This window comes from Anser anser, assembly GCF_964211835.1.
Source record: "Anser anser genome assembly, chromosome: 1".
NCBI lineage: Eukaryota > Metazoa > Chordata > Aves > Anseriformes > Anatidae > Anser > Anser anser.
The window spans coordinates 32,680,787-33,239,801 of record NC_139720.1 but is presented as its reverse complement, the minus strand read 5'-3'; the positions used below and the strand labels follow the sequence as shown (position 1 = coordinate 33,239,801).

General features: G+C 39.5%; 7 protein-coding genes and 3 long non-coding RNA genes across 23 annotated transcripts; 7 read left to right on the top strand and 3 right to left on the bottom strand.

Moving 5' to 3' along the window:
- Positions 1-1,197: 1,197 nt before the first annotated feature.
- Positions 1,198-5,690, bottom strand: LOC310892430 (prolactin-like). Its single transcript, XM_083820202.1, has 5 exons — positions 5,210-5,690; positions 4,946-5,121; positions 4,767-4,874; positions 3,229-3,408; positions 1,198-2,253 (listed from the first exon to the last, which is right to left on the bottom strand). Exons 1-5 carry the CDS (start codon positions 5,667-5,669, stop codon positions 2,059-2,061), a joined length of 1,119 nt encoding a protein of 372 aa, XP_083676328.1. The 5' UTR covers positions 5,670-5,690; the 3' UTR covers positions 1,198-2,058.
- A 43,353-nt stretch (positions 5,691-49,043) lies between these two features.
- Positions 49,044-196,303, top strand: NELL2 (neural EGFL like 2). Its single transcript, XM_083815095.1, has 20 exons — positions 49,044-49,523; positions 49,602-49,730; positions 71,935-72,085; positions 86,214-86,387; positions 86,492-86,588; positions 90,963-91,035; positions 91,210-91,292; positions 92,354-92,482; positions 93,762-93,864; positions 114,354-114,445; positions 117,379-117,481; positions 120,080-120,208; positions 133,933-134,058; positions 156,864-156,986; positions 159,054-159,149; positions 180,436-180,576; positions 189,058-189,251; positions 190,141-190,317; positions 192,426-192,650; positions 195,477-196,303. The coding sequence occupies exons 1-20, from the start codon at positions 49,469-49,471 to the stop codon at positions 195,525-195,527; spliced, it is 2,451 nt and encodes an 816-aa protein (XP_083671221.1). The 5' UTR covers positions 49,044-49,468; the 3' UTR covers positions 195,528-196,303.
- A 21,422-nt stretch (positions 196,304-217,725) lies between these two features.
- On the top strand, positions 217,726-227,013 carry LOC310905081. 4 transcript variants are annotated; one of them, XR_014588773.1, is made up of 5 exons: positions 217,726-222,662; positions 223,308-223,429; positions 224,475-224,513; positions 225,252-225,527; positions 226,883-226,996. It is a non-coding gene; the product is annotated as an uncharacterized lncRNA (long non-coding RNA). The 4 variants fall into 4 exon arrangements; XR_014588774.1 differs by having other exon boundaries at positions 224,274-224,513; XR_014588771.1 differs by lacking the exon at positions 225,252-225,527 and having other exon boundaries at positions 226,883-227,013.
- On the bottom strand, positions 226,480-444,817 carry TMEM117 (transmembrane protein 117). Of its 5 annotated transcripts, none has more exons than XM_083850210.1 (8): positions 444,643-444,817; positions 439,003-439,307; positions 408,008-408,140; positions 346,398-346,497; positions 303,027-303,124; positions 270,086-270,245; positions 237,811-237,940; positions 226,480-228,567 (listed from the first exon to the last, which is right to left on the bottom strand). In XM_083850210.1, exons 2-8 carry the CDS (start codon positions 439,277-439,279, stop codon positions 227,927-227,929), a joined length of 1,539 nt encoding a protein of 512 aa, XP_083706336.1. In that variant the 5' UTR covers positions 439,280-439,307; positions 444,643-444,817; the 3' UTR covers positions 226,480-227,926. The 5 variants fall into 5 exon arrangements, with proteins under 5 accessions (XP_083706336.1, XP_083706337.1, XP_083706335.1 ...); XM_083850211.1 differs by lacking the exon at positions 444,643-444,817 and adding an exon at positions 441,052-441,328; XM_083850209.1 differs by lacking the exon at positions 444,643-444,817 and adding an exon at positions 440,813-441,115.
- On the top strand, positions 361,730-387,994 carry LOC310905139. 2 transcript variants are annotated; one of them, XR_014588798.1, is made up of 3 exons: positions 374,231-374,268; positions 375,259-375,367; positions 376,588-387,994. It is a non-coding gene; the product is annotated as an uncharacterized lncRNA (long non-coding RNA). The 2 variants fall into 2 exon arrangements; XR_014588797.1 differs by having other exon boundaries at positions 361,730-375,367.
- LOC310888544 (P2Y purinoceptor 1-like) lies at positions 410,295-418,337 on the top strand. Its single transcript, XM_083815307.1, has 2 exons — positions 410,295-411,585; positions 416,163-418,337. Exons 1-2 carry the CDS (start codon positions 411,516-411,518, stop codon positions 417,182-417,184), a joined length of 1,092 nt encoding a protein of 363 aa, XP_083671433.1. The 5' UTR covers positions 410,295-411,515; the 3' UTR covers positions 417,185-418,337.
- A 12,743-nt stretch (positions 444,818-457,560) lies between the features above and the next one.
- Positions 457,561-477,583, top strand: TWF1 (twinfilin actin binding protein 1). Its single transcript, XM_083821517.1, has 9 exons — positions 457,561-457,862; positions 462,237-462,314; positions 464,360-464,538; positions 465,838-465,933; positions 467,520-467,624; positions 471,645-471,770; positions 471,963-472,113; positions 472,510-472,631; positions 474,320-477,583. Exons 1-9 carry the CDS (start codon positions 457,838-457,840, stop codon positions 474,488-474,490), a joined length of 1,053 nt encoding a protein of 350 aa, XP_083677643.1. The 5' UTR covers positions 457,561-457,837; the 3' UTR covers positions 474,491-477,583.
- Positions 477,584-479,169: 1,586 nt separating this feature from the next.
- On the bottom strand, positions 479,170-493,760 carry IRAK4 (interleukin 1 receptor associated kinase 4). Of its 5 annotated transcripts, XR_014578665.1 has the most exons (12): positions 493,451-493,760; positions 492,841-492,986; positions 492,307-492,504; positions 491,365-491,525; positions 489,896-489,960; positions 489,461-489,575; positions 487,349-487,458; positions 484,867-485,050; positions 483,949-484,011; positions 480,902-481,060; positions 479,697-480,806; positions 479,170-479,641 (listed from the first exon to the last, which is right to left on the bottom strand). XR_014578665.1 is itself a non-coding variant. In XM_083821513.1 (11 exons), the coding sequence occupies exons 1-11, from the start codon at positions 493,609-493,611 to the stop codon at positions 480,774-480,776; spliced, it is 1,425 nt and encodes a 474-aa protein (XP_083677639.1). In that variant the 5' UTR covers positions 493,612-493,760; the 3' UTR covers positions 479,170-480,773. The 5 variants fall into 5 exon arrangements, 4 of the variants coding, with proteins under 4 accessions (XP_083677639.1, XP_083677640.1, XP_083677641.1 ...); XM_083821513.1 differs by having other exon boundaries at positions 479,170-480,806; positions 492,307-492,457; positions 492,764-492,986; XM_083821514.1 differs by having other exon boundaries at positions 479,170-480,806.
- A 226-nt stretch (positions 493,761-493,986) lies between these two features.
- Positions 493,987-507,702, top strand: PUS7L (pseudouridine synthase 7 like; the record flags this gene model as incomplete). Of its 2 annotated transcripts, XM_083821511.1 has the most annotated exons (8): positions 493,987-494,695; positions 495,668-495,827; positions 497,402-497,597; positions 498,858-498,956; positions 500,443-500,524; positions 502,016-502,293; positions 503,839-503,892; positions 504,505-507,702. In XM_083821511.1, 8 exons carry the CDS (start codon positions 493,987-493,989, stop codon positions 504,826-504,828), a joined length of 1,902 nt encoding a protein of 633 aa, XP_083677637.1. In that variant the 3' UTR covers positions 504,829-507,702. The 2 variants fall into 2 exon arrangements, with proteins under 2 accessions (XP_083677637.1, XP_083677638.1); XM_083821512.1 differs by lacking the exons at positions 503,839-503,892; positions 504,505-507,702 and adding an exon at positions 502,986-503,787.
- Positions 507,703-516,618: 8,916 nt separating this feature from the next.
- LOC310892823 lies at positions 516,619-521,436 on the top strand. The gene is made up of 2 exons (XR_014578494.1): positions 516,619-516,803; positions 516,935-521,436. It is a non-coding gene; the product is annotated as an uncharacterized lncRNA (long non-coding RNA).
- Positions 521,437-559,015: the final 37,579 nt, after the last annotated feature.

Genomic DNA, 559,015 nt, shown 5'->3' with positions numbered 1-559,015 from the left:
GGACTCTCTCGAGAACCTCCATGTCCTTCTTGTAGCGAGGGGCCCAAAACTGAACACAGTACTCGAGGTGCGGCCTCACCAGAGCCGAGTACAGGGGCACAATCACTTCCCTAGACCTGCTGGCCACGCTGTTTCTTATACAAGCCAGGATGCTGTTGGCCTTCTTGGCCACCTGAGCACACTGCTGGCTCATATTCAGCCGACTATCAACCAATACTCCCAGGTCCTTCTCTGCCAGGCAGCTTTCTAACCACTCATCTCCCAGCCTGTAGCGCTGCTTGGGGTTGTTGCGCCCCAGGTGCAGGACCCGGCACTTGGCCTTGTTGAACTTCATGCAGTTGACCTCAGCACATCGGTCCAGCCTATCCAAATCCTCCTGCAGAGCCTTCCTACCCTCAAGCAGATCAACACACGCACCTAACTTGGTGTCGTCTGCAAACTTACCAGAGAAGATTGATTCTATTTTTTTTTTCTGATGTGCTATTGTCATTTTTAGGCTCTGCTTCATTTGTAAAATGTTTTCCACCTGGCAGTAAACTGCAACCACTGGCACATCTCCCAGCTATGGAAGTACCCAGTAGCATGTGCAGTTAATTTTCCTGGTCCTCACCAAATCACCTCACAACTCACACTAGAAACCAAGAAGACGCTTCTTTTTAAAGGGTGTAGTGTGCGCAGCCCTGGGGCTTGGGAATGACACCACTGCACCCCCCTCCAGGAGAGACAGAAGCACCCCATATCCAGAGATAACACTCCATCTAGGCTCCAAGGTGTGGCCATTCTCTCTGGGGGAAGCAAGGCCAGGTGCCGGGCACCACACCGCCGACCCCAGCCTCACCCTGCCCTTTGTGCTCCCTTTCCATGTCCTCCCCCAGGCTCCCCCAGGGCCTGCTGCAGGTCTTGTGGGCCTCATGAAGGTCTGTCAGGAGGACAAATGGTGCCTGGGGAGCAGGACAAGACACTGGAGTACCAGGGCCTTCAGCCTGGGCAGTGGCTTGGAGGGCAGGGAAGGGAGGCCTCGGCCTGAGGCTGCTGGAGGGGTGGGGCCGTCATCCCTCTGGCCTGTCCCTTCCACTCCTTTGGCGGTGTTGCTTCCTTACAGAGCCCTTCCTTTATTCTGGCTATTTGGAGATGTGTTTTGTTTCCAGAACTTCTTCAAGTGCTGCTCTTTTGCTATGTGTTTGTGCCATCTTCCTGCCTAAGGAATTGCAGCTAGTAACTTCTGTGGGGCAGGAACCTTGTAACCCACTGCGCTTCTAGTGTCCCTGGAACAACAGGGACCAGGAACAAATTGTAAGCACACACAGCATCTAGCTGAGAAAGTACATTGGTATCTGAGTATCAACAGTGAGTGAAATGCACCTGAAAAGGTTGTATCTCTGCTCTGCATAAATGTTCCTTTGAAATGTTTTCCTGTTCTCTGAGTTTCTCAGGACCAAATCCAGCATCAGTATGAAACAATCATCAGCATTTTAATCTCCATTCTTGGCAGCCTGAGCTCCAGCAACTGTCAACAACCATCAAGATCAGAGGAGGCCAGAAAAGAGCATTCAGGGATGAAGTAGTGAGGAATGTTAAAGATAAATCCACATTGATTATAAACGCTTATTCAAATGCCTCATTTAGGATCCAAATGCAGAGAGGTTTTGTTCTAGGAACAGCAGTAAGCAACCTCCCCACTGGTAGGAAATTGTGATGGCTGCAAAATTTCTAATGGCTTTCAGATTTTTACTCGCTGTGGAGTATCTAGATGTGGGAGTATCTAGATGTCTTTGTACCAAGGCCTAACAAGCTGACTTTCACTTGTGACCATGCATATGTCTAAACTGTGTCAAAGACATGGCTTCACCTACTGCCGGAGTACTCCGTTTTAGCTGGTGTGTTTACCGACATCACACAGGATGCTTTATTTAATATTCCAGCTGCATAGGTTAACAGACTCAAGTAGCTGCCAAAGAATTTCCAAACCACTTTCCCAGTAAAATTACTGTAAATAAATTATATTTTTCCCATCTTTGTAAACAACATGCTGAAAACTCCTTGCCAAGAGATCAAAACTCAACAACTGTTTTCTGGCATAATCCTACACTTCAGAATTTTTAAGTAGCATTGTACTTTGTTGGAGTCTCTCTTGAAACAGTGAATAAAGTCAGAGTCGCTCATCATGTTTGCTTCATTAGTACTGGAGAAGCCAGAAGCTTCAGATGATGCCATTCCATGTAAGGAATTGCTGATGATGCCCATCAACTGCATCTGTTTTGGAAACAGGAAAGGAAGTACAAGAAGTAGCTGCATATAAACAAACCTTTAAAATACTAGTGCAGAAGTCAAGCCAAGTATCAAGTACGTTGGGCTGTTCTACTCTTGTCTTTTCTTGTATATATCGAAGATAGGTATAAAGATCCTAACAGAGCAATAACCCTGCCTGTTTATTCCTAACAGTGCCCACACCAAAAGACTAGTCTGAAATGATCTGATATACCAGTAATGCAAGGACTATAAGAGTTAAAGATTCCGAATTGAAGTAGAAACCAATGCTTGGTAATGATTGTTTCCTCTTAAAGGAATGGAGCAAATCAGTCTTTAGACTGATTGAACTAATGAAAAATTACATGCAATAATTCACATCCTAGTCACCAGAATTCGGAATGGAGGTTTAAAATGGTTTTGTGACTGGCATCTAAGCTAACCCATGTCATTGTTGTCTTTAAGAACTTGTCTTGTTGTCTTGCAGAACCAGCCTTAGCAATTGTTCCCTTGGAAAGGAGCTCTCTGCAGCAGACTGCAGTGACAGTTGAACTAGTTAGAATGTGATTCAGAATAACCTGAACACAATAATCTAACTATTTGTGGCGGTCCGCCCACACCTCCTTTACTCTCCTAGAAAAGTAAAGGCACTACTGGCTCATATTTGAAGTTGTCAGTAGTTCTATTCTTTGTCCTTGTCTCTGACTTTCACATATTGCATATCAATAAAATGCTGATCTACACATTTGAACGTATACAATGTCATCTACATACCTGTCACCACATGAACCAAGTCACATCCTTTGGCTGAAATATTGCAGAATCTATATAACAAAGTCCACCTGTTTCATTAGTATGGCATTTTGTGATCACTCAAGGAACATGAGGCAATGAAGAAGGCTCATGCAATTTGAATAGAAGTCCCTTAAGTCACTTGTGCAACATGCCTGGTATGAACAAAATTTCCATTGGAAACCTTACCTTTTCTGTAACTTTCTCAATCCCAGTCTCCAGCTCATGAACCATCTTGCTGATTTGCTTAGCTTTGCTAAGGCTGTCATCAGGTAATTCTTGATGGTGCTCAATGTGCTGGTTAAAGTGGGAAAGCGGTTCTTTCCAGGCGTGCAAAAGTTTCAGTATCACATAAGTTAGTTCTTCTCTCTTACAATTTGAAACAGTAAAGAATTTCTCTTAGTTTGCAGCAGCTCACCCGAACACAGACAGGCTCACAGTGAAATCTCTGTGGGGTTAAGAGTTATATGTGCAACTCTGTGGTTTTGAAATATTCTGAACATAAGGGGCTACTCTGTCTCTGGTTATTTGCATAGATACATGAAACACAAAAATTCTGTTTGTCTTCTTTTCAGCTTTTTTAGATCCCTGTGCTCTGGAGCACAGCATTAGCAAAATGGTGGCACTCCTGCCCAGGTTACCTGGGACTGAGAACGTTTCAGGAACTCCTGGATGTCTCGAGAGCCCAAAAGGCCTCATCCAGACATTTCAGGTGGCTGGTATGGGAGTGCAGCTATTGCCTCACACCTCACAGGTCACAGCCGTGTCACTTAAAGGTTCACTGCAGACATGCTTCCAAGAAAAGGGTCTGGTGCTCTGGATGGTTGCCTCTCTAACAGGAGCTAGATGGCCGTCTGACCCTTGCAGCCTCAGCTCAGAAGTGAGGTTGAATGCTTCAGGCTTCCTAAACCAGGCAGCGCCTCATTGCCCATTACCCATTATTCAAGGTGAGCTGCTGAACGCCTTAGAGAAGCTCCTCACCTCAGCACAACCAGAGCCAGACGCTGACATTTGTCTCCCTCTGCCTCCTCCTAGAGGCAAAAGTGTCTCCTGCCGCTGTACCCTCGGCTTTCCAGACTTTTTCTGTCTAAGGAAAGTCTTCCTGACTTTCTCTGAACTAAGAATGACGCCTAAAACAGCTTGCTGCTTTCCCCATACCTACCGATTCAGAGATAACCACTGTGGCATCTTTCTCCCGATCGCTTTTTACACTTTGATTAATCTAATACATATCACTCTTAACAGTTTCCTAAGTTTCTATTTCACAGAGCCACAAATAAATCATATATATGTCAAAGGGGTGTCTGCCTGTCAGTCGCTTGTCTTAAGTTCCCCTCGTATGACCCACAAAGATGCGCTCCCGCAGGCAGCCATGTGGACACACACCGCACGGCTCACAGCCCGACCAGGCAGGGAGCGCGGTGACAGGCACCTGTTTGGGGTCAGCACGGGCCAGACCCTTCAAGACAAGGCGTCGGGGAAGCACCAGGGGTTGCAAACTTCGCTGCTGGTTCCCCACCGGCCCGGGGTGGGGGCGAGCACCCGGCCGCAGCGTGACGGGGGCTCCGACGGGGTGGGCGGGGGGTACGGGGGACCGGCGAGGACACGGGCACAGGGGACCGGGGGGACACGGGCACGGGGCATCGGGGCTGGGGCCAGGCACAGGGGACCGGGGGGCCCCCCTCGGGGCCGCCCCCTCCCGCCCCGCCGCCGCAGCCCGTCCTTACCGGGATTTTTTGGGCGTACTCTTTGCCGTTGGGGGTCAGCATCCCGGCCGTGGGGCACCTCCGTGCGGGCTTCCCCAGCTCGTTGTCACGGGGAGGAAAGCGGTTTTCCTGCGGGGGAGGAAACCCTGAAGAGAGCCCCATACCCTTCCCACCCCCCCAAAACCCGTCCCGGCACCCACCAGCTCGGCGCAGAGCGCCGTGGAGAGGCTGTGGATCCTGCCCGAGTGCCGGATCACCCGGTCGAAGAGGTCTGCCACGGTGAGCCGGAGGCAGCCGCTGTCCCCCGGGGCGCACACGGCCGGCGGGGCCGCCGCCCGGACCAGCAGCCACAGCAGCGCCAGCGCCGCGCCGGGACCTGCGGAGAGCGGGGGGCGTCGGGGTCCCGTCCCGTCCCGTCCCTGCCCCTATCCCTGCTCCTATCCCTGCCCTATCCCCGTCCTCACCTGCCTGCCCCGCCGCCCTGGCGAGGGCCATGCCGCTGCTGATCCCCGTGCCCGCCGCCTGGGCGCGGCGCTGCCCCCCGTCCCCTATATAGGGCGGGTGGGGTGTGCGCGGCGGGGGCGGGGGGCTGCTGGGGGGCTCCTCCCCTCGCACCGAGCGGCCCCGGCTGCCCACCGAGGGCTGGCACCGACAGCTGCCCGCCCCCCCGGGCTGCCCCCGGCCCTGCAGCACACGGGTGCCGTCGGAAATGGGGGGTCCCGGGCTCCTCACGGCTGACCGGGGACGTGGGGGGACGGGGTCCCGCTGGCGGGGTGGGATCCGCACCGTCAGGGCACCGAGGGGGTGAGGTGAGGGCTGAGACAGGGGGGAACTGGCTCCTGTCAGGGGTAACGGAGGGTTCATGGTGGTGCAAGCATGCCTGCTGCTGCGAGCATACTTGAGGACAGCCTCATAGTGCCTCATAGGGCTGAGAGGATGAGGGGTAAGCAAAGCACTCGGGTCAGGCTCCCCAAAGATGTGCAAGCCCTACAGACTTGTTTGGTGTCTTTTAACTTCTGGCAGTGAGATCCTGAGCAACCCCGTGAGACGTACGAGGAGAGGCAGGGTGCTCATCACCAGGCTGCTGACACCTCAAACTAAGGGCTGCTTCCAGCTGACCAGGAGGGGATCCTGAGCACAGGGGCTCACTGCGGTGTTTTCCAGGTTTCGGCACCCCACCCCTCGGGAATCCAAAGGGATCAGCTTTGGGTCTGGCAGAGCTGGACTCAGGGATTTCCTCTGCCTGCAGGTGAGGGAGGCCAGGGGATGGCCGTGACTGCTGGCTGTTAGAGAGTCTGCTCTGCCCTCCTTGCTGAAGTTTGTTCACGTCAAAGGGAATGGTCTGCTTAGAAATGAGAATACATTTGACATGTAATTATTCTTTTTTACATTTGACATGTAATTTTAGTGCTGAGAACGAAAATGTCAGCAGGCACTGTGAGTAGGGAACCCATTTGCCTGCTTAGGTTCTGTTTCCCGTGTTTCCATCTGCTTAAGGGTTTGGCTCTTTATTAACAAAACAAATTTTTAAGCAGAGTAAAAAGATACTTCCATTTGACCAATGAAAGGTTGAAAAGATGGCACATGAGAAATAATATTCAAACATTTTTCTTACACAGTCTACATTGCATTTATTCATACAGACATCTCAAAGGAAAGTTATTTCTCTCTGAGAAGCACCCACAAATCATATGTCCTTCCAGGGCAAGTCTTGCTGTGATGTGCACTGAGTTAGCATTAGTTGAAAACAATCTTCTGTCTTCTTTGCTGAATATAAACAAATATCAGAAATCTCACTACTGGGCTGGTCCACATTCTCCTCAGCCTCTACCAGCCATACAGTTTAGCCACCCATTCACACCAATATACCTCTGAACCCAACTCAAACTCATATTTCCAAAATTCCCCAAAGTCACTTCTAATGGCTGCTAGCACTGTGGATCCATAATAGACATTTTATCCCTCTTTTTCGTGATTTTCTAAAATTAGTTTTTAAAGCAGTTCATTAAAATGTACTTAACAATCAGTAGAGATTGTTCTCATTCTCTTACCTCTGCTTTATCTCTAATGAATAAAACAATGCAGTTAATTTTAGTGGTTAAAGCTGCTGGGCTAGTTCTTAATGGAAATCATTCAAAATGCATTGGCAATAGCTCTGAGCTATTTGGTAGCTGATAAAATGCTTCTGGCTTGTGGTCCAGATGAAGGCTTGCAAAGTTAGGATTGGGTAACTATCAAAAAATGAGTAATCGTGCATAAAGCAGGGTCTGAAGAACATTGGTAGTGTGCATGTGGGAAGCACATATATTGATGGTTTGTTTTTATTGGCCAATAGACATTTTCTTTTGGTTTTCATGCCTTGGAGAAATCCTGGCATATGCATATCTTATCCTAGGCAAGATTTCTTAAAATGTTAAGAAAATTTTGGAGTTCTGGAGGAGCTGTGAACTTGCGCTGTGGAAAATATTAATGACCTGCACAACAAAAAATGCAGTACAACTTAGAGGAAAGAATCCATATTAAATTATAGAGTTTCATTAAAGGTTACCGTTTCTAAAATGAATAATATTTTCTTAACCAGTGATATATCAATACTTAGAGAATTTTCATTCCTGGCTTTTCACTGGTATTTTAAGTTTGTGGATGACAACAAACTGGAAGAAGTTACTTGTATTTTGGAATTCAACGTGATATCAAAAATTAGAGAAATGGCCTGTAGAAGGTAGGGTACAGTTCAGGAAAGACAAAACACAGCTACTCCGCTTAGACAGGAACAAGTGAGTGCCCAAACAGAACAAGGCAGCAGTTGCACAGAAGAGGATCATAGCTCATAAGAAATAACAAGCTGAACCTAAGTCTGTAGTATCTTACTGTTGCCTTGTGTTTATTTATTTATTTGTTTTGCAATCTGGAGCATGTGCTTTGAAATGCTGTCTGTGAGACATGCAGAATAATTCTTCTGCCATACCTTGCATTTGTGGGGCCTCAGCTAGAATACTGTGTTCAGTCTCAGACATCACATTTCAAGAAAGATATGAGCCAGATGGAAGGAGCTCAGAAGAGAAAAACAAGAATGATCAAAGGCTGAAAAAACAAACATATCCTACAAGGCAAGACTGAAGGAACTGGGGTTGTTAGCTCTCTAGCAGGGAAAGATGAAGTGAGATATAGTTTTCAGATATACAGAAAGTAGCAGCAAAGAGGAAGACAATCAATTATTCACCACATTCATTATGGCTACAACATATAATGAGATTAAACTGCAGAAAGGGAGATTCAAATTAGAGATTATAAAGAAATTTTTAATGGTTAGGAGAGTTAAAGAGTGGAACAGATTGCTGAGGAACACTGTGGAATCTCCATCACTATTTAACCTTTCTCACAAACTTTCAAATGATTTTCAGAAAGTCAGCAGTAAGCTCCATGCTGCTGTGGACAGGAGGATCAGTGGGCAACATCTGACCTCTCCCCATTTCTAGCCTGCTGTAGATTTATACTGCAAGACCAACTGGAGCTCATTAGATACTCAAAATCACTCCCAACTTTAAGTCAGGAATGAGTAAAACATGAAATAAAAATGTTTCAACTGAATACTGTCCTCTATTGCTTTTCCCTTTTCCTATAACATAGCAACAGGCACATTTTACAGAATAAGAAGGGGCAAGTCATACTCTTGCACTCTGAAAGTTAATAATTTGAGCTCTTGAACAAAACAATATGGAAATGATGTAACCTGGATCTTAGAAGTGAAACTCAAAAAGAGCTCACTACCTACTAACTACCTACAGAAGCAGTCATCCATTTTCTGAAAGCTGGATCACACATCTATGGTTTTACTAGTTCTGTAAAGAAAAAGGTATACTTCTGCAAGTGTATCTAGAATCATGGGAATGATTTCTAAATATACCTGATGCTTTGTGTTTCCAGAAACATTTCCAGAAGATATGCAATTTGCTTAAGTGATTGTAAAAATATGCTGAAGACTATACAAATATGTACCTAAAGTATTGTGTCCATTTCATAGGTAGCACAGCCCTAACCCTCTTGGTCTTTGTCATTAACACTTGTGCTTCCCAGTCCAGGTCATAAAAAGTCACTGGCTTGTTGGATAACAGTCTGTGGAACGGGCTGTAGCATATATAATAAGTGAAGAAGAAACAATTAACTATTACTACTGATAAAAAAACAACTAGTCTTTGGGTTAGAAATAGATGAATCTTCTCATTATATAGGGTCTACAAGGGAACACTGTCTTTTTAAAGTACTGCTACTCCATTTCCCCTGCTAGCCCTCATACAGACTCCTGCCAGTTACCCTCTTCTTTGTTGTTGGACTGAAGTCTTTCCTGGGAGCCATATGCAACTGATTGAGCATGCATACATACATCTGCATAGTGTTTACAATCTCGATGAGACCAGTTGCTTTCCTTAAACTCTTCAGAGAAAGTCCACAGAGGTTTCTGTGTATTCTGCTTCAGTTCTTTGGGATGGGAAAACAGAAGCCTGGAGTCAATGTCATTACTTTGGTCATTAGTGTCCCAAGGCCTAACGATGTTACTGCAAAAGTGAATGGTTGCTACAATATTGGAGTTTGTCTTTTGGAGAACAGAGTCAATTTGCTATTAAGTTTTCCTCACTATCTGCTTTTACCAATTCATGTAGAGGTGTCTGGCTTTTCTGTTCTCACTTTTAATATCTCTTTCATTATCTCTTCACTCTCTGAGAAAATTTTTACTTTCATCAACTAGATTTCTTTCTCTTTTTTGCTCGTTTATGTCCTGTTTCTCAATTTTGATAATCACCGAGCCTGCTTTTATTTATCTCTTTGACTTTTTAAAAAGTCAAAACTCAGAACCAGCTCACCATTGTCATCTTCCTCAAACTGTCACCCTCCTGTCTTGCCTTCTCTTGACTTTCACAACTATATCCTTTACTGGTGTTCCTGCTGAGAGAGCCTTTATGGAACAGACTTCTTGATGATCTTGTCATCATTCATTTGCAAAATACTAAAGGGACTATACTAAACACTCTGTGTTCAGAGCATGCAATGAGATTCTCTTACTTTCATTCAGGATAGGGTTTCTCTCCTCTTATTTTAGGCATCTTGCGTTTAGAAGTGAACAATTTCTGATGTTCATAGGGAGGAAAGTGCCCAGCACCAATCTCTGGTGGTGCTTGTTTTTGCCTGTTGATTGTCAGGGGAGCTTAGGGTGATGACTGTAGACTAAGTCAGGGCAGAGGAATCTCATTCTGTGTTTGCAAATGCAGACGAGGAGCTGATGGAGCATGTGCTTGACATATCAAGTGGAGCAGGAGTGCTGCAAAGTAAAAAGGAATATTGCATTTTCAAAGAGATGGACTTATATTTGGAGCAACCTTTTTTGAACACAAAGGTAAAATTATATATAATATTTGTATGTGCATCAAAAAAAATACATTCTTTGGGTCATGCTCAGGAATTATTTAGAGAAAAAAAATCAGGCAAGTCATTACCCTTGGGCTGAGAATTTTACGGAAATAGAGATATCTCCATCATACATTGGAGAAAATCTCAAGGAGATGTCCTAGCACCCAATGAAATTTGTAGTTGGCTTAGGCTGAATTCTGTGACCACTGAGTTAGACCACCGTACTGTTATATCTTCATTAACTTTGATGATTTCATTTACTTTTGGTTCATACTGGTGTCACAGAGACTGGGTTCAGGTCCCGAGACTGTGTTATTTATAATCGTGCACTGTTCAAAATGAACTGTAACTGACAGGTTAGTTGTAGAATACCCATCTGGAAAAAAATACATGCTAAGTCCTTTGTTTTATAAAATCAAATTATTTAGAGAGTTTACTGAAGCAGGAAAAAAAGAGAACAGCATTATTTCATGCAGTTTTTTTTTTGCAAGACTGTCCACTGATTTGAAGTTTAAAGCCCCGTTTAAATTGTGACTTCCCGTCTGCCACCATATTGAAATTATCACTGAAGTAGAGAAGCATGTCAGAGGTACCAAAGCTCCAAGTGTTTTGTGAGTATAGTATGGATATAAGTTAACTGCTGTTCATTTTACGTCTGGCTACAGTCTTACAGCATTGGTGAATGAGGAAAGAGCAGCCTGGTCTAGTGGGAGGTGTCCCTGCCCATGGCAGGGGGATGGAACTGGGTGGTCTTTAAGGTCCCTTCCAACCCAAACCATTCTATGAGTCTATGATTCTAGTGTTGATATTGTCAGGCTGTGTCTTCCCCAATGGCATAATAATATTTTACAGTATAAAGTATGCGGCAAGATCTCAAACTTTCCTTTCTTATAGCAGTACTCACAAGGAAAATGATATAAATATATGAGCCAAATCTTGTCAACTTCATTGCAATTCCTGCTACTTCCTTTTCATGGCCTCAAATATTATAAATTTGTTACTATAAAATTCTCCTCACTGTGTTTGAAGAACCAAGCATGCTATGGGTTCTTCCTTCATATTCCTAGTACATACCAGAATAATAACCTTTGATGATGCTACTGAATGATATTTTTTTCACAGGGTTTCTGCTTGGTTCAGTATATTGTATTCAGCTGAATAAGCAGCTATTCAGTTTTGTTTTTCTTTGTTGTTCTTTGTGTGCTCCCATGCCTTATTTACTGCACACTTTTCAAACCCGTTCTGAATACATAATCCTTTTCCTCCTGGATTTTCTTTATCATTGTTGAATTTCTGTCTGTACACAAACATTCACTCATTTATTGTCACGGCTTATTCCTGTGGTGAGAGCTTGCTGTCATACCCATTTTACAGATAACTGAAGAGGCACAGTGAAATTATTTACACATTTGGATAGTCAGTTTGAAAAGCAAGCAACATAATCAGTTCTTGAGGAATAGCCTCACATCAGATTATGGTAAACTTCTTATATAAGTACTACCTTTACAGAATTCAGATATAAAAATCTTTTGTTCAGGTCCCAGCTCTGCTAATCACAAGATACATTTTCCTACTATAGGAGAAGAAATACCGAGCTGGAATCACTTAACTCTGCTTGGAAGCCTGCAATCAGTTTTCAGACTTTTTAAGCTAAGAAAGTGATGGCAGTGGTAAATTGTCACCCCATTGTGGGAAAAGGATAAAGATACTTGATGACTCTAAGGGCTTAGTAAGACCTGGGAACATTTTCTTTCATCTCAAGTTGTAAAGGGGTGTGTGCTATATCTGGATACACCTGAACTCCATTTCAACCTTGTCTTTTTGGTACTGAGACACAGACACACGGGAAATATTCCCTTCACCAGGTATACCTACTATCTGAATACATTCCCCAGTTCCCCCCTGCCTTTTTGTTTTGAGATATCTTATTTGACCTGTTGCATACTTTCTTCCTACCTCTTCTAGCAGTCTTTTACATAGATTTAAATTCTCTTGTTTGTCCCACAACCTGTTTTCATTAACCTCTAATCATCATTCCCCTTCTTGCACCAGACTTCTGCCCCATTCCTATGTCTTATAGTCAGATTTCCCCAGACTGACTGGCTTCTAACTCCAAAATAGTCAGTTTTTCCTTAGTCAGTCCCAGTTAATGGGCAGTGGCAAGCCCTCGCCACCTGCTTAGGTTTAAGCCATTTCTCTACTGCCTGTAACATGAGCACATCTACGGTGTTATCCTAGGTACCTCGAGCCTGAAGCCTCATAGGATGTACCTGAAGGACAAATTCAATCATTCTGTATGGACAAATTCCTCCATCTCACAGACTGTGCTTCCCAAGCTGCTCTGTACAGGATTGGTGCATATTCTCTCAGTATCTGAATCAGGCTAATCCCTCTTCCAGGGTTTCAGAGCATAGCATGAAAGCAGAGGCTAAGCAGATGAGATGTTTCATATTCAGAATTCAAGTGTCATGGCCAAGATCTACATGGCCCATAGTGGCTTAGAGTTACATTATGTTTGTGATAGAAGATGCAGCATACCAGTGGGATCTGTTGGAAAGTTTGCAGCTAACATCAATAAGATAAGTTGCATTAAAAAAAAAAAAAAGTGTTTTCCTTTTTCCAAAGGGTTACAACTGGGCCATGTGAGGAAGGATAAAACAAAAAACAACACCTATCCCAGGTACAAAAACATTTGTCAAATCTCTACTTCAGAAGAGGAATGTGAAAGGAGAGTCCTGCGAAAATTCTGCAAGGCAAATGTTGTCAGATATTTCTGGAACATAAACAAAATGACCTCCCCCCAACCCCCACTCCTTTCCTTTATTTGGAAACGACCACAGTGATTCAGGCTAAAGTCTTCCAGAAAATCAACAAAACTTCACTAGATCCTGGATATTAATAATTTCAATATATAAACAAACAAACGAACAAACAAGGATTTACAAATTATAAGGAATTTGGGAACAAGAAAGTATGCAGCCTCCTTGTGACTAACTAGATTACAATAAAAATGAACAGAAAAAAAGAAGAAAAGACATTTTTAATATGCAGTTGATCTTTGAAAGCTGTCTGTCCAAGACGTTCTTCAGTCATGACAACTCCTCTGCTTTTCCTTTGTTTAAGGCAGAGTGGCTGAGGATTTTCTCTCTTCCACGAGAGATATTTTCTTATTTAACACCTCTGTGATGCTAGCATGTGAGTGTGGGCAGAGCAGAAACGTGGTTTTGAAACTACTTCTTCTCCAGTTTTCCAATTCATTCATTCCAAGGAGGAGTACAAGTAAGCTAGCAGGATGCTAGTCCCATTATGCCTGCAGAATTATAACTAAGTAGGAAACAGGTTGCCCAGAGCAGCTGTGGATGCCCCATCCCTGGAGGTGCTCAAGGCCAGGCTGGATGGGGCTTTGGGCAACCTGGTCTGGTGGGAGGTGTCCCTGCCCATGGCAGGGGGTTGGAACTGAGTGGGCTTTGAGGTGCCTTCCAACCCAAACCATTCTGTGATTCTATGATTATACAAACATTTACTTTTTTTTTTTTTTTAACTATTCCTCAATGTGAGACTAGCCAGAAGTTTATACTTGCATATGCGACTGAGACAGTCTTTCCCATTTTCCCCAATACGTGTCTTTCCTGGACTGGCAATACCCCTAGTATTCCCTGTCATGAAACATACAGGACACCTGTGCTGGACAGTTTATTACTTCCAGCTGTCCTATTCATGATCTCTGCTGAAGAATTTCTGTTTTCTTTCCTCAAAGGCTTTTCTCCTCCCTGCTCACCACATTAGCAGAATACAGGGGCCAGGGGAAGGCAGAGAATTGGACCTTTTTCTTACAGAACATAATCACAGTATTCAACATCCCACATAAGTGTTAGGAGACATTTTTCAATTATTTGCTAATGGAAGAAACACTGAATGAAAAAGTGAGACTTATCCAAGGTTGTGCAAAGAGTCTTCCTGGCTAGGAATAAAATCCCTGCCTCTTGGTTCCTGTGCCCTAACCTCAGGAATCCTCCCCTGAACATACTGGTGCTTCTTACTGAAGGATTGCTGGTGCTCATCCTTCTGACGTTTCTGTTGTGATTTGTAAAAGTCCCAAATTACACTCTTGTATCTTTTTAATAAATATTGTATAAAGCAACAAATTATTCAGGAAAAATTGCTCCCTCTTGTTCTCCTAATGTTGTTTTTCTAGAGTTTTTTTTTTTTTCTTTCCAAATCACTGATTTGTATTCCATTTATATTCACATGCTTATGGGCTTGTTATCCCCTGACTGCAGCCACATGACAGCATAACGATAGTGAGAAAGCCTGCAGGTTTTCTTACCAAAGTGCTGCAAACCATTTAATAGATTGGAAGAAGTGGCTAACCTTCCACTTTCTTATGTAAGATGATGAACATAGATTATTTATAGAGGCTGCTGTCTCTAAATTTGTTTGCTGTCACATGGAATGTATGTTTGTCTTTCACGTGTCTCTGTGAAATCTCCTTGGAAAATATCAGCCTACCGCCAGATTCTAAGAACTCACTGGTCCTGTTGTGTGTTTCAGTTGACAAGGATGAAAAATGACATACTTATAATAAAAAAAATTGGAATGAGTAATTGTGTACGTATATTATATTATCATGCTCATATGTTTACATCGAACAAATGCCAAAGGAAATCATTAAATACCAAGTTACTGTAACGTAAGTTAATGCTTCATTTCAGTGTTTCCCAATTGTCCTTTTCATTCCCAGAAAAGAAGTTGTTTAAAATAGGTGGTCAGAATATCCTTCCAAAGAGGAGAAGCAGTCACACAAGGTAAAAACTGCTTTCCTCTGAATGCCTGATGTAATTGACCTTTGTGTGAAGAAGTACAAATGATTGGGTATGTGGCCCCTTTTCTTCCTTTCCATCAGGACTTGCAGCAACCACCTGAGAGAGAGACGGAGGAGAGAAGAGCTGACAGGTGGTTGTGGCTTGGTGAGGACAGGGTGCAGAGGCTAACCTGATTCTGCTAGGTTGCCCTGGACTGTGCCATGGTGCTACTGTGCCCAGTGTGTCACTTGCCAAGATCTCCACAGCCCTTGAGAGCTGCCTTTGATGCTGGTTTCTTGCTGCAGCTGAATTTAATGGGAGCAGGAAGCCAACCACTGTTTTTTCTTGAGCACTGGTCACCTTCCAGTGCTCGTCATGCCCCAACAGTGCCACAGGCCTCTGCAGATCAGTGTGCATGGTCCTGTCAGGAGCCAGTGCTAATTCGAGTGACAAGAGTGTAAATCACAGCTGATGGGAAGAGTTCTCACCTAGAAAAAGCCTGCTGATGTCTCTGATTTGTATAACACAATTCCTATTGCCTCTTAGCCCATTTCTGCTGCCAAGCACGAGTTGTTCCACCTGCAAGCAGGCGCCTTAGAGACTGCCAGAAGAAAATGGAATTGCAGCTCCCAGCATCCCACAGCCAAATGCAACACTGGCACTACGGAGAACTTTTCCTCTCCTGACTTCTGCTTCTGTTCAGGCTGATGTCCCTGATTGCAATGGGAGGACGTGAGCAGAGGCAACATGACAAGGAAATACCTGTTATGGAGCATAATAGTTGTATTTCCGATTAATGCCATGTTGTTATAAGACTCCAAGCCTAACCAATCTTGTGTCCTTGTGTGTTATAGGATCTGATCACTTGGTTCAGCTGCATCCCTTTCTGAGGGGTTCATAACTTTGTCAGAGGTCTATAGGTGTCTGGCTCTTCTATAGCATTTATCCAAGTAACATACAGCTCTTTTCTTATTGGGTGTCTGACAAAGTAGAAAATATGGTACTGAAAGAGGAAAAAAAAGTAGAAAAATGGTCTAGAATAAATTGGCATGGGCTAAGAGAAAATCTGAGAAGGTGAAAGTAAACTATTTTAAAAACTTAAGGCCAGCTGGGAGGAACTAATGGACTTTTCTGCAAAAATGCTCTAATTGCTTTTCCCTGCAATGTCAAAGGAAAATCTGAAGCCTGAAAGGAGCAGGACAAATAAGAAGGAAAAGAATTTTAGGGCTAGCTAACCTGGTGAAAGGAGAAGGATCACCAGGGTGGGGAGCAAAACTTTCATCATTTCAAGCTCACTGCACAGGCTGGTGTGTCACTCAGCAAGTGAGAAGAGTGAGCAGAGTTTTCCTGAGCTCTGAGATAGGCTGGAGAAAGTTTTGTGTTCCCATCCCTTCTGATTTACATTTCCTTGACAAGTAGACCATTAATAGTATTGATTTTGTTTAAATGTCAGTTGGAGAATACGCAGGAAGAAAAAAGAGGAAAAAAAAGGCCCAAGACTGTGCTTTTCCCATACTTGTCCAGTGGATATGTTGTCAGCGTTGTGTAGGTGTTCTTAAGTATGCAGGTATTTCAATTCATGTTTGTACAAAAATGAGCAATCCATCACAAGATCAGATGGAAAAGTGTATGTGCCATTGAGAAATAAGTTATAATTGTGTGTCACCAGCTGTCAATGGTTTTTAAGAACTGACAGCTCCTATCAGTGAAACATTGTCCTAGACTTTGTAGTGGATGAACATGTCAACCCTGGAGGAAATATTACAGGCAGACTCATTAGCAACTGCTCATTTCTTTAAGCTACAGTCAGAACATGTTGTCAGTGAGACTTAATTGCCAAGAGTATATTTGGTTTAGAATTGCTGAACCAAATACCAAGAGACTGCTACAGGGAAGTACGTTGTCACACCACCTCTTATTTAAACAGAACCATTAATCATCTTACTACAAATCCAAAGCTTAGCAAGAACAGCTCTGTTATTTTAAATGTGTATATATATTGAACTATAGCTATTTCATCATTCTTCTCTCTTAATGTGATATTAATACTTTCCTCTCTATCTCCCACTGTCAGGTCTATCTTGGAAATGTGTAAAATCAGTGTACCAGGCACTGTGTGAGACTAAAGAGCCGTACTCAGCTGTAGTAGCTATATGCTTGAATAGCGGTATAGGTAAGCCTGAAATAATGTAACTAGAACACGATGGTTGCCTGTTTTTTTGTCAGTGGCAGAGTATGTCTTTAGGAGAGAAAAATTGTCAAAAAAAAAAATAAAAAGGATAGAAAGACATCAGCTCTGTAGAATATGAAAGCACATGTGTGACTTATAAATGTATGCTAGTTGGACCGATCAGTCTGACAGCTGTAGGATTACTCAAAGTTACACATGAATACCTTTTAAAATAGAAGCCTGAAATCTTAAGGGGTAGATCAAGATAAGCCCTTCTGCAGCTGGGGAGAATCCAGGCCCAGCATGGTGTTGTGAAAGACCAGCAGGAGCAAGGAGGCTCTGCAGAAGCAGCTCTGATATTTTAGGAAATGACAGCTAAAATTAAATGCTGATGGTTGAGATTTTCCTTTGTATGTGGGATTCTCATTCCCATTCAGAGCTAATATAAAGCTAATAGCTCCAGGCAAGATTTTAAAGTTATTCATTTGAAGTAATGACTATTTCTGATACCAAAGATGTGAAATAATATTAACCTGAATGAGTATTAGTGAGGTCTATACTACCAGTGAATATGTTGATCTGCTATTTTGTCTGTACTGTGTATTGCATATTTTTTAGTGGGGGAGACCAGTGTTTTGGAATCACATTGTCAGGCACAAGTAGTCTGACATTTATTGGATTGAGATAGGGAAGTCAATGAGAGCTGGAGCTGGGATCTTTGAAAATGGTCTCTTTGTTTCTTAGGTAATGTGCAAATATTGTCTGAGAAGTTCAGACCATTGTTTAACAAGTTAATATTTTGTCTTTGCCCATTAGCAAATATTTGACTCATACAACTCAAGTCATTAAAAGTACACTTCAAGCATGAACACATGTGGAACTAATTTTTGACTGGTGTCCTTATCATGATTTTTAGTGATTAGGAGGCATCGAATGAGTCACTTCATAATGCAAGGTTAAATAAAGATGACCTTTACTAGGGTTTAATCTATCATGAGGAGAAGGAGGTCACAGCGTGGGGGGTTTCTCCAATGCTCTGTAAATTCACCTTAATTTTGACTTGCAGCAGTAGCCCCTAGTTATGCAACAGGGAATTTTAGTTTTACACTTAATTAATTTTTAGTCATCCTTTGACGTTGGATGCTGGCCTTACTGTTTTTGTTGTAATCTGTCATATTTGTCAGTTGCATGACAAAGTGAAGTTGATTTGAGTTAAAGGCTAACAAAGGCCAACAAACTCATGCCAGTTATAAACAATAAATCTGAAGACGGTATAGAATTAGTGGCTTATCTTGTTGCAGCTAGATTTTTTCCCCAAAGCAGATATGCTTCATATCTGCTGCCCATGATATGTGTTGCCTTTACTATTAGCTCACTTTTTTATCATTTATTTGATACACTCTAGCATCCTGCATACTGTGCTGATTCCACAGTAAAAACTAACTTAGCAAAGACATGGAGGGTGCCTGCATTTAGTATTTTCAAATGTCGTTCTGGGGAATATCCTTGTTTCAAATGAAAAATAATCCTCTGATGAAAATTCAGCTTTCAACACTTCCACCCCTTGGTAGAACATGCTTTGTTTGTTCTCAAAACAGTATTGTCAGCACAAGGCTCAAAATATGCATTTTTCCCTTTGGAGCTGGTGTAAGGCTGCTGTGCAGTTGGACCAGGCAGCACTTTTAACTGGTGGCAACCAGCACCACTGACCTCTGTGGGGCTGTGATTCCTTAGAGCTGCTGGTCTTTCAACAGCTCCACTTACACCCCTAAAGTTGGATAATTCTGTCTGGCAGATTAGAATTAGAACTTTCTCTGTTTTGCAGATAAATACTCCATAACACTTCTAAAAAGAGAAAATTAAGGAGATCAGTCATCCGAGCAGAGGTGGTTACAGCAGCAGTACTTTTTCCACAGAGTAATAGCTAGATGCTAGATAGCAGCTAAGTAGCAGCCTCCTATTATCCATGCCCAAGTCAGTTCTTACTTCTAGGACAAAAAGTGGTGGCACACCATTTTACACTTAATTTGAAGATCATAAGGACAAGGATGGCAAGACTGAAAGTGACGACAAGGTATTGCTGGTGAATCTGGTCTTAGTATTGAGCAACTTCATGGATGCAGTGGTGCTGAAGTTGATTAAAGGCAGTGTCAGGAAGAACAACAAGAGATACAGAAAACTGTAGTGGGAGTGAGAAGGGGGGATGAAAAAGTATGAACAGCCCTGGGGAATGGTGTGTTTTTCTGTCCTGTGGCACCATTTGGCAAAGGAGGATGCCCTGACATGGAACTGGAGCACAGTCAGTTCTCCTCAGCATGTTCTCTGGGAAGGGAACAGAGGGTACATTAATCAATGGAAGCCCAAGGCAGGAAAATGGAGCCATTCCATCAGTTTGTGAGGATATTTCTGGTCCAGGCTGGAGAAAAGAGTGTTATTAAGAGAGAGAAAATGGAGAAGAAAAGTGCAGGGCTGGTTCACTTACGAACAGTGTGGGTCACAGAGGATGGTACAACTATTAGAGATGGATAGATAACGATTTTTTTTTTTGCTTGCTGAAGCCAGTAGGCCATCCGTGTTGATGAAAGTTACACATAATACAAGTGTAAAATTAGCTGAATTTACATGGAATTCAACAGCTAAAAGAAAAATATTTTTTTCAGTCTTTCTGGGAGGAATAAATCAAAACCAAACAAATGTGGCAGCTTCCTGGTAGAAAGAAAAGAATAAAATCATAGAATCATAGAATGGTTTGGTTTGTAAGGGACCTTGAAGATCATCTAATTCCAACACACCTGCCATGGGCAGGCACACCTCCCACCAGACCAGGTTGCCCAAAGCCCCATCCAGCCTGGCCTTGAACACTTCCAGGGATGGGACATCCACAGCTTCTCTGGGAAACCTCATCTAGTACCTCACTGCTCTCTTAGTGATATTTTTTTCCCTAATATCTGATCTAAATCTACCCTCTTTTAGTTTAAAACCATTACTCCTTGCCCTATCACTACACTCCCTGACAAAGAGTCCCTCCCCAGCTTTCCTGCAGGCCCCTTTAGCTACCAGAAGGCCACTGTAAGGTCTCCCCGGAGCCTTCTCTTCTCCAGGCTGAACAACCACAACTCCCTCAGCCTGTCCTCATAGGTGAGGTGCTCCAGCCCTTTGATCATCCTTGTGGACCTCCTCTCGACTCATTCTAATACTTCCATGTCCTTATTCTGGGGATCCCAGAGATGAACACAGCATTCCAGGTGGGGTCTCATGAGAGCAGAGCAGAGGGGGAGAATCACCTCAGCCCTGCTGGCCAAGCTGCTTTTGATGCAGCCCAGGACACGGTTGGCTTTCTGGGCTGCAAGCTTACATTGCCAGCTCATGTTGAGCTTCTCATCCACTAACACCCCGAGGTCCTTCTCATCTGGGCTGCTTGCAATTCATTCTCCACCCAGCCTCTATTTGTATTTGGGATTGCTCAGGGCTAGATGCAGGAACTTGCTCTTGGCCTTGTTGAACCTCATGAGGTTCGCACAGGCCCACCTCTCAAGCTTGTAAAGGTCCTTCTGGATGGCGTCCCTTCCCTCCAGTGTGTTGACTGCACCACACAGCTTGGTGTCATTGGCAAGCATGCTGAGGGTGTACTCAATCCCACAGTCCATGTTACCAACAAAGATTTTAAACAGTGCCGGCCCCAGTATTGATGCCTGAGGACCACCACTTGTCACTGGTCTCCACCTGGACATCAAGACATTGACTGCAACTCTTTGAGTGTGACCATCCAGCCAATTCCTTACCCACCAAGTGGTCCATCCATCAAATCCACGTCTCTTCATTTTAGAGACAAGGATGTCATGTGGGACGGTGTCAAATGCTTTGCACAAGCTCAGGTAGATGACATCAATTGCTTTTTCCCTGTCTACCTATGCTGTAATCCCATAGGGACAGCCTCCAAATTTCTCAGGCACAATCTGCCCTTAGTGAAGCCATGCTGGCTGCCAACAATCATCTCCTTATTTTCTATGTGCCTTAGTATAGGGGGAGGATCTGCTCCATGATCTTGCCAGGCACAGAGGTGAGACTGACTGGCCTGTAGTTCCCTGGGTCTTCCTTTTTTCCCTTTTTAAAAATGGGGGTTGTTTCCCTTCTTCCAGTTAGTGGGAATGTCACCGGACTGCCACGACTTTTCAAATATGATGGACAGTGGTTTGGCAATGACATCCCCCAGTTCTCTCAGGACCCACAGATGTATCTCATCAGGTCATGTGGACTTGTGCACCTTTAGGTTCCTTAGTTGGTCTCAAACCTGATCTTCTCCTACAGTGGGCAGTTCATCATTCTCACAGTCCCTGTCTTTGCGTTCTGGGGCCTGGGCAATGCGGCTGGAGCTCTTGCAGGTAAAGACTGAGGTACAAAAGTCATTGAGTACCTCAGCCTTCTCCATATCCTGGGTGAGCAGGTCTTCCATTTACTTCCACAGAGGACCTAAAATTTCCCAAGTCTTCCTTTTATCACCAGTGTACCTATAGAAGCCTGTCTTGTTTCCCTTGACGTCTCTGGCCAAATTTAATTCTAATAGGGCTTTAGCTTTCCTAACCTGATCCCTGGGCACTCGGATGATTTCTCTGTATTCCTCCCAGGCTATCTGTACTTGCTTCTATGTGGTTTCTAGGCATGGATCTTAGGATTCATCTGTCCAAATCCAACAACCTTTCAGACAATGGGCCCTCAACTGAGTTTAAATATGCTGAGCTTTCCTGATATCTGGAGAAGACACTGTAGTTTAATGTTTGTATATATTTATTTCCACAGAAATGGAAAAGGCACACCTGTGAAGAATTACGTCAAAATAAACAATTTATTGACAAAAGAGTTTAGTGTTTATTCAATTAGGAAAAAATATTTAAAATTATATTTGCATTTGTAAATCAATTACTAAATAAAATATTTTGCAGCCTCTTAAAAACTTCACAAAACTGTACCGTTTCTTGACATATCAATCCTATAATATGTCATTCACTGTTGAATGGTAGGCTTTGGGGGTCTATCTTTTCTAACAGTTTGTAATAACCCAGAATGCCTTAAAATGCCTTAAAATATTAGTATAAGCTGTAAATTGTGTGAAACATTTTAGAGGAAAAATTTTGTAAATAAGTCAGTGCTCATATTTTACTTCAGCAAAATGGCAAAAGAAATAACATTTTGATATCTAGCTCTGCATTGTGGTCACAGGCAACATCTGTGTTTGCAATCAAGGAGCAAAATGTCAGCACTCTGCTTTTTATTCAGATATCAATGCAGGGGTCCTAGTCAGGGCTCTTTGGAAATGTGACCTACATGTCTAGGATGTTAGTGATAATACATTTTTAAAGACAGAAAAGTAAAGAGGAAATTGAGATTCAGGCGTAGCTATAGCAGTTAAAATGGCTATTGGGAAAGGGTCATGGCTTCATGCACTGCTTCATTGCAAATTTATGCTTCCTGCCTGGAAAGACATATGTGGATAGTTAACTGAGGATTAGTAAAAGTACAATATAACCCAAAATGAAAAAAAATACTCAACCTCCCAAGCAAACCCTTGTTTCATTAATGTTGAGACTTTTTTGTTTGCTGAGGTGAAGACTGAAGATCTTTGCATTTCATTCCTCATGTTGCTGCTTCTTCAGATGGAAAGGGAAGGGAAGGGAAGGGAAGGGAAGGGAAGGGAAGGGAAGGGAAGGGAAGGGAAGGGAAGGGAAGGGAAGGGAAGGGAAGGGAAGGGAAGGGAAGGGAAGGGAAGGGAAGGGAAGGGAAGGGAAGGGAAGGGAAGGGAAGGGAAGGGAAGGGAAGGGAAGGGAAGGGAAGGGAAGGGAAGGGAAGGGAAGGGAAGGGAAGGGAAGGGAAGGGAAGGGAAGGGAAGGGAAGGGAAGGTTTTTTTTTTTTTAATCCAGAAAAATGAGAGCAGAACTTTTTCCCCCCAAATTCCCCATCTTAAGAAGTTCTTTCACCTGTAAGCAGTTGGGAAACCCTTCGTGAAAATGTAATGGAAAGTGACAGAATTATTACCTTGTGCCTTTTTTTAGAAATCCTGCAGTATAAGATAGGTACACCTTAAATCAACTCATCTGTTTAATTCTTAAGACGTTTTATTTCAATTCCCTAATAACAAGAGGTAGCCTGCTGGCAATTTTAAGTGGACTTTCTGCCACACGATGGCACTACAAGCCTGTAGATATTAGCAAGGGATGCTGGCAAACTATTTTTCTAGTTCGAACCTTTCAGAATATCCGCATAAAACAAGGCTTTGAAGAGACTGTTTCCAACATCTGTTGGAGTCAGGAGAAAAGAGCATAAGAGTTGTTTTAACTGCTGTTCTTCACAGCTGTAGTGAAAATAATTCCCTACATACCTGAACAAGTACAATTACTTTTTAATTATTGGGCACATTAAGCCAGTTCTGTTTAATAGATTTGCACAATAAAAAGGGATTTTGAGTTGACACACTATGTATGCATCCCAGAATGCTACAATATATAAAAGTCTTATTATAGGAGATTTCTTTTGGGTGTACCTAAATGCAATCTTCCACTGCCTGGAAGAAGGCTGAATCTTATAGTGTGCCTAAGAGCTTTGTGGAAACAAGAACCACTTTCTAGCTTGAAGTCTGGCACTTCATTAGCTTCCCCAACATCCCTCCCTTAGTGTAAAATTAACTGCAAGAGCATTACTGGGTTTTATTTTTCTTTTCTCAATGGTCCAGAAGTTTCCATGTGTTTACCACCTGGGGTAAATTCAGTGAAGTAGTGAAGAATCCCAGCTCCAAGAAATTCCAGTTCAGAGGATGAATCAAAGATGACAAGGTAAGAAAGGAGGGTGAGCCAAGGACCACAGTTCATTCCTCCAAGAGCTTCTTTTATCATGTTGTGGTAACCTATATGATTTGGAAAGCTTCGTGGATGAGTTTTCTATTCTTTTTTATACATTCAGAGGCACTCAAAGATGGTTTGAAAAGGTTAACAAAAAACCAGTTATGTTGTTAAGGATTTCAAATACAATACCTGCCATCAGTATATAATCAGCACATAATAAAGGCAATTAGGGAGACAAAAATTTGTCTAATTAAGTATAATAGGATATGCCAAAATGTCTCATTTTCATATTTTGCATTGACTTGCAAAAGCTGCTTTAGGTAGGGTGTGGTTAAAGTCTGGGCTTGGCACTCAGGAGGAGCGGAGTGCAGTTGTGCTCACTGCCTTGCTTCTGCATGACCTTGGAGTCAAGGAGATGCAGAGAAGAACACGGAGAACAGATTTTCCTTCAGTGTCTCTGTCCTCATCTCTGAAAGCAGAATTATAATTCATTCCTACTTTCTCATATGGATATCCCACCTATTTTGAACATAAATGCTTTAAATGAGGGACTGCTTCTACTTCTGTACTATTACAAAATTTACTTGGTAAAAATGTTTCTTCCAGCTACTCCTGTGATACTGTTAACACTGCAATTAAATGCACTACTATTGTAACAATAAACTTGGGTGTGAGTGTGCAATCTTGTGCTAGACAAGATATTTTTTCATGGATTAATTTTACTAGTGCAGTGTTATACACTATCCTTGTTTAGGTGCTTGTTAATTTGGGCATTTTTCCCCCTTAGAAAACTTCAGCTAACCATTTTGCTCTAACAACACCACACTTCTCTGGCAATATAAAGTGTTATAAACAGTTTTTTTTGTATAGCTGAATTACTATCAACAGTTAGGACAGGTGTAATGGGGTTAATAGGAGCTGCTATGACATGCACATCAAAGACTACAGTCTAGCACATGCTCTGTAATTGATAAAGCAGCTCAGAATCCAGCGAGGGTCTGGAAGGATGAGGGTTATGGAAGGGGGACAAGCTGAGTTGGTCAGTGAGTTGTTGGCTCACCACCTCTGCCTTAAAGAAACTGCCAATTTTGGGTTTATTTGTAAGTAGAAACTAAACATTCTGACTTTTTCTTAATAGTCACCTTGTCTTCCTGGTTTGTACTGTGTGAGGAAGACCATGAATGCATGAGACCAAGTTGGAAAGAGCTGAGTTAGTGTCAAAAACACCTACACTTGTTAATGAAGCATGAAATAAAACTATATGTTGTAGCAAAAGAAAATTAGTGCTTGACCATGAAAGTTTCTATTGCATAACTTGGAATTACAGTTTTAGTTACTGTGAATCCAATATAGTATATCACTTTTATAATTACATTGCTTCAGTAATCTAACTTTTTAGTGTATCTGGTGTCATAGACAGGGCCTGTAGCACTACATACCACTAAGCCTGCCCAATTTTAAAAAGAACACTGACTAATTTTTATGATTAAGCTAAAGTCTGTTTTGTTTGAAATCCCACATACTGAAATTATAGCCTCTAAGTAAAATTATTCTAACAGTTTCAGCTAAAATAGTTCAGCCATTCTTTAAGAAAGAGAACTGCTTTGCCTAGCAGTGTAGGGAAGGAGACCGAAGGCTGAAGAGGAAGCTGGAAGTTGCTGGGTGAGGAAATAGTGAAACTTTTAGATGACTCTAATGTGAAGACTGAGACTTGGCAGGAAGAGACAGACTGGAACAGAACTGAAGGGAGGAACGGACTCTTCTGGAAAGAGAATTTGAAATGAGATAGGAAACTTGAGATGTGGAAAAACAATTCCTTCTGAAAAACAAAACAAACAAACAAACAAAAACTAAAACGATTACAGCAAATAGGAAATAGACTGTGACAAAGAATCCTAGGAGCAAATTAGAAAGTGCTATAGAAAGAGCAAAAACTTTTACATTTGGTAGTGATGGGCTGGAGAAGAAATCAAACTAGGATAAGGATAGGAAACAACCACTCAGAAGCAAGTTTGGAGGAAATGATCAATGAAGGTCACATACCCCTAACCCATACCACATACCTCTATATTTTAAAGGGAACCTTAATATTAACAGCAAACATCTCTGCAAACATCTTAAGTCTACTTGTACACGTCTCCTGAAACTTGCAACTAGTATTCTAATGTACAGACTTTTGTTGCATGATTGATATATTATTATCAATATACACTCTCCCCCCCCCCCCCCCATTTATTTTTTAATACAAGAACATAAATATTGGACTCCAAAGGAGAGGTATCTCAGGTTAGAGAGGGAATTCTTAGAGAAGGAAGAAATCCTTACACACAGATGCTGTCAAATGCCTGATTTCCTGCACACTCTAAACCTTTCTTGAACAGCAATTATTAATTTCCATCTTTGCTTTAATTATCGTATGAGAATTCATGCAAACTGATCTTCACATGCATCCTGCGAGATGGGGGGGGGGGGGCAGGGGCAATGGGTCCTCACAGCATATACAAAGTTGATAAGCATAAAAGCTTAAAGACGAAAATACCCACTGGATCTGAGATGTTTAAGAACTGGCTTTCAGAGCAGAAGCTCTTTTTATAGCACTCCTACTTACAACAATCTCCACTCCACAATCTGCCTTATGTTTTGTCTGGGGCATCAAAAGTCCCCCATGGCCCCATTTTTTTGTCTATCTCACTTCACAAAACACAGTGCAGCCCCTACCAGAACTGGAAACATTGCTCTATGGTGAGCCCACATGTCCTCATGCCTGACAGAAAAGGGAAAAATTGTTCCCAAGCCCTTGGAGTCTGACCCAAAGGTCACTCATATCATTTCCTTCCAACATCTTCATAGCTCTCTCTGCATCTTCTTCACTCTTTACGAGTTATCTAACTTCTCTATTCCTGAAGTATTAGCAGCTACAGGTCACTCCAAGACAGTGTTACCTGTGTGTTCTCCCCACCTCCTGACTGTTCCTTCTACATGGTATGTAGGATGCACAGAGCAGTGCAAGTGAGGTGTGAACAGCCTCACTATGCTTGGCAGAACCTCATGACCCCCAACCAGCGCCAAGTTCCTTGTCAAACACTTGAATCACCATCTAGGCATCCAAAAGACACCTCTCCTAAGATTACTCAATGATTTTCTCAGCAATACACAGTTATATATATTACGTGCAGAGGATTGGGTCTGAGCAGGTATAAAGAACTGTCATATCCAGAAAACTTACTGAGCTTTGAAAATATCTGCTTATTGTGCATGAAAACACCCACAGAGAAGAGCATTTGATTTAAATTATGTGCATTTGTTTTCCTTAATGACTTTTCTTCTCTTATGCTTCTAATAAATATTCACCAAGCAATAATGACAAGTTCACCAGGGCCCAGACCACCCCCATGCATGTGATGTTATTACCCTTGAAAATCAGGGGCTTTTGTCTTCTCATTTACCAGCCAGACCATGCTGTAAGCTGGTATGAACCCACGAAGCACAAACCCACTCTGGGCTCTGTGTCACCAGAGCCATGCACATTAGGGGGTGCCTGAAAACTCTTGTACCATTTTGTTTATTGTCAATCTCTGTTTTCAAAATGATAACTCCTATAGCCCTAAACCTGCATTAAACAAGATTATTATGACTGGAGGCTGAAAATTCATGCTCAGTGACCTGAGTCAGGTTGTTATTACTTCTTTCAGCTGTGAGTGCCTTCTGTGCTAGCAGAACTTTTTACCGGGGTACTATGATATAAATATGCAGAGACAGTGAGTAAATGTTTCTGAAATTACAAGAATGTTTTATTGTGTGCCCAGTCATAAAATGTCTCCAGCAATTAATGACTGTGTTTGCATTATTTGGACAGATTTTGCAGGAAATGGATAATTCTTGCTTTAATATTTCTTTGCATTGTTTTTGATTAGGTCCAGGAAGGTCATTAATTCAGCTTAGCCAATTAAATTCAGAGGAATGGCATCTTTACTCCCCGAAAGAGAGTAATTACATTGCTGCAGCACTGGCTGTGGGCTCCCCTGCTAATAAAAGTCCAGAAAATGCAGTCACAAAGTCCTTGTTGATTATACAATACTTAGGAATCTAGCAAATTATGCACACAGCTTTTTTTAAAGGAGGGGGAGTTGTAAAGAGCAGGGTGTTCACCAGCATAAAGCTAATGGAGAAACACATATTGACTTCTGTTTTGCTTTGGCTGATGTCTGTTAAGAAAGAAAGAAAGAAAGAAAGAAAGAAAGAAAGAAAGAAAGAAAGAAAGAAAGAAAGAAAGAAAGAAAGAAAGAAAGAAAGAAAGAAAGAAAGAAAGAAAGGAAGGAAGGAAGAAAGGAAGAAAGAGCAAACAAATACAACGACAAAAAAACTAAACATTAAAAATAACAAAATCTACAGACTTGCCCCTTGCATCAGTGCAGCATGAGCAAAACTAGGCTCAGGGTTAACCATCGGAATGACTTCAGGCAAAAGCTGAAAGCCAGAGAAAACACAAGTGACCATTTCATTTATTATTTCTGCACAACTTCACTGTTTCTTTTGTTTGACTGCTCTCTTTCCCCTTCTTTTCTCAGGATAAACTGGGAAATCCACCAAAAACAAACAACCAAAAAAATAGAAATGATCACAGAAAGAAAAGGCAGCTACAAGAATACAAATCAATCAATGTAAATACACCAGAAGGAAAAGAATTCAAAGAGCATATTAGAAATTATGACATGGATTCAGTGACAATGTGATTTATTATTTAGAGCTTTTCACCATTGCAGCTGAGAGTCCTTAACTGAATGAATTGCAAGTGTTTGGGTTCAGTATATATTACCAGTTCTGTGGGAAAGGAGATCATCTGAAAATCGGTTTAGTTAGTTCACAGCTGATATTTTCAGTGGTATAAAAATAACCAGTGTGGAGGAAGAGAGCACGGAGAGTGGCAAAAAGCAGGGACTCGGGGGTGTGAGCCTGAAGGGCTGGTGGAGAAGCTGCTCGCTCTGCTGCAGCAACCTCTTTCCAAGGTGAACATATGCTATGCAGCCTCCAGAAAAGCAAACAGTTTGTGGGAGGTGGTTTTTAAGTCAGATTAAAAGAAACTTTAACCAACTTCGCCCATCAGCGGTATGGTGCACAACCTTCCCATTGCATTGGTCTGTGTACTTAAAGGACCCTCAGTGAATCACTGCCTAGGGCTAAGAGAAGCTGCAGGCTCTGAATGAGGCTTTAGTAGGTTGGGTTAGATGGAAATGAAGTCTCCAGATGACCTGTCTTTAAAGTGCAACGTGGATATACCAGAGTTATACTCAGGATTCATCTTTCTTAAATTCTTTACTGGGCTATGTAGCTACTGATGCTCTGTTTAGCCAGGTTAGTGTTGCCTTGAGTTCATCTAAATGTCCTACCATCTCATCTCTGTCATAATGTGGATACACTCTTTGTCAGTTACGATTTCTGTTTTATTTCTAAGAGGATTTCTTTGGGAAAGTAGAGCTTTTGGAAATCATCACTATCTAGCAAGAGAAATCTAGTTTCACTTTATCTTCTCTCGCGCTTCAAGGGACTTTAATCCTTCAGTTTGCCTTAAAAGCTTTGGAGATTTCATGGTAAAAAGACAGAGAGAATGGTTTCAAAAAAGTAACTGGGTTGCAGAAGTGACCGTCCAGATTATGGGGCTAAACCAGAATTCAAGAGACAGAAGAGAAGTTGATACTTTGAAATGAAAAGGTATTATACTGCTTACTGATCTTAGTTTAAGGAAATAACACTTCCTGAGACAACAGCGTACTTGATAAAAGCTGCATTTAAGCCCTTTAAAATTACTAAGTCTTTGAGAATAGACCTATGTATCTTTGGCAAGTGCAGATATCACTGCATAAGGCAAAGCTGGTGGTAAAGCTTGGATCTAATTTCTAACATTTTAAATGTTGTGAAACACGTGCTCTGCCTGGTGATGAGTTGGTCCCCATCCACATCTGAGCTGGTTGTCTAGACTTCCTTTTGAGAGACAAATGATATTAATATCATATTCTATCATATTATTAATCTCACCCCAAAGATGACATCTAAAGTGGGTCAGCTGAATCAATCCCTAGAAGTGGAAGCAAGCATTTGTATTACAGGTGTCTCAAGTGAGGTGAAATGAATCTTACCTATCTGTCTTTCTTTCCTGGACTGTATGGTAGAAGACTGAGGAGATTTTTTTCAAGAAGAACTCAATTCCTACTTTATTTCTAATTTCTGTAGTTCTGTTGGACAATAGTACAGTTTCATGTACTGTCTCTTTGAGATCATTGTCTGTCTAAGCAGTAGGATCTTAATTCTTTAGAGTGTTCAGATCTCAGATGTTCTTGAAATATTTTCTTCAAGAAGCACTAAACAGTTTATCTTGAACAACTTCTCATTGAATTCTTAATGGTGGTCCATATTAACAAGTCTATTCACACTATCAGCTTTTCTGTGACAAGAGATAACTGAAGAAAATTAGATGTTCTCTTCCAAAGGAAGATAAAGTGCAGACAATCAGTCCAGTCAAGTGCAGACAGAGGGGCTATGTCTTGTCACCAGATCTTGAGTCCTGGGATGAAGGATATATGTACTCTAGTAGGTCACGCTGATGGTGAAGTAGGGTGGTTACAGCCCCTCCGAACTTTCCTTTCTCCTCATCCAATAAATCCATACCTGCTTTACTCTTATCAATAGGAATTCAAGCTGTATGAGAGCTGATATCAACATACAATATACTATTCATCAATTACGGTGGGAGAAATATTCCTTCCTTCTGGGGAAGAATAACTTCTGTCATCCACTTATCTTTATATGCAACCTATTCACCCCATATTCATACAAAAGAAGTACCAGCCAACCTATTTAAAGTTCCAAGATGTGTCATCGAGGCACTCTGCTACCTATCACCCCACTGAATGCGGTGATTACAATCTGATATGAAATATTATAAATTTACACAGGATAAGGTTGCACAAAAATACTAACATTACCCACAGATTTTTAATCAGTTTGGTGTCATTTTCCAAGGCACATATTTACTCTCTTTTCTCACATGCCACAGTTGTATGACTCAGAAATCTAAGCAGGTAGAAAGTGGACACAAACAATGGATAATTGTATAGACACTTATCTGTCAGATGGAAGATCTAAGATGCAAAACTCTGGACATTCAGGAGATAGTGATGTGGTTTTCTCAGTATTTTTAGAAACAAGTGTACAGTGTGTGTAGAATATATGGTTGAAGATGAAAAAAAACTCTGTCTTCCTGAAGAAAATAGAAATCACGTAGAATGTTAACTAAATTGTTCTTGCTTTTTTTTTTGCTTTTTTTTTTTTCTCTTTTCTTCTGTGAAGGAAAAAAGAACTTTTTTCCTGCTCTCCTAAAAATAAAAGATTGATGAAAACGATGCATGACATGCACATCAGGAAAATGCACCCTGACATTTTTGCACAGAATATGCATTGCATGTTGACAGATTTTTGCTATAAAACTGACAGTTTTGGTGCAAGCTGTTCTTACTGTGACTATAGGGAATAGATAGCAAAAGGAAAAAGTATAATTTACACTGTGCACACATGAAATGAACCTGACAGACTACAAGGTGGCTCAGTTGTTCCATGTAAAGGTGCCATAAGGTATCTAAAACTAGTTTCCTTGCCCTTTGTGGCACAACATCCATAAACGTTGTGCTTGTAATCTGGTGTACTGATTACAGAACAGTCATGGGTCTCCTTACAGATTTTCACAGGTATTTAAAAAGTACTGATGTGAATCAGTGAGTTGAAGTTCTTGTGAGATTACATTTCTTCCCCCAAACATTTATAGTGCAAGGCCAAATTTCCTTTAAAAATTTACATGAAACAAGACTGCTTATGTATGAAAGGAATAACAAAGTTGACCGTGGTGTGCCTGCACAGTTCTAAAGACTTTTTACAAGAAATAAAAATGGTAGCAGTTCTTGTAGCAAATTAAACACTTAGCTGCACAGAATGTATGTATATTAATTTTAAATGAGTACACCCCCAAAAATCTTTCTTGTTGTATAAGGGTTATCATCAAAGCTATAATGTATTCAAACTCAATACAAAATGTCATTTTACTAATAAATTCCTTATGCAATGAAATTTGAAAAAAAAAAGGAAAGATCTTTAAAAAGCAATGATTAAATATGCAAATGAAATCCTTACAGACCTTTTTTTTTTTTTTTAGAGAAATATACCTTTTAGAAACTTCTCTGTAGAGAAATCTTACTTCTTTCTCATCTTATTTTTCTTCTCCGCCTCTTCTATTTTTAATGATGGATTGCTGTACAGTAGGCTGAACACTACACAGTTTCAGTCTTCCCTATTTAGATTAATCTAGGGAGAACATTAGATTTCTAATCTTGGGCAGTATCACTGCTACTCTCCCATTGCTTGAGGGCTTACCTCCTGTCACCTCAAGCTAAATCCTTCTCATTTATTCACATGAACCATTAACTTTCCTGAGACTCCCAAAATAAATAAGACTAGCAGGATATGGCTCCATATTTATTTCAGTGACACCTTTCTTCACTGTAAGTGCTACGCAGAATGACACTAGGGTTCTGCTCTTCACACCCACTAGTTTCTAGGAGAGCAATTTGATTTTTGTCTTCTTAGAGTATGAGCTGTTTAGTAAAGTTGTAAGAAATGAGTGAGTTAGGCATAGCCTCTAAACCTGATTCAGTGTTGAGGTATTCTTGTTCTCCTTGGCATTGGATTACCAGTTCTGCTCAGTACCCACTGAGGCTCACTTTTTTTGACTTTTATGTGCCTGTTCTAGTGGTTTGGCACTTCTGTAGATGTCTCTCAATGGTTCATGTTTGGAAAGACGACACCTGTAGAGCTAGTCTGATGAAATACTGAGATCAAGGTTAAAGTTTTAAAGCTCACCATGGAGGTGAATGAATACGATCCTTCCATTGAGAAATGGCTGCACACCAGCTAGTGTCAAAGACCCAAACAACAGCTGGAGTTCACCTGCATCCTTTGCTGCTCATCTTGCCTGAGTGCAGGAAATAGGTCCTGGAACTATACAGGAGAAAGCCGGGATTAGAGTAAATAAATAAATAAGTAAATACATGCACCTGTAACAGCTTGTGATAATCAATACCTCAACATCTGGGGTCTTTTTATTGTAAGCTAACATTTCTCTGGACCCTGAACTGTATATGTCTTCTTCTAATCCAGTGGTCTTCTTGCACCTAGGTGGCCCAGCAGGCCACTGGCCCAACATGCTATTGTGACCAGCATTGCAGAAAGAAGTGATGTGCCTGTCATTACATCTGGCCATCTTTCACTTTCCAAATTTAAAGACCCTAGGTCCAAATAGGAAAGGTAGCTACTGCATGATGGAAGGCAAAAATCGGGCAGAAAGAAACTCTGGGCCAAGGAGTGGCAGAGTCCTGGCATCTCATCAGTTTGCTTTGTGTAATACCGAAGCAGTGGTTGTCCACTTTATTTCAACAGCCCATATGTTGTCTGCCTTCCCCTCCTCTATGAAAGGAACACAGTGCATACTGAGCCTCCTCGGGCTCTCTCTCCCTCCCCGTCTCACCCTGCTGGAGCCACAGTGCCAGGTCTCCCACATTGCTGCCGCCTCTGCACCTCCCTCGCCATCAGAAACAGCTTGGGCAGAGGAGGGAGGAGGTGGGGAGGGCAGCAGCTGGCCAAGTGTGTACAAGAAGAGATTTACACTGGGCAAATGCATCCCCTGACTTTTGTCTTTCCTTTACACATCTAGTCAATGTGTAGTGCTGCATCTAGTTAAAGAGGCAGAAGCAGTGCCAGAAAAGCTGCTGCTGCCTGTCCCCATCTCCACATTCAGTGTCAGGATGCCTCACTGCCAAGGAGCCCCTGTGCCAGGGAGGCTGCTTCTAGCTTCCTACAAGCAACACAGTGGGAATGCAAATCCTCTCTATCTCCGTCTATTCTCTCAGTCTATCCCTCTCCCACAGGAGATGGTACGATTTGGGGCAGCTGAATCTTCAGATCTGCCATCTGCTTCCCATAGAGCTGCAAGAAATGTATGAAAGAGACTACTGCTGGTCAAAACCACAGATGACAGATGAGTACAAGACAGAAATATGCTGAGCCATCCAAAAGAAGACAAGTTTCTCGCCTAAAAACAGAATGCAATAATGATCCCGAAGAAAGCAAGGCCATATAGTAAGCTGTTCAGAAATGATATTCTGAATGATATTGAATTGTGGGTAATTCTGAGGGGAGAGTTAGATCATTCCATGCTTTTCTGAGCTCACTCATTACAGTAATTTCACCTTGGCTACCTTCTCTAAGAGGACTAGAGGTCCTCCATGGTTGCTTTCCCATACCATGACACACGGAGAGCAGAGCTATCGTGTCTCATTGGCTAGTATCCAAAAGCATCTTCAATGTGCTACTGATTTGTTGCAGAGCAATCTATCATGAATGCAAGCCAGAAGGAGGGAGGAAGAAGTAGGAGTGGAAGGGAGGGAAAGAAGTGATGCTTATTGTCATGGAAACATTTCCCCACTGTATTGTGGGCCAGCACTTATAGGCTTGGATTACAAAACAGCAGGAAAGACCCAAAGAATCCATCAGCAGTGGTACATGTGACCCAGCGTGTAGTGGACAGGATATTTGCAGTTTAGCTACCATTGTGCAGCTACTTGTACATCGCAATCAATAAACTACTTCAGCCCAGTACTCCAAGACACTTGCAGTAACCTGGATACTCCACTACTGATGAAGACAAATGTAGGATATCTGCAGACAGCAAAATCTGCCGTGGGGCTGTTCTGCATTCTAATAGTTGATTCTAAGTAATACATTTTCTGACCTTGAGCTCTGTATTTATTTTTGAAGAAGCTTGAGAATCAGTTTCAAATTATTGGAGGGATAGTTGTAATCTCCATTTTCTTCCAAGTGCGTTGCTTTCAATTCCCATCTGTCCTTTCAGACACCTTCTCTATTAAATGGTCACAGAAGATGAATAACGGTGCGAATTCTTCAAAATTGCATTACATGTTATTCTGCTCCTTGTTAATGTCCTGTGTTGTTTTATTTACGATAACCTTGTGAACAGTAAGATGAAATGGCATCCACATGGTCTCCACATCTAGCTGAAAAACTACACAAATGTATTATTAACATCCAAGGATGGGAAAAACAGCATAAAAAAGCAAGGAAGAAAGGAGAGAAAGTACTTTCCAAAATTCAGTCAGAAATTAAATGAAGGCTGTTACTGCTATGTGTTTGGATGAGCTCCTTCTTAGTTGCCAAGGTTTTAAATTGTGTAGTTCATTTAATTGTCAGAAGTTCACATGCGCCTCTTGTAACACCTACCGTATGCTAATGTGTCTTTTTCTAATGGATTTTACACAGAGTTACTTAATATACTCAAAAATGAACACTGTGATTTTTCATTGCCTTTACTGGCTCCAAATATAGTGTATCACAGAGAGTTTTGAGATCAAGGGAGGAAAGGTTTTTTTCTTCTACTGTGCAGTTGCTTTGTGGATTGGACCATTGGAGCAGGATGACAAGGTTCTCGTCGCTTATCCAAAGTATCTTAACAGTATGGTAAACATTCCCTACTTATGGACCACATAGTAGGTGATTAAACAATTTTCTACATCATTGCATCTGTAATAAGTCTATTACAGATGAACCTATGTTCTGTACCACTTTTCTGGCTGCTAGAGAAGGAGGCTTTCAGGTTATGAAATCTGCTTCGCCTTATGGTTCCTGGTGGCCCTGGCAGCAGGACATGTGCAGTTTTAATGCAGAGTTACAGTTCTTAACTCTTCAGGTCTGTTTTGTGCGTGGGTTCCCTCTTCCTTTCCCACAGCACACAGGCATCAGGCTGGCGCAGCCTCCACTTCTCTCTCTCTGCATTTAGCACTGTATTGCCACCAGACTCAGGGCTCCAAAACCATGGCTCCAAAACTCTTGACATCCCTTACATAGGGATTAAAAAATAAAAATCATTTCAGGTATCTCTTCATTTTCTTTTAAGCTTCAGAGTGTTTAGGTGCATCTGAGTCATATTTTTCAGCTTTTATCTATGAACATGAATGACGAACATGTTTCTTTTTTCCTTTTAATTTTTCCTTAATGAAAGCCAGTAGTCTCACGCAGTTGCTTGCTGCTCGCTGTGTCCTTCAGAAAAACAGCAAACATCCCAAGACTCAAAGTAAAATACAAGTGCTGCTGAGATAGCCGTGAAAATTTCTCCGCTTTTTAGGCTTTTATGGGGAAATTGCTTAATCATGAAGGGCAAGAAAAGGTGTTAGCAAGTCATGCAGGGCTTTATGGTGGGAATAAGAGGTACAGGAACAGAAGCTTTCTGATGAACAGAAGGCATAAAGTAGAAAATATGTTTCTGTCAGAGCCATCTGTTGTGGATCTCCCCAGGCTCAGCTGTGGATACGGGTGGAGATCTTTGTGAGCTGATGGAAGAATTATGTGTTGGTAGAGTTCACAGGAGTTTTAAACTTGTATATATAGATCGGAAAGTTATGCTACCAGCAATTGCAAAATCCTGGTATTCGTGGATGTGGAGATCTGCATTTTCTGCTTTAGGGTCTCTACATCATCCAGAGATGATCCTGCTTTCCATGCAGATCCTAACAGAGTTACAGAGGAAACTGGCTGACAAAAATCATCTTAGATCAGGGGATTAAAATCAATTAAAGTGGGTCTGTAACTGAGGCTTTAGATTCATTATGGCCATTTGGGTATGTGCATGAAGCAAGGCTCGATGGAGTGAGGAGCTCAAGAAATTTAAGGTGAAGGAGGCTTGGATATAAGTCAGAATGTGTTACTTCATGGTTTGTCTATGTATTCCAGGTGCAAGAGAAAAATGGTAGGAAAGGTATCTTGACCCACTTGGCAAAAAATAAACACTCCACAGAAAGTGTTAAACACTCACAGAAAGAGTGAGAAGAAACCTGCTACTAACGGGAAAGGAACTGACCGTTAAGAGATTTGTGTCTTTAAGGTCATAAAATTCAGAGATAAACAAAATATGTTCAAAAGCCTCACTGAGCTGTACCACACGAGGAAAGCCAAAATAAATAGCAGGAGATACTGTATCTTCCGAAATAAAATGAGAATAGGAAGACATGAAGACAACTGCTGACTGACAGATGGAAATGGAAGGTTAACCCAGGTATGGACAAACGAGTCCAGTTCCCTGCATCTTAGGACTGTAGGGTAGCGAATGTAGCTCTCAAATAGCCCTTCCACCCAGCACTGCTTGGCAGCTCAAAAGGCCTCATCCAGTTTCTTGCTGTCTTTAGTGAAAACCTGCTTCATCGCCCACTCAGCAATCCGTGAAAGTGGGTCCCAGCCTGGGCAGCCAGCGAGTCACACTTCCCCGCTCCCAAACCATGAGCTAGGCCTTAAGCAAACAAAAATTTCATTGTAGGACTTAAACGTATTGAGAGGGGAGACCTGAGCAACCTGCCACCAGCAGGGCAGATGCTTCAGGTGATTTGCTGGCCGTGACCCCGACCACACCTCCCCCGCTGCTGGGTGTCCATGAGGTGAGCAGTGTTTGCTGGCTGCAGGCTGGTGCACGAAATGGGGTGATGAGGGGCCTGCCTGGGGAATTGCTGCTTTCCTGCTCTGTAGAGACCAGTGCAGCTGCAGTGGGTGCAGGAGACGGGCCCTGTGTGTTGCTCCTGTTCCTTATTTTAGAGACGAGCGTTTCTCTTTTTGCTGCTCGGCAATCCTGCCCTCTCTGCCCTCTGTCCTCACCCTGCTCCTGGCACAGGCTGGCCTTCACTCCTGCCTTTCATGGGCACCCTCCGCCAGTGGGCCAGCATTCACTTGTTTTGGAAGAGCTGCAAGGACAGCCAGGATCCGCATGGAGCCCTTGCCAGTGCAGGGAGATTTTCTGAACGCTCTTTCCCTTCATCAAGAATCTCTCAACATCTTTGAAAGAAATGCCTCCAACGCTACTGAACATGTGTGCTTGTTAAACCTATTTAAGGTGTAGCGGGAAAAAAGTAGGACTTGGTCCACCAGTGATGTCCCAAGCATTACTGCTCTCTATCCTGACACCTCACTTGCTCAGTAGCTCTTCTCCTCCCCAGAAGGTGCTAGCACAGTACTTGTCCTCTGCTGGCACCTCTCCTCCTCCATCCTCAGGGAGAAATATGCTGTCTCATACCGTGAGCAAAAGTAAAAAAAAAAAAAAAAAAAAAAAAAAGTGGAGAAGAGATATGTAGGTAATCAAAGCTCGGTTGCATTTGGTTCTATATGAACCATAGAAAAGATTTTAGGGAATAAATAAGGATGAAAAAGGAAATATGTGATTTTAAATTAGGAAAAAGCAAAAACGTGGGATGGAATCTATGCAGATTTAAGGAAAGTGTTGAGACGGGGTGTGCCTTACAGGAAATAATGTTTCAGCAAAAGATGACAGGGGATTAATTCTGATATTGTAGAGCAGAGGAGGTTGCTGGATTACACGAGCAGGGTAATAGCTGTGGTCCTGGTGTGGGCAGCCATGGGCCCAGGCTGGCTGGGTGCTTCCCTTACTGACCTTGGTGCAAGAGCTAGACGTGCGTGTACAATATCTGGGAATGACACAAAGCTGGTACATACGTACTGCTAATACAGACCAAGGAAGGCCTGATTATTATGCAGGAAAAATCAGATGACCTTGTGGAACAGCAGAATAGAAACAGCATGAAATTTAATAATCCAAAGTGCAAAATCATGCCCTTGAAGACTAATCACCGGAACTTTGGCTATAGGAAAGGAGTTCATGAACTGGAGGAAGGAGGGATGAATTAACTGACAATAGGATGGCCATGCCTCCTACCCTCCCTCCCCACCCCCTGCTGTATGTCTGAGCAAACAGTGGAGACGTTCCCACATGGACCTAGTGGGAATCTGCAGCACAGACAGGAATTCGTAGCAAGGTGAAGGGTCTGGGGCTCAGACCATATGCATATCTGCTCACCTGTGTTCAAAGGACACTTAAATCACAAATGCAGAGAAAGGCAAGCGTGTACAGTTGGGAAAGGTCGGACAGGGCAGCAGTGATTACTGTTTCCATGCCGTGTGCCCTTTGCTCCCCTCCCTCCCCGCAAGCTTCCCTGCACTCAGAGGATTTGCTGCTCTGCATTTACATTGCCCTTATTGAGGTAATCCTGTCCTCGAAGGGATATTCCAGTCACCTGAACAGGAGAGGGGTGAATTCCCTTTTCCACGGATGTATAACTTCATTATGGGGGAAGGGGAAATGTTTACCTTCCTTTGATTCATCAGAGGTTGGCTGCAATAAGACAGTAAGGACAAGCACGTAGAGCCTCTCGCAGTCCTGAGACATCAGCCTGTGCCCATCAGCTGGGTCCTTTTCACCTGCTCAGGGCTGAACTGACCCACGGGGGCTGAGCAGGAGTGCTGGAGATGCCAGCAGCAGAGCTGGAGATGCCAGCAACATCCATGTCATGGAGCTGGGTCCCCACAAGGGTACCATCCAGCTGCTGTTCTCTCACAGCCCTGTTGCTGAGGTCTCTCTCTGTTGGGCTTTGCTGAGCTAACCCTCATTTACATCCACACGAGGAAAAAAAGGCCATCCAGCTCAATGTGATCTTTTTGGTGCACCCCTGGCTTCACATGCACTCCAGGCTTGCATTTTCCTCCTCTTCCTTCTTCCTTTCATGTATTTGGGACCTGTTTGTGGTCAGAAGAAGGAAGTCAAATGCTTCAGTGGGTTGGCCAACGTGAATTTTCAGCCAAACCCCTCCCATCAGCACTGTAGTCTGTGAAAAAAAAAAAAAAATGTCTTGCAATAAGGACAGGCTGTTCATTTTCCTCTGCGCACAGTTTGGCTCGCCCCGTGTAAGCAGAGGCTATCTTTAGAGTGTTGTCGATCTTTTTTATGAAGAAATATAAAAGCTCCCGCAGCAGGAGTCCTCTGGCTCTGAGACTGGGTGAAGGAATGGGGCTGTGACAGACTGCCTAGCTGGCCCCGCTGCTCAGAGCCATCTGCTTGCCAAGATTTCTCAGATATTAGGAGAGAGGCAGACACTGCCCTTCACAGCGGTGGTATGTCACCATGTGAATCCAGCACTGCTTGGAGATTATGAAGGATTCAGATAAAATGAAGCTCTGACGATTTAAATAGATGAACAGAAGACACTTTGTGCTTTCTGCTATTTTAAAATAATACATCTCCTTGTAAATAAGCACCAAAATGTAGAAACTCTCCTCTCACAAATGCAAACCAGAAGGGTTCTTCCATAACTCGTTCAGAGCCCATTAACGAGCATAAGCAGTTTAAGCAGTTTGTTTTATAGCCTTATCTCTGCAGTTGCTTATGCCGAACATCATTTCCTTTCCTGTTGCTAGCTTTGCAACAAGTCCCAAGAGTTATTTACAGACACCTTCATTTTATCTAATTTAACAGCTTTCTGCTGTCAGCAGTTTTGCCATCTCATTGTATTCCCTCTATTCCTGGTCATTAATAAATGGATGGAGCCAGAGAAAGAGTGAAATTAATCCTAGCGGTGATCCTCCGGTACAGTCCCCAGGGCATCACACCCTTGCCACCTTTCCGTCGCAATCATCTGCCATTCATCCCCATCCTTTTCTCTCCCTTTAACCCGTAACAAATAATTTATCTCCTACCCCTGGGTTACTGAGTTTCCTTAAAAGCCTCATGTGAATGATGTTATCAAACGCCTCTGTAAACATATATAGCCTGTTTCTCTTTTATTCAATGTTTTGTTAACTCTTTGTAACATTTGAACCAGTTAGGAAAGCTTGGTTCACTCTCTCTTATATCAATTTATCTGTGCTGACTTGCAATTTATTCATCCTGATTTTTTTTCTCTCTCCCTCCTACATATCACTTGTAGATGTTTTATAACTATCTTAAAAGATTTTCTCAACTATTTTCCCCATTAATGAATTGAGATTTTCTAGTTTTCAGTTCCTGGGGTCAGCCTTAAGAGCTATTTTAAAAATTGCTACAGTGCTGGCTGTTTTCCAGCTATCCATCAGAGAGGCTGTTTTAATGATGAATTACTTATCGCTAATGATAAATTATGGTAGGCTGGAATTGTGCTTCATTCTTAGGATTTCCTCAGAATCTCTGATGAATTCCATTTGGTACCATGAATTATTGGAACATATATTTCTAGAGTTGTTACACCAGTGGTATTTTTAATATTTTTCGTCCAATAGTGCTTTAACATTGTTACATGTAATTTCAGAGTAAAGATTCACCCACATCTCCTCTTTCTGACACTCAAATAAATCATTTACCTTCACTGCAATCTTTTCTCACCCTGTGGTTTCTTCCTTTACACTTAGCAGCCTAGTAAACCCATACTACTCAGCTTCCTGTATGTATCATTTCTTATTATTTGTGGTTGTGTTTGACTGTTGTGTACTTTCTGAGCTTCCTCTTACTGTGTGAGCTGTATCTTGCCTGCCAAATGTTCCATTTGATTTGCGTTGCTTTAAATAAGTATCCATTCCTGAAAGACACTTTGAGGAACAAAATTAATTCTTGAACTTTACCATTTAATTATCCTGTGCCTTCCATTCTTTCTTTGTTCTGAACTATGGAGATCTGCTAAAGCACAGGTTATAAATAGTTTCCATCCTAAGGTTATAGATCATTTTTTTCCCTATTTTTTTTTTTCTGGAAGAAAAATTCAGCTTTAAATGCTAATATCTTGCATATACCTTGAATTACTAAGCCAGAATGTGATTCTATTTATCCGTACGTGCAATTCTACCAGCTACAAGGGAAATGCTCATGTAAATAGGGGTATCGTAATTATTCTCATCTTAATTATTGTGTTTGGAACCACCCTTTCTGAACCAAATGTTGTCACTAAGCTAGTGAACGCTATGAGACATATTATTTCTTCATGCTTAATCATTTTGATCCACAGGTATGTGGAGTGATTACAGTGCTGAATTTGTTTCTCCACGACCTAAAATTCATGTGGTAGCAGGGTTGTTCCAGTCAGTTCCTCCTACACAACTGGATTTCCTATCAGCGGTTTAAGTGGCACACTCTAACTGCTACCTTTTCCATGAAAAATAATGATCATTATTGCATGTCTCTTGGTATTTTCTTCCAAGAAAAGCTACTTATTCACAGTCACTTCATTTCTTCCCAAGTTGGTACTGTTTTCTCAACCATCACTAACCCTACCCTCCTGTATCTCTGTGCCTTTCTGTTACTTAAACACCTGTGATTTAGCATGCCTGGCTTCTGAATCCTCCTCCTCATCCAAGAAGAAACCACCAACATAATTAGATATTTAATTTATTTCTCAGTATTGCACTGTTAGAATTTAAAGTCAAGATGGTAAGGAATTCCCAGCTTCTACCTTTGTTTTTCCATCAAAGGTTAGGTACTGAAGCCATTGAGAGTCACCTGTCCCCATTAAGAGTCCCATAGCCAAGCAGGTATGTTAAAATATGGGATCTCTGGCTTCACATGTGCTTGAATAAGAAATGAATAGAACTACAAGTGACGTTCATGAGAAATGTCTAGTGCTCAGACTTTTGAAAAACAGACCACTTAGATTAGGACTAATCAAGCATTTTATGGTGAAATAATCTTCTGCTAGAAATAACTCAAGAGTTGGGTGCTCACTAGCAATAGAGATAAACCAGAACGTAACATGCTGTAATCAGATGAAGAAGGCACTCAACCCTGGTCCTCCTAGTTCTAAGTGCAGTTTTGTTATTAGGGAGACAAAGAGTGGGATTTAAAACAAGTCAGCATTTGTCTGTAAATGCTAATTTTCAAGAAATATGAGCCCAGATCTTCCTCTTCCTTTTGTTTGTTCAAAAAAAGAAAAAAGGCAATAATGAAGCTTATTTAGTATCATGTCCAGTAATAATTTAGCTGTATTAATTAATGGAGATTTTTTAATTTTGTGACTTAAAAAAAAAAAAAGCTAAAATAATACACATTTTAAAATGTATCATATACATTTACACTCTAGAATTGCTGATCAAATGTATTACCAGCCAGCTGGTTCTAGCTATTTGGATTTGGGTGCTTGGATTTTTTATCCTTTTTTTTTTTTCTTTTTTTTTTTTTCCCGTATCTGTAGGACAAACCCAAGGAAGCACGTGCATACCTTGTTTACGATGATGCAAGACAGGAGCTCTCCCTTCCTCTACAGGAAGAGCTGGTGAGACTGACGCTGGGCATATATAGACCGTAGAGTGGGCAGGGTTTGGAAATGCCCAGACTTTGCCATGCCTTGGGTCCAAATGCCATCCAGCACACCCCAACACCACAATATCTGGGCTACCAAGTCTGTACAAACCTCCCAGTAGGGAAAGCTAATACTGCTTAGGTATCTGCACCAAAGCCTAGCTGGGCCCCTCACCACCCAGACCTATCCCTTTCCTCTACATTTTTCACTCCAGGCAGTAGAAACCCAAGGTCATTTAAGAATTGGAGTTCAAGATGTGTTAGTGCTGCCACACAATGCTACACTACTTAAAGGCCTTCTTAATTATCTGATAGACTGAGAGAATCATCGAAGCTATTCCAGTTTTCCCAATAAATATGCCTTTGGGTATGAAGACTGTACAGATGAGATTTGAAAATCTATTATTTGTCAGGCAGTGTAAGAAATCCTGTGATACTTTCTCTCCTGATACTGCAGAAGTAATTAGACTATACTAGAAACTGTTACACATGTACCTTTGAGGTCGTAAGCACGTTTTAAACATTTTCCCTCTCTCTCTGCAATGCAAGAACTGGCTTTGTTCTGCTGATTTGAATGGGTATATGACAGGTATTAATATTCTGTCCCCACTCATGGCACACCAGACATTTGAAATTGTCTGTGTTGGATTTGGGGGATATGTTGATACAGCAGCTTGCATGTGTTAGGAAGGCCGAGCCCTGCACCACAGGTGTCTGCCATTCCTCCTGGGGGAGCAGGGGCTGGGGCTGGGGTCTGGGTCCTCAGCAGCATCTGCTGTCAAGTGAAGCTTTGTTTTGATTTGATGCTCAGCTATCCGATTTCATTTTCCCCTTATTTTCTACAGGAGGGAGTCTTCTACTGCCAGAAATCCTCTCTCCACTCCGGTACTTGCAGATGGATTTACCACGTTATGTTACATTGTGGAAGGAGAAAAAAAAAAACTGCACCGAGCCTCCTTTACTGACTCTCACTCCAGCCAGTGCCTGGCTCCAGCGAGGACTGTGCAGATTTTTCCTGTACTGCAAAAATGGAACATAGCAAATTAAGGTCTTTGCATGCCAGCTTTGCTATCATAAACACTTGTGGTGGATACACTGATCCATTTTTAATAGGGGGTAATATTTCAGATGGCAAGAGGATCAAAGCACAGAGTACACTTAGGTCAAAGTAATTTAACTCTAGTCTTGCCTAATTGTTATTGTGACCCAGACTGGCAGAACTGAGATAATTAAAGCCTGATCATGAACTATCCTCTTATCCTCATTACGTTGTGTGGTTCCACACACCAAATACCATGCCAGAACTCCTAGCTGACATTTTCTCTGAAAAGACATTTTTAGGCATCATAATGTGTGAAGGCTGCCAGCAGGGCAGTCTATCACTTCTACCTCAGATCAAAAGGATGTGCACCCTGTTGGAGGAAAAAAATAAAGCTAGTATAAGAAACAAAGCTCTAGCAAGGAAGGTTAATGTGTGCACCTTGCAACTCTGAAGATCAAGGTTCAAAACTTGGAAAAAGAGAATGCAGTTCGCACTTACAGCCTTTCTTTCTTGCCCCTGAATCAAACAAGAATCTTTGGGAAAACTTCTGAAAAATACTTTCATCTCTTCCCCTCATAAATGCAATTAGCCTCCGTTTCTCTTCCTGGGCTCAGATGCACACAGCCTTAGCTCTAACCTTATAATTGCCACCACTCTTTCCATGTGCTGCTTTTCCACTTCTGACTGCACCATTCGCATTGCCAATGCTGAAATGTCAGGTGCAAGGCATGAAATATCCTTGAGTGAAGATGGCATAAAAGAACGGGAAGAGATGAAACTTCAAGAGATGTAAAGTGTGTTCCTTAAATAGCGAGATCCTTTGTTTCACAGCTCTATTTTCTGATGGTAAGCAATTTTTGAAATTACAAGCAGGGCAATATCAAGTTGGTATGAAACATTCATGACTGTAACTAAAATCAGTGATGTATCTTCGGCTGATGCGTGTTTGAGAAGATTGCCAGGGCTTTTTAACGGGGCTCATGCTGTCGTGGTCGAGCATGCAGCTTACTCGGTTTGACAATCTCTTCTGGGCCTCAGCCAAGTGCTGTATTTAAATCCCAAGTTCTCCACGGCTTCCCTGGTCAGAAACACACGGTGCATTTTTGAGATGGGAAACCAGCATTGCGCAGGACGTGAACACAGACACCACTTCTGAGCTGGTGGAGGCTGCGAGACTGGCAAATTGCAAAAAGAAGATGAGCAAAGGGGTGTACGTGCATACACATTTGTGTCTGAGGAAGGGAGAAGGAGGGAGAGCGTGTGCACAAGAGAAAGCTGCTAAAGGGCAGAGAGCATTTGGGGAATTGGAAAGAAAAGACTATGCAAGGAAGGAGCTCTGAGGAGGCTGAGAAAGCAGCAGAAGTAAATTTCCTGATTTATAGGTACAAACACGTAGATGTCTGTATATGTTGGAGGGAGAGAGTGCCACAGGAGAAGTTCACAGGTCAGGAGGCTGGCAAGAAAAAAAATCAAATAAACACCTGAGGTCTATTGAAGAACAGCACCCGACGTTTGCTCCTCTCTGCTGAAGCCCCCATTTAGGAAACAAGTGCAAATGAGTTTGGTGGTCTCACCTTGGTCCCACCTGGCATTTTAGACACCACACAACAACTGCACAGATTTAACATGCAATAACTTTCATAGAAGGAAAATCTGGATCGTAATGATGTAACAGTACAAGTCCCCATTGAAGGGTGTCAAGAGGAACTGCTGCAGAGTAATTTGCCTGTTTTCCCTGTCTGTAACTAATAAAAGCCCTCATTCCCAGCAATATCAAATTTACTCCAATTTAAAAGCTGCTTCTCTATGACAACAGGCTATTTCTCCTTGTTCCACTTCAAAAAGTATTAATTATGTAACATCATGTTTTACAAATATTTTTCTGCATAAATGCTGCATTAAAGTACTATAAAAGTACTATAAAGTCAAGTAAACAACTGTGTGTTTTGCAGTATAAGGAAGTTTGTTTTCTATACTCTGAGTAAGAAGTTGCATCAGTGTTGTGTAAGTAGGTCAGTGACAATTCCTTATGTATTTCTTAAATTCACATGGACTCTCCAGGTTCCGGCATAGGAATGCAGGGCTAAAACTACTGTGAATAAAATATTCATGTTTTTCTTTAAAAATAAATAGACCCAGATAAGCTGCAATAAGAGAGGTAATGCTTTCCCAGGGCAGGATTGTCATCGGCATGCTTTAAGAGCTTTACTTCCTTCAGTTTATTAGCATATAATTAATATTAGTATAATTAATACGAGATTCCCTTTGCAATGAAATCATTCATGAATTTGGGACTTGCAACACATGCCTTAACTTTCCGTTTGTCATGAAAATTGTTGTGAATATCAGTCATTAGCCAGAAGACCTACTTGGTTTTTAGGATCTGATAGGGGTTTTGGTGGGGAGGGGTCAAGACCGTGACATCCATTTCACGCAGAAATCTTGCTGCAATTGAAACATTTATGCCCAGAAGACCATCTGTAAGCCAGCTGTATTACAGAGCATCACTTGTATTACACGGTGTGCCCCCACATGCATTGCTGAAGCACAGTAGGGAGGGAGGGAGGGAGGGAGGAAGGAAGGAAGGAAGGAAGGAAGGAAGGAAGGAAGGAAGGAAGGAAGGAAGAAGACACATCAAAGACATCTAGGTTCTGGAGAGCCTTGATACCTGCTGAGAACCTTACATGTTGATATCTGGAATGGGCTGCTTTACTCAGAGACCTGCCTTAATATAGAAAGCTCTGGATTATTGTGTTTTCACCACGACATTGTTCTTATAAATATGTATATGCTCTACCATTTTCTTAAGTCTGTTACCCTTTGCTATGCATGGGATAGATTATGGTGAGCCTCTGTGTGATGCATATTTAGATCTCTTGGCCAAAAGACATGGTTTTCATCAAAGGGAAGAGCATTCTGGCCAACTCAAGGAGTAAAAGAAATGTGTATATATATATATTTTTAGTGTTTCCATAATATCCAGATTTAGGAAGCGACAGGCCCATAAAGACTGTAAAACTGTACATTTCTAGAGTGATCAGAAAATGATTCCCTGGGTAGAAACATGCATTAGGTTTAGCAAAATATTTGAATGATCTAATAATCAATATCATGTTCCTCCTGTTGGTAGAAAGTCTCTTTCTGCTGTTAACTGAGTTCTTGGTTAGCTGAATTATGTCACTGCTGACATCCCACATAGAAACACACCTCTGTGTGTGTCTATAACGTCTGCCCTGGGCTCCATGTAGAGAACAGGGAACAGACAAAGCAGGTTGGATGGCGATTTGAGTGATTTTTCATGTATGTGACACAACGATGAGTGGCCACTCCCCGGGGATCTCTTGAGAGAGAAATGGGTTATCGCAGGGGCGGGCTCCACCTGATTTATACTCTTATGCCTCTGTAGCAGCCCCAGCTGATGGAAATTGTCAGTGGCTGCCTGAGTACACAAGAATTAAATGTAGGTGTTTGCCCCTCTTGTTTTGTTCACTTCCATGTTTGACTCAACTGCCTGTGAGGTTCATTATGCACCATTATTGCTCTCGATTTTGAATCTCTTTCTTAAATTAATTGCTTCTGGTTCAGTTATCTGTAACCAATGTGATTGAAATAGCATGGAAACAATCACTGGCATGTGGTCGTTGTCCATTAACTCCCACAGCAAAACCCCTCTTCCCTCAGCCTCCTCTGACAGCTAGGGGTTTACATGAGTTCAGGGGCATGGTGTGACTTTACCAAGGGGCCAGAGACAATGAGTTGGTGCAGCAGAGGGGTTTGCCTGGCCAGGATGGGACCAGGACATCACCACCTCCTCTACTGTCACCACCACCTGGAGGGGAAGCCTGGAGCTCTCCAAGGGTGGCACGGGAGAGAGGACACACCGGAGCTGTGCCCAATGCCTGGGCTGTGGGCTTGGCTTGAGGGATGGAGCTCATTGTTCTGCTTTCATCTCTAGATGATCCTCTATTTTATTTATTTATTTATTTATTTATTTATTTATTTATTTATTTATTTATTTATTATTCTAGGAAAGAAGGTGTTTGCTTTTTGTGTTGCTTAGGATCTGAGTTGGTTAGTCTGGCCTGGAAAGGAGATTCACCATCGCCTCCCACCGTGATGAAAAAAAAAAAAGAATATGGAGGAAAAAAACTCTCTTCCTTTTAGTCCTTGGAATTATTTTTCGGAAAGATTTTTAAGGATCATTTCTGAAGATTTTATTATTTGTAAAGACCCTAAGAGATGAGTTTGGGGGGAGGCCAACAGACGCTACAGGAAATCACATATAAATCAGGGCCTTACCGGCGTGCATGCAAAGCTGGCAAAAATTAAAAAAAAAAAAAATTCGATTCCTTGTCCTGCAGAACGCGACCAACGGGCAGCAGGGCGTTAGCATGGAGCATCAGGAGTCCTTAGGAAAGGGAAGGTAAGCCCGAGGCTGCCCTCGGCCCCCGCTACACCCAGTGAGGCGCAGAAACGCCACTTGCCGGGGGAGGGGGAGCCCTCGGCTGGCAGGGAGGTGATGCAAAGCCGTCCTTCAGGACGGGCCGGCCGGCACCCCAGCGCTCAAAGTCCCGATTTCTCCCCGTTTCGCCCCCGACTTTATTTTCCCAGGATCAGGCCCGGCTTTCTCCCGTCTCGGGATGACTCCGGCGGGAGGGGAGGGGGGCGACAACAAAGCAGGGGGTACATAGGGGAACCCAGAGGGCTGCCTGCCGCCTCCCTGCAGCCCGGGGGCTCCGGGGCCCCGGCGGCTCCCTGCGGGCGAGGCGGCGCCGCCCCCGGCCCGGCCCGGCCCGGCGGTGGGCGGTGGGCGGTGGGCGGTGGGCGGCTCCCGCGGCCTCGCCATAAACCGGCGGCCCCTCCCGCCAGCCTCCGTGCTCCCGCTGGACGGCGGGGAGCGGAGCGGTGCTCCCGGGCTGGGAGGAGGTTGCTGCAGGAGCAGCGGGGGCATCCTCAGCCGGGAGGGAAGGGGAGGCTGCCCCCCCCCTCCCCCGGCCCGGTGGTCGTAAGCCCACCGGAGGAGAGGAGAAGGGAGGGGGGCTGCGCTGCCCGGCCCGGCCCGGCCCCCCCGCCACCGCCTTTGTGTGCTCCGGCCGGCCGCCGTGATGCGCGCTGCGGGGCGGCGGGGGGTCCGCTCCTCCCGGTGAGAGGCGGGGAGGCAGCCAGCCTCTGCCCCCCTCCCCGGAGCCTTTTTTATTATTATTATTATTATTTTTTCCTTTTTGGAAAGGGGGGGTGGGCTATGGACTGAGCGCTGCGCTGTGCCATGGAGTCCGGCAGCGGCTTCGGCACGCTCTGCCTTCTGCTCTGCCTGGGGCCAGGTAAGGTGCGGGGATCCGGGGGGGGTACGAGGGGGTGCGGAAAGTTGCGGTGGGTTTAACGGCACTTTCGTGGGGCAGTTGCAGGCTTTGGCGTGGACCCCTCGCTGCAGATCGACGTGCTGGCCGAGCTGCGGCTGCCGGGCTCGGCGGCGGGCGTGCGGCAGGTGCCGGGGCTGCACAACGGGAGCAAAGCCTTCCTCTTCCCAGGTACGGCCCCGAGAGGCTCCCCCAGCACCCCCTCATCTTCCTCCTTCCCCCACATCCCGCTTTTCCTCCCTTCGATCCTTTTTTTTTTTTAAATCCTTCGTCTGGTAGACGCTTAATGAAAGTACAGCAGGACCGGGGCTGGCAGATGGCTGCTTGTGCGAGCCGTGGGGTGCGGCGATGAATAACGGCACCTCCCACTCCCCGACTCCACTTGGGAACCGCCGAACATGCCCCCGGTCCTGCCAAGGAAACGCTCGCTCAAAGTTTCCCGTGGATCCGGCAGAATGCTGCAGCCGGAGTGCCCCAGAGGAGCGAGGCAGATGGCGAAAAACACCGCTTTTTACTGGGGAAAGTGGCCTTTGTGAGCTCCGGTGCCATGCCCGCTGCGAGAAACAAAGGCTGAGTTTGGGTTTTTCAGAGTACCTGTGATATTTTTCTAATCAAAGTTAAAAAAAAAAAAGTCTTGTTCTACTTCTCAAAAAAACAGACACATTTATTTCAATATACTTAGACTTCCTAATATTGTGAGTCACACAGATCTATAAAATAATTCTGAAGGGACAGCTGAATTTCTTGGCACAGGTTACATCGCCTACACTTCCTCATCTTCAGAGTGTTTTCTGAGTTATGCTTTAATAATGTACCGATACCTTAAATGAAGTTGGAGTCCTGAATGTCTTCAGGAAAAATCTCATCTTCGTCTAAAAAAAAAAAAGCCTAAAAATAGCCTTTAAAAGCACATGGAAGATGATGAAATGCTCTTTAGAAACCTGACTAGAGAAGAGCAAGGGAATATAGCTCAACATCTGGTGGAGCAAGAGGAAATCTCTGCAGCAGCCTGTAGTTTTCAGATAGAGGGACTTGGTGGTTGAAACTCCTGGCATGACAAGAAGCTGCTCTGCTCTGAAATAATTCCTGGTGCAACAGGCACGAGGCTGATTCCCATGCAGAGGAGCTATAACTTAAGGGAGATGAGATCTGGAAAGGGAACTTTTTTCATGGTTGCTTTAATGAGATAATTTATTAGAAGCTAATAGTTGCCAGGGGCTTTTTTTGAGGTGATCTCTGTAGCGGTGTCCTTCCCTGGTACAGCCAGCGTGTGTCACTATGGACGTTAGTGTGGAGACGTGCACGTATGCGCTCAGAAGCACTGACACATGCTGCTTTTATTAAATGTCACGGGTGGGCTTGCAGCTTCAGAACAGCCTTCTGTGAGAGGGTGATCGTGGGGAACGGCAACATGTTTGTATGGCTGCGTGATTCCTAGTAAAATAGCTGGATGCTTAAGGTACGGTGGTGCTCAGAGATGAGGCCCCTCTGTGTTACAATGCAGGGTGATGGTGAGGAGTGAAACCTCTCTATGACTTCAGTCTTACAAGCATTAGAGGCTTGTAAGAGTAACTGTATTTATTGTGTATTTCCCCCAGTGTTGGGACAAAAAAATTGCTGGGTTACTAAAGAGTCTTTTTCAAGTTATCCCTTTTTTTCTTGGTAACTGTGAATATGCAGTTGCCAAGTAGGCTGCTAATTTAGTTGTAATAAAAGCAGAGAAAAGTTTTTAATTTTTTCACACCAACCTTGTATTTCATTTAAAGGAATCAGGGGAATAAAATAAGCAGGAACACTTGGGTCTATGTAGTGGCTACCTCGGCATCCTTCAGTGCCCTGAAGGATTGAATATACTTTTCCTGTTACTACACAAAACTCCTGATTTTCTTAGAGGAAATGGAGTCCTTAGTGGGCAGACAGTGTCATTTTCTAACTTGCTTTTAGAAATACAGACACTGCTCTACTCAATCAGCCACTGGTCCATGTAGTCATTTTTGTTCTACTCTTAGCGCTAACACCATGGGAGATTGCTGCAGGGCATGCCTCTTAATGTATGTATTTGCAGTGTGTGAATTTGATATACATATTCTTATTGGCTTCAGATTTGGTTTTTGCCTGTGTTTTTCCTTGCTTATATAAAACCTGTAGTCCTAAGCCCAAATAATTTTGGAGAAAGGAAACACGTGACTTTAAATCTATGAACTTACTCTCAAAGCTCTAACTTCTGTTCCTTTTCCCTTTGGTTTCTTCAGAAGATGAATAGTCTATTGCGTGACATACATTTGTCATTTTAGTGTGTTGCCTTTTTGATAGACTGGTGTAAAGTGCCTTTCTTTATATATGTTTAAAACATAAAAAGCCCAAACACTGTTCGTTATTTTAGAAAGAAATTATGAAAGTGGCAGGTTGAACTGTGAACAGGCATATGGGGATTATATGGTGGAGAAATTGTACATGTAGCTGAAGCAGAATGGTCTCTCTTCTTCTGTCTATAGGTGAAAAGACAGTGTTGACTGCTTTATTGAATGTAGCATCGATTTGCCATGCAAGGGGGTTTTATCATCTAATCGGCTATCCTGATAAATTTTCCTTTCTATGAGATTTTTAAAGGAATTTATATCTCTAGATCATATAACACAGTATACAGCTGCCATGTATTCTGTTTTATTCTGTTACTATCCATTCAAGAGCATTTAGATTCCTCCTTAACAGTTACTGATTTAGAAATAATTCAAACCATTTGCAATTTGTGTTCACTTGGACTTCCCTTCCGTGTATCAGTCTGATCTGTTGCTATACGCACCCTATAGAAAGTGTAAGACTTCTGAAACAGAACTCTTCCCACTGGCTTCATCAGGATTAAATGCATAGTCATGATTTTTAAACCTTTTTAGGTTCCTGATGTTGCTTGGTTGTAGTGCTTTGGTAGCACCTGAATGCCAATGCAATCTGTCCCTGTATAGCTGCAGGGACTTATTTTTCTGTAGGAAAGTGATTTACAAAGTAGTTGTAAAATGTTCCAGTGTAGCTCGTGGGAAGATGGAATTATGAATAGAAAACAGGAGGAAGTCTTCAGAAAAAATGTTAGTGTTGCTATATATGAACATCTGCCAGCACTTCTAGCCAACAGCAGATATTATGGTGTCAAAATATGTTGAGAGGAAAATTATTTTTTTTTGGTCAGAGCACAGAAGTCAGAGATCTACACCACAAACTTCTCTGTTGGTGCCTGTTTATGTATTACAGTGAAGTTTTCACTTTGCAAAATGGGGATGACATTTAAGGTAAAGCCCAAAGCAAATGAGTGGATTGAAGTATAATTTTTCTGAAGAAGGTTTTGAATTCCTTTTGGAGAAATCCTAATTATCATTTTTATAATCTTATTTGTAAATGACATCAATACAATTTGAGGTGATAAGTGGGGATTGAGGTAAACGTTGCCATTTTTCCTATGCAAATATGAAAATCATATGGCTGCAAGAGCACTTGAGTATGTGAACACTTGATGAGGCAGACAGAGGTATCACCAACAGAGGCTGGATAGTGTTGAGACTTTTGGATATGTCAGACATGTCTGACCTCAGTAGGTTTCCTGAGTGTAGGCTGCACTTCAGGCACATGTAAGACCCAATGAAGCCAGGCATTTCAACTAGCAATAGAAAATGATATTTTCGGATGTGAGAATCTAAAGGCTGCCAGAGTAACTTTGTCTCCTGGCAGTCCTCTAAGCAGAGACTTTGCCACCTTCCCCCCTCCCTTAGGCTCTGTATTGTTATTATATTTTATATAAAATTTTGATAGTGTTTCTGGGTCCCACCTGAACTGTTGTAATTCAGTGTTACACATCAGACTATCATTGTCCAATGCACTAATGGAGACATCTTTCAGCCACCTCCAGCAGTAGTGGAGAGTGGTGGAAGGTACATAGTAAATCAAGTGAAAAGAGGCACAAAAATGAAAATGAGAGCAAAGTGATGTGTAAGGAAAGTATATATCTATCAAAAGGTGTATGTGTTCCTCAAAGAGGAGAATAAAGGGTGGTCAGAACACTGAAGTTGGGTGGTTACAGACAGGAACGTTTATTTAAGGAAAACATAAAAAGGGCATGACTGTCAAAAATGTGGCAGCTTGTATATCTGAATACATAACTTGGAATTCCCTTGGAATGAGTTTTCTCTTTACTGGTTAGGATATGTAACTTATAATATGTTTATAAGCAATATTCAGCTACTCTTGATGAGGAGGAACAGTTCTTGATACAGTGTATTGTAGGTTGTGGGGGGTGTGGGGGGAGGAATATACTTTAAAACACCAAAGAAATGACTTTAATGTCTGTGTGATGCAATGAAAAGGACTTGGTGCTACTGTTTTCTGAACTGGGTCTTGCTGGCACAGAATATGTGTGGGGAGGAGGGGGAAAAAACCCTAAAATACATCTTGCTGTAAATAATTCATTGCTTATTGCTGTGTGATTGGATCATTAGCCCATTATTTAAAAATGCAAGCAAAACAATATAAAATAACTACATACACACATCTCATCTATCTGGAAAGTACTATGTTCTTTGGCCTGTGATATCTCTGAATGTTACTAAATAAAGCAGCTAAAACTAAAGCTTTAAAACTAGCTGTGAGTAAACTTTCTCTTGTTACAGAAATAAGATTTAGGTTAGCTATGCACTTCACACATGCTTTTTTCCTTGCCACCTGCCACTGGAACCATGGACAGATGCTCTCTTCTAGTTCCAGCTGAGCCTGCTGAAAATATTACTGTTTCCAGCTGCTTGTCACTGTCCAGGAGCTAGAGGTTACTGTCCCCACAACTCTTCCAATGCAAGAGATCATACGAGCATCCCCTAATCTGCTGATAGCAAAGTTGGCCAGTTTCAGGAGCTAACTGGGCTGACTGCAGTAACATGGATTAGAGATTCCTGTTTAAAAATAAATAAATAAAACCTTTCTCCAGCTGTCTTAGAGACCCAAATCTGATCTAAGAGGAGCAGGAACGGAGCTGGGGGAGGGAATGCTAATGTTGCCAACTGGCAGGGCTGACTGCAGAGCAAATACCTGTCTGCAGCTTTTTTGTCTTGGAGCAATCTGGTTTCTCTTTCAGTCATCAAATCCTTGAAGTGTGGGACCTTCCAGCACGAGAATCATCTCTAGATAACTAAAATTCCCAGAATGTTTCAAAGAGACAAAGAAAGCCTCTTACCCTTTAGTTTGGAGAGACTGAAATCATTTTTGTTTTAGCAAGTACTGGACTTTCTTTCAGTGATAGAAATGTCTAGTGTAAACAAGTATTCTAGGACAACTTGGTAGCCGCAGATGCGTCTGAATTTTGGCATAGCTGGAACAAATGGGTGGGCTTTCCCACCACTGTCCTCTTTCTCCTTCCACCTTTTGCATGTGACTGAGACACCTCTGCCCCTTTTTTTCTGCTGTACAAGCAGTGACTATTGCAATATGGCACTGCTACTGTGCCCCGTGTTGCTGTGGAGCTGGGATTGGTGCTTGAGGAGAGCCCTGAAGAGCAAGGCTGAAGAGTGGGGACTGCTGCTGCAAGGCACCCTCTTGCCCCAGAAGTAAGAGCAGAATGCTCAATAGCCTCCTCCTTTCAGCAGTATTAGCAAGAGGAGGTGTTTGGGAAGCATTTGCTGCTGGAAGAGCCTGCCCAAAAAAAAAGAGGCGGCAGTATGTGAAAATCTTGCATGCAATATCCATCCTAAACCATGCTGAGTTACCACGCATGGAGAATCATAGAGTCATTTAGGTTGGAAAAGACCTTCCGGATCATCAGCTCCAACCATCAACCTGATCTACCGAGTCCCATCACTAAACCATGTCTCTTAGTGCCACGCTTAGGCAGAACTGTCATGTACTTAGCCACTGCATAGCCACACGCTTTCTTTACTGCTGAGTAATCATAAATATACCCACTATCACTGTGCACTGGATACTGCTGTGCTGACTTATCTGTAAAGCAGAAGGTGGGAGAGTTATGGGAAGAGCAAAACTTCAGGGGGGTTGACTTGTGATTGGTGCTTGTAATAATAGACCCATAGAATCATAGACTATCCCGAGTTGGAAGGGACCCACAAGGATCATCGAGGCCAACTCCTGGCACCGCACAGGTCTACCCAAAATTCAGACCATGTGACTAAGTGCACAGTGCAAACGCTTCTTAAACTCTGACAGGCTTGGTGCCGTGACTACTTCCCTAGGGAGCCTGTTCCAGTGTGTGACCACCCTCTCAGTGAAGAACCTCTTCCTGATGTCTAACTTAAACCTCCCCTACCTCAGCTTGACACCATTCCCGCGGGTCCTATCACTGGTGACTGAAGAGAATAGATCGGCGCCTTCCCCTCCACTCCTCCTCATGAGGAAGCTGTAGACTGTGATGAGGTCTCCCCTCAGCCTCCTCTTTTCCAGGCCGAACAGGCCAAGTGACCTCATCCGCTCCTCATACGTCTTTGCCTCTAGGCATCTTCGTCGCCCTCCTCTGGACACTCTCTGACAGTTCAATGTCCTTTTTGGACTGTGGTGCCCAGAACTGCACACAGTACTTGAGGTGAGGCCGCGCCAACACAGAGTAGAGCGGGACGATCACTTCCCTTGACAGACTAGCAATGCCGTGCTTGATGCACCCCAGGATACAGTTGGCCCTTCTGGCTGCCAGGGCACACTGCTGGCTCATATTCAGCTTGCTATCAACCACAACCCCCAGTTCTTTCTCTGCTGGGTTGCTCTCCAGTGTCTTGTAGTCCAGTCTGTACGTATAGCCAGGGTTGCCATACGTACAGACTGGGTGATGAGACACTGAAGAGCAGCATAGACTGGAGTGGAGAAATGGGTTATGAATGGAGACCTGATATACTCCACATTCAGGTTTCTGGAGCGGAGCTTGCAATCCCTATACATAGTCAGTAGTGCATAGCTGATACAAAATTTTGTTAAGAAATGACAGAAAACAGCCTGTAGCACTCGGGCTGTAACTGTTTTAATGCTGAAAGTTTTAAGTAAATAATGTCACTGAGAATGTATACTGGGCATAAAAAGTGTTGTAAAGGTCTGAGTGTAGAGCAGTAAAGCTACTTTAACTATGGCTCTAAAAATGATGTCATTGTTCATTGCAAGAAAAGATATTCTATATAAAACTTTTTTTTTTTCCCTTTATGATTTGTTTTTCTACAGGGGGCTTTTTGGGGAGAGGGAAATGAAATAGGTGAAATTAGATATTCCTTCCACAGCCTTTTTTTTTTTTTTAATGTATTCATCTTGTGCTATGTGTCTTGGTATGGACTTTGGGCAGAATTTGGTCTGGTAACTTCTGAAGAGCATAGATTCTGGAAGAAGCTACAGCTTGGGAAGAGAAACATGTGCTGAAATAGGCACCATGTCTTGCCTGCTCAGATCCCATGAGGAGACGGTGCCAGACAGCATGATTTGCATGTGCTTAATGGGACAGCTAAAGCCTCCCACCTCTGCTACTTCAACCTTTGCAAGTAGATGAGTCCCTGCATTTATTCATCTGTGAGGGTTTGACTCCAGCTGGGGGAATGCCCTATTTTGCCATGTTTTCTGGTGCTTTTCACAGACAGGTTTCTTCTAATATCTGCAACCATTTGAGGTCTTTGGGGCTCCGATTCCTATTTGGACACTGTTGATTGTCTAAAACTTTGTATTTTCTATGACAGTCTGGTTGCTCAGGTTAATTCAAATTACCCCACTCTGTTTAGACATTCAGTATTGCTCAGAACAATTCATGCTGATCAATAACAAGTAGAACTGCACATGCATGTTCCTACATCTACGGTCAGGCCTCTTCATATAACGTAAGAACAAACCCCTTGTTGAAGCTAGTGCCATCTCAGGGCACTGAGTGTTTGAAAGCCGAAGATGAGCCTGGTGTGCAGCTCTGGGGCATATATGGAAGGAAAAAGAGGGCATCCTTGTGCTGCAGTGGGGCAGAGCCTTCTCCTCCCAGAGAAGGGGAGGATGGTCGGAGGAGTGGAGGCTGAGGGGAGCCTCCTCCGTGGCTACGTCCCCACCAGCAGTCCGTTGGGAGCAGCCAAGCCCTCAACAGGCAGCCCCTCCTGCAGTGCAGCGGGGTGCAGTGGTCTCAGCTGGTGACAGAGGTGACACTGACAGCACAATGGCATCTGTCTTGCATGTGGCAGAGAACCCAGCACCTTGAAGCACCTGTGTCATGAGAGCAGGGGCAGAGGCCTACAGGCAGCTGTCGAGGACATCTTTCCATACTGCTGGAGGAGGATTGTGTTAGCAAGGGGCAGCGATGTGGGAGAATGAGGTCTTGCTGTCCTTACGTAACTACCTTGCTGTGACAGTTCTGTTGTCATGAAATAGCTAGGTTAAAGTTATTTTAATTTTTTTTTGCCCCACTGGAGCACAGTTCATTCTCTAGTGAGGTTTTGGAGAGGAGAGCAGCATTTCCTATACACTCCATGTTGATCAATCTCATAGTCTGTTTCCTCCTCTCATTTTGACACAACCAGACTGTTCCCTTATAAGATCTGGGAATTAGGTTCCCTACAGTCCACCTATGGCTTGCGTTCACCTAGTCTGTGCTCTCCAGTGCATCCGGGTGCAGCCTTGAAAAAATACCTCTGCGAATGGTTAACTTCCCTGCTTCTAGTGCATCTTCGGGGAGGCACACAGCTGAGCTCGTAAGTTATTTAAAACCAGAGGATGAGAGCAGGAGATTATATATAGCTGTCATGGGAAGCCGTGCTTCCATGTAGTTACTCTTCACTTCCCCATATTGTGTCTTGTTTGGCTGCACGCCAAGGTGCATATCCACAAAGCAGCTATGTTCTCCCACCTTAACTTCTAAGGCAGAGCTGAGTGTGGGGGGAAAGAATTAGGGGGTGAAAAATTATTTTTCACTGCTTTTTTTTTTCTTCTCTCCATCTGTTTTGGCTGAAACTCTCTATGTTTTGTCTCGGTGTTTAAGAAATACTGATTTATCCATTTCTGTGTTACCCAAAAGATTTATTCTTGGGAAAATCCGGGAAGAAATGTGATAAGAAAGGGTACTACCGTATTTATTTATTTATTTTCCTGGTTGTGCATTGTTTAACATGATAAATACCCCTTATGAATGTTTATTCAGTTATTTCAGGTAGCTGGCACTGGACTTAAAAAAACTTATTTTTGCTGCAAAAATATTTTTATGATCCCATTCAGGGTGATTCCCCCTCCCCCCCTTTTTTTAAAGCCATGTTTAGGTGGAAAAAAGAATGCTGTAGCCATTTTCAACATGCAAGAATTTAACTGCATTTTTTTTCATTATTTATGATAAGCAATTTTTTGTTTATTTTTCTCTTCTTGGTGCATACTTTTTGTGTGTGTTATCCTGATGACTTCAGGGAGAAATAAGAGCTTAGAAAACTGACTTTTGTGTTGTGCTGTCTTGGGAGATGCCATTCACATCTCTGTGTGCCGCTGGAAGGTGCTAAAGCAGTGGGCATGGTATAAAAGGATGAGATGACTGAAAGAGAATTCTGAAGACAGTGTTCAAAAGGGTTTCAGCTGATTAACATATTTGCAGCAGCAACAACATTGCTACGATAGACTGTAATGTTTCCAAAGGAACCATTACAATCAATATTGCTAGTGATCCATAACTGAGAACTCTTTTAGTGGAATTTAAGTGGCAATTTCCTTCTCTAAAAACATAGAGGGAGTATAATAAGAAAAAGACCTCCACTTTTAGAGTTGTTCTCTTTGTTAGAGGAACATTTAGACAGTTTCATCAGCACAAATGCTTGTGTAAGGATAATTAGAGGATGGTAATGTCCATGTTGTTTATTCTTTGAAAAGAGTCACTGGGAAGAGATGCACTAGCCTTGACCCCATGGCTGGAAGTCTAGCAGTCTCTAAAGTCTAGTAGTCTATAAACACAGCTGAATAATGATCCAGAAAGGTTCCAAAGGAACTTTTGTGGTTTGGAGGTCAATAATCTGTGCTTTAATACCTCCCTAAACATGCATTCCCGTATTGGGCCATGGCTGTTCCAAAGATACTCAGAAAATTTCCTGTCACACTGGTTCATTCCCTTAAGCTTGAAACTGTCCCTAGCTTTGTTCAGCACCCATTCAAGGTGGGATAAACTTGAGGAAAATCTGTTAGCATTTCAAATGTAAGGAAAGCATGGGAGCTCACTTTTTTTTTTTTTTTTTTTAAACAGAGATTGTCTGGTGTATTGCATTCATTCTGGGTTTCTCCATTTCAGAAAAATATCAATGAATTGCAGGGAGTGAAGAGAAGAACAGCAAACCCGATTATACAGTAAAAAGGACTAGCTTAGAAAGAAAGATTTTGAAAGAACTGAAAATGTACAGCTTGTCCAAGCAATGACAGAAGTGTTTTATGATAAGTGTCTGCTATTACAAAATTCCCAGAGGTTTAGAATGAAGGACTTATTTAGTATTCAAAGAGGTCAAGGAAAGAGTAATTAGCTATGTTGTAGTAATTTTGTTACTTCCAGTTCATATGCCAAGGGCAGAGTGGATTACCCTGTAAATTTTTCCGAACTCTGGAAATCTGGGATGTTGATGGACAGATTTTAAGACACAACAGGGTATCCAATGCCTAATACTCATTAAAATCAAGCTGGTGCCTTTGATTTCTCCCTAAAACTGTATTTTGGTGCACTTGAGTATATTTTAATGTTACTTGGATGAAACAAGCCAACAAGAGTGAGGAAATCAGCATTTGGAAGCGTTTGTGATTTTAACTCATCCAAGCTTATAAACTGTGCATGTGGGTAAAACATGTACCTGATTCACTGGGGCTAGCATATCCATAGGATTCCATTAATACCTGATTTAAAAGGAAATTTATTGCAGGAGTTCAGATGAACTCTGAGCCTCCTCAGCTTCTTTGGGACCTCTGGGAACTGTAGCTTGAGTCCCTCATGTACTTTCTGTTTGCCTGCCATGCTCATAGCTGAGCTGTGTGTATGGTATTCCTTGGTATCCACAGTTCTGAATCCTTCTAAGCTTTTCTTCACCTGGCATCAAAACAGTTATTAGGTTAGAAGTGACTTTTCTGAGAATGCCAGTAAGGTTGGTGGCTTGGGTGCCTTTCTCCTCTCCTCATCTGTGTCCCCCTTGCCCCCTGGCACTTCCCCCTTATTTCTGCTGGAACCTGAATTCCCCTTATGATTCAGTCTCCTGCCTTCTCTTCCCATCTACTGCTGTTTGCTCAGGCCACTACCAGAGGCCTGGGGCTAGCAACAGTGTTGTTAGATACATCTGGCATGCTTGAGATATTTTTTTTTCCACTGGTGGCCTCCCTCCCCCTGCCTTGCATGCCTTGCTGGCTTTGTTACTGGGACGAAGGTCTGGGTTTTTGGATTTCCCCAAGTTGCTGACTGTTGACTGTTCTTCTGTGTCAGAAGTCGGTCTTTCATGTAGATCACATCATTGTGTTCATCTGGGAATAAAGATTGATATCACATTAATTCTTTCTTAAGCTTACCATTGCCTTGTATGAAAATAATTCAGCCTTGACACTTAGATGTTTGGTGAGCCAAAGGCAATGAATCCTAAAGTGACTACAAAAGCAATTACACCCCAGAAAGTCAGAGGTTAGGGAAAGCTAGGATGAGCACTCCCAGCTGTTGCAAGGAGGGAGAAACCATTAGATTCTTAATACAGAAAAAAGCTAAACCCTCCAGCGCATCTGCACATGCTTGGTGTTGGGCTAGATGATCTCAAGAGGTCCCTTCCAACCTAAAGGGCCCTGTGACATGTAGGCTGCACGTGGTGGGTCCTCAGGAGCAGCACAGAGGTCACGGAAAAGGAGCTTTTGAGAGGGAGTGAGCGGGCCAGAGGCCATGAGTAGGCCTTGCTGACACTGGCACAGCGAGAGCCAAGGGAGGAGAGCTGGGAGGTGTTGTGCAGGAAGATGTACAAGCGCCCAGCACGATCCTAATCCACAGGTGCCCTGGAAGGTGCTGGTCTCTTACAGTCTGTCAGTGCGTGACCCAGTTCCCTGCTGGGATATGATACATTTGAGGAGCCTGAATTGTGTCATAGCTTCTGGGAGGAGGGTGGGTCACGTAATCCAGCTTGAGCTACATCCAGCGTAATCTGCTTCTGCGGTTTGTTATTGCTGTTGGTTTGTACTTTATTGGTTTTAATTGATTTGACTTTGTTTACCTTCCTTCATCTGCTTTTTCATTTGGAAAAGGCTAACCAGCCTGCTTCCTCCTCCTGTCCCTTCCCCCATGATATCACCTGCATAACTTTTAAAATTCTGCCTGTGCTATATGACTAGGGAGTGGAAATAAATCCAGTCTTTTAGCAGTTTTTGTGTGTATCATGCCTTTATTACAGCACCAATAGGGCTGGAAGACGATACATTATTTTTCTTGTGCTCTTCAGTATGTGTCCCAGTGTTAACAGCATTGTGTGGTGTGATATTTTTGTTTGTTGTTGGGTCAGTTTGACACACTGTGCTCATATGACAGTATGCAGCCAAGCATAACCAGGTGCATATGCCACAGATGGCAGCAGCAAGGAAAACAAGACAGGCTTCATTTTCTCCACAGGTTTCAAGGTATTCTCAAACCTTCTAGAAAACCGCATTGTGCCTAAAGGGGCGTGAGTGTGTTCATGTATATATACATGTATATTTATAAAGCTATACTAACTGCAGTCTTTTAAATGTAGCTGGAATCTGTTTTAAATGAAGAACCAGACAGAAATCCCACTTTACACTACTTCTGTGTTCTTCAAACATAATAGGTTTTATAGTGGTATTGGACCTGAAAAATCTAAACAACATCATTAAAAGTATTACCTACAAGGGAGCAAATACAAAGAGTCTTAAAGAACTTAAAGAATAAAGACAAATTGATAATAGTGGTGGAATATAGACTAGGGAAAACTAGTAATCAAAAAGCTATTGCATCTTATAGTTGATAACCCAGAAACTGTAAGTCACCAGAAAACATTACAATAATAAACACCTGGGGCAGAACATACCGTACAACACACATTTTATTTTTCCTACGAGTAGAATTTCCATGATGAGCAGAAGTCATCTTTCATCTTTGTCACTTCGTTATCATGTAATAGGTCCCCACTGAATAGCACCTCTTGGTGATAGCACCTTGCATGATGACATAGTTACACTGAAGGAGATAGTATTGCTTGTGAGCAGGGAATAGTGGTTTTCTGTACCATATATGCATTTAAAAAATCCTGATAATGCTTTTCTATGTTGCTTCCCCCTGTGTTGATGCACACATTACTTATATTCCTTTCAGAAGTGCACATTCACATATTCTTTGGCAGTTTGATGGGAATTGTTTTAGTAACAATCTAGCATGGTAGGATCTGTATAGTTTTTTTAAGCAATTCAGTTGTTTCAGTGTACTGCTAAGAATACAGATTTATTATCTGGAGCTCTATACATTTAAATTCAGGTTGTCCTACAGTTAGGTTTCTCATCCATTGCAAAAGGTTTGAAAAATATGCTGTTGAAGATTCTGTCTAGAACTTTTACTGTATTTATTTACCTATTTATATTTTGCCTACTGAGTCTCCAAGTCATGAAACCCTCAGACATGGACCCTACATATTTCTGGAAGAGTGCACCTGACTTGCAGCTGTGCTACTTTGCCTTATAGCAAATTGCTTGGACTTGTAACCTGGGTGAAAATTCCTTTTTTTTTTCTTTTTTTTTTTTTTTTTCCAAAGGGAGGGTGAGAGACATCTAATTGTACTAGCATTGTGATCTGGTAAATTAAGCCCGAGATCAAAAGAGAACTTTGATATGTTGTCCTGCTGCTCAAATGGATTTTTGTAGTGGTGTAAATTTAGCCACTGGATCTCTCTGCATTTATTTCATTGTGTTGAAAGGATCTGCTAACCAAGCAAAGGTGCTGTGGTTGTCTGCATTGTGCTACTGGCACACAGAGACTCACTGCCATTGAAACATTTCCCTGGTTATTATCAATGTGGGGAATCATCCTTGCAGGTGCACTGTTAATGTGACAACTTCACAGAAGCAGTTGGATTTTGCTCGTGTAGTAGGTGGCTGGGTGGAAGGAAAGATCCACCTTCCCCATTCCGTGCAGTGTGATCCGGTTGTGTATGTGTGTGCCATGAAGAAATGTTTCATAGCCCAAATCCCAAGATTATGTCAGGGGTTTGGCCATGTTTGAAAGAGCTTGATTGTACTTCAGCGGGTAGCACCTGAACAACTGTTTTGTGTATGCACAAGGAGGCTGTTTTAGCAGGGGAAGTCAGTCAGGCTGTGGGAAGGTAAACTCAGCATTACAGAAAGATTCAGCTTCATTTGACTTTCCTTGTCTTCCGTGTCTGGAAGTGGCTAGTACGTAAGTTCAGAGGCTTAATTCCAAGTATAATCACTCTCAAACTAACATTGAATAATCTCTTCTACGAAATGGTCCTGGACAGAAGCTGATTTTTGGTGGTATTATTGTTAATTTACAATGAATGCATGATATATTGCAGCCATAGTTTGCCCCAGACAGTCTTGTATTTGCAAACTCTTTCCTAAAGAGTCATCCAAGTCAGTGCCTGGAGCTAGCAAGAATGATTGAGGGCTTTTGCCAGCCAGTTGTCCCATTCTATCATATCTGGTGGAGGGTTTTCTCCTATATGAAATATGTTCTGTTTTCATTGCATTTTGCAAATGCATTTGTATTTGTATTTTGTATATTGTATTTGTTGATTTTTATTGTTCTTTAGCTTAAAAAAAACAAAACCAAAACCAAACAAGCTTAACAAACCAAGCAAAAATTGCCTTGGGACTTTGACCATGGAGAACAAAACATTACAAACAAAGCTCTTTGAATGAAATCATGATTACTTATGTAAATGCACAAACAACTCCCAATTACACAAGCTCTGTAATGGTTTGGTTATTTCAGATCAGAAACATTGCAGCTGCATTCAGGCATACATGCCCAGACTCTCAGTACTTTTTTCCGCATCTTCTCCTGCAGTGGATTTATGTTCTCAGTTGTGCTGAAAGGGCTTTAAATACACAAGTATGTAGCTTGTAGGTGGGTCAGAGTTTTGACCAGAAGTAATGTGTTTAATATTTTTTGAGGCTATCAGTATGAACAGTGAGTATAATTGGGAGAAAAACAAGTGTGCTCAGAAACAGGCCCTTCTAAGTCTCTTATGTCACTCCATCGTGACTTGTGGGACTTTGCATATGTAACATAGGTCTGCTTGTGTGAAGCTGGAGGAAAGCCCTTGCTGGGTGGCTCACCAAAACTGTGGCTGACGTTCAGAATAGAAACAACTGCAAAGCAAAGGCAGTGGAAACCTCTCCAAATGCTGCAAGAACAAACTGTGACTTTTCTCCCCTTGTTTTTATTTGAAGTAATGATTTGGCTTCAAGTGAGTTTTTGTGTCAATTGTTTAGTTTAAGTGCATTTTTTGCTCCTCTGTTTCTCCTTCCCATCCATTGCAGTTCTTCCTACCTCTATCTGTGTTTAGCCATCTCTGTAATGGAGACGAGAAGGAAGACACATAGATGGTGATCAACTGTGGTGGTGCCTTAACTGCACAGGCAGATGCAGTCTGTGTGGTATCCCAAAATCATTCCCTGAAAGATCCCTGATCATTCAGCCTGGGATATTTACTGGAGTCCTTGCTCCCTCCCGGTTCATGAGTTTTTGTGCTGTTGAGAGTAGGTAGCACCAAGTTTATAGGGAGCACCAAGGTGCTTAAAGGTCTCTATATATTTACCTGGTTGGATCCTGACATACAATTAGACCGTAGTCATAGTGTTCACCCAGACCTGACAATCTGGCAGTGCCATGCACCTCCTTTGGGAATGGCCCCAGTGGGAGTCTTACGGGGTCAGCGCTCACCCCCTGTCTTTTAGTCTTTCAAAGCTGGGACAGGACTGCAGCACCTCCTCCCAAACTCCCGCAGAGCTCCTCCCTAGGGCTTGGCAGAAACCAAATCAGGTTCATGTGGTTTTGGAAGACTGCAGCTGCGCCTGTTTTGCTATTCTCTCTGAAATGCTTGGGAACCTATCAGGAGGCAGGAATGAACAAGCTTGTAGGAAAATTGTGTTGTTCTTAAGGGTCTTTTCCAATGTAAATGACTCTATGACTCTATGAAAGGTAGCTCAAAATGTTTTATCAGTTCAAATAAAGAATCAGGTATGTATTAAAAAAACAAAACAAAACAAAAAAAAACCCACAAAACTAACCCAATCAACATTCCCACTGAAGTATCTAAACCATAATATCGTATTGTGGGGTTTTGGTCTAATAAACATTGCTTTACTTCTTTCTATCTTCAGTTTTCATTACAGTCATTGTTACAGGAATGCAGCTCATGAATTTGAATGCCCTGTGCTCCACTTAAAACCTGCTGTACCCTTTCAACCTTGTAAAGATTCTGCTTTGGGACCAGCTTCACATTCTGCCTCGTTTTCTGAGAGTAACTTAGTCTGCATCGGTTACTTAAATAAAGAACTGTGTAAGGTAAACAATCTGAGATATTGTTGCCCTTTGTAGACTTTGTGAAATCCCTAGTTAAGTGAAAGATTAGCCCAAAAATGTAATAAGGAGAAGTGACACAATGTGAATTTATGCTTGTGACACTGATCCGAACTAGTGTAGGAAAATGAAACAAAATTGAGCTAGCTTTATTATATTTTGATAGTGTTTTTAGCCTTCAGCACTTCTCCATTTTCTCACAAACCACTAGAATTAAATTTGGGTAGTTCAGCAAACCTACAGTCAGATGCAGAATTGATTTATAGATGCAGCTATTAAAAGCTGATTATGTGCACATGAAGCAAACTGTGGAGCTCCATTAATTAGAAAGCCTCCTTCAAAGGCTCTTCTGCAGGAGTTTGTTTTATAATTCAGTTCATCCTGTATGTTTAGTTTTAGATGCACTTCAGAAACTGAAGAGCCCACCCTATGCTAAGACAAGTTATCCATTCCATTTAATAACTGTTTGTTTTTAATGTGGGCTGGAAAACGTCTGTAATGGATGGCTGGTCCTAAACCATATTTGAATGTAGACTTTTTACTATGCAATCTGTTACACTGCTGGAGGTCTGTGTGGAAGTCTTTCTGCTTACCTCCAGTAACTTGTTCCTGGTTGCTTCCAATACCTCTTTTAGGTAGTAGAGGGAAGTTGGTTAGTTATAGCTGGATCAGTTGCCCAGTCTGGTTCCCCATGCATTTGCATGAATGCAGTTGTCACCACAAGGGCGAAGAGAAGTAATTAAAGGCTTCCACCTCTTTCTGCTGTGTCAGTTTAGACTGGTGGTAGTGCCTTTAGGCTATGGAGTGAGTACTGTTGAAAGTTAGACTTAGTGTCTTGGATATACTGTAGTAATTAACATAGGATGGTTTGGTTTGTAAGGGACCTTGAAGATGATCTAATTCCACCCCCCCCGCCATGGGCAGGCACACCTCCCACCAGACCAGGTTGCCCAAAGCCCCATCCAGCCTGGCCTTGAACGCTTCCAGGGATGGGGCAGTCATCTCGTGAGCATGACTGAAATGACAGTGTATAAGCTTAACACCTCCAGGAGTGAATGGCTCCAGTGTTTGCAAAAGCTGTGAGTACAGATTGTCTGTGAGAGGGAAAATGTGTCCTCCTAGATGAGACTGCTGTTGCAAATGCTGAGCAGAGGCAGTCACTAAGCTTCTTTGATTGGCAGAGTTCCTTCAGGTCCTGTGGTCAGTGGTTTCCTTCACTGAGCATTCAGACTGCTTTGCAATGCTAGATCTTACAGGATTTGTTTTTCTGTGCCTGTGGCCAGCTGATCACCTCACAACTAGCTGTCCCAGATGAAGACCGACCACCTCCTACTGCTTGTCTGCATCCTTCCTAGGACTGTAAACTCTCCTCAATTACTGTGTGCAAACTTAGCCGAATTAGCTCTAATTAATTCTCAGGTGATCAGTTCTGCTGACTTTGTAAATCATTATTATTGCCTACCGTGGTATGTGCATGTTGCATATTAATTCTCCCTTCCCCCAGCCTTCTTCCCCAGTTTATTGCGTTGTTTTCAGTAGTTTTGCTAAATCACGTCTCACATCAGCTCTACATGTTACCGAATGAGCATTATTATTCCATCTAAAGGCATTTTCATGCTATAACCTTTAAATTTACCAATGAATTCAATGTGTTATGCTTTGAGATTGGATTTTTGTTTCTTTCATTTCACTCACTCTTCTAGAAATTAAAAATAGAGTGTTAATGCTATGGATTTGTGAGTTGTTGTGGTGTAGTCAAACCAAACATATGCAATATTCTAGGAATGCAAAAATGATACAAAAGTAACATGGCTAGAGACAAATTTCTCATTCAAACTAATAGTTTTCGCCATTTTTTTTTTGCAGTCTAATATCAAAAGATTTAGGATGTTGGTTTTGTGTATTAAAAGTGCTCACAGTATGAGGTTTTTATGTAACTCTTGAGAAACCACAAACTATTAACCGAGATATACCAGTTTGATTTTCCAAGCTATTATGGAAGAAGTCCAGTTCCAGTAAAGTATTTTCCTTCAGTCTTAAAATGATTTCCAGAAGCCAAATGTCAAGAACAATCCTGAATCAGTATTTATTGAGCACAGCTGGTGATCTATCAAGCAACTACTGCTAGTGTTCAAAGGTAATTGGAATGAGGGATTTGCACTGTTGTGTTAGTGTAAAAAGATGGATCAAGGACCTTTCACTGGTCTTTTTTTTAAGAAATCCACCTGGTGCTTGCACTGAGCGAAGGGTGCTGTACTTCATCAGAGTAGGAATAATTCAAAAAGCTGTGTAGCTCTTTGGTACAGTAAGTATGAACTATTTGCAATACCAAGACTGAATGGCCATGTGTTTTGGCAATTTAATACTGTATCAGGTAATGTGGCAATAATCTTAATACATAGGCTTTCAGCATGATCTAATCAAGTCCAGATGCTTTTATTTTTTTATATTTTTTTATTTTTTTGAGAAGGTAGTCTAAGGTCACGATGAAAGTATAGTGTGCCCAGATATTGTTTTATAGAAATAAAAGAATGGAAAATTCTTGTCCAGCCTAATGATAGGGTAATGATTCACAGGGGTGACATGAGTAGGCATCAAAAAAGATTCCTCTCTTGCCTGTGTAGAGGCAGCTCTGCTTTTCCCATGTCTGTCTCAGCGTAGTAATGAGGGGCGGGGAGGCTGTGGACTGCTCCACGTGGCTGCTAGGGTTTGTTTCCTTGCTATATCACAGGCTGTCTGTAGCAAAGTGTTTGCATTCCCAGTAATTCCAATTAGAATAAATTGTGTGTGTGGGAGGGAGATAATCATTTATGTGTGAATGGAACTGGCCTTGTGTAATGGTACCTCTATTATACATATACTTTCTTTCATCTGTTGCTACTGAGAATATAATTTGGATTTGGTGGAAATTAATATTTCTTTCTAATTTAAAGGTTATGGATTTTATTTTTGTTAAACAAGCATAGTCCTGTGGACCACTTCCAGCATACAGCATTCAAGACTTGCACTGGTAGGGTGTGATAGAAGTCAAAACTAGGAATGATGCATATGGATAAACCAGAGTGTAACTGGGGCGGAGAGGCACCTTAGCATCTTCTAGTATTCAGAACTGCACAGGGAAAATCCAGATTCTGCTATTTCACGCAGTTCTGATGTGACTTTGTCTTGACTTTTTTCCTCTAGCCTTCTTCCTCTTCCCTCCTCTTCCTTTGTCCCTGTCTTCCCATCAAACTCATATACCTCCTACTGCAATGGAAAACCATAAACGTTGTGTGTCCAACTCCAATACACAAGCATGGAAACTGATTGTATCTAATCAGTACTGTATTGTCTCTATAGATTCCTGTGTGCTGACTTTCTAAATCTGAGTACGACTTATATGACCTGACACAAAAGCTGCTGAATGAAGGCCCTGTGCAGCTTCTTCACTGTCACGTGCATATGGCTGGGTACTTTATCAGCTCTAACTGATAGGGAGGTGATGATGTAGAAATCATCTTCATAACCCTTTTCCTCCACCCTTCCCGTTCCTCTTAGTAATGCTTGCAATGTTGTAGGTGAAGGGGAATCAGCCTGAATTAATGTGGCTGAAAAAATACTGGGTTTTCATGGGGTATACTCTATAGGCTTGGTTTCAGTCATCTTCTGAAATTGAGCAAAATATCTCCAGCAAGGAACTTTAAAAGAAATATGAGGCTGTTAGAGGGACAAGAGCATTGTTACAGTGCAGTAAGAGTGATTAAGATGTAAGCAAGAAGGTTTCACACATTCCAGTGGTCCCAGCTTTGGGTTTTGTTCTGCCGCTGTTATTTACTTTAAATTGCACTGCTCATCCTGACAGAGACTTCTGAGACTACAAGCCCTTCAGGCAGGTGAGCTCTGCTCCTCAGGGCAGAGCCTCTTGCTTATGCGCACAAACACATAAATATAGTTTTATTATACCTGGTCACATCTTCTGTCATTAGTCAAAATGAGATTATTCTAGTTCGAGTGTAAACATGTAACATGTTTGTGGGCCCCAAACCAGACTGTGTAAATGCTCTAATGATAATGAACCTGCAAAAGAAAAGGATATTGTCTGAGCTTTTGAAGATGAGAAACCCAGATCCCCCGGTTGCCAACTTGGATAGAGGATGTGCTTTATACCGAAGAATTTGGCTCTGTAGGCTTCTATGTGGGTTTAATATTTTCATTTTCATGTATTCTTCTGTATCTTGATAGGAAAGCTGCTGATAAGAGCTGCAGTGCACGAGGAGCTTGTGATCGTGATTAGAGAATATGTTCGTTCTGTGTCCTTCCTCTGCTCTGCCTGCTGGGAATAGATTGTTTATATTGCTGGAAATAGTTAATGCAGTTAAACTATCTTCCAGCATGCAAACCTATGTCATTCCACTCTGTTAGTGTCCCTTGGCTAAAAATGAATGCTTTGATGTAATTCTATTTGAGTTGCTTTATGATTTATTAAGAGTTCCATTAAAATACCATGGATGTCTGCTTCAGTGAGAGAGTTATGCAATCCGCAGTAGAAAAGATAGGAAGTTTCAAAGATCTTTTTTTTTTTTTTTTTTTAATTCCCCTTTGTGAAGAAAAATGAGTCAAATTCAGCTCACTGTACAGGAGTCTGGTTAGGACTTTTGGGTCGTGCAGATTGTTATATTTCTTAAACACATTAAAATATTTTTGTTTCACAAAGCACATTAAAATGTTTGCTGTTAATACACAGTAGTATTTTTGTAGTTACCCCTTGCAATGTAAACCACTTTCTTGGAACAGCAGTGTAAACTGGAGCTCATCTTCAGTGCTGCCAACAGAAAATCAGCATTTCTGCTGCAGTTAGCTCTTCTGCTGTTTCTGTCCCTGAATTAGTGCCCCTGACTTAGAGCAGGATGTTTAAATTGTAATGACAAGAAGCTTGTGAATTGATTTAGTTTTTGCACAGTTGATTACACACTCTAATGAATTGATTTTATGCATTAAAAACATATATTAAGGGTTTTTTTCCTAGTATAATATATTATGAAAAACCTTGGGAATTGTTTTTCTAGCATTTTAACATCTTATTTTGTAAATTATCTCTCCAGGGGGCTTAAGGTTGAGCCTTTTTATTTTCTATGTGTGTGTTCGCATAGAATTATGTGAATTCAACAGAAGCATTGCTTCAGTCTTCAGATCATGTGTGGGCTTTTAAAAGAAAATCTTTTTTGTGTATGTGCAATTACTCTAACAACTGTTCTTGACATCCTGTACAAGAAGCAGCAGCAACGTGCTGCACAACTGGAGTATATAATGATTAATTAGAAAGACTATATTTTGAAAAATGGTGAGGTTTTAAGTTCATTTGTAACTATTACTTAAAACTGAGTAGATTGTCCCTAATGAGAAACTTTTTTTTTTAAATTAAAAAAATAATACTTGTGCATAGCTATTAAGCATAACATTTTTGTAGAAGTCATAAAAAAGAAGCTCAGGTCACGCTTCACAGATTAGCCTCATATCCAGTGTTATCTGTATGTGCTTGTTTCCTAATGAGTCCATATTTTGGATGAGATATTAAGGTACCATCTGGCCATCCATACAGAGAGTAAATGTCATGACCCTCACTTAAAAAAAACAAACAAACAAACAAAATGAATCCCCCCACCCAGAACAGAATGAGTGTCCTAGAAAACGTGTTTCTTTTGTTGCAATGGCTCTCACTTCATGTAACAGTGTTTTAAACACTTTTATCCCCGTTTTTGCCTCTCTGTTCATTGTGCTACTCAGATGTAGTTCGTTATTTTGTAAACTCTTTGATTTGAATTTGTAAAGTAAAGTAATATTTTATACTGAGTGTTTTTCTGCATTTTCTTTTAGATACTTCAAGAACTGTAAAGGCGTCTCCAGAAACAGCTGAAATCTTTTTTCAGAAGTTGAGAAATAAATATGAATTCACAATCCTGGTGACCTTAAAACAAGCCCATTTAAATTCAGGGGTTATTCTCTCTATTCATCATTTAGATCACAGGTAAGTACCACTACCTGTATGCCATCTAATTAAAGTATATGTATTCATGCAGTCAAAAATTGAACATAAATTATGGCAATACTGTTGTGTAACAGGTCATCTGCAAATATATATGTGGTGTATGGGTAGGCATATTGTGAGGATGCGTAAAATTTCACAAGTCCAAATCTGTCAAGGGATAGTGAAGCAGCTGTCACTCTTCAAATGTCTCTTGCCACTAAGGGCATGAAAAGCCATTTCTCTCTTGCTGGTCACAGCTGAGCATCTGGTCCTTACAGTTGGTGTGAAGCTGTCACATCTGTAGAGCCACACTGATTTGCAAAACCTGGCCTTATACATTTGCTTCTTCACCAGTTAGTTTTTAACACTGTGGGCAGTTAAAAAAAAATAGAGAAAAAGATCCTCCAGTTATTGGCTTACACCTACAACGAATGGCAGAGCACTTAACTCAGAACGCTGTCAGCCTTAAATAACTAAAGTAAATGACACTGAGCATTTGAGGATTGTTTCTTTGAGAGGATAACAACTGCTAGAGGAATAAGATATTCTTTATATTTCTGAGTAATGGCTAATAAAAATAACCTCCCTATGATTCTGTGACAGAGTAAAAAGGAGTTTTAAAATGTGTGCTTTCTAAGCAGTCATCAGTACCAACAACAGACATCTGCTTTAGGTTCAGAGTTCTTATTTTTTTTTCCTGTGTATAATCCCACTAATTCTTTCTTGTCAGTCTCACTGCAATGTACAAAAAAATAAGGTAAAGATGGAGGTTCAAGCAAAGCAAAATACCTGTTGCTTTTACAAAAGTGTGCAAGTTTTCATTATCAGGTGTGGCATCAATTATTTTGTGCTGGAAGGTGGTCCAGTTGTATTTTATTTCCCAGAGGCCCCACTTTCTGCAATTCACCTGTTTAAAAAAAGAGGGGGAGGGAGAGTGGAAGAAATAAAAAGGAAAATATTCCTAAGGGTCATTATGCCAAGCTTATAAAAGCATCTTTACCATTGCAAGGGGGTGTTTGAATGCCTCTTGCATGACGTTTTTTGAAGTTATATCAAAGCGCCAAATGGCTTCTCTGTTGTTACCTATGTCTCATCTGCAAGAGTGAGCAATGGGCAGAACTGGGCAGCTGTGAATATTGAGTTTCTAATTCAGATTGTACCACCATAGGTGGAAATCATCCCAGATGGACAAGTTTATTCTGGCACAAATGAGGAAACCAGTCTGCAGGGCCAGCTGTGCCCTAACTAAGCTTGTTTCTACATTTGTAGGAAGTGCGTGGGCTGGTTGTGCTGCTGATAGGACCAACACAACTAGAGTTGAAATTTCAAAATGAGAGATGAAACTTTTATGTGTCAAAACACCTGCAGAGGTGGGAAAAGATTTCGCCAATGTGAAACTCTAGATGAGTTTGGAAAAGCGAGTAACAATTGTCCTTCTGAGAGAAGGCAAGAGACTTTTAGCTGTGACTGGTACTCGGTGTTGTTGATAAGTTATGGACTCAGATTGCCACCCAGAAAATGCATGCTGCTGCAAGGAAAATTCTTGCCTTTTATTTGTTGTAGTTTATGGGCCCCAAACTGGTGACTGATGGCTCTGTGTGCCTGGACAGGGATAAAAGACAGTGCACGTGTTCCATCACTCAGATTTCTTTCTATGATATCAACAAAAGGGGACTTCTCTTCTGCCATCCTTCTTCTGTAGTGTGCTCCAGGACTAGTAAGAAATTGCTTCTGGTGTTAAACCAGATCTCAAGTGCAACAAGGGAAAGTTTCAGTTCACAGTGTACTGGATGAGTGCTTTTTGGTCTGTGTTCTGGGACAGACAAAGGCCAGTCCTCAGTGACTGCAGGCAAGCTGCCCTGCTCCTGCTAAAGGAGCTGCAGAGGTGAGCAAAGAGAAGTGAAACTCTCAGAGTTTGGGAAAGAGAATAACTATGACCTGTCGGAAAGGAAGCAATGATTGCTATAAAACCTTTCCTGCCCTCAGGAATGGCATGAAGAAAGAGAAGATTGAAAAAATGTGTAGTGTATAACTGAGCCAAACTTGACGTTCGCTTGGAGGGTGGCCAATTGGGAGAAAACTGTGCTACTTCACGAACACAAAGATTGTGATAGTTAGGTACAAAAAAATGTGTGATGAACTTTTATCAAGGGGTTGAAGAAGAATTTGAGGTATTGTTTGGGAAAATTAGTCCTTTAAGTGAGTAAGAGTGGACAAATAGACCCACCACTGGTCTTATGGGAATAAGAACACATTAAATTGCTTCTATCCATCCATAGCAAAGAAAAGGTTAAAGCTGTGCTGACATGTAGGTCATATGGCCACAAAATATAATGCTTCTTATGTGATTTGCATCTTGTTCAAACATGTCATCTACTTATACCCATATAAAATATGGTTATAAAAGGCTAACAAGCAGGACTCTGGAAATCTAATTATTTTATACTGTATCTATTATAATAATAATACGTATTATTATTTATAATTTTTATTTTATAAAAAATTTATATTTTATATATTTTTTATATTATTTTATTTATATTTTATATAAATATACATATTTTTAGGGATGGGTGATTAGATCTTTTTATGATATATTGACAACAAACTTTTTCATGAAATTTCTCTCAAACCTTCAATACTTTCCGGTTTTGTTGTTACATTTCTGTCTTCTTCTGTTTATTTGCATCTCAGGACTTCAAATGTCTAAGTGCAATGAAGGGCAAAAAGTTTGCATTTTTCAAGGTTTCTGGCTGAAATAAGGTTTGCACTATGTGTGTAGATATTTTAACTGCGTATGCATTGCTGGGCATTTTTGAGGCCCTTTTGCTCTTAACCATGCAAACGTTTAGTACCCTGATTCTGATGTTGTTACATCATCATGAAAAGTGATGATATTAGTTCATGTCTTGCTGAAAAAAATCTCTTGTCACCACTGTAGCCAGTGTGCCTTCTCTATCTTGTTGCATCTTAAGTGATACCTAGTGCTTGTATACAGAATGTCTACAGGGATGTATGCTTTATGTTTGTTTTTGGGGTCTCCTTGCAAGCCTTTGGATAAAAGCCTTTTAGATTATTTAGGCCAGTAGAATCACTCATCAGGTCAACTTTGTGTGAAGTAGATAAATAAAAAATCTATATGTGAATATTTCATCACTTTCTTTGGGAGAATATTAGGTAATCTAGTGAAAAAGAAACTTGAATTTCTTTTAAAAAATGCTAGGCCTAATCTGACCCTATTGCAATCAGGGAAAACCTTTGCATCCAGCAGATGTAATATTAGTCTCAACGAGAGTATGACCAGAAAGAACTTGTGGCTATTAAATCAGATGTGCCCTTAAGCTTTTAATAAACACTTTCCAATCTGGTCTGTATCCTACATCTATAGGATGTACAGAATATGTATTGTCTGTGTGTCATAATAGTGTTTGCTTCATTTAATTGTACTGACCTGGGGGTTGGCTTAGTTTGGTGTCAATAATACTGGAATTAGGCTAGCATCTCTGAGTCTCCTGAAGTATCTCTTATGGCTTTCATTTTATTTTATGATGAATGACAATGAAGATAGGAGAATGTAAGAGTTGAAAGAAACCACTTATATGCTTTACATTAGCTAACTGCTTCTTCAGTGCCAGATTTCCATCTCGCATATTGCCCATATCTGACCAGGGACTTGTCTGTAACAATCCTTTAATTTTTAGACAAGTTCTTCTGAGCTCTTTCTGTCACAACAGTCACTGTAGTTGCAAGGAGAAGTAGCAACACAAAACTGCTGCTCCACGCCATTGCACCAGCTTTAGCCTTGTGTAGTTCCTCTAAAGTCAGAAAAAGTTTTACTGATATTGAACTGCTGCGTTTTGGGACAGTCATATCTGGCTATGTTCTTAATTTACAAGAGTCAGTGCTAGCTCTTGCTTTTCTGCCACGAGGGAATGGTGGTGAGAAAGGTTGGAGGCAACAATAACTGGTGGATATAATCAGTTATCACACAAGTAGGTCTTCTTACATTTTATTTTGCACAGGTTTCGTAACACCTAATAGTTCTAATTTCTAGGGTAAAAGAAAATCAAAATATTTGCTTGAAACTTGGAAAAAAAGTATGTTCATTTAATATTCAGTGGCTTGGGAAATATTTTACATGCTTTTGAAAACAGAGTAAAAACTCATCGTCTGTTTGCATGGGCCTAGGCGCTTCAGTGCACATATGGTAATTTACAGTAATTGAGGACAAATTACAGTTGCAAATTAAAGTTACTTTTTAGATTCCATAATTTTCTTTAAAGTAACATGCCTGAGATAGTTTACCTGATTCAGTCTGTATTGCCTAGCTTTCTGGGTGTTTTGGTTGCTTTTTGCTGGTTCCCTTTTGAAGAACATAAAAAATGAGTGCTTCCACTGAATTACGGTCACGCAGCTACTTAAGGCTTTGAGTCTCAAGAAGTGGATAGGATCACCCTCCTGAAGCTTTCCCTCTAACTTCATGTGGTGAATGCTGCCCCTGGGGTATCAGATAGATGCAGAATTTCTCTATATAAATCTGAGGCTTGGGTGTTTGGTTGAGGCCAGACTGTTGCTGTCACCAGAAAAAGTAGTTCTCTAAAGGATTTTCTACAGATACAGTCATCTTGTTCTACTCCATTAAGTGGCCTTTTTTTTTTTCTTTTCCTAGTTGAATATCAAAGCTGTCTTTCTCCTTTTGTTATCATTATGCTCTCTCTAATATTTAATGCATTCAAATCTTTCTAAACTGGTCTCAGAGTGAAAGAATCTGAAATTTTATCTTAACTATTCGTTTTTAATTTCCTCACATTCTTCTTCAGAAATAGCTTTTTTTTTTTTTTTCTCCCACTGTTCACAGCAAGTGAAGAGTTCTGTTGGTGGTATTTTTTGGGTGCAGCTCAGAAATGATAGTTTCAAGAGAATTTGTATGGTGTTAGTGAATCCAAATGTGGTGGTTTTACCCAGCTGGGCAGCTGAGATCCACCATAACCATTCTCTCACTCAAAGGGAAAGGGGGGAGAAAATATGATGAAAAGGGCTCCTCCAAGGGCTGCAGCATGGTGATCCGCTCCGCCGTGGGACCCATGGGCTGCAGGGGGACAGCCTGCTCCACCAGGGGCCTCTCCACAGGCCGCAGGGGAACTGCTGCTGCGTGCCTGGAGCACCTCCTGCCCTCCTGCTGCACTGACCTGGAGGGCTGCAGGGCTGGTTCTGACCCCTTTCTCTCCCAGCTGCTGTTGTGCAGCAGTTTTTGTTTTCTCCCTTTCTTAAATCTGCTCTCACAGAGGCACAAACAACATCGCTTATTGGTTCAGCTCTGGCCAGCAGCAGGTCACTTTGGAGCTGGCTGAAACTGGCCCTTATCTAACATGGGGCAGCTGCTGGATTCTTCTCACAGAGGCCACCCCTGCAGCCCCCCGCTCACCAAAACCTTGCCATGTAAACCCAATATACCAAATTGCACATCTGTGGTTGTTCAGATGAGTTTCAAGCAGCTAAAGACATATTTCTGGGCACGTTTGTGTATGGCATATATCTGAAAGACAGAAGGCTTGAATGTTCACTTGACTTGAGAAGATCACCTTGAATACATAGAGTGCCCTGCCTAAATGGATTGTACTTAACAATAACAGGGTAAATATTTTGAATGCTGTTAATGAAGTGATGTCTGAAGTCTGAGTGTAAGTTCTGTTAAACACTGATTGCTGTGTGCTTGCTCTCAGCCTTCCCTTTAAGCTCTATTAGCCTCCTCACTTTGCTTCTGAATTCACCTCAGCTTCTTCTTGATGAAAGAATCAGCAGAGAGATAACTTTAATCTGTGACAGGGCTTTAATATATGTTAGACCTCCCTATTCCATCGTATATTTTCATTTAATTGGCAACAGTGGAGCAATGTAATAAGGCTTTTTCCTCCCTTCATGGTTAGATGCCTTTACACAACTGATGTTTTATCCAAATCTCTTGAGGTACTGCATATTAGGGCCCCTAAAGGATTCAGTCATTGGATTGGACTTTAATCATTATTTCCTTCAGTTAATGTTTTTGTAACCTGAAACAAAGCACCAAAATCAGTAGAATATTGTGGACAGGCATTTCCTAAACTTAATTGTATTTCTCTACTATTTTATTCAATTTCTGCCTCATATAGCATTTATTTTCACAGCTATTGGTGTCTTGTGATTATCTGCCATCAAATGTGCTGCACTGTACAGTAGTGTTAGACCTCTTTCAGTACCTAGGAGAAAATTATCTGTGACAATTTCTCTCTGTTATGGATTTACAAGGAGGTAGGTTGCCAGAGGTGAACTTCTGATACATGAATTTTGCTGCATCATTTGACCATTTTACTAGAATAGTGGAACTGTATGTTCCCTGCTTTTGATGTACGAGTGTCTGTATTTCTGGATCGCAGTATTAAGTCTCTTCTTTCTGACATCAGAAAATTTGCTGTAAACACATTACACCGAGTAAAACTTTCGATGTTTACCACTTAAACCAGTACTGTAGAGTTACATTGGTTTTGTTTAGGGGTGCTTTGCCCTTCCCCGTCAATAACTTGCAGAGTAGACATTAAGTAAGACATTAGGTAACATGAAATTCAGTTTCAAACATTAAAGCTGTGTGTGGCTATTTCTTGCACCAAAAGAAGTACTATTTTATTTCTGCTTTTTAAACTCTGTGCTGACATACTAGTTTTTGCTGGAAGCATGAAAGGTTGTAATATTCTTTTTTTTTTATTTTTTTTGGTTGTAAATCTTAGTTGCTGTTTCTTACTATTCTGATAATAATTACAAACCCTTTCAAATCTGTTAATAACAATCAATATCTTTTGAATTGACTTCTTCTAGTGATGTAAAACTTCTCTAGTGTCAGTCTTCTTTTCTTTTGATGAAGTTTTCATGTTTCGTCAAAGGTGTCAGAAAAAGGTATTTCTTTTGTTCATTCTATATCATAGTGCTCAAGAAGATTCTGAGAGATAAGCGATTCCTTATGTAGCTAGTGAGAGTTTGGCCAGGCTCTTTTCTCTACCCCAAAGAGGTAGATTCCATGTTTCTTTTTGTTTGGGAGATTAACTTCTATCCTTGAGTGGATGGCTGGATGGAAATATCTGTAAAGCAGTTGTTTTGTGTTATACTGAGTTTTAATTTCTGTACAAAATTGGGAAAGGCCTGTTTCTTTAAGTGTTGGTTTCAAGGGATGTTACTGAATTGATTGATGCCTTGTCACTATTATCTGTTTTTTTTTCTTTTTTCTTTTTTTTCTTCAGTACAGCTTATACTTTCTGTCAAAAAAAAATAATAATAAGGAAAAAGTAGTGATTAGGTTGTGAATTCTTCTAAGTAGTGAATGCACCCACCTTAAAACACACCTTCCTGTAACTTTTATCACATCAAGTGAGGTCAGCCTGTCTGCTGATGTAAATCGTTACAGTGCCAACAAATCCAGTTTGATTTGGTGAGAACTTGTTACAAAATGCTCATATGAGCCCGGATCCTGTAGTTTGAATTCAGATTAGTGACAGATCTACTTGAATAAGATACAAAAGATATGTCTCTGCCTATGACACTGAAAACACCACTGAAACAGTTGAAATGTGAGTTTTGACAGGTATCATCATACTTCTGCTGTTGTTTGAAAGAGTTTCTATTAACAAATAAATAACAAAGAAATCTGTATTCTGTCAGCGTAGGAAAGGGGAGGAGTTAGGCTGAAACTGGCTTTTTCTTTTATTAATATGTATTGGAAAGTTGTTTATTGTTTTTGCGGTCTTCTCACTGTCCATGGAGAAAGGGAGTGACAGGGATGGTTTGTTCCATTTTGATCTGAGAAAGTTTCTTCCCTCCTTGGTTTCTGGTAGGAAAGGGAGCTTCAGAAAGGCAAGGTTAACGTTAAAGAGGCTGTGATAGTGAGAACAGAATGGGAAGTAATATATTGGTAAGTGGGATAATCGAGGTAGATGGGAGGAATGAGAGCAATTACTCAAAGCCAAGAATTCTGTTTAAAAAGGTAGTTCCTATTTTGACATTTGCTTTGATTCATATTCGCAGCTCAAACTGTGACAGTACAGACAACGTGCTGTAACACCAGCTCTTAATTTTTGCAATGCCAAGCCAGCAGTTTGTGGTAGAATAGCTCCTCTCAGTCCTTTGGGGAGCTCGGTGTGACCTCAAGCCCCTGCTTCTAGCTTCTGCTTAGTTCTGCAAGTGCTGCAGGGACCCTCCTGAGGAGCCTTGGCTTGTCATCAGCATTAGAGTGTCCGTGATATTTTGCCCCTGTGATGACTTCTTGGATCATAGCACTAATCTGAGCAGAAGCTATGCAGACCTTTTAAGTGGTGAAGGCAAGATTTTGCCTCCCTTCTTTAGGGGCATAGCGAGTTTGACGTTTGGGAGTGGGCAGAAATACTTCTCAGATGAGAGACAAGTTCTTACCTTCAAAGCCAGCAAAGGCTTCCGTATCACAGTAGCCCCACTGAAGTCGGGTAAGGGGCTGCAGTGTGCTGATAGAAACAAGATCTCATTGACATGTATTTAGGTAGGTGCAGGCACTGAGGCAGCAGGGGTGAAAAGGGCTTGAGCAGCCTCACCTGCATTTATTTCCCAGCCTTCTCCTCCTCCACATCATGACACTGAAACTCACTCTTCTAGCTGCTACCTTGTGCTGTGACTTCTTTCTGTCCAGAGAAGAGCTGTCAGTAGCCAGGAGTGTTTGTGCAGATGAGAGTGCATGAATGCTGTCTCTGACCTTCCAGTCTTTGGTCTCCTGGCTGTTTTCACATGTAACCTCTCAATGTTGAGGGTGTTCCTCAATGCACATCCCAGCATGGGGCTCGGTCTCCCCTACATTTGAGGAATGCCTCTCCCTGCTACCCAGCTGTTCCCAATAGCTGTCCAGCACAGCAATGTAGTACCCAGGACCTATGCCCCCAGGGCATGGGGCTGTTATGACCCTAGTGCAGCACCCAGCACTGGCTGCTGGAACACTGGCCTGATGTTGTCCATTCTGCGTAACTGTTGGTATCCTACTTGGCATGCTTTTGTCTTCTGCAGTTACCACCTTTAGAGACAGTGCCATGGTTTGTGGAATAGTATTGGCCAGGGACTATTTCCAAATGACAAAATAGAAAAAAAAAACACTATTTCAAGCAAAAAATAGGAGAGTGCCCATCTGGATGCATGTTGTGTTAGAACACCACTGTTAATATTTGTCTTCAGGGCCAGGGAACAGGCTTTGCTGGCTCTATTTATTAGTATAGGTGTAGGGCTTGAGATCAATTTACTAAGGTTAGGTTGTTGTACCTGACTTATTCTTTTTGGCTGATGAATAGAATGAAATAGCCTTACCAGGTCAAACTGGGAGACTGGTTTTAATGTCCAGCTGTTTGTGTGCTCCATTTGGATATGGGAAATAACCTCTTCTGGTTTGGGCCTGTGTTCACTTGGGATCTCTGCTTTCAAATACGTAATAACTGTGGCATTGTAGAGCATTTCAGGAATTTTTCCAGAGAGCCTGAGATTAGCTCTCTCTTGTAACAAGGATTTAAACCTGGACCCCACAAGCCTTTCTGCTAAAACATTTGTAACAAAATATTTGGTTTTAATGGATCAAAATGTTTGAATAAAAATATCTGATAACAGAAAATTCTTGTCCAGCTGTCAAAATGTATTCAGCGAATGAAAGGTACAGAAACTACATTGGTGTCTTTCCTGCTTGCTGTGCACTTGCATTAAGTGCTGCAAAATTATCCAGAAAAGTGAAGACCAGTTTTTTACTTATTGTTCTTTGGCTAAACTGCCGGTTTTGTCTCGTGACTAGGTAGAGCTCTAGATAGGGAGAAGGGCAAAGTCAGTAAGGCCAAACAGTGATATAAGTGAGAGAAGGGGAGTATGTTTTACAGCTCTAGCGTGGGCGCCACTTGGTATTTACAGTTCATCTGAGGATATTTTGGTGCGATATTGTTCTAAGGGATGCATCAAGCAGTAAAAACTCCTAGTTAATATTTCAGAGCACTTGGAAGTATTAACTTCCAACTAGAAAAATGTGTTGCATGCTCCTAAATGCCCATTTACCACACCATGGAAAATAACAAATAATGCGTTGCTGAATGTGGTGGCTGTTTAGTACGGATTACTTTTACAGCTTCATAATCTACACCCAGCAGAATTACTTAGTGCTGTTGTAAGCATAGTTTGCAGTTTATTGGATCTACTGAGTAGGATCTTTTTTTTTGTTTGTGTAATTATACATAACTGACAAGCCAGAACATTTGTATCAAAGATCTTAAAATAATGATTTTCATAATTTTGGAAATAAGTATTTTATTTATTTTTTTATTTTATTTTATTTTATTTTATGTACATATTCCTCTTTAATTTTATTAGTTTTCCTTTTCTTCTTAGTGTAAATCAAAAAGCCATGAAAAATTTTTAACACTACACCTGTAACTGTGAATATTAAAAGTTGTAAAATAAAAACAAACCAAAAAAAACCCACAAGAAACAAAAAAAAAAAAACACAACAAAATACCCCCTAATACCTGTAATAAATTCGTAAACAACAGACATGATAGCCTTTAGCTTCCAAGATATTTGTCTACAATGCTCTGAACCGAAGTTGATTTTTATTAGTTGCCTGGAGTAAGAGTGGGCAGCTGCAGTGTGCGTGTGCTGTGTGAGCCAGGATGCCAAATGGGGGAGTGAGCCATCAAAGACCTGGAGCTACCAACATTGCCCATCAGCTGGAAGGGCCATTCCTCCCTCTTCTCAAGGACAGCTACTACGTACCCCGTACACCCCGTTGTTTCACCTCCTAAATCTCCAGGTTTTGGCTGCACAGCCTGACTTGTACTTCCTCAGTTTGCCCCGGTGCTGCTGGGCCACAGACTACAGCCCACACAGGCTCGTGCAGACCCCGTGCCCTTTACCGGGGTGGGCTGGGGCGTCTCTGTGCTCAAGAAGATCTGCTCACGAGCTGTGGTGTTGGGATCTGCACACAGCAGTTACGATAGATCAGTGCAGGGCAGCCAAGAAAGCATCACTGTTTTCTTTCTCAGCTTTCTCTGGGGTATTTGAGACAAATTTCTTCCTCTTATGAAAATAAGCTCAACCTTAGTCAGTACATAAGGGATTGCTGTCTGGCAGGTTTCCACGCAGACTGGCTGGTCCTACTCTGTTCCTGGCTGGTGCCTTTGAAATGATTGTGCATGCACAGAGCGATGTGCAGAGTTGTAACAACCTTTTTCAGGTTAGCATTTTCTTATTTGTATGTCAAACATAGTAACCCTAAGCACGTATCATCCCCCTGCTAAATTAAATCCATTTGACCTGAAGTGTGTGTGGTTTTGGGGGGGGTTAACATCAAATAGGCTGGTATTGATTAAACAACCACAGAGATCGTGGGCATTAGTGAAGGGAGAAGCATGTTCTCCTGCTGTACAGTGTTTATCACTGTGGTTTATTTTTTCACTCGAAGAGCTGTTTGCCTTTCCCAACGTGGAAGGACACCTTGGAGCTCTTGGGAGAAGCAGAAGCAACATTAGTATGGTGAAGTTTTTGGCTGATGCTCTCCCTGAGATAAGTGGGCTGGGCTGGGCTGGTGTAGGCAAGGAACCAGTGATTCAGCTGATGGGGTTCCCCTAAATCTTTTCCGTAATGAGGTTCTTAGGAAAAGCCTGCAGTATAATGCAGTTATTGTTTCCTTGGGGAGTAAGTTCTTTAGGAAACAAGGCTGCGTTCTAACTTGTGAAGTCTGCTAAACAGAGCCAGATCTGTTTAAGACCCAGCAGTTAAACAAATACAGAAAAGTGGAATATCAAGCACAATATTTTGCAAAATAAATAAATAAATAAAATAGTGAAGTGAAAATGATTAACATTCAGTTCCCTGTGTTTCTGTGTCATGGTGTTAGTTCAAGCTGAAGGGAATATTGTTTCGGCTGTCATTGCATTTGCTTTTCTAATTGTGTTTTCCTGCTGCTTCTACAGATTATTAGTAACCATAAATTATAATTCTCCTAATGGCTATTATTTTCTTTTTCATTTTGATGCACATTTTATCTAACAATCATCAAGCCTTCATAAGGTAGAGGTATTTGTTACAGTTTACCAAATGGAAGAACAAAAGAGATTGCCTGTGGATCTCAAAACAGTGAGTTGATCACAGAATTTTTGCACAGCTTTGTACAGGAAGTTTTCCTTGCTGTTGCAGTAGCATAGGAGGTCAACATCATCTCTCAGCAATTCTTTCTCAGTTCCTGAAATTTTACAGCAATTGTCTGTTTTATTGGGAAATTCGTGTTTCCTTCTCAGGGATCTCATCATCTTGCCTCTGTAAGGGGCAACACAAATGTTCATTTTATACCTTTTGTACTGAGTGTATCTCTGCTTTGTTTCCTTCCTGCCTGCATCTCTGTGTGTTGGGATCACTCAGCCATTGACTTAGAAGAGAGTAGGAGTTAGCTGTTGGCTGTACCAGGAGATAACGTTTCAACATGTTCATGCCTTTTTTGTTTCCAAATTATTATCTCCAACTGGGTGGAGACATTTAAAATTGTTTGGAGGAGTCCAGTTCCATAATGTTCCCCTTCTTTGTTAGGTTGAGATTGACCTTATTGTTATCCTTGAAGCTTGAGTCAGGAAGGAGGTTATAAAGTTGACTGATGCCCTGCCACTGTTTCCCAATTTTTTTTTTTCCATCCAGACTTTCAATTAGTTTATACTTCTTGTAAATACAAAAGTTTTGGGGGGGGGCCATGAGGGGGTAAATATTTGCAGATTATCAAATTTGCTGCTGACTTTAGTTAAGTGCTATGCTAATATTGGGGGAGAAGTTAAAATTGCCCTTTGCCAGTTTTGCGAAAGAATAATTGTTTTTGTGCTGTTGCTAGGCATATTTCACTGGGAAACATCCTGAAGGAAGGAGAGACGTGCAGTGAGCCCAACCTCCTGCTAGGGATGATGATTATACAAGATGGTTTTGGTTTGGTCTCCTCATATCCTCTTTTGAGAACTAAAATCATCTTGTCTGTTCTTTTACATGGATGGCCAGTTAAAAGAAACTACACTGTGATCCGTATGCACACACAGATTAACAAACCATTGCCATGCTGTCTGCAGATGTAGCAGCAAAAATATGCAAAAATTAATTGTCCATTCTCCTCGTTTTTCTGAATCTTACTACGTATGGTTATTTTTGTTACTCTTTAGCTATTGGTTGCATATACATATTAGATAATCTTCATTTCTGTTTTTCTTTTTTCCTCTTGTTTTAAAAGTATGTTAGGGGAGGACTGTAAAATGAGAAAGTTAGTACTTAGAAGAGAAATGATTTGTCAAACTTCTTCCCAGAAGAGGTCCAATATATAAGAAATAGGCCTGACTACTTAGCGAGTTTGCTTATGTAGTGCTCTTTAAATAGATCTGCAGCAGTCTCAGCAGCAAAGCAAGTGTTCACAATCTGCAAATCTGGCATATGAGGCAATTTGGGGAAACGCAATGCTGTTTTTTTTTACTCTGTGCATACATATACTTACATATATATACATACATACATAATAAAAATACATACATATTTAACAATGTGCACATATCAATTTTTAAGAGTTAGCACTTCTTGTCTCTAAATTTCTTTTGAGAAATTACATTATGAAGAATGAAGAGATGTTAACAATGTATCCAAAAGCAAACAAAGCAGTGTCCTGTCTCAGTTCTTGCTTACTTCTCTGGTTGGTAATGGCTAATAATGTCCTATCACAGAACTTGGTGTTGTTTTTTGTGTATTCATGTCTTCAGGGTATCCTTACCGTGCTTTCAGGATATAATGCAGTTACTCAGAATAGGATAATTATATTTCCAATCAGGTCATGCTATGTAAAGTAACGTTGCTAGAAGAAAAAATATTTGGCTTGGCATCTTTCTACTTACATGAAAGATGGAACCTGCTATTATGTATTATTGAGAAGGAGGATTCAGTGCGAACCCGTACAATGTCTCCTTTCATCTTTCTATCTCTTCTCTGTCTTTCTCCCTCTTTTAAATACTTTCTGCATGATAATGAGAAGTTATGTGATGTAAAATGTTGTTGTGCTGCTAAGAATGGTTCATGACACGATGATGCATTTATGGTACAGGTACCTGGAACTGGAAAGCAGTGGTCATCGAAATGAAATCAGGTTGCATTATCGCTCAGGCAGTCATCGCTCCCACACAGAAGTATTCCCATACATCCTGGCAGATGATAAGTGGCACAGGCTTTCCTTAGCAATCAGTGCTTCTCACTTGATTTTACATGTGGACTGCAATAAGTAAGTAAAGCATGTTGTTTTGTAAGTTGTCACTTCTGGAACATTCAAGCTTCAGTAAATGAAATGATAACAACTTGGGACATATATTTTTTTTTCTGTTTCAGAATTTATGAAAGAGTTGTGGAGAAGCCCTTCATGGACTTACCTTTGGGTACAACATTTTGGCTAGGACAGAGGAATAATGCACATGGTTATTTTAAGGTATGCATTCCCTGAAAGGAAAAAAAAGAGAACTTAGATAAAAATGGATGCAGTTTCCTCTTCCTTGAAGCAGATAAAATAGAGTAAATACTCTGTGATATGAATAGTATTTCAGGTGAGACTTGTGATCCAGTTCAGTTGAGGTTAATTGACTTACTGACATACAGGCATGCAGGTGGGATATGATAGTATGTTTGCCGTGCTACTTCTCTAGGAGGGCTTGAGTGGTACACAAAAAGGTATACCTTGCAGACCAGAGATGAGAAGGAGTTTTACCTGGGGGTGGTCACGTGCTGGAAAGACTCAGCAGAAATAAAACTGCATTGATCAAATTGTCATCAGGTTTGTCAGTTTGTTAGGGTAGGTTAAAAACAAGTTTCTGTACAGTATGAATTCATACTGTGCCCAGTTCTGGGTTTCCCAGTACAAGAGAGACATGGACCTACTGGAGAGAGTCCAGCGAAGGGCCAGAAAGATGATGAAGAGACTGGAGCATCTCTCCTGTGAAGAGAGGGTGAGAGAGCTGGGACTGTTCAGCCTGGAGAAGAGGAGGCTTAGGGAGGGACCTCATCAAAGTGTACAAACATCTGATGGTTAGAGGGAGGAGATGAAGATGAAGGATCCAGACATTTCTCAGTAGTGCCCAATGACAGGCCAAGAAGCAATGGACAAAAATTGAAAAACCTGAAATTCCATCTGAACATAAGAAAACACTTTTAACATGAAGGTGGTCAGAGTGAGTCCACGATGGAGATATTCAAAAGTTGCTTGCACATGTTCCTGGGCAACCTGCTATAGGTGACCCTGCGTGAGCAGGGGTGTTGGAGTAGGTTATCTCAAGACGTTCTTCCTGACCTCAGCCATTCTGTGGTTCTGCAGTCTTAACACAATTTTTAGTGCCATGGTGTGTTGTAAAACAGTTTAAGACAGTGAAAGGTAAATGGCCAAGAGAAACAGAATTCCAGGAAATAAATATTCATGTTATTGTCTGTTTCATAACTAAATGAGTATTTTTTGTCAGAGAACACTAAGGTCTAGGGAACTCCAATCTCTTTATGATTTAGGTTTCACCACAATATTCTCTAAGTTCAGAAATAAGTGCGATGACAATCATTAATGAGGAGAATGCCTTTTCCCTCAGAGGAAAAATACTTGATCATGTTTTTTTGCTTACTCTTTCTCCATTTTTCTATATACATATATATATGTACACATATTAATATATATGTATATATCAAGCACCTGGTGTATAGCAAGATTGAAGAAGTGAATGCTGTGTTTCCACTGGAGTGTAAATTTTGATTCCTCTGTGTCCATTAGGTAGCATTCATTGGTCACAGACATTTTCTGTCATTTGGCCTTAGTCCTCTTGGAAACTGCTTTAGCAAATGATGGCATCCTTGTGGAATACTGCAGTTCCATTTCCCTCCCTGTTGGCATCTTTTTACTTGAGCTGCAAAGTGGAATTGATAATGTTGGTCACAGACCTAATCACTTTGTTAAATATGGCCTGCTAAATCTTTTTTTTTTTTTTTTTTTTTTCCCCAGCATAAAACACTCTGACTACTGTTGTCACAGCAAGTTCTGTAGTTTTGTGCTAAAATCAGTTTTTGGGTGTTGTAATACCGTTTGCTGTACTTAAATGCTAAACTATGTCTTTGTTTAGTGTAAGATATGGAGATCTGATGGGGCACTCATGTTTGAAAACTGAAGCATGACTTTGTTTTTATTTTTCTATTCAATATGTGTTTCTTTTTCTTCCAAAACACAAGAAGATACCTGCTAAACAAGCAGCAAGATTATATTTCTGGTTTAAAAAAATCAGCAATAGTTGAATCCAAGAATAAAATCATAAAATATTAACACGTTGCCTAAACTGATCTCAGACACACTTCATTTATTCTATGTATTTATTATTAATATATATATATACATAAATATTCCTTTTGTTTATTTGTACCTTCTCACTTCTTGACTTGATTATATTCTTTTTGCTAACTCATTGTGACCATGAAGAAGCTCATTTGGTGTAGAAAAATAAATACTCCAGTAGTGGACTGTATTTTTTGTTTGTTCATTTGTTACTTTTCAAAAATGATAAAATGAACCAAGATACATGGAAAAATTTGTCTCAGTTACAAAGACAAACCAGTTTGGCAGAAATACAGAAACTGATAGCTGTTAAAAGAACATTGATTTAGCTAAAAATATACTGTGTGAAGTAATTTCTCCAGCACAGTAAAGTACAAATGGTTGAACTACATCTGCAAATGTGACATTGTTGTACAGAAGACACATCACTCTAGAGGATGAGTACTTTCAGTGGTTTTTAGTGTTTTGGAGAGCCTATGTTTTTAGATACTGTGTGTGACAACTTCCACTCATCTGATTTTCTGACATCCACTTGTTTAGTTGTTTCTGAAAATCAGGCTGCTTTGAATGGGTCTTAAATGAGTTGTCCAGAAGGATCAAAGTACCCAAAATTATTAGCCACTCATTGAAATTTTCTTTGGATATATCTGATTTTGGACCTAATACTGCTCCACTGAAACAATGTATCTGTAGGCATACTCACACTGGGGTATATTTGTACCCATTTAATTTTAAGGTCTTAAGTCTGAGAGCGCAATTCTGGCCATCTAATTTCTGGTATGTAAAGTCTCTGACACCTAATATCCAGAAGTACTTTAATTTGAACCAACAGCTTCTTTTGGAGCCTGTGAATAGCCTCTCATGTACAGTCAGGAACTCCTGATTTGGCAGCCCAGGCAGGTGAGGTGTCACAGCTCCTGGTTGTTACACTGGGGAGATGAGAAATAACCCGAATTCCTGTCAAGTGGCAGAGTCCAGCTCACAGCACAGCTGATGTGTGGTGAATAAAGCTCCCCAAATAGTTGGAGGGGATTTACTGTTGATTAATAGCTAAGTGATTTGAATACTTGCCCATGTGTTCAGTGAAAGATATGTTTTAAGCTCTTTACAACCTGAAAGGGTTGGACCCTGCAATTCTTCCTTCTCATGAAAATGCTGTAACTTGGGTTGACATGAATTTGAACTTGATGACGCTGAGGAAGGAAGGGAGGAGAACTGAATATTGTGAGCTTTTCAGTGTTCTCTTCAAAGAGGTCTTTGCTCCTGATTCCAGAACACTTGCTGAGGGAGGTCCTGACGTGGAGACCTGTCTCAGGCATACCCACCTATTTTTCATCTATTAACTAATCACTGCAGCTCTTTGCACAGGATGGGGGAGCATCCAATTGTCATAGATAGTAGCTTTGTTGTTAAGGGAGGAGGGTAGTCATGGCACTTACCTTCTCAGTTACTCTTCAGTGACACCTGCTCTTCTCCATAGGTCACGTAGGTTTCTAAAGCACGCTGATTCATTCACTTGAGGTCAAAATTCTCTTGCTTGGACTTTGTGACATCTGTAGTGAATGCCCTGTGTACACAGATGAAATGTGGCCTCTTGCATTTAGTTTGCATTATATTATTTGTGACTTGAAACGTTCACTTCATAAACATGCTGAAGCATGTTGAAATTATTCTGCTTTTACTTCTAAGAAGGAATTTTGGACATGCAGGGAGGGAATCATAGATGAAAGGGACATCTGGAGCGTATATGATAGGATGGCTATTTGGCCTTTGCTTTTGGAAAGCAGCAAAGTGGCTGCTAATTATATCTTAATGACTAAGGATGCGTGTAAATTCTGCCTGTAAGCATGTGATTTCTTCTGGGTAAAATGGGGCCTTTCCAGATGGCATATTTGAATTTCATACTAAGCTTCCCGTTCTCCCAAATTCCTTGCCAACATGTTACTCTGCAGCTGTGTAACAGATATGTAGATTCTTGGCACTCTGCATGTTCATGAATAGATCCACATCAAAATCATAAAAGGTTTGCATGAATGTGTTTTTCCTGACTCGTTTCTTTAAACTGCACTTCTTTTTGACAGTCATAGCTTAGTGAAAAATTTGAGTTTTATTTAAGAGAGTTTCAAAATAACCAAAAGTACAACTGTTTTTCAAGTTATTTTTAAAGGTCATTTTCAAGCTTTTCTGCAATGGCTAACTAAAAATAACAATGAATTCAAAACAACCAAACTCTTGCCACATAATTACATCTTGACATTTAATATTATGTCTTTAAAAAAAGAATCACTATGCCTGTACATGTACATCTATCTATTTTGCTTTCTCTTTATTCTTCTATCACTGCATTGGGTCCAGAAAAGAAGCTATGTATTCATAAATATTGTTTTTATCAGGCACTTTTTTCTGTGTGGGCTTTAATGTTTAACATGGTAAATGGAAAATATAATTTTGACAGGTAAAAATAATACATCCTTTCATTTTTTTCTCTCCACTTACACATAGGGCATAATGCAAGATGTGCAATTACTTGTCATGCCTCAAGGATTTATTTCTCAATGCCCAGATCTTAATCGCAGTAAGTCTCTTAATTCTTATACCATAAAATGAAAGGTGTGCTCTGTACCTACTTTCTGTCCTGCAAGCTTTCTTAAATCCTTGAGTTTCAGTATATTGGTTGTCAACTTTGACGTGATCGAACCAATTGTAAATGAATGGTTTTGTTACTAGTATACATATCTTGTTATTCTAGCATGCCCAACTTGTAATGACTTCCATGGACTTGTGCAGAAAATTATGGAACTGCAAGACATCTTAGCCAAAACATCAGCAAAGGTAATACTTACTAGAAGGCATGGCATGGGAGAACTGAGGACTCTAAAGCTTTAATTGCTGTTTTCTTTAGATTATTTGTGCATCTGTGTGGATGTGTACGTGGGTGTGTGCAGAACATCCATACATGTTATGGTTATATATGTTTGCATTTGTATATCTGTGCCTACTATCTATGCATACAAATTCACAGTTCAGAGAGCTTTCTTGGTTTTTAATATTTTTATAGAATAATATATTGTAATAGTAAACAGAATCCGAATCCCTGAACAAGGAAAAGACTCATACATATTCAGGCTCTATCTATCAGGCTAACAAGTCAATAAAACTGGTCTGAAATAGGTTACTGTGCTTATATTGCTTATTGCAGCAAGATTTATTGGTCCAAGACTTTTCTAAACCTGAACTGATGGAGTACTCAGACAAAATCTTTGCAAAATAGGAAACGGAGAACCTTAAGCAGTATTTTCTTCTTGATATTATTTATGTATTTTTTTTTTTACAGAAGATAACACTAAAAACATTCACATCTTCCAGTGAACAAAGACTAGTCTTCTGTTTTTAAATGTCAGGTCTTTAGATGTCTGCAGGAATGCTGTTACCTGGCTAATTTGATGCACAAATGATAAAAACGAGTTACTTGAAATGGAGAATCAAATACTAATGTTGGTTTTGAGCTTTACATCAAATCTGACCTCTTTACTCAGATCCGGGTCTTTTGCGCGTAGCCTACTATCTGCAGATGTATGTAGAGCAAGATTCTGGGTCACTTCACACATATAAAGATCAGGAGCCACACTCATCTATTCACTTTCTGTCATGACCTATTCACGTTGTCATGATGCCCCCGATGTTATAATCAAAAGATGAAATGCATTGTTTCTTGCTTCTTTATTTCCATCTCTGAATGACTGGTGGTTTAATCATTTAGTTTTTGACAATAGTCATTATCTTTGAATCATTTTTCATGCATGCTTGACAGTAAAGGGGACACTTTCAATCATGTTTATGCTAACATAGTGATCACTTATAAATTTCAAACTTTTTGTGAACTGTAAATACAGTTGTCCCAAGCTGAGCAGAGGATGAACAAGTTGGATCAGTGCTACTGTGAAAGGACCTGCACAATAAAAGGCATGACGTACAGAGAGTTTGAATCCTGGACGGATGGTTGTAAGAACTGCACTTGCATGGTATGGCTACAGTTTGAGCGGAGACCCAGGAACCCTGGTGTTTCCTCTGATTGTGGGTTTATTGGGGAAAAATATTAAGGGATGTTTATAAATGTGTGCTAAGTAGTAGCAACAAAGTGCGAAAAAAATAATGTTCTAAATCTAAGCGATAGTATTAATAAATGCATTTTCCTATTATTGCAGCAGTGGTAGCATGTGTAGCTCTCCTGGATTTCATGCCAGTATAGGCAGATGCTATGCAATACACTTAGCTATCACATTATTCCCCTGCACTGAGTTGCAAACAGTTTCTCTGGATAATTAATTACCTGTTTTTATCACTATAAACACAGCCTTTTTCTTAGCAAATGATTTAATAGATCCCTTGAGTCTGATTCCCTTTAGTTGCCTTTGGTTACATCTCCAAAAGCAATAAAGAGTAAAATGTCAGGGTCATATGCATGCTTTATTATATCACAAACAATAAAAAAATTTAAATGAATGGAAGATTCCCAAAGGTATCAGAACTCCAAAACTGAATGCAAGTATCCTTTCAAGCACCAAATCATTGCATCTTTGTTATTGTCCAGTCATTTAAAACTCATGAATTCCATTTGGACTCATTAAATGCCTAATCCAAAGGCCATTAGTAACTGATGGAAAGGCTGTTGTCTGTACTGCACCTTAGATTGATTTGCTGCTGTCTATAATTTGCTAAATGGTTCTACTTAAGCTTAATATGACTTTGATCTTTATATTTCTAGAGTGATATTAATTTTGTTTTTAAGATTTTGTGGTTGAAGAAAAGAAGGTTTAGTCCATACTATCAGACCTGGCTGATAGCTATCTAAAATGTTTTGAATTTATTGTTACGTGCATTACATATTTTTTTTCACAGTTTTTTCTTGCAGCTATGGCATTATTACCTTTTAGAAATGTATTGTCTCTCATATAAAAATCAGAAGGTAGAGTATTGTTCTGTGAGGTTGTTATTTCACATTATTATGTCAATTTGCTTCTGATTGGCAGAATGTTTTACATCCAAATAGATTTGCCTCTAAAAAAATTGATCATTGTCATCTCAAAGAATGCATCATACATGTCTAAAAGGTTGTATGCATTATAATCTGAAGGTATAGTTTCTGTTCTTATAGTTGTTAAAAGAACCATGCTAAAATGGCTTTTTGGGTGCTGCCAGAGAATTCATTGCATTTAAAAGTAGATTTTAAGTTCTTGTGTATGAGAACATCTCTGTTCTTGCTAAATATAACTACCAGTTAAGCACCTTTTATTCTTCTAGAATGGTACTGTGCAGTGTGAAGCTTTGATATGCCCCCTCTCTGATTGCCCGATTAATTCTGCCCTGGCATATGTGGATGGCAAGTGCTGCAAAGAATGTCAATGTAAGTTTTACTCTGGGGCTTCCTTTAATGAATATTATGAAATCTGGAAAGAAAATGAACTTTTCTGTAAACATGTCATTGAAATAACTGGTCAGGGAATGAAGTACTTGGGTAGAGGAATAGGGGAATTTAGACTTCCCTGAAGTATTTTGGGAAACTGATAACCAGAAATTTTTCATTCTTCAGTTGTGAATATTTTATTTTAGTTATGCCATTTTTTTTTTCTTCTGAAAACACAGATATTTCCTATCAATGTTTTTAAAAAAAATCTTAAAACTTTCTGCTGACTTTCTATTGTTTATCTTTTAGACCAAACTGCTAGAAATTGAAGAATTACCTCACATTTGTTTAGACCAGTGTTTCTAACGCTATCTCAAAAAGGCTGTACTTTCAACTGTATGTTGTAGTACCAGAAATGGAGATTCAGATTTACGATTCTTGTTCTTTAATTAAGGGAAGAGAAAACTTGCACTAGACTCCAGAGACCAGAAAAAAAAACAGTCACCTAGAAAGGTTCTTTTACAAAAGGTCAGACAGAATTATACAGGAAACTGGATACAGGTAATTTAATATTGTCATTTAATACAGGTGATTAGCTTTTGGTTTTATAGCATTTTGGCCTTGTTGCAAATAAGGTTAAAGAAGGGGAAATTTAGGTTAATCAGTATCTAGATGGATTGTATATATTATTTCACATTGATTATGGATTGTATCAAATATGTGATGGCTGTGGTGGAATCCATTCTTGAAATTGAGCATAATATGCATACATTTCTTTATTATATAAATGTTGAGATTTTTCTGTGTAGTTTCATCACTCTTCTGCAGTATAAAACTTCTTAGAGAGTATAGAGATACATGTAACTGCTTGAAATGCCACGTTTTAAGATAAAATTCAGGAAGATGTTTTGTAATCCACTGATCTTGCTCCCACAGGAGTTTATTAATATTTAATTGCGTTAGAAGTTACACAAACCATCCCATTTTATGAAACCTTATTAACTTACTCAAGTAGATTAATTCTAATTGAGGGGAAATGAGAATTCAAATACATTTTTTTTTTTTTAGTCAACTACACAACATTTGTGCATATTAGTTGGCTCAGGGAATTGGTAATTCAGGGATGAGAGATGAGTGGAGTTCAAACCTCTGTTTGAATCTGTGACCATGCTGGCAGAGTTTGAAAACCTGATCTTCTGAAGTATGTTTTTGTAATGCACTGCTTGCAAATTTAGTTGGGAATTCTCCATCCAAATGTTAACAGGGAAGCACTCACATCTCAAGAGTTCTTATGAATTTGTTATTTTTATTGGGAGTCTTTGCGAAGGTCAAGAAATGTGAATGGGCATGGGGACACTGAACTTGTCATACAGCATTAATGCACCTGCCTGCAGTTAAGGTACAGCTCTGGTACAGCACACTGTGAAGTTTACTCTGGTATCACCTTTTTGATGTTCTTAATGTTATCAAAGCTTTTTAGGTATCACCTTTTTGATGTTCTTAATGTTATCAAAGCTTTTTAGCTTCCAGTGCTGCTAATCTGATGCCAGTACATAATTGATAATGAACACACCACATATAACTCTTGACAAGCTACAAAAAGAATTACAAATTTATTTTGAAAACTTGTCTATTTTGTCTATTTTCATCTATTTCAAAACTATTTTCACCTAGTTTATTTAAAGCGCCTTAAAAAAACACACACAAACAACCAAAACCAAAACAAACTAATTGACAAATAAACAAAAAGAAATCAAAACCCCACAATATTTTAAGTGGACAATTCCTGAGAACCAAAGGACTGATGGTGTAGACTGGAGTCCCATTGACAAGATAGCTAAATTCCACTGAAAGTGTGAAGAGTGGAAGTTAGATGCAGTGGTGGCTGTAGGACCCTCATTTATTCTCCAGGCCCGTTTGGTGGAAATGTCAAGTACTCACTGAGTTAGTGGTGTTCCAGCTATATCCTGCCTTTTTGGTGTCTTCAGATCAAGGTCTGAGCTGATCGTGGTCAGTGTGCTCAGTGACCACAGCTCTTGCTCAGTGGTTCAAAGTTGAGTTCCTCCATTTAGGTAGTTTCTGAAAATAACTTTTTTGTTCTCTTGTTCTCAATTCTTAGAACAGTATCAGGGGATGTAGCATCTGTCTAGGTGATGACATCTGACCAAACACAGATGGCTTATAATTGGGAGAGCAGCTAATTAGGGTTTCTTGTTCAACGAGCCACTGTCCTTACTATTGGACAATCAATCATAAATGCTGAGAAAATTTGAGGCCCATACCCATGTCTTTCACTGAGTTTTAGTATTTTTTGTGAGATGCAACATGTATGGCTATTTCTTCCTGCTATTTGTGGTACATCACACCAGATGATGGACTGTTTCTGCCAGCCTCTTGGGAGGGTTAAACTGTCCAGGCAGTGGTAGCTGTGGCAGCCTTAGTGTTGCGTCTCAGGGCTGAGTTCTCTCCATCCTTCTTTCTTTCTTCTGCTGGTGTGATAACAAAGCCAGAAAAAATTAAAAGAGTGGGGTTTGATGTAATGACAGCTGGCATAAAGAGTAAAAATAGACAGTGCTTAAGACATTCACAGTGACGAGCAAGCAGGCTTCACAGCTTTTTTGTTTTGTTTTGAGTAATTCAGAATGGATTCATTCAGCATGGCTTTAGACACATAGAATTTGGGATTGTAGTCTGAAGTGGCTTTACATATGTTACTACATGAATCAGGGCACAGTCCTGTGGCCCTGGGGCTAGGTGCCACTTGTGGCTCGCAAATACATGGTCAAGCTCTCTTGCCCTTCCCCTGAAACAGTGTCTGCCTCCAGATGGCTGACTGGGAATGATTCCTGATCAGTCCTGTCCCCCAAACCATGCCTGGCATTGCATCAAAGATTGCTGGCTGGTACAGGCCAAGGGGCTGCCATGAGTTGTGCTAACACTTGAACTGTGTGGAGGATTACGCACCAGTGTTTGAGCCTGTAGGCACTTACTGTTTCATGTACCTCTCATGTTTCATTTACTACTATGGGCATCATCATCAGTTAGGCTCTCTCAATAGCCAGTGACAGGGACTGGCACATCCAGAGGGTGCTTGGTGCTCAGAGGTGGCTGGAGTAGATGAGATGAATTGCCTTGTGGAGGTGCATGTTTCTTCCCACAGGAGGCCTTATACACAGGGAGGCCAGGCAAATAGATTAGATACCAAACTTTCAGGTAGCTAGAACTGTGAGATTAATCTTTCCATGAGTTACTTCAATGAGTATCAGCTGTGTCGCATAGGAATGGAAAGTGCTGAATTTTTAAGCCTGGTGCTGACATTAAGCAGTTAAGCTAAGAGACTGGTGAGAGACAGTCACACTGCCAAGCACTAGGAAATGAATTTCAGCCCAGCTCAGCATTTAAGAATTGGGCAGTGCAGTGATGTTGTGCCTTGTTTGATGACATTTTCAACACTTCAAGAATTTCAGCACAACTGACCGCATTTTTTTTTTTCTTAAATATTTAGTTCAGGGAAGAACGGGTATTATGGAATGTGGTAGAAAAATAATTATAGCTTTGACTTTGATTCTTCTTATATGCTAAAGCATAATAAAACCAGACATGTACCTTCTGACCAAACCGCATATCTTTGCTTGAGAACACTCAGACAGCTTGTTCTGTTTTGTCCTGCATGAAGGTCAATGCTGGTACCAATAGAAATGACAGCGCGTGTGAGTTATCACATTATTTTCTGTTGTCCTTAATGGACTAAAAGCAGCTACAACCTTCCCAGGCACATGAATTGGCCAATGTGCTGGGTATATGTTTCAGCTACAGACAAGCTATTCAACAGAGAATTTGGTCAAGCTGCCAAAGCATGCCTCTTAGATCAATGGGAGCTTCCTATGGAGAATTGTTTGGAGTTGGAAAGCAGAGGCCACTTTCTTTTCTATTCCAAGTGCAATTTTAAACCTATCTGAGAAGGTATGTGCAAGAGATGATTATATTCTTTTTTTTCCTCTGCAGAGAAAAATGCATTGTGTGGTGATATGTGCTGATACAAAACAGGGAGAAATTAAGCTCCTCTACTGACTCTATGAAGTATTGCTTTAGCCCATGGACTTGGCCTAAAATGTAGAAGGACAAGTTCATTTATTTTAAGTGAATCGTGAAAGGACTGACAATGTCTTAGTAGCTGAGACAATTGGTACTTGGTCAGCAAATCTTTTTATGGTAACTTTCTTATTAGTTAGTGTATTAACACTAAGGCATCGCTTCCAATAACTGTTATATATGTATTTTTTTAATGAAGTCAGTGTATTTTTAACAAACTAGCTGACTTTCTTCTTCTTAAGCCCAGAAGTGATCTTTGTACCACTGTCTGGCACAGTAATAATTCCCATCACTGAAGACTGATCTCCAGGAAGAAAATAGGTCTATTCTTATCACCGTCCTTCTCAGGACATTGCAGACACTTATAGATCTAATCCCAAACTATTTAAATCTATCGCAACAGGTTTTAATGGGGGCTAAAGTCTAAGCCATTATATTAAATCTACAGGCTGTGATTTTCCATGTGCTTGTTTTTTTCTGAAACTGGACATTTTATGTTTTTTGGTGCATTGTAGCAAAATCTGCACTCTAGCACAAGTATTTTAAGCAGATGTAAGAAGCATAGAACTGTGTCAGATCAGCTGCCATTTCTGTTGCTAGCAAGCATGGAGAGAGCACATATGAGGTTATTGTGACTCAGAAAGGGGTTTTGAATAAAATGATTAAAATACAAATATGCAAATGTTAGTTTTTATAAAATGAATGGGTTTCTGATGCACTGATCTCTTTTGCTAGCTTACAGAAACTTTTAATTTTATAGTCACAATTAAGGGGATTTCCCCTTTTTCTCTTCATGGTGCTTTGATTTTTCTCTGCAAATCTATACGCTCTTTTGCAAGCTCCAGCATGCCTGGCCTACTAACACAGAGAAGGAACTGTAAAATTCCAGCTGGTTCTCATATGCAGAGCAATTGACCATCAGCAATGGCGAAAAATTTGTACCTAGAAAATTAAGGGATGTTGATTAAGCTTCTTTGCAAATTCATTAATATTTGTTCAGGTGGGTTGAAGTATTATGTACTTAATACTTAGCTGTGCTGCTTACTAAGTTTAATCTTTTCACAAAATTGGCTCCTTTTTTCAGGGCTGAAGGAGTGGCACCACCTTGCTTTAGCTGCCAGTGGCAGCTCAGCACACCAGTCTCAGACTCTGCCTCCCACATGCCAGAGGAGATCCTCTAGCATTTAATGTGGCACGGAGAAGAGGCTGTGGCTCGATGTGGTTGAATGACATGATTAGTGTGCACTCGTGTGCTGAATTACTTCTATGCCTATTGAACAGGTCATCTCATCCTTGCAGGAAATCAGAGGAAAGGGTAGTCTGGAAAATAAAGCCCAGCTCCAGCAGGCCAGCTGGGGCAAGGCAAGTGTGTCAGTGCTGCAGGGGACCAGGGGACCTCAGGGGGACAGAACAGGCATTTATAGAGGAGGAAACAAGAAGGAGCTTTCTTAGTTCATGCAAAACAGCCTGTGTAGGCTTAAGTCTTTTTCTTCAACAGTGAAGCAATGGTTATTCATTTACCATTTTTTTAAAATGCGTGTTTTAAAATATAAAGGTGAAGACATTCTCGCTAATGCAAAGGATTAGTTGCTCTTTGATGATAAATATTTGTGTGGCTTTTTAAAGATACAAATGCAAGTAGAGCAGAAATTCTGTTATTCCAAGATGTTTTTTTTTTTAAATATGTGAAAAATCAAATAAATTAGACTACTTTCAGAACACTACTAAAAGATGTCTGGAAGATAGCTGGCACTGGATTATTTCCTAGAACCATGGCATTTATTATAACCTCTTGTAGTCAGCATGTAGAATGTCTGAGTGTTATTTAACACTGTAGTGGAATAGTGTCTCTTCAGCCTCTGTTTTCTGGATTTTCTATGCTGAAATGGTTTCCATCAACTTTTTTTTTTTTTTTTTCCCCTCAGGTCTTTGAATACATACAAAGATAGTATCACATTATAATGACAGATAAAAAGCATCATATAGAAGCTTGTACTACAGAGATGAACCACAGTGTACTTTACTGCTTGTTTATCATTCTATTACTTTAGCAACTCCATGTCTGAAAAAGAAAGGTGTTATTATTAATTATTTAGAAAAAGCACAAACTATTTTTGAGGGGAAAAAATGTGTCCTTGCACTCATGTAGGTCAATAAAATCAGTGGAGCTGTTTTAGGTTTACAAAGGTATTATGGAAGAGCATAATTGGTGAATGTATCATCTGTGAATCCAGCATACTATCAGAGCTATAAAGCTCAGAACCTCACAGAGTGGTAGAGGTTGGAAGGGATCTTCTGAGATCACCTGGTCCATCTCCCCTCCTCAAGCCAGGTTGCCTAGAGCAGGAAATCCAGGGCCATGTTCAGTTGGGTTTGAGTACTTCCAGAGATAGACCCCACAACCTCTCCAGAAAACCTGTGTCAGTGCTCATTCACCCTCACAGTAATAATAAAAAAAAATAAAAAATAAAAAATAAAGTATTTTCTTCTGTTCAGGTGGGATTTAATGTGTTTTACTTTGTTCCCATTGCCTCCTGTCCTGTCAATGGGCACTGCTGAGTCTGACTCCTTCTTCATTCCTTCCCATCAAGCATTTACACACAGTGAGAAGATATCCTCAGAGCCTTCTCTTCTCCAGGAAGTTTAACATCTCAGGAAGTTTAACACTCCAAAAATGTTTTGGGTGCTTTTCTTGTGCTGAACTTAAAGCCAGCTGAAGAAAATGGAAACACTCCACTTGGCTTTGGTAGGCAAGACCAGTCTCTAATGGTGTGACAGGACCCTTGACTCTAGCTGCTCAGTCTCTGCTATATCTTTCATGGTTAAGCTACAGTAATTTTCAAACTACACATATACCATAGCAATATCTTTGGTTTACATCAGCTAAATTTCCAATGCTATAATTGTTATGAGCTTTTTGGGCAGAGCTTGTAAGCTGGACAATATGCCTACATCAGAAGGGAAACTCTTTCTTTTTTTTTTTCTATTTTCACTCGCAGTTCCCTTCTGAAAAGGAAGCTCACTCCCAGTGTGTTCATTGTACTGTGTAAATTAAAATACAGATTGCAGTAGTTAGACTTCTCAAAGTATTTTATGTTGACATTTCCTTTCCTCCTTCCCTATGTCCTTTGAGTTGCATTGTTCTGTGCTAGCTGAGGAGAATTAGGGGATCCAGTGCATTGTGCCTCAGTCAGACTTTTAGTGCACCAAAGTGCAGCTCCTTCCTAGGCTGGTTGCTTTTTAACTATTCTGGACCCCGTGCATTATGAAACTCAACTGGAAGACTATAGCTCTGGAGGCAAGGTGTCAATGTCTGAGGAGAATTCTAGTTAATGGTAATGTAACTCTGTTTTGGTCCTGCTGTGTGCATGAGGAAGGAATTATAAAGTGTTTAAAAAAATCCTTATACATTAAAATACATTACACTGTATGTATAGCAATCTATACTAAAGGAGAAATTGGAAACATAATATTGGTAATTTTATCAGTAGAGAATTAGTAATATTTTTTTACATTGGAAATTTTCCTGTAGGTCATCTGCTTTCTCCTACTCTGCTTACAACCTATTTTGTCTTGGCTGTCAGGGAAAGGAACCTATTCATTTCCATTTCTTTTTTATTATATTCTTACCAGGGAATTCACAAAATATAAAAACCCTTCAGTGTATTGTTACTTTATTTTACTTCCAGTGCAAATAATACATTAACATATGTTAGATATGAATATTTTGGTTTTCAGACAGCTGGAAGTGGACAGATGTTCCAGTCTTATAATATGTCACTACCCAACTTCAATAATGCTGATTTCACCAGAATTTGCTTAGTCGGGTGTTATAAAATAAATAAACACAAAATCTGGTTCTATTTATAATTAAAAAAATCACCTAAGTTATGTGGGTGTTCATGTGGCTATACACTGATTTCAGTATGTTTGTTCTTAACAGTAGTAAGCTAACGTCATTGCATCATCAGATGCATATATTTATATATGTCCCATAATCAGGAGCCCATTGCCAAATCAGAAGCTTGTAGCTGATGCTCTGGGTTCTGCCTGGAGCTTTTGCTCTACAAATGTCTGTAGTACTAGTAACAATGATCTTTAATGGGCATGTTTTCTGAATTTGGCAGAATTTGGCTTTAGTCAAAAACCTCCAAACTGCAAATTTAGGAAGAAGTCACAGAAAAGTAGCACGTAGGAGTCAGAGAGCACTTCATGGAGTCGGCTAGAGCTGACTCCTCCCCCCCCCCCCCCCCCCCCCCCCCAAACAAACAAATTAAAAAAAGATTTAGGACTTGTTGAGATGAGCATTTTTGCGAAGACCAGTTTGCACTGGGCATGCTTGTATTAATAACAAGTTTGCCATATTGTCAAGGGGCATCTAGGTGAAAATTTGGCCTAAAGACACTGCTAGGAGCCATGGGAGTGTAAAAGAAGGAGCATGTACAGTTTTCTGGCACTGCTTCGGTCACGTGAAATTAAGAAAATGGGAAGGTTGTGGAGGCTGAAAATCAATAAATAAAATTTGGAAAATAAAAACCCCCACAAAACCCTCAATAATGTGATCTTGATTCCCTGGCAGTCTAAGGAAGGGATAGTAAAATATGAATGACATTGATTCAGTGAGGTTAATATAAAATGATGTATACTGTTACCCTTTATTTTTCTCTTTATAAAGATAACAATTTAAACCAGTGGCTTTCAGTCTTTCTGACTGTAGAAATCTGAACATCTTTCAGTGGAAACGTGTAGTGAATTTATCCTTCTATTGTTTGGTTTACCTTTCTTAGCCATCACTTGCAGGTATCTGAATTGTGGTGTAGAGACCCCCAGGCTGTTATTGATCACTGTTTCTACATTTGTCAGGTCATAAAATATTTTCTGCTTCAAATAATGGCAACTTTTGCTCATGTTAGACACAACTTCAAAACTGAAATCTATGGTGTAACTGTCCTTTCTCATGCTCTCCTCATCTGTTCCTTTCAAAACAGTCTTTGCAATCCTCTTTTTTAGAAGAATTTCTGCAATTTGCTTTCTTCACTGGGCCCAGGACTGTATCTACAGTACTTGGCATGTTTTGTATCACTGTTCTTGCTAATATAGAGAGTGTTTTTACTATTTTTTTGGTAGTATATTTCCATTAAAATGAAAGCTCTTCCTGTTTGTTTAGGAAGGTAGTTGACCAGCCTAAGTCTTTCTGTGTGAAGCAGTTTTGAATTGTCATAAGGTATCATGGTAGAGAACAGAATTTTTATCTTGCTCATTTCTGATGTCCAGTTGTGTTAGAATGGTAAAGTGACGTAATTGTTTGATGTAGTAAATTGGGGCAGAAAACACTTGGTTTCAAATATCAGATTCATTTTTGGCTATCCTGAAAGCAAAGAAGACGGTGTTCTGAACTCTTCTGGAAAGTGGGCACACACCTTTTATTTCTAGTAGGTGAATTCTTCAAATACTTTGGAGGTAGGAAGGATAAACTGGCATAATTCTCCTTTATCAGTACTTTAACAAAGAGCTAAAAATTCAGGTACTGTTTCCTTACACTGTCTCATTAGTTTATATTCACATTCACTAAAATGCAGTGTCCTCTCTAGGTCAATTTTGAAGTCTTGAGAAAAGGGTGTTTGTTTTGTAGATGTTTCCATCTTACTATATCCAGAAGCTTAGTAGGTCCTCAAGGCTCCAAAATGAGAAATCACCTGTGAGTAGAGGATAGAAAAGGTAACAGTCATGCAAATGGATGTTGCAAAATTCTCAAAGATGCTGTTTAACAGTAGTAGAATATTACTTCAAAGTACTTAAATCTTTTTCAAATCTTTTGCAGCTTTGTGTGTATAGAGTTGGTGGTATGGCACAAGCACATATAACCACATACTCGTTTTGCATTTTATTGTTGCAGAGTTGCTCTGAAGAAATGTGGAAATAAATAAGTACATTTTAAAAATAGAAATTTAAAATAGACATAGAAATAAATAAAAGAATCATGTCCTCGTTTTCATGCATCAATTCAACCATCTTTCCAATTCACCCATTTCACACATTTGCATCTTCGCTCCTATATCCATTGTGACATCTTGAACTCCATGAAAACTCAATGTAAGGAACAGGTTGATTTCTTACAGTGTGAACAAACAAATTAAAAATCCTTATCTTGGCTTCTGTTGTTCTCTGAAAACTAGTCTGTATGTGCCTTGCAACACTCTTTCATCATCTGGAAACCTATTTATCAGTATATTTACCAGCTGCTGTTTAAAGCAAGTCCCAATCATTCCTTCCTTCTTGCTGACAACTGATTATAGAAAGCAAGAGTCCTGTCCTTCATTCTTTCCAATAAAATTCCATGTTTTGAAGTCTAACCACTTTTAAACATATGTGGACAAATCTTAAGTTCTGTTAAATACAATCCTAAGGAAGTCACTGAAATAAAATATTTTGTGGAACACAAGAAGCTCTCTCCCTTGGAGGATGACAGCTTGATTTTTTTTTTTCTTTTTTGTCAGAAGCTTGAAGGTCATGTTTCAAAACAAACTGGATTTGGCCTTTTAGAGGGCAGTTCTTAGCAGACCATCTACTTGTAAGTAGATGCAGTAAGCAAGTTTATTTAAGTAGTTGTACTTGATATTGTACTGAGATTGCATTGATTATTTGTATTAAAGTATCTTTAAAACCCTTCTGTATGATGAGCCATTAGTCTAGCTACTGTACACACAAAAGACAATCCACTGTTTGGCAGAATTTGAAAACTGAAGTTTAAAAGAAGAGATGAAACACTAGATATTGAAACACAGATGTGGGAAAAATAGTGGAAAAATAGAAGAAATTACTCATTCTCCTGTCAGACTTCTCTCTCAGGTGTCTCTGTGCCTTTCTCGTTAGACATTCATGAGCTCTGACATGGAGCCCTTGTGACTATGGGCAATGTCTTGTTTTCATATTTGGGATTATGTCCTTCAGGAAATGCACATACTGAGTTACTGGTTCAAGATATGAAGGCAAAATTGTTTGTTTGTTAATTTTCCCTCTCAAGATATTTGTTCCTATTGGTTTAGCTACTAGAACAATTAAAACTTAGAGGGAAGAGAATGGAGATGCTAATTTGACTTCTTGATATAATTCAATATTGTAATAAGGTTATCTTGTATCTTGAAAATACATTACCAACATTATTATATGCTCTTCACATTTTCTATGAAATACTGAAGTATTCCCCATATATTGAGCTGATGTGATCACAGACAGTGGGATGTGAAGGTAAATTCATTTTCTAAGTCTTGATAAAGTTCCCTTTGACAAAACTGTATTGTTCCATAGGAAAGATGGCACTTGTTTTTGCTAGGATACCACCCCAAATTTCTTATATGTCAAGTTTGATCATCATAATTCCACTGTTCCTGTTTAATTCAACCAGATATCTGAACTAGATCTCTGCAGCTAATAAAAATAAAAATTAATCTTTGCTAATAATCTGTTGATAACAAATTCAAGAATTATTCAATACAAACAGATATTTTTCTCTCGGGTTTTCAAGAATGTGAAAAAATGAAAAATACTGAGAAAAAAATCCATAAAGTTCATAAAGTATGTTCTCTTAATGTTATTTGACCCATTCCAGTAATTTCTGAGATTCTTGGTAATGAAAACAATGAACTTATTCATTTAAAGATTAACCTATTTATTTTCTGTGCCATTGAAGCTGCAGAACCTTTTGCAGATTTGATGATAATAGACTACAATTAAAAATGAAATATTTTCTTAAACTGTTCTTTTTGACTCTTACTTTCCATAGAAAGGTAGTGGCAGACAAAGAAAAAGGAAAAAACATAACAACATGAGTTGACATGTCATTGAGATGGAAGTATAGCGGCTCTCCTAGAAGCTGACATGCTCTGTTGCCCCATATAGACAAAAACAGGTGGTTGCACAAGCGTGTAAATTCTGAGTCTAATGTCTGGAAAGGTCCGCCTGAGGCAATAGGAGTGTTAATATACATATGTTTGTTTTTTTTCCTTTCCCCTTTCTGTTGGTGGAATCAGCCACTCTGAGGCTTTCATTGATGAACTTCTAAACTAAAAAGGAATAGTAACATTATCAGTTTCTGTGAACACCAGTTTACTGTTTTTCAGTAACTGGGTCAGAGCATCAACAGCTGCACTGTGGAGAAATTAGCTATGACACAGCAGAATCTGTAAGCATCTGCTCCAGCTGCTTTTACATTTTTAAATATTTCAAGTCATGAACTGACTTTTGATGTGAAGTACCCTATTGCTTGGGAATGCACAAGGGGAAATAGTAACTTCTAGCAGCCTTCAGAAGCAGGGGCATGAGGTGCCCCTAGGTGTACATAGGTTTATATTTAAAATTATGTTTTGAAGATTTCCAACTCTATTGGTAGCACCTGATTTTTTTTAGATTAGTTTTTGATTAAATGCTATTTGATAATGAATGTTGAGAGAGAGTATATAACAGATTTGGAAAGCTGATTTGCATAAATAAATTTAATCAAGATTTCCAAAAATGTGTTTACCTTGCTATCTTTTTAAAAAACCTTTTGCCAAACTAATGCTAAGGACTTAGCTTAGGAACATTAAGTAGAGTTCTCTGGGGTGTTTGTGATTATGCCAACTAATCCTGTAATTTCAGCTCAACTGAGGGAGGAAGGATGATGGGTCTCAGAAGAGGTCTGGGAGGATGGGCAGGTTCCTTATGCAGGAATGAAAATAGGTAAAGGAGGAGGTGGGAGTGTGAAATTCTGCTCAGTTCCTTCATGGACCTAGTTCCTTCTATACAGGTGCTTTGAAAGAACTGAGATCTAACAACAGATATAGATATGGTACTCCATCTGTGCACTAATTCACTCCTGGGAACTTATAAACACATTAGACTGGCCTGTGCAATTGTGAAAATAAGGCATACTTGTCTCTTACTGTAATATCCAACTTAACAAAGAGCTGCCATTTGGAGGGGAAGTGAAAGTGCTTGGATTTGGGAGGAAAGTAAACATAGTAAAATAGGCAAAGCTAATGGAACTAGATGAAGTCAGGTCATGGGATGTTGTGCCTTGTCCACAGAGGCATGTGCAGCAAATTCATGGTGCAGAATTGTATGGGTGAAGTGTCTGCAGAAGTTGTCTGGGCAAAGGAGAGTCTGGCTGGGAATGGGGGCATCTGTGGTGTTCCTGGTAGTCAGTCAGATATGGATGTAGTCTGTGGGTGATTGAATAACGTTGGGGCAAGCTTTTGATCCAAAACAAAAACAGAAAATCTTTGGAAGTAACTGTACATTTTTGAAGCAGAAGTTCTTTGTAACCTCAATGGCTTGAGTGCATGGAAATGTCACTTAAAGTTCTTTTCCCAGAATCACAGAATGGTTTAGGTTGGAAGGATCTTTTGAAGTTCATCTGGTCCAAACCTCACAAGATTTACAATTTCTTGGTAAACTGAGTAGTTTTGCTGTTTTCATAGGCTTTTTTTTTTTTTTTCTTTAAGTGCTTTTAAATGAAACAAATTGTAAAATCTCTGAAAGTGTTGCCCTTCAGAGAAACTTGCCTTTTACTGTGTATGCTAACATCATCTGTGGCCTTAAGGCCATCACCCCAGCAAAGATACTTAAAGAATTACATATCATTGGCACACTCTACTTTTCCATGGTAAATCTGGGAAAAAAATGTGGGTAGTATCCCAATGAATAGCATGCTTAATTCCTCCCTCTTCCCCTCTGTTTGAATTCCCTGTGAAATCAGGTAACAGTTGCCCCATATAAGCACTGTTGCAGGAGTAGCTGCCCTCCTTATGTTCATTGGTGGGCTGAACTTAAAACATGGAAATGGAGAACACAACCTGCTTTTTATAATGTTAAATTAATGCTGATGGTGGCAACTATTTACCTCTCATAGATTTATAACAGTGACTAGAACATATGGAGGCCCTCATCAGATCCTTACTGTTTTCAGAAATTCTCAACATAGTCCTAATCAATTCACCAGACTTTATCTTGCATATGGATCCTTGTGACTTGAGACTTTCTGATGGTTGTACTTGTGAGTTTAAGCATGTGATGAAGTAGAGGGTGTTTTAGGGAGGTGTCTGCTTATTTTTCTGCACTGCACCGTTTTCCTACAAGCACAGTTCTTCAGAAAAGCACCTTTTATAGTTAGCCTCTAGCAATACCCACTGAGAGAAGGTGGAACCGAAGCAGAAACTTCCCCATCATTAGTCACTGTCAGGACTTGATGCAATATCTACTTGAACCTTTAACTAAGACACAATTATGTAACTACTTTTAAGAACAGCTGACAAAAGGAGTCCATCAAAAGATGTCTAATCCCAATTTAAAGAGGATTAAGTGGGCATGCAGTGTTTGCATTGGAATTCTTTTGGTCTTGCAGACTGTTGTGCTATTTATAAACCTTTAATGTAATTGTAATACAATAGTCATATAATATAATTAATAGGAACTTTAATTGCTTTTTGTCTCTTGACACCCTCTAGCACTTTTGTCTTGGCATTTGATTTTATTGCTTGACATTTTGCTGAGAAAGTTGTTTTGAGTACTGGGTGGCCAACACAGTTAATTTGGCAAACGGATGGACATTATGATTGCATTAATCATGTCCAAGTTTTCAAAATCCTATATTTAGGGTCCAAAATATTCCAGTTCTGTTTAACAAACAGAATATGGTTCATTGATCTAAAGCCAAAGTTGTGGATGTCTGTCAGTATAAATATTTTGGCTGCCATATTTAACCAAGTTAATGTTGCTGTATCGGTAGCAATAATGCCTTTATTGAGAGAAGCTGACATCAAACACAGTGTCCAGATTCCCTGTGTATAGATACATTCTCTAAAATAGTCTAAACGAGTAAATTTTTTTCCCTGCAGATGTGAACAGAGTATCTAATTTTATATTAATTATTATTTGTTAAAATGCTAATAGCATTGTGGATGCTGAGTAGAGGAAAGAGGAAGGCAAACCTAGGGTCAGTAAATATGAGGACACTGCAGCTGGTCTCTCTGAATGTGTGATTATAACATACATTTCCAAGTATTTTGATCCCGCAGCCTAAAATTGAAGAGTGTTGCTTATAGTACCCAATGCACTTACAGTATTAGTAGTAAGTAAAGCATCTTCCCTATTGCTTTTCATTTTGTTCTCAATGCAATAGAGGCATTCAGTGTTTCTGGCTAACAAGAAATAAGATACGGATAGTAATCAATTTTTTATAATTAGGAAATTTCATATCAGATTATATTTTTTTTAGGAGGAAGCTGAAGGATATACATGTATCTTTTCAACAGTGATCGATTAAAAAAAAAGAAAAGGCAATATTTTCTCCAGCTTGAAATTTAGAATCACTTTGAATTGTTGAGGGGGATGGCATGAAATGAAACAAATCATATCACTGACTGCAGTTGCAGAGGAACTTGTGCTATCCAGGAAATAAACAACAACAACAAAAAAGTAACACCTGAATCCCTGCAAAAATAAATGAGAAAGGGGTGAGAACATGCCTCATAATGGCACAGGAGTAGAGAGAGAAAATTGTGGCAGGTGACCATTACCTCTATGTGCATTTCTAAGGATGAAACCACACAGAGGTTTGGAAAGTAGGATTAATGGTACTAAAACAATGTCTCAGCCTTGATCTCTGAACAGTGGAGAATGTAATCAAGGAGATTCCAAGGAGGATGCTGGAAAATAATTAAATGAATGAGATTTTATTTATATGCTGTTGTTTTGTTTGTTTGTTTGTTTCACAAACCAACCTATGTGAACAAAGTTGCAGAAACATAGAATTTGTTACCAGACTTAAGGTGTACATTCATAACAACTGACACATTTCACCGAACTTCAAGTCATATCTGCTACTCGATAGATGGTTATGAATACAAGAAAATAAAGTAGTTTGAGGAGTTCATCAATGTTCTAAACCTTTACTTGGTGATAAGTCTGAATCAAAATGAGATGAGCACAGGGAACCGTACGGGCATTCCTCAGAGGAAGGCATGAACAATCTAGATATCAAAGGTGATACACACATAAGTGAGAAAATGTAAAAAATTCCATGCTGTGAAATCAGTCAACAGAAGGTGAGAATTAGCTGGGTTGTGGATTTTGTGTAGACGTTTTAAGGACACATAAATGCAGAGGGAAAGTCTCATATGGAGGCCAATGGGAAGAAAAAAGGATGGTGAAAGAGAAGTGGTGGCTTGACAGAGTGCTGGTAATTCACAGAGTGAACACAACAGCCACTGGGCTCCTGAAAGATGCTTTTTGCTGGATGAATATGAAGAAGATGCTGTGTTAGCACAGTCTGTTAAATGCTACTACAGGGAATAGTTGTATTATTATTACTACATCTGCACAAATTAGTCATGGATATATAAGCAGACCTTCCTAATAATTTTTAGAGCCTGTACTGATATCTACTGTTGTAATATTTGATCACCTCATGTACACCAGTAGATCAAGAGTAGTCAGACTTCCTAGTAGGTTTTGTAGACTTCCTGTTTCAACTTCTTAGAAAATAAAGCTTTGAATAATATACATTGTTTTAGGTACGTTTTAGGAGGATGTTTTAGGGGGATATGGAAGTTTGATGGCAGGAGGAAATGGTTTATGTGATCCGACTGTAGAGAAATCCTACATAGGCAATAACTATCAAGTTGTGAAACAACTAATCATCAGGTAATTTCTTGACTGTGACTCAATCTGTTGGATGAAAGGAATTAGGAAGAAACATGTTATGTTTCCCCAGAGAGATACCAATCACAAACTAATCACAGTATCTTGGGAAGCATCTAGCCAAGCAGAAATTAAATCTTCACTGGACTTTCCAATTACACTGTTCTAGTCCAGATGTTCATGTTGTTGAAATATCTTTATTTTTGAAGGAAAATAAAGACATGGAGCACCAGCATTGCGGGATATGTACTGGCTGTGTCAATTGCTGGCAGGAGGCTGGAAAAGAAAGGTGTTCTGGATATAGGTCCTGCTGTCTTAGCAGAAAAGCAGGGGATAAGAAGATTAGTACCTTTATTTTACTAGAAATCTTTCCAAGTGTGCTCTGTGTTGACAACCTTAATATAAAGTTCCTAGAAATGTTCAAGTAGCTTGACAAAAATCTGCTCTTTGCTATCTGTCAGGATGTCTCCTCTGTGGCCAGCAGAAGAAAAGAGGACTGGGAAAGAGAAGCATTTATGGAGGGCTTGGAGAAGACAAGACAGTGTGCACTGGCAAACTTAGACCATCACTAAAACCACTGGTATTTGTCGTGTTAAACATTGAGCCAGTGCTGGTGTAGATGAACTGTCCATGTGTTTTTTGTCAGCTTATTTGATCTAGATTAGCACATGTGAAAAGAGAAGAAATAAGTGCTAGTGCTCTGAATAAGAGCTTCTGGGTTTGACCTTGTTCTTTCAGATTCTTAATGGCAGGAACTGTCTAATGGTGGTGGAATCCTTCAGGTTTTACAGAACACAAGTAGGAAATAAATAATTGAAGTAAAGTTGATTTTGATGACTTCAAGAAGAAATGTCCCTTTTGACTGTAGTCTTAAGAGAGCAGCAGTCCACAAGAAGACGTTGATTTTTTTCTCATCTTAAACATAGTTTGGTCACTGTATAGGCAGGTTGCTGATACCTGGAGGATCTATAGCCTTGCTGAAAAAGCCACAGCAAATTCCAATAGTTGGAAGTTTTGTCTAAGGAAATTCAATTAATTAGGTGTAATTTTCTAGCTACTTGGTGGTCAGGAGTTATGGTGGCATACCAAGGAGTGGGTGTGGGGACGTTAGCATTGCTTGGACTTTCTGGGACCCATACAAACATGTGCCTTGAAACATACACACTGCAATGACTTTCAAGCCTTTGAGAAACACTCTTCCACTTGTGTGTGAGACTCAAGAGAGTCTGTCTGGGCAGAGCAATCTCTCACAGCCCTAGAATTTGTGAGTCTCTCTGTTCATCATCTTTTTTTTTTGTTTGTTTGTTTTTCAAGGCTTTATGGAAAATAGTTGTTTTTCTTGCTTTCAGCATGTGTTTGTAATACTGTAGTGCTATGTTATGATAATTTGACATTCGGAGGCTCCAGAGGGCTGTTGGTGGAATGAAGAAATGACTTCCTGATGTTGCAGTAGGCTGGACGTGTTCAGGCAGTTTTTCTATGTACTTTATTTTCTAAGTTTCTCTGAAGAACCAGAGGTTTGCCCTGTTGATAAAGTGATGGGATTCAGTGGACTGTGATTTGAGGTAGTATGGATACTTCCTTTTTTTAAAAAAAAGATGCCTAGGTGGTCTCATTAATATGCTAAGAGTATTCTGGCTTCAGGAGAGAGTTTTCTTCCATGATAGAATGACTGTGTTCTTGATGTCTTTTGTCTTTACTACGAATAGGCATAGGCTGCCTGTTGGAAATGTAAGGATGTGTTATCTGTCCATTGCCATTGTCTGGTCCTCAGGCATTGCAATACTTTGTTTTTTCTTGTCACATGTAGTTGTTCTTGAAAGCCTGAAAAGTGTGGGGCAAGGGAAAGGGCTTAATATATGAGTATTTCAGCTTAGTGTCATGGCCTGTAATATATAGGAGGTCAATATATATATGACTGGATGATTGCTTTCTCCTGTCTGGATTCAAGATCTGCTAGTCCCCAGTAAAGATTTATGTGTTTTTTTTTTTCATGTATTCCTTCCTTCTAGAGGAGCTTGAGTAGTGTTTTTTTTTTTTTTTTTTTTCCCTTCTTAGTAGAGGAAAGAGGCATTGTATCATTGTATTGAGCTTTCTAAACTCTTTGTGACCTCTCTTTGTGGATGCTGTGCAAACCTTCTCATTCGGTTAGCCCTTTATTACGGACCTTTATTAAGTCTGACTGCAAACTCTGCCATTCATGAGATTTGGGGTGTTGAGCTTACTGTAATATTAATCCTTGAAAGGCTTATTTCACACAAGATACTTTATTTTATACAAGATATTAAAACTAATATTTTGAAATTTGAAAGGAAAAAAAAGCAAACACATTTTTTTTGTCGCTGTGTCTATCACTTCTTTTTCAGTATCAGTTCCAAGACTTGGCTTTTTACATGCTGACAATGTAATAAGAAACTTGCAAAATCATGGAGCCGCGAGTAATAAAATAAAATAAAGGAGAACTTAACAGCAGTAATGGTAATTAATGTAGGTTATGCAATAAAAACTCTTGTACTTTCAGAGATTTTAAAAAAGTCTACAATTTTTTTAAACAGAATAGATAAATCAGTCTGTGAATGAATTGTGGTACAATTAACTTACATCTCCAAATGAACAGTTAGCAAATTATGCTTCAAACAGGTAATCCAGAACTTTAAAGCAGTAACCTACTCCTGTTATTTCATGAGTATGCTTACCTGATGAGCCTTGACTGTGTCCTAAGCAGTAGAGACAGACATAGGATTTTCTGTACCTAGCAGTTGTATTACTTAGCCTTTACAGTTTGCATAAAGTAATTGCAGTAATAGACCCTTTTTTAAAAAACAGGGAGGTTATTTGCTTTGAGGGCATTTAGCCAACCCTTAAATACCAAATAGGAACTTTGATGAGAAGTGTGATGTGAGCTGTGTCAGCATGCTACTGCAAATCCTAGTATTGCTGGGGTGTAGGAGTAGCAGGTAGCCAGGTACAGCAAAAAACTGCCCTGGGTAGGTTTGACCACTGGAGGTTTGATCCTACTTCTACCAAAAAAAAAAATAAAAATCATTGAAGGTTTATTCCTGTGCAATAAAATTAAAATACACTAATATAGAGTAGCAGTAATGGTAAATAGCTGGAATAATCAAGTTACAAATACTTAAGTTTGAAAGATCTGTCTGGGGTGGGGATACATCAAAAAGCTGCAATAAAAAATAGTAAATACGTTGCTTCAATGATTGCCCTTTCTTACACAACGTTCCTCTTCAAGACACTGGTTATCTGTTAATGTCACTCGCACTGCTCTCACATCTCTATTCTCCTTTTCACCTCTGAGCTTTTCATAGGGCTGCTTAGCATGGCTTCCCCCTGCTGCATTGCTTCTGGTCCCAGCTGTGTTTCTGTGCTTCATTCCTGCCATGGCAGGCAGCCACATCTTCCTTGTCATGACCTGAGATGCATCTCTTCTGCCCTCTCAGCTGCTATCAGTACTCCATCATCAACTTCACCATCCTTCACCTTCTATTTATACACACTTTTTTGGTTCTTTCATCTTTTTCTCTTCTGATTTTTTTCCCCTGTTATATCCAGACTCCTGCAGGTGGGTTTAGAATATTCTTGCAGCTGACTCAATTTTTAAATTTTAAAATGCAGTTATCTCTAAAACAGTGTGTGAGTTCTATGAACAGAGTACTAATACTTTTTTAGAAAATCATTGTGGTATTTTTTTTTTTCTCCTGAAGCGGTGTGCATATTTGAAGGCAGAACCTACTTTGAAGGACAAAGAGAAACTGTGTATTCAAGCTCAGGGGACTGTGTTCTGTTTGAGTGCAAGGTAAGAATATTGTTGATGGAAAAAAAAAAATTCTTGCATGTTAGAAATATCAAAGTCCCACTGAATGAAGCTGTTGAAATAGAGATAGGTCTACGTTAGGAAATGGCAACTGAAAAGGCATCTAAGGCATCCTGTGTTTGTTTTGTCTTACTGAGTTCCACATAATATTTTGCAAATATATTTGCTTTGCATAGCTGCAGCCTTGATTACACAGCTTAACAATTGAGCTGCATTCCTTCCTCCTTACATATCCTCAGCATCATCAGTAACATACCGCACCAGGCTACATTATGTTTCTATTTACATGCATGCAGTGCTATTGTTCATATTTGTAAGCCCAGGTACAAGTGACGCACAAACATGATGAGATCATAATTTGGACTCCAGAATAATTTTTAGTGGAAAAGATGAATAAAAAAGAAGGAAAGGAGGGGGGCACATCAGATGTCTGGTTATCTTTCTAGTGTTTGAAATTGGGAAGGGTTGTTGTTTTATTTGTAAGCAGAACGTGCCCGATACTGCTGGTCTCATCCTGCTGCATGAACAGAGATGCTCTTCAGGCCACAAATGCACTTTAAGGGCAAAATGTACCCCAGGGCATGGCTGCAGATTGAGAGTTACCCAGATGGCTGCGGTGGACCCTGGTTTGCCTGCCAGGCTGAAGGGGTGGTGTGGAAATACCTTCGGTGCAGACCTGAGAAACTAAGCGTGTATTTCCAGGGCAGAGGAACAGGGGGAAATCTCCTTCTGTGAACCTGCAGCTGCAGCACAGGTTTGGGAATTTAACAGCCATGCTTAACACTGTACGAACTCTGCAGGACTGCAGGAAATCCAGGCTGCTAGACTCAGTAACTGGTATGAGATCCTTTCTGGCTATGAAGGTCAGAAGTGTATGGCAGGTTTTGCATTGGCTTCAGAACCAGTGCTCTGCTCTCATGCCTGCTTAAAATCTCCTCCTTTGGCCCCCTGGAGCCTCTTGTGCCCTGCTTGCCTCCTGGAGGGAGGGGGCTCTGAGCTCGCTATGGGACTGCTTTCTGGAAATTTCAGAACATTTTCATGCAGTTGTGAAAAAGTGTGTTTTACAAAGTAAAACTAGTGGACCTCATCTTTCTCTCGTTGTTTTTCATCTGTTTGAACTTAATTCCCTGAGTAGGTACTTTGAAATCCATTGCAAAAGGAAAGGAGAAGATAGCCCAAAATAATTTTGGAAACCGATGGTTCAGTTATATGGTTTTCAGGCCTGTGTACTTGTATTTTCAACATGGCAGCTAACTGGGACATTAATTCTGTGATTAACTCACAGCCGTCAAAACTTACCTGATGTTGCCTTGTGTTTCTTGCAGCTGTCAGGTGCTCGGGGAACAAAATGCCTCTGTTACCCATGCTAGTCTGCATTTTGTTGATGATACTTGTTTGCAAGTGGTCTGCCTGCTTGTCCTCTAGAAATATTAAGCAGCAACTTTGACTCAAATTCTCCTTTTCAAAGGTCTGAAGTACATATTGTTTCTGATGAGCAGCCTTGTGAATGATTTTTCAGAGCAGAAAGTCCCCATACTGTAAATTGTGTGAGTCAGCCAGGAATTCATAGGTTGGCCCTATTTTAATACCACCAGAGTTCTCCTAAAGGGATATAATTAATAACTCAACTCAAGAGAGACTTGATAAGAATGGCACTAACACAGATTTCATTCTTGAAGACTTATGGTGAAGTTAACAAGGCAATGCAGAAGATTTCTTCTTTCAAGTTACACATAATTTTAAACATTATAAATGACAGTTGTGTCTGCTATAGGTATGCTCTTTTCTGTTTAAATATTACAAAACAAGTGAAAGAAACATTCTCTTCCAAATTAGAGTCTGCAAAAGAATAAAATGTAATCCAGACTACTCTGATATTATTTCTATCAAAGGTTATTTTCTTCATTTTGAAGGATTGTTGTTTTTTGTTTGTTCTGGTGTACAGTATGCGTCAGTGGCTGGTTTGATTTAGTGAGTTTTCAGGTTCTGTGCCAAGAATGTTTAATGTAAAATTTGGGTGGCAATTTTGATTTCAACTTTGTATTTTGTGTCAAAGATGATATAAAATCAAATTCTAAACCTGTAATAATAATACATGTAATAGCTTATGCATGATTTTAGGCACTTTTCTTGCATGTAGAAATACTGGGTCCTGAGTTCAGTGAGTTCATATTTTAACCAGATTGCTGATTTTATGGCAGATGCCTCTGAGGAACATGTTGTTTGCTGTGATTTCTGTCTTTGCCATGAGAGGACCAGAGCACTTCAGAACACATTATTTAGGGTCTGAGGGAGCCTGAAGGTGGTATTTCTGTGGTAGCCTGATTGCCAAGGTAGGCATTTCACTGTGGTCATACTACAGTGACTGTGTGTGACCTGCACTAATGCCTGAAGAGATTCAGATACCATCCTTGTCATTAGACACTTCCAGATGCTGATCCACATCTAACTGGGAAGCGCTTTGTTCCTAATAGTGAATCAGTGCCTGTTTCCTTCTGTGTTACTACTACACTGTTGAGATCAAAGATGTTCAAGTTTGGTTTTAGTTGCTGGATAAATAGAAAGCTGCCTTAGAGTATTCACAAGGAGGACCCTTGATTCTGGAATCTGTAGTCTCAGTTTTTGAGAAATAATTGTTACTCTTGCAGGCATGGTTTTAGGAGAAACTTTTGAGGCAAGTAGCTTGACAGATAAGGTCTGTTTCCACATTTCTGGTTGCTTGGAAAGGTTTTCACATAGGGTAGTTCCTGATGCTTTTATTGTGCTGTGCTGTCCTTTCAAATAGTTTTCGAAGGTACCTGGAATTTGGCATACGCATTTTTTGTTTGTACGTTATAATGCTAGAATCCAACTAAAGTTATCGTTTATCTTTATTTCTTCTCCCACAATATTAACTGATTGCCTCAATTTGACAGGACCACAAAATGCAGCGTATTCCAAAAGACAGTTGTATGACTTTAAACTGTCCAGAATCTCAGCAGATCCCCTTGTCTCACAGTTGCTGCAAAATCTGTAAAGGTAAGATAATAGTAGGTTCTATATAAGCTCAGTGTAGTTTTGTGTTCTTATAGATTACATGATTTGTTTGTGATCTTGTTGAGTAGGGCACTCCTGCACATTATAATCACAGCAGATTTTGTGAAGCTGAATGGATAACATCTGCATCATGACATCTGAAAATTATTTGTAAAATGTCTAATATTTTAAATCCTGTGAAAGATGCTTACTGGCTCTTCTGTGTTTCATTCTAGCCAAAAGTCGGTGAAAAGTCAAAGAAACCATATGTGTAGTGACTTTCTATCCTTCACCCAATCTAGTGTCAAAACAAAATGAGATTGAAAAAATGTCTGTGTTCCCCAGCATCCTTCTGAGGTGCTTTGAGTTGTCTGTTTTGGAGAACAGTGTGTGCTGTGCAATTGTTCTGAGACTGGCATGCATTGCTTACCTGTTTGGGGTTGTAGAGAAAATAATTCTGTGCTTCTAGTGCCAAGGAGAGCTAGAAAGTTCTAATGTATGTCAGATTAGTGCTTTCTGAACATTTTCAATCCTGCCTGAAGCATGCTAGCATAGTCCCTTATGAGCTATAGATTTTATTCTTTAAGCAGGAAGCTGCTGCATGCTATTATTCAGCAGCATTATACAGCTGACACGTGAGTGTTAAGAATCTTAAGGAAAACAAACAAACAGAAAACAAACAAACAAACAAAAACCATCATCCACTTCCTTGATAAGATTTACCTTCTTAGTTATGTAATGACAAAGTCTGATACAAACCCATCCAGGCCAGGAAATCGCCAGATAAGACTATTGCTTTGTCATTAACTCAGGCTTCAACAAGGAAGGCAACAAAAGGGCAAAGAGTATATATCACCATGGCCAGAGGTTGCTCTTGACGCACACACTTTTGCTGTCATCAATGAGTACTGAAGAGCCTCTAACGCTAGTAAAAGTGTAGAGCTTTTTGCTTCTCCATGTCCTGTTAGATAACAGCATTATGGTAGTTATGATAAATTATAATTATAATATGTAAGTAAAATTAGTACAAAATTAGTAAAATTATAATATATTAGTCAAATCTCTTTATCCGTAGCAGAAAAGACAGAAGGGAAGTCATCTGCCTCTGATATCACAGTAGGTCTGTGATGTTTGCATCATGATGATCGTGTCACTGGGTTGAAGTACTAAAACCTTCTGCCATTATGTGCTCTTCTTTCTGTTGTCCTTTTTTGCTTCATTTCTGTTGATTCACACTGTTTGTGAACTGCCGAAGTGCAAAACACATCTTTGATCTGACCTCCAGGCAGATTCTGCCATTTGCATTTCTGACTTACTCATATAATTTAGGCATAGAAGCAATTCTACATCAAAATATGAAGCAGAAGCCAGATGGAGTGATGATAAAAATAATCCCTACTGCTAATAAATATGTTTGTTATATCACAGCAGGCTAGTGTTGCAGCAAAACTCCAGCTTGCTTTCTGGAGTTGTTGTTGTCACAGAAATCCTGGTCCCCTGAGCCTGAACTATGTTGTCCACTTCTCCTATGGGGGATTTTGAAACAAGAAAATAGTTATTGGCAAAGAGCAGTGAAGTATAGTTGCTTGACCAATTCAGATGTTTCAGTTACAGAGGAAAACTAATCAAATTAAATTACTGAGAAAATAATGAAGGGGACAAACTTCACACCTTAAGAGACAGATATAGAAGTCTGGAAGCTTCAAGTCAGTTACTGCAACCAGATTGGATTCCATATAATAAAGGCTGAGTTAATGATGTTCAGCAACATTCGATTTCATGAGAACATACTCAAGGTGTAAAAAAAAAAAAAAGAAAAAAAGAAAAAAGTAACTATTGAGTTGAAAGGCTCACTCTAAATCTTTTAGTTTGGAAAAGAACTTCAGAATCTGAAAAATTCATAATTAAGGTGCAATAGAAAGCAGTCACACTCAGGAAAAATGGAAAGGCAAAAATAGGAATACAAGAAAATAAGAAAGGCTAAAAGGTGAGAATTTAAAAATAAGTTTCTCTGAAATGGAAAGGCAGAGGCAATCAGGGAAGAGTGTTCAGTCAGTAGAGCTTGAAAGGAAAAGATAAGGGGAAGAAAAAAGCAAAACAAGTCAATGTTAATCAAAGACTTCTAGTTAAATGGGGAAAGATTGTAAATACACTTGGGAATAAAAAGTGGTAGAAAAAAAAGGGATCGGGCTAATCCCATTAGTTAATAAACTACCGAATGTCTAAGCTACTGAGCTCTTTTACAAATGTCTGACCAGAAAAAAAAAATATATATATATATAATTAAGAGGTATCCTGTAAAAGTACTTAACAATGACAAGGAGACTGTAAGGGGATTTAAGCAAGCCATCTACCCCCTACCCAGCTGCCTTCAGATCAATGCCACAACCTGCAATTGAATCGAAGACCTAGAGACAGTCTGTTCTTGTGGCCTTTACTACTCCTTTCATCTGCTGCATGCTTGGTGCAATTTATTTTTCTCATGAACAATAGAAAGGTATTCTTTGACCTAACTGAAAAAAAGATAGGCCTGTCTTTGACAGGGATGTTTTATAATCCCTGGATTCTTTTTAACCCTCAATCATATTTGTTTCTGAACAGGCCACGACTTTTGCACCGAAGGACACAACTGCATGGAGCATTCTGTCTGCCGAAACCTGGATGACAGAGCTGTCTGTAGCTGCCGAGATGGCTTCAGAGCCCTTCGAGAGGACAATGCCTACTGTGAAGGTAACACCTTGTAAAGATGCTTAGCTCCACTGTATTATTTACTGCGGAAGGAATGTATTAATTCATGAGTTGTCAAAGTCATGTGCCTATTAAATGGAATGAATTAGATATGCAGCATACTAATCAGCTAAAATAATTCTCTCTCCAATTAAGTTTTTTTTTTTTCTTTCTTTCTTTTTTTTTTTTTAATTCTGATCAGTGTAGAAGTTGCAGGCTGCTATGGCTGAGGTCTGGAATTAGAAGCATACTTCCATAGGAAAGTTTTCCTTTATTTTCATGATATCCAGATACTCAGGCAACCTAAAAGTCAACAATCTAAATAGCATTTCAGTATGATAGTTTCTCTTTTCACCACTGTCTGTTCCTATTCTCTCAACCCAGGAAGTAAGTAAATACAATACACTAGATACTAGTATTAATTAGATACTAGCTAATCATATTGAGTGAAGATTTATAATTTGAGTGACTCTTTTGGTATCAGGGAGCAACAAGCTACTTAATAAGAGACGCTCCTAAGATTAGTAGTTTTAAATTCTCAGGTAATCCTGTGAAAGAAAAGCCATCCCCACTGCAGCAGCAAAAGCCAAAGTCCTCTGCACAATCTGCTTTTATGCTAACTGTTGCTCTTTCTTGTGAAAGCCCTGATTCTGCAAGCACAAAACACCGGTATCACATACATAATACCGGTGTGCTATCAAGTCGTTCTTACAGTAAAGCCTAAGTGTTGCCAGAAGCATGGCCTTTGACTAATGAGCAGTTTGGTTCAGATTTAGCCAGCTGAACTGAAAATTAAGTATATGTGAGTAGAGTCTAAGGTTCTCTGTAGTCCCACCTAATACCTGGATTGCTCTCTGGTGATGTTCAATTAAGTGAGATGGATTGAGGCGTTTTAAGACAGTTTCTTTGGCTGAACTCTGCAAAAGTTAATGCCTGCAGCTTACTTGAATTAGTAGCTGCATTGACCTTGGTGGTAATGCTCATCTGTAAATTTAGATGTGAGAACTCCTGACTGTTTTCAGGAAATGAGTGTGCGATTAATTAAGCTTCACATACATCTCTGCTTAATGTTTATGGTAAGCCATTTGATGGAAATCTGTTATAAGAATTAGAACTAAGTCATACAGAAAAAAATCCCTTGCCCCTCATCCTGTCCCAGAAGGCATCTGACATCGGGACCAGTTGTATCGCTTGGTCTGTGTTGCAGCATCAGCCACTTTTTGCCACACAGTCCTTGGAGACTACGCAGAGGCTTAGACTGCAGAACTGCATTTCAGGGAGATTTCATCAGCCACTACCATTTTGAGGGAGTTGTTGAAATTGTAGAATTAGAGTGAAATCATGCGCTTTAAGAAGTTTTTTTGTTTTGTTTTGTTTTGTTTTCTCCCCTGCAGCTGTATTCTTACTCTGCTGACTGGAAAGCAGAAAAACAAGTTATGCTCTTAGTGATCTCCACATCACTCAAATTAGAGTCTGTTGCTATGAGTAGAACTTGCCAGGCATGTAATAAGTTAAAAATAGGAAGCTTCTTGATTTCACTGTTGGTGAAATGTTTAGATGAAGACAGAGTAGTTTATCATATGCAAGGTTGGTGCATCCATATTATAAGAGGATTTACCAGTCTGTGCAATACCTGAATTAAGCATGATGATTTTTTGAGATCACTTAGCTCAAGTGCTTCCATGTGGGCATATGACATTGTTTCTGTGTGGAAACTATCAATCTACTTCTGCACTCTCAAAAAAATTGCAAAAGTGAATAGAAGGTTGGGTCGTGTTATTTACATTAAAATAATCATTGTATTACTATGTATGGATGCAGACAATGACCTCCTAAAAATGTGTATGATTTAGGACCTGATCCAGTAACACTCACATTGAAGATAGTAAGTCCCATTAGGAAGATGTACCCATGTGAGCAAAGCTTATGAGACTGGGTCCCTGTCAGGTGAAGTTCTTGTAGGCAAGGATGAAGCTCAGTCAGCAGTCAGAACAGCATGGCTGTGCTGCCTGTTATGTGCCATGGCTGCAGCACCACACTTGAACTATGCACCTTTTGCACGTGGTTTGAGAACTGCTCTTGGCTGGCCATCTGTGGCTGAGTGTGGAGGTCATATGCTGACAGAGGGGAAATAAGGTCACAGATTTGAACCTTGGGATTGTTTGTGTGGAAGTGGGGAGCAGGGGATGAAGGAAACTGAAATACCTGTGTTTTATTCAGAGATGTGCTTTTACTATTGCATCCCTTTTTCCAGCCCAAATACCTCTTTGGATACTGAGTTTTTTCTTCTGCAAGGAAGCTCTGTCTTAATATTAAGCAATGTAGTAACAAAGGGCACATTAGCAATAATGTAATACCAAGTCTTTTCAGAGTCCTGTCCCTCATCCTGAATGGCTCAAATGGTCCCAAGCTTTCTTTCTCAGCACAGACCCATTCCTCACAGTGATATTATTGTGGCTTTAATTACTAACAATACAAAGTAAAGAAATGTCAAGCTAACACAAAGCTTTTCAGAGAGGGCATTTTGTAATGGCTATAGCCTATGGATATGATAGCAGTTTCTATGTTCTCACTTAACAAGCAAAATATACTGCAGAATTGGATGTCATTTATTCTGCATTAGAGCCAAACTTCACCAATCCTGATTCATTCCTGAGCACTGTAAAATTCAAAGAATAAACAGAAATAATAATGCTCCCATTGGTAGAATTTTTCCTTAAGGTAAAAGAACAGAAATAAAAATATTCAAAGCTGGTTTCAGTATGGGTCTTGAAAAGCTGCATAAATTTCATCTGAATGATGGAAGACTTTGGCTTCTGTCCTGGAAAGAACTGATGCTTTTCCAAAGCTATGTGATGTCTCTAGATACTGTTATGGTAGACACCTTTCTGTTTTATAGAAATAATATTTGTTAATATTTATGTCACATTTAACTTTCCTTTGGAGGACTGTTAAAAGCAGTACTTTTAAGACTTGGGATTTCTTCATTTACCCGCCCTAAGCCTTATTCCAAGTACTCTGAAATCTACTTTCTGCCTCAGGCTGTTAAGCAGTTTGAGATACTTTACAGATAGGTTGGGTATGGATTATGCTGTGTTGTTCAGATGTAGGCACTTTTCAATATAGCATCCTTGGCATATAGCCTGCTTAACATCAACATTTTACAAAACCAGATATTCTGATGACGTATAATTAGTTATTCCCAAAGCAACCCCTGCAGTCCTCTGAAACTGACAATCACCCTCCAGGATATATTTCAAAGAGTGTTCAGTGCCCATTACATTTGTGGTGGTGGACTTCTGATGAAGTTTTTAAGGATAAAGTTTGTGACTGTTGGCTATCAGGATACATTGATGCATCTAGAAGAGTGAAATGCACCCAGATGGCAAGACTAGGCATCTGCTGAAATAAGATGGTTTGAAAATAGTCTGCTGGTAGGCTCAAGTAAGACAGAAGAATGCAGTGGTCTTTTGTAAGCACCGTGACTGAACATGATCTGAGAAAAACAGGTTATTTTATTATTTATCCAGAGGATTTTGCCTGATGCGGAGGCCATTTTACATCACGTCTTGGGTCTGGCTGGGATGGAGTTAATTTTCTTCATTACAGCCCTTAGGGTGCTGTGTTTTAGGTTTGTTACTAAAACACTGTTGATAACACACCAATGTTTTGGCTGTTGCTGAATAGTGCCTTCTTTATATCTCACTTCCCACACAGCGAGTAGGCTGCAATGGGCAAAAGGGTGGGAGGGGACACAGCCGGGACAGCTGACCCCAACTGACCAAAGGGTTGTTCCATACCATATAATGTCATGCTTGGCAATAAAAGCTGGGGAGTAGTCTTTCTAAGGTGGCTATTGTTTGGAGATTGATTCTGCTCACGGCAAGTGGTAAGTTATTGCCTTTTCATGACTTCTTTTTTCCCTTCTTTTTTTCCTTCACTTATTAAACTTATGTTTTCTTGGTTTTGCTCTTCTGATTCTTTCCACCAGACTGCTAAAGGAGGGGAAATGAGTGGCTGGTAGATTCTTGATTGCTGACCTGGGCCAACCCTCCACACATCCCAAATCCACGATATGGTTGTGTGGGCCATAACATTTATTTTCTGATATTTGGGAATTTAGTTGTTCTAGTTGCGCAGTATGCAACATAGCTAACTTATCCTAACAGTATTTGGAAGCATTGAATATTACTAAACATAACTTTGTGAACCATTTTCCATTTTTCTTCTAATTTACCTCTTTTCCTCAATAACTCTCCTAGTTTCTCTTCTGTTGCCATGTTTGTCCCAGTTTCAAGTGCAGCAGCTGAAATGAGACCAAAGACTGAGTGACTTTGTTTACGTTTGAGCATTACATGAGTTTCACTGATGATTTTCCCTCTAGGGAAGATGGTATTCAGTGTAGAGATCTGCATTTGAATAAGCTGTCTGGATTTGAATAATCCTCGGATGAAGGAAGTAAGCAGTCTTAGAGGATGAACCCTCTCTTTCTAGAGTAGATGTCCAAAGTAGTTTGGAAGCAACACTTGGTTGGACTTCATCAGGTTTCTCTTAGTTTAGAGTTGTATGTTCTCATTCTGCTTGAAAAGATTTACTAATGGAAGCTTACATTTATCCACGTTTGTGTAAAAATGCTAGTATATTATTCAAACAAACAAACAAACCCCCAAACCACAAAGAAACACCAAAAATACATTAAAAAAAAAAAAACACAACACAACAATGTAACAACAAAAACGTTGCACTTCATCACTTACGTAATAGGCAGATTACTGTTTCTTGTTGTTTTTATCTACCGGCTAACCAGACCACAAAAATAAAGTAGTTTTCAGATTGAGCCTGATTTCTACAGATTGCAGTTAAGAGAAGAAATCTTACAAAAATGAGAAGTAATAATCAAATTACAATAAAATATACCTGGTATCATATTGGCTAACTGCAGTAATCAATGACACATTTGCTCCTTAAGGAGTGTAATATTGAGAAGAATATAAGTAAATCAGATAAAGACATCTGAAATTGAGATAAACCCCCGAGTATTTAAATATATTATTTTAAATCTTGTGATTAACTAATACTCTGCTATTTGCTAGTCTTGCTGTCTCTACAGGATGCACGATACTCTTTGGGTGAGAGTCCTACTTAGGAGCTCTGCAGTACTGTCAGTTTTGTTAAAGTGAGAAGATTTCCTGAGCTTCTCTCTTCTTACGTAAATTCTTTTTTGTAAGTGAGCTGCAGCAATAGTATCACATATAGTTAAGAAATAAAGATTCCTATCTGCATTAACTGTCTGTGTTTGAATTACTACCTTGTCATTTTGGGTTGTGTTGGAAAACTAATAAAGCAGATAGAAAAGCTTTCATTCCAGGGAAGCAGAATGTTATTTTCAAATCTCCATTAAAAAGTAATTAAACTTAATTATATTACACATTAAATATTAAATACTAATATTAAACAGTTAATATATTATTAATTATTAATATATTTTTCTTAGCAAAAGTAGAAAATGTCTTATTTCCATCATTATGCTACTGAGAAGTCTACATCTGAAGAATATTCAGGCCACTTCTAATGTGTCAGTATGGCTTAGGGTGGGCTGAGTCCTTCTTGTCTGCCATGGCTCTTATGCAGGAAGATAATAAAATATATTCCTAACTTAACATGTACCAGAAGTATGCCTGACACCAGTACATAAACTGTGGTACTTACTTGGGTACAGGTTGTACCACTGCCTGTAACAGTGGAATAGTTTGTACATTTACAGATTACAGGTTGTGATTCAGTGTTATTTGATTTTATGTACTTCTATGGGATGTTCAGACCGATTCTATCATCCACCCATAACCAGAACTGATAGTGATGTTTTTAGCATAAAAAAAATAATAAAAAAATAAATAAATCATATAAAGAGAGACTCATGGAAACTCTATTAAATTCTTTGCACTACCAGTGCTTGCTAAGGACAGGCTTTTCTCTTACTTTGGACAACCATTTTCTACCTGCAATAAAAGCATATGTTGCATTTTGTTTTTAAAAGAGAAATTAAGGTTAATGTTTTTATACAAAATGCTTAAATCTGCAATCTAAGCAAAAGAGAAAAGAAACTAAAGCCTTAATCTAGTTCTTGTTTACTTTTATCTCCAGTTTCCATTAGTATCTGGGAGATGACCACTGAAAGAGATGCTGCTTCTGTGCTGAAGACTACCCAAAGCTGTCGCTTACCTAACTTTTCAAACCTTAGTCTAAATGTGCAATATGTCTTCGAATCCATAGAGGCTGGATCCCCAAGAGCTGTAACAAATGCACAGATATGCTAGGCATTAAACCAAAGTGATTTTAAAATAGAGTCTTTCATAAAGCATGCAGAGCAATAACAGCCACAGTGATTATATGTGCCATGATACTCTAACTTATGAGGCATCATTTGAGAGAGATGAGTTTTGATATCTCCACTTATTTCCATAGAACAGGCAGTATTTTACTGAATAGCTTGTGAGAATATGTTACACACTTTAGATCCAACCCAAATCCCAAATGCAGTCTAACCCACACACATGGTCCCTTACCACAGATAGTATCCTATATGCCTGCGTCTATCTTCCGACAAGGAGTTTTAAAGTATACACGTGTGGCACAAGCTGATATATATTTGTAGTTTCTGTATAAAATTTTTATCACTTTTCTTTCTTATTCTCATTTTTAAATAGAGGAAAACAAAAACATTAACTGTGGCAAGTATTGTTAAAATCTTGAAATTCACGGTTGAAAATGATGAGATACTGTCATACTTTCAGCAAAAAAGAAAAGTTTATTTTGCAATTCAAATTTAAAACCTATTTCAAACCCAGTGTACTGCTGAAGGGGGGAATGGATCACGAACTGTAGTTTCACTAAGTTGTTCTGATTTTTGGAATTCACTAATTAATCATATACAACATCTTTTTTATTCTCAGTGTGCAGCTACATCAGACTAGTTATTTGGTGCCTAAGGAGAGCCCCCTGGGATGCTTTCATGCCTGACAGAGAGCTATATATAATTACTTGTTTTATCATGTATACACTACCATATGAATTAATTATAAGATATTAAATAGTAAGAAGATGCAGTTTGCCAAGTAAAACATTACATGATGGCAGACAGTATTTGTTTTCAAAAATTTCATGTGATTTATATTTTCAAACTGCATAATGTCTGTGGAGTCCAGCAATGTTTTCATGAGGCTGAGATAAAGATTTCATTTTCTTCCAAGAGTCTCACTTGCACCGGTAGCTCTTGAACAATATCTCCTACTGCATGTTTAGCAAGGACAGTTTTATCTCAACAGTCTGTCTTCCCTTCCAAAAACTAGGGCAAATTGAAACAAAAACAACTCTATGTACTGTTGAAAATGGTATTTCTGAAATGCTGTAATGTTGTATTTTGTCCTTCCAAAGCTATCTAGAGCTTCTGTCAAACAATCTAGACCTAGAGTGACTTTATTTTAAGCATGTTTTCTGTCCTAATAGCCCAATCAGGTTGCAGGAGATGGGCAGAGAAATCGTGAACTTAAGCAAAGATCAGAAATGTAAAATAATGTGACAGGAGAAACACCGAGATATGTACGATGTGTGGAAGTGTTATGTAAGCAGTTTAATTGTGGGCAAGGAAAGAACACAGCTTATACGAGGATCCAATAACTGGAATTTATTTTTAGACTAATTGATGTTTTAGCAGTCTAGTCAAGCTATAACAACCTCTTATTAGTTCAATTACAACAGTGCTAACACTTATAATCCAACTCACTCGATTTCTCTTAAAGTCCATTAATAATTCAATAAAAATCAATAGACACAAGTAGCTGCCCATTTCCTCTAATGTTAAGCTCTTACCCTCCCTATGCATTGTTACAGTGAGTTAGCAGCAGCCCAGGCTCTTTGCTGGGAGCACCATATGTGGAAGGTGGTTTTTTTTTTTGTAGTTTTTTTATTTTTTAATCTGTTTGAACCCAATACATGGGCTATGTTCTTGCAGTTGATTCACAAGGTTAATTATATTGTGATTCCTTAGGTTTTAGTGCTTCTCTCTTTTGGGGGGAGAAGAGATAAACAACTCTAGGGAAAAAAAAATAAGGAAAAACAAACAAGCAAATGGAAAAAGAGCCAGCAGAGGTAGACAGCATACATGTGACCACTGAATAATTTTGCTGTTGGAGCTAGTCTTCTGTTGTCTATTGGTACCACCAAAGTGATCAGGTACAGGTCTATGTCTATGAGGAGAAGAATCAAAGGTGATCTTCAGGGGGTATGAGTGATGACGACTATAGTGGTGCAGTAATCTGGTATAAATAATGTGGGAGATTGAGAGAAAATGCACGATTTAACTGAAGTGGAATATATCAGTTGGAAAATCTGCTGCACTGGATTTGCAAAGCAAAGCAAGACAGAAGCACAGCAATTGGTTTGACCCACTGGAGAAGCGGTGGTGGTTAAACCACAGGTTTGCTTGCTGATGGAGAGCCTAGGAAGAGTGGTGGAACGAGGTGGAGCAAAGGCTGTGCCAGAGCCCTGAGGTGTTTTGTCCTCTTGGACAGCAGCTGAGAAAGGGTATAACAAGAGGAGCATAGCGTTGTGAAAAGCAAAGTATGCAGGGTATATAGAAACCACATTGTAGCTGAGAGTGAAAGGAGCCTCGAGAGAATAGGAGCTTTGAAGTACAGCTGGGGAAAGTGGTAGAGACCCTACTAAGAACATTTTTATTGTAGCAATGGACTGGGGATTTTTAAACTTAAGCAAATTGGAAGGAAGTATTTGAGGATGAGTCAGTACGTTTGGTGGTGAAAGGAAGAAAAACACTTTCACAGGTGGGTGAGCTGGGGGGAGCTTGCTTTAAACCTATAGAAGAAGAGTCTATCCTTTCTCTTTTAAGCTGGTGAGGAATGGGCTGCAGATAGGGTGAGAGACAACATGAGCAAAGTCTGGAGACAGGACCATAGTTACTCAGACAGGTAGAAGATGGGTGAGGGGGGAAAGCAGCAGGGAAAGCTTGATGCCAGAGACAGAAGGTAGGAAAAGGAACACTGTCAGTGGAAGGAAGGCAAAGAGAAAGAAAAACGACAGAATTTTTTGTCCTTTGTGGCCATGAGAAGGTTGCAGGGCAGATAGTGTTGATTTTGAATCCACCTATTTTCCCTGGTAACAGTTGCTGTGATTGGTCTCTGTTCGTTCTCCTCTTTTGTCCTTCCTTAATAAGCAATGATCTTCTGATGCCCTTTTCCTAAGTCAGGGACCAGATGAGAAAGTCTTAACCTTTCCCAGCTCACTATTTCTTTGAAAGTTAGGTCAGTAGTGATAAAAATAAATAAATAAATAAGTAAAAATAATAATAATAAAAAAAGGTCTGAAGGCTCTTTGCAGTGGGTGCTGTTACTGGCATCCATCCTTGGGATTCTCAGCAGAGAGGCCTGAGACTCACAGGAATGGTGGGTGGGTAAATAATGCTCTCACACTTAGCAGTGGAGACTTCATGTTGGCATGGAATTTTGCTGATGAATTTGTGTGGGAGAGGTGGAAAAACATTGCCCTGTTCTGAAGGTAAATGTGGAGCTTCATATTTATGGGCTGTCAAAATGGAACCTTTCATTAACAAAAAAAAAGTATTGTATTCTTATTTTTCTTTTCTTAATTGTAAGTGTAATCTACTCTGCTCTTGTGTTAAGTGTACTTTTTGATGCACTTATGAAAGTTTTTTTTTTAGAAATACAACTCTTAATGCTCCTGTTTGCTCTCCTCCTAGATACTTAATATTATCCATTGCAAAAATCCTGCAAGAGCATCTCTCTGTCAACCATATGCCTCTGTAAGTGTGACCAGGGAGATCATTTATGCCAGATAACCATTGAGTTTTAAAGAAAATGGCTGGAGGCAAGACGCTATCTATAAAGTATCCTCACTTCTGGAAGCAGCCTTCTCTCTTTACTTTCCAGCCCAGATTTACTGACTTAGCACCAGCCTCATTTGTTCTGGCAGGCTTTTGTGGTGGATAAGGGCAATGATGGATAGCGAGGCCTAAGGAGAGACTTTGTTTGTTAGCTATGGTCAGCAATGATATATATATTACAGGTCAAGTTCTCTTCTTATTAACGGGGCTGTAAAACATAACCGGGAATTTCATTATGGGGAAGCAAACTCATTCGGGTACAAGTGTGAGGGAGATGCGGAAACTTTTCCTGGGTTATATATTTTTGTATAAATTTTGTTAGAGCTCTTGAAGGGATAAAGAAAGGCACTTTCTTCAGTTTTGATGTTTTTGGAACTATAAATAAATCATTGAAGTGCAGATTCCAAATACTTCTGCACTAACCAATTTTCCCAGAGATTCCTCTTTTATCTGCTCCACCGGGAATCGAGCAGATTGATGATCTCCATGACTACATTGTTGTCAGTACATCCCAGCTGGTGGCTCAGTATCACATCACAGACTTAAAGCACACAGGTCTTTATTGTTGGATGTTTAGAACCAGTGGAGTGGTGCATTCATCCTATTGAGCTGACTGACTTCAGGATCTTATTGACTAAACAGTGAGACATTAATGCGCATTAATATGCTAACAAGGCTTTTTGGCAAGGGAAAATTAAGATAAATGTTGTAGGCTTTCATAGATATGGAAATACATCAGGTTTACTGTTGTATTAGTGCATTTGTGTCTAAAGGTGAATAAAAGACTAAAGCAGCGTTTCAACCAGTAAGCAGGATGAAAAGACTTTTATTTTGGTAGTTTTAAAAGAGAACAGCTGCTGAGCTTTTTCCCTTTTTGCCCCAGTCAGTCTTTCTTGATCTGTATACCTTAACCTAATGTATACGAAGCTTGCATATGGTGGGCGAAAGGGGGTATGGAATTACATGGTATTTTTTTTTTTTTTAGTGTGGTCACTCTCTTTGCAACTAGTGATTTGGTTGACACTTTATCCCTTTTTTATCAATTATCTTAGTGTAATTTAGTGCTAAAGTTGCAAACGGTTTGTAAAAGCAACATTTATCAGATACGTGACTTGATGTGAATCAATGGAGTTAACACTTGCTTAGGGTCTTTTGGTGCCAATGTAAAATAGTAACGTAATAGCAGAAATAATAATCACATTTTGTTTGCATTCTGCATAGGCATTCTGGAGGGTTGGGTGGGAAAGAATTTTGCTTTCTGGTGAGCTTTTAAAATCAGTTTGAGAAAGAAATCAAGTTTGTTCAAATCAAACACTTCAGTCCAAAGTTAACCTGGTCATTTTGTTGTTCTTGTAACAATTGAATGAACGAGGTTTTGAAATAAAGGCAATTATAAATAAAACATTTTGCAAAACTTCAATATGTGTGATGTTGGCAAAATGAAAGCTTTCATTTACAACACTTCCAAATTAGGAGGTTTGAACCATTAGCATTTTTGGTCTCCTGTGGCTTTTTACCTGCCAAAGCAATCATTAATATAGTTCATAGAAAATCCTATTTAATGTTTTTGAGGCTTTGGATCTTTAAGTAGAATTTTCTGAGGGTGCCAAAGCTGGCTCATAGGCAGTCTGTTGACTCCAAGAACATAAGGCCCCTAATTACTCAAAGACTGATGTTATTACTTAAACATAAATCAACACCATTAATTTAATATGGAGTTGGGAACTAGGATAGGAAAGACACAAGTTGCATCTTTTGTAGGGGCAGCCAAGATGTATGTTGTAGCTGCTGCCTGGTTTTGTGCTTCTGCAGAACATCTGTACTTCCAGAGGTTTTGTCCCATTTCCCACTTTCTGTGCAAAAGAGCCGCTTTTGTGGTAGTCTTGTGATACCCTCACTTTTTTCTTTTTCTTTTTGTACTTTCTTTGGTGATTTGCATAAAATACATTGCCTTAGTACGCTCACTGCGCTCACCTTAAATATGCATTTATTTTTGTATTTATGTATGTATATATAAATGACAAGTGCTTTTCCAAAGCATTACCCATATGTATATATAGGTATGATTCTTCCATGCCTGCAGAGCTTACAGGGAAAGGAAGGGAAGGAAAACAGCTGAAGTTTATTAGCCGTGAAACTCTTGGAAACAGAATTTGTGAAAAATAGGCTGTGCTCACCCCACTGATCATTTGCAGTTGATAACTTAGTGTTTTTTAAAAACTGGTTTCTAACAAACTTGGGGGGAAAATAGATTCTTTCTTTTCCAAAACTGAATCAAACTGGAAAATGACTGCAGAATCACTAATAGTCAATGTGTCACATCATTTTGTACTGAAATTTTCTTGTGGAAATATAAAGGGGAAAACAGTCAATGAGTTGGAAAGTACCTGTTAATTTAAAGAAGCTGGAAAGAGGAGGAAGAACTGGGAGGTAGGCATATGATCTAAACTGGAGTAAAGTACAGGAGTTAATATAGTTGACATTTAAGAAGTCAACCCCAATTTGAGTTTATATATCCAATCTATTGTTTTGAACTATCATCAGACTCTGGAACACAGCACTGTTCTCCATCTGGAGATTTTATTTTCAACTCAGAAAGCTGTAAACATCATTGAAAACAGAGAACAAATCAAAATTGATGAGCAGGAAAAAAGAAAAAAAAACAGTCAACAATCCACTCCTTTGATTTGTAACATACTTTTCTAGCAAGGTTCAGTGGCACATAGCATGACAATATACTAGATGTACAGAGTGTCTCAGTAATACAGTCTTTATCATTACTATTACGGGAACAGCATGCTACTAATCGCTTCCAAATTAATATAGCCTTTCTTCTTTACCACATATTAACAGTGTGCAGAAGTTGTTTTGTTATTTGTAGTGCTTTCTTGGTCTTACCATTTAAATATAGCCTGCTACAAGAAACAGGCCTAATTTTGCAACCAAAGTGAGTACCAAAACCAATCGTTTTTTAAAGTCCATGCCTACAGTGATTTATGTCTGGAGTTTGCTCTGTGACTTAATACTGCAGTAGGTATTCCACCCCAACATGTATTTTATCAAGTTACAATTTTTTTTCTTTTAGAGCAGGTCTTTGTATAAACCGGAATCTTTCAGGTTCCTTTCAGATACAGTGTGTGTATCTGTGGATATATATATGCACAGACACACACACACACATATATATTTATATATAAAAAATGTAATGTATATATGCACACACACACGTATATATTTATATATAAAAATATACAAAAAAGTTACTGATTGGCTGCTTTGTGGTTATGACACATACTTCGAATAAGCTCTGGTGTTTTTTCAGAACTTACTGTGCTCTTTACAGCTCCTTCCCAGAGAACAGCACCTGTTAGATCAAAGGCATATGGTATGCATGCAGTAGTGTGCTCATATACTGGTGACTGCAGTGACTGTAATGATACAATGATGGATGACATTGCAATACTGAGGCAGTTGGTCTGCTGTTTGGTCCCCTGGTTATTTTGTTGTTGTTCTTTAAATAGTAGGAATAACAGCATAGGCACTTCAAAAGGATTTAGGAAAGATCTAAGCCACTGTAATCTTCTTTGTAACTCCACTAACAGCTGCTCACAGAAAGCCCATGCTGCTCCTGTTGCTTGAACACTTCAAGCAGTTGTTTGAAAGGAGAAAGCCAAAAACTTTCCAAAATGCATAGCTGTTCAAGAAACTGTTTAGTCTAATCCGCTATTGCCAGAAGTGGATAGTGGTGTATGGAGGTATTCTGAGGAACACGTCTGAATTTGACTCATCGTCCTCTTTGTCTTGTTCACAGATATTGATGAGTGTGCTGAAGGACAGCACTACTGTCGGGAGAACACCATGTGCGTAAATACACCAGGATCCTTTATGTGCATCTGCAAAACAGGATATATACGCATTGATGATTATTCTTGTACAGGTAAGAGAGGTATATTTGTGAAAGGAAATAACAGGATAATAGCATTGAGGAGCACTGACATGATTCTTCTAAAGTTAATCTTTGTTAGGTTCACAAAATGTCTACATGAAACCTAAACAGAATAAACACTAAAATAATTAGAAGGATACAGTGCAGTAAAGCTGCTATATTTTTACAGATCTTGTACAAGTTCCGTTCTTTGCCTGAAATTGTAAAGCAGAATGGATTGTCTCGTAGGTCTGCATGAGCTTGCATGCTGAAAAGGTGAGGGGAGGAGACTGAAGGGAAAAACAAGAGACCAAAAGCTGTGCTATGGGGTTCTTGGTTTCCATGTGGCATACCAGTACAACTCCACTTGGAGTCTAATGACACTTCTACAAACTTCTGATGGAGTTAAATTTGCTATTAGATGTGGGTGTTCCCTTGTTTTGAATGCTCCGGCATCAGGGAGATTCCCCAACTGAATGCCGTGTGTTCAGAGGGCAAGGGCTCAGCCGGCTTTGTGTTGCTGGACCACAGCGTCTGTCTTACCTCCGCATCCTCCCTTCCTCTTCTGCTGGCACTGGAAGCTCCAGTGGGAGTGCTGGGTTCACAGTGGCTTTCTCTTGTTCTAGCCTCCTTTTATTGCAAGGTACTTTAGGGTTATGGAATGAAAATGGAACATTTAAAATAGTCTTCCGTATCAGAACCAGTCTGACTGCAATTGTTCCTGGGAGGGATGTTTTCTTCCTACTAGACAGATAAAGCAAATATGATTCAAAGATGTGGCACGTTCTCTCAGTGAAGAAAAATGTGTGTGAACAAAATAGTACTGCTATTTTGTGTGCACAGGGGAATGCATCATCTCTTTTTATAAAAGGTTATATTTGTTCAGTAAAACTTTCTTGGAGCTCATGTTTTTTAACTAACACCAACATCATCTATAAGTGTATGAGACTATTCAGAATGATGGAGCCAGCAGTGTGAAATTCATTTTTTATTTTATTTAATACAGTCCTTTCTGTCTTGTCATTATTGGCATCAGTGATATGGCTTGGCACAGAAACAGCTTCCTCATAATCTAGTGTAATTGGCTTGCCCAAGCATGCGCAGCACTTAGGGACATATATTTGAAATCATATATGTGTTATTTTTGTGCATACGGTGCTACCTGTACTTGGCATTGCTCTTACGTACACCGGTAAGCATTATTTTTACCTCAGTAAGCCCTGTTCTTGAATGACCAAGGTATAGGCTGCTTGCAGCAGGTCTTTCGTGAAGCAGACAGTGTGTTTCTGGTCATTCTCTCATGTTTTCCACACTCTCAATTGAGTTTCACTACCTGCTGAGTGTAAACATTGAGATTATTTTAGGACTGAGTTTAACTAAATCACCATGATACTTTTTCCACTTTTTTTCCCCTAATTTGCTATTCTCATTGAACTCGACAAATGGTGAACCATCATAAACAACTTCACAGGGGCATATGGTACCTATAAATACAGTAAAGGTCTTTCTCAATGCTCTGCATGCGGCATTCCTCTTGTTTGCTGGAATGTGCTGTTGTGAAATTCAGTCTAGTCCAAAAACTCTGGACAATCCAACTGGTAAAACTTGTTAGAAATCCATTACAGATCTGCCATTCCAAAGTAGTTTGGCTCTACATTTGTAAATAATAGTTTCTGCTGGAATCAGCCTGATGGATGACAAGATGAATGATTTCTCTTTCACCTTTTCCCTGACAGTACAGGGAAAAGCTAATGCAAAAGGAAGTGAAGTAGTAGGTGAAATAGTTATCAAATCTTAAGGCTCTCTAAGCCAGATGAAGCTTAAGTTGTGCAGTGACTTTGTGTATGTCTGAGCAATGCCACTTGCTGTGACGTGGAAACTAGAGTTTTCCTGGAGTGGATTTTGGATACTGAGAGGCAATCATGAGAATGCAATGACTGCTGAGTGGCAGAATTTCCACTAATGGCAACCTAACATAGTTAAGTCTATATGTCAAAAGAAATGTGTTTTCTTCTGGTTCCACAATTATGGCGAGCACCTCCAGTGGAGGTGTTGGTCAATTAGTGAATTAGGTAGAGTTGTGACACTTGCATGGCATATCCACCAAACGACTAGAGAGTGGAAGGTCAATTGTTTTAAAAAAGTTAGTGAAAACCAGGAGACTTTTAAAGTCATTTGGCTTGATCAGTAAATGACATTCTGTGCTTGTTTGAGTCTATATGAGTGACACTGAGAGCATTTACATTACAACACTGTATTAAAGCAAATGGCAAGTGTATGTATTTGCACGAGATCTCTATAGTTTTTCCACCCCTCAGCATATTCTTTTCTCTTTAATGGTTTTGCCACCTATTACTGCTCCCGATTTATGAGACTTTCATATGCATCCATTTGCCCAGATATAAATCCGAGGTGAAGTAAACAAAAGTAATGAAGGTATTCTGCTGTGTCTTTGACGTGGAATCTGTAAAAGTCTTAAACTACTAGTTTGCTTAAAATTGTCTTTCCTGAAGACACTTTCTGTGTTATGAGAACCAGCAAAAGCTCTGTATAGCAAAAACACTGAGTGCATTTACAGGACACTGCATGGTAATAAATCAGTGCAAAATAATAATGGGAAGGAGCTTATGGTGATAATGGTAGTATTTTGCTGTCCTACAGACAAAAACTTTGGTCTGGGCAGTCATGTTTGGATATAACTGACTTTTCATAACCAGTGTTTTCTCTTGCAACATATTGTGGTATTTTAAAGCAAGTACTTTAAAGAAAAGCTCGTTATACTTTACTTTTTTTTTTCCACTTGTTTGTTTGTTTTCATTTATAATTTAAGTGGAGCCATAATATCATCCAACTAAACAAATGACATTTAGGACTTGAGAAAGAAAAGCATTTTCCAAATAGGTTTTGTTTAGAGAACCAATGTTATGGATCTCAACCTGTGTTCCAGGCAACCTCACACTTGCTCTATTTAGGTCCATCAATTTAATCTGCTTATCATGATTGTACAAAGCAGCTAGTAGAAACCTTTGCGCTTTGAGAATCCAGATACCTCCTTGTCTGTGTCCAGCACACCTCACTGTGCGTCGTGAGCTCATGTCCCATTCACTGCAGCTAGTAATTATTTTGGTTAAGCTTCATTTTTTTGACATGGTGAAGCTAGTTCTTGAAGTTAAGGGCATAAACCGAGCCTTTTTATCTGGCAGAAAATCAGAACAGTAAGGAGAAAATCATGATAGACCAAAGAGACAGAGGTCTGCAAATTAAGGGGATATTTTGCAACGTTTTGTGAAGAACACCCTATTCAGCTTGGCATATCTGTGAAAATTGGGCTGTGCACTATCCCTAAGAGATTTTTTCTAGGTTTTCCGTATTTATTTTTTATTCTAATAATCAGGTTATTGTAGAAGCTGCACTAAATAACTGATGTATTCCATAGTTGATACAAAAACCTGATGTTTACATCTGGCAAAAAAAAGTGGGAAAGATGTCTGTAAAGGAATGGTATTTCAAAACAAATTCAAACACTAATATGCAAAATATCTTCATTTTCATACCATCAGGTAGTCTCTGTTTTATATAATTCATGCAGAAGGTGGGTATTGTAGGATATAACTTCTGCATTGCTCCTTCCTCTTTTCCTTGAGATAGCTGAAAGCATCAGCTTTGATAGCATCAGCTATCAACTGCTGTGGAAGGGTATTATAAGGACGTGTGTTGTCAGCTACTTGTGAGAACCATAAAGCGGATACCTCACAGACATCTCCTGTTTGCAAAGGCAATCCTGAGTATCTTAGGGACACCTTGGTACTGCAAGCATACTACAAAAACTACCAAGAGCCCATGCTCCAGGACTGAGGTTGGTGTGGTTGGACAGTATGCAGTTCTGTTCAAACGTAACAGTGCTCGTGTACAAAGGGTCTGATACACTTCGGCTTTTGCCAATGTGTGCAACTAAATTTAGTCATTCAGACGTCTTTTGTCTTCCACAGAATTTGAAGTTTTTTGCAAGTATCTATTTGCATTATTGGAAATTCTGGGTTTAACTTCTTGACTGAAAAATTGACGAAACTGAAGAAGAGGCAGATTTTTAATCCAGTTCAGGAATAACAAGAATAAGGCAAACAAAAGGCATCTGGCTTTGTGTGTTACTAAATGTTAAAATTTTGAAATATATTTCAGGTCACACTGTTCCTTGTAATGCTGTGTAATCAAATCCAGTTGCAGAACTGTAGCTGTGCATGAAATAGCTGACTTGCTGCAAGCTGGACCAAAAAATATGCTAGCACATCCTTGGGAACGTTACTAAGTAGGAAGAAAATGTTCTGCAGCTCGGCATTAATATGTCATTGTTTGCACAGGATATCTGAAGCATAGAAAGATGTTGAAAAATTATAGATGAACCTTGATTAGGCAGGTTATGATGTGAATGATGCCCATGCAGTTTGCTAGCAGACTAACGTAGTGTCTTACTGTTTCATTCTGATACACACATGCACATATGTAATTTGCCAGTCATTGATCAAAATAGAAGAGAGACATAAAATCAGTGGCATTTAAGGATTTTTCTCCTGCATGAGACATTTGAAAAGAAATCTGCAGTATCTACCTCTGACAGAACTCTGCACAAAAGACTGATTTAGACAGCAAATAGCTATTTCCAAAGCAGCTCTAGTCTCTTTCTTCATGGCATGTTTATTGCAAGTTTTACAATAGATCTGAATTACATTTTGATTTTCACAACAAAGGATGTAATGAAGACATCAATTTCAGATTTCGTTATTTGTATTCATCTTGGAAGCAAATTTTGCAGGGTTAGATTGAGTTAGTCACAACCATATTTACACAGAAATCTGTTGTTCATGACTGATTTTATGGTCAAAAATCAATCAAAGCTATGAGAAGGGGAGATGAGTCCTAAGCTGCACCCATATGCCAAATGGGCACACAAACTGCAAATTAAAGGCATAAAGATATGCCCCAGGCTACCATGCTTTCCTTACTTTCATATTGCCTCATTCCCCATCCACTTTGCTTCACAGGAACTGAAGTGTTATGGTGTTGCACTGGGGAAAGGCAGGCAGAAAATGGCATGACTCTCTGCTGGGATAGCTTTGTATGTGTAGCAGTATGTGGCACCATCACTGTTGTAGATGATTAAATCTAAATACTTTCATATTTTTCTGGAATAGTAATACTTACATCCTTACTCTGTCTGGGATTACAAAAAGTGACAGGCTGTTTTCTTGGCTGGAAAAAAAGAAAGTTTTCTTTCTAGAAATAAGGATGTAGCCATTGTCACCAGCAGTGTTTCACATTGCAGTATAATCTGCACCTGGTAACAGTGCTCTGAGCAGCATAATATGTAACCTTCCTTGCACTTATTTATTTATTTATTTATTTATTAATAGAATAGGGAGAAGTTAAGAAATGAGAGATGAAAGCTCTCTCTTTTTCACACTTTGTTTCTAAGAGTGAGGAGTTCATGCTGTCTACATGGGATGATTAATCACATTTTGTCCCAACAGAGGTCTTTAGTTTCTTAAAGAAACTCAAGTGTCTTGGGACCACTCCCCCCAAATAACACATCAAAATGGAGCAGAAGAAAGAACACTCTGTGGGATTTAGTGCAGCATCCTCCTTAGATCATACTGAGGCAGAGAAAGATGCATGCCATGGCCCAGAGAAGGGATTTTCCAAGCCCAAGACAATTTTTAAGGCCCCATTTCTGTTCAGTTGCATGGGCCACCTACTCTCATTTTTTCTCCCTCCACTTTCCAGCCAGCATGAAAAGGGAAAGTGACTCCAGTGGAAGGGGTGCAGCTGGGGGCTGCCCTCCAAGAGAAGCCCCTCGAGGGCTGTCCTGTGCCTTGAGCTTAGAGCTACCAGTGAGGGAGGCATTAGGGCTCCCTGTGGATTTCAGGCCAGAGACATGAAGATCATAAAACTGTATCTTCAATAAATATCTCTGTTCGTGTGGTCTAGGTAAGGTGATAAATGTCAGAGGGTTTACTAGAAGCAATGGACATGTATTGGACTTACTGGACTTTAACTGGGTTGTATCCAGCTGGACCTTGCTAGCTGAGCCTCCCCCTCTGGCATATTTAAGTCATTTATGTCTCTCAGAGATTTTTCTAATATTTTTCTCAAAGTGTTGTCAATGCATTCAGCAGCATTAATATTTTTTTTCTTCATAGTAGCCTCTCTCAGTAAAATGAAATTTAATAATTGCATAAATTGCCAGGAAGCATGGTGATAGCAAGTTGAGTGACACCTGAAATGTTAATTCTTAGGAATACTGGCAGCACAAATCTGTTGCAAATTGGAAGAAATTCCAAGAACAGCATTAAAATAATTAAGGGTCTGAGGAGATTGACTTGACATATGGGAAAGATTTAAGGAGAAAGCTACACATTTAGCTGCATAATGATGTTGCATGTGCAAAAAGTAGGAATTCTGGTAACATTAATGCTAACAAATGATTACTTGAGGGATGTCAATAATGAAGGGGAAAGTGGGGGGGAAGGGCCTGCACCACTGTGCATCATTTTTCCACATTAGTTGTTACATCTCACCCACGTACTCTGCTCTTTAATGATATTGTAGGATGTCTTCGAAGCAAAGACACCAGGTCATAATGTATAGACAAGGGACTGTCGCATTTAGCCTGCTCAGTGCTCATGCATCTAATACTATCTCACCTGTCTCTGTGCTATTTTTCCCCATGCAGCCGTTACTGTTTCATCACTCCAGTTTTCTGACTGGCCACACCATTGTGATTTATTTTATACTTGCTTTGCCTGCAGTAATAAAACCTGTGCCTTCCCCTAAGCCCTCCTGTTTGGATCCCTTTTTGTAGGTAGCTGTGTCTTATAAAAACCAGCTTATTTGCCTGGCTTACAGTCAATGCCAGTGGATAGTCTTTTGAAGTTGTAGAGAAGTTAATATTTTATGTCACTATGAATGTTTTTGACGCATGGTTGTGTTTCATTAGTAAGGTTGGTAAGGAGACATAGTCTTTACTACTCCCAAAGATTAACGCTGCCTGCTTTGGAGAGGGAGAGATTTTCTGTAGGTTACACAGCAGCTCTGGTGATGTCCCCACTTAGCAAAGATACCTGTTGGTTTGGTATTTTGCTAGGCAGTGATACATGGTGGGGTTTTTGAGCGTGTGTATGTGTGTGCCAAAGAGTTTTTTCAAGAAACATCTAAGGAATTCTCCTGTCTCCATGCTCTGGATCAGGAGATGCCGAGCTAATGATGCTCTCCAGCAAGTGGGAGGTGTTTTCTTTTAGAACTGCCAAACTTCTTCCACAGCTTCTGAACACAAAGTATTAAAGATATAGTTATAGTCCTCAGCAGAAATGGGAGTTACCTTTAAAGGCTTCTCTTCTGCCCTTCTTTTGAAGTCTCTGTATTAGTTTTGTACTTCTCATACAAAATGTGTTTTATATGTGCAAATGCCCAGTTTTCAATATCCTTTCAGGCAGGAAATAAAGACTGTTTTTTTTTGGTATAGTATACAGACAAAGGTTGTGTCTTGCCTCCTTTTTTTGCATTAATGTTTTGTTTACAATGTAAGTCTTCTGAAAACGCTTATGAGAAAATGGAGACAGGGTCTTTACAATGCTAATCGTGCCCATCATTATCACTTGAGCGCAGATGAGCTCTGTTAAAACCAACAGGGACCTGTGATTTGGTTGAAATAACTCAGGTCGAACATTGTTTATCATTCAGATTCCTAAATTATTAGAGGTTTGCCTGGCTGCTCATTTTCTGCTTCTTGCAAGATACAGCTTGTTCTGAGGGGGAAATACAGTCACAAGCTATTTTTATTTATTTATTTTTTTACTTTGGTACTCTGACACACTTCAGATGAAAGATTCCTCTTGGAATCTAGAAACTGAAGCTCATGAACTTGCATCTGCCTCCATCAATTGCTTGGGACATCAACAGGGAGAGAAATCACACCTTTTCCTGTATTGTACAGCAGAAGTGATGCAGGGATACTTGAGAAAATGTTTTGTTGGACTGCCAAAACTTTTCTTCCAGATATTCAGGAAAATGTCCACAAGGGATTCTGTTGTGTGGCTGGAAATGGATTTGTAACAGTACATGTTGGTAGGAGATAGACTCCAGTTAGTTGTGAAGCGTGGGTATTTTACAATATCATGTATTTTTAGTTATTTTTGTTCTAGCTGTACATTTCCGTAACCACAAATCAGTTCTGGGAGGCTGAAAGGAATGCCTCTCCTTAGTTACAATGAAAAATAAAATCTAGTTTACATATGAGGAATGTGGGCTATGTTTTAACACCTGCAACCCCTTCTTCTAAGATTGGTATAATTGCCTGGGATGAATGCAACTATAAGACTGATGTAATCCAGACTTGAATTAAATCATCCAGCTTCTGTGTTTAAAGCTGCACACTCATCTCTCGTTAATTAACAGTATAAAATTGACCTACTTTTTCAGACACACAAGAGCATCCACAAGTCATTGCAGAGATAATGAGAGCTGATAGTGCTTATTACATTGGTAAACGAGGCCACATTTTAATAAGCAACTAAATACGGCTACAAGATGCAACTTTATTCAGCACTGCTGTGTACACTTCACCTTTCACTGCTGCAAAGAAGCTTCAGAAAAAATCTGTGATCTCAGATTAGTAATATAGCATATCAGCATTTTTATTTGGAAATATAGTAATATAAGGCATTATGAAATTAAAAGCTAATTTCTTCCTGTTTTTTCCCTTGACTCATTTTGATAAGAACAGCAATATTTCAAGTTTTCCTCAAGTTCTCCAGCACTACAGCTGAGCTTGTTGACTCTACTTAAGTCAAGGCTAAGAATAATCTTACAGTACAATGCAAGGGATAGAGCAATAATACTGACAGAGGCTTGTTATAGCATCAATGTAGTGACGTTCAGTGGCTTGAGTAAGGAAACGTTTTAGTCAGCAAACCACCAGAGAAAATGTGATTAGGAGCTCTGGATTTATAATGATGTGGGCAAGATGAACCATCTGTCTCTTCTATCTCTAATTTTGGTGATTCTCCCACCACACACACCTATCTCCCAATTGTATGAATAAAAGATGTATGAACACACATCCATTATCAAACAGGGTAATCCAAAACCCACTGCAGTGATGGTGTCTAGCTATACTGTCATGGTTGCTGTTAGTAATAAACACCCTGGCAGTTAGCTTGTAAGCACAAGGCAGTTCCAACTCAAAACCCATTTGAATCTGATTTCCTTTACTTGGCACAGTTTACATGCTGCTTTATAAGATGTCAGCCTACAATCCTCAGCCTCTCAATCCTCTTTCAGGATAAATTCACTCCTGTGTTGTACAATATCTTCTTTCTAGCTGTAAGATAACTCACAAAGCTAATAGAGGAATGATCATTCAGACAGAGCTTGTTGCTATGCTACTGCATTACTTGGATAACAACACAAGTAATTTTTATATATCTGCTGTATCATATACAAAGGAACTCACGCTTTATTTGGATTGGATCAAGTTATCGTTGACAACTTAGTTTAGAGGCTGTTTTAATCTGGAACCAAACTTTTTTTTTTAAAGAAATTTTTTTTTTTTTTTTTTAAGAGGAGAGTCCCATTTCCTCCTTGGTTACTGATCCAGTTCATAACAACTGTTAATCTGGCTGTGCAATTACAGCAGGATTGATTTCTTCGCTGATCAAAACCAAACACATTTTAAGGGGTCTTTGGTAGAATACAGTGTGGGTTAATAAAAAGCAAATGTTTTCACTTGACAAATACATGAATGTGTGATTTTCAGTATTGGATGATTAATTCTTTTACAAAAAATATCCATCTTTCTATGGATGATCACAGACTGTGAAAGATAGACTGCAAAGATAAGGGAACATGGTAGGTAGCCTTGAGGATAGTTTCCCTGAAGTTGCAAAGATCTTTCTGTCTCAGGAGATGGGAATCTGCTGCTGTCTCGTTGAGTGAGCCATAAGTCGAGGAAGTTGGATAGCTCGTATCTATCATGTCTGAGCCAGCTGGTGATCATCTCATGCTGGGAGAGCTTAGCCTGTTCTCAGAGGAACTCTAGCCAAAGTCAGTCAGAGATGGAAGCTCCTGTATGAAGCAAGACAGCTTTTAAAAAGGAACAGCGGAGTTATTTAAGGTTATGTGGTCATGCTATATTGATGTCAGCATTTTTCTACAAATTCACAATAAAAGTCAAAGACACTGTGGCCATGATATAAATTACCCCACGTTTTGAGGGTATTAGACATATCTGGCAGTATATGACTACTGCCAGACCTGGTGGTCTGTTGGCTTTCTATTGTTGAAAAGTATTTCTGATCTTAAGGTAACAGAGTTGTTAGAAAAGGCAGGGGGGTAATTGTCTGTCAAGACTTATAAAAGGAGACATAACATTTTTTAATTTTTAATATTGTATCTGAAAGTTTTTTTCTTTTGATTGAATATGGAAGCTTACTATGTGGAGAGGAAGGAATCCCTGGATTATTTCTGTTCAGATAACCTGTGAGCATGAAAACTTTTAATTCTTTATAATTTAATTTCCACTGCATGCTAAATGGCATGTCCAGTAGTCAGCAACTCCAACTTATGTGTCCTATATTATTTCATGAAATCTTTCGAAGATCAGCCTGCTGTATGCTAAATGGCAAACCATTTCCTTAACCCATGTTTTATACTATCAGTCAACACTGAAAGTCACTGTGACTTAGTATTTGTCATCATCTATTACAAATCCTGCTTAGGTTTGTCACTGGGATAATTTTTTACCAATGATACTCACTTTTATCAGTCTCTTGGACTCATGATTTTTGACTTAAAAGAACAGATCTACTTTGCTGCATCAAACTTCTTCAAATTAGAAGTTCACTGCTACAGCCAAAAGAATTCAGAAGTAGCCTTTCTGGTTCTCTCAGCTATGTGCTTGAGTAGAAGCCTACGTGGTACAAACTTCTCAACCACAGCACGAGCTGTGTACTTGCTAGTCCTTCTTTGCAATCAGAATTATGCTGAAATCAACTCTGAAATGTCTTGGTGCACAAAGTAAACATGTTGGGTTTATTCACTTCACTGACTCATCTGGTGTCAGTGTTCTTCTGTGTAATCCCAAAGAAAGGCTTATATTTTTAGTTCTGCATATTACTTTTGGTGCACACAGAAATTTGCATCCAGACGGTGGCTGTTCCTGCACGAAGGCGTACCGTGAAAGCTAATTTGGTGCTTTTTCTGCTCTTCTTTTTCTGTCTAAGCTTGTTTCAGTTCCAGAATTTGCTCTGTGTTTGCCAGTCGACCCAAATGAGCAGAGAAGAGAGGTGATGGCAGGACCTCTCCACAGCAGTCAGAAAGAGTAGGCCAACAAGAAGGAACAAATACTACCTACTAAGAAAATACATTGGGACCTATCCTCAGGGTTTTGCTCTGGCACTGCCCTGAAGAAGAATGGCCAAATCATTAAAATTAATTTGAAAAGCCATGTTAATACAAAAGGGAGCATCACTGTTTATGCTGTGCTCCTGTACAACATAATACTAAGGTTCTTGGGTGAAATTTCACTTTTGTTAATGTAGATCCATATTGTGAGGCACTGTTTTTAAAATAATGCATCTCTAAAAGGTTCTTGATATTATTTCAGAGGGCATTCTCAATATACAGAACTGTTCTTTCTTATCATGTCTTTTTTTTTTTTTTTAATACTAGTGGTTTTGAGGCATCTTTAAGTTTGAACTAGAAAACTTAAACTAGAAATTATTGAAGAAATGTTAACCGACTTTCCTGAAGTCAGTGCCCTATACAACTTATATAGTTGGATGTGCAAAAATTGTTGCCATCCCCCATCAAATCAGTAAAAAAAAATTGAAAATCTTGATGTCTCTCTTGAGAACTGAGAGCTCTGTCAACAAGCTTAGTGATAAAATAGGAATCTGTCCAACCTGGAGATTTTGTAGGTGTAGATTTTTTTTTTTTTTCTGACAAACTTCCAAACCATCTTAAAAAGCCTGCTTGTTTCCTACTGTCCTTGTATGCCATTATTTTTATACATCATCATAATATACTTTGGAAAAACAAAAGAGGAAATTGTATCTATTTTATATTTTCAAAGTTTACAGTATTCCAGGGAAACACTTGCAGTCAGCTAGTTTGATAAGCCTGTAACTCACAGTGCTTTAAGTAAAAAGTCGCCAATGTCTTCTGCAGGTATTCCTTAAAATCATGATGGGAAGGTGGGAAGGCAATGAGAATTAAGTATCTTAATATTTTATTCTTTTTTCTTTTTTTTTTTTTTAATTTAAAGTCATGTTTTGCTTTGGGAATGAGAATTTTGTGAAAATCTCAATGTACTTACTTATTGGCATTTTATTCCTTTGTTTTGTTTATTTGTTTCAGCATGTTTCCCTTCCAACATATTAATAAAAAAAATGACCATTTGATTTAAATGGGAAACAATATTTTATTATGCATGCTTATTTTCAAATGCAAAATGGTGTTAAAGTGGTGGACTGCCCAACCGTGCAATAAATGATGAATTTATAGTATCCCAAATATCTGTCTTGGCAGATATTGGAACTAATTTGTAAATACCTACTAAGTTAATGTCCAAGTCACATGGAAATGGAGATTTGGACTGGACTGACAAAGATAAGCAGCTCTGAGTCACATAGACCAATCATCAGGGAAAATATATTGTCAGCAATGGTAATTACAGCAAGTAATTGTGTCATTTACCCTGTTACAGACCACTAAATATGATGACTTTGGAACATATCAGCTGTCACACAGTGTTAACTTTGATGTTCGGGGTTTGGAAAACTATTGAATCTTTCAGTGTTGGTGCATTAAAAAAAAAAAAAAAGGTTTCACACTTTTCAGAGTGGGCATAAAATGGTCAGTTCTTTTCAGAAGAGGACTGATTTCTGAAAGGGTGCGATGTCCATCAAGAATGATACCTTTTGAATATTTTTCGGTGTTTTGCATAAGTTTGGAGTGTATACATGCTCGGTAAGAACAGTTGAGTACTTTGTTCCTAGTTCTTTGAAGGTGGAAATAGATGTAAAATTCAATTTAACTTCTGTATACATTATTTTAATGTTTGGGAAGTAAGTAGAGAATGTGGTTGATTTTTTTCTGCACATATATTCCAGTCTGCTATGAGTAGCCAAGGTGTACTATTAGCTTAGTGCACCTTTCAGGGAGTGGGTTTCACATTAGTTTGAAGTCCTCTGAAGTTGCTCACAGAATCTCAACTTTAATTCTAACTTGTTCAAATGAGAAATATGTAAAGGAGGTAAGATGACAAAGGTGAGTTCATCCTGGGATGACTGTAGTATTAGGAAAATGGAATATCATGTCAAGGCTTGCTTTTTTCCTTAACTCTGTGGTTTGATTCTTAATTCGTATTTTGGATACTTTAGACCTAAACAGCAATGAAGATTTATTGTCATCTCGTTTCTGCTTATTAGAGCAATTAATGGTTTTCTTAAATATGATAGCAGATTTGATGGCAGAATTTTTCAGATACATAAATTTTGTTAACATGTGCCTATGCAAATATTTATCAATATATAAAAAAATACAGAAATAATTATCTGTAAGGCTGGTTGGCACTAGCAACCAATTTGTTTCCAGGGAAAGCAACTTAGGTGCAGTGGTTGTGATGATGCATTTGTTATGCTGTTTTGGTGTACCTCTGTAAACTACCAAGAAGGATCTGCCTTAGGGAAAATCAGGAGCATCACTAGAGACAGTGTTAAGGCTGACCTGAGAGCAAAGCATCAGTATCATTCTGCTTTACCACTGTTATAGCACATTTTTTTCCCTGTTTTCAAGTAGAGAACCCTTTCCTCAATTAGGTGAGCAACACTGAAGGAAGGTCTACTCTCCCCATTGAGAGCCACAAACACTACAGTTACCTTATCAAAAATAGCACTGTCCTGCTTGACATCCAGTGAGTCATCCGAGTGCTTGTGCCACGGTACCTCCAGGGAAATAAGGTGAAGTATCTCATGCATTAAGAAATCTCTCTACTGTATAAGAGGAAAGGAAAACAAAAAAAAAATTTTTTTTTCCCTAATATTTATGGTTAGATAAGTTGCTCCAGATTCCTGAGGGGAAAAAAAAAAAAAAGATCAGGAGCAAAGCAACAGCAGCAATTCATCCACCACTGTAGTGTGTTCCATTTTCTTCACCTCACGAGCACTGTCCATGATAATAGCTATATTGTAACTGTAATTTACCTAGGAGCCCCCTGGAAAATCAGTTGACAAATTCTGGTAATGGTGATGTCCCAAAAAGAGTAGAAAAGAGACATCAGATGTCTCCAGAGAGTTCGTACTAAAGTTTTAGTTTATCAGACCAACTTTGGACAGTACTTGATTGGTTTTAGACACCTTTCTTCTGTCCCATGGTATATCCATCCTTCTGTTATCTCCATGCTGAAAAAAACCTGTTTTGTTCAGAGGTGTTTTTGTGGAGCCCTCTGACTGTGTAGATGGATTGTTAACCAGAGTAATCTAAGAAGAGGTAGCAAGTTATGAGTTTCAGCAGCAGTCTGAGAGCTACTTCCCGCTTTCTTTGTATAGCAGAAATATGTATAGGATGGAGGCCAAGTATCCAATACAAGTATCTGTTGCTTGTGGCAGACTTGTATAACATTCTTTACTTTTAGTAAGGAAACAGTAAATTAAAAGGGTTGGCATTAGGAGAAGTAAAATAAACATTTTTCACTTGGCTGAGTAGGATATTTACAGCTCCAATCTGGCTGTTCTACTAGCAATAAAATGGGGAGCACTCCTGTAGATGCAGAATTCGCTATCGTTGTCACTTTTGACAATATAACAGAAGATTTTGAAAGCATGTTTATCATAAGTACCTGGGAGGTTTAGTGCACAATACAAGTTGGAATTTAAACAAAACCACCTAGGACCAAATAACACATCTTGCTAGATCTAAATAAATAAATAAATGGAGAAAATCTAGATGATGAAATATCTTTTAAAACATAGAAACCTTATTTTGAATGTCAATGACAAGAGACAATATATTAAGAGATCAGTTTGAATTAAGGCAAAGAAGAAGTCTCTGACAAGGTCACAGACCTTATGTCTAGACTGAAATCTCTTCAAGTGGGATTTTCAGTTACTCTGCATTTGCATTACAGTCCTATAGTTGAAATCAGTGGGAGTAACAGATTTTCCTTTAGGGGAAACAGGCCTATGCTAAGTGCTTTAGAAAATCCTTTCCTTAAAATTTTCTGTTCAAGGAAGAATACAGAACATGGCAGACATGGAGGAAACTGGAAATAAATTAAAGCTTACTTTACTTTAGCTGTCATACTAAATATTCTTCAATATATTTCCTCTGCCTGAATGGTTGAAAAGTGTAAAAACTTATAGGATGTTATGTGAAGTAATACTGATTAATTTGTACAATAGAACCCTCCATGAGAATGTATTTTGCAAAAATATATCTCGTTCCATGAAACTGGAAATCATGATTATAATACACATTCTGAGGTCGAAGAAACATAAGTGGGTTTAAAAATGTTTAAACAATTTGTTCAAGAGCTATGGAGAAAGTAATGGTAGTCCTGCCTGAAAATATGTATTTTAGCCATCAACTTACCTATTGTGGCTGGGACTGAGAATATCCTTGTCTTCCCTGTGTTCAAGGAGATCTTTGCACTGATTTTGTGATGAACAGATATCACAGGAAGGAAGGTCAACATTCAAGCTGTGTGTCGGGCTTTTCAAGTTAAATTCTGGGGGAAATGTATACCCTTCTTAAAGCCATAAAATATATTATTGGACTTACAGAGTTTGGACTTACAGCATTTATTGTTATTGGAGTTAAAACATTTCTTCAGTCTAGGAGGAATACCCAGAACAGGAATAACCAAAAACTAAAGAAAAGAGATTTTATTCAAAGAAAAATTTCATAATATTCTGTAAAGAAGAAAGTCTTAAAGTCCAAGTGAGAGGATAAAAACAAACAAACAAAACAAAAAAAAAATATATGCCTCTTGCAGGATTTGGTATGTGAAATAGTTTTTCTAGATGAGTCTGTTGTGAAATGATATGTAAAATTGAATTTTGTCTTAAAATATGTTTTCAAAAAAACTAGTGTTTACTAGGATTAGAATGTCCCATATTTTTGGAAGTTATATTTGCATGTAAATATGTGGTATTTCTCTCTTTTTTTTTTTTTTTTTTTTTTAGAATATCAGGGTAGCTAAATATATAATAAATTATTCACACAGTCACAGGAGTGTGCAAAACAAATTCAGCAACACAGTATAGTTTAGCTAACCCTTTCAGTTGTGATAAGCCACCAGAATAATCATCAGTATTTGGGACTTTGATGCAGAACTGTTTTTAGGTAAATCAATGTCCCACAGTTCTGGTTATTAAACTGGAATAGGACAGGTCTGACTTCACTTAAACTGAATGAATTCAAGCTGCACATGTGCAACACCAAAATGCCAGCTTCATCCCTGCCTATCTCCAGTCTCCTCAGAGCCGCAGCCACCTCAGAGCTTTCTCCAAAGCACTCCTAACCTCACAGAGTGTGGAGCAAGGAGTGTGGGTCCATGTTTTTGCCTTCTCTTCTTCAAGCGTCTTGTAGCTACTTTTAATCCTTAGCCAATAACTGCCAATAATATAGTTCCCCTTTATAGTATAAATAAGTCCTGCAGCTTTCTTGTAATGGATAAGAAAAGGAATAGTGGATTTTGGCTGTATCCCCAATTGGACTTTCTTCCTAAGATTTTGTTGTAGTTTCTTTCTTTCCCTTTTTTATCATCTTAACACCAAATATAGAATAAGTGAATAAGCTAATATATAAACGAGAGAAGTAGACATCTGGATGAGATGATGGCAGCTGTTCTCCCTGAAGAACAACAATGGACTAAGTAATTACAGACAGAAACAGCATTTCAGAAAGCAGGATTGTCTCTAAACAGACCTTGAAAATAGAACATGCACATCCCAGATCTATTTTTATTATAAACATAATTGAAGGGGGAAAAATAGGAAAATTCTGGACATAGATTTATAAAAATAGTTGTTTTCTTTCTGAAGAAAGAATTAGAAAATGAGGACCAAGAACAGGATGGAAATATGGGAGTGGATGAAGGTGAAAATCAATCAATTAGCAAGATTAGCAATGAATAGACTATTGTAGGGCAACCTGGATTTTCATATCCCTAGATTCAGCTTTGAACAGAGGACAGCTGCTGGTGGTCATTAATTAATGATTAATGACTTCAGTGTTAACTAAGGGTATAGTGTTTGATGGTAACCATGAGTGATTAAAGCACGGATTCCACTTTGCATTTGAATTAGGGAGTACCTATAGAAAAATGAACTGGGGAATATTTGAATTGGGTAGTATCAATACAAAAATGTAAATTAAATATAGAGAAATGATAGCATAGTCATCAATAATTTTACAGCATTTGCTCCTTGAAAATAGTGTGCATATACTGAGACAAGTAACCCTGCTAATTAGAGTTTAAACTATCTAATACGGACTCTTTAAAGAAATTAACCATCTGTCATTTCTCTAATGATCATAATGGAATAAGTCTTCCAAACTGCCTATATAATTAATACTAATTTTTGTCTTGTACATGAACTGTATGAGGAAAAGAAGCTTGTAATTAAGATAAACTGTAAGTGGGCATTTAAATGTGTTAAGTATTGATAATTCAAGTAATGCTTATCTCTTGTCACTGTTACTGCCACATCAAATTGTCAGCTGGTCACCATGGTTCTATCTATGGATTTATACTGAATCAATAGGAGTGAGATAGGTGACAAAAAGTCATTAGAGTTCAAGAATTCAGAACTTTTATGCACTTCTGTGGCTCAAAAGTGATCTCTTACTTTCCAATATTAGTAATGAATGGTTTGGGAAAACTGACAGCATAATATTCTTTACCCATAAGTACGTGATGCAGCTCAGTCATAATTCCTTTTTGCTGTTGTGTTGGATTCTGTTTGTTCTTTTTTTTTTTTCTTAGATGTTTGCAGAATTTGGATGCACAAGATAAACATTGCAAAGTTGGCAAAGGCTTGCAGTACACAAGTGTGAAATGCTATATAGATCTTCTGTTTATTTTTAATAATGAAATACACAATAGGAAGGATAGGGGCTGATGTTGCACAACACTAGGAAAATGAGAGGAGGAGGAGGTAGGTGACACACCTCATAGACAGCATGTTAACTTTTACTGAGTTCTGCAAAAATCTCTGCACAGGTAATAAAATTAGTAAAACGGATCCCCCCAGCTGCCATTGCTGTGTTGTACATCACAAGGTCTAGTGGGTCTGTACTATCTCCTGAGAATGCTGTTATTCACCCTAGATAATCTTATAAAGTTTTTGTCCAGCAAACCACATAGTATTGTGAAATAAACCACATCACCTTTACTTTCTGTGCGTGTATGTATGTACGTGTGTGTGTGTGTAGTGTGTTTGATGCACAGTCAAATGCACATAATTGAATTAATTACATTGTTAAATAATTTTTGCAACTCTAAGTCGTCTGTGTCATAATGAACATTCTATGTTTTTTTAATGAAGCTTTCATATGCACTTACTGTTGCTATTATTATTACTGTGGAGCAATAACAAATTATGGAGCTGGAAAATATTTTGTATCTAGAAAGACCTCATTTTAGACATAATTTAGTCAATATAAATATTGCATTTAAAACTTCAGTTGGTTCTCAGAGCAGAAATTTTATGAATTTTAGCATGGTTGAGCATAGATTCCTAGCCAGTGCAAAATGGATTTTGGATATATTAGATAAAATAGCTTTATAAATAATCACTGAAACCAGTGCTTTTGGTCTTCATTGAATGTTTATGTAAATTTAGGTGTGTTGATCATTAAAATATCTCTGGAAAAGTAATTTTTATTTCCTTTCCTCTGTAATACTGTTATACTGTCCTGTCCCCATCATCATTATGGTGTGCACTGAAATAAGTATGGGACATTTGTTAAATGTGTTTCACATCATTTCCAAAGATACTTGAAATAAATGGCCTCAGTGCTTCTTCTTAGAGCATAAGAAATATATCTGGGCAATACTGGCGTTTCTAAATAATGCAAATAATGTTTCTATATATTTTTGAACTTTAAAAAGTGGAAGAATCCATATTCACAGTTCTCTTTAAATGATTATTTTAGGAATTGCTTTTTAGCTTCTTTGTAATGCACAGTTCTATCTTCTTCTACAGTTCATGGATTGGTATTTGAGATTGCTGAACTCAGTCTCCTCAATGTCCTCTCTATTTAAGATAACTTCCTGTACTAAGCATGAATTAATAAAGAGTTATCAACAGAGCACCACCCTTTTTATTACAATCAAGTATTTCTACCTTTAATAAAGCTGAAGAGTCATACTTTGTTATTAATAGAGAATTCTGGCAAAAGCTGTTTCTGATGGCCTCATCAAAATTGCTGTGGATAGTGTGCCACGTATTAGAAGAGTGAATGTCTTAAAGAGCTCTATGTGCAGGAATTTTTCCTCTGTATTTTAACCATTTGTAATCAGTCCATATCAGAGCCAATCATGCAGTGCAGCCTGATTGCTCTGTGAGGTGCCACTCAATATATATTAAGCAAATATGAAGAAGTATGGTAGGAATATGAAATACTATGTTTAAATGGTTTAAACTGTGTTATCGAACCCAAGCCAACAAATCTGGGTGGAAGGTGGAACATCCTGATTCTTTTTTGCTGATTTTTTTCTATTCCTATAATTTTAAAATGTCTGTTCCTTTAATAGAACCACAAATTTTCCTGTTACTCTGGGACATTTTCCCCCGAACTAGTAACACGTAATCTTCAATCCAAAAATCATATATCAGGGCCATGATTTTTTTTGTGTGTGTGTGTGTGTAATTTATAGTATTTTGTTTAAAAGAAAAACATACCTCAAGTTTGAACACGTAACCAAAACTGTATCAAAAGAGCCTGCACTTCTATTTCCGTGGCTGTGCTGGACCCTCCTCCTGAAATGTCAGCAGACATCCTCCACGAGCTTTCTTACGGGAGGATATGAAGCACTGGAGTTTCTTACAGCAAAAGTAGGAAACCAAGCACGTTATCTTTGAATCCAAGCTTTCTGATTTAGCTGATGGACCATTAATTTTATTGGTATTGTATGCTTTAAGCAAGTCCATCTTAAAAGACTCAGTAGGTTTTCTTAGCCCAGAGAGTAAATGTTTGGAAGGTGCATTTAAGGATGAGAGTCTTCTTTTTCCTACAAAGGCCATACATCTGTGCAAATGGTCTTTAAGCCCCCAGTACTACAAGGTGGAGTTATCCATATCTGTACTGGAACACTGACAGAAATTTCACTTGGCAGGGCAGCCACAGCACCTCCCCTGCCTGTGGGTCTCTTGTGGGCTTTCAGAAATGTGCTGGGCAGGCCCTTAGAGCCGCTCCTCTTGGTGTCAGTCTGCCCCCAGCTGCTTTTCTCTAATAAGCTCTTACCCATAGTAAAGAGCTGTTGTGCATGCTGGGGATGCTGCTGCATCCCCAAGGCATGGGGTGGATGGTAGCACTTTCTCATTGAGCATGATATTTAATTTGCCAAGCGCAGTGATTTGAGCTGAGTTTACCAGCGTGATGTATCGCTGTATGTACCCTGCCTCCTGAGATACCAAGATAATGGCTTTGCAAGATATTTTGGCCTGCTGAGTGCATAATGTTTCTCAGATTTCCATATTTTCCTGTTGTATGCTATATAAAACCTTTACAAATGAGAAAATGATATATATTTATATATATACATGTTATTAAATAGCACACCATATTTAAGTAATATCATAATATTAACACAAACTTAGAAAGCCAGACTATTATTACGGTATAGAAAACACTTTTAACCTTATTTGTATGGTCAAGACATCCCTTTCTTTTATTTTGTGGCCTGATCTAGCATACATACTGCTTCAGCCAGCATGAGAGATTTCACTGTGGTAGGAGTTTGGAGTCAAATATTGTAACTGGATTTGAGGTGCCGGATCATTTGGTGAACAATAACAGTTTTAGTTATTCATGCTGAGAGCAAAGTAATTAAATCTCATGCTTCAGGGCAGAGGCCTGCAGCCTGTGGTTGGCTGCATCCAGTAAGGGACTCGGCCTGGAGAGTGCCGGGGCCTCCATGCTGAGGGCTGATGAGAGTGTTGATGATGGTATGAGACGTGCAAGACCCTGTCTAGAAGAGGGAGAACAGGTTCGTTTAATAAAACAAAACAAACAAAGAAATGAAAACAAAACAAAACAAACAAAAAAAAACAACAAACAACAACACCAACAACGACAACAAAAACAACACAACAAACCTGTGCAGTGTTTAAAATTGTAAATTTACATTTTGGTGATTTTTCCCTCTTTTAAACAACAGGTACTCACCATTGCTAGAAGACAATTTATATCTAGTCGTAGGCTAGGGATGTGCCATTCTGCCAGTTTTATACTCCTGTGGTTTATGGCCAGTATTGAAATAGCAAGTTGAACTCTTCCATAGTGATTTGCAAATGTTAACAAATTAATTTTCTTGACAACCCTGTGGGGTGTGTGCAGACTTCAGCTTTTATTTATAAAGGGGAAGATTCAGAGCAGTGTAACAGCCAAGACTAGGGAAGAAAGAGCATCCAATTCCAGATTTAAGACCTGTGTCAGACAGCCAGAACTGCCATAAGCTGCACTAATAAAATTTGCTAAAGCCTGTACAGAATGACGGCTATGAAAACCTCACATGCAGGTTGGTCCATGTGTGCTGACTCAAGTTACGTACCTTTATGTTCCCCAAACAGCCAGTTTTCCTGAAAAGAAAATTTCAGGGAGTCTGAAGTTATTTATGCTTAGATAAATAGTATTAATTTAAAAAAAATGGAATAAATATTTTCAGAAGATGAAAACATTTCATTTTGATGCCTACAGACTAAGATACTGCATTTTGAATATACTAGAGCATTTCACATGACATATGGAAATGACATTTTAGAGCATCTCATGTTGAGATTGCATTTTCCATTTTTTTTAAATCACAAACTAAGACATTAAAACGTTCACCAGTTAAAACGCTTGCACAATACTTTTTGTTTGTTTCAGGATAAACAGTACATTTCAAGTTTACACAAAAATCATATTGTCCATAGTTTTAATTTATTCCCCCAAAGGAATATTTCCCCAGCGTGTCACCAGACTGAGGATTTCTATCTCAGAGCACACCGTGACCAAAGTGCCTTACTCTAAGGAGCAGTCAGACCTTTGTTCCCAGGTTACTTAGCTCATCCAAAATAAAGAGCTTTGTATGCACTGAAGTGAAAGAAAACAAGGGCTACATTTTGAAGTCCAGCTTTCTGCTAACCATATTTTTTACAGCTTGGAGCACGTGACTCACACCATTAGTCAGCTTTCTGCAGGAAACCGTATGATTCCTGCATAGGATAAGCCTACATGAATAAATTATACAGTAGAACTAGCATATGGATTTTCAGTATGTTAGCCACCTCTTTGGCAAATATTTACAAGAATCTTGTAGTCCACATGGAAAATGTAATGATGATTGCTCTCCATTAATGAAAGTGGAGTTATGCTCCAACACAGTCCTTGCGTAGTTGCATGTCCTAAAACTGAGTACTCTGCTTATCCCATTGTTACGTGTGCATATTGCTGTGTCATCACTAACTACTACAATGTTAATCTCTTACCAGAAAGCTTTTATTTTGTTGTGGTGTGAAGTTTCAAGAGTATCCTGTTCTTGTTTCACTTTTCAGAGCATGATGAATGTATAACAAACCAGCACAACTGCGATGAAAATGCTCTCTGTTTCAACACTGTGGGTGGGCACAACTGTGTCTGCAAGCTGGGTTACACGGGAAATGGTACTGTGTGTAAAGGTAAGCTGCTGAAAACCTGGGGGTTCAGCATGCCTTGAACTGGGTGAGGTGCTTTGTTGTGGCTAATGCATATCTGTTTGTATACCTTGAAGAAGACAGCCAAAATGGTAGGCTGGGCATTGAGACCTACATTGTCCACACTTGATATATTGCTTGGATGAAGTGAAAGTTATTTGGCATGCTGTGTCTTTTTATTGCAAATGAGAAAAGTGGTAGGCATGTTTGCACAAACCCTTTGCTGCAAATGAAGTGGTGCCCTGTTTTCTAGCATTCTCAGGCCCTGGTAAACATTAGAAGTCATATTACTGCTTTTAGGAAAATGGACCCAAATCCTTGGGAGTCCTCAGACTCCTAGCACAGGATGTAGAGGATGCCTGACAAGAAAGGTAGTGCAGTTGTAGGTGAACTGGCAAGACACGAGAGGTGGTCTAACTGCAGCAACAGCATGCCCAGCATTCCTTGAAATTGCACTCAATCCACTTGATGTGTTAGGTGTCCGACTCAAAGGGGCCTCAGTTGACGTTGATATCGATGCAGAGATACATTGTGCTGCTGCGTTATCATGGCTAAACAACCCTCTTATGATCTTAGCACTAGTTTTTCCTTCACCTGAGTCACAGCATGACTCTTCTAAATATTTTGTTTGTAAAACACCTTAGCATAGGCCACATCCAGGGAAACACATGGGCAGAGAGAGAGATGTCAGCGAATACCCCCTTTTATGCTGTGTTCCCTCCTCTGGGGAATGGGAAAAGGAAGTTGGCTGGGGAAAGTTCAAACCCACAGCCACTGCTCAGCCTGTGCAGCTCATAGGTGAAGGTGTGTCAGCTTACAAAAAGGTGGCAAAGACAAGATGGATAACCCTATTTCGGCACTGAATGCAGATCTAACATTTCAGGGGATACCTGTCCCCACTGTAGAAGTGCATCCCTCACCTCCTTTTTGATATTAAAAGTATGGTATGCAGTACTCAGAAGGCTCAGAGCCTATGTATCCCATTCTCTGCAACCCTGACTTGGATGCTAGGTTGTGTCCTTAAGAGGGAGCTGGTTGTGCTTCTTGTCTCTGGGGGTTTGGCAGCTTTTCATGTGCTGTGCTTGCTGTTCTGGGTTGTCTTGCACAAGGAGGCTTAGATGTCTCACTCAGTGCTGGGGGTCTACACCATGCGTCTGGTGCCGCAGAACTGAGACCTGGAAAGCTCAAATTCATAACACCTACAGCTGCTCTCAGATGAGGCTTAAGGCCTCATCCCATGGCTGGTCACAGATGCAAGGTGAGCAGTGTGCCCAGATTTCCACAGTTTGGAGTGCTTAATGGTAACTCTCATCCACCTACCCTCACCTCCAGTGTTCTGTAGGTTCTTGTGACCAGAGCATCGCTCATTCTGTATTGCAGATACAACCAGAGCAATTAAACAGCTGCTGTGGCTTGCATCAGAACTAGCTGCATTTCTCTGCAAGCAGAGGAGATTCTTTAATGCATGCACATATTTATAACTATATCTGGAGAAAGCTGAAATGCCTTAATACATGAGCACAGCTTCTCAGATTGCAGTGTGCCAACAAACAAATCCAGGGATTGACTTCAAACTGTAAATGGTAAATGTTTTTGAGTTCTTCAGAATCTCTTGAGAGAAATTGCTATTTTTATTGTTTCAATCTAGTCTCTGAATCAACGAAGAGGGTAGCCAGCTGATTTAGAGCTCATTTGTGCCTGTTGTGCTCAGGCATTCATTTGGGAAGCATAGAAGAACAGCACTGCCTTACGAGGTCTGTTCCAAGGGAAGATGCTGCCCTTCACTGCTTCCCAGTGCATGGGAAGAAGTACATATGTGGGCTGTTGTCTTCAGATGATTTACACTAATCTCCTTCTGTAGCTTGTCAGCCCATCTGGCCAGTGAGGCAGGGGGGCTATAAACCATCCCTTAGTGACCTCTGTCCTTAGGAGAAAGCAGCCTCTGTGCTGAGTGCTGCAGGGACTGCATTTTGTCTGTCTGCCAGAGCCCTGTGGACACCTGCATTGATACTGAGCGTAGCTTTGTTAATTTCTGTGCTTTTATTATTTCAGCATTTTGCAAAGATGGGTGCAGGAATGGAGGAGCCTGTATTGCTTCCAATGTGTGTGCCTGCCCACAAGGCTTCACTGGCCCCAGCTGTGAAACTGGTAAGATGATAATTGAATTTATGGTGAAGGTAATCCAAGAAGGATGCTTGAGGTAATCCAAGAATAAAGGAGAGTTTTAACTGTGTGCCCTAAAAGTGGAAGCTGCTGCTCAAAAGTTACTCACTTTTCCTACATGCCTCCCAAGTGAACTCATTACAGCAGTTCTAATTAGAAACACATGGACTGGAAAAATGAGAACATGAATTAAGATGTCTTGGGTTTTGATGTTTCATAATTAATAAGAATATTATAGACTTGCTTTTCACCTCAAATGATCTTTGGTATCTCTTATACATGGCAGATAATATGTCATCTAGATTTAAGTCCCAATAACTGATTACTCCTCTGCTGTAAATGTGTCCCTCATTTGCTAGCCCACCTTCCCTTGCAACCTTATTTGAAGACTTTGATTAACTCAGCATTCTTTACTCCATGTAAGGCAGATTTCCTGCTGCTTTTATCTCCTCTCGCAGGCATTCCTTTCTCTTCTTGCTGTCCCTGAGGATGGCTGTACAAATAAAGCCTTGTTTTAGAGCTTTATTTTTTAAATCTTGGATCTAGTCAAATTACAGCAGGAGGCACTTTGCCCAGCAGAGTAGTGTTAATACTTAGTATCTCGAGTCCCTGTAAATAATTTCTCAAAGTTCAAATGAATAGTTTCAGCACCTTTATTTATTGCTGCAGAATTTTAAAATGCATTCTAACAGTACGTGCCCTCAGGAGGTAAAGAGAGAAAGCTCGCTTAGATTAATTGGCTTCAGTATGCCTAATAAAAGGGCAGTCTGCCACCTATGATTGACTATTGTTGCCATTCTATATTGCCTTCAATAAATCTTCCAAGCAGAGGAAAGGAGGTCATTTGAGCAAGTATTGCTTTCATCTGACTTGTAAACATGTCCAGTTTAATGAAAAACACAGACTGATCTGAATTCTGTATTATCTGGTCCATTTGAGAGGTGAGAAATGAGATTGTTTTCGTTCTGCTGCAGCTGGACATATATTACCACAGAGCGCAAGAGGGGTGCTGCGTGAAAAGCAGTACCCTGATTGTTGATCTATTTCTAGAAAAATGTCAAAATGGCAAGATTTCAGGTATTCCTCACTCTTTCACAGACTGGAAATAATTTGGTGCAGGATGTCAAGGTCTCTTCAATGTAAATGTTGTGTTTCTTTTGGAACAGTTTATGAGCTAAGATAATGCTGAAGTATTAAAACAGTTACTTTGTTTTAGTAATATTTGTCTCACGTGCTCCTTGCAGCATTCTGCTGTTATCAGCTAAACATAATGTGTATCATTTCAAGGCCCATATTCATCTTTTCTAGCTTTTTATATCTATCTGAAATGTGTAGAATAGAAGCATCTTTGTTTTAGTCTGTATAGGCAAAATGAGCAGCCACTGTCAAAGGGTGATCTTCCTTGTCTAAATTGTCGCCTGGAAGTCCTGTCTCTGTTTTCTTCTTTCGAGGAGAGCCCAGGTACACTCTGTTCCCAAATCATAAAGTTCAGATATTGGCCTAGAGTTAGCTTCAGTGCATTCAGGCTCAATTGCCCTGCCAGGGCAGCCAGACTGCTGGCCTTCCTGCCCTTCAGAAACCTCACAGGAGGGCAGGCAGCACAGCTGAATGCCTTTGGAAGCGTCGTACTATATGTTCTGAACATCTGATCTCAGTATTTAACGTAAGATTAGTATGTTAGTCTTGACCCAATACATGAGATCTAGTGATACTGTTGCTATAATCTGGAGGCAGTTTGGCAGCGCCAAACCAGTTTTGTAGGTCAATTTTACATGGAGAAGCCCCGCTCCGCTGGTGGAGGTCCACCAGACATCATATTCGTTCTTACTGGTGAAATGAATCATGTCAGTGGTCAGCCAAAGGGTACAAGCCTGGTCACCTTATTTAGATATTAATGTCCAGGAGTGGGATTATAGTCAAATTGCACGTGGCTTTGAAACACACATAGTCTGAAATACCTTCAGTGTGACAAATGGAAGAGATGCCCTGTTCATTCTGAGACTACGTTTAGAAGCATGCAGCCATAAGGGAAAACCTGAGCTTCAGACAGCACTTACTTACTCCCAGTGAATGTGGCAGAGTTTCATGAAGGTAGTTCTTGTTAAGCTTGAAGTGATCAAGACATTCACACTACAAATAATTTATGCTGGAAGCTTCCCTTTTTGAACAGTCACTTTATCTCCAAAAGTGTTATAAATTTTTTTCAGGCAGACATCTTTAGTTGCAGTCACATACAAGTAGACTGCATAAATGATAAGATGCCATATCTATTTTTAAATCACATACTACTTATTTCTGTTTATGCCACACATATTTAAAAACTGCTTATTGAAGATTATTGGTATTTTTCACTTAAAACATGTAGTGTTATAAATATTGATATCACCTGCTGAACCTATGAAACAATTAATAGGATATCGAATCCACACCGCAGCAATAAACTAGAAAATACAATCACCAATTCTTACTTCATCCTTCTGTAAAAGATTAATTAGTAGCTGTTTAAATCATTTCTCAGAACTGTGGCGAGGATGAGGTTGGAAGGGGCCTCTGCAGATGACCATGTCCAATCCACTTGCTCAAAGCAGGGTCAAATGTGAGTTTTTCCTAGCTTTGTCCAGTTGGATATTAAGTATCTTCAGGGTTGGAGATTCCACAGCCTCTCTGGGCAACCAATTCCAGTGTTCAGTCACCCTCACAATAAATAAATAAATAAAATAAAATAAAATAAAAGTTTTATTTTCATTATGTTTAAATGTGATTTTCTGTATTACAATTTATGCCCACCCTCCCCAAGTCGTTTCCCTGCACATAACTGAGATGTGTCTGGCGCCCCTACCACCATGAGGTATTGATAAGATCTCCCTCAGACTTTTTTTCTCCAGGCTGACTATCCTAGTTCTATCAGCCTCTCCTCGTATGACAGATGCTCTGCTCCCTAAATAATCTTCAAGACCCTTCACTGGATTTTCTCCAGCATGTCCATGTCTCTTTTGTACTGGGGAGCTCAGCACTGGACCCAGCTCTCCAGATATGACCTTGACAGCATGAAATAATGGGGAAGGATCACCCCCTTGACCTGCTGGCAATGCTCTTCTTAACACAGCCTTTGGTCTTTTCCACAAGGGCATATTACTGGCTCATGTTCATCTTGGTTGGGTGCCTCACCCTTTTCCATGTCCGTTCCAAACACCAGCTCTGCACATATTGTCGCTATATTCTTCTCAAAGCCTGAGAGGGATGATGCTGTCCTTGCTCAGGTCTTGCCTATGGGGCCAGACTTGTGTGTCATAGGACAGGCCATTGACCCAGAACAGGGAGAAACCACACCTGAAATGGCTGGGATTGCTGGTATCTAGAGCATTCCCTTAAGTCTTTAATGAGGCTCTCTACCATTTATCAAAGACCTGGCCTGCTCCCTTGGTGCCCTTGTTGTTGGCTGGGGAGTTACACTATTCCACCGTTCATCTGTCAAAGCTGCAGTTGGGAACGGCTTGTAATAAGAGATCAGACCCTTTTGCACCAGTTTGGGTGAATAGCTGATGAACTGGCTATAGCTGTAGGCATGGAAGCTAAAAGGTGCAAGCTGGAAATTCAATCAGGCCCAGAGGGATGAGACTCACAGCTCCTCTGAGCCTTCCAAAGGAGTGGAGAGGAGCAGGGGCAGTGACTGGGCACCAGTGAGTAGGAAGCAGACAGCCTCCTTCTGATGGGAGAGGTCAGAAATTTTCTGATAAAATTATCCTGAAACTGAAACGTGGTCTTAGGGCAAGCCCATTCACCCGGGACACCAAGCAGCAACACTACCAGTTTGGGTAGATTAGTAACCAGAAGCTTGTTTGTCTTTAGAGGCATAGCTGTAATTCTTTTCACCTGTCAGCTGCCACAGAAAGGGTATGTCAGATTCCTAAACACAATGCAGCTTTGGCAAAGAGAAGCAAAGCTTTCTGTAACTAGGTGTTGGGCATTGAATTTCATAGAGATTTTTGCTTCTGAGCGGGTGCTTCTGGGGTGTCAGTAGTAACTGCTGTTCCCTCAGTAACGTAAGAATGAGGATCAGCTAGTACTGTTAGATATTATTTTCATGAGATGAGGTATTCACTGTGAAGTGCCTTGCAGTTAACAGAGCTGTTGCAAGGCTTTAGAATTTTCCCTGCAAGCCTTTTAGATTAATCGTGGCCTATGCCCTGTTGAAATGGATCAGTGGGACAAGGAAGCAGATGTAAGAATCATGTGCAGATACACTGACCTCCAGCACTTCTTTTTTTTAAAGTGGTAATAGAACATAAAAATGAGACCTGGGAAAACTCTTGTTTCTCTTCCCAAAGGAAATAGGTTGAGGCATAATTAATGTTAGGGGTGCATTTGTTGGCTTGTATATGTGTTAAAAGATTTTCAAGTCCTACAAGGCACAGCAGTAGTTAACCTGGTAGAGCACTGTCTTCTGCAGCTGATACCACCAAAGGAATCTGAAAATATTTGTGCCAGTTAAACGTCTTCAAAATACCTGACAACGCTGTCTTGTTTGATTGCAAAATTATGAATTCTTCAGTAGACATTTTTAAATGCTGTCTTAAACTGTGTTTGAAAACCGCTTTATTTCAGAAAGTTATAGGATAACTTTGTTAGGTTGCCTTGATGTTATGGTAACTCCCCTTTAATTTGATGATAGAGCTTTAACAGTGGGTTTGTTCTCCTACTATATATGCATATATGCTAGTCCATGTGTATAAGATTACTGCATTCTTGCTGTTTGTCAGCTTCTCGTTTGAGTTCCCACACTCATTTTGTACTTTGAGTATTCCCCTGGACCGCTTTTATTTATGCAGGAGATCTAATAGCAGAGTTTCACTACTATAGTAGTGTTTTGATGTATTTTTTGTAACAAGTTGGTTGGAAGTATATGGCTTCTTTATGGATGATTGGCTGTAACTTTCATTTCCTGATAAGAAACTTTTTCTTTGGATATCAAAGGAATCGTATCTTAGAGGTCTTTTCCAACCTAAATGATTCTATGATATCCACCTGCTATTAAACAACCATGGCAAACTGCTGAAAATAAACTGTCACACAAAGCTGTTGTGTTTAAAAGGATCTGTTGAGAAAAAGTTTAACCTACAGACTCTACATTTATTCAGCCCTATATTATTACTGATACTAACCCTGTATTTTTACTGACAGTGTAGTTAAATGTGTAAGTGGATTTATGAAAAAAATGGTCAGCATGATATGTGAGCTCACCATCTTTTTTCAGGTCTCTTACCAGAGATGGCCAGATATAAGGAAAAATATATTATTTGGCTCTTCTCTGTATTGTTTTCCCTATATGGAAAGCTCAAAAAATACAAAAAGTGTCATTAATACTTCATGGAGAAATAAAAAGACTGATGTAGTAAAAGTATTCTTGACTTTATCCTTAACATTTGTAGTTCGAAATACTAAAATACGACAGACAAGTGATTTGGCAAAACAGTTGTTACAGATCAGATCTCTCTAGAGTTTTGTGCCACTTTCTGCATAAGCTAAATAATTAGCATGTGTGACTGTTGCTCTTTTCAACAAATCCAAATGAATTTGTTCATGTGCATTGGCCATAATAATAGCAGGCTTCAGATTACTGAATACTATTATTATTCCTGTTCCAAAGGAAGCTTGAGAAATTCTTTTAATTCTGATACCCTAGTTGTTGGGAAAATAGTTTTACTGGTATTGGAATAGAAGGCATTGTCAAAGCAACCAGAAAAGTTGTTAACGTTACTGACTTTGAAAAAGAAAAAGGGGGGGGAAGGGAAGGAATAGTTTTTTAGTACTTTCAACATCATATTTGTTTCCATTTAAGCCCTTCATCAGTGGTGTCCAGCTAAACCAACTACAATAAGCTTGTGGCCAGGTAGGCTCTGAAGCTAAGACTGTGACACAAATGGCATTTGAAACCCACAGAGCATTGAACCAATTCTAAAAGAACTGGAATTACTTTTGGCACAACTCTTAAAAATTCTTAGCCCCAGTCTAACAGAAACTGACTGTAACCTCTGAAGTACCACACTCAAAACTTTCACAACTAAGGAATCTGCCTTTCACTCAGTTTTGTTTTTAAAATGAAAATTTAAATGACTGAGAGTAGGATTGGAGTTCACAACAAGAATGTTAAAAAGCTCAAATTTATAGTGCAAGTGTGCAAGGTTCTGCATAAACCTAAAGTAATAAGAGTGCCTTTAAATAGATCGTAGTCTAGCCAGAGAAAGATGATGGTTTGCAAAAGAGGGGAGCAAGGTAAAAGTGGTGAGTGAATTTGAAGACAGTGCAGAAGTGGACTGTCCAGAGTGAGAGCTGTAGCGAGAGGTGATGCCTTCCCCATTTCATTGGTTTTCACATCCCGCCTGGCTTGCTTGCCTGGTGTCCAGAGAATTTAGGCTTCCATTTTTGGGAAGGCTGCCAGGTTTAAGACCATATCTTAGAGGATACTTTCAGCGGGCAGTGCTTTAGTAACATTAAAGTGCTGACTTTGACTCACAGAAATAGGAAAATGTTGAGTTAATCTACTGAACCTGGATAAAACTTTTTTAAAGCAAATAGCAATTAAGCCTGACTTGTAATGTAAAACATTTTAAGAGATCCCACAGGGCAGTGAATGGGGAATTCATCATTTTCTGAAAGTCAGGACTTTTAGAGTCACTGAATTCTATCATTTCACGTTAAGTCATTTTCGAAGTTCATAAGCTATTTAAAATTGTTCTTTTGATGCAAGCCAAAACAATAAATAAATAAATAAATAAAAACTACCCAAGACAAAATGCAAAGAATCCAAATTGTGGCTTGCAAGCAGGTGAGATCCAGCTTGCATGCTGGGCTGCATGCTGCTATTGGTACCACAGCTGTGCTGAGGAGGTGGTGGCAGGTCCCCACGTAGCCCAGACCCTTCCCTTGCTATGGGAGGAGGTGAATGAGGAGGGATGCTCCAGCTGATGTGCCCCCCGCATCGCTGGACTTAGCAGTGTGCATTCCCTAGCCCTGGGCAGCCACTGCTATTTCTCATCCTTGAGTTACCTGTTGTGCTCCCCATTTTCTTGGTACATCTGCTGGCATCCTGCCCTATGGAAATTTGGGCATGTGGCATATTGAGTTGGGAAATTTGGTCTTTCTAGCCATAGCTCAAATGTAGCTCAAATGAGATTCTCAGTATCCTCTTTAAACTGGTTTAACTTAGGCTTGCAACAGCAAATATCTAATTGTACTTTCTATTTGCAGGAGCTGACTCTGAAGTAAAAACTCTTCTGAATTACTGTATGCACCTGCATTTAATTAATATTTTCTGTAGTTTCCATTTCAGCAGAAAGAGACAGGACCCAGCTGCTAAAAATAATGAAATGATTTTGCTGAGGATGCTGAAATATCTTCCTTTATAACTTGCATCTTTATTACATAAGGTCATTACCCAGATTACACAGGCTGGGTAATGAGTGGTCTGCCTCACAGTCTTGGTCTTCTCAAAGATGGTTTATTTGCATGTGAATTACTGATTGCACAGGCAAGAATAATGTTCTCTGAGCTATCCTTGGTTTATCAAGGTAATGCATATAACTAGTGTGTTCAGTGGTGCTAGACCTTACACTATATTATTCCATTTTAAATGCTCACTTACTGTAGGAAAAGCAGATAGTAGAATGATGGGCTAGCTTATGGGAAGCATCCTATATCATCAATTTCTGTATCATTTTTAAACATAACAGCTAATTCTACATTAAAAAAAAAAAAAGTTACAATGATGATTTCCAATACCTTGATACAGAAGCCTAATACTGAATTTTGGATACCCTTTACATTTTGAAGTCCTGTCACTGAACTACAATTATGCATTGTGAAAAAAGAATCTTCATATATAATCTTTGGTGACACGAAAATAAGTTAGCAGGAAATGGCTAAGAGTTATTTTCTTACAAAGGCATACTGGTATTTCAGTCATCTCATTTCTACTTTTCTTGTAGTTGCAATTTTTTTTTAATGTTTTCAAAATATGAGATGACCTTTGAGATTTGAACAAGCACTAGCAGGGAGTAGGGCTAAAATCGCCACAGTAAGTTGCGTGGTTAGCTTAAGGTAATTTTCCTATTGCCTAGGGTGAAAGCTATTAAACTTTATCTCCTGAACTTCTGTAGGCAAATAGTGCCTAAGGGCAATGATTCAAATACTGAGCTATGCCCCCATGAACCATGTAATCCAGTACGTTGGGGGTGACCCCAAGTCTTTTCAGTACTTGGAAAGTACATTGATTCATTTTCTTTTTTCTTTTGTCTTGCTTCAGTTTCAAATAAGCAGTTTGTGAAAACAGTAATTCTATGAATTTGAACCTCCACGTTGCTTACTTGCCAACCTTTTGCATTGTTTTGTTAACATAGTTTTCTGATGTACTGGTTAGAGCATAATATATTGACCTACTTCTGACTGGTGATTAACAGTGAGAAATATCCTCAGTAATACAGGGTGCCTGTTCCAGACAGACAGGCCTAATGTGTTCTCTGTCAAATCTGAAATTCCTAGAAAGTCTTTGAAAAATTCTCCTTTGGCTGTTCTGGAGAAGAGAATGCAAAGTTAACTTTTGGCTCCTATATTTTTTCCCTACACTCCTGTGATACCCTTTACATAACATCATGAGGGTAGGACCTATCATCTTTACAGCATCTCTTCTGGTCATGAGCTCTGTTCATATGATGCCTCTAGTGAAACAAAGACAGAAGGCAAATGATGGCCTTGATAGTTGACTGGCCAGGAGATGGAGGTGGTTCTGTGCTGACAGATTGAAGGTGTATGGGTATTACTGAAAAGCTGGTACTGAAAGTCCCCTAGAATTCTGCTGATGTAATGGTTTATTTTCCTTAGTTGTGGTTTACAGTAATGATCTGAAGGTATTTTATTAAAAGTATAGAAAGTTATATTTTTGAACCATTTTTCAGCGATTCAAAATGAATGACTATTTTGTCTTATTTTTCTGCCCTGCTCCTCATCTCTTTTGGTTTCTAGGCTAACCTAATAAAAATAACTCTTTTCTTAACCGATCTCCTTTCTCACACTTTCATCTCATAAAAACTGGGCCTTGTATTCAACTGACACAAATTGCTGTAGTTCTTTTGACATACACTGTTATGTGCTTTTAATGAACCACGTCTGGTCTTTCATCTTTGCATATGAGCCAGTTTCTCTTGTTTATTTCTATGAAATAACAACAATAGCAGGTTGTGTTGAGTCATTCTGAAATGTCTATTTGGGCTTATCCAAAACTGACTCTGTGCCATTAATGGTCAAGACCATTCAACCATGGTAGCTCTGATCAAGACTAAGAAAAAAAAGGGCTGTGAAACATGTTATTGAATTGCTTATGCTTTAATACATTTCTGAAGTCAGGCCTTGGGTTAGCAAGAACCATTAAGTTAGAGTGTAGCTGAAGGAACTATAACATAAAATATGTTCATAGCATTATTCATAAATCATCTGCCCTCCCTACAACTAATTAGTATTTTAGGTGAATAGGTGCCCAGTCCAACATGCATAAAAATAAAACAAGTTGCTACTGATGCTTGTACCTTTATGAGGCAGCGGATGTACCATGATTTAATAAAATTTGAGATAGGGATAATTTCAAAAAATAAAAAGGTTATACCCACATAAGGATCTCAAGTGTGATGCATTTTTCTAATCTAGTTAGATGTGTTCATGAAAAATATGTTGACTTTGCCTAACTTAAAGTCATGCAAAGCATTTGATATATTACATCTTAAGGAACACTGAGCACTAAAGAGGCAAATACTGCAATCTCTGCTTTTTTAATTGGGCATCAGTTGCTCTTATAAACATAGGCAGACTGACAAGAGCAAACACTGGCAGAACGAAGTAGAGGCAAAGGCATTAACTCTTTTCTAACTGTACCTTTCTTCTATTTGGCATCTTCTTTAGTACTGAAATCCAGGGGAAGTAGGAGAGAGCGCACCATGTAGAATGCATGATGCAGCAGCAGCTTTGCTCACAGGGCTTGTAGGTGGCAAAGGGCTTGTAGGTGGCAAAGGGCATGTCCCTCACTCCCTCTAAAACAAACATACTGAAATGAAGAGGTGAAGGTTGAAGGAAGGAGGTAAAATTCATCCAGGCACAAGATGAAAGCTCACAGACATTTACATCCTGTAAGAGGAAGATCCCAAATTTGTTAGGAATCTTTATCAGTTGGCAAGTCAATAAAGTGTAAACTCTATGCAAAGTCTGAGTAATAATCTGGTAGATAATAGGTTATAAATGCATGTTGTCTGGGCTACTATCACATCTCTGACCCCTTTGACTTGTCAGAGATTTCTCTAATGATTCATATAAAGAATGTAAATTGGCTAAAGTTTCCATTTTCACCCCTGACCCAGAAGAATTCAGAAGATTCCTTTTCTGAGAGAACAAGAAATGCTTGAACAGAGTTTCTGCTGAGACTCTTCTTGAAGAAACTCTGCATGCTTTTTTTTTTTTTTTTTTTTTCCCCTCAGGGAAAAAAATTAACGGATTTGCAGGATTTTATTCTTAAAAAAAGTAATAAATCTCAGGCATGTAATGTTTACAGCCTAAGAGTAACTTCAGATTCAGAAAGGACTGTCCCTCGGAAGAGAAATCATACTGCATGTTTCATAATACCAATAAAAATCTGTTAAAGGATTAATGAGCGTCAGTTTAATTATTATTATAATTAATAATTCCATCAAAATTCAGCTACCCATGTGCCAATAAAAGCCAAGTCTTCAAATTTATTGTTACAAGGAAGTTCAAAACAAAAAAAGGAAACATGATTGGCAGTCTCAGAAACTGTAGTAGAGAGGTGTTCAGCTAACCCCTGGAGAATGAGCCTTCCTGCAAGGAATGCTCTATTTTAACAATGCTCCAAGTGCTAATTCAGGCTACAGAAAAACAGACATATGCAGCCAGCAGATGGGTTACAAACAAGGGATATATGGTACTGATGAGCTGTATGTAAGAAATTCTGAAATTCAATGTGCTGGTGTAAAAAATAGCTTCCTGCTCTTCTTCCCTCTTTAAATATCTCTTCTGAACATATATAGTGATGTAAAGTTAGCTGCCATGGTACCAGTGCTGTGTTCAGTCACTCCTTCAAATATGCAGAAAAATTAAAGATCCTTAGAGTTCAGCAAAACTGTATGTGGGAATATTATATTATTACAAACAAAACAAAACAAAACAAAACAACAACAACCAAAAACAAACAAAACAAACAAACAAACAAAAACCAAGAACATTTGTGGTCTACATGGTGAGCTCTGTTTTAAAAAATTGCAAGACAAATTACCATCAGTGAGTGCTCCTGTGACTTCTATGATATGTCTATGGTACTCAGTAAAGTAGGTGAGGGAGTAAGGGCAGGGGATGCAGCTTTTGTCTCTACAGCTCAGTGCTCCTCCTCTCACCTCCCCCCAGAACAAGTTGGCCTCTTTGGTAGCTCCTGTTCCCCAAACCATGCAAGAATCATAACAGAATCAGCGCTGTTACTTAAAACTTTTCACACAGAGCTCTTTATGTACAAGAAAAAAAGTAGAGTGCTGGTATAGGCACTTTCTCCTCATTTTACAGATGTGGAAATTAAGATGTGGGGAAAACTGAGTAGGTGACAAGGTTTGTAAAAGAAGGCAGTGGCAAAAATCCAAAGACATAGCTGATTTTATTTCTGCTCCTATGCTCAGATATGTCAGTATCTGATGGAAGACATGGTGGTTTTTATATTGTATTTTTCAAAAGGGGAAGCAAAGCGAATTCGTAAAACCTGAGAAAATACTTTTCCTTTGACTTTCAACAAGGACATATTCTAAAACTGCTAGCTCATTAAATTGCAGAAGAAGGTTTAAAAGTTGCCTGTGAGAATAAACAAATGAGATCTGTAGCAAGCCAACAGGAAAGCCAAGGTTCTGCAAACGAAATGCTTTTTGCTTTGCTGCAGTGTCTGGAAGGGAGGTCACCCTAATCCCAGTTATCACCTGAATGTTTCTCACATATGAAAAATCAGCTCAGAAATGAGCAGTGAGACAATGGCTAGTGACTGTAGAAGCTTGGAAAGTTTTGCTTTGCTTCACGTTTTTCCCTAGATTTATTCACAGAGTACATCTTTGAAAGAAATTAAACAAAAATACCCAATATTGAGTTTGGTGAGTATTCTGGATTTAGGCATGAAACCTTCTTACCTCACCCTTTCTGTTTTGTAGTTTAATGTGCTTTGCTGCTTTTTCCTTCTGTCTTTTTCTTCCTTCATTTTCCTTGCCTGACATGCTTTCTTGGGTGTGTATTATTTCTTTCTTCCCTCAGAGTCCTTGTCAGTTTTAAATAGCAAAAGACAATTATTATCTGCTGAAGAGTCAGCTAGTACTTATCTTCATATTTTCTTTAGCTTCTTGAAACACTACAATCCTATATGTAGCAGCTTAAAAAAAAAAAAAAAAAAGAGAGAGAGAGAGCGAGAAACCAGGAAAGAAGAGTGCTACAAAAGAGATTTGAGGAGACAGGAAGTTTTGTTCTTTATTAAAAACATCGAAATGCATCCACTACTTAGCTATTACTTGCTACAGGAAAGAATCTCCGTTACAAAACATGAAAACTAAAATTTCAGTTAGGTTCTTAAAAGACAGTGCGCTATAAATAGAATGTGAATAGTGCAGCTGGGCAGCACTATAATAGAATTTCCTTCTGTTATACAAGGGAAATAAGGATGACCTTCATAACTCACTGTAGGGTCTCTCTTTTATGAATTATGAGACATTCAACTATTAGTGGAATTAAAATCTATAACACTGCCAATCATTGCACCATATCCCTGTGGAGCCCTTCCTCTTACTGTCAGCATGAGGGAGTGTGCAATCTCTGCAGATATATGCCAATGATATGTTTACAGCCCAAGCAAAGAATATAGTTTTTTTTTTCTTTTTTCCTTTTTTTTTCTCTCCTTCTGTGATTCAGCAGTTGTGTACAGTCACTATATGATTTGACACTTCAAGAGTGGCACTGTAAATTTGTGGTCATAGAATCCCAGAATGGTTTGGGTTGGAAGGGACCTCAAAGCCCACCCAGTTCCACCCCCCTGCCATGGGCAGGGACACCTCCCACCAGACCAGGTTGCTCAAATCCCCATCCAGCCTGACCTTGAACACTTCCGGGTCAGGGGTATGTGGTATACATAAGAGAGTCATGGTGACAAGTTCCTGGTAAGATGTAAGTAAGAATGTTTTCAAATTATGCACTCTTCTAAAGGATAGAAGACTTAAAGAGAAGACCAAGCTCAGATCAGGGTGTCAGTTCATACCCTAGCCAAAACTGAGTTGTTCTGTGAGTTGTTTTTTTTTTTTCCTGAAATAACCTCTGAACTGAATCATTGGAAATTTATTGTAATTTGTACCAGAACTGAAATGAAATAGCTTTTTGCAAAGTTGAAACCAAACGTAGCTGAGAATATGCTGGTAGAATCCGTGGTTCAAACATGTAGAAGTTTTTCTTACAACCCGCAGTTATGACTGAGTTTATTCCTCACCTGAGAAAACTCAAGATCTTCAATCAGTGCATTATGCAAGCAAAGCCTTCCTTCCCACTCATTAGGAAAAGAGATAACATCTGGACAATCTAAATCTTCTTCTTCTTCCTTTTCTTTTCTTTTCTTTTCTTTTCTTTTCTTTTCTTTTCTTTTCTTTTCTTTTCTTTTCTTTTCTTTTCTTTTCTTTTCTTTTCTTTTCTTTTCTTTCTTTTCTTTTCTTTTCTTTTCTTTTCTTTTCTTTTCTTTTCTTTTCTTTTCTTTTCTTTTCTTTTCTTTTCTTTTCTTTTCTTTTCTTTTCTTTTCTTTTCTTTTCTTCTATTTTATTTTATTTTATTTTATTTTATTTAATTTTTCAGATGTAATGAACTAGCATTTTTGTTTAGGACTCCACTGCTGTTATCCAGCAACTGACATGCTTAGGGAGTATTACTACCATGTTAGTCCTGTTCCTAACATGTGCAAATGGAGCTACATCACTTCCAAACACCAGTATGCATCTAAAGTGGTTTTGTCAGTGTATTTCAAGGTACAGAAGTGCTTCTTCTATCTTAAAGACAATAATTATTTTTTTCAAGATAGGGCTAACAGGGAAATGGAAATGTGTATTACAGTGAAGATGAGGTGCTGTCCTGAGAATTATGGGCAAAGTGAAAGCAAAACCACATCTTTGTCAGTGTCTAAGAGAAACCCAGTACCTCTCAATTAGTTTAACTTTCTAATGGGGATTGGCTCAATCAGTTTCACAGAATCTCATTGAAAAATATATTCCTCTTTTTTCTTTTTATTTATTTTTTGCTGTTCATGCGTGTACCTAGTTCATCATGGCTAATTAGGTGTTCTGAATTATCATCTTCAATTGTTACAAATGTCACATCTTTAGATGATATTGGGTGCGTAATGAAGAACTGTCATAGTTCCAGTTATCTGTGGGGTCTGTGATTGATCAATTCTTGACAACAAAGAATTGTTAACAGGGCTGCATGGTGAAGCAGTCAGTGGAAAATTCCCTTTCATAATGTTTTTATCTAATTTTGGAGCACCGCCACTGCCACACATGAAATAACAACACAATTGAATTTCTTTTTGCTGGCATTTAGCAGGACCTATGGGGGTTTGCAGAAATCAATGGGGGATCAGGAGTCTGGAAAATTACATACTTGAAGAATTAATGAACTATAATTCCATATTACATCCTCAATCACATTTTGCTTCCTTTTCATTAATGGAACTAAATTAGTTTTCTATGGACAGGGTACTTCAAAAAATGCAATCATGCTCTTGATGGGATTTAAAAAAAAAATTTAAAAACCTGTTTCAACGACAGTTATTTTTTCATGCAACATGACAGTTGGAAATTTAGAGGGAAGAACATGTATGCAGCATTGACTCAATCTGTTGAAGCAATTTTTAATGTGACAGTTATAACTCCAACTCTAGTTTTCAGCCCTTTGAGGCAGATCATGGTGTTAAGGTGACTCAGACAGAATTTCTGCAAGAGTCTGGGTGAAGTAGAGACATAAAGAAGAGTAGCGACTTCAAAGGCATCCAAAATGCATTTCTTCCTGCACTGGCCTAAATCATTATACAGAGGAGCAGGAAGAGGAAAGACCGTAGTCTTCACTGTTCTTTGACGGCTTTATCCGAGATAACTGATGTTTCTAATACTATATCAAGACCTTTTACTCATGGAATTATGCTATTCTAAGATAAAATTGTAGGTGACTCTACTCTTTGCTATGCCCCACAGGCCAGCAGTAGTCTGGCTCTTCATGATTTAAACCTGTAACTGAATAAAATATTGGGATGCTAATACAGTTAAAGTCAAGAATATTCCATAGTTTAATGGAAGCTTTGATGTGAGAGCCCGTACAATGGAAAGCATGTCCTGGTATTCATGCTATAATATCTTATCTTTAAAGAGTTGCTGGAAGTTGAAAAAAATCAGAGTGAGCTTGTAAGCAAAATCAGGCTCTAGAACATCCATTAATGAAGGAAAGAGTTCCTTTGGGAACCAGCAGTAGTATTAGAAGAAAGGGTCTGATCAGACTTTACAGAACATATTTAATAGGCATTCTAAAATAACTGCTTCTCTGACATAACTGATATCTTCTTCGACTACTTATTATAGCAGTCTAGGCTTCGTTCTCACTTTAAAAAAAAATCTTCTGTCTGATATACAGATACATGCACTGCATGCAGTGTATGGGAATGTAGCGGGATGGAAATCCCAAAAGCTGATATTTTAGCAAGATAGCTCCAGTATATTGAACTAGTTTCAAGCTCTTATATTTCTCCACTGGGACCTGGTTTTTGCATAAGATCTCAAATCAAAGATCTGATTGAACAACAGGGTCTTCTCAAGTATTATCATATTAGAAATCTGCTATAACATGAAAACCAACACAAGCACTTCTCTTCTTAAATATGGGACTCTAAAACTTGCTGTAGAGATGATGAATCCTTTCACAGCTACTGAGTTTTGACAGCAGATACATTATGCAGTACAGTGAACTTTTATTTTGTCTTACCCAGTAAGGCCTTTTCCCCATTGCATACGTATTTACTATAATCAGATATCCCAGACATCCTAATGCTACCGGGCATTCTGTTATCTGAGCATAAGTCTGAATAGCTGGGACATGCTCTTTTATACTCTTTTATACACCCTTGAAAATGCATTGACAAATGCATAGACATATCAAAGTCTGACTGTTCCAAATGTACTCAGGAAAAACAAAACAAAACAAACAACAACAATAACAAAAGAAGAAAAAAAAAACAAAAAACATTGAAGACTTCTCTTTTTAAACAGCTTAATAGTACCCTAAACAACTTATTTGGTGATCTGTTTCTGACAGGATTTTTCTTTCAGTGTATGCATTTTATTTATACTTTTTGTGGGGATAGGATGTGGGTGGCTCTGGAGGTTAGCATTAGGCTGGAAAGGCTGTTGCATTTGAAATGAGATCTCAGGTTAGCCTAAGTCAGTAGTGATTGAATATTATGAAAGTTGCTGGCTGCTCATTAATCTTTATAAATATATCCAGTGATAATAACCCAATTAGCACTGGGACAGATTACTGCAATTGGGAGTCTACCAACCGGCAGTCTTAGCTGAGTGCCATGTGCTATACTGTCCCAGAAAAACTTCCAAGATGGAAATAATTAATTTATACATATTCACAGCCTCCAATCTGTGGTGTTTCCTTCATGACAGGAAGAGGCTGCTGAGGCTTTGGTTTGCATTGACCTGTATAAAGAAGTTTATGAAAGAAAGAATTTTTGGACTAAACTGTGCTGTATGTCTCTAACTCTGTGCTTGATGGTGGCATGCAGACTGTTCTGAGCGGAGGATTTGTTGATTAATATTTCAGTCTTGAAGCAAGTAATACAAAATGGTATAGCCATACCCCACCTCCCATCACACATGGCTCTTTGTTGAGTGCAGCTTGACCACATTAGAGAGCTTGGTCCTATTGCTGGATGAAAGAGTACTGCTATCTTTCAAATTGGCAATTTTATACCACTTTCAATCTTCAAAGCTCTTATTATACAGAAATTCTCTAATAATATTCATCAGACTGCTAGCTTTTCTTTTTTTTCTTACTGTACCAGTGGATAATTTGCTAATGATCTTATTTTACTCTTCAGAGAGCAGGGTTTTCTCAGTCTCCCCAAGAGCAAGGGTGTAATAGCTGAAACTGTTGCTACAGTTCAGGAAATGAGTGATTATGAGGTATAAAGAAGGTGATTTGGAAGAGCATTTTTTTCATGTCAAGGAGAGCTAGGTATACACAGTACTTCTTTCAAAATGCCAGACACTATTTTTCAAAGTGAGGCTTCAGTTTGAAGGAAAAAAAAAAAAAAAAAAAAGAGCTGTTTTCTTTTTTTCCCCATTGAAAGTTGGGTGACAAAATATTGACAAAACCTGGCTGACTGATTTCAGTTTCAGAAAAACGTACAGGATACTGAATATTTGAAAACCAAATCATGTGCAACATAAGTGTGTAATAATCAGTTACCCTGTTTTGTGGCAGTATGGTACATACAGTATTGCTGTGAGTACATTCGTGAACTACATCAGAGAGATTCCCCATATTCCTGATGTTTTCTGGCCTCAATCAGTCTCATACGTGTGTCTTCTCCAGACAGTGTTTCAAGAGCTGAACCCACAAATCTGCTGCCTTACAAGTGCCGTGGGGTGGGAAAACGGCCAGAACAGTGCTGCCGTGTAGCTGCTCTCCGGGCTGAGGTGAAGGTTTCTTGGGAAACTGTCTTGGTGTTACTGTCTGTTCCAAATCTGGTTCATCACATGAGTGGGGTGGCAGATTTGGTATGTGCAACTGTGCAACCTGTTTGAAAAGGAAAAGAGAGAAACAGAGAAAATACTGCCTCTGTGATAGTCAGTGGGAGTTCTTCCATAAATACAGGGCTTGGATTAGACCATTTGCTCTAGATCATCACACAAATGAGACTCTATTTTATAGCTAGCTGAAGAAGGGAACTTGCAAACTCAAAATAAGATGTCTATTTTGTCTATCTGCTTACAAATGTCACCACCTGCTACTGGGAAAATGACATCCTTCCTCTCCTTGTACTTAATTTTTTTTCTTCAGAAGTGAAAATATAAAGTCCTTTCAGTAACTTCTTTCTATAGAACAGTATTTCATTTTTTATGCCTTTCTAGTACAGCATCAAACAGAACTTCATTAGTGCTGTTAATGTTCCGTATAGCCCACTGATATACCATAGCCACTGGCCAAGCAAAACTTCAATCAGATTTTTTTTCCTGTTGTCAGCTCACACCTCTGACTGAGCAGCTGCAAGATGATTCATCGGAGAACGTTTCACCATAGGACAGAGAAAAATTATTTCTGGCTGATTTTTCCATACTAATAAGATCATTTCAGTTGTAGAGACTTTTGCAGCACGTCCTGAGCCATGCTATGCCCATTTGAAAATAGAAATCCTTTTATCCAAATGTCAAGAAAATTTTCCATGAAATCATTTATTTGGCTCTGCAAAATATGTCTCTGCTGTGATTTCTTAACAGAATTGTGACTTTAACAGAGTTTTGTCCCATTACAGAGAAAGTCTGCTAGAATTAATAATGAATGTTAGTTGAGAGATTTAGCACAAAATGTTGTGCATAAGGAACATTTAATGTTCTGAAACCCACCAACACATGCTGTATAATATCATTTGCCTACAAAGGTGGTGTGAGAATTTTTTATTTATTTATTATTTACTCTATTTGCTGCAAAATCATGTAAGGAATAATGGATTTTTCACTGTCCATGCAGCAATGGTTCCAATGGAATGATTTCAGGCAAACAAGCTGTCAAGAATATGTCATTTCTTAAGGACCAACAGTGTGCTTCCATCAATGCTTTTTATGGTAGGCACTCCTATATAACTCCACTCAACTTTGCATGCCACCATAACAAATCAGAAGAGTGTATTTCTTTGTTTATTGGCATCTGTAAAAGCTTTTCATCTCAAGCACTATTTCTTGTGATACGGGTTTGTCAGCTAGTTTGCAAATAAATACAAAAAACTGCTTTTGTTGTCAGTTTACCAATACTGACATGACATTCAAGGCTTGTTTTTCCTGAATAATCAGTAAGTGAGTTCAGTAGAATGCATTCAGCCTGCGCCTGCAATACTGTGCACGTAATTATAAAACTTACAGATTCACAAATAAATTGTCCTGAAGAGAGGAACACAGGCCTTCTTTAATTAATATCTCTTCCTATGACCTATATAGCACGCTTTCCTCTACCTCATCACCAATAAATAAATTCCATTTTCCAAAAGAAGACATATGCTATCTGGTTTCTTAATGCATGTTATTAAGTAGCATTAAGAAGCAATCACATGCTTCATTGATTCTCTGGGGCCTGTGGCTCTGACCACCCCCAGCAAGTTATCTTGTACTGAGCAGATGATCCCAAACCTATAGGATGATAACATAGGTTCTGTCCAGGCAGGTAAGCTGTCTCCCAGACTGAATGTACCCCAATGGTAAGGGATCTTCTAGATTGCAGTCCTCCTTTCTTTTCCTTTCCCTTTTCTTAAGCAATCTGTGGGTATGTGAACAAATACCTGTAGATAAGGTACAGACTGCAAACCAACCTTTTCTCACTACAGCAACATAATTTCCATCAGTCTTCCTCTGATCTCTCAAACACTTCTGAAGTCCCACTGGCTCCTGGCTGCTCACAAGAAAAAGGCCAGAGTTTATACTGATTTAGAGAGAGACACACTGAGCAGCTGAAGGTTGCAAAGGTTTGGCATTTCTCAGTCCTGCAGCAGGAGTAGTTACATGATTATACTGCACGTCACAGTGGAGTTGAAAATTCTGTGTTTTAAACCAATTGAGACTTAGGACTTAATTTGTGGTACACAAAACTAAGAAGGACTGTGGGCAGTATTTTGACATATGTCACGTATAGCTCAGTGGTCACATCACATCTCTCCTCTGTAGTCACATCCCAGAGGATACTAGATCAACTGCTGAGGTACTTCTGAGGGTTTGAGTCTTAATTCAAATTGTTTTTTCAGTTCTCAGATTCCTGGCTGAATTCCTACCTTGGCCAGCATGGCAAGTACATTGAGGGTTTGTTCAGTATTCAAAGGCATGGGGTTATTTTAGAGCTTTTTGTTTCTGAAGGAAGTTTGTGTGTGTATTTTGTCTCCCTCTGTGCCTGTTTCATGGGCACCTCTCAGTCAACTTGCTGTTCCATTAGGTATGCTACCCTTCATATAAAACAATGATAACGTGATAAATCTGATAATGAAGGACCCATTTTTATCTCTGTCTGACTACATGCTCCTGAAATTCCCTACCTGTTAACAGAACTCATATTCTGGGACCTATTCATTAATATAGCCTACTGCTTAACTGAAGGCACTAGAAATGAAAATGTGGCAAAGTTCTCTACTTTGCTAAATCCGTGAGTTCAGGTATCTGCAGGACATGCCTTCGTGGATACTGGATCTAGTGAGTGTGTCAGGAAATTCATTCTACCATGGGTTGTTACTGTAATGTTTAGTTACTAGAAGTGTTTGTTTAAAGAAATGAACATCCCAAAGAAATTATCAGGAGAAGGCATTGTATTTCATCTTTAGGATCTAAGCTTTGGTTTGGGATCCCAGCTGCTCTTTTTGATAGTGAGAGAAGAGATCACAGTCAGTTATGCTGAGAGTCAGCAGCATAATGATGTAAGTCAGCAGGAACTCCACGAGACAGGGAAGTCCTACTGACCTAACATCAGTGTTACCAAGGACCACAGCAAACATTTAATGTTTTGATATGGCACCAGAAAAAAAAAAAAGAAAAAAAAAAGCTTTATCAGGCAGCTTATAACCAAAGGGTTAACATCTTATTTGAAGTGGGATCCAATTCCTTCCTTCATACTGTGGGCAATTTACACAGAAGACAGACTACCTAGCACGTACTGTGAAGAAATGAGTTGCTAATATGTAAACAGTAAACAGATCAGCAAAACTCCAGTTAGCAGGGCCAATAGTGTTAGCCAAGAACTTTTATGGAAATTATTTAAAATTTTACAATAAATAAGTAAAAATTCAAGTGGCAATAATCAGAATACTTCTGTGAAACCCAGAAATAACAGAGACATTGTTTTTCCGTCAGATGAATGCATTAATTTCTTCTGTGTGAATTTTCTCTCCTTTTTTGTTGTTCTTTTGAACCAGACATTGACGAATGCTCAGATGGCTTTGTTCAGTGCGACAGCCGAGCTAACTGCATTAACCTGCCTGGGTGGTACCACTGTGAGTGCAGAGATGGCTACCATGACAATGGGATGTTTTCACCAAGTGGGGAATCCTGTGAAGGTCAGTATCTAAGAAGGGTCGGGTAGTGTTATGGCTTGCATTACAGTGGTGTCTAGTATCTCAAGCTGTTGCAGACAAGTATTGTCTCGGGCACTGTTATCAACGAAAGTTAAACCTTGGCCAAAGAAATCATTGTCTAAATAAGCATCGTAAGCAAAAGGCAAAAGAAAATAAAGGATGAATATTTCTAATTTCTATGTGGAGCATTAGTGGCTATTTCTATGACTTGCTAAGATAATATGCAGTCAGGCACTGTGCTTAAGAGTCTCACTGGCCTGACATCTGCTTCTGTGCATTAGTGATTTCCCACAGGCTGATAGTAAGCACTGTAATCTGTCACTCCACAGTAATCTGTTTATATGTCAGATTCTTTATGTGTATAAATGAGCCTCAATCCAGACCCCAGTTTTTCCACTTCATTCCTCTTACACTGAAATAACCTGTGATGAAAATATTTCCTGTTGCAAAGAATGATTTTGCAGCCCTAACACTGTTACCCACACTCCCTGCTTTCTCCGTGCTGTCTCTGAATGCTTAAATATTCAGTGCTCACACAGTGTAAGCTTTCCCATCTTACTGTTTAAACTCACATTGGTGGGCTGCATTAGTCCCAAAGGGAAAGAATTGAATTAATTTCACTAAGGCAGACACACAGACAGTTCTCCAGGAGTGAGAATGACCTTTTCGGTATCCCCATCATCAATACTTTATTTCAACACATTTTCACCACAGCTGAAAGCCTGTATTCCCGGGAGGAATCAGTGATTTGAATCAGCCACTGCTTTCATAAGTTCAGCTTTCTTTGTCAAGAACTAACTAAATGTCAGTGTTAGCTGGCCAGGTGTTAGGACAGGAAGGTGCAAAGACTTCTGAAGAAGTTGTGATGATGACAGTGAAAAGATGTGATGCTTCTGATTGCAACGTCACCCTTCTGTCACTCATGGCACAGGTACCCTGGCCAGGCATTTATGGAAATGTTCTCAATACCCCAGGTTTTATCTTCAACATCAATACAGTATTTGTCTTGTGGGCTGAACCTTCAGGTTTGGCATGTGCCTTGTCAAGAAATCTGAGATGTAAAATGTAACTAAAGGTATGATGCATTTAACAGTACCTCTGTTGTTAAGATGTATGCAAACAAGCAATGATTAAGCAACAATTTGTAAGGAAAAGAAAAACCAAGGAAAAAGAAATATGGAGACTGCCACATGTATGCAAAAGTATCAGTTATTAGCATGCTTTGGCATTTTCTACAAAGTTTCAGCAGCACATATTAAACATAGGCAGAATATAACATAATTAGAATTAATTCACAGATGCCAGGAAAACATCTTCATTGCTGATAACTTTAGTCACAATCAGTGGGAACACTTTCCATTTGATCAATTGCAGCTCCAAATTTTGGAATATTTGGAGATAGGGAGGAAAACTGGATATTTTATTAGTCTCACTGCATCACTTTTTATAGTATTGAAGCCTGTGACATTGCCTCTCAAACAGAAAGACAGTTTGGAAAGTTGAACTTTCAGCAGCAGAGTACAGCAGTGCAAAAACAATTGGTTTCTCCCTTGTCAGATCTTTCCACTGTGAGAGTTACCCCTACTGGGTTTAAAGGCAGTCTGGCCATTTCTTATGTCACTTCTTCAGTATCCCCTGTGTTAGAGGTGATTAGATTGAGCTGTTGGTGGATGGCCTTTCAGGCACTCACTGTAACAACACCGAAGTAATGGGAAATGCAGCTGTAGGGCTTCAACCTCTTACTAGCACTTGCTGCTTTTCCCTTGGAAATAGAATTATGTTGTTCATCATCTTATTTCCAGAAAAGTGGTGAAAGATCAGCTACTTAGTCTTTGAGAATTGCATGGGTTTGGGAAGTCTTAAATTTTATATATATATATATATGTAAATAGAGAATTCAGCATAGTATATTACCTGGTACCTTCCTCTTCAACCCCTCACAGCTTTTCTTTAGAGTTTCTTTACTGAGTCATGTTGGTGCTCTGGCAGTTGTCTCAAGAACCATTTCATAAAAGAGATCTTGGCTGAGATAGTAGATACCACAGCCTCAAGCTTCATTGCATTCAAAAACTGAAACCACTGAAGACAAAATCCTCAAATAAGAACATTCAGGCCCAGTTAACATTTACTCTGCAGTTCTGTGTAAGATCCTAATTCCTTTGAATTTGTCTCCTGCAATGTCTAAAAGCTTTCAAGATCAGTTGAAGAGAGAGGCTGTATTGGTTTGTATGAGAAGTAGTGGCGGTTATATCTCATTGGCTCTTGGACATTTTGCATACTTCCATGTCAGAAGAGTAGCTCACCTAATTAATGAACTCCCATTGGACTTGCCAAGAATATCTGGCAGGTACCAGCTGTTGTTGATACAGAATATAAGAGAGAATATCTTCACTCTCCACGGGTATCAGATTCTTTAAATGAGACAGGTGCAAATGAACAGGTTGGAAAGCATCAATCCAGAATGCCCCAGCCAATTCAAAAAGCATGTCTTTGGTTGCGAGAGTTTACCTGTATATGAACTTACACTTTACAAGTTCTGTTTTGAAATGTCTTGTAACATTCTTTAGTACCACTGCTGTCCTGCTTCAAGAAGTAGAATCACTTCCTTCCCTGTGTGATAGCACAGGCTGTCTGACAACACGGAGGGCTAGGGCTCCCTGTGATTTTTTTTCCCCACTACCGAGAATAATGAGGCTACAAGGATGCTCTCTGTTCTTAACCAATGAACAAAGTCCAAACTGGTCAATTCTGTACATAAGTGTCTGAATCTGGAAGGCAGATGAATTGCTGACTGTCAAGATGTCTGAATTCATCTCACAGTACATCCAGTGTATTAACTAATACATGAGTTTTCTTGTAGTTGAAAAACCACTGTCAGTTTGGAGTGCACACTCAGGTTTTTCTACAGGGCTTGTCATGTTTAACAGAAGCTTTGTTATTGATAGCACTTAAGGAGGCAGGAAATAAAGAATCATTAATCTTCAGCAGATAATCTTACTAGCACTCACAAAGATCCATGGAAATCCTTTCATCTTTATTCATGGTCACAGAAGGTCAACAATTAAAACTATGAATTGACTTTTTATCCTTCTATCTTAAACGGAGCTATAGGCATTAAGGCTTCATTTTTAAATTTAGGAATGCAACTTAAACGACACTGGAGAGAAGGCAGATCTGGAGACACATTAGTATTTAAATATTCTGAAGTGTGGGCAGAGTAAAAAATCGGCAGAGTTTCTGATGTTTTATTAGAGGACTAATAGAAGCACAGACTGTACATTTTATGAGACAGTGACTTGAACATGTTTACTGTATCAGGTAGCAACATTTCTATGAAGCTGGTTTTACTGGCATCTGAAGTCTCGGCTCTTCATCTTCCACATCTGCTAAGCACTCTGACAGCTGGCTTGCATGAAGTCACAAATAAATTATTCATAATTCACTTGCTCTTTGAAGAATGGTTACATCAGTTAATAGATTTATTTGGGACAGACAAGAGGAGAAACCAGACTTTCTGCTCAGAAGAGCTTGGGCTCCAAATCAAATATACTCCTTCCTGTTTTGCCTTAAGCAAAAAGTATCCAGGTATCCTTGTACTGCTACCCTGCTGAGGAGGTTGTCAAAGCTAAGGTAATTGAGAATCTTCAGTTGTTTCAGAGAAAAGAAACTATCTGCCATCCCAAACCATCTTTCAACAAGATATTTATCAATAACTGAGGTGTTCATCTTTTCTTTACATGAATGACACTAACTGATACGAGAGATTCTGTTAGGAAGCCATGCCTGGGGGAGACTTTTTTTGGCTTTATGTGAATATCATGCATGTAAATCTAGATAACTCATCAGAGGAGGGAAAGTTACAGCTTTCCATCAGTTACACCAGAGCACGTCTCTTAGCCCTTTGTCACTACCTAGCAAGGATTTTTTTTTCTAATAGTGCCTTCACAAATTCATGTTCCTTGTGAGTGTATTGCAAATTTTCTCATCTGTTGTTATCAATAACATTTTTGTTGTTTTTGTTCAAAAGAGTATTGGGCTGTCACTTTTAGACTCTGACATAGTAGCTCCAAAATCACTTTCCATAATAGATCTAAAAGATGAGTTTGACTTTTGAATGTGTACTTTTCCATGTGCCTTACAATCGAATTTCATCTGCCATATTATTGCTTACTCAGTCAATATCATTAAATACTTCTATATTTCACTGTCAATTTTTGTTTTTAATACTTGGTTAACAACAACCTTTTTTGTCTTATAGTTTATCCAGTGCTCCAGATGACTTTAAAGCAGAACATGAGCAGCACATGTTCTGGCACATATTCCTGGGGAACTTTACTGGTACATCTCTCCATTGTGACAACTTGACCATTTATTGTTGCTTTTTATTACTTACTAATTAACCCACTATAAATCTGTGAGTGGATGACCCCTTTTATTCCAAGGCAGATAGTTCCTTTAATAGTGTGTGTTATGCAAAAGAGCTCATCAAAAGTTTTCAAATGAAAGTAGTGCATTATATCAACTGTATCCCACTTTGAAGTCTTTCTTAATTAGTATGGTAAATGTTTATTCTGAATCTATAATATAATGTCTTTAAACAATCTTCTTTCTATCTGAAAACATTTCATTAAGATTTAATTCATCTTCAATCATCATTTGAATATAACACACACCCTTTGAAACTAAGTACTACCACAAAGAATTTTTGCAGCCTTTTAAATTACTTTAAGCATGTTGAACTTGCATACATTGTAGTCACCATGTGTCATCAATACGGAGTAATTGTTCAGCAGTGACATCTTGAATCAGAGGCTGCACACTGCTCACGGCCAAGTCAAATGTTGCTTTCTCTCTGTGGGAGTCTTTGACTGTCTGTTCCAAGCAACAGTCAGGAAATCTGTTAAATACAATCTTGGCTCACAACCCGGTGGGGCAAATGAAATTCCTGGTTTTATAGTTTTCTGCCCTTGCATTCTCTCAAATATTATGAATGTAGTTTAGTCGTTCCAGGTGCTGCCACCACTATGTATAGCTTTAGTCCAGTATTTCTCCTGTTTAGGCATGAAATTACTTGTGATACAGTTAACTCCTAGTTCTCTTTAATGTCTGTCACTACTGCTCCATCCATGGTACTCCTTTGTCATTGCAATATTAAGTTGTACTCAGGGAAAATGAGAAAAGGAAAATCCTTAAAAGTGTGCCAGATCAAAGCTGCTGCAAATCAGATAAATAAGAACAGGTCCTCAATTGAGCATGAGATAGCTAGTTATATTTTGGTTTTGTTTTCTTTTCTGAGGCAAACCTCCAAGTCTTTCGAGATTTAATGTTCTAATGTTGTAGTAAACAAGCTGCTGGATTCCTAAGCAGTGTGTTGTAAATAGCCTGAAGTGAATTGATATGCTTTTTTGTTGTTGTTGTTGTTTTTAAAGAAAAATATAACATGGGAAAGATAATAGCATACTCTGTAGCTGGATATAGTGGAAAATAAACACCCTGCGTCCTCTCCCTACCCTGTTTCAGACACACAAGATGCAGGGGCCAGTACCCTGTCCATATGGCTGTAGAATTTTGAAAGCTAGTTATGGCTGTAAACAAGATGCCAGTAACATCATTCACCATCCATTGTCAATCCAGAGAAAAAAAGCTGAACAAAGTTTTGCTTGGTGTGGATGGTTTGTATGCAAGTCTTTTGCAGATAATGACTGAAGTTTGATGTGGATAAATAATCCAGATGAGAATTTCATGCATGCAAGCTTATGTTTCTCTTGATGTGTTGTAAACACATTGCTGTTTATGATTAGGTTAGAATCAAAACCTAAACAGCTTCTGCTTTGACTTGGGATATTTAAATTGCCTTATCCAGAACATTTATTTTCATGAATCAAACAACTGAAAAACAAGGTTGGGATTTTTTTGTAAGTGCTCAATGTTGGATAAGCTCTGCTTAATATCAGAGTCAATGACAAAAGCTCAATTATTTTCAGTAACAGTGCACTAACCATTACCGTGTCAAAAAACAAATCCCAGAAGCTTTTTCCTCATAGGCAGATTGTAAAAGGCATTTGCACTTATAGTGCCAAATGCAGACTTAGTGTTTATAGGGTTACTGTTTGTTGTTTAAAGAAAACTGTTTTTATTTACACGACAGCTGAACTTTGCCCAAGTATCTCATTAAATATGTCTGCTTTCAGTTAAGTGACCAGGTTATTGAAAAGTGATATTATTCATTTATGACACTTGCTATGACAAAGCTTTGTACATAAGAGTGTTTTAAACAAATGAACACAAGTGTCTAGGAGTCATTTATTAAAAATGGCTTCAATGATAAAGAGAATCCTGCTGTTAATCATTATATTTAAATAGGATTTGTGTTTGTTCTCTTCACTGAATAACTTAAGAACAATTAGGTTGCGTATGTGGAGTTCTTAATTTTCAGTTCCCAGATCACATTACTGCCAGTATGGATTTAAGAGAAAAGCGAGGAAGGAGAGTGCAGCTCTTCCATCCCTCTGCTCTGCCCAGATCAGTATTACTCAGACAATTCCTGTTAGCTAGTTGTCTAAAAACCTTCAAGGCTGGAGCCTGCACACCCTCTGCACAGCTGTCTGTTCCACTGATTAGGTATCCTTACTGTTGGGATGGGTTTTGCTGTCTGAGGTGCCTGTGACATTTCAACTGTTCAGGTCCATGCAAACAGCCACACTCAGGTTAGGTTCATGATCTCAGTTGCCTTCTGCCCTATTGCAACAATGGCCAACAATGCTTCAGAAGCTAGTGAGGTAGAAGATGTGGAGAACTGAGATGATTTGCCCATTCTGTATTATCTGATTCTTTTTTTTTTTTTTCCTCTTAACAACATTCTGTGGCAACGAGTGTCATAGTTTGTTTATATATTGCATGGAAAAAATATTTCCTTTTATGAGACTTGAATTTGTTGTCTTCCTGTTTCATCTACTGTCCCCTTTCTTGTTTGTTAGGCAAGTGTGGTGAACAAAAGCTCTCAATATGTCTTCTCTGGAGTATTCATTATTTTTTGGTTATGTCTTTCTTGCTGATATTCTTTCAGAGAAGAACAATCCATTACTTTTCAGTTCTTCTGAAATGAGATTTTCCTCATCTTTCTCAGAAGCCCTAGTAATTTCGCAATACATTTTTCTGAGATGGACCCACCATTATTGCACAGTGTATTTGAAGGAAACCCACAATGCTGCTTATTTATACAATGGAATTCTAATAATTTCCCTGCTGTTTTTCATACCAATTCATATTCATGTTAGCAACTTGTTTACTTTTGTTTGACTGGAGCCACACATGGAATTGAAATAATTGAGTTATTTTGCTTTAAACTGAATGTGCTTAAGGTGAATTGGAGGTTTCATTTCCATTCTTGAATCCAAAGCTGAGTGTTTTATTAAGATTTTATGCCGATATTGAGAGATATGTGCTGAATATGATCATATTGCTTATTTTATCTTGTACTGATCTGCTGGACAGTTAAATGGCACAATACTACTTTTTAATGAACTCTAATTAAGAGCTTCAGCTAGACTTGTGAATTGTATATAGACTGGAACTCACTGTATTGATATTTACAATTGCCATAAATCTAGCCTTTGATCTTGTAGTTTTTTCCACATTATATCATATCTAGCTGTTTACTTCTTTACTTTTCAAAGCTAACTTTTTTTTCAGATAACTTTTCTCCAGATGAGCAGCTGAAAAAGATAAATAAAGAATATTCAAGTATAAAGGACTTTGTGCTAGCAGTTTGCCTTTGCAAAACAATTGTGTATGTGTACATTGATGAAGTAGGCCTCTAAAAGTACTCTTGAATTCTTTGCAACATGACTATTTTTAAGTCATTTACCTTTATTCACTGAAGGCATTAATTTTTTCTTTATTTTCTGTGCTGGGTACAAAGGCTGTAGATGTTGCTGCAACTTGAATAATTAAATATTCTAGTTTGTACACTCTAAGAAATGATGCGATGCTTATTTAAATGACCTTACAGGTCAGACATCACCTTTCACATTAACTTTTTGGCAAGTGAACTCAAATGCTCTAAACAAAGCCAGCAAAAGGTTTCGAAAACAACTTTCTGCAGCTTTACTGGTTTAATTGAAAACGTCTTCTGAATGGTTCCTACAAACTATTGCCCTTCAGGGAGTCACGTATTATTTTTATTCTTATGTTTCCTGTGATTGCTTTATTCTAACTACCTTACTCAATAGTATTAGTTCAGGAAGATGTATAAGAAAACTCCAAATATGATGTTTCTAAAGCTGATGTGACTTGAAAAATATTTTTGTGAACTTGTATGTTATTTTTCCCTGTTCTGGTGAAGTGCAAATTAATTTTCAGCTGAAGGCTTTAATGGCCACGAATCATTTATATTGGCTGCCACAAGAACATTTTTGTTAATTGAATGTGGTCTAAAAGTATTACATGGCATGTTTTTTGCAGACATTGATGAATGTGGAACTGGAAGGCATAGCTGTGCCAATGACACTGTTTGCTTTAACTTGGACGGTGGGTATGACTGTCGATGTCCGCATGGCAAGAACTGCACAGGAGACTGTATCCATGAAGACAAAATCAAACACAATGGTCAGATTTGGGTGCTGGAGAATGACAGATGCTCTGTCTGCTCATGCCAGGTCAGTAGAAATAAAACTATCTGCTGCAGCAAAGATTTTGGTAGGGATGAAGGGAAGAACACTGTGATTCAAGTAAAATTCCTGTTTTGGCTGCCTTTTCATCTGTGTATGTGGTGCTACACAAAAATGGCATTTTGTAGGGTTTTGGGGAGAGCTGCTCTTTCCAACCTTTACAAGCAGAACTTCCACTTGAAGTTTATTATATACTCCTGGCAGAAAGGGAAGAGTACCACTTGGTTAGCAGAGATGCCATCTATGTTTTCTGGGTGGGAGTAATGGCATTTTCACACAAAGAAACTGCCTAGGCAGATACTGGTGTTGGTGACTAAGGCCAGTATCTCTAGCAGATGGCTATAAATAGAGGTAGATTCTGTCTCTGCAGAGTAATTCAGCTTAGCTTTCTCAAATGCTTGTTGTGGGAAGCCTGGTCCCAAGCTAAACACTGATGACAAGTAAAGAACTAATACACTACTGACAAAGTCCTGAGCATTTCAGAAGCTCAAGTTGCATTGGCATGAGTTTAATTTCATACTAGCTAACATCGTCTTTATGTGAATAGTTGCAAAAGAGAGCTGGAAGTTTAGCAGAGGACTCAAGTAGCATCCATATGAGAATGACAAAACTTAGTGCAATCCATTAAAATTTGACCCTTAGTAATGACACCATTGAGTTTCATCAACTTAGGTAAAGACAAAAATTTATGGTGGTTACTAAGTGTGTATTGTAGTTTCTGCCTCATTGAATTGCATTTTGACAAAGTTATGGTGTCATGGAAAACTCAAAAGCTGGCAGTGGCTTAGCATCATGCCAACAAATCAAATTTTGGTACAAGAACTGTAGGAGTCATGCAGATTTCTGCCATTACTCTATGTCTGTCTTCCAACAACAGAATGGATATGTGATGTGCCGGCGAATGGTCTGTGACTGTGAAAATCCCACTGTTGACCTATTTTGCTGTCCTGAATGTGACCCAAGGCTCAGCAGCCAATGTTTACATCAGAGTGGGGAGCTTTCCTACAACAGTGGTGACTCCTGGATACAGAACTGTCAGCAGTGTCGCTGTTTGGTAAGGCTCCTGATTACTGCAGAATAGACAAGAGGAAGAAAAGGATATGAGATGTTCTGATCTGTGAATAGTTCATTTTCATGTATTAGCATCCATTTAGTTCCCTCTGGAGTATGTGTATAATCAAAATCTGGTTTTCATGGATATTTGTCAGTATTATCAAGTCTCAGTCAAAAATGCATTTGGACACAATAGACATAATAGAAATTATTTAATCACAAAAATTGTTTCAGCAAAGAGTGGAGGTCATTTGGATGTGACACCTACATAGTAACACTCATGTGATCACTCATTCAGGGACCAATGAGGCTGTATAAGGATATGTATTTATGTAAATATGTATTCATTATCACAGTTGATAATTTCAAGAATGTTGATAGACTGAAATGTGTTTATTCACTCAGACATTTCCAGTAACAGAAAATTTAATAAGACTTGATGCATTCTTCAAAATAGTGAAATGAGGTCTGAACAAAAATCTTTTAAAGCTTGTTATCTTTTTCCTGGGCAGGTATTTCAGAGTCTTAGGAAACCTGTGCTGCATAAGGGTGCTCAGGAAGTTTCCATGACAGAAACAATCCCAAGATAAAAGCAACTAGCTTTTATCACAGGTTATCTCCAAATGTAAAGTGTAGTCCATCTAGCAGCTTTCCCTTGTCAGGGTGTCATGAATTACAGCCAGAAAGCAATTTCTTTAGACACTGTTTTCCGTGTTGCTACTGCTAAAATTCAATGAAATAGATTCCCAGGTGTTTCATTAAAAGTCTTAAAAACAAAACAAAGCAAAACAAACTACAGTTTAGGATCTCAATAGATGTCTCTTCTTTATTCAAGATGCTACTTCCATAACTGAAGCCTGCTTTCTTTCTGTTGTCACAGAGATTTTTTAGGTGACAACTTATTGTCTACTCCTTGTACTGTCTGTCGCTATAAAAAATAAATTGAAATATCAAGATCAGTAACTGGTTTTAAGATTGCTTTCATTGTTACCATCATGCAATTCAAAAAGAGAGGAAAATTGACCCAGATAAGAATTTTGTAGAAGTGTAACTTCACAATAATTTCTGCAACAAGAGGTGTAAAATTTGAGCTATGGCAAAACGCTGGGCATTTTTTTCAGCTTTTGCTCTGGTATTGAACTCATAATTCTCAAAACATTAAATACAGTTTTTGTGACTACACTTCTTTCCTTGGGCCACATGCCATTATCTTCACACACACACAAATACACACCCTCTGGAGCAGAGGTAGACCTGTTCCAAAGCAAATGTGCATTAGTGACTTCAGTGAACTGTTCCCTTTGACTAATAGATCTGCAACTTTGGCCTTTGACCAGAACTGAATAGCCCCAACTTCTAGGGACTGAAGCGAATAATCAGGCATCTTTAGATTTGTGTAGAGGAGTACACTAACTTCTCCTACCACTTTTCTGGCCCAAAAATAGTCTATCTTTTGGCCTTTTCATACCATGACTGTACCAAACCCATCATGTGATATGCAGAAAGAGTGGTTAAGTTTGGAAGCCAGGTAATGTGATCATAACATATAAAATAGATGGTAAGTGTTTGGAGGTCCTTGCAGTGAAAATGCTGTGATGTTCTTGCTAAATTGGGCTGACTGACACCCTTAATTAAGCTAATGCATTTGTAACCGTGGAAAAGATAAACTCTAGTCCACCCTACTGGGAGTTATACAGCAAAACAGCAATCTGAATAGAAGTAAGAACTAGAGAAACAGAGATTTCAAAACAGTTTTGTAGTGTAGACCTGTTACGGCTTCTGTCATTCACAGAAGTAGAGCTTCACAAGAACAGATCCATATTCTGTGTTTCACAAAGTTCATGGAGAAGTTTCAGCAGCAGCTTGGTGCAGAGTATATTGAAAGACATTAAATCTAACGCACTTTTTCAGTAGCAAGCAGAAGAAAGCAACCAACTTGCTGCATCTCCCACTGGCAATGAATGCTAGTGTTCTCTGCGCTGACTTCTGAGTAGGGCCAGGTGGAAAAACTTAGCCAGCTAAGAAACATAATGCTGAGTCAGAGAAATGGGCAGTGAAACAAAACAATAGCTAACAATCTTCTCTTCTTCTTGTAACGTTTTTGAACAGCAAGGTGAAGTTGACTGTTGGCCCTTGCCATGCCCAGAAGTGGACTGCGAATTCAGTGTCCTCCCCGAGAATGAGTGCTGCCCACGCTGTGTCGCTGACCCCTGCCAGGCGGACACCATTCGCAACGACATCACTAAAACCTGCCTGGATGAAACCAATGTCGTTCGCTTCACTGGGTCTTCTTGGATTAAGCATGGCACAGAGTGCACACTCTGCCAGTGCAAGGTAAAGAGCTTCAAAATTAAGAAGAGATGCCTCTTACTCAGCTTGTTTCGTGGCAAATAAATATTAATGCATTGAGCCTGGTCAGTGGCTAGGTGATGTCAGCACTTGTTTTAAAGCAGTGGAGATTACAGTATAAGTGCTCAGTTTTGGTATATTCACTTTTGCATGTGCTAGAATGATGGTTTAACGGGCTAGCAGGTCAGATGTAGGACAACAGCCCGTGCTGCAGTGTGCTGCGAACAAGTTAAGGGGCTTGGCTTTTCCACTATAACACCTCGGTCCAAGTTTGATTGCAGTTCTTATGGTATAGCTCCATGCTATCTTGGAAATATATATACAGTAACAAATAGGTATGTAAGGCTAGACTTCACACAAGAAATGTGTTCTGTGTGATACTATAGAGTTATCATAACTGATTGATTTGTTCTTTGAGAATAATAATTGCTTTGACAATAATGGGACTAGTTACCTCGTTATGTGGCTTTTTTTTGCTTTAAAATTAAACGTAGGATCAACATGGCATAGAGAACATTTTATAGTTTTTGTAGTCAAAGAAAATCATTGTCTGAGGAGAAAAACTTTATGGCTATGGGCTTATGTGAATTCTTATGTCTCTTTTTAAAGATGTGAGAGAAAAGGAGGTTAAAATAAGTTTTTCCATTCAAAATAAGCCCTGTGAGGTGAATTGTACCTATACTGAAGAAAGACAGTGATCCCACAGTAGCCAAGAAGAGAGAGACAGGAGGACTCATCCAGATATCTTTAATTTTTACTGAAATTCACAGTTGATTTTTGGTCTTTATCCTGTGTATTTCCCAAGGAAGAAACTTCCCAAACTCTAGAACATGGTACCATTAACTACTTGGAAAAGTGCACATAAAAATAAACTAACTTCAACATCTCTTCCTGGGAAAGTTGGGGAGTAACTGATTGTTGAGCAGGAGCTGACAACCGACAGCTTCTTCCACCACTTTTCTGACATAATTCTGTGTGCAACAACAGTTGCTGTTGTCGAGGCATAGTTTTTTTTACTATGGAACTGTTACGTGCCAAGTAGCCACGAGCACTTGTCTTAATGTTAGAACAGGTCAGTGGTTAGGAGGAAACACTGATCTGACAGAGTGGCTAGTGGTTTGAAAGCCAGACGCTGCTCAAATGATGCTGAAACAGGCTTATGTGCACAAACCATTATTAGTGGGGCCCGCAACTGGTGGCATACACCAACTGCAATGCTACGAGATATTTTTGGAGAAAAGAAAATAAAAAAAAAAAAAGAAAAAGAAAAGAGTAAGAGAGAGTAAGAGAGGCTATAAGGAATCACATTCCCAATACCAGCCAGCTTGGGCTTGGGCGGGTTGCTGAGGTTTCTGTGCCTCATTTTCCCAATCTGTAAAACAAATCATTTTGTGTGATTCTTCTCTAAAACACAGCTGAGATTCAGTGATGGGAAATGCTTTCTCATTGTTGTAGCACTAATCAATGGCAATGCGGAAGCGATCAGTTCTGCTGATGGCCAGCAGTGTGCTGCTTCCATCTGCCCTTTTCTCTTGAGGCTCAGCAAAGACTGGATCTTAAGCACGAACTAATTTCTATTCAGTGTAAGCAGACATATAAAGTAATAAAATCTATTGCTGTATTATGAATATATAGAAGACTTAAACAGATACTCTGCCAAACCCATAGATTTAAAACAGCTCAGGTGAGAATCTGTCTGACAATGAAGATGTAGCACTTTGACCTTCAGCAAGCAAAATCTTATTCAATTCACTTTCCAGAGCAGTTTTCTTTTTGAAATAAACTATCTGTTCATATTGGCAGCATTTTCGTATTGTAGTTCTGCGTGCAAGCAGCCTGCTCCTGCAGATCAGGTTAATGCTATGCCCAATTTGTATAGTTCTCGCATTCACCCTGTGTCACCCCACTCTTTCCTTGCAGAGCATCACATGGAAGGTCAAAGCTCGAGGCTAAGCCTCTCTAACCAAGCTATAGCAAAATAGGTTTACACAAATCCTCTAAGAATTCAGAAAGCGGGCATCAGCTGAAGCTGACTTAGCCACAAAACCATGTCAAATCACAAGTAAAGGTGAACAGTAAGATTGTCTAGCCTTCTGTAACAGAAGGAGTGAAGGACAATGTTTGAATGATTCAGACCTTGGTCTTTAATTAGTGCTGGCAGTTTAGTCAATTAAATGTATTTGGAGTAATTTGAAAATAATATAAATTTTATTTGCCTTATAAGACTCAGGCTGAAGAAAAGAAGTAGCCAAAATGTAGAAAACATTTTCTTCATAATTTAATCATGTCCAAAAGTAATCTGTTCCCTTAATTGCTAATATTTTCAGAAAAAATGTCTCAACTATCAGGAAAAACTTCATGGATTAACATTTGCTGGTGTTGCAGCCAGGATGTATTAACTTGAAGCATTCAATGCTAAATAAAACCCAGATTCTCTTCTGTGTAATCTAAATAAAACTCCCAAGTGCCCTGTCTTGTTCAACAGCTTTGTGTATTTGGGCAAATGCCCTATACCTTTATGTCAGGAGTATTCCAGTGATCCCAGCTCCTTTCAGTCTGACTGTTGTAGCTATTTGGATATAGACCAAGGAAAAACAAGCAATTAGAGGAATCATCATAGCCCATACCCTTAGGCAACTGAAGGCCACAATGACAATTTCATGAATGCTATCAAAATTTGTACATATGTATTTTACAGATCTACACCTTAAAATCTGATGTAAGTTTTTAAATGGTTCAGCTTGTTAAATTGACCGAGCTTATAAAAAAAATGCTAATTGTTTCAATTCTCTTTGTTCTTCCTTCCTTTAGAACGGCCATGTCTGTTGCTCAGTGGATCCACAGTGCCTTCAGGAACTGTGACACCAACAACCATCTCTCACAAAGCAGTTTCTGGTTAAAGAATTTTCCTTCACAAAAAAAAAAAAAGATCTTTAGACCAAAAATTGTACAAAATTTAAACTAAAATTGGATTGTTTTTGTCCATCTAAAGTGCAGAAATGTGATTCAGTTACCTGAATCAGAGTGAAATTTATGGGACTCAAGACAAGCTCAGATGTGTAAACCTTTGTATGAGGTCAGGCCCAAATGTTCTGGCTATTTGTCTGTCTGACATCATTATGCAGAATATTAGGTTAGTGTAAAGTGACACATTGTAATGCTGTACGTAGCGATGTCAAGATCCGAACACAGCTAGGAGCTCTTACAGGGTCTTCCAAAGCTTTGAGAGTCCAGCACTTGACCAGATGCAGAGATTTTTACCTAATCATTATTGGTTCTGCACAAATGTGTTTGATTGCTCACTGCAGAATATAGCAGACATAAAAGGGTGAAGCCTTCAGGAATAAAGAACATAGCAGCTAAGATGTGATATGTACAGTATATGCGCTGAAAAAAAAAAAGATACAAGCTATTGTAAAAACAAAGCAAACAAACAAACAAAAAAAAACACAAAAAAACACACAAAAAACCCTAAAAACAAAAATTGTGATGCACAGGCATGGCTTCTTAATGTTTTCTGATGGGAAAAGTCATCAATATTTTCTTGTTTTACTGCACTTACTATTATTTCTTGATTGAATTTGTTCAGTATAAGCTCGTTATTGTGCAAATTTAAATAAATATTTCTCTTACCTTAAGTTTCTGTTTGTGCCATTTTTCCTTTTCAGGGGTGTCATTTTTTCATGTGTGTTGTTATTCCTCCTCCTTTGTCGGCATGCCTGGGCAGCTGGGCAATGCAGGTAGAGAGGAGCTCCTCTCTAGTTCCTCTGCGTGTGGGAGCTTCTGCCCAGCACAACCTTTTACCTGTAATTTCTTATCTTTGTTATTAACTTCATGCATGCAAGCCATTACAAGGGATTGAACAGAGCAACTCATGTGCCCTCCTACCCTATGTGCCAGTGGGATGCTGCCACCCAGAGTGGGTACAGACCATTTGTCTGACCTGCATCTGTTCAGATTTAAGGGGATGTTCTCTAGATTCCCACTCTGCTCTGAGCTGGTTTGTCTCTCCACAAGCTCCACAGCTGTTTGAGTTGTTTGTGTAAACTGCCGTAATTCACGGGGATCGCTCCAATATGCAAGCCCTATTTTCATTACTGTACTGTTGGGACAACAAATAAAAGAGGCTGCATGACCAAAGCTGTGTTACTCTGGGAGAGAAATAAAGAATAAAGCAGTGTTTACAAATTAAGGGCTGAAATGGCTGAATATATAAGGAATGCAAATATCTTGTAGGTATTCCCATCAGTCCTGGTGTGTATCAAATAATTCATGTTTCTGGAGCAGGGAATACAAGAGATGCCAGGCCACTGAGTGCACATAATACAAAGAAACCCAAGAACCTAAAAACTTGAAAAAAAGAATATGCAAAATTTGATTGATAGTCTACATTGGACCATTAAAGCTATGAAGATTTTACAGACCAAATAAACCTTTTTCTTCACACTGTCCATAAATAACAGGTACTCAAGGGATTTACTGTTTTGTCCTATTCCTGGCAAGCTATAATCAATGCTTTTTGAGCAGAATGTTAGCTCCTTGAAAAAGAGGCTGCTTTCTCTACAGTGTTTTCTTGCCTGCTAGTAATTGTTAAGAGGTCATGTTTTGCCCTCAGCCACAAAGGCACATCTCCAGTTGATTTCAGTGGCAGCTGCATGCCTATTTCTGAGAGGAGATATAACAGAGGGTATAACTGTTTAGAAACTGCACTTCACTTTCATTAAAGAAAAGGTAGAAGATAGGTACGGGAAATACATGAAGACTTTTTTTTTTTTTTAATATACAAAAAAGGAGTGAATATTTTTCAAGCACAAAATCCTGAGGCTCTGTCAGAGGCTGTAGGTATGCAGGGCAGATATCCACAGCACAGCTGTAAGAATCCCCATTTTGGACCAGTGAATAGGTAAGTTATACGTGAGGTGAGTGCTCCTGCCCTTGTTCTGCTTTAGTGCATCCCCAGGAATCAAATTTAGACCTGTAGCAGATATGAGAACTAGAAGAAAAAAATCTCTCCAAATTTTTTCTCACTACTTGGAAGGCACAGTAATCCTAGCCTTTATTCAAAACAAAAAGGTGTGTAGATGGAAAACAAGCGTCTCTTTCCTTTTGTTGCCTACCCTGCTTTGAGTGTTGTAGGATCTTTCTGATATTGCAGGTTCATGAAGCACGGTGCAATACAAAAAGAAACAGGCTAAAAAGCCAAGAATTGAGACATAACATAATAGCTAAACCTTGAATCAAATCCTTGGAGAGACAGTCAGTGCCACATATATGTGAAGAAGTTATATTGCTGAACAAAGCTGGAATTCTCTGCTAAATAAAAAATGGGAATGGGCTGGGTGAATATTATCTAATTTATCAATGTTCAAGGTTACTAATCAGTTGGGAGTTCTTCTAAAGGTCAACTAAGTCCAATGAGACATCTCAGTGACCTTCGTTTTCATTCACATTCAACCCCCCTTCCCCATCTCCCTCCTGTTTAGTCAAGCCACTAATTAGTAGTACACGTTTTTCATTTTTCTTGAAAAGTAAATTTGAATATTATTAAAAATTGATGTCTAATTTCCAGGCCTAAATTGTCTGTCAGACAATATAGTCCATAAAAAATAATTATTATTATATTTCTGTGTTTTTGAACAAAGCAGGTACATTGTGCTCTCTTAGTGGCCTTTCATTATGGATGCACTGTTTGCAGTACTAGAATTCAATAACTTCCATAAAGGAATTGTCACCTCTCTGCAGAGTAATTGCCCTAAGTTAATAGACCTACAGATATAAACGCTGAAATGTCTTCGGTTCCAATACTGAATTCAATGCTGTGGCGAAACAAGTTGACAAAAAGCAGCGATGCTGTAAACTGTTGAAAAGGAAGCTAGCTGTGGTGCTGCATATTCGCTGCACTTTTTACAAGGACATCTAAAAGTGGGTATTTACACAGGGAGCTCTGTAAAGCTGCCCTTGTTCAGTGCCAGCATAGGTTTTCCACAAAGCGTGTTGGGTGTAGCAGAGTCACCCCAGGTACCTCAGAGAAGTACGAGGTTGTGAGCTGCAGAGCCCAGACCTCAGCTCCTGCTGTGATAGAGCAGCAATAGCAGCTGCCTTCAAATGCTGGGCTCTTCAAATGCTTCAGATACGTATGGGGCAGCCCCTGTCCCAGCCCTCTCCATGGGCATGGTGAGTCTCACCATGGGTGGGTCGCTTCTGTCCCCGCTCTGGTAATGTGCTCAGCTGCAGGGCAGGATGTGCTGGCCAGACAGCACTCGTGGGCTTCCCCCAAAGCACATGAGTCTCTGTGCATCACAGCGTAGCACCCAGCTCATGCGGCCTCCCCCGATTTCTCTGCCAAAAATAGCAGTAGCTTTAAAGTAGGGCTCAGCTAGTTATTTTTTAATGGTGAAACTAACTTACAGGCAAATGCAGTTTAACTTGTCCCCAAACCAGTTAATAATTTAAGTTAAAAATCATCGGATAACTTTTGCTTACTGTTTAAGAAAATGTTTCAGAGGAATACAAATAGGAAGACCAGAGCAGCTCTGGCGTCTCCTGAGTACACAACCCATGGTGAAGAGGCTCTGGAGCACTGGAGAGGTCCTGCAGCAGCTGCGGCTTCTGCCCAAGCCAGAGCAACAGCCACCACCGTGTTCTGCATGCTCACGGGCCCTGCTAGCTCTTCTGTTGCTATTTTAATTTCTAATTAAAAATTTAAAACTTCTTGTTGCTTTGGCACTATGGCCAAGTCTCTGCCCTGGGAGGAAAGAAAAAGAGCACAGCTGGATTTCTGACTAAGAAGAAGAGTTTAAAGGAGGGCCTGAAAGGAAAAAGACCATGTTGCTTAATTCCTGTCTTGTTCATCAGCCATCTGAATGGCCACTAGCATGGCTCTATTTCACTTTTTTTTTTCCACTGGTGTGGTTCTAATGCAAAACAGTGTGTATATATATACACACACACACACATATATTTATATATATATATATATAAATCAATTGTTAAAATCAATTACACATCTAGGTCTGCATTACTCAGTATTTTCTTATTGCCAGAGTGTATACGGTCCGTAAAATCCCAGATAGACATTGTTTAATATAACAGGAGGTTTGCACCCTTTATTCTACTAATCTGTTCATGGAATACTTCTATAACATGAAACTAACTACTACAAACCATAATAATCTATTGATCACATAATGTTTCATCCATAAAGGAGCCAAACTCAATTACTATGCTTCATCTTTAAAATCTGTTTTTATCAGTAATCTCATTTTGCTATTTTAGACTTCAAATGTAACTCCCAGGATGTCATTTATGTATCAGCAGCATCACTTGGAACTGTAAAATAAAATTGTTTAAGGACTTATTTTAGGACTGAGTCACATTTGAAAACCAAAATAACTAGAACTACATCAGCACAGCCAGAACATTCATCTAAAAACCAGCAGAAATAAAATACTGACTCAAGTGCAATTTCATGGTAGGGAGGGAGTGCAATTTCATTTGGGGGAGTGAGGAACAAAACAGAAAAACAACCAGCAATCCCACCGATGCTAACTCGGTCCTCTCCCTGCTTTTAATGACCACTGATTTAAGCAAGAAGAAGGATGCGGCTTTTTGCATGGCTACACTATTTCTTATGAGAAGCTCTGCAGCTGATGCTGCTTTTGAATATTTCATCTGGCTTAGAGTGCCACAGCCCTTTCCTGTTTATTTTTTTAGAAACATTAGTAAAAATGCAAAAAAAAATAAAATAAAATTTTTAGGACCATCACAACACCCACAGTTTAATTTTTGTTTTTTATTTTTATTTTTATTTTATTTATTTTTATTTTTATTTTCTTCCCAGGGCTGGGACTGGCCCTGGAGCTGCACTGCAGTGGGTGCCTCCTGCCCCCAGGGTGGCTGCAGGCTCTGGCCCCCAGGGCAAAGGGGAGCAGGTGGGGGAGAAGCACTCCAACCAAAAGGAGTGCAGGAATAGGACTGGAACCCCTCCAGGAGCGCCCCTATGACCCCAACACATGCAGCCCAAGGAACAGGAAGGCTGAGGTCTGCTTTCTTCACACAGTAGTTCTTATTCCCTGATTTTTTGCCTTATTTAAAATTATTGTTAATTTATTTTTTCCCCAAGGAAGAATCAAGAAACCAAGCTCTTTATTTGATTTCCAAGACAAAAATCCTTTGCTTGCCTCATCCCCCCTGGCCATGGGCAAAACATAGGTGCTCACAAACACACCTCAAAGTGCAGTCGTCCCCCAGCATTGGTGTTCTGTGGCTATACAGCTCGGTAGAAATTACCTTGGACACCTGAGAGCAAAGCCCTCCTGCATCCAGCTTTTTCTGTACAGGGTTTTTTGGGGGCTACACCTGTGGATACAACTTTATGGTCTTGGACCAGGCATCCCCTCGCCCCCTGCCTAGCCATGGCTGGGCTGGCAGCAAATGGATGTCAAAGCCCAGCTAATGGAAGCAGTGTGAAAATTTGGCCTTGCAGATATTGCCAGTGGCAATGTGAGGGGGTAATGTAGTTACTGCTTAAAAGATCCTTTTTTAATTAGCCTGTTTTGCCATTTTAAGTTTCCTCTGGGTAATAATTATTTTTGATGGTCCCCGATGCTCCTGTGGAAAACACAGCAGGAGAGGAAGAAATAATTCAGTTTCTTCCCTTGGTATACTTGGGAGGCTGCTCATCTAATGCTACCTTCAAAGGAAGGAGAGCTGTAACCCACAGAGCCTGTGATCCCACCCAAACCAGCACAACTCAGCAGAACCACAGGTCTATCCTGGACCCGTCCCCGGTGCTCTCGGCAGCTCCTGCCCTCCAGCCCAGCACAGCTTGTCGCAGCAAGTTAACTCCTTCACCACAGAGCTATGGAGTTTGCTTCCTCTGGCTGGAAACAGGGTGGGGAAAGGGCAACACACTGGGTTCTGTAACTACATTGCACCCTGCATTTTGTTTTGTTTTTTTTTTTCAGAAAATTATATACGGCTGCCTCCTCGTCTTCTTGTGGGCACGAGGACCTGGCAGATCGCTTTCAGCACTGGCCTGTCTCAACACGGCACTGGTGGCTCCCAGGACAGATCATTTTATTTTGTCATGTTTTCAAGCTTTCTTGCATTGAATTCATTAACTCTTTTGCTAGAGATCACTCATGTTGCTTTAGAGGTTTCACACAGTGATAGCCATTCCTTTACAAAACTAAAAATATATATTCCCACTGTGCATTTTATGTGTTCATATGGAGCTGTGTGATTAACATCACTGAGTTTAGATATATGTGGAATCAAATTCTTACTTTAGCCCCAATTTTGACAATTCAGACTCATCTGTATTTCCTATTGCTTTGGGACTTGAACCAGACCGAGAAAGTTGTTGTTGAAATCCTAATTATCTTTTTTTCTTTCTTTCTTTCTTTTTTCCTCCTGAATGAGGATTACAGCAAATCAAGGTTCCTTCTTTTTTTTTTTTTTTTTTTTTAACCAAAGCAACTTCTAAAATCTGCAGCCCAGAAGGCCAATTTCATCCTCTCAAGTCTAAATCCCTCAATCACCTTACACCAAAATGTGAAATGCTTCATCAATTCCCAGCAAAGCTATAGATATTCAGACTTTTATACAGCCCATTTGAGTGATTTTTTATTTCTTATATAGCAAGTTTACATCATTCATGCATCTTTAAAATTTTTTTTTTAGTATGCTTTATGTATTTGAATTGCTTCCTATGGGTAATATCCACTTGAACATAAAGCTTCTCAGCTGTTGCATTTGGCTTTTTTGAGCTGTTAGAATTTATGGTTCATACATGAAATACATCCTCATGTGCACCTGGTCAGCAGAAGCTGACCTCTCTTCCTACAGAGAGCTGAATTTGGCTCAGTGCACATAAAGGTGAAGCTGAACTTGTGTTTGATTTAGTATTTGAAATAATTTCTGTGGTTTATTGTGTTCTTGTGTTCCTGCATTTTTACATTAATCCAGTTTACAAGTATAAACTTGGTTTTCTGAGCAATCAATCAATACAAGGTCAACTGCAGCCATTTCCTACAGGGTGTGAATCAAAACTTAGACACAGGGACATTTATTGTAATATAGAGAGGCATAGATTTCACTGTAACCAAAATGCTTTTCATGTACAAAAAGAAATATACAGAATGGCTTCAAGTGAATTAGATAATAAATTTTTTCTCCAGGTGTAGCAAGAGCAAGATCAGAGGCAAACTCAGATGTGAATTTAAAGTATATTTGCTGATTGCTGGACTGCTCTAATCCAGAAAATACTGAGATGGCACCAGCTGAATAGAGCAGACATGGATCATCTGTTAGGGAAAAGCTTCAGGATGAAGAAGTGTCCTGGACTGAGAAACTGCTGCTGCTGAGTTTTAAACACATTGCATGACTGATGGAGCATACCTGAACACAGGGCCAGGTGGTGATGGAGGAGCAGTTGAGGGATGCTGTCACCTCCTCTCAGCTGTGGTGCAAATAAATCCCACGTAAGTCAGCAGAGATTTTCCCTCATCTTAGGACCCAGGCCCTGAAATATTTCTGCACATGCTAAATGAAATATTGTTATTAACCTCAGTTAAGCCCCCTCCCCCCCTTTCTTTTATTTTTTTATTTTTGGACCTTTGAGCACTTACACATCACACACATCATATCGGGCATGGTTCAGATGTGTTCTTCCTCCCAGCCCTTTCTCCTCAGGGACGATGTTCGAAGAAGCTATAAATATATATAAACTGAAAATGACACTGACTAGAAATAAAGTAATAAAGTTGGTCTATTTTGTTAGTCCAAGGCACAAAGACAAAAGTCAAATCTGTTTTGAAGCTATTTTGGTTTCTGCAAAGGAGCACGGTGTTGGTAATGTCAAGAAGGCCCTGGCTGTATCCCTTTAGGTGTTGCAAATGAAAAGATCCATTCGATACAGGGCAGCCTCTCGAAGACCGCACGATTAGGGGCAGTGATGCAAAAAATTACACACACAAAGAAACAGAATGACTTGCAGATGTGTGACTGAAACATCACGTCTGCAAAAAGAGGGGTCTGCTATGTCTTATTGTGCATGTGGTGCCCCCAATTACACGTGCAATCTAGTAACCTATCTTCAATGGCTTAGCAAGAAGATTACTTTCACAGCGGATCCCCAATAAATGTCTGCTTGCTCATTAACATAGCTGACATTTCTTAACTCTGCTCAGATATGCAGCCTGAGCTAATCCGCATCCTATTTAGTTCAGAGGCTAAAGTTCAAAGGGAACAAATTTTGATCTTATTTGTATGATTGTGTATAATTTCCTTCCCTTCTTTCTGGTCACAATAATAGTTTCAAACCCAGGGGAAAAAAAAATAATCCAACCCTGAAGCAGCAGAAAGCTCATTTATATTTATTCTGGGACAAAACTACCTTTTAACTCTGAATATATAGTTTTTTTTTTTTTCCTGTAATCACTTTCACCTTTATTTCTGCACAGTAGCAGTTCCTCAAATCTGTATTTCTTTCATAATTGGCCTATGTGATAGCTTTATATATGAACCCCATTAAACCAACAAACGTTTTTTCAATGTGCTTAGTAAAAATACACATAGAAGATCACCAGATAATGTGTATTGTTAGAACTGGCAGTGTCTTTTATTGTGGGATGGTGACATAATAAGTCAAACCAAAGACTGTCCTTAAATAATGTTATTTCTCATGCTCTGAATCCACAATGTAGATATCTTAAAATGTTTAGCCTGAAAAAGATGAACACAAGTTGAGATTTTTTTTTTTCTGAAATATTTGCTTCAGCACTGTAAATTTCCAGAGAGCAGGAATGAATCAGGTGGATGCTTTAATTCAAGGGCTCCTTGGGACAAGTTAGAATTGCTTGCCTAAATAAAAGCCATAGTCAGCTGAGCTGCATCACAGTGACACCTTTTAGTGTCCTTCTAGGTGAGCCTGGAGTGCAAATCCCTTCTCTGCTTCCCCTGGGTTTGGGACCGGTGCCTTCTCCTCACTACAGTACCATAGCTGTCATCTCCATCCCACTGCAACAGCAGCGATGGCAATTGCTGTGCACATGCAGAAGTGTCTGGCAGACCTCAGGGCAGCTCTTTCCCTTTCTGGCCATCACCTCTGCCCCATCACCAAATATCCTGTCCTCCCAGCTGAGTGCTGTAGCCTTGAGCCATGCTGTCTCTTGGTCTCTCTCTCTCTCTTTTTTCTTTTTTCTTTTTTTTTTTTTTTTCCAGAACGCATGCTTTCCTGGACATCCATTTGTGTCAAGGCATGGGGTGGGAAGTGCCCTCCTAGTCCTGCTGTTTGGAATTTCATGTGTCCCTTGGTCAGGGCCTCTTTATGAGACAGAAAGCTGAGTGCTACAGATGAAGGGCCCCACGATAAAAGGCTGTCAGCACACACAACCCACAAAGATTTAGAGTTAATCGAGCTGTAGAGTGACAGTTGATCATGAACTTATCCATTTCATTTATGGACTGCTTAATCTTTTTGAAAATATTGTTTTGCAGAAAATGACTAGCATTTAATGAATGATTTTAATAATAATAATAATAATAAACCAACAGGATCCACATGGGATGCAAACAGTGTCATTTTTAACTAAATAGCTTTTATTCACTGTCTTTTGTTAACATCCATAAGAACTCAGAAATGTCAAATTAGTCATCGGAGAGCTCCCATTTTATTCCCCATCTATAACAGAAGCAAATATAGAATTACAAGGGAAGTATTAATAAAAAATTGACTGTAAGTCTGTAAGGACCGATACAAAGTGCATTTCCTAGTATGCATCAAGATGTAAAAATATACAAAATTCCATGCAATTCATGCTTACTACACTATGTCTGAATTTTCAAAAAGAATGATGTATTTCACACCAGAGCTAAAATTGTCTCCATAAATAATAAAGCATTTGAAAGTATTAGATCAGCGCAGATGAGCAGAACCAGTGGCTTGCACTGTGGCACAGCAGATTTCTTCCCAGGCTTAGGTGATAGCAGATAGGTAAGGAACCTGACTCTCCCTTTCTGACCACAACTGGTAAGAACCTGTGTGGAAGACTTAAAGCCAGAGAACCCCACAGAGGGCATGAATTCACACACGCAGCCCAAGTGAACGAGAAGGGAGCTGTTTCTGCACCACATCTAAATCAAAGGAACTTACTCGCTCCACTTCAACAGCGCTGATCAAACAGTGCAAAGGACGCCTCTTCTTTCCTTGAGGGTCGCTAATGGGACAGAAAATGAACCAAAAGTTCAGCCTGGGCATTCTCTTCTTCTCTTTTCCTTTCCCTGCTCCTACTTTTCTTTATTCCTGGGATTTATCTACTGAGGTTCCTGGCACCATATGCACAATGATTTCACTCATTAGGCTTGCATTGTTTTCATATTTTCTGACCACTAGAACCAACCCAAATCTAACAAGACGCTGAGGAATATCCAGCATATGTGGAAAAGCCAATAGGGCTGTTAAAAGATGAATATATAGATTATGCATTGCATGAATGAGAGGCAATTTAGAACAACATCATGTCTTCATAAGCAAAATCGTCTCATTTTACATGTAGTGGCATGCTTTCGAGCATCTTTCTTGTCTCCCAATTATATGCTTCTCAAAGATAGAGCCAGAAGGTCACAACCACTTTACTCTCCTCGCTACATAAATCAGCCAACCAAAACTACCACTTCTTAGTGCATTTCAATTATTTATGACCCCAAACCTAGTTGAACAAATATCATTCTAGGCCAGAATCTAAAAGCTAAAAGAAGAGAAATAGTCAGTGTCACAAATCAGTAGAAATGGGCAACACCAGACTGGGGAATACAGGCTCCCTGAATAGTGAGAAATCTTCCTGGCATGCCTTTATTGGGCCACAAGTCATGGGGGCTGCAAGGCATTACGCTTTCTTTGCACAGTTTGAAGTGTTCATTTGAAACTGCACAGCCCTGATATGTTTTTTAATATGCTGCTTGGACATACAGCTGAGACACACACAAATATGTGCACACATTCCAGAATAACAGATATAACTTGTGTTAGATTACACAGGCTAGACAGCTCAGCACCTAGCTCCTGCTCAAGCCTCGATGGGCACCAAAACAAACATCTTGTCAGCCATGTCTGACCCGATCTGTGGGCTCAGAAAATGCCTTTGCCCCACTCTCAAAAGCAAGGGCTGGAGTCAGTCCTCCCTGTTAGGGAGCTGATGAATCCGGCAGACAGCGAGGGGGTGGCCTGCTGCACCTCCATGCCCTCAGACCAGGCTCCATGTGCCCCAGTCCCAGGAACACCCGCCATGGCGACCCCCAGGCACCTACCCCACTCTCCGACTGGTCTGGCTCAGTGCAGGTGTCCTGGTTTTAGTTAGGACAGAGTTAATTTTCCTCCTAGTAGCTGGTAGGGTGCTATGTTTTGGATTAGGATGAGAAGAGCGCTGATAACATGCTGATGTTTTAATTGTTGCAGAGCAGTGTTTACACCAGGCCAAGGACTTTTCGGCTTCTTGCTCTGTCCTGCCAGCGAGCAGGCTGGGGGTGCAGCAGGAGCTGGGAGGGGACAGACCCAGGACAGCTGACCCAAACTGGCCAAAGGGGTATTCCATACCATCTGGCGTCATGCTAAACAATATATAGGGGTGGCTGGCCGGGGTGGGGGGCCGGCTGCTCGGGGATAGGCTGGGCATTGGTCAGCGGGTGGTGAGCAATTGCATTGTGCATCACTTGTTTCGTACACATTATTATTAGTAATACTGTTATTATTATTATTGTTATTATTGTTGTTGTTGTTATTATTATTTTCCTGTCTTAATAAACTGTCTTTATCTCAACTCACCGGCTTCACTTTCCCGTTTCTCTCCCCCATCCCAGAGAGGGAGGGGGGAGGGTGAGCGAACGGCTGTGTGGTGTTTAGCTGCCGGCTGGGTTAAACCACAACAGCAGGCCAGCGTCACACACTGACAGCGCACCCTCATCCCCCTCATTCAGCTCCAACCCTGTCACACAGCCCAGAGAGCCCTGTACCCAGGGACATCACGAGAAATGGAGTTCAGTGGGAAGCTGGGGCAGGCACTGCTCATCAGGCACTGGCATGACCACGCAGATTTTAGGTTTCTTCCAGCTGTGTTGTTCTGTGTACCTGTCCTTCCCCACAGTGGAAAGAGTCAGTTCCCTCACTGTTTCTGTTCGCTTTTGGGGGGGAATACTGACCAATATGGCCTTCAACTTGGGAATCAGTCTGGCAAGCCTTCAGTCTTATTAAATACCCTTAATGCTTGCAGTTGCCCTAGCACAGGTTGAGACAGACCTTTCCTGTGAGAGACACCTCAACACACAGCCCTCAGCTTGTCCGAGGACAAGACTGATCTATGAGGGTGCCAAAGGGGCTGTTCCCACATCTGAACAGGCCTGCTTTGAAACAAGACCCAGGGAGCCGCTTGTCAGTAACACCACCACATTTTCCTCTGTTCCTAACAAAGCCGCTCACAGCCTGCAGCACTTGCGATAAACAGGGTCTGCAGGGCTCTGGTGCGCAGCTCCACCTGTGCTTGCACCCTTCCCTGAGGCCATTCCACTGTTTTTTTGGCCATCTCACCAGTAACACTATCCAAAATCAAAACAGACCTATTTATCCACTGGGTTATTTAAATGCAGCTGGGCTGAGAGGCTTTTGAAGTAGTGTCCATCAGCAGAACAGATGTTTGCAATGTGAATGCTGGTCCATCATTAAAAGACCTCCTATGGGATACTGCTGCCCTCTGGGGCTCTTTGACTTACTAAGAAAGTTTTGAACTAACCATTTCTCTCTAGCAGGGATAAAATAATGCAAACTTGCTACTGGTGCCAAATATTGTAGCCAGCAGCATGACTTTCTCATTCCTATTGATGTTCCTGAATCTTCAGACTTCTTTATTTGGACTCTTGTAGATATGTGACTTTGAGCTGAAAGAATTAAAGATCTTGTACTGTATTCTGTGATCTTCATTTCTCACACGTACTTACCCATACTCTTGACTTTACTTTGTACTTTCTCAATCACGAGTAGAAATTTTCCACCAAGATTTCCTCTTGTGTACAATTTTCTAGATAAGAGATCATTCTGGGTGCTTAGATTGATAATTTCAAGAATATTGGATGGATTTGGATGCATGCATTTTCTTGAAAAGAGTGGCAACCATGTTTCTTATTTAATGGAGTGATTCTAAAAATTAGCAGACTTAGAGCTTATTTTGAAAACAGGAATTATTTCTCTTTAGTGAACAAATCATCTGTAATATGGAAAGATTCAGCATGTAAGCTAGTTCCTAGCTGTATTTGTTCTCACCAGAAGCAAATCTAGCAGTAAGTGTTCTATATTTCTTTGGTTAATAACAGAATTAAGTTGTATTTGGTAAATAGGAAGATGTGTGATAGCAAAAGTTTTCCAACATCTCACTTAGAGTATAATAAACTGTGTTGCTTGCTAGCTTTGTGGCTCCTCTAAGTTTCTGATCGTATGCTATAAGAAAAATCAATATCTCATTTCTCACATCAGCCAGATGGATAGGCCAGGCAAGGGCTTCAGCCAAGGCTTTGTGCCATTCTGACAGGGAAAAAACATGTTTTCCCTATTTCAAGCTCTACTGTTTACAAGCAGCTATTGACAGCTTTGCAGTACTTTCTCCAGGTAAGATCTATCACAGTAGAGCTTTAAACTCTTTCTGGCTCTGCTGTATTCCACTCCTCCACATAACCCAACTTGCCAAGTACAGTTATAAATTCTTAAAGAAGTTCTTACTTTAAGTTGTGCTCACTAAATATTGAGAATAGCCAAGGAATAAAGGAGATGCTCTCAATTTACAGTCAGTCCGACTTATGCTGATGCTCACACACACACACACACACACACACAAAAAAAATAATTATGAGAACTTAGCTTACAGAAATCTGGCAACTACACTTTCATACCGTTTGATGAAATTAGTTTTCCTCTATGGCTATATGGCACAGCTCCTTCTATCTGTTGCACAACAAGTTGGTGGAAAATCAACTGGCAATAGAAATGGTATGTTTTTCAGCTCTATGGATATCATGGAACATGTTAAAATAACACAATTTTTAATGCAAGGACTAGAGAGAATACTAATGTCAGTGTAAATAAATATCTTCAAAGTTACAACAGAGTTGTAAAAAAAAGTTGTTAAAAAAAGTTACTTTTTGCAATTCACTTGCTAATAAAATTAAAAACATTACTAATGAAAGCATCAATAGTGTACTTATATGCACAATATATCATAATCACATCCAAAAAAAAGAGTATTAGAAGATAATTAAACCTTGTGATTGCCAAGCAAGTCACTCATTGTATGGGAATGCCAAATAAGAATCATCCATTTAGCTCTGGTTGGCCAGCCCACTCACAGTGTTTATTACACATTATTTTTCCCATAGAGAGATGCTGCTTGGCAAAAAGAAGCTGAATTAATTTGTCTGAATCATGCTCTCTAGTAAAACCTCTGTATTAGCAGGGGCTGAGCATATGAAGAGATGTCTTCATAGCGATGTCACTGCCTATAAGGTGTTTGTGAAGTTGGCTTCAGGAATTCTAGTGCTAACGTTTAGTGCATCCAATGCACTTGGCTATCAGTAGGGCCTAATTCCCCAGTAATAAAAGAAATTTAAAATTCAAATGCAGGTACTCCATTTTCCACATATCACCATTGGGAGAGCTACAGAGGCAGCTCAGCTCACAAAGGGAATTTGTGTGCAAATGCAAGCCCCTTCATATGCAGGTAGAAAGCAGCAGAATACTAACGAGATCTGCGTGACACTTTTGTATTAAATCCTCTTAAAGTGCAAAGCAGTTCAAATTCTATGATGAAACACAAAGATCAACCTGGGTCTTCTTTCTGCTTTGTTAAATCCATCTCCTTCAGATTCTGAGGTCTCTGGGGACCCAGGGTTACAACAGGCCACCCTGGACTGAGTTCAGTTACTCTGGGGCCTTGTTGATACAACCCTACAGTAACGTGCTTTATCACAGTATTCCAGGGCTTGGTCCTTCAAAACCAGGAGGGAAGTTCAAACCTAAGGCAATGTCTACGTGAATCTCAGAGGACCAAAACCAGGAGCAAACAATGACACAATCCTCCTTGAAGCCTGTACAAACCTAAGAAATGTGATGGAACTTTATAAAGCTTCCAAATTGAATGAGAGGAAGCTATGGTATGGAAGCCTGGTTTCAGTTTGCAAAATTAAATGTATCAAGGCATGGATCCATTTTCCTTTCATTTGTGACTTCTGAAGTGCAGCAGATTCAGACAGAAGGTTCTATTTTGGCTGATATCAATTGAAAGCTCAAAATCAATGGCAACACACATCAACATAGGCAAAGACAATATAATGTTCTTTATTGTACCTTTTGAAGTTTGCTTTTGTTAAAAGTGTACTATATTCTTCTTCTGGAAAATGAATTTAAAAACTATTTTGTCAGAGAGGTCACAAGGTGTGAAGAAACAACATTTGCACAACTCACTTTTAGGTGATCTTACCTCAAAACAGAAATTGAAGTTAAGGAAGGAGCACAAACCATGACCTAAAAACAATGCTTCCTCCTTTTCTGACTGATTGCAGGCTCAGATTGCACTTAAAATTCTCAAGGGATGTACAGACTGAGATGAAATATTGGTTTGGTGTGATGGTAGCATGGAGATCATAGCTGTAAGCTATATTTGTAAAGTATAAATCAGTGCCTGAGCACCAAACCATGGAAGTTTAGCATTCAGTTCATATATTAGCACTGATTATAATTTTTTACTTGACAATATATCATCACTCATGTAAGTAGCTATAAGCTATTTTTTCTACCCGTAACCATGCAACTTATGCACAAGGTGATGACTGCTGAAAACTGCCAAGTGTAAATAATAAAAAGAATATTTTTGTTATTGTTAGTTCTGTGCCCCATTGAGAAACTGTTCCATCTCACTACAACCCAAGGCACCGAACAGTTCCTCTCCCAAGGAGTTTCTTTTTTTTAGCTAGGCAAGACAAGCAGAAGCTCACAGAATGAGATGCAGCAGCCAAGAATTGAGACTGACGGTCCGCAGTCAGCATGTAAATTCAATGCTTTTTTTTTTTCTTTAAAAAGAAGAAGAAAAATAATAACAACAGCAACAACAACAACAAAGAAAATACTGAGGTTGAGAGCCTGTGAGGGAGAATCCTGACAGTGTTGGAGCAAGTGACTAATTGGTATGTAGGAGAAAAAGCTTAAAGTTCAAAGCGCTGCTGTGGCTTGTTTCCTAATCTGTTGGCTGTCTTCATCAGCTAATTTTCAGCATTTCTGAGTGCGTGCCCGTATCCTCAACCTGCAGCTGAGAACATTGCCCCTGGAATCAGGTTCTGCAGAGCAGGTGACAGTGCTTTCACTCTGGGCTCATAGCTTGTTGGTGGCTCACAGATGTCTGCTGGCATCAGCAGTGGGCGTGATCCCCACTGCAGCCCTGGCTGTGACAGTCTTATTCCCTGCTCCTCTGGCTGAAGAGCTCTCTCTGATCTCCCATGCTGGATCCTTCTTCTTCCTTTCCCACACATCAATGCTGGCCAGAGCATGGTGCACCCATTTGTTCTGAGTATCCAGCAATATCTGAGGACTGTCTCAAGTCAGCCTCACAATTTTGTTGTTGCTGTTGGTGGTCTTGGTTTTTTTGTTGTTGTTTGTTTGTTTGTTTGTTTTGGTTTTGGTTTTGTAAGTTTCAGCTGCCTGGAGTTTCTCTAACATGATAAGAGCTTGCTGGCCTCAGCCATACCTGGAGGACCTCACTACCTGGTGAAATGGTGTGGTGGCTTCTCACTGCCTATTGCTGTAGTCCTCTGGCCACCACTTATGTTGGCAATATCAGCCACTTCTATTACTCACCACTAGTATTTTGCTGTGGAGGAATTTGCATGGCTTCCTCTTGGTAGCATGCCTGGATAACAGCAGCTGATATGGTAGGGGGGTCATGGGACATGCTCTCACCCATGGTGGGTGGAGGAATGTGTGAGTTGGGGAACCAGCACTTCCAGGGGAGGGTTGCACATAACCATTTATGTGTGTATGTGTGTGTGAGTAGAAGCTTTGGGGCTTTGTCATGGAAGATCACTTAGAAATTTCCAGGCATTTATCAATGCTGGCAAAGAATCTTGAATTACAGTTTATCTGCCATATCGCCAATAATGATCCAAAATGTGTAGGCGACTGCCTGCCAGTTAGTGAGATGCTGCTAATAAATGGGTAAGTGCCTCCAATCTCCTTCAGGCTGGTACAGCCCAGGGAGCTGAGCCCTCTGCTGCAGAGAACCCGGTACCTTTTCCCAAGGCCAGGATCTCAAAAACCCCAACATCACAGGGGAATTTGGGTAAAATGACCTCCTGCTCCAACCTCGTGTCCCTGGCAGCACTCAACTCCTTCTCTTCCCTTATGTCTCCAGTGAAAGCAATTAGCCTGGTGCTGCCCGAGATTGACGTGTTTGTGGCTGGCTGCGGCAGAAGTGGCCAACTGGTCCTGAACCTCAGCAGTACTCCTATGGCCCCCGTTGTGAAGGTGGAGCTTGTGGGAAAGGCTACCTGAACTGGCATGAGAATCCAGAAATGGGCTATGACAAGATCGTAGCCTTCACCAACAGGGCTGCCTACATCTCCTAAACAAAGCATTTCCACATAGAGGGTAAGAAGCTGGAATAAGGTGTCACTTAACAGCAACCTAGCATTGGGCTAGAGAAGACAGATTGCTTTTCTCTATCACTATGTCATATAGCAACTGGGGCTGCACAATTAAAAGGAACATTCTAGTATTGGAAATAATATTTGAGAGTGTCAGAGTATCAGAAGTCTCCCCCCCTCAGCTGGTGGCTGTATTTGCAAAGTGAACATTTGTTGCCCAGAGAGCCATCACACCCTGCCTAGTAGCAGGTAGGAAATCTCTAGTCACAAGCACATCACTGAAGCACTCTTTGCTCATCTAGAATGCTTACTTTCAGTGTTCTTGTTGACTTCTGTGCCAGAAAGTACCTACTAGGAATACAACTCTGTTATATTTTCAGCTATAGTGAAGGTTTTTTTTAGTTACTGCTGTATTTTTACTGAGAGGGAAAAAAAAAAAAAAAAAAAGATATACACTGAAAACACCTGCAAAAGTGTGATTATTTCACTGAATTGCAAAATAGCTGAGGCTGAAAGTAGCCTCTGGAGGCCCTCTTGTCCAGCCCTCCTGCTCAAGCAAGGACACCTAGAGGTGGTTGCCTAGGACCTAGACTTTTGAAGATCTCCAGGAACGGAGACTCCACAACCTCAGTTGGCAACCTGTTCCAGTGCTCCATCACACACACAGTAAATGTTTCCTAGTGTTTAGAAAGAACCTCATGTGTCTCAGTTTGTGCCTACTGCCTCTTGTCCTGGCACTGGGCACCACTGAAAAGAGCCTGGTTCCATCTTTTTTGCATCTTCCCTTCACATATCATAGACCCCAACATGCACACACATAAATGCAGAGCTAGTTATTAAACCTGTTTATTTAAAAAAGTAAAATCAGCAGGATGTAATGACCACCAAAACCACTTCTCCTTGCAGACCAATGCACTATTCCAAGGGGCACATAAAAGACATGGAAGCCTCCTGGGAGGTGCACTCCCCATTCTCAGCCCCCCTTCCTTTGGGTCTGTTGGGAATCCTGAAGATTTGGTCTGCAGATCTTTGGCTGAAGTTCCCTGCCCTAGAATAGTTTAGTACTGAAGTTAGACTGTGCCAATACACTGAAACTGTGCATTTGAACTGTGATCTGAAGCAGTCAGGCTTTGTTTCCTCTCAGACTTAAAGGTCATTTTGCCCTTACACATTCATTTGACTCAGCCTTGACCTACTGCTACATGCTGACTCTTCCTGTGGGCTCCAGATGTTACAGCCCTGACAGGAAAGAGAAAGGCTAAGTGTTGGAAAAATCATTTTTGCTGTTATAAGAACAAGTACCTGCAAAGAATCTCAGTTTTGGATCTTCTCAGCTGAAGTTCAAATTGGTGTTGCTTAAATATACTCTTGAATCTATATTGTGACACCTGTAAGTGTGTTCCTGTTTTCAAAAGAGCTGAGCACCCACGTTCATCAAGACTTGCCAAGGCAATACCGTTTAATAGCAGATTTTTTACTACTGTAGCTCAGCCTTTTTGCTCCTTTTCCCAGCATTGATTGCATCTCTACAGAAGTGCTCTAACAAGTCCAAGAAAGCCATTTTAAAACATGAAAGAAGATACAGACCTGACCCTTCTTACCCTGAGTACTCTGTGCCCCCTGCTGATGTTGGCATATGAGGAATGCATGTTTGAACAGATTGCCGCCTCTGTCAGCTTTTGACACTCAGCTGCTAATATGCTCTTGATAGCATGTTACCACCTGGTATTTGATCTTACCACATACCCAACTCGGGTCGCAGCTGATGTCTGTGTAAGAAGCGTATGTACATGGCTCCAGGTGCCTGCTGACATATTTCTTTTTAACCCTGGTAAACCCTGCCACTGCTCCAGGAACTCAGTATTGTGTCCATGTGAGCTATAGACTGCTTAAGGAGCTGGGAGCTGACTCCTGGCAATTGTTGAATATGAGCGGTAGCAGTTCTAGGAGAATTAGATCTAGAAAAGAAAAAGATGTTTCAGTGTTACTGGGGATAACCACCCTCACCAACAATAGAAACCCCAAGTCAGAGCAAAAAAAGCTGGAGCCTAGCGATGCTACAGACGTTTTTAAGCTCTTTAAATAGTGCTGTGCATGGTCAGCCTCACCCCAGGAAATTTCTTCTCTCCTTCACAGAAAGGTCACCCCCCAAGTCATTCCTAGCAGTAACATGTTCACGCTTTCCCCACAGCCACAACCACCATCCTTCTGGCCAGTGAACACGAGATGGAGCTCTTTTTGAATTAGGTAACATGAAAAATTATCTGGAATTGTCATGCACTTCCCAGTGTGACCTCAGGTTTTGCTGAACACCAAGATGTGTTTCACCTCTGCAGCTGCCAGGAAAGTTTCTACAGTGGAATTAATTGTTACAAGATTTCAGGAGTCTTTTGGAGCCCACAGAGATGGCAGGTGCTCCTGTGCAATGGGTTTCATGTCTACCAGCCATGGGGAGCCAGTGCAGGTGAGTGCATCTTCATTTACAAGATGAAGTCAGGGACATTGCTTAAGGCCACCATCCTTTTGAGTCTGAGGGCCTGTGCAGAGAGTTCGGCTCTGCATACAAAGCCAGGCTCTCAGTCCGTACCTGCAGCAAGGATTGAGAAATGTGATCTCTTTCAGTCAATCCACACACTGTGCTGGGGCTGCAGAGCAGACTACTCACAACAGGGCCTGACTGCAGATCATTCCAAGAGGGGAACATGGATTTCTCTCAAGGTCAAATTGCAGATTTGCTCCCACTCCAAAGTCCCTCCTTCTACCAAAAAAGAACATAGCTAAAATAACTTCGAGAGAACATGGTATAAGTGAGATAAGACCCTGGGAATATCGGGTTTCTACAAACTGTTGGAATAGAGAACATGACTTTCTTATATTTCAGTTACCTAACAGACTGATGAATTTTTGTTTCCTCCATTTCAGATTGTTTTAGGCATTTTTTTTTTCCTTTGGAGTTATAACTCTGATTGATTGAAAATGCTGTTATGCCATCTGGTAGAACCTCCATGCTGTGAGGAAACAATATCCAGGCTCTTCTGCCAGCAAGAAAATCCAGTTGAGGTTATTAAAACTTGAGGCATTGTTGAATTTATCTGCAAAAGGAGGTAGTCAGCAGGACAAAATTCTAGTAGTCTTACATCCCCTGACACTGTTGTTCAAAGAGAAGTTTTGGCACAAGCTGTTAGGAGGGACAAAAGTGTAAGTCCAGACAATAAAATTGCCAGCAGATACTTGTATTTTAAAAAAAATAAGTCTTGGATAACGAAAACAGTCAAGAGCTACTCTTCTCTGACCAAGATAAGCCAAACTGATACTTGCCTATGTGGGACAGTCTTCTCTACAGTCAGTGGGACGGTACCCACACAAAGCTGAATTTGATTAAGAGGCACAGAAGCAAAGACATTGGAATGAATGGATTATAGTTTTCCTATTTCACAGCTGTGCAGGAAAGGTGCCAAATATTATTTTTGTTGTTAATGGGGTCTTTAGCACAGCTGAAACAAAGGGTTCAGATCATATGCACAGTTATTGTAGGCAACAATAAAAGAAAAATGAGTTGTGACACTATTTAACTCCCTAAAATCCTCTGCGTGCTCATTTGCAGTTAAAAGTCCATGGCAGTCTATTTTGATAAGTGGTGATCTTAAACATTTTTCCAGGAGTCGCAGGTTGGCTGCCCTTGTGTTAGGGTGGCGCAGAGTAGAAGTTCTCAAGGCCCCACCTGGGGGCTCCGTGCAGGAGCTGCTTGTAGGAGCTGCTCTCAGCTGCTGCATGGGAGGGTGGGCAGCTGGGGGGGGGGCTGCGAGACCCTTGAGGTGTGGGGGCAGCCAGGCAGCAAGGGACATGCAAGACCTGAGGCTGCTGTGGCAGAGCAAGGGCAGCACACGCTCAGTTAGGGAGCCACTTCCAAGATTTTGTGAGGCAATGGGGCTGGTCAGGAAGGAAGAACTGGGCTGAGGCTCTTATGTATGACTGGAGAATCATTTATAGGAAGGCTGTAGCTCTTTGAAGGCCATTGTCTTAGGGCTTCCTCCATGTAGTGAATGGTGAAGGAAGCTAACAGGTGTATTAGGAAGGACCGGACCTGGCAAGTATCTGTGTGACGTACTGCTCCTTCTGCATTGGTCTGCTCTGGGACCCATCACCTACCCTGGGAAAACCAGCACAAACCCACTCCATGATCACTCAGTGTGTGGCCCTGGGCATGGATGCTGACAGAAGGATGCTGGAGAGAGAGAGGAAAGTCACGGGAGCTGGCATTATGACTGCAACTATTTCAACAACTTACCCAGCACTGAGAGGCAAAGATCACCTGCCAGCTCTGCCCCTCCATCAGCTACAGGTGACACCAGGGACCAGCGATCATGCTGCCATGGAGGGGGACCTGGGCAGGCTGGAGGAACAGGCATTTCTGGGGACATGATGTGCGTGTAGCCCATGCTGCAACCACATGCACGTGGATGTGTGTGTGTGTGTAAGGAGAGGGTTTGGGGATTGGGAGCGTGCTCAGGCATTTGCTGGTGTTTGTTAGCATTTGTTTCTAATGTCTGGTACTGTGGTTTATCTGCTGTATTGCTGATATTGAGCCTGAATGTATAGTTCACTGATTACTGGTTAATTAGGTGCTGTTAATTGAATAAATCACTCCAATCCTGATGTATGTTAAGCAATGTAAGATGAGTGGTGCTTCCCTGGGGCAGGCTGGGCTGTGCCTTGCCCCAGTGGGTGCCACTCAGGGAGGGCTGTGCTGCCCGTGCACCCAGTGGGTTCCTAGCACATCCCCAGGCTCTCAGGGGGGCACACGCAGGGCTCCTGGGCTCATTTCACCCTTGGCACAACCTCAGTCCTGCAGTGAGGGTTAACATCAGGCTAATGTTTCCCCTCATCTTGTCCCTAAAAATAGTATTTGTCACAATGACAGTGGCAGGGCCCTTCCATGTCTCAGACAAGACCGTACACCAGGATGCTACATGCAGAATCCCATTACTAATATATTGTTGTTTTGCAGGTCTCCCTATTTCATTGTTCAAGCAAAAATTAATGCACTCACAACATACAACAATGTGTTAGAAGAATGGTTTTTACTGTTTGTCTTTTGAACTTCCAGCATTGCTTCTCAGTGACACTTGATACAGCTGAGGAAAAACTACAACCTGAAGATGCCATCAAATAAACACTGGCATTCCTTGAATATACTATGAAAAAGAATTTAACTACTTCCTTTTTGCAAAATATCAGTCGCAAAGAAACATTAGAATGTCAATGTTTGGAAGGATAAAAGAGCAGCTTTGTAACTTCTTTGCATGCTACTTGCTGAGATTTGAAGCACCATGGAAGTCTACTTCCCTGGCTCACAATGTCTGAAGACAGACTGAGATCAGCAAACTCAAGAAGGCAGTTGAGGAAGAAGTGAGGTATTCCTCACTCCTCATTACAGTCACCCTACAGGCATTCTGATGGCAGGAGGCAATAGGCATCTGATGCTAGCAAAACTGTCTTCTGGCTTCAAAAACTGAATTTCTGCGGATGAAGTGTATACCTGGGTGAAATACGTTTACTTCTGTTCCTGAGATGTTTTGTGCAGTTTATGTGTGTGTGTGTGTGCATGAATCTCATGAGGCAAATGAAATGGTTGACATCAACAACCCAGTGTGGCCAAAGTCTTAATAATGCAGGCATGATATTGCAGACAAGCATACATGCGGTATACTTGATTTCTGGGAACTTAGCAAGTGATCTCACAACTCCTCATTTTAGTTTTCTTTGCTACCTCTTACACATCTTCTGTATTGCAATTTCTTCAAGCAGTTCCCTTCCTGTCCTTATAGTTTCATTTCTCTAAGGCATTTTCGTGCTACTCTGTTATAAATAGCAACAAGAGCAATACGATGAGTGGGTAGTTTCAGTAAAGTACATTTTTTCCAGCACACTGCAGAAGATGGAGTAGAGAGGTCTCTAGGAAAGGTCTCTTCAAATGCCTAGTTCACTTCTGCAAAGAGTTGACAGAGATATTTGTGTAGCAATGTTGCAGCCATAAAAGCACCAGCAGTCACATTTGGGCTATCTGTGTTTATTCTTTCATGTGCCTTTTGCAAGGCACTAAAATACACCCAAATAAACTAAATGCCTTTGAGGTCTAGTCAGACCAGCACCATGCTGTGTCTTTGCTAAGACTCTTTAGAACAGCAGGGGTAACAGTTCAGGTGCAGTGACCAAAAATAGCTATATATCTCACGGGAACATCGTACCTTATGGTGACCCTGCAAGAATTTCAAGAACCTGTTAGCACAGACAGCTTACTAAAAACCCATCATCATCCTCTCTTATATGACAAAGGCTTAACTTGGGCTTGAAAACTCAAAAAACCAAAGCACTTTTTTAGGTGCAATACCACACATTTTGATGGAGGTTTCAATAAACAGTGCACACTAAGTCGGTAGGTTCAGCAAACATTGGTCTTCGTAAGACTTACTGTGAAAATGGACCAGGAGGTTACTGTTGACTTCCACCTCATACGCTCTAGCTGCATTTGTATAAATAGTGAGCTCTTTAGTCTTTTGAATCAATACTATTTTTTCTTTTGCTTTTTGAATGAACCATGCCTGGAGTCTCTCCAGAACCCCATAGGGAAGAGTTTGATCTCTGCACCCTTTGGGATTATATCTGAGGATTAGCCTTGCTGTGAAGCTGGTGGGATTTGTGCAGGTCAGAAGTGATGGAAAGGGTGGAAAGAGAATTAAAAAAATGAGGTACCTGAATGTCTACTTTGTTCGTATTTTAATTTTAACCTTGTGCAAATTTTGGAGAATGCTCCATTTTTGTATAGTTTCATGAAGCAATACCAGAAAAATTTATCTTTCCAGTAACCATAGAAACACAGAAACAATGGTTACTGGAAATTGTTACACTTTCTCTGTACTTGCAGAAGCAGGTTTGTGTTATTGCTGGATGATGCAAAAATCAAGCCACATCCACGTCCTCAGCAGTGTTACCTGGCAAGGCTGCTGTAGCCAACAGGGAATGAACCTCACAAAGGTCTTCAGGCAGCTGGAGCATCTGGAGCCCCGGCTGTTCTGGAATATATTAACTCTAGCTGCTGTTTGCTACTCCTGTTTTCAGCAAATGGGTAATTAAATAGTGAAACTGTGACCATGTCTGAGTACGTTTTACATTGACCAAAAGACTTTGTTGTCCAAAAGACTTAGTGGCCACCAGCATGTTGACTCCCTTCACGTCCTCTTACACCTCCCAAAGAAAGGCCAGCGAGATATGCGGTGTCTCAGAAACAGTCACCATCAACATTTATCTCTAAAGGGAGGAAGAGCACATCAATACCTTTTAAAAACCTCTTTTTGAATAAGAGTCTCTCATTACCCAGCTCCTTTGCCTTTGTCTTTCTATCATTTAAAATCACACTGTCTCTCACCTGCTTTAAGCTACTGCTTTAAGACACAAATGTAGATTAAATTGTACCGATTTGTTTGATCTTTGTAGAAAAGCAGAAGTTTTAAGCAGCAAACGAGAGGATGGAGATACCAAGTTGTCTGTCTCCCTTTCAGATTCCTGTAAGTAACCTGCCACCTTCCCAGACAAGAACTTGAATGGGGCCAGCTTTCTTCTGATTGCCTCTGCCCGACTTCCTGAGAGGGAAGGGCTCCTTAGTCTCACTAGACAGATCTTAATTAAAACAAACCAATCCTTTGACCTGCCTAGGCTTCACCCACCTTACATGTAAGTATTGGTTTCTAATCTGTTTTTCCTTTTAGAGACCACGTCTAAAACTCTTGTGTGTGCAGACATACACAAGGCTAGTAATGGAAAGTCAATATGAATGGAGGTCTGAAAAGAAAGAAGTCTTTTTATTCAGTTAATCCGAATGATTCTTCAGTTAATACTGATTCTAGTCTGGCTGTATAGATTAATGCCCTAGGCAATGCAAAAGTTCAGCTGTCCGATTTGTTTCCTACTGACCACTCCAAACAAGTTTTCCAAAAATGTAATAGCCCTTTCTATTAATGGAGGATATTGGTTCTTGTAGACAAAATATAATAAAAAGTGACTCTTTCATGAGCAATTTTAAACATTCAAGCAGGGTAATTGATTACATGAGCCAAGGGCTGCAAACTGAAGAGATGACTGACTTTTTCAGTATGTAAATAGAGTACCAGGCAATAAACATATACCAGTTATGAATTGTATGAAATAAAATTACAATTAAGTTCAGCATCACAAAGGAAGTGACTTGAATTTTTTTCAATGCTTGCATGCCATTTTCTACTCTCAGTTATTCCTGTGTAGTCCCTAGGGAGAGCTGGTATGGACTTGCTCCCACAGAGCAGAGGGTACCTGATCGTAAACTTGCTCAAATCTTAAAAGTTTTGGCTTTGCACAATGTCACTTGTCATGCTTTATACATAGTTTGCTCATTCTTGCTTGCTATTACTGGGAATCTCTTCTTTCTACCAGTGGCAACATTTAGGCAGCAATACTGGAGTTTGGAAGAGGCTGCCCAGGGAGGTCATGCAGTCTCCATCCTTGGATAGTTTCAAGACTTGCAAAGATAAAGCCCTGAACAACCCTACTTGAGCTCAGAGCTGACCCTGCTTTGTGCAAGAGCTTGCCTAGAGACACCTATCGACCTGAATTATCTTGTGAACCTATGAAAGTGAAGGGAAGGTAAGTAGAGAGGAAAGGAGGACCCTGAATGGAAACTGCAGGTAATTTTGAGGATACTGAGAATCAAAGAGATTTAAATAGTGGAAAATGCATGGAAAGAATCCTATGGGAAAAAGAAACAATGAAAAAAATAAGTTGACAACTGAAGAAATAAGAATGTTCAGATCCTTTTCAAACTTTCTTTGAAAGGTGGCAAAAAAGAGAGAGCAAAGAAGCAGCTAATAATGACTTTTTGGAAAAAAAATATGCATTTTGACTATTATGACTGCTTTCTGCTTGCCTTTCTCATTTCCCTGATAATAGGTAGGAGCCACAGCAGCCAGCCACAGCAACGGTACTCGTCTGTCTGAAAAGAAGAAAGGAGCCCACGCTTCCTTAGAATGCCCATCACTGAAGTTATGTCAGGCAGGGCACACACTGGGGCTTTGTTAATGAGCAGGCTGGAAGCCCTTTTTCCCTGGGAACTGACGAGCTGTAATGAAGGCAAACCTGAGGAAAACACCTGTTATGCTCATGTCGCCCATCTCCTTCAAATGTAGCTGAGAGCACGGCAACTCGCAACAGAAGAGAGGGGGCCCTGGCTGTTTTAAAGTTACATGGTTATGCATCTTCCTGAATGAATACATCCACTTGTAAAGCTGTAAGTCTGTAAGTATTCCTTGGTAATGATTCATAGAGGGACTGGTTAGATGGACCAAATACCTTTCTGTATGTAGCATACCGTATTGCAGTGAAGCATTTTCCTGCTAGTTTTGTCCCTAGGCTGGAACAGGTACCTGTTGCTTCTTTGGCAGAATTTCCTTGGCTGGGCAGAGCCTGTGTGCAGATGGTACTGTATCAATAACAGCAATTATGGGCCTTTGGTGGGTTATTTGCAGTTTAGGTCACCAACAATAAAAATTGCTTGGAAATAAAAGCCAAAGAATGGGGCTTCAGTAAAAGAAAAAAAAATGAAGAGGGGAAGGAATCGAAGGAATTCAATATGCAGGGCAGTGCTCCAGTTGTCACAAAGCAGCATGAGACCTGGGTCTATAACCTGCCTGCAGGAATCAGATAAGCTGCCCTTCTGCAGACCCCAATTGCCAGACATCAAAGGAAAAGCAGAGATTAGAGGTATCCTTGTGACTGTGCTGCAGCTGTAACATACATTTCTGAAAGGATTTGATGCTACTAGATTGCTCTTAGCAAAGCAGCTGGGTTCATACTTTTCCTCTCTCCAGCAAGGAGTTTGCCGTGGAAACTACAAGCTTCGTGGAGTTTCTCCTTCGTAAGTTTTGTTCCTGCTTCTTTCAGAAAAGTGAAAAGCTGCTGGCACCCCCCATGCAGAGGAATTGATAGAAGGGAAATAAGATGGTGTTAAAACCTAGTCACCCAGAAGAGCTGCTCACCCAGACGTCATCTGGAAGCTGAGAACTGTGAGCATTAGGGAAGAAGGACTTGCTCTTCTGTTCTGGATGGATAGTTATTGTCTCTCCATTTGTCCCCCAGTTTCCCTATGAAACAGGGATTTTACATATATTGATTTACTTCTTAAATGGTCACATAATGCATTCTTCCTCACCTCAAGGCTGTGCAGCTCACAGACCAGACTTCTGCCTTTTCGTTGTCCTTGGTTATGTATTTAGTATCCCGATGACTTGCCACATCGTGGTCAGGACAGTTTTGAATACAAACGAGGAATGAGGACGAACAACCCCTTTGTCATCTGGGGCTTAGAACGGATGGGCTGCATGGTAGAAGAGCTGGTATGTCTGGTGCATGCAGCAGCATCTTGGTCAATAAAGCAACTGGAACTGTTTGTTAATAAATGCAGTTTGAAGCTCTGCATGTCACTATCCATAGTCTTAAGCACAGGGTCACTCTAACATAAACATGCGCTGTGTCTATATCCTGCACTAGGCCATTTCAAATGAATCAGCTTTATGGTCTTATTCACAGTTTGGTATGTCTAATTTTTATGGGTCTGGCAATCTGCTCAAAGCTTAAGCTGGTTACTTTTAAATGCAACCTAAAAAGCTGGAACACTCTGCTTGCAGGACCATAACCACTTCAACTTTATGGTCTAAGATAAAAAGTTCTCTCCCACTGAGCCCCTCCTAGTAGGTCATTAAAATTAAGGGCAGTGTATTAAAAATCTGTTACATCTTTTATTAGTGAGTCATAACCTGTGCACTTGTGGGAAAACGAGCTTGCAAGTCTAGTAGGTATCTGAATTGCTGTCTTTCCAGTCTTTGAGAGGTGTCTGTTCTTTGTTTTCAGGTGGTTGTCATGATGGAAGCTATTCACTGGAGGAAAAGCAATTACTTGGCACATACTGTAATACCGTGTAGTAGCCTAGCTGGAAAGGACAGAAATCTTTAAAACAGAATAAATTTACTTTTCGCATAGAATCGACAAAACTGTAATTTGAGGAAGCAGATAGTGCAATTAAATGTTCCTTTTTGGTTTTGTATTTTATAGGCAATACAAGGGGAGGCAGAGGAGATGAAACAACCTGGAGTAAGTAACACTCATGGAGCAATGCAGAATAAAGAGGGCAGGAGTGAATTGTCTGCTTTCAGCAGTTTCACCAAGACAATCAACTAATCCTTAGACTCCAAATATACACACATGTACACATTTTATAAAATTGGACTTTAAAACATAAATGTTTTCATACACATGAAGATTGTATTTAAGGTATTTCCTACAAATATTCTATTTGCCTCGTGTCATTTCCATCTCATCAAAGGTTGAGGATGCCGAAGTAATTTATAGGCACCTGTGTGCTCACAGATCTTATGTGCTTAGCCCAGAGATGTCTCTTCTACATATGCATCACTGTACAGAGTATCTGTGGATCTGTGGGAAGGAAAAAAAAAAAAAAAAACTATTGTGCCAAATATAGTCTCTGACAAAGCATACACAGCCCTACATTGATGGTAACTGCTGACTGCTGGATGGCTTCTTATAGAGGGCAGAATGGAGATTCATGCAACGTGTGAAAACTTGACATTTCCTCAAGTTTCTTTCCTTCCATAGGTTGCTCAACTTTTTCAGGTAAAGAAAAAAAGACTAAAAAAAATTGTGTTAAACTTTCAGGAAAAGGTCAACCAACTATATTAAAGTCATAGGGGTGGGCAAAAGATAGGAGAAGATTTCAGAGTTTTTGGAGTTAAAGAAACATTTCAAAATATTAATAATGAACAACAGCTGAAGACAATGAATGTAATCATGGGAAGAATACTTCCATTTCAGGTAACCAATTTTAGGCCTCTTACCCACCCAGTCTCCCATGGGCTCTTCTACAGCCCATGGCAGAAGAGCAGAAGACAAGTTGCTTCAGGAGAATATCAAGAATGAATCTGCATCAGTAGCTCAGCACACGAGCACAGTTTAGATTGCAACCACGTACTTTCCAGTTTCAAGTTGTGTGGTCTCTGCACATGAATGAGATTTGGCTGAAACGTACTCCAGCCACTACTGGCAGTCAGTTTACAGGAGCAGATGAGCTAAACTGATGTAAGCCTCAGGGTAAGTCTAGTTACCTATCTCAGGCTTCTCAGACTAGATACTGAAAGCAGAGAGTGGAAACACTCCTCTCCTCTCTCATCTGTGTCTGTGTTTACAAATGAGGCTCCCACACAATGGAGGATTCCTTCCTCCTCTAATTAAATTGACGAGTTGACTGTGGTGAGTGGCTACACTGAGTCTTTTCATTTAAGAATTCATGTTGTAAGAAGTCTCTCTGCTTGACCATTAATTTAAATACTGCGAAATCTACATTGTTTTTCTCACTTTCATGCAGGCTTGCAAGGGCCTTAAAAGCATTTACTTGATGTGAGGTCACAGAATTATTTTAGCTGTGGATCAGTTGCTTAATAGCAGTTTTCTCAGAGTCATGTCATCATGTAAGCTGTAAGGCTCAAGTAAGTCTTTCATTTTCTGCCTACATATTAATGGATTTAACCACTCCCATGCACAAAAAGAGAAATAGATTAATGGGAGATTTTCAGTACTTGGGTTTATAGTAACCAAAACATACAAAGAAGCACGTTTCTGCAAAATCAACCAGCTATTTCTGTAACTACTTAACAAATGCTCTGACTTTTAAATCAAATTCTGCTTGAAAGTCAAGCATCAATATAGTCACCTCTTACATAATACAGGTGGGATCTCACAGTGTTTTACCGTTAGTAATTAATGGTTTGTCTTTGGTTATATATTGTCAATTAAACAAATTTATAGGCTGTAATAGGCAAAAGCTAATAGATTTATTCTTAGCCATATTTTAATGGATAAATATTTAGTCTGATTATAAAGTAAACTTTTGCCTGATGAAATACTAAATGGTCTATAAACAAAATATTTGATTTTGACTTTACTGCGATACTGTCTATCTTTTCTAGTGCCAGAAATATTTGTGATTTTAAATAGGACAATGCGTGTGTATTTTTTTTAAATGAACTTCAAAACTAATAGAATATGTTCCTGCCTGATAATAAACAATTGTCGAATGATGTTTATTAAAATTGACTCTCAACTGACAGTTAATAAATGCATAGTTCTATTATGCATGCTAAATCCAGCATTCCAAAAACTTAAAAGCAGATAGATCAAAACAATGGAGATAAAAAAGTCACGAAGACAAAATACAGCAACACCAGTAAATGACAGGGAAATAATTCAGGCTTAGAAATGACTTATTATTTAGTAACTTGTAACAACAATTTATAGAACTAAATTAGAGGCATATCAGAGTCTTTCTGATGTTTTAGATATGCACTTTCTCTAGTGCATGTTGTTTGATCATACAGCAGAAGAATTCACATTCCAGAGTCCCCTTCAAAAAAGCAAAATAAACACTTTTGCCATGTTTCTGCTTCCAGGTTACTTTTACTTGTGGATAATGAATGAAGAAAGAAAAGGTTACAAGACATTTCAAGTATAAATCCATTTTAATTAATACCCCAAAACATTTCTTCAGCATGTTTAGACTGTCCATGTGTGGCGTGTTTCATATGTATGTTTCGTGTATACCCAGACAACATCTGCACCAAAGCATACAAATACTGGATTTAACAGGCTCTGCGTCCTTTACTGTAAGCACTCCACTGGCTCTTTGATATTACATAGGTTTGGTGGGACGGAAAAAGTTGCTTTAAGGGTGTATTTTCACCTCCGTTTCTGAAAAGTGAAGGGCAGAATTTTTAATCAAGGAGCAGTTTAATTATGAAAAATATAATTAGGCATTATCACATAATTGCTATTACTGATGGAGAAAGTCACATTTTTGTAAGTAGTGACCCATGCTGTATTATCGCTCTTGTGTTTACTGCATAATGAATCTGTATTTGTGTTTGGCAGCTAGCCAGCAAAAATTAAAAGGTAATCAACATGCTTCTCTGCAGTCCGGTCATCAAAGTCACTGGCTCTACAGATGAGTAAATAACAAAGTCAAGTTGTGATGTCCTAACAGAAACCCTTCTTAAGGAATAACTGCATTTATCTCCTCTGTTAAGACATCAAATGATACTTGAAAATAACCATATACAAAAAGCTTTGCAAAATAGATTAGAAGAACTGTGCTATACATCTGGTGTTGAGTTAAAAAACAGTTTAATGTCTCAAGGCACCACCACGGTAGAATTTTATACCTGCAAGTAATCATCTAATACACTATTGTACAGTTAAGGTAATGTATTAATAAATAGCTTGTGCAATTTTGGGAAGCAATCTATAAAGGAATGTTAGATATACAGTAGGCACGTACTATAATACAAATAAAAAAAAAAATCCTAGAAAAAGCATGCTGAGCACCTTTTGGTATAGGTTGAATTTCTTAGTCTAGACACTATGTAAATCTTATCTTACAAAAGATAAAACTGAACTCTTACAGCAACTGCTTATTTATTTTTCCTGGGTATTTGCCTCTATGCTGGAGGATTACTCTTAGGGACAGAGGACTCTGGTACTGGCTGTAAAGGGCTTTCTTGTTCATTCAATTGTGCATTCAAGTTTTCAGAAGTGAGGAGAGAAGAATTGAAAACTATTTCACTTAAGTCTGATTTTATGGATACAAGATGAGGTTCTTGAAAACTCAATGGTTCTTCTACTAACACCTGTGTATTTTCTCGCGTCATTCCCATATCTGATGGTGACTTTCGTTTCATTCTTGTGTATGATTTGTCTAAATTCTCCATGCCTTGGTCAGTTTTCTGAAATCGCCCAAAGAACCAGATGAAGAAACCAAACAGAGCAAAAGCCAACAAACTTGGAATAAAAGCCAGGCATTTGACATCAAGGCTAGAGCCTATGTATCTGCTGTGTAAGAACATGTCTCCTTCGGCATAGGTCCGGTTGGTCAAAGGGTTAGTGTTATTGGATCTCCACTCCCAAGATAACTTAGTTCTGTTAAGGTCTTTCAAGCTTTCTGAGTCCTTCACTGTGTAGATCTTCTGTCCAGGACCAATATATTGGCCATACTCATGAGGTTTGTAAAATATTTGGTTCTTCCACATATTTAGATCCAAGATTAAAACAAGAAAGATAATTCCATAGTTAAACCATTTGCCTGTTTGGAAAGAGAAACGGAGAAAGAGAAAGAGAGAGAGAAAGAGAAAAAGGAAAATGAGAAAAAGAAAAAAAGGAAAAGGAAAAAAAACAATTCAGTCATCTGATATTTTATATATCTGATGCTTCATTTTAGAAGCAGTACAAATGCATTCATATGTAAAAGCTACTGAGAGAAAAATCCCTTTTTTATTAATCAGTAAAGCAAAGTTGTAATAAGATTTCTACCACAGTCAGATTTATGCTGAATATCCCTTAGTATTTCACAGTTAGGTCTGGGCACATAATAAATAATTTTGTAATGTAAGCACAGCAGTATATCAATTGAATTCACATTGCAGTTTGTAGGTGACCTGTTGATTAGACCATTAGGCGATGTGGTACAGATCAATAAACCTAAAACGCATTAATTTCAGAGCTTCAGAAACACTCACATGGAAATTCTCCTTGAAAAGGCCATATTTAATAGAATTATTTATATGCCAGTAATGAATGAAGTGAGGCTCTTTTAGGGGTTCGTAAGTATGTACATTTTAAAAGTACATACATATATTGTTTCATACACTAACCATGGTGCCCAGATACATGCAGGTGGGGCAACTGGATAAACTGTGATTTAGAGGTATTATGCCCTTGAGAAATAGCAAGGGCTGATTTTAGTCTTGGGAGACTAGTCAATTTAGCTTTCCTATACTCTGTGTAGTGAGAAACTCCTCCAAGGAGTGACTCATAGTCTAACATTAAGCTCCTGCAATAGTGGAGGAGGAACCTTTTCTCCTTTTATTATTTAAAATTACTCTTTTGCATGTCTCCTCCAGGCATCCAAAATATATAAAAGGTAACATTATGCAACTGCAAAGTTGGCCTTGCTTTGAGCAAGGTATCAGAACAGATGACCTCCAGGTGTTCCTTCGTAGCTAAATTAATCAATGAATATACACAGACACAAAACAAAATTACACTGTTTTCATACTTAAAGAATCCCTTACATTTTAGCTGAACATGTGTTAAAATCTTACCTGTGAGGTAATTACTGGCACCAATCAAGAACCCAACAAATCTACATGTCATCAAAATTGCATCAGGATGGAGAATTTGTGACCGACACCACAGCATGATGTGAAAGGACATTCACTGTGGAATGTTCCTGCTGATGATGAATGATATCGGTCTATGCTAGAACCATATTTAAGTAGGCCTCAAGGAAAAAAAGAAAATGAATGTAACAGAGAATCTACCAAATGACTTATGTCTTTGGTTTGGTAAAGAATAAGTGGATTCCAGTTCCTCAAGGTCTGTATTTTCAAATTGTACCATGGACCAAAATGCTCCATTAGGGTAACTCCTTGTATTTTAGCAATTGTGTTTAATGGTCCTCTTCAATCAACCTAGATTATACTTGGACTGGAAATGGATGAGAATGCTCTTTCTATTGTGTTATTGTCACTATTCAGAAATCAAACTGCACTGAAAAGACCTTGCAGTGAATCCTGTTCACATAATTCCTGAATAACTCCTTTAGCCTTTTTTTCTGGTTTTCAGCAATATTGTAGTCAACTTGTTAAAGAGGTGGGTTTAGAAAATAATGGTTTTAGAAGATTGTCACCACATTTTATATTACTTAAGTCCCTTAGGTGAACACTGAGACGCTGAAAATGATGCTAAAATATAAAATATAGTAAGAAACAATAGAATTTGAACTTAGATGTATATGTAGAACTTAGTAGCATGGTTTAGTGGTGGACTTGTCAGTACTAGGTTCAAGGTTGCACTAGATGATCTTAGAGGTCTTTTCCAATCTGAATGATTCCATGATTCTTTGATTTAGCTTGATACAGTTTCCTATGGATTTGTGCCCTATATTTTTCTCTCCCTCTGAATTACCCTATATTCAGCCAGAATATATCTTGCATAGTGTGTGTTGATGGGCTGGCTGGGACACACATTCACCAATTAGTTGGCTGCTGACAAACAGAATACATAATGGATGACTTCTACCTGCTCCTTCCTCAGCTGGGCACTGACTTGGATGATTCTCCCCTACCTAACCACCATTTCTCAGGACATGATGGGAATGTAAGCATTGTTTAGATTCCCACCCTCCAAAAATGTTCTTGAAACTGGCTGTGGGTTGAAAAGTTATTTGATGCTCTTGGATAGAGAGAGTGAGACCAATTCACACAGAGAACATGATCACATAATTCTCATTTCCTTAGGAAAATAGGCTAAACACAAATGGCAATGAAATACAAATATTAGAACTGTTATCTGTTTACCTACAGTTTGAAAGAAAATTTAATTTACCGTATTCAAAACTTCCTTTCTCTGCTATGGTTGTTCACCTGGACATTTTTTGGAACAGTAATTTGTCATCAAATATTGCTCTGTGATTCAACCAGAAAGCAACTATCCCTGCTGCACTGACCCGGAGTTAATTCCTTAAGCCATGTTCTTTTCCCAGGAAATTGTGTCATAAGACTGTCTAAAGAAAATTCCACTTCTTTGTTACCGGCTCCATCAAAAAAAACCCACACAAACAACCTTGTATTTGGTACTCTGTGTTTCTGCAAAGCTATGACAGGTGCCTTTCCAGTAAGACTGCTAGACCTTGGAGGCAGGAAACTCCTGTAGGACCAGTATTACTCTTTCTCTTCAAATAGTTATGGCAAGAATAAACTATGTGTAGGAAAACACAGATGACTGAAAGATCAAAATTCAAAGTGTAATGAAATGGGAAAATTATGAAGATGGCCTTTATAAAGACACTGATATAATCTTGATTGCTAGCTTCAGGTATGACTGACAAAGGGAACTTTGCTATTCTAATGCTGAGCTATGATCCACCTCATCTTTTGGCATAATGGCACCCAGTGGATTTCACAGTAACCATCTGTGTCCAAAGTGCAACATCTAGAACAAGCCACCTGAGCAGTAAGTCTTGAGATGCCAGTCTGTTGATGGTGAAGGAGTTGTGTTCTGCTAGCTAAGAAGCTAGCAGAAAATACTGAAAATACTGAACAGAGGTAGTTAGGTGTCTGATCTCTGGCTTCATGTAAGATCTGTCCTACACTCTGATTTCATAATTGTGAAGCTATGTTAGAACTATTTAAAAAAGGCTCTGGCCCCCTTGTATAATAAATTAGAATACTCACCTGATATAAAAAAGATGTATATTTCAATTCCTCCTGTTACATTAAAAGCATCAACTTGAAACTCCCTCGCTTAGCTTCCAGATAGGTTTAGGCAGAGAGGAGCACAGCCTGAAGCTCTCCAGATTCTATCAGTTGTGTTGGTGTGGACTATAAATGGTGCTTGGACAAACAGCTTAGATGCAGATGCTCCAGTTAACTAAGATGAGTCATGTTCTGTACATCTAAGTGGCAGCTAGTTGCCTGACAGCTGCTGATTTTCTATTAGATGTGCTTAAAACTCCTTATATTTCCCATTTCTAGACAATTTTTACAATCTCTGCATCTCTGGTGTGCTCTATGAGCTCTACAATTTTTCCTTTTCTTTTGAAAACTGTTGTGAAAAGAACTAAACACTAAATATGAGCAATATATAAGATAACTTATATGGTTATCATTATAACTATATATGAACACCATGACATCTTCCTACTCCTACTCAGTATTCCCTGTAGCCAAGGGCTGTGTTAATCTCTCGCAACACAAAATGACTGGGAGTTAGCACTGTCTTGGTTACTTACAGAAAGTATTTACCTCTTTCTAGAATACAGTGTCCTCTGCTGTTTATCCCTCTTCCAAGGCACATACTTTACTCAGTTGTATTAGCAGCATGATAGCCAAATAAACCCCGTTTACCCAGCAGTCCTTCTGGATTGGTGATATATGTATTGAAGCGATCTGACCCAAGAGGTCTGACAGTCTCCACTTACAAACATCTATCTGATGATAATTCCCCCTGATAATTCATGCTGGAGACTTATTATACTAATGAACATATATAATAAATATATATACACATATATATGTATGTATTACATATAATACATATACATATATAATGTATATAAAATATTTTTTGTTCTGTTTTTTAAATAACAGACAAAGTCATATATTATATTCATACAGGAAACGAACTTTGTAAGTTAGGAGTCACTCGACCTCTCATCTTGTGTATATATGAGCACAAGCCTAGAGTTTTGCAAAGAGTCAGGATAAATATATTATAAAGGTATAGGTATTCATCTTCTGAAAAAACAACAACAAAAAAAAAAGGACAAAAAAAACCCACAATATAATTTAATTTATGGTGCTTCAAATTTCATTACAGATGAAAAATGGGACGCAAAAATGTAGTCCCACACTATGAAGCCATTCTATTTGTCTCCTGACCAATTTCTGTAGGATTACTACCACTGTTGCTCTAGGGAGGCCAAGAATATTTGCATATACCTGGCACCATTTAGCTTTCCTTGAAGCATGTGGATTTTCCATAGACAATCTGAGATGGAAGGATACAGCTCCCAAGACTGGAAGGCCAGTCAAGCATTTCAGCAAACTGAGAATTATTATACCCAGGCTCCTCAATGGTGTTACAATGAAGAAAATCAGGTGGTGATACAGGCTATGTCATTCAGCCATACACTACCTAACATACACCTGGTTCATAACTGCCATTCACAGTGTTGAAGTCCTTATGTGTTACACATGACATTTGCAGAGTCACCTATTTCTGCCAGCTGAAGATGTTTGGGCAGTGCTCATTTTTAAAGAGGCTGATAAAGTCTACAAAGGGTAAAGCAACCAGTCCACAACCCCGCATGCAACTGATTTACTGGGCAACTGAAGCAGATCCTGCAGGTCTAAATATTCCCAAACAGCTTCTGATTCTGAAGTATTTTTATATTTGCATGTCCTCTCTGTAACAGAGTAGTCATGTCCTAAAAAAAAACCAGAGACCTCATGTAGAAACTAGTCCTCAGCAACTCTCTGGAGGTCAAGAGAATATGTGAAAATCCCACTTATTAAGGCTAGACTCAAGTGGCCTCATGCTGTGTAACCATAGCCAGAGGCTAGTGCAGGACATGTTGTCTTTAGACTCTTATCTCAATTGCAATTTGTGTCTAAAACATTCAGACACCTCTGTAAAACATTCAAGTATCTTTGAAAAATTCTTCATCTCTTCTGTCACGTTAGTGTTATTAGCTAGATACATCCATGCCGACCACTCACAGCTGAACTAAGCAGCAAATCCTCTGAGATCTTTTCATGTCTGTGTGCATAGACAAGTTTGTTTTTACCTCTAACCTTTCTATTTTTGTCCATAGGCTCCCTCAGGCATCTCTGTGTAGGTGATGCTTGGCCTGGATGGTTGTGTAGGTGATGCTTGGCACTCTTTTGGTTTAAGTGTACAAGCCAGCCACACTAGGCACTTGCCAGACACAAAGGTGACAATTTCTCCATTGGACAGAAGGGCACTCTGGATAGACCAGAACTCAGAAACACATCTATAAATGGCTAGAAAAATCTCCCATCTGTTTTGATACCTAAACCTTAACATTTCCCATTTGGAACTTATCGGAAACTCGACAGCAGATGCTCTTGGATCTCCAGTGCTGCTATTAGATGGTACCAGCCAGGCCTCCGAGTGCCTTTTAAAAATGAAAGAATCTGAAGTAACAAAATTTACTTTTAAGTATTACAAATTTCCCTGGGTATTATAGAAAATAAAGTAGACTACATATTTTCGTAAACAGCAGCCCAAGAATGAAAACACATACATACTCATTGTAGTGAACCATCTGTCAAGGGAAATCCAGATAAGTTAGGCAGATGCAGGAATTCGAGATATTTTTGATGTTTATAGATAAAAGCAGCTATCAAAACACAATAAAAATATTTAATACTGAGTAGATGCTTGCTAGGAGTTCCTAGATGCAAAGAAATTTAAGCAAACTGAGGTACTCAGTTACCGGCAAAAACAAGATGGGCTTTTGATAGTAAATTCAAAATTACACTGAAGCATATAAGCTACATATGGCTGCAGATGTTAATTCAACATTATTGCTAACTTACAACATTCAGAAATCGTAAGTCATGCCTAAGAACACACGTTTTTTAGTTCAAAGTAGCAAGATGGGTTAAAAATAATACATTTCATACTGCTTAACTTATCTGCTTTTTTAGATGTGGAGCTATGCAGAAGTAGCATTTTTTTTTTCTCTGCAATCATGAGATACTTTTTAAAAAGTATGAAAGCAGACAGTCTCACATAGTATCTGAATCCAGGCGATAAGCCTTTAAGACCAAAAAAAAAAAAAAGTGACTGTCTTAAGACATGATGAAATCGGGAGAGCTGGCAACTCAGATCAAGTAACTGTGAAATCCTTCATCTGTACGGAACATTTACGAAGCCATTAAGCACACACCAACAGAAAGGTGATTTAAAGTCCTTTACTCCTCTGCATGTGCCTACAGTTACAGAAGCTTCTTTGTGGGACTATTGCTCATTAGAGCAACCCAGCGCTGAATAGGGCTGCTCAGGGGAGTCCTGTGGCTGCTCTTATTTATATCAATCAATAGTGACCACGACAGACTGTGAAGGAATAAAATTTATGAAGAATAAAATTTGCAAGGAACAATATAGTAAATGGTATTTCAGCCATGCTTCCTTTCTCCTCACTATTTGGGAGAAAAGGGTTTTCAATTTCTGGACATTGGGGCATAGATCATATTTTCACAGCATGGTTGACACCTTATCCCAATAGAAATAAACAATACTCAGGCCGTTGTCTTTTTTTCCTGCTTATTACAAAAAAAAAAAAAAAAAGTCATATGGTTGTTTAATACTCTGGATGCTGTGTATTAAACATGGCTTAAATACAGAAGGTTTTAATGGGGCTTTACCTTCCTGCCTTTATCAATATCTTACCCCCCACATCATCTGCTGCAGTTCCATTTGTGTGCATCACTCTCTACCCTCATTTTAGATTGGATTACATGAATCTAGATTTATATATATATGTATATATATATATATAACCAGTTCCTTCTTTCTTTTATTAGCTCCTTGATTTGAGTAGAAAATTACAAGAATCTACACAACCACACTATAACTAGAGTTTGAAAGTGATCCAAGATGATAACCTAACCTAAGACAAGAACTGACGGCAAGAACAGATGGTTCAAGCAAAACTTACCCAAAGGGAGGTTCTTGTGCCATGTGTTATGGCTGTTTATTAGATCTCCTAAAGGGTGGTGTAGCACTGAGATAAAACAGGCACTCAGTAGTCAGAGTACGTGATGTGCAGTCAAATGGATTGATTTGTCTAGTGAATCTAATAAATGGATCTTGTTAATGCTGAGCAGGGAAAAATATTCCTCAGCCCCTATTCATTAGCTCATCCTCATTAAAAGAATGCCTTGCCAGAAAATCAGGAAGACCTCCAGTCCTCTCTGCACAAGACTCTACAATGCATAAATATTGGTTTCTCTCAGTTGATCTGTTTTCAAACAGCAGCACTGCTAGCAGTTGTATTTCTGATACCTAAATTATGTTCTCTGCTGTTGCTTATTCCTAGTTCTTCTCTGATTATCATCAAAATCCCTGGCTCTTCTGCAATGCAAGACTGTTCTTTGCTCTTCAGTCCCTCTTCTACTATCCATTGTTTTTTATTTTCTTTAATTATATCCTGATTTCCTATATCTGATGGCACAACCCACCCCATCATGCTTCAGTCCTTGTTCGTGCTACTGCGTGCACCCATTCCACTACTGCTTCTTATACAATGGAATAACTGAATGGCATTTGGGAACCTTGTGGGATTGAGCCCCTCCAAATTCATGCTCTAGTCTTGAGAAGAAAAAAAAAATCTTTTCCACTATCCTTGAATTTCATGCCCAGAGTTCATGTCAGATATTTGATGCTTATACTCTTTTTCTCTTCTCTCCCTTTTTACCCAAAACTTTTCTCACTTCAGAGAGAAAAATGTGTTCATCGTGTACACATCCCATCTTCTCTCACCCTACACCTTCTGTCACTGACATCATTTACCTGTTTCACTTCATCCTGGTTCCTGAGCCCAAACTGTCTCACTCAGATGTATCCCCAGCCCTTCTTTCTTGTTGCTGGTTGTCTTTCTTATCAGGACTCCAACAGGGCACCTACATCCAACTTGCAAAAACTTTCCATCTCTCCATCTGTACTTCCTACTGGCCCATCTGCCTCCTGTCACTCAATAGCAAACAGGTAACTTCTGTGTTCATTTTCTCTTCTTTTCTGTTTTCCAATCTGATCGCCCAGATTTCCATCTTCTCTGCTGCAAATGACTTCTCTGAGGCTTCATTCAGCCTATGTGAGTCCTGATTCCTCATTCTTTCTTCCTTTGCATGTTTTCTTTCTTTGGCTTTTGATGCCTGTTAAGCTTCGGGCTCACCTGCTAGCTCTTGGTTGTATCTTTGTATGATCTCTGAATGCTCCTTTTGTCCCTGCTCTACAGGAATTTTGTATGGCTGTGTCATTGGATGCTCTCATGTATCTTATTCCTATACACTGTTGTGTGCTCTGATTGTTTATATTAGCAGTTAAAGACCCCTGCCAATTTGCATTTGCATTCTTTTGCTATCCAGTACTATTCATCTCTCTTGCCAATGGATTCTTCGACATAGCTTGAAGGTAAAATAAAAATATTTATCCCTATTTAACCTTCCTCTCTTTTTCATTCTCTGCTGTTATTCAAATACTGTCTCACAGTATAGAAGGATTGGATACTTTCATCTATATGTGCCATCCATTCAAATAACCACAATTCTATTTTATTTGAAGTTATTTAACTGTCTGTTTCTGGTTAGATGAATGATGGAGGTATGGTTATGAGTGGCCTTTGCCAGATGAGAATGACCGAAGTTATGAAAAGATATTAGCATAAATCACAGCAAAGGCATCTGAAAGCATAAGAGATTTTAAAATGAAATAAGCTGCTAATTCCCCTGGAGAGTAATTTTAGATAAAAGATCTCTGAAGCTACACTGGATATTACTTAGTGTCACAAGAAGCTGCTGAAATCCATGACAAACAGCAGGTCTCTGATTCATAACATAGAGATTTCCTATTTCTGTGAGAGGTTTATATATGGATGATAAAGACAGTTAAACAGATAGAAAAACAGAAATCATGGGGGAGAACAAAGAAAATATGTGATTAAGAACACGTTAGCACACATTTCCTACACAGACACGGTTCAACGTGTGCCTGTATCACAATCTGTAAGGTTACATACCTGTTATATGTATATGATACTCCTCTTTGAAGATCTTTTGGAAATATGGTACTTTGAATTGCATGTGTGCAGATGGCAAGCCTGGCAGATTCACTTCAACATCACCCATAAAATGTGGAAACTCCCAGTCCTGTTAAAAAAATAAGAGTAATAGCCTAAATATAAGCTTTCACAGTATATTTTGCCCTTTAAAATGCTTAAATTATCAAAAGGGCAAAGTTCTATTTTTAAGCCTCCCATGATTGGATTTTCCCACTTTAAGTTTTACTGAACCATTTGAAATAGAATATCTTGTTTATATTAGCTATCACTGTATGATTTTTACTTCAGCTCCATATAATTATGCGTTTAAAAGTTCACTTCAGAATGACAAAAATGAACCCCCTGTACCAGCTGATATTACAAAATTGTATATAAATACCTATGTGTTGCACTGTGTAAAAATAAGTATTGGTTCATGATGTAACTAATTACAGCAACCTTGCAATACAAGTTACAACTGTGACTAATTTGGCAAACAATTTACAGGTAAGAAATTGGCAAAGAAGGCCTGACACTTCAAGTCTTTCACAAATTTGTATTCACCTTGTTCAACTTAGAGGGTGTTTTCAGCATTTGCTCATAATACATCTAAATAAACATTCCCTGCAAGTGAAGACCCTTCAACATAATCTGCCTGAATCAATCTGAGCACAGTTTTCTCCACTGCTGCATTTCAGCTGACAAAGTAATGCTGGAAATGTGGAAGCTCTTACCTACCTATTGTCATGCATATTTTGGTAGAATGGGGTAACTCAGCTGAGAAGGAGCTGTATTTAGAGGATTTTTCATTTAGTTATCTGCACCCACCACTGGTCATGGCACAACTCATTACAACCAGAACTTAAAGTCCAGCAACATTGCTGGAATTGGTGTAGTTACTACCAGAGTGGTTACTTAGTGTGCTACAGACAGTTAAAAACATACTGGCCCTGTCCCCATGCATATACCTGGATTTGTATCCCACGAACCAGACACTTGAATTTACTGAAAATAAGAAAAAGGAATCTGAAATGTGAGGAGCTCTGCAAATAACTTAGGCTTCCTCTGCATATGACTTAACATGCAAGAATTGCTAAGCAGCTCCAGCACTCTCTACAGTGGAAGGAAAATAGAAGACTGAGTTTTACCAGCAGGGAATTTAGCTCGGCACAAACGCTAACAGCAACTGATTTGTGCTAACACATTCTGATACAGAGTTAAATGGATTAACGGGAATATAAGTAAGGAGAAGCCCTGACCCTCTGCACCTGGTTCTCAGTGTCCACAGAGATACAGAAAGTGCCAATTTAGAGATGCAAAAGATAAGAGAAATAAGGTTGTTCTCCTTTTCCCTTATCACCAACACAACACATGCTCTCCTAGTCATGAGGTACGGTAATAACTGCCCAGCTGCACAATCCCTTACACTGCATCTGCAAACATCCCCTTAGACATTCAAAAAGTGCCCAAAGATAAATATTTTATGACTGTGCACTCTCCGTTCACTGTAGCTAATATACATCTCTGGACTCCTGTCTCAAGAAAACTCAGACAGACTCTCACCCAGGAAGAAATGGGAATAAATAGGAAGAAAAACATTACATATTCCTGGAGAAAAAAACAAACAGGGAGTTGTGGTCTCTGCCTACTCACACTAGAAATAAGTAAAGATAGGATCATAAATCTAGCATCCTGCTCTTGCCTTGTCCCACTGCTCCTACTATTTTAACTGCTTTTTGCTGATTTACAGACAAAATTCCATCAGACAGAATTTTGTGTTGGACTGTGTTTTTGCAACCACATTTTATAAAAAAAGTTCAGCATTTTTCTGATCAAATTAAATAATAAGTAACTAGAACGCCAACCCTACTAAATGCAGAATTTAGTGTATTATTTGTCTCAGCAAATAATTACTGAGACTGAAAAATATTTCATAAAACAAAGCAAAACAGACAGCCAACCCCAGCAGCGTGTTAATGCTTGCATTATAAAAGGCAGGTGAGAGCCCATTAGAAAACTCCGTATCTGATACTCCCAGGTACAGCTTCCTTTCACGTGGTACATTATTTCACATTTTCTATATGCATACTCCATACTGTATAAAGCACGCCTGAACTGTATTGTGACGTGTTACCCCGTAACCACAGGCATTGTAGTGAGCTTGCAAGGCCTCAGGACTGAGGCTTGCCCTGCCTGAACTGTTCTTGACCTGCCCACAGGTCTGCTTTACCCAGGTCAGCTATAACAGCAATTTTTCTAACTGATGAGGTAGCTATGGCAAATTTGTTTTATTTTGTTGTCCTTTGTATGGTATTGCTGTGGTTTTATAATGTTAATATTTTATTATTATGTTGTATAGAGGAATATGGGTTGGTAGGATAGCAGAGGTGTTGAGAACTGGAGACAGGCTGCAGTGCAAAGAAATACAGGTGTGGGGTGATAAAGATGTGCACAGGCTGGTACTGGAGAGGCCACGGCCATAAACAGCTCACCCTTGGTCTGCTGAAGAAATGCAGACCTGGAGCTGGGCAAACTGCTTTTAGGGGTAATAAGGAGAACAAAGAAATAGCATCTAACGTATGTGAAAGGCAACTGTGTATAGTAAATTTGGCCGTAATGTGGAGCTTCAGATTAGTGAAGAAAAAACAAGGTCTAAAAGTGTGTTAAAAAGTATAAAGATTACTTATAAAGAAAACATCAGCATGAACATCATATCCCTCCCAGTGAAGGACTCCAGATGCCAAGGACATGCCATGATGACCCCTCGGCCCCCACTAGACTGAAACCACAGATCTCAGGGCTCGATGGAGCAGCAGAGGGTGAACAAAGCACCAGGAGAAGTGGCAGGAACTAAGAAGTGTGTGTGTACAACTATTTTAACATTATTACTACCGCTGAAACATTTTCTGTGTAGAAATATTTTCTGTAAGAATTACAAGTCAACTAATAACAATTCTTGGATTGTATTGTTAAAATTTAAATGATACTACTTAAAAAATCTTGGCTTTATCTATAGGGTGTGTTTCTTCTTTGGCCATAAATAATGTTTTGAGTGTAACACCTCTAACAGTCTGATCATAATATCTGCTAAGAGTAGACCCAGTGGAAATAGAGAAATAAAATTTAAAAATAAAAATAACTAAAATAAAATGAAAGATGTATTTGAAAACAATATTAAAACAAACAAATGCCAAAACAAAAATAAAACAGGAGAATAAAAGAATGAGTTAAGCCTACTGAATTCCATGAAAGTCACTATAGCCACAGCACTTAGGAAAATTAAGCTTCAATTTATTTAATCAAATAGCCTTTGGAGCTTCACTTGTCTCATAGCATTGATAAGTGTGAATGCATATACTTCACCTGCAAACATATAGCTTTGTTATTATTGTCAAGGAGAAAAGCAGATGGCTATTTACTTTTCAAGCTAACGCTAATATCAGGTTGTCAAATCCAAACCTAGCAGAGTGGCTGCTATTTAGAGTCTAAGAAAATGTTGTCCAACATCTTTTGACTCTATTAAAATTGTTTTTCTTCACTAACCAACAAAAGAAAACTTAACTTCTGTAATACCCAGAAAAACATTTTTCTAAGAATTTCAAGGTGCTTGGTAGGAACTAATCCACATCATTTTTTCATATGTACACTAATAGCTTGAATGTGCAAACCCATAAATGCTTCCCTCTTTGAAACATACCTCAGCTTTGCATCATCCAGAGCTGGTATTTTTATTTTACAAAAATGATTTTGTTTTAAGAAAATACACAGGGTATTTTGTATCCATGGTCTCTGATATCAGTCTGTGCTCACCTCTGGGACATGAATGACATGTGCCATGTTCTTTCAGTTCTCAGCTCATAATTATGTGGAGTCACTTGATCAGCTTTAGTCCTCACTAATGAGGTGCCTGTACTCTGCCATTTCTGGGATCTTATTAGAAATTGTGCCCCAAATACCATATTTAGACCACATCTGCACTTGTACCATCTGAAAAATAAATTCACGCTGTCATACTGTTAACACATATTTGCCTCTCATACTGCATGACCTACATGTTTCTTCTTTAAATTCATCAGCATCAAATTACTCATGTTCATCTACTTCTGCATTTTCTAACCTGGGGGTCTGCAGAATACCTCTATGCAGTCTGTGGAGAAGAAACCAACCCAGCACCAGGAGACTTAAATCAGCTGCACAGAGGTCTCCAACCTCACTGGCAAGTTGTGTGGGATGTGCAAATCAAATGAGGTTATTACCTCATTTCACTCTGCAGTCATGAAGAAAGGGCAGCCAGGGGATAAATTTTAGATCACTGAGGGGTTCATCCTAGTGTTTCAGTGGGGGCAAAGAGAGCACCTCTGATTTTTATCAGCTACCTCATTAAGCCCAAAAGCACAGTAAAAAAAAAATAAAAAAAAAATGCGATCATGATATTTTGATTTTCTTCCCTTTGCCAAACAAATGCATGCACTCTGCCACAACACCAGGTAGTGAGGTACTGGTTTAAGACCCTACAGTGCAGCTGGAGGCACTGATTTGGTATCTCTTCAAGTAAAGTTATTTTAGTAATGGTAAATGAGCATCAAAGCCACGCTTGCTGATATGATCTGGCCCTTCTCTACCATCATCTGGGAAAAAGAAACAGCATTGCCTGGGGAAGCTCCATCTGGCCCTAGCATCCCACGCTTCATATACACACGACCCCACATCCCTCAGCCACCAGCTCCTTTCCACCCAGCGAAAACTGCCACAGAGAAGGTGGAGCTGGGATTAAAGCTGGTAATGATTAATGGCAACCAAATGTGCCATGCTTTCAGCTCTCCTCCTGCCTCTGTGTAGCTCATAGGATGTTCTGTACACAGTACATATTTGTACTAAAAATAATATAAACACTGTTCAGACACAACCGTGGAAGAGGAAAAATGCCCACTGAATATTTCTTCTTTAAGTATTGATGATATGTGCTGTATTTAATACTAGGAACAAACTTGCACTTTAAACCCAACTGAATAAATAAATGAAAAATAGAGGGAAAGAACTCAGCAAATGCATATATGAATGTACATACGTGTGTTTGTTCCAGAAACTGACAATAGCATTTTTTATTTAATTTATAAAAATCCTTTTAACTTATCAGGTAGAAGGCTTTATATTTTCAGGTGTCTTTGCATCTCTTAGATAGTGTTGTTTCAGCTCTCAGAGCATGGCAGACAGGCAGAGGAAATCTAACGAGAATCAATGCCTATATAATGTTGCAAGTGTTTGAAATAAGAAATGAGCAGCCGGAATTCCGAGACAAAGGCCCGAATCCTTTGTGTTTATCTCTAACTTCATTGCAGTACTGCAACTTGCAGTGATCTCTGTGGCCAAGATCTCTGCAACTGTGAGTTGCTAACACACAAACAGAATTTTAATTTTGTATATTCAAATATACATAACAAGGGAAGTCATCAGCCATGACCAGAACTCACTGTTATGACTGTGGAATCAAATCTACAGCTCAGTTTCTGGCCTTCTGCTCTTTGCAAATACCTTATTTTACTAGGAAGAAAGTTTGAAAGACATTATGGTTTTCATACCCTCACTAAACCAGAAATACCCATCTATAACACCAATACCCTAACCCAGCTCACCTGTATATCTGCATGGATTCAGTGAGGCTACACATCTCCCAGAGTGAAAGATATTCTTCAGAAGACCTTCTACTTCATATTGGTATTACCAGCGCTACTCTAGTCATAGTTGTCAAGGCCAGAAGGTGTTATTTGATCTGATTACCTGTTTATGCTTCACCTGTTTGGGATGTTATTAGCAATGACAATCATAAAAACCCACCAGGAACTGTGGTACAAAGTCCCTAATTGCAGACAGAGCCACAGCTTTTATCACTTAGTCCTGAAGAATTCAAAATATGGAAAATCCACTGTAACGCTTGGATGACTGCTCCAGTGTTGAAATATGCAGGAAATGTACTGGAGAAGTACTTTACTCCTGCCCTGAATTTCTCTAATTTCTGCTTCCAACCAGTGCATTCCATTATGCTGCTACAATGCGAATGCTTTCCTGGGTGATCTGCATATCGAAACTAGTTCAGTTTTTGCTTTTCTCCTGTTCAGACCACACTGTAAAACAGGGTAGAAATAGGCAAAGCCAGCCCGTGGCAGCCAGTCTACAAAAGATACCAGGAACACCATGGCTGTGTCAGCACCGGCCCATGCACCAGCTACTACTGAGCTGCTGAGCTTCAAGCTGAGACAGGAGACTGAAGACAGCTTCCAGGACCAGGCACCAATACAAAGGCTATTTCTGCACTATACTGCAATGTAAGGCATGGATTTACCTGCAACCTTGCTATTGTTCTCCATCATCTTTATGCTCCTGTCCCCCTCAGTCTTTGCCTAGCTTCCCTAAGCTCCTGGCCTTTCTCTAGAACCACCACTGCAAGCCTTGCTTATTTCTCATTTATTTGAGCAAATGATAAGAGAGCAACAACTCCCTCCTTGCCAATCAAAGCAGCAACAGAGTCTCCCTTTATTTATTTATGTTTTTGCTTGGCCCTGAATAACCCTTTCTATTAAAAGATCGTTAAGAGTCCTTTAGTCTACTATCCATTTCCACTTGTTTAAAGGAAACAATTTCCACACCACACAGACCCCAGACAAGCTCTGGGTCTCTGCACTTTGAATTTACACGTTATTGCATTTTGAGCCCAGACAAAGCCATGTATGCACATGTTCTCAAAACAGTGACCTTTGTTATTAAAATGTCAGAATTGGCGTTTGGTTTCTCCACAGCAAGCTCAAAGCAATCTCAAAATTTCAGACTGCTTGTGGTGGTTGTACCCAGCTAGGCAGCTGAACTCCACCACAACCACTCTCATTTCCCCTCCTCAAAGGGAAAGGGGGAGAAAATAAGATGGAAAGGGCTCAAGGGTTGAGGTAAGGACAGGGAGGTCACTCAACAATTACTGTCACGGGCAAAACAGACTCACCATAGGGAGATTAATGTAATTTATTACCTATTACTAACAAGCTAGAGAAGTGAGAAACTAAAAGCAAACTAAAAGCACCTTCCCCCCATTCACCCCCTTCCACCTCCTCCCCCGAATAGTGCACAGGAACAGGGAATGGGGGCCATGGTCAGTCCCTGAAGCTTCATCTCCTCCGCTCCTTCACGGTCCCTCTCTGCCCCTGCTCCCCGTGGGGTCCCTCCCACGGGATGCCGTCCTTCCCCAACTGAGCCTGCGGGGGCTGCCCACAGGCAGCAGCTCTTCAAGAACTGCTCCCACACGGCTCCGTACTACGGGGTCCATCCCCCAGGAGCAAACTGCTCCAGCACGGGTCCCCCACGGGCGGCAGCTCCCCCCAGACCCCCTGCTCCTGCGTGGGCTCCTCTCCACGGGCTGCAGCTCCGGCCCGGGGCCTGCTCCTGCGGGGGCTCTTCATGGGCCGCAGCCTCCTCCAGGCCACATCCACCTGCTCCACCGGGGGCTCCTCCACGGGCTGCAGCGTGGAGATCTGCTCCGTGTGGGAGCCGTGGGCTGCAGGGGGACAGCCTGCTCCACCAGGGGCCTCTCCACAGCCCGCAGGGGAACTGCTGCTGTGTGCCTGGAGCACCTCCTGCCCTCCTGCTGCACTGACCTTGGGGGCTGCAGGGTTATTGCTCACTACTTGCTCTCCCAGCTGCTGTTGTGCAGCAGTTTTTTTTTTTTTTTTTTTTTTCCCCCTTTCTTAAAACTGCTCTCACAGAGGTGCAAACATCACTTTTTGACGCAGCGGTGGGTCCCTTTGGAGCTGGCTCTGATCTGACATGGGGCAGCTGCTGGGCTCTGCTCGCAGAAGACATCCCTGCACCCCCCCGCTACCGAAACCTTGCCATATAAACCCAATACACTGCCCAAAATAAGAAACGTGTGCATTTTACTGAAAGACCCATATCCATGCCTATATGCACTGGCAGATGCCTGTTTTGTGAGAGACAGCACTCCCTCTCTCTTTCTCCTGTGACTTTAACTTGGGTATCATCTTCTATTCATTCCTCACAACCTGGTAATGTCTTGATACTGCAGATCTTTTCTGCATAACATATCACAGATATGACAATTCCTATCAAACCCCACAGCTAAAATCCTTATCGAGGCTCTCATCATTTGCTGTTCAGTTACATCAGCATCTTTCCCTCTGGTCTTTACGAGCGCAGTTCTCCACCAACACAGAAACGCTGCTGCAAAGACCATTCTAGTCTGTTTCTTTGACCATGTCACTCTTTTCTTTGATCAAATAAAATATAGGGCACTTCTTTTCATATTCAAATCCTTTCTGATCTTTCACCACCCTAGGTACAGACTCTCTGCATGGCAGCTGTTCCTTCTATCTGCCTATAAATTCAGGCTATGATTCTTTTAGCTAAAGACATTTTCCCCTGTGCAGTTCTTGATTAGATGCAGAGCTTTCTCCTCTATGACTTTTCTTTGCTAAGAGAAAATGTGAGGATGTCATGCATTAAGTAACCTGGATTACCTGTCATCCTCACCAATGACATCAGTATTGCTTACGCCTGCCTGTCTAACCAGACCTAAGTCTTGACTTTTCTTTGACGATCAAGTGCCCTAGGACCAGGGCACTTGTGTTTGGTTGTCTTTGAACATCATCTAGCACAATACTGCTCCGGTCCTTAATGATCATTGCTAGCTCCTTGATAGGACGAATAGTGCTAGCAGTGTGGAGTATTAATGTCTATCAATTACTTCTACTATATTAGGAATAAATCGTGCTTGATAGCAAGCCATTGCACAAGGAAGGATGGATACCAGAAGGTCTCGCATATTAATACACTCCCTGTATTGACCAGGGATAAGAGTAATCACTGTTTCCTTCTGAAGGCAAAGACTGTTCTTTCTAACAGCTTCCCTTCAAATTTTAGCTACTCATGAGTCAAAGAAGAGCAAGGCGAAGCAATTTTATCCTTGCAGCAGACATCACTACACACAACCTCTGTGCACACCCAGGATGTCCTAGGAAGATGTCCAGCAACTTTTCCATTAGGCAAATGTGAGGTCTCGTATATCTAAGTGATAGTGAGGTTCTCCTTTTTAATTCACTCTCACCTGTTGATTATCTATTCACAAATGCTGAAAATGCTGATTAAAAAAAGTTCCTCAAAAGTAAATGTTCTTTTATTTTGTCTCTCAGTTTCTCCATTTTTTTAAAGACTTTACTCTTGTGTTATTGTCTCACTCACATCTGACCTTAGTTAAGCTAAATAGCTTTCAGGTAATTCATTTGGATGAGAAACACCAGTGTGAGCTTTTCCAGTTAATTTTTGAGTTGGATAAGCTGCTAAATAAAGTAGTAATGTTACAGGATTGTGTGCATGTAAGAAACAAAGAAATCAGTTCCTGCAAAGCACCTGTGTTTTGTTCCCTACATGAAACTTCCCTAAACCACCAGCATGTTAACCATAATAGTTTCTAACGACCTCAGCGACACACTTTATGAAAGCCATTTCTGTGGTAAATAGGAGAAATGAACATTCACAGGTATATACTTATACTCACAGATTTCCTGAGTCTACAGCTTGCTGTCAAGGGCAATCACTTATGACAAAGCTGTTAATCTTTCTGGTACCCTAGAAGAATAACTATGGTTTGGAGAATAAAAATAATTTTTAAATATATTGTTGTGTAATCATCTTCATCAGCATGAGTACATATGCACTCATACACATACCCTTGCATTGTGGAATATATACCCACATCTCAGCTCAACACTGATATGAAATCTGGAGCATTTCAGGATTTGCAAAGACTGCTAATGCCGTTTGTACCTATTTGAGAACAGCAAGCTCTGTTTAGAGCTCTAAAGTAATTTTGCATTAAGGCTACTGTCTCCAGCTAATTTCAGCTGCATTAAAAAGTGTATCATCCCTGTTTCTTTCCAAATACCCACAAACATGAATTTCCTTCTTGTCTGATATCCAAATCTTAATGGTGTTTTTTAGTGTTGCCTAAACCCAGGAAGATAGATTTGCAGTAACATATCTGAGCAGATATTTTCCTCACTATGAGCTTTGCAACATAATAAAAATGGTGTTATAGAAAACTGGAGCAAGGGGATTACTATATGTTGCTCACTGTAGACGGAAAGTAAATCAGCTGCCTCAACATTAGGGATAGATAACTGAGCAGCTGTTTTGTCCTGGACAAAATTCCTTCAGATCATACATGCTCTGAAGAGTTTTAGCATCATGTTCTGATAAAATCTGGGGCTGCTTACAAACACTATAAACTTGCCCTTATGGTATTAAGCACGATCTAGGATCAAGTCTGAAGTGGCATGTTTAGACCGATGGTCTCAGTTTGAAAACCATCATCCAACTTGCTTTGCTGCATCTGTAACTGTAAATAACACATGTGCTTGTGCAGTGTTCAACTAGCAGTGATTAAGGTAGTGAAACAGCAATGTTTATTTTCCATTGAAGAAAAGAAAAAGCATTATTTGCTGCATTTGGCTGATACTGAGAAAATTAATAGAGCCTAAAATATGGCAAAGTAGGAAGACCAGATGAATACAGAATGCACAGAGAAATGTATTTAAAAGTGGGTTTTACAAAAGAGTCTGTGCAAATTCCCTTTCCTTTAAACAAACAAACAAACAAACAAACAATGTCTCTTCCAAAATTATTTTTTTTTCTCATAACTTTTGATAATTAAAAATAGCAGTTTTAATGTGTAGGGAAAGAAAAAGAAAAGTGCACACGTATTGAAAGAAGGCCTTACTTTGCAAAACCTGGTTATCTGCACTGAAGTTTTTGTTTCAGGAACAACAGTAATATGGAATAAATTTGGTTTTCTCAGCTTCTTCTTCTTGCTATTTTTTTTTTAATTAAAGCTATAATAATTTTCTGTGTCCTGTTATAGCCTGCTAATATGATTAGCAGCAGCATACTGTGCTTGCTAATGTGCTGCCTTCATCTGCTGAAGACAACACTGCGTTCCTCAACTTCTCCCCCACACCCTTCCATTTTATCTTCCAAAGCTGTGGTGTTGCCATTAAGCACATCTGTTCTAGAAGTTATTACTTGCTCGGTATCAGTTGGGGTGGCAGTACAAAATGCATACATTATGTTTGCATAGACATTATGTAAACACATCTGGGCAGCAAAAGAGGAAACACATAAAACCTTAGCAGGCATGCATATAAAAATAAAATCAGCATGATTTCTTAATCATCAGTGTTTCTGGAACGTGACTTCAAACTATCATCAACAATCTAAAATACAAGTGAAAATGGATATGTGTTTTATGGATGTTTATTTTGTCCATTCTTATTTGCATTATATGTGCAGCCAGATCTGTCTCTAACTTCTACTGACTGCGTGAGTTAGATTTCCATTCACTATGATGGGAACCAGCAGAGAGCTAGCTCTCATAGTCACCTGAATTTAACAGTCCTGATCTTCCAAACAAATCACACCTTGGGTGTTTCAGCTGAGTCCCACTCCAGAAGTCTGATGGGTCACTCTGGGCTTGTCAGTACATGCTGCAAAGCAGACGTCCTTTCTCACTCTGAAGTTTCTTTTCAGAAAACAGAAGCCCTAACTGTCAATGATAGCTGGTCTAATGACCTCTGAATACCTTTTCTGAGTTTGTAGTTATCTATCCACTTTTTTTCCATGCATCCTAATAACTTTAATGATCATATGAGACAGTTTCTCTTGTCTCCCTCACCAAATTAGAAAGACAAACAGCAGAATACTCATGGAGCTGCTCTGGTGACATGGACCCTCATTGAATGGGAACATCTGTCTTAGCCACCTGAAAATAAATCTTAGTACAAGACACTATTTCAGCAAGATGTAAATGGAATGGCCCAGCCTTCTGATACAAATGGACTGGAAAATTTAACGGAAAGTATAAATCCACAAAAACCAAAGGAAAAGAGCTTTCTTAACTGTGCTGATGTGAAATACAGAATGCCAAATTCTTTAACAGCAGGCCTAGGAAACCATGTCTGACCATAGAACTAAAATTGTCCCCCGTGCATCCTTCTGTTTTCCTCACCCATTGCTCCTGCATGAGCAGTGCAGCCATGCAGATTCCCCTGCCAATAACAGACATTTTTGATGATATTTCTTGGGGAGGAATGGGTGAAGCAAAGAGGTATTGCCCTGTGGACATGTCCTGGCCCCATTGCTCTTAGACCTGAGCAATGGTGACTGCCCATCTATCTTCTTCCTGGTGTTTTGAAGAAATGTCAATGTATCCCATTGGTGAAATTCAGATTGAAGAATCACATAAATAGAAGGGCAATGTAACACAAAAGGGATGTATACTGTTTTCCCAGAACGTTTTGCCAGGAGGCTAATTGCAGAATTAAGCTAAATTTGGATTGGACTCTATCCATGTGTGAGTCTGATGAACTGCGAGCCAGCTCAGAGTGCTCAGCAGTTTACAGTGTCAGAGGGTTTCCTACCCTACGGTGTCCTCTCAGAGACTGAGATGCTAAGCAGTAGCTGGGTCTTACTAATTAACCCCCCTAGGTAAGGAGAAAGAGATGTCCAACACCAAGGTGTTCTCAGTCTAACATGAGAGGATGTGAAAGATAAAATAGGACATTCTCAGGCTGGTAGTGATCCCATCTCAGACAACTTCTCATGAATATAGAACTCAGCATTGGATCAAGACCTCAAACTGATGTGCAATGCGTTTATAAATTCTGTTATTCTATTATGTTAGTTTCTTATTTTATGAGAGACATTCTTTAATTTCAAAACAATTTACTGAATCAGACACAAAACATACTCTCCATCAGTATGCAGAAGAAAAATTAAAGGAAAATCCATTTGCTAAGAACCACCATAAGATCCTTGTCATAAGATACCCTTATTTCATTTTATTGTACATCATTGACTAAAGAGCCTTTGAGAAAAAAAAAAAAAAAAAGACAACAATAGTCTTCCTACATAAGTACAGGCTACTAGCTCTATTATTTTCAATAATAATAAGAGGCTACATAAAACTAGTGTGCTGCTTGGATTATTATACTGTAACTCCCATACAGACCACAGTATTACATTAGTCATTCACTGCAGTTCAGTGACATGAAATATCCTCTTATTAGAGAGAGTGTATGTGACTTAATACTTGCAAAAATTATTTACTTAAGCTCTCCCCTTTCAATCTACCCTCCCCACTCCAAAAAAGAATCCATTCATTTTCTTATCCCTTGGGGAAATGCTTCTACTACTTTGTATGCTATGCATACATAAATTAGATGCCTTAAAGAATGAACAAAATCATAAACCCAAAACAATAGCCTCAAATATGAATAAAAATTAGGGAAGATCTCTTCTCTATAGTCTCCTCGCTGACCCCAATGCAAAAGCTCACTTCTGAGTGTGAGAGAGGAAAAATGCAATTTCAGCTTTTTAGACCAGAGCAATATATCTACCTCTGCCAACTGTATGCAGAAAACATGAACTTCATCCTAAAAGGTTTTCAATGTTTAGAAATCTCCTGGGAGAACTTGTCAAAAACACAGTGAACCAAGTTCTAATTGCACAAACTCACCCTAGTCTTGACAAACACAACAGTTTGGTTTGAATTTCAAAACTATTCCCATCAAAATCCTTGGGAGCAGAGAGAATACTGTTAAAGGTGTCTTTTTGAACCTTGGGGACAAAATCAGAGGTTGGTTGGTTGTGTGCCTTGAATGAATTAAAGTGTTCTCTTATTGAGATTTCCATCTAAATATAGCAAGTTTGCTGATCATGAGGAAAGGCTGAATTATAATTAAAAAAAAAAAAAAAAAAGATGAGACAGGGTGGACAACCCCAAAAGGTTTGGAAACTCAGTGTAGATAAGAAAACATATTTATAGTACTTGGCAGAAGCTTATCCAAACTAACAGGCCCTTCTGAAGGATGCCCTCCTGTGACCCTCCTAGTCAGTCTACTTTTGATCTGCAAGAAATCTCTTTTCCACCCCACTGCCAATGTTAATTTTGGAAGAAAACTTGCCTATTTCCTTTCACAGTATATTTTCTCTGGGGTCAGTTGTAAGTGTCCCATGAACCCCTCTTTGGAGGGGAAGGTGGTCTCTTCCATTATTTGTTGTTTTGGAAATTTTCCTCTATCTTGCACCCACCACATGACCTTAAATCTCTGTAATTTTTGCCATTAACAATCATACTTATGTGCTTTTCCCCTTACCATATTTTCTTCCATAACTTTCTCCTTAACATCTACAAGCAGTAGATTTAATTCAATACTTGGTATTTTTAATTTTGAGAAGTTTCTTGACAAAAGTTTTGAAAACTACACGTTGTCTGCTCTTAGAAATGCTGTTGCTAGGGCAGAACCAACTGCAGTACGCTAAGTATATATATATATATATATATACATGCGTGGCTTCCAAACTTCCAAGTGTGACTCCAAAACTTTTAATTACTGGCACCAACGAATCATGGGAGCTACAGAAAAGCAGATGAGTGATTACCCTCTTGGTGTGATTAATAGACCAGATGGGGTTTTAAAGCAAGGTTTTGCGCGTGTGTACATATGTAGAGGAGAGGTGGATGCGTGTGTTTTTTGGGGAGTGCCAGTTTAACTAATCAAAGCCATATAATACAGGTAGTTACTGAGGCTTTGTGGACGGGCAAATATAAAATTCAAGCATTACTTTCAATTGTTTAAGGAAATGCTAAATCAATTTTCTCATCAGAGTAGCTGTTTTAGAGCAATTCACCAAGTCAAGATAATGAATGAGCTGTTCTTTCACAGCATTCCTCAAGGAGGAATTATCCCAAATGATATGGTTACTTTATATGAACATTTATAAAGGGACAATCATTATGCGAATTATGTATTTTACATAATTTATTTCAACTTACAGTTTATAGCAGTACTCCTATCTTTTTTTTCATTCGGTGATAAAAAAAGGCATCAATTATAATTCTCCTAGCACGTCTACAGAACAAATGTCTGCCACTGAAGTTGCTGTGCTCATTCAAACATATAATTATACATTGGAGGGTCCTGGGCAATCTACATTTGCCAAAATAATGAACAGATTAAAAATGCACTCTTAAATGCAGCAGCTTAGGTATGAGGAATGCATTACAAAATATATTTGGGGAGGTGAGGGCATTTGTCTACAGCATTGCTAACTACCATTTGGTGGCTATTGGCCAGGAACTTTTATGTTGTTAGGTACGTAAAACACTTAGAGTCCAAAAAGCAATATTCTTGCTGTCATGTTTTTAAAAGAAAACTCTGACTATTTTTTTTAACGTTTCCTCAGGCTCAGAATACTTTTACTGACGTTTATCCAGTTTGCATGTACAAAGCATGGCTACAAAGCATGCAAGTAGGAAAGAAATATGAGAAATATGAGCAAACCTGAGTATGACAAGTATTACTGCAACTTCAAAGAATCTATAATCAGAGGTGGAGAGGTATAATGCAGGGAAGCAATTTAGAAACACATTGCAGGTTATTATTACAGCAATGTGCTATTTAGGAATTGAAGACTTCTGGGCTATTGGTCTGCAGCAGCATGCCTGACAGCAGAGGTTGGCCAAACATTCTGGCCTGGCCTAAAAGCAATTTTACTGGCTTCTACAAGCAAAAATTTAAAAGCTAAGGTATTAAAATAACATATGCTGATGTGCTTTGGCAAAGACCGTGCTAACAGTCCTTGCAGATGCTGAGAGGATCTGAGAGCTCCATCTGATAATGTTTCCACTGCAAACCACAGGTATCCACAAAAGACAGAATCCCCTGATGTGGGCTACAAAAACCACTGACCAGAACAGATTTTTTTTAATCATGGCTCACACGAGAGCTGTGGAAGATTAGAAGCTCCTATGGTAACAGTGTGGGAGATCCGAGAGGCTTGAAGACACAAAGCTCACTGTAACATTTTCCTATCTTTTTGTAATCTTGATCAATATAAAGGTTGAACAAAGTATAAACTACTTCTCAACTTTGAATGATCATGCCTCATCTAAGAAACTCAAAATAACAAATTCCATGAAATGGGTAGGAATTAACCGTTCCTTCCTAAACTGTTAATGACTTTTCCCCACTCATTTTATCTGCATTTCCCAATCCCCCCTCTGAGTTCTTCTGCAGTTGGCTGCCAAACTTTTTGCTTTAACTGCAGAGTCAAAATACAAAGATAAAGCACTTGTGCCACTCTGGTATATTTTGTAGCAACCATTTAACAAACCAGCTGCTCTATTTCTTGTTAACTAAGTATATACAGTACATACAGTCTTATGCCTAATTCTAAAGAACTAAGTGTTTTTTATGAATTCTTACTAGATATCTGGAAATCTGTTTTTTTCTTCTTCTTCTTTTAGTTAATAAAACGTACCAAAGCCACTTTTTTTTTTTTTAAAGAAAACAGTTTTTCAAAGCTTCACTACTTAATTGGCAATAATGACAAAATTCTAGGCACCTGAAAATAACACAAAATTGATTTCTGTGATGTAAACTCAATTACCAATCACACATCTGATATCTGAATCTCTATTTTTACCTTTTGAAATAGATTACTAAGGAAAACTGAACTCATGTTCTCATCCTGAGTTTAATGTTATACAAATAGTAATTTCCCTTTAAAATGCATTAATAATTTTATTTGTTTTTGACAAAGAATTTGGAGGCCAAGGTAGCCTGTATGCCAGTGTGGTTCAGCATGAATATACATACATGGTTATCCATTCCTCAAGGGAGTCTGTTGTGTAACTATTATCTTTTAAGACTCTCACTACTGTTCTGCATTTCCAATGGCAATTTGTGTCTTATAAACTAAGAATACTGGTAACAGATAGAATAAATAATTACATTTTATAGATAATATTGTCCTGGCAGGTAGCTGTTTTAGCAATACTCACTGAGGTGTTCCTTAAGGAACAAAGATCAAAATTGTGTCTATTTGTAATGGGACACACTGTGCAAATGCGGAATGAAAACATATATATATATATATATTTCAGATAATTTCAGTGTTCAAAGTTGCTTATACTTACAAGTCCTATGCCTAGGTAAAGAACTGCATTATTGCTATAATAATGAAAATGTGGTTGAGAAATGATGACATAGAAGAGGCTACCTAACAACTCAGCTGTAACTCTGAGGGTCACCAGGATGAACCAGGCATCTTGCCTTCAAACAAATATAGCCCTGTCAAGTTGGAGCCACAGCCTGAGCACAAGGGCTGAAAACAGTGCCAAGGTGCTGGAGCACAGCTCTGGAAAGCTGGGAAGAGCCTCGCCTATGCTGATCTCCTGAAACTCAGCAGGTGACAAGGGTGGAGAGTGCTCCACACACGCAGGCTGCTTTTCCTACCAGTCCCTCCCAAGCACAGGGAGAAAGAGCAAGAAAGTTTCTTGTGGCATACCCTGACCATTCTCTCCCTTCCCCATCCTTGGGGGCAATTTCTAAGTGCAAAAAGAAGAAACACAACAAAGTGCAGTAGAACAGGAGAGCTTTTTGAGTTTATATTTTACTATTGAAATGGCACTAGAGGAATTCATACAATTTATATGATAAGAGCACCCAGTTGCCACTGGGACAGGTGCCATACAGAACAGATAGAAATCACAACTCTGCTTATGTTCAAGTATGTCTGTGTACAAAATACCGATTTCATTTTCTTATATCTTTTCTAAATTTAACTGCTTGGGTTGAACATACTCCATGCCAGGTGTCTGCCTCAGGCTGTTTTTTTTTTTTTTTTTCTCTGTTTGTGTCTCTGTTTCTGTTTTAGGGTTTTGACATTTTCAGCTAACATCATTTAAACATTCCTGAGAGCCAGACCAAGAGAAAATAAACTTCTTTGCCTAACTGTAGAAAAGCCTTATACTTTGAAGCAAAGCTGTAGAGCTTAGCAAGGGAGTAATTTTGTGTCAGAGATGTACCTTCTGCTTCCCTGTGAATACGTGCCACAAACTGGAAGAGTTTGAGGTGCCTCTTCAAAGTCTAAGCTTTCACACTTGTGAGAGTTTAGTGAAAGGTTCAGGAAGAAGTATCTGTACAAACAGCGCATCACTCAGTGTGCCTAAGTGTCTCTCAGCTCCCAGAGCTTATCAAACTACGGAACTGCCACTCTTATAAGAGAGACAGAGCATCCTCTATCTCCCCTTTGCCTCCCACCCCACCACTGCTGCTTGTGGCAGGACATGGAGCTGCTCTCAAAGAGGCACTGAGCCACCCCCACTGTATCAGCTGAAAACTGGGAGACAGTTTTCCCGTAATTACCAATCCCAAACACTCTGAGTGTAGATGGAGCCAGGGAACTGGAGCTGAGTGCACAAGGGAGGATGGGGATAGGAGGGCTCTGAACGCTGGGTCTGAGCCAAGCAGGGCCGCGGTGACCCCAAGCACTCTCTTCTCCCTCCCCACCAGCTCTCCAAGAGACCAAGCACCAGGCCCGGTACATCTGTGTGACAGGGGGCTATGCGCCCCTGGGACATTCTGTGAAGGGAAATGAGAGCAAAGAGAGAGGTTTGATAGGAAAATTGGAATTTGCTGCACAAAGAGAGCAGGAGGAGGGGAATGGCTTGAATCAGGGCAGAGGGTGGCATGTTAGAAAGAATCGTGAGGAGGGGAGAGGTTTTGATTTGGGCAAACATCTCAGGGTGAAAAACTAGGATTTATTGAATAGGAAGACTAGAAATGAGAGACTCACAGACTGAAAACTGGAACTGGATAAAGGCAGTGGGAGAAGTCACAGAACCAGGGATGGGGAAGATCCAGGATGGGGGTTGACAGCGACACTGGGAGAGAAGGCTTGGAATTGCTAGGAAGGAAAAAGCCACGTTTGGGGAAATGGGCAGAAAGAGTCCATGCTCCTTTGGCTCTGGAGGTTGGTATGGTCACCATAACTACAGTTACCGTCAACCTTTGCTTTCAACAAACTGATGTGAAGCCCAGAGGCAATGTGTCTCCTCTTTTTTTGAAGGAGGCTTATAGGAAGGGAAAAAGAGATATGCTGCCATTAGTGGGTAGTTCACACAGCAAACATCTGTGCAGGGGAGCTAGCCATTTCAGTACAAAGATAAGACACGTTGCATTTGTATGGTAGACTTTTCACTTTGAGGATCCTATCTTTTTGTGAAACCTGAAGGAATTATGTGCACAGAAAGGCCTGCATTATAGGAACTGTCTGGACATTTCAATGGTAAAGACTCATGAACTAGGAAATGGCAATCTAAGGTTATCTGTACCGTGTGTGTGTGTGTGTGTGTGTGTGTGCGCGCGCGCACATGATCCTTACTTAGGTACATGGTCACACTGTTTGCTCCAGGGGACATAACCCTTTTTCATTAAAGAGGATATAACTGCTGTGATTACAAGGTGGGAACAGATATTATGGAATAGACCCCAGTAGTTTTGCACTCTGCAACCGCTACAGAAGCTGGGAAAGCAGAGTACAAATGCAAGAAACAACAGTAGATGTGAAACTTTCACCAGTTGTTATGGGAGTCACCACTGCCAGAAAGAACTGATTTTTTCTCTTAGATACTAAGTAAATTTCTAAAACCAAACTAGGCAGTTATTATTATTTTTTTCCCCAGTGTGATAGGCTCAAAAACCCACCCAAAGCTTAGTTTTCTTCAAGTGACAAGTGTCATGGCTGTTATTGACATCAATCAGAGCTGGACCTGAATATATTGCCACTGGGGAGATGAGGAAGGGTTGACAAAATATCTGTAGGGATAGTAAGAGTCCTGTAGTGCCTAGTAGAGGGCTGCCTGTACTTCTTTAAGATGAGTGTAAAAAATAACCTTTTTTTTTTCTTTTTTTATGGAGACAAAATATATGACAGAGTCATAGCCATCACTCAGAACAAGCAAAGAAACTGCTTCTACAACCATTTGATTTCTATGAGGGAAATAAGGCTGTCAGGATAATAATAAATAAGATTACACCAAATAAATATGTGGCTCTGTCTACTCCTAATGAAATAATATACTAGACTCTTCTCCCCAATTAGCTAACTGTTCAGCTAAAAGATGGGTAATAATATAAATTTTCATAATAATGTCCTCAGACATCTCAAATTAGGGACCCTTTGACTTTAATGTCTTTGTGCCTTAGTATGAAATGTGGACAATAACGGACAATAATGCTCCTGTTGTGAAGGCTATTGTGAAGATAAATACGTTAATGCCTGAAAAGCCCTTAGGAACTGCAGCGATGAGTGCCACAAAAAAAGCCCATGAGGAAATGAATGATTCCATCTTCATATCAAGGTTTCAATAGTGTGCAGCAAGTAAGGCCTGGGGCCACACACTGAACAAAAAGGATAAAACAAAACACTGAATAGCTTCTTGTTAAGTGAACACTATTCATCTAGTGCAGCCTGTGAGACAGAGGTCCTGTGGAGAAATGGGTGCGAACAGATAATTAAAGATTGTATCAAAGTGTATACGTACAATGGAGGTGAGAAGTTTATGCCAGCGACCTTAATCCTGGCATTTCATAACTTCTGCATGCATGACTCGGCAGCCTCAGTAGTGCTGTCTCATTTTTAACGTCATTTTTTAGGTACAACTGTATTTGTGTCTGCTTAAATTATCATCTGCTTGTTTCTGATGTTAGGCTTGTTTGTGTGACGCTTTCCTTTGTCTCATCCCCTGTATACGGAACACTTTGTCTAGATATGCAAATCTTTGCAGCCTGACCTTGAGGAATAGTAGAAGTTTGTATAATTTAGATTAGTGCAGTAATTGTTTGGCCCAGATGCCAGGAACATCCCCAAGGGTATTTAGCATTCATTCAGAAGATGTAGCTGTTGCTTCGCAACTTAAGGTCAGGACAAAAGTACCAGTGTGCAGCCAAGGGAACACGCTCGGAGGCAGCAGCCACCAGTGACTGATGCAGCACAAAGCTGTCGGCCACCAGAAACGCTGTGGGACAGTCTGGATGGTCAGAGCAGCCTTTTCCAACAGTCCATAGAAAACAGGCTGAAGCAAAGTCATCAAAAAGTACTCTTGTGGGCTTCAGACGGGACCACAAGCAGTCTCTTTTGCTTCCTCTAACGTGGCCTGCCTGACAAAGCAGGTCACTTCTGTTCTGCCACCCATCCCTAAGTGAGTGGTATGTTGTACATGGTAGCACTGATGTTGTTGGGGATTATTTCTCTGCTTTGGGCATACAGTTCTGAAGTGGAATGAAATTTAATCATAAACCTAATGTCTGCTGTGTATTGTATATAGGTAAACTCAAAGACCACCTGAGAGAAACTAAAAGCAAAGAGCCATCCAAGAAGGATTATAAGATTATATTCTTAAATACACACCAAGATACATTAGAAAGAGATGTACACCATTTTCTTATTTTCATCTACAGGCGATAAAATGGATTACCTAGCCACACATTTCCCTCATTTAATTCCTCGTGTATTACCTGATGTGGGAAACCACATGATAGCAGAACTCACTGAGAGCTGAGGGAGAGTGAAATCGAAGATGATTTTGTATGAAAGGAAGAGCTGGAATGTCTCTCCTAAAAGATGAAATAAAATCACATAGAATCATAGAATATCCCGAGTTGGAAGGGACCCACAAGGATCATCGAGTCCAACTCCCGGCACCACACAGGTCAACCCAAAAATTCAGACCATGTGACTACGTGCACAGTGCAAACGCTTCTTAAGCTCCAACAGGCTTGGTGCAGTGACTACTTCCCTGGGGAGACTGTTCCAGTGCGCAACAGCCCTCTCAGTGAAGAACCTCTTCCTGAGGTCTAGATCACTGTCCAAAATGACCTGTACCAGCCAGAACAGCTACAGTGCTGTGTTCTGGGTTACTGTATCATGTAACCATGCTGGCAGGTGTGCAGGCCATAAATGCACTGACAAGCACAGTGCTCTGTAAGCTTCTAAGGTCGCTGAGGAAGGGATGGAAACAGAACTGGCCAGGGCAGGATTCAAGAGTTCAAGGATTCTGGAAGGATTCAAACAGTTCAAAAGATTCAAGAAGGCACCTTCTTGAAGATGCCAGCCAAAATTGCTCCCTCCAGCTGGCAGCACTGAGTGGCACAGACACTACGGGCAGAGCCCATTCTTTGGATAGGGTGCCTACTTGGTTTCGGTGTCCCAAACCTGGCAGAGCTGCTTTTCACCTGCTATTAGGCAATTTTCAGAGAATCACAGAATCACAGAATGTCCTGAGTTGGAAGGGACCCACAAGGACCACTGAGTCTAACTCCTGGCTCCAAACAGGCCCATCACAAAATCAGACCCTATGTCTGTGAGTGTTGTCCAAACACTTCTTGAACTCCAGCAGGCTCAGTGCCATGACCACTGCCCTGGGCAGCCTGTCCCAGTGCCCGACCACCCTCTGGGTGCAGAACCTTTTCCTAACACCCAGCCTGACCCTCCCCTGTCCCAGCTCCATGCCGTTCCCTCAGGTCTGTCTTATATTGACACAGAATTATCAGAGAGTGTCCAAAGGAGGGTTACAAAGACGGTGAAGGGCCTAGAGGGCAAGATGTATGAGGAGCAGCTGAAGAGAGGGTACTGAGAGGCAAACACTGATCACTTACTTCTGGTGACCAGCAATAGGACACGAGGGAATGGCATGATCCATTAACCTCAGGATAATGAGAACATTTTGAGGGATCGAGCAGGGCTACCACCACTGTCTTTCCTCAGGACAGGGAACTGTTTGCAAACAGCTGGTTCAGGCTGGAGTTGGCTGGGCACGGAGCTGCAGCTGACTGATGAGCTCCTCCAGAAATGATGGGCACTTCAAACTGGCAACCTGCTGCTTTAGGACATGGATTACCTTCCTGACAGTGACTCTTTGACCAGGGACAAATGGATTCTGTCCTTAGTGTAAGTGAGTGCCAAGGCTCTGAAAACCATGCTGTGTTGGTTAAGGATGGATAGTGCCTACTACCAAGACAAGGTCAGCATTATCTGCTATTGCAGCAGTTGAACAAGTGTTGGGGAAGAGAAGTGAAAAATATAGCTCTTTCCCAGTTTGTTTAACATCATTTTTTTTTTTTTAATCTGTGTTTGTACCATTTCAACAATAGTGGCAATGAGTTAAGACATCTACAGCACACAGTGTCGTGCTGGGGAATCTCATCTCCCTAATGAGCAGTACAGGACAACCAGACAAGCAGTCATATTCCAGAAAATAACAAATTTTTAGTTTCTGGCCTGGAGGAGACTAGAAGCTTTATTGAATTAAGGCCACACTTGTACAATACCTATGACCCACAGGGACATGGCTCCAAACACAATACAGCTGAGTAATTAAATGTTAGTTCAAAGTCAGAAACCACAGCAACTATAACTTCAAATCATTAGAAGGGACTAGGGAGAACTTCCTCTCCTCTATACATGTGAGAGTGAAATTACCTATTGATGAGTACAATAAAGTCTGATTCAAACAGATGCAAAAATACCTAATGTACTCATTATCTCAAGACACTCGGTGATTAACTACATATGTCCCTTTTGTTATAGAAAAAAAAAGTAGCAGCTGTATTATGCATTAGAAGAACTCAAAGGCAATAAAAATAAGCATATCCTTTTGTTAATGTTTCATGTAACAGCCTTCAGACTTTCTAAGGAAGTATAAACAAATGGTATTCAATCAGCTCTGCAGAAATAATGCATTTAAGCCAAGATCAGGCATATTCTTGTCACTGCTCCCCTCTAAGGTTTGATTAAGAGCAACCAAGCTGGTTTTTCCTTCTTTGCTTTACTTGAGCTCAGTGCTGTTGCTAAGTGGACCTGCATGCCCAGCTACCACCTGTCACGGAGTCCTGTGAATTCAGTACACCGTGTCGCTAAATGTGAATTATTGATAGGCATAAAACTTGGTTTAAGGTAACTCACTAGTGGTGACTTTCTGAGATTTGTCTTTATTTTTTTTTCTTTGACTCACATGGTTGCATTTACAAATTGCATGCAGTTCTATTACTTAAAGAACAGCTGAACCGGTTCAGTCTCATCTCAGATTTTTCACTCTGAGATAAAAACCTGTGTAACACGGCTCAGTACAAAGCAGACTTCTGGTCATTCGTGAGCATTCGTGCTGTGGAGCATTGAAATTTATCTGAATGTCATCATTACTGTTATATCAACACATACTGCTGCAACATAATATTAAGCAATGCAATGCTCATTGGACATACACCCTACAACAACAAAGCCTATCACACATTCATTACAATAGAATCTGAGACAAGAGTCTTCACAACTGAAGATGGGAATACTGCTGCAAAAGAATTGCAAACAATCTACAGCTTTTCTTGTTCCTAGAATTCATCTTTTTTTTTGGTACATTTGGGCTGGATATGGCATTTTCAGGGGGCAGTGCATGAAAATGCTGTCTGCTTTTGGAGAACTGCTTCATTATGTCAGGCAAATACCTGAACTGTGAAAGAAAGGCCTCAGTGTCACATGTATGGCACATACCCATTGTCAGGGTAAAAGGGAGCGACTGTGACAAATGAGAAGCTTTTTGAGCTAATTCGTTTTCTGTGTAGTCATCTCAGAGCCAAGAGGCTCCAGCTGGGACTGGTGCCTGATTATGCTAGAAGCTGTACCAAGTCAGACAGCATCTTTCTCTGAGCACCTTAGGGGCTAAGCAGACAATCAGTCAACTAGTGAAAGAAAAGAACTATAGTTGTTCCTTTCCAGCAAATGAGGAACTGAGTCACAGAGCTAAAAAAAGGACCCAGCCCTCAGCTGCTATAGATTGGCATGATAGGATTCAGGGCAGCACAAATACAAATTACAGCAGTCGAAGTAAACTCTCAAATTGCATCTATAATTTCTGAGACAAATATAATATGTCCAAGTAAGATTTAACCATCCTCAAGCAGCCCAAAGGAGGAAATGTACTTAAAAATATTGTACTTTGCATGTCTTGTTTGACAAAATCCACAGCATAAAATGATGGTGCCGGTTATCAAACTAGACAAGCACAGAATGAAAACACTGCAGCATAAACCAGACAGCTCATTAAAAAGGCAGGGTGTGTACTGTGCAATCACGGACAAACAGACGCCCACCTTTTCTAAGAGGTGAATGATTTTACTTATCATTTTCTTAGTCCCAGAGTAACTGAAAGATCTGAAGAAATAGATTAGACTTTATAATGAGGTCTGGGAAGGGGTCAAAGGAATGTTTCAGGGATGTTCAAAGGGAATTTACACACCCGCCAGGATCTTGAAAATATTTCAATGGAAACTTCTGGGTTATAATTACACAAAACAGTGCAGCACTTTCCCCATCTCCTCATCACCCTTTTACATAAGCACTGCATACATTCACATCAAAGGTGTTTCCTCTTCAAAATAAAAGTAGTGTATTTAAAATGCAATATATTATTCTTCAGTCTACAAATACAGTACATTTCCATTAGTTTTGCTTTGTCCACAGAAAATGGTAACATAAAGAAGCGGATGGGAAGAGGTATGGAGGTTTCGTGCACAGGTAACTCTGAGACTGCTTTGGTATGTATTCATGTGCCTGCCAAGAAAGGGACAGCTTCACTCGCTGGGACTCCATTTTTAGTTGCTGTTCCTGAGCAGTCAAATAGACCATTTCTGGTCCACGAACTTGTCCCTGGCAGTACAGGATAGCCAGGAAATAAACCACTCCCTTGATACCAGTTACAGAGAGAAGATACAGGAAAGCTAAGAGGAAACAGAAGTCTGATGGGGAGAAAGAGAAGCTCAGGAGAGCTGCGTCCAAAACAAAAAGAAGCAATACTTGACCACCCCAAAAACCACTGACTCTCAGCGAAATAAAACAAAGCACTTTGGGACCAAGAAATTCAATGCAGATATAAATGTAAGACTAGCAACTGTGGAGGCATATTCAGGAACAGCATCATTTCTAGGATAAGCAAGGCCTTTGTCTGAACCAGCAGAAAGAAATGTCATGGTGCCAACGACGCCATGAGAAATGTTATCATCTCTGTTGGACGGTGCTTAGGAATGTACTCAGATCTGTCACTTGAACTTGTATTAAGTGTAAACAAAGTAAATCTGTAGATTAAGAGTTGTTCCCATCTAGTCCTAATTCACTTTCATTTTTCATGGCTATTTTTGAATATTTTATATCATTGATACTAAAGAATATTTGCACGATCCAAAGAATGATGAGGATGTAGAAAGGACATAAGAAGAGGGGGAAGTCTTTCCTATGCAGGAGACTTTGCAGGACGGAAACTGTGACTTTCTGCAGAAAGGATGCTCTCACAATTACCCCGCATCAACTTGTCCCCTTTTCTTTCCCCGCAGGCCATGAGAGGTAAAGCACTGTAGACCCAGCCCTCACCACAGGGGTCTTCAGCAAAAATTGCCCGATTAGCTCAATATAAATTGTTTAAAATACTCACCCATTTTTGTAATGCTGTTTGACAGGCATGTCTAAAATTGGCTAGTGAAAAACAGCGTACTCTGAGTGGAATGAAACACTCTACGTAATATCAGAAAAAAACAGTTCAAGGTATATGGCTATATGGCTCCTCTCTGTGAAATCCTGCTACCTGGCAATAGCTAGAGATTCCAGTAAAGGAACTTGATCTGCTGTTAGTTTTATCAAAGGTAAATTTCCATCTATCCTGGCTCCTTTGAAACACCTGCCATTGGTCACCTGCCCTTCTGTCTTGATTACTGCCTTGAAAGGGCAAGTAGTAAATGAATAGAAAACATAATGATGTACAAATTGTTTGGTAACTTCACTAACACAGAAGTTTTCTTATGGGTTTTGATTTTTATTTTATTTCTGTGTTTGCAAATGTTACAAACCCCAGCACAGGTATGAAGGAAACTACTCAGATATCCAAGTACTCACTTCAGAAGTTTTCATAATGAATGGGAGACATTTAGAGGACCCTTGCAGAAACCAGCTCCAACCAAACAGCATGTAAATTGAGAAAGAAACATATTGAAGGCAGGCTGACAAAAGGGTTAATCTTTTTTTCTGAGCTGTTCATTCAAAGTTTGTTAACTTCTGTGTGAACAAACTATTGGTCGGTAGTTTTTGCTGTTGCTTGTTAGGAAAAAAGGAAATTTATATATCACTCTTGAATCAAATGTACAGCTGGGAGGATCTATTTTGACAGGAATGACAAATTATTTTGTTCATCTTGTTTTGTCTATGAACACAAAATCATATATTGCTTAGCTGCTTCAAAGAAAGCCTACTATACCTATGTATTCTGTTTAAAGTGTAAATCAGTACTCTCCTCTCATTTGCAAAAATGTAAATTAATTCTGTCAAATTTCTGAGTGTAAAGCCAGTTAAAAGTTACAAACAAATTAGGTTTGCAAAGTTAAATAGATTTTCTAAAACCAAAACCAAAACCAAAAAATCCTCTAAAAGTCAAGTGTTACCCAGTTTGTGTAGACAAGACTATTTCTGCTTTATTTGAGGAAGTTATACCTCTTTGTATGCACTCGATGTTGTTTGTGTTTTTAAATGTACTCACATTGCACTAGATTTTAATCAAAACATCTTGTCCACCAGTGTAAAAATAGGATAACTTGAAATAAATGGATCTGTCCCTGCTTTATACATCTGTTAACAAGAACAGTGTCTGTTCCATTTTGCTGCTAAAGTTTCTGTGTTAAACAAACATATACAATACATAATTAACATTACAAAGTAGATAAATTAACGACTTCTTTTTTATGGAAATAAAGAACTAGGAGAAAAAAACAACAAAAACACCAACAACAAACAACAACAAAAAAACACAAAGAAGAGCTTAAGGACTGTTTTTCTTCTGCTAACCTTCTAATTCTCTTATTAATACTCTACCAAAGATAGAAGACCAGATGTTCTGCAGGAAAACAAAACACAATAAAACACAACAAAACTGACAGGCTACCCATGAAATATGTTGCTTTTTAAGTGCAGTAGCTAGGAGGGGTCTACAGCTACATGTTCCAGTAATTTACATACAAAAATATTATGAAAAATGCATTTGGAAATGGGTTATTATTATTATTTTTTTCCATCTGCTGATATGCTAACACCACATAAGGAGAGATCCAGCACCAATCATAAGAAATGTTATTAATTACCCAGCTCTCTTTGACCTTACTTTCTTTAAAGTCATCCAGAAGGGCAAAAATCTATTCTCCCTATTCACAACTTTATTCCCATTCAGTATTAATGGGATTACGTTGCTAGTCTGGTTTTGGATGCAGAAGTAAGAGATTTCTCAAAGAATCATAGCCATAAGAAGTGCCTGGCTTATTCTTAGGTAGATTTTAGATCACTTAGACATTGCATTTGACTGTACTGTCAGACAAAAAGTTGCAGTAAATCATAAGAATGGCAAGAATTTACACTACAGGATTTACACTACACTACAATGTGCAGCTCCACAGAGATGCTGAAAAACTCTATGATCTTTCAGAAGTCTGAAAAAAACTATAAACGCTCACAAAAGACACTATGGGAATGAAACAATCCATCACCCCTGGACCCACGAGATTTAATAATCCAGCCAGCGCAGGCTCTTACCCATTAGCAAACTCACTAAGAAAAATGGCACTAGAAAAAACAAAACAAAACAACAACAACCACAAGGTAGTACATAGGCTATTGCATGATCTGCTGTCTACTTGCTCAGATGTGGAATGTAGGATTATAGATTCATTTTTCATACTCGCTCTTTTAGTTAACAGCTTTTCCATTACATATGGATGTAAAAAATGTTTTTTTTTTCCTTAAAATAGTAAAAGTTCTAATACATGATAATAGCATTATTACATATCCAGCTTTAATATGCATGGTCTTGCACTCGGTCTGAAACTAAGGCTGAAAATATAATGATGCCCCTGTACAGCAGTGAATGCTATACGTGCCAGAAATATACAGACATTGGTGTCTCAGCATCTCAATGATCAGGGCACGCACAATTCAACACGTGAATATGCCTCTCCTTCATCACTTTCATACTGTGGAAAATAAAATTAATAAATAAAAACAAACTTGTAGGGCTATTTCTGTCTTACTACAAGCAAACACATCCCTTAAAACTGATGCTCAGCTGCACTGGACTGAATTTGATCTGTTGTTTCTCTGAGAGAAAATATGCAATCTATTTTAAAAAAGCAGTCTTTGTCTTTTCATTGGACAAAACATCCTGGCAACCAGGACTGGAATGGAGACCACAGCACTGCTTCTCAAACACCCTAGAATGTGTATTATCTCTGATATGCTGTCCTAGACCCTGTGAAACTTTCACACTGCAGCCAGCCAGCAGTGGGAGAAGTGGTGATCACCCTACCTGTGAAAGTCAGAACAGTCTGAAGGTCTCCTGAAAAAAACACTAGCAAAAAAAAAAAAAAAGGTTCCCTTTGACCAGCTGTGAAAATAGCTGAGAAGGAGCCTTGCAGATCTGCAGCTCTGGACTGAAGCCATGCCACCCTCACGACATTTCTTCTGCATCTGGCTTAAGGGATGGTTCTTCTGAGCTTGTCATGTTGGGTCTGCACGTCCTTGGTGGAGGGAAACTTGCACTTCTAGGGCCTGTGGCATCTCAGGCTACTGTAGATGTTTACAGGCACTTCAGCTATACTTCAATCTGTCCATCGACTATAAAGACACACTGATTAAAATGAGGTGAAGATGTGTACACAGCAGACATCTAAAACAGGTAGTCAAGGTCCTTTTTCTTTGTTCCAAGGAGGGTGGATATGAAGTGACGTGTCACAGCAAGATCGGCAGAAGAAATGGGAACATGGCCTGAGTCAAAAGCTAGGCACATTGTCCATGAGGTCCTGTTGTAGTCCTGCAGCCTTCTCTATGATTCATTTTCTAAGGTTGCTTTAATATCTTTATTGTCATAACTTTCACATTTACATTTCAGTCACAAGTCTCTGCCTTCTCTGTATCTCATCTGTGCTCGTCTCCCTGACTTGTCCCCTGAATATCCCATTTATCACTCAGACTGAAGGAGCCTTTCCACATTAAAAGGAGAGTGAGGCTGGGAGGCAGACAGAGTTTGTTGCAGGATGGAAACCAAAGGTAAAAAGTGCATGTACCCTTAAGCATCACTCATGTATAACTGTCTGTACAAGGTTCATCTGTCTGTGTTCTCTTCACTTGTCTGCCTGGCTTATGTCTAATTGAAAAAAAAAAAGTAGCCCTTCAGGGCAGGGACAACTTGGTCCTTTATTTTTATTTTTGTTTGTTTATGCTGTACAGGGGACCTAGATAAATATCAAATGCTAATGATACTAAGCAGGCAAAGCTGTCCCCTCTACAGTTATGTGATTATTTTTCACAGCATTGAGAATGGATTTCCAAATTCCATTGGTTTTCTCTTGCTGCTAAACTGTCACATTTACAGTATTAATGCTACCATTCAAATTGACAGAAAATGTTTGTACTCAAAAGCTAGATGAAAATTCATTTGTGATTTTGGTTAACATAGCCTCAAACAGAAATTGTACCACTTAATGCCAAGAATATATTTTTTTTGGAGGGGTGCAGGGAGAGGAGCTAATTTTACCGGTTTGCTGTTAAAGCTCAGTAAGTCTGAAAAATATCTGGAAACAGACAACACTATAAAACAGAATTTCTGGAAATGTTTAATTCTAAAGCATGCTTCTGTCAAAGGATCATGATCCTGATCATTTTCACTTGTGATTTAATACTCTGCTGTCTCAACCTGACTTTATTGCAGAACTGCAATGATGCTAGAACTACACTGTAAATAAACATGCCAACTTCGTTGCGCGTTCCAAATAAATAACTTTAAATAAATAAATAAGTCCATCCCACAATCATCAGTCAAAAATGCAATTAAAAAGAACCTCTCACTTTGTTGTTGTAAAAATATGAAATAGTACTCAGGACAGGCTGTATCAAATAAAATTCCCTATATTCAGCAACTCCAAGGTTGAAGTAGTGGAACTTCACTTTTCAAAGTCAGAAGGATGACTTAATAATTATTTGGTATCAAGACAAGTCTGTTTCTCTACATGGCATACAATATCAAATTCAGTACGGCTTGATACATCATGCATTTTCATTCACGCTTTCATTACAGCACTATGAAGTACAATCATTTATTATACATTCCCTTGAACCTTTATGAAAGAGCAAACAAAATGTAAAATACAGAGGGAGAGAAAAGAAAGCAGCAGAAAACTAGAAACTGAAACTGAATTCCATTTCCCACCCTTGCTGCCCTAACCATGAACATCAGCGAGTGCTGAACGATGGTGGACACTGGGAAATAAAACTGAACTGTAGGACTTTCTATAGCTGTAATGTCCTAGCACAGCGGTGATAAATTCTGAGTGCCACCACAGTGTCACCTCTATGATAATCACTCAAGCAATAGATATCTCATTAAAGAGAACTAAGTGTCTCAGAAACGGTCTTTACTGGCAGGGTTAGGTAATAATACACTGGAGAGAAAGGACCCATCAGTTCTCAAATTCTTTGCTAAACTTCAGTTTAACAGTCTAACGTGCGCAGAGTTTAACAGTCTAACGTGCCCAGGACTAATAGCAAAAGTCACTCAGGTCCTTGACATTCCTTTTCCTTGCTTCGGCCCAAATGACCCAATTCTTCACAAGACATCGGGTGAGTTACTCACACAAGGCTCAGACCACAGACAAATGCACGGGGTAGGGCACAGCATCGTATGAAGGAAGTTTCTGGCCACATAATTGTGACCCAGATTTCTTTTTTAACAGCTAGATTCAAAGGAGTAGACATCGTGCAGACTACAGGGAATTATCTCCCTCGCTACCCGCACTGTCAGAAGACACTACAGTACAAGTACCTGCCATCCAAGAAAATAAAGAAATGTTCTAGTGAAAGTGGAAAGTAGAATCTTAATAGCAAATATTAATATTTATCTATTAAAATGCTATAATGAATGTATACCTAATACTGTAAATACTTGAAATGTGGAAGTATTTCTTGGGCCATATTTCTCTCACCCTCCTAAAAAAAAGCTTTGAATTTACACAACAACTAACTTCTGTTTCTTTTTCTAATTTGGGAAGTTCCTATCTGGTAATCTAAGAAAAGAAAATCGACAATGTTTTCACAATAAAAGGCCAACAGGTTTTTTGAAAGTCACTAAGAATGATGCTATAAAATGCCTCCACTAACACTGATTGCTAACAAAACATTCATTTGACTTCCTGTAGTCTTAGCAAGACACCTTTTGCTCTAGTGGAAATAGAGGAGTAGGCAGCCTCAGCAGCTTGAATGGAACATTAGGAGAGCGTACCTGCATGACAATAAGAAGGTCAAACACCAAGATGAAAGAAGCCAAGAATGCTCTTGAGACCTCATCACTTGGCAGAAATCCACGATTCAGCTTGTCCCAGCTGATCCAGTCAGTAGTGATGACAAGCACAACTACAGAGGTCAGGGTAAATAGAACCGTCCTGTAAGGGAAAAAAAATAGTTCAGAGAGAATAGGATAGTAATGAAGATACATCATTCTATTTTATCTATCTTCTAGCGGTCAGCTAGTGCTTTATCAGTACTTTTGCACCGATGAAAAGAGATTGAAGAAAACTAAGTGTACAAACAAATCATGTAATTCAAAATAGGAAGGCAGTCAGCTCTTCCCTTAGTAAAAAGAAATTTAGTAGCTAGCACTAAACATGTTGCAAAATTAGGGTGGAATATATCACTCCTGTTCTTCGTTCCACATTTCTCATTTATGATGCAAACCAATTAAGTAAAATAAAATACAATTAAGCTATAATAATGTACCAAAGACCGTATAATCTATGCCAAATCCAAATGAACAATTTGAGGGAACATTTCCTGAGGCACTAAGGACATTAGCACCTAGGAAATTTTTTTCTCAGCAGTAGGAACTATAGGACACTAATTGTGACAGCTGATTATTATATAAAAACACATCTGCATGAAAGAAATTTTCATTGCACTAAATTAATCTTTAGTATGTTCTGTAGGTTGTAGAAAGATTTCACTTTGCATCTCCTAGGATGTCCTTTGCACAAGTTTTCGACACATCTTACAGCATTTCTGAGAAGTCAGTGAAGAGTGAATTACAAAAGCAATAATGCCTGCATATGAATGATATGAGAATTCCAGAAGACACATTTGACTACTTCATGCAATTCTGTGATAGGGTATTTACATAAAAATCTTTCTGAGCTATCCTCCCCAAATAGTTCTGCACCATTTCCAGCAGCACTTTGGTGGTATCTTTCAGCCAGCAGTGATAACTGATTGAATTCCTGGCTCCATGGAAGCAGGAATATTTAGCTGGTAATTTGAGGGGGAGCAAGGCTTCTCCCAGTAGCTGGAGCTGCCAGCAGACCCATGCTATAATAGAGGCATATCAACATCTGAGTGCATACACAGAGCTAAGTAATTGTGGCAGTATGGAGTTTGTTCTACAGCAATAAAGTCTCATTTTCTTCAGCTACCGAAGGCTGTAAACCAACGTGAAGAATATTTCCTATGACACTTCTAAACAGGACAAATACTCAGCAGAGTAAAAGAAAAATCTGCAAACCAGTAGTCACAGGCTACCAGTCTGCAGGCATTCAGTCTCGGCTCTGTCTGTGTAGGAAGAAAAACAAAACACAACCACAAAAACAAACAAACAAACAAAAAACTAACAAGCACATAAGCAGTAATGTACACATTTGGACTTGTAAACATCGTTCTTCTGTGGCATGATGGGCTGTCTTTCTTTACCATATGAGACACAAAAGGACCTGATTGTTGCTACCTTTACCTTTGCACATTTGTTTTTATTCTTAATAAATCAATTCAGTTATATTCAACACTGTGGTTGGCACCGTAACAGTATCCCTTGAGTGCATTACCAGCACCCAAGCCAGAAACAAAAATGAATGAGGCGTATTAGACTTAATTAGACATAAGCAATATTCAAGCCTGCTTATTCCCAAAATATATGCCTTGCTACCACCTCACCTGTCAGTACCTGAAACTGACAGACTTTTCTACAGGCTCCGCTTTGACACATGTGGAGATTAATGCTCTCGTGTGAAACAAGAAGGGACTGCTCTCCAGAAAGAGCACAGTCCTCAGAGCTTCCCTGCTGACCAGTGGAGACTGCTCTGGCTGCTGGGTGCAATGATTTTCCTTGTCCTCATTCTGCAGAACTCACGTCTCCCAGAGCACAGGTAGTTTAGAAATGTAATTGAAGGCTGCATATTTTGCCATGGGAACCATATACCCAGAAGTTATGCTCAACACTATTCTGCTTCAGTCCTCTTGAATTATGCATCTGCGTTTTGGAGCCAGAGTTCAAAGCATATAAGGTCAGGCTTTGGCATGTATGCAAGCAAAGGCAGGCAGATTTTTATGCATGCTTCATCAGCATGCATGCAAAGACCAGCGTGTGTGCTCAAGCCCTGATTTCCTTGAGGAAATGCATATGCACTTAAAAAACTGCTTTGTTATTAGTTCTGAAATGTCAAATAGGAGGGAAGGGAGCAGAAAATGGGCTGCTAATAGAATAAGAAAATGTGAGACCAATAAAAATGGACAGAAATAGATATTTGACATGGTTGCATTAAGCAGCATAATTAGCACTCGGTTGTATTTTTGACCTATGTTACTGGAACAGAGCAAAATATTCAATAAATGTTTTTGGAGTTATTATAAACCAAGTTTCTCTGGGTTAGAGTTCGCTTCACTTCTAGCACTTCCCCAGTGTCTTGGGGATTCAGAGAAGAAGCTGAGTTTAACTTGACTTGTATCAGATGACACCGACATGAAGTACTTTGCAATATTTAGGCCAGTGCAGTTTGTCCTTTACTTTGCAATGCACATCGCTGGGAGCTGCATCATCACATCAGTCACGGCACTGCTGGCAGGACATCTCTGCCTCCTGCTTACAAAAGGGCTGTGGGGGGAAAGGTAAGAGAGGACTGTCTCTTCTCCCTACCAGACATTAAGAAATGCAACTTCTTTCTCCACAGAGGAAATGCTCTCACATATTTCACTTCTATGTCCAGTTTGCTGCACTGAATGACTGTGTGCCCTGGGCACCTGTTCAGTTGTGATAACACCTGTTTTACAGCCTAGCCCATACTCTTCAGGATGCAAGGTTACTCTGAAGAATAAAAATAAACAATGTCTGCAAAAAATACTGTCCGAGCCAGTTGCATACCGAGAAGTAAAAATTATTAGGTAGATCTAGAAAAGTCAGTACTACGGTTACCACCGCTAGTGATGATCTAAAGTCCCTGGTTCTGGACTGAACTGAGGGAAAACCTGAAGACAGAAGCTTGAGCAGGTTTTTGTCACTGGCTGCAGACAGTCCCTCACAGCACACAGGTCAACCTCAAAGTCTGTCATGCAGGAATGCCATTTCTGGTTGAGAAGTGCCATGACACTGCATTTTCCTCTACAGTAGAAAATGGGGCATCTTTGACTTTGGACAGTCCAATAGGCATGTTTACTGCACTGAAGGCAGTCCTGCATATTCTCTGCTGCCTCTGGGACATATCAGTCCAGAATTATTTCTGATATGTCCGTAAATTTCATGGCATGCTCATGGAGCATTCACTGGGCTTCCTTGCTATGAGAAGATAGACTTCATGTGTTCACCTAGATAAAGGCTTCCCAAACCCTGTGCACATTAGGCTGGCATGCGGTGCACTGCACAGCTGCTGCTAAAGGAACTCTGCTAACAGGATAATCAAGGGAAGCAGCGTGCTTTGCTTCACTGTGTACATCCATACATACCTACATTGCCCAAAATGAGACCAGCTGAGGCCAGCATGCTTTCCCTAGAAAATATAATCAGAGTAGTGTGTATGTGGGTGAGCAGGGCTGTGCAGACAATAACCTAAAGTTAAAACACCAGGGCTACCTTCCTCCACTCTCCAAAATATTGAGGATAGTGTAAGATTTCCTAAAAATCTCTCCCAGGAGTCTAAGATAAATCCAAAATGTTCAGTTAAAGAAAGCAAAACACTCAACCCCCAGTGCAGTGAGTAATCCAACCACAGTGCAGCGAGGACCTAAATTTTCTTGTGGGATCCGTTGCCAGAGTCTTTCCCCAATAGATGTTTCCATTCCTGCTCTCTGGGCTACTTCGTGGGTGGCATCACCCAAGAGTGGCAAAACTAATGACTTTTCCTGTTGCCTCCAGGCAGGCATGGCTTGTTTCCACTTGGGAAACAAGGGGTGGGGACAACCTGTGATACGTAGCTTTGTGGGATACCAGGAGCAGGAGCCGTCATGTTGCACACTGGGTCTAACTGTGTTAACAAGTTACCTCCTGAAGGAGTTTTTGTAAACTCAGCCTGGCGCTGCAGATACTCAGGACCCTGCAAACTTCCTTACAAAGTTGTTTTGTACTCAGCTCTCTGCAGATATTGTCCTTGCTGTGGTAGACCGGTCCATAACTCTTCTCCTTTTGCCTTGCACCAACACCGTCCTGAGCTTATGAACTGCAAGTTCTTTGTGAATGGGATGAGCTCAGATTTGTTTGTGGGGAAAACAAACAGCCTTTTATTCCTGGGCTCTGCAATGCAGTCGTTGGTCTCCAAATGCATAACTGCATTCAGATACATCAGTAATTCTCCAAATCCAAAACTAGAAAGAAATGAAGACCTTCTCCCATCAGCATCAAGCAGTTTGGGAACTCCACTTGAAAGAGAGTGTCAGGAAACATCACAAGCTAGACCGTGTGGTTTAGCATGCTGAATGCCTGTCATACTGGGGGCTGCAGACTGGCTGCCCAGAGAACTCTCCCTGCTGCCCTCTGAAACACCCCTGGAGCCACCCCATTACTTAGCAGTCCTTGAAAGAGCACCACGTGCCAGAGCAGCAGATGGACTCAGAAACACAAAGGTGGGCTCTGGAGGAAGAGCTGTGGGAGACAGCCAGAATGGGGGAGGAAGGGAATACACACGCTTGGCAATCTACTATAGCCAATGTTCAGTGCTGATGCAAACCTAAGACTTTCTGGCTTTATGTCAGGGGGAGGGAGGGGCACATCACTTAGTTTTATTTTAATTCCAAAATAACAGTGCTGCCACCAGCATTACTGGTAAAAGGCCTCCCTGACGACATCTGTAAACTGCCCATGCAAGTGCACATTTTCTATTCACTCAGTAACACTATGAGCCATGACAAATGCAATTCAGACTGGAAGACTGGCTCGCCTGTGATGCTTCATTAGCTCAGTATGCAAAGCATGAAGATGCTGATGATCCCAGAAGTCTTCGCTGAGGGAGGACACAAAATGCCGTGGTGATCTTAGGTCTGGCTGCTTGGGGACACTCTTCCATTGTTTTGCACGTCCTGCCTACGACACCAGGAACTCTCTGCTCACAGCACATCCCCTCCAGAGCTATGTCAGAAGTGCCACTGACTCTATGCAGACACATCTTCAGGAAACAGCAACCTTTTTGTCTGGGTTATTTATCTGTACTGAGGTGAATACTGAACAAAACAGCATTTGTGCACGGGAAAATGAAGACAAGCTAAGAGATATATACAAGCTCATAAAACATTGAATGTTGGAAACAAGAACTGCTTTCACTCTGAGCCTCCTGATTCTTCATGTCAAAATCAGCAGGACAAAGGGTACCACTGAAAAAAAATTCTGGTCTATGATGGGACCTCATTTCTCAAACTGTCACATAGTGAAAGCAAAGCTTTTCAATGCTCAGGTATCAAATACAATTCTTTGCCCAGCCATACATAAGGGAAAGATAATGCTACCTTCAATTTAGCAGCACCTTTGAGCTGCTCTTTGTTAGAGCTATTTAGAATTTTCTTCTGTCTTGCATGACCCTCTGCCAAATCTTTTAGGAAGCTGCAGCTTTGATGATCAGATAGCAAGAGTTCTGCTAAGATCGACTGAAGAGATGAAAGGAAAACTTTGACTATTTTCCTCATCTTTATTTTGTCTTTTCCAAGAGGCAAAAAGCAGTATCTTGCCCTTTGACCACACCTTTTCCAGAAAAAAACAAAAGAAGCCTGTGCCGAGTCAAAAGCAGCTCTTAGATTTATATGATATACTACTGTGAGAGGTTTTCATGACATTTTGTCCCATGATTTCCACTAAGCTGGGTTACTTAGAAGTTGCTAAACATAGTTAATAGGAATTCCAGATATTGCTTAGTACTATGTACATTTGGAACAGAAAGATACATTAATAACAAAAAATAGATCTTAAATTCTATATTTGTTATTGTTCATTAAGGAAATGAGAATACATAATTAATAAAAATATATAATATACATGTGAACTTACTAAATAAAGGAAATTAGCCAGCATATATTCTGGGTATATTTAAAAGCCTAAATAAAACCACCTAGCAGTTAGTCAGCATTTATCAAAACTTTCAGCTTCAGATGGTGTGTAGGAAACAGAAAAGCAATTCTAATCAATGTTTTATAAATTGCTATTTACGTTTTCAGTTGTGGTGGTTTATAATGTCAATTTTTCATGAATCTGCCAAAATAGTTTAAAACACCTTCTGAAAATGGATATATGAAGGGAAGAACAAATTTTACTGCTCTTGATATTTAAAAGTGCTTTCCAGTCCTCAGGAAAGAAAGATCATCCATCAAGCTAAATACTTTCCATAATTTTTAATCTGAGAATCAGCGCTGGCCAAACATACTGTCCCACAGTGTACAATAACTATAAAGAACAATGCTACTGCAGATGTTCATACGCAAATGCCAACACTTTTTATTTCACTTGTTTTAATTAGGAAGGGTTCTGTTATTAAATCTGTCAAAAATAGCAACTCTAAACCCATTTAAAATAAAATATTTAGTCTGCCTGTTACTTGGTGTCAGCACCACTTCTACAAATAAGCGAGTGGAAGGGACAGATGCTCTGCTGGTGAAAAGCGTCTGGGTTCTCTGGAGCAGCATGGATTTGAGACTCCAGCTGGCTACTGCTCTCCTGCCCTGGACACAGCAATGCTTGGAATGGAGAGAGAGCAGGGACTTGAGAGCTCTGCCTGGACCAGCAACTCTTGCAGTGCACCGATGTAGTGCAATACCACGGAGTGAAACACTTGGTGCTGAGCGACTGATACTCACAGTGCACTTGTCTTGTGGGCTGAACTGAGCACTGGGTCCTCACCAGAGAGCAGGTGCCACTTCAGGGGACAAGCATGTGATAGAGACATGGAACGACAATGCTGCCAGAGTTCAGACCTCCACATACTTCGTGGTATGATTCACATAATCACAGAATCACACAACTGTAGGGGTTGGAAGGGACCTCAAGAGATCATCAGGTCCAACCCCCCTGCCAAAGCAGGTTCCCTAGAGCAGGTTGCCCAGATAGGCACAGGCATAAGTAGGAGGGACAAAGTGTATTAAAGTTGATTATCAAAAAGACCTAATTACCAAAAGTTAAATACCAATTACAATAAAACAGTGGTTAATTCAAACTTTGAATTGCATTATCTTTTTTAAAAAATCTGTAGTAGTGCCTGGAAGTGCTAACTTCCATCCTACAGCAGGGTGTAATGGATAAGTACAAGCATTTGCCAGTAACTGGCAGTTCTAAATTATCAGTTCTGAAGTTGTCAATGCTGAAGTACTTTTCATTTTGGATAGGAAACAACAAAAGGAAGACTACGTTAGGACTGGCTCATAAATGCTTATTAACAGTGGACACTATATTTTGAGAGCCTTACATTTCCGATAAAGTCTTCTAGTCTATGTTTGCAGTTGCTCTGCCTGGTGAGCTGAAGAAACTGGACAACACAGAGTATATGGGACACTTTGTATATGCCAAATATATATACTGGAATTGTTTACTCTGCATTTTTATACATTCATTATACTTAGAAAAATGAAAAAGATTTTGGTGAATACAAGCAGTGCTAGTTCATTTTTTCCAATTATATCTGTTTGTCAAAGAAAGGATATTCCTCTACTGAACACCTTGCTCTGCTTCTGTCCTTAGACTGTGACAGTTGCAAATTTATTACAGTGTATCAATGCGATTCCAGAGCTATTTGGGATGTTTGTACAAAGATTTGTATAAAGTCTGAAATTACATTTATGTTAATGCACAGAGGAAGCATTTTGCTATGTTTCATGTAATAAAGTGAATAAGATTAGGTAATGTAATCACACGGTGAAATATTAGAATTCTAGACAGCATCATTTTTTATTATAGGTAGAAGCATCTTTGAGTTTCCTTTTGCCACACCATTAATTTACTAAAATGAAAGTGTTATCTATTTCAAACACCAGCTCATTTAAATTAAATTCATCAGCCATAAGCTTTAGGTTTCAAATGCCATTTCCTATCTGTGACACAGAAAAGGAAAAACAGTTTAAGAAGGTTCATGGTCTTGCTTCTGAAAAACATTTTCAATCAACACCTATCATATGCAAGGTAGTATAGGATTCATGGGAGTTTTATCCTGGGAACTCTGTTCCATGTTCAGCTTCCCAAGTTAGAAGTTAATTGTCTAATTCCAGTAGGAAGCATTTTGAAAACAAACAGGCAAATAAACAAACAAACAAAACCACAAAACTGTTCTACATAAGGTAAGAGGAAGCCATTTTTCTGGTTTACTTTCAGATGGATACATCACAATCTATCAACAGATTGGAGTTGGAAAACTGGATCAAGAAACAACAAAGATTATTTTCAATGTGTCAAATATTCTCAGAGCATCAAACACCTTAGGAAAGACTTGTCTGGAACTTTTTCTCAGGCAAGGGCAGTTCATCAATACAGAAAATTTTCCTGTGAAAGAGCTGACTTCTGTAACGTGAGGTAAGCTATGTCAGAAAGGAGCATGACTCCTGCACCCGACTGCACTCAAGGAGCCAGGAGGTAGGGCACCATCCCAGTTCCAAGAGGTGAGGCAAGCTGGCCAGAGGCAAATACCTGTCCTGTGGGATTCAAACCAAGCATTTGAATGTCAGTATTAAAAAGCCAGCTGAATGCTATAATAACCAGGCTTTTGGATTCTACATGGTATTACTTGTTCAGTCTCTCTAGCTGGAGCTTCTTAACTTTGTATAAAAAGCTAAACAGTATAACTGTCTGGACACCAATTGCCCATACTCTAATTAAGTGTCTTAAGGATGAGTTATTACATCTTTCCTTTACGTTATTTTCAGCTCCTGGTATGAGTGAGGTAAAGACTTAATGTTCACCTTGGGGAGAAGACATAGGATCATGTTCCAAAACATGTGGAACACAGAATTTGGCTGTTTCCAGCATTCCCAGCAAATGTCATAGGTTATGAGTAATAACATTCTTGGTGACCTTTTCTCAGTTATCATAAAATACTTAGTAAAGTTTTCATTTCATTGCAATGTAAAATGGCAAAAAGCTTTTGAAATGAAAAAAAAACCAAACAAACAAATGAAAAAAACAACACAACTTTTTTAAAGTTAGAAGACAACTTCTATTTCCGATGAATTAAGATGGTAAGTCAAATGCTATTCTAAAAGCCTAAAATTATTTTTTTCTGATCTATAGCAGGATACACCCCCAAAACTCCATGGCTTTCCAGTGTTCAAACGTTATTCAATATGAGTTTTAAAAACAAACACAAGCATAAGTTTGGATTTAACTCCACATTTTCAAGCCTATCAGTGCTCTGGGGTATTTGGACTTCCAGATAGTTGATTTATGAAAAACTGATTGACTTTCAAATGGTGCTAAAGACCCAATTAACACCATGCAAATAAGAAAAGTGATAAAAATCAATGAATTAGTAGATCTATTGTTTAATAAATAAATAAGTTTATTCATTAAATTTATTATTCATCCAATTCTGGGGTTCCCAGTACAAGAAAGATATAGGTCTCTTCAAGAGCTTCTAGAGGAGGGCCACAAAAGTGATGTGAGAGCTGGAAGATTTTCCTGCGAAGAAAGGCTGACAGAGTTGGGGTTGTTCAGCCTGGAGAAGAAAATGTTCCAGGGAGACCTTTCCAGGAGAGATCTCCAGGGAGATCTTTCAATACATAGAGTAGGTTTTTAAGAAAGATGGAGGAAGACTTTTTACCAGGGTCCCTAATGACAGGAAAAGGGGTAACAGTTTTTAAACTGAAAGAGGGTAGCTTCAGATTACATATAAGGAAGAAATTTTTCATGAGGGTGGTGAGGCACTGGGACAGGTTGACCAGAGAAGCTGTGGATGCCCCATCCCTGAAAGTATTCCAAGTTGGGTGGATGGGCTTTGAGCAACCTGGTCTAGAGAAAGATGTTCCTGCTCATGGCAGAGTGTTTAAAGTAGATAATCTTTAAAGGTCTCTTCCAACCCAAACCATTCTATGATGCTATGATTACTTTGTATTATAATAACACATTACTGAATTTATGGAATTGTTTTGTTCACAATTTATTAGATAATTAACAAAAATTTAGCCTTTGTCAGAGTTTTACTACACAGAAAACACTCTGAATCTGTCTTCTACATATAATTTGGGATATTATAAACTCATATTACTTTCCTGCACTTAAATTCCTCATTTTCTTCCCCCAACTCACTAGTGAAGTCTGCTGCATTTCATTTAGTGCTACGTGAGCAAATGATTATTCTTTTTTTTAACAGAGGATATTTCTACATATCGTTTAGTTCAGTACAAATAAGACATTTTATAAGTAATTCAGATCAAGGAACTTACCCATTTGTGGGGTTTGTAGAAATCTACACATGAGCTAACATATCTGATCTGTCATAACAATCGGCAGAGATGTTGTGTGGGATTTGGTTGCCTACAACACATGTTTAGTGTGATTTGGGGTGCTGTAGAGTACCTTGCTTGAGCTTGCAGTAGAAGGTCTCCTCTGAGACCTGCATCACATCTGCCAGGCCTGTGCACCTTTTAAAATACCCTAAAACATTTCAAATTCTAGCCTGTGCCTATGTTTGTGTACCCGAATCCCACCTTTATTCAGTCACTGGAGCCCAGAAAATGATTCAGGTGACTAAAAACAATTTTTTACTTTGGTAGACCTGAATGCCCCTCACCTGCATTGGTCAGAGCTCCATAGGCTGTAGTGGGAGTTGGCACGCTGACAGCCATTATCAAGATGGACAAACCTGAATCTCAAAACTGAAGTCAGTTTTCAATGTTTTAATTTCTTTCAAGAAAATAGTGAAAAGTTTGCTTGAACTGACAAACAAATACAATGTTAAGAATTGTCAAAATGCATCTTTGAAGAAAATAATTCTATTTAGAAACTGTCATATGAAAAATGTAAGTAAAAGGTATTTTTGTGGGCTTTTTGGCTTTTTAAAAGCACATTTTAGAATACTGAAATGACTTTGCAAAATGTTTGATGTTGCAGAGTCTTAAAATGATCCCTGCAGGTTTTTGAAACAAACAAACAAAAATCCTCACAAAAATTCCCACTCTATTTGTGATCTTGAGTTGCAAAACATTAAGGATAAAAATGGAGTCAGATTTTATCTATGCAGAACATAAGGAACACATTGTCTTTCTCCTGGTGTTATGTTGCTGCTCTTAAGTGAAACTGTTGATAAGAGTTGGTGGGAGAGCTGTATAATAGAAACTCATAATCTCACCACTTTTCATGCATGTTATATCCACACCCAAAATTCAAACAAACAAACAAACAAACAAAACAGTTCAAATATAGAATAAGCCAATTATAATGGTTTAATAGCTTTCTATGTTCTGGATTAGATTAGCTGTATATTTTACCTATACAGTAATTTGACAGAATAAGAAATCTCTCATTATTTTAGGTTTCATACACCATGATATCTATGAGGTGTAACTTCTCATTCATGAAGATGTTGTATCTTTTATAATTACATTTGTGCAAAACTTATCAAAGTAAAATATAATTACAATTGTTTTAAACCCCTCTTTAATGTTTTTTTTTACAAAGCATTTTGAATAAATGTAAGCTCTTTCATCTAATGAGTTGATTACATTATGACTAAACTTATTTCCAAAACAACTAAACAAACAACAACAAAAAAACACACAACAAAAAGCTTTAATCTTGCCTCCAGAGCAATGCATTTTTAAGTAAAAAAATCTTCCAAAGAGTATACATCTTATTCAGTAGGAAAACAGACATAGTAGACAGCAAGCTGAGCAAGAGCTGGCCATGTACACCAGCAGCAGAGGTCCTAGAAGCATCTGAGACTGTACTAACAGGAGCATGGTCAGTAGATCAAGGGAAATAACTGCGTCCCTCTACTCAGCACTTGTCAGACCACATCAAGAATATTGCATCCAGTACAAGAAAGGTATCAATAAACAGAAAAAAAAATAGGGGTCCTGGTGAACACCAAGTTGGACATGAGTCAGCAATATGCCTTTGCTATCAAGAAGGCTGCATTAGGCAAAGTATCACCAGCAGGTCAATAGAGGTGATCCTTCAACTCTACTCAGCTTTGGTGAGGCCGTACTTGGAGTCCTGTAGCCAGTTCCGGGTCTCCTAGCATAAGAGAGACATGGACTTGCTGGAGAGGGTCCAGTGTAGGACCACCAAGGTGATCAAAGGACTGCAGCCTACGAGGAGCATCTGAGAGAGCTGGGGCTGTTCAGCTTGGAGAAGAGAAGGCTCAGGAAGGACCTCTTTAATGTATACAAATACCTGAAGGGAGGGTGCAAAGAAGATGGAGCCAGGCTCTTTTCAGTGGTGCCCAGTGCCACGACAAGAGGCAATGGGCACAAACTGGAACATAGGAGGTTCCAGCTGAACATCAGGAAGCACTTCTTTACCGTTCAGGTGACTAAGCAGTGGCACAAGTTACCCAGAGACACTGTGGAGTCTCTTTCTCTGAAGATCTTCAAAAGCCACCTGCACATGGTCCTGGGCAACCTGCTCTGGGTGGACTTGCTTGAGCAGGGGGTTAGACCAGATGGGCTCTAGAGGGCCGTTTAAACCTCAACCATTCTGTGATTCTGTGAAACTGAAGCAGAGGCCTCCAGGCTGGCTGGGGGCTGGAACACTTGCCTTGTGAGGGGAGGCTGAGGGACCTGGACCCTGGAGAAAGGGTGGTTTTGGAGGTACCTAACGGTGATGCCCCAGTACCTATGGGGAGGTTAGCAAGAAGATAGAGCCAAGTTCTTCACAGCAGCGAATGACAGGACAGGAGACAATGGGCACATATCAAAATGAGAGATTCAGACTGGATATGGGAAAAATTGTTTCTGATGAGGACCATCAGGCAGTGGAAGAGGCTGACCAGAGAGGCTGTGCAATGTCTAGCCCTGGAGTTTTTTGAGACCCAAAAAGACAAAGCTCTGAGTCACCTGGTTTCAGCTCAGAGTTAACCTTGCTCTGAAAAGGAGACTAGAGACATCCTGAGATCCTGAATTCCAGCTTGAATTATCCTATGATCCTATGATATTTTTTCTCCAATAAAAGAATCTTAGTAGCCAAGCATGTAAGTTATACATCGTTTACATTTATGAAGGAAACATGATCTACCTACCATCCAACAAGTAATCCTATTTGCCTGTGGGAAAAGAATGAACAGCAACAGCACTAGCCTTAGACCAAAAAAAGTGTTAGAATTTCTCCTGAAAAAAACCTATGCAACAAGACAGAAGTAATATAATTTTGTGTGCTGGTACTGTTCTTCCAACTTAAGACTTTACAAATCACTCAAAACTTTACTTGACATTTACAGTAACTGTAATAAATAATACTTTTTCCAGATGATTCAAGAATTGATACCAACTCAAAAGTGATTCAAGGAAATAAACATTGATACGCGTGTTTTTCCACAATTTGAGCCAATTCCAGTATAAGGCTGACATGTGTCTTCTTAGAAGACAAAGAAAAATCACATCCAGATTACTGTAATTTTGATCTCCTGGAGAGTTAACCTTTCTAAGAACAGAACAGGGTTAGAAAGAAGCACGAGCAAAAAGAAGCTGATGAGGCTCACCAGCACACATGCTGAAGGTCAGTGCTACTCTGATGATTATATGCCCAGTTCTGTACAATATGAATGTTCCCCCTTTCCACATAAGGAACCCATGCAATGCTACAGGCTTGGGCCAGAGTGGCTGGAAAGCTGTGCAGAAGAAAAGGACCTGCAGGTGCTGACTGATGCTCACCTGAACATGAGCCAGCAGTGTGCCCAGGTGGCCAAGAAGGCCAACAGCATCCTGGCTTGTATCAGGAATAGTGTAGCCAGCAGGACCCGGCAGGTGATTGTCCGCCTGTATTCTGTTCTGGTGAGGCCGCACCTCGAGTGCTGTGTTCAGTTTGGGTTCAGGAAGGACATTGAGGCCCTGGAACATGTCCAGAGAAGGTCTACGAAGCTGATGAAGGGCCTGGAACACAAGTCCTGTGAGGAGTGGCTGAGGGAAATGGGGTTGTGTAGTCTGGAGAAGAGGAGGCTCAGGGGAGACCTGAAAAGGTGCAATGAGGTCTCCCCTGAGCCTCCTCTTCTTCAGGCTGAACAGCCCCAGCTCTCTCAGCCTTTCTTCATAGAAGAGGTGCTCCAGCCCTCTGATCATCCTCATGGCCCTCCTCTGGACCTGCTGTAGATCCACATCCTTCTTGTGCTGGGAACCCCAAACCTGGATGCAGCACTTCAGGTGGGGCCTTGAGAACTGCTACTCACTCCACTGTATCCCTGCCACTGAAAAGTGAAGGGGCTCAGGTGAACATTTATCCCCGTGGATTTGATTACAATGCTATTGGCTATTGTGAAGAGACTGGATCTCACTAGTTTTGTTCCCTCCCACAGATGAGAAAATTTTCTTAACAAAATTTTAATAAAAGATGATGCAATTCTGAATGTTTCAGTTTTCTCAAAATTTTTTGTTGCAGGGTTCCCAACAAAGTGTAAGCAAAGGTCCCTCTCCTCCTGAAGTAATTTGTCTCCCTTTGCTTTTCAGCCTCAGTCTTTTCAACATTTGACGATCTGAATTTGCCAGCTTCATTCCATGTAATTGCTGATTAAAAACAACAACATACCACCACCCCTACCACAGCTCTCCTACCATTTTCTATTAGCTGATACCCTGCATGAATTTCAATGTGGTCTGTAATCTGTTTAGATGTCCTCCTTTAACCTTGGTCATCTAAGATGCATGCAAATGGCAACGGATGCCTTAGTAGGACCTAAAGCAGAGGCATGGTCCAATGCCAGATGACACTGCAGAGTTTAGGCAGTGAGGATTCACAAATGGAAGAATGGAAAAAGGCATCAATTTTCATTTTTTCTGGGGTATAATCTGCAACATTTGTTGATTCTCCCATGGTCTTCTGCTTGTGTGTATCTCCTTTAGGTTTATAATAACTAAAGTATTAAGAAAGGAATAGACAATCAATATCCCACCTGTCACACCAGTCTAACAAACTAGTTCTTTGACTGGTGTCAGGCTACAAGCTGGGGACAGCCCTTTTCCCTTGCCCAAGAAACAGGTGAGCTGCCAGAACAAGGGACCACATTCAGGTCAACCTGGGATCAGGATCCACCTGATCCAGCCAGGATCCACCCAGCAGGATCCACCCAGCTTACCTTCCAGAGACCCACACACTACACCAACTTTTGCTTTGCCTCCACGATCTTATCAAGCTCAAAATAGCGTAGGCAGTGCTAAAGAGACACTGAGTTTAATAGATATTTTGCTGACCTAAAGTTTGCTAAATACGCATTCTGCGTTTTACAGAATATTCTGTTAAATACTTTACTCAAAGATGATTGAGTACTCTTGAGTTTTACAGCTATACAATTCTTTTCTTCCTGCAAAATACTTCAACATATATTTAACAAGCATAAAAGCCTACATACTGCCTCCCCATCACTTGTATGATTGCTCAGTTTCCAGCATCTACAGGGAGCAGATGGAGGAAAACTCCTGGAAGGGCTATATTTTACAGTGCCTTTCACTCAAAAAAAGGAGAGATGAGACTTTGAAATAAACCAGCATTTAGAACAGATGGACAGACATGGCTTCTTTGATCAGCAGTAACTGGATAGACTAGGATCAGTCAAATTTTTAGACCTCTGCAGTGCAAATAACTACATCCATTTCACAAAGGCTATAAAATAGAGGGCAACTTTTGGGACAGGATATAGTCTCTCAGAAAGCTTTTTTTAGTCTTTTTGATTAACTTTGTTAGTGTTGACTTTGGTTTTCTCCTAGATCATTTATTCATGGTACAGAGATGATATTAAAAGAATTTGGCCAGTCCTCCACTCCATTTTTTGCCTTTATGTTCTTCCTGGAAACGTTAAAGATAGCTGTCATCTCTAGCGAGAACGCCTTGAAAGATGAATGTGATTTACAGTCATGCCTGGGTCTTTCCAGACATTGCTGTCAATCTATCACGGAGTTTTCTGAGTTGATAACCCCAACAATGCCAAGAGAGAGAGAGAGAGAAAGAGAGAGATACATTTTATCTGAGGCAGTGGTTACCTTCACTAAGTTGAAGTGCTGGATTTAGGAAGGAATGAAGTTTACCCTTAGAAATCTTCAAATATTATAAAATATTTTACGATACCTGCTACTATTTGTGTTTGAATACTGTTCACAACCTCTATGAGAGATGACTGCTTATATATGTGTATGTCATTTAACATTTAAAGGTTGCTTCAGAGATGGATTATACAGAAACAGGGTAACCACCAGCTGTGCCATGAACCATAGCTGCAAAATGCCATAGCATCTCCTCCATAGCAAGCATCTCTCAAGCAAAAAGTCCATGGCTGCATTCAGTGCAGGATTTTCTATGGCCTATAAGTTCCTGAGAAAATGCTGCGTCACAGAATAAATCTACCCAATCCTTCCACTGACTAATTCTGTTACCACTTTCTCCATCAATTAAATGATAGCTTCCCTAAATTTGCATAAATCTAATTTTGGGACAAAACATGTTTAGTTCTGGAATTACATTAGCATCAAATTTGTTTAAGAGACAGGATGCGTGGCTTTGTAATGAATAGCATGAACAAAGGCTCTGTTGATTTACTCATATGGGAAGAAATGAGCCCATAAATGGTTTTGGTGACAAGGTAGAATTCAAAGACAGTGCATGGATTATCTGTTTCTTAACAATAACAACAACAAAAACGTTTCCTTATTCACTTTGAAGCTTCACAACTATTTGCTTGCTGGACCTACCATGTGGACAAATGTCCTCAACTCTGTTTTACAAAGATGATAATAGAACAGCTCATCATGACTAGAAGACTTGAGTGAACTATTGCCTTATCAAAGGTGAAAGCTGCTTGAAAAATCAGCTCCTGCTTAACATACTGTAATGGCAGTGTGAGCCTGCTGTGTTGGCAGATTCTTCCACTGTGGACTGTGCCATCAATTTCATACAAAATAGCTCTGTCCTAGGAGCTCTTTAAAATTGAAATGTTTAAAAAACATTTCCAAGAACTTTTATTTATATTATTGCGGTTTGCATTACAAAGTAATGATTTGTTGTCTGTCCTTTTTGTAACCCAAGGCCTGATTGTTTAGTTTTAGTTCATATATTACTGAAAGATTAATAAAATGTAGCAAATTGAAATTCTTCTTTAATTTTTGTGTTGTTTTGTAATATAGGAACACCTGTTGCCAAAGTGAAGTATTATTAATGCTCACCCAGTTTGCTCATGTTGCAAAGAGAATGACAAAACTGAGTCCTAATGGGCAGTGGATGTCCTAGTGAGCACAGGTATGTCACCAAACCAAGAGGTTCCTGAAATAATCCAAAGCCCAGACTTTATATGGCATCACATATACAACGTCCATACAATTACACTTTGCAAATGGGATAATAATATTTTCTTTCTCTTTCTAATCATTTAGTGAGAGACACCAAAGTTAGATCCTGCCTCTCTAAGTTCAAAGAGATCTGGTTTTGCTCTTGTGCTAGAGCAAAGTGCTTGGAACTACCTCAATTACAAGAAACCTCCTTGAAGATATCCAAATATCAGGAATGATGTTAAAATTAAAATGAGAAAACTGAAGAGGTAAATTGAATAAAGGTGTTACAAAGCAATGGTTCATGTCTCCTCACATTTTTAACTTGTCTATTTCCAAACTGAAAAGAAAAACATAGCAATGAACATGCCAAGAGGGTTTAACAGGATGGACAGATAGTTAAAATATGTGAAATTTTCACATGGTCCAGAGAAAGACCTTACAAGGTATTTTTAATAAACTACCACTTGATCTTGTGTCTAGTTAGGATTCTAAATCTATAGCCAGGCAATTAAATGCAGGTGGCCTGATCTTCTGAAGTACTGCAAGCCTCACAGTATCATGTAAATCAAGTTCAAGGGACATTTTAAATATATTTACATGCTTAAAATATAAATGTAAATTTAGATAGTCAAAGTATGAATAGTTTGGCTATTACTCATTTTCCTGGAAGGGTAAAGCATTTTTCACATGCATCACTTTCTAAGTACACGTATCAAGATCTTGCTGTCTATCCTTTTATTAATCTGATCTTGTTATTGTAAGGCATAACCTGCTGTCACTGGACACATTACAGTTCAAAATGCCATGCTACCAGGGGGGCATGCAACTTCTTACACTCAGAAAACCAGATTATTTACTCATATATTAGAAGAAATAACTCAGCCAGGTTTCAGATATAAAAATCACAGGAATATAAATCTTAGGAATATTATTATTACTCAAAATCAGAAAATTAGCATTTAAGGGAAGACAAACAAAAAACAAGCCAACAGCAAAATTCAATAAAAGCATGGAAAAAGGAAACTGATGAAGTGGAAACAAAAAACAAAGAACACAACAACAAAGAGAAAAACATATATTAAGCATCAAAACTTTGCTTATTGAATAAGGGGGAAATATCAATGAACACAGTGAAGAAAGAAATATAGAAGCTGCGAGAGGGAAATACTGTCAAAGTTGAGGAAAGGAAGTGTTTAAGACTAAACTAGCCAAACAGCATACCTGTCAGTGTGTGTTTCAGAAATCCATCTGTATGGATGCCATGGAGCTTATTAAATACTGCAGGGAGAAATCTCCCCTAGAACTAACTGAAAAAAATTGCTGTCAATATCTAAAGGAATATTACAGCTTCATTAAAGACTACTGGGTTTTCACCACTGATTTCAAAAATATGAAGGTCAGGTCCTGATTTTAATATACTTATGGGGATGTTCTTTCTCACTAGGAAAAGTCAATCATCTTGATCGTTAAAGTGGATATGAAAAGACACTGACCACAACTTCTTACAAGCACAGACGTTTCCATAACTTTGCATCACCAAGATCATTCATCCTGCGCATGAACTGAATGTCCTAAATTGATTCTGCATCTCTAGAAACTAGTATGATTGGAGGTACTCCCATGACATATCCCTGGCATTTTCAATAACAGGGGTCATATTAGCACCACATTTTTTGTAAGTATTAGTAATATTATTAGCTGTTTTATAGCTGTTATTAATAGGTATAAACAATCACCTATGGATATAATCAGGAGCTTTGAGGCCTTACAACTCCATTACATTTATTAAAATAATTATAGTGTCACTAGATAGTAAGTTTTGTTTCAGTAACAGCCTTGAAACTAGCTAAGAAACAAAAGCACATTTCTGGCTTTAGCTCAGTGTTTACTTTACACAAATGCCTTTGCTTCACCATGCCGTTATCCATCAGTAGTGTATGCCATTACTGGAACACAAGCTCTCATTCTACTAATGTTATTGCTTAAATAACATATTAAGATGGTGTTGTTTTCATGTGGGAGTTAAACATACATCTTCCACAAGTAATTACATTACCAGTAATCCTTTTAAGAGACTGTCTTTGCTCAGTTGCTTTGCCAATAGCTCTAAGCTTAGTTATATGACAATCCCATTTATTCATAGCGTCTGAATTGATAACAGATGAACCAAGCAATATGCTGGTGCTCTCCAATCAGTGACAAAACATGGAACTGGGAGCCATCGAAAGAAACAAAATCTCTTTTAAAATTCTGAAATACTTTGGTTTCATGTTTTACTGAAAACGTCATTTGCTCTTTCATACATTTTGCAAAGAACCATAATTATCGGTAAACACTACCACTAACTTTTTAAAGAGCTCCATTATTCACTGACAATACAAAAAAAAAAAAAAAAAAAAGCAGCCTCTAGCTATAGTATAAGCATCTTTTTCATGAAGGATAAAAGCAGTGATATGAAGATATGCAGTACAGCCCATATCATGCAATACTCACTCTACTTTGAAGACCTACTAATGCCAGCACGTTCAGGCTAAGAAGTTTTGTTAAGTACTTGAACACAGTCTGAATTAATTCTGAAGACTGCTTTCCATACTGTGAATGATGTCAAATATATTAATGAATAAAAACTGCTAACCTGAATAATAACACAGCACTGTTCTACTGCAGAGCCTCCTCCTTGCTCCCAAGATGGTGATTAAAAATAGCAACTGCCACTATATCTGTCAGTCTGTGGGTACATAGACAATGCAGGAAGATGCGTGCAGAAGTGTTTTTGGACCATCAAGCAGCAGTACACAGAAAGGCTGTGAATAAATTAAACCAAAAATATAAGCCTCAGGCTGATGTGTTTGAACTTCACTGCAAACATTCTTCATACATATTTAATTGCTCCATTGAGACTGTGACTCTTCTGGAGATGTTCCAGGCATTATTTCTATTCCATTAGTATACTTGCAGGATGTGTACTCCTTAACCCAAAATGATTGATTCCATAAATGTCTTCCCACTTGCTGACCTGAACACTAATTGAGGTTGTGTATAGATTAGAAGAGAGTGTGCGCTTCTTGAAACCAGCCAAAACAGATTGCAGTTACTGAAATATCTTGTGGCATAAGAAGCAAGTGGCACTTCTGGCTGAAGATACCAAAACAGCCCTTCAAGGAAACCTTTCAGCTAGTAACAGGTGGAAATTATACAGTGCTGTTGTGGTTTAACCCAGCCGGCAGCTAAACACCACACAGCCGTTTGCTCACCCTCCCCCCTCGCTCTCTGGGATGGGGAAGAGAAACGGGAAAGTGAAGCCTGTGAGTTGAGATAAAGACAGTTTATTAAGACAGGAAAATAATAATAACAATAACAATAATAATAATGATAATAGTATTACTAATAATAATGTGTACGGAACAAGTGATGCACAATGCAATTGCTCACCACCCGCCGACCGATGCCCAGCCTATCCCCGAGCAGCCGGCCCCCCACCCCGGCCAGCCACCCCTATATATTGTTTAGCATGACGTCAGATGGTATGGAATACCCCTTTGGCCAGTTTGGGTCAGCTGTCCTGGGTCTGTCCCCTCCCAGCTCCTGCTGCACCCCCAGCCTGCTCGGTGGCAGGACAGAGCGAGAAGCCGAAAAGTCCTTGGCCTGGTGTAAGCTCTGCTCTGCAACAATTAAAACATCAGCATGTTATCAGCGCTCTTCTCATCCTAATCCAAAACATAGCACCCTACCAGCTACTAGGAGGAAAATTAACTCTGTCCTAACTGAAACCTGGACAAGTGGGCTGAAAAACTCTACTAACCAAAATTTTAAACCGAAATTTAATTCTAAGGACAAACCCCCACCTTTCTGAAACATAACATAATCTTTCTTTGAAATACTATTATTACATACCAGATGCTTTCATCTGTGCTTGGGTCGTGTAAATTAATTTGCTTTGGGAGAAAGTATAAATTTTTTACATTGCATAAAAATAAAACTAAAGAAGCTGAGATAATTTTATCAATTCAGCTGCACACAAGGGGAAAGTCTAAATGTTTTAAAGGTCTTATTCAAACAGACATAATGTTGTGAAGTGTAAATTAGTCTACCATAAACCCAAACTTTTCCTGTTCAAGTTATTAAAGACAAGTATGATTAAATTGTGGTAGTTCATATCTTAAGTATACCACCCCGAGGAAACAATCCTGAAGATCTCCCTAAGCACTGCCTGGCTTCCTGGTTAGCCTGAAAATTTTGGGCAGCCTTAAATCCTCTGTATTTAGCCATTTAAACTAAAATCCGTAGTATCACTCTCTAAATGAAAAGGCTACATTCATAATATACTTCCTTATTATAGGTGGATGTTCATGCAGCTTGGTCAAGCTTGTGTCATACATTGGAGGAAACCCTGGAAAACACTTAAATTCATATTAACCTTTAAAGTTTAGTAGCATGAGTATGTTAGACTTCATGTGACAGAATATTGCAGAGAAGCTTAGACAAGGAACTTGGGCCTGCCTTTGAGAGAAGTCTCATCCTGAACAGCAGAGCACTAAGAATGACATCGACATTGCGTGTGCAGTCTTGCTCCAGATTGACAATATGAAATTTACTCAGGGATGATTGTTTCCCACCTGAATTACAGATCTTACAATTCAATATATTATTTAAAAGTCAAATAAGATCTTTCCGGCTTGTTTACTGTCACTGTAAACACGCTTTGCTTTATTTCCTTGTCCAAGACCTATGTCTGCTGCTCTATGCCAATGGGCTTGGAATATTTCAATCAATGAAGTCAGGTCAAAACATGCAAATGACTAGAGGCTGAGTGCGTGTCAAGGGCCATTTTTTACTGACACACTACTTTTGTGAACTGCAAATTGCATTTGTAGATGAAGGGTTTAATGCATCTCTGCGTTGTTTTTCTTTTTAAAATTTGGATTCCAGACTCTAACCTCCCCAGGGTGAAGAGTTCACTTGTTCTTGGACGGCACAATGCCAGAACAATGGAGAGCCTAAATAAATGCATTTTTAATTGTTGTTTTGAAACAACGGCTATGGGAGATTGCTTATAGGAAATTAATTTACTGAAAGTTTAAAATTTATTATTTGTTTCAGTTCATAACAGTGACACCTTAGGGCACTTCATTATTTAAAGTTCCAACAATTATGTATAAATTCAGATAAAAATTTCCATCTAAATGTAAAGCTACTAAGCAGGGAGAACGAGAAAGAAAAGAAAAAGAAACTATCCTGCACATTTTACACACATCATGCAATACCCCAATGTATGAAAAAGCAGAGAGGCCCAAGCACCAGAGCTAACACAGTCCTGCACTCTCAAAGAGAACATTTATTCAGCACCTGGACAAAGCTGTATGTAGTGTCTCTAAAATAAGAAATGTTTTTTTCAGCATATCTTTGAATAAACTAAAGCTGTGATAGCAAGTAGTGAAATTAATGTGAATTCCTCTGCTCTTTTAATGTAAACTTTTGACAATTTTTTGGCTTTTGTCTTCTACCTTCCCAAGTATAAGACATCCTTTCCTTAGTGAAATTACGTTCAAGTTACTCTGTGACAAAACGAGTGGATTCTGGTAGGGTATGTAAAAAACAAACAGGGAAGCAGTGACATAGAGTATAAGAAACAAAGCTTCCAAAAATATGGACCTCTCTCAAGGCTGAATATATTTTTTCAGATGGTTGTCCTTTGGCTTTGCCTTACTCCTTCAGCCATAACGGACAAGAAACATCCCATTGAAATCCAGAAAGATTTACTCTTTGTATGAGGATCAGTGCTATGCTCACCAAGGTACCGATGCAATCAGTAATACAAAGCAAAAAACAGTAAATTGCAGTCTGGGTATTTCTTTTCCAAGGAAAATAGAGTTCATTTCAGTATATAAAGAGTCTGAAAAGACAGAAAATGTCTAGTAGTGTGTTAATGCTATTTTTGTTTCCATAACATTTACTGAAGCCATGAGTAGTCATTGTGACAAATTCATTACGTTCATCACAATAACTTCATGCTGGACAAAGTATCCCTAAGGTACAGGTTTGAAATTTAACTAGCATTTAATGGCTACCAAGACTTTTAAAGTGTTGTTAAAAAATAAAAAATAAAAAAAGTTAAATCATCAAAACATACATTATGAAACAAGGAGCCCTGCAGGCACCTTTTGTTAACAACCCTTTGTTGTGATTTTATTGACAATTTTTTCTATTCTTTGTTTTAGCTATTGTTTTTTCTACTGTCACACTTACAGACAACATGAAACTATTTGAAATAAAAATATGGCCACAATATTCTCATTCAGACTTAGAAAAAAAATAAAATTAAAGTTGCATGTCTTAATTTAGACAGCTGTCAGCAAATTCCTTTAATTTTAAAGCTTTACTGATTTTTTTTCTAAACTAGAAAAGCAAGTAAGAAAAAAAAATAAATGCTCCTCACATTTTAAATGGAGGTTTTATACAAGGACTAATTAATAGTATGTACATTCACCTTCATGGTTAAGCACAACCTGAAATACTAGTTTTAACTGAGCATACGTTTTTATTGAAACGGCTCCTATGTGCTTTCTAGTCCAGATTGTCTGAATATTCAGTATTTATGGGAAATAAGAGGATACGAGAAAGATGATGAGTCAGGAGTTGAGCTAAATATATCAGCAAATTCTAAGGCATGATATGCATTACAGAGAAATGCAATATTAAAAAATTACTCCAGGATTCCGGGAATGGAACTAATTTAATTGCTGTAATCACCACATTTATTCTACAAAACTGAATTGATTTTTGGAATCCAGCCACGACAAAGTCTGTGAACTACGGCTGTGAGCACCAGCAGCTGAAACACTCGTTTTCTGATCTCCATTGAATTCTGTGGCCTTTCAGGATGTACATCTTGCACAAAAACACTGGCTGAGGCTGAATCTTCTCCATGCAGCATGGATTTTTTAAAGCTCCTCCAAAGAGGCTTGAGTTTGAGTCAATCAGATCATGTCTGGGGCTATGATTTTACCAGGCCTTAGCTCAGCTAAGCAAGGACGCAAGACAATAAATTTCTACCTTGTGAACTCGATACATATTTTTTTGCTGTATCAATAATTGCCCACAGTGTGCATGCTGATCTAATTGCAGTACTTGGAACTTCTGTGCTGGGGTAGCTTTCACAATTAATCAATTATATACTGTTATAATCTAAATTTCAGAATTGTCTTCTGCATACATGATCACATAATACATATTTTCTGATACTCATCCTACTCTTCAGTGGATCTAGAGGGAGACTAGCTGTAAGTGCTATATTGAAGAAGATATTTTTTCTAATAACAAATGAATTTACGTTGCAGAAGATGAAAGAAGGGAAAACAACCAGGAGGAGGACACTGACAGAACAACCCACCACATCAGTGATTCTGCTTTTCTCCTGGGAGATTTTCCTTGGGCCCTGAGAGGAGGCAGATGTGTCTCCAGCTCAGGAAAAATTCTGTGGGAAGTGAAGAGATGACGCTAAAAGAGGACTATCTGCAACATCCCTTCTAAAATGGCCCTGTGCCTGAACTGAGGATTGCATTTGACTATCTCAAGGAAAAAACTTTTGAAACCTGCTAAGAAAAATTTTCATCTAAGCATTACAGATTTTCATTTTTTTTTCGGCACAGAGTGTGATTTTGTGAAAGCATTTTCATTTAGAAGAGCCATTATTACTGAAGCATTGTCGACACTGCACTTTAAGAAGTTTTATTAGAGCTACACATTGGATAAAATATTTTTAGTAACTGTTCGTGATATACCTCTTGCTCACTAACAGGGATAGAATAAAATGTACTTTTTAAGAGGTGAAGATGGGTTGCCATATCCATCCAATCATGAGGGCTATACTTAGAGATCTAGCAATCATGTAGGAATAAAAACAGTCTCGTTTTCTAACAGGTTATCAGCTATTGAAAACAGCAAGTACATACCAAATATAACTCAAAAACTTTTAAACAGGCTGAGCAACTGAAAAGATACACTATAAGATACGAATGTGGTACAACAGTTCAAAAAAATTCAAGCCAAATCAAAGGTGAAACTGAAGTTTACGGTCCCAATCCTGAACCTACTGTAGCTAATGGATGCTCTTTTTCTCTGTTCAGTGTAACTACCTTTCAGTCAGATTGGTCCATGAATCTTTTTTACCCTGCCAGTACATGAAATATTTCAACACTTGAGCTTACCAGGGTAATGGTGTTTGTACATTGGTTGTTAAGAGCTCTCTTGCTCACCTCTGTTGCTGTCTAGATTGTGGTTGCATGTGAACGTGCATGTGATTGTGGATGTGAATGTGCACGTCTGCGTCCTGCATCGTGTGAGAAGAAATTGCTATGCTATGCTCACTGTCCATCTCTGCCAACGCTTCTTTTATTCATACAAACACAAGTAAGAAAGGACAGACATTTTGTTTGGTTTGTAGGAGTCTCCCTCAGGGGAAAAAAAAAAAAAAGTGGATGCGACCACTTTACTTACTTTAACAAGATGAATTTAACAAACCTATCTTCATGCTGAAGTGATCTCACCTGACAGTATTTTTTGAATTGGAGATCTCAGAGCTCCCTAAGCTTGTTTTTGTCTCAAATGCTTTTCCTTCTGTGCAGAAAACTGCTATGAGGGATGACTTACCTCACTGTTCTTCCTATCACAGAGTGGGGCAAAATGCAGGACATAGCCCTTCCAAATACAGGCTGGCATAGGCAAGGTACAAAATTCTTCCTTGACAGGTCAGGCAGATGGGAGACTCACGTACACTCCCTCACATATGGATCCAGTCTCTCTGCTCATGCATAAGCAATGCCATGCAGAGCACCTACCTTTCACTCACATTACTAGCCCATGAATAGCACGCCCCACCTGGACACACAGGTGGCCTGTGGACTAAACTGCATTTCCCAGGATGCTTCTATCTCCTTGATTTTCCTCACAAAAGCCAGGGAAAGGTCATGATGTCAGAGCAGCAAACATTATCTTGGAAGCCAACCACCCCACAGCTGGCTTAGAGCCCCAGATTTTGTTTTGTCCTTTTCGCTTCTTGCTTCTGAGCCTGGAGCTATTGCTTATACTGGAAATCAGTGGGGAGACAGAAGCGTTTAGAGGAGGTCTGAATAACTCTTTGGGTAGAGCAGATCGATGGGAGAACGGTGAATTACTGACACTTCATTGACCAAAGAGCGGGGGGAGAGCATGAGAGAATGAGGTCCCCAGAAAGGGTTTCGCCCATGGGGTTGTCACGCTTGAACCGTTCTGGTGAGGTCTGACCACTCTTACTTTTCCACATGAGACAGCATAAAAGTACTTTGCTATCAAAATGAGAAAATATTCCTCAGGACCTGACCGGAAGAGTTTGAACTCGATCAAAATTATGTTAGAACAAAAAGCTCTGCTTGAATATTTCAGATAATTACACATTTTCAGGTAGTATGGTTAAGTGAAGAAAATTAAGAAGATACATAAACTTGAACAATTACCACTTGTATGAAAGAAAGTTGGCTGGTCTGGATTATTAGGACTTATTGTCAATGTATGTTAATTATTTTAAACTTACGGCAGAGTTTACTAATAATACCCAGCACAGAAATTAATGCTATCAAAAACATTTTAGTAATCTCAAATGGCAATCATGTGTTACTTCTTGATTGCCAGGCTACATGTAACAAATCGTGGACAATTTTATCCTCTCAGAATCCATTTAACAATGTCTGCCCAGACTAGTAGTCAGAATGTTCAACATAAATTCTCTGTGAAAGTGAAGATTTTGTATTGAGACAGAGAGTAAATGCTGAGGAACTTGTTTGTTGACTTGCTTATCCAAACTGAGGCCAAACTGAGTTACTTGCTTTGGTTATAGCATGAGAATAAAAGATTCACTGGGAGCACTAACACTGAAAAGTATTATTATGCTTTTTCTATTTACACTGTTTACTGGGAAACCTGCCTTCCCTTCTGTGTAATTCCAGGTTTCAGTCCAGTAGTGAGTATCCTATTACAAGATAAAATATTTAAGTATGAAAGAATTAATGGGTAAGCTTAAAAATTTCCAAAATAAAGAGTGAATAATGTATGTGTGCATATGTATGAATATTTTACTATATATGTATATATACATAATTATTTTGTGGTTTTGTGCAGTTGTACTTGTATGACTGCATCACAAAAGAAACCTTTACACAAACATAATGAAAGATTTGTTTTGTTTAGATTAGTGTGTAATTTTGGTTGGCAAAGCTATGTCTAATTAGTTTTTCTCAGTGCAGCTTATAATGAAAAGAATGGATATTTCAAGAAGCTGTCTTTTGAAACAAATATATGAACTACATTCATATAAGTGAAAAGAATGTAATAGTCCAGTACACATTTATCATCTTGACTGTGAATGCACAGAATACAGAAATATAAGTTATCAAACCAAACACTCAATTAGGTGCATAACAGAAAATCACTGAAAGAAGCTATATTTCATTTCTGTGTGGCAGACATGGCTATCTATCCTATAAGGAAGCTTACTCTACTTGCAGGGCACAAAATATTGTCCAATTAAAAATCCTACATGAACCCATGTTTAACACCATCTTCTATGAATATAACAGATGTACATGATGTAGTAGCCTGTAGCAATTCTGAGCAACTAATTTGAATAAAAGTTTTTAAAACTATATCACTAACTTGTTGCATCAAAGTACTATGATTACTAACCCATTTCTGAGCATGTTCAGTCTTGCTTTTCAGTAAAGAAAGCTAGACAGAGCTTATGGAAGCACACACTAAGAGAATATTATTCAGTTTCCAAAGTCAAACATAGAGAATCAGAATTTTACAGTTCCCCACATTATTTTTTTTCTTCTCCATGTCGGTATGTTCTCTTTTATTATTTCAGGCAGGAGTCCTATGTCAGGCACGTACTTGCACCAATGAAGACTGATCATTGTGTACACGTACAATGAATGTCTAGCCAGGGACACCACAGAAATGGATTCCAGTCTGCTACTTACATATTCAAACACTGAGCTGGTGCATATTGTTCTGTCACCCTGTCTGCAATCAGCATTCAGCTGCACAATCCTCTGTTATCTCTACACTCCACCATTTTGATAATCTATCTCTGCATATCATTTTTCTCTTCCCTGGTTACACAGACCTGAGCAGCACTTCTACTCTCTTCCAGTAATCTCATTTCTCTTTGTGTTCTTTTTTTCCTGTACAGCTAAAAGTTCACATGCAGAACTCTTTACATCTCCCTCATTATAATCCCCTTGTCCTTTATCAGGAAAGTTTTGAGGACAATTAATATTGGGACAGTTTGTCAAGAAAGAGTATAAGGGTCTTTCCTCTATTAACCAAACTGTGTGCACAACCCAGGGATGTCCTGGTGATATTATTGTAACTACTATGGGTGATGTTTCACAGGATTTGAAGGGGGGGGCGGGGGGGCAAGGGAAGACATTGCAGTGTGATTGTGATTTCAGGCACATAGTAGGCAGAGTTTAGCCATGGGCCTTGTTGACATCAGTGACAGTATTATAACCTGAGCAAATGCCATGGCATTAGCATGCTCTGCCTTCAACAGCACTACCCACATGTACTGCTTGTAAAAGCTCACTCTGAGGCAGATGTGTAAGAGTGCAACACTTTCAGCAAATCTCAGTGTACCATCCAGAAAGTTCAGTATTGTACATGTCGGTTCACTAAGAAGAATATTATGAAGATGTGAAGAGCAGTGAGGCTGATGAGCCTCACCATGGATGGGACCTCTGCACAGTATGCCATCATCAGCACAGGGGGCCTCACTTGATCCCACAATAGCTGAGGTTCCTAGCGTCAGAAGGGACATAAGATTGGCTATCACATTTTCTATAATTCCCAGACTTTACACAACAAACCACTTTAGCAGCCTTGAGTGTCCATGCCTTTCTTGCTGAGATTACAAAAGAATCAGAACCTGCTTCATGCAAAACAGGGGTCCCATAACTCCTTACTAAATTAGTTACAGGTAATTTTTCATAGACTGCCTTAACAATATTTTCTTCCTTCTGCAGTTCACCTTTTAATGTGTTTAGTCATCTTTCTTCTACCTTGAGAAGTGCTCTCCTTAAAAAAAAGAGTCCTTTAGCATAGGTCGGACTTATTCAATGTTCCAGAGGAATAAAAAAACTATTCACAAAAGAGCCAGTCTTCTCCCATTGTACTTCTGCTTCCTCTAATATCCAAACATTAAAAATAACTACTGTTTTAAGCTATTTATTTAACCTATCAGTAGCTACTGTTGCTGGCTTGTAGTAAGTCTTGTCCAAGACTTTTGTTTGGCTTAAATTAACAATCCTTTTTTTCTTGTTGCTTCTTTCAAATGCCAATCCTTGCATATCATATATAATTTGACAGATGGTGCAGGGATATTTAATATCCCACTGGTATTTTCCTTCCTTAGTCTACAAACATTCCCATCCTATCCTAGCGATTCCACCAGCGTCCCCGATACTTCATTGCATTCTGAAAGCTATCTGGCCAAATCCCTATACAGGGGACTTGTAACACAGACCGTAACAGCATTATACAAATGTGTCTCTGCATGGTGGAATTAGCCATGAGCAGAGCTGGAGAAGACCACAATGGAGATCTTTTTATCAATAAAACAACAGCAAAAAAGCTATAAAAAGTAGAATGTACTTCAATCAACTCCTTAGTGAGAGACTAGATAAAGGCAAATAGCAAATGGACATTTTTGAGCTAGCTGAGCTGTTTGTGGAAGAATTATATTTTGAAGATATACAAAAGGCAGCCAGAATCCTCAGGAGCAACCAAGCACCAGTTGCTGACAATGCTTCCAAGGAATGATTTAAAACAGGAGAGCATAAGCTAAATGAAAACCTTTACTAATTAGTTGCATTGGAGAGCTGAAAATGTTTCCAGATGAGAAACACAAAGCCATCACATGATCAGCTGTTACAAACAAGTGGATGGTGTCTCCATCCCCATGATAATCCATCTGTCTTTGGTATGTTTATAGACATTTTCTAATTTTACAAAGAAAAACCTGAAAGCAAAAATGAAGTTACCAGAAAAAAAACAAGTCCAGTGTGTATCCAATATTTACATTGCTTGTGTGTAGCACATACTATCAAGGATGCTTCATTGGAACATTTCAGAAATAAGGCTGTTCACATCACCCTACTTCAACAATAACAAATGAAATACCAAGACTTGTCATTATCTTGCATAACTCTATCAATATTTTAACTTCCCTCCTCCATTTTTCCTACTTACTAGAAAAAAAAGGGTCTAATTTTTACTGATATCTAATATGCACTATCTAAATAACATCTCTACAGAACGTACGCTTCTGCACAGGGTGATTTTAGTTCAGTGCTTAAAGCTAAAAATAAGAGCATTTATGCCAACTTTTAGGTTTCTAAACCCCCATTAAGCACACTCTTCAGCATGAAAATCACTCAATAAAAAAAACCAGCATTTTTTACTTTATCTCCATTTTAAACTTTTGGTAAAATTTGTTAACGTGAATATTATTTGAAAGAAAATACAGATTTTTAACTGCAAGATTTATGACTGCAAGAAGTCACAACATCTTTTGCAACAATATAAATGTACTTTTAATAGTGCTTTATTATTCTCCCTATTTGGTGTATAAATTTGAAAGGAAAAATCCCTATCGTGACACCTTGCTTTTAACCCCTTTTTCCATTTTCCAGTCTGTGAAATTAAGTGTTGTTTTTTTCTTTTTCTTTTTGTACTTGACTCTTAATTAATCTCCTTTCTAGTCTTTTAGACAAGGCGATTCTTTAGACAAAGGTAAACAAAGCTTGATTAGATTTTACTGGCTTAATGATATGACACTCTTACAATTGCTAGCCCACTTGTAACATATCCAAGCATTTTTTGATTCATCTGCTTTACATTTCTGACCACTCCAGTACACTGAGACAGAATCTTCCTCTTCATGCCTTGCACAGCAAGAAGCCGTTTGAGCCCCTCTGCGTAACTCAGTCTTTTCAATCACATTATCTTTTCACCTAGCTTTCTAATGTATACGATGTATACAAATTGTGAAGACTATTTGTAACATTAATGAACAGGTGTCCCCACCCTAATGAGCATAGCAGAAAAATATTACTTTATTTATACCTTTCATTGCACATCTCTTAGCTGATTCCTAGATGACTTCAGCAAACTCCATGGGCTTACTCTTTTTCTTAATTGCCTTCAGTGAAGAATTTTGTCAAAAGCCTTTTGAAAGTCCAAATAAATTAGATCAAGCATTTCTTCCTCATCCATTATTTTGATGACATGTTCAAAGACTTCTAACAGATCAGAGAAGGTTTTCTTTCAGCAAAGCTACCCTGGTTTCTTTTAGCAGAATTTAATCTAGAGTTCTGTTCATAATTCTATTATTAATGATGTATCCAATACATTTAACTAATACTGAGCTAAGACTTACAGGCCAGTTGGGTAATTCTTGTTTGTTGAAAAAAAGCATCAAAACCAAACCAAAAGCCAGTTTTTAACCTTCAGTTTTTCAATAGGCAATTAAGTGCTAATAAAATTTGCATCAGTTCAGCCCCTTCAGTTCCTTACGAGCCTTGGCTGCAGACAATGAGCCACCTGATTCCGTTCTCTTTTTAGTCTTCACATTTATCCTAGCATTTCCTTTAATTGCCCCAATTTAATATAGAGTCTCATCCTTACTACTTAAGAAGTATAGGTACTTCCTTGCATTTTCTATAGCAGAATCCACACAAATAAATCTTTTCACTTCTCTGTAAAAAATTCCCTCTAAATCCTTCCCTTTACTCTTTAAAAAACAGCAGGTATGTCGATATTTTCATCAGATTTTCTGCTTCTGAAGTAGTTGAAAAAAATCTTTGTAATTTCTTTCATCTTTAGCCACAAGGTTCTCTGTCTGCCTCTTAGACTATATATTTTCCGTCTTCCATTTTTTCCTGACATAATATGTGTTCTATTTCAACAGTTCCACTTGGTCTGAATTTACCTGGAAGAGGCTACAGTTAAGGTCAAACAAACGCTTAACACTCACAATTTTTTGTATTGATTTTTATATATTTTTCTTAATAATCTGAAGGTGACTTGCTATTTGCAATCCCATTCAAGTGCAAATTCAAATAATTACTCCTATTAATTTCAAGGTCACAAAAGGACATCTACATATCTACTTACCTTAATTAAAAGGATTCACAATTGGTCATCTAAGTATTTTCAGATGCAGTAAAAATTTTGCAGTAAACTCCATTATAAATGGTTTCAAGGTTACAATAAAAGAAACAGTATAAATCAATTTAAAAATTATATTTTTACATAAACATTTTTTTAGGAAGTGTTCACTTGTATACAGCTTGTAATGCTTATTTTTTGTTAGATCAAGTGTCATTTTTTCCATTTTTCTTTTCTTACCTTGTATTCCCATTATATCTCTTCCTGCCACAGAGAATTAGAAGATAGACTTTTGGATGATCTATAAAAGCTTAATTTACCAGAATTTGATTTTATTATATTCATACCAGAATAAAATGATCCTAACGTTTCCTTTCTTCCAGAAAGCTCTGGCAGACTTTCCCCAGTCTGGGTAGGGTTTGTCCTGAAGCATCATGTCAGTGACCTACAGAGAAAACAGAAATAACATATAGTTAAACTGCTGCCAGAAGAGAAAGCACTAAGAAGGACTTAAAGAATACTTTATGTATGACAAATCTGCTTCAGTTCTGATTATTTTAATTACAGACAATAAAAAAATAGTATCTCCAGCATCATTTTTAATCAACGTGAAGTATATTGTCCTACATATTCTGCCTCTAGAAGTGCAAATGATTCCTTGAGAAAAAGAAGGAAACCTGTGGAGATCCAAAGAAGAGAAGAACTAACCTAAAAGTTAGGGCAACCTATAGCATGTAGGTTGGTTTCACCTATGGCTACAGAGCTTGCATACTCGTGGCTTTTCAGCCCAACCTGGGATGGGGACCCGTTTCCACGAGAGTAGCATTGGCAGCATTTTCACTCTTGAAGCCAGAGTTGTATCAGGGAGCGTAAGCCCGTGAATTAAGCGCTGTATGCCATTTATAATCTTCTCTTGCTTCCTGGTATCAGTAACAAAAGCACACTTGGGACTAGAGACATGAAAACCCCTTAAAACTTGCATGAAATTTAAAAATATGAAATATTTATACTCATTTTCATAATTCCTATCTGAATATCCTATCTGAAAAGACCATCTGTTTCTTTGTCCAGAGACTCATATGCATGCACTACTTCTGGTTAGTACACAAAAGAATTAAAAATGACGTTCAGCTAAATGAAGGAGGTGAATACCCCTCAGGCCCTTGCACCTTTGGGAAGCTCATGTTTTCGTATTCATTTATTTCAAGATAACTGTACTACAAGTCAGTGAAAGTTACATACAGTAAACTCATCACCTCTGTTGTGCAAAAGATCAGAACAGTGGAAAAGCTATCCGTACATAAAGGTTAAGAAAGAATTGATAAAGAACAGATAAAGGAAATAGAGGAGAGAAGCTGCTACCAAATACAAGTGGAACAAATTCTTACTGTCTGTCATTGGTATCACTACACGGTGGGAAATTACTAACTGTTTTGATTAGTATGAAAATAATGAAATTTCAGTAGGAAACAAGTTCAACCTGAAGTCAAGATTTCTTGTTTTTATTTTCCACTTCATTTATTTTGGTACAGAGTTTTTAAGATCTCATTTTCCATGCGGTGTGTGAGCTACTACTTTCAAAGACATTAACAATGTTAAAAGAACACATAGCCCGTGATTACATCAAAAGCACAATAAATTCAGCTTCTAAATTTTGGCTCCTAGTCCACTGAGGGTTAAAAGTGCTTAGTGTATTAGCCTGAAGGACTGGGGTCTGAAGGATAATGAATATGTTAAATAAGTGGAAATACACATTCTAGGATTTTATGACTCCATTAAACCTAGCCTGAAGAAAGAGCAGATTATATCCTGCAATACCACCTTTATTAATAGTTTTCTGTAGGTAATTCTTTTCTCAGATAAACATGTTATGATACTTTTTTACAAGACCCCCATTAGCTAAACAAATAGTTCAATGAATATTTAATGTTGAACAAGACCTCTGTAAAGATTTAATTTACTACTTTAGTAACACTTAATCTCTTAGGAAAAATCTACACAGTAATAAATACTTGTGAAGAAGAACAGTTATTCTGAGAGGTTTTACTCAATTTTTAAAATAGTTGCTCCAGACGCTTTCTGGGAAATACTTATTATTTGCTAGAAGGATGCAATCTGCTGCTCTGTGACCAATTATTAGTGGCATGTTTCATGAGAATGACATTCAAGAAGGAGACATTTTTTGAGGAAAATGGCAAGAGGAGGCAGGAAATGTTCTTTCTGATATCAGACAGTTGGTCCCTCATCTCCCAGCTGTGGCATTTATTTAAAGTCATATCACCAGATCAATGTCAGGTCACTTGCAGCTAAATTGGCTGAAGCAGAGACAGTCATTAAAGGGATGCATTCCATAAAGAGAAATCCAATTACCTTTTGCATTAGAGAAATCAAATTCATTTTCTGGTTTGGTCAAGGACGGCTTACGGGAGAAAAGTACTCAACACTGTCACAGTGCAAATAACTTTTTGGACAGAAACACCAAAAAACATTGCTGCTGTTAGAATGCTTTTGGAAAAAGAAACAAAAATATAAACTTTAATTTTATTTGCATAACTTAATAATATGAGATGTGCGTGGTTTGGGGGTTTTAGAATCTTTCTCTTTTTGTATTTCACTGTGCAATTACTGACTAGTAAACATTTATCTTATTTTTTTAGTCTGCTGTGTTTGAAAACACTGCTGATATTCAGGAATAGAAAATAATTGTTCACTTCAGTAATTCCATGTATCCCTGCATCTTACATAATCAAGATAAACCAGAGAAAGCAACTTACAAAGTAATTAATGCATTTTTTTCCTGAAGAGCTAAGAGATGTGATATCATACTTTAAACAATTAATTACACTGACTCAATTCAAAAAGAAATGGCCCCTATTATTATGACTGTATACTCTTTCATTTTATTTAGTGTCTAATGAGAGAAATGGATAGACTGAATGGAAGTGCACAAACAAAGCTTCATAATGCACATTTACTGACTTTTTCAGTTAGAAATGCCACTGCAAAATATTTTCATTAAAAAAAATAAGTATGCCTTGCAATATATTATGCGATCTTAAATTTCACTTTGCCAAATTAAAATAATACTTTATTAACTATTCATATGGTTCATTTCACATTAACTATGAAAATAACATAATGTTTTTAAAGGAATGTTACTATCATCATATTGGTAGCAAAACGTTACAATTCACAGTTTTTGCTATAGAAAATTAAATAGTTACTTTTGATATGATATACTGCAATAATTTGAAAAATTATATCGTCATAGAAAAGAAAGAAACCGAGGTTCAAAGTCATGTTCAGAGCAAGTAACTTACACAGACAACCAGAGCAGAAAGCAAAAATCTAAAATAAAAAACAATCAACCAACCAAAAAAAAAGAGAAACAAACAAATAAACAAACAAACAAAAAATAACAGTAGGATATTGTAGGATATCTAAGGTACCTCACTAAATGGAACAGCAAGGTAGCTTAAGGATCATATATATATTCTTTCCATGCCACTGGTCTTTGAGCATGTTGCTCGGGATGCTCCGCACATACCTTACATCTCTCCTCCCTAGACAATCATGTTCAAAAATGCTGTGGTAGAAGCCACAGAATCCTTCCCAGCAATGTCTGCAGTGGGATTTTCAGGAAATTCTAAGTATCTTCTATTAATAAGCTAATTGCAAGTGACACTTTCTTAAAAAAAGAAGAAAATGACCTCATACTATCGCCATGCTTTCAAAACATCTTCCAAATTACTCATTTGTAGGAGCTACACTGTGATCTTCAGAGCATTAACTGATAATTTCTGGAAAACTAATGTGGCATGGGCTTCTAGCCAAGCTGTTTTCATCTGCCGAATTGCATTTCAGAAACCTAAAAATATAAAAATACATCAAATAGTTTCATAGTAGCACTTCTCTATAAAAGCAACTGTAGAAACTGCATCTTGGAAGAGAAATGGAAGCTGAACAAGCTCTCGAGGATGTGATGTGTTCCATGGCATAATATTCATTAAGTAGATACCAACCTGCAGTGGGAGATTTTCATTGCTTTATTCACACTTTGATAAATCATCAAAACAGGGTAAGAGCAACCCTCCAGAATTTAACCCAATTTAACAGAATGTGGAAGAAGCCAAGATCCACAAGAAAAGCTTGAAAATACAAACCATATGGTGAACTCTGAATATTTATTTATTTATTTATTTATTTTGATTCAGTAATGAGCAGCGCAAGGTATAACAACCAGCAGGACTGCAACATCTTGTATCAGTAAAGAAGATGTTCATGCGCAACTACTCAGATCAGAGGCCAAAATTCCTTGGTGCTATTGCTGGAAAATGGAGTAGCTTGAGTAACTGCATTTGGTAAAATTAATAAAAAATGAGTAAAAAAACAGGCAGAATGACCACCCTGCTTGGATGGAACAAATTCTGTGTCCCAAGCACTGTTTCAGAAGAGCAGCTTTTTTTTTTGGTGTATTACATATCCTTCTCTTTACTATATATTTCTACCACTATCAAATATATGACACAGGTATTGTGTTAATTTATTTATATTTTTAGCAGCTTCAGAATTTCAGAATCTCCTGATTTAAATCATAAGCCTTCTCATAACTAGCACTAAATTAATTTAATTTGAAACTCAGCCTTGAAACAGTTCAGGATAAGTGCTTTTCCACTCTCCCCAAACTATTTAAACAAGAAATAGATTATTTTCAGTCTTGCAATTGAGAAACATAACTGACAGGAACAAGAAGCATAAAGCACTAGTGGCAGAGGTGTGCCATGGGGCAGTCACAGCAGAGCACTGGTGGGAACCAGAGATTCACAAGCAATTTCTCACGGCTGGTGTGTGCACGTTGCTTTGTTTCGTACAGCACAACATTTCTCATCAAAATAGCCTGTTGGCACTTTTTGTAAGTACTCAGCAATGCTTATTTAACAGTAAGAGGGTTTGTTTGTTTTTCCCTTGATGGTGTGGCTAAATCAGGTTAAAGTATTAACATTTGTAGAAGCCAAAGTGGGAAGTCAACGAGAGCAAATGTGTACCACGAAGTGCGTACTACACTCCCATTCCACTTCCTTCACTTTTCAGCTATGTGCTTTTAGGTAAAAACTATATATAAGTGGTCCAGTAACTACACATCAATTCTTTATCACATCATGGTCTTCAAGTAGTATACTACATCATGGTAAGTGTACACAAAACCAGGGATACATTTAGTATTCAGTCATTAAAAGCTTCCATCCATCATTTTTGTCTTCATTCTCTTTGAGATAAAAATTGCAGAGTTGTTCACTTGAAGTACAAAAGTAACCTATATGGAAGATGCTTTTATGCTTCTATCAGCTGGACATTAGGGGAAAAAAACTGTCTGCTGTGGATCATAGCTCAACACTTTCATGGCTTACACAGCAATAATGTGAAATGTCTTCGTTAATTATGAAATTATTTTGGCAGATGAGAAGTGTCAAAAACTTTGATACACATACCTCAGAAATAACTGTTAATTTATTTCAATCCATTCTGCTGCATTTGGAAAACACAGAATGTGGAACTGTTTGAAAACTATGCAACAAATATTTATCCTTAGTTTTCTGATCTATAGGAGAGATATTTTTCAAGCTAAATATTAATTCAGATGCAAATGCATTGCCAGATTTTAAAGTAGTTTTGTCTGCTTGTCTATTTTTAAACATTCCTAATGCAGGTTCATTGCTACCCTGAAAACAACCACACTCATTAGATTATTTCTCCTTCATTTTAATTGTAAGAAATTCTTTTTATATTTGCATTTGCAAAGCAAGAGCAATCACAGAGACAAAATATGGCCCCTTCAATCTACTCTTTAATTGTTTTCTCAGTTTAATCAGAGCTAGCACATTGTTCTTGCCTTAGCAACACATTGTTTCAACAATAGGTAAATCCTAAAAACCAACATAAATTTGCCATCGCAATTCAGTGATAACTATGAGTGATAAATACTACTATGTTTCACTTTTGTTGCTTCCACAACAGCCCCCAATATTATTTTCTGCCCATTTTCCATCAGTTTTCTGTGTTGCCCTTGCAAGCTATGCTACATCAGAATTATTCTCCCGATCCACAGCATTTGCACACATGCTCTGCCTTAAACCTGCATTTCCACCAAACACAGTTAAAATACTACTTTTCTACAGATATTGAGAATGTTAATTACTGCTGTCTTTACTGATCCATGTAAATTTATTTCTTCACCCACTGAGGATGCAGAAAACCTCTCATTTAGCCAGCAGATCTTTGATTTGTTTTTTGAATATTACCACAGCAGCTTCTGGCATAGTAGCAATCTATGCAGGGATAACAGCAGCAAGACAAGAACAACTTTAAAAACAAAACAACAGAACAAAACTATACCAAAAAGCTTCCCTTAGATATCAAGAGGTGAGTCAGGGAGGAATCTGGCCTGCAATTGTTTTATGTATATTCAAATTATTCTGGAAATTATACTCTGTATTTCAATACCCACAGAAATAATTCCTGAATAAATGTTACTACCAAAAAAAAAAAAATCTAAAACACAGAAACAAAAAGCAATTTCCTTTAACTGGATTTTTTTTGATACTTCATAAATATAAATAACTGCTGTTTAGAACCAATTTTACAAATAAAGTAGGGCTTCTGCAAAAAACATCTAAGCTACACTAGCTCATCTCCTATTTCAAGTCCCTACTGTACACAAAAATCACTGAGTATTTGCAACACAGTATGCTAGTTGCCATGTGGCAATCACTTGCTATTTAAATAGACATTGACACCAAGTTTCAGGAGATATTTTTTCTTGCTTTACTACTTCTTTATTAGTGTTACAAATGCATAAGCAGAGGTCTGGGTAATACCACATATTACAGATAAAATGTAATACAGAAAACCACACCATGATTTTTATTTATGGATTTCAACTCCGTTCCATCTGAGGCTGACACGGCAGGAAAACTTGCTTTATTTATTTAGGGAGCTTGGTGGCTTTGTTAAAGGCAAGAGGTAGACATCATGACAGCTCTGGCATACATATGCCATACACATCTAGACCAATGTAGATGGTCACTGAAAAGAAAAAGGCATTTCTGGGGTGCAATTCATTTCAAAATAGATTATGTTTTAAAGGTTTACCTATTTCTCTTCACTCCAAAAAAGGTTCTGCTCAAACACAGATATTCACACTACTGATATTGAAAGGCTGGTAATATGAATCACAACCAAGTGTTCTACATTTCTTAGTGTTTCTCATTGAAGAATTCTCATTCTCATTTCTCATTCATTAGTTCAATTAATTAAACAGGTGATGGCTCATGGGGGATGAGGTTTTGTCACATGGAAAGGGTCACACTCACATATCCTAAGCCTAAAAAGGGGACTTTTGCCCTCAGTGGGCTGATTCAGGAGAACAGAGGATCCAAGTTCCTTGGACAGGTCTTGGACAGGAATAAGCACAGCTGAAGGATTCTGGAGAACAGATGAGTCCTTTCAGAGTTATATCACAGAAGGATGACGCACAAAACGGTTACCCCAGAGAAGCTGTGGATGCGCCATCCCTGGAAGTGTTCAAGGCCAGGCTGGATGGGGCTTTGGGCAACCTGGTCTGGTGGGAGGTGTCCCTGCCCATGGCAGGGGGGTGGAACTGGGTGGGCTTTGAGGTGCCTTCCAACCCAAACCATTCTGTGATTCTATGAAATCAGTAAACAGTCAACAAGTAAAACACTGACAAAGGGCTCAAAATGTGTTCACACTGCAAGGGCCTTTTTATGAAAAACACAAATAGTATTTTTTAAGTTAGGATGGGACCCATGATATCTTGGAATGCAGCAGGAATGCAAGCGTAACTCCTTTTACTTCCAAACTACAGCAATGTGCAGGTTCGGGGCTCCCAACTGTATAGTCACATCACACAAACACAGGAATCTCTGTTTTGGCATGTGTGAATCTATACATGAAATGATGGCACAATTAAGGTGTGATTCATTCTCTGGGACTAAGTCTTAAGCGTAGCAAAATTTTAATGTCTGAATATGCCTGTAAGTTACAGACAAGAAGTTTAATTGACCCATCTCATAAAGGATGCAGAGCTTAGAAAGCTCACTGTCAGCAGCAATGGAAAATTGAAAAAAGTCTGGTTTGACTTATCTTAGGTATGACATAGATGCTGAGCTGTTCTGTCTAGATTGCCAACCGTTCAGGATATATCCACAAGGAGTACTCGTGTCTCCAAAGTCAGTTCTCCCAGACTTTACCAACAGAATGCTTACCAGAGGACCAGCTGTGGAGCATGCTCCCTGGCTAGGCATGTATTTAAAGAATAAACCACCCAGTTCCTGACATGAATGGGTCCTTTTCAAGACATATTCAAAACTGAAAGGGTTTTACTGCTTGAATTTACTTCAGGTTTACTTTCTTTCAACATCTCCATCTGACAGCTTTCTCGGTAAGACTTGCCTGCCTTCATGTGCTGTAACAGATGAGCCATTAACTACTACTCTTGGGCAGTGGCATCATTTGGATTCTTATCAGGAAATCTTCAGAGACAGAAGCTCACTGTTGGACTTGTACACTGTCAGTGCAACTTTTCCTGTATAGTGTGTGTTTCAATGTGCCAAAAGTTATCATTTACTCTTCTGAGAAACTGTTAAATGCAATCACAGAATCATAGAATCGTAGAACAGTTTGGGTTGGAAGGGACCTTAAAGACCACCCAGTTCCAACCCTTGTTGAATCTCGTGAGGTTTGCACAGGCCAACCTCTCAGGCCTGCCCAGGTCCCTCTGGATGGCATCCCTTCCCTCCAGAGTGTCGACCACACCACACAGCTTGGTGGCATCGGCATATTTGCTGAGGGTGCACTTAGTCCCACTGTCCTTGTCACTGACAAAGAAATTAAACAGCGCCAGTCCCAATACCGACCCCAGAGTAACACCACTCGTTACTGATCCCCACTTGGACATGGAGCCATTGACCACAACCCTTTGAGTGCAAATTGTAGTTTTGGAGTTCTCCCTCTGCAGATAAAAGTGGATATAAATGACAACAAATGTCACTTGATGTCTTTTCACCTGCCTTTCCCTTTCCTACTGTAATTTTTAACTATATTTGATGAGCTAAAGAATAAGAATCAAACTAATTCATAGGCAGGACTTGCAGTCAGGACATAGCATTAGGGTGAGTCTATAGTAGGTGAGGGAGTAAAAGAAGAAACATTTATGATAATAGAAAATTACTTATGGAAAAGTTTGGGGGCATTTAACTCCTACATAGTGACTACTAAGGAAGTATTTTCTTGTGGAGAGGGCTGAGTGAACGTAAGATATAACAAGTATTTTACAACTTGATTCTTGGGAATTACATTTACATCAGGCAGAGTGTTCTAGATCAACAGTACGTGTTAAGTAGAGTAAAAATAAGCCGCATAAGCACATCTTTCAAAGATCTTCATTGGTACCTACATTGCACAGAATCTGGTAAACACGAATTAATCAGTTCAAAGAAAAACACAAGATCTGATTTCAAGCTCTGATGTTCACCCTCTGTCTTTCACCATTCTCTCATACCTAGGCACAAAAGCCACAGGAGAATGGTCTGCACGTAGGGAGGTCCCCAGTGACATGCAGGAGGCACAAGGCCACCTTACTAAGACATCTGCCTGCTTACTCTTGCCAGAACAGAGAGCCCAATTAAATGAAAATCCATCTCCACGCTGCTGACATCGTGCTGCCTTTCCAGTTGCTTCAGAGCTGTGATGTACTGACAGCTCAGAGTGGTTTCAATCCATTTCATTTCTGTACAGAGACAGGCATAGAGAAGTGGGAGCTTTAGAATAAGTAAATGGGAACACGAGACTTCCTTTACACGGTCTTTCTTGTTCTGCACTCGTTGATCAAACATAACTGGCATTTTTCTGCATTTTCACTCTAAACAGAGAATGAAGAAGATTCTGCACAAAACAGGCTATTCATAGTTTCTAGAAACGGTAACTCAAAAACTAAAGCTTTTAACAGAAAACAAACTGCAAAAAAAAATGTGAAGCACTGCTGAAAAATCTTCCCATGGTTCTTTAAAATATTTTCTTTATACCACTATAGGGTATTATGCAAATAAAATAATTTTCTACTCAAATCCTGGTCCTTTGCCAGATCTCCATGCAACATCATTTTTAATTATCCTTGGATACTGGAGTTACAACCACATTGAGAAAATAATCCATCAACAGTTTAGAGTTCATCTATAAAGCAATGGCGTCTCACATCTTCTGGGCAATTCTGTACTTCAGGTGCCAACATGGTCATAGTTTTAGCTGATCCCTTAAAAAAATTACTTTAATCTGACTTCTGGAATAAAGAGTGTACAGGGAGGATGCTCACTGGAAGGTGGTTAGTACTGGTTTCACTTCAACAAGGAAAAATCTCCAGACTGTTGCAAAGTCATTTGCTATTTTGTATAACAAATATTTTGCTTTTAAAAAGTGAACCAACTCTTTTTGTGTCAGAATTTGTTCTTTAGGAGCATTTCAGAAGTCATTTCTGAAAGCTCAAATCAAAAGTAAAATCAAAAAATAATTGTAAAAATGGCATAAAAGAAGAGTAGAATATTTTCAGAAATCTGAGAAATACCAATTACTCTTAAACTGTATCAAGATTGTTTAAGGATTATCAGGATTGTTCTGCTGAAAGAGAAACAAAAAATCAGGGGAGGGTGTCAAGACAACAGAGCCAGACACTTTTAGGTGGTGCCCAGCAACAGGATGAGAAGCAACAGGCATGAACTGAAACACAGCTCAGAAATGCCAAACTAAGAAAAATAATGTATTTAAGTTTCTTTTATTTGCATTCAGACTTATGTTTTCAAAGACTTCCCCCCCTTTTATTGTTCATCATGATGCCACATGATATGGAATACACCTTTGGCCAGTTTGGGTCAGCTGTCCTGTTTCTGTCGCTCCCAGCTTCCTGTGCCCCCCCAGCCTCCTCGCTGGCAGGGCAGTACGAGAAGTAGAAAAGTTCTTGGCTTACTTAGTGTGAGCACTGCTCTGCAACGACTAAACCATCAGTGTGTTCTCAGCATTACTTTCATCCTAAGTCCAAAACGTGACACCATACCAGGCTACTATGAAGAAAATTACCCCATCTTGGCCAGGACAATATGATACCTTGAAATTAAGTAGAAAATAGTTACACAAAATTCCAAGCTCAGGCTTTCAGATACAATTCCTGCTATTGAAGATTCAAGACAAAATATTACAATTTTTGGCAATAGCGAATCTTGGTATCTTTTTGTACAATAAACAGCAAAGGGGGAAAGATGGTGGGCAAACATCAACTGCATATGTTTCAGACACCTATTTTTTGGTGGGGGGGAAGAATACTGAAGACACATGAGAAAATGGTTTATGAAGAATTCTTACATATTAGTTGGGTTGCTAGAGTTTATTTTGGAAAAGGAGGCACAGCAAGATGAGAGCTGGGAGAAATTTCTGTAAATCTAGAAACAGGATTTTACACTTCCTTCTGGACTGGCACTGAAAGATGTTCTATAGCCAGTTTGACAGTAAGTAGAGAACTGATTTTGCAGGCTGGGAAGTCAAGGATGGCTAGAAATGATTGTTAGTAACATTGTTTTCTTGCTTCCCCTTGGCTATAGAAAATAGCAGTCTTTAACCAAAATGCTGTTACCTGAGCACAGGCAGAACTTTGTATTTTTGTTCTTTTAGTTCAATAATGAGTGAAAAAATGCCAGAACCTCTCAGCAAACAGAATATTCAAAGAGAGAGGAAGGAAATTTGTTCCACTATTTAAGCACATTTGAGAGCACAACCCTCAACATATGGTTGTTACTCAGCCTTCTATATCATAAAGTAAGTCTGTGTCCATGCTATACTTTCATTTGAAAATGAATTTCTCTTATATAAACAAAGAATCAAGATTTTTTTTTCTTGACTTCAAAGGCATAGCTATCCATCTGCAAATGTTCATCCCATGGGGAAGCAGGATTGATGTCATTTAGAAGAAAGCAAATAACATTAGATCATGGTTGCACAGTTACTTGCCATTTGTTTGACATGCTTATTCTTTATCCCCTCTCTACACACAAACCCATATGAAGTCAACTAATGGTCACTCATTAAAATGCACTTTTTCCTTATTCATATTCATAAGACACACTGTAGAGCAAACCAACATATTCTTTAAAAAAGAATAAAGGAGAAAAACTTCAAGGATATCAACTTTACATGAAAGGGAAAGTTGCTTTTTTAGTTCAGATGTTACAAATTTAAAAATGCTACTTTATCAACATGGTGTAAAGCAGATTTTTTTTATCAGATTTCCTTTTGAACAACAATTTTTTTTGGTCAATTATTACTTTTTATGTGGATAGTTCTCAAACCTGAACCATACTGTGTGCACAGCTGATATAGTACAATCTTTGCTCTACAGCTGGTCTTGTTTGTCATCTTAGCTTACTTGATTAAGCATTTTAATCAGTGTTTTGCATAAGATTGTGCACCTTCTGTTGGAAATTGCCTAGCTGGTATTTAATTGAAAACCAGTTGACTTCTCAACATCTTTCTTGGCTTTGTCCGTTTCTCATTCCATAACTTCTGAAAGGTTTATAATAAGTATCTCAAATTCCTTCTTTGCAAAATAATGAATGTTCTCCAAACATTTCAAAATTCTGTACTAACAATGTTGGTAAGCAGCTTCCAATGATGCTGGTAAGCTCTTTTACATTTAGCTTAATGCCTTGGAGAATAACAGAACTGCTTTCTCTTTCCATAAGCTTTGACCTTTTGCTTCTAACTAATATTAAATGTTAGTTGTAAGTATTATATTTATTCTTTCTCTTCTCACTGTTTCATTAAGTCACTCCTTTTCTTCAGCCAGATCAGGTGGTCATTTCTTTTGGATGAAGCAATTCCACTTTTTCCCTCAGAGTTCTCAGGAAATTGAATGTAGATTATATTTACATGCTTGAATTAGCCGTAAAGTATAATTTAAAATCACCTTTATTTCATTTATCCTACCTATATTTATATATGTTTCCCTTATGATATTAACATAACCCTGGAGCACTGTTATTTTGGCTTTTCTGAAGAGACCATTTGGCTGGACTCCAGCTCTTTGCCCTGCTCTGTTAGCACAAGGAGCAAAGCACTATAATCTGGGAAAATTTAAGTCTTCCCTCTGGAGCCCAAATCATAGTGTCTTAGTACATTCTAGATTTTTTTCTTTATTAAAGAAATAAAAATCTCTACACTAACTAAGCAGAAAGAGAAGAACTTATAAAAAATCTATGTCCTATAATTGTAAAGAGAAAGCAGAAATTTATTTAAATTATTAGGGTTCTCAAACAACTGTATTTTCCCAAGGGGAATAAGACAACAAACTCACTTTATCTGGGAAAAGATAAAGATTCTATATTTATAGAATATCCACTACTGTAATACTAGGTAAAGTAAATTCATGTTTACAGATCATTTACATATTTGTTATATTATCTCTATTTTAAATATAGACCTTATACTTTACTTAAGTATCTGCCTTGCCAAAGATGAGTCATCTTTAAACCAGTCCCTCAAAGACTTCAGTTTCAACACCTTGGAGTTCCCATTGTTGATCATAAGTCCTTGCTCAGAAAAAAAAAAAAAAACATTTTGAAATTACTCAGCCCGGGACTGAGTATCCTGATTATATGAGTGCACTGTGACATTGCACTTGACAACTCCATTCCACCTCTAGATTGAAAGATAGTTCATGGAAAAACTAAGCTAGTACTGATGTACTTGCACTTTAACCTATGTACATATTAACCTATGAGACATACTGCTGACTTGACTACTATCTAGCAGTTAATGTGGTAAATCTTCAAGGGCAAATGACAAATATAAGTGGCGGTGCTCTGTCTGCATATAATGCATAAAGCTGGAATATGTATTCCCTGATTTATCTTGACACATATATAGGAACTTCAAGAAAATGTCCATTTTGGTTGGTTGAGGAATGTGGAAGAGTTCTTTAGGTTCATTTATATAAACATGTAAACATAAATCTATGTATGCTTGTAAAATAGTAATATCCATAATATTTTTCTATTAAAAATGCAACTCCTTTGTGAATATCGGCAAAAATATTTTATAACAGATGAAGAATGAAGTATGATTACAATTACAAATTAGCCAAAATTGATATGACCTTAGGTCTAGCATGAAGTAGTTCTCATGAAAAAAACAGAGTATGTATGGGAATTTTTAATTTATAATTGGACCTCCTGAATTCTAGTCAAAGAAAACCAAGGTTTAATAAAAACCTTTATCAGCTTTGAAAAATATGATGATTTTTGATGGGAAAATGAAACAAGAAAATAGCCACTCAGAGATTACTGAAACAAGAAGTTCTAAAAAAAGAGTGACCTCGATGGAAGACAGGGAGAAATGTGGAAATGATATAATACTATAAAAATGATTACACGAGGTTGAAATAAGCTCTCTAAAAAAGCATACTTACATATAGTTGCAAAAGAATGGAGAACTGGTTCAGAGCTTAAAAGTATATGTTTACATTTCCTTCAATAGAAATGAAGGTTGACGCTGACAGGTAGATTATCCCTAGATTACAGGAAGCTACTGCTTTAAAAGATATATTCGAATACTACCTAGGACATCTCAGGCCCACCATTAGTTCCTGAAGCGTTCAAAAGACAATCTGAACATCTCTTCACATAATATGTGAGATCAACCCACAAAGCAAGAACCAAGTCAAGACAGACTAAAGACAGAGCTTCTGGAAGCAGAAAGTTCAGGCCTAAGACCCTGGTGTTGTCATGTGCTTGAGAAGTAGGCAGAAAATAGGTACTATCTAAGGTTCTTAATTACGCAAGCACTCATGATTAGAGTAGTCTCTAGACTTTTCACTTTCTGGATAAGTGAAGATATCTTAAAAATATACAGAATCCAGAGCTGTCATGTAAACCTCTTCTATGCTGGACAAACAATGGAATAACTGCTCAGTAATTCATAAGCTTTACAGTCTCGTTTGATAAACATACAAAGAGACTTTATACGAGTCTTTGAGCATCTTTATCCCACACAAAGGAATGCAGCAAAGCAATCTCCAAGCTGGCATCAATACAAGCCAGCATGTCTTCCTCTTATTGCACCATGGTGTTATCTGCATGTACATAGCTTTGATTCCCAGGCAGCTGTAGTGGGTTTACGTGGCAAGGTTTTGGTAGCAGTGGGCCATAGGGGTGGCTTCTGTGAGAAGGATCTAGAAGCTGCCCCATGTTTGGTAAGGGCCCCACCGCTGACCAGAGCCGAGCCAATAAGCGATGTTGTTTTGCACCTCTGCAAGAGCATTTTTAAGACAGGGGAAAAAAAAAAAAAAAAAAAAAAAAAAAAAAAAAAAAAAAAACCAAACACGCTGCGCCACACACAGCAGCTGGGAGAGTGAGAGGAGTGAGGAACAGTCTTGCAGGCGCCAAGGTCTGTGAAGAAGGAGGGGGAGAGGTGCTCCAGGTGCCAGAGCAGAAGTCCCCTGCGGCCTGTGGCGAGGACCATGGTGAAGCAGGCTGTCCCCCTGCAGCCCATGGAGTACCATGGTGGAGCAGGTTCCACGCTGCAGCCCATGGAGGAGATCATGGTGGAGCAGGTGGACCTGCACCGACGGAGGCTGCGGCCTGTGGAAGACCCCTGCCGGAGCAGATTCTGGGCCGGACCTGTAGCCTGTGGAGAGGAGCCCACGCAGGAGCAGGTGACCTGGCAGGAGCTGCTGCCCGTGGGGGACCTGTGCTGGAGCAGTTTGCTCCTGAGGGATGGACCCTATGGTACGGAGCCATGTGGGAGCAGTTCTTGAAGAGCTGCTGCCTGTGGGCAGCCCACGCCGGATCAGTTCAGCAAGAACTGCATCCCGTGGGAGGGACCCCACAGCACAGGGGACGAGAGTGACCGAGAAGGAGCGGCAGAGAAGAAGCGCTATAGACTGACCATAACCCCCATTCCCCCGTTCCCCTGCGCCGCTCGGGGGGAGGAGGTGGAAGAGGGTGGATTGGGGGGGAAGGTGCTTTTGGTTTCTTTCCTTTGTTTCTCGCTTCTCTAGCTTGTTAGTAATAGGCAATAAATCTTACTATCTCCTATGCTGAGTCTGTTTTGCCCGTCACGATAATTACTGTGCAATCTCCTCATCCTTATCTCAACCCTTGAGCCCTTTTCATCATATTTTCTCCCCATTCCTCTTTGAGGAGGGGGAGTGAGAGAGCGGTTGTGGTGGGGCTTGGCCACCCACCCAAGTAAAACCACCACAGCAGCTAACCTAAAATGTCCTGGCTTCCTGAAAGGCAGGCATATTAATTTTGATGTAGTACCACAAAGCAGCCTGTGTCAGACACAGGCCTGACATCTATCCATCACACATCCTAGTGGTTCTTATGATGATTTTAGCACATATGGGTTTAGATTTAGGCTGTACCCTGACTATCTTCTTCTCATTTACTGATGGAATGTAATAAATTTAAACTGATTCATGATGTGAATTTTCATGACTTTTTCAGTACAATAATAGGCTACAGAGTTAATTTTTGTTGTAATCCTGTATTCAGCAGATAGCAATTAAATTTAGCCTAACATGAGAAGAACCTTGAGTTTTCTGGCTTTGTTCTGATTAATGATCTATCGAATGTTGACTCACTGGGGTTTCTCCTGTATTAGGACTGTGAATGAGAAGGTGTTTAACACTGGTGACCATAGGTTCAGTGAGTCAAAAACCTCCCACATAGTATCTTTACAGTAACCATGAAACTTGTGGGTTCCAGTAATGTAGGATGTAAATTTGAACAACAGTTGAATCACGTGTTGGAAAGATGTCCCTTCACTCCCTGCTTGCCATCTGCCTCCCGACAGCATGCCTTCTTCATGCTGCTCTTGTTGGTTACCTTCCCACTCCTATCATGAAATAACATTATCTAATAAATAAAGAAATTATCCCAAGGGCCACATTTTTTTTTTTTCTTTTCACAAGTCCAGGGATTAATTTTGTCCTTCACCACTCCAGAGGGATTATATCCATTGATTCTTCTGGTTACACAAAGTGGTCCAGAAGATTGTTCTTTGGGAGTCAGCGTGAACACAAAAGACACCAACTTTCTGGTAATCTGCACTTCCTCCACATTGTCACAGCTCCACTGTAATTAGTACTAACAAAATAATTAATGCTAGGAAACATAAAGATGTGAGAAAGCACTTCTAGGAAGGAAAATGAAACAGAGGCAGAAGACACTATGTTGCTACAGGAGTGTTACAAAAGCAAAGAATGAACTATTTCAAAGGGAAGAATTAACATCAGGTTTCAGTGCATATCAAAAAGAAACAAGTAAGGCGTATTTACATACATGTTTTAAAGTTATAACACCACAAAAGTTATCATTTGAGCACTGAAAATGATATTATGAAGGATGCTATTTATGAAAGGCATTTATGTGCCAAAATTCTTATATGACATCCTAAATATACGGTAGGTACACATCCATACTATTTTACAGCCAAACACACAAGAAACACAGACAGCATATACATAGTTTCTCTTACCAAATACTTTAAAAGTGCTCCTATTGCTGTGGGAAAATATTGATATGCTGTTAAAATACATTTTGCCTCTGCTCATTTTCGGGTTTGTAACTGTTGCTTAACTATTTGAGTGTGAGTTTTTTAAATCTAAATTTTGAGTGAGAGATCCTGAACAGAAATGAATGAAATTCCACATCACCTCTTTTGGTCCTCCATCTTCTTTCACATTTTGGATTCTTTATTTTTTTTATATCAAAGAAGTTTCTGTCTAATTTTTGCAGTATTTTTCCTAGTATGTATTGTACAAATGTGTTTCACTTCAGAGAAAATCCATTACTGATAATTATTTTAAAAATTTTATAGAAGTTTTATAAATAAGTCATTTGCAAAACATTTTTCCTTTCTTGTTAGTAGCATGATAATGACAAAACTCCTGCTTCAAAATAAGTCCTGTGGCTTCTGACTACACTCCATTCTCATTAATTGCACTATAAATAAGAAATCCACCAATAAATATTATGGCACAATGATTAGGAATAGACTAAGCTGTCAATTGGAACATGAATAGCAGCAGATTCCTAGGGCTTATATTGTTTTGTGACCTTTTTCGTTTATGAGTAAAGGCAGGGAATTTAAAATCTGTAGTTAGCTTTGTCAGATCAAAATAGTGAAGCCTTTGGCAGTATTTTAAGCCAGATGACTTTGCACTAAAATGGATGGAGGGGATTCATGTGAGCCATTCTGATGACTCTGGCAATCTCCAGCTGAACGATGGTAGAAAAAGTCAGAAGGGGCCACTTCAGAAAGTTCTGCATGGCCATGGCCATGCTCATTTCCACACTTTTGTTTGACTCCAGCATCATCATGGCAATAAGTACATGCTGCTTTGTAGCTGCTGAAGGATTCAAAAAATAACTAGACAAATGGGACCAACCACACAGAAATGTTAAGTAAAGCAAATGAACAAAACCCATTTAACTCTAGCTAAGTTCAAACGAACTTGCTCAGACAGCTGTGCCTGTTTGCTATACTGGAGATTTCAGCATATTTTTGTCACAGTAAATGTCAAGTTATGGGCACATTTTGGATAAGCTTTATTTTTTCTGGAGTTGTCTTTGCAGACAGATGATGTGTCTTTTCCGTGTGAAAAACAATCAAATGTGACTTGCATTTTAAGTAAGTTTCTAAGGTAACAGTACTTCTTGGCCCAGATCCCTGGGCTGAGACTTGGTCATAAGCAGATAGTAAGAGCTTCAAACCATGTTGGTCTTTCTCTTCCTAAAGCTTTTCAGGTTCTGATTCAGAATATAAATAATATATATTTATATATTTTTAATATATATAATATATAATGTATATATTTAATATAAAAATTTATATTTTTTCCCCTTCTCCTCAAGCCATCTTCCTTATACCAATTTTCCATGGATCAGCCAGGCAAAGGGCGTGACCTGCTATAACTGCAGCTCCAGCTATAAATATCTACTTCTCACTGTAGATACTTAATTCGTCTAGAAGCAGTGGGGCTCACACATCTGGATTGGTAAAGCACAGTTATGCCCTGCCAAAGACAGTTCTTCTTTTATTCCATTGGTTGGGATGCTAATGACAAGATGCTACAAATACGGCACATAACGGAAGTATGGCTTGAAACCATCAAGGTACCTACAGGATGGTGAGCTGGTGTGAGAACACTTCCCACAGAAATCCCCTACATGAAAAACTGAATATATTTCTATTGAACTGCCCTTTGCAAAGTTAACCTTGTGATGTTTGACGTGGAAGAAAAAGCTGTTTTACACATTGCAATAGAAATGTGTTCGCCAAACCAAAACAAAGGTGTGGGGATTTATGATTCACAAGGGATCCCCAAATATCTTCTGCACACTTCTGAAGGATAACAGCAGCTCTGACTCAGGATTTTTGTCTTGCCAGAATCAGTGGAAAGTCACTGTGAAAAAGGATGAAAAGGCTAACTTCTGCTCTTCGTTACACAGCTGGACACTTAAGGACAAGCACATCAATGTGAATGTATGGCAAGGAGGATCATTGTTTTATACTCACCTAAAAAAGAACAAAGTTCATCCCAAAGACTTTGCTGTTCTTCTTGAATTCTGGTGCACCGCCAGACAGCCAGACTTTCCTGTCACAGTTTATTACACTCTCACCAGAACTGTTTGATGTAAATTATCCCATACTCCTGGTGTCTGTTACTTGTTCCTTGTGAACAATATTTTATGCGTATAGCACAGTTAGCATCAGTGTGGAAGGTATGGTCAATTTAGGAACAGGTATGCTACAAAATTGCTGGAAAGTACATGTGAAATACGGAATTCTTAAAAAGATACCAGTCCTGTATTCACTAAACACTGAACAAAATTAAGAAAATTATTCAATTCTAATTATGGTACACAGTTTAAGAAATTAAATAAACAGTTTTAGAAATTATATCAACAGCAAAATAGTTTCTAAATATTAATTAAAGGTTCTATTTAAAAATATTTCATGCATGACTTCCTTACCATCTGTATTTATAAAGCTCCAGAAGAAGAAAAATATAGCAACATCTGGTTAAAAATATTTGAAGGTACTAATGGCACACTGCTTCAATCTAAATTCAATAACAGTATTCACCCTCTCTTAGAAACATATTCTTTTACAGCTGAAAAGAATACCGATATATTCTTTGTGTAGACTTGTCATATGTCTACAAGAAGTGTCAAACTGTATTTTTAGCTATGGAGTTTACTTAATCCCACAAGACTTTATCTTGCCTTTATGTTGACAAATGAACAAGGCTGAAATATACGGGATCGGAGCTTCTGTCAAGATACACTGCGTTTCAGAAGTCATTGTTCTTGCACAGCTGTTTCCTTTAAGCTATTGGCTTAAAAACAGTTTTATTACTCTTCTGGGTTTGCTGTTGAACTCCTCAGTAGCTGCAGTTAATTGTCTCCAAGCTTTACTTTTCTAGACAAGCCAAGAGAATGCAGTAGAAATATAATATGATACCAAATGTGATGAGGTGACTTTGATAACTGCTATAACACACAGCTGTGTTCTGGCTCGACTTTATTACTTCCATGTTCCTGTTTTCCAAAAATATATTCATGGTATATTACCAGATTGAAGGAAAAAATGTTGCCTGCAACACCTTTTAGTTAGTAGTACAGGCAGTAATTAGTATTAAAATGATGTTTTGGTTCATATCTCAGACTTCATTTCTCTTTAATGCATTGATATTGAACAATGAAAAAAAGACTCTACCAGCTGCCTATTCCAGTTCAATTTCTTCTACACTGATAAACAACATATCTCATCAGTTTCTAAATAGTATTAATAAATTCTAGAAGATTAAATATAGACTTTTTAATCTAGGTTTTTTAATAGTTTGTCTTCCCAAACACATTCTTGGATTGAATTAAACCTGGGAGGAGCCCTAGAAGCTTCCCTGTCAGACAAACTATTTTACAAGCAAAATACTGTGCATTTGTCTGTTTTAACATCACCATAGACAACCTCTGCTAGACCTCACTTAACAATACTGTCTTGTGAGAAGAGTAACTGACAGATCTGTAAATTCAGTAAAATTATATGTACAGAAATTATGTTCATCTTATCAACACAAGTTGAATCTTTTACTTCTGGAGTTTCCATTTATATTAAAATAAAAAACTTATAATTGAATATAGAGAAATAGTAAATAAAAATGGCCGGTATGGCTTTGTAGCACCAGAGAACTAAGAGAAGTTGCTTTTACTTTTGGAAGACTTGTTCTGGACAACTCCACTGCCCCACCAGGATAATGGGCTTTCCTTCACCTTTTGGAAAGCACTGATCATGGGTGCAGTCTGCCAGTCTGACCAGCCCCTGTAGAACCAGGGCAATTCCCTTTACCTCTGTTTGTAGGTTGCCCATTTCAGTCCTCAGCAGAATATGGACCATTATGGGACTCTGACTTGTTTAGAGCTACAGGTGAAGGGAAAAGTAGCCAATGCAATTCCTTCTATTATCTCTGGAAAAAAAAGTGAGGGAAGGGGGGAGGAAGGTGGGCTCCTACTGCTGTAATAGACATGTATACTCTCATTCAATCATGGCTTTCCTTCAAGGCAAATTACTAAACCAGAATTGCCCTGGTATACCAAAAAAAGATTTTTATTCTAGAGGGGATGACAGCATTGTTTATACTTATTAGAAAAGATGAAGGAACTATTTGAATCAATGATATTAGATTGTATTTTTTAAGTCAGGACTGGCTAGCGTAGAAAATCAACACATGAAACTGAGCATTCTTTAATTCTTCTACTGACACTTGAAGATGTCCTTATAAACTGTAAACTCTGTACAGCACAAAGAGGATTCATGATTTTCAAATCGAATAATTTAATAGCACAAGGAAAATATGATGAAAAAAGAATAACATTTCTCGGCCATACTTATGCATTCCAATTGCTTTGCTTCTGATGGACGAATTGCAGAAGCCAAACAGAAAGAAAAGAAAGAGGTGCAAACCATCTATCTCTGTTTCGCGTTTGGACCTGTCCTGCAATACACAGCATCCCTGGTATACGGTGTGAGGGCATGTGCATGCCTATTCTCTTGGGCATGCTTAGCAGCATTATCTTCTTTCAGAAAGAAAATGACAGACTTCAGCATGTCTTGAATGTTTTCTTACTTACTAATAACGCACTTGGGAGCCTGGATTTCTCTCACATAACTTTATAAGCTTAACTGTTTTTTGACTCCTTTTTCCTGAGGAAATGCAGACACTTTCAGGGGAGATTCAACTCCTTGAAAGACTAAACTGCCCTCTGAACAGCGACTAGTAGCAGTCTCTCTCCTTTGTCTAGAGAGAGACCCAAAGGTTGTGACACTTTGCACATAAGTACTGCGGTTAAGTGCTTAAGGTAGCAAGGTGGTTTGCTGAGCACGGCAGCAGGAAACAGATTCCCTGCTTCTAATTTCCAAGCTTTTTCTGACCAGTGTTCTTACCCAAAACTTATTTTTTTCTGGTTTTTAACATGTATGATGAAAGAAGGGTTGTCAGGCTGCCTATAAATGTCATTAAGTTGCACAAATAATTAATACTAACTGATTTGCTTATTGCCCCCAACATAAGCCAGTAGAGCAACATCCTCAAAATGCTACAGTAATATTAGTGGAGGTAATACCAGGCTTTGTTCCTTTATGTCAGTGTCTGTGTGTAGCAACACATGCTCAACAGAAACACAATTTTGAATAATCCTTCAAGGTCTTGTTAGCTGCTGTATGTAAAAATATTTCAAGAGTGTAACACAAAACCTGTTTGTACAGAATAGTTAGTCTGTCAGACACGCTTGTGAACATCGAGTCTCTTCTTTTTATATTTAGAAAAGGGATATGCACATTTTTGTTCAAAGCACCAATTAGTTCAATGGAAATACTTTTTTGTTGCTATTTTCAAGCAAATTAAAGGCCAAAGAAAACACTGTATAAAGCAGGGAAAGGAATCAGACTACAGAAGGATTGCCGCTCCTTAGTTACACAGCTATGAAAAGAACTAGATTGGAATTGGAGTTCTTAACGGGATGTTCTTAATCATTTGGTCATCAACTGCCACCGTATGAGCAAACTGGGGAGCACACAAAGCTCAGTCCCTGTGCAGACTCCGCATCCTAGGGATGTACAGGATGCACAGTGTGTAAGAACTACTCCTTGATCCTGTCAAACCACTGCTGCTTCCTCTTCACTCACAATGAAGACAAAGCAGAAATGAGGAAAATCTGCCACCATGATACACATCATTTTGTTGCATGAAGTATTGAAAAACATACTGAATCTACAAACACAGATTTGGCAGCAATGATCAACACGTGCATGACCTCCAGGCTTGATTACTGCATTTCATTGTATCCAAGAATGAAAAACATATATTGCAGAAAACTCCCACTGCTCCTAAAAGCAGCTGCCAGTCTGCTTAGCAACGCCAGCCACTATGAACGCATCGCCCTGGCATGCTGGCCTCTGCGCAAACTCCCCCGTGATTTCAGAGTCCAGGTGAAGGTCATCGCCACAGTCTTCAAAACTCTCTGTGGGAATGGCCTTAGGTACTGGAGAGACTGCTGTCCCCTTTGCAGCAACGACCTTCTCTGACAGCTATGTTCCTCTGGAACAATGAAACTGTCAGCCAAGGGAAGAGGCTCAGCAATGCAGAGGACCTAACTTTATAGAAGTTAAATCTCTGTGAGAGCCCTACCACTCAGAAGACAGGGAAATGACTAAATCTGACCAGCTGCACATCTCAGACCTTTAGCCTATTTCCCCCAATAACTGTTTCATCCTCACTCAACCAAATCACGCAAAACCACAACATAAATGAGAACAAAATAAAAATCCTATATATTTAGTAAGCGTGGTTTTTTTTCATATTGGCATAGGAAGAACCATATAAGTGATTCCAGCTTAGCAGGAAGTGTAAATATACATTTAACCTGAAATGTTGCGTGCCTTTAATAGGTGGGATGCCAGCTACCCCAATGTATGATAATTGCTGGATGTAAATACAAAATAGACATAAATAGCCAGATGAGCGACATCCTTTCATAATTTCTCCTATTGTACTACTACTAGACTAGAAAACAAGTCTGGAAGTCTATCTATTTTTACCCTATCACAAAGTTATCTTGATGTTGAAATTAATGAAAGTCATTGAAAACTGAATTTCAAGACATTCCTCCCATTTTCCTGTATGTTCAATTAGAATTATTGATAATTACAATTTATGTTCTTTTCCTAGAAAGATGGTGGTCCTTACCAAAAAGAAAGATACTTCTTTCCCCTTATCCCATAAAGTGCTTTTTCCTTTTACATTGGGAACAGGTCAACAGTGGTAGGAAATTCCAAGTAGTCTGCCTGAAGTGCTGTATTTACATAGTAGAGTGCTTGAGATGGACAGAAGTATTTCCTTAAGTATTTTTTGAAAAAGGACAGGAAGATTCAGTCTCAGAAAAATTATACCTGCTTTAACAAGGGTTGTTAGCATCTGAAATAAAAAAAGCACAGATTGCCATAAACATTTAAGATTAGATGGAATGGACCTGAACTTTCTATACTCTTCTCATGCCAATATGATGTCAGTCGTTTACCCTTACCTGAGACATGGGTGCTACTGAGGCAAACTACTGCTCAGGCTTCAAAAACCTGTCAGCTGGTGGAAGCAATCTGACTGCCTGTAAACCCTCAGGTAATAAGATGACCTGGTGTGAATACAAACATATATAATTCACTCTAGGGATTACACTTCTGACATCATAAACTACAAGAACTTTGCCTGAATGCTTTATGGGCAGCGGCAGAGACCAGGAGCAAAATCCACATCGCTCTCTGAAGTCATTCAGTATTTTATACAGAACAGACTGAAGTCTTCAACATTTGAAGTTCAAAAACTTTTAAAAACATACTGAATAATTCAAATTTTCCCTCAAGTGACCTCAGTGAAATGATTCTGGGGGCTGGATTCAGTGTTTATAAGTGAACTGAAACTGGAGCAGCACCTAGGAGTGCTACAGCCTCGAAGGAGTGAGAGCTGTCTAAACTTGTACGAGGCTCCTCATTCCCTGGTGTGTAGGCTTGATCCGTACACTGCCTTTTATACTGATGCTACTGTATCAGTTAGAGGATGATCATTCTAGTGTGGTCAGTCAAACTTTGATAAGGGTGCAGGTACATCAACATGTTGATTCAGCTTTCTACTCTTTCCTTTTAAAAGTATCTTGGCTCTAACTTCATTAGTAAATTTAACCTGTGGCTCCAATAAATGTCTATTTAAAAAAACAAAACAAAACAAAACAAAACTTTATCAATACTAATTGCTGATAGCTAAGACAGTTTGTATAGATTTTTATAAGCTGTAGCCACATGGATAGCACACGGAGTGCTTCTGTAAGAGAACCACATTCTTTCTCTGCCTGGTAAAGTCATTTGTGAACACAAGCTAATGCAGTGAAGTGAGTATATTTCTTCTGTGCTACTATTATGTTTTACAGCTTGTTTTTATTTGAATACAACTGATTCACTCGTCTCCTCTTCCAAAATTATTTAATCATTTGTAGCAACTGCATACTTTATTCTGAAATGCATTTTATCTTTAGCAATTAATTTGTTTTTCATGAATCAAAATATCTAATGCCAATCTGAATTTTTTCTAAGAAGTCTACCCTACACTGGAGTATTATAATCAGTTTATTTCAGCCAGCTTCTGTGCATCATTATGAATAGCAGGTGTAAAGAAGTAGTTTAATTGCAGAGAAAGGATTATATTCACCAAGTTCTACCTCATGCAACTCTGTTAAAGACAACAGTTATAGCTAGGGTTAATTTAGCCCACTGTGTCTTCTGTAATTTCCTTTAATAGTGTTTTGAAATTATAGCTATTAGTGCATTGCTGTGGTCATGCCCCTGCTGCACTCCTGTCAATCTCCCAATTTCACTTACTTTGAAACAGTCTAGTGGACTGCTTTGATTAAAACCTCAATAAAAGGCATTCAACCGTTTATATTTTATTGATGTGTTTGACAGAGAGGTCTCTCCTGGGCTGAATAGGAACACACAGAAAACAGAGAATATGCTTCAGGACGGCACAGCAAGTGTGCTCCTTAGCATTTTAAGAGCTGTGAGCGTGCACACCATCCCCTCTGAGCATCAGAACAAACTGCACCATTGCAATGGAGACAACACCACACACATGGGTGCAGGATTTACTCAACTGCCCAAGATACAAGAGGAGAGTGAAGCAATTGAGCTAATGTTTATAATTATTATTACTCCTTACTGTTAGCCTTGTACGACTTGCAAAAAAATAAAAATAAATAAATAACAATAAAGCCAGTAAAAGAAACAGTCAGTGCCTTAAATTTTTACAGCATATAGAACACAAACCACATAAGACAGAAGTACAATAGACAAAGTCATCGTAAGTTAAGTTGGTGGATTTTTAATTCCATGTGAAAGAACTGAAGTTCAACATGTACTGTGAGGCTGTTCAGTGTAACAATACTGGACAAAAGACTTGGAATGAACAAATTACAGAAGCAGAAAGAAATCTGAAGAGTTTAAGATATCAGTAAGTGTGTGGTATACAGAAAGGAGGAAGGGAGACAGGTGGAACTTGAAATAAGAGGTATTTCAGAAACAATAGAAATACCCCAGAATATTGACACACAGACGTAAGAGTAGAGAATGACAATATTTTTTTGTGCAGCAACAGTTTGAAATGAATGACAGGGGATGAGATGCTAAAAAAGCAAACTAAGAGGAGAAAAATAATTTCTGAGGTAACAGATTATGACAGCTGAATTCAACAGCTAGATTTTAGAGCCTTTAATATAAAATCCACATTACAGCCAACTTCTCAGTACCCTTCTGGTTATACCTTCTTGTCAAATAACTGGAATTTTATAACACTTGTTAGTAATTTAGGTTTTCGTTACACAGGAGTACAAAAGCTCCATTCCACTGAGCGCTAAACAAGCCTTCAATAACCCAGCAGACCAGCAGCACTTAACCTTCAACATTAGAGTGGCATGCAGCTTTCGCTGTATCAGATCATCAGCTCCCAAATCTCTATGCCTTTCCAAAGGCAAAATAAGATGCAAAGCTGACCTGACAAGACACCAGAAGTACACCCTCACGGAGAAATAATCAGGCAGTGTTGGCATCTGTTCTGAGGTCATTCCCAAATATCCGGCTTGGAGCATCATGTGGCTGATTCAGGCCCATCATGCTACCTCAATTCATTTAAAAGCTGTTGGTCTACTAAATGGCATAAGATAACCTTGGAAATAGGTTGAATCAATATAAATTGTGGGTTAGCAAAGCACGAATAAGCATTGCAGATGGTATACGCCCAGCCTGTCTTTGGTCATGCCAACGAGAACAAGATGCCAGGAAATCACTGCCGGATGAGAGATTCAGAAGAAATCAATGAAATGAGGCTTTTTGTGGTCACAGGCCAGCTTTGCAATAAATGAACTATATTTGTTTGCCTTATACAGATTAGGGTACTGTAGGATTAATAATATCCATTTGCCTCATATAGATGAAGGCTGTTTTCCATTAGTAGAGAAATACTACAAACAGGATGTCTCTCGGTATTGAATCTGTGCACACACACAGGTTTTAATTTATACATGCCCACAGACCTTGCTGAAATCAGTCTTGAATTTTCAATAGCTTAAATAACTTTTTTTCCTAAGAGTTTTGCTAACTTTAAGGTAAAATTTCAGATTCTAGAGGATACAGTCATGCTTGTTCCCATTACTCTTCATACAGTCCTTGATTTCACGCTCCTTTTGTATGTGAATTCTTTATGTTTTATTTGCATTATGGTTTAATTTATTCATTGCTGCATGAGCTTCAGATTTTATGTGAAGTTCTTTTAATGTTTTGCCAGGAAAGCCTTGCCATTCTGGAAGTCTTCCTTTACCTTCCTTACTTCCAAAGGGATGTTTGACAGTAAACATCACTATGCTTTAACTCTGCTTTTTGTGTGGGACAATTTCTGGCATTTCTCTATCCCCTGCATCCAGATACATAACTTTAATACCACAAATGCAAACATGCAAACCTATCAACCTACAAATTATTATTTATCTGTTACCCTGCACCTTTATTGCCTGTGGAGAGAAATAAGTAGTTTTAAAATGTGGTTCGTCTGCATCGTTTCAGATGTCCACTACACTCCATGCACTCAACATGCCTTTTTCTCTCCACAGGTTATTAACATAGTCCAGAAAATTCAGCTCATATTAAAAAGTGGAATATAAACCACACCCTTTATATGACCAAACCACCATTTGGTCACACAAATCCTATGCTCAACCCCTGGGTCAAGTACTAACCCAAGTATAATGCAGGTATCTCACCTCCCACTTCTCCTGTAGTGAAGACCAGACGGCAAATGGCTAACTTTGCATGGTACTGTCAGGTGGTGGAAAGCCATACAGGTATAAAGCCTCCCTCATAATCTGCTGCGGATATTGGTGAGGCCTATGAGCAATAAAAAGAAGTCCAAGAAACCAGTGTGAAAAGTATGGGCCTGCCTATGACAACACTTAAGATGTCATAATTTGAGCTGTGCCTCGCCCTAGTGCTGGACCTTCGCCAACAATATACTGATGAAATCACACCTACATGATCTGTACTCCCCGATAATCCTTCTGACAGTACTCCATCCATTTTGTAGTAGATCCAGTTGTTAAATTACTTAAGTTGTTTCTCACCTGCTTATAGGTGAGGAAAAACCTCATAATATACTTTTATGGCTGGCTAGGATAAAAACCCAGAGCAGCTCCTCCTGTTTATGATTCCCCTGGGCACTTACGTGCCATTTTAGTTTTCTGTAGAAGTTATTCAGTGTCTCTGCAGAGACAGATACCATTTAGATACACTGGAATGCTGCCATCAGTGGAAACAGAGAAAATAATTTTACTTAGACTTGAGGAAAACAGTGATGGGACAAATACGGAGCTGAGAGCAGGGTTCTCATCTCTTCTCCATCACCAATTCCCCACATGAGCCAGACAAGCAACAAAGCATTTTCAACTGCAAGATACAAGGATTGACAAGCTGCTACCCAATATAAATCCTTTTGTCATCATTTATACTAATATAAAGGTCAGTGTAACTTTATTGGCAGGTGGGGGTAACACCTGATTAATTTGGCTTGAAAAAGCTTTATCTGTTAGCTTTTTCTTTGCTTCAGTTCTCGGTTGTAAAAAAAAGGGGGATATTTGCATACCTATCTCCACGAGTTGCTATAAAGATCCGTCCCTAATGTCTGCAAAATGCAAAGCCTTTTTTATTACTGCCAGTGTAGGAGGCAGTGATTTCTTTTGTGATTTGGAGAAGCGTAGTACTGTACGAAATTACAAAAATAGCTGTTTAATGGAGGCTTTAAAGGTACTTACAAAAGTTTAAGTGAAACTCGACAATCTTTCTAACCATTTAAAAGAGCACTTGAAGATCCCATTTCAAGTAATGTAAAATAACAATAAAAAGAAACGAAGGAAAAAGTAGAATCATCTTACTGAGAGTCTTTTATTAAAGGAAGCTTTATAATGAATTTTAATTCAAATTGATCGAATCTTTTTATTTTAATATATCAGCTTTTAAGAAGCATTTGTGTATTTTAAGTCTGTTGTAGTCAGCAGAACTGCACCAAAGTTAAACTTGGGTTTCGGCCACAAAGTTTTTAGAAGCCAATCTATCTGATTTTTTTTTTTTTTCTGTAGAAACTGTGTTTGAACATGTCAAATTTGTAGTGTTTCCTGAGCACAATCACAAGTATAGATTTCAAAAATCTGACTTTCTGGCTACAGTACCATAATTCTGACTTTGACAGGTCCTAAGATTTCTCCATGTCAGGCTTAGCTTTACTATTCACCTTCTTACATATAGGGCGCAGCCAGTGATTTCACTCACAGGTTAACAATCCTCACTTTGTGTGATGCAGGTTTCTATTATTTCTCAGCAGGTTGAATGAAGATTTCTCACACTAAAGTACAAATTCATATATTATGCAATACCACACAGGAAAATTAATTCTGTGCTGTGGTTACACAGGCATTTTCTTAATTGCTCTTCTGATGTATTGATCTTCACAATGTGTGAGTTGAATTGACCTATGGCAACAACACAAGACACCATTTTCAAGGTACTGTAGCTGTTGTGAGAATAACCTTCCTTTTCTTCTAGGCATGCCCGAACACAAAATGAATGATACCCTGGTAACATGGGCATTTAAACTTTCTTTCTGACCATACTCTAAACGTATTTTCTCAATAAAACAGCATCAGGCATGAAATCCACACAACAGGAATTTGTCACTGATTTCAGTTATGATGATTACACTCTAGCGAATGTGAAATGTGAAGCGTAAAAAGAGAAGGCAAGTCTACACAGAAGGAAACTGGACACCAGAGGCAACTACAGCTTCTTCCAACTTCATAATAAAGTTTCTCAGCTGAATATCTGTCCCTCAAAATAGTGTTGTTTAAGACTAGAAATCGTCTCTTCTTTCTTTATCAATTTCAGCTGTGCTCTCCTTTGTAAAGAAGCACAGATTTTATACATCATTTTGTTAGGCAAGAGTACTGTGATGTTTTTTCATAATAAAACAGATTTCTTTCCGCTTTTCCTTTTACAGTTACCAAGTTCATTGTACAGACCCTGAAGGAATTCAGAATTAAAAAAATGCTTTGCTGTGTACCACTGCCATCTGCTGCTAATCTCTCCCTGTGGATACCGAAGGCCTTATTTCACCATATATTTAGTCCATTAAAGATCTTCAGCTGAATTTGCACAGTCAATTCAATATTTTTTTATAATACTTATCAAGCAACCCCTTCCCATTCCTCTATAGAGCTTCTCATTACACATCTTCTCAGATTTATTGAGGTAATGGCTTCAAATACCTTTTTTCTTTTTTGCCAGTCAGTGAAAAAGGTTTGTGCTTGCAGACTCAAACACAACCAGACAACTGTTCCAGAAAGGAAGTGTCCATCTTAGAGACTCCGACAGTTTACGCATTTGCCATATGTACTCCACAATCTTCAGTAAGAACATGTTATTTCTAGAGCCCCACTTCTGCAGTACTTCTGACACCCACTCTTTCACACCCTTTCTAAGGAGTACATCATATGTCAGAATGCAAAATTGTTGTGTAGTTACTTTAATTTATATGGTACTCTGACTTCAGCTTCTAAATACATGTAATCTGGATATGTCAAGATCTGCCGCATAAATGCCATCGAGAAACAAGTACAGTTCTACATGAAAAAGAGCAAAGGAGAGTATAATAAAGAAGAAAAATGAATGTACGACATACTGATTTATAGCTGTATGGCTACCTGAAGCTACAAAACAAATCAATTGAACAATATTTGAGTTGTGGGAAAATGTATCGTCTCCCTTACACCTTGTCTTTTGAAAAAGACTTAGCCATATCTTTCACCTCCGACATTCGGAGAACAGAATAGCTCCCATTAATATTTGACACGATCCTTCATTAATTTTTTAAGCATTTCAGAATACTCAAGATTTCAGAACACAGACAATCCCTGTTCTGGAATTAAAAGAAACTTTATGATCAGAAAAAAAAATGCACGGATAAGTGAGGTTAAAAGGAAGCAAGTGTTAGGCCTCAGTTACACATTCACTGCAGTCAGAAGACAATCACTTAACTTCTAAGCACACCACTACACAATGCGTAGGTTGTCAAGTCTTAGCTTGCTACCTCGCTTTCTCCTTCTGCCTGGAATAGTTGAGTTCCTCACCCCCTACAGATGAACACGTAATGTGGAAAAAGCAGCCACAAAACTTTCAATGACCACTGAAACCAGTGAAGTAAACTGTGCCCATGCAGCCCTGGGCAACGTGTCCTGGACTTTTTGACTAGTTTTGCAGAATTCCCATTTGTCTGATGGATATACATGTTGCATAAGTTAGTTTTTAAGTTTTTTTTTAAGGGGTTTTAGAAGGTATAAGGGAGCACTAAGACGATTAAGTCAGATATAGGCTTTCTGTGCTTTAACAGTGAGATCAATTACAATGCATTTATATACACAGAATTTTATCTTACACTAAGAGTCATCCCAGCAGCCCTCACAAAAGCACTGGTTTCAATATTATAACAACAGAAAATCACACAATAGGTGTAATCAGAAAAGAAATGTGACTTCACTTTTTAAATCTGATGAAGTTCCATATTTTCAGAGGAATGCGGTGTGTGTCCAGGCATTCAATAAAAAACCTGTAGCTTCTAAACAGTAAACATCTTTTCCACTTTGCTGCACCTCCTGAGCCTCCTACAACCACAACTACGGAAGAACAGTGTGCATATTGATTACAGGTGTATGTTGTCTTTGATCTAGGCTAAATAGAGAACTAATGCTAAAAATGTATCTCTTCCTCTGTTCCAAAACCCAGAAAAACTACATCCATATCCATGTGGCTGGGTAACTACAATCATCTCTATCTACTATCATTTCTGGCCTTGCATTAAGTCCTCTTTAGAACAAGTGGATTAAGTCTTGTTTTCATACAAACACCTGCAGCTTCTAAAGAGTAAAAGCACATTAATAATCAACAAGAGGACTATTCAAAACATACAGTTCACATGCAAACTCACTTTATTGCAACTAAAGCATGAAAGCACAAAAGAGCAGCTACTTCTGAAAGATCACGGTGCTGTTCAGTATGTCTTGATTTATTCTCTTTTCACCTACAGGATAGCAATAATAGGTATTGTTTAACATCATTTACATAATCTGCGAGCAGTAGAGGAAACAGTTCTGAGGAAAGTAAGAATAAGGGTGGAAAACGAGTGCACACAAGGCCCACACATCTCAGAGAGCTCCAGTTATCAGCAAATCCCTTTTTACCTCAGGTGTTTGCTTGGACTGTGACTGAGGCTGGGTGGTAAACTAGGACATACACAAACAGTGAGACCCACCCAACTACCTACCACATCAGTTAGGACACCTGTATATGGTGTTCAGCTTCATGAAGAGAAGAAAGAGGTCTTTGTGTGTTTTGGCAATGCTAGAAGCAGAGACGCTTTCCAGAAGGAATGTAGCCTGAACTGCAATTGGAAAGTGCGCCAGCGATGGAAAGAAACTCCAAAGCAATCTTGTAAGAGGCAGCTTGCTGTCACCATGGTCAGTCTCAGCAAGCAGGGTCTAACTTTTTGCATTTGTCAGCTCTTCATAAACATTGTGGGAATTTCTGCTGTTGTCAGTTCAAAAAAGAGACATCCATCTTGACACCTCAGCCCACAGATATGGAGAGAAGGGGGGAAAAACAAGTATGTTAATTTTTCTGACTGTGACAGAAATTGGAAACTTGAAAGCACAAAGAATTTTAGATTGTATTGTAGAGGTATTGCATCCAGGAAGAATACCTAGATATGTTCCACCGCAACGCTGAGCATAGCAGGGTACCAGAAACTCTGCGCTCACTCACTGAAGACTGTTGGGTTGATTGCTACCAGGTGAACCTTGACTGACCATCAGCAGACTTTTGGTCCCAACAGAAAACTGATCAAGATTCAGATCTGAAAAGGGAGTGAAGAACCTGGCATAGGACTGAGCTGAGAATCTGGACTGCTTTTCTGATAATTAAGAGAATCTCTTTAGCCAGCTTGAAACAGCTGTGTTCTTGTGGTAAGACCATTCACCAACTGCACTGCTTGGTCTGGAAGCAGAAATCCGACATTACTTTTTGATTTCTAAGGCAAAGAGAACTACTATGAATTAAGCCTAATTTTGCAAAATCCATTCTCGGGCCACTCCTCTATGTTTTCCAGTTCTGGGTCAAAAGTAAAGTACATCAGAGTGCCTAGAACATCAAATGCAGCATTCTCACAGGATCTTTAGGTTGTATTCGTATATCGACAAAAATGACTGATAGTTTTCAGATTACTGAAAATGCTTAAGTGCTACAGGGAAAATCTTCTCAATTCATATGGTTTAAATCAACTAAAAATCAAAGTGTTTCATTGAGTTATTAATGATACATAATTAATCAGCAATCAGTGAACTATATATTTGGGATCAGTGCCAGCACTATAACTGATAAGTCTCAATGCCCGACACCAAATGTTAAACATTTTTGAGACCCTTCTATGACTAATCCCCAAATCAACAAGTCAGCTCAAATCAACACACATGACATACACATAGTCAGATGCTCCTGCTTTATGTGTGCCCATCATTCCCTAAAATTTGCTGATTTATACACTGGAGAAAGAGCATCCCACAAAATCACATACACGCACTCAAGGTGCAGGTCCCTGCTTGGTGCACGGTGTACACATGAAGCCCACTTATTGGAGGCAGGCTGTTCGTGGTATTCAAAAGGGAGGATGGTCTGCCTTCTTGAATTCTGAGGTGGAGCTGATGGTAGTCTTCAGAAGAAGAAAATGCTGAGGCTTTTATTGATAGATATACCGAGCACATGTTTTAAAGCCCAGAAAATGGTTATCTTCATGCAACAGACACCTGCTGTGAGGATGAGCTGAAAGAAGTCACTTGCTGGGAAAGTGACAGGGATGAAGTAACACCTCTGGCAATGCCTGGTCAGAATTCAAATGACAAGGTAACAGGGGAATACAAAAAAAAGATCAAGCTTGAAAAGGCAGATAATTATAATCTAGAGCACATGAACAGATGGCTACACCATCAATCAATGAATAAATAATAGTGCAATCTGACTTGATGGGATGATTGGATGAACTCAGATGACACCAGGCACACTCCACCTTATATAACTAGATACCAGCCATGAAGAAAAGCAGGATATAGCACATTTGTGCCCTACAGAATTGAAAATACAAAATTAGTAGTCTTGTATGACTGGGTGTATGAACACCAGTTGTGTTGATGACTTTACGTGTAGGTTATCAATGAGATAGAACGAGCTACAGAATGGCTCTACAACTGGCCAGTAAGAAGGGGGGGAAAGCAAAAACAGAAATGCAAAAGAACAAGAAGAGCAAATGGCATTGTGCGTGCTTCTTTGAATGGAAAGAAGCACGTTGCCACCAATGTCGCTGTTAGTCACACTCCTGTGCAGCCCTACCAAGTGATTTTAGTAATGTGTCACCCACTTTGGTCCTTCCATTTCATGCTTCGTAGTTAAATTTCATTTCCACTACTGAAGTACAGTGGAATTGTTAGCTATACAGTATTTCAGATGCCACTGCAAATTCAATTACAGTTTTATTTTGTCATTTGATATGTCAGTGGAATAGAAACAATCAAGAAGATTGACACTGATCATAATCTGAATTGTCATGCCCAGTCCTTGACAGAGGCATGAGTTAGAAAAGGTGTCAGTCATTCAAGACTCCTGACTCTCCAAAGTATCATGGAACAAGTGCCAAGATGGTGGAGTTTTCTCTCCTTGTAAATAAAAAATAAATAAAATAAAATAAAATAAAATAAAATAAAATAAAATAAAATAAAATAAAATAAAAATAATAAAATAAAATAAAATAAAAAAATAAAATATTACGCTTTGCAGAACAGTATTTTCTGGAGAGAAGGATCACTTCTAAAGACTCACTTAATTTAAGAACTAACACTTGTGGCTATGCTTTTATAAGGGAGATATGTACAGAATCTCAGAAACTTCATTATTTTTAATGATCATGTTACATTTTCTTTCAGCATTTTTTAAAGCAGTGTCCTAGCCTATTTTAAAGGAGGTTTCATCTTTTAGTCACACTAGTATTTTATTTTCTATCTATTGGCACTGCAATAGTTTGGTGTTTCTGTTATTTTCTGCAACATGCTAGTATTTGCACCATCAAGGTTGCTCACTTTGTTTGAGCATGCCCAGTTACTTCATACACATTATGAGATGAAATAAAAACAAAGAGGCAAATCAACCTAATTTCTGCATAGTGGCGATGAATCCCTTGTTCCTCTAGGATGTCAAAATAGGTAGTCACGTCTCAGAGCAAATGAGGACAAGAATAAGCTACTGTTTTAATGGACACAAGGGAAGCACTTCAAAATCATTTAATAGCTTGTTCTTCTATTCTACAAATATTTTAGAGGATTGCAAAGGCAACAGTCAAAAGTAAATATCTCCAAATACTGTTAAAATTCATGCTAATAGTTTTGCAAAGAATGATTTAATGGCAATAAGTAAACACCTATTCTTATTACAAAAATGAATACAGAATAAAGCAGAGAGAGCATAATCTACAGGTACTGGATATCTACCAGAAAATAAAATCAAATTACCAGTTTACTAAAGTATAATGTATGGGCTACATTACTTCACCCTGCACTGTATATTACTGTAAAGCATTATGCTGCAAGTTTATAAAGGACACACTAGCATTTACAAGGTCAAAATGAAGAGTTAAGCAAGTATATATTTGCTGCTGTTAAATACTTCTATCCTAAACTAAGGCAGTTATATTGTAGCCACTGCCTGTATAGCAGGGCAGCAGAGAAAAGTTATATATAAGCAAGAAGGCCAAGAGGGGCCCAAGTTAAATGACTTAAACATCCACAGGTTCTTGTGTCCAAAACGATGATTCAAAAAATAGCCACCTAACAATGGAAATAACCAAACCTTGGCAAGATCCTCCTTGTCCAGCCCTACGAGATCCAAAAGGCTGTGTGTTACACAGAAAAGAGAGGTAATTTATCAATGATTGATATTCTCTGAAACATATAATCCACACACATATTCAGAATACAGGTTTTAGCAGAGACAGAGACATTTCTGTCTTCAGAGTAACATTAACAGCCGTGTTCAGGCTCTGCTGCCCCTTCTGTTATATGCCAGAATATTTGTTTGAATATTGTCTTTGTTTCATACAAAGTATTTTCACATTAATTTTTGTTCACCTACAAAACCATGTGCAGGCAATAATATTAAAGAGTTTTGAAAGAAAGGGATAGATGAAATGAGTGAAAATGAGGGAAAATGTGTATATCAATTTTAACTGCTAGGAAATAAGCTCTCTGTCTTTCACCGAGAAGCCACACAAAGGTGGCTCCAAACTGTTCTACACATTCATAGCTCCTGAGCTGGGACCATGTCTTTCATACAAACAGCACATTCAGGGCCACTCAACATTGTCTGAGTATTTCTTTAATGGCAGCAGGGAACACTGAGGCTGTGAAAGGAGTGCTAAGTGGCTGGCTCTGTAAATATCAGGAACGGAGATATTTCAGAACAGGATTACTGAATGAGGTCAACAAAGCACGTGGATAAAGGAGATGTGGTTGAAATAGCCTAACCTGAATTTTTTAAACGGCTTTTGAAAAATCCCTTATCAAAGGCTTCTATAGAAACCCAACAGTCAGAGCTTTAGGGAAGGTCTTTATGTTGATAAATAACTGGTTAAAAGACAGGAAACAGGAGGTAAGTAGGTTAGCCAGACAGCTCTTGCAATGGAGGGAGGTCATTAGTGGAGTTCCACAGGGATTTGTGCAGGGGATGCAGTTGTTCATCATATTCCTAAGTAACCTTGTGAAATGGGTGAGCAGTGAGGTGAGAAAGCTTTATAATGATATTAAGTTATTCACAGTAATAAGGATGATGACTTGCTGACTGTGAAGAACTGAGAAAGGTCCTTATGGAAGTAAGTCCCTAGGCAATAAAACTGCAGATTAAATTCTTTGTAGATGAATGCAAAGTGATGCACAAGGGGCAAAACAATTCCAGCTTCACATATGAAACAAAAGCCCTCAGCTGACCATTATAGCCCAGCAGCAAGATCTTCAGGTTATGATAGATAGTGCCGTGAAAATGTCATCTTAGTGTCCCATACTGTTCCATAGTGCCCTCCTCCCCCATCCTTCCCCACACTAATAGGAGCTATTAGGAAACGAATAGACAATCAGAGAATATCACAATCAGCTACAGGCTACAGCTACTAGCTACACCATCACCAGCCATGTAGGACGTGTTAATCTCATAAAATGGGAAAATACAAGAGCCCCCTTCATCATGGAGTGAAGATAAAAAATGTCTAATAAAGAAAAATGAAAAGAATGGAAGAAAATACATTTTTTTCAGCACTAACAGAGCCAGAACATGTAACAGGGTGAAATTTGTCCTCTGGAATAACAAACACAGAAAACCTGGTATGTCCAAAACCAGCAGTAAAGTACATCTCCTGGAGCTTTTTCAGTTAGCACTGAAAATCTCAGAGAACAGAAAATCTTACTCACAGAAGAACAGATAAGCTTTTTCAAGGCAAGCAGCATTCCATTACAAGTTACATGTTATGATATATAGCCATGATCCTTCAGGGGAACTTAATGATGTGTCTCTGAGGCCTCAGAAGCTTCACACACCCAGGGAAATTGTGTGTTTGGGGTCAATATCCTGTTCCACTAATAACGAAAGGTAGGTGTGGATTCACCACTCAGTAATAACCTTTTGAAATTCCAATACTATGTCCTCACAAGAAGTCTTGGGTAGGTCTCTTCCTCCATATCCACCCATCCAAGTGGATAGGAAGTGTGTCTCTGTCAGTCCTGAACCAATGGGTCAGTGGAAAAAGTGGTGACCTATCATTCTTCCATCCAGACCATTGGAAGTACTACTAGTTCTTCTGCTAAGATGGTCAAAGACAGAAATGGTGCTAGGAGCATTCATGGTCCCAGGTGAGGGAAGAGTCCAACTGAAATTAAGTGAATTCATCAGAAAGAACAGCCAGAAATTCTGACAGTGATTCAGCTTACACTCTGGGACACCATAACAAGTACTGCACTAAAGCACAGTGTTGAGAGAAGTCGTAGTTTCTCCATTTAAAAAAAAAAAAATGAACAAACAAAAGCACGGGGGTACAGATTTAGTAAATACTGGTTTGATAAAAAATAAACGAAACCATCCCTTGAGTCTATCATTGCTCCTGATGATGTGACTCAGAGGAGTCTCTGTTGCTCAGTGATCTCTCAAACCTTCTTGAGTATCATCTAGCAGTTAATGAGGAAAAAAATAATTTCAGTTAAATTACTTTGCAGCAGGAAGGTAAACGGGAATAGGATGCCCTGTCAATAGGATCAGCCCCTGATAGACTCATGAAGTTCACTGTCAGTCTCTGGCTGAAGTTGACTGCTTCAGCTTCTTCAGCTTTTGATAATACTAGCAGTCAAGGTATAAGGACCTTGTTTGCACTCCTTCACACATATGTAGGGCTTGTAGGCAGGGATATGTCATTAATCTAAGCAGCAATGACAGGTGGTAAGCAAACCTCTCAATGTTGTATGAGCACCATTCATAATGCAATGCTAATCTTTGGAGAGCCCAAAGAGCCATCACCCAAAGTGGAGGACAAAGTATTGACAGTCTAAAAGCCAACACTGCCTGGAAAGAAGCAGGGAAGCAGAGTGTTCCAGCCCACTAGGAAGTTGCAAGGAACAGAGGAGGCTCTGAGTGTACTCTGCCCTCTCTGTCAATATTCAGTGCCACCCACTCCTTTAGGTAAATTTTGAGCATGCTTTACCACACATGCTCAGGACTTGGTCCTCACAAAACCACAAGTTTTTGTAGCAAGTTGCTCATTTTTACAGAGACGGTCAGGAGGCCACCTAACTGTAATCATCAGAGATTCTGCCCTGGCATGAGTTCTTTCCCCAGCCTGCTCACACTCTCCCAGATGAAAGCCCTAATTTTTAGTTTATAGGCTTGTCTGGGTGAAATCCAACCCTTTTTTTTTTTAAAGCTATCCCACTGTGCCAAATCCTGTGGCTTCTGCCTCAAAAGCACTCCCCAGGAGAATAGTATGCATTCTATTTGAGCAGGAGACTATGTCAAAGCAGGTACTTCCCTGGCTTCAAAGAAGAAAAAAGATAGGCAGTTAGTGTATTGAATCCATTCCTCTCTTTGCAGACCTATTTAGAACATCTAACACTTCCTTAGAAGTTCTTGTCTAGAGGTGCAATGGAGAAGCTCTTGTGCACCTGGAGCATGGCCCCATTCCCATTACACAATGGAAAAAATGTTTCCGATTTTATTAGAAATTGAGTCAGACTCTGTCACCAAGCTAGTCAGTGAGCAAGGAAGTGTTGAGGAGGAAGGCTTACTTCTGCCTTTTCAGTCTAAAACAAACAGCAATCCAAAACATATTTTCCCATTTCAATCACTTTCCTGATTTAACAAGCCTGCCCTAGCTGTACTAGGGCAGCATTATTGTTTATTGATTCCTCATTTTGAAAATGTAATACCATCTGTTTTGCTTTATTTACAAACTTTCCTATTAAACAGGGAATAAGATCTTAATTCCAGTATGGTTCCAATGCACTGAAGTGAAGGCAACATCTGCTTTTTCATCTTCAGTTTTGCAGTCTAAAGGGTGGGTGGCTTCCTTGCAGAATCTTCTTAAACATTAGGAAATAGAACCACTGCTGTGGATGTGAAAATGTGTAAAGGTTCCGTAACAGCCTTTCTTTTTTCCGTTTCCAAACAGGATTGGAAGACTCCATAACTGCACAACAAAAAGAGGGCCTGTGGCTGCTGGTCAACAGCCAGCTGAATGTGAGCCAGGTGGCCAAGAAGGCCAAGGGCATCCTGGCCTGCCTCAGAAATAGTGTGGCCAGCAAGTCTAGGGAAGTGATTGTCCCCTTGCATGCAGTACTGATGAGACTACACCTCAAATATTCTGCTCAGCTTTGGGCCCCTCACTACAAGAAGAGTGATGAAGCTGGTGAAGGGACTTGAAAACAAGACAAGAGGAGTCACTGAGGGAATTGGGGATGTTTAGTTTGGAGAAGAGGAAGCTCAGGGGAGACCTTATCGCTTTCTACAACTACCTGAAAGGAGGCTGCGGTGAGGAGGGTGTCGGTCTCTTTTCTCAGGTGACAAGTGACAGGATGCGAGGCAATAGCCTCAAGTTGCACCAGGGGAAGTTCAGATTGGATATCAGGAAGAATTTTTTCACAGAGGGAGTGGTCAAACACTGGAACAGGTGGCCCAAGCAAGTGGTGGAGTACCCATCCCTGGAGGTATTTAAGAGACTTGTGGATGTCGCACTAAAGGAAAAGATTTAGTGACAGGACTTGGTAGGTCAGGTTAGACTTGATGATCTTGAAGGTCTTTTCCAACTTAAATGATTCTATGATTCTATGATTTTATAACACGTAGTAATTCCAGAGAAGACTCATGTTACTTTGATATTGTTTCCATCCGGGGCTTGACATGCAGAAAGTCAAGCAAATTCAAACAGTATAAAGTATAAACAACATGGCTATTTATGTTCATATAGAACAAAATTGCTAAAGTTAGGCTGTGTGAGCAATTTTCACCAATGTACATGCTCTCCACTGTTCCTAATACCTTTACACCTGACACTGTATATTTTTGATGTTCCTAGGCTTAGCAGCCCTTAAAAATCGTCATTTCCATAGACTGATTCACACACTTTGTCTAGAGATTTGCAAAAACTGCCCACAGAATCACAGAATCATCTAGGTTGGAAGAGACCTCCAAGATCACCCAGTCCAACCTCTGACCTAACACTAACAAGTCCTGCACTAAACCATATCGCTAAGCTCTACATCTAAACGTCTTTTAAAGACCTCCAGGGATGGTGACCCCTCCAGTCTCTCCCAGTCTCTCTCTCATTCTTTAGTGACAACTCCGTCCTCCACTGGAATCTGATTTGGCACAATCCAAATTTTCCTCCACTGCTGAAAAGACTTGAGAGGGTTTTGAGTACACAGGAAAGGGAGGATCAGAAGTCTCATGACTCTTGAATCAAGCCATTTCTATGTTTTATAAAGTGCTGCATGTAACAGGGTTTTTTGTTTGTTGGATTGGTGGTGTTTTTGTTGTTGTTTTGTTTTGTTTTGTTTTGTTTTTCCTTGAAGGAAATGAAAAAAGGGGGACTTAATAAGTGTAATATTACCTAATGTAGTGTGACTTACACAGACTCTGCTGTCGGAACTCTAAGTCATGTATGTCTGATGAACATGACCCCTCTCAATTCAGCTTAGCTTATGCATCAACTTTACTTACACAGTTGTATAATGCTGTTGAAGCCCATAAAATAAAGGGTCAAGTTAAAGGCATCCAGAAGTAGCCCTGAATTTTATTACTGATTCAGAAAAAAAACACATTAATGGTCAGTATCAGTCAACTCACCAACTCTGCAATGTCCTTATTGTAAACTTGCATGTACAGATGGTTTGCTCTGCGCTTGATTTTCATGGCCGCCATTTCACAGAGCATAATTTTTCTTGGACAAACCACTGACACATACTAAACAATATGCCAAAAAAAATCCTTGATGCTGTTTTTTTTCTTTTCTTTTTTTCTGTCTGTTGTACAGTATGTTCCAAATATGTGGAGGATAGAAGATAAATTGATGTAAACTCAGACTCCTCTTCTAAGACTATTCTTATAGTTTTATAGACTATAGCCTTAGAGTCTCACAATGATTCTTATTTGAAACCATTCCTATAGTGTTTTTTCCTAACACATACCAGAGCCCTAAAATTCATACACCTTGGCTTGTTCCTTTGCTAACATCATAGGTTATTACAGTCACTGGCTACATCCAGTGCTTAGATTTTTTTTCCTTCATGTTTATATGATAAGTGATATACATTCATCATCAGGCAATGTTCCCTGTTTTAATGAACCCCCTTAGAATTATGTTGATCATTTTGAATAAACAAACTGAGTTATCAATGAATCACTAGGGAAGAAAATGATTTAGATTAATTAAAAACAAACCTGAAAGCTTAAAAATCATGAACTCCTTTCCCCAGTTTAAATGAATGTCATACAGACTTCAGTTACTAATGTAACAGTCACAATTGTTATTTCTTACCAACACTAATCATAAAATCTAATGTTACTTAAAAAAAAAAAAAAGAATTCATTTTTTATTACTTTGTGTTTAAGAAATGTTTTTCCCGAACAATAAAAACACATTTGCATATGCTTCATCTTGTTACCAGTTAACTGTCATTTTCTGGTTCTTTTTCGCTAAGTAGGTAATTGGACAGCCAACCTTTCAGGAAATAACTTTTTTAACAACTATAATCCAAGTGAAAAGCAGCCTCATAAACACATCTAATCTTTTGTAAAAGTTTATTCCTCTAAAGCTGTAAATTAAAGACAAATTTGATCTGATAGTTTCAATTCAAACAGGCTACCTTCAAATTCTGAGAAGTAACAGGTTTACTTTCTTTCCCCTACCTCCATTTCTCTTTATCACATCATTCAATTAATTGTAATTCTTTTTCATCTTTTTCATTGGACTTGTTTTTCTTAAATTATTACTCTCAGTTTCACCAGATTGCCAGTTATGATATAAGTTCAGAGCAAAGAAGGGCTAGTGACTGTGCTGTCTTTACATAAGTCAACGGCAAAATTCCCCCTCATAACAGAAGGAACAAAGTGATGCCCCAATTCATTTCAACTCAAACTCTTCAGGATTCCCAGCTAATTAAATACCCTGCCATTATGGCACTTTGTCATTCGTCTTTTTTTTTTTTTCTATTTCTGAGTTGAAACACTTGAATACTTCAAGAAATGGAATTTCTCCATTCTCCTCTCCTCTTTTGCTTGAAACACAAAAATTTACTCCTTCTTTTTCTTTTAAAACATAATATTGTATTTCTTACCATCCATGCTGTGACAAAATCTCCCATCCAAGTCCCAACTGCAGCTACCTTCATAAAATTTTCATTCCTGATGCCCATGTAGTCTGTTATAATGTATGCACTGTGGAAACAAGAACACAGACTGTAAGCTAAACACGTTGGCTTAATGCAGTTATAAAGAATTTGCTTTAGTGACAAAATTTATGATTAACTGTGAAAGATTTCCCATTTCCTGCATAATCATTTTTTCCGCTAGATCTGAGTCTTGACATAGTACTGAACTAGGATGGGTCAATTCCAATTAGAAATGGAAATGTGAATCTGATTTTACAGCCCACATCTCTTTTGAAGGTGCTGAAATAACTATAGGCAAAGGCTTTAGGATTATAAATGGCTTCTAGAAATAAAAATAATTTTACAATTTTTACCTCTTTCTCTGTACAAATGGAATTGCAACATTCGCAGTATTGGTGACTTTGCAAAATCTTTATGATGAAAAACGAAAATCTTTAACTTCTCTTCAAAAGCTAATTGAGTCACTTGACTTTTAACTCTACCAGGTATACAAATATATGTTTCTAAACACAAGAGTGCGAGCAATAGAGCATTTCAGTAAGAAGCCATTGTTTCTTGATATATATAATAATGTATTTCCGTACATAAATTTTATTTAAATCCTAAAGAACCGCTTTCATTCTGTTTAAATAGTGCAATAGATAGGATTTAAAACCTTACATGGTAATTTGACCTCTACTCTTAAATTCATCATGAAGATAAAAGGACAGTTAAGGAGATAAAATTAATTGTGCTGGATTAAAAATTCTTTAAGAGAAAGCACAGCTTTTAATGTAGTCATATCCTTGGCTAAAAGGCTTTTACAGTATTTAGGAAGACACGACTCCCCTCAGGAGCTAACGCATTGAATAATTATAGCCATTATATTTTAACTTTCCAAGTGATATCTGTGTTTTCAAGATACCTGGAAACACTGCTTATATAATGCTATGCCTATTTAAGGATATGCACAACCAACTCAGTTGCATGTAACAACTTCTTTGAACATTGCATTATTCAAACCTTACCATTATTATATACTCAGTGTTGTAATTTCTAGGAGCTAGGGGACGATATCTATGCAACTGGATCAGTGCAAGTTGACCCCTCTGTCTAGAGCAGTCTTATTAAAATCAAAACTTTTGATCAGGATACAGGCTCTTGTTCACACAACTACATGTACAGCACTGAATCACTACTTAGATGTAAGTTAGTAAGTTGTAGAGTATAAATGTTAATGTCAGTGAATGGTTTCATGACAGATGTGTAAAATGACATACTCTAATGGCTCTTTTGATTATACACATTTGGTGACCTTGTAGCTAATATGTTACTAAAAAAAAATACCAAGCATTTTTTTAATCAGTTGAACATCTAATCAGTTGGCTTAGAGTTTCTGCTGGAATGAAAATAATAATAAAATGGAAAAAAAAAAATCCGAGCTATTTTTAATCATGTTCCATGTAGCTAATAAGATCATTGATACTCTAAATTTGTCACGTTGCTAATAAAGATCTAAGAACGCAAAAGCAGCTATACTGGGGCAGTCTAAAGCCTCTCTGTTCCAACCTCCTGTCTCCAAGAGAGGGCAACAACAGATACCTAGGAAAGACTGTAAGAGCAGACAAGCATACACTTCCCAGATGCATTCTCCCAGTCTCTATAACTGGGAAACAATTGGAATTCTTTTTTTTTTTTTTTTTCCTGCATCTTGGTTGTGTCAAACTTGTAACAACTTGTTAAGCTGAAAAATAATCAGGTCTGCATTCCTTAAGGAAGTGTCTCATAAATAAAAAAGGCACAATGTGAACATCAGCTGTAAGAAGTAGACCCCAAAAGCAACCTGAGTATCTTTATCATTTTCATCAGTGTGAAACGCATGCAGAAAAACATAGTTCTCACCTTTTTTTATTCCCATTTCTCATATGCATTATACACTCTCATATGCATTATACATGATTACAGGTGTACAGAAACTGGCTGAACGCTTGCACAGCACTGATGAAAACCAGGCCACTAAGGTAACTCCTATAGCCCATTGCATATAGTGAGCTGACCACAGCCACCCACGGCAGGATGATGTATACAAGACAGGTTATCCAAAAAGGCTGAAACGCAACTGATTACTGTATATAGGTATTAAGAAGTAGAAGAGATAACAAACTAGAAATAAACCTTTTTTTTTTTTTTAACAGAAATTGAAATTCTCCATGTAGTCACTCGTTTTCACTAATGTTAAAAGTATCTCAAGGCTTACAGTAAGGTTGGACAAGGTGGATACAATACTCAAATACATAGAAAGGACTTGAAAGCATCAGATCATCCTAACAAACCTTTCTGAAATTTGAAGTATGAAGATTTGAAACATGAAAGCATCCGAGAAGCCTAGTATAAATTGTGCATCATAATCTATAATGAATGCCACAATTAAATATGCAAATTGACAGAACTTCACTTAGAGTTAAAATGACATTATTATGAAGAAACTCATAAGAATGTCAGCTGTGTATATTTTAAGTGCATTTACTGATTAAAATAAAATTACAACTTTTTATGGACCATGCAAAATATTTTCAGGACTATCCCTGCCTTGTTAGGAATAGTAATGAAATACACTTCTATTTTATTAACTATTAGGGAAACATCACTCCCATTTTTAAAAAGGGTAGAAAGGAGGACCCGGGGAACTACAGACTGGCGAGCCTCACCTCTGTGCCTGGGAAGATCATGGAAAAGATCCTCCTGGAAGCAATGTCAAGGCACATGCAAGACAAGGAGGTGATCAGAGACAACCAGCATGGCTTCACCAAGGGCAAATCATGCCTGACTTAGCTGGTGGCCTTCTACGATGTAGCGACTGCATCAGTTGACAAGGGAAGAACGACTGATGTCATCTACCTGGACTTCTGTAATGCCTTTGACACAGTCCCACATGACATCCTGGTCTCCAAATCAGATATGGATTTGATGGATGGACCATTCAGTGGATAAGGAATTGGCTGGAAGGCCACATCCAGAGAGTGGTGGTCAATGGCTCTATGTCCAGGTGGAGGCCAATGACGAGATGTGTCCCTCAGGGGTCTGTCCTGAGACTGGTACTGTTTAATATCTTTATCACTAACATAAACAGTGGGATCAAGTGCACCCTCAGCAAGTTTGCAAATGACACCAACCTGCGTGGTGCGGTTGATACAATACAAGGAAGGGATACCATACAGAGGGACCTGGGAAGGCTTAAGAAGTGGGCCCACGTGAACCTAATGAGGTTCAACAAGTCCAAGTGCAAGGTGCTTTACCTGGGTCGGGGCAATCCCAGACACGAGCACAGACTGGGAGAAGAACTCATTGAGAGCAGCCGTGCAGAGAAGGACTTGGGGCTTCTGGTGGACAAGAGGCTCAACAGGAGCCTGCAGCACGTGCCTGTAGCCCAGAAGGCCAACTGCAGCCTGGGCTGCATCAACAGAGGGGTGGCCAGCAGGGCGAGGGAGGTGATTGTGTCCCTGCCCTTGTGAGGCCCCACCTGGAATACTGCATCCAGGTCTGGGTCCCCCAGCACAAGAAGGATGTGGAGCTGTTAGACCAGGTTCAGGGGAGGGCCACTAAGATGATCAGAGGGCTGAAGCACCTCTGCTATGAAGAAAGGCTGAGAGAGCTGGGGCTGTTCAGCCTACAGAGAAGAAGCCTCCAGGGTGACCTCATTGCGGCTTTACAGTACTTAAAGGGGACTTATAAAAAAAAGATGGAGGTGACTTTTTGCTCAGTCAGATTAATGACAGGACAGGGGGAAATGGTTTTAAACTACAAGAGGGGAGATTTAGATTAGAGGTTAGGAAGAAATTCTTCACTCAGAGGGTGGTGAGGCACAGGAACAGGTTGCCCAGAGAAGCTGTGGATGCCCCATCCCTGGAGGTGTTCAAGACCAGGCTGGATGGGGCCCTGGGCAGCCTGATCTAGTGGGTGGCAACCTTGCTCATGGCCAAGGGGTTGGAATCAGATGATCCTTAAGGATCATCATGGCCCTTCCAACCTGAGCCATTCTATGATTCTATGATTAGCATTACATCCCAGTCTCTGCAGTATTATTTTCATTTAAAAACACAAAGAGGAGATGACTTGTTTTTTAAAATATGGATTTGGGGCTGCTAAAAATGAAAAAAAAAATAATCCACTTTTAATTCTCACATTTTAATTTCATGCAAATGAGAGTAACTGACATTTTTTAAAAAGCCATGCTTGCCTCATGATGTAACATGGGTATTTATTTTACCAGTAAAAAAATATATTTTACAAAGTAAAATTAGTTCTATTTTGGAAAAAATCCCCAGAGTTTTCTCTCTTTTAGCTAGTGATCAGAGCAGTTTTCTTTAACTGGTTACTCTGTTTCATGGCTAGGACCCAGGTCTGCCAGGAGGGTTAATGGCTGTTGGGTTCCAGATAGCTTTCATGGTCCACCTGGGTTTTATATAGTTTGTCAAAAGGATTCTGTTTGTTTTGCCATACTCCAATTCTGTAGCAAGGTACATTCATATTACGTGAGCAGCACAACCTAAGAAAACACTGACTGGAAAAACTCAGCAGTTAAAGCTCATAACAGAGCAAAAAGCTCTTCAGAAACAGAGAGGATAACTAAATAATTAAAGGCTGAGGAGCCCATGCTTGTGAATTCTATAGATAAAGGACAAGCTTGTAACTGGGATTTGGGACAAACCCACTATTAATCTTTGATAATAAAACTGGAAGCTGCTAAGCAATGGAAACTGCTCTTTCCAGGCCAAAGCCTGTGGAAGGCAGACCGCCTTTTTCACACAACAAGATAAAGCAAAGGAACCAAAAGACAAAATAAATAAATAAATAAATAAATAAGGAAAAAGGGGAGACAAAGTAGAAAGACATAGTTCTAAAACAGTTCCAAAAACATCATCATCAGGTGATGTCTACATCCATGTTGTTGCAAAAGGTAAGTTAATAACAGGCGATCAGAAAACAATGTACAAGCACAACGTATTTCATCACTTTTTGGAGTTCGTACCAGAGTATGCCCAGAACAGACAAAGAGGGAAACAACAGCACTACACCCAGGGAAATTTTTCAAAGAAAGGGAAATTTCAATTTTTATTTAATTTTTTTTAAAGATGGATGACACTTCAGCAGCCGCCAAAATGACTAACGGCCTGAAAGTACACAGAGCATTTTTAAGATAGATACAGATGTACAAACCACAGTGATGCTATCAACATTGTTACAGGCACTGAAAGAAAAGCCACAGATGAAGCTCAAGGCTGAAGTGGTGTCTTCCTGACCATCACATGAATTTAGACACTTACTTTTAAGCGTAAGCCAGTGATCCAAACTCTCAATGAAGCCTTAATCAAGATAGTAAGTGAAGATTAGAACATGATTCGTCCTTACCCTACTGTAGACATGCTAGGTGAAGGATTTGTATACCTTTTGTTACTGCAGGATTGCTAGCATGTCAAAACACTAAGTTCATATACCAAAAGCCATTGTTAAACCTAGGTGACTACATCATTGCAGGTGCTGTGGCATATCCTGGTCTCCAGCTGATAATCCAGATGGATCTGAACTCCAGTAAATCCCGTGACACATCAGACAATCCAGACACATCTGAACTGAACCTAGATCTAAATGGACTTCAGTGAGAGTATTGACACTTACGGGAGGTTGTAGTTGCCTCAGTGTAGGTATTTAATGCCTACAGTGCATTGGTGCATCTTAACAATCCTTCAGATGACTTTTTGCATACTCCAGAGTATCTAAGGCACAGGGCTGGCACATAGCACACAGCGTGTTTTGTACAGAGTCTACAGGAACAGCACCCATGGAGTGGTAGCTTGAGGCTCTTCCAAAAGGAGAGCAGGCCTAGGTGTCTTATCTTATGAAAAGTGATCAAAAGTCTGTACATGTTCTGCAGTCTGATACATGCTGTTCTGAGGCAGTTTTATTAGCTGGCATTCCCCCTAAATAGTCAATTATCTATTGAATTCATCTTCTTTGGTGCACCTGACAAAGTGGAACTTGCTGACGATGGCCAACAAGTGACAGCATGGGGGTTCACACAGTCTGAAAAGATGTGTATTTTGACATATCACCGCAAGCTTCTTGATTTAACAGAGGCAAAGAGTGTCAGAATAGCTGAAAACACACAAAAGACTGTAGATACAGTTCCTCATCCATATTTTGCACTCTAAAATGACAGAATGGCAAATGAGAAACATGGTAGCACTTTGCTCAGCTGAAAAACTACCCCTCTGCTGCCAGAAACTAGAACAGGATCTGGCAACAGGATCTGGAACAGGAAGATGCTAAGAGACAGGATCTGCTGACCTATAAACTGGCACATCATAATGAAAGTGGTGTTAACACATAGCTACCTGCCAACAGTACAGACAGCACAACACCTAGTCACATAGTCACCAACCCTTCCTAGTGAATACCTTGGAGGTACAGACGAAACTTTTTCTATGACACCAGAACAGAGAAAAAAGAGGCACTGAACCAGATATTTGGCTTGACAAGGCATCAATGAGGTAACTGCTACTAGAGGCTCAGCAGGCTAATCTACACAACAAAATGAGGATTCAGTAATGGCTTGACCACAGCAGGGTTCCCCTGAGACAGATCCATGGCACAGTGCAGAACACCTGAGACTAACGGACTGAGGCTGCAGCTGAACACTGCTTGTTGGTAACTTACTTATACATGTTTTCAGAAATCAGGCACCAGAACTGTAATTCTGAAAACTTCTGCTCATCAGCCTACAGGCCCAAGGGCTGCCTAACACACTCTGGGGACTTAGTCTTTCAAGCTCCCAAGCCATTTAAAGCTCCGCTGCTAGGCATGTACATGAGCATCTCACTATCCACAGGAATAGCATTTTGGCTTCTGGCTCACATCCTGTATTGATTGATATCAATAAAGTAGTTATTCCTCCACTTGGTTTGCCTGCAGAGCTCCATCTGTGAAGTGTTTTGCAAGCCTGCTTAGTAGACAAGGCCCATTGAAAAATGCAGCAAACGCTGAAAAACTCAGCAACCACATTTCTGCCCGTTAATGTAGAGAGGTGCATGTACCTAACTTAAATGGTAGGAAACACATGAGATACAATCACTCATCGAGGGAATACTGGTTCAATCCCTTTCCAAGTTAGAGAACTGCATCTCACTATCAGAACCCATAAGAAAAGAGGATGAGAAATACATGTTTCAGCCTATTCTGGTGAAGGACAACTGAAGATATATATCTCATACTACAATTGCTGGATTTGAGTGGGGTACCCCTTCACAACTTCCACATATGAAAAAGGAACCTGCTTTCTTCCAGTTTTAGAGCAGTTAATTATAATTTTTTTCATAGTAGTTGGTATGGTGCTGTGTTTTGGACTTAAGATGCGAATAATGCTGATAACACACTGATGCGTTAGCTGCTGCAGAGCAGTGCTAACACTAAGCCAAGGACTTTTAGCTTCTCATACCACCCTGCCAGCGAGGAGGCTGGGGGAGCACAAGAATCTGTGAGGGGACAGAAGCAGGCCAGCTGACTCAAACTGGCCAAAGGGGTATTCTATGAGTCATGCTGAACAATAAAACTGGGGGGAGTTAGCCAGGGGGGCTGCCACTATTTGGCAACTTGCTGGGCATCAGGTGGCAGGTGGTGAGCAATTGCATCGTGCATCATTTGTCGTGTACATTCTATTATTATTATTATTATTTATTATCATTATCCCTTCCTTTTCTGTTCAATTATCTATCTTTATCTCAACACATTAGTTGTACCTTTTTCTGATTCTTTCCCCCATCACACTGAGACAGGAGGGAGGGAGCAAATGGCTGTGTGGTTCTCAGCTGCCTGCTGGGTTAAACCAAAGCAACCTTTTCTAGCCATCATATGAGCCTCTACAGAGGCTACAGAGACTCAGGACAGGAGTCTGGATTAGATCAAAAGCATAGGGTAACTAAGGTGCTTAAAGTAAGTTACTTTAAGTTGAGTAAGTTGCTCAGGTAAATTGGCTTACTAGAGACCTGTTAAAACAGGTTTTAAAACACATTATTGTCCTTAATATAGCTCCTTGGGCTAACGGTAATCTTTGTGAGTGTTGACATACTCCCAGAGAGTTTAGATGTTAGAATTTGATACACCTACATTTCTTTTTTTTAGCCAAACTTTAAATGACACAAAATCAGAGAGCATTAGTGGCTGAATTGAGAACTGAACCCAGATTTTCCATCTCATAGATGAGCAACATTCCCCATCACTGTGCTAAGTGCTTCAATGCAGAATGCTCTACTACTCCTACAGGCTCCGCTACAAAGCCCTTCCTACAGATGAGATAGTCTGAGAAAAACACAAAAGATGACTGACAAGAGAGTTTGACAAATTGTTTGATTGTTCAAATGTATTATACCCATGGGATTTTTTTTTTCATATTTTCCAGGCTCTTTGCTGTTCTTGTGCATCGTGTATCACTACAGGTATATTCTGTTTAGTCAGACAAAACAAAAAAAGGCTGCAGAGAGCATTTAGCATGTCAGTAGCAAATAATGGTTACACTACTCAGCCAAGGACAGGTTGCCTGAAACATTTCTACTGCTGCTGTGCTAACAGATGAAGGCTCACATTAACTTACATCACACAGTCTTACGAACTTCCCTCCACACTCACACACGCACAACCACTGCAGCAGTTTATTTGTAGCCACTTATGCTTCCACTTAAACTCTATAACAACCATGTAAGTTCTTTTACTGAATGACATAAATGACATCAATGACATAAAGGGTTGCCTCTTGCCTTTTTTACAGGCCTGTTTAACGCTATGGGAGAGGATAAAGAGATTTACATGCTGCTAAATGAATTGTTTACTGAGAATTGTTTTAGTGAATAATCAAACAAGTTAAAAGAATTGTCTCATTTTTTTTAGTATCTCTTTTAATAGGCTAGAAAATTTCTGTAAATAATCGACGGGTCTGTAGTATGAGCTGGTACATGACATGTCTTATTTGATTCACTCTATTTGCCTCTACATTATGATATCAAAATAGTTTTTTAGTGAAAAGATCCCAAATGTCCATATGCCCAGGAACACAAACAGAACAACTGTCCTTGGGCATACCCATTTTGAGAGTTTAAATCAGATCTTGACTCACCACTTTGTACCACACCACAGACATACAAGTTTGCAGTCTTAGCCCTTGCTATATGCATATGGAGAAGGGCAGTTGCCTATTTTCAACAAGCTGGTAAACAGCAAGCTAGATTACACACATGAACATTGATGAAAAATGTATACCGAGTTTCTAAAATTTAGAAAAATGTAAATCTGTGGATTTTTTCTTTATATCTAACTTTTTGTTAAATGTTATAGGTTTGCTTCATCTGAAAATGCAGATAATTGTTTGGCAAGCAATATTAAAAAAAAAAGTTACTAAAATTTGAAAATAACTTTAACAGAAACTGAGGAATATAACAGGCATTTGGGAAGTTTAAGTTAGGTTAGATGGTTGAGGGAGGTGATTGTCCCGCTCTGCTCTGTGCTGGTGTGGCTTCACCTCAAGCACTGTGTGCAGTTCTGGGCACCACAGTATAAGAAGGACACAAAACTATCAGAGAGTGTCCAAAGGAGGACTGCAAAGATGGTGCAGGGTCTAGAGGGGAAGATGTATGAGTGGCTGAGGTCCCTTGGATTGTTCAGCCCAGAGCAGAGCAGGCTGAGGGGACGCCTCATGGCGGCCTGCAGCTCCCTCACGAGGGGAGCGGAGGGGCAGGCGCTGAGCTCTGCTCTCTGGGGACAGCGACAGGACCCGAGGGAACGGCATGGAGCTGGGACAGGGGAGGGTCAGGCTGGGGGTTAGGGAAAGGTTCTGCTCCCAGAGGGTGGTCGGGCACTGGGACAGGCTCCCCATGGCAGTGGTCACAGCACCAAGCCTGCTGGAGTTCAAGAAGTGTTTGGACAACACTCTCAGACAGAGGGTCTGATTTTTGGGTAGTCCTGTGTGGAGCCAAGAGCTGGACCCAGTGATGATCCTTGTGGGTCCCTTCCAACTCAAAATATGATTTTATGATTCTATAATTCTATGAACACTTTATTTTCAGGAATCTGCACTCATACCGTGCAGCTGAATGACAAGTAGCCAAAGGACTGTCCTTTCTGCATGGAGTAGGGGACTCCTCATGTTTCACTGAACAATGGAAGACGCTGCAAGAACCTCTTGTGACTTTCGTGACTGGAATGAGACAAGGTGCTTCGCTATAGTTAAGGTTGGATCAATGTTTGCTTTGAAAAGCAACCCTTTGGATGTGGTTTGAATTTGAGACTTGAAAGTCCAGATGAATGTAATCTGCATATGGATGCCCATTTGTAAAGCAATGGAGATATGACATATGACTCACCTTACACTTTGCATCAAACTTATGTTAACTTGAGGTGGAGGAGTGAAACTGCTGCTAAATAGGGTACATTTTTTTTTTTTTTGCAGTACATCAGTACTGTGTGTTAAGTTTTTGTTTTGACATTTTTGTTTCCAGAATTTTGCTGCAGAGACATCAGAGTATGTGAAGCTGCACAGACATAGACTAGAAGGCTACTTCTCTGGCACACAGACTTTAAATGACAATTCTAAATCCAGTCCCATTACCTTTTATATAAGCTATAAGGTTATTTGATTTGGCTTGTGTGCTTGTAGTGCAAGTGCTACTGGTACACGTCTCTTTCTTCAAAGTTATGAGGAAAAAAAAACAAGAGAACTTCATCATTATAAAATGCAGGTCATACATAGTGTGGAATCCCTTAAAGGAAAACATTGTTTTTAATGGACTGGGGGAAAAAATCTGAAAATATAAGCATATTTTCAAAATGTAAAGCCTTCCAGTTCTCAAAATTGAAAATTATCTCAGGGTTGGGTTCGAAATTTAAGTTATTTATTTTTAGAAATATTTAGCTAGATTTTTTTAAACCTGTTTCTATAATTATTCCAGCTTTCTTTCTAAACTTTTATATCATAAGCATTTTCAAGATTTTAATATCTTTTGCTGGTTCAGGACAGAAAATTCTTTTAATTTGCCAAAATTCTTGTGAGACTGAAAAAAGATGTCCAAATCACTTTGGAATAGTATTTGTTTTGCAAGATTTTTCTTTCAAGAAATGTATTTCTACCTCAAACTACAACACAAAATAAAGTCAGGTATTCCTTTAGAAGATTCAAAGCTTAACTACAGATAGGAAAACATTCATCCTACAGTAACAGTCAAGGGAACTTGAAGCTTAATTATATCTGTAAAGTATCAAAATCAATTTACCAGTTTTCTATTTTCCTTTTAATTATTGCTTCACAAGAAACTTCTCATGTTAACTTATGAACCAAATTCAGATCATGTAAGCAAAGTTCTCAGAAAGTGTGTAAAATAGATTGTGTAGGACTTTTAATGACTGTTTTTAATTATCTGGACCAATCTGGGATTTTGCATCATGATCATTAAAATTGTGAATAATAGTTCAAAAGTGTCAAGGTTGTAGAACAGGTGATTCTGTGCCAATATTTTAGAAGTAGTTCTTTGATTTTTTTTTCTCTGTAAAGATAACTAATATTTTAAATGAATGAGTCAGGAACAAGACAGTAAGTGATAACATCTGAAATTGAATGGATGGATAATATGGGCAGAATCCATCTACTTTGCATTGCAGAAGTGCTCTAAAAAAGGAACACTGAGTAAGTAATACCTGAAGAGGAGCTTGTGGGATGTTGGCTCTATTTGTAGAGTGGAGAATGGACTATATGAAAGTTTGGGGGTAAGATGAAAATTTCTTAAGTAGCTATTGGAATATTGAAAGATCCACCAAATAAGCAATTAGTAGTAATTAAATAGAGTAGGTAAAATCACTGAAAAAAAATTAGATTGGAATGAAATTCAAGAGATGATCTTGTCCACCCCCTCATGATAAACAGGGCTAACTGACATTAGATCAGATTGCTCAGGGCTTTATTTGCATAAATTGTTTAAGGATTGATTATTTTAAATAAAATTAATTAAAACATTTATTTAAAACTATATATTTATCTCACAAACAAAGCTTATCCAACTTAAATATCTAAACAAAATTTAAAAGGGTGCTAGAAAGAGAGTGCACTTTACAGCTCACTGCTCTGGTCTTCTAGTTCAGAAGGTCTCTTTTTGTTTTGGGAAAACCTCATCCATATAGTGCTAAAGCAACCAAGTATTTGGCACAGACTAATTCTATTCAAACAGTCAAGATTTTCCTCTCTTTATCCGTCTATTAGAGTTCAATAAAATAAAGTATATGCCAATATACATCACCCCAAACAGTATGGAGAAGGAAGAGAGCACTTCATTTTTTTTTATCACATCACTACAGAGTTAAGTATTTATTAAATATCCTCCACAAAATAAGACAAATGTAAGTATTTTAAAGTAATATGAATAATACAAAAGTTAAACATGCACATAGGCATATGTTATTAGTGCAGCATGAGGGTTTTTTTGTTGTTTTTTTTTTGACATTGAGAGACAGAACAAGTCAGAATGATAACAGTAAAGTTAACTGAAAACTCAATCAATCTTCTATAGGATCTATCTGTTGTATATGGGCAAAGCCTAAAAAGTGGAGCAGAGGCCCTTGAAGAATCTTACTAGTAACAGAAGATGCTTGTGTCTGATGCTCAGCTGATTCCTTCATGAACACTAATGGCTCTTGCACCTGTGCCAGGGATTCCTCCAGTGGGTGCTGGGATCCCTTGGCATGCAAAGATGTTACACACTGAATTTGACAAGGACCATGGAGTGATAATCAATCAGCCAAAATCAGTGAAAATGAAGTGCAATAGGAGAAGCAGAATATCAAAAAATATATATATTTAAAGGAAGGAAGAGAAAAGAGGAAACTGGACTGACTTAATTTGATGGGAGGGAGATGACAAGATGAGCATACGTAAACTCATAAATACATTTCAAGTACAAAATATTTGAAAAGGAAGAAAGGTGAGAGCCAAGAATGGAATTGACATTGTCACAATCCTCTATTGGTTTTAGAAAAGTGTTTAGATTCAGATGTATTTTGCTACTCCTCTTATAAAGACTCAATTGTCCAGAATCTCAGCATTTCAGAGTAAGTTTCACTATGAGAAGAAAAAGAGAGATGCATCCTTCCTTGAAAAGCATTCAACTAAAACCTTCATTTCAGACAAAGGAATATGTGCTTTCTATAATGTTATTTTAGTGTGTCTAGCTGCTTACAGATGCTTTGCTGCATGTGTAGATAAAAGGAGGCTGAAACTACAGTTTGTTCAAGGAATTGGAAGAATTACGTTCAAGGAATTGAAGGGATATGACAGTTTGGAACATCATTATGCAATGGTAGAGGTGAATATGCGGGGTCTTATGAAAAACAAAAATGGTATTAGCATGTCAGCCTTACTATGCTTTTGAAAGAACCAAATCAGCAGAAACAATAGTTCAGCCTAAAAGAGAGAGAGAGGGAGAGACTTTATTCACATGGAAGATGGATATTGCAATTTGATACAGCCAAAGAAGGAACTCTAAATAATGACCTTCTAAAACATTTTACCTGTAAATGTTTTGTTCCAAAATGTTGTCCAAGTTCTACAGCCTGTATACACATAGACGATACTCTCTGCCTAAATCAAGATGAATTAGGAAACTCTCAGATGAGAAAAAGTTATTCTTTAAAGTCATTTACAGGTGCAACAGAACAGGAAATATTTTTCTGTTATGTATGATTAGTTTCATATCTATGGAAGATGACTGGTGCATATCAGTTCTGCTGTAGTCCATAATACCAAACTTAAGATACAGAAACTGTTGGAATTGTTCAGAAATAAAAAATATACTATGCTTACAGGTACTTTTGAGGAAAAATGGAGCAAATAGTGTCATGAAAACTCAGAAGCCAGTCTAAGGATTTGGTTGACTTGTCTCATAATATAACAACAGCAGCAGATTGCAGAACAGATGGAAAAGAACTAGACTTCAAGCAATATACAAATTGAGGAGATTGCTTCTTTACTATATTACTTGAAATTGGTATATAAAGAACAACTGGGTCTAGGGCCAGTCAGTTGACAAGAGCTGGCATATAATCGTGGCAGAGAATTTCACATGGAAAATGAAGGGAAAAAGACAGCCTGTTCTTTCACTCATCTGCCAAAGCAAACACCTTGATTACAACTACTTGACCATCATCTGAATCATACAGAACATACAGCCCCAAAGAGTTCAACACTGGATCTGCTACAGATTTGCTCTGCATTGTGCTTACTACTATATTCTCTTGTCCTTACTCTACTCAGCATTTAAATAAAATTATCACTGAAACAAAGGGGACAAATTGTTTAAGGATGTGATCCTAAAATCAACACAGCTCTATTGCATACTATCCACTTCACAATACAGCTTTCTTTTAATAACTTCAGAATGAATTATCAGAAGATAAGCACGTCAGAACCACACACTGCAAGTGTTTGTTCAAGCACTATCATTTGTAGTACACACACATGGAGAAAAGACAGAAATTGTGGTGTGAACTTCACCCTCATAAAGAATATTCTTCTATTTTTTCCCATGTCATCAAACAATGGAGAGAGCTAGGGATATATATGTGCATATTTGATACCCCTACATTAAATCTTTGGCTATATCTTTAGGGGCAATTAGTTACAAATGCTGGGATTCATATAATGTAAATTTAGACTTTTTTAAGAAGTCTCAATTTCAGATAGTAATTCTAGAATTCCCTAAAACAGTTAATTTCTTTCCATCATCAATGGAGAGGAAATAAGCACTTTACAGATGCAATAGATGCAATTGATCTGACTTATCTTAGACATCTGTACCAGGTCGGCTGGGATGAAGTTAATTTTCCTGATAGCAGCCCATATGGTGCTGTCTTTTAGATGTGTGACCAAAACAGTGCTGATAACACACTAATGCTGCCTTCCAGAGTTAACTCACAACAACATCTCAGGATGAGATGAATCATCTTCTGGAGGTTTGAGTTCAGTTATTAGAATTACATATTATTACTAAACCAGTCTAATGCCCATAAAATGTCCTTGCAAGTCTACATACTTCCCAAACCGCAACTAAAACCAGTGACACTATGGAAAATATATAGAGAGACTTCTATTCTATTCTATTCTATTCTGTTCTATATATAATTCTAATTGAAAAACATCTTTTGTTTAGATGTAAGGTTGAAAAATATATATCCAAATAACGTAAAAGGTTACATGATAAAACATTGTCAGTAAGAAAATTTTATAGGAATTAGTAAACTGCAATTAAGATTTCATTAGAAAAATAAGTTAAATCTAAAGTTGAACAGATGGCTATCAGGACAGATATAAACAGAATTAAATAAACTACAGAGTAGATGTTCTATCTTTGTCTGATGCTTATGATGGAAAACTAATCAAAGCACTACTGTTCAATGATAATCTCATCCAGAAGTAATTTTATAGTGTGCAAAGTTATCACCCACATGTTACTGGCTGAAGTAAATAGTGTAATTAATACAAATACCTTGAGATCTTTACATTGGATGCATGTAAAGATTCAGGAACTAAATGTCTACATTTATTTTTTAAGTATTTCCTTATTGATTACGTGTTGACTTATTGATTATGTGGGAGATTTTGTAATTAAACTGATATTCTACAATGATGAACTGAAGAAATAGAAGGCTCTGCAGAGTAATTAAAATCTCTCTGCTCAGAAAGAACCACCACAAAAATTCTCTTTGCATTCTGAAACTAATTTTTTAGGATGTGAGAATGGTTGGAAGTGTCTGTTCTGAAGAAGATGAGACTGAATGTAATTATTCTGCTAAAAATGTACCTTTTAAGCCTTGTACAAGAATATTTTGTTTGTTTGTTTGTTTAAAAAATATGATATAAACATCTCCCTTCTTGCAGTAAGGGGTATACCACTGTGAAAGTAGAAGGCAGTAAAATGCTATGAGAACTAATCAATAGAAACTGCTGGCTAGAGGTGGAGTATGAATATATTATCATATTTCAGGACTGTTAAATCCCATTTGTAATCAAAATTTAAATACATCAATTTTTTAAAAAATTGATTATTTTTTCTAAATTAATATTTCACTAGCTGTATGTCAAATATAAAATGTCCCTTTGTGTTTTCTAAAATGTCTTTTCCAAATGCTCATATACAAACAGAAAAATATATCTAAAGCTGATCATTAAATGAGACATAATACCGCACACCTCCTTTTGGTATATGTACTGGGTCTGGCTGGGATGGAGGTAACTTTGCTCATAGCAGCCATACAGGGCTGCGCTTTGCATTTGTAGCTATAACTGTGTTGATAACACACCAGTTTTCTGGCATTTGCTGAGTATTGCTCCCACAGCATCAAGGCTGTGTCTCCAAATCCTCCTCAAAAGGCCAGTAGGCTGGAAGTGAGCAAGAGGCAGGGAATAAATATCCTCTTTTTGCTTTGCTTCCATGCATGGCTTTTGCTTTTTTTTATTACACCATCTTTATCTCAACCTACGAGCTTGTCCATCTTATTTTCCTCCCCCATCCTGTTGAGAAGGGGGAGTGAGAGAGTGACTAGGTTGGTGTCTGGTGAGCCAACCCGATATATTATTATCATGCTGACTTTCTAGTGTCTAGTTAATGTAGCAAAAAGAGTTCACAACTGATAAAGTATACTCTGATTTCATTTTAATAGTGCTTTAAATATTACTAAAACAATATTTTATATGAATCATAAAGCAAAACTGGTGGGATTTTCAGAGACACCCAGCACCTACATTCATCTTTTTGAATATTACCTTCATATATGTTTGGCTCTCAATGATATATTGTTAAAATAAATACGCCTAGAGATTTCAAAAATATAAGTGATCTTCTTTTGTTAACATCACTTGTTTACCAAATCAATACCAACAGATTTGTAAAACTGAATTTTCACATTTCATTCAACTGACTGTAATCTAGATAGAAGTACTGCATTCCTATGTGTAGATCAACCTTTTATCGTTCACTATTGGTTGCTATCTGGGACATCTACATTTAGGTCTTCATTTCAAAACCTATGAACCAGAAACCTTCACAACATCATATATTTATAATACATGTAGCAACCTAATGAGAAATCTCAATACTAACAGGACAATGCAGGCGATCTGCTAAAAAACAAAACAAAACAAAAAAACAAAGCAAACAAACCAACAAAAAACAAACAAACATCCACATGTTTGTGAGTTTATCTTCTGTAACGTTTAAAGATTTTTTTTTGTCTTCTTTTGAAGGCTGTTCAGTCAGTAGTCTGCCACATTTGTGAACTGAAATTCCATTTCTTGTTCCGTACTGCAATTGAAAATAAAATCCTCTGCCAGATAAGAGACAAAAGAATGCACTGTGACCCTGTCCCTTTTGATTTACTGGTTGTACGGCACACTGTGCATTACATTGAGTCATCTCTTTAATTTCCCCAAAGGTTACATTTCAGAGCAGGTAGATCTGCCCCTCGCAGAAATCCAGTTCCTCTTTTTCAAAACCAGTTTTCAAATTTCTTGTTATACTGACTGGAATTCAGCTGTTCTACAGGTGAATCTCTATTCTAAATAAAAAACACAAGCAATAATGCGAAAGAATGAATTTGAACTATTTTCTTATTTTTGTACTTCTCCTGAAAATGTACAATAATTTAGGTTGGAAGGAACCTCTGGAGATGACTTAATCCAAACTCCTGCTCAAGGCAGGGCTAACTTCAATGTGATCATGTTGCTCAGGGTCAGCTGAGTTTCAAAAGCCTCCAAACATGGGGATTGCACAACTTCTCTTGGTTGTCTGTTTCAATGCCTAAGCACCTAGAACTTCCACTCTCTCTTTTTTTTTTTATTTCTTTCTCCAAAATCTAGTCTGAATTTTCCTTCCTTCAACCAAAAACTGTCGCCTCCCTATCCTGTCACTGTTACCTCTGAGAGGAGTCTGGCCCCATCTTCTCTATACTCTTCCATTTAGGTAACTTTAAAAAACAGTCAAATACTTCATAGCCTTCTCTCCAGAGAAAATAAAATTCCCTCAGCCTCTCCTCACATCCCGTGCTCCTGCCCCTTTCCCCTCACAGTGTCACTGTAGTCAGTCAGCACCTCTCTTGCACGAGGAGCCCAAACCTTCCAGGAGGACATGCTCCACGGCCTTCCCCCAGGCTGCTCAGCCTGGAGCTTCCTGGGCCCTCCCTGCTCCTTTGGCAGATGGACATAATGTTTGCCTTTCACAAGTCATCAGGGATCTCCCCACTTGCCCTGACCTTTCCAGGATGACAGAAAGCAACCTCACGATGATATCCATCAGCAGTCTCTGTACCCTTGCATGTAGTCCCATGCACTCGGTACTTAGGACATTGTCACATCACTGGTTATTACTTGTTTTATGTTGCTTACATAGACCCTAACTTGATCCTTCTCTGGGGAAGGTTGTACCTCTTAATCCTTGAACTCTGCCACGTACAGAGACCTGGAAGCACATTTCACATCAGTGCAAAGAAGATTGAGACTTGGAAGGTTTGCAGGCAATACAAAATGAGGAGGAGGCTGATACTCCTGACGGAATTATGCTGCCCTTCACAGGGACATCAACAGGCTGGAGAAATGTGCCAACAGGAACATCATCACGTACGACAACAGGAAATGCAAAATCCTTCACCTGGAAGGAATCACCCCATGCACAAGCTAGAAAGCAGCTTTGTGACAAAGGACCTGCGGCTCCTGGCAGACACCAGGTTGAACATGAACCACGTGCCCTTTGCAGAACAGCCTCCTAAACTGGGTTACGAAAAGCATTGTCAGCAGGTTGGAGGAGGTGGTCCTTCCCTCTGCACTTGAGAGACACATCTGGAGCTCTAGATCCAGTGCTGGCCTCCCCAGAACTGAAGAGACATACTGGAGTAAGTCCAGTAAATGGCCACAAAGCTAAGGAACTGGAGCATCTTCTTCTCTTCCCTCAGCAGCCTAAGCTCTTAAATTCATGGTCAAGCCAATGGTGCCATTAACTGACCCTGACCCCTTCTGCTTTATTCACGAATAGAGGGTTCAGCAGAGTACTTCAGTCCAACTAGAACCTCTGTTAAAAAGTTGTCTCCAGTGCATTCATAGGTATCTCTGATTTTTGCAGAAGCTTTCAGTATCTATGCCATGTCTTTTTGTTCTACTGTATGATCTAAAAAAAATAAAAAATACTAGAAATATACAAAAATTATGAATCAGAAAATGTGATGTGACGTAAAATTCCATTTTGGGGTGGAACAAACATTTTAAATACCCTTTATACGTATAAATATGGAACTTAGAATAGTGCTGCCAAAATCTTGAAATGTTGTCATTGGATTTGTTGAAATTCAACATGCAGCTTTATGCTATGCCTGATCCAAATGCTTTGAAGTCATTTAAAAGATTTCGTATAACCTTCACATGGATTAAATCAAGGCCAATGAGTGCTCATGCACATTCACATGATGACTGACTAAAATGGCTGCTTTGAAACTTCTCTTGAGTTTCAGATAACTGAAGAAAGCTGAACATAGAGTTCCTTCCAGCAGGATTAACTCCAGGAATATGGTTCAAGCTAAACCACAAAATGAGTCTGAAACAGACTTCTGTATCGGATGATTTAAAATATATCGGCTTTTTTTTTTTTTTCCAGAAATCTCCATTTTGCTTGTTTTAAGTTTATTTGTGATGAGTATTCTGAGTTGTGCACTCAAATTTTGAAAATTTCAGATGAGCTACAGCCATCTTTACAGCAATCATGTTGTTACATAAAGAAAAACACAGCTCAAAGTAAAAACAAATGTGTTATTTGGCTTCAGACTGAAAAGCCCACAAAGATTTCTTGTTAAACGAGAAATTACTAACAGAATGACTAAGAAAGGGCTATACATTTGGATAGATAAGAAGCTATCTTCACTGCACTCTCCTTGGACTTCAGCTGGACTGCTGACAGTGATTAGCAACTGACTTTTTGCTATTTCTTTAAAGGGAAACAAGACTTAGGCATTAATTCATCACATTGTCAGGAAGCATTTCTAAGACTAAGACACCTCTTTGTTACAAGCAGATCACTCAGGAATGAAAGAAACCATGTCACAGATAAGAAATACAATGGTCTTCCTCCACAGGACAGTTGGGCTCTTAATATGCTGTGGCTATGATATAATTTTCCAGTTCTTTTCCAACGTAATGTTCCACCCTCTGTTCTCTCTACCCAGTTGCAACTTGACAGTCTCTGGTACAGCCTCATATCCACACTGTAACTAGTATGGCAGGCTACAGCATGTACACTGCTGCCTTGTCATGCAAAAGGACCTGTTGGAAGACAGCACTAACCATATGGCTTCTTCCAGATAGACGAATAAGTTAGGATTTGGAAAATAAGTACATGAACTATGCTGGTATCATGCCTTCGGTCTGCAAGAGAAACAGCCTCACCAAGATAAGTTGTCTTGGGGTTTTACACCCCTTTTCTTGTTGTCTTTTTTTTTTTTTTTAAACTGCAGTCCTAACAGTCGACTTATTACAAGCTTCTCTATGTCTCTCAGGTGAGATTTGGTTATCAGCACCTCCACTTGTCTCAAAGTGTGACTACCATGAGTTAAACCTGAAAGCCCAAATGAAAATTTATTTATAGAAAATGAGCTTTTTTCCCTGCAAAATAGATGTTCATTAACTTAAACTATGTAGCTATACTGCCTTTTTTTTTTCCTGTTACTTTTTAATTGCTGACACTTTTAGGTCTTTTTTATCAGCTTAACATGAGAAGGAAAACTTTTTCCACTGAAATCAGTGATTCAGTAATTACTATTAACAGGGATGACATAAAATTAGGTGAGTAAGGAACAAGATTTCATCTTGTCACAACATGGATGATTGTTCTTTGAGACAAAGTGGAAGTAAAGAAATCCAAAGTGGTTTAGCCAGACAGGCAAGATAGAAAACAGATATGCATTGGATGAACTCTCTTATCAGACATTTGTTTTCATTAAAAAGACCACGTTTCCCTTAGAAAAAAAATGTGGTAAAAGTGTCTCCTCATTAAACAAAAGCAAACAATTAACTTCAAAATAATGAAGACAGAAAAGATTGGTATGAGACTAAGTAGATCCTATTTCTCTAAATCCTTCACTGTGTTTTAAGTCCTTCAAGAGAAAAAGTAATCAAGGGCAGCATTTTCTTGATGCCACCAACAGTGCCAGTTTGGAACAAATATTAGCTTTCAATATTCTTAGACGACTTCCAGGACAGAGAGCGACCAAAAAGTGGAACAACTCTTATGTTAATAGGAGCACTTGTTCCCAGAGATAGTCTGGGGATAAATTTCCAAAAGATGGCAAAGGGAATAATGTATGAGGATACGTTTGATAGGCCACATTTGGAATGCTGACGCTTTGCATTCTTACTGCTGTAAGATCAAAACTCATTCATTTATTAAGAATTAATACTTCTTTTTTTTTCTGAGACATTTTCAAATAATTCAAAGTACTATAGTCAGCTTGAATAAAATATATACAAAGTATAAAGCAAAAGTAGGGACCATATTCAACATACTTCATCTTGAAGTTCTTCGGGCCAGAGCTGCAGTAAAGCAAAAGAACCTGCTCTGACAGAGAAGACATCAGCAATAAGAAACGAACAGTAATGAAAAGGTTTGTCATCCACCTATCTTTGCCTGGGCAATGCAGGCACTACATTTTAGTAGCTTTTAAGAGAAAAAAGGTTTTAGCCACAACAGCGGCCTTCGTTATTAGTAGGTATTTCATCTACAAGCTGATGCCCATGACCGCAGGAAGAAATTTATTTTTAAGGCAGGCTGAGTGAGGAAGCGACTGCTGTTTGCTGGAACGAGAGCTATGAAACACTAACGTGGCAAGTGCCAACAAAAGAAGTGATATTGAAAGAGAGCAATTCTTGTATAATTGCAATTTCAGACTTTGTATGGCCTCTGGTCTCACTCATCGATCTTTCCTTAATGGAGTGAAACTACCCACAGTAGGTAAGCTTGTAACTGGAGAAAAAGCAACAGCTGTTTACCTTGGGTCTTGCAGTAGGATCTTGTGGCTCTGACTGCTACTTCCCTGCAGATGCTACTTACATAGTTTTGCCCATATCTCCATGCCATCCATCTGAAGCAAATTTCTTTCACATTTCAACTTTTCAGTTATTTGTTTACCATGTTTTTACTAGAATATTTCATTAAGTGAAAAATAACGTATGTGATAGTTAGCATAGTAATTACTTGTGAATTCACAGATTTAAAGGTTGTAAAGCGTAAAACATGATAATCCATTCTGATCTGTATAATCCAGGTCATAAAATTCTACAGAGTAATTCTTAATGGAAATAGACTCTTTCCAGATGAGATTAAGCAAGTCCTTTACAAAGTCTCATTTTTAATGCTCTTAGCATACATATGGAGAATGGACACATCAAGGTTTTGCAATAGTTGCTTAATCACACTATGACATAGCTGCACTTTATTTCTACTCTTAATTTGTCCAGACTCTGCTTTCAGCTACTGCATCTTCTTACACTTTACGTATACCTTTTATAAAGCTGTAGAAAGTAAAGCACTTTCCTGTTTCTATTTTGTCTACTTTCTTCCTTCTTCAAAGTCAAAGAGGAAAAATAGATTATGTAAGCTGGCCTTGATCCCATCAAAATTGTTTCTAAGGTGTGAAAAGCTTTATGGAAATAAATAAATATAGTCATTGCAAACTTAGTCCCTGAGCAAAATCAAATCTTACAAAGGAAACAAGGAGCAAGGCCAGATCAAAGTCACGGGATGATCTGGCAACTTTTTTCCTAACACATTTACCAGTTCAATACATGCATATGCCTAAAAAAAAGTGTTATCACAGATTTTATCCTCTTTTTGCTTTATTTTATTTTAGAGGCATTTTTAAGAGAAACACAATGTAGATGTGCCTTTCCTTATTGCCACCAGAAACTCCACATATCCTCACTCAGACCAATTCTGATTTACCAGGAAAAAAATCTGCCAACTACAGTCAGGGAGTATTACACATTAAATGGGGGAGCGGGAGGGGGAGGAGGGGGAGAGAACTTGAAAAATAGTAATTGTGGGGAAAAAAGGTGACAGAACTCCTTAAAGGTGCCGGGATAACAGACTAAAACCAAACCAGGTTAGCATAACAGATTGCTAATTTTTCAGATCAAACTGCCATTTCAGCCAAGTGAAGGAATATGGTTCTGCAGCTGGGGGTGACAGTTTCCCCCCAGTAGGTCACCAATCTGCCACAGTTCCACCCCCCATCTCAGAGTATTTGAAAAACCAAGATCCTAAAAGCAAGCATGTGAGGTAGGAAAGCGAAGATGCTTCTGAGAATGCAGGTAGTGTAAGTTGGCTTGCCCTGGTTTGGCACAGCTGCTTCTTATTAATGCAGAGGAGAATTCAACCTTTGATTGGAGAGGAACTTCCTAGCATCCAGTTCTTTAGGCTGGACAAGAAACTCACACATGATAGTAAAGAAATGAATTGAAAAGGATATTTAAAGCAACATAAATCACCAGAGTGCAAACAGCAAATGCAAATACTAGTAGCAGATCATTTATCACTAGTTTTCAGAGCCTGTTTTTTACTTTGTATGCAGGTTCTAGCAACAGACATACTTAAGATCTGTTGTTCATTATCTCTCCTCCTAAGGCCTTAATTCTTTCTCTCTTAGTTAACTTTTTCAGAGTCATTAGTCATATAAAGAAGACTCTCATGGAAACCTAAAGAAAGTCCCCACTAAAGATGGATTTGTAAAGTTAAGCCAAAAACTGGGCAAGCACACTTTTAAATCTTTACAGAATATTGTTCACATCTACGTTCAAACTTCAGAGTGTGTGAGATACTGAGACTAATTTTATTTAAATTCTTTCTGAAAACAAGATTAAATCACTCGTGTTTAATACAATTGGCCCCCTTCACCCCCGCTCCCTTTCTGACTTATTTTTAACAATCTTCTTTAATGATGTTGACTATATTGCACTTGCATTCATTTTACAATTCTAAATATTAAATTACATTAATAAATAAAAAATATGGGTAGAAAATGATGCACTTTTGCACGAAGGCAGTTAAATTCATTCAAAGGCAGTTAATATAATCCAGACAGGATTTTGTAATATTCTTCACAGAAAGGCTATTATAAATCAAACTGAACATTTCTCAAAATCTCAAATCAAAGCACAAGTTTGGTTTAGCCTTTTGCAGAACTTGCAAGGTTCCTGTGCTCTCAGGGCTGCAACAGCCAAGTTTGTCAAGAGTTTTGTATTAAGTCTGCTTTTCACCAAATCAATACTACTGTTAAAATGAAAGATTGACTAACATAGTAACTGCACTGGTTATTACTTAACATCAACAACACTGAAAATGGTGTGCACAATGAGTTATTAAACAACTGTATTACAGTGCCATAAAATAAGCCTGAAATATCAATAGGCTATTCATTAATTTATTCTGACAGGATTTCATTAATGAAATTGCAAGGCATCATGTTACTGATCTACTAGGCTTCCCTAAAATAACCTGCTTGATGAGATTAGGGATTCATGTGTATACGCAGTCAGAAGGCTGATATCTTGGATTCATGCCAGCCTTGAAGTAGGTCCCATTGGGAATCATTTACTTTCAAAGTGGCAATAGTCAATAATTCCAGATGCTCAATTTAACAGCTTCAAATCAGTGTAACCAAACATGTAAGTTCAAGATGCTTTTTTAGAACTATCGGGTTACAGGATTCAATAATACTTAAGATTCATTTCCCTCCCCAGCAAAATGCAAGTTGAAGACTTAAGTGTCACTCTCTCCTACAATCACAGATTGCTTAGCAGAATATCTAAAGTTTGTAGACATGGAGCTCCAAATATCAGCCGTTTATAACATTTTCAAATTCTCAAATAGCCATATTTTTAGTTGTGTTCTAACCTTTGTGTTTCAGAAACCTGCAAAGAGCAGGACACTTAGCTTCATGCACATCAATGCTACTGATGCCAGACAGTCTGTGCTTAAATTAAGCATGTTGCTAAGTTTGCTGAAGCAGGATATCCTGGCAAAATCAAGTTCTTGGGAAACTACATAACAATTCTGGGGAAAGAGTGATCTTTTATCGGTTATTACACAGCAGTTGTTTCTAAGCTGGTTTCGATGATACAGTCTGCAGGGTGTTTTCAGCACTCACAGAGTAAAACTGAATAAAACCAAAATGGAATATATAGACAATCAGAAAGATTTTAAGATAGGATGTAAGATAGAAAACTATAGGCATTGTAGGCATAGTTCTCCACTCTTTTGTGTCATGTATGCAGCACTAACCATAAAATTAATAGGAAGTGACTAAAGAGAATAGTATATATTCACTTTGATAGATGAATAAACAACAATCAGGGAACTGGATAGTAAATCTTTATACACATAACTATCCAGTATAACCAAAATAATCTATTATTAAATAATCTATTATTAGATAAAATTAATTATAACAAAGCAAAATATAACATCACATATTTATGCTAGGATTTCCATGTAGAGACTTGTTTGAAGAAAAGACAAATTTAACTAAAAGTTACAAAAATTGGATCAGATATTCAGCAAATGAAAGCAGCATAATTCTTTGCATTCACAGTTTAACACAAATCGTGGTTTCACCTCAGCTGGCCCTCCCTCAAGTGGATTCGTTACATTTTCAGGGTCACGTAGCCTCAAATTAACCAGCAAAACCAATTCAAACAAAAAAGGCTAAGTCTGAACATGGGCTTCTAAATTCACAAATGCAATTCTAAAAGCTTTCACCACATCCATCAGATATTAAACTACCTATTTCCGAATCTCAGCAACAAGTAAAATAAAAAATTGCAAAATTCAGAATATCAGTGACAGCTTATCACGAAGTAGACCAGTAAGTAAATGCAAGCGAACAGTATGAACCAGCTCCTGGTTCCTGATTGATTCATTACTAAAATGTAGGTGTCAAATAAATTATTAAATAAATCGTTAGGTATGGCTGTAGTTCCTTTTGAAATTGCCTGTTTCAAAATAAAACTCCACATTATTCATTGATACAGAAATGTACTTCCCATTTATTAATTGAAATATGGCTACATATTAGCTGTATGAGTCAAAATTAAGAGCAAAAAGAACATTAAGCATTTAACTATAATTCTGAAGCTCTGCGCAAGGTTATGAAGAGCTGTAAATAGGTGTGAGCTGATAGAAATCAATTGGATTGCACTGATTTACATCCACAGATGAGCTGACCCTACCCTTCACATTTATCTCATTTCATTAAGGTACATTAATGATAGTGATTATCCTGAAAGGAAATAGAATAAGAATCTCGAGACGAGATAGATGATGGTCATTAACAGTGCATATTACCTTGCTGTTAAATTGTATAGAGATTGATTTCACCAAATACTAGCATTAGCATATAACAGAAAGCTCAAACAATACTTAGAAAACTGCTGGAAAATGAAGATTGAATTATCTACAAATTTGTGCCTATTGCTTTTTTGAATTTGCTCCCCTGAAACAGCAACAGCAAATTATTGAAGGGCATGTATAATTTACAGTAATTCCTCACAATTCAGAATTAAGCATATATATTTTTGTACTTATTTGACTCAGACTTAAAAGAGCAGACACATTGCTGCATTTTTATTTCCCCAGTTTTTATAGCATTTTACAGTAACTGGCACGGTGTATAAATTTCTGGACACTATTAATACTTAAGTGGAGGGGAAACTATCTGACTGCCTTACTCACAATTCCATTCATGAATCTTTTTCTACATTTTTTTTACTTACTTGCTTAGTCCTGTCAACTCAGTTTTTTGGTTTTCTATTATTTCTCCTTATGCCTACATTCATCTTGTCTGTTCAGATTGTCGATTACTGTACTAGAGCGTGAACTAGGAGACGCTGACACTGCAGATCTGCCCGGCTGAGGAGGAAATAATTCTGTTAAGAATAAATATCCCGGATATAGACTAAGGAAACCACCTGGAGCTGACAAGAGACAAATAAAATTATGCTGCCAGAATCACTTGCCTTGCTCAAGAGAATGCCAAAATCAGAAGGGCTGACATTCCCACTTACATCTCAAGGTTACAAACACAAATAGAAATAATTTACTTTAACTCCTAGTAGACAGACATTTCCTCTCACAAAAGCACTGAACAGAGTTTAGCAATTTAACAGATGGCATTTCAAATGAATCCTAAGGCTACAGAAAAACAAAAAAAAAAAAAGAAAAAAGAAGTTGGGTCCCTGCAGATTAGCACAAAGGTGCACCTCTGATCAACTTCCACATCAGAATGTGACATATTCTCTTTTTATCTTGGCACAGGTCAGGTTGTTGCTTACATTTCTATCAATTCTAAACTCACTGTGATGACAGAAAATAATTTATTTCTATTTGGGATAATACATTTTTAAAGTTCCAATAAACGACCACTCAGGATTTCTCCATCCAAAGAGAAAGAGCAAAACTAAACCAAACTTCAGACGTAACTGGGCATTTGGGGAACACTTCAGAGATCTTTCCCACGCTTGCACTTGCATAAATGTCTGGCTTTAGAGCTGCTGACAGCAAAAAGCTTAATAAAAAACAAAATACAGACAAGCCTTATATAAGCAACTGTGTTAATGAACTGTTTGCATTGCTTGCAGCTGGTTAAGAATATTAAGCCTTTGCTCCTGCTGAGTACAGCAGAGAGTTTCTATTTGTTATCTCCCTAGGAACTTGTAACATGTCTCACGGTAAGGATGTCTACACTGTAGTTAATGGTTAGTAGGTAAAAAGTATCTGCTTGAGATCACTGATAGATTATATATGTCACCTACATGGCAGATCTGACAGCACTTTAAAAGCCTGGCTTTATAATTGGTCTACAGCTTAATGAAGACTAGTCCTCCTGCTGAATTGCTTAAGGGGCTGAACTTGACCCCATTTTCCTGCTTGTGTCTACTTTTAATGAGTATGCTTTGCTGGATCTTCTCACAACAGATGTTATTTGCACCTACAAAAGGCTTTTACTCGGTATTTCAAAGGTCTGACTGTTAAAATCATATTTCTCATACTTACAAAATGAATAGTTAATGTAAGGGTATGGACCTTCAATATTATTTCACACAATCTGAATTACTAATGGCAGCTACACCAATGTTTGTTAAATCAAAAATACTTAGAATACTTAAAAAATACTCAGTATCAATCACAGCATCACACTGTATTTACGAATACATTTGAAATACTTGCTGTTAGGAGTTAAAGATTTTTCATTCATATATAATTACTCCTTATAATTATTCAACTCCATATAAATGCATGGCAAACTGAATGCATTATAACTTTTGACACACAAAGCATCCATTTTGTAACAAAAATGGTAACGACAATTGCTATATCTCATTACTGTACTATTCCTAGTCCAGATTATACAGGCCAAATATGTAAAATACTTTACACATTGTTTCAAGGTTCCCAAGGATATTACTTTTTTGTCTTCTATTTATTATTTTCTGTCTTTTAAGAATAAATAGGTGGCTGAAAAGATCCTAGATTAGTGGAAAATAATTAATTTTATATGCGTTTAAACTGACAAAAAAAAAAGACTTTCAATCTTCACATAAATTCAGTGTTTCAATACTCATTTTTCTCTGAAATTGGGACAGAAAACTGCTACAGCAAAACTTTCTGAAGAAAGATGAATTCTGAAAACTGCAATTCCAAAATGTATTTTTTTGCAGATACAACACCTGTGCCGCACTGTGGACTGTGCATCTACCAGAGAAGGTACAGTACATCAAGAGAGGAACAGGCTGGCTGTTGAGCATTGGCAGCATTAAGCATGAAGACGTGAGTTACCCAGACCATGCTTCCTGCAGTTCCATACATCACCACAATGGTTTAGATACATGCAAAGAGTAATGAAAAACTGTTTTAAAAGCTGACCTTTTATACCACCTTTCCTTAGAAGCGAATAAAGAAATAAATAACCAAGTGCAGTTTCTTGTTAAAAAATAAAAAATAAAAAATTTATTTGGAAAAAAAAAAAGTAGAAAAAAAAATCTAACTTAAAAGTTTTATCCAGTTGCAATAAAAATTTATGAGGGCCCTTTACTTATTTATTTATTTATTTTCCTCTGCTGGGTCTCCCAGTAGTGCCAGTCTTTGGTCAAGCAGCCCACTGGAAGAACCAAAGAACCAGAGCTGCTTCTACCTACAGTTAGCTTGACAGCAGATGTCAAGGAAAATGTGCTGGAGGGCAATCAGAAACATATGCAGGTCAGATCTGAGGAAAGAATGGCAGTGTGGGAGCATTTTGAATGAAATACTGCAGGAGTGCTGAAAACCAGTAGTTCAAGAGTTTCAAGCCAGCCATGAAAACACCAACTTCTGTAAACACAGACTTGTCATTTGAATTCTCTGCCTTTTTCTCCGCTAGCTTCAGTGGCTGATAGAAGATATAACTACATAATGAATGTAAATCTCCGTGTAGATTAAAGAAATTACATAAGTGCTAAAGAGCATTACTGTTATTATAACAAAGGCAGTTTATTTATTGAGGGGTTAGAAGTACTTTAAGCCACTGCGAAGCCTCATTATTAAAGTCTTGGTAAGAAGCCATTAGCAGAACTAACCTCACTCTTTTATTTCTACTGCAATGGTGAGATCGAAATGGAAGAAATTAAAGGGTAATTAAATGAGGTATTTTTAACACGGATTTCCATGTGTATACAGATGGGAGCACGAGGAATTTCTATGGCATGAGACATCATTTTGAAATGTTTATATGTGGTACTTCCATTTCACCTTTCTTTGCTCTTGGCCTTGCTAATCGATCGCTCCCTTATTTCCCAGAATCTGAACTGGCTTCTCAAGACGCTTTCTATACTTCAGATTTTCAACTGCTAATGCCAAAAATGAGTGTAAATAAAGCACTAGTAATAGTCTCAACAACGTTCAAAATCAAAATAAATGCACCTTCCCTTCTTCTGCTCTGCTGGATTTTTAGGCCCACAAACAGATACTGTCTCCTACCACAACTTCACTGTTCTGTTTCTTTTCTTTCTCAGTGGTCCACAGGCAGGGAGGCACCCTCAAAACAGCAGCATTTTCGATCAGACTCTCCCTTTCAAAGCCTTCATTACCAAGGAATAGGTAGAAAACGGCTGTTCAAGTCACACTGCAAAACTCCCGAGGAGAGGACACGCCATGCAAAATTTATGCTTTGTTATGAAACGCAGTCACCTGACATGCTCTCAGAGACCAACAACTGCTGTCAGCAGAACTCATCACCAGCCTAAGATAATAGTGTATTTTTACTCCATCACACTCAGAAATGTTTCAGTTTACTTCAGTTTCAAAACTGTAACAGCAGCACAGAGTTAACCCTGCATTTCAGTGCACTGCACTGTGGCTCAAGGCATTTATTCATCTTCCTTGTTCTTCCTTGTTGCCTGTAACATGTTTCACATGAGGACAGCAAGATACAATTATTTAAAATGAATGCTCTGTGATGATTCCAGCAAGGGGAGAAAAAGCTTTTAGTGTAGGTATCTCCACCATGCAAACCATTAAAAATGGGCCAGATTTTGAAATTTTGGTCTCACAGCCTCAGTAACATCCTTTCCATTGACAAACACAGGTAGACAAAAGGTTTTTAAAGTGCTTAAAAATGAGGAAACAACCTCAAGTGTAGGTTGGCTTTGTATAATGAGTTAGAATTGGTATTACAGTAAATAAAAAGCAGACAAAATATTCTTTGAAGCCCTGTTTTCAATAGGAACATTCCTTCCTGAGCAAGAACAGCGCTGCTGTCCAGCAGATAGAATAATTCTGTTTTAGTTATGGTGAAACAGTGGCTGAATACAAAAAGATTCATTTTCTTTGCTCCAATTCACTGCTCGCTGGGTGTTATAAAAACCCCCTTTTCAGTGGCAGCAAGCACAAAGTTACCTTTCTTCTGCAAAGTATCTGGCACCAGCTATGCTGCTGCACTGGTACTGAAGGAGCAATGAGAAACCCTAATGGAGTCACCTGCATGCAGATGTAACAGAGGGCAGGCAAAGGGAGATTTCTGTGATATTTTAGGGAGCTCATCTACCTGAACTGTATGAATTTCCCTTTAAGGATTTTTTTTGTACATCTCAGAAAAGAAATTCCATTTCATTTGTATTTTCTCATGCCAATCTTCCTTCACTGTTAACTGAAATTTCACCTAGTGATGAGCCCAGATGAACAATGGCATCAATTCAAGATAGTCTCTGCCCTCCCTTGTGTCTTTTTTTTTCCACAAAGAAGTCCCCACTGCTCTCTGTTGGCTACCATGGCTACCACCACAGATAATGCTTTTTTTTTTTTTTTTTTTAAAGCCTAAATGGGGCATTTCATATGAAAAAAAAGTAAACAGTGGTACAAGATACACGAGTCCCAAATATAAAAGGAGAAACAACATGAAAATAGAGTATTATCATTCTGTCCCCTAACACTAAACCTAGTTAATAGCCAATGAAATGAGCACAATTTTAATGAAGCAAGTACTTTCAACAGACGGTACGATGTAGGCCTGGAGCACTGCAGCCGCTAAAAGTTTAGGTAACGTGAAAAAGTGATAGTACAAATTCATTGAAGAAAGCACATTTACTGTGCTACTACTGTATAGATACATCAGCTAGCTCAGAAATCTCCTAAGCACTGCCCTGGTGGAAGCTGTGAGGGTGCACTGGTGGAAGCACCACGGCATCCTTCTATGCTCCTGTGCTCCCTTCTCAGATGCCCGACCCCTGGATACCTCTGTAAGTTAGAACCGATGATCTGGCACATCAACGCCTTTCTTACACATCTGTTTTCTGGCAACAACACTGAAAACTGAAAACTAGTTTATTCATTCCGCTCCTCCTGGTGTGACATGAATTAGTCCAAGGGGGCTTTGGAAAACCTCATGGAGCAAGTAAGCACTGTTTGTCTGTGGGCAGCTCCAAAGAAAATTTAACGCTCCGTGGTACCACGGTGCCTATTTTAACAGCGGCAAATTTCACCATCTACTCTCCCTTCTAAATAACTTTTTTTTTTTTCCCCACAAAAATACAGCAGTAAGACAGTCCCTCTCATGCTGTAATGGCTTTTGGTATACGTTACCCATTAGGCAATCGTAACTTGGGGCATCTCTTAAGCAAAAGGTACTTTGATAAAAAATACACGCGGTAAGTATACAGGAATTAAAAGTCCGTTATCTCTGTTTAGCCCACACTTCTGCTCTACTGCTTGTCACCCAGACAGTCCCTGTTTTCCTGATGCCTATTTCATTGGTGACCAGAGCTTCAGAGAAATCACATGAAAGGAAATTACAATGAACTGAGTGGCCTGGAAGCGATGTGCTTCCCTCTGTATGCTGAGACAGAACAAAAACAGAGCTTTTATTTCACCTGATCAAATGCTGCTCTCTGTCCTTCTACAAAGCATCTGTTTGTCCAAAGCACAAAGCATTTTCTGGGCTGCTTTTACGAAACAGAGTTGCTGGGGATCATGGACATCAGCTGCCTCCCAGTGGTGCAGAATACGGAAAGCAATGTGCAGGTGGATTTACCCTGAAGGAAGGCTGCACGCTACTGAGGTGCCAGCTTCTCACTCAGCTCCCACCTCACGCTCTCCTGCAGTGGCACTGGTGTCCACGTGAGGACCAGACCCAAGCCAGGCTGAGCAAATCCCTCACACACCCCAGAATGTATATAGTGAGGGCACTTGGCCCTCGGCACCAGCTGTTTGGCTTTAGAGATCTACTTTTGCTCTGCCACACAACTTGGTAATATAGATGTGGGCCGCACGGATTCATCTTGCTTAGCTGAAAGAAAGATCAGTCTGTGTTTGTCTTATCCTTTTGAGAAGGCTAGCAGTTACTTTTAGCTTAGCATAGAGCCTATTCTTGTCTCTTATATTGTATTTAACTGTGAAGGAGATTACACTCCCTCACTCCCTGCCTTTTCCCCCTTCTTTTTTTTTTTTTTTGCAAGGGCAAATTTTTACCCAGAAAATACACTGGGTAAAGCTGTATTAGACTAGCTGCAGGCTCTCAACAGAAAAAAAAATAAAAAAAAATATCCAAACATGCAAAATATATACCAAATCGTAAAGATAAATTGTCATAGTGGGTGCCACTGCAGGAGCTGTGTCTTCAGGAGCAACAAGGCTCACCCAGGCTACTTTGAGCCAAGGATGGAAATGAGGATAAGCACAGCAAAACAGGGAATCAGCCTAACAGCCAGTCTTCTGGGTGATGCAAATAGATACGGGGGAAGGAGAAAGAGAAACTCAGTGAAATAAGTACTCCCATAAGGAACAAGACCAACCAGAGTACTTGGCTGGGTCAACTAAAGCTGAACTCTGAAACCAACATGGGCCACACGAAGCTTACCACACCAATTAATTAGGACATTTGTGTGGAAGGTATGTAAATGGTAACTGATGTGTTTTTTTTTGCTGCAACATTGACAGCAAGGAGATGAGCATCTAACTGGTGGGCCAGAGGAGGCCCCAGAAAAGAACTCAGACCATGAGAAGAAAGCCCATCATTTCTGTATTTAAGAAATTAGCCAGATTCAATGCATGTGAAGTGACTCGTATGAAGTCCTGTACTACTGAAGTACATAAGAGCTTAAACCCCCTCCCCTCTTGAGGCAGTGAGCAAATTGTGAGTGACTTGCTAGTGAGTAATTGCAAATTGATCTATTTGAAGACTTTGTGCCTTGCCAGGCCCTAAGACATGCAGCTCTGCAGTCCTCCACTCAGCTTCCCTGCCTACCTGCTAGGGGGTGCTGGTGGAAGGGTCTGCTTCTCAGACTTTGCTCCTTTCCCTCTCCGAATCTCTTTTTCCATTTTCCAGGCTGGAAAACTCACCTCTAGCCAGGAATGAGAAAAACATTTCCTGAAGTGAGCAAGTTATCAAGAAACACCCAGCGGCTAGCCTGTCTCTGCTACTTCTCTGAATCTTCCCTCAAGCATTCACCTCCCCGAAGGGCAGGGCAATGTTTTTTTGCCTAAAACCAAAATTTCTAAAACAAAAATTTCTAAAAACAAAATGCAACTCATAAACAAATGAAGTTACATTCCAAGGAGGGGCTTACAAAGCAAAAAGCAGGTTTAAAACACAGCTACAAACACATCTTTTTGTAGCAAAAGGATTACTAGTACTACAGAAGAAAATCCATGGCCTGGAGACTTGAACTACACTTGTCTGTCTCCCACAGATGTTTTCACTGTCCTGCTCTCTATGCTCATTGTTCCTGAGGTACTTTCATTCCTATCTAATGAATTAATTGCTTCCAATTAATTGACAGCAGCTTCGTACTGTATTACCAAAGGATTACAAATTAAATTTTAATTATGGTTCATTGTGCAGGAGAAATCAAGTATAAACATAATCACACTCCATTATAAAGTAAGTACACTAGACATTTTCCAGAACAGATGCATAGTGTCCAAATTATAGTCAATTCTGATATATTGTAAACAAGCTAAAACTCATTTATTAAACTGAATGTATCACACCTCCCACACATAAATGCATGAGACAAATGTTTAAAGCTTCACATTTTCACAGATGGTAGCGAGAAGAAAACACTGCTATAAGACAAGTATTTTATGCCTGCGGTCTTCAGCAGCCACCGGCGTTCCACTGAAATACAGGCAAAATCCTCACTACGTTTTTTTCCTGGGCCACAGTAGCAGTAAAGCCACGTAATCGTCACCCGACATCATGCAGAGCTTGATCGCTGGGCTGCCAGGTGCCTACCTCCAAGATGTTCAAATACGTGTTTGAAAACAAGTTTAGTGGCTCTTCAGGGCAGAAAATAGTCCTTGCAGTAAGGCTATCTGAGCTTGAAAAAACAGACTGGGAGAGGAGGGGTTAGAGAGTGGAAACATACCGCTAGAATCTGAAAAAGAGTACCTCCATCAACGTGGTGTCTAGGAGAGGATGGCTCTGTTTGCTTTAAATGTTCTGTGGAACTTCATCTGCTCTGGGAGAGCAAACAGAGTATTTTTGGAGGCAGTGGGAGGAAGAAGGATAAAGCACAGACACGTATTTCCAGAGCAACTTCTTTTTCTTCTGACTTAAAAGGTTGACTTCAAAACATCTGATTGTCAACCTAGCCAGTGAATTCAAAAATTGTTACATAAACTAGGCCAGATCCTCAACTGCTGAAATTTTACATAGCTCCACTGATTTGCTAAAACAAATTCTTTGAAGCTGAGATCTAAAACAATAGGCAGTGAATTCTTCCAGATTATAAAACGTATACATGTACGCGTTTGTCCTGGGATTACAAAACCAGTTGTCCTTCACTGATCTGAAACCACCAGAAGTTGACTGCTAATAAAACTGCAGCTGACACAAGGCTATACAGCAAATCCCAGGCACAGTTATGTAATCTGGACTATTTATTATAGTGTTTTCATTTAAATAACATTTTAATATTCAGTAAAATAGTGCTAATCTGTAAAACAAGAGGGATACCATGTGAGAAAGCATAATGCCAGCATTATAGCAAGGAAAACCCAAGGTCCCAATGCAGTACTAACATACCAACATCCCTGTGAATACACACAGAGGAATACCTATCCACACTGTGAGGACAGAGTTACTCCTAGGTATGGAAGCATTTTTGGATATCGCATGTATTTTCTGAATGCTGTTTAAGGTCCTGAAGCTCTGATGAAAAACACCAGAAAGATGGACAAACACAGGAACCACTAGATAATCAGAGGAGAGTAAATCCTGCCTTGTAATGAGAGACTTAAGAGTCTCTGCCCATCTGATCAAAGTGAAGATTAAGAGGGGACTTGATTACACCATGCAAGTACCTACATGGGGGACTGTTGATAGTAGAGAGCTCTTTAATCTAGCCAAAAAGCAAGTAACAACATTAAATGGTGGAAAGATTAAGTTAAATAACACAAAGTAGAAACAAAGTACGTATGTCCAACTATTAAAATAACCTTTGAAACACCCTGACTTTAAAAGTCTATGAATTATACACAGTGTAAACCAGTAGAATTTATGACAGTAAAGAGAGATGTTTACCATATGCCTCTATTCTAAATCCTACTTTTTTTCCTTTTTTTTTTTTTCTTTTTTTTTATGAAAAGTATTATGCAAAAAGCTTCCTGACTTTTTGGTATAAGCAAACTAAAATCAGCAACATGCTCATTTCATTTCTATTGCAGTAATATTTTAGTTAATCCTCTGTGTTTGTATTATATGCGTGTAGCTAAAACTTAATCTACTGTCCTGTATCCTGGTCCTGTGCAGAAAATCCTTGAAACTCAGAAATGTGTTTCTGAATACAGAGGCACACATTGCTAGTGATACTGGAAAACTGCCTTTCAAGAGCATCAGCTTTTCTACATGTTTTACAGAACAAGCAGAACTATTTACATCCTCTCTGTGAACGAGTACTGGTTAGTTAAGTTAGAGGTTGGGCCGCTAACTGGAGCGCATGGTATTGTCAGCAACCTTCATGGAATATTTACACCAGCATGTATACAGGCATGTCAGAAAGAAATACAGATACACATCACAATCAAATGATTGCTGGCAATCTTTCCAGCTATACTGCTGCTGTAACTTTAAATGTATTCCTTGTAAGCTCTCACATGGGACCTGCGGTGTAGCACAAGATGCTGCTTTATGCACACTGCAGACGCTTCCCTGTCATTTAGCAGTCTGCTGACAAAAACAAAATGATACTTCATATACAGCGACATGCAGCAAAAATGTGTTATCGACATGATTTATAAAAAGGAAGCCATAATATGTGTACACTTGTGGTGATAAACAGTATGTAAATTGCAAATGCGAGGACAGATACTGAACTAATTCAAGGTTCTGAATGTTTCATATGTTGCGTAACACATGCGCATGTGTATGTGGGGGTGTCAGGGAGACGGAGAGGGGCTGATTTATCCTGTCAAGCTTTCAAATGTTTCCTTCTTTCGATATTTATAACAAGATGTCACTCTTTGGGGTCAGGTTACCAATGGCTTATTTAGCTAATATTTTAGGACTGTGGGGAAAACATTTGATGCACTACATTCAGTCCAGTGCCTGACAGGAGCTGTATGAAGTGAATGAATGAATTGGTGACTGGATGAATGAAATAGGCAGTTTTTCTTTAGTATACATTTGTTAACAAATAGAAGAATTTGGACAGAACTGCCACACACAGTGTACCCCAAGGAATTTACAATATTATCTCTGTTGCACTACAAAGTGCTTTCAAAATACCTTTCCATTTTCATTTTCTCATGTCCATGTTTCTCATGTTTTTTCACTTGCCATCTCTTTTAAAGGGAAGGGCAAGACTACAATAAAAGGCCAGTAAATAGTCAGACAGAAGTACGCTCATAAACTTACTGGTAGGACTCCAGTATGCTTATGCAGCATTCAACAATCTTTCATCTCTCTATTTCTCACATAACACTTTAGTAATTCATAATCTTGCTTCCTTTTTTTGTGTAACATTGTTAGATTTTGCATTATATTCTTTCCTATGGGTTTAGCAACATAGTAAGAATAAGAAAATATTCATTCACCAATGAATATTTAGTTAACAAGTTTGATATGAAGGCTCCGTTCCTACTGCAACTCTTCAATAATGTATATCAGAGTAAACACTATGCTTTTGAGTCCCACGTTGGAAAGATTTGCAAACTATGAATTAGACATAGGAGAATTTCTGATGGATAAATAAACACAGGCCAGTACTTTCAACCAATTTTCCCATTTGTAAGTCTATATACATTAGTCACCTAAGAAGAAACTTCACTTTTTTTTTCACTTTTTAATTTTTTCCCCACTTTGTTGCTAAATTTCCTTTCAGCACCGAAGCATCTCCAGATTTTTAAGGTCACCACTCATTACATTATAATCAGTTAAACTATCTGGCAGATAATTTTTATCTTTCATGAGATTTCTTAGAAGAAATGTCAAAAACCATAATTTTTCTGTTCAAAGAATAGTAGAATGGGCATGTTAGGAATGTAACCTGTAATGCTCTTCAGTATGTATTTCATATGGCTTAATACAAATATGACAGTGTTTGAAATATCTCCTTTAGTATAATCTAACATTTAAGAAACATACACAATCAGAACAATAGGAATATAATCCTACTTGTGCTTTGCCAGATCAAACATCAGTCTGTCCCAATAGCCTACCTCTGACAGATGCCCAAGGAAAGGATTAGAACAGGGAAACCCTATAGGTGATACTTCCCCATTATAGACTCCCAGATCCCAGCCACCTGAGGCTCAAGCCAGACATGATATCATCATGTTTAAAGCTCCATTTGTTTTCATCGTACCATTTGATATTATTTGATAATCCCTAAATTTTATAGTATGAGAAACATTGAAAAATTGTTCTTAGTTCACTGTGTGTCCCCCCCATGATTTTTATAGACCTTTTTATAGGCCCTAGTCTACTTAATACCTTCTGATATGGGAGGTGTTCCTTTGATCATCTTTGCTGCCCTTCCTTGTGTATTTTCAAGTTCTATATATTATTTTCTGAAGAGGAAACAGAATCATGGATGTTATTAAAGACGCAGGAGTGCTTCAGGTATGAACAGTGGCACACTGATTTGTTCCTTGTTCTAAACTCAGTTCTTTTTTCTCTGCTCTTTTCTTAATAATCCCTTACATTCTCTCCTTTGCCCTCTGCTCACCGTTGAACTGACATTTTTATACGGGTACCTATATTAACTCCAGGCCCTGTTTGCTGAGAAGCAACAGCTTGTCATCTGCAACATTGTCGTCTAGTAACTTGGCGTTGTGAAATTCTTCTGTAATTCTTCACAGTGAGCTTTCATTTTTGCAACACTGAACAACGTAGTACCATCAAAACTTTGCCTTTCCATTCCTTACCCTTCACCAGTACACTTCTGCAAATACTGAGCAGTACAGAGACCAGCACGGATCCCTCTGACACATCACTAACACATTCCCTTCTTTCTTAAAACTGACTGTATATTTCTACCCTTTGTTTAGTGTCTTTTAATAAGCAGTTCATTTCAATATAAGTTTATTCTAATCCTGACTGAGAATCTTGAAAGCCTTAGAACAGAAACTTGTTGAAAGACTTGGAAATGTGAGTATGTTATACCAATTGGATTTGTTAGTCCACATATTCAGCGATGCCCTAAGGATTCTAAAATATTTTTGTAAGGCATGACATCCCCCTGCAGAAGGATTCTTTTAGAGTCTTCTTTAATAGTGCCTATTTGTTTACAGTTCATTGATCCCACCGCTTTGCCCAGCAGGGATGCCAGACTTCTGCAGCTGGGCTTTTCCAACGGTCCCCAACTGCGTTTTAAAGAGTAACTGCAAAAGTAGCCAAAAAGTAGCCAAAAGTGTGCCTGTATTGAAATTGTTAGTTCAATTTTCAAACTGAGCACCACAAAACTTTTTCAACTATAGCAACACATTTATTCTCCAAAGCATGACTGTAAGATGGATAAAAATCCAGGACCTATATGCCTCAATTCCCCAGAACCCTCATAAGTTTTTAATATTGCATTTTAATACTATTTGCTGTTTTTTCGAAGCATACTCCATCAGTGAATTTAATTGAAAAATATTCAATATTAATATGAATATTCAATATTAATATAAAAATATTAATAATATTCAATATTAATATGAAAAAATATTGAAAATAGACCAGTCTGTCTAGCATGATGCTAGGGATGAAATTGTATATACTTCTTCTGAAGGTGTATCTTTTACTGTTTCTACTATGTCATCTAGAAATGAATGAGATACCTTTTTAAAGCCATTATCTATTTGTTAGTACCTCACCAATAGAGTTTTATTATTGGCAAACCAACTCACGCCTAAACAACACCTTTCTGAACTGGCTGCCTTGTTTCACAGCGGCAAACCATTCTATAAGATTCCAGACCAGAAAGTAAGACAACCTCACATCTTCTGAAGATACTTGAAGGAATGTCATTAAATACTGGATGTTAAAACCAATGATTCTAAACATGTTTTAGGACTCTCTGGGATCTGATAGAATATGGAATTTTCAGTGAGTTTACTAATAGCCATTTCTATTTAGTAATGCAGCAAACAGGAAAAAAATACTGTCCAAAATTAGCCATGAAAAAAAAAAAACAACTTAATTGAACAACAAATGCTCTCAGCAAGGAACAAGGTAATTTTCCATAACCATAAACAGTTTCAGAAGGCCTGAAGTAAACATCGTGATGGACAGAAACTCAAGGGATGAAGAAAGCAGAATTGTAAGTGAAACAAATCATCATTTGAGGAATTCGAGGATTACTTAATAATCCAAAAGGGACTGCCACCTCTACAGCTGCTTACTGGCATGGGCAGTGCCAGGATACGTGATTCAAACATCCTCCTGGGGCTTTGTGCTACTGGCTGCGGTTTTCCTCAGATTTTCCTCCTACACAAATCTCATTGCTATCTCCTGCCCATGCGGCACAGTGTTCCAGCAAGACAGTCAGCTGCTGGGCACCGAGGGCATTTGACTTGCAATGAACTAATGTATTTTCTCTGTCATGCCTATGGGCACTCACATATGCAGCCTGCTAGGTTCTTCCTTCTCCCTACTCCCCTCCCTCTTGCTCCTGAAGCTCGAGGAGTAGCTCGTGGCATACCACGTACTCCAGCAGTACACAGATGTACTCAGCCATTCTCCTTCAAAACACAAGCACCTCTGTTATACAGGCCTGAATATGTTTAAACTGGAAGTCCCTCTAGATATAGAAATGTGTATGCCCTAAAAGACAGGTTCTGCTGTGTAATCACAAGGTCAGTTCTGTACTCAAAAATGACTAAAGGAATAAACAGCAACGGGTGCTGGACACCATAGGGTCAATTGCCTCCGTAGGGTGAGCAGTGTAGAGATGAAACAGTAGAACATGACCAGGACTAACAATTGGTCTTTTCATTCAAAAATTCTGTGTAAAGCAGTATTTATCAGGGCCATTTTTAATGCTTTTCCAAATACTCACAGGTAGCAAGAGGAAGATCCAAGCCTATATTGGAATGGCTTAATATACTGCTTCTACCAGCAGCAAAGTCAGTCAACTGAGGAGTGGATGTGAATGACAGACTTCACTAGAGGGGGATGGAGGCCAAAAGATTTAGGGAAATGCCACGTTAATTTGCATCAGTAACAGAAGCAGCATGCAGAACAACAGGAATCATTTTACTTTTGCAAACAGCATTGGTAAGACTAATCCCAAAACGCTGCATCCAGTTCTGGAGTTCAAAGCATGTTGAAAAAAATGAGAATGTGTCAAAAAAAAAAGGCTGGAGAAAAAATGTACAGTGAGTTCTGAAACTTGCCTGTTTAGCAGAGCAGATTAAAAATAGCACTGAGAGGTGACCTGGTCACAGAATAAATGCATCTTTACAAAAAAAAAAAAAAAAAAAAGAAAAAGAAAACACAAATCACTGGATACAGAAAAATTCTTTAATCTATTACAGAAAGGTATAAAACAACCAGGAGTCAGAAGCTGAAAACTCAAACCAGAAAAGCAGCACAACAGTTCTCAGAACAGCAGCAGCTTCCCTGTCCAGTGACATACTTAGATCAAAAAGATTTTACATCTGCAGTTTTTCCTCCATGAGATGGCAGAGTGCAGAGTGTATATATCCTAGTGCATTTACCGACACAGGACAGGAGCCTCTGGGGTAGGATATCTGACCACTGTCAAACTCATTAATGTTCAAAACCAGATTTAGCGGCCCCCAATATTTAGACAGTCAGAATGGATAAAGGGTAAATAACATCTTCCCAGCCAAAGCCTGGGAAACAGAGGACTGAGAAGTAATTTCTTCCCTAAGAGCAGGCTAAAGGAGGGGTTTCACCTGAATCCCAGGCTGTAATATAGTGAGAAGGCTGTGACTGCACACTTGTAGTCACTCAAGTGCCAGGTACACAAAAAGCAGGGAACTAGATATGCACTATTCTCTTCTAACATTTCATTAGTAAAAATGTAGCCTGACACTTAATCAATCCATGTCTGTCTTCATTTACGTGGGAAATACTTTTATCAGTGTAAATCCAACTTGTATCCATCCTGCCTTTCTAACCATCTATTTGACTCTGATGCACGAACAAATAAAGAACAGGTGCAAGAGAAGATATCTCTCTATGCTTGGTCTTATAATGCCTAAATGTAAAATACATTGTCAACAACTGCAAAGAATTATTATGGGGACCAAAAGTGCTCACTGGGCTTAAAGGATTATCAAACGATCAAAACAAAAGCAGTGTTCATGTTTCATTACGTGCACATGAAATCGCAGTTTAAGTAGTCAAAAAATAATGCTGCAGAGCAATGCTTCTACTGGTTTACATTAATTTACCTGAATAATGAAGGAAAACCTATCCTCTGTGGACTTCTGGGACTACCCAAAATTGCATTTATAAACAGTTGTTTTGCAGAATGAACTGCTGGGAGGACTTCTATTTAAAACTTGCACTCTGCTGAATCCCTATAGCTTTGATCTCTATACCACCAGACAGAAGGGATTCAGACAAGTCTCCTGTTGGAGAAAGGAAAGGAAAAGAGATAAAAACAGTACACTGTATGTTTAGTTGCCTCAAACATACCTCAGAATTGGCGAAGCATTAATGTAAAGAGTTTATTTTCACATTGAGACTCTGAGTCTCAATGAGAGGAATCAATTGTCCTGTTTCTCTGTAATCTAAGGACTCTGCTAGGTCATTGTGATTCTTCTCATACCTACCCCAATAAACTTTCATTTCTATTTGGTGGTTTATTATAGTGTTTTTTCCTTGGTGAAAGTAAAGAACATCTGAACTGACAAAATTGGTTGCCTTTAATTAAAAATACCGAAGGTTAATCTGGTAACAAGTCTTATAAATCATGAATTTAATACACTTATGCAACTATTCATTAAATCAACACAGTCGGCTCCAATTAACATTTTTAAAAGTATACTTCGTGCAATATTCACAGAAACAGAATAGCTATTGGGAGTGTGACAAAAATTCAATATCTGTATTTACTGTTGGCGAGGCTACTGCAAACTCAGATGTTCTCCAGGATATACTTAGAGCTGCTGCAAAGGTGCAGGCATATTTTTCAATGACACAGGAAAATAACAAGGCCAAAAATCAGGAACAATAGGCTCAATCATCAGCAGCCTGAAAAGGAAAATTCCCACCCCCTAAGGACTGGAATCATTTCATCTTTGCCTTGAGCATGCACTCAATCCACCAATAAACCCAAGACTGATAACTGCCTCAGCTGTTACCCACCTTGTCACCTTCCCGAATGAAAGAGAGACAAAAGAGAGAGCAGTTGAGTCATGGTGCAGCTGCAACACGCAGCGTGAAGCTCATCCCAGCTGAACTGCACAACTGTGACCGCTAACCAGCACACACCAAATTAGGTGGGATAAACACACGATTCCACCAAATGGATGGTGTAATTAGGTAACAGTAGTTAATTGGTACGTGATTAATGTAGATAAAAGCACTCAGACATGTCAGATGTAAACCTCACATTAAAGAACCATATGTATAGCCGTGTTGTGTCCTGATGAAATATCAAGAACTCTCGAATCATGAAAAATAATGTAACACTTCATCCGATTCTCACCATTTTTATGCAGGAAACAAACACTAGCACTCTGAATCACTTATTTTAAATTGCACCAGAGCCCTTAATAATATCAATACACTTTCCTGTATACATTTACAGACAGATTTTGTACAGCCTAACTGTTCTTCCTTTATCTATGTACGTATCACATATCCAGCAAAGATTACCTTGTGATTTAGAGTGAGTATCTGGCACCTGACTTACTAATTCAAAGCAGTTTACTTATGGGCAGATTCAGTGTACTTCACTGACATGAGTACCAATTCACAATAGGTTGTTCTGCTTGTGCAAATGAGGTCATACAAGCGCTAATGCATTCCTTGAGGAAATCTGTGTAACAAAATCTGACCTTAAATCCAATCTTACATGTTCAGAAGCTGCTGTTCTCAGTAAAACAAAATCTGGAATCTTTCTTTGGTGAGATTTCCGTGACATTCATTTCACAGATGTAATACTGCTAGGTATATGTGAAGGGAGGGATCAGCCTACAGAAAATATTTTCTGTTTTACTCAGTTTCCTAAACATGCAGAGTAAAGACCAAACAAACTCATGAAGTAATATTTTATGCACTGCACTGAACCTCTGATCAAAAAAGCAATTTTTGACATACGTAGGAATACCTCGTCACCTATTTACATACATGAAGATCCTGGTAAAACATATGGAAAACATCTACCCTTATCAATTATGTATAAGTTAGACAACTGTGATTATTGGTTGAAGACTTCAACATCTGAAATGTACAGATGGCACTATAATTATGTATATGGTTTATAGTGAATATATTATTTTGTGGGAATTCAATAATACCTTCTGTATATTTTTGTCTCTTCACTCAAAAGCTCATCAAAGATGGAAACAGCACATCTTTCAGATGCTTTTTTAGATTATTTAGATATATTCTAGGAATGACAAAAGACATGAGGGGCAGCTTTAAAGCTATTGTTAGTTCTCAATTATAATTTATGTCTGGCAAGTAAATCAGGTCTAGTTAAAAGGCACGTTACAAATGTTTAGCTACAGTGCCCTCTAGCTGCCTTAATTTTAATTTCATAATTTTAATATAGTTTTCCATACACAAAAAAAAAAAAAGAAAAAGAAAAAAAAATGCTTGAACTACCAGCTTTATGCAGCACAAAATGAAATTGCATCTCCACTGAGGAGACTACAGGCATCACTACTGGTGATGTATCTACCTGTTTTTCCTTTATCTTGATGACCCCATGTTGTCCCCCAAAATAACATTTGTCCAATCCAGTGAACCAAATAGAGCAAAATAGAACAGTTCAGTGGGATGGGACCTTCAAAGATCATTGAGTCGAACTGTCTAAGCACATTGTGGCTAACCAAAAGTTAAAGCACATTATTGAGGGCATTATCCAGATGTCTCTTGAACAGACATGGGACATCAACCACTTCATTAGGAAGCCAGAGTTCCACAGTTTGACCACCATCATGGTAAAGAAAATTTTCCTAATATCTTGTCTGAACCTCCCCAAGTGCAGCTTTGTGCTGTTCCTCTGCATCCCGTGATCGGGTACCACGGAGCAGAGACCAGCACCTCTCTCTTCGCTTCCCCTCCTCAGGAAGTTGTAGAGCAACAAGGTCACCTCTGAGCCTCTTCTCCAGACTAGACAACTCAAGTGTCTTCAGCCTCTCTTCACTGCACAGACCTGTGTGGCAGGGACACCTCCCACCAGACCAGGTTGCCCAAAGCCCCATCCAGCCTGGCCTTGAACATCTCCAGGGATGGGGCATCCACAGCTGCTCTGGGCAACCTCTTCCAGTGCCTCACCACCCTCCGAGTGAAGAATTTCTTCCTTATATCTAATCTAAACCTACCCTCTTTTAGTTTAAAGCCATTAACCCTTGCCAGTGCCTAAAGGGGGCTACAGGAAAGTTTTCCTGTAGCCCCCTTTAGGCACTGGCAGGCTGCTGTAGGGTGTCCCCAGAGCCTTCTCTTCTGCAGGCTGAACAACCCCAACTCCCTCAGCCTGTCCTCATAGGAGAGGTGCTCCAGCCCTCTGATGATACATTTATGGAAAGGAAAGGTCATACTGAATCAGCAGGAAAACCTAGGGAAAGAATCACAAAGGCCCTAGACCCATTTTGAATTTCCTAACCCAGCTTACTGTGGTTTTTATTGTGCAAAACCTAAGCATAAGTTTGTGGTAAACAAAACAAGACCAAAAAAAAAAAGTATTTATTTGTAGCCATTTTTACTCTCTTCTCATTGTCAAGTGACAAAGCAGCTGGAACCAGATGGGCGCATGCAGTCGTACACAACATAATGTTAATCACTGGAAAATTCAAGCAATATCTCTAACACCGCATGCACTCTTCTTATTGACTGCTTATGATTCACTTCATCTATGCAACTGCAACTTAAGGCAGAGCACAACAGGGAAAACCTGGCTCTTAATATCCACCGTGTGGAAATATGCAGGGTCACATAGGAACCTTTCAGCAAAAGGAGACAAAACCAAGATTTTCCTCCTTAACTCCACCAGTATGAGAATTCAACATTTACTCTCCATTTCCTGGAGGAGGCAGGCAACCTTTATTTGGAAAAGAAAACAACACAAGATAACTAAAAAGTGGATGTTTCTGAGTCACAAGCACTGATCACGGATGGATGGTTGTAGTGTTACACTCCAGCTTATTGGTTTCAGCTTACTGGTAGGAATTTTTTTTGCTGCATGTCATTTTTTCTATCCTAACTTCTATTCATCTTCTTGCATGTATATACGAATTTCATTTCAACGTGGAATGCTTCTAGTGGATAAGTTTTGCAAGAAAGCAATTCTTTATTATCAGCAACATAACTCTGGAAAAAAGACTAAAAGATTATTTTGTGGATCCATGTTGCTACTTATGACTAGAGGCACAGAAAAGTGTATTTTAGCCCTTAAAACTTCCAGATTTTTGTGGCATGTTTCTGAAGTTTACAATGGAAGGTTTATTTTTTTTTTCTGTCCCTGAGCCAATCTTGCCAGCCTTGGTACAAGCCCAAGAAGCACAGTACCCACAGGTCACTAATAGCTGGTGTCACAGAACCAAAACTGCGAGTTTCTGTCACTGCTGACACACTGCTCAGGAGCGAAGCTGCTGCGTGAGGAGGCATCAGGGAGTCTGCAAGGTCTTGCCCTCCACTGTTCCAAGATAAGAACAAAAACCCTGTGCAAATTCTCCCATTGTGCCTTACACAGCGCAGGGTGTGATCTTCCGGATATTTCAGATGGCTAAGTGCTAAAGGAATATCCCCTCTCTTAGCTTTACGGGTACTTTAAGGCTAGGAAAAGGTTCTTTTGATAATATTATCATTTATTAATCAATGGAGAACTAATTGTAGGTGTCAAACACTGCTGTTAACTAGTATAAACTTATGTTCTCAGTTACCATTATGTGTTAGATACAATGGAAATATTACAATGGGTCATATGAAAGAACCAGACCCTATTGTGTGTCCTTACCCTTCTTTTCAGAGCCTGTGTCACTGAAAACCATTTTATCACAAATCTTTTTACAGGTTGCTTCCATTTAGATAGGCTCTAACTGTGTGATTTTCAACATTTCATTATAACTTTTACAACCAGCAGTGTTCTCCATCACAGTCATGCTGATTCTTTTACAGTAAAAACGTCTCTAAAAATAAATTTCCAACCTACACTTTGCTAGGGGAGAACAGGTAAGAGGCAAAATATTTCTAATCTATCTGCATGGCACTCAAGAATTTTCTGTAAGAAATTATTGCATGGAAAAACTTTTGCATTAGAAAATGTATGCTTACTTACATTAACCTTTCTGCAGGCATATATAAATACCATTTAATCAGGGAATTCTGGAATTTGGTGTTCAGCTGTTTTTGAATTCATTCATTCCTAGATAGGTGAATTGCATTTTAAAAATTATTTACTTTAAAAAGGGCAGGGGGTGTGGGTGTGGAAATCTTGAAATACAAGACTCTCAGTAATGCCTTAAGACAAAAGCATACATCTTTACATTATAAAAGAGCCATTTCATGTTTTTCAGAAATATACATATATCATTAATATTCCTGTCTCTACCTATGTATGAACACCCATTCCTAAACACACACAAACACAAACAAGACATTCTTAAATACACTGTCCATTCTTCCTCTCACAGAAAATCCCTACAGAATGGACAAGATAAAAATCTCAGTGAATGTAACTGCATTTTGTCTGAATAATGCTGAAAATGTCATATTAATTATAATGCTTTAACATTAAATGTAACTGAACAATGTTAACACAGAGAAAGCTGTGGGAACATGCATTATAAAAAGTTCTTTTCATTAATTTAGCAATTTTTTCTGCCATCTGGTATAGCCATAAGTAGTTGTTTGCACATTATTCAAAATGGTCTTTGAATTCTTGAAGAATTTTGGACTGATTATTAACTTTTACAGCATGTGGTCAATGTTTTATCCAAAATAATAACTGTCTCAGTTTGCAGAAACCAATGTTTGGCTACCCAGCTGTAAGAATATGTTAATCACTAAAGTTTAATTTAAAGTTTTAACTGCACAGCACTGTTCTGATCTAAAACGAATTTTATGAATTACAGAAGAATTTACATTCTTATCAGCAGGCAGATGGAAACACGAGTAAAGCTCATAAGCAAACACAGGACCACCACCATAAGACTATGTAACAAAACTTCCAGGAACTTATTCAAGTGTGAAGATGCTTTGGGTGCTGAAACTACACAATATACATTTTGAGCACAACTAACAAAAAATAAAAAATGGTAGTGAGTCCTGTCTCTAAACTTTGCAAACTAGAGTTGCACAGAAAATAAAAACACTCTCTTCAAAATCTGTAGATGAGTGCACTGGGAAGAAGGCTTAAAATGTCTGTGAAGAAGATGCTATTCTAAGACGCTATTTGTTGTTTACCAGTAAAAGCAAGGAGAGTTTTGCAGTTATTACCAAGCAAAAATCCTGGATCATCGTATGGGTATTCTGACTAAAGAACTCAAGATTTGGCACGAAGACTCACAGAGTGAGCCAAAAGCTGAACTGGAAAAAAAATATACATGAAGAAAAAAAAAACAAAACTCTTTAATCTCCTCAGTGTTTTATTGCAGACTAGATTTCCTTTATCAATTTTTGAAAATTTCTCCTCCCTCCCTAAATTTACTGTCTTTTTTCCTGTTGAAGAACTAGATATGAGGGTTGCTCCATATTCTGAGTATTGTTTAGTATGCTGTTGAGACCAACAACAAAAATACCACTAGTTTCAATTTAAGATTAACTCAAGTTAAAATCATGCAAGTAACAAGAGTGAGATGAACTATTGCTCTGCCATCTTCATTTGTTTCCTTTATTGTCTGGTAAACTGAATAGTACCTATCTCTCCATGACATCCAAGGAGATCAAAAGGCTTGTGTCAAAAAAAAAAAAAAAAAAGTAGATTTTCAGCCATTCTTCTTTTACTGGAATATATCTCATTTTTCTAAAAATTTTCACAGCTTCTGGCTGACAGCCAAAATGCGAAAACTTTCTAGCTTGGGTGACAATCAGAAATTTTTGAACAAAAATATAAAATGTCTAGGTTAGAAGAAAGTACTCAATTCCTGTTAAAATAAAGGAAACATTTAGAAGTTCGTGTATATGAGCACATCTCTTAATCTGCTGATTTGTGGAAGTATGTAAATATTAATGAACACGTGTTACCTGTGAGGCTGGTGCCCTGTTTTAAAACTCTTAACTTTAAGATAACTGCAGCAATCCTGCAGATTTACCAGATTTACCAAAGCACAGTTGTATTTACATCACAGTTACAGATTCTCTTTGAACAGGCCCAGAACATATAGAATTGCTGAAAAATGCAGGTAAATAGCTTTTTTAAAGGACATATTATTTCTGTTATGGTTGTAGTTTTAGTTTGATGGATGGTTATAACAGCAGATAAAAGTCATAGGGAGACGTGTATTACCACTAGCTAAACTCAGATGTTTCTGTAAAAAATTCTGTGCTCTGACTTTTCAGGATGACAACAAAATGTGTTTTACAAATGCATGTACTTTTGGGGGTACTGCAATCGTGAATGCTTGAATAAACTCAAATAATATTTTCTCTGAGAATAAATCTGGTCTTTCATTTTCTTCCATTCTCTCTCGCATTACTGAAAGATGAAGACAACAGATGGATTGCCCTCTCTAGCAAAAGCAGTTTAACCATAGCACTAGGGCCATAACCCAGCAAAGACTACCTTAAGTGCTCAGTTTCTTTCACACAAGTAGTCGCATTCCAATGTGAGACATTAAATGCATACAGGCCATGGGAAGGCTGCTAGCAGGGACTATTGTCCCAGGCCTTGCCCTGTAGGAACTGGAAGCAGGACATGGGCCAAATGTGTGAGTCACAGCAGCTGCTGCTACTGCTGCTGCCAGGGGAAAGCGAGCGCCTATAAATTTTCTTCCTGCATTTGCCATTTCTTTCTCTGCTCTGTCCTGGCTTTCATGTTCAGCAGTCTGAAGCACAACTGTGCCCTCCACTCCAGCAGCCTCACAAGGCCGGGGAACAGGCTGCCGACCCACCTGCTGCTACCACCTACTTAGTCACTGGCAGAGATGATGGGGACCAGTTTGCTCTCCATTCCCCTGTTTTGTCAGGACAATAAAAAAGAGAATACAGCAGCAGTACCTAGAGCATGCAAATGGCTCACTGGGGTGGCAGCCGTGCCACGTGTTTTTCCATTCCAGGTACTTCTTGCCTTGGGAGGTTCAACCAAAGTGAAGAGGGATGAAAAGTGCTAAGCAGCATTTTCCTTCTTAAAAACATGCTTTTAGTGAAAGTGCTCATTAATAACTTAATACTTATTAAAACTGTATTTGTGTTTATCTTGTATGAATTAAAGCAAATGGGAAAAAGAGAGAGACATTAATGGACCAGCTCCTCAGTTAGCAGGAACTGGCAGAAGTTCCACACAGCAGAAGAAATGGCTCAGTTCTAGTTTTTCATTCCAGGCAAAAGGAAAAACCTCCTAACAGTACAGATTACAGCTTTACACACTTCCTAGTTTATGGTGAGAAGAGATCACCTAAGGATTTGATTTACTATACAAGAAGACAGAAGAAGACACCCAGATCATCTTGAAAGGCCTACATCCTAACAGGCCTCAGAAGGTGTCTTAGGCCCTTCAGCCTCCTACATTACGATTCTCCATAGACATATGGCTCCACATCATGAGCTGCTATGTAACCCACTAACATTAAACAAGGTTATTTTCTTCCTTTGGAACCCAACAATTTGGGTTAGAGCCAAACATTTCAGTCTTCAGGAGACTCAGTGCTTGTGTGTCGCGGGCAAAGAAAACGACACATGGGCAAAAGCAACACTGTGGTTCCTCAACAGGCAAGAGGTCTGACAGAGCAGAATATTTCCCCAAATCCTAACAGACAATGCCACAGTCACAATGTGTGATTAAGGAAAAGCACTACCTGTGTCTACATGTCAATTCAATTCAGAGTGGTATGAAATAAAAAAGCAATGTTATAGCCCTTACCTGTACCTTCAAAAACAAAACCAAAAACAAACAAACAAACGTCACTGAGTGCCCACAGAATGGGCGCAGGAAAAATCTGTCATTGTATTTGTGTTGTGAACAAGAACACTTCAAAAATGGTCAAATTTACTGTATCATCAAAAAATGAATAAGCTTACATGAAGTTTGGTTCATATTCTCTTCACATTAATACAAGCACATTAACTGATCTTTTGAATATTTTAAGTTGTGGATATTTTTTTTTACTTTAAACATAATAATTTTTAAAAAATGAATCAAATAAAAAGTAAAATACGTAACAGTGGTATAAAATAAGTTAAAAATATGTAAAAAATAAAATACGTAACAGTAAACTTCTGCATAAGGTATAACTACACAGTGACATGGTCAATTTATTTAATCGGTCCTACCCAGCACAGGAAAGGGTGTTTATTGCAAAGGAAGAAAGGGGAATCATTCTACACAGCCCTAAGACATTCCCAAAGTCACATCAGTGTCACCATAGCAACACCGCAGGACAGCTCTGTCACTGCCACAGGCTCCTTGCTCCTCTGTCCAACCCAGGGCTCGACTGCGACTCCTCGGGTGCTGGACGTGCCGCTGTCTCTCACATGCTTTTCCCATGGCAGCCGCCAGCATCCTTTGTAGTCGCTATACTTAGCTAACAGGCCTGGCTGTTTTCAGCACTTACAGTTCTTCCCTCTGGCATCTCTGATCAGGGACAACCTTCAACTGGTTTAGCTTGGATTTTTTTTTTCCTCCCACTTTGATTTTCTCTACAAACTCCTTCTAATTTCAGTCATTCCACCAAAATGTTTAGCACAGCTCTCAAATTGATCAGCCTGCCTTATGGGTACTTTATGATAACACAGCTCCAACTGTGGCTTTTTTTTTTTTTGGCAGGCTTTGATCCTGCTGACCACAAGCAGGATCTCAAGAAGTCTTTATGGATTAGGGAGCTTTTTGGGAGCTTATTTACATGCTGGGTTCTATGATTATTCTCTTGTGGTTGTTCTGTGATCTGCAAGACCTACTTTGTCCTCTGTCTGCACAGAGAGCATGGTTTGGAGAATGAATTTTTTAGTATTTTAATGGTTTGGAATTTCAGAATCATCATCTTTTAATTACAGCCAAACTAAACTTTTTTTTTGCTCTGGTGTTTCCTGGCTCAGGAAGACAAGAAGCTTGCCGAAGTCTACTTTACACAAGATAGATGCAATATGGCAGATTTAGCAGATGAAACCAAGAGGTATTTTTTCACCAGATGATATGACTGAGAGTATATGTAGCTTTATAGGTGCTATATTTATAGGTGCTTTTCATATTTTTATATAAAACACCTTAACTGGTTTGAAAATTAAGCTTAAATTTTTTAAACTTTGATTTTCAAGTACTGATGTTGGCTCAAGAGATGAGGTTCTTCAATCACAGTTACTTAGAAAACACGGTTTCTTTTGCTGATGAGATCTCCCTAGACACCTGTGGCTTAGGAGCCCAGCTAGGACGACAACCTGCAATAAAAAGCCTCGCCCGAAGACCACTTCAAGACTGCTTTCTTGTGCTTTCTTGGAGCAGTATTTTACATCTGTAATTCTTACAACTCTACTAAACTTTCTGATATCTCTGTATATTTGCACAGTGTACATTTGTCACAGCCTATGTTAGACCCTAAATCTTCTAAAGGAATCCCCATTTTCTGCACACTCTTTAGGAAAGGCTCATAATGCCCACAAAGGATTAGTCTCTGGGAATGGCATAGAAGACTTATAGATCTGAAATCCTTCCTTCTGGCAGTTCACAAGAGCTTGAAATTTCTGAATTTCCAATCCTTGCCAACTGAGCAGGGACAGATATTAAGACCTTTTTTCTAGCCGAGTGCTTTAACAAGAAAGCATAACAAGAACAACAAAAAACAATTTATACTTTGCCTTATAGGACGACTATGGTATAACTATCTGACTAAAACAGATATATACAAAGGATATAGCAACATAAAGGTCATGAAACACGGTTGAGTAGATACATCTATGAAGGCAGTCTGGAAGGCTAATAGATCCATTGTGGACCTTGCAGTTCTACAGAACAGTAACAGTAAAACACGTTCCTGTTTGTTCCTAACGCTTGCCAAAAAATTAGGCTAATGATGACTAGCCTTACAATCGCTGAAAAGCAAGTATGCAAACTAGAAGACTGAATCCTGAATAAGATCTGGTGTAAAGACTTCGGTAAATACACATTTCCGGGGACACCATTATTTCTATGTAGTTGCAACAAGGGAGAAAAAAAAAAAATAAAAAGTGGAACTGTGTATCTATTCCAGACAAAGGTAAAGTATTTAATAGAAAGCTCTTGTGTGTGTGTGGTTTTTTTTTTTGTTTGTTTGTTTGTTTTAATGTATATAGCTGCTTAATTGTTTCAGGTTGTTAAATGAAACACAAACCCTCTTTATACGCACTCGTCAACTGCAGAATGTTTGGAATGGGGTCACAATTCACTTAATCACCTAAGCAGAGTCCTCTTCAAAATGAGCCTTTGTTAAAATTAATTAAAGGAATACTTTTAATTCCTAAGTAATTTCTGCTATTAATATATACTTTGCAATTTCACACTTTTTCTGTGAAAGAAATAATCTCTAAGATGCAAGTACACCAAAAAGATGTACTTTCTCCTAGTGCTTTATAAGAATAACTGAAACACAGTAACAACACATATAATAAATTCACTCCAAACCACCTCCTGACACATTCAGCACTCAAAGAAGACAACCCTGACAACCTGTATTATAGCCATAGTAATGTCACAATTAGCAACAGAAGAGAAAATGGCATGTGTCTACGATTTTAATGACACTTTACAACGTTGAATAGTGATGCATCTCAGCACCTGCTGGTCAATTGAAAACTGATTCATCTAAGACAGCTGACATTTGTGAGAAAAGCAGTTGCAACTCTGACTTTTGGATGTTACATGAAAAATACATCACTCTGTTATAATTTTAAACCTTGGGGCATTATTTACTGACACAGGCTTACATAGAATAGAACAGATTTCCTTTAGGCAATATTTTATCCATTTAAAGCAATACAACTGGAAAAAAATCAATACATCTTGGTACCAATTTAAATTATTTTAGTATGTTAAGCATACAAAAGTCATATATAAAAGGCAAAAATAGGGGACAGTTCCTACATAGTTCAAGACCCAGAATTCCTTCAAAGAAGAATACTATAATTTAGGGACTATGAATTTGTTTGTGGCACACAAAAGTGTTGGAAAAAAGTTTGACAGAAAGAATCCCCGTATACTTCCACTGGATTCAACTTTTCCAACATTAAACTATGCCCTTTGCTGCCACCGCGTGGGCCTTTTCGGGATACACTCGGAAACTGAAAAAGTTTTACAGAAGAACACTAGCAATATTCTTTTTTTTCCTTCCCTTCACTAACAAGTCATCCTTCCCATTTGATTAAAAAAAATAGTTTCAGATACAGACCTAAATAAATAATCTCTGTTTTTCATCTGTTAGATGTTTTGCTGTTTAAAATCACTGCAAAAGACTACAAGTCTGGTTAACATATAAATGAATGCACAAGACCCTCATGTTTCAAAAAAGCATTCAATGGTACTTTGATAAAAGAGACATCACACCTTCCCACCTGCACTTCAAACAGATTAATCCTACCTGTTCAGACACTACTAAGTTAATCATCGTTCCATAAGCTCACTGCACAGGGTTAGGACCTAGATGGGACTTCAAGCAGTGGCCAAAGTTATTTGCTAGCTGTTATAATAGTACTAATTAGAGTACCTATGGCCTGAAACACATGTATGTGGCTAATTCTTATGATTAAAATAGATAGGGCTCTGATATAAGATGGCTTCAGTCTGACTGGCAGGTTACATGGGCATTGAAAATTAAATACAAGATCTTGAATAGATAAGTGTTGAGAAGTACCACAACTCCAGGCCCTGGATTCAGAGGTCTGCCACACAACATAGGCAGTTTTTGTGACACCTTGAATCCACACCTGACACACTGCACAGTACATTTATACTAAGCACATTTATATTAACCTTCACTCTACAGATAAAAGCCTCCCTTCCTGTGAAACCAAGCTGGAAGTGCATACCAGCATGCCTTGTAGCACGCCATATGCCTCTGGTACTGGGAACTTACGGTACTGAAACATGGAACAGACCACAGCGATGTGATCAGTCCTCCTGCAGTGGCTGTGGGCAGGAAGAGGATTCTGTAAACGTCTAGAGGATTGGCCACTGTACAATACCTGGGATAATAACAGGTCAAGAACTACTGCCTTTCCACTGCGTTTAGCTTTTTGACTGAGTCCAAAGTCAAGGTGCAGAAATCAGATCTCTGGCAAGGTAGCACAGAGGCTCCCTGTAACAGGCAACTGGGGGAGGTCTTCAGAAGGGAGGGCACCCTGCAGCTTGCCAGCTGACTGGATCTGCACGCTGTGAGCTGGGAATCACTGGGAAAGCCCTAAGAAATCCATAGCCCAACACAGCTCCAGTTTCCCCAAGTAACAGGCAGAGTTGGACTCTGATGAGTTGGTGGGGTTTTGTGTTTTTTTTTTTTCCTTTTTTTAAATTATGTGATACAGTAAAACATTTTTTAAAGTACTTGTTATTCTCACATTGTCCTTGTTACTATTTATTATGTGAATGCATGTATTTAAAAAGTTTTTTAAAAGTCTTCAAGCTAGGTCATGCTGACCTGAACTTTCCGGAATGTCACTCTGTGAAACATTTTTATTGTTTAATCCTCTAAGGGTCTTACTTTAGCACAATGGGCTCTTCGCTTCTGCACATAATAGGTTTGGTTTTGCTGCAAATGTTCAGCAGCATTCCTGCTTTTCCAATTTTACTATTTCTAAGAGAAATGTTGGCTGGGTGTTATTAATAACGTCCAGCACAAGATATTATAAGCACTTAAAGGACCCAAATCACCTCCCAGAAGACCATGAAGGTACTTAGGAGATCAATCTCCTGCTGAGGGCTGTATGAACAGGATCACCCTGTTCAGGGCTGTGTGGGGGGACCCCAGATGTGCCTGCTGGCACACTTTGTTCCCAGAGGGACTGTGCAGTGACCACTCCTGACAGACAGACATCCAGCTTCCATGCATCTGCAAGTTCAGTGCCCCAAAGAGGCCTCCACCCTGGGAGCGTTCATTGCCCCAGGTGAGTGGCTGGGTGCTGGGGCCTGCTGAAGGTCGGATGAACTCTGTCACGACAACTCACTCAGTCACAACAAAGTGACACTAAACCATCCCTGGTGGGCCAGGAGGCACAGGTTATGTAGAGGAAACGCCCAACTCCTGCCCCACATGGGGACTGGGGTCAGAAGGGCCGTGTGGGACCCCAAGGGGCTGGTTGTTAGTAATGGCTCCTCCACCGCCACTTCCTCACAGCATGGCCAACAGTGTGCCTCCACTCCTACTCCCATGGCAATAGTCTACAAGCTCTGTGCCAGGCACCTGACGGGTTTAATAAATCATCTGGACAATTCTAAGAAATCGAGCATGGATGGTGCTCACACAACAGCCACCTCCACAACAGAGGAGGTCTCCCTATGGCAGACCAAGGTGTTTGGCCAGCAGCCCATACAGATCAGGTGCTGTGACTGCCCTCTTTGTAACAGGCATTGGGTCTCAGAACTTCTTTTTTCCTCTGATGCTGCAGCCATGGTGATGCCACATTAAAGTTGTACAGCCACTCTTCACTGGCACTTCACCTGATCACGGTGTGCTACCACCACGTCACACTCTTCAGCCTTGCTCAGCAGCATTGGCAGTGCTCCAGTTCAGCTTCCAAGCAAACTGGAACTCGCCCCTGCCCTCCATTGTCAGAGCAGTGGGTAAAGAAAACATTACAATGAAGTGACAGGAGCTGTTAGACACTTTTTAGGATGGGAGAACTGCAAAGCAGAAGCTGAGTTCCATAAAAGAGCAGTCCCTATCTCCTTATTCTCTATAACTACAAAAAAAAAAAAAAATCACCCTTCTGTTCGGTATATGCAGGCCTGTGTCAATGGAAATAACATTCAGAGTATGAACTGAGGTTTCTAAACAGGCTCCCACAGATGTTGTAAGATGGATAAAGAAGGGATTTTTTTCAGCCATGTGAGGGCAAAGACAAGTGCTGAGCAAGCAAACAGACAGCAACAGGCCACTTTAGACATCCGATAGTCTGTTTGCTAGGCCTTCTGGACTTGCTGTGCAGAGGACTGTTGTGCAGAAGCAAGATGGACTACAGCGTTCTGACCTTGCACTTCTGTTCATCTGCACAAAACCATCGCAAGATTTATAATGTGAAGAGCAGATCCTCAGGCCAACATGCATCATGTCATGGCATACCCACATCCCTCTCTCAGCGCACTATATTGCTGGCTAATGTAGACATACACCCATTGAGAAGATGTAACCGGCAATGCCCTTCTCACTACTTCAAAGCCTTAAAATCCCGATTTACAGAGGAAATGAAATGGCCTCCTTCTCACTGCACAGTGCAGCCTCTGGCATCATGTAAGATAATATTTCTTCTGATCCTCTGCAATTGGTTTTACTGTGCCTCTAGTATTAAAAGTATTCCAGAATAAATCTTCTCTCCTTATCTCAGCATAAAGCATTCCTTAAGGTTACTTTGGTTTACATAGAACAACTTTTTCTGCCTTAGTCTCAGAGCAGCTTTGACAAGGCCTGCTACTCTATTCTGTGGGAATTGTGTTGGTATGTTCCCCAGATCTCTAAATCATTAGAATAATGGCTGAACCTTCCTACCTCCAGATTTTTTTTTCACATTTAGCCTCTTTTCTACATCTTTCTTGCACAGAAGGACCAGTCAGACCAAATACCAAATACCTTGTTCCTGTGCCTCAACCCTGCTGGGCCTTCAAGATGGTTACACAAACTTGCCAGTAATTTTGTCTTGCTGTTGGCATTTCATGCCTCTTGACTATTTAGGAATTGTTTGGTAAGCAATTAAAAACACACTTAACAAAAAAAATCCCTTAACTACAATTACCTATCCTTAAATAGCACCTAAGAGACACAGACCTTGTAAAATGAGGCCTGACTGCAAATCCTTTTATTTTAACCCTTCCTTCAGCCCTGGGTTAAATTATCATGCATAAAGAAGGCATCCTTTCCTGCTTTCTGTCTCCAGTCTGGTCTTCCACAGCATCACACTAGGCTTACCACAATCCTGACAGAGAAATTCTCCGTTAAAGACCTTGTTTTTCTTGGGCCCTGTGCCCAGCTAGGCTTCTGCTTACTATTTTCAGGGATGAGAAGCAATAAGAAATAATAGCTGCAGATCATTGTCGGACAGATTTTCAAATATGTTTCCTCAACAAGATGTTGAGCTCTGACTAAAAGAGCAATAACCTAAAGTACAGTGGGTCAATGCAATAAATGGTGAAGTCCCTAAAAAGAAATGTTGCTGAATAAAAGAAGAGGCTTAAATTAAAAATGATACATTATAATCCCTCACAAAAATTTCAGTTCAAATAGTTACACTTTCACCCAGCAAACAGCTGTATAATATATATTCAAATACCAGCAACTTGTTCTGTTTCTACTTTTCCCAGCAACTTACGGTCTGTACCTTTATCCTTTAAGGGATACATTCAGACTTTTCAACTTTGCCACATTAAGACACATGTGAAGTGTCTTCAAAAATACTCATCAAAAAAAAAAATCTTGGCAATCACAAAATGTATCTTCTTAGAGACGGAAACATGATAGGACTTTAAAGCACTCCTGGCATGGGTTTATCAGGCCCTCAACAGGATATTGCTTCTGCTGAAGTCACCCAGGCTGGCATGCATATGCAAGACATATGATTCTCCTACTGGTGAGCCACCCAGGAATTTTCATTGATGACATCAAATATCTGACATACGTGAACTTTTCAGAACCACTCGTGGCAGCACACAGGGCAAGGTGAACCAGAGACAGAGCAAGGAGCAAACATATGCAAAAATAAAAATTAAAATTTAAACAAAAAAAAAACTTTTTTCCACTCAGTCTTAATAGACAGTATCTGTAAGTCTTCCACAAACTTTGTATTGGAAAGATATGTATTCTGAGTGCCTGTGTTTCATAAGATCCCACAGAAATGAGGTCTACTTATCTCTACAAAGACTGTAACCATCATACAGGTGGGCTCTGACCTTTCGCCTGGAAGCCAGTTTGTCTGATGCCAGTTATTTCGGTAAGGCACTGTGGCAAAATACGTAGACAGAGGTGTTGTTTTGTACATAAGTACAAAACATGAAACAAATGGCTTTCACAAGGATTATATTTACTCGGAAGAAACTAATCCACTCCTTAAAACATTTTATTATGACAATGTGAAGTAGTTGGCTTTAATGATGTTTGACTTTTGTTGTAGAAATCCTCTTTTCACAAGCATTACATATTGTTCTATCTTGACTTTGAAAGGACTGATCCAACAGCTCTGTTTGTTACACTGATGTTTTAGGTTGTGCAGTTTGAAACTGAAACTTTTTGTTCCTCATCTACTTGCTGCCTTTTTTGCTGGAATGCACACACAAAACAGCCTTACCAAGCCTCCACACACTTCAGAAAGTCAGGGTGATTCCTGGAGCACGGCATGGTCAGTTTCCCAAAACGATTGCAACAAACCTAGGGCTAGCATCCCTTCCAGGCAAGGAGGGACCTCACTAGTAAGTGAGAGGATAGGCTGACTAACACCAGCTATTTTAGAAATAGGCTGTGCCTATCTATTTCCATAAACGTGGACACTGATTGCCACGCAATCTCCTCAGTGCTGCTAATGAAAGTGTGCAACAGATAGGGGCAACAGGAATGTTGACAAGGACAAATGAGCTCTGGTTGCCAGTCATGAGCCAAGCTTTCAAAGCAGTTAATGTTTGTCTAATAGCCAGTTATAGCTTCTGAAGCTTTAGAAATACCAAATATAAACCTTAACATAATACCAATAAATCATATGACTATGTAAATAAGGAAGCCAGAAAGCTGCAATGCTCCCACTCTCCCCACTGCAGGGAGGATTATTCTGCCTATTATTAGGCACCTGTTCATATTTACCACATCATTACCATGATCATTTCCCGATCATTTCTTCTAAAATATTGGGTGATTCTGCTGTTTTACCCACCTTGCCTGAATCAATTTAGTCTTCATGACACATGATTAGCTCAGCTGGTCTGCACTTGGTTTCATTCTGTGACACCCTATCTGTTCTCTACTCAGGGTTTGTTTTATGTCACATTGTTAAGATGACTTTATACGCTATGTATTTTTGTTGACAGCCAAAGATTTGTAACATGCCACACCAAGGTCCATTTAATAACACTTCATCAGGTTCTGTTGATATGCCTTCGATATTTTGCTAAGAACAAGTCATTCGATTATTTGACACGGTTCTTCAACTGAAATATACATCGAGTTTCTTATTTCTTGCTAAGAACTCTTCAGATGCTACCTTGCCTTTCATAAACAACACAACCATGTATTTTTGTCCAATGATCTCATTTTGCCTGTATTAGACAAGTAATAATGTAGGTTTTCTCACAAAAAAATCAGCATGTGAAAATGGTTTTGTCCATAATAAGAGAAAGTAAGTTTTCTTAAACCATAAATTTCAGATTAAAAGCTTAATTTAAAATAAATCCCGACATAAGAAGATAGCTGTTCATCTCTCAACCAACAGTAACTTTGCCCTGTTGGAGCATTTTATGGGAAAAAAAAACTAAATAAATACAGATTTTTAAGATCTTTTTAACAAACTGGATCAGCAAGTATTACTTTGCATAACCAAAATAGCACTATACTGCACATTTAGTATTTGTGTTTTGAGCGTCTGCTTCCTCAGGTTTGGATGTTTCAATTTCTTTTAACTTTATCTCTGAATTTCCGTAGTATGGACAATAGTAATGTTTATACTTTTAAACTACTCAGTCTTAACTTCAAATCAAATTTGCTGAGCTATAACTTCAAATCAAAACAATCTGATATAATGTTTGTTAGTACCCTGAAGTAATAGTTTCTATCATTTGGCTAGGATCCCTCTTTTTGTAGCCAAGAGCATTAAAGTTTCGGTTCATTAACCAACTAAATTATTATTCTACCTAAATTCAGAAAACAGAAATAATAAAAAAGATGGTGAATATTACTATATTTACATTTTGGTAATCTCTTGTTCACTCTAAAGTAGCATAATATGAAAAGTTTCCAATTGAATATATTCTAGAGCAAAAGAGAGAATAAAACTCTGTAACCTACCTCATATTCCCTTCCATAATGAGGAACAGATTATAAATGTGAGAAAAAATGAAGAGGAAGAGGATGGTACTGAAGAACATTGTCATCCAAGACCCGTGGTCCTCTCGAAACATTTTCAGACGGAGCAACTGACCTGTGGTATGAATATTACAAGAAACCATATTTTAGTCAGTCAGTAAACATATATGTTTACATGATAACAAAAACAAAATAAAGTCCTAAACTGTGTCTTGTTACGTCCAATTATTTCACTTTGTGTGGGGAGGACAGATTTGGTGTCAAGCAACCAATCTAGTCTTTTGCAGTTCAGTATGGACAGAGATTGTTCTTACAAAATTACAAGGTTGCTTCCCACAAACTGGTGACAAACTGATTGAGGTTCTGATTCTACAATCAAAATCATTAAACTGAACCTCTGAAGGAGTTCACATCAGGTCCTGTGCTACCTGACCAAAATGTGGCTGTGGTTTCACATACACCACACATAATTCTATGTGTTGATTAAGCAGCCTTTATTGTTTCCCTGCTCCAGCTATTAACATCTGTACCCACTGTGCTCTAATGCTGGCACAGCAAGCTGAGCAGCTATGCACAAGTGAACAGGAGTGGGGAACTAACCCATCTAGAAAAAAAAAATTACCATTTTTCTTCCTATTAATTAGGTCCACCAACCTGCTGACCTTGAGACTCAGTGAACAGTAGTGCTGCACATCTGTGTAAAAGTGGGAGGGAGTGATGGACCTGAAGGACAACTGAATAAGCCATCCCATTTTCTAGAAACTGATACATCATAAAATTCTAAACCAAATACCACAGCAGGGAAAATCTCACAAAATTAGACCTCAAGGCAAGAGCCACATTTAGTGGCATTTGCACAATGTCCAGAGAAACAAGTCTATAAATTCAGAAGTACCTCAGGCTGTACAAATCCATTATTTGCTGCCAGACTCTTGAGCAGTAAAAACAGAGTCATTAGCTCTTTACGGTTGCCTGTCTCTTTCCAGTGATTATAGACAGAGTCAGATCAACTATCATATGAGGTGATCGAGATCTCCTCTTATGTGTTGGTCTAGCTTGTGAAAAACATGAACATAGAACAGAAGTGGAGATTTCAGGACATTTGGGCTAATGAGAAAAAGAGATGTGCTTTTCTGAGCAGGTGACTGCAGGACCAAAGATGATTCTTGCTTAAGCCCAAAGCACACATGTATAGATGGTAAATAAATAATCACCCTTCCTCACAACAAAACTGAGATAATACTGTGCAATCTCATTGCTCCCCGCTTTTGTGAGGTTATACAGAGCTGCCACATGTTCTTGTCTGCTACCCATTTAATGGCAGCATCTGAAACCCTGAAGAAGTCTGAGCTTCTTGAAGTACATCGGGGGGCGTAGACTCCAGGTCTACTGAAGTGTTCAGCTGGGGTCACCTCCCCAGCGATACACACCAGGCAAGTGCCATGAGATTTAGAGTCAGATTCGAATTCTACCAGAGACGTCTTGTTATGTTACACACCAATCATTTACCCTCTGCACTCAGCTCCTTGATCCACAAAATGGAAGACAATAATATTCTTTTTCTTACGGTGTTGACTTTTGCTACATTATACCACAAGACCCCAGAATGATTAAGCCCATACGTGGTAACATAAAATAAATAAATAAAACAACAACAACAACAACTAAACAAGCAACCAAACAAAAAAGTGTCACAAATCAGAATAGAGCTTATAGCCATACTTACAATGTAATTATTATTCATTTCCTAGCCAGAAATGTACACCAAATGCTATCACTGCATCACAGAGAATTAAATGTTCCCTAGAGTATCTGAGCTGATTGTTTCTTATGGTAGTGTTCTTGTCATTTCACAAATGTAATGTTACACATTTGTCAGAGCAAGACTGATTTTCTTGTCCTACCACAGAAGTCTTAATGCAGTACAACACTCTCCTCATTCTTTGTAGTTTACACGTGGTTTCAATGGTTCCTATTGAGCAAGGGCTATTTATTTTTGGTAATTAATGATTTAAACAGAAGTCAGTGAGTAGTGGTGGAAAGTTCTAGAACTATTTTTTCAGTGCTTGACTCCCAGCAAGATCAACACCTAGCATCCCAGCAGGGATTTCAAAAGGACTTTGTACCAACAGGTAATATTTAACATGTTTAGCAGCAATGTAGTTGCTATCATTTTTACTGATAAGGCAATATAAGAAAGACTGATCAACTACCAAGCAGTTTTTTAAACTAAAATTTGCCAAGTGCTGAATAATAATGCCTCACTGCAATATTGCAAAATAAGACCCTAGAGTCCTCATTTTTTCACCACTCACACACAGAGAAAAATCTCAGTTCCTTAAGCGTATTTTTTTCTGTATCCTATTTGCAAATATTACACACTGAATATGAAATCTGAAGGAAAAAAGAAGAGAGAATGCAACATCAATTTGCCAATAACAGCATTTAAGAGAAGCTGAGAAAGACCATTACAATTCAATTCCAATGTTAAAAAAAGTTACTGACTCATACATCATCTTTCTCTTCATCAGCTTAAGAAAGCCTTTCTCCTGTGAAGTATTTGAAGTAAAAGTATGTCCCCTGACATATGTGCTTCCCTGATTTCATTAAGACAGCAAAGTTGAAGCCTGTCTAAAATCTGGTACTGTTTTAAATAGTTAGATGTAGGTGCTTTAATCATGTGATGTGATATACCTCTCTTCATTCTGTAGAGGATGCATTTGTCAAAGCACACTAGTATGTCTTGTCACTTGGAAAAAAAGCTCTCCTTACTCTCATCGTAGGTAATAGGAGAAACTTTTGTCACGTTTTCTTCAGGAACGTATTTTTCCTGGGCTAGTTTTCCTTTTCTTTCTTGTCCTCTTACTTTTTTTCTCTCTGTCCTTCACTGTCCTAAACACATCAGTTTGTCACCTCCTTGTCCTGTCACCCATTAGCCTTTTCACTTCTCCAAACAGTTTCATTCTGCCCAGTTTCCAGATCTTTACATCTACCCTTATTGCTCCTTTCCTCTTCTAAACCTCTCTCAGTCTCATCCAGCCCATTCCTTTCCTAAAACAAAGATATCTGTCCAAGCTCTGCAGAGGGGCAAGAGCAGCACAGGTCCACGGCCCAGATCAGCAGAAGGGCAGCAGTGACAGGGATTCTGGAAGTGAAGGAGGGGCAAGAAAAGGAAAGTGCAAACATACACATACATGCCCCAGGCCTCTCCACTCTTCTCTTTCATGTTATCAGTGATGAAAGCCCCAGACCAAGCCAGACTGTGGATTTGTAGTAAGTCCCTTTCCCTGAAAAGCAAGTGGAGGCTGCTATGGTAATAGCAATTTGTCTCGACTGATTGAGAGGAGGGGCATAATGATGAAATGATCTCTCTCTTACAGTTTGACATTTGCTCTGTGAAGAGCTGCCATTGCATATGGAATACTACTGAAACCGTGGATTAAAACCAGTACTTGCAAAACAGAGTGGTGATTTTAGAAGATCCCGATTAATGGAGAGAAAAACCAGAGCCTGGAATCCAGACTTCTGTAAAATAGATAATTATAGCACTCCTAAAACAGGTAAGAGAAAGATTTATTACATATTCATCCCACCTGTATTCTCCACAGAAATATATATTTATTTATTTTACTTAGCTACTGCACACTGATTAGTACATACGCATATAAATTTCATATTATTTAAAGTATTTTTTTTATAAATATTGCCTCTGGTAGGAAAATTCTTAAACATTATCTAACACTCTACTGTAGTTAATGTTTGCCATATGGGATTTCACTAACCCTCAAGTAAGTACATGAGCATCATTTTTTAATGAAAGAAATAGTAGCTTAATCATAATACAGATTGAGTCATTAGGAAGAAAGGAATTGGCTATCAGTACAATGTACTTATCTCACTGCATACAAATACAGCTTTATATTACTTATTGTCCCCAGTGTATTCTTTTGATATAATGAGCTAAAAGGGTACACTTTGAGAACATATGTAACAGAAGTAGATTGGTATGTGAATAGGCAGAAGTGTGGAAAACCTATGGTAACCATATAAAATTCTTAGAATAATCCAAACAAAACAGCTGCTGTAAAATCAGGATATATACTATATGTCTTTACTATAAAGATTAGCAAGTGAAAAGGAGCAAGGGACAAAGAAAAAGTGGATAAGGAACAAAATTACATAAAATAAACTGTTAATTCAGCTTAATCTTTACTTCAGGACAAATTAATCTCTCATTACGACCTTGTTACAAATGTCAAAAAATAAAAAAAAACAGGTATGATGTGGAAGAATGGTTCCTAGGATATATTTATTCATATCGAAGTAAATACTTTAAAAATAAACAAACTCATTATACATAATGGAACTTCGGAAGTACAAGTTAAATGCCATATAAATGATTAATAGTGATAAACTGTGAGCTACAATTAGCTGTATACATAGATTAGATTCTCTTCAATGATACAATGCTTCTTAGGTCCAAAAGGAGTTTCATCAAGAATTTATTTTTTTAATCAAACATGTTCATTTATCTACTTCAAGACTTTGGAGGCCATATCACAGGTACAAGGAGAACAGAGTCAAGTAGAGACTTCATGATTTAGGACACTGCAACAAACCAGGAAAGATATCAGCTCATCAGTCACGGCCAGCATAGTGAGCCACAGTAAGTCAATTTATATTCAGATCAGGTCTTACATCTTCTATATAATCAAAAGCATTAAGAAATATGACTTCTTCTAGAAAGAGAAACTCTCTGGACTTTGTTACAACTTACAGATGCTGCTAGGGGGAAATGACAAAGGAGCTTGTAGATAGTTATTGTTAGAGAGTCACAGATCTAAGCCATATCTCTTTCAGGTCCAGGAAATGAGACAACACAATAGACAGATAGAAAAACTGAGTCTATAGGTCACTGTTCTAAAATTAAAACTTTTCTAGCAACCTTATATCCATAGCCCATAAGACGGCTGGATCCATTATACTGCTTCTTCAAGGAGCAACATACAATTCCTACCCATGACTTTAGCGTACTTCCTTGTCTTAATTATCGGTGCTGGAGTTCATAAACTTCAACTCTTTCTTGGTCATATGACTGAAATTTTATTATCAAGGCCTTCATCAAATAAAGATATTCCTTTAATTTTGGATGACCCATCATGTGATTGATCTTTCTGTCCATCTAGTGTTCCTGGCTATCTCCATCAACAGCTGAAACTGTTTAGCTGGAAAATTAACCACAAAAATGGGTATTTTTAGCTTTGAGAGCCCAAATTCTGGCAAATCTGTTCTTAGTCAGCCACTAACAACATATGCATCTCCTCACCTGTCACAGGGTAATGTCTTGGTGCTGTTGCTCATTCTGCCACTGCTAAGATGTGTGTATGCATGTTGGCTGGCTTTGCTTAAGAATACATGGACTTAACAGTGAACAAAGTAATGTTCAGGAAAATAAAGTTTTCTTAAACTACAGATGCAAAATTTTGGACTTGAACTGTGAAGATGACGTAGTCACATCTGGTAGCTTGAGTTAGTTTGTTAATGCTAAGGAAGTAGACAGAAAGCTTGCCATTGTCTGATAAAATAAAAAGTCACTGCTGAAATCATTACAGCATATATGCTGATCTACTGGACATCAGCGTAGCTCCAGTAGTCTCAAGACATGGCAGGGTATGCTGATTGTGTCTACTCAGGTGCAGTGAAACTGGGTCTTGATTGTAGAGAAGTCTTCAAATTCTGACGGAAGACCACGAGTTCTTGTTATAGCACTAAGTTGGGAGTCAAACCCCTTTCTGTTCTTCTCCTGCTCATTACATTTCCTCAGAAAAGGTTCTATTTCTTTCTGAACCTGTTTGATTGTATCCAACCTGTTTGCTAGGCTGTAAGTCATTCACACCGATTGCAATGCATAGTGTTTCAAAAATCTAGTCTTGGTTATGGCTTCTAAGCTCAACTATAATACAATGAGTAAGTAAGAGACAATGAGAACCTTTTAGAAAATCCAAATATAAACCCCAAGGTTCATGGGGTTCATGGAAAAAGCCTAAAGAGATTCACAGGAAATTCAGAGAATATGGAGAAACAACATAGGAAAATGCAAATATATTTTCTAATGTGACTCTGAGCTCCAAATGAAGCTGTGCAGTTCCAGCACCTCCAGATACATAGCTCCATATATAGCTCATCCCAGAGTGCAGTCTAATAAACTGAAGGTAACAAAGGGAACAGTGGATTTATTAGTTCCAGTCTGTAATTGCCTTAGTGCAGTCACAGGGCTACACATCCAGGCTTCATCCAGCCAGCTTAGAGCAAAGTGGAGCAGCTGGCACAGCTGCCTGCCTCCCTCCATTCAGACCTACCTACAGTCCTTTTCCAGGAACCTGATGGAATCAGGAATCCCTGACATTACAACTACCTCATGCAGCTATGCCCTTCTTGTTTGTAGCCAGTTCAGGGCTTATTTATACTGACAACACAAATGGAATTGAGTGCTTACTGCCTTCATTCATAGTTATCCAAATGGAAGGCAGAGAGGTGGGAAATACAATGAAATTCAAAGCAAAGCACACATGGTGTCTAGCCAGGATGATTTTAGGAAAAAATAACTTTTCTATACATATTAAAATTCCTTTTAACTGAACACACTGTAAAGCAAATGTTACTTAACTCTGTTGTACCTATCAGGGTGACTACATTTTAAAGAATTTACAAGGTCGTCTCATAAATTTGAAGAAAAAAATGTATACAAAGTTTGATATTCACAAACACTACAGAAAAACACACAGGTAAAGAGTACAGTTATCCCAGGTTAAAGTACAGTGTTTCAAGACTTAACAAAATACATTTAACAAAATACATTTAGAGAGCAAACATTTCCCACCTGTAAAATATACTGGGAGTTGAACATATGGCTTTCTATCTTTCTGCAAAGTCATTTCATTGCTGAGAAACAACTTTTCTTCTTAATTTTATTCAGTACAGCCTGAACTAACTTTTTGTAAGTTCACTGGGTAAATTTGCAAAGCTCAATAACGCAGTCTCTATTCAGCAGGTCATCACAGCAGCTCTTATGTGTTATATTCTGACCTATGTCTGTGAACACACCTTTGGAAAAGTTATATTGTGTTAAGGAATACCTGTCTTCCTACCAAACATTGTTGTGGATTCTGAGCTATAAATGGCTGTTTTTACGGCCATCAAATAAGTTCCAGCTTGGACAAACCTTACAGATTAACATCTCCTTCATCGTTCGGAGCAAGGTTCTAGAAACATGACAAACCGAAATTGGTGACAGCTCACTCTAGCAAAACATTCCAGCCTTTGTTTGTTTTTGTGTTGTTTTATTAAGAGTCCAAAATCTTTGGGATTAAAGGTAAGTCTTCACAAGTGTAAAAACCTTGCTTAAAAAAAAACACACTGTAGATTTATATTCCTGATTATCCATAATAGGAGTTGATACAAACTGGGCAATAAAGACTGAGACAAAATGAATTCTTTCTAAGCCTGCCAAAACCCCAGTGTTTGTGGTCTGGGACATTCGTTTGAGAAGAACCCCAGAAAAAACACCAACAAAGCAGCTTGTTCATTGCTTTGGATGGAAAGGTTGGTGTCGCCTTCAGCGCAACCAGGATTTCATCCTGATTTGGTTTGTTTCTGTCTTACGGCCCTCAGCCACCACCCACTGCACAGCTGCCCACATCACAAATGCCTCTAGGCCCCGTATTGGTACCTAAGGCAGTCAAAGCAAGGATGGAGCGAGCCTGGGCAGTTACCGCCCTTCTGTCCTCCTGTCCTCCCCTCTGCTGTCTACAAAGCTAGACACGGATACATCAGTGGGCTGTTACTACAGGTGCATGCTTTTTTTCTCTCATCTATTATGCACTACATTAAATATTAGATGGGAAAGAATATGAGGGTTTTTACAAAAGCCTGGGATGTGTTGCTGTAAAGTAAGATTGTTGCCTACATGGAATTTGCATTTTTTCAGCTAGAGAGCTTGTACATTATACCTTATTCTGAATCCTTCTGCCAGTTCAAAAATACTGAAATTAACTTCTAAATTAAGTTTTTAATTGTAAATTCAACATATTTAATTACGTTTTTATTTAAAGTCTGTTGGTCTCTTTTTCCTCTTCAGGCATACTCTGTGGACAGACGATGAACAGCACATGCATTATTTTCATTTGCAACACCAATTCTAAGCTGGAGTGGTACTGTTACTTGCTGATTCTGGTTTGCTTTTTCATTTTGTTAGTGGGATTTCTAGGCAACATACTTGCCCTACGACATTATGTGTACTGCAGGAAGACATGGACTACTAACAGCATATTTCTGTTTAATTTGGCACTGTGTGACTTCACTTGGATTCTCATGGCACCTTTTTCAGTATACTATAGCCTCCAGAGGTTAGATGACTATTCCAGTCAAACGTTTTATCACATCATAAGACTGTTTTTTAGTATTAATATCTACGGAAGTGTCTGCTTCCTGACATTCATCAGTTTTGACAGATACATAGGTGCTGTCCATCCTATCAGTTCATTAACGTGGTGGGACAAAGGAAAGGCCACGTCTTGTACTGTTGCTGTATGGATCTTCATAGTCACTGCATCGGTGCCAGAGATCTGCTTCACAATTGAAATCGGAAGACAACATGACAGCACAAATTCTCAGGATAGCACTGGAGGAATTTTACAATTTGCCGTGCCATTTGTACTCTCCAAGATTGTCTTGAGATTCCTAATTCCAGTCACGGTCATCTTTACATGCTATATGTTGACCCTCAAAGCATTGCTACAACTCAGTAAACGCCAGCAAAGAAGGAACAGAATTATTAGGCCTTTTTTACTGATCTCAGCTGCTATGATTTTATTTGTTGTTTGTTTCACACCTTATCATGTCATGATGATGGTGATACTAATCTACAGAATTACTTGTCAGGCACCCTGTGGGAGCACAAATACATTGCTTGCTGTTTATCAGATCACAGAGATCATCTGCAGCATCAGCAGTTGCCTTGACCCAATCATTTTTACAGTAGCAAATAAGACATTCTACCAAAGAATGAAAGACATAAACTGTCATCCCAAACGCCAGTGCTGCTGTTGTCTGACACAAAAGGTAAGGGACATCATTCTGTCCCCAAGAACGGTGACTTAAATGTCAATCTACAAAGACACGCATCTCTTCCTACCCGTTTGGCTTTGTACCATTAGACCGGTTTAAAATTTCATCTCCTGTATAGCACAGCAATCTCCTGAGTAAGCAAGAATAGACAGCAAGGCAGGGTAAAACTTAACATGTAAATCAACCGCAAAAGAAACACTAGCAACTCCTGGCTTTCCAGAACTGGCATTTTAAATATCATTGTTATAAATATATCTTAATTTATTGTGGCATAGCACTTCTTCCCTGTACGTACATGTGATATGGAATGAACAACGAATAAAAGCTCTAAGCAGCTACTTCATTTCTTGGCCAGAAAAATGCCAAGCACACCATGTTGAGGAGTCTTCTTATAGCTTCTATTAATTATTTTTTCATATGTTCGTAAGTGCTGTTGTGGTTGGACTGTGCAATTAATAAGAATCATGATGCTAACGGCTGAACTTCTTGAGCATTTGTAGAGAGGCTTTCTATAAGTACCTAATTTTAATTCTGTAAGTACTTATAGAGTGCACTAGAGTTCCTCTGGCACTGCCAGTGGAACCTCATTAACCCGGATAAATTCAATAGATTTCCAAAAATAAACAAACAAAATAATAAGGTAACATCCCTAGGGATAGTCAGAGCCATAGTGAGTCTGATCTGAAGCAAACAAACTCCAAGTTGTTTGCCAGTGAACTCTGAACTCATCAACAGGGAGAAGCGTGCAATGGAAAAGTTCTGAAGTACAAAGGGGGCTGAGCTGCAAGAGTAAGAGACACTGCTCTCTTATAGAGAGTTCTTTTTTTCTTGTTCATTTAGGCTCTTAGCATCAGTTTCAGGGCAGCCTGAGGTAATCAGTCAAGAGTGGACTTTGCTAATTAAAACAGTAAAATTTATAGTGATTGAAGAACATCCATCCGTCTTCAGTAGTCATTAAATATATGTTCTCCCAACATACACAGGCAAGGTCATGCTTCATATTCAACCACCTGCTTTCTTGCCACGAAATACCTTAACTATAAAAGCCTATATATTACTAAGCCTACTAACTTTATTTTCAGAAATTAGTGACAAAGTACTTTTTAATATACCTTCTCTAGTATACTATTTTTTTTATTCCCAAAGTTTGAATATGATTTTGTTCTCACATCGCTATGTAAAAATAATTCTATTCTCCATTGGTATTAAATTTCACTTGTTGAATGTTTCAGTTGCATTGAGTAAATATATATGTATATAAAATACTTAGAACATTGTTTTTTCTAATTTTTTTTAACTGTGATGTGAAATGAAGAACCAGGTCCTGATAATCTAAAACACTTCAGATAGGTTTAGATGTGTATAAATGAGGACCTCATAGCAACATTGCTTGTCTATATTCTGTTCAGTGGAGTTACACACTCACCTCATCATAAATTCTGCTTTTATTCCTTTGATGACTTCTTAATCCTTAATTTTCTTGTATTTTAAAGGAAAAATACTTTGTTTTATGCATGAGTTGTCTTTTGTAAACATGACAGGGTTATTAGCAGTGCACTAACTTCCTTAAGAGAGTTTGTTAATCTCTGAATGGGCACACATGGGCAGTTATCTGCTCTAGTATATGCTCACATCGCAAACTGATACAGAAACAATGTCAATGCCACTTAGTGGCAGCGGTGCTCTCAGCATGGGAAGGGATAGAACACGAGAGATAAGTGTGAAGCTCTGCAATAAATGAGTTTATTGCTCCCACTGGATTGCACCACTAAGTTTGTAAACAGTGAGCTATTTCCAAAATCAAACACTTGCTATTATTATCTTCTAAACTATCTTTAAAGCTACAGATACACTGTCTCCTTCTCACTTAGGTATTGCTTTTCAACAAGTTAATTTGTCTGTAAAATTCAAAGTGAAATCAAAATAAGTTTTTCCGGACACAAAGTTAAACAGAAAAGCTCAATGCAGTTCTCATTGCTTACTATCTACTATATAGATAGTAATGCTACTATTACATTATTAAGCTACTACCATTAGAAAGGTCTTCTGTTGTTAATGAGGAAATAAGCATTCAACTCAGAAGAAATTGTGAAAAACATTATTGAAGTCATTTCTTGACTTTGGAAAAAATCTATATATATATTTCCTCTTAGAATTGCAGCCTTCATAACACCTTTGAATGCAACGTGTGCTCACAAGTCCCCAAAGTTGGCAAGAATAAAATTAAAAATTTTAATTAAAGACTGGATTGAAAACCTGCATCAAGCTCAACAATTAAAAAGCATTACAGATAACCCTTCCACAACTCACATGCAATGCCTTTTGTGAGCAGCATTAACATGGATTGCTCAGATTCTCAAGCAAAGTCATGGTTTTCACTGCCTGTGTTTCAGTGTGTAAAAAAGAAAAACTTGTTTTAGGAAATGCTTTAAAGTCAGTGAGACAGTCTGACTCAAAAAGTTTTCTATAAGACAAGGAGAATTTCATTCTGGTCAGGTAATCAGAACATAAAATACATTTAACTGAAGGAGAATGACCTTTATAGTCTCTATGTGACAGAACTATGCAGAATACACATAAAAAGATGCAAAATGAGGCAAAATGAGCTGATTTCTGCTGTCTGTCAGCATCGCCCTACCAAAGGGCTGCATGGTCCAGGGCACACCTGATGGAGGGATGCCAGAAATTGCCATCATGGTCCTGGGAGAGTATTAAGGAGCGCTGTAAGTGCTGCGCCCAGTGACCAGGAAAGGACATGGGAAGCAAAGAGGCAGGGAGCTCTTTTCCCAGGCACGAACCCTGATCTCAGCCAACTCAAAAGATAAAAATTGCCATGAAATAGCATATATAAAGATGATACGGATTTCTGCTGCATATGCTTTGATCCTCCCTGATTTCCAAGGATCTGAGAAAGAGATACAGGCAGCATGGATGGTAGTCCTGCTCTATATGCTTCGCTGGGTAGAAGCAGGAGAAAACTGGAGACTCCTCTAGTTTATTGTATAAGGCAGGTGTCCCATGTCCTCAGTCCACAGTTCTGGGTTCATCTGCGGAACAAGGGACACACTGTTTGGACACTGAAACGCTAATAAAAAAACATTTTCTGCTTTTCTCTTTTTTGTATTCCACAGACAGAGAAATATGGGGAAAACTGTATTACAAAAGTAAATCCTTCTCTCCAGGTCTGTTTCTGTAGCTGGATGGAATTCTCCACAAACTTATAAAAGCTCACTATTTTTTTGTCAATAAAGCCATCAATGACACACAAGGTGCTCACAGACACAAGAACGTGGGGAAGGAAAAACAAACAAACCACCTTACACCCCTGAAAAGATTATTCCCAGACAACCCCAAATAATGAAGCACAGAAGAGGAAAAAAATGAAGACATCCTAAAAAAAATAAATATATATATATATATACATATATCTGTGTCACAGTGCCTCTGTTGCCTGTTCTCCCATCTCAAGCTTCTTCTACAACATTCCTTGTACTGGGTTGAGTCTAGAGGCACAATCTAGTCCTTAAAGATCATCTTCAGACACAAAATTCTTACGAAAAATCATTCACTCTTTTCCCTCTGCTGTTCAGATAGCAGTTCCTTATGATAATCAGCTGTGAATACTCCCTGGTAGCTGACAAGGCTTCTAGACATTGTTTGCCTGCTCATAAGAGATGCTATAATCAATTAAACACACTTTTAAAAAGTGTTTTCGTTCAACCAGGCTGAACTAATGTTAATGTTCTCCTGACTGAAATCAAAAGTTTTCTACAAAGTAAGAATTAAAAGGCACAAAGCATCTGTTCATATTTACTTGGTCATATTTTTGTTTGGAAATAAAAGCTCCTAAAATGTTTTATTATAATATTCCGCAGATAGTTTGACATACACATATAAAATCAAATAAGATTATTCCATTTTCCTACAATAAGTGAACAATAAACTGAACAGCTAAGAGCCAAAGTCAACATCTTCTATGATGACAAATATGTTGCAATACTGGTTCCTCACAGACCACTGTTTGGATTAAATCTGACGCCATGGTATCTAATTAAATGCCCAGCTGTTCTAATGAGTTTGAACACACCAGTTAACGTGGTAATAATTTATTAGCCTACAAAACTGACTGCCAGGTATGGGTAGCTTTCACGTACTGTTTCTAGATTCTGAGAAACGACAGTGAGGGACATCTTTATAAGGTACTAGATGAATACAAAATGGCCCATGGCCCAAAAGGTTTGAGTACTTACACATGTGATCAACTGAGGTCAGAGAAACAACTTTCTTATATGTTACTGTAACACTCACCTTTGTTTTGCAAGCAAAAAATGTCAAAACAGAGAGCTCTAAGTTGAAGATGTAAATAGAGCTACAGATGTCCCAAAGGTGCTTTGTAAGGTAAGCCATCTTTATGCATCCACCATTCCGCATTTGCCCATTCAATACTTGTATCTCACACACAAACCACCTGAAATTTTCATATTAAGATACAAGCCTACCTTTTTAAAATAACAGTGTTAAAACGCTCCTAAGGTTTTGGGTTTCACTTCAGTATACATAGATAAATGTACTCTGATACCAAAGTTTTTCTTTTCCACGCCTCAGAAGCATTGCACTTGGAAAGAGGCCATGACAAACAGTACAACAAGGCAGATAACATACTTCACCTTTGTACGCTGCTTTCACAAGTGGAAGTCAATGCTCTTTAGACGGAAGAAAAAAATATATCACCACACTGATTCTACTGCTGGAGGAACCAAGGCAGAGGCAAGTAATGCAACCACATCCATCCAACCACCTCAGAGGGAAACGAGGTGGTTCCCCTGTCTTAGGGAAATGTCCCAGTCTCCCAAGTCTCCCAATGCTGACCACAAACCACACACCGGGCTCGTGCTTCCCCCTTGCCTGTGGCTGGGCCTGTGCCCTGCACCTCTGCATGGGTCACGCCACCTCCTCCCCAGCCACCCCTGCTCCAGACACAGGGAGTCACAACACAGGGAGACACTGGGTCAAAGCCCAGCTGTGCCTGCAGCTGGAGAAGAGGGCACATGCCAATGGCCTGCAGAGAATTACTGCCCGGGTAAGCTCTCTCCCTTCCTTTTCACATGGTTCAGTGTGGACAGGGCTTCTCCAGCTGGGAAAGGTCAGCCTTAGTTGGGGAGGACTGCAGTTCTCAGCTTTCGCACTCTAAAGTAAAACTCAGCCTAATGCCACAAAACATGCACATTCAAGGTCTCAGCTACTGACCTGGCTAGCAGAGCGACGCCTTCACACAGTACTCCGTGTACTATGGGAACCCAGGACCTCCGGTTTCCTGCCAGTCCAGCCAACACCACTCAGAAGACCAGCGTTAGTAGCCAAGGCATCTCCATCAGGCTTCTGGTGAACTGGTTTTGGGGGTCACATGGACCTGATGCGAACTAGCCTCACATGAAGCAAATGCTGGTGAAACGCATTTTCAGGAGGTGGGGCCCAGATGAGTGGACGGTGAGGTGGACTGGTAACTGGCTGGCTGGCAGAGCTCAGAGGGCTCCGCTCAGTGGTGCAGTCTGGTCGGAGGCCTGTACCTAGCGGTGCCCTGCAGGGCTCTGCACTGGGTCCAGTGTTGTTCAACTTTTTCATCACGACCTGGATGATGAAACAGAGCGCACCCTCAGCAAGTTTGCTGAGGATACAAAGCTGGGACGGGTGGCTGATAGCCCAGAGGGCTGTGCTGCCATTCAGAGGGACCTCGACAGGCTGGAGGGTTGGGCTGAGAGGAACCTCATGAAGTTCAACAAGGGTAAGTGCAGGGTCCTGCACCTAGGGAGGAACAAGTCCAAGCACCAGTACAGGCTGGGGGATGACCTGCTGCAGAGCAGCTCTGCAGAGAGGGACCTGGGAGCCCTGGTAGACATGACGCTGACTATGAGCCAGCAATGTGCCCTTGTGGCCAAGAAGGCCAACGGTACCCTGGGCTGCATTCGGAAGAGTGTTGCCAGCAGGTGAAGGCTCTCCCCCTCTCCTCAGCCCTGGTGAGGCCACACCTGGAGCATTGTGTCCAGTTCTGGGCTTCCCAGTACAAGAGGGACATGGAGCAACTGGAGCGAGTCCAGAGGAGGGCTACAAAGATGATGAGAGGACTGGAGCAGCTGTCGTATGAGGAGAGGCTGAGAGAGCCAGGCCTGTTTAGCCTGGAAAAAGAGAAAAGTGACAGGAGACCTCATCAACGTATATAAACATCTGAGGGGAGGGTGTAAAGAGGATGGAGCCGGTCTCTTTTCAGATGTGCCCAGCAAAAGGACAAGAGGCAACGGGCACAGACTGAAGCACAGGAGGTTACGGCTGAATATGAGGGGGCGCTTCTTTACTGTGAGGGTGACAGAGCACTGGCACAGGCTGCCCAGAGAGCTTGTGGAGTCTCCTTTTCTGGAGGTATTCAAAACCTGCCTGGATGCCATCCTGCGCAACGTGCTCTGGGTGATCCTACCTGGCAGGGGGGTTGGACTAGATGAGTGTGCAGGCAGGCTTAATTCTGCATTTTTCTGCATCTGTCAATTTCCATTACACAGATTTTAAATGTAATTTACATTAGAGACTTTACTCTTCCTGATGTCATTACATCAGCCTTAAACAATTGTGCTGATGCAGTTAAAAGAAAAACTAAAAAATAGATATTGATTTCCTATCATGTTTTAGAACAATTTTCAGTAGGAAAGCAGCTGAAAATCCTGCCTTGGCAATACAAAATGCTAACATGTTTATTTGTGAGGTGCAGATTTTTTAGTTTTACTTGACTGTATCCCAGGTTATAAAATGATCATGAAAAAAAAATCTCTATTTAGATGTCCTTACTTCATAACAAAAAGTTGGTTAGAGGGCATATAAGGATGAATTATATTTTTTCACTCTTTATCCTTTATGATTTTTTAGCATTTTTAAGCACCTGCTTTTTTAACTGCCAGAACTATAAAAGTAATTCCACGATCCTCCTCCTTTTTCTTATTCCAGAGTTCCAATACATTTCATCACCTTGTTTGTAGTACCTAGTAGAAACTACAGTTTTCTTCTCTGAATTTACTAGAACTCAAATTTCACAATAAGTAAAAGAAGCATTACAGTATTTATATCCCATATAATGCTGATGCTGAACTCTGAAGGGCAGGACTGTAATCTCTGTTTCTCAATACCACTTTAGAGACACTCTGCAATGACTTGTCAAAATAATTAGTTCAATTTTTTTTAAACTGTTTGTTCTTTTCTCCTGACACTGCACTGAAAGTGATTCATAAGCTTATTTTTAACAAAAACAACAAAAACTAGATTTGCTTACAACCTATCTACCATGCAGTCCTTTCAAAAAGAAACATTTGTAAAGCATTTTTGAGTCAGAACACAAAGCAGATTCTGTCCTCACCCATCAAGGAGCAGCCATAGCTTTACAAATGGTCTTTGTGGTAAATTGTCCAAAATGCAGTATTGTGTCAAAGCAAATTACAAACCTGACTGTGGTGTTACATGTAATTTAATATGTTTATATGTAAATAGCTTAATATGTTTACATAATAGCAAGTGTGCACAATAAATATTTAGCCTGATTTGAATAAGGAACATCCCTTTCTTTCAAACACACGAAGCTGAGGTTGACAGAAGGCAACCACCCCACAACTAACTCTGAACTGGAACTCAAGAGAGCTTTGACCACAAGCTTTGCCACTAATTTTCTACAGGACTAAGGCAAGCCGTGTTGTCTCTGGGACTCACTGGCAGGAATGTAAGGTCCAGAACGAACATGCATGCTGAGTTGTCAAGGACTGGCAGAGAGCAAGAGAGAAAAGAGATTTACATTTCCTTGAGTCAAAAAGTTCAGTCAAATACAGGAGATAGCACATGTTCTAATAAAAAGAAATTGTGTCTCGAAGGTTGAGAAACAATGCTCATTTTAATTAAAAAGAAAACAACAACAACAAAAGAAGCTAGACTCTCTCCTGGCCAACAACCAGGAGAGAACAAAGTACATTATTTTTTGGCTAGACCCCCACAGCAGACTCAGGAAAGCTGAGCAGCTACAAGAGCTCCCTGCACAAAGTTCTCTCCCTCTGAGGCCTAACGTATGCAGAGAAAAAGAATAAAAAAGAAACCCTGATCAGAGACAGCTTACTGATATAATATCTGTATGAACAGATTAAGCATGTGCTTTGTTTTGTTTCTCATCTTCAATAAATATTTGCAATTATGCCGTCTGTTTTGGACACTGGGAATAAATCTCACAGTTCACAAGCAGGCACCCCAGAGGTTACAGAGTGTGTTTGCATTTCAGATGCACAAGGCAAGCAGAGAATTGATGTTGTAGGACTGAGAGGACGTATATTCCGGTGACAATCAAGAAGGCTGTCTAGCTTACCATGAAAGACTGGGGAATTCGCTTAGACTTAAGTATTTGCAGATTCAGAGAAAACTATTATTTCATAAGCTATACATTTCTCAACTAGCATCTGTATATGTGTCCAGAGAGACGCTTGTCTGAACACCAAAAGGGCATCACCAGTTAGTCAAGTCCTACCTCAATATTAGCGTGTGCTTCAAGCACAAAAACAGTGAAATGGGGTATGTTTTCACTGCTTAAAGCATTTGCAAGACCTATTTCAACTGTGGGATGAACTTTCCAAATATTGAAAAAATTGCTCAGGAAAAAAGGTCGGGTTCTTTACTTTAACAACACAGGGCTATGTTTATATAAGTAAAAAGATTAACTGTAATTATATCTTCTTTGAACAACCTGCAAATTGGACTTCCTGTATTTGACAAAGGAACCCAATGAATATCAGAGAATATGTGCTCCATGCAGATAGCTTCCATTAATGCACATAACAAAACTTCTGCAATTACATCATTGGAAGCATTGCTCATTAATCCTAGTTTGCCGTTCTAGATATAGCACATCATTTGTGTGTATTATGTGGGAACACTCTGTGATACTGTCCAAAAAGGAATATTAACAGCATAGAAACGGAAAGAGTAGAAATCTGCAATATCAGCGAAGCCACCAGATACATTTCAACTAGCAGCATCTTTGGAAAAAATGAATTTTAAATAATTTGATACTATGTTATTTGCAAAACTAAGCAACCATGGCAAATACTATATTGACAAATTTATTGAGTAAATATATCTTTCCTGGAAATAAATTGAATGGAGAAACTGTTACCATTTAGTGAAATTTTGAACAAAATAACAGCTTTGTAGCAAATTTCATCTGGAGCTCAATCAGAGCTAATGAACCCAAATTTTCATTACCAAAAGAAAGCCAAAGGGTGGGAAGGTTCCACAGCAGAACACATGAAAATACAGTTTTATGGTACGTGCATAGAAAGCTGGTGAGCCAGCTGGTTTCTTTTGGCCAGAGAGGAGTGGTTATTGAAAAATGTGATTTTTTTTCCAAATACGTTTTCCCTATTCAGGTTTGTTTTAAAATCAATTTCCAACTTAATCATTTATATATTGTACAGAACCATTCATTATTATTATTCTTCTACCATATTTAAGTTTCCTAATTTCAAGAAACTGTTTAACTGCCTGTCATATTCACCCAATACCACTAGAAGGTGCTCCTCTGTTGAAAGATAATTACTTCTGTCTGAATTGCTTCTCAAAGCCAATTTTCCTCTGATAACTGCGGTTCTGGCCAGGTGTTTACACAGGCTGTAATTGCAACAGCCGCCCCTGTTCTACAACAGCAGGAGCTCGTGTGTCATAGCCATTAACGCAGCATGGGAATAGCAGACCTGCTGTCGCTCATTTGCTTCACCGGCGAGTATCCCGGCTGAGCAGGACTCCAGGGAGTTTTGCTGGAAGGTGAGTTGGGGAAACTGTGGTGGATCTGGCACCTCGCGAAGAGCCCCAGTTTCTCTGAGGTTAGGAAAAACTCATTCCTGGAGTACCTTAGAACAGAACGCATTCATTCCTGGAGAGACACTTGGCTGAAGGCAGGAGGGTCCAACGTTTTAAAAAAGGGCAACCACACAAACAGAAGCGTGTGATCTACACCACTTCCACATCAACAGTTTCAAGACACCAAAGTGTACCTGGAAATAAGTCATATTTCATAGACAGCACTATGTGAGCCTCAGCTGAGTTAAGATTTAGTTTGCTAGGGATCTGGTAACCAGAAAGGCATTCTGACAACCCCGAGTGCATACAGACTGCCTCTGCAAGCTCTTCACAAATACAATAAAGAACTGAAATAACTGCAGTTCTTCTAATAGAAAGGTTCAGCCTGCATGCTGTTTGAAGAGTTAAATTTTCTGTCATGTGTTGTTGGGTAAGATTTTGGTGAGAAAAGGGAAAGAAAAGGGAAATAAGGAAGGACCGACTGGCTAAGGCAAGATTCTGGCTCTTTTAGTTGTGAAATTTGGAGAAGGTCTTCAAGTGACCATTATGGAATTCAAATATTTTGGTGTACTTTGAGAGCCTATATTTCATCAGCTTCTTTACCTTAGACAATATCCACTAGAAAGCCCATTTTCACTGAAAGATGGCAAAGGAAAAAAGTGTGCATAGAATTCAAGGAGTGAATCTTTAAGCCATTAAAACCTAAGGTCTGCCCCGGGGAGAAGGTTCCTGCTGGTGAGGATACGTGTACTTGGACCTTCATAAGCTTCAGTATCACAAGGGAAGCAAACACAGCACTCCTCAACTGGAGCTCTTCAGCTGGAGCACTTTACAGAGGCTGTTGCAAGAGGCAAACTAAGCTTAGAAGCTACTCAAATAGAGTTTGGTTCACCAGACAGGTCTGAGTGATCAAAACTGAAATAATTAAAGGAGAAAGATGCTGGTAAGCTGTTCGGGAAGAAAGCCTGTTCCATCCACCTCTGTATGTTAATAGGGCAAACATTCCCAGGGAACACAACCCTACTCCCTGGGAAATGTGATACTAGTACAGAAAATCACTCCACCCCTAAAGGTGCATGTGTCTATTTTCACATGGAAAATAATTTATACAGTTCTAGATCTGAGAGTTTAAATGTAAAAGAAATAATAAAACATGTAAATGACACAGCTTTCAGATCCAGCATGTTTTATGTGCAGCATGATACTGCACAGCATCTTTATCTTCAAATAGCAAAAAAAGAGCTCTCCATCTTGAGATGCCAGTGTCTTAATAAGAAATAGATCTTAGTAAGAAATAGACAGAAAAGGGTATATGGCACTTGTTTTCTTGAGGTTACAGAGCACTTTCTCAGTCCTGCTGCTAAACTTTTCCAGCTCTTTCAGAGGAAGATCCTTTCCCTTATAGAGTAAGGAATGTAAACCTCTTCGATAGAATCAAATATCTTCACTCATTTTGAAGTAGTATTTATTTCAGGAATATCTTTTTAGACTACATTCAATACATCTTGTACGGTAGTGAGGAAAAACAACCACAAATTTTGTCTTGAGGCATTTACAATGGTCACAAAATATTCACTGGGACTCCTTAAGAGGTCTATTTATAAAGGGATTAAATATAATATGAATTATTCAGCCAAAATAAATAGTGCCTTTCATACCGCCAGAAACACCTATTTGACACTGATGTACTGCGGAATACACACATTCTTCTTGGAAGAAATAATCTTTGAAGGACTTCGCCTTTCCGTTATAAATCACAGCAAGTAAATAACTAGGAGACACTTAACTTGCTTCCCTCAACAAGCCAAAATCATGCAAGATGGCTTTATGGCATATCTCTTGAAGGACAAGGTTTGTAACTGTAAAAATGAAAAAGAGAGATTAAATATAACTCAAGGTAGGTAGCATGAGAATTTCTGGTCTCAGTTTTGTTCTTCTAAAGGAATTATATCAGGCATCAATCTGACTTCCAGTGCACTACCCACAATACAAAGTAAATGAAGAACCTGTGCTCCACAGCAAATGGAATAACTTTTCCAGGAGAAGCTGAGCTATGAGGAGGCACTTGTACAGCATTACTGGAAGCAGGAGAACTAGGAATGTTTGAATTATCCCCACAGAACACAGTATCAAATGAGACACTGGCACCGAAGGTATATAGCTTTTGACACAAAAAGGATCTCAGAGCTCCAGCGTTCGTGGGTGTTGGCAGCATGCTGAGGGTAAGACTCTTTCAGGTAAGTTGTGGGCCCACCCTGTGCAGACGGCAGTGTTGCAGTGTGGTTCCATTGACTCTGAAGAGACAGCTGATGCCTGCATTTGTTTCGGTATGTGTCACTAGCACGGCAATCAGAACCAGTCTCAGGAAGTTTTTGCTTTCTCCATCAGCAGGCTAAGAAATCGAAATCTGTTCCCGGAAGAGAAATACTTCTGTTTTACCCTTTGAATTTAGATAGGTCATATAGAAGTGACCCCTAGTCTAAATAAATCTGCTCCACCTTCAGCTGCCACAGAGAGGAGGTGCTTGGGGTGTAAGCACGGCTCAAACCACTTTGAAGTAATCTACCTTGGTATGTATCAGAAAGAACATCCGTCAAAGTGGGAGACATGGAGAAAATTACTGAAAAACCTTTACATTTTCATTTGTTGTATGAAAGTGATACGAAATTGAATGCTGTGCTAAGCTCTGAATTCCTTGGGGCAGGAACTCTACAGAAACTCCATGTAAAATATTCCTTTTTGGTTTCTTCTTCACTTTCTATACATCATGAAACTCCAGCATATTACACCATCAAGTGCCAATTGAGATCCATATTTTCTGCCACTTTCATCTACGACCATATTTTCTGTCACATCTACAACCATAGATTAGCAAGACAGCTAGGACATTTGTGCTTTATTGCTAATTAAAGCCAGGATTAATCAAATTTTAGGCCTTGCTCTCTTTCCCCCCCATAAACTATAATTTAATATTGCTGCTTTGACTCTCTAGGAACTTGATCCCGCCTAATCCCCTACTGTCCCCTCTGCCATAACATATCACTTTCACTATTTGTTTAGCATGCTTGACTTTGACTGAATCTTGCACAGGTTTTGTTTCTTCTTTGTGTTAGTATTAAAGAAAAGTGTGTTTCTCAGTACCATGGCATCAGCGTGCCAGAAACAGAAAACATTGTTTAGCATGGGCATAAGCTAGCCTCAAGCAGTTGTCCTCTTTGAAAGATCACATCCCAGGGTTGCAGATTAAAGATGAATTCAAGGTAATTTAAGACAAGACGACCTCAGCGGAAGAATCTGTCTCCTTCCAACTGGCAGTTTGTTTTTAAAAACTTCAGTTTTTCTGGCCTTCGGGCAAATGGCCAAAACCAACAAGTTTCACAATATTCCACCACAAGTAGGAGGAAGAAGAACTTGATAAATCTGGGGGTTTATGTGAAAATTTGTGAAGGGTTTGCTTCTTAGCAACAGGTAGGCAGGAATAAAGACTACTGCTGACTATAGCTTTATTATTTGTCTTCAGAATTACTGTCAAAGGCACCTAAAAATAGACACATTTTTGTTTGAATCTTGAAGAAACTCTTGGAGGCTGGGAAACTATTCTGGGAGTTATCAGGACTGTCTTTCCTCAGTATCCATGGCAGGCCACTGTCAGACACCGAGCCAGAAGTGTGTCTGGCTTAACCCATAAAGTTTGTAATGTTCTGAAGTCTTATAAATCATAACAGGAAACAACTGACAATCACATCCAAATCATCTACTTTGCCATAACTTATTCTATGGCCAATTTGGATATGCAGTATATATATATTTAATAATTCCAGATAATTAATTAATAGACACATAAAACAAAGGAAAAAGCAGAATTTACTATACTAGAAGTGGAACAGGGAGGCAAGGAAATGTGCAAAAACTGAAATGATGTTTGTAGCTTGTAATTTTCAATTCATGTCTTAATAAATTACTTTTCTGCCTTTTGTTTGGATATATAATCTCAGAAATCTTCAATTCCTGCTTTGCTGAGCTTTAGAGAAGACACCACTTTCTACCTTTTAAACATTTTGGGATATTTATTTGGATATTTTGGGCCCAGAGAAGCTGTGGGTGCCCCATCCCTGGAGGTGTTCAAGGCCAGGCTGGATGGGGCTTTGGGCAACCTGGTCTGGTGGGAGGTGTCCCTGCCCATGGCAGGGGGTTGGAGCTGGGTGGTCTTTAAGGCTCCTTCCAACTCAAACCATTCCATGACTCTACGATTTATATGAAGCAGAAAAACATTCACTGTTCTTCTATTTACTGCTGTCATCTTTAAAGTATGTAACTATACCTAACTTTACTGTTATGTATGGTAATAACTGTCATAAGTATCGTTAAATCACCATCATTTTCACATGAAAATTTCAAAAGAAGAGTCTTGCTCTCGAATACTTACGTAGTCATCTGCTCCTGTGTTGTGCTGCAGAGACTGGGCTGCCCCATAACCATGCAAAGTCAGAGTCAGTTCTAATGAGGCCCTCCTAATGGCACCAAGGAACCACAACGTGCTGATGCTTGGGCAGTAATAAACGAAGGCTATTTGTGGATTAAATGTCAAAGCATTTCTAAAAGGTATGTGTTTGATATATGGCGGAAGTCACCCTGATTAGGACTAAAATGCAGCTGTCTCTGGAGTGAAACATGCTAGATATGTAAGAACATCTCACCTTACTTAGAAAACAGGGGACACCATAATGCTTTATCTGAACCAAGCCTTTCTGCTGCTCTACCCCAGGTGCCCAGTCTGCCCCACGGAGACTCTTTTGCCACTTTGCAGGCTCGTGCAGAGTTCAAATCCTTAAAGCAGAAAGGTGTCTGCTGTTCCTGCCATCCCCCTGGCACGGGCTACCAGTGCAGAAGGGGGCACTGCCCCTTCTGAAGAAAAGAGAGAAAGCAAGCAGAAAACTGTTTTCCAGCATCTGAAATGCCTCACCAGAGGAATTACTGACTCACCTGTCTCTGGAATCACATTTAGAAATACCGGGTTATTTCCCTACCTGTCTCACATAACACACATGCTGATCCCTCCTCCTCAAAAGAGAAATGTATGAAGATGTATTAAAAAGATGCATAAATCACATTTATGGTTTTCTTAATAGTTCTCAAATCCTGAAAATATATTCAGAGGTTTTTTTAAACCCTGGAATGTTGTTTTTGTTATTATTCTGGAAATTTTCAAAAAACTTTGTATGTCAGTCACACTAGCTGATTTGGAGTCCCAGCAGGATCACAGAAAGAGAAATGCTGTCTGGTATGTGAAGAACCTTCATGCCACTCTGACAGCCTAAGGGGACCTTCAAAAAGGCACAGCAAGACCACTGAGTTCATGTTCTCCTTGGGGCTCCCCATCGGGCACGCAGCAAGGTGATGTTCCACACGAACACCCCCTCCATCTCTTTGCTGTAAGGAATAAGGAAAGCAGAATTATGCCCCTGCACTAGGCTGCACCTGCACTATGCCCATCATGCTGCTTCTGCCAGGAATAAGCTCACTTCTATTTCTAGAAATCAGGGAATTGAGACATATTATTCCTGCAAGTGGCAGGCATTATTCCAAACTCACTCCCTGCCTTGAATGGAAAGAAAAATCTGAAAGTCACATCAAAGAGATCAAAACACAGAGTTGACACATCAATATTAAGTAGCAATGAGAATATTTTTAGTTTTCAGGCACTGGATGCTAAATATTCTCTAGAGCCTTCCCATTACGGATAATCTGACATGTAGCTCTTCCCGCAGTCTCATGCTGCTGCCTGGGGAAAGGAACATGTGCCTCCAGAAGAATCAAAGCCTTCACTGCAAAAATAATCTTTTTCGTAGCTACTGTTGCTATATCTCCAATTAAACTCTGTAGTTTGCAACCCATAGATAATACGGCGTCAGACAGATTCCATAACTAATGCTAAGAGCAGACAATGGCATCCTCATTGAACCTTAGGAAAGGAAGCAGTAAGATGTTACAGCTCTTCTAAAAATACAAGAGTAAAAGAAGAAATTAGGAGGTCACTTGCATGCCTTTTATTTATATTTCAAAGGTCACTTGTGGTCTCCGTGGTGAATGATGTAAAATTTATTTTAAACTGACATCTTAATTACTGGCAGTGTTGCAGAGCTGGAATCTGATGAGCCCACACTCGTTCAGTGGCTGGCTCTGAGTTTCTTGCTTTTTATGCTGGTTTTTTTTGCTGTTGTTGTTTAGGATTCTGGCTTTCAAAAATGCTTGCTCACAGTCATTTGTGTGTTATTATTAGCTATCTGTTAGATTGGCCCTTTGGCACACATTTTGTAGGACCAAAATAATCTGATTGTATTGCTTCAACATTTACTGGATACAAAAGAGGTGAATTGACTTCGAAGCAATCAAGTAGACTTTGAATGTCTTCAACAGCATAAACTTCATTGTTATTAAAATTCATATTGAACAGGCTCCTGAAGACAGTTTTTTTTTTTTAAACCAGGTATTACATCAGTAGCATTCTATTAGGCTGAAGTCATCAATGGAAAAGAAAAAGCAGGAACAAAGCTGCTGGGTATTAAGTGACAGCTCTTATTGTAATTGAAGATAAGAGCTGACAAAAGAGAAGAATATGCTCTATCCATCAGGTTAGAATTTGAGGCAAGTATTGCCATACACCCATTATTTGCTCCTACAGACGGTGGCACAACTGTTCATGTAACTGCTATCCAACCAGAACGGGAAACAACCTAGCCGAAGAACAACCATGCAAAAATCCTAGCACATCTCTTTTTTTCATGTGGTTCATTAGCCATGCGCAAGCCCCGCTAAGCGATATGCCACAGCAACGCTAGCAGCAATACCACAGCCCCGATTTTACCCTAACATGACCTCTGGTATTTCAGGATACTTAACAGTCATATATGTGCTATTGTGCAAATTTATCTGATGTCAGCTAGCTGCCTAACAGATTCACGTTTCTCATGTGCAGGATATTATCATCCTGACTAAATCCCATTCCACCTAATTTCCTCTTGCCATCTGCATACATTCATTGCTTCAGTTGTTACATACTTTTACCTCTCAGCATAAAAGCAGACATGAAGAGTCTGTTTATAAGAGGTTTGCAATATCTTTTAGAGCCTTTCAGATTAAACGTTCGACAAAAAGAGTAATGTTTTCAGACAACAGGTCCTCAGTGGGTGTTTTGTTTGAAACTGTCTCTCATGAAATTGCTCCCAGCATGGCACTACCGTCCATTAAAAAATTTGCAGCGTTAGTGTGTGCGTACAGCCCAACGCAATTCTTGTAATGACTGCTTTATTTATTCACTCCTCTGTCTACAAAGCTCAGATTATTATTTAATTCTAGACAAACTGCATACTGTGAACATTTGTAAGGGAGCAACCCACTGAATTCAACATTTATTCAACTGCTCTGATTTGCTCGCAGTAGTACGATGGTCCACCTGTTTTAAGAAATACAGCTTTCATTCTGTTTATCTTGTTTTGCATAATTTGTTACAGCACATTAAGTATTTACTTTCCATCCACAGCATTTAGAAATGAACTTACAAGCATAAATTTGAACATACTCGTTAGCAACTGAATAAAATCCAGCCTCCGTAATAGCAGACTTTTAATCAGTTTTGATCTTTATTATCACTTAGAATGAGAGAAATGAGCAGGTATATACTTGCACATTGTGTAGTAAGCATGCTTTGAAAAACTGATGCATTTAATATGCAGCATAAGCTAAGGTTTATTACACATCAAAGCAAAGATGTTGGACTGAAAAAAATAAGACTTTTTCCCAAGTATACTGCCCATTTATCTACAATGCTAAAAATCAATGTGAATCAAAAATAATTTTAAATTTATGTGATAGAATACATTTATATACTTTGATGCAAAATGCACAGCCTGAACTTAGGGTAAAAAATCCCCACTGAACGCATAATTTGGGCCTGAGGCTTGAGTACAGAGCTGCAATTGTACATACGCTGAGAAGGTGCCGATTAAAACATACACTTTCTACACACTAAAGATTGTGTTATTTTCCAGACAGTGCCCCAGAGCGATACAAAAAAATATTTGCAAGAGCTTATTCATGATTTTCTTTTAAGTCAGTATGCAAGATTTGAATGCATTTTCTGAATGCACACTGTCATCTAATGGGGTCAGTTTATAAGCTCTTTCTGTTTTTAATAAAGCACAAAATAAACCAAGAAATCTCAAAGCAAGAGCAAAGGAGATACCACTTTTCCCCTCCTCAAGTAACTCTCTCATACAGAATCAAAATTCACTGGGGTATAAATCTTTATTTCCCCAAACTTCCGATCTTCATCTATTGCCTTTCATTTTCCAGTGCAAAATACAAAGCACGTCAGAACACAAAAGCTAACCAAATGCAAGATATGCTTGGTGATGAATCAAAAGAATGTAGTGGATAACAGCCAAAAGGCAATTCTAAAATTCCATTTGTTCTGACCATATGCCATAAAAATATAAAGAATCTACTCGATGAAGACTGTTTTCCTCAGAAATCTTTATCACCGGAGATGTTTATCAAATGAAGTAAGTTATTTCTTGAGTGAATAGCAAGAAATGTAGGGCTTTTTTTCTCATCTTGTTGTAACTCATGAGCAGTGTCTTGAAGAAGGTGCCTGAAGAGGTTACTGATCAAAGGCTGCAATGAGTATTATCAACTGGAAACATTTCACCATGCCCTCTAGTCAAGATTTGTACTTCTCAACAATATCATTTACCTATTCTCTTATCTCTCTGTAGTCTCAGAGACATGAAGCCTAAATTATGTTTCTAGCACCCCTCTCCTTCTACTTTTAGGAACGTAACTTGCCTGAACTTAATTCTATTACTTTTATAGTTCACAACAGTCACGGCTATCGGATGGGGTCTGTCATAGATGGTAAACTACATTACGATGCAGTTGTAGAGGCACTATTTTTCTAGTTCACATGCACACTCAGCAGCAAGAAATACAGAAGACAAGGGACAAAAGAGCAGGAAGGGCATAGGGAAAGAAAATCCTTTTCACTCCTCTTCATCTAAAGTGAGATGTGCAGACTAATCCTTCTCAATTTCAATTTGCAGCATACGCTGTGAGCCAAGATCTGACACAGGGAGATTGACTGGTGCTATTTGGTTTCCTGACAGCAGGAAATTATGCACAGGCCATAAGAAACGACCAGTCACAATTCCTCTACAAACAGAATATAACAGAGAAATATAAGCAAATACAGAAGGACTGAAAAACTAAAATGGTTCCAAACAATTATACATGAAAAAAAGGATTAGATTGGGGAAAAAAAAAAAAAAAAGGAAGAAAAAAAAAAACACATCCACAAACTTTTTAAAATGAGATACTTTGAAATATCTATCTATATCTCTTTTGAAATAGGGAAATTAAAAACAATAATGGTCTGAATTCATAAAGTGCTTGATGCTAGAAGATCTAGAGGGCATACTCAATGAGGATCTCAATAAAATACATATTTCTTGGCAGTAAAGCTTTTGAAGTATTGACAAGTAACCAGCAGGAAAGATTTCAGTAAGGGCTGTACAAATCTTCTGGAGACCCAGAGGTACGCTCAGGCTGCAAGCCTCCTCTGAAGCCCACAACATCATGGCATCAATGCTATCGCCCTCCACCCTGGCTAGTGTACAGGTAGCGTGGCCACACCAGCCAGCAGGACAGGCAGACCGCCAGTCACCCGGACTGCCACCCGCTCTCAGCACATCACAGGCACCACATTTCCACCGACACGCTGCGTGGGTGCAGTCCCACAGCACTCCAGCCAACAACACGAGGTAGGGCTGCCATGGCCCCCGGCGAGCTTGGCTGCACCGACCTTGGCCACCGCATCGGCGCTGGCACCTAAGGGATCGCATCGGTCCAAGGAGCACGACAGCAGAAGCAACTGGTTTTCCATGGGATCGGCTGCCTGAGCTGAATCACATCGCATTTGGGAGGCACCAAAACCACGCGGCTGGGTGGGACTGTGGTAGATTCACGTTGGCTTGAGCTGCCAGGAAACTGAGCTTGCAGCAACTAGCCTCAGATCAGATTGTTATCTAAATTCATACTGCTCCATCAGACCAGAACTGGAAATATCCCTAAGCCAGGACTGGAGCAGAGATAGGACAAATCTTGCCTGTTTGTTTTCCCCCTTCATTGTGCTGCCACAAATATCTGTATGACCAGATATGATCCTCACTGAAATAACAGGTGGATACTGCAAATACGCTTAACTTCCCTAACTAAGCAGCTGCACAAGAGCATGAACAAGCAGCAGACATTGAAGGTAGGGCAGACCTTCTTTTGGCAGTAATGCTGATTCAAGCCGCTTTAAAATTCACATTCAGCTATGTCCTCTCTATGATATACACTTTCAAATCCAGGAAGAATTATCATAATAACCTACCTAGCCAGAATAGAACATAATCCCAAAAAGAAAATTCACTTGTCCTGATGACTTGGTGATGCTCCACCCTATCACTTGTTCCACTAATTATCTAGCTTTTTCAGGGGAAAAAAAAAAGGAAAAAAAAAAGTGCACCTTTGGCAATTTGCCACTTCCAAGCATTGGACCTTGCAGTGTATTTGCTGGACTGAAGGTTCTGTCCTTCAAGTCAAATTTGAGCGAGTCACCCTCTAAGCTTTCCTTTATCCTCTAAATCCTCTCATTATAGGGCTTATTTCCCAATTTTGTCACTGGTTTAATTACTTTTCCCTAACTTTCCCTAACTAATTTGGAAATTAACAAAATCTTTGCTCAGTTGTGGAAGTCAGAACTGAAAACATAATTGCAACAGTGCTCGTTCCAGAACCCACGAACTAAGGAACTAAAACATCCTCTCTGTGGGGGCATTTTCCATTTACCACTACATTATGCTAAAAAGTCCACTCAATAGGCATCAAAATGCTCAACTATTTTTCAGAATTAGGGTTTTAAGAGAAGTCTCTTAGAGTGGCTTTTCTTATTTGTTCCTTGACATAACAGCTTTCCTTTCAATTTACTGAAATAATACTGGCTCTCTTTTTATCTTAAATGAGGCAGACTAAGGAAAAGGCCAATCACTCATGAGCTTTGAGGTGGTCCAGCAACAATCCATCCACCCGGCAGTCCTACCAGCACAAGAAGGTAGCACTGGTCCATCGGGTCCAGCAGTGTCTCTCTGACATACCTAGAATCAGATGTTTCAAAACCTTGCAGGTGGCAAGGAAGAAGTAATCTTTTCTATGACTTTTACTTCTCTCTAAAACCTGACACAGCCTTGAGCCCTCAGATGTAACATTTTCTACATTTACTACATCACTCAGTTAGGACAATGATAGATATCTCTCTTCGTATCTCTATAAGTCTACACCTAAGTTCTCAGTCTCAGATTTCAGTCCAGGGTCATTCCATTCCTTCGACTCAGCACTTGCTGTCACATTTTTTCCACTTCCTACCTTTCCCTTTCATTGACTTGTTCTTGAACCGAGACAGGCATATCTTGCTTCTACAGAGCTCCCGTTTTAGTGTGGGACTTGTTTATCGCATGTCTACTAATACAAGCAACAGCCCTGCCTCCCATTTATGTGACTTTAGACAAGACATTTAGTGTCACTGCCTACTGGAACAAAACTTTTTCTGCAGATTGCTGAGAAAATTACATAAGATTTAACATTCGCTTTGAAAACAAAGTACTTTTTTAATATTGAAAATCACTGACCTCTCGATTATTTCGAACACATCAGCTTTCACTGCTTTTAGCCTTTTTTGACTGAATTTATTGTGAATTATGCTCACATAAGCAGACATGGCACTAATTTCCACAATGATGCAAGCTTTGATGTGCTGAGATCTATACAGCTCTAAAAATTTGAGGTGATTAATAGGAAAGCTTACAAAATAGTACGTAAGCAGGAAGTTTAAAGGCAAAGTCCTAAAGCTGTTATTAGAAAGTCCATAGGTGCATCTTGTAACTTACCAAACAGACGCTGATGGAAGAGGAATTTCCCAGCAATCAGTCCTATGAGAATGGCAAGCAACCACAGGAGCACCTTCAGACATCTCCAGCCTCCTCCTTCGGGGTACTTATTTGTTACAAAGGAGAAGCAGTTACCGACAACAATAACATTGGCTTCTGTCTGGCTGTGAGACACTGGATCCTCAGCGAATATTAAGAAGTTAAAGAAGATCACTAAGTAAGCCACAACTAAGCGAGACCACGGGTGCTGGAAGTAGTAGCGGAAGTCTTTATCCATCCTCAGATAGTTCAGAGCTGTTCTTTGCCTGTATGTAAAGATACAAATGTGCATTGTTACATATACCCAGAACTCTGGAAGCTGAGGAGATACCTGCACATTACAACAAACAAATCGCTGTAACCTTGTGATCGGTCATTTCTAGTACTTGGGATTGACTTGCAATGAAAGTTTCCATCAGAAGATACTGTTAGATTCAGGTGAAGAAAATCCGAAATTTCTACCCATTCCAATGTAAAAAATACAAATAAAAAAAAAAAACGACAAACACATGTATATTAAGGCACAATATTTTTAGTCTCAGCATTTCTATATCATCTCTTTAAAGGCACAGCTCTGTTATAGAGAATGAAAATACAGCATGAAAGAACACGACAGGCTACAGGAAACTCCGAGTACCCTTCCACCCACACTCCAAGAAATACAACACAAATTTCAAAATGTTGATGCTATACCTAGATTGTGTCTTTCTCTTTATAGGAGGAGGATGGAACAAGCCCATGAGTGCAATGAAGTCTTCTGCTGCCTCATCTCCAGGACACTTAGAAGCATGTCCCTCAACCACATTGGAAACTTGTGTTTATGTGAAGGAACAACTTGATGGAAAAGTTCCTAGAATTAATCCTTACAGCTCAGGCAGGTCTGCAGAGATCTTTTCATTGACTTCAGGTATTTTCAAAACCAGAAAATAAGAGTGCCTTGAGCACAGTTTTGTACGAATATGAAAACCGTATATTGAAACTTCTCTACTTACGTGGAACAGCTGTAGATAAATGCAACAGAGTATGGTTAGTATTTCTGTTGTTTGTCATTTGATTTTTCTTTTATTCACAACAAATCAGTTGTTTCATCCTGCTGAACCATGTTGTTTTCAGAAAGATATAAGGCCTTTGTGTTGTGGAACACCACAATTATTCAAGGGACTCAGAGTGTAGGAAGGAAAAGAAAAAAAAAAAAGAGTATCTAATAATATTGCTTGTTTATCACAGCGCGATCCTTGAAGGATACACTGTACTTAACTGAACAGTACAGATTTTTGCAAATGTCATCTGCCCTGCGGAAAGAAAAAAATCAAACCCAAATGCCAGCAAAAGACCTAAATAAAACAATAAATTACCCATCCCTTCTTGGACTATGGACTGAGTATTACACTGCAAACTTACAAGCAGCTTGAATTACGACGTCTCTCTTTAGGTAGTCTCTTCAAAATGACTGAACTCTATAATCAGAGTTATTTTTTTTTTAAACCATGAGGAATCCTGTATCCATTAAAAGCAAAGGAATGAGAGCTCTCAGCAGGTTCAGACAGGGCATTCAGTAAAGGTACAAAATTAATAATGTCACGTTACGCGTGAATTACCTTCGGAAAAGCCAAAACCCCACCAGCGAGTTGAAAAGTCTGCACGGGGAAGCGCCAGCCCTGTGAAAACTTTCTGACCGAAGCGAGGGGCACCGGCCCACACCTTAGTAAAACACCACTGAGGGGAGCAGAGCCCACCTTGGGGAACCCACGGACGGCCCCAAACAATTTACCTTTACAAACCTGCGAAGGGCTGGGGATAAACGGCGGTGTGAGCCGTGACAGCACCCGCAGGGTGCCCTGACACCTCCGGCGGCCCCACGGCTGCTTCGGGAGCGCTTCGGGGCTCAGGGAGCCGCTTCGGGGGGCTCCGGTTCGGGGGCTCCGGCTGCGGTTCTCGGTCGCGGGGCTGCCGCAAGGCGCTCTCCCCGCTCCCCCGGCCCCCCGGGCAGGCCGTGCCGCCCCCACTCACCGCCACGGCGATCCGGCGCTGCGGCTCGGCGCGGCTGGGTGCCCGAGGGAGGCTCGGGAGGCTCGGAGGGAGGCGAGGGAGGGAGGGAGGGAGCGAGGGAGGGAGGGAGGAACGGCTGCGGCTCTGCCCCTCCTCTGCCGGGCGGCGGGGCCGGCCGTGCCGCAGCCTCGGTGGGCAGCGCCGCTGCGGCAGGGGGGGGTCGGCGGCCCCGCCGCGGGGATGCGGCCTCGGGGAGCCCCGCCGGGGCCCAGCCGCCGCCACCGCCGCGGCCCCGCCGCAAAACGCCGGCCCGGGGGTGGGAAGGGCCGGAGGAGGGGAGAGGCGGCGGCGGGGCGGTGCTCGGGGCTCGCCGGCGGCTCCCCGCTCGGGGCTCCCCGCCCGGGCGAGGAGCGGAGAGGCTGGGGGAGACCACGCGGGGGTCAGATGTGTGCCGCGGAGCGGCCCGGGGGAGCTGCTGGCCTGGGGCTTCGGGCCGGTGGCAGAGCAAAGGCTTTCTGTGAGGGGAATCGGTCCCCAGCTGGCATTGCTGACATCCCGGGGAAACGGCTGAGGGATGCCCTTGGCACTGCACAGGATGCTCTTGGTGTTGCGCTACGGCAGGGCTTCGTGTGGTACCTACCCGGTCTGCTGGGGAGAGGTAAACCCTGCTTGAAGCTCAACATTGCCCTAAGATTGGGAAAAGTCATGTAAATCCTTGGCAGCAGGTCGCTGAAGCATGGCATTGAACTTAACACATGTATATACATGTGGTTGCTTCAGGCCAAGGTACAGAGGAATGTGGATGATGCCCACTGAGGAACGTGGATGGGCCTCTAGGTGGGTCGTGTTGGGAAAGGCCAGCACAGCCAGAACAAGCACCTGCTGAAGTCTTGTGAGCCCCTTCCGTACTTACAGCAGTATAGTTTCATATTTTTCTCAATAAACATAACCGTGTTGAAGGTATCTGACACAATTACATCATCTTGAACATCCGGAGGTGTTCAAGACCAGGTTGGATGGGTTCCTGGCCAACCTGATCTAGTGGGTGGCATGGCATCCCTGCCCATGGCAGGGGGTTGGAACTGGGTGATCTTCAAGGCCCCTTCCAACCCAAACCACCCTATGATTATGGGATCTCCCTCAGTGGAATATCCTGTGACACCCTCAATTTGAGGTAGAAAGATAGAACTTACAATATATTTAGCACCACCCCCACCACCAACATGCTATCTTTGCAGTAAACAGAAATTTAAAATATTCTGAAGCAAAAAAAAAAAAAAAATCATCATGTGCAACTAGAGAGTACTGAAATACAGCACACAGCACTGCCTCTTCATGCAGCAGCTCTGTGTGCGCTGCCACGCTTAGAGAAACCAGCCTCCTTCTGTTCCGCAAATGGGAATCCACAGAGAAGGAGGCAGCACCCACCACAAAAGAGATCACACTCTTCATGCACCTACACACTAAAAAAAGAAAAAAAGAAAAAAGAAAAACACACAAGAAATGCTGCTCAGCTGAGATGGTAACACCAAACATGCTACAACTACAGAGCATTCATCCACGTTTTTGCAGATAGTAAATCAGTGAGCAAGTTTTTGAAGCCATTGTAAAAGTCAATCACATGAAAACCATGTCCTTTTCTACTAAAGTAACCAAAAACATAAGTACATCATATACCTCCCCCAAACTTCTTGTTGCAATCGCTTCCCTAGGGAATGCTAATTTCTATTTTTCAAGTGTAATATTTCACTCATATATATAAATATTAAAAAAAAAAAAAGAGCTGGACCACTTCTATTTCATTTTTCTTAACCAAGCCATCAAAATTAATTTGATGGAACATATTCCTTAATCATAGAATGGCTCAGGTTGGAAGGGACCTTAAGGATCACCTAACTCCAACCCCCTGCCGTAGGCAGGGATGCCACTCACTAGATCGGGCTGGCCAAGGCCCCATCCAGCCTGGCCTTGAACAAAGTCATTTCTCGACGAGGATGGGATTCGAACCCACGCGTGCAGAGCACAATGGATTAGCAGTCCATCGCCTTAACCACTCGGCCACCTCGTCACAGAAATAGCAGCAATTAACATGATCTAAGAAGACAAGACTAATCAGGCCCAGTGACTAACAGCCAGGAAATGTCAACAGCTGAAGAATGTAAACCAACTCTGTCGATGGAAGTGTCGATAACCTGGAGGCCAGCAGTAAAAGCAGGTAGCTGAACCTAAAAAGCAGGTTGAATCAGGACAGTGAGACAACCTGAAATGCTAGTTTCTATATTTGTGAATGACGCTACGTTACGAGCTCTCCTACTATAAAACAGCCCTTGTTCAAAGGCTATACATTTACACTGTTTCCAGCAGAGAGCTGCAAGCATTGAACCAACCGTACAAATATCTTACTGCAGTCTCAATTTCTGTAAAGTCATTTTTACGCTCCAATATGAGGATTCAGCCCTCTGCACATAAGCCTGCAACTGCAAAGTTCTCTCCCCAGACTGCTGCCTCAGACAGCCCCGTCTGGCACAGGAACGGGCACCGAGCTGCTCTACGTTCCAAAATAATGTCACTGTAATAACAGACAGCTTTCTTTGCTTTTTTTACATAAAAACAAAAGTGATAGCTTCATCAGTGAAAAGGCTGCAGGTCCAAACTAAAACAATTGGTGTAATCGTTCTGATAAAGAAAAAAAAAATAAAAAAAGAGAAATTTGTTATAACACAGCCTGGTTTCTCCTTGTGTATCCAGGATTAGAGGGTAGCTCTACAGATGGAAAAAGTGCTACAGTTTCATCTGAGAAAGCTCTCTAGTATCCCATGTCATCTATACAGAAGACGTGCTTAGTTACCAGACCAGCAAAATTGGGGTCACTGACCACCCACAAAATTTCATAGGATCACAGCAGAGCTGAGGTTGGAAGGCACCTCCGGAGATCCATTAGTCCAGCCCTCTGTTCAGAGCAGGGTCAAACTAAGTTTTTGTGGGTTGTGTCCCATGGGGTTTTGAGCATTAACCAGGCTGGAGCCTCCACCACCTATCCGGGCAAACTGCCCCAATGTTTGACCACCCTCATGGGAAAAAGCTGTTTTCATATGTTAAATGAAGCATCCTGTGTTTCTGTTTGAGCCCACTGCCTTTGCATAGCACTGAGAGGAGTCTGGCTTCATCTTTTTACTCCTCCTATCAGGTTTTTAGACCCTTCACTAAGGTGTCCTGTCCCCCCAGTTTAGCCTCCCCTTCTCAAGGTTAATCAGCCCAAGCCCTCTCAGCGTTTCCCTCTCTCAGTGTTTTCCCACTCCTTTCATCTGTGGCTGCACAAATGCCTCCTCCCTCGCTTGCTGCTTCGAAAAAGTACTTCATTCCCTCAAATCTCAAAACCCCATTAGTCAGGGACTGTGCTCCTAATGTATTTTTCTTCCATCCTGCTGTTGTGGGTTGGCCCCTGCCAGCAGCTCAGCACCCACACAGCTGCTGGCTCGCTCACCCCACCTCCTCCCTCAAGGGACTGGGGAGAGAATAGGAAGAGCAAAAGCAAGAAAATTCATGGATCAACAAAAAGACTACGTGGAAAGTGAAGGAAAAAAAAATGGAGATGCAAAGGCAATCACTCACCACGTCCCACAAGTAGCCTGATGCCCAGGCAGCCCCTCAGCAACAGCCACCTTAGAAGAGAACCCCCGTCCTCCCACCGCAGGCTTTATTGCTTAGCATGATGTTATAGGGTATGGGGCATCCCTTTAGTCTGTTTGTGTCAGCTGTCCTGGCTGTGTCCCCTCCCTTCATCTTGCCCACCCCCAGCCTCCCCACTAGGGTGGGAGTGGGGGCAGAGTGGGAAACAGACAGCCTTGACACCCTGTGAGCGCTGCCCAGCAGTAGCCAAAACACTGGTGTGTTATCAAGGCTGTTTTAGCCACAAACCCAAAACACTCCCCTGGGATGGAGAGTTAACTCCATCCCAGCCAGACCCAGTGCACCTGCAGAAAAACATGCTTGGAATAAAAGATTTCGCCCTTTGAAATTTCACAGATGTGGTTACGGCAACCAGTCTCAGCTACACCACTGTGCATTATCTGCATCCCCAGCTTCTTCTAACTGGAGGGGAGGGGAGGGGAGGAGATTAAAATATAAATTAAAATATAACACAACAGTTAATTTACAACTAAAAAGTTAAATAATTTAAGAACTCAGAATAAAAGACAAAAAATATACATCCCGCTGAAAGTAAGAATGTTAAGTTAGAGATGGTGACACTTTAAATACTATTAGTGCTTTACTACTAGATATAAAAAGAAAAAAAAGACCAGGAAAAGAAAAAGAATTGCCTAAAAGAATGTTGAAAAGTAGAATTATTCAATAAATATTTCTATTGCACATTTGGTAAGCATAAGCTGTGCTTTCACATTATATAACATTTAAATACTTTCTATTAAATCAATAATACAACAGGATATAAAAGAGCAGCAATTTAAATTAAACTTTTTTTTTTTAATGGCAGAGTTATTAGAGTCAAAGTGTTATTAGAAAACTAAATGAAAGTAGTGATAGGCAGCAATGTTAATCATTAAAATTGATTCCTAACAACTTCTGAAATGCTAAGGAGTTTTCAGAGAAATAGAAGAAAGCTAATGTTGTAACAATATTTAAAGGATAAATAGGATGACCTACTTAATTACAGGCTCATCAGGCTGACAGCCAAGCATGGGCAAAAATATGAGAAAGGCAACTTCAGGACTCAGTTAGAGAAAGGAGTGAAAGGGAGAAGAACCGGAATAACCAAATGCTTGACAGTGGTGCCGGCTGTTCCCCCGCCCCCACTATGTGAGTCAGAGCATTCACCAGATTTAGCAAGTTTGGCCTAACTAGTACCTCTTTTTCTGCAATAACAGCCACCAAGAAAAAGAGCTGGCAGAACACACACTTTGAAAAACTGTTGTGATGTCACTTCAGGAGACATCCCATTTGTTTGGTTAGGTCAGTAGTACCTACACACGCACCAAGACCTCAGTGTATTTATGTGATTGTGTGGCAGGGCACGGGAGCTCTGCACCGACTCGCTCGGGAGACCAGCTCACCTACTGGCAAACCTACCATGGAGTCCACTCGGCAGAGAGCTCATGCCAAAATGCCTGTGGTGACGTAGATGGGGACATGTGGCTGTTCAGGCCTCTGGCTGCAGGGAGCGCCTGAGCCTGATGCTGCCGGGGGAGGGCAGCCTGTTCTCAGGGGGAAGGTCTGCTCGCCATGGTGGCAGAGCTCAAGGAGGAGGTGGAGAGACTAATGAACATCCAGGCATGTGAGCAGGAGATTGGTGGTGTAACTCCCTGGCGTGCCAGAGAGAAGGGCACTGGGGGATGCCCCCCAGAGGGTGGTGGAGCCCCTGCCCTGTTGCTGTCAGGCAGTGGGAGGGGACCAAAATGATGAGGAGGGCTGGAAGTGAGACCCAGTTCGGCATCGTGGGCAACCGCCCTTCCTACCTACCTCGCTCCCCCAGGTGCCCCTCGGTAAGTCTGAGGCTCTGGGACTTGAAGGAGAGGTAGGCGAGGGTGTGGTGGAAGGCACGCCTGTGAGGTCACACTGGAAGAGGCAGTCAACACCACGCCTCAAGACTGCCTCCAATAAGAAAGAAAGAAGGGTAAATGTAGCAGGAGATTCCCTTCGGAGAGGAACAGAGGGCCCAATATGCAGAGCAGACCCTCATCAATTACAGAGACGTGGTGGGACAGCTCACATGACTGGAATGTGGTCATGGATGGGTATGTCCTCAGAAAAGACAGGCCAGCAAGGCGAGGTGGTGGAGTTGTTCTTTATGTGAGAGGGCAACTACAATGTGTTGAGTACCGTCCAGGGGTGGATGAAGAGCGAGCTGAGGGTCTGTGGGTGAGAATTAAGGGGCAGGTTGGCATGGATGATACTGTTGTGTCTATTACAGGCCACCAGAGCAGGATGAGGAATTTGACGAGGCCTTCTACAGGCAGCTGATAGCAGCCTCACAGTTACAGGCCCTGGTTATCGTGGGGGATTTCAACTTCCCTGACAGTTGCTGGAAGCCCTGCTCAGCCAGCCATCTGCAGTCCAGGAGGTTCCTCCTGTGCATTGACGACAACTTCCTGGTGCAAATGGTGGATGAGCCAACTAGGAGAGGAGCGCTGCTGGGTCTTGTCCTCACTAACAAGGAGGGGCTGGTTGAAGCGGTGAAGGTTGAGGGCAGCCTTGGCTGCAGTGACCATGAGACGATGGAGTTCAGGATCTCACGTGGCAGGAACAGAATACCAAGCAGAATCGCAACCCTGAACTTCGGTAGGGCCAACTTTGGCCTTTTCAAGCAATTGCTAGGGGAAATCCATTGGGACAGGGTACTTCAAGGAAAAGGGGCCCAAGATAGTTGGTTAGCATTCAAGGAGTGCTTCTTCCAAGCTCAAGATGAGAGCATCCCAACAGGTAGGAAGTCAAGAAAGGGGGCCAGGAGACCTGTGTGGTTAAACAGGGAACTGCTGGGCAAACTCGAGTGGAAGAGGAGAGTCTACAGATCATGGAAGGAGGGGTTGGCCACTTGGGAAGAATATAAGATTGTTGTCAGAGGATGTAGGGAGGCGGCTAGGAAAGCTAAGGCCTCCTTAGAATTAAACCATGCGAGATGGATCAAGGACAACAGAAAGGGCTTCTTCAAATACATTGCAGATAAAACTAACACTAGAGGAAATGTAGGCCCACTGATGAATGAGGTGGGTGTCCTGGTGACAGAAGATAAAGAGAAGGCAGAGTTACTGAATGCCTTCTTTGTCTCTGTCTATACTGCCAGAAGCTGTCCTGAGGAGCCCTGAGGAGCCCTGTACTCCTGAGACCCCAGAGGAAGTCAGGATAAAGGAGGAGTTTGCCTCTGTTGATGGGGGCCAGATTAAGGACCAGTTAAGCAATCTGGACATCCGTAAATCCATGGGTCCTGATGGGATACACCTAGGGGTACTGAGAGCTGGCGGAAGTCATTGATAGGCCACTCTCCATCATCTTTGGGAAGTCATGGGGAAAGGGAGAGGTGCCTGAGGACTGGAGGAAAGCAAATGCCGCTCCAGTTTTCAAAAAGGGCAAGAACGAGGACCCGAGTAACTAGAGAGTCAAGCGCAGAGCCACAAAGATGATTAAGGGAGTGGAGCAACTCACTTACAAGGAAAGGCTGAGGGAGCTGGGTCTCTTTAGCTTGGAGAAGAGGAGACTGAGGGGTGACCTCATTAATGTTTATAAATATGTAAAGGGTAAGGGTCAGGAGGATGGAGCCAGGCTCTTCTCAGTGATATCCAATTGTAAGACAAGGGGCAGTGGATGCAAGCTAGAACATAGGAGGTTCCACTTAAATATGAGAAGAAACTTCTTCATGGTGAGGGTGACAGGACACTGGAACAAGCTGCCCAGAGAAGCTGTGGAGTCTCCTTTTCTGGAGATATTCAAAACCCTCCTGGATGCGTTCCTGTGTGATGTGATCTAGGTGTTCCTGCTCCAGCAGGGGGATTGGACTAGATGATCTTTCAAGGTCCCTTCCAATCCCTAACATTCCGCGATTCTGTGATACCCATTGGCATTTCATTGAAATGGCTTCCAGGTCATGCTAGAGGGACATATTTTTTGTTCCATTTAACATTTTCATCAATGAAACAAGAAAGAGATTGCAAATCATCTAAGATGAGGGAAACTAATAATAATGGCAAAGGGACACACACCTTTGATGCTGAGTCTCTGGACTCTGATTTGTTGGGTACAAACTAAAACATTTCAAAATAAATGTAAATGTGAATAGGAACAAGTTATACCTGTTGCTTTTATAGGGCAGGGAAAAAATAAAAATAATAAAAAAGGAGCTTAGATACAGATTATAACAAATATAAACGATGTTCTGTCTAAAAATGGTAGGGGAATCTTGGGATCTGGGTAATTAATGTGTAATTTTTGATCCTTATCAAGAAAGTTTTACTTTGCCAAAAGGAAGTTAAGGGATGATTTCATCTCTGTTGGTAGATTAAGTCACAAAACCAAAATTTGAGCAGAATTTGATACATACAGTTGCACATACAGAATAAGAGAAAACAGGAATTAAGAAAAAATGCAATCTGAGTTCAGACTTCCATGGTACTGCTTAAACACAATGTCCAAGTTTATCACAGTGTAAAAAAAGGTGCCAGAAAGGTAGGATTCAGGCAGGAAGACAAAAGTTCAGAAAAATAGGAAATTGGTAACAGAGTTGGGAAAAGAAAATATGTTCTAAAGTTGCCGAACTCTAATATGAAAAATACAGCATCACTTGTTTCGTACGATCTTTGCATTATTTTTATATGGTGAGGCCTCATCTGACAGGAAAATAATGTAAGACTTGTTGGTTTATTCAATACTAAAGAAAAAATGATTAAAAATAATGAGGAGCAATTACTTAACCTCAAGAAAAAATACAGAGTAAATAAAAACTCCCATGTTTTCAACTACTGCATCTCATGTTATGCTTTTAACATGCAATTAGCAACTGCACTTTGAATATAAACAGTATGACAATTCATTGTGTCTGTAAAAAAAAGTTTGAGGCTTTCCTGTCCCTTCAGATAAATTCCCTGTGTCTTGATCCCATTTCTATTAAAACAAAAATAGGTGTAACATGACCTTTAAAAAAATTTGCTTCTTGTCCAAAGTATTGCTTTTAAATTCGAGCACAGTGTGATAACTCAAATAATTAAACATCTTAATTTTCAAATCTATGCATACCACAAATCGGAGTAAATTATCGAGTGAGATAAGGAGTCTGTGCTGATCCGGCACTGTCATGTACACCTGACTGGAGCGAGGAAACAGAAACACAGCAGGGCAGAGAGCACTAACGAAGCGCTGGCTGTTTGGTCTGGGTGTTCCAACAGAGGTTATAGCAACCTGGTGCTGCACCAGTATAACTCAGGAGCAAATCTGTCCCCGATGAAGCAGACAGATACAGGTGTCTTGTGCAAGTACAATGTCTTGTTCATGACTTGTCCAAGCAGTGCATCAAACCTCAGCAATACAACTGAATTACACATGCTAATGACTTCAGTGACTGTCCAAATGGTAGCACGTAGTGAATCCTAACTATAATTTCACTGAAAATAATCAAATATGACAACATTAAACATGAGAGAGCTAACTATAGCGTGAAGATAAGAAAAGAATCATATATACATTGCTATGCCTAGGGAGGGGTTTCATAGCTATCAGATATTTAGCTCTGGACAAGCGATGAGAAGACCAAGCTTTGTGACCTTTCCTTAAAACTCCTTCTTATCATATACAGGAATATGCAGTATCTATTATGCAAATAGACCTTTTTTCAAGGGCCAAAGAATATCCTGTGACAAATGGCTGCTATTTTGGGCTCGCACTAATACACTGTGGAAAAAAAAAAAACAGTTATGCCAAAAAAAAATTACAATGATAAATGTAATAATTTATTTAACAGCTGAGAATCCATTGAAAATTGACAGGCACTTTGAGTAAGTGCCCAAGAGAACAAGCAATAATGTACAGTGCAGTCAAACTGTCCTTCATTTGTTTTGAATTTCTTTTCATTTATAAGAGCAGCAGTGTGTTCACCGTAGAATCTTTTGGAGCTAAAATGAACTTCTGGAGACTGTCAGCTTATGCTGAACCATAGCACACACCTGTTTTGTGTGTGTATGTGGGGGTTTTATTCTGCTTCTGCACTAACGGAGCAGGCTTAAATGCTAGACATGAATGATGCTACTACTCCAGGTTTCACTGCAGGTATTTTTCCTACCCCTCTTCTGCATTTCTGTCTATTGAAACAGTAAGCACTACAGAGTAAGGATCAATGGTACAGTTGTATTGTCACATCTCACAATGCTTTCTACAAACAAGTAGCAATAAAAACCGTAATTGGCTTAATGGAGACCTTTTGAGATAAAACCTCCACACAAAGCACATTTTCTTACTATTTTCTTAGTAGTAACTTAGAGAGAGAAACTCACTTGTGAGGGACCTGGGAGAAAGGCCTGTCTGACTGAATTCCTCTCCTACAGGTGGGACCCCATGAGGAGGAAGAATCCTCTGTCCCAGGTACCACCATTCTTCCACCTCAGTTTTGACATATCTCAGAGGGCCTTAGCTGTCCTGATGATGTCTACATCAAAAAGCAGATTTATCTAACAGCAGTTTTGAACCGTTTTGTTATTTCTTTGGAAAATCATGTAAGACCTTAACATAGGAATGAGAGGTATAATAGGAGCCAGTAAAGTGAATGAGAAATTAGATCTAATATGTCCACAGCCATTTAAGCCATGGACAATCAGACAGCAATACAGTATCTCAGAAAGGATAGGTAAAATGTCAGACAAAATACACAACAAAAGACTGAAATTTTCAAATATTAATCCCCCCCAGGCTACAATGTAAACAGTCTTAGCAGGACACAAAGACTTTGGGACTCTTCCTAATTAAGAGAGGAAGTGACTTAAGGACTTTGTGTCTTCAGCACAGAGTGCAAACAATGCCTTGGCCAGAGCTGCTTTTACTTCATCTAGCATTAGTTTGTACGAACTGTACCTCATCAGGAGAGGAACCGGTATCTCTATAGCGATGGAAAACAAGATAAGTGATTGCACGTGATCAGCGTAGTGCTGGTGTTTCAGCTGACTGTATTTCACAACATCTCAGTGCACTCACCTCAGGCAAATACTAGAAGAAAGTGGAAATAGGTATGAAAAGAATGTTGCCCAGCATCTCTCTTTGGAGTTTACCAGGAAAATGAATGGATCCATGCTAGTACAGCACCAGCATATCATCTTAGATCATATGCTTCCAAGAGACCTGCCACTAAAAACTGCTCACGTGCTCTCTACTAGTAAAGTCCTGACTGCAGCAAAGTCAGTGAGAGAATTCTTGTTGATTTCAGTAGGGTCATGATATCGTCCATGTAATAGTTGGAAAAATAAAAGTAAAATCTCTAATTTTTGTGTTATGCATTTTCACCTGATCACTGTATCTGCCTTGTTTGTTTTTACCAGTCTTGGCAGATAAAGCCTATTCTAAATCTAGATAGCATTGTGTTTGGTGGCTCTTTGCCAGCACTCACTAGCTTTCTGAAACTAGCTTCCTTCTACAGTCACCAAGTGCTGGGCTATCAGTATGAGCAGCCAACTGGAACCAAAACGGTCCCAGGAACATTTTCTTTCTCATCAAGAAATAGTTACCAAATCCAATGGAGTGGAAGGCAGAACAGCCCTAATGAACATGAAAACATGAAAGAAGAGGAGGCTACTGGAAGGCATTGCATGTACCCAGTCTCTTCAACAATAAATGGATATTGGAACAATTTTTCTAGTTTGAGACGTGGAGGAAGGTCTTACGTGAACACAATCAGCTGTTGATGTTTGCCTTGGAGTTGTGTTGTTGTTGTTGTTTTCCGTTATAAAAAGATGTTTATTTCCATAAGGATGTTTGTTTTTAATATACGTACTATTAAAGTGAGAAGTGGAGCTTCTTCTTGGTGGCAAGAAGACTTCATTCCTATTGAATGAAGACAAAATGGCTTCAGTTATTGCTTTGTTACCTTCAGTCTGAGCTAGAGCAATGTAATGTGCCTTGCTATAAATAATTAGTACGTCTCTAGCCACTCTCCCTACTGGTGCGGATCATGCCCTACCTCTGTTTTCTGTACAGTTTTCCCCCAGAATCCACTCAGATTTAAGAATCTTAATGTTTATGGCCAAGCTTATAATGGTCTGGGAAGAAGGCACCCAGGCAGAAGCTGTCCCCTGATACATTTAAGATGGAGATTGTTATTTATAAAACTATTCCAAAGGCCTAATGGAGCTGCCCAGCTCTTTACAAAGTTTTTCTTGTTTTCTTTGACCTAGGAATCACTTTGAGCCTAAGATGATTGTTAAAAATCTCTTTCTTGTGCACTCTATGCACAAGACAAATTTCTTTGACCTTGTCATCAATAATCGATAAAGTAAACATAGGTTTTAAATAATTAAAATAGTATTTCCCTTTGGAGAGAGAAGGAAAAAGAAAAACAAGAACCGCAGAGATACCAGTCGTACTGTTTAATGCACTTCTGGAATGCATTCAAACACACCATGTAGGCAGAAGACCGGGTGGCAAGAAAGGTGACTGGATCACAAATCATTTTGCACAATGATTTCGCAGTGGTATTTACATGTTAGTTAGTCACTACTATTAGGGTAAATATATTAAAAGATGAACCATGTGAAGAATTTCATGATTTCAAAATCACTGAGAGCATGAAACAATGTGACCGTCATATTGCCCCTTATGCTGTAAAGGTACCCAGAGAATGTAGATGCCATGTCTAATGTCTACCTACAGATTTACCAGATGAGAATATGAGCTAGAAATGGACAAAGATACCAGCAAACCATATTCAGAGTCAACTCTTTAATAATTTAACTCTGCACTTAACAGAACAGAACGATGGAAGAAATATGGGAATTCCCACCAATTGTGCTTTGTTTAGTTTATTTCACCAGACGTTTGCTTCTTATTGTCAAAGCATATCAAAATACAACAAGAATCAGTTGCCTGCAACTTTTAGGATAGCATCTGCAACTTTTAAATAGCATCAGTGGCTGGGAACCCCCTACTACCTCAAACTTGGCTATCAGCTATATCATAATTTAGTTTTAAAATAGTTGTCTGCCTAGCGTGTACCTATGAGCATAAACAAATGAAGAGATATATTCACAGTGCTATGAAGACTTACTGAAGTACATAAAATGAGAGATGTCCTTCGTACTGTAATAACGACATGCTTGCTATAATGTCAAAAGAGTGTGGAGTTCCTATAGCAAGATTTTTAATAACAGACTACACATAAGGTCTAGTGATTATAAAGGAATATCTTTTTATTTGACTTGCACATAGTGTGTTGGTTGATTAAAGCCATATATTCTGAGACTTACAAAAAGACAACGTCATGCTCAGAAATCACAGTCTATTTTAGTATGAACACCTTTCACACCTATATCCTTGAAATTATAAACAAATCTGGCTGAAGGAGTGGTGTGATTTATTTGTTTAGTTACCTATGGGTGTATGGGAACGGAGATTACAGGAAGCAAACAGAATAGAACAAATTAAGTTTTCACATATCTCTGAAGGAAATAGTTTATATTCATTCTTATTCTATATGGATGAAAGTTTATCTTGCTTATGGAATAGTTCTCTAATACTATAATTATTCTTTTGAAAATGTGGTTATTTTTGAAGAGCATGCTGATTGGGGAAAAAAACAATCTAAGCTTAAGCTTTGAAGGGTGTCAGGATAGAGACCTGCAGGCATTGGGGCTCTACTGCAAGAAAATTGAGTTTTACTATTGTTCAGTAAAAAAGTTATCATTCTTCACCTGGTGGAAATGTTTAGTGTTTGAAATATCACCTCTAGATAGGTATGGACTGCAGTAATAAAAACTGTATGTAAAAAAATATGTGAATTTGCGTTGTCAGGTGGACAATCATAGTCAAACTTGGAATGAGCCTTCCTGGCAACATCACAACAGGAGAAAATGTTTGCACACCATTATGAACACAATTAACTGAGGACTCCACAGAGATTATACCCACAGCATTAAATCAGCTAGCAGAAGTGAATAGTGCATTGTTAAACCAATGAAGAGATAAATGTATAGGGAAAGAAAATAAAGACAGTGGAAATAAAAACAAGACCCAGAAGTCATACAGAAACTGCTGTATCAAAGTCTACTAAAAATATTTCCTTCAAAACAAAACAAAACATCATTTATTATTTAAGTTAAAAGAATGCTATTAAAATTTGGGAAACTCTGCAATATATAGTCTCTATCAAAACAAGCACAGCCGTAATCAGATACAAAAACTAATGTACATTGGAAAAAAATAATTTAAGTACAGGGAAGAAAATATGAGTATAACTTAATGCTTATGCATATACTAATAAATAAACCTCTCTATTCCTCCCAACAGTCGTATGACTTGGATAGCAATTTAATCATCAAAAACGTTTTAGGAAGGCTCCAAAGTAAACTAAAATTCATGTGTTTAAGCATATTCAACAGATATAAAATCTTTACTTGTTTTTGCTTGTTTCTGTGCAACATGGTTTTGTTTGTTTGTTTTGTCAAACATCAAACACTGAGATTTTTAGAAACTACCTAAAACTTTCAGTTTGCCTTTTCCCCAAAAATCTCACATGAAATGCCAATGTGTACAAGGCTCGTTTCATATGAAGCAGATGGTAAGATCCCTCGTCTGTACTTTAGAGCCCTCTGACAGATTGGTGGGAGTTGATGTGATGTCACCTCAGACAGTCAAGGTGATCTCGATGTGGTGACAGACACTACAGTCTCGTACCATTCCAGTATCTCTAGTCTAAGTGTGGGTTGCCACTGAAAGCACAGTCACAGCGTGACTCCACAGTTTTGGCTGTGCATCCTCATTGCCACTCTGTGCCAACACCAGTGCTCCTGGGGACACATGACCAGCTGGATCGTGTTCTTCATGATCCTTTTCTTTGGTACATTTGGAGACAAATCAGTTCTTTATAAACACTTCTGTTGTTAGACAGAAAGGACCAGTGGCAGACTTGAGTTAAATGATTTAAATTGTGGTAGTACCACATCTTTGGTACCACTCTGAACTCTAGTACTCTAGTTGCTCTTGGAAAAGCTCTTCTCCAAGAGTTGCTTTACCATTTTACAACCTCTACGCTCCTGGAGGTGTATAATAGAGGAATTAGAGCTGGCCTCACTGTTCTCTGGGAGGTACCTCCTATCATTTTTTGATTTTCACATGAAGTATTTTCCCTTATTTTCTGCTTAGAAAATAAGCTGCAGCTTCTCTGTTTCCCCAGCCGCTGCAGTCCTCAGTTAACCCCAGCTCACTAGCTGGTGACACATCTCCATAGTGACTTCTTATTTGCTGCACTAGCACTACACAGTGCTGCTCACGTACTACAGTTACAGTGCTATTTCACATTTCCCAAATAGGACACTGAATCCCTCACACGGTGTCTTTACACCGGGGATATGACAAAGTGCAGGCACCCACGTCTATCAACACAAAGAAATCAGCTGACTTCAGAAATTCCTCTAGAGGCTGGGAAGGTGAGCCAGGCAAGTATTACCACATGCTTGCCTTACTCTTCCTTTTTTTTTACTGTGCCACGGTGGGGATAGGCCACTGGGCTAGGTAGTTGATGTGCGCTGTTACAGCATTTCTTACGTCGTGTGGTTAGTGACCATAAACACCCCACCAACTCCCTAGAACCTGAAAGAATCATGAACATTGGGACATTTTATTAAGTGCCCACAGCCCTGTTACTTCTACAATGCCTGTATGTTTCACCTGGGGAGTCTAATCCAGACCAGAGCCAAAAATGCAAATGATGGTACACGACACAAGAAAATGTTTAGAGAAGAGTTAGGATGCATCTTTTATCGTCAGAGGGTGGTGCTTTTCAACCTGTGGACAGAAGTGCCTGTGAAAGACAACTAGCAAAAGCAAACGCACCTTCAGAGGAGGCTTAAACTCATTACTCTGGACTCTCCTTTGCTGGGAGCATTGGGAAACGTTCAACAAGCTGAAAAAGTGTAAAAGCCTTTGCCTGTGTGGATCATCCACTCACTGAGAAGCAGGTGCACCCTTTCTCTGCCTGGATTCACACCCTGGCAATGCAGGCGAGCACCTCAGCGACCAGACCCATGCTGAAGTAGAGGAAATCTTCATTATTTCTTTTGAAGCTGTGTCACCAATTGGCAAATATGAGAAGCGGCTGAGGGAATTGGGGTTGTTTAGTCTGGAGGAGGCTCAGGGGAGACTTTATTGCTCTCTACAACTACCTGAAAGGAAGCTGTGGGGAGCTGGGGGTCAGCCTCTTCTCACAGGTAGGCGGTGATAGGACTAGAGGGAATGGCCTCATGTTGCACTGGGGAGGTTTATGTCAGAAATAAGGAGACATTTCTTCTCAGAAAGAGTGGTTTGGCATTGGAACGGATTGCCCAGGGAGGTGGTGGCGTCACTTTCCCTGGGGGTGTTCAAGGAAAGGTTGGACGTGGTGCTTAGGGACATGGTTCAGTGGGTGACATTGGTGGTAAAGGGATGGTTGGACCAGATGATCTTGGAGGTCTTTTCCAACCTTAATGATTTTATGAAATAATGCAAAATTAATGGAGATAGACTCCCTAGTCAGGAGCAAAGGCTCGAGTTAAAAGAGATGTGGCTCTGGGCTGTGTTCCCTGATATATTTAGCTTTTTACTGGTGACAGTTTAATGCAAAATACACGATAAATACAACACACGTAAGCACCGTATGGACCCTTCCCTCCTGCCCCGGGCAAGAGAGGGCGGTTTCGGTGCCAGGCCCCCGGAGATCCCCCATTTCCTTGTTATTTCGGTCTGCAAACCACCCTGCGGGGCACTCAGTCCCTGTCGGGGCGCGGCACAGCGCGGGGCTGACAGGACAGGACCGGGCACGGCAGTGCCGTCCGTGGCGGCTCCGCGCCCCCACACGGCCGCACCGGGCTCGGGCCGGCCCCGGGATGGCGGCGGGGCGGCCGCTGCCCGCCGGGGCCCCGCTGTAGGGGGCAGCAGCGCCTCGGGGCCGGCCGGGCCCGGCAGGCGCCGCGCTCCCTCCGACCGCTGAGTGGCGGCGGCGCCATCACGTGTGGGCGGCCGGGCCGGGCCGGGCAAAGCCGAGCCGGGCTGGGCTGGGCTGGGCTGGGCAGGACAGGGTTGTGCCGTGCCGTGCCGTGCCGGGACAGGGCAGCCCCGGGCGCAGCGGTGCGACATGTCCCACCAGACCGGCATCCAAGGTACTGCCCTCCGTCTCCTTCCCTAGGGGCGCGCTGCCCGGCGCCTTCTTTGTCCGCTCCTCTCTTGGGGCGCTGCGGGCAGGGGGAGCCCCGCTGCCGGCTTCAGGCACCGTCGTCCCGCCGCAGCCCCGGGGCAGGGGGTGGCTGGGCTGCCGGAGCTTTTCGGGAAGCCGGTGTGTGCCCGCCGGCAGCACTGCCAGTGCCCCGACTCGCTGCCGGCTCGTCCTGGGGAGAAGCTGTGAGGAGCCCCAAAGGCGGAGGAGAAGCTGGAGGGAGCCGGCAGCCCAGCGGGAGGGAAGCCCGGTGAACCCCTGTTATAGGAGGCCAAGAAAAAGGTGGAAATGTACGGGAAAGCCTTTTTTCCCCTCTTTTTCCAGGCCTCGGAGACTGTGAGGAGCAATTATGTCTCAGTATTATCCCCCCACCCCGGCGCAGAATTGCTGAAAGGGGATAACACAGCGGGATTGCGGGGGCTTTATTGTTATGATTTTTTTGCGGTCTGTTTGCTCAGTGAGTAATGCGCTGTACTTTGTCTGCTCTCCTGCATTTATTGGTGAAGGTGACTTTTGTCCTGGCCGCAGTGGCTCCTAACTGCTCCTCTAGTCCCTTTGTTGCCTCTTGGCTACGTTTGTTCTGCAGCCTTTAACCTCTCCTCAGCCCCTTCCCCTCTACGCCAGTGTTTGCTCTTCTTAAGTTCGTCACCCCTTCTCAGGCTTGAGGTGCTTCTGAAAGAGCTTTTTTTTTTTTTTTCCAGGCTGGAGAAACTGTTACAGTGGCTCTTCATTCCCTTGCTTTTTTCCTCTTGCTGTCATCAGAGGGAGGAGCAGCAGAATACCCTGTTGCTTACTGCAAGGACTGCTAATCCTCTTCTGCAGCTCACCTTCATTTCTTGGGGAGCCTTTTGTCCTCCGAGGGGATCTGCAGGGGGCTCGGCTGCGTTCCTGCGCCGATCCTGCCCCGGCAGGCCGGGATGCAGGGCAGCCCGCTAGGCAGGGGTCCTGTCTGTGGCGAGGCCTCTGCAGCCGGGAGGGGAATAGCGTTTGTCAGTGCCATTGCTGGGTAGCAACAAACAGCCTAGTGTCGCTCCTAAACAATTGCAAGGCTTGGCAGCACGGCGTGCGCTTTTCTGGGAACAGGAGTGAAGTAATGGGGACAGTGATATGTACCAGGCAAATGCTGAAGGGACTGGGCTTTCAAACAGGGCAGTAAATAAGTAGTGTAGGAAGTCAGGGTGCATCGAGCTGTGGGGAAACTTGCTAGAATATGTTCGAGTCTTCTAAATTATTTTAAAATGATATTCGTGAAATAAACGTAATTGAGTTTTAATATTCCATGTTGCAGGTAAGTCACTTTGAAAGTGCAGCAGAGTAAATCCAAGGAGTTGATAACTGTGTGTGTTCACAGGCTGTTTTACACCATCCTTTGAAGCCTTTAACTAGTTTTTGTAATGGACTATTCTAATACTGAATAGCTTATTTAACGTGAATTTGCTCATTGAAGAAAGAAGTATATGTCAGCTTGTCTATCGTAGTTGTGTATGTTGCATCTTTTTAAAAATCCTGTTGAGAATAGTACAGAGACAGCAGATAATTTCCATTGCTGAATAGGACAGGATATGTAGAACTTGTATATATCCAGAGTTTCTTCCCAAATATATGGTAAAGCATTTCTACTACTGAAATATAACTTCACTAATAGAAGCAGTAGTGCATATGGAGAAAATAGATGTGTTTATCATTATGAATGCTTTTCAGAAAATAAAGTCAAATTAAACTGTAAGCTGGTCAGTGAGATACCACAACCAAATTGTAAATGAGGTCTCAGCTATGCAGAAAATTTAAGCAGAAATGATATGATTCTGTTGTGAATTTTAAAACCTTGCATGTGTGGCGGGGGGAGGGTGTACCTCACTGATAGTGAGATTGTTCCTTGATAGCTGGTGTCTCATCTCAAAAAATTACTTCAGGAGCTGTTAGTTCTGGTATAAGTGCAAGGGACTAGTCTATCTTGTTTGGTTGTGTAGGCTTGATGTAAGAGGACAGAGAACAAAAGATCATAGGTGAGAAGAGGACAAAAAAAATCCCAGTGGAACTGGGAGGTCTAGAAAGTGGCGTAATGTTTGTGTGCTGAGTGGAAGCGTTAGGAAAGGCAGAGACGATCAGAAAAGCTGATCGCAAATCACAGTGAGGGTCTGCACTGGTGAGTGGGGAAATGCAAACTGAGATGAAGCTGGGGTTGGACTAACCCAATGCAGTTCAGTTTGTTTAAATGCTAAGGCTCCCGGTCCTTCCCCCAGCCTGTTTTGGAATTGTAGAATGGACCCAGGCATTGCATAGATGGACATGAATTTTAAATATTTTGAATATGGGCAGTAACATAGCCAGATGCCATCTGTTCCTTCGGCCTCAACGTCACTGAATAATCCTTTTTATGCTTCCTGGTTTGTTGTTTGTCGTGCTGGTGCTATCCTCTGTGCTTTGGGATTACTTAAGGGACCAGCTTGCAATGAATGTTCTTCAATAAATGCTGTACAGCCCCCTGTCTGGGGTATAATCGAACTGATTTGCACTCAGATTATTTAGTAGAGCAGTTGAGATTACAGTGATCTTCACAGGACTCGAGCACAGCTCTTCTATGTGCTTACAGAAGCAACTCTATCATGTTTGTGTTGTGTTAATGTGAATTAAAGAAATTTAGTTTTAGCTACTTCTTTGTAAAGTCATTGTAAATCTACCCTACTGTGGTAGGTCAGAATTTGAAAAAATGTTATCAAGATTCATTCAAGTTGATATGAAAGATGAGCAAAGAGCAGCAGCCTTCCCGAGTACTCTTCAGAGGGGTTGTGGTGGTTGTACCCAGCTGGGCAGCTGAGCTCCACCACTACTGCTCTCTTACTCCCCCTCCTCAAAGGAAAAGGGGGAGAAAATACAATGGAAGGGGCCCAAGGTTTGAGATAAGGATGGAGAGATCACTCAACAATTATTGTCATGGGCAAAACAGACTCAGCATAGGGAGATCAATATAATTTATTGTCAATTACTAAAGACTAGAGCAGTGAGAACTAAAAGCAAACTAAAAACACCTTCCCCCTATCCACCCTCTTCTATGTACTCCTCCCCGAGCAGTGTAGGGGACAGTGAATGGGGGCTGCGGTCAGTCCCTAACCTTCATCTCCGCCGCTCCTTCACGGTCCCTCTCTGCCCCTGCTCCCCGCGGGGTCCCTCCCACGGGATGCCGTCCTTCCCCAACTGAGCCTGCGGGGGCTGCCCACAGGCAGCAGCTCTTCAAGAACTGCTCCCACACGGCTCCGTACCACGGGGTCCATCCCCCAGGAGCAAACTGCTCCAGCACGGGTCCCCCACGGGCGGCAGCTCCCCCCAGACCCCCTGCTCCTGCGTGGGCTCCTCTCCACGGGCTGCAGCTCCGGCCCGGGGCCTGCTCCTGCGGGGGCTCTCCATGGGCCGCAGCCTCCTCCAGGCCACATCCACCTGCTCCACCGGGGGCTCCTCCACGGGCTGCAGCGTGGAGATCTGCTCCGTGTGGGACCCATGGGCTGCAGGGGGACAGCCTGCTCCACCAGGGGCCTCTCCACAGGCCGCAGGGGAACTTCTGCTCTGTGCCTGGAGCACCTCCTGCTCTCCTTCTGCACTGGCCTTGGGGGCTGCAGGGTTGGTTCTCTCATGTTTTCTCACTCTTGTTGCACAGCAGTTTTTTTTCCCCTTCCTAAGCTCTCCCAGAGGCCCACCCAGCGTCACTCACTGGCTCGGCTCTGGCCAGCAGCACGTCCCTTTTGGAGCCGTCTGGAGCTGGCTCTGATCAGACCTGGGGCAGCTGCTGGGCTCTGCTCACAAAGGCCACCCCTGCAGCCCCCTGCAACCAAACCCAGTACAGGGATGTCCTCAGGAAAGACAGGTGTTTTTTTACAGACAAGCTCTTAACTTTTTCCTGGCAGGCATAAAGTTATGTCTGAACGTTTGTACTAAGCCTGCAGACTTCATGAAGCTATAGTAATCTGAGTTGCATTGTGTTTTGTGTTGCTGTGTGAACTGTGAAACCTGAGAGCGGTGATGTGATGTCACCTTTAATTTTCACAATGTTGAAAATGATACAGTGTGTGAGTAAGCAGGTCTGTCTATAATGTCTGCAGATGTTTGTAATGTTGTCTGTCGCCCTTTTGTGGCATGCCAGTGGCTGTAACATGATTTGATAAGGAGCGTAGGGGGGAACATCACTCTTGTGTTCTTTTTCCAGTCCAACGTTTTAGTGAAGGGCCAGGTATATGCTTTTCCAATGTTGTTTTTACCTTCATGAGTATTCTTTATTCCAGGAAAGTAAAATGTGTTAATTTGGTTACTTTTATTTTCTCTTTTTCAGCTAGTGGAAGTGTCAAAGATGTCTTTGTTGGAGCCAGAAATGGAAAATACAGGCTTTTAAAAATAGTCATTGACAATGGTTAGTCAAATTTTATTATTTTTCTCTGACTTTTTTAGTTATTTTCCTAGTTGTTTTAGTGACCTACATATAGAATTGTTTAAAAAAACAGAACTCCACAAAACTTAATGTTACCAAGGTCTTTCCTGTCCTGGAGGTAGGATTTAAGTTTTGGCAACGCTGAGGTTTTCAGTATGCTGCTACTGTATTTTTGCACTAGAGTTTTTCTTCAAATTGTCATTTAATGTTTTACCAAGAACTGTTGCGTATTTTGGATGGAAGTACGTCAAGTACCCACCTTGTTACCTCGAGGTGTTTTTGGTTGTTCCGAAGTTCATTCATTTATAGTACACTGAAAAACCTGTTGGTCGGCGGAAGGAACATGTGTGCGTAAATACACATACATACTTTTATTGTTAGGTAAGTAACCTACTGCTATCTTCTTTGTGTTTGCTTTTCTTAGGAGGTTTTCTACCATTTAACACCGCTTCTCTCAAGGAAGCAGCAATAATATAATGGGCAGGTCACTGTCGTAAAAAGTCTCACCCATACAGGTTAGCAAACACTGGCATACTGTTGAATTTGGTTTTATTATTAGGCAAGGTAAAACAATGTGCTTTTGTGTATATGGTACTCCCTATTTATTACCTTCATTTTGTATTAAAAAGTATCTTCCATTTTTTGTCTTAATTTTTTCCTGTATTTGTATGTGCCTGCGTGTATGTTTGTGTGAATGTATATATATTACATATATACACATGCTATATATAATAGATGTGTGCATTTTGTCTGTATGTGGAACCAGAATTCAGTCTCTAACGCTGTTTTCCACAGTTCAAAAAGAAACTTCTGATGCTCCCAGAATGCTAGAGGAGGGACAGTTGTATCACCTGTTAGCAGGATCTTTCAGCAACTGTCCTTAGCGAATAGATAATACTCAAATTGAGTTCAGCTAATTTGAGTGAATAAGAGAATAGGCTTGCTGCTATACAACATAATTGCTGTGGGTTTTTTATTATTATTTCTTCCTATCTTAAATTCAAATGACTACAAAGGCACCTAGAGCTAAGAATTGGCAAATACATTCTGGATGTTCTGGTTGTCTACGTGTATGACTTCAGCTACTTTGCATCTAGTTCAAAGAAGTGCCAAATACTCTCTTGCTCTGAACTGTTAATGCTCTGTGCCTTGGAAAGTTACTGTGGGAGAGTGGCTTGTTCAGAGAGTTTTGCATTAGAGGCATTTGAATACTGCTGTACTTTTGTCTGAGCTATCAGAGTTGTGGTCCTGGACTCTCAAAAGATACTTTGCATACCAGCTACTGTAATAGTCCTCAAATCATTGTGGGAACCATTCAAATAAGGTGCTTCTCTTTTGGCTGCAGGGGCTAGTATTTGTTGGGAAGTTAATGTTTTGAAAGCTACTGTAGTAATATTTTTCCTGTGGAAAAACTAAGACGTGATTTATAAATGAGAGAGAAATCTTGTTGCTATAGCTGTTCACGTAATTAAATCTCATCTGAAGTATTCTATACAGACTTAAGCCAATTATACGTAATAAACAACTTCAGTCATTTCAGGACTGTAGTTATGAAGCTGTATTAGAAAGGGCTTTATCTGCTTACTGTCAAATTAGTGATTAGTGCAAGCATGTTCATTCCCAACTCTTCACTATACAACTGACTGTCTTTTCACAATAAGTACAAACACTAGTGTGTTACAGCAAGTAAGAGCATCAATAAAGCTAATTTTAAAAATTAAAAACTCTCATCTTATTTCTATTTAAGTGTTTCGATTTAAAAATAAGATAACCAGCAAAACACGGTTTTTATTTATTTCTTTTCTGTGCACATTATGCTAAAAACATCAGTCTTGTGACACGTGTTATGCATTGAGAGCTTGTGCAGGAATTCACCTGCTTTCACATTGCGTGTTCTTGATTTCCATTGTTGTGAACATGATTATAAAAGAAGCATTTGATTATCTGTTTATTACAACAGCTAATTTTGAAAAAAAACAATATTAACTATATTGTTGCTAACACGTAGTTTTGGTTATTGGTTATAGAGCAACTTGTTCTGGGATCCTCTAGACGGCCACTTGGATCATGGGAAAAGGATTACGACTCCTTTGTTCTTCCCCTTCTGGAAGACAAGCAACCATGCTATATATTATACAGATTAGATTCTCAGAATGCTCAAGGATATGAATGGATCTTCATTGCATGGTCCCCTGATCACTCTCCTGTAAGTAGTAGTCATCAGAGGCTTCATGTTGTTAATGGTTTTTCAGCGGTGCCTTTTGATCCAAATCCTAGGTGAGAAGGATTTGGAGAGTAAAGCATTCCTGAGCCTTCCCCTCACTTTCTGACAAGAGAACCACAGAAACATTTTTCTTGAACCTGATTGTGGGTCCAGATGGAGTGCAGCTGATCCAATTTATTTCTAGCTTAATTGGAGGAAACAAAACACATGTTTATGTACTGTTTGTTTGTCTGTCTTTTCGTCAGTGTTTCATGGAAATTCATCGAAGAACACAAGACAGAAATCTCAATTGGTGTCATTATAGGGAGAAAGACTATAGTTTGAGCTCAAGCTATTTGTTCTACTTGGCTTGCTGGCCGACTGGTTGGCACTTCTGGATCTGTGGCCCACCACAGAATGTACTCTTATTCGGTGAGCGGTTAGAGAACATGGGAGGAAACTGAAGTCGGAGATATGGATTTCTAGGAGAAACTAGGGTGTTATGTACAGGTTCAGGGAATGTGAAACGAGGCAGGACAAAGTAAAGCTATTACTAGATTCCTGCACTATTTCCAATAGCAGTTAGAAAGGAGTTGGAGACCAAAGGGTGAAGTGCATAGAAGAGATTGGGTGGAAGAGGTAAGGGTACTGTGATGAGGATGGCATGATGTTGAAATACGGTGGGGAAGGTGGGACTGTTGGGAGAGGAAAATGTGAGTATGTTGGACACAAATTGATAGGGAGCATCATCAGATCATCTGCCTCCAGAAAATTTCATTTTTGCATTCTGTAGTTGAACTAAGCCATTGCCACGTCAAAAGAAATAATGGGTTATTTGCAATTAGCTCTTTCTGTAACTATTGTGTCCTTTAGTACACAGACCAGCGATAAATGATCTAAATCATTATTTTTTTTTCCCCACTTAAAATCAGTAAGGATTGTGCTCAGTTTTTTGTTTAACGTTTTTATTATTGTTGCTATTTTAAATTTTATTTTTTTAAAGATCATACTCTAAAGCTACAATTTATTTTTGGAATTACTTTAATAATAATAATGCATAGTAAAATGTCTCATTGTGCACTTCAGAATTTAATAGCATATGTTAGTATCATGCTCTAGAGCTCATGCTGTGATTTTATTTGTTATTAAGAAGTACAACTTCAAATTTCATTTTCAGCTCTTAAAATAGCTGTTCAAGAAGGGTGTTTGTTAATGGACTTGGTACCCCAAAATACTAGATTCTGTGTATACTAAAGAGAAAAAAAAAATAAAAACCCCCATGTATGTTTTCTGACATACTAGGTTCGTCAAAAAATGTTGTATGCAGCAACCCGGGCAACACTTAAGAAAGAATTTGGAGGTGGTCATATTAAGGATGAAGTATTTGGAACAGTAGAGGTAAGTTCTTCTCTTTAAAGTCAGCACATTATTCTAAGGAACAGTTAGAATAGTAGCTGGTTTTACTGGTAAAAATTTGTGGTGGTTCTGTTCTTTCCTGATGAAGGAGAAGGAATATTAAAAGCTATGTGTATTGCTCCAATGTAAAAATGTAATTGCTCTCATTTGAAAAAGTAATTAATTTTATTGAACAACTTCAGGCTAAGATGTCCTTGCTTCGAACAGATATTAAAACTAAATAAACTAGGACTAACAGGAGAATCTTTTAATTTCAGTGGAGACATGTGAATCCTCAAAAAGCCATAACACCTCAAACTTTCAGGCCAATTGTTCATAAAAGCCATTATGGATGTATGGGTCCGAATCAGAGGTGGGCTACAACAGCTATCTGTAAGACTTTAACATCTGAAAACAAATATTTATGTCTTAAACCAAGGATATGAAGCTGCCAGTTCTTTAAAATTTGACTGTGAAATGTAACTTGAGTCCACGTCTGCCATCTTAATTTATGGAAAGAGAGTTTTAGTAGCTAATGATTTGTTCAATGAAAATACTAATAGTTGAACGTTCAGTTACGGTAAGATAATTGGAAGGTGCATGTATGAAGTCTGACAAACTTCCAAGGAATGTTGAAAAGCCTGCAAGTGTTGTGCATGTAAGGGAATCTGAGGCTTTTAAAGGGAATTACTGTGGTTTCCTTGGGACATATGTCTAAGCTGATTGTGATGTCTGCCAGTTTGCCAATATTAAGTGTTGACTTTTTGATCCATTGCCAGTTGTAAACAAACACAAGTTGGACTTCTCAAAGATGCAGAGTTCCTATAGCTTTTGTGAAAACTGATGATTAGCTAGAGATCAAAGTTACTGCTTCCTTTTTCCTCCTTCAGCAAAGATAGAGTGAGCGCAGCAGTTACATTCTACTGGGCTCAGAACTTGATTATAAAGTCATATCCACATGATTACATAAATCCCGCCCTCTTCTGAGTGAGATTCTTAATTATTGAAGCACAACAGTATTTGCCTCTGGTATCGGCATCTTTGGAGAGGGACAGAACTGACACAGAGAATTAATAACTTACCCAAAGTGGTTATCAGAATTTATCAGTTCTGTGAATTTGCATCCTGAACTATTGGCAGCGTTATGTCCTGAGGCAGTATTCCTGTCTCCCATTTTTTCAGGTAGAAAACTATCAATCAGCCACCAGTCTGAGCATGCAGATTTCGTAAGAAAATGTGCTTTTTTTTTTTTTTGGTAAGAATTGTGTCAGTTCTGTGATGTTTAGTCCAAGAAGGCTGAATGACTTCATACATACCCCAGTCTTCATTGACTAATTTTTGAATTAGCAAGGTAATTACGGGGTAATTGTGGAAATTCTGCCCGCTGTACAACCAGGTACAAGAGCAGCCCAGCGGATCCTGCTGTTCAGGAAGCCAAGTTCGATTTGCAAATGCAAGTACACTTGCAGTCTGTTCAAATAAAGCGAACGTAACTGTATGGGAAATAACTGCTTATTTATGCTGCATAGACTGTCTTGAAGAAAGCCTTTATTATAAAAAAATAAAGAATAGTGATATTGTGCTTTCAGGATGATGTTTCGCTGAATGGATATAAAAAATATTTGATATCACAGGCCGCCCCTGCACCTCTGACTGCAGCAGAAGAAGAACTCCGACAAATTAAGATTAATGAGGTACCTACAGTGTCTTTGAGCATGTTTGGGGCGTTGGGTTCAGAGTTCCTAACATACCGTTAGAACCATATTGTTAGGAAGAAGCCTTTCTGGGGTAAAAAGGGCAGAACAGAAAAGGGAAAGTTTAAGTGGATGAGAACACAGATTTCTCTCTCTGAGTTGAGGTTGCAGGACGATGACGGCTGGAGACAGAGCAGCGTGATCCTGCTGAGTTGACAAGGTCTGGTGTCTGGGTCAGAGGCCTCCCAGCTGAAGAGCTTACTGGTTACAACTTTGTTCCCTAGGGTGCGTTACTGTGAGGGTGCCTGAGCACTGTCACAGGTTGCCCAGAGAGGCTGTGGGGTCTCCCCCCATAGAGACCTTCAAAAGCCACCTGAACGTGGTCCTGGGCAGCCTGCGCTGGGTGTCCCTGCTTGGGTGGTGGGTGTTGGAGAAAGGGACTTTCAGAGGCCCAGCCTCAACCATTTTGTTGTTGTCCACATCCATTTCACATGGTGGCAGAAATGGTAGAGAAAATGCCAAATAGCAACTGTTGCAGTGAGTAATCCCGAAGAATGTTTCAGCCGCCTTTATCCCTAGGTGAAGCTTCCCCTTTCTGAGCTGCCAGAACCAGTTTATTTGTCTTTATTTTGACTTACTTCTTCTCAGTCTTAAAGTTCAAAAAACACCACAACCAGAAATCCAAAGCAAGTAGCTAGTCCTTTTAAAAGACTGATCTGTTTTTGCTACAAAAGCCTTATAGAAAGATTTCCAGCAAATGCCTTTAACCAAATAATTTGATGATTGTTGTTAGCTAGTGACTGATACGTTTCAGAGGATTCTTTTCTCACATTTTTCCATGACTCAATCTCTTGTTTGTGTTCAGACATGTATTAATAGGCCTTGTGCTGATCTTATTAGTTCTTTAGGCATGTATTTTACAGCCACTGGGAAATCTGGTTTGTTTTCCAGCTGGATGCCAGCAAAGCATCATGTTAAATGCAGTTCTTTATCTTCTCTAGCATTTTCACCCTCTAGCGTGCTTTTGCTGTAACTGTGTTGTTTATTAACGATTATTTTTGTGACTGGTGTCTTCTGTCATTTTCTATCTTTATTTTTGATTAATTCAGTGCAGAAATGCGCTCATCATCACTAAACACTGTATTTTACCTAATGAGCTTTAAAAAAATAAAAAGCAAAACACAACAGTTAGAGACTGTAAAACTTACGTGGTGTCAATGATCACTTACTCTTGGTGTTAGTATTGTCTTTTATGCCCTGCGTGCATCATGTTTAACAGCTGATTCATGCGGACTAATATTTTATGTGCTCTAATGAAACTTCAGCAGCAATAGCTGTACTTCTCAGAGATGAATAAACTGCAGATTGCTGCCGCTTTGGCTTTATTTGAAGCATCCTGCAGTAGGTTAACTTGTGTCATTTGTATCTTTGTTGTTTCTGCCACATGAAGCCCGTAATTAGGCTCACGGAAGCAGCATTTCATTAACTTCCCTGCTTTATCTTCAGCAAACTAAAAGCTTTCTGATATTAAAAATAAAAATAAAAAAAATAAAAAATTGTGTTTTGCGCATTTATATTCTTTTGTCATTACCCTAAGAAGTATTTCACTGAATCAGGTCAGAGGTTGCTTACCTAGCCTACTGTCAAGACCCTAAGTTAGCAACAGCAGGAATCTGAGGAGGGTGTAAGAGCAGGGTAAGAGGCTATAACAATTCCTTTGAGTACTTGCCCATTGCCTCAGCCTATGCAGGTAGGGATCTTCCTGAGCAGGACGTGATGTTTTACTATGTAATTGTTTTTAATGTGTGTTGTTTTTTTTTTTTTAATCCATTATATTGTCTTGTCATTTTTCTAAATCCATATACAGTTTTTGTTGGCCACAGATCCTGTGGCAGTGTATTCCACAGCTTGACAAAGCACTGTGTGAAGAACTGCTGCATGGTGTCTACCAGCTGATTCTGATACCCCTACAGATTGTGTAGGGAAGGCAGAGAAAAGTCATTTCTCACTCTTCCTCCCCTACTCTCCACTATATCCACAAGACCTCTGTATTTCTTATCAGTTCTCTCTTCTGGGCTGAGGAGTCCTAATCTGTGTCCTTGTTCCTCCCAAAGAAGACACTCCATAATTCTGATCCTTTTGCTTTTCTCTGCAGTTTTTCTAGTTCTTCTATAAAATTTATGAAAAGGAGGGATGGGGAAGCCAGAACTGCATGTGGTATTCAAGATGCAGGCATGTTACTGATACCTACAGTGCGTAGTGATGTGTTCTGTTCTGTTCCCTACTCTTACTAACAATTCATAACATTTTATTTGTGGGTAGGAGTTAGTGGTGTTTTCTTATTTTTATTTTTTTGTTACTGTTGATGTTTTTTTTTTTTTTTTTTGCCAAAGCTGGTCACTGTGCTGACATTTTCAGAGAAATATTTTGTGTGACCTGCATGGTATTGCTCCTGAAGGGTAGTAGCTAGTTCAACCCCATTGCTGTACAAGTAGAAGAGAGGTCATTTGTCCTTCCACATGCGTTGTTTCACATTTGTTCGCATCAAATTTCATCTGCCATTTTATCACCCTCTCAGCAGACATCACTAACAAATCTTGCAGTGTGATTTAAGTATTTTTTTAAGTGGCTTGGGTGTTTTGTTTTGTTTTAGTGGTCTGAAATATGTTGCAGTGTGGACAAGGCGATTTTAATCCTTTCCATAAATCTGGATGCTGGGTTACTCTCTTTATCTTACTGTCCCAAGACTTCCAAGATGTCTGTGATGTCTTTTATAGTTTTTTAATATGTTTTATTACATTTTGTTCTGTAATGCCAATTTTATAAGGTTTATTAGTCAGGCTTTTATGCAGATATATTTTGCAGCTATTTGTCATATAATCTTGTTAATAAATTTATTAGTTTTATATAAAAGTAAGCTCCTCCGTTTCTTTTTGTTTCCTCCTTCTTTGTTACTGATAAACTGTCATTTTAAATATGAAGTATAATTTAATATTGTCTGAAGTGTCTCTTTTTAAATTGTTTTCATTCTTGTTGCATATTTCATTATCTATTTTTAATTAAAACTGATCAGCTGGAAGATGTTAGATCTAAAACCCACACTTTCCATTTTGTGTGCTTTTCTGTCTGGCTTTTTGCTACCTCTTTACCAACGTTAACTGCATTTGTAAAATTACAAAAGGAAGTCAGGACATTCAAAAGCTAACAGTTGGACAAGTTTAGGCTTGGAAAGACTGGAAGCCAGAGCTCATTTTCTGAGAAACTGTGTATGAACGTTAAAATACATCACATAAATTCTTGAGAAGTGGCTGTAAAGCAACTGTCCTTTTATCTCAAGTAGTTTATGTGACTAACATAACCAGATTATGAGTGATTGTCTAGCTTGCAGTTACCATCAGTTTTTCTACTTTGTGTTATACGTAGAAGTCAAGGATTGAGACTTTGCTTGTTTGTTTTCTTGTTTGCTTTCTTTTTGGTGTAGGATCTTGGGGGAAGGATGATGAAGAGGGAGGGAGGGAAGATGCTTTGTTTTTTCCTTTAAGAAGATCAATTTCTCTAATAAGACACAACTTTTCTCTCTTCCTCCCAGAATGTTGAAAAATTACATGTCTATGTTTCGATCTAAAAATGTTCAAGATACAGCAAAGTTTATAAACAACACTGTCAGTTCAAAAGCACAGCATATGAAAATCATGCTCCTGGCTTACTGTGTCTTTGTACCAGAATTTAAGTTGGAGCTTCCTTAACGCTTGGGCAGTTTTTTCTCTTGTGATTCTGTGGGTTTTACAAAGCTAGTTGTTTCAGAGACATGAAATGGTTTTCAGGTAAGTAAGCAAAATGTACCATAAATTAAAAATATGCAAGTCTTTTCCAGAAGTGGATGATGGTTCAGGGTGGCTTATTCTCAGAATAGCTACTGCTAACTCTGCGTGTTGCCATATGTGATGCATCGTCAGTTACTGCATGAAACAAAACGCTTGTGGAAGTTTCTGTTTACATGTCCATTGACTTGTGTTCCAGGTACAGACAGATGTTGGCATAGATACCAAGCATCAAACACTGCAAGGAGTAGCATTCCCCATTGCTAAAGAAGCTATTCACGCTTTGGAGAAATTGAAAATTAAGCAACTCAATTACGTGCAACTGGCAAGTATAAAATACTTTAAATATTTTTAATAGTGAGTACTAATTAGATCGCCTGTGTATTGAACAATGTACATTGATGCCATATACACGTTGCCATTCTGTATTAGATTAATTAAATCTTTTTTTCCATCCTGTCATATTCTCTGGTCTGCTTTCTGTGTATTAACTACATGCATTTTTCTTTGTTAACAGCAAATTGATATGAAAAATGAAACTATTGTTCTGGCTAACACACTTCATACTGAACTGAAGGACTTGCCAAAAAGAATTCCAAAGGATGCTGCACGTTACCACTTTTTCCTCTATAAGCATGCCCATGAAGGAGACTATTTGGAATCCATAGGTATGAGAAAATTTTCCAATATTAACTTTCATTGGCTTGTTTCAAATAGTTTAGTAATCTTGAGGCAGAGAGAAAGATGCATGAATCTGACCTCTCAGTGTAATCATAAATTTCAGAGTCATTTGGTTGTGAAACTGACTTCTGAAGAGTCACTATGTTTAGAAAGTAGAGAGCTTTTCCGTCTGATTATGAACATGCATAAATCAGTTGTCATGTGAAAAAATAAAGATATCCCCTCTTTTGAAATCAAACGCTGGAGCAAAGCATCCTAAACTGTTCTGGATATTTTCCCTTTCAGACTATCCAGTTGCTTTGCAATGTCTTTCTGCTCTAAATGATTCTATGATACAGGTTTTGATAGGGTTTATTTCTGTTCTGATTTTTTTTTTCCTGCAGTTTTCATCTACTCCATGCCAGGATACACCTGTAGTATACGAGAACGAATGCTATACTCTAGTTGTAAAAGTCCACTTTTAGAAATTGTAGAAAGACAGTTGTGGATGCCAATAATTAGAAAGGTAAGTACACTGGGTATACTGGTATTTTTTCCATCCCTCAGTTCCCTTCTTAACAGTCTTAACCATAATTATCTCTGCCACTACTTTCTGTAAACAATGAAAAGTTCTGCATAGTTATTAAAGATCTGCATAAGAGCTTGTCCTGAACAAGAAATACTTGTTGATTAAGCTTCAGGGCTTTTCTCTGGTTCATAATTTCTACACTTTCGTAGATTTAGTAAACATATTCTTCTGCATCAACAGTGTCTGAGAGTACTTCGAAGGACTATTTACAAGTAACATGATTTCTTACTAAAAGGCCTGTCATTCTTTGGACCGCAGCATGTTGTTGTTGAACATTAAATTCCTTTAAGGACAAGGTTATGTAATAATTTTCAAAATAAAAAAATCAAGCAGCAGTTCTGGAACTTAAATTGCATTAGGAGTCCTTGATGGGGCAAACAAGGACGTGTGAGTAAGCTGATCTTTCCACTCTGTAAAGATTTTTACTACTATGCAGAAAAAACAAGGGTTTCTCACTTCCAGAGCAGAGGCCACAGTAATGGTCCATTTGCGAAATACATGACTGATGGCTACATTCTTAACGCTTGTGCTGTAAATTTAGGATTTTGAGGCTTGGTTTCAGTGGGGGTTTTTGTCTACCTGAAAAAAAAGTGGTAGACTTGTCACTAGCCATTTTTATTGTGTTGATGTAACTTAAGTAGATTATCAGCACATGTATTTATACATTGCTATTTCTCAGAAATGTCTTTAGATGAAACATGTACCAAAGGACTCTTGAAAGTCCTGCAGACCTCTGTGTGAAGCATGTACTTGTAACAGCAATAAAGTGGCTGACAAGTCTGTCAAGTGCTATGGTTGGCAGGCCGTGAAGTGTTGAATGCTCAGCAGGACAGGGCCAAAGCATTTGTCTGAACTCTAAATTCATGCAATTAAAAACTGGGGTTTGGCTTCAGAACAGTGTTTTCTTTCAGGTTTATATTCTTACATTTAAAACAAAACAAAACAAACCTCTGTTAATTAAATTTATTTTGGCTTTTCCCTGGCTTGAATACTTGCTGAGTTGCAGCAATCCACGAGTTGTATAAGCTGTTTATATTCCTGCTTCAGGCTTAGGAGACAGCAGTATATATACGCATTGCTTTTACAACTTTAATTTTTAAGACACTTTCTAGTGAAAAAGCTTTAATTCTTAAAATGTGAAGATTATGCTGGAACAATGAAACAAAGTTTCTACTTTTGAGGGGAAGATAAACAAAGGAAACTTTCTGAAAGATCACATGCTGCTTTATTAAGGAAGTTTCTTACGGAGGACTAATAAGCACTTGTTTCCACAAGGAGTGTGAACTCGTATACTCCTAGTTATTGCTGTGTATGCTGTGCTAAAGCTTAGGCCAGGAGGATTTTCTCGGGATATGTAGTTGTGCTTAAATATAAGGAAGAACTGATTAAATCAAAATGCACTTACATCAATACTGGTAAGAGTGTAGTTGATTCTCAGAAAGACTATCCAGGATTTCTGAGGTGATTAGGGTCAAGTTGAGAACATTTCATGTTAGACTCTGAACGTTATTGTACATATTGGTTTTAATACAGTATTTGGAGCTTCAGCAAATCCTCTAAATGTTATTAAATGTCTAAGATGAGTATGGTAAGTAACACTATAAGCTGCTTTTTTTGTTTTTCAGATTGAAATTGATAATGGTGATGAGTTAACTGCTGACTTTCTTTATGAAGAGGTTCATCCAAAACAACATGCACACAAACAAAGTTTTGCTAAACCAAAAGGTCCTGCAGGGAAGAGGGGAATACGAAGACTGATCAGAGGTCCAGCAGAGACTGAAACATCTAGTGATTAGAAACTGTCGTTTGCATTAATTATAGGGTATTACAGTTTAAAAAAAAAAATCTGACTTTTGCTAATGAACTGAAATCATTCCATCTATACATGCTAGGGGGAAAAAAAAGCTCTTTTTTACTCTCCCCTCTTCTGACCTCAGTGCTTCCCATGTTGTTACATGATTATATTTGTTGACCATATTTTATGACATGTGGAAGAGTTGGTTATTTTAAAGGTAGAGGAAGAAAAATAAGCTAGTATCCTTTTATTTTAAATTAGAATCCATTATTTAATAGCAATACATGTGATCATAAGCTTCATGGACAAGACTATTAAGCCCATATTTTCTGCGGGTAAGTAGCAGCTGTATGCCTAGATAGCAAACCTGTGTCCATATGAGTAGCCTCTTGAAACCCATAAGACTTCACTTGCGTGAAGAGCTGAAACACTATCTAACACTGTCCCAGATAAATCATTATTCCTTCTGGTAGCTCTCATGGACATTAATTTAGCAGAAGATTTTCTTACATTTTTGACGGGATGGATTGTTGGTGGTTTTGTTTTTGTTTTTTAGTCGAAAAGATTAATTAAAATCCGTTATCTATCAGTTAATGATAAGTACTTGCTCAGGAATAGTGGATTTTTTCTTTCCTGTGCATGGTCATTTCAAACTTATGACCAATTTAGTGGAATTGTCTCTCAAAGTAGTGTGACGTAAAAACCACTACAGCTTTTCCAGACTTCTATACCACTCATTAGACATATATTAAGTACTGAATAACCGAGTTAAATGTGATTAAAAGTGCATCATTCAGTATACTCAGTAGACTACAGAGCTGCTTTCAAAGTGATATGCTTAAAGTTTCTAATAAATGATTGATAATCTATCTATGCACTTAGATCTAAAACTGTGCAAGTTCATTAAAAATGGAAATAGATTTGCTTTGTTTCATAATGATGATTTATGCTTGAGAGCCTAGTGCTCTTCCATTATCAACAGCAACTTTAAAGGTATTCTGAAAATTACTTTTCCTAAATGTTTGAACTTTAACAGTAAGTTAAATCTTAAACAAAATCCAACTGAGTCTTGAAAAACTGCTGGCAGCACCTGAGTAGGATTTTGTGGGGTTTGTTTGTTTTTTTTCTGCTTCCCTTCTAAATTCTAAAATTAGCCAGAAGAGTCTTAAACTTGATTGAACCATGATTTATCTATTTAATAGGAAGAGGAAAAATAGATGATTTTAACAAGGAGATTAAAGAATAAATAGATGTGGAAATCAAGTATTGGATGAACTTAATATTTAAAATTGTGTAATGAGACAAATTCTAAAGTAAAGGATAGATTATATTCCCCAGCGGGGACTTGCTTTTTATTATCTTGTATGTGAGCTTTGTGCTTTTGATTTTTTTATTATTATTTTAAGAGCTTCATGGGAGCTTCAAGTCTTGGTTCACTGCATATTATCTTAGGTGCTGGTTGTATACATTGTATAGCTGAATCATGTGTTTACCTGGCGGAGGATAGCTCAGTTTAACGTAGTTCTGTAGGGAAATAAGGCTTAGACACTACTAGTTCCTGATAAAAGTTGTTTTATCTTATGTATTATGTCATTTGGAGATACTAGCTTGTTATTGAGATTGCACTATGTAATGTGAAGGTTGCAATAGTCGCTGGTTTTACTGTGTTGTTTCTATGCAGTAGAAATTTGACACCTCAGCTTTTTTTCATTTAATCGTATACACTACATCAATCCAATTCAATAGCTCCTGATCCTCAGATAATCTGCTTGCCCTTAGCTGCTGTGTTCTTTCTTCTGCCTCTTGCCTTCACCTTCTAGGACAATGAGCTGGTCCTCGGGACGTTTCTTGTGTGTACTACTGGTGAGACAAGTGTCATTGCTTTTAGACATGGTTAGTGTGTATGCAGCATTACACTATAACTAGTGTTTTTGTTTTTTGTTTTTGTTTTGTTTTTTATTTGAAGTCTGAATCATTTCAGCACTTTTTTTTAAACATTTGACTTGTAGCAGTTAAAAATTACTGCAAGAGGGCTTTTTGTTTGAATTTAATATTCCTGCCCATGTGTCAACCATGCCAAGAGTGCACATACATTTTTTTATACTCATTTGAGCCAGTAAAGAATTTCAGCTTTTTAATATGAACTGTTCTAAATAATGAACAGTTTGACCAGTTGTGGTTATATATGCATGTTTTGTTGTTGCTGTTGTTTTTGCTTTTTTTTTGTTTTGTTTTGTTTTTTGTTTTTTTCTCTCTCCTAATCCTGCCCTAGGTAGATGAGGATAGAAAGTAGAAAGCTTAATCTGGAGGATGGCCAGAGCTGGTTAAGTGATTATGTGAGGGAGCTTACAACGAGCTGCTGTGGAGTTCAGCCCAAACCAGACATTTAAGTTATTTTACTTTAAAATATTTTATGTGGGTGTACAAACGCTCGACCAGCCAGCAGAGTAATGTCCTGAGCGTATTTCCCTCTCACTTTTTCCCTGAAAGAGAAAGCCTGCTCCAACAGACAATTCTCTTTAAATTACACAAAGTCTTGCACTGCCAACTGCCTCTTCAGGCCTCTTGTAGCTATTCTCCTGACACAGCAATAAGAAGCTTTTCTGATCTTTTTGTAAGATCTATCATGTTTACATCTGTGTAGTTGCCTCCCATAACACTACTACTGTTAAGACATGTTCAGAGCCAGCACACTACGAGGGCATTAAAAAAAAGTTATTTCTTAAACTGTCTCTGGTAATTTAATAAAGTGTCCATTTAGAACTATTGTTGGCCTTCAGAAAGCCCAAAAGCAATGCAGCTGCTTGCATTTAAATCACAAGCTATTTAATTGTTGTAAATTAACATGACATATAATTATTTTTGAAGTGTCTATGTTGTAAAGTAGGGACAATTTGGTCTTATAAACCTCCTGTGAGGGGGTTGTGAAACTAGCCAAGGTAATAGTTGGTTTGATAGTTGAATAAACACATCAATAAAGGAAACTTTTGATTTATGCTGTCTATGTATTCAATGAAAACCACCTTCAGATGCTAAAATTAACTTTATCTATTTTGTAATCTACTTTATAAATAAAGATTGATGCTTTAGTTCAGTGTTGTCTGAATCATTTCATAGTCTGCCTTTTACAAAGATACGTATTTTATCATCACTATGTGTAAGTAACAGGCAGGTCCTGCAGGATTAGAAAGCAGTATAGAAAAAGTGACTGCAGGGTAAGAATAGAGGTGGGCAGGAGCAAAGTTTCTGGTGCTTGCTACTGAAGAACTCGTAATACGCTCTGTTATACCGCTACTTTCCTGTTGCTTTATGGAAGCAGCATGGAAGCCTTCATAGCGGGATCCAAATGTGTTTAACTCCTGAGGGAGTTATGCTTCCAACAACAAACTGCTTCAAAAACTTCTTTCTTCTAAAATGCTGAAGTAGATGATTAGTAATATAATAGTTCAAGCTGCTGTTAATTGTACAGCATGAGGTAGTAAAATTAAATAATCAAAGAGTGATGTTTCATAAATGTTTGTCTAAACTGCCAAAACTAGTCTGCTTGTAGACTTCGTAAAGTTAGTGGTTTGGCTTTTCTTTTAAATGTCCTGCCAACACATCCCCATGGGGAAAAGGGATGATAGGGTAGTTTGGCAGGTGGAAGAAGGAAAGTTGTGGATGTTTTGAACTACAGTTTACGAGAATCACTTTTAATGCAAAATGCTGTACAAAAAGACGGCTGTTCCTAGAAGAGGCATGGGTAAGAGAGAAAGGAGGTATGCTGTATGTGAGCATGAGTATCACAGACAACTTGAACAGAAGCGTCTTTATTTGCCTTATGTTGAGGGGGTGTTTAACACAACTCTTCACTGGCCATCTTAAATACAAAGGTGCAGCAATTCTTCACATTTCAGCAAGAATATGAAATACTATGGCTGACAAAAGGTGTGAAGGCTAAAAAAAAAAGAAGTGCTCTCCAGCTACTAGCAGCTGTACCAAGTTTTCTCTCACCTCCAGCTCCATCCTTCCTTTATTCACCAGGAGCATGAATGACCAAGTTACTGACTTCTGTCACAGAAAGCTTTACTATAGTAATTAATGTAAAGGCTGCAGCCTAGGATAGTTAAATGCTTTTTGCAGGGAATAAATGAAGCAGAAGTCAGCTACTATTGGCCTCTGTCAGTGGCTATAGGTGCTGGTTTTAGTATCTGCAGATCTTAAAAAAAAAAAAAGCGCTTGGGTGGGGTAGAGAAGGTCCCCTCCTTGCAACTTGTGTATATTAGAAACAAAAAAAACACATAAGCTAGCTACCTTTATTTAACACATATCTTCATTCCTCACTAGGATTCTATGAAAAGAGCTCAATTTTTATAATTTATTAACTGAAGGGGTAGCAAACGTGCTTCGTTTTCAGTGAGTGAGGAGAACTGCCAGCAAAACGTAGGTGCTAACAGGCAGGCAGCCCAAAGAGGCAGCTCACAGGTCCACTATGATGGAAGAACATTAATGCTCCTTGTACCTAGAACATCACATCTGGTACATGAACAAAATTGTTCTACAATACCAGCTGTGAATAGCACTCACCAGGGAGACAAGGAACCCACTTCAGGGCAACAATATAGATGTATGAGCTCCAGGGAACGGTAGAACGCAGAAATGATCTAAAAGGAAGCCTTCAAGTAACAGCTGGAAGAGTTGTTTAGAGAATGACTTAAATGCATTTTATTCTCATTTCAGTTTATAGCAGCGTGGGTTTTTTCCCCCTCCACTATCCCTGGTCCAAAGCGGTACAGCTTTATTCCCTGCAGTGAGGTTAACATAATGCTATTATCAGACACAAGCAACATAAAATGCCAGTTGTTTCCAAGACTAAAGGTTTTAAGAGCTGGAATAAGCATCCACAGTCATAATGCAGAGTTTTTATTTATGTTAAACAGCTTTTAATGTTTATACTCAATAAAACTAGAAATGGTTTAAGTGGATACTGTTTTCTAGGTTAATCTATCATTTTGAAAGGGAAATACAGAATAACTTAATAGCCAGAGTTCTGATGTTATAAATAGAACTGCTAGATAGAAATCATATGCCTTCTACAAGGATATGTGCCCCTAAATGCAGTCAGATCCTTTTCTGTTTAATTTTTTTTCCATAATCATAGATCTTAGTTTAGCTGTACACCAAACTATTTTCTTATCCCTAGGCTGTCAAGAAAAAGTTTGAAGTACAAGAAAAGGTTTATATGAAACTAACTTTTTCATTTACAAAGGTAATCCAAAGTATCTAGAATCTCATTAAAAATGGAATGAAGTGAATTGTCTTCTTTGATCTGTCGATCTTTCTACTTCAGAAAGCTTTCCATGCCTTTAAATGTATATTTTAATATTTACTAATATCCATACATGTAAGTAAGAGCTTAATTATTTAGCTAAGGAGAGGGCAGAATTGGTCCTAACAACATTATATTGGCCTCTTTTAACAAAATAAACCATTTCTATATGAGATATTGCAACTACAATCTTATTCTAAAACATAAAATATTAAAAGTAATTGTAAGTCTTCCTATGAACAAAGATTAAACCGTTTGTCATCACACCGAGTTCACCGAAGAAAGCTATACATATTTTTGTGTTTGCATTGCAATGTAATTGTTTTACTTATAAAACCTTGAAACCTAGAAGATAGCAACACTTATTTGAATAAAACAAATCCTGAGAAGACTTTTTGAAAAAGTCACATTCACAAACGTTACCAGTCTATTCACGCTAATATGAACTCTCAAGCTAAAATGCAAAACAAGAAGTGGGTTTTAAATGGGTACTACTATTGTGTCTTCCCAAGAAGACAGTGTAAGTGCCAATTACATCTATTAAATGTTTTCCTCTTCAGTAGAAAAAGGTCTAGTAGGTCACTCAAGAAAGCGATTGGCAGAAAGACATCCTACCCTGCTTCTGCCACGTGTGTTTGCTGAAGGCATACTTGAAAAATCAAAAGACATTTCCATTTTACAATCTATTTGTTTAAAAAGCTGTGTAGAAGATGTACCAGCATTAAAACTTGTTAATACAAAAACAAAAATAAAAAATAAAAATTTGTTGAAGGTCCAGTGGCTAAGGATATGTGGAAATGCTGCTCAGTTAAAAAATAGCACAATGGTGACAAGCCAACAGCACACCTTATATGCAGGCCAGAAAGTTCTGGAAAGCAGAAAAGCTGATAATGTCACAGTAAATGCTGATAAAAGTCTGCGTTTGTTACTGGTCTCTGCTCCATTTAGAAAACACGTGTATCAGAAGAAACATATGTCAAGCTTTTATCTCTTGTAGATGCTGCTGGACCTGCAAAAGAACAGAGAGAAGTACAAATAACTGATGCTGTAACTACAAAAAAAAAAAAGGCTACAAATAAGCCTTCAATCTGAAAAGCTACATACCATCTTACTGTTTGGCCTCCTGTTTTTCTTCTCATTCAGACACTGATCAGCGATTGAATACATTTTATGAACTGAAGTTGCATCCCAGTCATGCATCTTTACATCAACATAATCCTCAATAGTTGCTTCCTCATCCTCAATTTCATCTTTGATACTTAACTGCAAGAGAGTTTGAAGCAATGAGTCCATAACATGGTAAGCATCTGAAGATCATGTATTACACATTAACAATTTGAAAACTTGCTTTTCAGGGCTCTGCATTTATTTTTGCAACTGCTTTTCTAGACAATAATGACAATGGTTTGGCTGCATAATTATGCATCAATATTTGCAGAAACAACTTACGAGACTATAGTGTGTGATAAAAGTGTACAGTACATTTATCTCTGAGTTAACACAAAATCGCATAGCAAGTTCCTTTTAGCTGCGTCATGCAACTTTAATATTCAAGGCTCAATTAACAATTCAAGGCTTAGTACTGTTTCTTATCAGGCTGCTTCTCTTGAAAAAGTAACAAAGTACCCACGTTTACTTACTAACCCACAAGTATGCAAGCATAAGCACAAATAACTTTTCTTTTTTGTCAAGTTTGTAAAGCCTCATTCTGGAGATAAATGCCTTCCTCCACCAGTCAGTCACTGGCTGCTACGTCTACCCTATGGAAGCTTCTACATCAGTTGACAAGGAAAAAACAGACAGTGTCATCTACCTGGACTTGTGTAAGGCCTTTGACATGGTCCCACATGACACCCTGATCTCCAAATTAGAAAAATATGGATTTGAAGGATGGACCATTCAGTGGATAAGGAGTTGGCTTGAAGGCCGCACCCAGAGAGTGGTGGTCAATGGCTCTATGTCCAGATGGAGGCCGGTGACAAGTGGTGTCCCTCAGGGGTCTGTCCTGGGACTGGTACTGTTTAGTATCTTTATCAATGACACAGACAGTGGGATGATCGAGTGCACCCTCAGCAAGTTTGCAGATGACACCAAGCTGCGTGGTGCGGTTGATACACCAGAAGGAAGGGATACCATCCAAAGGGACCTGGACAAGCAGGAGAAGTGGGCCCATGTGAATCTCATGAGGTTCAACAAGGCCAAGTACAAGGTGCTGCACCTGGGCCGGGGCAATCCCAGACATGAACTCGGAGAAGAACTCACTGAGAGCGGCCCTGCAGAGAGGGACTTGGGGGTTCTGGCAGACAAAAAGCCCAACATGAGCCAGCAGTGCACTTGTAGTCCAGAAGGCCAACTGCGTCCCAGGCTGCATCAAACAAGGGAGGGGATTGTCCTCCTCTGCTCTGCCCTTGTGAGGCCCCACTTGGAGGCCCCCAGCACACAAAGGATGGGGACCTGTTAGAATGGCTCCAGAGGGCTGGCCACAAAGTTGATCAGAGGGCTGGAGCACCTCTCCTACAAAGACAGGCTGAAGGAGTTGGGGATGTTCAGCCCGAAGAACTCTGGGGTGACCTCAGTACAGCTTTTAAATACTGAAAGGGGGATTATTAAAAAAAAAAAAAGACAGAGCAATTTTTTGCTCGGGCAGACAATGACAAGAAAAGGGGGAATGGTTTTAAACTAAAAGAGGGGAGATTTAGAATTTAGATGTTAGGAGGAAATTTTTCACTCAGAGGGTGGTGAGGCACTGGCACAGGTTGCCCACAAGAAGCTGTGGATGCCCCATCCCTGGAGGTGTTCAAGGCCAGGTGGAACAAGGCCCTGGGCAACCTGCTGTAGTGGGAAGTGGCCCTGCCCAGGGCAGGGGGGCTAGAACTGGATGATCTTTAAGGTCCCTTCCAACCCAAACCATTCTATGATTCTAGTCTGAAATCAATTTTCAAATCTGATGGTTTTAGTCCCAAACTTTCCAGCCCCAACGTACTTGAAATACATTATCGGCAATCACAAATACTGTCTGAGGAATACCACAGACAAGTCAGTATGGTAATGGAAGAAAGAAATAAAAGTAAGCAAATAGAGGCAGGCCTTCTGTCTTCCCCTGTAGGTGAGTCTGAAACTGCTAACATTCAACTATCCCAAAATTTTCAAAGCTAGGAATGTCATGTTGCCTTACACTGACCATTCTCTTCATGCTCCCTAAAGTATGTTACAATGATAAAAGGTACCAATCACAACCTAAAATGGAGTATAAAGTGTGTTTTATCTTGTGAAAAAGCCCACTTTTTAAAGCCTACGATTGCATTTGACACAGTGTTGAGATCTCCAAGGTCATCACAGAGTTCAACAGGATAAGTATTACACCACTCCAGAAGATACCGATTAGAGAAAATATTCTGTTAATAGTACACAGGTATTCCTAAAGCTGTGTTAGAAGTGATCTGCTATTGAATAGCATGGAACAAAACCAAACCAAAACTCATTTCTATTTCATACTCAGTAAATAATTATGTTTTTACATTAGAACTACACCATGAAAATCTTGGATTAAATAGTTTGAAATTTAAAATTAAACCAAATGAAAAACAGCAAGCTTATAAGATGTTTAATTCAAAAGAGTAAGCTTGGAGACATAGTTTCCAAATTAGCAGACAATTTCTACTTAAACATTAAAAATCAAAACACCCCAGAATAGCTCCTCCATTCCCAACTTCTCTAGGGTTAAAACCAAGATATTTGCAAATTCTTAATAAAGTTGAAGAAGATGAAAAATAATAAAGCAATGGTAAGAAACATAAAGAACCAATGGAGATGAATGCTTTAAGATGTTCTGGTGAGAGATGAACTATCAAAGTTTCTGGGTAAAACCGGAATATACTGATAAATCAGAATGGTATAACAATAAGAAACAGTCTCAAAACAAAGAAATAAAGTATCAGATTGGAAAGAGATGACATAGGGGACTGGGCAGTCATCTACCAACCAAGAGAGAAAAGTTTCTGCCTCACTTCCAAAACACACATTGATATAATAGCTCTTATCACAACTGCATCTCCTGCTGACTAATTTGATTGTCTAAGAACCTGTTAACTGACTATGATTTCACATGAAGCGATTCTGGAGGGAGAAAGATTAAGTAAAAAGAAAAATACCAGTAACTGTGGCTCCCGGTTTTCATCTACTGGTGGAAGACCCGTTATTATTTCTAATAAGACCTATGAGGAAAAGAAAAAATCAGAAGAGAAGCATAAACAACCCTTAGTGTATATACCATTTGAGAAGAGGAACATAATCCTCAGTCTTCCAACCAAATGCTCACAGGATCTGTATTTGTCCAAAGACAGCCCTCTATGCAACTGATCGTTGTTCCTTCCTTTATTTCCATTATCAGTTATTAGCAGTGTGGTTTGGGAAGTTTTTCCTCACCCTATGTTGCGTTGCTTCAAAGCAAAATGGAAGGACTCCCAAGATACTCAATTACACCATCTGGCCTACCTGCCCATGAAACTAAATGCCATGAAGGAGGGTGTCAATGGCTCTTCAATCTATTCAGAATGGATTCATTTTTCTCCCAAATAGTAAGGAGTTATCTTTTTTGGATAGGATAAGCACTGTATTCAGCTTTAAGGCAAATCCCACACGGTACCACATATTTGGTGCTGAAATACAGTAAAAGAAAATTTAAAATTTGCATCATTTTCTTAAAAATCTTCAACCAGAATCACATTTCTGTGTATTACTATGCAAGACGTAAAACTGTTTTACATTACTTCAACCTGTATTTATCTAGAACCTGGAATGTTATTTTACTCTGGTCTTTCATACATAAATTCACATTTTAAAGATAACCATTTGAAACTGCATTAGCAGATTCAAAGTTTTGATCCACATAGTTAAATGCTTTTAAACAAATCAAAGTTTAGAAATACTTTCTTATGAGCACGTCCACCAGGGGAAGGAGAAATAATAGGTCAGAGTTCTGTCATGCTTAGTTCTAGGTATTCTTGATTTTGTACACTTTTACCATTTACAAAACAGAATTCATATATGGCTTCGAACATTCTACTTACTACTCCAAAACTGAAGATATCGGATTTAGGCGTTATTTCTCCCCGCAAAGCTTCAGGTGCCATATAGGCTGCTGTTCCAACAACTCTATCAGTCATGATGGTTTGTGTAAATGTTACAGACGCTCTTGCAAGTCCAAAGTCAGAAATTTTGGGCACATATGTATCAGTTAATAAGATATTTGCACTGGTGGAAAGGGGAGAAAAAAGAAAAATAAATTTTCCAAAACAGTAATTTGGTTTTATTACAGACTAATAACTCTTTAGTAACTAAATGCAAACTGGTATTCTGAACGTTTCTTGAAATATAAGGTCCTTATTCATATTTCTTCATATAAGAAGAAATGCAGTATTTTATTTTTTTTTTGAAGTTGCTCAATTTCAAAATGAATCGCTCTAAGTAAATCAAGAACCATCTGACAGGAAGATAAATCCATGCATAGTTTTTCTTGTGTATGCCTGCATGCAGAAAAACCCTACCACAAAAACACAAGAAAAAGCAAAGTTGGGTATTGGGTCACATTAGAATTCTTAATTGTTAAATCTCTACGCAGAACCAATAAAAGCAGGTTTTATACCTATTATCTAATACAACATCAACCATTACAAATTCCTATGTCAAATGAATAACAATACTTATATTCTTCTCTTGAAAGAGAAACAATACTTCTTAACACTGGAAATGTGCTGTGCTTCTATTTGATCTCCAGCTTTTACCTGCCTTACAGAAAACCCAAAGAATGAGGCCTATCTAAAAGATCTTATATTTTTGAAAAATACTCAGTGGAATGAATTGCAGCATAAATCCTTCTACTGCTTCTTATGCTTGCAGAATTTGGAACCATTTCAAAATCACTTATTTAATATTTATGTATTTCTCCTTATTTTCTGACCCCCTTAACGGAACTTATTAGCAAACTACACAGCCAGATACAATATGTAACACTAGAAAGTTATTCCTAACTTGCCTTTCTTGTTCTCTAAAACCTTGTCAACAAAATTAACACAGCTACAAGCTACAAAATGTCACTTGGCATTAGAACAGTTGTAAAAAGTGTTATAATATATAATCATTGCAAAAAGCCAAACATCAGCCAATCAGTTTCATATTTAAAGCTCATCTTCTAAAAGTAGGAACAGGATCACAACTTCAAGTTGATAAGCAGCTCAGATCTCTGAAGAGTCGAGCTACAAGAGGTCACTTTGTGATACACACGACAGAATCAAGTTTTGTTGCAGCTGTCAAGCTTCAAAAGATAAATGAACTATCTCCTGGGTATAACCAACCAAAAAACTACAGTCAATTCTGAGAACACCTATTCAGACATGCCCTCTCCAGCCTACAGAGAAGCTGTTCCAGTGCCTGTGTAGTTATGACACGTTCCCACGTAATAGATGAAAAGACATCTAAGTTTTACTTCATTTTTCATTTTGCTAAGTTTTACCTGGGAGCGGCAGCAATATTAACAACACCAACCAAATTGATTGAACTAGTCACAGTGAAAGTGCAAGAGGTTACAAAATGGAATTCAAGAAAAACAAAACAAAACTCAATCCTGTAATATGATCAACTCACAGCAGTTAGAAGGGTAGAGCAGCACAAGGTAATAAAAATGAGTCCCTCCCAGGCATAACACTTGTCCAGAAGCTTAAGCAGGGAAGAAAGAAGAAGAAACATGAATTGTCAAAGCAGCAGTACATTTTATAAGGGAGCTGAAGCAACAAACTCTTTCTGCACAGACTAAGTTCACAAAACCTATGCGGTCTAGATTTAGCAGAGTTGTCAGAAGCCAGAAAGCAACTGAAACATTCATCCATGACACTCAACCAGTCAGTTTCTCCTTGTTAACCCACAAAAGGAGTAAGGCCTTTAGGGCTTTTCTTCAAACATTTGTACTGCATTAGTATTTCAAAAGAGAACCAAACTGCTAGCAAGAAAGGGAGAAGTAAAAATCACAGAATGCAAAAGCTTTTTCTGATCTCTGATATCCCTAGAAAAAAATCTGGTATAACCAACAAGTGAACACCACATCAACATGGAAGGGCCCTGAATTTCATAAACCCGACTTAAGTCATTTTAAGTCTTCATAATAAATAGAAGGAAATCAAAGGAGACACTCAGAAGTGCTCTAGGAAGAAAAAAAAGCTGCATTTTCATCTGAAAAACTCCCAATTTAAGAACTCATAATGTTCTCCAACAGCAGCTTTTTTGTTAGCAGCAATTGTGAAAGAACAGAACTTCTGTGTGTCTTTGCAGCACTCAAATAACAGTTTGATAGTGACAGATTACAACAGCTCCAATTATCTTTAGAAGTCTGTTCTGGTCATGTCCTTGCGGCACAGACAAGATTATGGTGATGGATGGCACTTGCAGAAAAGATTGTGCCCTTGAGTGAAGCAATGATTCTTTCAGTCTGTTCCCTCTAACAAACTTGAACAGGGTACAACAAAGAAAAAACAGACAGTGATAGTCAGCAGCTTTTACCTTTTAATGTCTCTGTGAATATGATTATTGTCATGCAAAAAGTTGATGCCATTTGCTGTACCTTGAGCAATTTTACATCTCATATCCCAAGAAATTGGTGGAGTGTCATCCTTGAATAAGAAGGGAAAAAGGGACGTACAAACATGAAAATCTATTATACACATAGATACAAAATGTCTACATAATACAAAACAAACAAAAAAACACAATCCAAAACAACAATTGCTTGCTATATTTTGTGACTTTCAAGTAAATCATTTAAAAGACTAGTGGTATAGATTTCTTAATATACCTTGACAGAGTCACATTTAGTTCTCTTCCCCACACTTCACATCAGATTAATTTACTGTTTTGCAGCAGGTGTTCTCAATAATATTTGATGCTGACCCTGTATGACAAGCTACATTGCAAAGAACTACCAGTATCTACTGCACCTTGCTCTTTGTAACAGCACCAATACCAGTGCCTTTTAAGTCAAAGCCAATCATTCCAAGCAATCAACATTTTTGTACTACTAGTGAGAAGTCTTCCAAGAGTTTAGCTCAATCCACGCTAATAACTAGGCGTTGGAAGTGAAGACACCTTTCAAAGTGCATTTCAAAAGCACTTTTTAATCTTGTCAGTGGCCAAGGGAGGAGGATTAGAGTATTTTATCACTCCACCACCTCCCTTACTTGCTCCTCAAAGCCGAGACAAGAAGCAGATGACATAACAAGAATTTATGCCCCAAACAAAGCCAGTGAATTCACAATGAATCCTGCTTTATCAGCATGAGCACACATTCAGTATATGCATCCCTCACCTACTGGACTTTATCAGATGAGGACTCTTTCTGAATTTATATTGTAAATTTGTCTTTCCCTTGTAAAGGACTCAGTATTTCCTACTTTAGCTTTCAATTACCACTATTCTTCTCAGCTCACTTGTTGATAATGGCCAAAGTTACATGTATACGAAATGTTCATCTCTGTCAAGGACAGTCATTTCTACAAATAAACTAGCAATGTCTTAAGCAAAACTTAACTTGTCTTCTACGTTGACTCAGTTGGAAAGCAAAAACAAAAAACCTGCATGCATGTAGGTATCTGAGCAAATCAAACAAACCAGCCTGAGCCAGCAGTGCTACCACACACATCCAGGCCTTTCCCCATCCACTGCTGCTTATTCTCATCCTAACACAATTCCTTCCTGATGGGGCAAAGGTGGAGCCTTGCAGAGAAAATGTCTCCAGCTGAAAATTAAAGATTTCATTCACAGACTTCAGCTTGATCAGTACACCAGTGCAGCTCTCCATCCAACTACCAAATGTTTGAGCCAGTACAACAGGAAGATCAGCGAAGAAAAAAGCAAAGCTACATTTTTGGGGTGTGGGGGCATCAGGTGTTGAAGAAACACCATTTTAAAATGTTGAACAGATGACAACCTCAGAAGTTGCACCTGCTTAGTATAAAGCAGGTTTTATACTGTTAAATTACTGTGGACACACCTAGCAGGTTAAATCTGGTTTACCATTTTTATCACTCTTAACAAGGGCTGGTTTCTCCCTCATACACAAAGTTGCCTTTATCAAAACCAAACCAACTTATGTGTTATTAAAGGCCAAGGCTAGAAGATACGTCATTTGATTAAATCAGATGAAAGCACTACACAAAATAATAATTAAAAAGAAGTATACCCCATTTGCTTAGGCATTTCATAAAGAGATACACAGACTAGGAATATCATGTTACAGCTGCTATCACAAGGGCAGTTTTACAACACAGAATCTCAGGGACTAGCAGAGAACAAGCCATTGTCAGAAGCAGGAGCTGCATCACCCTCTGCTCCACTCCACAAAGGCACAGCAAGTCCAAGCTTCCCTGGACTTCAGGGTACTGGTACATCACGTTATATCGTTATCTGCTTTGACTAATTAACATTGGGTCTAAAATATCTGTATATAACATTATTGGAAGAGTACTTCTTATCATGTGCGTCTTACTTCTAGAACACAGGAGCAAGTAGTAAAATACTGTTTGGCCACTACGGTTTGCTACTGTTTCAAAGGTATTTCAGAAATAGCCCCACTTCAACAAAGTAAGGCAGCTGGAAGCTAGAAAAGATTTTACTTACCAGACAAGCAAGTCTGTCAAGCAATGAACCATTGGGCATGTACTCATACACCAGGCAGGGCTGAGCACCATCACTCGAGAAACCAAGCAATTCCACTAGATTCTCATGCTGACACCTGTGGCAACAAAATTCTATTCAGATATGTTCTGCCAAATGCCTAACATTTGTGAAAAAGCAAGGCAGAGGGAACTTGCTGCCCCGTGCCACATTCCAGCCCTACTGCACATAGAAACCAGCCGTTTCTGCAGCAGTGCTTTGATGTGAACCAAATACAGTCATGCTGTATATGAAGTTTAGCAGCATAAAGTAAATTTTGAGGTTAAGACAAAAATAAGGGACAATGCTAGCTAAAGTGTTATCTAGCAACTCAGATACCCAGGAAAGGTTATAATGACATTTAAAACCTTGTACTTACATTTATGATCTGGTACTTACTTTGCCATCATTTCTATTTCTTGATCAAATTGCTGTTTCAAATCCTGAGCACTAATATCAACCATCTGCAAAGAAAGTATTTGACATTAATATTTCTGTACATATTAAAATCCATGATTGCTCACAAACCAATTGAATTGTAGGCCTTTCTTCTAATTATTTACACATAACACCTACTCAACTGTTACCTGTATTTTTTTGACTGAATTCAAAAACAAACAAAAAAAGTATCAGAACATGATCTTTAATATCATGTAACATGATGTTACTGGGGCAATTAATCTAGTTTCAGCACAGTCACCAACCTAGCACAGAATGGTTTGGGTTGGAAGGAACCTCAAAAGCCCACCCAGTTCCACCCCCCTGCCATGGGCAGGGACACCTCCCACCAGACCAGGTTGCCCAAAGCCCCATCCAGCCTGGCCTTGAGCACCTCCAGGGATGGGGCACCCACAGCTTCTCTGGGCAACCAGTTCCAGTGCCTCACCACCCTCATAGCAAATAATTTATTCCTTATACCTAATCTAAATCTACCCTCCTTTAGTTTAAAGCCGTTACCTCTTGTCCTGTCACTACCCCCCTGACAATCCCACTCCTGCTTTCCTGTTGGCCTTTTAGTACCTAAAGGGGGCCCTTGTAAGGTCCCTGGGCCTTCTCTTCTCTGGCCTGAACAACCCCAGCTCCCTCAGCCTCCTCGTGGCCCTCCTGTGGACTTGTTTTAATAGCTCCATGTCCTTCTTATGCTGGGGGCCCCAGGGCTAAACGCAGTGCTCCAGGTGGGGTTTCACCAGAGCACAGGGGGTCAGTCACATCCCTCGCCCTGCTGGCCACGTTCTTTTGATGCAGCCCAGGACACGGTTGGCTTTCTGGGCTGCAAGCACACACTGCCAGGTCACACTGTTTCCACCAACCAACATGCCCAAGTCCTTCTCCTCAGGGCTGCTCTCAATTCGTTCTCCACCCAGCGTGTATTTGTGAGTTTTACCTCACTGGATTCTCCTACTCGTACATTTTATTTCACTGCAGTTTCCTACTAAAAGCACTTACTAGTTACATAATTAATTATTCACACAAAACATTTATTACGAAGACTGAAATTATACAGCAATACCTATTTAGTTTATTTAGCTTGTGAGTCTCCCACCTGACTGTGCCATAGGAACTAGAAGGGAAACCTCGCTTGCGCCCCTTCCCTTCTGCTACTTCTTGTGTGCAAAAGGGGAAATGAGGGAGCACCCTGCTCATCCCGACAACTGTCCGAGCCACTGTAAGAACTACTGATAGGCAAGACTTCACCTCTGCTGATGGTGACAGCTTGCACCTCGCATAGGACTACAGGATAAGGTTCTCAATGCAACTGATGTTTAACGTGGGGATGCTTTTTGAAACCTACCATTCAACGCCTTCCACAGACATACAAGACTACACTGTACGGTCATTTTTAAGGAAAGATGTTGAAGATAACTCACAGCAGCAAGTTTCTTGACAGCCACGTTTCTGCCATTGATGTAGCCTTTGAACACCACGCCAAAGCCACCTTCTCCCAACTTATTACCTCCAGCTGATTCTGGTCGTGCATCGAAATTATTTGTAATACTTTCCAAGTCATGAAACCAAAAATTGTGGAAATCTAGAAGAGATATATGCCATTTAGCACAGAAATGCATTCTTGCTTCTGGGACAAGCGTATTGAATTGATTCTCTGTCTATTTGCTACAAAACAAATCCTGACATAACAGAGCCCTACTTTCTGATGCAATGAAATAAATTTAAAAAAAATCTGCAAAAAATCAATGCAGATAAATATATATATAACTGGCTATGCATAACTTTGTTCAGAACTAGTACTGTAGCAGTCTTCTGACTGTATTTTTTTTTTATTAACACTCCTAATACAGGTAAGAGAAAATGTGCAGCAGATCACAGAGAGTACACGAACTGTGTTAAATGTAAATATATGTATCTCTATCTCATATCATGTTTCTGGCAGCAGCCCAAAAAGTGGTATTTCAGGGAGGAACAGACCAATCATATATTTCCTAGAATACTTTCTTTAGTCATCTTTTCTCCAACCTTCTCAGGTATTTCTGATACTTAAGATCCAGCTCTAAAGCACAAGGTGCTAAACAGTATTGAAAGAGGGGAACAGGTTTATGTGTAGCACTAAACAAATTGCAACTCAATTAATAATTAAGTTTTCCATTACAGTAGCCACACTAATTGCAGGGTGCATCTCATATTCTGACATCTTATTACCACAAGCTGCATTCAGAGTCATGCAGAGCAAAAACAGAAGCAAGGAGATAGGAGTATAGTCATTACTCCAATATGTTCCCAAGATTTACTTCATATAGGTGAAGGACAAATCAGCAAAACAGACTGTACTTAAGTTTTGCAAACTAAGCACCTACCCGTGTTACTAGACTGTGAGCTGTTGTTTTCTTGACTTAAGTAGGAAGCAGTTGAAGGTTGCTCCTCTGTATTCTCAGGTAGACCGGGCTTTACAGATGCCACTTCTTTTTCCTGTATAGGCAGATGTTTCTCATGTATAGGCAAAGTTTCCTGCGAAGAAAGAGGCAACGTAACTTCTTGTGCCTCCTTTACAGCTTCTGAAAACGGAATTTAGAGAAAGTGTTAACTATATTAGGGATAAGAAAAAACATACAAACAAACAAATAAAATGATGCCATTATTAACTTAGATTGTGCAAAATGTAAGCTCGCTGAAAAGGTCATATTGTTCTAGCATGTGTGTACTGTAAGGCTTTAAGTTAGACTTGAAACACACTAAATCAATTCTATAAAACTTGTATCATAAATAATGAAAAAGATATCCACTTCTGGTTATTTTCACATAATCCTTTCCGACCTTCAGGTTGCTGTGAGGCTTCTTAGCATCTCGGGGCGCTGCTAACACAGCCCGGAGCGCAGGCGGGCGGCGGTTACCTGGAAGCAGAAGGCTTGCCGCCGCCAGGAACTGATTCCTGACCAGCAGCTCCACCAGCTCCCCGACCGTGCAGTTCGTGGTCCCCCAGTCGTAGAGCAGCTCACACGTGGGGCTCTTCCCCATTCGCACGAACGCCTCCAACCTCCTGCAACCATAAATCGAAAGCGGCTTTCAGAAGGGCGCCGCGGGGAACGAGGAGGAGAGGGTCGTGAGGAGGAGAGGGTCATGGCGGAGGCCAGGACGCCTTCAAAATGAGAACGTAACGATACGCGCGAAGCACTTGGAGACGTGAAAAATAGTAGGGAAGTTCAAATTCGGGTCTAACGCACGTAGCTTCAACGTTTTGTTGGGGACATACGGTACGTTTTATGGGTCCGTGGCTCTGGTTTATTCCGATTTTTGTCGGTTTTGCTGGGCCGTCGCCTGCCTGGGAAGGCGAGCGGGGAGGAAGGAAGAGGAACCGGGCTGGCAGCAGCCCCGCGGGGCGGCCTCCCGAGCACTCGCAGGCGCAACCAGAAGTAGCGCAACGCGACCCCCCGGCATTGGTGCTAAACACCCCAAAAACGGGGTCGCGCTGCAGGACGCGGGACTTCCCGTTAACCCCGGGACCTTATGTGCAGCTGGGTGTATCTGCTCTCCCCCGAGGGGCCGACGATGTCGGCGGCCAGCCTCCTCCAGCCGTCCTGCGGGTCGATGTAGGCGGCCAGGCGCTGCAGCAGCCCGTAGGGCAGGCGGCGCACCGGGGTGGCGGCGCCCACCGCCCCGCTCATCCCGCCGCCACGGGGCCCACCGCGCCCCCAGCCGCAGTTCCCCTTTAAGAGGGCAGGGCCTGGCGGAAGGGCGCTCCGCTCCGCCCTCTCGGGGCGCACCACTGGGAGGGGGAATAGAGGGGGGAGCACCCTTTGAGCGCTTCCCCCCCTCGCTGGAGGGAGTTGGTAGCGCCCTCATGGCTCCCCCACGGCTCTCCCGCGCCCCTCCCCGCGGCGCCCCCTGGCGCCATCTTTGACTCGGAACCGCGTGCGGGGGGCCGTCTTTATTTCCATTTTTATTTAAATTTTACTTGTATATTTTAATTTTAAGTCGATTTTTAACTCGATTTTGAGTTTTAATTTTTAACTTGGGGGCGTTCTCGCCCCGCGGGGGCCATGCTGCCTTCCTTCGGCTACGCCGCCCCTCACAGCGGCTTCCGCGGCACCCTCAAGGGCTGCCCCGGCGACTTCGTGGTGGCGGAGCTGCCGCTGCCCCAGCGCGGCCCCAAGGAGCCGCGGGCGGAGCCGGCTCCCCTCAGAGCCCCGTCCCCCGGCGGGCAGCAGCCCGCTGCGGCGGTCCCCGAGCCGCCCGGCGACCCGGTGGCGAGCTGCCTGGGCGAGGAGGCGAGCGAGCGGCTGGCCCGCTTCGCCCGGGCGCTGAGGGAGGCGTGGGGCGGCGGGGAGCTGAGCCTGGGGAGCCTCGGGGGCAAGGCGGAGCGGGCAGGGGTGCACAGCGCCGTGCGGCAGCGGTTCCCCTTCCTCGCCACGGCCACCAGGGGCCGGGAGGTGGTGGTGAGAGGCGACGATGCCTACCGGGAGCTGCGGGAGCTGGTCAGCGAGCGGGAGGCGAGCGGGTTCTTCAGGTTTCTGGACGCCAAGGTGGAGAACTCCACGTTCTCCTTCGAGCCCGACGGGGACAAGGAGCACAGGAAGGCGGTGCACCACCTGGTCAGCAGGAGGTTCGGGAAACTCCTGGAAACGAAAACTTTCGCCGTGGCGCACGGCGATCAGCAGGCGAACATGGCGATAACGGTACGGTTCCGAGGGAGAGGGTCCAGGAAAAGGTCTGCTGAGGGCTCCCTTGAAAAGCAAGAACTTTACACAGGTAAATATTGCATTTTTAGTAAAAGTGTTAGGTCTGTTCTCCCACGTGCCTGGTGACAGGATGAGGGGGAATGGGCTAAAGTTGTGCCAGGGGAGGTTTAGGTTGGATATTAGGAAGAACTTCTTTACCGAAAGGGTTGTTAGGCATTGGAAGGGGCTGCCCAGGGAGGTGGTTGAGTCACCATCCCTGGAGGTCTTTAAGAGACGTTTAGATGTGGAACTTAGCGATATGGTTTAGTGGAGGACTTGTCAGTGTTAGGTCAGAGGTTGGACTGGGTGATCTTGGAGGGCTCTTCCAACCTAGACGATTCTGTGATTCTGTATTATGGTGTTCTTTACTAACACTGACCCTCAGAATCATTTTAGCATGATACATAGGCCTGATGTACCCATTGCTTGTCCTGAAATAAATCGTTCCAAATGTAATGTAGTTCCATCACTGAAAAATAGACCTGAGATGGATGAATCAAGTTCCTACAACGACTTACATACACTGTTCACCGTTAATGCTTACGGGTCTTTTGCTTGTACCTCTAATTCTCTGTTGCTCCCTGTGCGTTAGTTCTCCCTTGAAAGTAATTGAGGGTTTTGAAAAGATGCGTTTTCATGTTGGACAGTTTAGGAAGGTCAGATTTGATTTATGATCTCATTTCTTAAAGCAGTTGTTTTCTGATATCCCAAGTGTTTCTAAGAATAAATCATGTTATTTGAATTGTGTTGCGTTTTGTCAGGTACTGCTCTTAAAGCCAGCGGGAGATTGTACTTATTTTTGTTTAATGCATCTTTATTCTTCCCTTTCAATACTGGAAAAAGTCCCATTTCCTTTAATTTTGTGGGGTGGGAGAGGAAACAGTGGGAGCACTGTTTCTTTGTAGTTTCCATGCTGTCATAGTTTGAAGGGAAGAACCTGCTCTGGAAGAGCACCTGTATGATTTGGATCAAATTCCTAATAATTCTGAGATGATTGTTTCAGCTTTCACCCTTCAGAAAGAAAACCTAGAAACACTGGAAGCAATTGGCATCTTGGCTGCTGAACTTGGAGTTCTTCCTTCAGACTTCAGTTACACTGGCATCAAAGACAAGAAGGCGATTACTTACCAACCTATGGTTGTGAAGAAGGTTACTCCTGAGAGGTACTAAAAATCTGGGTATATTAAGTTTAAGACATGTTTAATATGTTAATATTAAACAAGTTTAATATGTTAATCAGTAGATTGCACCATGTTGATACTTAAATGTTCATTAAGCAACCTGGTCTACTGGGTGGCATCCCTGCCCGTGACAGGGGTTGGAACCCGAGGGCCTTTAAGGTCCCTTCCAACCCGAACCATTCTGTCATTCTACTGCTGTGTCTTCCCCTCCTGTATCAGAGCACAGTGGCAACGGCTTTAATATTTTGTGGCTTTAGGATATATACAGCGTAAAATTGAAGTCCCTCAGTGTGGGGAATTTAAAGAAAAGTCTCCCCTTTGTTGTTTGTTTTAATGATATGAGTATACTATATCATCTGGGACATTATCCTTCCAGTTCATGCTCATGTGATCCCCTTCACAGTTTCTTGAATACCATCTACTGCCCGGAACAGTTTTCCAACATGCTATCAAAGTTTTATCTTGTGGTCCACAGACAACTTAAGAGCCATATACAGATTTAGAAAAAATAAACTAGATCACTGCAATTATACTTTGGACAGATGTTCTTTTAGAGTGCCGAATATCAACTTCTCTTACATTGCTCGGTATAGAAGCATGAGACTAAGTAAAGATGCCAGCAAGCGTGGAGGTGGAGCATACATCCTGAATAACGTGACAATAATACAAGGCATGCCATTCAATTCCTCATTTTCGTTACTCTTAGACAAAACTCAGTGGGTAAAAAATATACTTTAGGTTCTGCAGTAGTAACTGCAGTAAAAAATTCCCAGTGTAAAAACCTTAACTTATTTCTTCCTCAGCTTTAACTTTCTAATGGTTTTTAAGTCTTAGTGAAAAAGAACACTTTCCAAATAAAGGGAAGTAGAATTTATGTTTTTAGGGTTTGAAACTAACATAAATGAATAATAATAGTAAAATTCCACTGCAAACCGGGCTATAAGGCCATTTGTTCAAGAGATTAGGCAAAACTTGTCTTAATGTATAAATGATTAAGCACAATAGTTAAATGCTTCCAAGCCTCTTCTATATCAGGAAATAATTTATGAAATTGTTAAAATATTGCTTAGAAAGTAAGCTGAAATTTCCCTTGATTTGAATGGCTATTTCATACACATAAGAACAAAGAGATTGAGCAGATGCTTTAAAGGGCGGATAGCTGAACTGTCAGCTGTGTTTTCAATTACAGGCATGTGCAAGCATACCCAGAGAAAATCAGTGCTCTGAGTTTGTTTTTGTTAAGGCTGACCAAGAAAGAGCAAATTGTGTTTTGGAGACCAATAGAGTGGCAGACATTACTTCCCATCAAGCTACAAAACATAAATGCAACTGAAGCAAACGTTGTAGAAGCGTTTATAGATTACAGCTGAATTTTAAGACTGCTGTCTCTGCCTTTGTTTTTTGTTTTTTGTTTTTTTTCTCATAGTAATCTGTTTTAAATCTCTTTTGAATTCTTAAGCCTTTTTAATTCTAGTGTAAGGTAAAGAAGACATTTATTGCAAGTTCAATAGCATTTACAGCGGACAGCTTATAATTTCTCCCAATTATTTATGCAGGTTGAAAGAAATTGGAAGCAAAATGGAAAAAAAAGGCATGAAAATACACAACATACATTCAGCATCCCAGCACCTTAGGCTTGGTCAGCTGAAGGGCAATCACTTTGATATAATTGTGAGAGATCTCAAACTCCACAGTCATGACTCCCCTGCAGATTTGAAAGAGAGAATATCTGAAGCAATGGAAAATATTAAGGTAAAAAAGCTGCATGGCTGCCAATAAGGGGTTGTAATTCTGTGCTGTAAAACAAATTGCATTTAAAAAATGTTTGTAATGGCAGAACAATGGTGACATTTCCCTTTTTTGATGTCTTTGCTGTTTTATGGCCTTCCTGCATTACTCTTGGAACAAAGATGCTGTCTGAAGGGGGCCCATAAGTGAATTCATTCTGTGTGGCAGGCTTCAGAACCCAGCATGGTGCAGCAAGACAGATGGGAAGGCAAATTGGTAGCAAATGAGTATCGATAGGTGAGCTGTCAACCAAAGTGATGTGTTTCACAGTGGCAGTTGATAGGGTAAAAGAATATAGTTATACGTGTCAACTGCTTGCCTTTTTTGGTCATGTGAAGAAAACGCATGGTTGGCTTGGGTGAAAAAATGTATACTTTGATGACATAAACACGTGTGAAATGTTTGCAGCAGACAAAGATCCTCTGAAATTGAGTGGATTTTGATTGCTGTTATCCCTTGTCTGATGATGAGGGTTTTTTTTTTTTCAGGTCCTATTTAAGTCACTGAGAAAAGTAGAAGAGAATCATGGAAAGGAAAAAGTTGAGATGTTTTGCACAGCAGTAATTACCCTTGCTTTCTAAGTAATGGCTAGAATACAAATTACTTTAAGAAGATTAATCCAGGAATAAAGACTTGAATGAAAACTATCCAGTGTGCAAAAGCCAAATACATGACGTGTAAAAAATTTTGGAAATGTATTTTATTACTGAAAAAAAAAAACCACAACCAACTGGTGCTTTAATGCCTTTCTCTCTTCTACACCTTACTTTTTTACTCTTGGCCTTTACTGTTGTAATAATCATACAAACAATCTCACGTGAAAAAAGAGCATTTTAAAGAAAAAATGTCCAATGGTTTGTACCATTCATTTCTTTTGCTGTGCTGCATTTGCTTCAATAGAGATTTCATAATTTGACACATAGAAAGAACTCTTTGATTTGAACTGAAGTAGTATTTACAATAAATACGTATAAGAGATTTTGTTTCACTTACCTAGGGTTTTATGTTTTGAAAATGAAGAGAACAGAACTTGATTGTCCTTTTAGACCTTTCTAAATCAGTTGCTAAAATAATGAGTCATAATTTTGTTTTGTATTTTTTCAGATTAAAATAACTGTGTGTATTTTGGATATAAATACAGATGTATGTGTGTTGTATGCTTAGTCTCACTAATAGTACCTGGTGTTTTGATGTTCTTAACATATTTATTCTTTCTAATTCTAGACAAAAGGTTTTGTGAATTACTATGGACCTCAGCGATTTGGCCAGGGACAAAATGTTCAGACAGATCAAATAGGATTGGCTCTACTGAATGAAAAAATGGTATTTTCATTTCGTAATTTAAGTAGTTACTGTCAAGTTCATTTTACATTACTGTTGCAATGTCTGGTGCTGGGGCTGACCTTCCCAGGGAGCAATTTCATTTCTGAGATAAACCCCTCTGTGTGCTGGAAGTAATTGCCAGATTAGTTCTGACAACAACGCAAGCGTGAAGATTTTCACACTGAATCAAGAAAATCTGTTTGAAGCAGTAGGTGCAGCTGCAGGTAGCTCAGGAAGTGATTCTTCTGTCTGTGATGGGAATGGTATCCTCATCGTGCCACTTCTCAGGGCTGCATTCCATACAACATTTGAACACTAAAATGAAGCAATCTTTATACAATGCTTATTCATGATCTTCTTAACCTGTAGCCTCTTTATCCTCCTGGGGGTCTATATTCCTTTTGCAAATGTCACAAGATACTGCATAGGATCGTACAAAAGGATTTGCTTTTTCAATGCCACAGTAATTAATCTGCTGTATAAAAGAGATTGCTGCTTTCCATTATTCCTTGGCTACTGTCCCAAAATCTTAGTTCTGAGCAACTGTAAGCTAAGGAGAACTTATTTCTTAAGTAATAACTCTTAAGATAAGAGTCATATACTTTTCAATGTATCTAGCATAGTATTTGGCACAGGTTTAAGACAGAATCAAACTCTACAAAATCAAATGAATACTTGAGTATCCTTTTCCTCTAATCTTGTTTTGATACTGAGAAAGAATTTGAGGGCAGACCATAGAAGTAGCTGTTGATGTGTCTGACATTTTGAATTCTGATATGTTAACAGTTGACACAATGTGTCAGTCCCCGCAGAGTAATGATCTAAATCTCTAGTCTTAACTCAGTTACTTTTTAATTTGAAACATGCATTTGTGTTAAAAATGTGCCAGTATATGTTTACACAGTCCCAATACAGAGGAAGACAACAAAATGTCGATAAAAGAGATGAACAGCAAGAGTCACAGGCTGATAGAGGTTGTAGCGAACTGTGTGGCTCCACCAGTGATTCTGTGACATAGTATTTTCCCTGTCACAGCATCAGTTCAGTATTAAAAGAAAGGATTGTTGCCCCTGTGTGTGAGACTACAGAAAGTGCTCAGCTTAAGTGTTACACGTGTCATGCTGGAGGGAAAGAAAAGGAAGTAACTTTCCTGCTCAGGATAGAATGATGGCGTTACAATGCAGAGGAGGAGTTCTAACTGGATGTCCAAGAAGACATTTCTCGTAGAGCTTTGAAAGCAATCTCATGCCTCCTTTGTGACCAGAACCTTTCCTTAATCTGAGAATAACATAGCCACACTGGTGGCTGTGCTGTTCATGGTGTCTTCTGTGAAAGGGAGTGTTTCATGTAGACCTTACAGCACTGAAATGATTTTGAGAGGTTGCAAATCTGTCAGCACAGATTCGGGTGCATGATTGTCTGTTTAGTTGACAAATAATTATTTTTACGTGCAGAAAATATAAATTATTAATATTGTTCTTTAAAGGTGGAAGCTGTGAAATTATTCTTCACGCCCGAAGACACTGATGACCCTGTGAACAAGGCAAAAAGGTACTTTCTTCAGACTGGTAAGTCCAGTTAAATTGTCTATTTATCAGTTCAGCATAGGTATTGTGAGGGAATAAAGCGTTGCTGCACAGAGGGAGACTTTTTATTTTGCTGTTGCTTTATGTCACTTATTACATATTCCATGGAACTCGTTAGAACTGCACATGTTTTTAATAATGAGATGAAGATCAGGCCCTAAATGTGCAAAATAATGGAAAACTAATGTATTTCAGGTGCAAGCGGGTGCAGAAATAAATGGCATATAGCATAATGCTGGAAAAGACTACAGTATTATTCTCAAAGCAGTTTTGGCCTCCTTCAGTCTGTTAGCTTTTGGAATACAGCTTTTTCCTCTCTAATTTAAAAGGAAGAATGCAGAATGAGGCACCCAGCTGACACTCAGCATTTACCACATTTGGGCATCTAATTTTATGAAATTTCTGTAATAATCTTAGCTCCTGGGTTCTTGCACCTTTGGGCTCTGGTTTTATGTCTTTTTAATTACGTATCTTCTTCCACACATTCCTCTAATCTGCCTTCTTTCTTTCTTGAACTGAATTCAACAACATATGCCAGAAACAGTGTGCTGAGTAAAACGCTCTGTGTGTCATATTTGTTGCTGTCATTCAACCGGCCAACTTTCCGTCCAAAACTAAAAATTTTAAGTTGCTCTTGACCGCAAATGTTTGATCTCTTCAAATCTTCAACATCTGTTAGCCTGCTTATCGCTGTACGTTGACACGACAGCTACAATATGTGGCTTCAAGGGACACAGAGACCTTTCATTTCACAGATGAGATAAGATGAATCATTCTGTGTTGTACATTGCTGCGTGATGCATGGAAAGACATTGATGCGGACTCTGAAAACAGCTGCTTGCCTTTTCCTGAAAGAAAAGGCCATGCAGTGGCTCCTTCAGATAATCGCACTTTGTAAGAAAAATTAGGAAGGAAAAAATATGTAAAAACATAAGATTTTAAATATAAAACATTTATATAACGTAGTATAAATCTGATTAAATACAATTTCATCTTGGCTGAGGCCTAGACTTCCTAGTGGCCATTGTGATTTGTAAATTTAAAATAGACATATTTTTTTACCCCCTATGAAATACACGTTTTCAAATGACTTAAAATCGAGATTAAATGTTCTGTCCTAGCTTGTTTTCTACTTTCAGTTACCTGATCCAAAAAGAACTTTTGGAACAATGAAATACATTTCTAAGAAACTGCAACTAGATTGAATAACTGAATGACAGCCAGTTGATTTATCACGTGTGAAATACAGAGAATAGAATTCATGGGACTGTGTTGACAGGCATATAAGATGGAATTTGTCTGACATGACATGTTGAAAGAAAGGGAATAATAATGTAAAAGTCAGCATAAAGGGGTTAGACTGACATAATTTATTCCTACTTGATTATTTCATCTTTTTAAGTGTGTTTTTTTCCTCTAGGTAGTATTTGAAAAATCGGTGATTACTTATATGATTATTTTTGTTTGTATCAGAGGATGCAAAGGGCACACTCACTATGCTGCCAGAATGTAAAGTGAGAGAGAAGATGTTGTTACGTGCTTTAAATCGCTATGGTGTAAATCACGAAGGTTGTACCAGAGGATGGCTCAGTATTCCTCACTCCATGCGCATATTCTATGTCCATGCTTATTGCAGTAAAATATGGAACGAAGCAGCGTCGTATAGGCTGGAGATGTATGGATCAAAAGTTGTTGAAGGTGATCTAGTCTTCACTGAGGAAAATGATGAAAGCCTTTCCCTGAATGACAAGGTGAGTCTTTACGAAATAGTTCTTGTGAAAAATAAGCTTAATGCGCTTGAATACATTACAGAATCACAGAATCGTCTAGGTCGGAAGAGACCTCCAAGATCATCTTGTCCAACCTCTGCCCTAACACTAACAAGTCCTACACTAAACCATATCACTAAGGGCTACATCTAAACGTCTTTTAAAGACCTCCAGGGATGGCGACTCAACCACCTCCCTGGGCAGCCCATTCATACATTCATATGTCAGACAATAATCCAATGCTTTTATTTTGGCATGTTTATTAAATCAGTTGCTGTTCATGATAAAGAGGAAAGAAGTGATGTATTTCTTTTTGATTTACCACAAAGAGGCATATACACTAGACGTATTTTAACAGTTTTTCTGTTTTGGCTATTCATTTTATTGAAGGGATGAGAAGGGACAGAATGGCAGAATTGATGTATGTAAGAACTTACTCTGCCTGGCATCTGATGCTCTTCTTAGGGTCTGGCTGGGGAAAACCTTCAGATTAGGCTCTGGGTGGACCTGCGTTGTCAGTCAGTGTAGATCTGAGTCTTGCTTTCAAGGTCAGACCTTGCCATTTATGTACGTTATTGAATGTGAGGCCTGGTGCAAGTTGGCCTCAGACTGAACTGCTAATCATGCTGCAGCTACACAGTCAAAGCATGTTTAGCAAAATTTCTCTTACTCAGGCAATTAAAACAAATCGATGAGGAGTCTGAACTGTTGGCAGCTGTTCAAAAATGCACGCTACTCTTCTTGGGAAAAGAGTAAAGAGCAAGGGAGTGCTTCTGGTTGCCCATAGCACAGCCTTGGTGCTCCGCATGGAGCCACAGGTGAGCAGATGTGTTAAAGCCAGCATTGAAGTGTACGCTGGCCACAGGCTTGGGCATGCTGAAGTCCATTTCTGAAACAGTCAAACCCTTCTTTCAGGGTTAACATACCTTTTTCTTAACTGGATAAGGAGGCAGTTATCCTTCTCCTGATCATCACATAAAGCATAGAATTTTGCAATGTTTTACTGGAAAATAAACAGGGGTGTGCATGGGCAGAATGTATCTCACTTCTTGGGTGGAAATTCTTATAAATCTGAAAGCAAAAGCACTCGAAAGATAACTGAGTAATTTCTAGTCCCTGTAAAAGAGTGGCTTATGTTTCCATTGTGATTTTTCTTCAATAATATTTTTGAGAGTGAAGGTTAATAAACCAAGTAGATCAAATCGAATGAACAGCAGGGCCACCAAATATAGTAGTAAGTTACCGAGTTTACTATATATTCCTATTCAATAGAACACATTTTAATCAGTGGTTTTTCTTTTGGCAATATAACCCAAAATTGCTGATTATAGTAAACATTTGTAATATTTTTCATAGCTGGAATAGATTATTTGGCCTTGTAGTAGTCAAATAATCTTAGAATGCAGAGTTTAAAAGTTTTCAAACTTTTAAACTTTTTCTTTAAAGTTTGCAAAAGTGTTTTTTTTTTTTAAGTTTAAAATAAATTTATTTTTAAGTCTTTTTTTTTTTTAACAACTGTCTCTCCAGGTTCATGTTGTCACCGCTTCAGAAGAGTCAGCTAACAAATATTCTATATACCAAGTAAGTCTGTCTAAAACATTCTGAATTGATGATCTCTTTATTTGATTAAAGTGTTTTGTTTTAAAGATAATAGGAATATATTAACTGGTGCAGTCTTATTTCTTGCCAGAATGCACATTAAAGAAAACACATGTGAACTAATCTCCACCCTCTCAAAAAACGGAAGGAAAAAATATTTACTTTGTAATGGAAATTAGAACAGTGTCATTTGCAGTATGGTAATGTTTTTTCTGAAGTTGGATATAAATGCTTTGAAATTTTTTTCAATCTATGTCTGGAAAAAACACTTGAATGGTTGATGTAATTTTTTAAGGCTCAGAGTGCTGTGAAGTCGTACATCTGTAACTTAATATCTTTATTTCTCTATCTTTCCCATCAAGTATGGAAATTCATGTTAGTATATTTCTAGTTTGTATTAGAAATCGTGATATATTTCTTATTTTTTCATTTAAATTACGTCCAAGTAACTGCACAGCTGTATTTAGCAAAAGGTGCTGTTTTGCTATTTCAGGACCCAGAACAGAAGATTTAAACACATTTACAATAGTAATCACATTTCTTTAAAGGGAAATTGGTGAGCTTTATTTCAAATCCTTTTTTTTTTTCTTGAAGGTTGTTCTTCCAATGGTGGGACATAGTATTAAGTATCCCAGTAACAAAGTTGGGCAATGGTACCATGAAAGACTTTCCAAGGATGAGCTGCAGATGTGCAAATTCAGAGTGCCTCCACTACAACTGAATATACCTGGATGTTACAGACACATTTTGAAAAATGTTCAGAATCTGTCATATTTTATAGAAGGCAGTGAAGAAGGAATCAAAAATGAAGACAACCGTCTGAATGAGTCAAAACTCTCTCTTCATATGTCGTTTGACCTTGATCCTTCGTGTTATGCAACAGTCTGTCTGAGAGAAATAATGAAATGTGACTTTTAAGATACCAATTAATGAAAGATTGCAGGAATATTATAGCAATGGTGGTATTTTTTGTATAATGCCAAGAAAGTGAGGGAGAATCCCACTTTCAAGCCAGAAACATGAAAAATTAATAGATTGAGATTCATACTGAGTAGGGGAAAAAAGCAACTCCAAAATTAGTTCCAAAAACATTCCAAACCCAAAATGCAAATCCTTGGATGCACTGGAATAAACAATGCAAAGCTGTGTGTCATGTCAGACAGGTTTAACAGAACTTCAAGAAGCTGTGAGCTGCAAGCATGGATTTCGTATTTTTGTTGATGTCCTACTTGCAAAGTTACGTTCTGGGAACAAATGCAAACAAAAGTATATTTTGTTTCATTATCATTTTTATAAAAGCTGGTTTATACTGAGCGTTCAAGAAGGCTGAGTAGCCATTATGTAACAAGTTTGCAGGCTACAGGTACCTAACTAAAAAGCTGCTGTACTGAGGTTCACTAAATACTTGTGTTTTTGTTGCATTCAGGCACCAAGTCTTAAAAAGGTGCAAGTCCTTAATCAACAGTAACAAGTCATCTGGCACATTGTCAGACAGTTGATGAATACAGCTACTTAAGTTCATGCTAATAATTCCAGGATTAAGTGGCACATAGCTTTTTAGTTAGTGCTTATTCAATTACTTGATGAGGTGTTTAATTAATATAATTGCAAAAGTATTTATAATAAAAACCAAACCCTGTTTTATTGTTTACAGAATGCACGATGTGTTTCTGTAAAGCCTTATGGTGACAAAGAATTTTTAATGGAACCATCCCTTGGGAAAAGAAAAAAAAAATCTTTTATATTCTTAATTAAAAAAAATCAACTGTGATAAAATGAGTGCGTTTGTAGACAACGGAACAATGAAGAATGTCATTTACCTTGACTTCAGTAAGGCTTCCGCCATGGTGTTCCACAGTATTCTTGTAAGCAAGTTAGGGCATTATGTTCTAGATGGGTGGACAAACAAGCAGATAAAAAAAAAAAAAAGTGTCTGGAAGAGGCTAGGAGAGTAATGGTTAATGGGCTACAGCCTAATGGGAGTGAATATCACGGGGGACTCTTCTGGGCCCTGTGCTCTTTAATGTCTTTGTCATCCTCAACAAGTTTGCAGGTGCAGGTTTGGTGCAGCTCACACCAGATTAAGGGAACAAACTGGTACCCTGGAGTCTGTCATTCAGGGGGACCTAGACATGCTGGAGGAACATCCCGACAGGAACCTTGTGAGAGTCAGAGAGCAAGAAGGTGGAGCCAGGCTTCACAGTGGTGCATGGCAGCAGGAGAGACAATAGACATAAATTGAAATGAGAGGTTTGGACTGGTTATAAAATAAAAACTTTTTTCCCCTTGAGGATGGTGAGGCAGTGGAACAGGCTGCCCAGACAGGCTGTGCAGTCTCCGAGGAGGTTTCCAAGACCCAAGTGAATAAAGCTGTGAGCAAGGTGGTCTGAGAGGCTACCCCACTTTTTGGAGGTGCTTGGGCTATAGACCATAGATCCCCTCCAGCCTGAATTACCCTGTTATCCTAAGCAGAGTATTGTGTTTATTCAAGCTGTAGATGGCAGTATGACTTAAAAGTAAAAGGGAAAAGTCTACCCATTTTTACTGAGAGAATTAATAACATGAGTTGAATTCTGTTTATGGCATCAGTCTTTCAGTTGTTGGTAATAGCTGAGCAAGATAAATCTCCCAAGGTTGATAAACTATTTATTTATGCCACTTTTATGGAAATATAATTCCCTTGATTTCAGTGCTTGTGTAAAATTGTGGCGGATCCAGATATTTCACAGCCTTAAGTAAGAGGATTACTCTGAAAGTCTGTGTAAGTAATTCAAAATTTGACCTTTAGCTTTCGTATGGGAAAATAGACTGTCATGCAAACAATAGCTAGAGAGCCACTGAAGGCGACTTACAATGCTTGCTCTATTACGGCGCTTACTTTATACCTCAGGTTTATGGTATGCAGCAAAACCAATTGAAAAATCCGTTTCCCTGCCACAACCCATCTGAGACAGCTTTGTTCCTGTCTTTGCTTTTCAGTATCACCTCTTCTGTCTTCCACCTGCCCTTAAAAATACCCGTCTTGTGAAAAACTATTTATTACCTGAATCATTTTGGTACAGCACAGCTCAGAAAGAGTTGTCCTGTCACCACTGACTTGGGAAAGTGCTACAATGCAGACAAGATGCTGCATGCAGTTACAACAAACAGAAGAAATGAATTAGCACTGAAGTTCCATTTGGACGACTGTGATTGTCTCCTCTGCATCTCAAAAGAGCCTTGAAAACCAGCTCCTCACAATGAGATTTGAATACATAGCATTAAAAGTTGATCCTTGATTTGGAAAGATGCAAGAGGTCAGATTAAAACATTTTTGACTGAAAGGCATGCTATTTAAAAATAAAAGATCAGAAGATGGTGTTAACAGAGCTCCTCTATAATCATTTTAGGCTCATTTGTCAGTACTTCTATTGAACACTCAAAGGGCTAATCTTCTTAAGCAAATCGTTCTTTCAGCAACTTGAAGGTGAAAGAGCTAATTATGTGTGTCCATGGGTTAAATTCCTATAATATAAGTGTTCTACTAGGGAAAAGTCAGGTTAGCTGTTAGAGAGTTTGTATGGTAAACATCCTGCTTATTTCAGTGGGCACTTATCTTTAATTCGTTCTCTTAATCTTAGCAGCTATTTTGCAGGATTATGTACGTGAACTGTTGAATTCAGGGAGTTTTGTATGAGTGCAATACTCGGCTATTTAAGTCTAACCTACATAAGCAAAACAGCTGTGCCCCTGCACTTAGAAAAGAAGATAATCACTGTGCACTGATCTGAGTTTGAAAAAAAAAAAAAAGGTCTTAGTCATCTCTTATTTTACTAAGTACTTTTATTGCTAACATCCTTTTCTGATAAGCCTTAAAGCATGAAAAGAGGTCTCTGATTCCATTTCTAACAAAAGGGGTTTTAAGTTCAATAGCCAGTTGATTTTTTTTCAATGTAGATTATAGATAATTAATTGGGCATTTGAATAGGAAAAATGCAAATGTTCTTAAGCTGTGAAATCCTGTTACTTTTAATTCATTAAAAATTTGACAACTAGTATTATCCTCGATAAGAATGTACAAATTTTCAGACCTTGCAGAATGCAGTGGATTAAGGTTACATTCCCATCATAAAGGCGGTTCAGAAGCCAGGTCGATATGTGTTTATTGGCCCAGCTCACTCATGCAACTCCATTAACTCCTCTCTTAGCGTTGGTGCCTGTGAGCTGGTGATTTGACCTGTCACACCCAGCTGATGAGCACAAAGCTCCTCTCCTTTCCCTTGAAGAACTTCTGCCCAGAACAAAAGCTTAAGGAACCAAATTGAGAAATTATTAACACTTTCCTTTCTCAGGATCCCCAGTCACGCCTTCCAGTGCATTGGTTCCCTTCAGGTTTCTTGTAGAGGAAATGAAACTGGAAAGTGAGCTCCAGGTGCGTGCCAAGTACACTCTACGTTCAAACAGAGGAACAAGGGTCCAAACCTGAGGTTGATAATTAGGACAGTTTCAAACCCTATACATGGATGTGTTCTCTGGTGGAGCCTAGAAGATACTTAGTCCAAGGTAAAACCACCAAACTGCATACTGTGAAGGTGCAGGGGCCTCAGTGCTCTAGGATGCTCATCTGCTTCTACCACACCAGATTGCTTGCTCATGTGACATTATCTGAGAATGTCATGTTTGTAAGGAAGGCAGAATCAGTGAAGTCATGTTTGCAACATCTGAAGTTAACTTTGTTCTGCTCAGAAGTCAGAACCTTGTATTACAGTAGTTCAAACTTTTTTTTTTTTTTGCTTATAGACCAGTGCTCCTACCTGTCTAGAACAGCGTGGCTTTTAATTAGCTTTAGAAATGACCCATTAAATAAAAGAAAATTTAAAAAACCTATCTGTCTGTCAGAACATTCTTGCAATTAAAAACTTAAGACCAGCCCCCGCCCTCGTAAAACACACTTCTTCATCTTTTTACCTTCACACCTCTATCGAATTAATATAAGCCAAATTTCAGAACTCTGCATAAAAGGAACTGTAATAATACATGGCCAAACTACTCACTTGTGACAGCACAGCAGGAATCATTTAGTGATTTCACACTGATGTTATATAGAATAAATATGTAGAATTAAAGTGAATTTGGTGTTAGAGCCATACTGCTGCAATGGTTTGAATCAGTGTTCAGTCTTGCACCTTCTTACCCTGTCTACAACTGTTTCTTTAAGCGGACATGTAGGAAAGAGTAAAGGAAGGGAAACATTTATGGTGCTTATCCTACAACCATGTTCACCTCAGACAATTTCCTGCACCTGAGTGATTTGGCCAGTCTTCCCTTGAATATATTCAACCTCTTCCCAGAGTTTCATGTTTGATACCTGTTATGTGAAGAATTACCAGAATCACCTTTTTCTTTCCTTTTTTTTTTTTTTAACTGCTCCCTTCTGACTTCATTTGATCGTCCCTGGCTTTTGTATTTCAATACACTGGACAGTGAAAAGTCCATCCCTATCCATTCTCTTGGTACCTGCAGTTTGTATGCCCCTATTGTATCCCCCAAATGAATGAATTACCACAACTGAACAACTGTGAGACTGCTCCTATGGAAGCTATTCCATACACTTGCTGTACTTCTGTGAACCGTTTCCATTTTTTTAATATACCATTTTGGAGATGAAGGATCTGGAATTGCATACAGTTTTATATTCAACGGCATGGATTTCTACACTGACTTAGTGATGCTTGTTTTGTCCTGTACATATCCTGCCCACAGAAGCTGTGGATGCCCCATCCCTGGAAGTGTCCAAGGCCAGGCTGGATGGGGCTTTGGGCAACCTGGTCTGGTGGGAGGTGTCCCTGCCACGGCAGGGGGTTGGAATCAGGTGATCTTTAAGGTCCCTTCCAACCCAAACCAATTTATGATTCTACTCCCAGTATGTGATTGGCTTTTTGACACACCCTTCTTCCCTATGCACTGAAGCAATGTATTCTTGAAAACAGCTATCACAATCCCAACATTTCACCCCAGAGTCAGGTGAAAGTCCATTATTTTGTGTGTGAAGTCAGTATAGGTTTTGTCTGTGTGAGTCACTTTACATGTGTCTACACTTCAAATTTTGTCTGCTGTTGTATTTCCCCTGTCATTAGCGTCATAAAAAAAAATCTACAGTTCTTCACACTCTACCTTTATCTTTGTTACCCTGAGAACTCAGCATCTTCATTTGTCTCAGTCACCTCCGCGCTCCAACCCTTAACACAGCCACTGAACTGCATTCCAGGGCCTTCGGTCTTATGCAGAGACTGCTCAAAGGTGCTTGGTGACGGCTCTGTCAAGCACCTTTCGGGAGCTCAAGTGCACCATCATAACTGCAGCAAGCATTTCCACGCAGCTCTTAACCCTGCCGCAGAGCTTCAAGAGGGCTGTAAGGCAACACTTTACAGAGGCCATGTCAGTTCTTCCCAAGTAGATCATAATTATTCAAGTATCCACTACGTCGATCCTGTGATAGATTTGCCTGTTACAGGTCTCTGGTTTATAGGCTTGTAGTTCCTCTCTTTTTTTTTTTCATTTCCGTCACACAATATATAACTAACAGTTATATAATTGGATAGCTTAGATATCTACTATATCATTAAATAACTGCGTAACATGCATATTGTAGTTACCAGTATTCTGAAGTTGTGTTGAAGGTATGAGAAAGTATTTTAAAGTGCTGCTGGGATTTGACTGATCTTGGTTTGGATCTGTACTCTGCCCAGTTCAAGGTGGAAATCTGAATCCATATTTCATCATAGCTGGTTAACCACTGCTGCAGCCTGTACAAGTTACTGTTAACTGAGGAAATGACCAATATGGCATTTTCAACAAGAAGTAAGAGAAAGAATTTTTTGAAATTTGAGTTTGGGACACAAAATGTCAAGTTCTGATCCAGGTGGGAAAGACTTTGAGTCCATGTGATGTAGTCACCAGATTATTGTGCAACAAGCGACTGACACAGCTGTATGCCCATCCTCAGTATATCAGGTTGTCGTGGTGAGATACCGGAAAGACTGTCTCTAATGAGAATCTTGCTTCAGTGCCTCAGAGGTTTGGGGTGAGAAAATGAGGAATCTGACCCCCTCCTCTGGTGCCTCCCCCACCTGCGCAGGCCCAGGCCCCCACATCATCCCCAAGGCCATCAGCCCCTGCCCCAGCAAGGCCACAGCAGGGCCTGGCCCAAGCTCCCCTGCCCAGCCATGGGCCCTGCTCAGCCAGGCCCACCCCCAGGCCCATGTCCCATGGCCAAGGCCTGGCACTGTCCCCAGGTGCCCTGTGCCAGGGCTGGGACTGCCCCAGAGCCCCTGGCCACCTGGCCTCTGGCTGTAGGACAGGCCCTGACAGACCCCGGGGGCAGCCCCTACTGGCATGGCCGCCTGACAGAGCCTCATTACCTCCCTCATAAAGCATTTAAGGCACATGCTGCAAACAGACTTTCCACCAGCTTCCTTCATACAGCCACTTTCTTTACACCTTGCAAATAATGCCTGTTAGCTAAATGGCTGCCAAATCATTAAACTGAATTACTCAGAAAAATCCTGGAAAACTACAGGGCAGAGTTCACCACCTCGCACCAGCTGTAAGCCCTGGCTAGACTCCTGATATAGATAGTGCTTATCACCTACGAGTGTGTCCAAGGCAAAGAGTAGATTTCTGTTTCACAACATTTTTCACGTAAGCACGCACTCAGGCATTTTACCAAAGCCTCAAGCAGCCCATCAGTTCCTTATCCTCCCAGAAGTGCATGTGATGTATTTTATAATGTTACTGTAAATGAGCTCTAGCCTATCTGCTTTCCCCAAGAAGAAAAACAAAAACAAAAACCAAAGACGATATAATTCATGAAATTAAAAGCTCTCTCAAAGACAGAAAGGTCCCCACCTCTCTTTTACTCAGGTCGCCTCCCAAGCCAAGTGGGTTGAGTGTGTCTCAGGGTGGGTAAAGCAGTACAAGCTCAGGTCCTCTGTCACCTAAGTGGATTTTGGGGTGGGTGCTTTCCACGGCTGATCTAAGGGTGACGAGGAGATGATTTTGGAGGCTGGGGTGACTGCTCTGTCAGAAGGGGCTACTGGTTAGATTGATACACTGCAGAATCATGTTGGGAAAGGCAGGAATGGTGGGAGAGGGATGGCCTAGGAAGGAAGTAGCTCCTGTAAATGAGTGGTGTCAAGAAGTGAAGAATACAGGGAGAGAAAGTCAGTAAGAAAGTAAGAGAATTAGATCTGCTTGGGTAAATTGGCATAGCCCCATTTAACTCAGTATTTCTTTGCACATGTTCTATGTCAGAGTCTGGCTTGTACTGACCCACTGTTGTCTTTGCTTGAAAGAAGGAAACCATCTTCTGAAACAGCAGCTGTGAAACAGCACCTTCCACCTTTCTTCTCTCTTACATGCTGAGAAGTGTCTTCATAGTAGGAAGCAGCAAATACCTTGTGCCCTTCTAAGCTAAAATGTGACCTTTTAATTCTAACCATTCCAAAGAACCTGCCACACTTCTTTAGCATCCATCCATGCCTACCCCTGCCTGTGGACTGCCTTGGACTACCTTCATCATCTACTTCATCTTCTACTGCCTGTGGACTACCTTCATCCCGTTCCCATCTCTGGTATGGAAAGAGCTATGTAGAGTAAAACTGCAGGACAGAGAATCAGTTTTGCAGTAGGGACATAGGTTCAGAAAGTTATTGCCGCATTTTCTTGCTGAGCTTAACTCTTCGACCCTTGAGAGCTTTCCAGTCCTGTCTCGAGCGTGTCAGACAGAGAAAGGGCAGACCCAGCAACTCCCAGAGCTTGTCCTGCTTGAAATTATACAACAAAGACCTTAACAAACAAGAAAAGTAAGATTGCAGAAGGCTGGTGTGGTGGCTTTGGCAAAGCAGCTGGCCTACAGGTGATACTTGCTTTTTCTCTTAGGACCTTTTTGATGCTGATTGTGTTCAGGAACTGTGAAGTGATTTGTCATCTTCAAAGGACAGGTTTGTCTTGAGTGCTTTTAAGGCTTAGTTAAGCAAAGAGATGAAGTGCTATTCCCAAAATGAAGTAAAAAGTGGCATTTTGTTCAGAATATAAAATATTCTAATGAATTGAAAAATGAGAATCAGGTGAATGTGAAAACTTTTCATCCTTGAAAGCTTCTTCCTCCTGCCCCATATATTAAAGCACTGCAGATGTGGAAGGTAAATCCCTTACCGTGTGGGATAACTATGTTTTATGCTGTGGCCTCTTAAGCTAACATCAGGAAAGAATATAAAAAAATATATCAAAGATCTTTCTTTTGTGACATCCAATCTTTACTTTTTAACATAATTTTCTTCCAATGTTATAATGCTGAAAAAGGATACATGAAAAGAACAGATTAGCATTTCTACTGTCAGAACTTCAGCTGCCTTCTGAACCGCTGGTATTTACTGGCCCCTTTTATGTTCTCCATTGTAATATATGAGCAATTTGCTGTGTCTTCTAACATTCTTATTTTCAGACAGACAAATTGTGCAGGTGAAACAACAATTCATAACTCAGTTTATTATCCGCATAATTGTCCATCCAAGGTAAAAACATCACAAGAAATTTGATTCGAGGCTTTAAATTGCTTTTAGGCATTAAAGAGTAGATTTCCAGACTGTCATATTTTTAACGAGTAAAGAATAAAACAGCATATTGTGCTGAGGTTCTTGATGAAAGACCATCATGTGGCTGTATAGGAATGCTGAGTTAAAATCAGAGCCAGACAGACAAATTTACCAAAAGTATGCGTGTGGAAAGGGCATTTGGTTTTATGTGCATTGGAGCCTAATCACAGAGGTTACACTAGAGACCCATGTAGGCACGAAGTGCTCTGAAACAAGGCGTTCAGTCAAAAGAATTGCTGCTTTCCAGAGATGAGCATGGAGGAGAAGCTGTGAAAATAGTGGTGTCACATTGCTTGAATTCTCTGTTTTTAAAAGTGCATTGACACATGCTTGCTATAAAATAATTTGGTATGCATTCCTTATTTCTAGAACATCAGATTGATCCATTTCATATGAATCAGATTCCAGTAGAGATCGCACATACAGATGTACACACATATGTATGCTTCAGAAAAGCTCTCTGCCCTGTTTCTGGTTCCCTGGAACATCTGAGGCAGAAAGGCTTTTTCAGGGCTCTTTGTAGGCTCCTTCACAGCAAGATCTCTGCGCTGGATCCCCACATTCACATGGAGCTGCTTATCTCAACTACATACAGATTATTATTCTCCTGCAGTAAGACAATTTGCATGACAGTGCCTAACAGCAGTCAGAATGTGGGCACAATTTACTGCAGTTTTTTCAATTTTTATGGCTTAATTACTATTTAAAAACAGTTACATAAACTAAAAAAAAATCCTTATTAATGAACTCTGAAATAAATATGCTGCTCTGCAGTGTTCACAGCACATCATACAAAATCATTCTGTAGATGTTACCTCTGTTTCAATTTTCTTGCATAGTAGTTTATATAAAGTTTACTAGAATTTACTAGATTATTGTGATCCATTTAGTATTGAGATTGGCAGGAAATGTGCAAAACTGTTTTTAGGGACTTAGATGTGATATAATTTACAAGATAAAGAACAGGTTTTCAGGGCAAAAACCTGAGAGGAATACAAAGAAATTCAAGATAAAATAGTGAGTGTTTTCCTTTAGAAGCTGAGGTATTGTTAGTATTTCAGAGCTGCTTCTGCCTGGAGGCCCAACACAAAGCTGTTTGCAGAGACCTCCCAAAGGAGAAGGTTTGGATGTTCTAGATGTTTTAGAGCAGAGCCAATCTCTTTCACCCAGTTTGGATGGATCAGAAATACTCTGAGCCAAGCACACTTTCAGCCTCATCCACTCGCAGATACCCTGAGGGTGGCTTTTTCTTAGCAGTTTTAATGTTCTCAGCTGAGCTACAACGGAGTCCACAGCCAATGATGTGGGCAGACCAGGCGTGGCTTTCCCAGCCTTGAGCCCACTCTTAACCTTGCTGTGTACATAGGAAGATTATGTGTAGGCATAATTTGCAATTCCACATTAAAGAATTTTTTTGGGTTTGTGTGGCTTTTCTTAAAAGCTTAGGAAATTGCTGCCTAGAAAGCACATTAAAAGAATATTATGGTTGCAAGAAGAAAAATACTGAAACTCAGATTCCCTGCACAATCTTAATTCAATCTCTGTTATTATACAGTCCTTTATTAATTATTTTTCCCACAGGAAAATGGGAAGGATGGATCAAGTTCTGAGGAAGACTAAGAATTGTGCAGTGAAAGAGGCTTTGTCTTGTGATCTCTGCTTATGGTGGAGGGGTCTATACAGAAAGGAAAAATGGCCTTTTGTTTCAGGCAGTTGAATACAGAATTGTAAAATGTGGAATTGCAGCAGTGGAGTGAGTGTTGTGGGACTTCATTCTGTCCTTGCCTCCAGCACAGAATTCCTATGTAATATTTTTCAAGGTTTTTACCCGCAGACTTTTTACAAATGTATCCTCCCCCTTAAGGGAAGCTTTTTAGGGACCAGGGAATCCCATCTGCAAAGTGCCGAGTGGTGAGTTGCAGCTGAAAGCAATGACACCTTTGCTGTTCATTGTGAAAATTTGACTGTAAACATCAGATTGGGCACCTAAAGCCAATGGAGATTTTTTTTCCTTTAGTTTCTGTTCCCCTCTCTGAAAATAAGTGATTCTTTCAGTTTCTGAGGTTTTCGTGAAAAATTGCTTACAGCTTGTTGAGGCATGGATGGTGCCATAATATAATGAAATGTCCATGAAGTCAGTAAATCTCTTCAGAGCAGGGTTTGAACTCTCACATGGAGCCCAAAGCAGGGCACTGAATTCTGCATGTTGAAGACTATTTTCTGTAGCTGTCTGCCTGGTGTTTATGGCTTCTCTGTCCCCTGAATGAGATCCCAGACCTGAAGAAGCAGAGGATATAGCAGTATTATGGAGGTTATTTCCTAACACAGAGTCACAATGACATTTAATGGCATTTTCTAACTCTGTGCATTTGACTGTGGAACCTTCACATTTCTGATGCAGCTCCTTCTGCCCAAGATTGCTATATGATGGCATCGATATTCACACTGCTTTAACAAGCAAACAAAAATAGATCCTGAGACAACTGGGTACTACAGCTTTTCTGCATATATGAACTCTTTTCATAAGTAGCCCCAAATTTATTTATAATTTATTTTAATTTAATAATTTATTAATAATAAAAATTAGTAATTTATTTTGATTGAACAAGCATGAAGGGACCAACTGTTATTCAGAGGTAGCCTGAGAACTTGATCTAATCATCGCTGACACCAGGAAAAGTATCATGTTTGTTCACAAAAGCTGATGGAGCTGACTATTGTGATCTGGCCCTCAGTTTACAATTTAATTTGTCTTAATGTATATAGTCATCATCCCAGATAAAAAAAAAAATGCAGTCCTAAGATAGCAACTTTAATTTGCTGCCAGTTTGGGCACAAATTCAAGCTAACAATCTCAAATTTCTATGTTTTTCCATTACTCACTAATTTTGTAGCCACCTGCAGTACCTGTTTAGATGAACATTTAATTACGAGAGGTAATTGAATGAAAGTGACTGACAGGAGCAATTGGAGCTAAATGCAGTATTCTGTAAGTGAAAATACTCTGCCCCTGCTCTTTTGATCCAAACTGGGGCTTTGTCAAGCAAAAGCTGATTCATGAAAATAAGAACACCTGATTTAACTGAATTATGAGATAAAATGAAATAGCAGGTGAGAAAACCCCCATCATTATGAAAACAATGCTGTCCCTTGTATTTACACTACAGCTGTCTAAATCTCCAAATGAAGGTATTAACTGAGATCAAAGATATTCATACAAATGAAAAGAGAAGGCCAAAACTCCAAGTAATAAACCAGGTAACTATACATACCGACAGCACAATGATTTTCATTTAAATCAGCAATAGCACTGGGATCTTATTTCTGGGGGCTATAGCACCTTTCCTTCAAAAGGATTTTCTGAAATATCCAGAAAGGAATCATTTCAGGTGGCTGAACCACTGCAAGGCTGACAGCTTGGGATAATGCAGCCCGGAGCAGGATGTAAGGTTGCCCTGATGTTGTCTTCTTTGAAACCTGCACCTTTCTCCTGTGAGAAACAGAAAGGATGAACTGCAGTGAAGGCTTTGGACTGGGACTTCGCAGATGCAAGTTCCCAAATATTACCACCGTGACCTTTGGCTTCTCTCCTAAACTCCCCTAAGAGCCCAGCATTTAATCATTTAGTGCCTGTGTTTCCTTCTCGTATTTTGGAGGTAACGGAAAGTCTGGTTTCTTCGCACTGAGGAAAGGATGGGATATAGAATCAACATGAAGCCTCAGTCCGTTTAGCATTAGGAAGAACTCAAACCACAAACTCTTTGGTTTCCATCAGGTGATGATTTTGAACAGCAAAGTTCAGAGTCAAAATATCAATGGTTGCTAGTGAAAAGAAAGAACAAGGAAAGGAAAGACAGACAAAATGCTGAATACAAGCCTGACAGTGATTATTTTAGCCAGTTCTCTGGTTCATAGGCAGTTATGTCTACAGACAGCACTCTGGAGCTTCTTGAAGGAGAAGAAAATGGTGGCCTGCTGAGCAAGCCCCTGATTCCAATCCAGTACGCTCCATATCTTAATGTACGTGGGTCAGAAGAAAAGGAACAGGCTCAACTGGTGCTTATCAAATTATTATTTTCAATGCGGAGTGTTTTTTTCATGTGATGGATAATCTTGAATGAATTTGATAATAAATTGACTTTATTTTCCTTTTTTTTTTTTTTTTGGAATTATGAAAAGTAATACAGAGAGTGAGCAGTGCTGGATTGTACAACGTGCCATCGTACAACGTGACATTACATTTGAATGTATCTCAGTGAAAGAAATACCTGTTTGATTAAACTAGAGCAAACCTAAAAAATTAAGCCGTGGCTTCATAACCAAACATGGTCAATGTGATGCTCACCTAGGAATATCTAATGCTAAGACGTGTGGCTCTCAGCATGCTTCTGAGCAAGCCCTTGGACAACATCACGCAACACCTGAGGAGAAATGGGCATCTCAGAATGTGGTGCATGAAAGGCGGAAGCTAGAGCTGCGTGTCCTTTGGTATTTTGCTACCTGATTTGGGGCTGTAAAGTGACATGTGCCAGGCTGGAATTTGCAATCTGTACTCTGTGTAACTTCTGCTGTCAGTTGCCTACGTGGTTGCTTCAAAACTCGTGGGTCAGCCATTCCTTTCTTTAAACATGCTGTTGCAGAAGACAAAGAAATAACCTGTCATATTTGTTCTCCTCAACCTGAGAACATTCAACCCCAGATCTTCCATTTCCTAGTTATCCTAAGGTGGATTTATCCTCTGTGTATCTTCGTGAAGCAGTGCCACTCTGCTAATAAGGATTTGTGATTTATTGTAGTGATAGATGACAGTGGGAGGGAGCACAAGCCCCTAGCTTAGTGGTGAGAGATTCCCCTGGCAGAAAGGATACCTGCTGCAAAGACTGTTTATGGACTTCACTCAGGGATTATTTAATTACAAACAAAATTTATTATCTTATTATGGTTAGTGTGGGAAAAAAAACAAGGGGATGGGAACTAGAGAGAATAAGGACAGGTCACTAGTCTGATGACTTGGTTAGCCGCAACGATGGGAACAGACTATTTTATCATCAGAGAAGATTAAAAAGAGACAGAAAGTAATGTAAAAGAAAACTTAGGAAGTAAATTTAGGAATAAAAAATAAATCATCATCTAGTCCGAAAGATGTTAGAAGTCAGTTTTCTTTGGCATTTACTTAATGTGAACCCATTATTATGTGGAGGGAGTAGGCGTAGGTTAAAGGCTAGTAAGCTATATTCCCATGTAAACTTAAAACGAGAGAATTGAATCAGCCTATTAAGAATTTTTACTATCACAAAAACCTCCTTATTTTTATGACAATGATAACGGGGCTCCATTATTGGTGGAATTGTTATTCCTAAGTAAAGCAGTGGGCTTCCAGTGCCTTGCAGTCAGCTAAACCAAGCTGCTGGGGCACTCTGCCAAAGCCCCAGCACGCTGTGAGCCTGGCCTAGCCCCAAATCAAGACGTGCTTCAACAGAAGCTCCTCTGACACTGTCCTACCAGTGTTGCAGGAGGTAGCTGATAAAAGGCATGCTTTGTTGCTCGTTCAGGCTTTGTCTTTGGTTTCAGCCTGCTGCAGCATTTCTCAGGGCAATGTGTTAGAGAAGTCCTAGCAGCATCGAGCAAGAGTACGGACCCAGCAGTCTGAGAACCTGGGCGCCACAAAGATGAGTATGTCCTCTTATGCCTGAATTGGAATCCTATGATCTGGCTCTGAAATACTACATTTGCATCTGGGCTTGTGAAATTTGCGGTACGGAGGTTCCTCGATAAGAGTCTGAAACCAAAAATTGGAGGAAAAATGCACTGCAGGAGTATATAGAAAAGGACAGATGTTTCCAAAATGATGACGGGACGTAAGGATGTTACAGTGCTGCTGAGGACACAGAATGAGATTACTAGATTGGAAGATAAAGCAACTATGTACTTCAAACAGCCACCCACAACGTGATGATGCACATGTGGAAAGTGACCTGCTTGTGGGACATTTTCTTGTAAAAGTTTTGGATTCAATTATGGATGCGAAAGAACGGCCTATAAAAAGCTGCTGAAAGATGGGCAAACAAAAGCTGTTCCAGCAGAAATAGAAAGGAAAATAGAATAAAGATAGAGCTCTTTTAGAGAGAACCATGGAAACCTTGGAAAGATTAAAACTATCAGATGGCAGAGGTGGTGAGCAAATATTGTAGGCAGCTGCGAAGGAAAGAAATTCCTAGATCAGAAACTGGGAAAATGTGTTCAATTTCTGCACAGAGCTGGGGAGAGTTTCAGTCAGTGTATGACACTCATGACACCAGAGATTAATATATTATTTGTTTCTTTGAGACCTCATGGAACTACCCATTTCAGTAGCTCTGACGCTACATGGACTCCACCATTACAGCTCCATCTCCTTTGATCCTCGTCACTAATTCCCAGTTCAGCCTCTTGCACTGCCTGTGCTGTATTCTGGTGCTGGAGCAGAGCAAGGCATGGCTCCCTTTCATTCAACATATCCCTTTGGTTTAGATGGAGCCCAACCTGACCTGCAAGGAGGGGATAAGTTGGCACTCCATTTAGCTAGGCCATAATGTCTTGGTTTTTAAAGAGACTGATGTTTGCACCGGGGCAGAACGTCCTGCTTGTCCTTTATCTGTAAATGAAAGCATTGTTCTTACCTTTTGCCTGGTTTGTGCTTTAATGGCAGTAATCTTGAAGTAATTGTAGACTTACACCATTTTTTCCTCTCCAAAATCCTCCTTTTGTATGATTTTCTTGTCGCAAACTTCAGAAAGTTGATTAAATATAATGGTCCTTCTTCTGTATCCATTTACTTTGCACTTTACAACCATGTGCTATTTTTATCCTATTTAATTTCTTTATTTATATCCTTCAGTCCTTGCTCTGTAACTGTCATTGGATTAAGAATGCTGAAAGGAAACAGTTTTATTCCTTCAGAAATTATCTTTTTTATCTACTATGAAAGCACAAGGTTGCCTTCCTCACTACAATACATTTCTTGATATAAAAAACATTCCGTAGCTGTATCAAAATATTACGATAAATAAATTAGTTTCTTAAATGATCAGCATAGTCAAAATGATGCTAAAATCAGTGGAAGAATGTTTTCAGTCATTTTGATGATAAACAAAACTACCATGTCTGTTTTCCCCAGTGAGACTGATTATGTTAGTCGCTGAAGCAGCAGTTAATATTCATGCGGCAACTGCACTAAATGATCTTATGGGAACTACATTTTCAGACGTAATATAGTTCTTACAAAAACACTTTTCATCACATGGGGACTTGTTCTATCAAATCGGTTCTTAGAGTGCCTTTCTAGTGGCCAATAACATTGATTCACTGTCACTGATAGTCCTTTCCAATTCAGAAACGATGTTATTGAGAAAAGCTGCATTAATCTTAAGCTCTGTTTACCAAGACACTCAAAGATCTGCCATGAGCAAGATATTTAAAAATCTGCTTTCCTTTCAGTAAGTGGAACTAGATGCTTAAAGACAGATATTCATCTATGGCCATAATCAGTATTCATTTGAGACTAGTGGCCAAGGCTCCACATTTAGCCTCTAGGACATTCGTAGGGCAGTAAAGGAGACCTAGACTCTGTTCTTATTTCGAAGAACCATTTCCATCCCTGTCTCCCTCGTTTGAGGCCCCACGGTTCCCTACTGCCCTAAGCAGTAATCAGTAATTCCCCATTCACCTTACCCAGGCCACTTAAGGTTTTGTAGTCTGCTTCCATATACGTCCTCGGTCATGTCCAGTCTGAAGGTTTTTGTCTGCTTACTTGTTTCCCATAGGAAAGTGGTTCAATATCTCTGAAGATCCTTGTCATGCTTCCTTGACCCTTTTTCATTTCTGCCTAGTCTGACCAGAGCTAATTGTCTTTGATTACTGGAAAACGAAAATTAGCTGTTATTATTTGCTGCATATCTAAATATCTAAGTAGAAAGGAGTCCAGCTCCCTGTTCCTGCCTCTCCACAGAGCTGTTCAGCTGCTCTTGTTGTTATAAAAAATAATTAGTTGCTTTGTAACCAGTTGGTTTTTACAACTACTTCTCAGTCATCTCTTCCAGAGGAAGTGAGCTGTTACCAGTAATAAACATCAAAATTTACTTTTACTGTATTTTAAGTTAAATGTTTTACATTATTGCAATAAAGTTAGTAATCAAAGTTAAAATAAAAACTTACATTAATACAGTAAAACAGTAAGAAATAAATAAGAAAATATAAAATTCCCCAGATTTTTCCCCACAGTTCAGCAAACCCTTTTGAATTTTCCAATGCCCTTCTGCAAAGACCGTAGCCCCTAATTTTAAATATTCTGCATCAGATTTTTCTGCAAAAGAAGGCCATGAACACCTCCTTCTATTTATTTATTTTTTTAAAGGAAGACTACCTCTCCTGCCCTCTTTTAGGAAGAATGTATCTGCCTAAGAAGCCCCAGGCTGGCGGCTGTGGCTGAGCAAGCCCTGGTCTGCTGCTCCCCTTGCGCTGCCCTGGGAGGGCCGAGGGCCTTGGTAGTGATTATTAGATAAGGTTGTGATTGTGTGCTTACTTTCCCCCCAAGAAAAGGGGCTGATTGTTAAAACATTCTCTGAAGAAGCTGTTTCAAGCTTTTCTGCTGTGCTAGGCTTCATCCCTGGTGATTAGCAGCCTCTTTGCTTTGAAGATTTCGTGCAAGAAAACTATACTTGTGTGACCTTTCGTTTATGCTCTGAACCCTCTGAAAATTCTTGTTTGGCACAAAAGAAGCAACGCTCATGCCAGCCTGACAAAAGGAAAACTGCTTTCTGAAATGGAAAGATACAAATTAGGCAGCAATTCCTCATCTTTGCCTAGCTGCATATTCACTTTTTCTTTCTCTAGCACAAGTAATGTAACTTATTTTTATGAAGTAGTTGCCATTCACAGATTGCACCACTTCTGTTCCCAACGTTTGCTGGAAGGCAGGGTGCCCTCACAGCTAAGGCTCTGACTTGACACAGCAGAAATGTGTTTGCAGTTTGTGGCTCTGCTTTAGACTCGTTGTGCAGCCTGTCGAGTGACCAGGGACAGGAGTGATCAGCCCTAACAGGCATCCGAGAGGGAGACTTCTAAATCGAGTGAGTCACTGACAGCCTGCTAGGCTGAGCTGGGCTCTCTTTATAGATACAGATTCCATTTTCTCCTAACATAGACATTGGGAATAGGTCCTGTGACGGTGCCTATTTATTTTCTTTAACCATGGAGGGACTCTAAGGTGACATATTCCTACTTAGCATTAAACTTTCGAAAAAAAGAGTTCTGGAGAAAAGACTCCCACTTAAAGTCTCTCCATACATACTTTCTATCCATAAAATTTCAGTTATGATATCATCTTCCTGTTCTTTGTTTTCCTCTTCTCTTTAAATAAGAGATTTCTGGGGAAAAATCAGTGTTGTATCATGTGAGTTTATGGTGCCTACTTTGGATGGTTGGTGGAGGGGAGTCTCGGGTTCAGGCAGGGCTCTCGCTTCATTGCTGAAGTTAGATTCTTAATTTTCACTGCCCAGCTGGTGAAAAGGTGGGAATGATTTACCTGGCTGCAACAAACTTACCTCTTGCCACAGATAATCCACGTCTAGCTTTCTAAAATGCACTGCCACCTCTAGCAAAGCCATTCTGTAATTATGTTCCTTTTGGCAGAGCTTTATTCATGGCAAAATATTTACAAATAATTACTTTGCGTTGCTCAAAAGTCATAAGATGATGTATATACTGAACCCCCTCCTGGTGGTTTTGCACAGTTGTTGCTTAATGATCCTTCCCATCAAACTATGGAAGTCTTGTTTCCAATCACCAGCATCCATATTGGCTTGAATTAATTTTTTCAGAAGCTCTTGTCAAAATATTTTTTGATGTCCTTTCCTCTCTAGTGTTTTCTAAACAGTTCACAACTGCCTGGTGATTTGCTTGTTGGTATCTAGATCTTCTCTTCCAGAGAACCACTGGAATACTGCAGTTAAGGAGTTTTCTTTGACATTATTCACAAACAGATAAATCAAATAAATTAGTTCCATCTGACTTTCTCTCATCTTACTGCAATAACTGGCTAACTCAAAGGATTTCTAAACAATGAAGAGAGTGAAGTTACTGAAGTTCATACATATTTGCTGTTTGCCTCCATTAGAGAGCTGGGTTTGAGTGGTGCAGAATGATCCAGATGGAGCTAGTGCCTGAGGACAGACTGTCTAGCTGGATACTGTGGTTCGATAGATAATAATACGTCTTCCTCTTAACTAGCAGATGTTGCTCTTTCTCTCCTCAAAATTCACCCTATCAAAATAAAATGCTGTGAAATGATAGTTCTGGTCCAGGAGGAACTACTTACGCCCCGAGGTTGCAACTGATGCAGATATAGTCATTTTGACAGAAGAGCTCTGGTAAAAAGCGGGTCACTTGGTAAGGTGAAAAAGATAAAAAACAAAACAAAACAAAATAACCCAACATCAAAAAAACAAGCAAACAACTACAACAAACAGAAAACAAAGCCAAAAAATTGAAGTAGGAGAAAGAAAGAATGGGAAAAAAATTAACATTGATGTTGAGGAATAGAGAGGCATAGAAGAGAGGAAAGGAAATATGAGAACGTACTAAAGTAAAAAATTACTCTGCAAATATCTGGAAGACTTCTCAGAGGGAAAACACGGGAAGTAAAATTACAAATGAATAAAGGAGATTAAGCCACATGTTCAGAGATAGTTGGAGAGATCATAGCTTCATGCAGCATGATGAAAGCCTTTATTTATAACAATACACTCTACATCCCTTAAATAAGTCTGAGCTGATTCCATTGACATAATTGGCTTTCCATGTAACAGTTTTCAAATTGAAAAACATCAGAAAAGTCAGATGATGCCCCTGGAATTCATTGGATATGCAGCCACGTCACCTGAAAGCAGAATTTAGCAAAGTAAGTTGAGCCAGTGCCAGCAGTGATCGTTTTCTCTGCTGTTATTTTGGGATTAGTTTTATAAAGACATAAAGTTTGTTCAGAGTAAGTATCCAAAGTTTTCTTTGTGGTGTTAATTTGATGATGATCCTGAGAGGTGTATTTTCTTGGACACACTCATGAAAATCTCCAAAAATAAGCCTAAGTCAGAAAATTATTACTAATTATCTTAATAATTCAATATAATAGCTGGTAAGTAAGCCTTTAAAACCATTTATTACCCAGCTACTTATCTCCACACTTATTTTAAGATATGAATTAATATTTTCTTCACCTTTATAAAAAATACTAGCCATAGAAGACTTTCATGTGTGCTTTTCCCATGTTTTTCTATTGGGATCAGTAGTGCCCTGCGGGTTACTGTGCTCAATTTTTCTTTCTTGCTGGAGGTTACGGCAGGTCCTAGGGACCATCCCTCTGAAGTTGGAACAAAGGCGATACTTGAGCCTATCCTTTCTAATTGAAGCAAAACAGTGGGAAAGAAAATTTCAGGCTCTGGGACTGGGGTGAGAGGTTGGAGTGTAGGAAGAGTGTAAACTTCTCTTTATGCTTTTTGATACATCGAACGGAGATAAATAAAGAGCAGCTATTGTCCAACAGATGTACTCCAAGCTAAGCCTTTATCAGTCTGATCATCGTTGCATTAATGAAGGGGGATAAAGAGTTTGCCCTGCAGAAAGTGACATAAGTCCTACTCTTTTCCCAGCTCCCTAATAATTTCCTTCCTTGATTTTCTTTTATTGCACCATCCCTATTATTAGATGCCAAAAGTTCAGAGGATTTGGCAGACTGCTGCTATCATGTGGCAACCCCCTTTGGTGCGCAGTAGATATGTTGTGGGTTTACATTGTGTATCTCCTTTCCACATGCTTGAATCAGAGCGCTCTTTTTATCCTGTACAATGCTGAAACATTGCCACGAAACTGCAGCTGGAGCTGTAAAGAACACCATAGGCTTGAGGGCCAGGCCTCAGAGCCACTTTATTGGGCAACAAGGCAAAATTTTAAACAGAAAGGAAGAAAAAAAGACACCAAGCACAGCAGGCTTTTTTCTTCCATTCCGCAGAAGTGGAGTTCCCAAGCAGGGCTGCAGATTTCAGCTAGTAGCGGGTTGCAATAGTTTGCCAGCTGCAAGCACCTTTAATACCACCAAAGTAACTATTAAAACTTTTATTCACAATACATCAGATCCCATTTTTGTAAGAGAAGATAAAATCAGCTGTTCTCTAGACCCTGCACGTATGGAAGATAGCACTACTTCCAACACAGTGCCACATCACATCCTTTAGCTCTAAAATCTTCAAATGAGGGATCTTTCATCTTACACTTTATCTATTAAAAAAAATAAAAACCTTAAAGAAATGGTAAAAAGCAATTCTTATATTTAGTAACAAAAGAAATTAAAAAGTTTAATGTTTGGCTTACATGAGCAGAAAAGAATATTTAAATCCTTTTCTGAAAGACAATGAATGCATTTGTACTTTGGTGGACAAATCCAGCTGTGAGGGTGGAGAGTTTCTCATTTGTTCTGTTATCATCTGGAGAACAAGGTATTTTATGTCAGAAGTAATTTCATATATGACTGAAATCCTCTAGTTTCCTCTTCGTAGATGTTAGGAATTTAATTTTTCTCAAGATTAAAATAAATCTGTTTGCAGTCTTGTTATATTGGAAAAGAATTTTTGGAAAAGTGATTTCAATTAAATTCAAGAGTTACTGGTCCTTCACATGGACATTTTTTCACTCTCATTGTCATTGTACCTGAGCAAATTCAGTTGGCTGTAGGCATGAGGAGGCTATTGATGAGGAGGTTGTAAATGAGTCTGGAAATTGCATTCAGTCTTTCTCTTCAGTTTCATGTTTTCTGCCATACAGAATCTACAAACTTGAATACAGGTGGAAGGTGTAAAATGTCAAATTTTAAAGAATAAAGCTCAAATTACCAGATAAGGCTAGAATAAAAGCTATAATACAATAGTAAAAATTATGATACAAAATTAAAATTGCTTCTGAGCTCTCCCAGTGATTGAATCAGATTGACATTGCAAATATTCCTGCAATGGATATGTCAGAGATATTTTTAAGATGCTCGTGTAACAGAATTCAATTGGACACCTTCAAATGTTTCATAAAGAAGAGACCAGGACAGGTGAACCGACTTAATTCTTCTGGATTTTTTTCATTTTTTTTTTTTCTGAATCTTGTTAATACTGGGGATACACAGAATTTTCTGCCCCTCCTGCAATATGAGGTGAGACAGCAAGAGATGGGGTTCTAGTCTGACTGAAGATGGGTGTGAAGAAGCTGGACCTGGAAGAACTTTTTTCCCAATAGAAGAGGATCCCACACAAGAAGGAAAACCTAGGGACTTGCATTCTTATGTACCAGAATAGACATTTAAAGGATTTTGTGACCCTTCTCCTCACACCTATCTTTGCCTTTTTTGTGGTTGAAATGTAATTATGAGAGTGGATTTTTTCTCCCTCTCCCTAAAGAGATCTGGAGGCTAGCTCTACTTCCAAGCTGATGAAAGAAATATGCAGATTGCTGCTTACAAAGGAGATTAAGAACATCAGGGTACCACCTGCCTTATGCTGAACCAACAGAATGCCTTAATAAAACATTAGGAGATGTGGAGGCACTTTCCAAAGGGAAGTGACCATCTTTTGTTCTTCTCCTGCTTTAGGTTATCAAAGAGCTTAAAAACTCAGGCTTGTCCATTCTCTTCCTCCAAGGCTTCCAATCATGTGGTTAATCTAGACACCATGTAGGGAGGACCAAGCAGGTCAGGTAGCCAGAACAATAATGGTGTTCTTTATGATTATGGATCATGCTGGAAACAAATATGTGACTTGGTGATAATGTGATGGAGTCTTAAGGAGACCAGTAAGAGCTGTGAGGGTATGACCCAAAGAGCTCCTTACCTTGGCACAAGGTACCAGCAGAATTACACAATTTATAGTTTCAGATAAAAAAATATCCGTGGCCAGATATTCTTCCCATTACACTGGAGAAAACCACGTAAAACTGGTGAAATTACAGCAGATAAAGTGAAGTTCCCTGTCCTGATACGTGTGTTAGCGGAATAAATGAAACCTTTCCATATTTAAGAAGACACTAAACAGTGAAATCAAATATTGTTACAAATACTGAATTTCAGAGAGATCAGAACAGCTAAGTGTAATGATAGAAGTTAAAGATGTAGATTCACCCCTTGGTCTGGTAAGTGTTACAAAGGCCATTAAGTTCATTTTAGGAAATTACTAAATACCAAGGCTAAATAACAAGAGTTTGACTGCACTTCTTGAATATTATATAAGATGGATCTGAGGACAGATTCCAGGACATTGAAAGTACAAAAGAAGAATCCACTAAGAGGAAGACAGCTGTCCTCAAAGCAGGAATGACTGCCTGTTGGACAGGTGGAAGGCAGCTGAAGGTTCTCAGCATCACAGATGCAGAGGCAATTTTAATGTCAGAGTTTGAGCTCAGTTGATTGCATCTTCAGAAGAAGGTTGGAAGCCCATTAAAAGTGAAACCCATCACTGTCAAAGGGATCAATATAATCACATATTGCTTTCCATGCATTGTAGAGTACCTTATAGATATTTTTGAAGACACAAAACAGGGATGTTTAAAAGAGAAATGAAACCAACGATTTTCCAAATTAATTACATGAAAGTTGAAAGTCTTTAGCTTTCAAGAGTAAGCAAAAAAAAGTTTTAAGTTAGAACAAAGTTAAAAATGCTGAGATTGGGCTTCTTTTTTAAAGCAGCCAAACCCAAATATTGTTACTTTGGAGTCTGGTTTCTTTGTTTATCAGAAGTTGCTTCTTGAGCAAGTTTTGCAATGCAGCGTGACTTTGTATGCAACTTTGTCCTTAGAAGAGAAGCCATGACTCTAGTCATGGGAGTGGAGTCCTCCCACCAGTGGGAGGAGTCCTTTATGGATTAATTACGTGGAATGTACTACTTTATAGGAAAAAGAGCTGTTTTATACTGTTGGCCTTATAATAACCATTGCTAAACATAATACTGTACACTACAGCACACTGTAGAAATACTAATGAAAAGTTTAATACAGTGGCTTTGGATTTTCACTAACTCACATTCGTTTGTTATTTTAATTCACTAGCAGGAGGAGCCACCATGAAAAAAAATTAGCTTTCAGAAAGAAAGTTTTTCTGTCAATGCACAGCAGTAAAAAGATTCAGAGAACGAGGATTTTCAGATAGCACAGTAAATCTGTTGAGTTCAATAAATTAAATATCTCAACTGAAGGAGTCATGCAAAGCTTGTGTTGTAAACATTTCCAATACAATTAAAGAATTTATCTTATAAAAATTTAGTTGATGAACTTGATGAAGAGTTAAACATAGAGAAATATGTTATAAAAGTCAGGGAAAAGACAACAAAATGGTGTAGTGGGTTGCTCCATGAAATGTGCTGTAACGTATAAATAAGCGATGTACAGAGCCTTTCTGCGTGTTTATCAAAGCCCTTCAAAGCACCCAGAATAAAGAGCAAGCCTAAACAGTTTCCGGAAATTGAAATCCCCTTGTATAATGATCTGACTTGCCATCAGATGCTACAGAAGCCCAGCCAAAAAAAAGAGTAGATTCTTATGTTTATATTGTTCGGTATCTCTTTGACTTCACTATGAATTAGTTCTCATTTTTTACTTCCAGAGCAAGTCAGCTCAGCTATGCTCAGAGAGTAATGTGAACCATATTGAGGGCAAAACCTGCAGGGATTTAACAAGCATTGGAGCTATCTAGGCAGCTTGGAGCCCTGAATTAAAACCAAGTTCAGTACATCATACATAATTTCCTTGATTTATTTGAACTCTATTGTTACTGTTAATAGTGCTCCTTTGAATGCTAAACTGCTTGCTTGCTAATGACAAAAATGTAAATTGTACATTAGGGAGGGATGTGGCACTAATAAAACATCCTAATTTCTTCCCTATGTGATGTTGTTTCAGTATTTGAATTATTTGCTATTTATATGCCTTTGAAAATGCCTTAGCAAAACCTACAGGTATTGAACTAACGTGTTTTGCTGGCAGGAATTGCTGAAAGCTCCTATGGATGCCCTCTGGTAATGGCAACATTGCTGCTTCTGGCATCTAGCTCAGCAGGCTGCTGCTTTTAAAATATTATCTGCTGAATTACAGCAATGTAGAGGCAAAAGCCCGAACAGTTGCCCATTTATGGAAATATCAACAGAGAATTGGTTGGAATCCGAGATTTTTTTGAACCTGGACAGTAGAAGAAAGAGTCTAAAGTCTCATGTGCTAGAGTATGGGAGTTTGGGAATATCCTGCAGGAGACAGAAAGAGCAGCTGAGGATAAAATGAAGGAGTTGGAGGAGAGAAAGAAGGAGTAGAGAAGAAATTTCTCAGAACAAAGCGGGCAGGAAGATGCTAAGCTTGGGGACAGTCAGAAATGACCAGGAGGTTCGGTATCATTCTTCAGTCAGCCCTTTCTCAACAACACGGTTCCCCTAAATCCTCTCCCGAAGATCACCAGGAGGGATGTTATGCAAAAGTAGATGTTTCTGTTTTATCATGTTGTGAGAACTGCTTCCTCAGCTCTGTCTCACCCTTCCCCGTGCAGATAGCCCTGGTTGCCCTTCCAGGAGGGAGGACTCGTGGAGTTTGGTGACCAAATGCAAAGAGAGCTCAATGAATGCAAAGCCTCACCATTCCTCAGTTTAGCCTCTCTGACAGAACAAGACAATCTCTGTACCAGTAGACAATTTAGGTCGAATCCTGGCCTTGCTGAAATGACAGAATCCCTGGTGAATTTATGGAGCCAGAATTTTTCATCCTTGTGTTCTCTTACAGGACTGTTATATAAGGAGAATTAACTTACTGCCACAGAGGTCAGAGTAGGTCTCAGTGTGAAACAAGTTAAATTTAATAAATAAAAGGAATAGGAAATCTTCCTTATTTATTTATTTATTTATTTATTTTGCTCATGTTTTTAAAAGGTCTGGCAATTTAATAAAAAAATTCATTTTGATTTAAGAAACAAATCTGTTCTACATAATAGCTCATCCTGTTTCTTAATAATAAATTGTATAATTTACTGTCAGAAGACACTAAAAATATGCTGTAAGCACGGTCAAATAGAATGACCCAAAATTCCAGAGGTCTGGAAACTGTTGTTAGCATAAAGAGCTGTGTTCATTAAAGTACTTTTTTATACTTGCCCAGAGTACTAGTATATATAATACCCATCCATGGAACAATATAGAATTTAATTAACAGCTTTTGTTAAATTGAAACAACGTGTATATAAAAAATCACTCATTCAAGGAAATACAAATATCCATTTCCAGAAACTGGCATTTGAGTCATACATGGAGCTTAAAATTTGGAAATTGTTCCATGCATCTTATCTGCAATGCTGTTCCCTGCCAGTAGTTCCGATCTGCTTTATTTCAGTAGATCTGCTCAGGGTGAAGAACTGATTCCTAATTATTTCAGCTAGCTACAGAATACATGAAGCAAGGGAGTGCTGAACGTGAATCGCATCAGCAGAATCAGATCAATATTTGAAAGCAGACTATGGTGTAAAGGATGGAAACTAATTACTGCAGGCAGCATATTTTGCTATTTCATTGTAGGCAGCTGTGTACCCTTTTTCTGTTTTCTTTGAAAATTTGGTAAAATCATAAAGAATATGGGAAAAATCCTTTCTTCCCTGTTTCCCATTAAAAAAACTTGTCCGTGAAAATATAATAAAATAAAAATTAAAAGAAACCCGAGTGTAAAAAAGTTAAAAGGGAGGTTTTGTCAGGGTAGATCAAACCCTGTTGTGCCTTACTTCATGTACAAGGCCCGTTCAGTGAAAGCTGCTGTCTTTAAAGTTATAGCTCTCTGTTACTCTAACCCTCTCACAGACTTTGGTTTATAACCAAAATCTTGGCACACAATTTGGCAAAAGTTAACACTGTGTAATCTGTCGCTATTTATAGCGCTTGCTGTCTTGCTGTCTCACTGATTGCAGCCTATTGTGATGCTTACATACATTTCTTACTTTGTGATATGTAAGGGAACACCAAAACACTGCAAAGAGTGAGCACCTCAGAAGAGCTGTGCGTACTTCCCACTTGCAGGAGACAATGGAACGGTTCTGCCAAGCCATCACCTCCCTTTCTTTTAAACCCACTCCAGAAGGGTTTCTTCAACTAAAATGCGACATAGCACTAACAGATGACAACCACAAACAAAAATTCTAGTCAAATCCTCCTGGTTCACCTGTTCTATGTTTTCTGAAGGCAATAAACTCTTGCAGGAGAAGCACGTAGGTTGTTTGGGGCCTTCTCTGAGCATACTGTTACCAGTTAATAATTGCAGAAAACAACAGAGGAAAATTCTATCAGAGATGAACTGCTGAGCTTGCAAAACTGAATGACACTAAAGTTGTGAAGTTCAGAAATCCCCATGAAAATAAAACAGCTCTCAGGAAGCAATAAGTTCTCTTTCCAGAAATTAGTGATGCTAGACTAGGCCAAGAGAACAGCAATCTAGGCTCCATTAGGTCTGCGATAAACAAGAGACCAGCCCCTAGAATAAATCAAAATAACGTCAGCAGAACAGAAACTAATGTCAACAGAAGCAGAGTATGAGCATTTCTTGAAACTGCAGAGATCTGTAAGGACTGGGAAAAAGAATGACATTTTCCTGGAAATAGCAAGCATATAGAGAGCTACAGCCAAGTGTGAGTAGATTATTTAACCTGTCAGGAATGGGACTCTGCTCTACCCCCTGATTTTCTTCGCAAGCCACATGGCAGTGTGTTGGATCAAGGTCTGTGCCATGCTGTAGCTTCACTCACCCAGAAACGTGAGGGTCACTTCTGTGCTGGTACAAACCCAGCTACTATGGAGCCAAAAGCTGCTCTAAAGCCTGAGAGCTTCCAAAAGATTTTCAGCATCAAGGGTAGCTGCATCAAAATGTCTCCTCCTCTGTCAACAACATGGGTCCAGCTATGTGATTGAGCTCAGTTTGAAATTCAGAAACCTAAATACGGTTTGGAATAGGCACCAGTCTTTCTGTACATCTAGACTGCTCAAAAAGATGCAACTCTCTTTTGCTAAAGCATTGCATCAGTGAATAAATGATCCCAGAATAAAAAGGAAGGAAGCAATGATGATGTCTTCTGCACACATGTCTCTCCCATCAAAAATGACAAACTCGTTTTTGTTCATTTCTGCAGAGCTTCAGCTTCTGCACTTATGCTTTCAATTATTCACATTTTTTTCACCATGCTTTCAAATATTTATTATCATTTAAGCTTTTTCAGCTAAAGAGTTAAAAGATTGTTTTCACTCTTCTAATGCAACTTAATTCCTGTATTGATGTTGCCTTGACAACCCTGAAGAATGGAGTCTGCTCATCCCCGGAACAGGTACAACACAAGCAAAACCACTGCATTTATTTCCACGTTGCCCTCCCAATACATCACAGCTGTTGCTCGAAGAGAGTACTTCTAGGAGTGAAACAACAGTTTAATCTCCATGTCCATTCAATTTCTGCCCTCTGTAAAGAGACTGCCAAAAAAGTTGCCAATTAGTGCTAATTGTAGGGGAGGTTTTTGTGATGTGCTCCCTTGTCCACTGAAAATTGGATTACAACCATCAACCTCATTTCCTATGCTGCCGATACGCTTAATTCAGGTCACCAGCACTTCTCCAGTTAGCCTTTTTTAAAATGTTGCCTGATCATACATGAAGAGAACAGAGGTTGAAGACTCATTGTTATCTTCACTCTCTTTTCTCCCAATGTGTTAGATTTATCTGGGGGGGTTATGTTCATTGAATTTTCTCAACCACGATGCATGAAAACAAAATAAGACTTCAAGAGCCTTTCGGTTCTCATGTGGTTATGTAATAATACATTAATATAAAGGATTTCCATTTTTAGACATCAAACCCCTGACAGATGTTTTTGGATCTAGTTGCCTTTAGTTAGTCTCCATTATTATGGCACACTTTGATCTGGAGCATTCCTTGTCTGTGATCAAATGCAAAATGAATTCAGATTCATTCCCTTTCATCTCATGTGAGCAAGACGTGTGAACCATTTACTTAGCTCTGCGACTCTGTATGATGAGTATTGTCTTTTCCACTGGTTCCTGGTGGGATTTTTTTCTTTTTTTTTTTTTTTTGGTAGATGAACCAGCTCCTTTATATGATCTTACAAAAGACACTGGCAGAATGTCACTTCACATTTGTCAAGAGCAAGCCCCACAATCTCTTTAACAAGTGATGTTTTACAATGTCTTGCAGGAGATTTTTGAGAACTGATGTTAATTAGCCTAGGGAAAAAAAAAAAGGAAAAAAAAAAAAGATAGCAATTAAGGCATCAAAACTGTCTTCAGAAAATCTGAAAGGTGTTACTCAACCCCAGAGAGGTAGACATTACAAAGGCTAACACTACAAAAGACTCCTTAACTCATCTCCATGTAACAAAGCATTGTAGTAATCAGACAAGAAGAACTGCCCCCGCTTAGCACTCCTAAGGCTCAACAAAGTGTGCTGAAAGAGATATTCAGTAATACTAGTTTCTATGTTTTCTCAGGTTTACACTATATCAATATCATAGCTGTACGCATTTCTTACACCTTGATATTGTTTCTACAAGGAACATGGGAAAGAGAAGTACGTAGAACAAAAATACTTTCCCTACATGCTTTTAGGATCAGTAGCTTAAAGTGCTAATACATGTGTTGGGCATCATGTCAACCATTTAAATTCCGAGCTTTCAGTGTCTGTAATATCTTCTGTAACCTATCAGAACAACTAAGTAATGTTCATACAAGTTTTGAAGAACAGGTTCCTACGTATGTATTTTGTACGTATGATTTTTTATACGTGTATTTGTAAATTATAACTGACTCCTATGTTTTACGCTCACATACTTGAAAGCAAAATACTGCCATGGACTACAATCCCACAGCATATAAGTGTGCATTTAACTTCAGCAATTTAAACAGTCTTACAAACATAAGAGATGTCTGCTCAGCACTCACAGCAAAGATATATTTAGCCAGAATGGGATAGTCTTAAACCTGTGGGCCTGGGTGCTGCTAGCAGTTCAACCTCTGCAGAAATTTGTCTCAATAACCAAAATCAGCCTAGGGCTCTGCAACTCCTCTGTCCTTGTAAACTAGAAATGGAGAAGGGTAATATGGCAAATAACAGTATCAAAATGGATTCTAATTTCAACCTTAAGATACATTTTCTTTTTGTCCAGATTATTAACCTATGACTTCAAACCATGTAATAAAATCCACTGACCTTCTTGCTAACAATGACAATTATTTACTTGAACAATTCTTTACTTGAACATCTGTGTGATGCTTAACTTAACTCCCAAGTGGTACTGATGATATCACAAGTTGTTTTTATTGTCAGCCTAGTGCTTTGAAACTGCTTCTTCAGAGAAAGCTTCTTTAATGCCATATCACATAGTAGGTTAGAAAGGAGGAGCAAAGTTTATGAAATTTTGTGGAAAGATCAGTGACATTGATCGTTGCTGAACTGACTCAGTACACAAAGTCTGCGTAAGACTATCTTCATCTTTTCAGCCTCTCATGTCCATGTGGCAGCTGCTTTTGCAAGGACAGAGAAATTTCTGGTCAGTCTTTTGGAGTGAAAGGAATTAAAAAGCAAGTGCAGCAGCTGGCTGGATGTAAGAGCAGAGGCAGGGCTGGGGCTGGGCGCTCTGTGGGGATGAGCTGCAGTCCTCCTGCAGAAGCAATTTCTGCACATAGGTTACTCAATAGCAAATAGTGAGTTTAGTGTCATAAGCAGAAGCATAAAACTTTTATAAACTATCTATTGCTGTCCTTTTGGGCAGCATTTTAGCCGATGGATGCTTGGAAAGCACAAATGTAATTTCCAATGTATGTGAAAAGGGACAATAAATATGGAGAATTATGTAAACTTTTGAAAATTCACAGGTTTTCAAAATAGATGGTTGAAAGTATAATGTGAACGAGCTGATAATATAACCTTTTCCCACCTGCCATGGTCCAAGAGTGTGCACTCTGAGCATTACTGTTGTGTAGCTGATGTGGACATCTATCAAGCAGTGGTGGCAGCGCCCTTACAAATGCGTGGGCAGTCCAGGGAGTTTCCAAGGCAAAACTCTATTTTCACTTTCTTACTGCTTTGTAAAACTTTCTTCTGTTTTGGCAGAAATTCAGCTCAGTGGAGTTTTCTCTCCAAGGTAAGCTTTTGGAGGGGACACTGAACAACAAAATTATGTTGGGGTAGTATGCAGATATTACGAATGGGAATATCTAAAGATATAAAGAAAATGATCCATGTGGAATGACCTGTAACTCTTATTGGCACTTGTTTGAAATACTTTCCATAATCTTTTTTTTCTCCTCAGTCATGTAGACTAGTATAAATCCCAAATTTATGCTGGTGAAATCTTAACATCACACAACCTTTAATCTTATTTCAGAATTTATTATTGTCATTTTAGTTATTGGTGGTTGGGATGCAAAGTCAGTGCATGCAACACCTGCCATCATTTCTGTCTGCTTTACTGATGGCTGAAAGTCCTTTGCTGATTTTATTCTTCCAACTTTTTCTGCTTCTGGCATGGTGCATACACGTAATTATTATTAATATTGGTTCTATATTGCCTCTGGATGGCAGTAAAGAGACTGATGTTAGAGAGATTATTTTTTCACACAGGGTATTTGTAGGCTGCATTGTGCTGTACGCTATGCCAGGCACTTTGAGTTCCCAAATGTTACAGTTCTGGGATAATAGGAAGGCAGTGAATCTCAGTCCCAAACTGAAGCATTCCAGGCTTCAAGAAACGTTTGTGACCTCAATTTTCTCTCAGTAAATCCCAACCTTTCTGGCTTGTGCACAATCCTGCAGGTTATGGCCACATAACTTAATGCCTTTTGAAATCATTTAAATGTCATGCATGCTTTCTCCAGCAGTACGCACACAGAATAAATTGAAATAGTCTGAAAATTAGCTCCTGCAAAGGTGCATAAGCCTACACTATCTTATTTCTTAGGCAACTGATGGAATGCTTCGACAGTCGAACAAATGGTCCAAAAGATGCCATCATTTAAAAATTCTGTATTTTGAACAGCGTTACATCCTGGAGAAATGAATACACAAAAGCTACTTTGCAGCTGTGGAAAAGATTGCAAATAGTTTTGTTCTGCCAACAACTGCCAGCCAGAAAGGGCACGCAGCGTCACAGTTTGCCGTTCTGTGTGGCCACGGTTATGCTTTCTGTATGCAACAGAAAAAGCGTTATGCACTTGTAGGCAAATTTCACTCAAAATAGTAGGGTTCACAGAGGGCCCATAGTTTCATCCCATGAAGGGTGATAAGAAGAGCTGTAAACCAGGCAGACAAGGGGCCTTTTGGTGCTCATGAGCGTACCGGAATTACTTTGCTATTTTCTTCCAGGATGTTGGGCTTTCCCCTTCCTCGCATTCAGAGGGCAGAAAGGAATTCAGTGGATGTCAAATATTACCAGCGCAACCAAAAGAAACCTCCAAGGGACTGGCAGGGGGATCAGCCTGTTAGCAGATGTGTGCAGCACCCTTGGAGATGCCCTCCAGAAGCAGTGCCACAGATCCTTCCCCATGGCCTCTCCAGCATCCCCTGAAGCTCACCGTGTGCCTGAAGAGGCCGCAGCTGCAGGCAAGAATTTCGTATTTCTGTGTTATAAATCTCTAAGGCCAATCCTTCATTTCCATCAGGTACTGCCAGTGAGTATTTCCCTGATGGCATTGCATATCCCTGTTTCTACACAGGGTGGTGACCCCAAAAGCAGCTTGGGCTCAAGTGTAGAAGTCATTTCTACCCAGGACTGTCTGTAACCTGCCTGCTGAGCTTGAACTCACCTAAAGAAAACATCTAAGAGAAACTTCACATTGGGTGTCAATGCAGACAGAACTAGATATCTCGTCTACCTAAAATTACTTCTAGACTAGACTTATGTTTTTCTGGCTGTTGGCTTTGTGAGAGCTTGTCTTTTTGAAGAAACTCAAACCTGCAGTGACCAAACCAGGGAGAAATACAGGTAAACTAATGGAATCCTGAGAGAATCCTTTCTGCAGCTCCATTTTTGTTTCTGTTTAATTCCCAGCAGCCATTTTTTTTCAGAATCTTCGTGAGGAAGTCCTACAAAAACAGAATATAGTCCCTGTCTTCTTAAGGCCTGGACTATATCCATCTGAAAACTTTTGCTCTGTGAAATGTGCCATATCCATCAACAAATTTGGAGCCCTTCACTTTGGCTCACAGTGGAATTAATCTTCTGGCTCTGGTACTCATACACAAAACTTTTTCTACTTGTGATTTTTTTTTAATGCTATATAGTAAGCATGTTCTTTATAGTCACCTCTGAAAATTTGCTAACTGGTTTTCAGTGTCAGCAGGTAGGAAAAGTTGGGGAAATGTTTTTGTCTGTCTACTTGATGACCTGAAAATCTATCAATAGCAGCTTCTTACAAAAATAAAAGTAAAATGCCTTTTACACCAAAGTTGAGAGAAGATGGTTGTTGGACTACCCAGAGATACCACTTTAAACCATGATGATTTTTGTAGTCCCTGTATATAATGTCACACAGCGAATCAAACGCATGCCAATGTATCAGAGAGCTGATCAACTTTCTGAGTTTCTTTCCTGCTGCAAACTTGAACAGGTGTCTTGGACAACACGTCTTTCAAGTGTTGTTGGAGTGGGATCATTAACTTACATTAGGATATTAGGTTATCAGGATTTTAGGATATTAGGAAAAGGTTCTTCACCAAGAGGGTGGTTGGGCACAGGAACAGGCTCCCCATGGTAGTGGTCATGGCACCTGCTGGAGTTCAAGAAGCATTTCGACAACACTCCCAGACATAGGGTCTGAGTTTTGTGTGGTCCTGTGTGGAGCCAGGAGTTGCGCTCAACAATCCTTGTGGGCCCCTTCAAGCTGGGGATATTCTATGGTTCTATGATACATTCAGTATAACATACTTTGGCTATTCCTTTTTATTTTTTCTGCTGCCACAATGTGGGCAGCAAGATGTCTTTTGTATTGATGCCTCACTGCAGGAAGAGGAAAAACAAGCACATATCAGTGCCGTCTTGTCGATCATTTAAAATATTGGTACAGGAAAGGTATGACAAGAAACTTTGACATTTGTATGGGCAAGTTTGTTTTTATCATTGCTGTGCTAAAATGGTGAAAGTTCTACCAGAGTTCCACTAGTTTGTCCATTTTTCATAAACTTTTAGCCTGCTGCATTTCAGTCCTTAACATTCAGAGTCTTCTAAGGTGTTTCCTTCCTTTACAGAAGCTATTTCTCTGAGAACTGAATTCAGACAGGTTTACTGTGCAGACTCCTGGGACTGGAAACTCAAACTTGTTCTGAAAGCCTCTGAGTAAAACACAACATCTCAGGGTCTGGTAAGTCGATGCTTTTATCACTTATGTCTGTCTCTAAGCAAAGAGAAGTGCACTGATATTCAGGAGAGAAAAAAGTAGCACACTATGATTCCTACATGTGTTTACCAAGCATGACAATTAGGCTAATCTTGGGTATTTTTCAGCTGTCAGAGAAACACTCCAGGATTAAAAGAGATGTCTTGCTAAAATTTTTATCTACCACATTTGGAAGGGAGGGGAAGTGGAGGACGTAACTAACTTTGTATTGTTATACTGGAACACAGAAACACAGCCATTGAAATCAATGTTTTGGATCTTGGTTAAACACATTCCTCCTGACAGTGCATGCCTCACATAACCTTTAGTGCCTCCAAGGAGGAGTGTGAAAGTGGTCTCTCTCAGATTGGAAGTACAAACTAATATAGCACTCTAAAGAATGTAAAGCCACATACTTAACTCTCTCTTCACTTTAACACCATTTATGAGATCCTTGCATACTATGCTAAGTGATATAATAACAAGGTGTTGATGATTTAGTTAAAGACATTTGTGGGAAAGTTATATTCACCTTGTGTTCAGACAAAGTCTCCAGCTACGTTAACAGAGTTTTATTGTGGGTCACAGCATACGAATGGTAAGACTTTAAACTGAGAGTTTAAATTAAGTTTGAAGTTCTGGACAAAGATCAAATACAAAGGCATGTTGCATTGAAGTGTAAGACTTTAGACTGAGAGTTTAAAATGTGAGGTCCTCATATCTGGACATGTTTCATGGCTCTGCTACAGATTTCTTGAGTGAAGCTAGCAAGTCATTTAAATCACGATGTGTTGCAGTGTTTTGATCTCTGAAATGAGGACAATGACAACTGTTCATCAGGAATGTCATGATGACTAATATCCCATCGAAGCATTTTGAAGGCTCTGGATGGAAGTTGCTCTACAAATATACAGTATTACTATTGTAACTGGGTAATTTACTCTCAGAGGTTGCTACAGTTATAATATAGATATCACTTTATGTCTTAAGTCTTTGTTTGCTGTGGTTATTTTTTGGTTATTTTAGGCTGCAAACTTATATATCCACCTTATCCCAGAAGCCTGAAGGAAAGCCATTCAGCTGTTAACAGAATATTTTAAAAAATGATTTCTTTCAGCTGTTAAAGAAATTGAGCAGGAGTATTTGGCACTTGGCTTCTAATATGCATGTGTGGTAATCGCGACAATGAACTGCTGCTTTGTTAAAAATAGTTTGAGATCCAAATTCAGTTATCTGCTTCATAAAGAAGAAGCATATTCTTCTTAACTAAGGAGATGGAAAATATAACACACACGCGCACGTATTTGAATAACTAAAAACACATTGGCAGCTCCTATGGGAATATATGAAAAACGTAAGGGTAACTGAAATAAATAAAGTACAAGTAAGACAAGCTAAATCTTTTATACCGTGGATTCCAAACTACAGCTGTTGTGAGAGCCAGCAGCCCTAAATCTTCATCCCCTGGCTGCTTTGCACCAGCCTATCCATGGAGTGTGCTTCGCTCGGGATTTTCTTTATGGAGCGAGAATCTCTCCTGGCATTACGATAATTGTGCTCCAGCTTTCTGGAAGTGGAAAGGAAGAGGTTAGAGCAGGGCTATGCATCCTTAAATTATGTTTTTGCAGGCACTGACAACTTTGCCTAAAGCACAAGACTTCTGAGTCTGGTATCGGTTCTGCCAAGGACCAAGCGTTGCCCCACTCCTCCCCAGCATTGTGCAGCTCAGAGAGGAGCATGCCATTATTTTGGCTCTCATCCCCTTGCCTTTTCTTCTGAGCTGCTTACCTGCACCAGAGTCTTGTTTCCATAAACTGTTGTCTCGAAATATAGTGAGGATAATACTCTCTGTGGATACAGTCACATAGTCCTGAATTAAGGAGAATTGTATCTCTATGCCATTGACACGGCTGACCCATAGTTTTCCTCCATTTAAGTTGATAAGATTATGCCAGTTTACGCAGCTGAAGTCTGAGCCAATGAGTTGAAAAATGTTCTCCACCCCTGTGACTGATCATATCTGATTTCTTTTTGTTAATCAAAGACATCCAGACTAACGTTAGTGTAAATGAAATCAGAATGGGATTCAAGACTCCAATTTTTGTTTTAACCAGTTACTACACAGAAACGTAGTATGCTTACTGCCCAAGTATTGCTGAATGTGACTGCTGTAAACCAGATGAGATTTACATACCGACAGGTGGGATTCGAGCCATGTACTCTAAAGCTGAATTTGGGCAGAAGTCTGACTCCCAGCTGTATAGACAAGGATAAATGTGCCCCCTTAGCTTGCTTGTTTTAAAGTCTGCATATTTTCAAATAAGGATATTTTTACCATGAATATCTACATTTATATATACACAAACTCATGCACACATACACGCACATTTTTTTGCTTGTATTCACAAGTGGTTTCCACATCTCAGGCTATAACAACATGAATTTCTCACTAGCACAGTCTTTTGTTCATACATCCTACCTGTACTCCGTTGCCTTGGCAGCTTGTTTTGAAGAACCCAGGCCTTAGCAGACGAAGATCAGTCTCAGCAGTCAGACAGAGCACTGACACTGATGTGCGCAGCTTTTCTGTGTCTCGATCTTGACAGATCACGTCAGTCTCTTGGTCTGTGGAGATAAAAAAGAGACAGGTCTGGCTTTTATGTCCTTTTATAAGAAGCGGGGAAGAGCCAGCTAGCACATGTTTAACAAAATCATGCAGAAAGCCATGTCTGTTTTTCCTAAAGCCCCTATTAGTATAAAGATCCAAAGTATGAAATATTTATTTACTTACTTTCTGCTAACATAAGTAGCCATGGTAGATAAGACTTGTATGATTGCTTAGAATTAAGACTGTAGAAGGCAAACTTTACTGGATCCTGTTTTCATTGCTCATTACTTTACCAGACCTTGGATTGATTATGTTTGCAAAAATTCAGATAAGACATTGTAGCCATCTCTGATTACTAGATTACATGAAAAGAAAGTTGTTTTGTACTCACTGAAAAAAATGCTGTTTACTTAAAAGTTTCTTGGAGGAGAGATATGCTATATATAATAGTTTATTGGCCTTCGCATTCTCACAGGCTTGGCAAATTATAAAGCTCTGAAAATTCAGATTGCAGTAGAGATTTACATGGTTAAAGAGCTCAGTTCCTTATAGGTTCTGTCCACATGGAATTTGCTTTGTTCCCTTGCAGCCCCTGTGCTGATCAGACTGCATATATAGCATCCTCAACTTGCTATAAGTGAGCAAGCTGTGGAACACCAGATGAGATGTTCTGGCACTGGGTTTATTACTGTGCAAAACAATAAGCTGCAAAAAGCTAAATTTAACCAGAAAAAAAAATCAACAACAACAAAAACAGATCTGCCAGGAGCCACCAGCATAAGCTGAGATGTCTGCAAGGGATTCTGTCTTTGCCATGGGGACCTTTTTCCCCAGCTGAGACCTCCTGCAGGTTCAGTTCATGATACAGACAAAGGTGCCTATGGCCATGCACTGCTAGGGATGATAAAACCAGCCAGAGACACCCCGCTTGTGTTAGAGGACCTGAAAACAGGCATTGGGGCAGAGGAGACAGCGGCTATGAAGTGGCAAAGAAACAGTCCCCTAAGGGTAGTGTGATTCCCTGTCCCCCGCTGGCAACACCTGATGCAGAAATCCTGGCTCCCTGGAGCTCTTTCTCTGGCTCTCCAGTGAAATTCCTCCTTCTTCCCCTTTCCTCCTTTCTCTCTCCTGAGACACAAGTGAACTTTCTCCTAACTTCATTTTTTTCAGGCAGCAAAATTTAGTTTTGCTTCCCATGCTGAGAAGCTTTGAGCTGTTTTTGACTTCACTGCAGGAGAATCAGGAAAATGATGAAAGAAAGCAGATCAGAATAAAGCACTTTCCACTAATTAAATATTTAGCCACACTTTAAAAAGCAGGATACTTGTAATGAATTCTGTTGTACTTTTATCTTGGCATATTTTAACACTACTACAGGTTCATGAAAACTAGCTTTAATATATTGAGTGGTCATAATTAAAAAAAAAAAGAAAAGAAAACAGGTTGTATAATTTCATCTTTCTTACGCCGCTGCAAGTAATTTTGTATATTATATAACCTTTTATTGTCAATCAAACTGACTACAAAAAGCTCTTTTTAAAGAAGAGATATACTTTAATAATCAGCTACATGGTGGCATCTCTTGTAGCAGCTTTGGAAGCACATTTTAAGCAAGTGTAAAGTTATATTCTGGCATTTCTTCAGGACCCTGTTTCTTCCTGACAACGTTTTATTTTACAGAAGTGTAAAAGAAGTGACAGGTTATTGTGTATGTAATCATGGCTACTTTTTAACTTCAAAAACTGCTCTCTGATCTTAAAAGCTTTTAATTTGTTCATAGGCACAGGTTTGTACAAGCCCTGTGCAACATCTGTGCGCTGTTTTAATGATTAGGTGTAGTGGTAACTTGCTCCCAATCCAAAAAAGTTTAATTAGATTTGAAAAGTGGGTTAAGCTCTTGCCTGACTTTGACATGGACGTTCACACTTTGAACCTGGTACTGAAAGGTGCTATGGTTTTCATGGAAAAATGTCCCTTCCCAAATCCTGCTGAGACTGGTGGGTTTCAAGGTGCTCGGCATCTCTGAAGACACGGTCAGTGACTTGTTGAACTTCACTCAGCATACATGGGATAAATATGTGGGAACTCTGTAGTTCAAGTTCTCTGTAGTACAAGTCTCGCATGCGCTTTGGTAAGGTTAGGAATTTTCAGTGAAGATGCTCAAATATGTACCTGATCCTTCAATGATATTAGGGGTCAAGAAAATAGAAAACATAACTGTGTAGGCCCATGTTCCCAAATATACATTCTCCACTACTCCAACATGCACTATATCACAAATACTCCTCTTTAAGAGGTATTTTATTTAAAAAGACCTAAACTCTGTGACTAACAGCATCACAAACATCATCACAGTTAAAATACAATGTTTACGTATTGTCGTGTGCACAAAAATTTACATTTCATTCAACAGATGACTAAATACAACTAAAACTAATAATATTCATCAGTAATATTTTTAACTTTGTAGTCAGTCCAATGGCATTTAAGGAAGCCTATATGTACTTCAAAATAACTTAAAATTAGTTAAAGTGTTGCCTTTTCTGAAATTCATATCAATTTCCATTCATTCAAAAAATCTTGAAATAATTAAGCTTGTTCTCTGTATTTAATACTTAAGTAAGTAGAATGTCTTTAAATAGTTCTTGATATACATTTCTTTAAGAATTATGGCTATTTCCTAATAACCAATTTAACATCTTTGTAAGAGCCTGAAACACCTCTACATTTTTAATTTGTAGTAGAAGTAAATGTTGGATAGTTAGGAAAGATGGAATTAATTTTTAAACAATGACCAAAATTTGCTGCTTTGGTAGAGCTATATCTATTTATGTAACCGGAACATTTGATACTCTTTGTGTTCAAGCAAAAATACGTTATTATTCTGAAAAATACACAGGTGCCCTTAGGGTCATTTCACACTTCAGTCATTCCCTTGTCCTCAACATTAGTTGCAGAAGTCCCGCTGATGTTGCCAGGAGCTGCACTGACCCCGTAAAATTTCTTCTTGTGCAGCTGGATCCGGCCTACTATCCAAAATCCAGAGCAAGGGGTGAGGTTTACGGTAACACCTATTTATAATTCCTGCTTGCTCCAGAAAGCACGAGCAGGGAGTGAAATGGGATATGTCTGCCCAGTTAGGTGATCTGAAGCCCTCAGGCGGGTGAGCACTTCTGGGCTTTAGAGGACAGACATGGTATGACCTGGGTCTGTGACCAAAATGCAGTCCTCTGCCACCCTCGTAGGTGTCACTTGCAGTTTCACGTTTAGTCTTCTTTGCTTTGGGCTCACTTAGTGCATGGCATAGTTTGCTAAAAAGTTTAATTCCTAACATCCATCTTTCAGCTGCTCTTATTCAGGTGCCTTTTGGCATACCCCAGCAGGAGCAGATTTGAACTGCAGGTCAGACTTGGATACAGCTGAAGCTAGAGCAACCAAGGTAATCTCCCTCCCTGCTCTAAAATGGCTAGATAAAAGGAGATATTAATAAAGCGGAGGTTTAATATCAACATTCAGAAATAACAAGCTGTTTGCTCTGCATTTCTATTTTTTATGACGTAGCTCTCTTTAAGGATTAAGGTTTTAAAATTTAAATTAAAAAAAAAACAACCTACAACAGCAGTGATGTAGGAAAATATATCTATTCGCATTGCGTGGAGATCATCTGGTCAGTATTTCTACCAGAGGGTGCTGAGAATCGCCCGTTGTTGCTGGATGTGTCCTGCAGAGAGCCTGGGGGAAACGCGAGGACTTTTTCAGTGGTGCCATGAGTCCCGGCTGCTACGTGCCCCCTAACCCAGCACAGCCCCCTCTGGCTGGGTCTCAGAGCTGCTGCTCACTCTCACTCTTAGCTGGCCCTGCAGCTTCACGTCCATGCACCAAAGCCTTTCTGAGAGGTGTGTGCCACACAGCGCTCGCTCTGGTTGCTGCTCTCCGGTCACCCCGTGTGAGGGTTTTCCCTCTCTGCTTCTGGGCACACAGGAGAGGTAAGAGAGGACAACAGGCAGTGCTTGGGTCTGGCAGGGAATCAGCTGCTCCTGGTGTACACGGTCACACGTCCCTTCTCTGTGTTGGTCTCTAAGCACAGCAAGCTTTCAAAATGCCAGGAGATTTTCACTGCAGAAATACCTCTGAGTATTCATTTACATGAGCGTCCGTAGCTCCTCGGCTCCACACAAACGCTTTCACCTCCAGAAGCTTACCTTTCTGAGTATTTGCCAGCAACAAACCCGGCAAGCTCCAAATACTAACACAGCACAGGTACATGTTTTAAGTCCCCGGGAATTAGGAAAGAGATGCTTGCTGTGCTTAGCCCGCTCGGCCTGCCAGTAAGGGCAAGGCAAGTGTCCTGTGGCCGTGCTTGGAGTCCTGCCCTCCGGCCCTTGACATGAATGGCTGGTGGCTCTTTGCCTCTTGTCACCTCCACCCTGGTGTCACCCTACCTCACTCGGCTTTCTGTCAGATCACTGGGCCAAGTGCTGCAGGAGGAGATCTTCCCTTTCAACTCCTGCTGGGCTCTTTCCTTGGCCAGGACCCTGTTTGGATGTGTGACATTCAGTCCACTTTTACTTTTAAACCCTTCTTGTAAAAGGATGTTATTTTCTAATTCTCTAGCTTTAGGGTCTTTCATTTAAATTTGAAGCCTTCTGCTGCTCCCTCCGTTTTTATGACATCCACCAATATGACAAAAAGTCAAAAGTATATAAGCTAAAGCCCACAGAGTACTTAACAATACTACCTGCAGAAATTATAGTTTAAAAAAGAAATCCAACATCATTTAATTTTTTCATAACGGTTTTTCAAAAAGACCATGAAAAATCTACCTAATATATTCAGATTTAGTATGTCAGGCAAGGAATATATCTGTTGCCCTGTAGGATTTTTTTTCTATGGTTATGCAGATCAAGTTTTAGATATTTTATCACCTATTTGAAAGGAATGAAGGGTCAGGTAGATTCTGGTTGTCTAACAGTTCGCCATAGTTGGTCATTGCTGCTAATTGTTTTCATCTTTAAAAAAACAGTAGGAAAGACACAGGTAATTGTATTTTACTGTCCCTCTGCAAGGTATTACATGTCTGCCTATACACTGCAACAAACTGGTATCAGACAAATTCAATAAGCAAGCATACTGCAGTGCACGGGAAAGTTTGGTATTCACTAAGTGTGGAAGCAGATAATCATTTTCCAACAAGGAATGAGATACAGTAATAATAGTAGTATTGTGTAAGCAACACGGGTTAGTTTCTACTTCCAGATACATAATGTGCTGGCCATATTTCTGAGCGAGCCTTTTACTGCGCCTGCAGTATTATATAACGCGTTACTGCGTGCACACAAGAGCATATTGTTGGGGCATTCACTCATGCAAGCGGCGTGTGTCAAAGCCGGCTGCTGAAAGCTGTAGAAGTTTCCATGTATTATCAGTAGTTATCTCGTAGCAAATTGAGAACGTAATCTTCCCTAGCATGCTTTTGAGAAAATTGGATGTAAAGTGTTTCAAAACCAGAAAGACTGTATTCAATGACCACAAGCTATGAGTATTAAAAACTATTTAACACTACACATAGTGTACAGCCTAGAGTCAGCTGTGAGAACAGTGTGTGTGTGCATGAATACATTTGTTAAAAAAAGAGTACATTTAGCAGCAAAATCCTCTAGAAACAGAAGTTTAAGGGAACTTGACTATTGAAAACAAAGCTATATTTCTTAGAAAATGCATTATGCATAAAGAACTGTTACAGGTATACCTGCTGCATTTTTAAAATCTATCTCTCTGTGAGGATATGTACTGAATGGGTGGCCCAGTAAATGAACTGAAAGGAAATTAGGAGAAAAAAAAAAATCATAAACTGTATAAATGAAAATATTGTTTAGAAAAGGGGAATAACAGAGCACATGACATTACCTCACCAAAGAAATATGATTGCATATTTTAAAGTAACATTTTCTTATTGATGGCCTGGAGTGCAATGAATGTAGGAAGAGGAGTGTAACCAGGACGTCATTGCTGACCCGCTGGGAGCAGAGAAGTTTGCAGGCACTTTGCAGACTGTGTGCAGACAGATCCACTGAGTAAAAAGACAGAGGGATCATGGAGTAATGGAGACTTCACAGTATCTTTGCACTCATTTTGAAGTGCAAATAGTAGAATCAGTATCAAAACTAAAACCCCAAAATAAACAAACAATACTGATATGTATACTGACTTAATTGTATTAATTAAGACAGCTCCCGCGTTTCTTACATGCTTCTGATTTACTGCAACTGGTTGAAATACTTGTGAAATGAATCAGTAACACATATTAAGGAGGTATGGTGTTTTTCTCTGTTGTTAATCTTCCTGATGAGGCTGATTTGTTTTTTATTAAAAGTCTGAGTGATGCCACCACCTGCTGACTTGGGATCACTGTATCAGATAAGGCACTATTTCCTTCTACCACCTGCTGGATGGGATGCAGCTGGAATTCAGCTGATGTTTTTGGATACTGGTGACAAGATTATAACTCCTTCTGTAACCAGTATTTTAATCTAGGTGTTTCCCCAGGATTCTTCTGTTAATTTTAGCTAGTTCAAAAGGCTGCATTGAATAAAAAATTTGGACTCTGATGATCCAGATTTTAAGAATTATGCTTTCCTATCTCTTAATTTACTTTGGTTCCCTACCAAATCCAAGTATTGAATTTACTTTAGATCTTCTACTTTTTTTTTTTTTTTTTTTAATCAGTTGGTACTTGTTTTGCATTGGGTTACTTGGCTACAAGATGTCAAGCCACAGAGGATGGCACAGTATCTGTAATAATAAAATCTCATTATTTATAAAGTAGGATGTAGACTGTCCAGGTATTCCAGAAATAGAAGTAGCGTAGCCATTTAGAAATTAACATAACTACTCTTTTTGTCTGAATAGTTTAGAAGAACACAAACGTGACATACCTCCACATGCACACTGATTTGACGTGGCCAGTCTTAGAGAATGGCTGATTTACAGGTAACTCTCTATTTAAACATAGAGGTAGTTTTGTGTCCAGAAGGAAGTGTGCATTTCAGCAAAGCAATTTTCCCTGTAAATGGTTTACATGCAGTTGGATAATTCTGTGAGTTGTATTACACAATGCACAGATCTGTATGTCAGCATATCTCCATTGCAACTTTTAAGAAAACCTTATTTTATTAATATTGAAAAGCCTTTTCTCAACAGGATAAACCAGAAGTGGAAAACATGCAGTTTGTCTATGAACATTTAATTCACGTTTTCTGTGCACATAAATGGCACATCGTCTTCTGCAGTTTGAGATGATCTGAGGATGGGGTAGTAGTAAAGATCTTGACTGATATCTCTATGCTAGGATATGTTTTCAAGAATAACTAGCACTAAACAAAGTTTCAAGAGTATCTAACAGATTTCATAAGTTTCAAGAATAGGCAATTAGCCAAAGGCACAGTTGCTCTTGTTTGGCAAAGGTGCAACTTAACAGTTATATTTCTGTAGGCAGTCAAATTCACAATAAGAAATGCTCTCAGACTTTTATTATCTATTGAATAAGACTGCCCATAATTGTTTAAAAGTGTCATGAAAGAGCTTATCGTTATGCATGTGTGGGAGAGTAATGCTAAAATCACAGTGGAACTACTTGGGGTTTCTCATTCTTTAATAACAAATGCATTATCGAGTACAGAAACTTAATATATCTTTGGTTTTAGAAATGAAAATGTTTAAAAGAAGAGGGAACTGGTCTTAGGAAGGAAAAAAAGAGGGAGTGAAAGTGTCTTGTTGCTAGATAGCTCAAATTCAAAGTGGTTTACAACTGACCCAAATATTGTCCATTTCGTGACTCTCCAAGTTCTTAAATCAAATGTTCTGATGATTCTGCCTCAGGGCTTAGCAAACAGGATCTACAACACAAACCCCTTTGTTTGGCAGGAAAGTTAGGCCATCAGTAATAGGTATTTGGATTTTGCTAGTCACTAATGTTAAAGTTTGTGTCCTAGTTACAGAAGCACAAACACTCTGAACACTGGTTTTAGTGAAATGCCCTGGCTTTGTACCTCTCACTTGTTGGAAGTGACTTTATAAGTCTTACATCAAGTTGAACAGTGGCATCTCAGAAAAATAACATAAGCTCTTAATAAATCACTTTTTGAAGCACTGAGGAAAGTATCCTTGTACCAAAATACCAAAATACCCAAATCCCATCATTTAAACATTTTTTGCACTTTGTGACCTGTCCATCCTCAAATCTGTTCACAAATGTAAACATTAAAGGAAAATATTTCAGGTCCTGTGTGGCAGTATACAAAAAAATTAGCTTTTTGTTCAGGGGCTGAAACAAATTTTTATTTTAATTCCTTTGTTCAGACCTGATCTAAATATTTTCCTGACATTCTTGACTAGAAAATGTAAAAGGGAAATCTGGAAAAGCTTCTATTTTGATGCCATTCCTTTCAAGCTTTCAGAAGTAAAGCAGGGGACTCCAGCTATAAGGAAAGAAGTTCTACTCCATAACCCAGGCTTACAGACCTCAACAAGAATGATGCAGGATCCTGGAGTTTATTTTCTGTCGCTGCCATAACGAGATATGAAACCATGCAACAGAAAGCTGATCTAACTGCTATACTGTAACAGATTTTCCACTAGCGAAATGGAAAGTATGTGGAAAATACATAGTGGAACATCATCAAGAAAATGGGTTACAAGCATGCCCAGCTTACTCTACTGCATAGCTAACGGAAACATCAGATCAAATCTCCTTTGGATGAAATAGGATTAAACCTGGGCTTTCCCTTAGATCAATTCTGCAACTGATGGCTGGGATAAAAAAGCTCTCATCCTTCATTAGTTTTGTAAATCTAAAACTAAATTCAGCAAAATCATCTAGTGAATGGAAATTTGTTTATCAGAATAAAAATCTCAGTGTATTCCCCTTGAATTTGTAATCAATTAGTCCAGTTGGGGCATCACTGCCTTCTGCAAAGACAGCATATACAACCTGACTATTGGGAGATAACCCTTCAGATTTAATAAAGACAGAGATACAATATTTCCAAGCCTTACAAAATAATGGATTCCAAACCAGGGTGACTGAAGTAACTGAAATTAATTGATTTTGGTAAGTGTCTTAGTGTACATACTGGAGAAAATGTCTTAGTATACATAATGGAGAAAAACAACAACAACAACAACAACAACAACAAACACGACAAACTATTAAAAGCACATGTGATGTTTCTATCAAGGAAAAACACTCCTTTTATAAAAGGAGGGTTCCTGTACCCATAACTCAGCTTTGAATATTGAGTGTGTACAGACCAGATACAATAAACACAGTTCCACACATACAGTTTTTTATTGTTTTGCCACTGGAGCCCTCATCCATTCTTTGTCCCGGTAGTCAGTTTTTCTTGTGACTCTTCAACTCGGAAAAATAGCGTATGAGGAGAGGTTAAAAAATCATGTATCTGAATGAACAGAATAAAGATGGTAGCTGGTGGTGTGCCAATTCAGTGACTGTCACCTGGCAGAGAGCTAACAACTCTGTTCCTAGAAGTTTCTTGCAAGGCGTGAAGCACATACTGTCTCCATGAATGGTCTGTTAATGCTATAGAAAATTTCACCCTCCCTTTGTCTTCAGCAATTGCGCATTCAGAATTATATATTCTAATATACGAATGGTATTCTAATATTGAATGATAACATCTTGCCCAGCAACATACAACTAAGGCCCATGAATCTGAGATGTTGCTGTAATATAATGTCAGAACAGTGAAGTTAGTGCAAAATAAGCTCACACCCTGTCAGAACTGCAACACAGTGATATGAGGCGGTCTGATGATGCTCTTGTAGCCCTAGTGATATGCTCTTACTAACCTTTTTTATTTCTCTGTACAGCCATAGTAGCACAGTGAATTCACTTCAGATGTTTCTGAATCTTTCTCTTTGTGCAGCTCTCTCATGTTGACTTTAACACAAATTTTTGACTTTGAGGAGCCTAATTCCTGCTAAAGACAGCATTTCTAGAGGGTGCGGAATAACACTGCAGGATAACACATGCAAGCACTGGTTTGAATTACCACAATGAGGAGCTTTTTCACTTGCTATTAGCAATTTGATGTTCACATGATATGACTGTTGGTAGTGTCTTGCAATATTAAAGCTACATTCTCTTGTGGAGTAATTTTAGGGTGCTGCCCAGAGTGAGACTCTGGAAAAGGCTTGGTAGCTAGGAGAGTGCTATGTGAGCCAAATTATCCCTTGCATAACTAACAGGGTTGATACGAGAGATGAATTGGGCGCTATGTCTCCTTAGTGTAGGAATACTTTCTCTCGAGCCAAAGTAACAGCTGCAGTGTTCTTGTGACTGAAAAAAAAATAAAAAAAATTGCATTTTTGGCAGAGTGAGTGCACATGCTTTTGTCTTCACACTACCGAAATGCTTATTTTTCTGAATGATTTTTGTGGGGTCACTTGTGAACCTCAGGTTGGAAGTTTTTTTTCTTATGCACTCACCTCCATGAGTACGCGGTGACCTACACTTGTCTGCCCTGGAAAGCTGAAATTCCTCCGGCTGATAGTGACAGGTGCACTGTGCTGACGGAGCTCCAAGACGGGGTGAAGTTCAGAGCAGGATTCCTGCCCTGGGGTTAGCAGAAAGCACAGAGCACTCTGCCAGCTCCTGTCCCGGGACACTGAGCCCGTGTACTTCCACGGTGATTGCACAACCCAGGGTGTGATACCATGTAGCTGGCACACGCTTCTTCACTTTCCTTCCCAGCTCATTTGTAATGATATCAAACTGCCTGTCTTCACCTGTAATACAAAGAACCTATTTGAATCAATCCTTAAATTAGTAGCTATGACTGTCTGGCATATATTTTATTATTTGCAAATAATAATTTTACCAGTAAGACAGCATTTCATTTTCTCAAATTGTCAAAAGACAATACTGCAAAATTATTCCCATCAAAAGTAATGCAAAATCCCAATAAAAGCTATGGGAAACCAGTTCCAATTACACAGTATGGTATGTCTTATCACTATGGCAGTCACTATGTAAGCCTGTATTTCACAAGATGAAACTTGGCAAAAGGCTGCATGTTAAATAACATAAGAGTAATGCACTTCCACTTACCTTTGATTAAGGGAAGAGTAAATGTGCAGACATTAACCTTGGAGTAAGTGATCACTGTTGCACAACTATTATACATTGTTAACATGGATAATAACAGAAATGCATACATACCATAGGGCAAACCCCACCATCTGAAAATCTTTTGAATCATGCTAAGAATGAAACAGATTATTGCATCAATGTGTTGAAATAATTTGTAATATTGTTCAAAACCCCTATAAATTTCTACTGGACCTCTATAAAATTTCATTGATTTCACAGAATCATCTAGGTTGGAAGAGACCTCCAAGGTCACCCAGTCCAACCTCTGCCCTAACACCAACAAGTCCTCCACTAAACCATATCACTAAGCTCTACATCTAAACGTCTTTCAAAGACCTCCAGGGATGGTGACTCAACCACTTCCCTGGGCAAAAACTGTCAGAGCCCGTGTGCCGTGGTACCGCCGGGGCGATGCCGTGACTCGGATTCGAACCGAGGTTGCTGCGGCCACAACGCAGAGTACTAACCACTATACGATCACGGCACGCTACCGGGGCTCTCGTTTCTCTCCTGTTAAATTCTCTGGGTTTGTGGGCTCATCTACACGCTCACATTGAATTGCTCCTCAGTACCCTGGTGTCCTCAGCACCCGCACCGCACACAGAGTAGTGCCCTCCTGGGTTGCCAGGCTGGTGGAAGTCACAGTCCCTCCAGGGAGGGAGGATCAGACCATGTCAGGGTAAGCCCCCTGACTTACCTAAGAGCTTCTCCAGCAGCACCCCTGCTGTCCTCACACCCTCACCCATATTTATACACTGCTTGAATCTCACAGACCTTGGCATCCTGCTCCCAAGACCAGAGAAGACCCTAGAGCTCTGCTATCCAGGCCACATTTTTAATAAACTTAGGCCCTTTATTAAGACCCTAAGGCAATTAAGCCTCTATTTTACTTGCATCAGTGGCAATATTTCATTGTGACCTCTGTGCTGTCCTCCTGTACCGTGGGGTCTCCTAGACAGATGCCCTCGCGCAGCCCTGGAGCTGCAGCTGGGCTGGTGGGTGGGCAGCCCTCTGCCAGGGGAGCTGAGGGCTGGGCAGGATGGCATGGCGTGTGCCTAAGGAGGAGAAAGCAGGGTGGAGAATCAGACTAACGTGGTCTTAAAGTTATTTGGAGCGCGCCCAGAGACCTTGCTAAATGGCTCTGATGGTGTTCTGATGGGTGATACTGCCAGCTCCAAGTCTCACTGGAGAAGCCAAAGCTGCCTGCAGTGGCAGTGGCTGGGCACGCAGAAGAGCCCAGCTGTCACCACGCACAAGTCACCTGCATGAATCCATCCAGACAGACGTCTCCATCCAACTGGGCACAGCAGAGCTGTGGCACCGAGCAGTGCTCCCTTCGGTGCTGAGTGTCTGGGCACGGCCAGCCCGCTCCCGGTGACAGTGGCCTCAGCGGCCTCGAGCAACGGGGACTCAAGCCACTCCTGAGCTGGTGCCAGGGATCAGGTGCCTCCATGGTGTATGTCCCATCACAGTACAAACATAACCTCTGGGACTTCTCAGGACAAGCATCAGTCAAGGTGATGAACACAAGAAGTGACTGAGCAGATTTGTGCAACGGGCTTTGTCTCTTGACAAGAATGGTAAATAAAAAGCCTGGAGGATTGATTTAAATTGTACTTCATGAGACAGAAAAATGCCAAGGTATAGTAATGAGGATGTAGAATACATACTTCATATAGTCTCCTTCTCCAAATAAAACTTGTTCATCTATCTTGTTTTTAATAACAATTTCACTTAAATGCGGCCTTCGCCTTTTCTAAACAACTGGCTTTTATCCTGCTACTATCTCCCACTTTATGATTTTCAGTCAAACCGCTTACAAAAGACCACTTTAAAAAAGCGGAGGCAAGGACAGCCAGAATGATTTAATAGCTAATCTGTGGTAGAATGTGCTGGAGCTAAGGAGGAAATTCATTAACCACTAAATGTGCATTTTTACAAATCCCACTCTTTTATCTGGAAAGCCTTATCTGCTGCAGTGCGTTAAGTGTACACTGCAAATATTTGAATAATCATGACATAATTGCGATTCAGTTGGTCCACGCAGTCCCACTGAAACCCAGAGGAAAGCAAGTGGTTTCAGCGAGCACACAATATTCTTGTATTTCATTCATTTGCAAAGTAATTGGCACAACGCGCTTCATTCCAAACATTTCCACTGAAAGAGATAAGTGAAAAGAATAAACAGTGTAAATAGATGGATTTATTTCACTGATGTAGGAGGCATTTTAAAGGCAACTGTTCAATAGCAAGCTTTAATGTCAGTGCAGATTTAATTAAGTCGGAATACATTACATCTCTGAGGACTGTGTTTGCAGTTGTAAACCAGCACAGTCCCATGGCCTTAGCTGGAGCTTTACCCATCTGCAACTTCCAGCCTTGATAACATGCCAAATATTTTCAGTTGCTTCTCCTTTCTATTTGTTCCATTTCTTTGTAGCTTTTCTCCTGCTTTTTTCCCTCATATCTCTGTTCTTTCAATAGGGCTGATGATTCTCTTTTCCCGAAGTGAAGGCACTTTGGTTTCTATGGATTTCTCCAGGATCCTTTTAAATGTGTTTAATAGAATCAAAGATTAATTTGGGCAGGAAGGAGCCTCTGGTGGTCATCTAGCCCAAGGTCCTGCTCAAAGCTAATTTCAAAGTCAGATCAAGTTGCCTGGTGACTTCTTGTCCCGCTGAATTTCAAGTATCTACAAGGATGGAGATTGCACCGCCTCTCTGGGTCCTTGTTCCAGCACTCAACCCCTCATTTATAGCTTTTTTTTTTTTTCCACTTATCCAGTTGGAACTTCCCTTGCTGTAACTTCTGAACATTGCTTTTTAATTGTTTAAGTGTGCATCTGTGAGAAGCACCTGGCTCTGTCTTCCCTATACCTCTCCATCAGGTGCTTGACACAACTAGATACTCCTTAGCCTTCTCCTTTCCAGGCAAAGCAAACTTCATTCCTCTGCTTGTTTCAGTTCCAGCCAAGCTTGGGCCTTCTTAATTTTGTGTGCCTGGCTGGTGCTTCCATATTCGTTAGGGGTAGTTCGTTGTGACTTTCTGTAGGCTTTCATTTATTTATTTATTTGCTTTTGAGTTCAGTCAGGACGTCCCCATCAGCCACGCTGGCAGCCATGCTGGCAGCCTGCTAAACCTGCCTGTTTTCTTTATAGACAAGGATGAATAGTTCTTGTGCTTTGAGAAGTTGTTCTTGCCCATTGAACAGCTTTTCTGGTCTTCTTTGCCAGGGAGGGCAACCTAGATCCCACCTGCCTGGTTTTTGAACAAAATGAAGGTTTTTCTCCTGAAGTCTACTTTTTCCAGGCTCTCCCCAGTATCCAAAAGCCTCCATCTGCAGCCAAGGTTGCTGTAGCGTAGGCTGCCATTGACTGCCCAGCCCCTCATCGGTTCTTTCTTTTGCAGACAGTAGATCCTGTAGGGCTGTCACCAATTATTCTAAAACCAATGCTATTTTTCAACTCACTCTTTCATTATGTATTTCTGCAGTTGTTCCTTAAAAAAGCTTCTGTAATTCTCCAACTTTGTTTCATCCTCATGCCTCACCATTATACCCCTTAATGTCATAGCAAACACACTATGTCTATGCCTTGTGAATTTTCTGATGCACTTATGTTTCCTCTTAATAAAAATATACCCCTTCCTTTGATATACAGGGTTATATTTACTTGTCACAAGACTCAAACTGATGCCATATGGGCAGAGGTCAGGTTGAATGACCGCAGCTTATTGCCCAAAGCCATTCAGGTAACATGAATACTACTACAACTGCCTAAAAAAATCCTTCTTTTTCTCCTTTGCTCTGCACAACTAACCCATCTTGTGATTGAAAATCAGCCTTGTGCATAATATCTGTAGGGCTTCTCTTTTTGTTAAATACAGTGTTCAGTGGTTTCTGAGAAAGACGTGGCTTCTACATACAAAAAGGGTTTAGATTTGAACGCTTGGCATGATCTAAATCACCAGATGTCTGGAAAATGTGACTGTATAATCTGGCCACTTTTTGAAATTTATTTTCTCTTTAGGACAAAAATTTGAAAAAATAATTGAAAAAATTGGCCCAACTGGCACTGGATTTTTACCAATAGTCCCATGGCACTACCAGGAACTACTGGAACAACGTTTGGCAATCTAAATAAATGTTGTGACTTCTCAATTGCTCTAGGAGGTCCATCTTTAGACAGAAATGGACCTTCCATATTTACTATAGGAGTGTTCCATTCTAATGGGGAATACAGGAAAAGTTAAGCGTGTTAAAACGGTATCTAAGATAAGTAGTTATCATTTCTGAAATACTCACATTTTGAAGTAAATGTTGCCTTTTCTAAAATACTGGAAATACATACTACTCTAAATTTCCAACAAGACTCAATATTCTCAAGATTGTGCCAGACAACAATACCAATATGCTTTGGAACAATCCAGATACCTCTTCTACAATCCTGGACTCCAACAGAGGAAATCTGACTTCAGCAGTGAAGGTTCTTCCCCTACTACTCACCTTCATTCAAAGCCTGATCATCTCATCCATTCTTCAGGAGAAGAAAGCATGTCCTCCGACTCCATTTCCGTCTTACAAGATTCCTACAGTAACAAGTGAACTAGATTGCAAAACAGCATGAAGACATAAGAGGAACTTCAAGCTCAAAGGCCATTCCTGAGGCCGTTTTTCCTGTGACAGAACTGTCATTGACTCCTCCTGCATGCTGGTAAGAACAGTTGAAGAGGTTTGACAAGCTCCGTTCCACCTGTGCAGACACTTCCAGCTATACAATTAGCACCATCTTGACGGCACTGAGTTGAAGGAGCTTGCAAACAAGATGGTATTTCTGACACACATGGCCATACTCTTCCCAGCAGTGCCAACATTGGTAATGGTGGCTAAATTAGTATGGCTTCCAATTAGTAACTATCAACAATAAAGAGGATTGTGTCTTCGCCTTTTTCTGGAACTTTGGTGCCCACAAAGACGCTGGCTTAAGTACCAGTCAAGTCACTGCATTTTAAAGCAGCATATAGACCTCTTTTCTCCACTTTTCTAATGCTGTTTCATATGATCTGATGAAGATTTATTCACATAGCCTGATTTAAAATTTAGCAGAGGCACTTTATTGGGCCCACCTCGGAGGTGCAGCCTCCCAAGTTGTTCACATTATCTTGGCCACCAGCACACCGATAAACAAGCTCATTGAACACAGCACTTACCAAGGTTATAAACAGCTTTGTATACCTGACTTACTATTTGCTGAAGGAGACCAGAAAAGGTTGAGACAAAGCACTTTATAAAGAGAAGACAAAAGGAATATTTGGGGAAAAAGAGAAAAAAAGTTGTATGTACAGTGCACATTTTCTGGAGAGCATTTGTGGCTGAACACATGGATCTCTCAGCGTGCATTGACTAGACCAGTTTCCAGCTTACAAACCTTAGTCACGATAGGTATAAGCATTGTTGATATTTTCATCTAGATTTCAGAAGCTGAAAATGATTCTTCCATTCCATGTATATTTTTAACAGTAATTGGTCATCAGATAAATGAATTCTCCAGCTTGGAGATTTTTTAGTGCAAGGCTAGACTTCTTTACCCCAAAGATATAGGTTTAATCACAACTGTAAAAAATAGAGTTGATTTGAGGGAGTTTTGTAGTTTGAGTTATGTACAAGGTCGGCCCAGTATGTCCTTGTGGCCTTAAAATCTGCAAAGCTATTTTCTGCAAAGGATTTATGTACCTGTATGTATGTGGGCTACATCCACAGAACTTAGACAGCAATGCTGAACGCTGCAGCATCCAATATTTAACTTGTTTGTATTGCACAGCAAAACTGTTTTTGTTCTCAAGGCTGTGAAAATACCGTCTCTCTGTCATCTTTTTCTGGAATATTTAGTTATTCTGAGAAAAGAGGAGCAGCTTTGACAGGAAGAACTGAGAACTTCTGTGGCTAAATCCCTGTTGCAGCAGCAGTGTAATCAGCAAAGTTTCCGGAATACCTAAGATCAAATCTAGTTTAAGAAGGAAGACTTTGAAAAAATATTTAATTAAGCTGCTCAACATAATGAATGTACAGAATGTTAGTTATTAAGCTGTTAATAAGTACTGACATTGTTTATACTGCGTATAATATACAGTATAAATACTGTATAATTAACACAGATGGGGTTGCACTCCTTTGAAGGGTTGTGGCTAGCACTAGGTTGGCACAGGCTTTGTGTGAGGAAGGGCTAGATGTATCTGGGGCCATCGAT

What these genes read in the sequence shown, in the direction of transcription:
- LOC310888544 (XM_083815307.1), top strand. Translation starts at nt 411,516, where the DNA reads ATGGAGAGAAAAACCAGAGCCTGGAATCCAGACTTCTGTAAAATAGAT. An exon ending in TTATAGCACTCCTAAAACAG is followed by an intron (nt 411,586 to 416,162) that starts GTAAGAGAAAGA and finishes TTTCCTCTTCAG; the next exon opens with GCATACTCTGTGGACAGACG.
- TWF1 (XM_083821517.1), top strand. Translation starts at nt 457,838, where the DNA reads ATGTCCCACCAGACCGGCATCCAAG. An exon ending in GACAAATTAAGATTAATGAG is followed by an intron (nt 467,625 to 471,644) that starts GTACCTACAGTG and finishes CTTGTGTTCCAG; the next exon opens with GTACAGACAGATGTTGGCAT. An exon ending in GGATGCCAATAATTAGAAAG is followed by an intron (nt 472,632 to 474,319) that starts GTAAGTACACTG and finishes TTTGTTTTTCAG; the next exon opens with ATTGAAATTGATAATGGTGA.
- LOC310892430 (XM_083820202.1), bottom strand. Translation starts at nt 5,669, where the DNA reads ATGAGGCACTATGAGGCTGTCCTCAAGTATGCTCGCAGCAGCAGGCAT. An exon ending in AGTACGCCCAAAAAATCCCG is followed by an intron (nt 3,409 to 4,766) that starts GTAAGGACGGGC and finishes TCAAATTGTAAG; the next exon opens with AGAGAAGAACTAACTTATGT. An exon ending in TTGAGAAAGTTACAGAAAAG is followed by an intron (nt 2,254 to 3,228) that starts GTAAGGTTTCCA and finishes TTTCCAAAACAG; the next exon opens with ATGCAGTTGATGGGCATCAT.
- NELL2 (XM_083815095.1), top strand. Translation starts at nt 49,469, where the DNA reads ATGGAGTCCGGCAGCGGCTTCGGCACGCTCTGCCTTCTGCTCTGCCTG. An exon ending in ATGCACATGGTTATTTTAAG is followed by an intron (nt 86,589 to 90,962) that starts GTATGCATTCCC and finishes ACTTACACATAG; the next exon opens with GGCATAATGCAAGATGTGCA. An exon ending in TAGCCAAAACATCAGCAAAG is followed by an intron (nt 91,293 to 92,353) that starts GTAATACTTACT and finishes CTGTAAATACAG; the next exon opens with TTGTCCCAAGCTGAGCAGAG.
- IRAK4 (XM_083821513.1), bottom strand. Translation starts at nt 493,611, where the DNA reads ATGAGCGGGGCGGTGGGCGCCGCCACCCCGGTGCGCCGCCTGCCCTAC. An exon ending in ATATCTTCAGTTTTGGAGTA is followed by an intron (nt 484,012 to 484,866) that starts GTAAGTAGAATG and finishes TTTTCCTCATAG; the next exon opens with GTCTTATTAGAAATAATAAC. An exon ending in GGAGGCCAAACAGTAAGATG is followed by an intron (nt 480,807 to 480,901) that starts GTATGTAGCTTT and finishes GTTCTTTTGCAG; the next exon opens with GTCCAGCAGCATCTACAAGA.
- TMEM117 (XM_083850207.1), bottom strand. Translation starts at nt 439,781, where the DNA reads ATGGGCTTGTTCCATCCTCCTCCTATAAAGAGAAAGACACAATCTAG. An exon ending in GTTAGGATCATTTTATTCTG is followed by an intron (nt 270,246 to 303,026) that starts GTATGAATATAA and finishes TTTCCCTTACAG; the next exon opens with GACGGTTCTATTTACCCTGA. An exon ending in GTATCATATACATATAACAG is followed by an intron (nt 228,568 to 237,810) that starts GTATGTAACCTT and finishes CTTTCCAAACAG; the next exon opens with GCAAATGGTTTAACTATGGA.